The sequence below is a fragment of the Diceros bicornis genome, chromosome 8 (assembly GCF_020826845.1).
Source record: "Diceros bicornis minor isolate mBicDic1 chromosome 8, mDicBic1.mat.cur, whole genome shotgun sequence".
Classification (NCBI taxonomy): Eukaryota; Metazoa; Chordata; class Mammalia; order Perissodactyla; family Rhinocerotidae; genus Diceros; species Diceros bicornis.
This window is the reverse complement of record NC_080747.1, coordinates 43,617,882-44,122,981: the sequence shown is the minus strand read 5'-3', so window position 1 is coordinate 44,122,981 and position 505,100 is coordinate 43,617,882. Positions and strand designations below refer to the sequence as shown.

The 505,100-nt window shown below is 39.0% G+C and overlaps 7 protein-coding genes across 23 annotated transcripts; 2 read left to right on the top strand and 5 right to left on the bottom strand.

The window, feature by feature from the left end:
* Positions 1–9,482: 9,482 nt before the first annotated feature.
* Positions 9,483–20,399, bottom strand: ARL9 (ADP ribosylation factor like GTPase 9). Its single transcript, XM_058546386.1, has 4 exons — positions 20,115–20,399; positions 16,841–17,003; positions 14,186–14,361; positions 9,483–9,763 (listed from the first exon to the last, which is right to left on the bottom strand). Exons 1-4 carry the CDS (start codon positions 20,397–20,399, stop codon positions 9,584–9,586), a joined length of 804 nt encoding a protein of 267 aa, XP_058402369.1. The 3' UTR covers positions 9,483–9,583.
* A 1,857-nt stretch (positions 20,400–22,256) lies between these two features.
* SRP72 (signal recognition particle 72) lies at positions 22,257–49,950 on the bottom strand. Of its 2 annotated transcripts, none has more exons than XM_058547140.1 (19): positions 49,827–49,950; positions 47,488–47,608; positions 45,628–45,751; positions 43,916–44,059; positions 43,725–43,836; positions 41,971–42,002; positions 40,574–40,698; positions 40,423–40,480; positions 37,490–37,621; positions 36,483–36,611; positions 35,614–35,686; positions 34,014–34,078; positions 32,485–32,580; positions 31,530–31,633; positions 31,316–31,393; positions 30,373–30,510; positions 27,656–27,693; positions 24,985–25,144; positions 22,257–24,310 (listed from the first exon to the last, which is right to left on the bottom strand). In XM_058547140.1, exons 1-19 carry the CDS (start codon positions 49,933–49,935, stop codon positions 24,133–24,135), a joined length of 2,016 nt encoding a protein of 671 aa, XP_058403123.1. In that variant the 5' UTR covers positions 49,936–49,950; the 3' UTR covers positions 22,257–24,132. The 2 variants fall into 2 exon arrangements, with proteins under 2 accessions (XP_058403123.1, XP_058403124.1); XM_058547141.1 differs by lacking the exon at positions 49,827–49,950 and adding an exon at positions 48,978–49,084.
* Positions 49,951–55,637: 5,687 nt separating this feature from the next.
* PAICS (phosphoribosylaminoimidazole carboxylase and phosphoribosylaminoimidazolesuccinocarboxamide synthase) lies at positions 55,638–77,582 on the bottom strand. 2 transcript variants are annotated; one of them, XM_058547139.1, is made up of 10 exons: positions 77,511–77,582; positions 77,127–77,193; positions 72,921–73,118; positions 66,736–66,914; positions 64,981–65,160; positions 64,766–64,879; positions 64,005–64,088; positions 62,883–63,063; positions 61,516–61,674; positions 55,638–57,217 (listed from the first exon to the last, which is right to left on the bottom strand). In XM_058547139.1, exons 2-10 carry the CDS (start codon positions 77,140–77,142, stop codon positions 57,051–57,053), a joined length of 1,278 nt encoding a protein of 425 aa, XP_058403122.1. In that variant the 5' UTR covers positions 77,143–77,193; positions 77,511–77,582; the 3' UTR covers positions 55,638–57,050. The 2 variants fall into 2 exon arrangements, with proteins under 2 accessions (XP_058403122.1, XP_058403121.1); XM_058547138.1 differs by lacking the exon at positions 77,511–77,582 and adding an exon at positions 57,503–57,545 and having other exon boundaries at positions 57,177–57,217.
* Positions 77,583–77,841: 259 nt separating this feature from the next.
* Positions 77,842–114,487, top strand: PPAT (phosphoribosyl pyrophosphate amidotransferase). The gene is made up of 11 exons (XM_058547137.1): positions 77,842–78,097; positions 101,821–101,887; positions 102,488–102,694; positions 104,437–104,549; positions 104,654–104,799; positions 105,423–105,495; positions 106,260–106,411; positions 106,817–106,944; positions 108,124–108,345; positions 110,620–110,740; positions 111,991–114,487. Exons 1-11 carry the CDS (start codon positions 77,970–77,972, stop codon positions 112,299–112,301), a joined length of 1,668 nt encoding a protein of 555 aa, XP_058403120.1. The 5' UTR covers positions 77,842–77,969; the 3' UTR covers positions 112,302–114,487.
* A 6,113-nt stretch (positions 114,488–120,600) lies between these two features.
* Positions 120,601–157,138, top strand: AASDH (aminoadipate-semialdehyde dehydrogenase). Of its 10 annotated transcripts, none has more exons than XM_058547133.1 (16): positions 120,601–121,476; positions 123,440–123,714; positions 125,532–125,652; positions 128,692–129,011; positions 135,747–135,939; positions 141,640–141,881; positions 142,255–142,361; positions 142,884–143,056; positions 143,742–143,934; positions 144,834–144,949; positions 146,390–147,185; positions 149,263–149,426; positions 151,128–151,250; positions 151,752–151,883; positions 154,180–154,288; positions 157,079–157,138. In XM_058547133.1, exons 2-15 carry the CDS (start codon positions 123,485–123,487, stop codon positions 154,228–154,230), a joined length of 2,961 nt encoding a protein of 986 aa, XP_058403116.1. In that variant the 5' UTR covers positions 120,601–121,476; positions 123,440–123,484; the 3' UTR covers positions 154,231–154,288; positions 157,079–157,138. The 10 variants fall into 10 exon arrangements, with proteins under 10 accessions (XP_058403116.1, XP_058403111.1, XP_058403113.1 ...); XM_058547128.1 differs by lacking the exons at positions 154,180–154,288; positions 157,079–157,138 and adding an exon at positions 153,520–154,038 and having other exon boundaries at positions 120,605–120,734; positions 121,295–121,476; XM_058547130.1 differs by lacking the exons at positions 154,180–154,288; positions 157,079–157,138 and adding an exon at positions 153,520–154,038 and having other exon boundaries at positions 120,605–120,734.
* Positions 157,139–157,833: 695 nt separating this feature from the next.
* On the bottom strand, positions 157,834–402,660 carry CRACD (capping protein inhibiting regulator of actin dynamics). 2 transcript variants are annotated; one of them, XM_058547123.1, is made up of 11 exons: positions 402,513–402,660; positions 288,145–288,293; positions 216,492–216,663; positions 187,940–188,075; positions 180,326–180,490; positions 177,817–177,885; positions 175,412–175,594; positions 172,050–174,795; positions 162,752–162,942; positions 162,020–162,182; positions 157,834–159,511 (listed from the first exon to the last, which is right to left on the bottom strand). In XM_058547123.1, exons 4-11 carry the CDS (start codon positions 188,057–188,059, stop codon positions 159,351–159,353), a joined length of 3,798 nt encoding a protein of 1,265 aa, XP_058403106.1. In that variant the 5' UTR covers positions 188,060–188,075; positions 216,492–216,663; positions 288,145–288,293; positions 402,513–402,660; the 3' UTR covers positions 157,834–159,350. The 2 variants fall into 2 exon arrangements, with proteins under 2 accessions (XP_058403106.1, XP_058403107.1); XM_058547124.1 differs by lacking the exons at positions 288,145–288,293; positions 402,513–402,660 and adding an exon at positions 233,503–233,760.
* A 22,218-nt stretch (positions 402,661–424,878) lies between these two features.
* CEP135 (centrosomal protein 135) lies at positions 424,879–504,199 on the bottom strand. Of its 5 annotated transcripts, XM_058547119.1 has the most exons (26): positions 504,011–504,198; positions 500,784–500,941; positions 498,916–499,106; positions 497,986–498,153; positions 495,640–495,781; positions 493,633–493,717; positions 489,306–489,434; positions 487,602–487,817; positions 478,646–478,711; positions 475,628–475,766; positions 471,144–471,367; positions 467,095–467,247; positions 465,681–465,833; positions 461,559–461,636; positions 454,745–454,896; positions 447,118–447,233; positions 446,889–447,043; positions 445,722–445,777; positions 444,916–445,084; positions 443,108–443,218; positions 442,643–442,828; positions 435,088–435,297; positions 434,048–434,250; positions 432,988–433,092; positions 431,488–431,601; positions 424,879–426,226 (listed from the first exon to the last, which is right to left on the bottom strand). In XM_058547119.1, the coding sequence occupies exons 2-25, from the start codon at positions 500,894–500,896 to the stop codon at positions 431,502–431,504; spliced, it is 3,420 nt and encodes a 1,139-aa protein (XP_058403102.1). In that variant the 5' UTR covers positions 500,897–500,941; positions 504,011–504,198; the 3' UTR covers positions 424,879–426,226; positions 431,488–431,501. The 5 variants fall into 5 exon arrangements, 4 of the variants coding, with proteins under 4 accessions (XP_058403102.1, XP_058403104.1, XP_058403105.1 ...); XM_058547121.1 differs by lacking the exon at positions 467,095–467,247; XM_058547122.1 differs by lacking the exon at positions 487,602–487,817.
* Between the last annotated feature and the right edge of the window lie 901 nt (positions 504,200–505,100).

Below are 505,100 nucleotides of genomic sequence, written 5' to 3'. Positions count from 1 at the left end.
AGGACGTTTTCTGTCCTGGTGGCTGGTGTATGCCCAGTGCTGAGCACAGTGAATGACCTTGGTTAGCTGTCATTGTTTCTGTTTTCCTGCCTAGCATTCTTTCCCGCTTCTAAAAGTAGAATCCCTCCTTTCTGTGGGGAACACATTCCATATGGTTTGAGGGGGCTAATCCTGCTCCCCTCCCCCAGTCTGGGCAATATTTCCACAAGGATTGGTTCAGAGATGAATATGTGACCTCAGCAGAGCCAATCAGTGTCCCTCTATGAGATCTGCTGGATGGCCGCTTTAAAAGAGAGGGTTCATTTTACTCTGGGATCATGAGCTATATGAATGTAGGGTTGGTGTTGACAGCAGTCCCTTGCAGAGGGAATCTGAGAATGAAGCAAAGCAGAGGTTAGCAGGGCCAAGAGATAGAAAGTCTTGTTATCTTTGAACCCCTGAATCCACCTATGCCCAGATTGTCCAGTATGATGAGCCCAAAAATATTCCCTTTTTTGACACACACAAATTTAAGTTGAATTTCCATCATTTTTAACTGAAAGAATTCTTGCACATTTTCTGGCACATAGTTGGTGCTCAATAAATGTTGACTAAATGAATAAATGAAAAGACAGATCCATTCAGTGTGCTAATTAAACCCATAGTTTCTGTGCCTGGAAGGCTGGCAACAGATGCCAGATTGTGGTAAGTTCTCCAAGGTAATGAATGCCACCCTGTGAGGCCTATTGGGAAGACTACCAGCCAGGCAGCCTCTTTGACAACAGTCCAATTTGTCTTGGCTGAGTGCCATTTCTCGTAAAACCCCTGTGACATATACCTCTCTTGCTAGCCTGAGAACATTGCAAGTCCCTGCTTTAATCCTCCTCGGCATCAAGCAGTGGCTGCCATGTTGGCACTCAGTAGCTGTTCACTGAAGGAAAAACTCCAGCCACAACACTTATTGCCAAAATGTAGAAGCTAAAATCAGAATGTGAGCAAAACAAGAATGAACAAGGAAGAACAGAGATATCGTTCCCTATCCTGAAAGCTTTTGGCATCACCTTTGAAATAGGCATCCAGGAACCCACATATGTCCCTGACCACTCTAGAAAACATAAGGAAGAGTTACCACATAGAATCAGAGTTTAGGGCAGGAAGTAGTCTGCATTTGATTTAATCCTTTTCCAGAGTGAAGACTGAGTAAGACACAAGATGGTTAAGGGTTTTGTCCAGGGGCCAGTACATGGCAATCCTTGGGGCAGAGGCCGAAATCCAGGGTTTCTGACAATCCTGAATCACTGTGTGATCCAACCTCCAGAGGACAGACGAAAGTTCTGACATTAGACACCCGAGTAGCTGTTGTGATATGATACTGTTAAACATTATCCTACAGATCTGATAGTGAGAAAGCTAGTGACCTTAAAGGCACACACTGTAACGTCTCATCTCTCAGAGGGCAATTATCATTTTGCACATACATGCCTAAGTTCAGTTATGTTCCATTTTAACCCAAAACTTAATAGAGAAGGTGAGGTGCTAACATTGGGAGGGGATAACCGTCTTCACCAAATTTGGTTTTTCATTTTGCCACAGATTCCAAATTTTAAAAGGAAGCATTTGCAGAACAAATTCTCTTTCCAAATCTTTTTTTTTTTAACTCAAGATATTCTTAGTTTTTTTTTAAATAGACTTTATTTTTAGAGCAGTTTTAGGTTCACAGCAAAATTGAGCAGAACATACAGAAATTTCCCATATAGCCCACTCACACATAGCCTCCCTCGTTATCAATATCCCCCACTGGAGGGGCACATTTTGTTTCAATTGATGAACCTACATTGACACATCATTATCACCCAAAGTCCATAATTTACTTTAGGGTTTACTCTTGGTGTTATACCTTCCATGGGTTTAGACGAATGTATAATGACGTGTATCCACCAATTTAGTATCACATAGAGTAGTTTCACTGTCCTAAAAATCCTTTGTGCTCCACCTATTCATCCTTCCCTCCCACCTAGCCTCTGGCAACCACTGTTCTTTTTACTGTCTCCATAGTTTTGACTTTTCCAGAATGTCATATAGTTGGAAATCATACAGTATGTAGTCTTTTTAGATTAGCTTCTTTCACTTAGTAATATGCATTTAAGTTTCCTCCATGTGTTTTCATGACTGGGTAGCTCACTTCTTTTTAGCAATGAGTAATATTTCATTGTCTGGATGTACCACAGTTTATTTACCCATTCACCAACTGAAGGACATCTTGGTTGCTTCCAAGTTTTGGTAATTATGAATGAAGCTGCTATACACATCCATGTAAAGGTATTTGTGTGGACATAAATTCTTAACTTCTTTGGGTAGATGCCAAGGAGCAAAATCGTGTGGTAAGAGTATGTTTAGTTTTGTAGGAAACTGCCAAACTATCTTCCAAAGTGGCTGTACCATTTTGCATTCCCATTAGCAATGAATGAGAGTTCATGTTGCTCCGCATCCTAAAAAACATTTGGTGTTGTTAGTGTTCTGGATTTTGGCCATTCTAATAGGTATGTAGTGATATCTCATCATTGTTTTAATTTGCATTTCGCTGATGACATATGATATGGAGCATTTCTTCATATGCTTATTTGCCATCTGTATCTCTTCTCTCATGAGGTGTCTGTTAAGGTCTTTGGCTCATTTTTTTTATTGGGTTGTTTGTGTTCTTATTGTTGAGTTTTAAGAGTTCTTTGTATATTTTGGATAACAGTCATTTATCAGATGTTTCTTTTGCAAATATTTTCTCCGAGTCTGTGGCTTGTCTTTTCATTCCCTTGACTGTGTCTTTTGCAGAGCAGAAAGTTTTAATTTTAGTGAAGTCCAGTTTATCAATTCTTTCTTTCATAGATCATGCCTTTGGTGTTATATCTAAAAAGTCATTACCATACCCAAGGTTATCTAGATTTTCTCCTATGTTATCTTCTAGGAGTTTTATAGTTTTGCATTTTCCATTTAGGTCTATGATCCATTTTGAGTTAATTTTTGTGAAGGTTGTAAGATCCTGTCTAGATTCATGTTTTGCATGTCTTTGTTCAGTCATTCCAGTACCATTTGTTGAAAAGACTATCTTTGCTCCATTGTATTGCCTTTTCTCCTTTGTCAAAGTCAGTTGAGTACATTTATGTCAGTGTATATCTGGACTCTCTATTCTGTTCCATTGATCTATTTGTCTGTTCTTGCACCAATACCACACTGTCCTGATTACTGTAGCTTTATAGTAAGTCTTGAAGTCAGTGGTGTCAGTCCTCCAACTTTGTTCTTCTCCTTCAATGTGTTGGCGTTTCTGGGTCTTTTGCCTCTCCATGTAAACTTGAGAATTGGTTTGTCTATATCCACAAAATAACTTGCTGGGATTTTGATTGGTATTGCATTGAATCTATAGATCAAGTTGTAAAGAACTGACATCTTGACAACAGTGAGTCTTCCTATCAATGAACATGGAATATCTCTCCATTTATTTAGTCCTTCTTTGATATCTTTCATCAGTTTTGTAACTTTCCTCATATAGACCTTGTACATGTTTTGTTAGATTTATACCTAAGTATTTCATTTTGGAGGGGGTTGCTAATGTAAATGGTATTGTGTTTTTAATTTCAAATTCCACTTGTTCATTGCTCATTGTTCATTGTATATAAGAAAGCAATTGACTTGTGTGTGTTAACCCTGTATCTTGTAACCTTGCTATAATTGCTTATGAGTTCCAGGAGTTTTTTTGTTGATTCTTTTGAATTTTTTAATGTAGACAATTACATCATCTATGAACAAAGACAGTTTTATTTTTTCCTTCTCAATCTGTATACCTTTTATTTCCTCTTCTTGTCTTATTGCATTGGCTAGGACTTCCAGTATGATGTTGAAAAGCAGTGGTGAGACGGATGCCCTTGCCTTGTTCCTGTTCTTAGAGGGAAAGCTTCAGGTTTCTCACCAGTATGTATGTTAGGGGGTAGGTTTTTTTTTTTAATCAATTTGAGGAAATGTCCCTCTTTTCCTAGTTTACTGAGAGTTTTTATCACAAATGGGTGTAAAATTTTGTCATGCTTTTTCTGCATCTATTGATGTGATCATCTGATTTTTCTTTTTCAGCCTATTGATGTGATGGATTGTATGAATTGATTTTCAAATTTTGAACCAGCCTTGCACACTTGGGATAAATCCCACTTGGTCATGGTGCATAATTCTTCTTATACATTGTTAGATTCATTTGCTAATATCTTGTTGAGGAATTTGGTATTTATATTCAGGAGAGATATTGGTCTGTAGTTTACTTTTCTTGAACTGTCTTTGTCTGGTTTTGGTATTAGGGTAATGTTGGCCTCATAGAATAAGTTAGGAAGTATTCCCTCTGTAGAGAATTGGTATAATTTCTTCCTTAAATGTTTGGTGGAATTCACCAGTGAACCCACCTGGGCCTGGTGCTTTCTGTTTTGGAAGGTTATTAATTGTTGATTCAATTTCTTGAATAGATATAGGCCTATTCAGATTGTCTATTTCTTTTTGTGTGAGTTTTGCCAGATTGTTTCTTTCAACGAATTGGTTCATTTCACCTAGGTTATCAAATTTGTGGGCATAAGGTGGTTCATAGTTGTTCATTTATTATCCTTTTAATATTCATGAGATCTGTATTGATGTCCCCTCTTTCATTTCCAATATTATTTATTTGTCTCCTCTCTTTTTTTTCTTAGTCTAGCTACAGACATCAATCTTATTTATCTTTTCAAAGGAGCAGCTTTGGTTTCTTTGATTTTCTCTATTGATTTCTTGTTTTCAGTTTCAATGATTTCTGCTATTGTTTTTATTATTTCTTTTCTTCTGCTTAGTTTGGGTTCAGTTTGCTCTTATTTTTCTATTTTTCTGAAGTGGAAACTTAGATGATTGCTTTTAGATCTTTCTTCTTTTCTAATATATGCATTCAGTGCTATAAATTTCCCTCTAAGCACTGCTTTTCCTGCACCCCACAAGTTTTGATAAGTTGTTCTTATTTTCATTTAGTTCAAAATAATTCTAAATTTCTCTTGAGAGTTCTTCTTTAACCCATGTGTTATTTAGAAGTGTTTTGTTTAATCTCCAACTATTTTAGGATTTTCCTGCTATCTTTCTGTTATTGATTTCTAGCTCAATTCCATTGTGTCTGAAACCAGGCATTGTGTGATTTCCATTTTTTAAAATTTGTTGAGGTGTATTTTATGACCCACAATGTGGTCTATCTTGGTTAATGTTCCATGTGAGCTTGAGAGGAATGTGTATTCTGATTTTGTTGGATGAAGTAGTTTATAGATGTCCATTATATCCAATTGATTGATGGTGTTGATTTCAACTATGTCCTTACTGATTTCCTGTCTGCTAAATCTGTCCATTTCTGATAGAGGGGTGTTGAAGTCTCCAACTATAATAGTGGATTCATCTGTTTCTCCTTGAAGTTCTATCAGTTTTTGCCTCATATATTTTCACACTCTGTTGTTACGTGCATACATGTTAAGGATAGTTATATCTTCTTGGAGAGTTGCCCCTTTATCATTATATAATTCACTCTTTATCCCTGATAACTTTCCTTACTCTGAAGTCTGCTGTCTGAAATTAACATAGCTACTTCTGCTTTCTTTTATTTTTGTGTGTGTGTGAGGAGGACTAGCCCTGAACTAACATCCAATGCCAATCCTCCCCTTTTTTCTTGAGGAAGAGTGGCCCTGAGCTAACATCCATGCCCATCTTCCTCTACTTTATATGGGATGCCACCACAGCATGGCTTACCAAGCAGTGCATAGGTGCGCACCTGGGATCCGAACCTGCGAACCCTGGGCTGCCGAAGCAGAGCGTGCACACTTAACCGCTTGCGCCAACGGGCCGGCCCCTCCTTCTGCTTTCTTTTGATTCATGTTAGCATGGTGTATCTTTCATCCATTTATTTTTAATCTATATGTGTCTTTATATTTAGAGTGGGTTTATTGTAGGCAACATATAGCTAGGTCTTGTTTTTTGATCCACTTGAACAATCTCTGTCTTTTGATTGGTGCATTTAGACCATTGACGTTCAAGGTGATTATTGGTATAGTTGGATTAATAGCAACCATATCTGTTACTATTTGTTGCCTTTGTTCTTTGTTTTGAGTTTTGTCTTCCACTCTTTTTCTGCCTTTTGTGGTTTTAATTGAGCATTTTACGTGATTCCATTTTCTCTCCTTTCTTAGCATATCAGTTAAGCTTCTTTTACTTTTTTTAGTGGTTGTCCTAGAGTTTGCAATATACATTTACAACCAATCCAAGTCCACTTTTAAATAACATTATACTGCTTCACAGGCAGTGCGAATACCTTGTAACAACAAAATAATCCTAATTCCTCCCTCCTATCCCTTGTATCATTGCTGTCATTCATTTCATTTATATGTAAGTATACATACACGTATATATACATGTAAGCATACATAGTTGAATACAGTGTTGCTATTATTATTTTGAAGAAACTGTTATCTGTTAGATCAATTAAGAATAAGAAAAATAAATGTTTTAATTTTATCTTCACTTATTACATTTCCAATGTTCTTCCTTTCTTTATGTAGATCCAAATTTCTGACCTATATCATTTTCCTTCTCTCTAAAGAAATTCTTTTAACATTTCCTGCAAGGCAGGTCTACTGGCAACAAATTCCTTCAATTGTTGTTCATCTGAAAAGTGTTTTGCCTTCATTTTTTTTTTTTTGAGGAAGATTGGCCCTGAGTTGGCATCTATTGCCAATCCTCCTCCTTTTTTCCTTTTTTCTCCCCAAAGCCCCAGTAGATAGTTGTATGTCATAGTTGTACATCCTTCTAGTTGCTGTATGTGGGACGCCGCCCCAGCATGGCTTGATGAGTCATGCATAGGGCTGCGCCCAGGATCTGATCCATTGAACCCTGGGCTGCCAAAGCAGAGCATGAAAACTTAACTGCTAAGCCACTGTGCCGGCCCCTCTCCTTCATTTTTGAAGGATCATTTTGCAGGGTGCAGAATTCTAGGTTGGTGTTTTTGTTCTCTCAACACTTAAATATTTCATTCCATTCTTTCTTACTTGCATGGTTTCTGAGGAAAAGTCAGATGTAATTCTTACATTGGTTCTTCTATAGTTAAGGTGGTTTTTTCCTCCTCTGTCTTCTTTCAGGATTTTTTTCTTTATCTTTGATTTTCTGCAGTTTAAAAATGATATGCCTGGGCTGGCCCTGTGGCTTAGTGGTTAAGTGCGTGCGCTCCGCTGCTGGTGGCCCAGGTTCAGATCCCGGGCGCACACCGACAAACCGCTTCTCTGGCCATGCTGAGGCCATGTCCCACATACAGCAACTAGAAGGATGTGCAACTATGACATACAACTATCTACTGGAGCTTTGGGGGGAAAATAAATAAATAAATTTTTTTTTAAATGATATGCCTATGCGTAGTTTTTTTGGGCATTTATCCTGCTTCTCTGAGCTTCTGGGATCTATGGTTTGGTGTCTGACATTAATTTGAGGAAATTCTGTTATTATTGTTTCAAATATTTCTTCTGTTTCTCTCTTTTTTTTCTTTCTACTATTTCCATTACATGCATGTTACACCTTTTGTAGTTGTCCTACAGTCCTTGGATATTCTGTTCTTTTTTTTCTGTCTTTGTTTTCTTTGCTTTTCAGTTTTGGAGGTTTCTATTGAGATATGAGAGAATTTCCATCTGTGCTTACATTGCCCATCTGTTCTTGCATGCTGTCTGCTTTATCCATTAGAGCCCTTGGTACATTAATCACATTAATCATAGTTGTTTTAAATTCCAAGTTGGATAATTCCAACACTTCTGCCATATCCAAGTCTGGTTCTGATGCTTGCTCTGTCTGTTCTGTGTTTTTTGTCTTTTAGTTTGTCTTGTAATTTTTTCTTGATAGCCAGGCATGATGTACTAGGTAAAAGGAACTGCTATAAATAGGTCTTTATTAAAATGGTGGTAAGGTGTTGGGGGAGAAGAAGTGTTCTATAGTCCTATGATTAGGTCTCCATCTTTTAGTAAGCCTGTGCCTCTGGACTGCAAACTTCACGTGTGTGTCTTCATTTTCTCCCCCACTTAGGTGGGACAGGATAGTTAGTGTGGGCTGGACTTGGGCATTTTTCTTCTCCAGTTCAGTTAGGCTCTGATAATACCCTAGTAGGTTAGACTCTGGTTAACTAGTTTTCCCTGAGGGCAGGCCTTGTCTGACATATTTCCAAAATGGTTCCTTTTCCCCTCCCCTGGAAGCACCAGGGGATTTTTCTCTGATACTGATTTTTCTCTGGGAATCTGGTCGAGCTCCTGGAGATAAATCTCACAGAGTTGTAGGGGACCCTACCATGACTGGATCCCCCTGGAGTTTTTAACTCTCCGAGTTGTCCTCTCTGAGCTTCCAGCAACTACAGCTCCAGTGTTCCCACCCTGGCACTGTTCCTGCAGGTGGTTTCTGCTCGAGTCTTTACTCCTGTAAATTGTTCTCCTCTGTATTTTCTTGTTGGTCACTCCGGTCTTGGGGGCAGCAGTTTGCCCTGTGTCCTTACCTCTCTTATGGATCCTGGACGATGTGTTGATTTTTCGGTCTGTTTAGCTTTTTACTTGTTGTTAGAGTAACACCTTCCAGGAGTGGCAGCTTCCAAGCTTCTTACATGCCAGACAGGAAACTGGAAATCATTTTTGAAAAATCAAGACAAGACACTAAGGTTAAAAGTTGGATTTATATCATGTCTGTAAGTAAATAGAGTTGTCACTCTTACAAAATATTTCTAATGAAGAAAGCTTATCTACATATAAAAGCAAAATGTCAAGAATTTAAAAAACAAATCCCCACAATGTTCCTCACCTAGTATAACAGGCTCCTAAAAGAGAAGCCTTTCCTAAATCTTTCTGAATGCTGTTAATTTATATTTCTATGTGGGTTTGATAGCGCTTACTTTTCTCATTACTCTATCCTGAAATTTCTTTCCCTACAATATTAAATGGATCTACTTAAAGACACCTGGATTTTTACTTGAAAAGAGAAAATTATTATTATTTTTGTGTGTGTGTGAGGAAGATCAGCCCTGTGCTAACATCTGCCAATCCTCCTCTTTTTGCTGAGGAAGACTGGCCCTGAGCTAACATCCGTGCCCATCTTCCTCCACTTTATATGGGACGCCGCCACAGCATGGCTTGCCAAGTGGCGCATCAGTGGGCACCCAGGATCCGAACTGGCGAACCCCGGCCACCGCAGCAGAACGCGCGCACTTAACCACTTGCGCCACGGGGCCGGCCCAGAAAATTATTTTAATATAAATCTCATGCCATTGAAAAACTACAAATAGGATAAATCCTTGCTAATGTTCACTTTAATTTTGTTGATTAAAAATCCAAATCCCTCTAAATACACTGTTTTTACGAATATTTTTTAAGTTCAAAATCTAAATAAAGAGATGCTCTTAATCAATTAGCATTATCTTTGTATATATGCTGTGCATTGAGAAAATAGGAAAAGGCTTATTTTTTATTTGAAAGTGGAAGTCTTTGGCTTGCAGCTTGCCATTCAGCACTCCCTGGTGACATCTAGATTGTGAGCTGCACAGTGGGCCTGGGCGTGGTCATTGCATATCTGCAGCCAAGTGTGCAATTAAGTCTTTGGCATCTTGCATGATGGAGGGTATCTCTGAGCCGTTCTCAGTCACTTGGGTTCCAAACAAGAACATCTTCCTGTCATTTCCCACCTCAGATAATGCCAAAGCTTCATGGATATCTGTAATGTGATAGGCTGCTTCAAGATCCTTCACCCAGAATGGAAAAAGAATAGGAAAAAAAGTGGGTTATTTTCCAATCGTTCTGGATAGATATATTTATTACTTTCATTTATTGCTCTCAATGACCCCATCTCCTCTTTAATACAGAGGATATTGTGACCCCATTATTATGACCCTAGTGGTTGTTTGAATATCAAGATTTTCATCAGAATTATACCAGCATTTATGAGTTATCATCAAAAAAGTATTTTCTGGAGTGAAGTTAAGCCAATATAATACCTTAATCAATTTTCTAAACAGTGTAGTCAATTTGCTTCTAATTTTGTTTTTCCATTTTGCTTTTTATTTTCCCAAGATTATATTCAATAGGATCTATTATTTTTAATTTATCTTTAACAATAAAAATTTGATTCATTAATTGGTTTTTATCCATATCATATTTTATTGATTATAGCATTTGTCACTGTGAGTTTTCTTTTGTGACCATTATTTCTACTGAACAAAAAATTTGGGATCAAACTTGGGGGTGTGGAGGGAGACAGACAAGGGAGCGAGAAGGGAATGGATTTAGAAAATGGAGTGGTGGAGAAGGAGGCTGAGGGGAAGGGACAGGTGGAGACAAAGAGGACAAGATGGAGAGGTGATGAAGGCTTGAAGGGGGGAAACCCACAGGGCGAGGCAGAGAGCGGAGAGATTAAAATGAGGAGACAGAGAGCCTTTGCTTATGCTGCACGGCAAGGTCAAAACCTTCTGGAGGTCAAAATGGCGAGGTCAAAGCATACTTTTTTGCCTCTCACACATCAAGAATTATTTTTATTTTATTTTATTTGTGAGGAAGATCGGCCCTGAGCTAACATCTGCCAATCCTCCTCTTTTTGCTGACGAAGACCGGCCCTGGGCTAACATCCATGCCCGTCTTCCTCCACTTTATGTGGGACGCCGCCCCAGCATGGCTTGTCAAGCGGTGCGTCGGTGCACGCCCAGGATCCGAACCAGCGAACCCTGGGCAGCCACAGCGGAGCACGTGCACTTAACCGCTTGCGCCACCGGGCTGGCCCCAACACATCAAAAATTATTTATGCAAATGACTTCCACTGTTTCCTTTTCTAAATACACACACAGATTCAGCTACAGTTTTTCAGTCCTTTGCAAAAGTTTTAGCATTTTCACTTCTAAAACTGCATTTGTAATTGGCTTTTTGTTGTTGTTCCATAGTGGTCTACTTAAGCTTTAGGGGATCACTTCTAAATCTCTGGAAATAATCCCATGTTGTGTCATTTTTTTTCTTGTACCAATATGAACCTATCAAATTCCATTACTAGGAGCCTGTGAGACTTTTCCTGACGTGCTGTACATGGTTTCTGGCTGGAGTTGATTACCTTTTTGGATGTTGGTCATCCCAGTATATTACCTGTCTGAAATCTGAATTTATTTAGTCCTAAGCCTGCAGTGACTTTTGTGGCAGTGTTAATGGATCCAGTAACATGTGGACGATGTCTAAAGTTAATAAATTCACTGATGGAATTGGAGAGGAAGGAAATAGGAGAAGGAGAGTGTTGGATGGGGGAAGGACTCTTTGTAATGATAAAAGCATATCAGGGCTAAATACCAGGTTTATTCCACACTTACATAATTGTACCTTAATAGAGGTCATCACTCAAAGAGTAAAGATAGTAAGAAGACTTTTTTAAAACCCTTACATAATAATTTAATCTAAAAGCATAAATTACTTTGGCCAAGGAATATCAACAAAGATGCATTAATCTTAAATTAGAATATCCAAACTTTTCGTTATTATGCCCCATGAAAACCTATAAATTTGACACCAAATGGCTCTGTTTATTCAATTTGACCAAGATAAGAGATACAAACCACAAAGGAAAGTATTGATACATTTGACTGTTAAAAATGGAAACCTCATGTATAAAAAGCCCTGGTGGTCTAGTGGTTAAGATTCTGTGCTCTCACCCCCACGGCCTGAGTTCGTTTCCTGGTGAGGGAATCACACCACCGTCTGTCAGTTGTCATACTGTGGTGGCTGCATGTTGCTATGATGCTGAAAGCTATGCCACCGGGATTTCAAATTCCAGCAGGGTCACCCATGGTGGACAGGTTTCAGCGGAGCTTCCAGACTAAGACAGACTAGGAAGAAGGACCTGGCCACCCACTTCCAAAAACATTAGCCATGGAAACCCTATAAATAGCAGTGGAACATTGTCTGATATAGTGCAGGAAGGTGATAGGATGGCGCAAAAAGACTGAGCAGGATTCTCCTCTGCTGTACACAGGGTCACTAAGAGTTGGAATCTAACAACAACAAATGTATAAAAAAGGAAAATAAAATGATAAGCCAATGATAAGCTGGAAAAGATATTTGTAGTCATAAAGAATGAAACTAATTTGAAACTAACAACCAATGAACATCTGAAAAGATGTTCAAGTTCACTAGTAATTAAGGAAATGAAAATTAGAATAATAAAATTTCAGCCCCATCACGTTGGCAAAAATAGAAAAGTTTGACAATACCAAGTATTGACAAGGATATGGGGCTGCAAAAATTGTCATATTCTGCTGATGGAAGAATAAATTGGTGCAATATCTTTGGAAACAACTTGGTAATATCTATTAAAATTGAATATGTATAAATCTGAAACCCAGCAATTCCATTTTTAGGTATATACACTAGAGAAATGTTGATACACACCTCCAAGGAGACACATACATGAAGCTTCACTATAGCACTGTTTATAACAATATAAAACTGGAAATAACCCAAATGCCCAGCAAGAAAATGGTTAAATTATGATAATTAATGCAATGGGATACTATACAGCTTACTTACATGTACCATGATCTATATCTCTGTAGTTTGTGGTACTTAAGATGCTCCACTTAAAAAAAAAAAAAATCTCCCTCCTTTCTTTTAAAAATAATCTAATCTGCTGGACTAGCTTCTATGCTGGACTTTACCATAGGCTCCTACTTTAGTCATCATTTGTAATTACTTAGTTTACTTCCATAAACATTCACCCACAGAAGTAGTGGGAGAAAAGGCAGGAATTCAGCTCTCATATGACTGGTAACCTTAGCAATTGAGGAAGGGGCTTTGGTATTACAATGCTATAGGTGTTTAATATTTTCTTTTACTTTTTTTTTGTTGTGGTAAGATACACATAAAATTTATCATCTTAACCATTTTTAAGTGTACAGTTAAGTACATTCACATTGTTATGCAACTATTCATCTCCAGAATTCTTTTCATCATGCAAAACTGAAACTCTGTACCCATTAAACAATAATTCCCCATTCTTCCTCCCCCAGCCCCTGGCAACCACCATTCTACTTTCTGTCTCTATGAATTTGACTGCTCTAGGTACTTCATAAAAGTGGAATCAGACAGTATTTGTCCTTTTGTGGCTGGCTGATTTCACTTAGTATAATGTCCTCAACGTTCATCCAGGTTGCAGCATGCATCAGAATTTCCTTCTTTTGTAAGGCTGAATAATATCCCATTGTATGTATATACCACATTTTGTTTATCCATTCATCCGTGGATGGCCACTTGGGTTGCTTCCACCTTTTGGCTATTGTGAATAGTGCTGCTATGAACATGGGTGTACAAGTATTTGTTTGAGTCCCTGTTTTTGGTTCTTTGCGGTATATACCTAGAAGTGGAATTGCTGGATCATATGGGAATTCTATTTTTAATTTTTTAAGGAACTGCCATACTGTTTTCCATAGCAGCTGCACCATTTTACATTCCCACTAACATTGCACAAGGGTTCTAATTTCTCTATGGATGTTTAATTTTTTTTTTTTTTTTTTTTGTGAGGGAGATCAGCCCTGAGCTAACATCCATGCCAGTCCTCCTCTTTTTGCTGAGGAAGACTGGCCCTGAGCTAACATCCGTGCCCATCTTCCTCCACTTTATGCGGGACGCCGCCACAGCATGGCCTGACAAGTGGTGCCTCGGTGCGCACCCAGGATCCTAACCCACGAACCCCGGGCTGCCAGCAGTGGAGCGCGCGCACTTAACTGCAACGCCACGGGGCCGGCCCCGGGGATGTTTAATATTTTTAATGCTTGTGTTTAAAATAAATTCAGGTCAGTCTAATTAATCTAAAACAAACTATTTCTTTATACACGGTAGACACTCAAATATTTTGTTGAAATCAATTCAACAATCAATAAATGTTTATTGAATTAAATTTAACATATTTGTTGAATTCCTACTATGCATAAGGCAGTATATTAGGTATTACAAGGGACACAAAGATTAATAATAGTCTCTACTCTCAAGGAGTTTATAATCCAGTAGATCTAATAGGTACAAATTGAACTAAATATGCAGCATATCGTTGAATATCTAGCTATTAAAAGTAGACATTTCTATTTCTTGTATTAATAATAAAACTATTGAGTACAATTTATATTTGCACAGATTTTTACCTGTTTGTTTGCAAACACAACCAGAGGAATGATTGGGTTTGTTCCAATTAGTTGATGAAGGTGTTTCTTGGCTTCAGGTAATCTGATGTGATCTGCTGAATCTACCACGAAGATCAGCAGCAATCCCCTGGACAGGTACATTTCCCAATAGGAACGGAAAGGTTCGCTGCCGCCAACTACAGAGAATAGTAGAGAAAGAAGACACACACAAAAATCGCAGAAGGTCCACTGAGGAGGGCGGGAAAGGCACATTTAGATAATTTACGAACACTGGGCAGGTGTTCTGATAAAATACCACTGTGTTAGAGTGTACCCAATTCTAAGAATGACCAGAGAGATATTACTGGGGGAACGGCTGGTGGGAATATTTACCCTCCACAAGTGGTTCATTCATTCTGGACCACAAAGGATCAGCACAAAGATACTAGATTTTACAGTGGATGCCTCCTGATCCTGTTATACACAGCAGCCATAGCGACCACTGCATGTCTGTCAGTTATAGCTCGAAAAATAGGAATAGGCTACTAAAATAATTGAGGGTGGTGGGTTAAGACACATTTCTCTAAAGTTTTAAATGGACTGAATTCATTGGCTAGCCTCATTTCCACAATTTTTTTCCTTTATCAAAATTCCATAACGAATTTCTCCTCTTTTTTTTTTTTTTTTTGGTGAGGAAGATTAGCCCTGAGCTAACATCTGTGCCCATCTTCTTCTATTTTGTGTATGGGATGCCGCCACAGCATGGCTTGATGAGCGGTGTGTAGGTCGGCGCCCAGGATCTGAACCTGCCAACCTCAGGCTGCCAAAGCAGAGAATGTGAACTTAACCACCATGCCACTGGGCCTGCCCCAAATTTCTCCTCTTAATATTGCACTAAGAGTTAATATGATCCTGTGGGCTTTCAGGAATACCTGTTTCAGAAAAAAATGCCTTTGGATTATTTCATTCTGCTGATTCTTCCCAGAAGAAACTTTTTGGTAATGATAATAATATATATACAATGAATTTAGTTTTTATTTTTCTCCTAAGACAGAGGCCCTAAACTATGGCCCACAGTCTAAATCTGGCCCACTGCCTATTTTTGTATAGCCCACAAAGAATGAATTTTACATTTTTAAATGTTTGAAAAAAAAAAGAATAGCATTTCATGACACATGAACATTATATCACATTTGGATTTCAGTGTCTACAAATAAAGTTTTATCAGAACAGACATGTGGATTTGTTTATCTATTGTCTATGGCTGATTTCACATTACAACTGCAGAGCTGAACAGCTGCAATAGAGATCATGTAGCGCACAAAGCCTAAATTATTTACTATCTTTACTTTATATTGTCCATTTTATATTGACTAATTTTATATTGTTATTTTTAAGTTGTTTATTTTGTTCAAATTTTGTGTCTTTGCTGATTTTTTTCTCCTTGATCCTATTAATAATTGACAAAGATATGTTGAAATCCCTCACTCCAGTGGTAGATCTGTCCATTTCTTCCCCTAGTTGGATTCTTTCTTTTCTTTTCTTTTCTTTTTCCTTCCCTCCTCCCTCCCTCCTTCCCTCCATTCCTCCCTTCCTCTCTTCTTTCCTTCCTTCCACTTTTTATATTTTGAGACTATTTTCTTAGCTATCTATTTGATTAAAATTATTATTTCTTCTATAGCTTCTGGGCAAATTTAAACCTCTATTCCTAATAATGCTTTTAGCTTAAAGATTTGCCTACAAGGTTTACCAATTTCTTTGTGCACCATTTTCTCTTAACTGGACGAAAGCAAAAATAAAAAGGTGACGCAGTAATCTAAGTAAGAGACGATGGAAGTTCCGACTCAAATAGGGGCAGTGGGAAAGGATGTAACTGATGAATTTGAGATTTGTTTTAGAGGTAGAAAAATTCATGGTGTTTTACTTGTGGACTGGAGGTGGGGATACAGAAAGAGGAACCAAGGGTGACTCCCAGTTTTCTGGCTTGAGCAACTTGATGGGTGAGGAGCCATCTACTAACCAGTGAATTACAGGGAAAGGAACAGATATGGAGATAAATCAAGCATCTTGTTTTGACCATGTTAGGTTTGAAAAGCCGGTTAGACTGCCAGGTGTAGATGTCAGGTGACATTTGGATATGTTTGGGCAGGATAGACACATTTGGGAGTCATTAGCATATAGATGGTATTTAATGCCAAAAGGATGGATGAAATCATCCAAGGAGAGAGTGTAAAGAGGATCTGATGCAACTTTGGGGAACAGCAATATTTAGACAGGTGGTGACTCCAGAATGACTATAGAGTAGGAGCTTCTGGGCTACCATCTGGTTACAAGGAGAGGTTTGGGGCTTGTCTATAGTTGCATTTGCAGAGAAGGAAGCACACTTTATTTACTTAGATTGCATGTTTATTGGGGTAGTAAGGATAGAGCGGGTGCTAAAGCCTTCCTCTCAGCTCCCCTTTATCACCACCACTGCAAAAAGGAGAAAATAAAAAGAGCAGAAAATTATTTCCCCCACAGCAGTGCACCCTAGTATTAAACTACACATGCATTGTAAAAGTCTAGGAAAATCTGATCGAGTGTTACTCTTCACAAGGACCCAATGTTGATAACATTATGTCTGGCTTAAGGTATATAAATGCAGCTATCCCGTAACTAATGAGAAAGAGGGCTTACTCTCCAGGAACTCCATCTGGCTGTCTTCAGTGTTGATGCACACTGCATTGAAACCTTGGGTGGGTGCCACGCTGTGCTGGACTCTGTTTAAAGCTAGAGAGTGGAGAACACTGGTCTTTCCTGCTCCATCCAGGCCCAACACTAGGATCTGCTTATTATTCTCCTGTGAAACAAAAGATAAATCAATAAACCTATGCTATCAGGGCCTTGTTTTCCTGGCTCCTGGCAGTGTGCCTGCCTGTGGTAGGACCCAATAATATTTGTGGCTTGTAAACCAGAACAAAACTTCACAAATAATTTAATAGGTCTAGAACAAAATGTACCAATCAGTTTGTATCTTACAATCAGTCATCAGTTATGTGACATTAATTGCACCTCCCCTCTCCATCCCCCAACTCCTGGTCAATCTATCAAATAAATACTTTATATATATCAGGATTTATGGGAGGTGCCATAGAGCACAGGACCAATTTTCAGACTTCACTTTGTTTCCTGAGTTCATGTTCACGGCAGTTGCACCAGAATTCAGTTTGTTGTTTGGGGTCTTGGCACTTTCATGGTCCATGTATTGACTGTGCCACTCAGCGTGTAAGCATCTAAGGTCTCATATTATTAACCTGTCTTGTCTTTCCAATTGGATCACTAGATTATAATCTCTTAGGGCAAGGTTCCCCTCCTATACTTTTTAATATAAGAATTATAGTTAGATGAAAAGGCTAAGATTATAGAAATTGTTAAACCAGTTCCAATCACAAATGAGCATTTATTTAAAAATCTGATGTTAAAACCTGTTGTACTAGACATAAACTTTAGAAAGAAGCATTCCACCAACATACCAGCCTTAGAAATTTTTATGACAAGTGATTGAGGGACAGGTGGGTAGGAAGGCAGAAATAGAAAGTTCAGAGAGCTCAGAAAGGTGGCTTTTAGGGTACAAACTTTAATGTAAACTGTAATAAATGAGCAACAATACAGCCAGACTGCTCACAGGAATTCAATTCTATTTCCCAAACAGCCTACTAAAGAGGTTCCTCATGCACACACACACAAAAAAAACACTAGTAAATGTCTTCAATGGCACTGGCTTAAAAATAACATTAATCTTAAACATTTCTGCTTGAACACTAAATGTTGACGTTAGACTGGATTTCTGATAACAAGTGATCCTAAAAAGCACTGGAATGTCTATCCCACCTCTTTTTATTATTATTATTATTATTATAAGATCTATGTGAAAGTAAGATGTTTTAGGTCTGGTCTTATAGAGACTTGTGTAGAGAGCATGATTTATGAAGACTGTCTGGTGAATAACAGAATTTGAAAAAGTCCATGTTTTTGGAGTTAATTCTTGATGGCTCTTAGAGTGAATGGTATTTCCATAGATGTTTCCTAGCTCCATTCCCACCACCTTCCCCATTCCTTCTCATCTGCATCTAAATATTATAATGTCATTCTGAGAGAGTGATGGTAAAACAGAGGGACCTGATGCACAAAGGCGACTTCATTGGATGGTTTGAAATTGCATGCTTTAAAGCAATGGTGGCCCTAAGAAATGGCGGCAGGGCGTGAATTATGTCCCCCTCATCTCCACCGATGGCCCCACTCAGGCTTTTCACATTTTAACATCTCTGACATGAAGATTTTACAATCCATGGTATGTCATATTGTGTCTGGCACATTTTTTTTTCTTTCTTAGTGGTACCTAAAATAATGGCATCTTACTTAGATCCTATGAAATATTGTGAGTAAAAACGGTTGCCCAGTCCCCTTCCAATCACATTGCTGCCCCTAAGCCCATCCTGCCTAGAAGTTCTGCAGTCACTGATGCTTTACATATGCTTATTTTTTAGTCTAAAATACATGCTTCCTCATGTTTATCATCTCTTAAGGAAAGCTGGGATTATTGTAAACCAAGTGTTCAGACATGGACTGTGATTCTGAACACCACTGTTCCTTGTCAAAAACTATTCCTTTAACTATACATGGATCTGGGTAGTCTCTGTTCTAGCAGAGATCAAATCTCCATTAATAATTCAAATTGTTTAGAAGCAGAAAGCAGCTCTGAGCCCAGGAACTCCAGGAGCACAGAGGTCATTAAGCCGATCCAAACAATGCCTGGTTTTTCTTTCTTTCTTTTCCCCACCTGTTTTTTAATTGTGGTAAAATACACATAACACTTACCATCTCAACCATTTTTATTTCACTCATATGTGGAAGATAAACACATGGATAAAGAGGACAGATTAGTGGTTACCAGAGGAGAAGCGGGTTGGGGGTGTGTGTGGAAGGGGTAAAGGGGCACATATATATGGTGATGGATAAAAATTAGACTATTGGTGATAAGCACAATGCAGTCTACATAGAAACTGATAAATAATAATGTACACCTGAAATTACACAATGTTATAAACCATTATGACCTCAATAAAATAATTTTTAAAAATTTTCCATCTTAACCATTTTTAAGAATACATCAGTGATATTAAATACATTCATAATGTTGTGCAACCATCACCACCATCCATCTCCATAACTCTTTTCATCTTGTAAAACTGAAACTCTACTCATTAAACACTAAGGCCCCATTCTCCCTTCTCCCAGCCCCTGGCAACCACCCTTCTACTCTCTGTCTCTATGCTTTTGATTACTCTAGGTACCTCATATGAGTGGAATCATAGGTATTTATTTGCCTTTTGTCACTACAGTGCCTGTCTGTACCGTATTTTCTGGGCCCTGGTGATCTGAAAACAATGGAAGCAGTAATTACAGAGCCCACAAAAAAAGTCCAGACAGCCCCCAAACACATCCTGCACAAATTCAGGAACGCTGCGCCTTCTGACAAAGAACTTATCCAACAGAAAGGATTCGAATCGAGAGCCCGTGTGCGGCGAGGGTTCGGGGCTGATTTCTGTGTTGTGGACGGTCTGTCAGCCAGTGCTGAGCGCTGGACAGAGATGGGGCCCCAGAAGCGCAGTTCCTCGCAGTCCGCTGAAGACCAGCTGAGACCTCTTCTTCCTCAACACTAGACCTGACGAGGGTTGGGACGCAGGGTCCAGGTTAGGGGTGAGGGTGGGCAGGGGTCCGGGGAGAAGGCGCTAGCGATGGGTCGTTCGAAGCGTGGCGCATCCCCTTGCATCCACAGATAAAAAGCCCGCAAAAACAAGACCCGATTCCCTCCCGCGCGGGTCGGGGCCTCCGACGTAACAGAGCGGGCGCTCCCGCCTGAACGCCGACAATGGCCTTGGGGACAGGGTCCGAGGCACCGGTCTCTTACCGGCGGCTCCAGCGGGGGCTTCGTCAAGACGCTGTTGTTGTCCTTATCTTTCTCTTCTTTTCCCTTAAATTGTTCCTTCTCTTTCTCTGTCGCCCGCTCTTTCCTTTTTTCCTCCTCTTTACTCTTACTTTTCTCTTCCTTCCCTTTCTCTTGCTCCTTCTCTTTTTCCTTAATTTTCTCCTTCTCCACCTCCTTCCTTTTCTCTTTCCCCTCCTTTCCTTTTTCCCGAATTTTCTCTTTCTCCGTCTCCTTTCCTTTCTCTTTCTTCACTTTCCCTCTCTCCATCCCCGCCGGCCCTCTTTCCTTCCCTCCTCCCGCGCGCCCGCGCGCTGGAGCCGCGGCCCTGGGTCCCGGCAGCTGTGGCCCCCGCGCGGGGCGCAGGGCGGAGACGTAGGTCCACGCGCGCGGACGTAGGACCGCACCCGCGGTCACCGCAGCCGCGGCCAGCCCCACGGCGCGCCGGCTGCCGCCGGGCATCTCGCGCGGGAGCTGCGCGCAGCAGATTCACCGAACCTCGGGGCTGAAGGAAGAGTGGAGAGGGGAAGGCTGGGGAGCTACTGAAAGGGTGGAGCCCAGCTAAAGGAATCTGGGAGGCCCAGTCTCGGGAATTGGGAACGATCCGCGGGGCAGGTCATCTGTGCAGGAGAAGCGTCCCCAGGTGCCACTTCCTCGGGAGAGCGCACCATGGCGCGATTCCCTCAGGCTGGGCTGGGCGTCTCAGAAAGGCCTTCCATGCCTAGATCTTACCGTCTCACCGTCTCCCGCATCATCCCAGAGCCTGCGCAGCCCAGGTGTCTCCAAACTGGAGAACACTTGAGGCGCCAGTCCTGAGAGTCCCCAAAGGATTCCCTGCCTTCCCCCAGATAGTAATCACAAGCCTGGAAAGTGAAGTTGAGTATCTGCTCGCCCTCCATCCCCTGTTAACGTCACTAGGAGTGACTAGAGGCTGCTATCCAGGATGCTTAAGGATAAGCAATAGAGGAACATGATCGGCTCCCTTATTTTAAATCCCTATAACATTTCACTTGAAAAAATAGTTCTCTGGAGATTAAATTAGTAGTTTGCCAGGATCATGGATACTAGTAATGCCAGGTATTAAAACCACAACTAGTCTTGTCACCCCCAAAGATCTAATATGTAGCAAATTAGGTACCCATGTTTCTTGAACTGGTTGAGAAGTATATGGATGGTTCTTATTACTTTGGTAAATTGCACTCTGTGGGAGATCAGAATTCACCACCCTAAAATGTGTCTTTGGCTTGATTATTTTTAAGAACAAAAGACTCAGGAAGAAATTTTGACCTTCCCTCTAACTGCCTAAAAGAATTTAAGATATAAGGCCTCTTTCAGGAAGGAGCTATCATCATAGATAACTGTAGTATAAAATAAACCAGGTGTGACAGACAAGGAGGAATCTAGCAAGGCCTATTTGATCAAAGTCCTCCCCATATCCCACTGTTTTTGCAAGGTATGGCAAACATTTGTCTACCAAACACTTGCTTTTCCATCTCCATGTGAATTGCCTGCCTCCCCTTTGAAGTCTCAAACCACTACCCCCAACATCCTCCTTTGTCTTTAGCTGAAGATGTATTTAGGGTGGTGGCTTCAACCATTTTGGTGAGTTACTCAGTTTTCCCATGTATACATGTTATTAAATTTGTTTGATTTTCTCCTGTTATTCTGTCTCATGTCAATTTAATTCTTATTCTAACCAGAAGAACCTAGAGGGTAAAGTTTCTTCCTCCCCTACAACTCTTTAGCATATTTCACAATCTAACAAACTAATCTTAATGCAATAAACTAACTTTCCTTCATCAGATCTACATTTCAAATAGCCTTGTAAGGAACAATGAATGAATGGCAGGTTCCAGAAGGCTTGAGTGATGCAACAGTTTTTAAGATTAGCAGTAACAAGTAGTCTTGAAAATGCTGTTCTTCTTGCTAACTTAAAAAATGTTTACTCCTCAATTTGTTTATGTACACATATCAAATGATGAATTTTCAGTGAATTTAAAATTAAAACTAGGTTCTCTCAATCCCATTACATTAGTTTTGTGGCTTGCTAGGAGGGGCAGGGGACAATTTCTTAGCTATACTAACCAGGAAGTCCTCCATAAAATGCCAACACCCAAAACACCTTAATCCATATTCACTGCTAGAATATTTTATTTTAAAAGGTGCCACAGTGACTGGATGTATCCGTACTGGTTTCTATAAATGTACACACACACACATATATATACACAAAGTATATATGTCATTGTTTAAAGACCTGTCCAAAAGAAGTAGTAATTAGTTAATGTAGATGTTTACACTTCATTTGACAATTATAACTTATTTAAACTGAGGTTTCAGTTGCTTAGTAAAGACTAATAATAACAATGAATGGCAATTACAATGAGTAAATAGAGAACTGTAAATGTCATTGTTGTGCCCTGGGTCAAAATTTTCAATAATGGATAATTTTCACCAAAATTCTGTAGCTTAGTGGACCTAAAAAATGATTATCCTTCACCACAGAAATGTAATGAATCCTAACAAATTTACTAGTAATTATTCCTGTAATGGGGTGTATATTCCAAAAGAATAAGTATCTGTCACTCTTACCAAAAGACTATTCTCTGACAGCTCAAAAAGTATTATGCCATACTAAATCATCCATATATAAGAGGGTCTCTTGTTTAGATGCCACCAGAGATTTTGACTACACTAAACAGAAAGGCAGCACTGCATTTCTTACTTTTGTAAAGGAGGAAAGCCTTTTTAAAAACTCTTTGAAGAAGTTCCAGTAGATGTTCAGAGTCAAACACAGCAGCACTTTATTAACAAGGATGGAGTAATATGATCACAAGGAAATACTCATAAGTCTAAATTTAATGTCCTCTTGGGCCCTATAAAATGAATTCTAACAAGGGTGGGCATCCCAGTGCGTCTGTCTCACAGCTGTTCAATGGGAAAGTGGTTTGCAAGAACGGAAAGACCTGAGCAACACTGACACCACAGACTGACTGTGTAATACTTCATTACTTTGAGAAGCATAATACATGACTGTACCCCTAACTAGAAAGAGGAGCCATCTGAGTATCTTAATTGGGCCAAACAGTTCTGTTAAGTTTTAATACTGCCCGCTACTGAACTCTGGTATTGATTTTGTCTCTAAGTAGGAAGTCAATGTTCATGCTCTTGATAGTGGCCATTAAATCTTTCTGATTGAGACAGTCCAAACCCATCTGAACTCAGAACACTGGGTCTAAGAGTCAACTTCTTACAACATTGATATATTTTCCTTGGGTTCTTGAACGGTGCTAAATCAATATAATGTTATCATAATCTGAAAACAATACAGGGGTGCAAAGGAGTCCTAATTTATATATATGTATACACACACACATACACACACAATCCCATATTTCAGTATCACATGACAGAGAATTTATGGTCAAAATTAATCAAGACATTTACTTTAGTTTTCCAGTGGCCACTCATGTAATGAAGTGAAGAACACCAGTGTAATAAGGTCCCTTTTTATCACATGATATTTCTAAGCAGATATTTGGAATGCTCAGAAGATTCCACTTTCAGTCTCCTAAGGCATCCTAAGACATAATTTAAACTGGGACTTGATAGGAACAAATATCTTCAGACACTAGTTTGAACAGTAGAAGTGGTTTCTGTTTAAATCCTAGGAAACTTTGGATAACATGCCTTCTTTGTAAAACTGAAAAAACCACCAGATCAGCACACAGAGAGAAAGGATGCAACAGGTATCAAGGTGGGTAAATGCCCAATTATTTTGAGTCCTTATCATCTGTGCAAACCTAGGTGGTACAGGTAGGCCAAGTCTGACTAAGCAGAACTTGCAGAAGATGTTTTCCCGTTTGATGCACAAGAAAATAATTGTATTAAAATGTGGGGATGGGAGAGGGAGCAGCTCTGTGCTTCTTGCTGTGTCACCTGTATCATGTTCCTAATGTCAACGAGACTAGTTTAAAAACAGACTGCAACAAGTACGTTCTAATCACCAGCCACCTTTTCCACCTTTCTTCTTTTTCTGTTGCTGTTTCTTTTTTGTTGCTGGAGCCCCTGCAGGTTTCTGGTGTCTTGGGGGTATGATATTACTTGTAGATGCAGATGCTGTTGCTGCACTGCCAGGTCTTGGGGAGGTGGGTGGGCTGCTCACAGTTTTACTGGCATCCCTGAAATCATCAGATCAGGAAAGTGTTGGTCATTCACATATTCAACAAAGGAGAAGGCTATAAAAACGTTATATGTACATGGATTTCACTGTCTACCCCTAAAAATCTCCCACACATATTCTATCTCTTTTAAGGTGGGTTCCCCAACTCCCTATCAATTTTTCTTTTGAATAAAAATTTTATTGCTTTATAATTAAAGAAAAAGTAATATATGGTACATGCCAACTTTTAGAAAGCTTGGAAAATAAAGAACAAATTTTAAAATGACCTATAATCCTACCATGTAGAAATAACTTATTTAGTAACATTTTTAATACTTCTTTCTAGTCACATTATTTATATTTGTTTGTTTCTCCAGATATTTAGTTAGTTGAACAACTCAGTGTGTTCATTTTCCTTTGGAAGGTCTTAAAATCTTAATATTTACAATACAATCCTATAATCTTAGTATTCACAAGATAATCAAACCAGAAACACCACATTTTCTGTCCCTTACCTAAGCATATTGCAAAACATTTACCAAAGATATGTGACTGTACTTCTCACACTTAAAATGTATTTTAAAAAATTCTTACTAATGACCCTGAGTCATTAGTATGAGACTGACCCTGACTTCAATCTCAGAAGGAACCAGCCCTATGCTGAGTGCCTTCAACTGGGGAGCAGTGACTTACAGCTCAGACGAAGCTCCTGCAGTTGCTCCCTGGGTCCCTTTTCCAATCTGATCCTTCTTTTTCCCCTTCTTTCTTCCCCGGTAGTAAGAACGTTCTCGCATTGGCAGCCATCTTTCAGGATCTGGGGTCACTTTTGGGTCATAATTCTTAGGCAGTTTTCCTATGTAACAATTAATTGACAAAGAAATTAGAGATCTGTCCATAATGTTTTTAAGACAGATTGTTTAAACAGTGTGTCCAAGCCTGGGCATCAATAAGATTAAAACTGAAATAAAGTTATCTGAGAAAGTTTTATTTGTGTAATCTAGCATGGGAAAAGGCCTTATTTCTAAGCATGACACGAAATTCAGACGCCATAATGGAAAAGATTTCATAGATATATTCATACAAAAAATTTTAAATTTCATTGGCTAAAATATACATTTTTAAGAGAAATAAAAAATATCTGCATACTATATAAGAGAGTGAATTAATATTCTTAATATAGAATGAGTTATTGGGCCAGCCCTGTACCATAACGGTTAAGTTTGGGTGCTCTGCTTCGGTGGCCCAGGGTTCACAGGTTTGGATCCCGGGCGCAGAGCTATGCACCGCTCATCAAGTCATGCTGTGGCGGCATCCCACATACAAAATAGAGGAAGATTGGCACAGATGTTAGCTCAGGGCTAATCTTCCTCACACACACACAAAAAAGAATGAGTTACTGATAATCAACAGGCAAATCATGCAAAGAAAAACAGGCACAGATGTAATTAGGGTAAACCAGGAGAAATAAAAGTCTTTAATCATGTGAAAATAAGCTCAATCTCACTAATTAAAAATGAAAAAGGAACAAATTCTATCAAACTAACAAATATTAAAAGTAATAATAACCAGTGTTGGAGAGAGAGTGGGAAATACTACTGGCAGAAGTATATACCGGTATAGCCTTTGTAGAGAGCAATTTAATATGGCAGTACCAGTCAAAATTTATACTTCTAGAAATTTATCCTGCAGATATCCACAAGCCACAAAGTTGTGTGTATAAGAATATTCTCTATGACATTCTTTAAAATAGTAAACTAACTTAAATGTCTATCAGTAAGAGAATGATCAAATAAATTATAGCATACCCACACTATAGTAAGCTATAGCTATGAATTAAAAAGTAAAGTACATATACATGTAATAATTTGGAAAAAAGTCTGCACAATACAGTCTAAAGTAGATTAAAACAAATCCTGATGACATGTTCATATCAGTTTTGTAAAAACTTTTATTGACTGAGCATGTAAATATATAATAATGCATGTTTCTATATACAAAAAAGTAATTATCTCTAGAAGCATGAATTTGGGGAAGGGAATTTTCCACTTTATGCCATTTTATAATGATAGAAGTTTTAGTGGTTTTTTTTGTTTGTTTTTGTTTTTAGAATGAGCATATATCATTTCTAAGTTTTAAAAAATGCTCATCTGTGAACTACAAAAACTAGAAAAGAAAGAGAAACAGCAGATTACTGCTACCTATAATTATCAGCTGTTCCCTTGCAGTATTACTAATACATAAAACAAATACTTATTGAGTTTTTACCAATTTCCAAGCACTGTGACAAAAGTGAAGAGCTAATAAAACTTTTAGTTAAAGATAATGAGTTGAATACAAATATTAGTTTCTGCACCATCCCAAAACTCTACTAAAATGGTAACAAACACATCAGAAGGAAGAATAGGAGAAAAGGTATTATCAATAAAATTTTGGAAGAAGGAAAACAGATGGAGGAGTGGTAATAAACTTGGCAGACTTGGGAAACCTGAATCCTAAGACGGCAGTGGGCAAAATCAAGAAACAACCTGATTTATGCCACAGATTTCCCAAAGACTCAGGAACAGGTAGGTGGCTCCAAGGATAACCTCTGACTCGTTGAAGTGAGGCATGGTAATTCCACCCACGCTTGCCATGGATTAAGAACACAGCCTAAGCCAATCAATGCATGGCGCTCCCCTGGTTAATGGTCCAGGGCTGGACACTGACCAACGCTGGCCCAATCAGATTAACGGGAAAGACATGCCAAATGCAGAGACACCCGTTTTGTCCTGCTGGATATAAATGACAAGCTTTGTGGCCCTGACTGTTTCCAAAAAACATCCTATGACTCTAATGGGATTCAGTTTTGTGTACAGCAGAACAAAGAGACACAACTATTGGATCAACCAACCTTGATGCTAGCCTTCCTCTACACTGCCAATTTTGTAAATAAATTTTCTTAAGCCAGTTTGATAGAGTTTTATGGTACTGGTAGCCGAAAGCAACCTAATGTATAAGGGCTTACTGTGCGGCAGACATTGTTCTAAGTGCTTTACATGTCGTATCTCATTTAATCCTATGAGGTATATACTATCATATTCGTTTATAGATGAAAATCTCCGGCACGTATGTTAAATAACCTGTTCACAGTCACAGTGAAAGAGCAATGTTACTAGAGCAACAATCTGAATTCAGGCAACCAAATTCCCGAGTTGCACTCTTTAAAGTATATAAAATTAAATGTTAGCTATCATTAAGACAAAAGTTAGTGTTCAAAGATACAAGAATGGATATTTATATCCAAAGATTTTTATATAGGGCTAAACTCAAGCTTTCATCTTGTAGAAAGGAACGTGAAGATTGAAAAAAAAAAAACAAGTCTTACCCTTCTTTTTCTTCTTCTTCTTTTTCAAATCTCCCTGTCTACAAAGAGAAGAAAAATCATTACCATCAACGTGATAAAATATTTATATAGCATTAAGTATGTGCAAAAGAGTGAGCTGGGCACTTTATCATAAAGGCATTTACAACTTGGTACAGGCTCATCAAAGCTAAAAAACTAGCTGGAATATTAATTCTGGTAAATTTAATCAAGTTTCATACACTACAGTTTTTGGAAGGTGGTTTAAAAGAGGGGTGACAAGTGTGTCCAGAAAACAGATACCATACCATTTTCATTGGTATGTATTAAGTCTGCACAAGCATGAAAATATACAGTACTGTGGTAAGTTACCTTATGTTTGGCAAAACTAGAAAAACAGGTAATTAAACTCTTTGCCAGAAGAAAATGTATAGGTATAATACATGCAAAGAATATCTCTGGGAGGATATGCAAGACAAGTAACAGTGGTGTGGTCTGGGAGGGAGGAGGGCCAACAGGGGTGGAAGGAAGACTTTTTACTCTGAGCTTTTTTATCTTTCAAATTTTGAACCTTGTGAATTTACTAAATTTTTTAAGTCAGTAAAATCTTTATTAAGTACACTGACAAAAAAAAAAGCGGTGAAAAGAGCATAAGAAATCAAGAACATTTCAAAATAACTGTTAAGTACTCTGACAAATATAAGAGGAAGACATAAAAAAATATATCTCTGTACATAATCATTGTGATATACCTCTATGTGAACTCTGAAACACTGAACTAAAAAGATGAGACAGCAACAACTTCTGCCAAAAATTCATTCTACCAAGTCATTCAGTTGTGAAAGTTCTTTCAGGGTACCATGAACAATAAGAAATACAACATACAGTGTCTTACTTTAGAGCTTCATCTCTCACGCAGACTATACAATAGTCTTCTAAATTGTCTCCCTACAAATCATACTCCACAGCCATGCCTACGATTTCCCCAAAGCTCTCTGCCATTTCTTATTTCTTTGCCTTTGCTCACACTTTGCCTACCTCATTCTCCTCATATTCCTCAGGAGTCAACACAATCACCTCCTCCATGAAGCCTTTCCTAACCTCCCACTGTCCCCAGGAAGAACTGACTATGCCCCCTGGTGTATCCTCTATGCCCTACACAATCACAGCACATAAGACCTTCACTGCAACTACTTATAGTAGTTAAATATATTTAACTTAAATATAGCTTAAATATATTTCCTTCGGCTAGACCTAGTTCTTTTGAGGGCAAGGACAATGATTTATTGTTTTGTCAATAACACAGCGTATCTTCAAAAGAAACTAAACCTTTGTATTCAAAAATTAGCATAGGGCTGGTCCCATGGCTTAGTGGTTAAGTGCGCGCGCTCCACTGCTGGCGACCCGGGTTCGGATCCCGGGCATGCACTGACGCACCGCTTCTCCGGCCATGCTGAGGCCGCGTCCCACATACAGCAACTAGAAGGATGTGCAGCTATGACATACAACTATCTACTGGGGCTTTGGGGGGAAAAATAAATAAATAAATAAAATTATTAAAAAAAAAAAATTAGCATAAAATAAAAGGCATTAATAATGTCTAATGAAAATACCTTGCTGAAATTTAAAAAGTCAATGTACATCTTAATAATTGCCTAAGAGAAAAGAGAAAGAAGATTAAAGGATTAAAAAAAACTGTATGTTCCTACCCAACCCTGTTCTGGAAGAGGAAAAAAAATAGTGAAAATATTTAAATAGCCATTATTTGAAAATTCCCTTAAGATCTGGTTTTAATTTATTTCATTTTGGGGTTCTTGATAAGGCTTGAAATTGGAATCATATGATGAAATGGAATTTAGAACAATGTAGCATCTCTGAGACTTCAACTCCTTATTTAAGTTTTTAAAACCTATTATGAGGAAGATAATGCTTTTTTACTAAACATAGAGTTCATAATGAAGTCAGTCATATACTGTTGCTGATTTTTTTTTAAGATCTACATTTCAAAAGGCATTCAAAAAAGGAGAAAACAGTGAAAAATTATGAAAGCCATAAAACTAGGGAAGTATTATCTCTCTTCCATTCACTATTCATCCTGAGTCAAAAACAGGATCTTTAAGCATTTTACTGCAAGCCTCTGCTAACTGTGTTTTTGAGTTGGCAATGTAGGAGAACAAGGAAAGAATCAGAATTTGACTTCTTATAAGTTAAATGAAGCTGGCTAACCTTTTCTCCAAATCAGCAAAATAAATCTCATCTGAACTTTGGTTTAGTATTACTGAATGATATACTAAATGTACATCAAAAACTTAAATAAAGTAGGGCACATGCAGCCTACAGAATACTATGCATAAAGAGAATGCAATATGTCTACATTTAGAATATGCAAAAATCTCCAAGACTTAGTATACGAAAGAAAGCAAATTGGAAAACAATAAGTACAATCTAATCCTACTTCTGTAAAAAACAAAAAATAAACCAGTACAAGGAAAATATTTCTAGATCACTTCTGCCTGTAAATACAAAGATCCTGAAGGATACAGGTTAAATTAATATCAGAGGTTAATTCTGGGCCGGGGAGGAGGGGAGACACAAGGACTAAGAGCTGGGCACAGCAAAAAGGAAGGGAAAAGAAACAAAGGTGACAAACTTTATTCACAAGGAATTTTTTTAAGAATGTATTTTTTATTCCTTATATAATTTAAATCAGTGTTAGTGAATGTTACAATGAAAAACATTACCCTTGCTCCTTTGGTTGACTATCTCCAGCAACTTTTCCACCCTTCTTCCGAATGTACGTAGCACCAGGAGAATTTTCAAGAGCCTCGACATCTACTTTTAGAGACATGCTATCTGACGAGGGCAAGTGTTTACTAAGACTGGGATCCAACAGGAGTTCAGGAACACAATATATACACATATATACGTCTGCCAATATATCTATGCCAACAGAAAAACACGCTTTTTTTGATGCCCTTCATCAAAAGCAAAACAACGTTCTTAAATCTTCTATAGAATAACAAATCAGCAGGTCATTAAGTCAATTACATATCATATATTCTGAAAGGAGAACTTGAGAAAGGAGTTACAAACTAATCATCTATTCCTTAACTCAGTGCTGTACTTCAAGGCTGTAGCTTAATAAAAACTCCATTCCAAAACTATCAAGCTTATAAAACATAGATTTGCTCACTGAAATTGACTTGTGGCTGCTTAGTGTCCACCAGCTCACCTCAGTTTTGGGAACACACCCTGGACTGGAGTAGCACACACGATCCAAACTCAGCCAATGAGGACACTGAATCCTCCTATCTTCAGTAATTGTTTGAGATGGGCAGGTGACCAAAGACAGTTCAGTCAGAATGACATTTCAGAATCATGTACAACTACCCAAATAAAATATGCTTTTGCTCTGTTTCTTTGTTTTGCTGCTGGACTTGAATCTGAAGGGACAGAGGCTGCACCGTGTTGACTCCATTTTTGCTTCTGGATCAAACTACCTCAAGTTGGATCTATCACTGTATAGATCACACTGATCAATAAATTCTCATTTTTGCTTTTACTAGTTAGAAGGGGGTTTTGTTTGTTAAAATTTACAACAGAAACAGCCCTAGTCAAAACAGGTACTGGAAGAGATCCTGCGCACTACTTGAGAGCTGTCTGGAACAACAGTCAAAAGGATACGCTTTTGCTTTCTCAGGATCTACGAGTGAGTATGCAGAAATAAGCTGCGCCAGGGTGTGAATATCTTTTGGATTTTGTCTAAAAGAAGAAATAAGAAAGTTACTAAACAGTTTATAAAACTGGAGAAAGGAACATAAACAAGCAAAATAACTCCCTCATATCAAATAACGGCAATAAAATTTGGATTTCTACATCTCCACCTTTCAGAGCTTACTTCCATAGTTGTTCTAGGTCACTAATTGCCTCCTTCTTCCGCCCATATTTGAGTTTGAAGTTTGCAGCTTCTCTTACCAAGGACAAATGAGCAGGAGATTTAGGCTACAGGTTCAATAAAAAGAGGAAAAAAAAGTTTCAAGCTAAATATCTAGCAAGTCAATGAAGTTACTATATGGACCTATCCCTTGGACCTTTAAAATGGACCTATCCATTGAATTCCTCATCTTAAGTTTTATTGAATGCACAAAACAAAAACAAATTCACACACACACATACAGGGAGGGGGGTAGACAAATTAGTACAAGTGAAGACCAATTTATGAATTCAGAATACAATCCATCTCTATTTAGATTGTCTACCACTAGAAATATTCCCTCATAATCAAATCTTAAAAATGTCACTATAGTTTTCAAATATTCATTTAACACAATACTCCCCAGAACACTGATATCCCTCTACTGCTAACAGCATAAATGCCACCTGTGTGCAGGTATATTTATAAGTTGGATATTGCCTATGCAGAGACCCATACTGGAAAAAATGAAGACGTTCCTATTAGATGGAGATATGATATACCATGTATTCCTGTTCCACCAATTACTACCATCCATAGGCTTTCTAGCTACTAAAGATGAGCTCTCTCATGTGCAATCATGTATTATCAGCATTCTTACTTCTTGAGGTTACACATACAAACATATACACACACGTGAGAAGAAGATTCAGAAAACACAACTGAGCTATTTTTTTTCATTTGGCACCTATTTCTTATTTCTAATAACTTTATTTGGATCTAGCATACTTAAAAAAAGGAATTTGAGAGCCTAGCAGCATTCTGTTTTTAAAATAGTGACTTTGAATATTTCAATTCTCCTAAATTTTGAGTTCACTACTGCAGCTTTTTATTTTTATGTGAAAAAATGCCCTCATAACATTTTACTCCATTTATTTACCTGATGGTTTTGATACCACTGGATAGCTTGTGTGAAGACCTCAATGGCACTATCAATATCTTCCTCATGGCTGTACATGGTCACTAATGCAGACACCTACCCAGCCAAAGATATAAATTAATAAAATTAATAAAATTCCCCCTCTTCTATCAGAATAAGTTTTTGAAAATGAAAAACATTGAAGAAATAGCAAATAAAGGTTGCTAGGCACTCTGTCAGGACCTAATTCATCATCAAAATTACTATCTTTATAGAGCATAATAACTAGAAATACCATGAACAACAGTGTTTTCCAAATGCAAAGGCAGTTATTTATAAAATACACCTTTCCTCTAAAGCAGTGCCAGTTCACAAACAGTTTGTTACCAGTCCACAACAAGGTAAGTACAGAACTTGAGAATAAGTGCTTAGAAAACTAGTTTATATGATAAGACATTGTTGGGACATCCAAATGTGTGACCGGTGAGGTACACACTAGTGTGGTTAAACTCCCATGATGAGTTGCATGTGGCCTGAGCTACATAAAGTCAGTGAAAACCTTGCCTAGTGTGTTAGAGGGATAGCAAGGAGTGTGACTCCATGTGACTGGAGTGGAGTGAGAAAGGGGGGAACAATAGGAGATGACGCTAGAAAGGAAACAGAAACAAAAAGCTGGATCTTTGAAAAAAAAATAAAATAAAACTGATAAACCTCTGGCCAGACTGATCAGAAAATAAAAAAATGAAGACACAAATAGCTAATATCAGGAATGAGAGAGGTTCTACAGATATTAAAAAAATAAATAGGGAATATCTGAACAACTTTTATGCAAATGAATTCAATAACCTAGAGGAAGTGGATATATTTCTTGAAAGGCAACAGAAGGCCAGATATTAAATATTAGAAACATTTTATTTTCAGCCATATATTATATTTGATTCTAACATAAAATAATTGTAACTGTCTTTAAAATATGAATCTTCAAAAGAGAAAGCACTACCATAACATTATTATACATTGGAGTGCCACCTATAAACAAGCTGTGTTAGAGGACACACATGAATAAAACACTCTCTGTTCAATAAATGCACAAACCACCACTACAGAAGTAGTCTCTACTTTGAAAGAGATGCTTTTGCAGCTATATTAGGAACCTAAACCTGTGATGCTTGAATATTCAGAGAACTAAAAACTAAATTTGTTGCAATACTACTAAATTGTTTTAACTTAAAGAAATCACACTAAGACATGATAAAATAATTTAGGCTAAGAAATTCCCTATACAGGTCTTAGGTTATTTGAGGTTGGCTTTTAGTGGTAATATAAGGCCTAAATAGTGCCTAGCACATTTGACTAAATAAAAAACCAATGCAAAGCAGAGCACAAAACGAAATTAAATGTATACCAAATAAGTACTTATTATTTTTACTACTCCTACATTATGATAAATAAATAAGTAGAAATTAAAATGAATACAAATAAATAGCAAACATACCAATGGACTATTAATTCCATTATTTTTTCAGTCTAATAATACTTTATGAACTCACCATGCCTGGTTTATGCTTTAACTCCTCTATGCTTCTCAATATTAGACATGCTTTGGAAATATTACCTTAAGAGAGTAAAAACAATCAGCATCACATTAAAGAAAGTATTTTATGGAAAAAAATAAGAAATTTACGAGTCATATTTTGTAACATCTTTAAATACTCAAGCTTTGGGGTCTTGGGGATAATGTACTCTATTTATTCATTTTATAGATAAGGAAAGTGAGTCCCAAGGAAACAATATATCTTGCTTACGCTCACAAAGAAAGTTAATGGCAAGCTGCTACCAGAAAAAATGTTTCCCAGCTCCCAGTCTGTTGAGTCCTGTTTCTCCTTTTTCAGGCCGTAATTTAAAGGTGGGGTCCTCCACTAAAGGCCTTGAAATATGGTACTGTAGATATGAGAAAAATGGAACATTTCCTATGGTGTCAAAATTCTGATTTTCCACTCATTGCAAACCTCAATAACATAAACCTTCCAAAGTCTTTAAAAACAAAACAAACAAAAACCACAACAGGCTCTCTCTCAGTAATTTTAGAACAATAAATAATCCTTGCAAAACTTAAACTGAAAACCGCTAAGAACAGAAGATAGAGAGAACAAGAAAAAGAAGAGAGGTGGGAAAAGGAAAAAGAAACAAGGGAGGAAAGTAAGGAAATGTGAGAGCAGGGTAACAGGGAGACAAGCAGTGCTTCTCAATCTTGTTTTCTTTACTATCCACTAAGGAGCCTTTTTAGACATTTTTTCCCCCTAATTGCCAACTCCCCTCCCCTCTAACCATGAAATTTTCCTTTCAGCCACTGTAATATCTAAGAGTTTTTTGACACCCCCACCCCAAGCAAAGCAATCATCACTCCCATTGAGAATGCATGGTCTACAGCAGAGCTGTCTGACAGAACTTTCTATGATGATGGAAACGTCCTATATCTATGCTGTCCAACTAGTCATATGTAGATACAAAGCTTCTGAAATGTGGCTGGCACAACTGAGGAACTGAATTTTAAATTTCATTTAATTTTAATTTAAACTAAAAATAGCTATGTGTGCATAGTGACTACCAAATATGGAGAACACAGCTCTAGATAATCACTCAAGGTTGGTTCAAAATCAATGACAAAAACACTAGTAGTTTTCTCTAAGATTCAAAAATGTCAGTTTCTCCCAAAGCTAAGGGTCATAAAGCATAAATGGAGGATAAAGGGCTAAGCTAAGAAATTCTGAAAACTAGGATGCAAAGTAACCCTTACATCATGCAAATACTACCAAGTGACAGATGTAAGCATTTCTACACATGACATGCTCAGGAAATTTGAGTAAGTAGGGTCTTTTGGAAAAGAGGAACCCTTTGCTTCTACTGACTTTCAAGGCATAGAACAAGACTCACTCTAACAATTTAGGAATAACCCAAGAAAAGGCCAACGAACTCACTACTAAATCTGCTGGAGCTCACACAATCTAGATTCATATTTACAGCAATAATTATGCTGCACCATTATGCTAAAATCTTAAAATCACATAGTTGACAACTATATCAGAATCATTCCAACCATATGTTTCCATTAAAATGATATTTTAATCATGATGAAATCATCATTAATACCTTGGGAAATTTTCAGTTGTGCCATGGTCAGCTTAATTTCAGCTGCATTTTCTGGATGCTGATCTGAAAATTCCTAAAATTTTTTTTAGATGGGGGAGAAAAAAAATCACATTTAATTTTACACAACTAACTCCACACATTCCGATTACTTATCTCAGCAACATAAAAATTTAAATCCAGTTTTAAAATATTAAACTTCTGGTTGCAGATCAAAATTTTAACTTTGAAAAAATTTTATTCAACACCCACTTTGCTCTGAAAGTAAGTGCAATAACGTCAAGTTTCCAGGAAGTCACTAATAGAGAAATAATAATTAAGATTTCTTGGTAGATTTCTTTCTTTTTTTTTAAAGAAAGATACTCGAATAAATGATGCCTCTTACTTAGGGTCCCTGCTGGGCAACAGTGCCCCTCAGGATGATCCTAATTTTACCCTGTCCAACTTTCCAATGTTGTCTACCCTCAGGAAATTCAAATATGTAATCAAACAGCAGTTTAGGTTGATAAAAACCAAGTCAGTATCTCCGTAATTGCTTGACGTTTTAGATTGGGACTCAATGCAGAATACATTGAAATGGGGGTTAGCATGTTCTGGCATAATAAGCCTAAAATAAATCCCTAACTCATTAAATCTCCAAACCAAAAGCATTCTTCAGGGTTTATGGCAAACTATTTACTAATGCAAATTTATTTAAACAAAACTGTAGTCCAAGAATTAACTCAAGTGACACTCTAGAATTTGTCTAGTTGAACATTACTTATTAGTTTTCCCATGAAATTTACAAGCTTGTACATTATTATAACATAATGAAAATGAAACAAGGCTGCAACTACCTGACACCTCATTCAAAATTTAAGTAATTCCTTCACCTGAAGCAGTTCTATTGCTTTTGTGTGCTGCTTTTCACGGCAGAGCTGGGCAGCTTGGATTAACACAGGCAGGAGACGCTCAGGACTTTGGGACTGTAAACCGGCAGATATTTTGCGACACTGTTCTGCCTAAAAGACAATATTTTTCCCCCCATAAAAAGAAGCTGGTTAATAAAATTAAACATTAAGTGAATGACCACAAAGAAAAGGAGGATTGGGGAAGGAAATCAGTTGAAACAAAATAGTAAGTGAAGAACTGCCTAGGGTGAGAAAAGTGGTTTTATACTATCTATTCTCAATTTTTTCCTGTAAGAAAAAGATTTCTGTTTATTCCATTTAAGCCATGAGTTCTAAAAGCATTTAGGTAAAGGACAAGTTCTAAACATTCATTTGGATGCTTTAATTCCAAAATTTTGTTTAGAAAAATTATATCAAGTATTAGCCTTTGCTTCAAAACAACAAAAGGTATAGGTATTTCTTGCTCAAGTATTTAAGAATAACTCAACTGGGTTCTAAATGATAACACAACTGCCTCTCATTCTCCCACTGAAAACCTCTACTCTAGAAGAGTATGAAGTCTTAATTTAATTAAAATTAATCCATATTTAAGTTAGAATATAACCTCCTTAACATTTATAACTTGATATGATTATGCACAAACTAAAATGAAAGATGGATCTTAAATCTGTAATCATGATTGGCATCTTGGATGATTTTTACTTTAATTCAGAGAGATTAGAAATAAGATAATGAGAAAATTATCTCGTTCACAGGTATGAATAGTGTTTTCTTCCCTTAAAAGCCACCAACTGCACACCTTTACAAGGAATTGGGCAAATTACTTGTTTAACAAATAAAATGTATGACGTATGACAGTCTGTAGAATACATGGGTTTAAGACAAAATATAAACAAAAAACATAAACAGATTGGACTGATACACCCATTATGCCTCATAAGCCATAGTCCAAAAGGTTTAGCCAGGGGAACCAGAGGTCTGTCACCTACCTGGTTTGTGTACATAGCAAGTAAAGCTTTGTTAAATTCTATGGCTTGCAGTTGTTTCTTGGAAAGCTTAAACTCTACTCCTTCTGCATTGGTTAATTTCACCTTCTTCTTGGAGTCAAAGACATTTTGGTCCTGACAAAGAAAAGTTCATCCACCATTAACAGCAATCTCAGACTTCAACTCTTTTAACAGTCCAAGGCCTTATTCCTATGTCATTTAGTTATTTTCTATAAACACAAGAGAGCTTGGAAAATAATACGTCTACCTAGTTGGGGTGCCTATGCTCCTAAACGCATATAAATATCTTGGGTTCTTGGTTTTCTTTTGTTTTATCTTTCTACTATTAACTGCTTGTTTTGAGCTTGTTGAAGAAAAGTACATAGGGATAGCACAAATCTTACAGTCAAAATTCAAACTACAAAGATACCTAAATTTGCAACTTCTACAAACTATGTCCTTTAGAATTTAGACGACAAATGAGGAAAATAACTCATTCCTCTTTGAAATATTGTCATTATGTAAGCTTTGCTTACATTAAAATTCAGGAGTATATTCACACCTCTTTTGAATCCATTTTTAGCAGGAAATACTAATGTAATATAGCTACTGTTTTTCCTTTTCTTAAGCCCCTTCTCACCTAGGCAGAAGCACAAGCATGTTTAATTTTCTGAAATTTCTGTGTGGGATAACACAGTGTTATCTGCCTAAAGAAAGTCCTCTTAAGAATTACAGCAAGTCACATACCTGTCAAGGAAGGAAGACAATTAAATCATATTATATGCTGAGAAGGACAAACTGAGCATCTAACGGTCTCCTATGTGCACAGTATTCTAGCTTTGTTAAATAATATATTTATCTGCAAATAAGTGATACCACTGTGCTTTTTAAACCAGGTCTTCTACAGTTTAAAGACTAAAAGTAGGGGCCGGCCCCGTGGCTTAGCGGTTAAGTGTGCACGCTCTGCTACTGGCAGCCTGGGTTCGGATCCCGAGCGCGCACCGATGCACCGCCTCTTCGGCCATGCTGAGGCAGCGTCCCACATATAGCAACTAGAAGGATGTGCAATTATGACCTACAACTATCTACTGGGGCTTTGGGGAGAAAAAGGGGAAAAAAAAGGAGGAGGACTGGCAATAGATGTTAGCTCAGGGCCAGTCTTCCTCAGCAAAAAGAGGAGGATTGGCATGGATGTTAGCTCAGGGCCGATCTTCCTCACACACACAAAAAAAAAACTAAAAGGAGGCAGAGAAGAAATCTAAAATAAATTCCACTTTTTCTGAGTGTGAACTTCCAAACCAATGTGAAATTATTTTAATGTACAGCAAGAAACTGGCTTTTATATAAATCAATCCTCAAGAAACCATACTTCCAGTTGGCTCTCCTATGCCACTATTTTAATACTTCAATTCATCACGCACACCACTGCCAGACTTTTCTTAAACTTTGCTCTCATGGCGCTTATACAAAAATTTGATTTTCAAGGCCTCTCATACCTTGATATCTATTATTCAATCTAACCTTTTTTCTTTAACTAGCCAGCATGTATGTATCCTCTTATCTTCTGTTTTCTCACTTCCCCCCTACAAGTCAAATATTTCTTCATATGTTCATTTGCTTATACTGTTCCTTAACCTTCAAACCGTATCCCTCCTTCAAGGGTCAACTCAAATTTGCCAACTCAGAGATCTTTTCTTTCACCAAATACTGCAGTTATAAAATATACAGACAAGAAATTTAAATGTGCACAATTTTTTTCAATACCAGAATGAGAATTTAAACTATGTAATGATTAAGAACATGTTTTATATCTCTTTTGTATTACCTACTGCATCCAGCACTGTTTTGAATAAAAAGTCAGAAATAAATACCTCTTGACTAAGTAAAGTTCAGTGCTTATTTTACACTGAGATATTTAGTATTTCATATACTCTCCTCCCCACAATTATTTATCAGATAAAAAGAATTTGTCCTTACTGGCATTTCAAATTATTCATAAACATGGGTAGGTATATATTGCTAAGATTCAAATAACCGCATCAATTTTTGGAAACCTAAACCATGCCAATGGCCTGCAACATCCTATAACTACTACCTCTCTTAATGCCATTATCCTACATCTGGGGACCCTCTGAATTTCTGCAATAGGAGGAGAGAGGTACCATGAAGGACTAGAAGGAACAGCTTTAGAGTCAGAGCCTGGAATCTGAATCCAAGTTCTACCTCTTACTGGCTGTGACCTTATACAAATTATTTAACTCCTTTCAGTCTCAGATGATACTCCTATAAACTGGAGATGAGTACTGCCACCTAAAAAGATAACTGTGAGGATGAAATAAGATGGCACTTGAAAAATCACATGGCATATCAAAAGAAATCAAATGCTACTTTTCTTATTTTTCTATTGACTTGAATTTCAAATCTGAACTTGAAATGTTTTCCCGTTAACACAATGTTCCAAATAGTGGTTAATTTCAACAGTACAGTACTCCTTAGGACTGTCTATATGCATACTTGTAATATTTTACACATGGAGTGGGGGGGAGGAGCAGAGAAAGAGAGAACCTGTCCATGTCTCCCCTCCCCAAAAATAAAAACTACTGGAAAGAAAAAACTATATACAGAAAACGTGCACACACAAAAAGTTTAAAAGTCCAAACAATTTATTTCTCTAATAAATAGATATTCTCCATATTATTATAAACTGTGAAAAGGGTAAGATTTTAAAGTCCAGGGTCTATAACTACAAAAAGGTTTATTACTTGAATATACCTTGCAGAATCATCATTATCATGAGTTAAATAACACTCTCCACTATGATTTTTACTATTTACTGGACTTTGTCATGGAAAAAAGAACAGTTATCCTAGGACAAAGCTAGGGTAACATGCTTTCAGTATAAAATCTAAGTCTAGGAAAGCTTTGTTATTCCATACCTTGTTAATGGTAATGATGTTATTTGCAATCACAGCTAGCAATCCCACATCTGTTGGCCTATGAACAACAAGAAAGAGTCAAAAAGGAACAAACTCTTACAAGAAAACTTCATTCCCTGTAATAGATACTTCACTTAAATAATTCACTTACTTTAGTTTTATTATCTGATTGTAAAGTTGCAAAGCCTCCTCTGTACGACCCTGAAGCTGCAGAATATAGGCCATCTGCCCATGAATGATGGCCAGTTCCGCCTGTGGATCTTCCTCAGTCCCATCCTAGGCAGAAGAAACATTTTTTGTGTGTGAATTCTTCAAATTGATCCACATATTTACGAAGTGATCCAAACATTCAAAAGATATACAATCCTACAGAAGACACATAATTTTCAGGAATTTTCCCTTAGAGTCAGTTTGTTAAAATTTAAGAATTGTCACCAAAAGATGTAAGTTTAAATGAGAATGGCATAAAGACAGATTCTGGAAGAACAGGGCAACAAGCTCAGGAATACCATTCATTGATCATTATCATTCTCTAAAACCTAAGAACGAAAAAAAAAAAAGTAAAAGACCAGATTGCAGGTTTAACTTTTTACAGCAATACCTCTAAATTCTAGAAACAATTTTCTCATAAGAACATTTTAAAAATGCTTCACTCTTAATTCTACCATAACTCCAATCCAAAGATTACAAAGTTCTAATTATCATCATACAAAGAACTTAAAAAGCTAAAACGAATTCTGTAATTAAAGCAGCAGCTCTCTTAACTGACACTCCAGATTCTCCATTCCTCTGGAAAGGCTGACTGATGCCCACACACAACAATGTCAAGACCAGGAGGCTGCTCTCTTTTACCACATCTAGAACTCCTGCTCTCACCTGGTGAGGGTATGCTGACCAGGAGTCAGATATGTTTGTTCCAATCCCATCATGCTAGTTGTGTTGTGTTTGATAAGGAAATGATAAAACTTATTATAGTAAGAAAAGAACCATGAGTGTGAAAAGAGACTTGTGTCAATGAAAACTATGCTGAATGCTCAGAAATATTTGATAAAGGTGAGTGCCTACAGAAAATTACTGTCTAATTAGATGTGAGCCAGAAAACGCTAAGAGATTGGTGCAAAAGTTAACATCTAATAAGAACTCTGTAATGAAACTACTTCACAACTGTCTTTAAGATATTGCTGCACTTCAAAAAAAAAAAAAAAAAACTGAAAATCACAACTGTTGGATTAGGTAAGAAATATGCATGGAATTCCTGTGAATAGACCCATACTCAAAGACCTGAGTGCTACACCTAAAATGGGAAAATGAATTTATATTTATATGAATTTAAAATAAAACATGCAAAGCATATAAAAATTTTTGTATTGTAATTTCTCACCCTAAAAGACTGCATCAAATAACTGATCAAGAGGGTTTCTACTGTGATTCCTAATTCATGAATCACCATCTATTCCAAAAAATCAATAAATACTACAATGAAGCCTCCTACAAATTTATATCAGTCAGAAATGTAACATTCAGGTTTAACAAGAGTGGAATACTTACAGAATCTTCTGATAACGAACGGCGGCAAAGATCTATAGGAAAAAATGATTTTAAAATTAACATTGCCTGGTAACTTCCATTCCTTTCACTATTCCAAAAAGCAAGAACTAAATTCTTGGGGCCGGCTCCGTGGCTTAGCGGTTAAGTGCGTGCGTTCCGCTACTGGCAGCCCGGGTTCGGATCCCGGGTGCGCACCGACGCACCGCTTCTCTGGCCATGCTGAGGCCACATCCCACATAGCAACTAGAAGGATGTGCAACTATGACATACAACTATCTACTGGGGCTTTGGGGGGAAAAAAAAAAACCAACTAAATTCTTGGGCAGAGGATTTCAAGATAAATTTAATAAGCAAATTTGAAATTTATCATTAGCATCAACTATATTGCATAAATATTATCAGTCCCTGCTTATTCTAGTTCTTTGGCTTTTTCTTTCATTTGTAATTTTGTTAAAAAAATTTTAAAGAACATTTAAAAAATATAAATGTAATAAATTTGATTGCAAAAAAATCAATTATAGAAAAGTATAAAAATAAAGACAATAATTCCAACACTCAGAGATAACTACTATCAGCATTTCAGTTTTTTTTAAGTAAATGCAGTTGCATTTTAAAATGAAAGTGGGATATTCTACATACTATTTTGAAACCTCTCTTCCTCCATTTAATATACTGTAAACATGTTTATGTTATAATATAGGTCTACATTACTATTATTTTTAATGACTGCACAGCAATCTATTTTGTAGTAACAGAACAGAAACTCACGTTTCTAAATTTTTTCTTATGAACATCTCTTCAACTAGCATTCATACAAATACATATATGAATTTATCTAATTATTTCCTTAAATTTCTAGAAATAAAAATCTTGGATCAAAGGGTACGCAAATTTTAAAATCTGCTATACATCACCCAAACTGCCCACTGATAGTCTGTACTACTTTTACACTCAAACCTGCAATCTATGAGAATGTCCTTCTCCCATAACACTGTCAATACTGGGTATGATCAAGAAATTATAACTCACAAACATATTTTTCCTCTCATGATCCTCTAACCTCTGTTCTTATTTTAACCTTCAACATTTAATTAAGAGTAAAACAGACACTGTTTCACCTTTTTTCCTCTCCACCATTCACTACAGTCCCTATATCACTTTTATAGCTTCCAGGGAAAACGTATGCAGAACAAATACCTGACATAAGTTCTCTAATAAATTTTTTTTTCTTATTTAAAAAATTCAAAGCATATAAATATCATATATGGAAACATACTAAATGGAGTTAAAATGTGCTTGAATAGTGTTATCAATGTATAAATGTAGTGTACATGTGTACATATGCACACACAAGCACACCATATTATTACTATACTTGAGTATCTGTTTAATACCAATAATAATAATAGCCAATATTTACTGAATACTTACATGCCATGTACTACTGTAAGTGCTTGATATCAATTAACTCAATTTACATTTAACATCTATAGTAACTTGTTCAAAAACTTTCTCAAAATTCAGACTTTAAGATCTGGTGTGGTTGAAAATGGACAAGTAGTCTGGCTTAGGGATCAGACAGAAATAGAGGAGAGATACGGTCAAAAACTCAAGAGAAAGGTTAGTTGAATTTTGAGAAATTCCCACGGCATCAATAATTTCCATTTAAAAACTTCACAAAATGTGATTTTTGGAAATACTTTGCAAAGTTATATGCACATTACAATTACGTATAATTTTAATTAACTTCTGACCTTCAGCCTTTTGTAGGATTTTCATTGCCTGATTCAGCTGGCCTTGTCCTATGAGTGCACACGCAGCATTGTAGCACAGTTCGTGTGTGCCTTCTTGGAGGCCCAAGTTCTCCTGTCACAGAGCAAAATACCAGTCAAATACTAGACAGGAATATTACTTCATGGCTGTGTGGGTACACAGAGATACTCACTGGAACCACTTTTTCCCAATTGCTTTGAGCTGCAACAACTGCTGAAAGGTTTGTTTTTCTCTCTTCATCATAATCATCTTGGGAGTTTCGCACAAGATCTCTATACACAGCTAAGCATTCATCATAGCGTTCTAACCGGTATAACTGAGCAGACAAATAGCAAGTAAAAAGTCAGAGGAGAAGACAAATATAGTCTTATATCTCTAACACCATACAAACCCTTTTTGGAACCACTAAGTAGAAAACCTTATTCAGCATAACATGGGAAATCAACCGTTTTTCTTTTATAATTTTTCAATTAGTTGTGTGTGCTAAAACTCTCCAAGTTACTTGCAATGAATCCCTACTATACAGCAGATTTGTAGGCATGATTCAGAAAAGTCACTGTATTGACGTTAGGTAAGTGTCTAAGTGGGTTGTGAAAGAAAACCTTTCCAAAAAATCATCCTGTTACCTAAATCTGACTTACCATGAAAAAATTTTCCCATAACACAAAATGATTACTAAGCTCCAATAAACAGGAACAAAATTAGATGTTAACAAAAGAACTTAGTATTTCCTAGGAGTTCACTATATTTATTCTTCATTTTCTCTTTCCCAGAAAGGTGGTATAGTCTAGAGTAACATCAAGTACACAAAACATACTTCCTGCTTATTTCATTCAAGTTGTTCTCAAAGGACAATAAGAACTGCCACTCTGGGCCCATTAGTCCACCATGTATGACACAGACTGGTACGTTTCATCAATCTCAAAATGCTGGAATTTACCCTAAACTTCCCCAGCTTACCTTCAAAGTTCTTTATACACCTACAATCCATAAACTTTCTTCAATCCATTTGAATTGTTAAACTCATACTATCTCTTTGGGACAATACGCTCAATATAACACTATTTGCCCTAAATTGACATTTTAAAAATCTTTACGAGGGTTTTGCTGGTTATAACATTTTTGTCCTCTCATCATTAATAACCCTATTTTACAATGGGCTTAATTATATGTCTCAAACCCCTTTTAGAATAAGATATTTTCAGGAATTTCATAAACTAGCTGAATTCATTCAAATTCTTATCTATCATGATTTATTTTATTTTAAACTTACAATAAAATACCAATCAAAAAGTAGAAAGAAACACAATTTCAAAACTGCATTAAGTAGGGGAGGGCCAGTGGCGTAGCGGTTAAGCGTGCGCACTCCGCTTCGGTGGCCCGGGGTTCGCAGGTTCGGATCCCAGGCACGCACCGACGTTCTGCTTGTCAAGCCATGCTGTGGTGGCGTCCCATATACAGTAGAGGAAGATGGGCACGGATGTTAGCCCAGGGCCAATCTTCCTCAGCAAAAAGAGGAGGATTGGTGATGGATGTTAGCTCAGGGCTAATCTTCCTCACAAAAAAAAAAAAAACTGCATTAAGTATATAAGTTCATTGGCCTTCATCTTTCCAACTAAAAAGGCCAAAGTTCATAGAATAGTTCTTAATTTTTTAAAATTTTCTAATTACTCTGAGGAAGTCATTTGTTTATAGAACATTATGTATGCGATTGTTTGTATGAAGATCAAGAACAGGGAATATGTCAAACCTCAAGAATTGGTTTGGTGGCAAGTCTTCTGGAGCATCAGGATGGGCTGGGGTTCCTCATCCCTATTCCTTCCTACAAGTAAAGTCATGCTCATTTAGGATGATTGTCAAGAGGTATTTTAAAGCAGTAATTACCACTTGTCCATAAAGCTCCTTTAGTTTGTCTGTCTGCTGACTGGCACTTTCGATGGTCTTCAAGGCATTCTCAATTCTGTTCAGCCTGTACTCGCAATATGCCTTCTCAAAGGAAAGAGAGTTACTGAAAAAGGAAAAAACCGATATCTGATTATGTATTAGGTAACACTCCAGAGCACCCACTATCTGCCAGACACTGCTCTAAGCACTGGATCTATACTAAGTTATTTAATCTCCATTAACAACAAATGAGGAAATTGACAAAGGTAACATGTCTGAAAATTAGACAGCTCCTAAGTGGCAGCAAATATTACATCCATTTCCCTAGCCTCTCTTGTTTTCATGGATATTCTTATTAGAATTATTGGCCTTTTGAAACAAACATTAGAGAATGAAATCATTAATCAGCTAACTAATTGTCTTAGACATAAAGATAATCTGAATACTATTTTAAATGGGTTATTAGTTTCCTAAATCTACTAATCAAAAAATAAGTCATATAAAGCTGCTTTTAATTTGTTCAAGAAGCAAACGATTAGCAAAGAAAAAGTAACTAGATATCTTAAAAACATAGTACTCGAAACCAAACAACTGGTAAACACACAACTACAAAAACACTACTTACATACATTGACTTAAAAATTCGTCAACATTAATATGACACCTGAAACTCATTTTGAAGTTTCAACCATAACCCATGAGGAAAAATATTTATCAAAGCAAATGGCATTATCCTTTACTTACTTGCCTAAAATAAATTATTTGAAAATTTCCCTATCTTACAAAATTGCCAAAATTCAAAATATTGAATTTTAGCATAAACATGTTTACTAGTAGAAAGCAGTGTCCCCTTTAATTCCTTTTTATTTTTAATGATATTTAATGATTAGTTTTCAATCTGTAATACATGTACATGGCACAAATAAAAAACCAAAAAGGTATACACTAAGAGGTTGTACTCCCACTGCTATCAAATCTACCCTGTTCCCCCTTACCTCCTACAAGTGACTATTTTTATTCACTGTTTCTCTGTCTAGTGTTTGTTTTTGTAAATACAGGCAAATACACATATAAATTCTTATGTCGTCTTTTTCTTATACAAAAAAAAGTATACTATATACTGTTCTGCACCTTATACACCAGTTTCTCATTAAAGAATAAATATGCTGCAAACTTTGTTCAAATACACATTTCTTTTGGGGCTTAGGTATAACTGCAAAGAAAAATCGAATTACAGTAACAATTTAGAATATAAGTTCACATTTAATGAAATGGTAAATGAAACAAATAAATGAAAAAAATTAATAATAACAAAAAAACTGCTATATATTCTAAACACTGCTGAAGAACTCTGACACTGCAAGATCTTGGCCTAAAATCACACTCACCTAAAAAATTCTCAAAAGAGGTAGGCAAAAGGTTGGGCTAAGACTGCCATACCATCCTAGAGACCTCTATCAACCTAAACACTTATAAGCTATACACTTATGCATTCCTGCACTATATGTTCTGCCCTCTCTGCCTTATTTTTTTTTTAATTTAATTTCTGCTAAGTTGTTCTCTCTATGTCTTCCAAGAACTCTTGTGACACAAATGTCCCACAGGCCTCCACAGTTTACCTCCTTAGTGGTTCAAAGGGAAGACAGGGGTAAAGAAAAGGCTCCCTGAGGCAGAAAGGAACAAAAGTTACTATTGCTCCTTCCAGTTTCAGAAGCACTACAGGCAAGCAAAAGAAAAAAAGAAGAAAGAAAAGAAAAAGGTCAAAAATCACTGAACAGTGGGGAAAAAACCATGGAAACGGTTATGACTGTGTTAAAAGTGTTTCTGATAACTGCACAAACAACTAATTGTATCACTTACTTGGCTAACACTTTGGTGTGAGTATTGATGACATTCAAGGCTTCCTTGAAACTTCCATTCTGGATAAGGCATACCACTTTACAGTGTAGGGCAGTTACATCATCCTTGTTGATCTGCAGTACTAGAGAATAATTTTAGGAAAGTAATTTTTAAATCCACTCCCCTTTCATATTTTTATTACATTTTCCCACCCCCCCGCCTCAGGAAGCTACATTTCCAATTTTATTACAGCAGAAATGATTAGCTGAAACATTTTTTAAAATGGCTGATCTTCATTTTTAACTTAAGAAGTGACGATAAGGGGCCAGCCCCATGGCTTAGTGGTTGAGTGCGCGCGCTCCGCTACTGGTGGCCCGGGATCGGATCCCGGGCGTGCACTGACGTACGGCTTCTCTGGCCATGCTGAGGCCGTGTCCCACAGACAGCAACTAGAAGGATGTGCAACTATGACATACAACTATCTACTGAGGCTTTGGGGGAACAAAAAAGGGAGGAGGATTGGCAATAGATGTTAGCTCAGAGCTGGTCTTCCTCAGCACAAAGAGGAGCATTAACATGGATGTTAGCTCAGGGCTGATCTTCCTCACCAAAAGAAAAAAAAAGAAGTGACGATAAGGAGAGTTATAATTAGTTAGATTTTCAATGAGAGAGATTCCCAAGAGGTAGAGTGAAATAAAGTAGAGTGAAAAAGTAGAGTGAAATGAAGAAGCAAGAAAGAAGCTGTTTTCTATAGCTTTTGCTCTTGGGACCCAGGCTACAACATACATAGTTCATTACTTCAAAGGGAAAGAAAAAAGTTCATGTAGAATTTGGAAGCAAACAACTTAGGTTTGAGTACAAGCTTGTCACCAAATGCCTTGAGGTCTTAGACAAGTCACTTAACTGTTAAATCTCAATTTTCTAATCTGCAAAACAAATGTGAAAGCATTACCTACTTTACAAGGTTATTGAGAAGATTAAATGAGAATATTTTGGAAAAATCTATAAGCTGTAAAGTATACAAATATGATTTATCTTGCTGCCAATGTTTCCAAAAACCATTCAAAATTTCCCATTTCACATAAGATGACCAAAGAGAAATAAAGGACTCAGGTGGCCAAGTTTCAATGCTAACCAAGCTGTTCAGTGTCAGAATGACCAGGATCACTCCCCATGTTCCTGGGCAACCATAGGAATCCAATTCTCAGTCTAAGAATCAAAGTAATTTCTACCAATTAAGAAAATATACACCGGAGAACTGACAGCCCTTGCTGATTAAAGAATTCCTGCAAAATATTTACTACACTGATGAGTGGTACTGGCTGCAGGCCTAGCCAAAGGCTAAAGTTAATCCAAAATAAGTTTAAGAATCAAATAATTCTAATTAGTAGCTATTTTCCTCAATGTCTATATCACCAAAAGTGTATTGTGGGCACAAACACTTCTTTTTACATTAATCCAGCAATAGGTTGTTGAAATTATTTATACAGCTGTGTATGTTACTGACATACCTTGCATGTTATCACTGCTGTGAACAGGCAAACCTCCTCTTGGTAATTACATTTCTAAATCTAACAAATATAAGCACATCTTCAGTACAGAAGAATTTAGCACAACAGAGAGCACTAAAAAGCATGGCGATATTACAGTTACATAACAAAAGATAAAAGAATTTAATGAGTGAACTTCACAACGAAGGCAGTTTACTTGAAATGATCAGTTATGCGACAAAACACGGGCCAAAGTTTTCTCCAACGTTTTTTCAAATGTTAGTGCTTTTACACACACATTTTCTGGTCTAATGACGTTGGAGAGATTCTATCTGTGGGAATGACAGGCCTGACATCCAGATCCAGCCCTTCCCTCCACCCTGAGTCTGCACAGCTTGCACCCTGTCAGCCCCAGCTTCTAAATTACGTGTCCCTAGCAGGTTCCTCCCCCTGCTGCGGCCCCAGAGAAAAAGCTCCCTCAGCAATTCTGTCTTGATTCCTCCGCCAAAAGCAAGGAGAAAAGGAGGTAATGGGGAATAGGTGCGAAATCAGGCGTGAAAACAGAGGAGGAAAATAAGAACAGTTTGGAAGAGGCGCCGGGGGCTGCGGTCTCTTTAAATCCCTCCCTCGCTTCTCGCGGCGGGTAAAGAGGGAAGTACACGTGGCTCTAAGCAACCTGGGACCCCGGGCTGCCCGGGTGCATCTGGGGGGGGGGGGCTGCGACCTACGCCCGTCGGGCGTTCGGGCCCGAGGCGCGGGCGGCGGGGGTCTCTCCTCCCGGCGTGTACTCGGAGGGGGTCGCGCGCGCCGGAAGGAGGCCGCGTCGTCCCGCCGGCCCGGGCTCGCCCCGGCGCCCGTCCCGACACTTACGCTTGTTGACGGTCTTGAGAGCGCGCGTGAAGTCGCCATTCTGGCCGTAACGGTTGACTTCACTCCAGAGCGCAGGCACCGAAACCCCCCCACTGCCGCCGCTCGCCATCTTGCAGGAGACGCGGGAGGGGCGGGGCGACCTCTACCCCGGAAGAGGATCTTGGAGGCGGCCGAGCGGAGGAGGAAGCCGGAGGTTGCTCAAGTTTTCGGAGTTGGGAGCATCGTTATTCTGGAGCCAGCGTTGGAAACCATAATCTTAGCTTGCGTAGCTAGAAATTTGCGTGGATAGAGTCGATGCTCCTTACCTGAAGCTAGTCTGGAGGAACGAGGCGTCGGACCCCGAGAGGGAGTGGAGAAGGTTCACCAGTCTCGGCTCAAAGCCGAGCGACCGCTGCGGGCGAAGCAGTGTCCTGGTCCTACAAGGCTGAGCTGGGGGACAGTCTGTGGAAGATAAAAGGTCTGTGGGCTGGTAAAATACCAACTAGAAACCGTAGGGATTCGTTTGAAAGAGAGAGGCAGAGAGAGAGGACAGAGGCAGAGAGACGGCTTCTAATTGCTGCTTGAGAATACTTCATAGAGGAATTGGCATTTGAATGGGATCTTGAAAGATGATTAGGAAAACCTGGGGTTGGTTCTGGGTAAAGTTCCGGCAGAGAAGCGAATATGAGGAAAGGCACAAAAGAAGAAAAGAATCTCCAAGTGCAAAGAACGTTTGGTGAAAACCCCTTGGCTGCCCTTTGGGCTCCAGTTCAGGAGCAGTCGGCAATAAGGCCAGGAGGGTAATGTGTTTTGGAGTGAAAATGCCCAGGTTCAGTTCCTGTCTTTGTGACTCACTAGATGTCTGTGAACAAGTTACTTAACTTGTCAGAGTCTCAGTTTTCCCAGCTGTAAAACAGGAATAATATAAATTGTTCTAGGGATAAAAGATACTTCATGCATCCTGGCATAGTAAGCACTCAAGTAGCACATAGACACAGGGGGGTTTAGGGTTTTTGTAAGAACTTAAGTATCAAGATGTGTTTGAATGTCAGAACAGAGTGAATATCTATTAAGTACTCTTGATGAGAATGACAGGACATTTTATTGAACACCTACTCTGCAGACTAATATCCTGTCACGATCCTACCAACTCCTGCCACTTTCCCTCACCTTTCTTTCCCGGCAACCTAGCTGACTCCTTTTCATCCTTCAATATTTCTGTAACCTCTGGTTCCAGGTTACAAGTTACTTCTGTGACCTTGCAGTCTGCAGCGTTCCTGGTTACACTCCCTTATAGAGCTCTCTACTGAGCACGGATCATTGTTTAAGGCCTATCTCTCTGTAGATAAGACTGTAAGCTCACTGCATTATCCCTCAGATCTAGAACACTGCCTGGCACATAGTTGGTACTCAACTTTTCAACTCAATGAGTTTTTACTTCTTATTTCTTCCCTAATCTGTGAATTCCTTGAGGGCAGAAGGTATGTCCAGCTCATGGTTATGTACTATGGTGCTTGGCACATTTCATTTCTGGTCAGTATAGTACAGTACAAAAACAGCACTAATGGTCGAGTGAACTCTCAGGAGGATGTAATCTGTGAATTAGTAAAAATCGTGGGAAGAGCTGTGGACTTTCACTGGCTGTGGAACTGTCACACGTTTCAAGCCAGCTATGCCTAGATTTCAGGGGGGTTAAGGGAGTTCCAGATGACATTTGGTATACCCAAAATTTTGTGTGAATTTTTCTGAGGAAAGGTTTTGTAGCTTCCATCAGTCTCCAAAGGTGTTTATACCACCTTCTCTCTTCCCCTCCCCCCAAAGGTTAAGATCTACTTAGTAGTGCTTTTCTAACTTTTCAGAACATTGACTTTATATAAGGATTCACAATTTCAATTTTTGTTATCAGTCTGATCCCATATACTTCATAGCTTCTAGAACTTTCTCAGAATTCTTCTGCTATGGATTCCTATGTTTCTACTTTCTGTCATTTTAATGGGGTTTTGTGGCAAACAGCATATAAATATATGGGTTTTGTTTGTTTGTTTGTTTTGGTGAGGAAGATTAGCCCTGAGCTAACATCTGTGCCAATCCTTCTCTATTTTGTATATGGGATGCCACCACAGCAAGGCTTGATGAGCAGTGTCTAGGTCCACGCCCAGGATCTGAACCTGCGAACCCCGGGCCACCGAAGCAGAGCAAGTGAACTTAACCACTACACCACCAGGTTGGCCCCAAATATATCGATTTAATCAGCTAGTTTTGACACAGGAGTCTTACAAACCAGCATGATCTTTTAAAGCATATATCTACTGCCACTCTTCTAACCCCAGGATAAAATCCAAACTACAAAGCCTAGTACATAAGGTCTTTTGTGATCTAGCCTCTGCTTGCCACCATCTCAACCCACATAGGTCTTTTGTTACTCCCCTTGCATGTTTTACTCCTATTTAGTTATGTGTAGTTCCATGTTGCCATACCTCTTGGTATGTGCACATTTACTCATTCAAGAAGTATTTGAGGGCCTTGTGTCTGCTGGTGTCAGGCATTACACTAGTAGCTAGGGATACAATTAACAACAAAAAGACAACCCAGTGTACTCATGGAATTTATTTTCTAGTTGGGAGAGAGGGGCAATAAACAGATATATACTATGTTTGGTGGTAGTAAATTCTATGAAGAAAATTAAGGAAAGGTATGAGGAACTAAGGATAGAGTTAGAGTCCTTCCTTTTCACTCACAAAGACACTTGTTCTTTAGATCCCTTCTTCCTTTGTGTACTTAGAATACCCTATCCTTTATTCCATATTAAGATGATAGTGTTTGAAATTGTCTACCCCTGGAAGACTCCAAGACTCATTAAGGGCAGAAATTGGATCTTGTTCATTGTTGCATCCCCAGGGTACTGCACATAGTAAGTACTCAAAAACTTATTTTTGCACTAATAGATTTATGATTTCTGAGAAGCTTCCATATACACTACCTTATATTGTCATTTTGTCCACTCTGAAGCAGGCAGAAGAAATATTTAGCCCCACTTTACAAATGAGAACTTAAGCTCAAACAGGGATGTGACCAAGCAAATCTTTTAATTTCCATTCCACTGCTATTTTCACTGTACCACAATGCTAGATTAACAACTCCACCCTGAGTATTTGAGGTTGTAGGAAGTTAAATGCAAAAAGCACCATTAAAAGCAAGCATTTTCATTGGCTTTCCAAGAACTGCTGGGCTAAAGATGGCAGGGAGAGACTGGATGTTCCATAGCACGCCATGCTTCTTTTAAGCCACATTATACTCTCTGCCTTTTTTTCCCATTTTTAGAAATTAAATCAGCTGAAGGAAATATCAAATTCAAGGTAATTTTTCCATTTTTTCCATTTCCAAGGTAATCAATTTCATTCATTCCATCCTCTACAGTCTGCCAAATGGATATTACATAATGCATTTATGTGCCAGGTGATACTTTACGTATAGACTCATTTAATTCTCATAACCACCTTATCAGGTAGGTACTATTAGTCCCATTTTACACGTAAGGAAGTTGAGGCACAAAAAATTTAAATAACTTGTTGAAGGTCACATCATCCCTCACCTGGACTACAGTAGCCTCTTAACCAATCTCGCTGCTTCTCTTGTCCACACAATAACCAGAGAGAACTTTCAAACACGTTAAATACATTATGTCATGTCCCTGCTGAAATTTTCCAATGGTTTTTTCCTGGCACTTTAGTGTGGCCTCTAGGCCCCAAGTGATCTAGCCTTTGCTTAACATCAACACCATCTCCTACTCCGACCCTTGCTCACAGAGCTCCAGCAGTACTGGCATGTTTGCAGGTCCTCAAAAAGGTGAAGCTGTTTTACTTCCTGTTCCCTTAGTCTGGAAAGCTGTTCCCCTATCTTTGACATCATTCCTCTTCTCCCCATCACTATCCTCTCCCCTTGTTTATTCTTCATATGTGTGTATACTTCCCTGAATCTATCTGATTTATCTTTTATGGTTTGTCATCCTTAATAAAATGTAAGTTTTGTGAGGGTGGAGCCTTGTCTCTCTGTTCAGTGCTGCTTTCCTAAGGCCTACAATAAAACCACACAAAACATGTACTTCACGAATGGATGAATGAATAAAGCTTCACACAAGAGCTTATCTTTGTCTTTTATTTGGCTGCAGTGTTTAAATTTCAGAAGGCATTAACGCAATAGCAATTCTAAGCATGGCTTTATGATACAAAGTTTAAGTACCACATTATTTGGACACAATTTTTCTTCCCCTTTTTATGTTTAGCTACAAGAGTCCCTATTAATACCCAAAGATGGCAAACCAGGTGTGTTTGTGTAAGTTACTTTTTGAATACAGTTTAAATATTTTCAGACAAGTATTTACTCTAGCACTGATGAATTACTACTACTGAGGATATATGTACTCTAATAAGAAACTAATAGTGAAACTGATAATGATCATTGATAATGGTCAGTCCTGTCTACTGGTCTAAATCAGTGTTTGAAAATTTTCATGTATTGCACAGAAACAGGTGGAATTTTTGCTAGGTAAGGACAGAAGACCTGAAATAGCAGCCAGTGACTATTCAGAGACCACGAAGCCAAAGTTTAAAGATGTTAAAATCAAACCTTTTTAATTGTTCTCGTGAACATATGATAGAAAATTAAGCAGTACATGATTTTTACAATTCCCCCATCTCTGGCAGACAGCTAGGCATAGCACAGCAGAGCATAAGGCAATGTGAGGGAAATAAAGTGTAAAATGATATTTTCTCCTCTCTTGGAGCTTATAGTCCAACACAGAAAGAACTACTTGTAGCCACTGTAGCTAGAGGTGATTAGGGAAGATTTCATGGACAGGGTGAAGATGAAACTCTAGTAATTAACAAGTAGATTTTAATGACAGAAATGAGGACATTCTAAGAACTAAAGGTACAGATATGTGACAGTCCAAAAATGATGAGGAAGGCAAGTTCCCTTGATGGGTTACATAAGTGATTTGTACCCTCTAACCCATGGAAAGGCTTCAAGGGAACCCAAGAACCAATGGAATCTGTTGGTAAATTTTTTATGCAATTTTCTAGGGAGAGGATCAATGGCATTCATATTTTCAAAGGAGTCTATGTTGCAAAAGAGATTTTGAGTTGACGTTGTAGGTCCTTGGCCAACCAGCTTCAAAAAGGTTGGGCTGAGAATGAAGATCTTCTAGATCAGGCTAGTAATGTAGAATTTGACTGCTTGAGGCTTTTGTACAGAGGATGGGTAAACAGGTTAAATTCAAGACTTGGTGATGACTTACATGTGAACGTTCAGAGAAAAACTTCAAGGATGAAATCAAGCCTCTGATTTGGGACAGTGAGTGTAGCCAGAGCTATAGGCTTGGTGGAAGATGAACTAAGTTTGGAGTATTCAGACAGAGAGAAATGGACAGTTGAAAATACAATAGGCTTGGTGGAAGATGAACTAAGTTTGGAGTATTCAGACAGAGAGAAATGGACAGTTGAAAATACAAGTCTACAGACACAGAACTGAGAGTCAGTAATGCTAGTTTTAACTGAAGGAATTAAGATCATCCAACAGTTATCTGGTAAAATGGAGGTACTCAAACTTTTGTGAAAAGTGGAGCGACTCAATAGTAGGAAACATCAATACATAAGGGGAAAGAGTAATATAAGAGAAATGATCAAGATTGGGGTTGGAATATCTTGGTGTCTAGCCCAAGAAAGGAGTGGTTAGGTCAATCATAACACCACAGAGATCAAGTGAAAGAAGTGGTAAGAGATGCTAGCTTGTTAATGGTTGAGAGGGAGGTGAAAAAGTGTAGACAGTGTAGGCCAGTGGCAAGGGTTTTATTGAAATTTCATCTGTAGCAAATTCTTATCATTTTGGGGGACACAGATCCTTTTCATAAAAACTACAGTTGTCCCCTTTTCATAAAAGTGAACGTATACATAAAATTTTACATGTAAGTTTAAGGGGTTCATAGACCCTCTGATTAAAGTTTAGTGATCTATAAAATGTTTAGGGCTGCATAATGTAAGTGATTTCCAAATATGGTTTATAGCTTGATGCTAAGTCAATCTCTCAGAAACAACTGCTCCTTTAGAAGTGAATCTTGCTGGGTACACTGCCCAGACTTATACTATTAAAAGAAAGTAGTTATGGTTATCAACTGGGAGATTCCAATTTCTGAAAATGATGGAAGGCTGGGGATTATTAGTGTGGCTAAAATATGTATTATCAGAATTAAAAGAATTTTATGATCCACAGAGGCACCCACCATAGCCTTGTAAGATGTACTAAATCTTTTACTTGGAATGGGAAAGGTGACTCTACTTTTTTTCCTATGGGCAATTGTCCTTACACCCATCAGAGAAGTTCTCCACATAGTCCCCTTTCTATGGCTGCCACAGTGCCCCTTCATCTTACTTAGTGTGCCTTCCCTATCCCTAATGCCAGCCTCAGCTTTTCTTAAAAAAAAGCAAAATCAAAACAAAACATCATCTCTAACTAGAGATAAATATACATCATTTCTGATACTGACTGCAAATAAAAAACCATGCCCTTAGAATTTTATAAAGATAATGTGAAAGAGGACTGTATTGCTTTTATCACCCTTTCTAAGATATAACCATTTTAACTTTCTAAAACTTATGAGTTGAGATACAGAAGGTCAAGTAGTAACTTCAGAGCTTGTATAATAGGGCATTATAAGCATTTAAGGAATATATTTGATTATGTTACCTACCTACCAATGACCATATAGTGGGTAAAAGAGATTAATTTTAAAATGTCCTTACAGTAATTTCACTTTGTTAGTTCTATTGAGTCTGGAAGTCTGGAGTGTGTCTTAGTCTGGAAGCTCTGCTGAAACCTGTCCACCATGGGTGACCCTGCTGGTATTTGAAATGCCAGTGGCATAGCTTTCAGCGTCACAGCAACACACAGCTGCCACAGTATGACCACTGACGGTTGATGTGGTTCCCTGACCAGGAAATGAACTCAGGCCTCGGCAATGAGAGAGCTAAATCTTAACCCCTGGACCACTGGAATAATTTCACTACTTATAAAGAAATGTTAATAAATTTGTACATATATTCTACTAACCCATGAATCTAGAGAAATATTTATCTAATAATAAATTTTGTTTGCTCTGATTTAAAATCTTTTCATCTTCTTGATTTTTTTTCCTGTAGCTAAACTAGAAATTTATAGTTTTTTGCCTAAAAAATGCAATGATGTTCTTTCTTATAAGTTGCCCTCTCTGATTTTCTTGTCAGCCTGCTTCAAGGAAATCCATGTGTTCAATATACTTGCTCGCAGTTTGGCCCACACCAAGTGGTTGTTTAATCCAAATATCTGAGCAGCAAACTGAGCTGATCCTTCTGGAGAAAGTATGGTTGAACAGCCAAGACCTATTGGTTCAGAAAGGAAAAGACAGAAAATTGAACTATCAATTAGTAATGAAAATACCATGTAGCAAACTATTTTATATTCAGAGAAGTCCTGTTAGCCACAGACTGTAAAAGCAACTGTGTTACCCTTGTCTAAAGTAAGATCTGTGGAAGGAGTTTCCATATTTTCTGTGGGAATGGTAAAATGATTATAAGAGGATAAGTAGTATTTACCTGCCATGAACAGATATTTTATATGTATCATCTATCACTCTTCTCACTGAATCCATTTGCAAAGAAATTTACCTTTTTCAAAGTTCTTTTCACATACACTATCCCCTGTAAATCCCTGGTGAAAAGCAGTAGAAATAAAACAAAGGATAAGGTAAGTGGGTAGAGGCACTCTTCTTAGACAAACTTGAGGTATGTTAATTGTTTTAATAATTTTATACCTACTCCTTTTGTCCCTGCACTTGAACTATTCTAACATTTTTAAGCAGTAAAAAAGTCAAATGCAAAGAATAATTTTAAGTAATATCAGGTGATAAATAAATTCAAAAATAATAAGATCTAAAAGACAGTAGAGGAAGAAAGTTGAGGAAGAACTTCCCCAATATTCTTGGAATTCATCAGGCTCTTTAACTCTATCCCCAAAAAGAACAGACTAAAGTATAAATCACAAGGTCATTTTATTAATTTGTATTAATAAATTAATTTATGCAGCTCCAATACCTTACTATGTGACATTGGTCAAGTTACTTAATTTTATTGTCCTTATCTGTAAAAGGGGAATGATAACTAGTAGCTACCTTATGTGAGGATTCCATGAGTTAATACAGATAACATGCTAGGAGCACTGCCTGGCACATAGTAAGTACTCAGTGAATGTCAACCATTATTATTAGTATACTATATACTAATATATATACTATATTAGTATACTATCCTATATTAGTATACTATATATACTATATTAGTATACTATACTATATTAGTATACTATATACTTAGTATATAGTAGTATACTAAGTAGAGTGTTCCACTCCAGTGCCTACAGCCCAGGACTCCCTTTTTGACATCAGGAAAGCTTAATTAGCAAAAAATGAAGTTATCTAGTGAGCATGCTATAAGAAAAAGAGAAAGGGAGTTTTCAGGATTTTACACAGGCCACTGTAAAACTGTTCCTCAGAAGATTATCCCCAATTCCAATGATTAGAATGTACAAATCTTCCAGATTCCGTCTCTCCTTGGACAGTACTAGATAAAAACTGCCAAATTTTTGGTCATCACATTTCCCTTTTTCTAAGCTCCATGGATAATGCCTATACTATTCCTCTGGCATAAACTTGGTTATAGCTTCATTTATAGCTATAGTAGATTTCTAACTTGGAAAGCTGATATCATCAGATGTCTAGGTAAAGATGGATTAATCACAAGATGTATCTCTGAAGTCATATAAGAACAACAGTAAAGGGAATAAAGAAATAGACATAACATACAAGAACAAAGAGATAACAACAATAACACTTTGGCACCTGAAAGGCAAATGGAGTAGTAACTAACTTAGCAGACCAAGAAAATTTAATCCTAACCTGGAAGCAGGGAAAGATGAAAAACAACTTGACTGACTTTACAAAACCCACTCAAAGGTTGAGGAATTACTGGCACCAGATACCTCTGAAAGGAGGAGTGGGATGAAAATGGGGCTAAAAAGAAAAAGACTGAGTGAAAGCAAGAAGCAGTGAGGGGCTGGCCCCGTGGCTTAGTGGTTAAGTGCAGGCACTCCACTACTGGCGGCCTGGGTTTGGATCCCGGGCGCGCACCAACACACCGCTTCTCCGGCCATGCTGAGGCCGCATCCCACATACAGCAACTAGAAGGATGTGCAACCATGATAGAGAACTATCTACTGGGGCTTTCGGGAAAAAAAGGAGGAGGATTGGCAATAGATGTTAGCTCAGAGCCGGTCTTCCTCAGCAAAAAGAGGAGGATTAACACGGATGTTAGCTCAGGGCTGATCTTCCTCACACACAAAAAACAAAAAAAAAAGAAAAGAAGCAGTGAGGCCACTAGATCCCCTTCCCCACTCTATGTGCCTGAACAATTGCCCCTTCTGCACTATGGCAGTTTTAAATTTTTCTGAAGGTAAAACAGACTTTAGTCCAGACTTCTGTGGACTGGAGGACACCAGGCACAGTTACGGCAAGGAGTGCCATAGTGAAAACGGGATCAAATTTACACACATATGTTAAGATCCCCAGCTTTCAGAATGCTGGCGACCACGTTTATTCCTCCAGGGAGCAGACTGAGACTGGAAAGGTTCTGGGTAATTCTGGTCAACACATGAGAAATGATCGAAAGACACCGATGTGAGGGGTTATTCAAAGAAAAACCCTACCAGATCACCCCACAGTGGAGCCTACTTTTGACAAGCAACACCCACTTGAACAGACCTTCCAATTGGTTTTTTACAGTGTTTCACTCTTAAACAAGAGCAAAGAGCCAAAGATTACCAGACAGCTGAGGAAAGGAACTAACGTGAAAAAATATATAATAATCTCAAAGAGATAAAAGATGTTATTACAAAGATTAAACAAGAAAAGAATGTTTGGGGGGGGAAGGAGACCAGAGAACAAAAAAGAGCTGTTGGAAATTAAAAATACTATATACAAAATGAAAAACTCAATAGAGTTTTGGATGTAAAGTTGAGGAAATATTCCAGAAATTACAGCAATAAGAGAAAGAAAACAGAATAGAAATCAAGAAGGTCCAAATCTGAATAATAAATCCAAAAATGAGAGAAGAGAGAAAATGGAGGGGGAAAGGAAATTATTATGTAACTTACGAAAATTTTGCAGGACTACAGAAGCAGAGCTCCACATTAAAAGAGCCCACTGAAAGCCCAGGATGAAAACAGACTCATCAAGACACACCTTTGTGAAATTTAACACTGGATAGACAAAAGATCCTCTAAGTTTCCCAAAAGAGACAAAATTCATAAATGACCTAGAATCAGAATGGTGGCAAGGCAATGGAGTTCTGAATAACGCCAGAAGCTACAAGACAATGGAGTAATGCCCTCAAAATTCTGCTGGAAAATGGTTTTCAACCTAGAATTCTATTCCTAAATTACCAAGTATGTGTGAGGCTACAATAAAAACTTTTTAGATATACAAGGTCTCAAAAAGTTTGCCTTTCGTAACCTTTCCTCAGGAAGTTCACTAAGAAGGCTCTCCAACAAAATAAGAAGTAAATCAAGAAAGGGGAAGACATGGGACCTAGGAAACAAGAGATCCAAGACTGAAGAAAGGCAAAATGAATGTCTGGGATGATAGTAAAGAGAGATCTTAAGAAAATAGCCATGCAGTAGGCCTATAGAGAAGCCAGTCCATATTGTAACAGATCAGAGGGCTAAAGTACTTAGACTAAACACATATCAAGAGCGGATTTACACAACTATGAGAAAAGTTTAGTGTTTAAGTAATAAGCAAATCAACTCTTAGAAACAATACTGACTCTCAGGACTTGTAGATCAGATCATTATCTTGGACCATGATGAGCCTACCACAATACTGTTATTCTATGAGATTCTGCTCAATCAGCTGATTGATAAAATTTCCTTGTATGTTAATTATTCTGGTCCTTAATTTTTTAAAATAAAATTTCATTCCCTCTACAGAAGTAACATAATCAAATTTACTTAAAAAACCCTCAATACCATGAATGATGTATTCTTGGGGGAAAAAAACAAATCTGAACTTGATCTAACTACAGAACTCGCCACCAGTTTATAGAAAACATAGGGGATGAAGAGCATGTTAAACAACATCCAGGAATGTAATCAGCCAAATTCAAAATGTGGAAAATTAAACAGGGCAAATGTAGAGGAAAAAAGGAAGGAGATGAAGAGACTTAAGAGAGATATCAACTAAATGCAATGTAAAGATTGTGTTGGATCCTAATTTGAATAAAGGAACTGTAAAAACAAATGAGATGATTGGAAAAATTTGAACACTAACTAGAAATTAGATGATTTTAAGAGATTACCATTAATTTTTCTTAGGTGTGAATATGATATCACGATCATGATTTAAAAACTACAGTCCTTATCACTTAGAGCCTTACTTAAATATTTAAGTATAAAATGCTATAATGTCTAAGATCTGCTTTAAAATAATCCAGAAGAGGGCTACAGATGAAACAAGATATTAATTGTTGAAGCCAGGTAATGGGTACATGAGATTTCATTATGTTATTCTCTACTATTGTGTGTTTGAAATTTTTTAATAAACAATTTTTAAAAATTCAATGTATCTCACCACTGGGTAGTCGAAGAGAAGACCATACATCCTGAGCTCCCCAGTCTGGAGTGAGAGGAGGACAGCTGATAACGGGATATGCAGTGTTACCCGACATCACCGGTCCTAAACCATTGCTTCTGCCTGCCACTGCCACAAACACAGTGGGAATGCTATCCCCTAGGGAAATCAGTTTAATTGTTAAACATTCAAAAGAGATTTAAAGACAGCTTTAATAACAAAAGGGACTATGTGTCTTAAATATGACACTATTAAATAAGACACTATTATTACATATATATTCAAAATATGAAGTTCACTCTGCCTCTTATTGTATGTCAAGTAATAAAGTAGCAAGAATAGGTCCGGCCATCTTCAACATCTACAGTATAAAGGGAGTACCAGAGTGTTAGTGAGGGAATGGCTCAAAGGCCCCCTCTACTATTGCCGCTTAGGCTCACTGCAACGAAGAACGACACCACCCGAACCAGTGTCTGTCCTGGTGTCCTTCAACCAATAGGGTACAGGGAGACACAGTTAACAGAGACTAGGGTTTAGGAGGACTTCTTGAAACAAGAGCTGAAGGCAAATTCAATAATATAGTACCCAACTATTTAAGATCCTTCAATATATTTTCTAACATATCTCTTAAACATTTCTTTCTTTGATAAATTTATAAATTATTCCTTTGTTTCCTACAGCAGAGATGCCTTATCTGGAATTCAAAATTTAATGTATCTCCATTTTTCTGGAGAAAGAGTTCTGGCTTTTATTAGCTTATCAAAGGGGTGTGAGACCACTCCCCACCCCCCACAAAAAATTTTAATAACTATGTTCCTGTGGCGACTACCTTTGGAAGGAACATTCAATCAAAACCTTTTCCAGTTGAGAAACATTTGGTTGTGTCTCCAGGGCACCATTATTTTAGATCAATGCTATCCCATCAAGACATTTCTTTTATATACTGAATTCTGCAATTATTCCTTAATTTCATGTTTGACTGCTTCCCAGGAAAGGCTAGCCATTCAAGATACTTGAGAGGATCTGCTGCTTCAACCTCAGGCCTCCCGTAAATCATGTGGGGCCTAGTCTCTGTTGGAGCGTATTAGAAACAATGCTTGAGGGCCTTATTTTTAAGTAAAGACTAGTTCTAGTCTATATTTTCCTTCCATGCTTGAATTTTCAATTCTTTCTCCCTGATCCCTTCTTTTATAAGCTCCTAGAGCACCTTAAACTCTCTGGAAATGAGTATCATGAAAGCCTAGAATAAAACATTTTTTCCCTTGGAAATGTGGCAAACCTCTTTTTCAGCATCATTAGCCTAAACATCAAATTTTTTGGCAAAATCAGGGTAACTTCCTGAGATGCTCTAGTTATTTGACATTTACCTTCATACTCAGCTTTAATCCTCAGTGTTTCATCTGGCCCTTTATGGGCAGATGTTATCCGAAGTTCACATGGAATGCCAAAATTTCCACAAGCCTTCTTGATCTTTTCACAGTGACCGAGATCAGAAGTTGAGCCCATCAAGACTACAACTCTGCACTGACTTTCTGGTTTCAGAAGCAACTGGAAAAGAAAAACATGGATAGGCAAAAGAAGATAAGGACCAAAATGGATAAATATAGGCATGAGTACCGTAATAATAGTCAGTTCACAGAGCTATAGTTTATGGTAGAATTACATCTGCACAGAGTATTTTCTTTCTTAGGCCAAATTTAAGACAGAGAAAAACAGAACAAAATGGTAGAGGAGTTATTTTTCAAGATAACCTCTATATATAAAGGAAAGCAGCTTCATAATTAAGACCTAAAGAGTAAGATTTTTAACCAGATAAATTATGTTTACTATTATAATAAAAAACAAAGATACTCAAATCTTCTAATTAATATTCAGGAAGCTATAATATAAAATATTTCATCCTTAGATTTTTAGTACATTCTGTTTAATGGAGGTTTTAAGGCATAATCAGCCAAACTACAAAAGTCATGTTATAAATCTTTGTAAGTTAGTGGCTTGGAATTCAAAATGCATATTTCCATGGAAATGATGTTCTAAAAAGGTCGTTATGACCCTCAGATAACCACAAACCCCATTCAATTTCCAAGGAATTATAGTAATAATAATACCATAAATCTTAAACTGACATTTTCACGTCACATGGAGCTCCAGTCTGAACTCTACTAATGGAACCCATTCTAATGGAACTCTGAGTTGCAGTGTTGTGGGCGGGAAATGTAAAGCTTCTCCTGCAGGGGCAGGGAGGAGACAAGGATTCCAGGTTTCCCCAACGGGATTTGGGAGTAGTATAATGGCCAGCTTAACAGGAAGGGGTTCCATATGCCAGTGAGGCAAGTTCAGCTGGTACATTTCTTAAAGGTCCTCTTTAATCTTTAAAGTCACTGGGGAAAAAAAGGCACTGCACTCTGTCACTCATTTTTTCTTTCTGAAGCAAGATTTTCTTGGAGAAAAACATGTAATACAGTATGGACTTATTGCAAAACATGTACCTCTACTCTTTCTGCAACCCACTCAAAATTTTTCTTTACCATCTGGAGCCCTTCAGGAGTTACTTCCTTGAGATCACGATATGACTAGAAAATAAAATAGAAAGTTTAGAATACAAATATTCTATTAGTAACATCCTTCCTATCTGAAATTATTTGGTTTCTGAGTTTGGGGTACAGATTAGGAAGAGTTAGCATAGCAAAGAATGTATCTGAGTCTACAAATTGATATCCTGAATTAGACTAGAAAAAGTTCAGATAGTGAAGTATACTTACATTTTCATTTAAAGACAAGTGCTTTCTATACTACCAACTACAATTAACTGCCCTGAAAATTCTTATCTATTAAAAATAGAGGGGCTTGCCCTTATTTTGTTTTTTACAGGAAAGAGTAGATATGGAACCTGATAAGATCCAGAAGACTTCGAATAGAGTTCCAGATCTGCCACTTACTTATGCAATTGTGAAGATCTCTATCCTCTCAGAGCCTTAGTTTTCAGTTAGCCAAACAAGGATACTACTTGCTCTGTGTGAGCATCTATTAAAATAATAAATGAGAAATCTGCTTTATAAATGTAAAGTATTATTCCTATCTTTTTTTAGGATACAGGAAACATAAGAGATATTTATCTCTAAAAATAAATAGCAATCAACTCAGGTTCATATCATAAGAATAATTGTCTTTTCTTTTCTTCCCATCTTCCCTTTTTCCTCCATCCCAGCCTGATCTTGCAAAGAATAAAAAAACCTCAAGCATTACCTACCTGTTTGTCTTTCTGTTGGCTTCGATCTCCTGATGGCCAGAGTCTCCAGGAATCATTATCAATAACATCAGCAAGAACAATTTCTTTGGTGGTTACATCAACACCAAATTCAATCTAGAAACAGAAAATCACCAAAGAAAAGTTTCTCAAAACTATACTACTAAAGACATTTCTCAGTTATAGTCTTCCTTTTCAAATCTCCATTTTATTGGTACCTTCATATCGACCAGAGTACAGTTCTGGGGCAACCAGGATTTCTCCAGTATTTCAAAAATAGCCTGTGTAGCATGACTCATGATATCCACTTCGGTTTGGCCTATAATAAGTCCAGCAAAGCAAAATTTTGCAGCAATTAGCTGTTCCTCAGACCACTGTGGATCATTATTGGCATCATCCTGAGAATAAAGTATAGGAGTACAATTAATTTAAATACAGAAATTTTTAACTTTTCAGATAACCTGAAGTCCTTTTTGCCTTGAGCATGAATTCGACAGAAATATTCATTTTCTTTAAAGATTTAATTTTTGTTTAAAATACCTTTAATTCAGAGCAATTATTTTTAATTTTTCTGCTTTTTATAGCTACTTTAAAACTCAAAATAGGGCCAGCCCCGTGGCTTAGCAGTTAAGTGTGTGCACTCCGCTGCTGCCAGCCTGGGTTCGGATCCCAGGCGCACACCGACGCGCTGCTTCTCCGGCCATGCTGAGGTCGCGTCCCACGTACAGCAACTAGAAGGATGTGCAGCTATGACATAACAACTATCTACTGGGGCTTTGGGGGAAAAAAATAAATAAATAAAATTTAAAAATATATATATATAAAACTCAAAATATTTGGATGAGTAACTTATTCTAGGTCATAAAGTGAAAGAATCTACTCTCTATAAACTAATTTAAACACAAGTTTGTGATTTTTATTTTTCTCTAATCAGAGTCACCAGAGATGCTAAGAAGGCTGAAACATATTTTAGTCCACCAAACTTTTCAAGATGCCATTTTCATAACCTCCTAATCTTATTTTTGATAAGAATTTATACAAGACCACAAGTCTTTAGAAACATTACTTGATAATTCAAGAGACTTCATACAAAGTAAAGAGATTAGTAAAAAAATAAAATACTTTCATTTTATTCTAAGTAGTGTCCCAACTTTACATGAAGTTTTTCTTTTATTATGGATTCTTGATTTGTATAATTTTATAATCATAATATGAATGCTTTCAATTGTGCAGTTCACTGATTAAAAATGCAACACTGACATTGCTTCTGAAGTAGAACTATGTTTAACAGCATAAACAACAGAAAGAGAAAAGCAGTTTCAATAAAAACCAGTACAAATTCACAACCACCAATCCCTACATCCTACATTGTCTATGTTTTTGCTTATGAGACATTGATAATAAAGTTTTTCTGTATTTGAATATAAACAGAGCCCTCATATTAGCCTTTACTTCAAACTCTTCAACAATAAATTCCAAAATTTTTTGACTTATTACTTTTCTCTTCTTCCTAGTAATTGCTAATTTTAATTTATTCATTTTTTATTTTTATTTTTATTTATTTATTTTTTCCCCCAAAGCCCCAGGAGTTGTATGCCATAGGTGCACATCCCTCCAGCTGCTGCACGTGGGACGCGGCCCCAGCATGGCCGGAGAAGTGGTGTGTCGGTGCGCGCCCGGGATCCGAACCCGGGCCGCCAGCAGCGGAGCGCACGCACTTAACCACCAAGCCACTGGGCCGGCCCTAATTTATTCATTTTTTTAGTCATCTTGGTTCAAAGTAAGATAAGTAGATTTTCACAGATGTTTTCTTTTAAAAATCTGAATTATCATTGCTAGTGCACATTATTCGCTTATATTTCTAGAATGACAATTGCAATATCAAAAGCTCTAATAATGTTTAACTTTTTTGACTTTGTGATTTTAACTTTGTTGATATGTTATAGTAAGACACAAAAGCATAAAATAATTACCTTGAAAAACATCTCCACTTTAGGTGGGTAAAACTTATATCCTTCCTTGACACCAGGATTTCTTTTGACAAAAGAACCAGTTGCTATTCTTCTACAAACCCATTCAATTGGAATCATTTCACACTTAGGTGCAATGAAAGCCGTCTCCCCACATTTTCTGGTGAAAGCAGTTTTGATGCCTACATATTGATGATAAAGTTAAAAAAAACATTAAAATTGTATTTATAAAGATAGATCTGAGAAATAATAAAACTCTACCCTTTACAAAAAAAAAAAAAAAAAAAATCCTATCTAGCCAAATGCATTACCCTTAAATGGCACTATCAAAAATAAATGTAATTTTTAAAAAAAACGTACAGGTAGGAAAACAAAATTATTAATATGGCTTTCTACTGCTTATCAAAATATTCAGGAATATTTCATTTTAATGTCATATCACAAAGTATATACTGGATCAGAAGATCTGGTGTCTAGTGACTTTAACATTCATTCATTCATTCAAAAAATACTTGAGTACTTCCTCTGCCACTGTATACCTAACTTTGCACAAAGCATTTAACTTATCTAAGTGGCAGTAAATTATCTCTAAATCAGATTTGGTTGCAGGATTCTATATTCTATGGTTCTGTATAATACGGGCCTTGTAAAATATCAACATACTTACCACAATCAAATACAGCCCTAAATTTTAGATAGCTTATTTCTCTTAATATTTGAAGCCAATAATCCTTGAGAAAAGCATCCAACAGGTAGCAGCAGGAACACAGTGGCCAACTTGGCCAAGAGCAAAGAAAACATTTGCCATTCCCTCTCGCTTCTCTCTTGCTCCAACTGTTATTGGAAAACTAAGGTAAAGAGCTGACTTGTGGGCCGGCTCCATGGCTTAGCGGTTAAGTGCGCGCGCTCTGATGCTGGCGGCCCGGGTTCGGATCCCGGGCACGCCCCAAGGCACCGCTTCTCCGACCAACCCGAGGCCCAGTCCCACGTACAGCAACTAGAAGGATGTGAACCTATGACATACAACTATCTACTGGGGCTTTGGGGGGAAAAAAATGAATAAATAAAATCTTAAAAAAAAAAAAAAAAAAGAGCTGACTTGTGATGTTCGGGATGGGAGCTACTTTATGTGGTGGCCTTGGAAAATAACAACCTCTCTAATAATTGTTACGATGTATCATGAACCATATGATCCAGCAATTCTACTTCTAGATGTATACCCACAAGAACTGAAAGCGTGAATTCAAACAGATAGTTTTACACAAATGTTCACAGCAGCATTATTCACAATAGCCGAAGGGGGGAAACAAGCCAAGTGTCCACCAACAGATGAACGGATAGACAAAATGTAGTATATACATACAATGGATTATTCTTCAGTCATAAAAAAGAATGAAATTCTGATACATGCTGCAACACGGATGAACCTTGAAAACATTATGCTAAGTGAAATAAAGGCTAAATATTGTACAAGTCCACTTATATGAGGTACTAAAGTAGGCAAATTCATAGGCAGAAGGTAAAATAGAGGTTACCAGGGGCTGGGGAGAAGTGGGAATGAAGAATTATGGTTGAATGGGTCAGAGTTTCTGTCTGGGATGATGAAAAAATTCTGGAAATGGATAGTGGTGATGGTTGCACAATTTTGTGAATGTACATAATGCCACTGAATTGTAGTAAACTAAAAATGGTTAAAATGGTAAATTTTATGTATGTATATTTTCCTACAATTTAATTTTAAAAAGTATCAAGACCTACTTCAGGTCAGGTATTGTAAATTCATTTTCTTTTTGTTTAATCCTCATAACACCTGACAAGGTAGATAGTGTGAGTATCATCCAGCAAAACAGATAAGGACACTGAGGCACATTGTTATGTCAGCTAGTACTAGGTAAAGGAAGGTTTCTAACCCACAGTGTCTGAACTCTATAGGCTGCCCACATAACCACTATAGTATACTGCCTCTCCTAGAAGTGTTATTACATCATGGTACCAAGTAATAATATAGCATTAACATGAATTAAAACATCTCCTGGGGGCCGGCCCAGGGTTCGCCACTTCGGATCCTGGGCGCGCACCGCGTGGCAAGCCACGCTGTGGCGGCATCCCATATAAAGTGGAGGAAGATGGGCACGGATGTTAGCCCAGGACCACTTTTCCTCAGCAAAAAAAAGAAGATTGGCAGATGTTAGCACAGGGCTGATCTTCCTCACAAAAAAGAAAAAAAAACAAACATCTCCTGCAAATGTGTATGGGTTTACATAACAATGCTCATCTTCAGAATGTAATGTTAGTACCCTAATCCCAATCCAGTCTTCTAAAATCAATTTCTTGTTACCAGGGAAGGACTGGGGATCTTTGATCTTATGTATATTTCCATACATAAAGGGAACCGACATTTATGGAAACTTTGCACTGTGCTAAGTGTTTTACATGTTACCTCGTTTAACCATACATAAAATTTTTGAGGTAGGTTTTATACTTTACAGTGAAGAAAGCCAAGGCTCAAAGAAGGTAAGAACTTTGACAAGCTATGTGATGCTGCCAATCAGTAACGGAGCCTGGGTGGCTGGGCCAGTGGCGCAGCGGTTAAGTGTACTCGCTCTGCTTCCGCAGCCCGAGGGTTCAGATCCCAGGCGCGCACCGATGTACCACTTGTCAAGCCATGCTGTGGCGGCATCCCATATAAGGTAGAGGAAGATGGGCAAGGATGTTAGACCAGGGCCAATCTTCCTCAGCAAAAAAAGAGGAGGATTGGCATTGGATGTTAGCTCAGGTCTGATCTTCCTCGCACATGCAAAAAAAAGTAATGGAGCCTCGACTTGAAATGCACTGTCTGGTTCCAAAATCTGTACTGGTTTCTCTGCATTCCCTCTGGGTTTGACCAGTAAGATTTAATTCAAACAGGGGAAAGAGTAAATTGTGGTATGCTTCATGAACAGGAACTCTGGGAAAGAATGTTAGAGTACAAGTAAAATGGTCATTTTAACCTTTAATGACTGATAGGGCTTATGCGCTGGCAGGTGATTTATATCAATCCTTAACTTGAGGTGGTTACTACACACCCGGCTTCAAGAGCTCTTCTTTTTTAGGTCTGTTAATCATTAGTCATATTTGCTCATTTGTATATCATGCTTGACAGACTAGTATCCAAATCTATTGTTTAAATATATACTTTTTTTTTTTTTGGTGAGGGAGATTGGCCACGAGCTAACATGTTGTCAATCTTCCCCTTTTAGCTGAGGAAGATTGGCCCTGAGCTAACATCTGTGCCCATCTTCCTCTATTTTGTATATGGGATGCCACACAGCATGGCTTGATGAGCAGTCTGAACCAGTGAACCCTAGGACCCCAAAGCGGAGCACGTGAACTTAACCACTATGCCACTGGGCTTGCCTCAACAATAGTTACTTTTGCTCAAAGGAAAACCCTCCCCCACATCTAAGAGAACCAAAAGCACAAAATCAACTTATGATAACGATCTCATACAGAAAAAAAAATTGCTTCTAAAAGACAGATTCAGTTTAGATGATATAGTAATTGCTTCTAACACACATGCTAACCATTAAAGCAAATTTCAGGACTGCTTACAATGAGAAAAAGAACTCCCCTCATTTGTCTACAAAATTCAAAACTCCTATCAAGATTACTAAGAAAATGTAAATGTCACTTCATACTCTGAATTGCATGGCCATGTATGATAGCTAATCAGCCCACATATCCCTGGGGCCACCCATGTATTAGGGCTGCCCAGCTCCCCATCTGTGGTTTAGCAACTGCAGGACTGTTATTCCTAGCACTACCATCACACCTAAATGTAATTACAGTGCATTTCTGTGGGGGAACTGACACTTAAAAGGTTAAATTTCAATTTTTAAGTACTGAAACCAAATCCACGAATTTCATGAACTCAGGTACAGCTTGTAAAATATCCTTTCCATGGAAAAACAGTATTACCCATATGTATTATTTGTACAGTATTTTAACAGTTTGCTCTTGAGTGACAATGAGAAAACTAGAATCCTAATTTACTGATTTTATTCTGGTGCTCTTTCTATTTTAATTTCTAAAAATACCAGTGAACTTAACCACTAAATTTGGAACATAACCTGGTTATAAAGAAAGCAGTTTTAAATAGACCATTGGTGGTCAGCTAGACATAGCATTTATTTAACCATTAGCGAGTAAAATTACATAAGAACTCCTAATCTGGCCCCTAAAACTAATCTGTTGAAGAATTTTTAAAAACTTAGGTTTTCCTTTATTTCACAGTATATAAAACCCGGAAAACACCTTTCAACATTTCCTGTGAACCACGTGAGTTTCAGCTATGTTAAGTGTGCTAAAAACAGTACTTTAACGATAACTGTTAGAGTACTTCACTTAGGGTGACCAACTTTCCCAGTCTCCCCAGATACAGGACTTGCAGAGTCAAAACTAGGAAAGTCCTAGACAAACAGAGACAACTTGGATCACCCTAATTCACTTGTCCTAAAACCCCAGAAAATGCACTGAATAGTGCCTTACTGAATAAGCAAATAAAAACTTGAGTCTGTACTCACCTTCCATTACTTGAAAGTATATATACATAACCCCATAGCTATGTACAATTACTATGGGCACATAGAAGCTAATTTTTTTATTAATTTATAGGGTTAAGCAACTTTTTAAAATTTTAACGTATATGGGGAGGAGATAACTTGGGAGGTCAAAAATGGGATCACTTTATCTGTACTGTAAAAGAAACTTAAAATTAGTTTGATGCTCTCTCTACAAATCTACTCAGTCACTGGGAAACCACCAATCAAGGAAGCCTTGAAATAAAAAAAAATTTTGGATCGTATTACTTACGAACTGTGGGAGGTCCTTTCAATTTATAGCAATACACTCACTTTCGATGCATAGAAGGATTTATAATGTGGATGACAATTTAGGTTGGCAATTAAATATTATTTTTTCACACTAACTTAAAAATGTGAAACAGGGTACTTTAGAAGAGGCAAAACTACTCAAGAACCCATTCTGTAGTGACAATGGATTTAACTTGAAATTTCTTGTTATTTTGTGGAAGGCAGGTACACGTATCTTGACTAGAAACAAAACTATTAAATTCCACTTTGGATTTAAGAAAAACTAATTTAAGAAAGATTAATGCTTACTGGAAGCTCTACGAAATGAAAGGGCAACTGGAATATTGGAAGTAAAAGGAGATAAAGTTATTAAATTATAAAATTAGAATGAAGATAATAAGGAACAAAGCTTTTATTTTATAGATAAGGAACCAGAGGCTTTAAAGGCTGCATGATCCAAAGCCATGAGGCCTCTTGAGGGAAAGAGCTCAAATTTTTTACTAGTTGAGATTTCACACACTACAGACCAATCAGCTACTGACTAAATCCCTGCAAAAACTCATTATCCTAATTCCCCTTCTTTCACTCCTTATGCCCTCCACACAATGTTCTGATCTTAATTTCATCTTTCGAATAGAATTCTCTATTGGAAATAATCTTCATTCAGTTTTAGAGTAGGAGGTAACTCCTGGAGATCTTTGATCTAGTCCAAATCTCTCACTTGTGGAATGGCAGGATAAGAAGGTGTGGTTGCAGTCTTCAAATACTTTCCAGGGCTTTCAGGCGGACGAAGGTTTTGAAATTCTTCATTATCTCCAAAGGGCAGAGCAAAGAATAATTGTATAGAATTACAGGGACTAAATTTCAGTTCAGCTGCCTAACATGAGAATGGGCTTCCTTCATAGGTAAGTTCCTCAAGACTGAAGATTGTAGAAGAGAGAAGTTGCAGAGAAGATATCAGTGCCAGACAAAGACAGCAGATTGTTAAGATTCCTTTTTACTAACTAAATGATACTACTTACTAATTCTACACCAAGTAAGGTGTTACAGTGAAATTTAGGAGTTCCTGGCTTGATTTAAATAAGCTTAGCTTGTGAAACATCCCCAAACTACATGTTGTTAATCCAAATGTCATCTCCCCATGAAAGAGATCAGAGAGTGTGTGCCCGTGAAAGACAGGAGGTTGCGGGGGGAGTCACTTACCTGCTTCCTCTACCAAGTGAAAAACATAACTGGTAATGAACATGTTCTTAATTCAAATAATGTCACTGCCCCATAAAAGGACCAATATGTGCGAGAGAGAACACGAAGGGAGAGGCTATTGGGAGAGCCACTTACCCGCTTCCTGTAACAACTGAAAAATACAACTGGTAATTTTATTTGAGATTGCAGCTTTTCCTTCCAGGTGATTCTTTCTGGCTGCATTTCCTGCTGTAATCTGGTCCTTGGACTGCAGGAGGACTTTTCCTGGACTATCTAACAATTCATAGACTTCTTTTGTTTTACCCTCATAGAGTTTTTTACCAATGTTCAGTACTGTGGAAACAAAATGGAAATATCAAATTTCAGGAAGAAATTTCCTGAATATTGAAGACTAAATTATCTAGAATGATGAAGCAGTGAGCATATGGAGTGATTAAGTAATAATTTTAATAAAAATTAACTCATCTGCATAGAGCATTACTCTATGCACACTCTACAAAAGTATTTTCACATGCATCATTACATCTGAGTCACACAATTTTATGAAGAATTATACTTATACAAATAATTATAGAGATCAGGAAACTATGTATCAAAAAAAGGTGGAGGTCATGCAGTTACGAAATGGCAGAGCCAGACAAAATCCTACGTCTTCTGATATCAAATTCTGTGTTCTTTCCACTACCAACCTGCTTCTTTCATAGCAGACCTGAAGCAGAATTAAGATACATTAAAATTAATGTAACAACACTAGTATTTTCTTATATATACTCATAATACAATAACTAAACTAGCTTGCAGGGAAAAAAATGCTGAATTTTTCCTGATTCCTGCTTTCCACGGCAGGCAAAATGGGAAAGTTCAGCCAGATGGGTTTCTTGATTTCAAGTTAATGTGTCAGAGGAGGCACCTCCATCCACTGAAGTCCATTTGGAAGCACCTCTTCCTATTTCTTAATCCTGCTTCCCCACCCCCCTACCATTAATCCTTTCCCTTCACTAACAGTTATAGGAAATCGTTGAAGAAGTAAGGATAAGAGAATCCAACCTGGATGCAGGTCCTAAGACCTAAAGAAAAGTAGACCCTGATCATTACAAAGACTGATTTAGATGAAGATCAGAAATAACAGAAGTTAAACTAAAATTTCCAAGGGGAGAAATCACCCCTCATTCTCCCAGAACACTGACTCATTCTCAGTATTAGCATTTTTTTAGTGTCCCTGTGCCAGGAACTGGGGATAAACAAGTAAACAAGCCCAAGTTCCTGCTTTCAAGCCACCTGAGTCTGAGGGGAGCTGAAATTAAATAAGACATCATAATAAGTATAACATGAGAAATACACAGACTATGGGATCACAGGTTCATAGCAGGGCCACCTAACCTAGTCTAGACATCAGAGAAGGAAGTCTAGAACAAAGTGAGGATTAGGCTGAGATTTGAGGAATGATGACAATTTAGCCAGAAGAGGGGAAGGGGTAGGTAGTGGTGGTGAAAAGACCACTATGGGGTGAAATGGGGTGAAAGTGCATGGCAGAATTTCAGTATGGTTGGAGCACTGTGTGTGTGTACATTGTTGTTGGGCAGGGATGAGGGGGCAGCCGCTAAGGAGCAGAAAGGAAGGGCAGGAGATAAGACAGGCGAGTTGGGCAGGGGTCAGATCACCAGCTAGCGGAGGTAACCACTAAGACAGGCGAGTTGGGCAGGAGTCAGATCACCAGCTAGTGGAGGTAACCATTAAACAAACCAGTTACAATTCAGTTTTATAGTTGCCACTACAGGGTATCTATTTTAGAGGACGAATTCCCATCCTCCTATTCTAAGTGCTTGACTCACTGACAAGGTTTAAAAGGCCCTTCAAGATATAGCCCCAGCTTAGTGCTCCAAATTCAGATTTTTCTCTTCCCTTTCTAGAATTCCAACTTCCATAACTGAATTTCTATCTCTTCCCTCCCAGGCTTTTGACATGCTCTTCCCTGAGGCCTGAAACATTGTTCCCTTACCTCCCATTTCAATACTCATCCTTCAGGCCTCATAAGCATGTTGACTGAGTTCAGACTTTCTCCATGTGACTTCTGAGCACTTTAGTAAAATGACCGATTTCTGTGTTAAAAAGATCATTATGAGTGCTATGCGGAGAATGAAATAAGGAAGGGGTGGGTGGAAGAAAACTAGAGACTGAGAGCAGTTAGCATGCTATTGCAGCAATCAAGGCAAGAAATGTCCTGGTCTAAGTAAAAAGCAGTGGCAAAAGATTCAAGATATTTAAAAGGTAAACATTTTAAGAACAATTGATTCAATATGGAGGATAACAGAGAGGGAAGAGTTGGGGGCAGATCCCGTGGCCCAGCGGTTAAGCGTGTGCGCTCCGCTGCTGGTGGCCCAGGTTTGGATCCCAGACGCCCACGGATTCACCGCTTGTCAGGCCACGCTGTGGCGGCGTCCCATATAAAGTGGAGGAAGATGGGCACGGAAGTTAGCCCAGGGCCAGTCTTCCTCAGCAAAAAGAGGTGGATTGGTATGGATGTTAGGTCAGGGCTGATCTTTCTCACCAAAAAAAAAAAAAAAGAGAGAGAAGAAAGAGTTAAGGATGTTGCCTAGGTTAGATAAAAGGCAAATGAAAGTTTGTACCTCCTGCCCCTCTCTCCCTATTTAATTGAATCAATATTTATTATGTAGTTGATAAATAGGGTAGGAATTTCAATTAATGGGTAGAAATAACGTAAGAAACAATCATAGGACACATATGCTACAAGTGCCAAAATGCCTGCTACAAATTCATAGATGAATTCAGAAGAGACTGCTGAAGACTGAGAATAATTCGTGGAATTGAAATGTTAGAGTCTTGAAAAGTAAAGAACCTCCACAGAAGAGGTAAGAACATCTAGGACTGCGCTGTGCAATAAGGTTGCCACTAGCCACATGTGGCTATGAAACACTTGAAATGTGGCTACTCCAAATTGAGATGTGAGTTAAGTGTAAAATACACAATGGATTGCAATATGGAAAAAAAGGATGCAAAATATTCCAATTTTTTATATTGATTACATGTTGAAATGATACTATTTTGTATATATCAGGTTAAATAAAACACATTAAAATTAATTTCACCTGTTTCTTTTTACATTTTAAAATGTGGCTACTAGAAAACAAAGTTACATATAGTTTCATATTATATTTCTATTAGAGAGGACTGTTCTAGAAGAAACAGTATAATAAACATAGAGAAGAGTAAACTTGTTGAATTAACCTGACTGGAATGTAGGCTTAGGATTCACAAGAGAGAAAAATTAAAGTTAGGGCTGAAGAGGTTGGAAGCAAGCAGTACGCAGGATGTGAATGAAAGTGTCTTCAGAATGGATTTTAACAGCACTTAGATTGCTATTGAACATTTTTGAGCAAGGAAGTGCCATTTAGGAACCATGAAAGTGAAATCTTAGAAATATTAACCTGTCAAGAATACGTAAGATGGAAGAGTCAAAAGCTCAGAGATTCTACCAGTTTAGAGGCATGGCAGGAAAAATTCTGGTCTAATACCTTGATTTTACGGAGTTGTTACTCGTGATCATCTGGAGCTTTTTGTTTAGTCTGTAATTTTTTACCTAAATTCAAATTTTCTACCTGGAAGAGAACGTACTGACTGGGCAACACCAGCAATTTGGTTCACCACAAATTTAGAAATTGAGTGTGTGGAGAAAACAAACGTTTTATCAGCATAAATGGCACAAATGATCGTTCCCGAGGATCTGACCACTCACGCACAAAATGATTACGTAAATAAGTAAACATGATAAATGCACACTGAAGCAAGGAAAACTTTTTTGGCCTGGTGGTTTTGGAGCTCTCCACAGCCATCATGGCATTAAAAGATTACTTTAACAAACACACACAAAATCTGGACAGAAAACAGCAAGATTTTTGGAAGGCTCAATTATTAACTTGCTGGAATAGCAGGTTACTATTAACCTAACAAGAAAAGCAAGACCTTGGTTTGAAGAGTCAACACTAGAGGTTCCTGTGGTTGTTTTACAACATCTACTGATTACAAACGCCATTTCCAGGCACCTCTCCAACCCCTGGCCATTTCTCGTTCTTCTTCCCCATCCCGGGGGCAGCTGTGGGTGTTGCAGCAAGTTCGGAGAGGCCCGGGAGCGCTTTGTTCAACGCACTTCTCGGCGGAACCTGGGCCACGTGTCCGCCGCCTAGAGGGGCCGCTGCAGGGAGACCCAGCACCGCCCCAGGAAGGATGCCGTCCGCGCGAGCCCGCGAGCTCAAGGCCGGGGGACGCGAAGACCGAGGAGGACAGGGCGGCCCCGGCGTACTCCTATGGAAGCCTGTTACTCACCCTCAGCAGTCGCCATGATCCTGCGTGGGCTCGGGGCCGCGGCCGCGCTAGGAAGAGAGGCAGGACTCTGGAAAAGAGGAGTGGCCAGAGACGCTCACAGACACGCCTCCGGAGCGCCCACCCGCGCTCTCTGCCAGCACCACAGCAAGGGCACAACCCTGGGCCTTTCCGCAGACACCTAGGAACTTACACTCCGGCAGCGAGCGCTTCCCCTAGGTTTCCCGCCGCGCAAGCGCAGCAACGCAGACCCTCCCCCCGCCCGCGCGGGCGCTGTGGCAGGAAAGGTGAAATGTGGCGCGCACTGGAAGCCCCTCCCCATTCTACAGCAGCTCGCGACCCGGGCCCCATTTCCGCAGCGCGTGCAGGTCACAGATTGGAGCGTACCAAGTAGTGACGGGCGGGGAAAAGCCTGTGGGGAGGGCACGCAAAGTTTATATCTTCTGGGAGAGAAATGATGTTAACCCCGCTAGTCTCATCACCCCCGCATTAGGCTCTGGAAAATAACGGAGATTTCCACGTGCAGAAAAATCAGTTCCCCTAGGCCTCTGGTGGAGGACTAGCTCCACCCCACAGAATCCGAGACTCCGCCCTCAGCCGCAGAGCCTCTCCCTCCGTCCTCGCTCATTGGTGGGCCCGGAGGGGGCGGGGCAGGGTGATGGGGGGGAGCTAATCACGCTCTCTCAGGCAAAGCTCGCGCCGCCGCAGTAGCAAGGGTCTAACCGCTGTGAAGGAAGAAGCTCTCGCGGGCGCGAGCTTCTGAGGCGTTCGGGCCAAGCGGGCGGGTGGTTAGTGCTTAGACCCCTGCTGCAGCGGCAGGTCCTTCCACGTGCTTTTGGCGGCGACATGGAGCTGGAGGAGTTGGGGATCCGAGAGGAATGTGGCGTGTTCGGGTGCATCGCCTCAGGAGAGTGGCCCACGCAGCTAGATGTGCCGCATGTGATCACTCTGGGACTCGTGGGGCTACAGCACCGGTGAGCAGCCGGGTGAGGCGGGGGGGTGGCGGCGCGTGTGCTTCTCCATCTGCCCGAGGCGCCTCCCGCGGCCTGAACTGGCGATCTCGCGCGCGCTCCTGAGGGCCGGGAGGCCAGACCTTTCTTACCTGGACCGGTACTTGCCTGTGGCATCGACCAGGTTGCCAAGGCGTGCTCGGGGGGCCACCCTGCCTCTCTGGACTTTAGCTTGTCCCCCCAACCCCTGATGCTCCCTAGATGCCCTCTCCCCTCCTCCAGTTTGTGCATGCCTCTTGAGTCTGACCAGTTTGTAAGGCTCGGGTTCGCTTGGGCTAGCGTGGTCCGTGCTCCTCCCGACTGCTTGCTGGTTTTCCTCTCCCAGAGCCTCAGCTGCTCTTGTTATAGGCTGGTGTAGGGTGGCTGCTGGTCCAGGACCTACAGCACCTTGAGATGTTGGTGCGGAGCCTCCAAACACCACAAGCTTTTGTTTGCTTGCAAGGGCAGAGCTATTGAGCAGATTGAGGATTTGGAGGTAGTTATAGGTAGGGGAACTTGAGGGAAACAGGACTAGTTGGTGTTCAAAAGGAACTACCAGTTGAAGATCTTATATAAATTAACTGAAAATAAACCGATCACAGGGATTAGTAAATCCCTTAGCAATGAATTAGCAATGAATCTGCAAAAGATTCCTTGGTAAACGTTTTAGATAATGAATGAAAAGGCTGGTGGTAAGAAGAGTGCCAAAAAGTAACCCCTTCTTTAAAAGAAGGAGAGGGGAGTAGTTCCTGTATGGCAGGATACACATTGATTTTGAAAAATTGGTAGATCCCTTTGAGTTAAAAAATAACTTTGCTTCCATTATCTTTACATTTCTTGCTACGGCACCTAGCTGGAAGTTGATGTAAAAAATTCCGTTGGGTTAAGAGAGATAAACCTAGGTTCCACATTATCACTGAAAGTATTACAAAGTTTCCATAAGGCATTACTGTAGTAACAACTTCTGGAAGTTAAGGAACTTAGCAATAACACTTATCGGTAATAAGGGAGCAACATGTTTAAATGCATTCCAAATGATTGGCTCTCTCTCACCAAACTTAAATTGGAAGTCGTCTTTTTGCTTCTTTTCAGGGTCCCAGATAGTTGAGTTTGAGTTTCACATCTTGTGTACTCATTGTTTACTAAGAGCTGAGAGTAATTTAGAATCTGGGATGAATCAAAAAGAATATTTTTAATTTGAATGACTCTAATCTTGGATAATTGTGGGTTGACCATAATAGAGCTCTTGTTTTAAAATACATTTATCGAGAGGATTAGATATATAATCCAAGAAAAAACTAAAATCTATTTATATAGTAGACCAGAGCAACATTAGTTTGTAACATTCTTAGGAGAAGTTATTTTGGATATTCTCTCATGGGAAGAGATGTGCAGAAACTAGGGATCTTTCGAGTTGCCTTGTGGTCTGTGGGAAATATATGGACTGACCTTGAATCGTCTTTTCTTAACTATTTACTTTTTAGCTAAAATAACTCAGAAAGTCAGTCCCCAATCTCTCCTCTTTAAAATATGTGTCTGAAGAAAAAGGGGCTGATTTTCTTTTAATGAATACAACTTGATTCCTAGTTACATGCACTTTTCTACAGTTGCTTTTATGTGAAAGAATTATGAGATTAGACAAGACAAAGGCAATAAAAATGTGATTATATGATAATAGCAATATTAAACAGAGTCTGTTAGGCCGCTCACTTGACCAAACAAGTCCTTGTTAAACTGTGATGTTGAAAATTGACCTTGTGATATTTTCAACAACAGTGGCAATAAACCCAGTAGGTTCTGGAGAACAAACGTATTAGTGGAAAACTATTTAAGATTTTCCTTGTGTAGGCATAGAATCATTAAGACGCACTGAGAGAGCTGGTTCTTGTCCATAATCCTATCCAACTGAAAATTTTAAATTTGCAAAAGTCTTCACCCTTTGGGAAACCAATTCTGATTGGAAGAACAATCAAACTCCTTTACGTCTAGCAGATAAAATCTTCTGCTACTCTAAATTGGTAGGTTGGGGTCAAAGATTAAGAACTAATGTTTTTCTATGGCATTGAATAAGGACTGTCAAAATTAGATAGGTTGTGATAGCGTAATGTACAGTAGAGTTATATACACTGTAGTTATATGCACTGTACGCTGGCATGTGTGATCTGTTACAGAAGGCTCTACCTCCTCATGCCCCTCCCCTCAATGGTTAATTTTAAAACAACAGCAACAAGATTTGATTTTTTTTTCCTTTTTGATGAAGGAATTTATCTCTTTTACATTATCTTCCTGTAACATGGAATCTAGAAGGTGAGGTTTCTGTCATTTTTGCATTGTATTTGGTTCTGTTTTTGTCTAGGCGTAATCTGACCTAAAAAATTTAGTCTCAGGAATAATATGATAATCATATTATTAAGTCTGCTCCTGGGAATTTTCTAAACATTTTAGATACATGTCTTGTCATTTAATTCTCATTAAACCTTGTAAGTTTTGATTATTATCACCATGCTTCTATAGATAAGTAAATTGAAGCACAAAGAATAAAAGTCACATAAGTAATAAGCCAGGGAAAGGAAATTCGAAACTCTCAGTGCCCCTACCTACAGACAGTTCTGTACATTCAGTTACTGCATTTCTCTTCCTGATGGTTTTCCCTGGCAATGAGAGCATGCTGTGGAGTTAAGACCCCAAGAGCAACCTTCAACCAAGAAGTTCAGGAATTGGTAGAAATATACTCCTACTTCTTTGCCTCTCTGTGAGATAGTTCTAACTATTTCTACACAGTCCCCAGAGGGATGAGCCCCAGTTGCTCCTAGTAGTAACTCACTCATTAGTGTCCCCTTTCTTGGCTTTCCTTCTTTAAAATAAATTAAAAATAAATAAATTTAGTCTCAGAGATAACAGAATACCTGAGAGTTATAATATTATCTATTACAATTGGTGTATCAGTTACTAGACAGTCGTGCACTGGATACTTAATCCAGATGGGTTCATCCAGAAGTACTTCTTTGTAGTGGTCATTCTGGCTATTTGCAGATTCATTCTATAGCTCTACATTCTGTCAGGGAGAATTTTAGTTTAACATTTTCAGTGTTAAACTAACTAGTTGTCCTCTTTAGCTATAAGCTGTGTGTGTGTACATGTTCATGCCAGATTCATATAATCACCAAATGCTTTTTCAGTCCTGAAAACATTGGTGGTTCGTAGAGTTCTGGACAAACCACACACCCCCTCGTAGATCAAAAATCTTCATCTTTAAATCACAGTTACATTTTTGGAGACTAGAATGACATTGACATATTTGAAGATTCCATAAAAGGAATTACGTACTAAAATTTCATAGATTTATCCCATGAGTCAACTAGTTAGCCTTTCCTTACTTACTTAGGAGATGAAAATGCCCTTCCCCTCAGTGAATTATCACTTCCCTGGGTTAGGAATTGAACCCTACAATTGATAAACATTTTCATATCTCTTCTAAAAATTGATGAGATTTACCTGATGAAGTTGGGTCACGTAGGGGGTCTCCTGTCTGCAGAAACATTCTGTAGAATCTTTTGGTTCTGTTATGCTTTGAGGAAACCGATTTGCAATGATCTCAGGAGCAGTTTTCTTAAGAGATATAGACACTGGTTCTGCAAACAGAGTATATAACATTATCACTAGAAAGGCACTTGTGAGAAAGAGAGATGCACTCAGACAAACCTCTATGGAATTAGTTCCCAGTTATCTTCATTTAGTTTGTTGGAGAACACAGGAGTAGGTTGTGAGAGAACTTGCTTTGAGTTGCCAAATTAACACTGGGGATAACTTTATTTTGATTTTCATCTCTTAGTGATAATGACCAACTATGTCACATTCCTATAGTGTTTTATATCCCCTTGGTTGGGGAAGTGACTTATTTTAAAACTGTCCTTGCTAATTGTTTCAGTCTTTGATTTTGAAAAACTTTTAATTCAATTACTTTTGTGATTTAATGATTCTCAGTTTTAAATCGTAAGTGGTTTCAATTCTTCCAGTTATAGCTGTTATTTAGAACTTTGTGTTTTGCATTAGTCTGAAGCAGAATTTATCCCCAAAAGAGTCTCAAAGTAGTACTACTTTGTCATTTTGGTCAATATTGGGAACAGCTCCTTAACGTAAGACTTGAAATCTAGTCCCAAGTTTCCTAGTAACATCAGTTTGATCTTGGGCAAAGACTTTGGGCAAGTCTTCTAACTTCTGAGTCTGTTTTCTCATCTCTTGGACTAGATTTATATATTTAAAGGTCCAATGCACAAATTCAGTGGTTGGGAATGATACTTTGGTGTGGTTAACCCTTAGCAATTTCCTTTATCAATAGCATATCCACTAGAGGGTATTAAGCGAAGGCAAAGGTAGAGCAACTCATCTGACTTGCAATTTATGTCCAAAAATAAGCATAAAATTTTCAACTCACTTGAGATATAAGGGATGTTGGGTGGGAGGTGGGGAGAGGGGTGAGAGGGTGTTTCATGATATTCTCTAATACTTTATTCAGAAAACATTTGTTAAGCTCCTACTATGTATATGCAAGGCACTGTGGTAGATACTAGGAGTACTGAACCACACAGGACAAATGTGTTCCTGCCCCTCACAGAGAGGCAGTGTAGTCAGCTGGTTCAAGAGCACAGACTTCTATGCCTCCATTTCCTTCTGTGTAAATTGGGAATAATGATAGCACCTACTGCATACTGTTGTGGTGGAGATTAAATGCATTAATATATGTAACGTGCTTAGAACAGTACTTGGATATACACATACGCCATGACGTTGCATCCCACTCCTGGGTGTATACTCAATGGAAATACGTACATATGTTTATTGGTAGACATGCACAAGAATTTTTATAGCAGTTTTGTTCGTAATAGTCCCAATGTGGAAACAATGGAAATGTCCAACAGTGGGATGTATATTTCCATAATGGAATATCCTACAGCAATAAAAAAGAGCCAACTCCTGCTACAGGTAAAATCATGGATGAATCTCACAAACAATGTTGCGTAAAAGAAGCTTGACATTGACAAATACATACTAAAAACAAAGTACATCTTGTATGATTCCAAAACTAATTTATGGTGATAGAAGTCAGAATAGTGATAACCTGTATGGAGGCTAGGGAGATGATTAATGACTGGGAGGCCTCTAGGTTGCTGGTAATGTTTTATATCTTATTTGAGTGGTGGTTGTATGGGTATATTAAAAATTGAGCTCTTTCACTATTTGTGTGTACTCAAAAAAATACGATAAATTATATATCTTTAAAATGTTAAAGCTGGATTTTTGTAGAGATCCAGAGAAATGGAGTGATTTGCTGTGTGTTGAGTTCTTAGGGTCAGAGAGACTAGAATGCAGGTTTTCTGTTCTCAGTCCATGCTTTTTCTTCTATACTGCATTTTTCTTCTTCTTTATGCTATACTACATTACATTACCTTTTCTGATATCTGTAATGTGTCAGTTTGGAATTACAGCTCACATAATTAGGTTGGCTTCTGAGTTTGGCTTATTTGTAGAATTATTAAAATGTTACACACATTACTTCCTTTGGAGAAAACCAAAATTCAGAACCTATTGGTTTGTGGGGTTTTTTTCCTTTTACATCCCAGTCTTCTGATAGTGGTCACTGTAAAGTGTAATTTTAAAAGCTCATGATAAATGCATAGTTGTGCAGAAATTTCTGACTCTGGGAAAGTTTCAATTTACCCTGTTACTTTCACTCATAATGAGCTATGAAAGAAATCATTTCTCAGTATTTTTTGCTCTCACACAGCTCATAAACAATATATTTAGTCTAATTTTCAAGGACAGGAATAAACATCTCTGTTATCAGGAAAAAGCAACAGCAGTTTTTCTCAGTGCGGAAAAACTTGGCATTTCTGAGGCTCTTACCATCTTCATGTGCTTTTCTCTTGATGCTACAAGTTCCTGGGTTTTTGGTATGACCTTCAAATAATTCTTAAGACAAATAAAAGAACATAGGAAAAGAAACATTATGACATTATTTAAAATACATTAGTCTTCAAGCATTCAAGTACACTAAAGTAAGAACGTTTAAGCAACTGGACCGATAAAGAAGAATGAGTTTAAGAATTAGGAATATTTTGCGGGCCGGCCCCATGGCTTAGTGGTTAAGTGCGTGCACTCCACTGCTGGCGGCCCGGGTTCAGATCCCGGGCGCACACCGACACACCGCTTGTCCAGCCTTGCTGAGGCCGCGTCCCACATGCAGCAACTAGAAAGATGTGCAGCTATGACATACAACTATTTACTGGGGCTTTGGGGGAAAAATGAATAAATAAATAAAATTATAAAAAAAAAAAGAATTAGGAATATTTTGGTGTAAGGTTTAGAAAGAAATTAAAACTATTGACTTAAATTAGGTATGTATTTTATAATAATTTTTTGGGTCATTTGAACATACGATAGTGGTAGGATTTTATTTTTGAAGAGTTTCTTGCTAAGTTAAAATGCAAAGAGGAAAGTTTATAGAATTTTTATTTAAAAAGGTCAATTCCAAGGTTACCATGTTTCCAGTTGGCAGTTCTGCGAGTTGGTCGCCTTAGGATGCAGTCAACTTCTTCATAAAATCTCATTTTCCTTTGAGGGTTGCCATTTTTCCTTTGTAAAACTCTATATTCATATTTTAAATTTTTGTATTTGGTACGACATTGTTTCCAATCTCTGTCTATTCCAAATTGCATTAGTCTTCTGGCAATTTCCTCAAATATTTCTTTGTTTCTTGTGGCCCCTTCAAGCATTTGCTTAATTTTTTCGTCAGACCATATGTGTATAAGCGCTCTGACCTCATTGTCACACCAGTGTTTTCCAGCCTCTGTGTCGCTCACTGTTATAATCTGTAAATGACTTTTAGCATCTTCTAAAGGAATATGATTACCTATAAATCAATGTGATTTACAATTATTCAAACTTGTAGATAAATCTTGTTTTTGAATGTCATTCATTTAAAACAACCTGGATTGATGTAAAGCACTGAGAATTACAGTAATTTCAATATGAGGGTCAAAAATTTTTTCATACATTCATATTCAAATAAAATATTTTAAAAATTATATGACTTATCCCCAATGTTAGAACACTTTAGCTGCTTTTCATCAACAAGTGATCTTCGTTGGATATTTATGAATATGAAGAGTCTCAGTGTTTACTAATTTCTTTTAGTAAGAAGTAGGAATAGACATTTTCTTTCTTCCTCTACCTTATTTTATCTACCAGCTCAGGTATGGGGCATTTGGGGTTATTATACACAATAGAAATCTTCACTGTAACTACTTAAACTGGTATATATTAGACTTTAAATATCAAACTAACATTTAAAATTCAGCAATTTAGATCCCGTACCTGACCCAATGGTACTTGGTGCTGTGGGGCCGCCCACCTCTTCTGAGGCAGTACTTAGAGTATCTTTCTCTGTCAGAAAACAAAGAGAATAGCAATTTAAATTTGTTGTTTACAAAACTCTAATCTACTTTTGCAATTGAAGACTGTGCTGCAAAACTAAAAACTAGTAAGGCTGGATTCCAGCATCACAACTGTAACCTTGAAGCCAAGAACATATGCCATCCCTAACCAAATTTTAAAATGGCCTTGTAGGGTTCACAACCTTCAAAATCTTAGAAGTATTCTGCCTTAAAAGTCACAAGGCAGTATGCTGTATTTGGGAGTACCATAGACCTTTAGACCCAATTGGGTAGTACCTTTTGTTGTTAAATTTTAATGCTTGACAAAGAGCTTTTACATCTGTTTGCTCATTTGATCCTCATTAACTAAGAATGATCCTTAGTACAATACATATAAAGGGATAAAAGACTGTAAGATTAGTTTTAGCAGTTTTCACATTGAGACATTAACAGTAGACAGGTGATAAACATTTTGAGGAACTGATGGTGCTTAGCCTGGTAAATATAACATAGATTTGTCTAATGTACCAATGTACATATAAGATGTTTATAGATCAGCTGTTTGTAATTTGGAGAAAGCTCCTCGTATACGTATGTTGGATTGCTGTGTTGATGTATAGCAATGCTATGATAGTATTCTTTTACCTCCACTGTACTTTCCTTATACACTGGGACATTAATCTTTTAAAAAAACATTCTATGTTACTAAAGATAGGTGTCTATGCAGTTGCTTGTAATGATTATTGTAAAACTAGACAATGGTTTGTATTAATAGACAAGTGAGGCAAAAGGTGGTTAGGGGGCACATAAGCATATTCAGCAGTAGGTATGTGGAGATTTACATCAAGATAGGACCAGATCGGGGCCGGCCCCGTGGAACAGTGGTTAAGTGCTCACGCTCCGCTGCTGGCGGCGGTTTGGATCCCGGGTGTGCACCGATGCACTGCTTGTCAAGCCATGCTGTGGCAGCGTCCCATATAAAGTGGAGGAAGATGGGCACGGATGTTAGCCCAGGGCCAGTCTTCCTCAGCAAAAAGAGGAGGATTGGCACAGATGTTAGCTCAGGGCTGATCTTCCTCAAAAAAAAAAAAAAAAGATAGGACCAGATCTTTTTATTAGGACATTTGCACAGTGAGACTGGGATGAAGTCTTGATGGCAATATCAAGACCACAAATGACAGATTGTACTCTGGTGCCACATAGGGCTACCTAATAAACTACTGTTTTTTTAATTGAAATTTTTATTGAGATAATTGTAGATTCACATGCAGTTGTAAGAAATAATAGAGAGATCCCCTCTACACTTTGCCCAGTTTTCTCCAATGGTAACATTTGGTAAAACCATAATATACTGTTACATCAAGGATATTGACATTGGTAAAATCCACCACTCTGATTCAAATTTCCACGGTTTTACTTGTACTCCTTTGTGAGAGTGTGTGTTGTGTGTGTGCGTGCACGTGTTTTTCTGTGTCTTAAGTTCTGTAATGATTTTATCACTGTGTAGGTTCATGTCTCCACATCAAGGTCAAGATACTCAACCATTTCCAATGCCATAAGGATCCCTCTGGTTACTCTTTTGTAACTACACCTACCACCTTCCATGTCCAAACCCTTCTCCTACCCTTGCCCCAGTGGCTACTTTTTGGAGAGCATAAGTCCAAGGTAAACTTTGAGCTCAAACCTTATTTCAGCAGAATATGAATTTATAACATTTTACTTAACTGACTAAAACCAGCAGTTCTAGGCTCAGGTACATATCCTACTTCTGAGAAATAGGAACATTTATAGAGATTAGGTATTATGTAGAAATTCGGAGTAATTCATCCTAGAAAATAAGGTGTCATATGGGGGAGGAATTCTTAAATTTAGCATCTTTTAAGGAAAGAGGTGCATTTAGTTTCTGTTACGTTTCCACCCCAACTGTCTGTACTGCAGTTTAATTCTGGCACTAACTACCCGGAGTTAGCATCAGACTCCACCGCTTGAAAGGCTCAATCTTTCATAAGACTGCTCTTTCATCAGATGCCAGCCACATTTCCAGGTGACTGGCTACAAATTCCAGGTGTGTCGTGACCCCCTTCAGATTTGATAATTTGCTACAATGACTCATAACTTAGGAAATTGCTATACTTAGGATTCCAGTTTTATTATAAAAGATAGAACTCAGGGACAGCCAAATGAAGAGACACATAGGGCAAGGTCTGGGAGAGGCCCAGATGCAGAACTTCCTTCCTGTCTCCTTGTGGAGTCAGGAGGTATCATCCTCCCAGCACATCAATGTGTTCACCAAGCAGGAAGCTCCTCTGAGTCAGAGTTTTTATTGACATGATTGATTATGGCATGATTGATTAAATTATTGGCCACATGATTGAACTCAATCCCCAGACTCACTTCTCTGCTGGAGGTCAGGCTGGCCCCAAAATTCCCACCCTCTAATCGCCAGGTTGGTCTTTCTGGTGAGCAGCCCTATCCTGAAGCTTATCTAGGAGCCCACCTTTGGTCACCTCAGAATAAAAAAGACACTTCTATCACTGGAAATTCCAAAGGTTTTTGAAGCTCTATGCCAGGAACTGGGGACAAAGACCAGATATATTCTTTGTTATATCACAGCTTCTTAAAAGTTTATTAAAATATAAAACAGTAAGAATTAGAAAAATCATGCCTTTGTAATTAACAAGTGCTTGTATTTAAATTTATCAGCTTACCTATATCTGAGCTTTCGTTTTTACGTTTATAATTCTTAGGTTTTCTGAAATTTTAACAATCAAGTCTTCTTTATCCAGATCTCCTATTGGATTAAAATTTTAAAAGTTCTCAATATATTGTTCATATGACTAAAGTGCATTAATTTATATGATGATTTCATTAAGATTATCCAAATTGTATGCAAAATATACAAAAGTGTTTAAATATTCCATTTTAAAGACAATTATTTCCAATTTTTGGTCTATTAAAAGAAATAAATGAATTGGAGAAAACAAGATGCTTGGCATACGTTCTGAGATACTAAAAATGGATACTTTAATGCCCTCTGCTGGCCATCACATTGCTAATTTTTGTTAAATTACGGGGGTAGTGAAAATTTTAATTTTGGAAATACATTTTACTACAGCCAAAAGGAAAACAGTTTTACGGTTATTCTTAACAATGTAGTCTTTCACTTGTGATTTTTAGGCTGACGAGTGACCTCCTCTAAATAGGATATAATTTACTATTAGAGGACTTCTGTGCTGAGTTAAGTATGCCTGTCTCCACTCCTCCAAGCCAAAATTCATCTACCTGTGATGAATTACCTGTGTCCTATACTAGAAAGCAGTGAATTGCAAGAATACCAAGATATTGAGGTATTTCACCTCATATAAATGACAACTGATTTAGAGATGAATTAAGTCAATTTTGTTTCCTCTACTCATAAGAGAGAGGTAGCTGATAAGATTGTCAAACACAAATTTCTCTTTAGGCAAACAGTCCTTTCTCCTGTGGTAACTTTCTGATTCCTTTTATCCTCTCTTGCCTATGCCTCAGACTGGGAGAAAAATTAATTTATTTTAGATCCAAAGAAGTAGTTATTCAATTTTCCTGGGCCTTTTCTTTTTACTTCGTATAATAGGCCTAGCCTAAGAGTCCTATGATTCTTCCCAGTGATTAACTTCTTTCACATTGCATTAATCATGCATTTTTTAAGTGATAGTGTATTAGAATTAGCTAATTTTTCTCCCCTGAATGGAATCAAATTAGAATTTATGTTATTACTCTCTTCAGCCTTCTGCTGATCTTATTCTCGACACATGACAACCTAGCTATGGTTTTCAACCTTGGCTGTGCTTGACAATCTATAAAAATACAGGTGCTTGAACCCACTCTACAACCTATACTAGATCGAAATCTCCAGGAGTTCTAAATTGGGAACTAATTATTTATCCAGAATCCAGGGAGTCCACAGCTCTAGCTGGATTTTTATTTGAAATTAGAAAAAAGCTTATAGAATACATTTAAGATAGGAAAGAAATTACTTTGGGGGATCAATTTTATAACCATCAACGTTAACAATATGGACAGTAGCAACTCCAATTACAATATTTCATCAGTAAAATATATAAAATAAAAATGAGGTAACATCTACCTATTTTTACATGAAAATATCTATCACTTTATTGTGTGTTTTTGGTTTTAAAAAGAGAACATTTGATGTGACTTTATTTCCTAAAGATAAATATCCATATCTTTATACCTCAATGCAACAATTTTCTAAATAGTGGAGTGGTGATTTATGCATCAATAGCTATACCTTACAGGTGCGCCTAAAATCCTTGCCTATTGAAATTTTTTTTTCTTTTTTTTTTTAAAGATTTTATTTATTTATTTTTTCCCCCCAAAGCCCCAGTAGATAGTTGTATGTCATAGCTGCACGTCCTTCCAGTTGCTGTATGTGGGACGCGGCCCCAGCGTGGCCGGAGAAGCGGTGCACGCCTGGGATCCGAACCCGGGCTGCCAGCAGCGGAGCGCGTGCACTCAACCGCTAAGCCACGGGGCCGGCCCTGAAATTTTTTTCATATGTATTTAGCTGTTGTGATCCTTGTGGGTTTTACTTTTGCTTTTATTTTCATGTGAAAAATTAAAATAACAATTTCTAGAATGATTGTAAATATTTCGTTTCATATTTTCTGAATATATTCCAAATTAACATGTAAACATACAAAACAATTTTTTTTAAAAAAACCATCAGTTTATGTCTGACTTAGTCTTTTCCTTTTACAAATAAAAAATTATCTTGAGGTATTAAGTTTTCCATAGGACTATCAGCTAAAATCTTCTGAATGCTGAAGCTCTTAATTTTTTTCATGGAAATCTTTCTATCTTATTACACAGTATGGTAATCTGATTTTGACTCTTAATGACAGGAGTCATTGCTATGATGCCCTTGGAAACCCTTAGGAGCACACACCCGGCTTAGTTTACCATTGTCATCATACCCCTGATCAGCTGCATGTTCCTATCTAGCTAGTCTCCTTAATTTCTCTCTGTTTTCATCTGTCACTGTTCTAGCAGCTTTCCTTTCTTCCATTGAACTTTTAATCTGTCATGTCTGATAAGTCAGAAAAAGAAGTTTGCCAAGAATGTGGGGAATTTGATTACCTTGTTTATTAGTCAACAGTGATCTTTGATCTTGACACTTTCCAAGGCTATATGAAGCTTTGACTGAAAGACTATGTGCAAGGTCTGTGCTGGCCAGGCTTCTGCTTGGGGGCTTGGTGGTCCCCCACCCCACCCCCAATTTTGGTTTGCATAAAATAGGCAAACCATGATAGGAAGCACTTGCTCTCTCCCACTCCCTTAGTACTTTATTACCATAAGGCAGCATGCATCAGAATTATCTGGAGGACTTGACAGATTGCTGGGCCCCACTCCAGAGTTTCTGATTCTGGATGAGGCCCTAGAATTTGTATTTTGAATAAGTTCCCAGATGATGCTGATGATGCTACACTTTGAGAGCAACAGCCATAGGGAACATAACTTTCATTAATAATTTCCACCTTCCATTTCTGTATTTTGTAAATATGAGTATTATCCAACAATACTTCACATAATGTTGTAATGTTCTTGTATATGTTTTTATAACATATTAAAATAATAGCTTAGGTATTGTAGCATCTTATTTTATTATATATTATATATAAATATATTATAAAACCCATCATGAAGGCCCCACCCTCATGACCTCATCTAAACCTAATTATCTCTCAAAGGCCCCATCTCCAAATACCGTTGCATAGGGGGTTAGGGCTTCAACATATGAATTTTGGTGTAACAAATTCAGTCCATAGCAACATTTTCTAATAACATCTTATGTATTTTGTCACACACAGAAAAACAAAGACTATTGTTTTACCTGTGCCAGGGCTTTGTTTTATATCTGTCTCTCTCAGGTCTTCTGACATATTACGGAGCAAGTCATCTTCAGCTGTATCTCCAGCCATGACTGTATGAACATAATGAGATATATAGTGGTTTGTTTTTTGTTCACTTTCAGAATTGTGTTTTAAACACTAATATATTGTTTTGCCTTTTAGAGTGAACCTGATACTAAGTACTGTGGTTGTTTGCTTTTCTGTAGTTTGGATTCTCTACTCTTTTTTTGTGTGTGTATGAGGAAGATCAGCCCTGAGCTAACATTCATGCTAATCCTCCTCTTTTTTTTTACTGAGGAAGACCGGCTCTGAGCTAACATCTATTGCCAATCCTCCTCCTTTTTCTTCCCCAAAGCCCCAGTAGATAGTTGTATGTCATAGTTGCACATCCTTCTAGTTGCTCTATGTGGGACACGGCCTCAGCATGGCCGGAGAAGCAGTGCGTGGGTGCGCATCCGGGATCCAAACCCGGGCCACCAGCAGCGGAGCTTGCGCACCTAACCACTAAGCCCCGGGGCTGGCCCTGGATTCCCTACACTTGAACATCTTTTAGTCTTAGGTCACTATCTGGTGTTAGAAGTCTCTAATTAGGTCTTCTGACATATAATTATAGAGTCATCTTCAGCTGCATCTCCAGCAATTGCTGTATGAATATAATCATGCTACTGATGTTGGGCTACTTTATCTCTAGTCATTTTATGATTTTATTTATTTATTTATTTTTTGAGGAAGATTCACCCTGAGCTAACATCCACTGCCAATCTTCCTCTTTTTGTAGGTGGGCTGCCACCACAGCATGGCCACTGACCGATGAGTGATATAGGTCCTTGCCCAGGAGCTGAACCTAGGCTACTGAAGTGGAGCGTGCCAAACTTAACCACTAGGCCACTGGGGCTGGCCCACATTTTAATTTTAATAGGGCAGGTATATAATTCTCTAGCAGACCAGTTTCTTTCTTGCCCACCAGTGAAACATTTCAGGATTTCTCACTGTTTATTTTAGGATTTCTCACCGTTTCCCAATCCTAACTCTCTGTCATTCCCCTCTCTTTCTCCTAGATACACACTCATACTCTGAGAATTAGGACTGCATCATTAAGGCAGATATTAAGATCTAGAAACATTAGGATTAGTAGAGGTCTATAAGACCCTCTTGTCCAGTCCCCCATTTTGCACTGTCAAGTCTACAGGAGACACTTGGTTGGTTCAAGGTTCCAGAGAGACTAAGGTGGAACTTGGGTTCCCTGACTCCTGGTCTAGGAGTCATCCAGTTTATTTCATGCTTTGTGTGTATTGTATCTCAATCCTTTGGGTTAAACTCATTTTAAAAAACTTTATGATGTGTCCCAGAAGAACTTACACTTCAAAGACATTCCCATGGGTTTTGTATTTTTCTAAGTTCTTCAATGGCCTTTTTCTGTTTACTCACAGTTTTATCACAATTGGTATGAAAACTTGTTTTAACTTCTGCCATGTAGAGCTATATTTTTGCTTTATTAAAATTGGTCTATTTTTAAACTTCACTCTGGAAATCCAATTTTATTATGTTCTGGAGGAGATCAAATATACATTAAATCTGTTTCATGATAAATTCAGCAGTTAGCTTATTGAATAGCATTTAATGAAACCTATTTAACATAAACTATATTCGTGTTATCATGCTACTGAACATTTTTATGTGGTGTAGATGATGTTAAGATTACTTTTCTTCATCTTCCTACCTGTCTGGTCCTCTTCTGTTTTTACATTGGCACATTCTGTAGCTTGTTCTCCATCTTGGGATTCTTGTTCTGGCAATTTTTCTGTTTTATTGTGTCCCAGAATAGCATCCAACTCAGTAAAAAATTTCATACTCTTAGTCATGCCTAGGTCTTGAGCCATTCTTACAATCTTATATTCATGTTTTAAGTTTTTGTACTTTGTTCTGCACTGCTTCCAGTCTCTCTCTATTCCCAGTTTCTGAAGCGTGGCAGCAATTTGTTCAAATATCCTTTTATTTCTCACTGTTCCCTCTAGTTGTTGTTGTATGCTTTTATCAGACCAGATGCCTATTAGAGCCCTGACTTCTGGCACAGTCCAGTGTTTTCCTCCTTCATTTGCTACAGTTGGAATAAAAGCTGGATTATTAGGGGGTTCCATTATTGATGCAGAATTACCTGTATCAGGTGGGGAGGAAAAAAGATGGATATGGGTTACATACATCAGACAAGGTAAATAATTGGATGCAACATTAGTAAAGAAAGAGGTTTTCTCCATAGGAGATGGAATAACAAATCATAGTTAGCTTTTCTCTTAAACTGGGGAAACAAAGTACAAAACCTGAATCTGTTCCTTATCATGACAGTGACTGGCTTTAATAAAGTTGTATTTTTAATTAGTCACATTTTTATCTTCTTTATTTTCTATCATTTCTTTCTCTTCCATCCCACTCCTTTAGTATATATAGTGAAAGTTGATTTATAATTTTGTAATATTTACTTGTAGGAAGCAATATAATTACATAAGAAAATGGCTCATTGAAGACAATTTTTTTGTGATAGGATAGGTGCGAGCAGTTTATCTCCTTTCCTTTCTTTTTCTTTATCCAGTGGTTTCCATTGGCTACATATCAGAATCTCCTGGAGAGCTTTTATAAACCACCCCAGATTGTGCTTCTAGTGTGCAGTCAGGGTTGAGAACCAAGGCTGTTCACGAGTGAAGGGCTTGGAAGAGGCACATTGTAACAACTGGTACTTCTTACTCCTTGTGACAATAAAAGATATCTCATTGGTCAAAGACCAAATGCCATTTTAAGTGATTATGTTCTTTTAATGCAAGGAACTGTGCCAGAAATTTCATAATGCCTTGTTTCTAGGCAGAACGTCTATGCAAAGTTTTGCAATTCATTTTATGGTAATAACGTTACTTGCCATTATATTGGTTATTTTTTTTTTTTTTAAGATTTTATTTATTTATTTTTTCCCTCCAAAGCCCCAGTAGATTGTTGTATGTCATAGCTGCACATCCTTCTAGTTGCTGTATGTGGGACGCAGCCTCAGCATGGCCGGAGAAGCGGTGCGTCTGTGCACGCCCGGGATCCGAACCTGGGCCGCCAGCAGCGGAGCCCGCGCACTTAACCGCTAAGCCACAAGGCCGGCCCCTATATTGGTTATTTTAACAACCATATTTTCTGGTGTTTTTCTCAGATTTCATGTTCATGTTTAATAAAAAAGTAGTTTAGACCCCAGCATCTATAATGTAAGTCATTAAAAACCACTTTGTAGCATTTACCTCAGGTACAGTAGTTTTTTTGTGGTATATATGTCTTTGTTTTGAAATGCTCGTCAGTATTTTTCCTTATTTGGGTTAACCTTCAATAAGAATTTAGAAGCACAAAGGGGATTTCTGTTGACTTTAATTGGGTGAATAAAATCATACTTGACCTCATAATGGATTTGATATTATTTGCTTTCAAATGTAAAATTCTATTTGTCTTAGATTCCTCAAAATGCTAAGTGATATATGCTCATTAAGTATTAAGCACCTACTATGTATAATTTTGGCCATAGGATTTCTTAAAACACTAAAGGTTGGAAATTTGAAAGCTAATATTTCTAGGCAATTTAAATTTGTTAAAGAAATAATTTGTTTTAGAAATTATTTTTTGTAGTATTGATTGGTAAAAAAAAAAAAAGGGGGAAACAAATTAATCCTAAGTCTTTCTAACAGGAAAAAATCATCCATTTCTCAGATTAGAAACCAATCATATATTCTAACTTGAAATTGGATCCGTTTCATTATATTTTTGGCTGGTCATACTATACCTAGTTCCATTGGTTTGACGTGAGAAACCAAAAGTAAAGGATTTCCTGAGATGTCTTCCTTATCTTCTAATGTGACTGACATTTTGCCTGGAGAAAGAACAGAAATCCTTTTAGAAATAAATACTAAGGAAATAAAATTGGATTAACATAACCAATAGTGCTGTAGCTTGTGCTGAATTTGATCATATTCACAAAGGATTATGGCTTTGTGATAGACATATTTTGTAACAAAGTGGTATAATATGGTTTTAATACTTGCGTATATAAAGAGAAATTAATTCTTGGATCCCATTGACATGGTTTATTTTGAACTTCTACTGAAATTGCTAATTTTATAAGTTTCTAGAGATGGTTGTGGTTAGTTTTCAAATTAAATTACATTTCTTAATTGAGACGTTTTCTTTGTATTTTAGGTGCTTTAACATAGTAGGCACTTCATAAATGATACTAGCAATGTAAAAGAAAAGTCATGTAATGAGATAATCAGAAAATCTTGTTTTCTTGGCACATATGGTCAAATAACTAAGAGTTTATATGTATCTTATGTAATTAGTTGATTGATACATACTAACCTTTCCAGAAAATAATCTAAGTTATGCTTAAATGGACTAAGGAATGTATCTTTTAAAAAAAAAAAAACATGCCAACCTTGAAAAATGAAGTCCCTCCTTGATTTCCTTGTTTTATGATTTGGGTGTGTTATACAGGTTTTCATAAAATGAGTCATAGTCTACTTTTTAAAGTAATCAAAAGACGGTAATATTGAGGAAAAAGTAAAGTACATCTTTCAAAGGAACCCAACGTACAGAATTTTGAATTCAGTTGGCACATGAGATTGAAGATGAATCATAATTACAGTGAGGTTTTAGACTGGTCAGGAGGTAGTTACAACCATTTTGATTGCTCTTTGTAATTTTCTGAATTAAAGATTTATTCATCTTATATCATTTCCATATATATTTTTCCAATTTTGTTTTACTGAGTAGTAGAAATAGCATTATATTTTACATTAGGAGATCAATGTTAGGTGTGATTTTAATGGTATAAACATTCATTGAAAATCTTGATTCACCTTATATTTGGAGGCATTCCCATTAAAGAATAAAAGAGAATGCTATTTATCATCTTAAAGATATTAGAGATTCGTTTATTAAAATAGGAAAACAAAAAATAAGGGAAGTTTTCCAGTGGCATAATTGTATAAATTTAAAACTCTCAAAGTAATTGTCAAAAATTTTTAATTAGTTTTCATAATTATTTGAAGCTAAATTGCAGTTAGGAAATGTCTTAGAATTAGTTGGTAATATGGAAAATAAAAATCTGGAGTTACATAAGAATTCTCTTTAGAGAGAAGTGCAGAAGATACTGACATACTCAGGAAATTGAACACCCAAGCTTGATTATAAGAACAGTAAGGAAGGTAAGGTTTCCTATTCTGTTATCTGGTTTTGGGCCTAATTTTATGTTCCATAGAAAAAGACCTGGAGCTGAGCACACAGGTGAGGGTGAAAAAGAAAAGCTCGCTACCCAACTTCTTCAGGAAATTTTTAAGTTGATTGTTCCTAGCATGCATCTCAAAATTGTATGCAGGGGCCTTATGCCCTGGAGATTTTAAACTGAAACTTTTAATCATTGCTCCTCATGCATTTGTATAAAGTAAGAGGAAGAAAATAGAGTGGAAACTTGGTTGCTGGAGGAATGTGATTCAGCAGCAGTAGGCCAAAGGTATTCTGTGGTTGAGGATGATTATAATTACCAGAACATGAAGTCTCTTAGAGTTTGTATTTGGGTCCTTTGCCAAGGCTCAGCGAGACAACCTGCTGCCAAACAGAGGGGACGAGATCCTCTATCCATACTACTTGCATGAGGTTGATCCTACAGTGGAAAAGGGACATTCATTTTTTTCCCTTCTTCAGTTGACCATACACCAATAAAAATTCTGCTGGTTCCACCATAGAAAAACCAGAAGACATTATAAATGAATCAGACCTGGAGAAGGGAGGGCTTTCTAAGCCTTAGGAAAAAAACTATGTGATTACATTAAAAACTTTTGAATTCTGCTGGTCAAATAAAAATCAGCCAAAATTGTAAGGCAAAAGAGGTCATGCAAGTTCTGAGACCACAATTGACATGAACAATCAATTCATATAAAAGTGAATAAATATTATAGAAAAATGTTCTACAACATTTTTGATTAAACAATGCAAAGTAAAAAGTTATTGACTATTATACACTATTATAGACACTTATTAAATTAGCATACTCCATTATTTATTAAATTAGCAAAGTCTCTTCCTCCTCCTACTGCATCCTATAATCTTGCATGACAAGGTTCTATAAAAGGAGCATTCTCATTGTTAGTGAAGTAATAATTCTTTTGGAAAGTGGTTATTTTAGCAATATGTTTCAAAGTAATCATACCCCGTTGACCAGTAATTGAACTTCTATAGTCTATCCTAAAGTAACAGTATTAAATATGGACCAAGGTATTGATTGCACATCATTTGTATAAGAGAGTCAAAGACCTAAACTCTGGTATATGCCGTCAATTAAATATTATGGAACCATTAAAAGTAACATTTAGTCCTAAATTATGACTAATTCTGGATATAATTTAAAGATTATTTTTAATATAAACAAAATGCTAATATGCTTGTAGTTTTATAATTTAAAATTTAAAGAACAACCAGTAGCATTGTGGAAGATGTGTGGGAAGGGGCTGAAAACTAGGGAGACCAGTTAAGAGGTTGTCTTAATATTCCACGTGATAGATGATGAAATTCAGGATGGTGGTAATGAGAATGGAGCAGAGAGGAAAATTTACAAAACATGTCAGTAGGTTTTTTAAGGTCTTAGTCACTGACCAAAGGTCAAGGATATCTCAAACATCTCTATTTAAGTGATCAGCAATACAGTGATACTAAGGTGGAAGCAATTTGTAGGAGGATCAATTTTGATGGGAGAAGAAAGTTTGGTTTCAGAATTGGGGTTTGAGATACCTTAAACGTACATGGTTAAGTTGTAATTATGGGCTCTCTGCTTGTGAGTGAAACTGGGGGAGTAGCTGAAAGGGCTAGAAGAAGATCCTGTTAAGATGCGGAGAGGGGCTGGCCCGGTGGCGTAGTGGTTAAGTTCCCGTGTTCCGCTTCTGCAGCCCAGGGTTCACCTGTTCTGATCCTGGGCTCAGACCGACGCACTGCTTGTCAAGCCATGCTGCGGCGGCATCCCATATAGAAGAGCTACAACTCTACAAGTGTGATACACAACTATGTACTGGGGCTTTGGGGAGAAAAAAGAAAAACGAGGAAGATTGGCAACAGATGTTAGCGCAGGGCCAGTCTTCCTCAAAAAAAAAAAAAACAGTGGCGGTGTTAGCACCCATATCTTCATTACACCAATCTCTGGTTAAAATCAAGGCTTTCCAGAAGATGTGTGATTTACTTATCATTAATCAATATTTAAAGCATTTACATGATGAAGAGTGCAGGGGATTAATTGAATAATATAATTGCTGCTTAACTTGGTAATGACTGCCAAGCTTTCTCAGAATTTGGTATAGTATCACAAATGTAAAGGGAGTGTATAAGTGGGGTGGATTTTTTACCAAATGATTTATTCCTGAGCTTTAAACACAAAGTTCAGATAACCCAAGTTAACCCAACTGTAATCTCTGTCATTTTAACCTTCTCATTTGGTACCTGTGTTATACCACTTACTATTTTCTCTTGGGTGTCAACGTTTATTCATAGGTCCTTCCTTTCTGAGGTTACACATCACTGAATGCATGTAGCTCCGTGCTTTGCATGTGGTGTACACAGACAGTAGGTATTAACAAATTTTGAATTGAACAACTTTCTCTTAAAAATAGCACCTGTAAGACTTTGGCTGTGGGAGAAATGTAGCCATTCATTTCCCCACTTTGCATAGTGATGCATTCGGCTTCTGCAGACAGTGAGCAAAGTCTATATAAATAGTGTTGGGCTTAACAACACATCAGGTCAAGAACTTTGTTTTAATATCTGAATCATTTAACCTATCAAGTCTATTTTTGTTTTACTTACTGTTAAAATGGAGCTGTTCTTCCAAACAAGTAATGAAGAAGTTGTTTATCAGTTCTTAGTATTTTAGTGCTTTTATTTATAAATTTAGGAAAATGGGAACATTAATATAGAGCAGAAAGTTCTCTTTTTGAACTGTGGGAAAACAACAGTTGATATGTATATTTGCCACTCTTATAAAATTAAAACCTAAAATATTTTCAGAACCCAATCCATTTTCCAAAAACATAACAGACATGCATAAGGAGCAGTTGGCACTACCAGTTAGTGTCATTTTAACGTGCTTTTTCTGTATTTTACAGGTTTTAAAGGTGGTAGTATTTAACCTTTTTTAAATTAATTTTTACCTTGTGCAAAATAGCATAACAGGTCAGTTGTTTTTCTCAACCTTGATGTTTCATGCTATATTTATCATATAGACTCGAAAGTCCTGTACTCCTACAGTTTGTTAGGTAAAAACAAAAGAATGATACTTTTTCTTTTTACCTTCAGTGGTCTCTGGGGCTGTACTTTGGCTCAGCGTTGCCGGGCACCTGCCATTTGCATCTTCCTCTGTTAATTGTGAGGCAGGTTCATACTGCAGGATTGCATCCAAATCATGGAAGAACTTCATAGTTTTAGAGCTGTCTCCAGAGTTGTGAGCATATTTAACTGTTCTATATTCATATTTGAGATTTTTGTACTTTGCCCGGCACTGTTTCCAATCTCTGTATACTCCTAGTGCTTGCAGCCTTTTAGCAATGTAAATAAATATTCCTTTATTTCTCAGTGTTCCATGAAGTTGTTTTTGTATATTTTTTTCTGCCCAGACACTTAGCAAAGCCTTAACCTCTTCCTCAGTCCAGTGCTTTCCTGCTCCACTCTCCATGTTGAAAGTGACCTGGAAATGATTCACTATTTCTAGCCAAGGTTTTGTTTCCTAGGAAACCAGACGGCTGGTTGTCAATAAGCTCCAAAGAGCTGAAAGGATCTAGTTTAACTGGTTCAAGCTGCCTGAGGGGAGTAACTTGAGAAACTGCCAAATAAGCAGGCTTTGTGATTAAAGAAGCCTGAATCTAAATGATTCCTAATGTTATTAATTTCAGCTTTAAGGAAAAATTACCCTTGAGACAAAAAGGAAAGAAAACCTTTTTTTGTTTGTTTATTTTCTTACATACTTTACTCTGGTTTACTAAATGATCGTTGATTTTTAAAAAATTGTTTTGGAAATGGTTGGCAGAGGTTCTTTCTGTCCTAAGGTTTATGGTTAACATTAATTTTTTTTCCCTCTGATATAAATCGCTTAGTCTTCTAACGTTGGTTAACTTAAAGACCACATCATTTCACTAAATAAAGAAATCCTCTTCAGTCTTACAGGGTATATAGTATTATGCATATCTATTTTCAGCATAGTATTTAATGCATTGATAATTTAGTAAAATCATCTCAATTCTAATTTTTTAGATTTTTACTTTGCAAGTCCATTTAGTGTAGTTTTTCTTGTTGAAATGCCTGAACAATTACAATATGTAATTTTGAAAAAGATTTTTTTTTACCAAATAAATCATTGTATTGATTATTAGTGTATACATACATATATGGTAGAGATTTACTTGTTATTTCTACCCTGATATATCTTCTTTGGAACAAAAATTTGTTAATAAACATCTAGTATTTATAACACTTGTTCAGAATTATTAAAAATTGTTGAGCAATTGGAACCTTTATTTTATCATTTGAGTTTATACTCCACAGTGCTGCAGATCCTCTAAGTCTTACCACTACCTCCAGCCTAGCTTTTGGCTTTCTTCTCTGTATTGTCACCTAAAAATACTAACGCAGGAAATGAGATACAGAGTGCCTGATCAGCTTAGGGTTTTTAGAAGCAGCATTTATTTTTTTCTGATAACAAAAGTGATAGATATTCGTTGGAGAAAATTTGGAAACTGCAGAAAAGCAACAAAAAAAAAAATCATTAATAGATGTTGTTCATAATTCCAGTACCCACAACTAAGCATTTTACCTGCTATTTGGAGATCTTCATTTATGTCTACATACTCATTCACATACTTGGCCTTATTTGGAGGTCACACAGGACAGAGATTAGAAGCACAACTTCTGGAGTCAGGTTGTCTGTGTTCCAGTCCTGGCTGTGCCACTGCTCTCTGTGTGACATTGGGCAAGTTATTTAATTTCTGTTTCTTTAGTGTCCTTATCTGTAAAATGGGAATGGTAATTGTAGTACCTACTTCATCCGATTGTTGTGAAAGCCTGATAAATTAGATCATTCATGTAAATGCTTAGGACAGTGCCTGGCATGTTAGTTAGAACTCAGACAGTATCATCTGCTGCTATTGCTAATCGACATCATCATCATCAGTAGAAGTAGCACTAGGACTAGTAGTATTTAATGTGTTGTCAGACTGAGTTCGTGGATGCTTTGGAGAAAAGTATGTTTCATAAGTTCATTAAGAAGCATATCAATGGGGTAAATTTAACAGTTGATGCCTTTTTATATTCACAGGGGTCAGGAGAGTGCTGGTATTGTGACCAGTGATGGGAATTCAGTACCAACATTCAAAACACACAAGGTATATTTGAACATAAAATAATGTTGATTATAAAGAATACCATAACCAGGTGATAACTAGAATATGAGGGTGGGGGAAGGAAATTTGAATAAATAATTTGCATTTAGAAGGAATACTCTTTGGATCAGCTGTTTCTATTTGTCAAATTAGGATGCATTTCTTTCCCAGTGGTAGTTGGCTAGACTGACTCACTCAAACAGGTCATTTATTTAAATAGCTTAACAAATAATTTATTTTATTACATTTGACAAATTTTATTGCTTAGTACATCTGTTCTTCAATGTTTTAACAAGAAGTATCTTATAAAACAAGCATTTCAACATTGTGAATGTATTAAATGCCACTGAATTGCTTACTTTAAAAAGGTTCTTTTTATTTTATGCTATGTGATTTTCACCTCAAAAAAATTTTTTTAAATGCTTCACAGTTCTTACAATTAAGTTAGTTTTTTGTTTTTTTTTTTTCCTTAAGATTAGAATTCTGAAGCACAGAGAAATTAAGTGAACTGCATTGTCTGATTTGGGATTGCCTGAGCAGAGGCTCCCTAATGCTACTTAGTCTGTTTTTTTCTAAGATGAGCTTTTACTTTGACTTTGCAAGGGAATGGGTCTTGTAAATCACGTCTTTACTGAAGACAATTTGAAGAAATTATATATTTCAAATCTTGGAATTGGACACACGAGGTATGCCACTACAGGAAACTGTGAATTAGAAAATTGTCAGCCCTTTGTTGTTGAAACACTTCATGGGAAAATAGCTGTGGCACATAATGGCGAGTTGATAAATGCTGCTCAATTAAGGAAAAAGGTAAGGCTTTTAATGTTTTTTTTTCATGATTGGGATAAATTAATAAAATTGGTAAAGAATTTTTTCTAATTGTTGCCACTTGTTAGCTAACTGCAAAGAACAACTGTATCAGAATTACTTGTTATAATTATAGATTCTAAGATACTACCCCAGAGTAGGGGGTGGGAGGTGCTGAGTCTGCATTTTAATATGCTCCTAAGTTGATTCTGATGCACTGCTTTAGAGTAGAGACTTAGAAACATTGATTTATGGTTGCTGTTAGAAGCACAGAGAAATTAGGGTTTATAGATTCTTGCTATCCCTTTAACTTTGTCCCTATGTTCAAAGCATAAGAAGAAAATGGAATATAAACTTGAAGATGATAAATATAAGAAAAAGTAATTTGGAAACAATTACAGGAAACAGAGCCTGAGAAAAGGGCAAAGAGCGTTTACTTATATTCTTTTTTGTTCATAGCATGTTATTTGGAGCTTTCTGTGTTAATTTGTGCCAGTACCTTCTTCCATCATTTCATCTTCCTTTTTTTTTCTTAACTACTTGGCATCTTTATATTCTTGATAGCTTCTTATTTATCCATTCTTGTCATTCATTAATTGATGCCAAGTTTCTTCAGTTCATTAGATTCCAATAATCTTGATTTGGTAACCTCAGAAATAAAAACCTCACGTGGTATCTAGTAATAGGATGGTAATGCCTATTATCCCCTTAGCATCCTAGAACCAGGCATTTCACATGGAATCAATAGTTATAGGAGTCGAAAGATGGTGAATTGGTTAGCGTTAAAATATCTACAACCCACACTTCTGTACCACTCATTGTCCTTCTGTTTTTGATTCTGACTTTAGTTATTTCCCAGAGCTTTGTCCTGTGCCCTTCTTAGGCTCTGGTATTATAATGACAATCATATGCGTTTCTGCTCCTAAATGAAAAAAATTTTTTAAATTCAGGCAACCAAAAAAGTATTAATAGGAAATAAAAATTAATAAAAAAACTCACCAGTTAGAGATAACCACTAAAAGTTCAATTCCAAACAATACCCAGCTCATTATTTCTAGACATAACCTCTTACCCAGATGCTAGACTTCACCTCTACACATTTAGCTCCCTACTGAAAATGTTCTGTAGCATCAGTTTAAGCTCAGCCTGTGCATGTCACTGGTGATGCCCTTGTCCTGGGCAGTCTTGCACAGTACCTTGTAATCATCATAGACTGCACTCAACCAGTTTTTATTACATCTCCTACATTTAATTGTTCGATACAGTTGATTCCTTTCTTCTACTTTGTCAGTGATAATCAGTGAGGATGGGTAGCCACCATCACTACCACCAACAAACCTGGCTTGACTGTCCCCATTGTAGTGTGCCACTCTTACAGGAATGTGTCATATTTGTCAGGAATGTCAGTAGCTGAAAAAGTTAGAACCATGATCCCAAATCCTCATGCCTTCTCCGCCCTCTCCCTCCCCACTGCAGGTCTACATTCCTTCAAACTTAGTTTTCAAAAGCTTTTCTATATATCTCCTAAAGCACTTTTTTTTTCCTGGTTGAAAACCTTCAGAGACTTGCCATTGCCTCAGCAGTGGTTCTCCATTATTATATACACATACCATTTGTAAAATGCAGGATTTTCATAACTGAGCATCCACACAATGCCTGATCTTTTTCTATTGTGGTGGGCTGCTGGGCGAGGGGTGAAGTGGAGCTTCCCCTCTAACGATTACACTTTTCTCCCTTCTGAATAGCTTCTGCGTCATGGTATTGGTCTGTCAACAAGTTCCGATAGTGAAATGATTACCCAGTTATTGGCATATACCCCTCCTCAGGAACAAGATGACACCCCAGACTGGGTAGCAAGGTAATTGTGTAAAACTGGGCTAAGCTTGTGGCTCTGGTAATGAGAGTTTACCTTCCATCTATTTATAACTGAAATTATTCATTCAATTATTTAATTAATTCCAGGATTAAAAACTTAATGAAGGAAGCACCTACAGCATACTCCCTGCTTATAATGCACAGAGATGTTATTTATGCAGTACGAGATCCTTATGGAAATCGTCCTCTATGCATTGGTCGTCTTATTCCTATATCTGATATAAATGATAAAGGTAATGAACTTCAGATGGAATATAATTTCATAATGCTTTCCCAAGTCCTTGTCCTACTGTTGGCACGCTCTGGAATCTCAGATGTCTTGTTAGAGGCATGAAATCATAATGTTTGAAGGAATCTTGGGATCATTAATTTTATCTTTGGCTCAAGTCAAATGAGGTTCCATGTGATCTTAAAGTCATAGAAATGGATATTCTATGAGCTTTTTTTTTTTTTTTTTTGTGAGGAAGATCAGCCCTGAGCTAACATCCATGCTAATCCTCCTCCTTTTGCTGAGGAAGACCGGCTCTGAGCTAACATCTATTGCCAATCCTCCTCCTTTCCCCCCCCCCCAAAGCCCCAGCAGAGAGTTGTATGTCATAGTTGCACATCCTTCTAGTCACTGTATGTGGGACGCGGCCTCAGCATGGCAGGAGAAGCCGTGCGTCGGTGTGCACCCGGGATCCAAACCCAGGCCGCCAGTAGCGGAGCACACGCACTTAACCGCTAAGCCACGGGGCCAGCCCTCTGTGAGCTTTTTTATTTCTTTATTTGGTGTTTAACTGTTCTCTTGAAATAGGTAGCCTCTTTTATAATTTCTTGAATCCATTAACTGAATTGATTGTCTTGTGATTTACAGAGAAAAAGTCTTCAGAAACTGAAGGATGGGTGGTGTCTTCAGAATCTTGTAGCTTTTTATCTATTGGTGCAAGGTAAGTTTTATCTCACTCAGCATATTAGCTTTTCCACATCGATAAAAATTTTTTTATTTTTACATGAAAGTTTTCTTTCTCATGTCTGCAAGGAGACATATTTATAAATGCAGTTTCCTTTGTACATTGTGCTCAGCAGTAGCACTGACTTTAAAGTTCCAGTAATACCTTCTAATTCTGAAGCTGGCATCTTACTTTCAAAATACTTTGAGACTTATTTTAAAAAGGAAGTGTTCTCGGGGCCGGCCTGGTGGCGCAAGCGGTTAAGTGCGCGCGCTCCGCTGCGGCAGCCCGGGGTTCGCTGGTTCGGATCCCGGGCGCGCACCGACGCACTGTTTGGCAAGCCATGCTGTGGCGGCGTCCCATATAAAGTGGAGGAAGATGGGCACAGATGTTAGCACAGGGCTGTTCTCCTCACAAAAAAAAAAAAAAAAGGGAAGTCTTCTCAACAAAGAATAGTTACCATCGAAAAATTTAAGCCAGGATAAAAATTCTCTCTTTAGCCTTTATTCTTTCAAAAATCATTAAAACTTAGCACTTTTTAAAAAATTCTAAATTAGAATTTAGAGGGTAACAGATCTATGAAAATTACTGCTGGAGGACTATTAATTTTTTATTTTTTAAGCCATCTGGAGACTTTATATTAAACTGAACTATTTTTCTTTTATAAGAGAAGGAACTCTGTGTGCTTTATAATAGATGTTATTATCAACCTTAAGGACTGGTTTATTTAAAGTCTTCTTTCTTTAACATTGTTTCCCAAGATATTACCGTGAAGTCTTGCCTGGAGAAATTGTGGAAATATCCAAACATAAGGTCCAAACTCTTGATATTATACCAAGGGCTGAAGGAAACCCAATGGCTTTTTGTATTTTTGAATATGTTTATTTTGCAAGACCAGATAGTATATTTGAAAGTAAGTAAAATATCTTTATAAAATCTGTTATTTATCTCATTGAAACATGGCGGTTCTTGGCCCAAAGACTTACCTAGCTTTTTGAAGGCACATAGTTATATGTTGTGGATAGGGGACTGGGCCTACAAGTCATAAGATCACTGTTTTTCTCTTTCATCTGACTCTTGGATTTTGTTTTTCTTTAAGAAATAAGGATTATGATTTTCAGATTTGTATTAAGGTCAATTGTTTTTAAACAGTGAATTCCCCAGTTTATATATTTCCATTTTAGTGTTTTTTTATGTCTTACTTTTTTTTTTACTTAATCTATAGAGTTCTAACAAGCTAGTTTCTTAGAATAGTATATTATGCTATGTTATATTATACTAAGTTAAAATAATCTATTTCCTTTTTCAAACATTGCAGACCAAATGGTTTACACAGTAAGATACCGTTGTGGTCAGCAGCTGGCAATTGAAGCACCTGTGGATGCAGATTTGGTTAGCACTGTTCCGGAATCTGCTACACCCGCTGCTCTTGGTTACGCAGGAAAGGTATTTTCTTTTAATTAACACACAGTATCTTGTCCTTCTGGCAGTGGAATTAGAAATCCTTGTATATAAAGAGAAACTCAATTTATTATAAGGAAAAAAAAATGTTCGTTGCTTTACAAGAGTTACTTATTTTCCAGACTTTTCATTCAATGGCACTATTTTAGTGGAGTCCACAAAAAGATTCACCCAAAGGCTAGGAGAATGATCCCCTTCATTTTAAAAACATAACATCATGAGTATAGTATATAGAATTTAGTAGTAACATTTACTTATTATTAAAACCTGCTTCTTGAAGTAACCTCACAAGGCACTGGTATATTTGTACCCTTCAGAGTATGAGTGATAATAAAGCCATTTCTGTTCATTTTTTATAATGTTCTTAGTACTATGCTTAATTTCATTTTTTGTAACCAGGTAGGTTATATAACTAGTGATTCTAGGGTATAATAGCCAACATTCACTATGTTGGAAAGTTTATTAATTTTTAAAAGAAATACTATGCACATATTTTAGAGAAGTATTACCTTGAAAGATGGATAAATCACCTCCTGTCCCTCAAAAAGCATCTCCTTAGCCTACTGGTTTTACTTCATTTCTTACTGATAATTTTCAAATATGTGAATTTTTCTGACAGTGATTTATTCTTTGTCATGTCTTCATATGCTTAGTGTTCTCTTCCAAGACAGAGAAATAATATTTGCTTAAGAGAGAAGCATTACATGAGGGCCGGCCCCATGGCTTAGCGGTTAAGTGCGCGCGCTCCGCTGCTGGCGGCCTGGGTTCGGATCCCGGGTGCGCACCGACGCACTGCTTCTCAGGCCATGCTGAGGCCACGTCCCACATACAGCAACTAGAAGGCTGTGCAACTATGACATACAACTATCTACTGGGGCTTTGGGGGAAAAAATAAATAAATAAAAAATTTTAAAAGAGAGAAGCATTACAAATTCTAGCAAAATGAATTTGGTATATTACTTTCAATGATTTTTCTTTTTGCCTTTTTTCATTACAGTTTAAATAATGAAGGAAAATTGTAATGTGATGATGGAGTGTTCAGAATAACAAACACATTTAAATTTTTTACATACATATTATAATGAAAGTATGACCTAGAGAAAATAGGAACCTCAAGTTCTCTATATATTGCTGCTCACTGTCCTTTTATTTCTTCTCTATCAGTGTGGACTTCCCTATGTGGAGGTGCTGTGTAAAAACCGGTATGTAGGAAGAACCTTCATTCAGCCAAACATGAGGTTAAGACAACTTGGTGTTGCAAAAAAATTTGGAGTATTGTCAGACAACTTCAAAGGCAAAAGAATCGTCCTTGTAGATGATTCGATTGTGAGAGGCAATACTATCTCACCCATAATCAAATTGCTCAAAGAATCTGGTGCAAAAGAGGTAAGTAATATTAAAACCTATCCTAAAGCACCAGTAATTAACAATTTGATACTGGCATAAAAATTGCAATTCAGTATGAAATGAGTGAAAATAGTTCAATATAATAACTTAACATTTTTCAAATCAAGTTGGTTGAGGAATAACTGTAGCAACTTGGAAAACATGTAATAGCCCCTTTTAAACTACATACTAAATTTAATCCTTAATAGATTAAAAAGCTCAATTTCAAAACTTAAAATTTTTTTTTTCTTTTCTTCTTTTTTGTGAGGAAGATCAGCCCTGAACTAACATCCATGCCAATCCTCCTCTTTTTGCTGAGGAAGACTGGCCCTGGGCTAACATCCGTGCCCATCTTCTTATACTTTATATGGGACGCCACCACAGCATGGCTTAACAAGTGGTGCATAGGTTCGCGCCCGGGATCCAAACCCGGGCCGCCAGCAGTGGAGCGTGCAGACGACTGCTACGCCATGGGGCGGGCCCCTCAAAACTTAAAATTTTTATAAAATTAATTTAAAAACCACAAAATAGGGCCAGCCCTGTGGCTTAGCGGTTAAGTGCGCATGCTGCGCTATTGGCGGCCCAGGTTTGGATCCTGGGCGCGCACCGACACACCGCTTCTCCGGCCATGCTAAGGCCGCGTCCCACATATAGCAACTAGAAGGATGTGCAACTATGACATACAACTATCTACTGGGGCTTTGGGGGAACAAAAAAGGAGGAGAATTGGCAATAGATGTTAGCTCAGAGCTGGTCTTCCGCAGCAAAAAGAGGAGGATTAGCATGGATGTTAGTTCAGGGCTGATCTTCCTCACAAAAAAAATAAATAAATAAAAACCACAAAATAGAATACTTTTTTAAATTTGTAGAGAATTGATTACTTTCTCTTTTGGAAGATATAGAACCAATCCTAGTGTAATAAATATTACACATTAGGTTATATTTTTAAATCTCAAACCTTATTCTAACTCTAAATATTTCAGTAATTCACATTACAGAAGTGAGATGTCATTTGCAACTAATAGTTGAGCGGATTTAGAAATAAAATTTATAGGGCCGGCCCCATGGCTTGGCGGTTGAGTGCGCGCACTCCACTGCTGGCGGCCAGGGTTCGGATCCCGGGCACGCACTGACGCGCCGCTTCTCCGGCCATGCTGAGGCCGTGTCCCACATGCAGCAACTAGAAGGATGTGCAGCTGTGACATACCAGCTATCCGCTGGGGCTTTGGAGGGAAAAAAATAAATAAATAAAAATTAAAAAAATAAATAAATAAATAAAATTTATTATAGGAGAAAGTGGTATGGAAAGCAGTATGACAGTCTATTTAGAAAGATTCAAAGATAATTACGATTATGATTTTCTAGCCTTTTTTATGACTGATTATAATAATCTCTTTGAAATTCTGTTAAATTAATCATGTAATAAAAACAGATGTAAAGTAAATTCAACGTCTGTTACAATAGTAAAAAAGAACAGACAAAAACAAACAAACAAAAGAACTGGAGATGGCTTATATATCTACCAATAGGAAGTAGTTTAGTAACTTGATACATCAGTATGATGAAATATGATGCTCCCATTATAAACTGTAGTTATGAAGACTGCATAACATGGGAAAATCTTTGCTGTTATAAGAAAGGTGAAAAATAAATGTGGATTGATTACAGCCATGTAAATGTACCTTGAGAAAAGGCAGAAAATAACAATAGACAAAAATAGCTCTTTATAGTGGTATGGTTTTTGTTATATCCTGGTAGATCATATTTTTCTTTTTAAGATAGTAAAATGAAAGGTAGGCAAAAATGCCACTCAAGTGTTACAAGAGAAAATGAAGATGGTCCTAGGAATAAAAGTCATTAATGAGAAATAGGAGATCAGAAGAAAGAAATTTCCTCATGAATAAATGACAGAAGGAAACAATGGGCAGCTCTGTAAAAGGAACTCTTTACAAACGGCTGACATTTTGAAATTCTTGTCCAGGACACTTTGGAGTCTAGAGCAGAGCTGCTCAAGTAGGATTCTTGGTAATGAATTAATTCTAAAAGTAGTTCTGACTGAACACTGGAGTTCTATATGTTTACTACATGATTTTCCAGGATTCTTTCTCACCTGTTATTCAATGAAAGATATTTTGTAGTTTGCTTTATTACCCATATGTTATTATTAAATATTCTGTTAAAACAATTTTAGGTTGCATTTGTGTCAGAATTTTGCATAACTATTCATACAATGAATGTCAAAATAATGAATGTGTGAAATGATTTCTTTCCAAGGTACACATTCGAGTAGCTTCACCACCAATTAGATATCCATGCTTCATGGGAATAAACATACCAACAAAAGAAGAACTTATTGCCAATAAACCAGAATTTGAGCATCTTGCAGAATATCTAGGTAGGTATTGAAATTTCTGTAAACTTTATTTATTAATAGAGAAAATCCAAAGCTTGTCAGTCTTTTCACTTTTAATAAGAAATAGCGTTCACAAAGTAGATGATGTATGTGTTGAGCAGATATTGAACACTATTCTGAATAGTGACAGTGCCTGGTGTGTATAGACACCATAGTAAGTGCTGTGTGGAGAGCTAGGACAAGGTGAGATCAGAGGAAAAGAAAGGCTTTCCAGGTAGAGGGAACTGTAAGTCTCCCAGTTAAAGCCTCCCAAAGGTCAAATCCCAAGAAAAACAAAAACAATTTTACTACAGATTCTAATAGAATAATTTAGATGTGGATACAAATCAAAAAGTGAAAAGCTCTTTGCCAGGAACATATCGATATTATTGTTATAACATTACAAAACTCTTTACAATTGGGCAGTGCTTCCCTTATCTTATATATGAAAACATAGATTTAGGAAAAGTAAGTGACCTTGAGCTTAAATTTGAACCCAGATCTTCCTGACTTCAAAATTTATTTTCCTAATCAAGAAAATTACTCCTGAAACCTTCTGAATTCATTCTAGACTTGAAGCCTCCACTGCTATTTTAAACTGTTATTTTCCAATTTAAAATTTAAAAAAATAATACAGGCCCTGAGTTTTGTTAATTTCGCCCCTCCTCCCCCTCTTTTTTTTTAGTCAGTCATTTATTACCTAAAATTTGTAATTTGCCGGTTACAAAAAGAGGAAAAACCTTCAGATGTAAAGGACTGACAGGAAATTAAAATGAGACAAAACAGATTAAAACATAAGGAAACTGTCTTGTTGGCCCCCCTCAGGGCCACCAGGGGACCTGCTCCCCCCTCACAGGTAGCGGTTTCTGATGTATTCTCGGTACATGGAGGTGTCTTCTTTCCCGAGGGGCTGCATGATACCTTGACTGGCCTGGATGTGGGCTTGGAAGATCTCTGTAGATTTTCTGTCTACTCTTGGAGGCTGAACTTCATAGATGTTGTCTTGTGAGAAAGCTGAGATGGGCATTCTGATAGGCCCTGAGTGCATCTCGGTGAGAGGTGAGACCTCTCCAGGGACTGGGACATTGGCGGCGGCCATTGTTGTCCCCCTCTTTTTTTTTTTTTAAGAGAGGCTAAAGAAGAAATTTTTGTCCTGGCTCAAGTTTTTGTGTCTGTAATTATTCTCTCTTGAAGCAGTTCTTCCTTTCCAAAGAAAGTCTCACCTTTTTCTTTTCCCCTCTTTCTCCCTGTAGGAGCAAACAGCGTTGTGTATCTGTCAGTAGAAGGACTGATTTCATCTGTACGAGAAGGGATAAAACTTAAAAAACAGAAAGAGAAAAAGCAAGATGTTATCATTCAAGAAAATGGGAATGGTCATTGTACAAAGCAAGATATTATCATTCAAGAAAACGGGAACGGTCTGGGATGTTTTGAAAAGAATGGTCATTGTACAAAGCAGGATGTTATAATTCAAGAAAATGGGAATGGTCTGGGATGTTTTGAAAAGAACGGTCATTGTACAGCTTGTCTCACTGGAAAATATCCTGTGGAATTGGAATGGTAGCTAGTAGGGGCAGATTCGATGTTTCAAGACACAAAGTTGGTGAAGTTGTAGTGTTGGTACACCTTATCTATTTACTGTTACGCAGTCGATACAATGTAAAATGCCACATGCTTATGTTTACCTTATATTAAGTTTTAAGATTTTTTTCTGGAAAGGGTACCAAAGTGCTATGCTTTCTTTAATAATCCTAGATAAATATTTTGGTGTTATCTGGGAACTTGGATGATCCTTTCAGTTTTATTTAGTAGTTTAGTACTTTGAGGCTACCAGTTATGAGATTGTATACATTTAATTTCAGATCATCAACAGTAATGTAAAGAATATGTAAATTTCTGTTTTAGAGGGAATTGCTAGGTATTTAGGGAAAATTCTTCTTAGAGAATTTTGTGGAATGTTTCTTGAGAGTTATTGGAATTCAGTTATGGAATATTTTCATAATTGAACCTTGCTAATTGCATATGATACAATATTGGTATTCTTTTTTTTACACCAGCATCAGCTAGTGTACCTTGTCAGAGTGGCATTTGCCAGGTCCATGCTTTAAAGAGTGTGCAAGAGGTTAGACTGAGATGGTGTGATGGAAATAGGACAAGTGAGTTAAATATAACATTTAATGCAAACCTTGAATCCATTATACCCCAAAGTTGTCAAGCCTCTAGAGTTCTGATTGTAGTTATGACCTTGGTTTCCCTGTCTAACTTTAGACAAATCTTTAAAAAAAAAAAAGAAAACCTTTTTGTGCCTCACTTTTCCCCACCTGTGCAATGGGGTACTTATATTACTAAATTAAATAAGTAATAGGAATGTGGATGTGTCATACTTTTGGTGGTGGAAGCCATCATTTCACCCCTCAATTTTAAGATAGTGCATAATTATTAGCTTTTGAAATGTTGGCTGTTAGTCTGCAATTAAGATTTCATTATATGAAGGGAGACATACAGTTTAGCATTGCTTTGCCACCTGACTTTGAGATGCCCTAAGAATGATTGTAAAAACATGTCTGTGGAAAAAATTTTCCTACATTTGACTAGAAAGTATGATCCATACTACTTAGTGCCCTTATAGTACAAGCCCAGCAAGTAACCCAGTAGATTTGAAGTAAAAAAATAAATTTTTAGATTCTAACAAAACTTCTACCCTTAATTTGATTATATGCTTTTTTAATGAACTGCTTGATCACTTGCAAGCATATATACATATATATGTACACACACATAAATATTGCAATTAAACGATCAAGTAGAGACACTGTAGGGGCCAATTTTGTTTAAGGATCAAGGAGATCACTTTTTTGTACTTTGTTTTATTGGGATCTAATGAATTCGATTTTTTTGAATTTTTTTCTTGTAACATCTGAGATTTAAAATTTTAAGATGACTTGCCCCCAACCTCTGTTTATGTAAGATTTTTAAAACGTTAAGTGTTTTTGTGTTATTGTTACCATAATTTGATGTATATAGTATCCAAATCCATTTAGAAACTCAATATTTATTAATAACTGAAATCTTTTGTCTTCATTTGGTATATAGTCTTGTGTGTTACATTACGGCAGGCCAAGATAAAATCTTGAGACAGCTCTTTAAGCGCACATGCAGCAGGCAGCAGCAGGTCAGATAACCCTGTGGCAGTGACACAAGCAAACTGGCGTTTGAATAAAGCCCTGTGTCCATTTGAGTGTATAGCCTCTTGTCTTAAATATGTTCCTCATAGCAGCATGGAGGAGGCAAGACCTCTGGGTCAGTTTTGAACTGGCCTTATTTACATTTGATTTTTTAAAACAGGAGACTCAGGGAAAGTACTAAACCAAAATCTCTGATTTGACTTTTGTGTTTTCCATAGTTGTTATTTTGTTTTGCATAGTTTTTATTTTGTTTTATTGAGATACTTTTATAAAGGAAAATGGTACTGTGACAGTTTGGTAATTCTACGAATTTCTTACTGTTTCTCCATCATGGCCTTTTGTTTTACAAGTTTCTGAAGTCTGAATTAAATTACAATTTTTTACCAACTTAATCTCAAATGTTTAACTGCTTTAAGTTCATATATAACTATTGTAAACTGCAGAGAAGATGAAAAATGTGTCTTCACAGGATCTGTATTGTTGTGAACTAAAGTAAGCCTACTTTGTTGTGACTTCTTTGTGATGTGTTGGTGACAAATATTTGTAATAAGTATGTTTAAATATGTTTGTGTACTCTTTTTTTTTTTTAACAGTGACTTTTAGTTAGTGCCTTATGGTGAACAGCACAGTAACAGTCACATCCAGGCTCCATACTTGGCACCAGCTAGTCAGATCTTATTTCTCTGATCTAGGCATTTCAATACATAGGCCATCTCTTATGAACCAGGCAAAATTGGTGGCTGAGTAGGAGGGACAAATAAAGTAATTAGAAGTGTAATGCTAAGTAAGCACTACGATAGTGGCAAGATTTATGAAAACACTAGCAAGAATAGGGAGCGTGTCACAGAAGAGAAGGCTTAGATTCCCAAACTGTGTGTGTGTTAGAGGAGTACTTTTTAAAATCAAAATAAGGTAGGTAAATGAATAAACTGTAGTACATCCAGATGATGGAATATTATTCAGTCCTAAAAAGAAATGAGCTGTCAAGCTATGAAAAGACATGGAGGGAACTTAAATGCGTATTACTAAGAAGCCAATCTGAAAAGGCTACATACTGTATGATTCCAACTATATGACTTTCTGGAAAAGGTAAAACTATGGAGACAATAAAAAGATCAGTGGTTGCCAAGAGTTAGCAGGGAGGAAGGGATGAATAGGTGAAGCACAGAGGATTTTTAGGACAGTGAAACTATTCTGCATGTTACTGTAATGGTGGATACATGTCATTATACATTTGTCCAAACCCACAGAATGTACAACAACCAGAGTGAACCCTAATGTAAACTATAGACTTCAGGTGATAATGATGTGTCAGTGTAGGTTCATCATTTGTAACAAATGTACCTTCTGTGGGGGATACTGGTAATGGGGGAGGTGATGCATATGTGGGTACAAGGAGTAGATGGGAGCTCTGTACCTTCTCTATTTTGCTGTGAACCTAAAACTGCTCTAAAAAATAGTTTGTTTAAAAATAAAAATACCAGGATCCTACCTCTGAAAAACAATAATCAAAATACATACATATACTTTAAAAGTTAGAAAACAAAGAGGTCACTGCCCTCTCCAGTCCTCTCTAGTACATCCACATTTTTTTTTTAATTTTTTATTTATTTATTTTTTCCCCCCAAAGCCCCAGTAGATAGTTGTATGTCATAGCTGCACATCCTTCTAGTTGCTGTACGTGGGACGTGGCCTCAGCATAGCGGGAGAAGCGGTGCGTCGGTGCGCGCCCGGGATTGGAACCCCGGGCCGCCAGCAGCTGAGCGCAAGCACTTAACCGCTAAGCCACGGGGCCGGCCCTACATCCACATTTAAATATTTTTTTTTCTCTTGTTAATCTGTTTTAAATAATTAGCTCATACTACTTCTTACTGTACCAATTTTAGACATTATTTCTTCTGCTCTGGCATCTAGCAAAGGCTGCTTCTAGGTAGACTTCATTCAATCATATAAATATTATTGCGTCTCAAAATCTTGTGCTAGTACTTCACTCGAATCTCTTAATACCTTCTTTCCTTGGGTTTCAGAGCTTAGTGAGCTCCACTAGGAAAATTGCCCTCATGTTTCGTGAAGAGGTCAAAATTAAAATCTAGACCTCTCAGAAAAAGCTGCATGCTCTTTAGAAAGAGATTTTAGAGTAAACTGCAGTATGCAATGTAAATTTGTTTTCATCTCCAGAAATTGGCTTTTCATGTAGCTGAGAATTTGTTGGATGGCAGGAAACAATGCTTTTAACTTTTTGGAATTTCTCACTAGATCTACCATAGTACTGAACTCCCTGCACTATGACAAAATAGAAAATGATTGCACAAAGGAGACCCAAGTGGGTCCTTGTACTCTTCCTCAGTCATTGAATTTGCTTCATTGAATATTGCCTGTTTGGCTTCACTGATGGATATGTTAGGTGGTGATGGCTAATTTTGTGTGTCAACTTGGCTAGACTACGGTGCCCAGTTTGTTCAAACAGCAGTGTAGATGTTGCCGTGAAGGTATTTTTTAGATGTGATTAACATTTAATTCAGTAGATTTTGAGTAAAGCAGATTACCCTCCATAATGTGGGTGGGCCTCATCCAGTCAGTTGAAGGCTTTAAGAACAAAGACCGACGTTTCCTGAAGAAGACAGAATTCTCAAGACTGCACCATAGAAACCCTGCCAGAGGGCCGGCCCGGTGGCTTAGCGGTTAAGTGCGGGCACTCCGCTACTGGCGGCCCAGGTTCGGATCCCAGGCGTGCACCGATGCACCGTTTCTCCAGCCATGCTGAGGCCGCGTCCCACATACAGCAACTAGAAGGATGTGCAACTGTGACATACAACTATCTACTGGGGCTTTGGGGGGAAAAAAAAAGGAGGAGGATTGGCAATAGATGTTAGCTCAGAAAGAAAGAAACCCTGCCAGAGTTTCCAGCCTGCTGCCCTGTAGAATTCAAACCCAAGACTGCAACATCAACTCTTGATTTTCTAGCCTGCTGGCTTACCCTAGATTTCAGACTTGCCAGCCTCCACAACTGTGTGAGCCCATTTCTTAAACACCTCTCTCTTTATTTATCCTCTTGGTTCTGTTTTTCTAGAGAATGCTAATACAGTAGGCTCACCCTCTTGCAAACAGCCTGACTTCCTTTATCCCTCCATTCTTTCATGGTCACCTGACAAAAATGCCAAACCTGAATGAACCCAACTACCAATTTTCTCTCTGCCTTCAACTGGACAGCTGAACAGATTAAATCACACAACACACCATTATCCCAATTGTGATATGTGCTACAAGACAATGTAACAGGGACCTAACCTTGTCTTGGGGTAGGGTCAAGGATTTTCAAAATTATTTTTGAAAGAAACAGTGACATTCACGACTGAGAGATAAGTTGGGAATTTGGTGAAAAGAAGCAGTGAAATGAGAATGTACCAATAAATGTGCAAAGGATCAGCAAGGTACTGGGGTAGGCATTTGACACTTCCCAGGAATTGGAACAATGTAGTTGGAGAAGAGTAAAAAGATAGTTGGGAAAACAGGTGCATAAGACATGAATCGCTGCTGTGAAGGTACTTAATATTTAGTATAAGTCAGACTTGGAAATAATGCAGCTGTTACAGGTCCTATGAGAAGTATCAGTCACCGTTTGGGAAGGAGGTAGGCTTGTACTCTAGTTAAAAGCCAATAATTAGCCTGTTATTCTTTCATGGCAGTGGACATGAGATTCCTGGGTCAAAGACAACTTTATTACTCATGGCAAAAGCAGTAGCCAGAGCTTCATGTCTGTGTCAGTTCCCCATACCTCCCAAGTCCCACTCTGGTGATTGAGCTGGACATAAATGGATGTCTGCACACACAGTGGGTTGCCTTACAAGAAAAGAAGACTAAGTTTGGGGGATTCACTGCTTTCATAGTTAGTAACAGCAGGCCTGCTCCTTGGGGAAGACATTACCTCAGCTCTGAAGATTGATCACCCAAAACAACCCTGAAAAGTGACCTGGATAAAGAGCAGTCAGTACCTTGCACTCTGCATACCCAGCAAGAATTTGCAGGGACACTCTGCCCATGCCACATTGCCCCTCCCAACAGTATGCTGGATTCATGGGATGGAGGTTGAAGGAGGATGGGTAAATTCTCAGGCAAGGCTTGAAGGCATTGAGGAGGTGATGTTTAAGCTATTTCTAGAAGAGAAGTAAATGGTAATCAAGCAGGCATGGGGAGAGAGGGTATTTCAGCCTGAGACTCAGCCAAAGCACAGGTGTGGAAACTTGATAAGGGCTTGGTATGCTCAGAAGACTTACTAGGGTCTCATTATAGCTGGAGATTACAGCACCAGGTGTGAGGAATGTGGAGCATGGGGGTGTGGGAGCAGTGGCCAACTGTGAGAGATCAGGCTAGAAAGATAATGAACTATCTTGTTTGCCTTGCTAAAGAGTCTGAATGTCATCATGCAGGCAGTGAAGCTTCTTAAGTAGGAGAATGCTATCTCTGACTTATCTGGCCTATGTTTTAGAATGATCACTCTAGATTACCAGGTAAAAATCGTGTCTTGAACATAGTCTTCTACAATTGCTTCCTCTTAAGACCCCCTGAAAATGACAGTAAAGGGATTTTTAAAGAGTCACAAACTCTCAAGGAGAGAGGAAAAGAGATAACAGAAAAAATTCTGAAATCAAAAGCCAAAGAGCTCGGCTGATTGGAAAAGCTAAATTCTAAACCAACAGTGAGCAAAGCCAATAAATAATTCTATTTACATCTCAGAATGCCCTAAATGATTGGAAAAGCTAAATTCTAAACCAGCAATGAGCAAAGCCAATAAATAATCCTATTTACATCTCAGAATGCCCTAAATAACTCAGAAACTGGCTTCTGGAAGTAGAGATGAAGAGGGTAACTAAAAGGATTGGAAGTTAATTTAGGAATGAGTTACATCCCTCTGCCACCATCCATCACCCCCAACGCCTAATTCTGAAGGCCGGTTAGTTGTTCGGGAGATAGTAAAACAGAAGGTCTTTGTATTGGAGGACATCAGGCACCTGAAATAGGAGAATTAAGTGAAAAATTTTATACTTAATTCTGAGACTCTCCTCCCCTGCAGCCCTTTTCTCTCACTTGACTTTAAACAAACTTGTCCCACGGACTCAGAGCTTCCAGTCAGCTTTTAAATGCCCCACTTTTAAATATGAGCAGATAATTAAGGATCACCAGACACCCGAGGAAGCCTCTAACACGAAAGTCCAAAACCAAAAGAAGGAAAAAAAAGTAGAGACTGCAAGGCGAAAAAAACTAAAAAAAGCTACCATTAATATGAGAATTGAAAGATGATATTGCAGTAATGAAACAGACATCAGTCCGGCAGCATTTCAGAGTCTACTGGAGCCAAGCAAGACTGGAAAGGCTTTAGGGAAAAGCTGACCAAGAAGACGTGAACTAAGGTAGCAGCAGTCGAGAGGATGACAGCATTTTAAAAATGCAGACTGGGGGGGAAAAATGCAGATTGTAGTCCCCTCACTGAAAAACTAATTCAGACCCTCGGGATGGAGGTCCAGGAATCTGGAATCTTGTGTTTTTTAACATCACCACAGGCGATTCTGATGTAGCCAGCTGGGCATTGGTCTAGAGATTGGTGACTGGAGGACATAGGGTCTAAGTGGATATAGGAGGATAAAAAAGAGGGGGGAAAACCCTAGGGTTTCTTGACCGCTGCTGGGTGGATGATGGTTTCACTCCCAAATAAAGATAAGATACACGTTTGGGAACGGCCCCCCACCCACCCCCAAAAGACCTGTGGTACCTCCTGGTGAAAGTCTCACGCGCAACTGGAGATATTTCTGGCTTAGAAACTGCTACCGTTTCTTCCCACCAACACCTAAGGACACAAAAGCATCCTATGCCTTTTCATGCATCCTTGCCAATGCCGAGCTGCCTTCTCAGTCCTTTCCCTAGCCGAAACAGAAAACACAACCCTGATCATTTCCTCTCTGCTACCGCACAGTAGCTTAAAAATATCACTACATATTACTGCCCTTGACGCTTTTAAGAATTAACTTACATGTCTCCAACTCTAACAACTCCCTTGGAAACAGATTTTTATTCAGGAGTATAGCTTACGTAACCCTCTCCCCCTCAGACCTGTTTTATTTTCTTTATAGCTCCTACTGAAAGCTGAACATTTCTTTAGTCATCGTTTAAATCCGTCTTCCATTTAAAACAGCCTACTTATGACAGGGGCTTCGTTTGCAGGCTTCATCGCTGCAGCCACAGTCCCCTGCCGTCTAGGGCAGGTTCTCAGAAAATGTCGGATGGATGAAGTCTAGTCACTCTCGCATTTCACAAAGGTTTCATCTTTCTTCATGTCAAACCTACGCGATATCTCTATCCCCACTTCGTGAACGAGGAGACTGCGGCTCAGAATTAAAGTGTCTTGCTCAGAGTTACTTGGCAAGTATCGACCGGTACGGCTCCAAGCCAGTGAGCTCCAAAGTCCTTGCAAAACCTGACCAAAACCAAGCGCGACCAGAGCAGACGTCCGAGCCGAGAGCCGTCAGTGACAAACGCGACCAGTTCTCGCAGGACCGTTCCGCAGCTTCGGAATGGGGCGGGGTAGCGCGACGCTGCCTGCCCCCGGTCGCTCGTGCTGACGTCAATGAGGCGACGCGGAAGATTTACGGAAGAGCCCGCGCCATTCACATCCCGGCGGGCTGCGCGGCGGGCCGGCTTCACCGCTTGTGCGAGATTGCTTCTGCGCTGTCTGTGGAGAGGTGTTCGGGTTGGGCTGTTGGGTGAAGGTCCCGATGGGCTCGGACTTGCCCCTTATCCCTGACTCCTCGGTCTTCTGAGTGAGTCTCGGCAGAAGGCAGTGTCCAGTGGGGGATCGTGTGAGGGAGGCGAAGTACCACGAGACCTGAGGCTGGCTGTACGCAGGGTTGCTCATCTTCGGGGCCACCGCGTGGCCTCGGATTTGAGTCAGTCATGTCTGGCGGATTGGTGTGGTGCAGAGTAAACCTGACCTGTGTGATTTCTCCTGAGTTACCCTGACTTAGACCCGCTGGAAATAAGCCTGCCCCGCCTACTTGCTAGCCTGGTTGCGGAGAGCAATTGAAAGCATGTTTTGGAAGCTGTAAAGTGCATTGTTATTAAACGTAGTCGCGTAATTTATGTTAAAAAGGTGGTGGATGCGGAAAAATAAAGTTTCTAGATTATTTATTTGTCTTTAAAATAGCCAGTAGCTTAGGGAGAGTCCCTAAAGCAATAGTTTGTTGACACTCTTAAGATCTCTGATGACTAAATAGCAGCCTCCACAGTTGTAGATAAAGTAGCAAGTATTTTAAGACTTAATGATTTCATTACATGTGAAATCAGTTTATTAGATTTTGCTTTCTTTTTTCTTCCTTATAAGGTCCTAGAAATATTTGGGCATCCAATGAGTATGATATTCTCTATTAGAGAGAGTTTATGATTCAGTTAATGAAAATGAAAACTTTGGATAATAAGAATAGATTTTGCCTTAATTGTCTATAACAACCACTGGGAAACTGGCAAAAGTAGAAAAACATCTTAATTGCTGTATAGATATGTGTGGTGAGTGTTGTAATTTGTCCTAAAACTGGCATTTTCTTTTTTAAGAATTCATTTTATAATCTTGCCCCTTATTTTGATGTCAAGTGATTTTAGAGTATAATATATAATCAGATTTTCCACACCTGCTGTACGTGTTTTTGCATTAAAAAATGCACTTTTTGCACGTAGACTATAAATTTTTGTTAAAATGCCTTAATACATTCTACAGGGTAGGCAGTTTGTTATTCATATGCAGGAGAGGATAGCGGAAGGTACACTTCTGCACTAACTGTATCTTGCAAAATGAACTCATTCCCCATAATTTTAGTGCATGCTATGGAAGTCTTATATAATGATCATTTGTGTGTATGAGGAAAGCTTAAAAATTTTCTTATGCATCACAAAGAGAGCTAGTATTTATAGAAATGCTTATTAAAAAGAAATACTGTAAGTACTAAAATTATATTTTTAAACTTTATATTTGGAAATCGTAGCATTTCCAAACCTTATGGGTTTCAGCAGTTTTTAATCGGTAGGGATATCAGTTCAAATAAGTATGAACAAATAAAAACTTGAATAATTAAAACAGGCTACTTGATAAATCTTATTTGCTTTGAAATCTGGAAAATAGGGTTCACAGGAAAAAAAAGTCACCTTTACCTTCAAAGAAATATTAGCAGAATTGTGAGGGTTTTTTTGTTATCAGTGATCCCTAAAGTTTCTTTGATGAAATACTGTTTCAAATCTTTTTTTTAATATAATCTGCATTAAGAAGCCCAGAGAACTTTGTATTGATACAATGCTTTATTGAGTTGTTAATACTATATAGAGTTTAATTTAAATGAATTTATTGGCAATTTAAAAATCAAATTAGAATATGAAGAAATTCACAATTATAAAAGTTACTTATGTGACCTCTGTAAAGTATTATAATAAATAGTAATTAGCACAGTTTATATAAGGTGGACTAAAACTGCATTGTAGGTAGAGTTTTTTTCCTTTTTTCTATGAAAGATTGATTTTGCTTTCACCTAAGTTCAGTTCCTAAAAGTAGACTTTATTTGCATTAGTCTTTTCAAAGTCACCTTACAGGATTTTAACCACTTTATTATTTATTTATTTATTTATTTATTTTGGTGAGGAGATCAGCCCTGTGCTAACATCTGCCAATCCTCCTCCTTTTTTGCTGAGGAAGACTGGCCCTGGGCTAACATCTGTGCCCATCTTCCTCCACTTCATATGGGACCTGCCACAGCATGGCCCAACAAGTGGTGCGTCGCTGGTCACCCGGGGTTCCGAACCGGTGAACTTCGGGCCACCGCAGCAGAGCGCGTGCACTTAACCACTTGTGCCACTGGGTTGGCCCCTTAACCACTTTATTTTAATCAATCTGTAACAATAACTGAAGAAAAATGAAAAAATATACAGCATGTGGTGCTTTAAATTTGGTTTTATTCGTTAATTTCCCCCCCCCCAAAGCCCCAGTAGATGGTTGTACGTCATAGTTGCACATCCTTCTAGTTGCTGTATGTGGGATGCGGCCTCAGCATGGCCGGAGAAGTGGTGCGTCGGTGCACGCCTGGGATCCGAACCCGGGCCTCCAGTAGCGGAGCGCACTCACTTAACCGCTAAGCCACGGGGTCGGCCCCTGGTTAATTTTTTATATATTTCTTTTTTACATTGTGATCAGTTGAGAGAGAATTCTACATTTCTACCAGTTTCATCCTCATTTATGTATACCACTCCCCTCCCAAATTTTCTTCCAGCTCTGATCCAGGGTTAGGTTGATTGTATCAGATTAATTTTCTACCTCATTGTTCTCAGCAAAGTTACCATAAACAATTTATAAGTTCAGAGATTCTTTAATTATGTGTCTTTGATATAGTTATTCTTGTGAGGAGTGATTGTATAGAAGTTTCTCTCTCTCTCCCCCCCCAACCAAGCTTCCTAAAACTCCCTATCCCCCTAACATTTCTGTATGTAGGTAGAGTTCTCTGCTACCAGTGATGTTTAGATAAACTTCAGTGAAATGACTCTTCAGGAATTGGTGCATCAGGCTGCCTCCCTTTATTCGGATAAAATAGCTGTATGTTTTGATGAGTGTAACAACCAGCCTCCAGTTTATTACACCTACAAGACTGTGGTTAATGCTGCTTCCGAATTATCAAATTTTCTGCTATTACACTGTGAATTTCAAGGAATTCGGGAAATTGGTCTCTACTGCCATCCTGGGATAAACTTACCCTCTTGGATTTTAGGGTAATATTTTTTAGAACTAAAAATGTGATGTCACTCTAACATAATATATAATTCTTTAATGCATAGAATATATGGCAAGTTAGTGTTCTGTTTACTATTGGATTTTTCTATATTGCTTGGTCAATTCTGAATAGACTAATAAAGGAGTTCGTATTTCCCTTAGGATTATTTTTAATCATTTAAATTAGTTACTCTAGGGCCGGCCCCGTGGCTTAGCGGTTAAGTGGGCGCGCTCTGCTGCTGGCGGCCCAGGTTCGGATCCCGGGATCGCCCCGACGCACCGCTTCTCCGGCCATGCTGAGGCCACGTCCCACATACAGCAACTAGAAGGATGTGCAGCTATGACAGACAACTATCTACTGGGGCTTTGGGGGAAAAATAAATAAATAAAATCTTTAAAAATAAAAATAAAAAAAAATTAGTTACTCTGACCTTATTTTGGAGAGACTGGAAGTTTTTACTAATAGTAGAACTTTATAAATATCTCCAAGATGTAAGGGCTTCATTTGTCTGCCAAGGGGAAACAGCCATAAATTCTTTGTTAGATCAAAGAGAACAAACAAGCATTTCAGAAATAACGTGGCTATGTTTTTTTCCCCCCAAGACTGAAGTTTTACGTACTTAAGTATTCAGTAAATGAATGAATGAATAAATGAGAGTTTTGGATAATGGTCCATAAAAATTGAGATATGAATTGAGGAAGACATTAATTCAAACAAATATTTGCAAAATGTTCAGTCAGTTAAGTTCTAGAATAGTATCCTCATATAGTGATTTCTATACTTGAGTTCTACAGCAAAGAAAAGCTGCTAAAGAAATAGAGAAGTTGATATTCATCCCATAATATGTGTCTTAGTAGATTAATTATATAAATGTGAAGCAAAAAAAGTTTAAAAATTTACTTTCGTTCAATCATTGACAATTTATTGAGAATTTACTATGTACAAATATCTAATGTCCCTAAAGTGTACTTCAAAGTACTTTTAGTTAAAATGACTAATGGATCTTTGATCTTATTTATACAGGTATTGCCACATACAAATCAATTTTAAAGTTTTTTTTTCCCCTTTAAGGTATCCAGTTTTGGTGAAATATTTCTTTTATATGCAGATTCTATTAATCTGCATACTAATAAGTTGCATGAGGATATTTTAGCTAATTTTATGTTATCCTACATAGACAGATGAAGAAATTAGACCCTGCTGTCTGTCTGGTATTTTATTGGTAGCCAGTTAACCAAATGTATTATACTATAATACATAAACTTTAAAAAACCTTGGATTTCTCTATAGTTAAGTGACGAGAATTTAATATAGTAAAAACTCAGGATATTCAGTCTTTTTTGTGTGTGTGTGAGGAAGATCAGCCCTAAGCTAACATCCGTGCTAATCCTCCTCTTTTTGCTGAGGAAGACCGGCTCTGAACTAACATCTATTGCCAATCCTCCTCTTTTTTTCCTCCCCCCCAAAGCCCCAGTAGATAGTTGTACGTCATAGTTGCACATCCTTCTAGTTGCTGTATGTGGGACGCGGCCTCAGCATGGCTGGAGAAGCGGTGCGTCCGTGCGTGCCCGGGATCCGAACCCGGGCCACCAGTAGGGGAGCATGTGTGCTTAACCGCTAAGCCACGGGGTGGGCCCAGGATATTCGGTCTTAAGAGCAAGATAAAAATAACTATTTATAACCAAAAATGTGTCAACAAAAACATTGGGAATTTCTGATAAAGAAAATAGTAAAGTACATATAGAAATAGAAATGCTTAAATTAATATTATTGTCAACAGATATTCTATGCTGACTCTGTACTTTGTTTCTTTAGAATTCTCCAAGTCCCTGCTGCTTACTCTCCTGTTGATCCAGATTCACCACCAGCATTATCAGTTCATTTTATGAGAAAATGTAATCTAAAGTACATCCTTGTTGAAAAACAGCAAATTAAGGTAAGTGTGGGTATATAAATTGTGTTTTTTATGTCTGTTACATTTATCTTTCAATCGAAAGGGTCCCATCCTCTGTCTTGATTTCGAAATTTACTAACTCAGCAGGGTTTCTCAGTATCAGCACTGTTGACATTTTGGGTTGAGTAATTGTTTGTTGTGAGGAGTGTCCTGTACAGTATAGGATGTTTAACAACATCCCTGGCCTCCACCCAATAGTTGCCAGTAGCACACCCCAGTTATGACAACCAAAATTGTCTCCAGACATTGCCAAATGTCTCCAGGAGGCACCCTGCACGCCGCACACTCCATTGAGAACCACTACTCTTTGGCGTGAACATATCTTCTAGTCTCATAATAACATATTGTGCACTGTTTTGAATTTCCTTTCTCTTTCCAAAGTTGTTCCTATACTAAGAAAATTTTATAATACTGTACTTGAAACTTTTATTTTTGTATATTTATGGCAATTTACAGTGGTCAGCAACGTTAAAAAGTTATAACCAAGCTTAGATTTTGAAAAAGACATTGACACTTAGACTAGACCTTTCTGGAAAACTAAATTTATTATTTTTTAAATTTTTAAGTGACTGCCAACCAAAGATCTAGCCAAGAAACACGGCTTTAGGGGCAAGAGTTGATATATTTTCAGCTAGATGCAGCCCATATTTCATTATTATTTCTTCATTTTTCTTTTTTTGTAAAATATTATTTTACCAAAGAGAAAGGAAGAAGATTTTGGAGGATATTTACCCATTTCCTGTATGAGCCAGTTTATATTGGGGGTAACTTAAATTCTTTTTTTTTTTTATAATTTTATTTATTTATTTATTTTTACCCCCCAAAGCCCCAGTAGATAGTTGTACGTCATAGCTGCACATCCTTCTAGTTGCTGTACGTGGGACGCGGCCTCAGCATGGCCGGAGAAGCGGTGCATAGGTGCATGCCCGGGATCCGAACCTGGGCCGCCAGCAGCGGAGCGCGAGCACCCAACCGCTAAGCCACGGGGCCGGCCCCTATTGGGGTAACTTAAATTCATTCCACCTGTGTATGTGTATGTGTGTGCATCTGTATCTGTATATATAGCAATAAGATGTATCAAGAGCTTGAGATATATGGAGGACTTCCTAAAGAGTCATGGGTAAGGCCTTTAGAAAGAGACAACTAAAGTATTAATTTGGTTAATAAATATTTTCTAAATACACATTTATCAGTGTCTGGCCAAAGTTTTCTCTTCTGTTCCTCAAATTATTATTTCTTTGTTGATAAGTAAGCAAAACTAAAATGGGGATGTGACTTTCATTTTCCTTAACAACCTTGGTGAAAGTTTTATAGAAGAGGTGGTTGGGTGTGAGAATTAATTGTCAATATCAAGCCATTCTTTATGACTGCATATAAGAAGGAGTTGGGTACATAGCAAAATCTCATAGAAAGTACCTTGCTTCCTATTCTATGACTTTGATGATGGTATAACTTAACACAGGAGCAATCAAGAAGTATTTATTGAGCGTCTACGGTATGCCCGGCATCCACTAGAGCAGTGGTTTTCAGGTAGAGATGATTTTGCCTCCCAGGAGACATTCTGCAATGTCTGGAGATATTTTTTATTGTCATGGTAGAAATGGGGTGCTACTGGCTTCTAGTGGGTAGATGATGCTAAAAATCCTACAAGGCACAAGACAGCCCCCCACAAAGGTTTATCTGGTCCATGTCAGTAGTGTTGAGACTGGGAAACCTTGCAGTAGAGACAGGGTGTTTGGGAGGGCATTATTATGTGAAAGAAGCCCAAGACATGATTCTTGCCCTCCAGTTGCTTTTATAGTTGGAGAAGAAAGGTTAATACTTCTGAACCTGTAAGGTCTACATAGTGTGATATTGCCCTAAGCGAAGTAAATGTAACCTAGTAGAGATAGGACAATTTTAATGGAGGAGGATGGTTTTGATTTAGGTCTTAAGAATTGTTAAGCCCTTAATTTTTTTAACATTATAGGCCACTCCAAACCCTACTCCTAGTACACACACAAGCACAAACAGAAAGCGCTACAGGCTCCTGGGTTGTGACCTTTTTCTCTCATTTATATTGATTTCTTTAATGTGAAACTTAAGTTATGTTTCTTTACACTGCTTTTTATCAACCTAAAAAGGTATGTTCAAAGGAAACTCACTTTCAGCATGTACAAACTGAATTTGGCATCTTTTCATCCAAACTTACTTCTGTATTAATCTATCTCCATCCACCAAATACCTGAGCCAGAAGTTCAGCAATCTTCTTAGGCTTACTCCATATCCAGAAAGTCATTGAGCTTACTGATTCTTTGCTCATAGACCCTTTTTGTCCACTCCTGTTACAACAGACTAGTTCAGGCCCATATAGTGTTTCTGAATTTTTGCAACAGGTTCATTAAATGGCTCTCATTTATCAGTCTTTCCTTGATGAAAGTCTAGTCTATGCTGTTGCCACCTTCAAGTGGATCCCATCACTTACAGGTTAAGATCTAAACCTCTTACTGTTGAGTATACATAAAGTTATTAAGGATTAGCATCTCATCTCCTATCAACAGCACACCTCACCTTCTCCCTCTCCCCCAGTTCTGCAAATTACTGGAATGCTTTGTGTTCTCCACAACAACAACTTTGTCAGGTTACGTACCCTGTGTTGGCTGTCTTCCTAAAATACCCCTATTCTTTATTTGGAGAATCGCTACTTATAACACAAATATTACATATGAAGAATCAATCTCTGACCTTCCAAGCAGAGTTCAGCCTCCTCTGTTTCCATTAACATTTCAAGCATATTTCATCATCACGCCACATTGCACTGCAGTTGTGTTTTTATGTCTCTTTATTTTTAAGGTGAGTTTGAAAGTAATGACAGCACTTTACTCTTGGAAGTTTCTCGTTTATCTTTTTATCCCTGGATATATGGCAGGGACTCAAAAAAAGCCATGTTGAATGAGTAAATGGATATTTCATATTACTTCTATATAAAAAAGAATGCCTTTTAACATATTCATATTGTAAACTTTGTTCCCCGTCCAACAGAAATTCAAATCTTCCTATGAAACATTATTGAACTATGATACATTTGCAGTAGAACATGATGACCTAGTACTCTTCGGACTTCACTGGAAAAGTGTTGAGGTGAACTTGATGCTAAATGAAAGAAAAGAGGAATATGAAAAAGAAAAAACAACAAACAGCACAAATTCTGAGAACAGCAATGAAGAACAGTCAGAAGAGCACATGGATGTGAGGCTAAAGCATTGCTTGGCTTATGTTCTCCATACATCGGGCACTACCGGGATACCTAAGATTGTCAGAGTCCCTCATGCATGTATAGTGCCAAACATCCAGCATTTTCAGTAAGTTCTGTCCTTAGAATCCTTCTTCAGAACATGTATTTTGAAGGGAAAAAATAATTTTAAAATATCTGTTCTTTATAACTGTTGTTCCTAAATTGATAGTCCTAAGTAATTGGGTCTCTTGTTTCAGCTATATCTGAACTTTAGTTCTCTGCAGACTAGAGCTTTACCTGTTTTATCCAGACCTGGAGCAAACAACAAATGATATAATTGGAAGCTTTGCTTCTTAATTAAGAAGGGAGGGGGCCGGCCCGGTGGCGCAAGCGGTTAAGTGCGCGCGCTCCGCTGCGGCGGCCCGGGGTTCGCTGGTTCGGATCCCGGGCGCGCACCGACGCACTGCTTGGCAAGCCATGCTGTGGCGGCGTCCCATATAAAGTGGAGGAAGATGGGCACAGATGTTAGCCCAGGGCCGTCTTCCTCAGCAAAAAAAGAGGAGGATTGGCGGATGTTAGCACAGGGCTGATCTCCTCACAAAAAAAAAAAAAAAAAGAAGGGAGGAAGCACATTCCTGGCTGAGGTACCAGCAGAGGTATGGGAGAAAGAAGGAGTTTGGCTTTCTCAAGTCCATTAGGACAGAGCAGGAGCCATGTGATCTGAGGGGGCAGGAGCCTGGTATGCCCTGTTGAAGGAGTTTGAACTTAATCCAATAGATGATGAGGAACCATTAAAAAAGATTTGCATTTCATTAAGTTCACTCCTGTAGCATTGTTGACTTTGGTTTTGCTATTATGGTCAGGAGATGAGAAATATCTATGAAGTTGAGATTCCTACCTTGTGAAGAAAGAAGAAAATAGAGGAGGGAGGGAAGCAGAGGTGGGTAGTCTTAGGAAATCGAAGGAGGAAACGAATAGAAATAGAAACCCCATGCGACATGTAGTGTAACCCCATGATATGTAATCTTACATCATTGTAAGTTTTGTGTAATTTAAAATTTTCTAGGAACCACAGTTAAAAAGTAAAAAGAAGCAGGTGAAATTAATTTTAACACGATAACATAATTCAGTATATCTAAAATATTATTTTAATATGTAATCAATGTAAAAATTGTTAGTGAGGTATTTACATTCTTTTTTTATACTAATTGTCTTCAAAATCTAGCATGTATTTTATACTTATGCATCTCAGCGTGGACCAGCTACGTTTTTAGTGCTCAATAGGCACATGTATCTAGTGGCTAGCATATTGGACAGCACAGGTCTAGAAGGAGAGAATAGTTAAATGCTGCAGAGGGAGGTGTCTGTTGTCATTGACAGCCTGGTCTTAAGTGGCTTACTTCCAAGTGCCCAGGGTTGAGGACAGATTACAGGCTGGAGATAGGGAATGAGAGATAAGGAAATGGAGAAAACAAAGGTAAAGTGTTATTTTCTGGAAACTAGTTTTAATAGAAAAGATAGAATTCTGGGAGGGTGTAGGTTTTTTGTCTTTGTTTTAAGATGGGAGAGGTTTATAAGTTAAGGGTAAAGAATTGGTGAAGAGGGTTGGTTTGAAAAATCAAGTAGTAGAAGTATAATCACGCGTCCCATAATGATGTTTCAATCAAGGACGGCCCACATAGACAACGATGGTCCCATAAGATTAGTACCATATAGCCTAGGTGTGTAGTAGGCTATACCACCTAGGTTTGTGCAAGTACACGATGATGTTAGCATAACAACGCATTTCTCAGAATGTATCCCGTGGTTAAGTGATGCATGACTGTATTGTAAAGGAGTAAGATACTTAGAGATGGGAAGGGATGACATTTAAAATACTGGGTAGAATAACTCTTCTTTAGAGAGCCTTAAGAAGATAAGAGGGATAATAAATTATATAAATTCTTTATGTAATAAGGAATGTTAGAGGAAGCTGATGAATTGTAATTTTAGTGTGAAATAGAAAGCAAAGTCCTATGCTAAGGGTATAGGAGCTGAGATGGGGATGAAGAAATAGGGAACCTGAAGAGAGTGGAGCAGGTTTGGAATCTGGGGAGGTGGGAGAGAGAGCTGACTAAGAGGAACTGAGCCTAACAGAGGCAGGAATTGTCTGTAAGGTTGGAGCAAATATATGCTTAGTGAGGGATGAGGGGCTGATTTATGAGTAAAGTATAGAAATTTCTTGATAGCTGTTTTGTGTTTGAACTTAATGAAATCTATTTTCCTTTTAAAAATCCCTTTTTGGTTTACTTTTAGGTTCATAAGTAAGTAAAGTGCTAAATAATTGGATTCTGAAGAGATGAAATGTTAAGATATCTAATTTAGAAATTAGGGCCGGCCCCATGGCTTAGTGGTTGAGTGCGGGTGCTCCGCTGCTGGTGGCCCGGGTTCGGGTCTGGGCGCACACTGACGCACCGCTTCTCCGGCCATGCTGAGGCCGTGTCCCACGTACAGTGACTGGAAGGATGTGCAACTGTGACACGCAGCTATCTGCTGGGGCTTTGGGGGAAAATTAAAAAAAAAAAAAAAAAGAAATTAAAACAGTAATGTTAAATTTTCCATTTGATTTGGACTTAAATTCCTAAGCTAGGGAGTACCAAATTTCACGTACATCTTCGAACAATCTTATTTCTCTTGCTGACTCCCCCAGTATTACCAGAATAATCTGTTAATAAGACAAAGCTGAGTTTACTGCTTATGTTGGTAAGAGGCAATGCTACCTACCTCAAGAGTGTGATAGTTTCAGAGAGGGAAGAGCAGGATCTGATTTATTGAGATTTTGAAGTCTAGTTTAAGGCAGATCATTCAATATAGGGGCTTAATTTTCAGGATTCGGAAAGGTTTATGATATAAGAATTAAGGATTGGTGGAAATGTCCGGGTGATTTTTGAGGAGGGGTGTTCAGAGAGCCTTGGGATGTAAACTGTTGATGCTTTTATTAAAGAATTTATTTAGTTTTCAGTAATGAACAATAAAGTGCAATTTTTATTTTCTTGGTCTAGAGTCTTCTAGAATAATAAAATTAGGCTAATGAAGACAATGGAATAGTAAAGTTTTGTTAATATAGGCAGTGAACTGTGGGGGTAAACCTGTTTTGTTTTGTTTTTATCAACTGTGACAGTACTACTCTCTGAGAGCAGATTATAGGAGTTTGATTTCCTTTTTTCTGTTTGTCTTTTGCTTTATTGTTGTAATAACACATGAAAAGAATTGTGTTGTTCATGCCCAGAGGCACTCATTTTACAAGGGCAGATATGGTATCTCTCTTCTGTAGTGATAGCATGGAATTGACCTTCCCTTGAAATATTTACTAATCTTTCTAGATTATGCCAAAAAAGAAAGAAGTTAAGATGAAAAGTTGCTCTTTGATAGCTCTGCATCAAATATATATAGAGTCTTTAGTTGTATGAGTGTTTGTGAGGCTTTTAAAGGAATGGTTTTGTTTTTTGTGGACAATTGCCTAGTTTGATTGCGGAGTCAGATATGAAACGGAAACTTACAACTTTTGTTTCAGTCAAACAAGAAAAGTAGCTCAGTGAAGAAAAAAAGTAAATCTTTTCTTTCTATTATTTTGGTGTGGCTTTTTTTTCCTCTCCCTGCCCCCCTTTTACTTCTGGAGTTTGATGACTTAATATAGTTCTTTGAAGGAATACCCACCAAAACATATTCTTTTATATGTTGGCTTAGGTTATTTTGTTAAATACATTTTTGTAATCATATCCTGAAGAGAACTTACAGTTGTTTTTCTTGTTGAATTCTATTCTCAATTGATCTTTCTAAAATTAAATTGTTAGATGGACATCTTTTCTAACATTACATACCTTAAATAGTCTGTTGAAATTAAAAATCTAACATATACAGGTACAAAGGCAGGTACAATTTTGAAGTCTTTTAAGAATGATATTTAAGAATTAGTTGATGTTTCTGACTTTGCACGAGTTACTTAACCTCCCTGAATTCTCTTTTTTTTCATTTTTAAATGGCAGTAATAATCAAACCTGTTTCATAAGGTGGTTGGGAAAATGAGAAACAATGTATTAGATACATAGCACTAAGCCTCACAGGTAGTAAGCTCAACAAACCTTTGTTCCATTCCATCTTTTTCCTTTAAAATCTGTCTCTTTTCTCAACTTTTCCTATATTGCACATTTCTTAAGCTGTTCTCTTGAAATTAACTGCCAAATTCTCCATGAATGCTTAAGACTGTCCATTTTTGTTCACAGAATTGAGACACTAAAAATGATTTTCAGTTTAAGCTTTATTGGGAGCCTGTCATAAAATTTGCTCTCTCCTGAATACTAACTAGGAAACCAGACAATATTTGTGAAGAATAATTCCGTTAAAAGTTGAAGTTTGAGTGTAGCCTTTATCATACAGTGGGTTTTTATCTTACCTAAGACACAAATGTAATACATACTATAATTAGATTTTTTAAAGCTTCATACTGTTGAGAGGAAAAACTTTTCTTCTACTCTCTAGGATCAGTGTCTGGGGACCTGTGAATCAGACTGACAAAAGATAGATTAACAGAAGAAAAAACGTTTATTTGTATACATATGGGAGCTAACAAGAAGCAGCTAGTTGATTGTAGGGGAGGCAAACTTTTACTTTTTACCCTCTTAGGGTTCCTTTTGGCTGGGCTGAGAATTAGATTGACATAAGACAGATCAACAGGAGACAAGCATACAAATTTATGTAATGCAAGTTTTACGTGATGCAGGATCCTTCATAAGGAATGAAGACCCAAAGAATGGTGAAACCTACTTGCTTTTGTATTAGGTTAAACACAGAGAGGCAACTATGGAAAAGTGACTAAACTATTAGGGAGGCTAAAGAAAGATAAGAATTATTTTAACAAGGTCTGTTTGTATAGAATTCTCTCAGTCTCAGCTTCTCATGCTTGATGATAAGAATGTTACTTTCCTTCTGGTATAGGGAGGACATCTTTCATATGGGAGTTTCATCTGCTTTTATGAATAAAAAAGGAAGGTCACAGTGTTTTTCTTGTATATGCTGTTTTTCAAGTGCCTTTAACTCAAAATAGTCAATATGCCAGAGCAACATGTTTTGGGGTGGTGTGTTCTGAACTTCATGGTTAAATGGTTCAAGTTAAAGGTTTATGTACCTAACTTAGTAGGGGAAAGAGAGGGGAGGAAGAGGCTTCTGTGGGAAGAACAAATAGGTTTCTTTAGAAAAGACAAAGGGAGATAAGAAACTTTTGTGATAATGTTGGTCTATGCAGGTGAGAGTAGTCTTCCCATCTTCAGGGCCATAAAACTCCCCTGCAGAGGGGATTTATGGAAGGTTTACTTTTGGTCTCCTTCTTGGGAGTAAAAGCCAACCTGAATGGGGAATTTTTTTTTTTTTTTGGTGAGGAAGATAAGCCCTGAGCTAACATCATGCCAATCCTTCTTCTTTTTGCTGAGGAAGAAGACTGGCCCTGGGCTAACATCTGTGCCTGTCTTCCTCCCCTTTATATGGGACACCGCCACAGCATGGCCTGACAAGTGGTGCCTCGCTGGGCACCCGGGATCCAAACCTGGGCCACCAGCAGTAGAGTGCACGCACTTAACTGCTACGCCCCGGGGCTGGCCCTGAAGCAGGGATTTATGGCAGCCTCGTTTCCCAGAAGTTTCTGCTATTAGTCAGATAAGGGAAGCTCCAAGAAGGCTTCTTTCTGCATTTGTTGAATCCAAGATGTTTTCAGCTTTAAAATAATCTTAATACCAACTCTAGGGTTCTGAGTAAGTCTCCACAATACCAAATTTGGAGATATTTTGAAGTTAAGATAATCCCTGCTTTTAGATAGAGTGGGTTTTGTCTGTTTAAATTGAAGCAGTGCCATAGGCTCAACATTGACAATTATGGATATCCATTATATCAATAATATCCTATCCACATATATTCTGTGCTGCTCTTTGTTCAGCTACTGAGAGAAAATGCCCACAAGTGGGAAAAGTGAATCAGAGGTCTCTATTAAGCATCGTTGAATAAGTAGGATAGAATAAATCAAGATTCTACTAGAAATACAGAACCAGGAGGATATATCAGGGATTTATTACAAGAAATTGGCTTACAGTTGTGGGGGCTGGCTAAGCAAGACTAAAGTCTATAGGGTAGACAGAAGGGGGTGATCATGAGCAGGCTGGAACCCCATGGGCATGTGCTTGTCCACAGGCCAGTCAGGAAGGAAGATCCAAGTGGAAGGGAGAGTAATTACAGACCCAGCTGCTGTTTGAGTCTCTTCTTCAGAGAAAGCCTAAACACTCTTTTAAAGGCCTTCCAACTGAGTAAGTCCAGCCACCCAGGACAATCTCCCTTTTGATTAATTTAAAGTCAGCGGATTAGGGACTTTAATCACATCTACAAAATCCCTTCACAGCAGCACCTAGATTAGTGTTTGATTGAATAACTGGATTGAATAACTGGGAGAAGGTGTGTGCTACCAAATGGTAGCTGACTCCCTTCTGTCTTCCAGCTTTCAAGAGAGAATATCCCTTGTCTTCTCCCTTAGTAAGAAACATAGTAGAAAGGGAATTCTGGGGACTGTAGTTCAATCCAGCCAAGTTGGCATATCAGAAAACCATCACAGATAATAAAATGTCATGGTAAAAAATAGATGTTACTTTAGATGGCTTTTAATCCTAACATTTATAATTCTTACATTTTAATCTAGAATTAATAGCACCATTTTGGTTAATCTAAGAGAGATAAATAAAAATCTGGCCAACATCCAGAAACTTAATGGTCATGAATACTTTTTCAGGATATGTGTATACCAAATGGTAGACATTTCTCATAACTACATTCTGTTTTGCCTTAGGGTACTTTTTGAGATCACATACGAAGATGTTTTATTTCTGGCTTCACCTCTGACCTTTGATCCTTCTGTTGTGGAAATATTTGTTGCTCTATCAAGTGGTGCCTCTCTGCTTATTGTACCAACTTCTGTCAAAGTGCTCCCATCAAAATTAGCTGCTGTTCTCTTTTCCCATCACAGAGTGACTATTTTGCAGGTACTTGTAGGTGTAAATGAAATGTTTCATCTTTCATTATTCAATATTATAAGTGTTTTAGAGATATTTTATATTTCTGTTGTTCTTTACATTGGATCAATGGTAATCCAGTTAGATTATCAAGGGCTGTCTCCTGATAATGTCACTTTTTTGTTTGAGAATGAAACAAATCAGTTAATTCTGTCTAGAAAATTCTTTTACTGTGCATTTTGTACATAGTGTGATAACTCAAGGAACTTGACTTTCAAATCTATTGGGATATGCTGCCTCTCCTGTCTTTAAGTTGGTTGTGTTTCTCACTAAAAGCTAGTTTAAGTCAATTAAATTATAACTGAGTTAGAAATTTAGGTTTTCTTGGGCCGGCCTCATGGCTTAGTGGTTAAGTGCACGCGCTCCGCTGCTGGCGGCCTGGGTTCGGATCCCGGGCACGCACCAACGCACCGCTTCTCTGGCCATGCTGAGGCCGCGTCCCACATACAGCAACTAGAAGGATGTGCAGCTATGACATACAACTATCTACTGGGGCTTTGTGGGGGAGGAAATAAATAAATAAATAAATCTTAAAAAAAAAAAAAGAAATTTAGGTTTTCTGAGTTTTACATCAGTATATTTTACATTAACCTACAGAAACAAATTTGTTTTATAATTTATTTTTTATTTTTTATTATTTTATTTTATTTTTTTTGTGAGGAAGATCAGCCCTGAGCTAACGTCCGATGCCAATCCTCCTCTTTTTGCCGAGGAAAGTTGGCCCTGAGCTAACATCTGGGCCATCTTCCTCTACTTTGTATGGGACGCTGCCACAGCATGGCTTGACGAGTGGTGCATCAGTGCACCCCCAGGATCCGAACCTGCGAGCCCCAGGCCGCCAAAGTAGAGCGTGCGCACTTAACCGCTATGCCACTGGGCTGGCCCCAGCAAATATTTTTTAAGTTTGGCATTTTTAAAGATTTTAAAAATATATATCTGAAAGTATGTGACTGGTACAACAAGCCTTAAGATATTACATTGAAGCAGTTAAAGATTCTAGAGAGAATTAACAAAACTATATACATATCATGATAAACTAAAAGTATCCGGTTTATATCTAGTGTAATGAAGTTTGAGAGGATGTTAGATTTCTGCCCCAAGGACAAAATTTGATATTGACTTTGTTTTTAGGCAATGTGTTTTTCATCCTAAAAAACCCATATATATGTAGATTTATATATATGAAATGAGTTTATGAATGTGGCTTACTACATATCAATGGATGTAAATTCTCATCTATTGGTGAGTCATTCTGTGAAACTGGGCAAGATTTTAGTATAACTTTTATTTTCCTACAAAATTTAAGGAGTATATATTTCAGGGGACATTTGCAAAGTACCCTAATAGATTTGAGTAATAGTTACTAAAGGAAAGGAGACTTTCCTTCTATGTCAAGTCAATGAATTATATCTCTTTAAATCTGATGCTTAATGTTTAGCACAGTCTCAGATAAATATACTTAGCAGTGGTTTTTACCCTTTTTGGAGTCATAGATTCTTCTGAGAAACTGATACACATTTGCTAACTCTGTTCCCAGAACACAGCAAATTTTACATAGTTTCATGGTGATTTTATTTAACTCACAATAAGTGTTTTGGAATATAGTCAGCAGATCACATTTGACTTGGTTTGAGGAAGGAATAGAAGTACAGAAGCTGATAGGGTATCCTTTCCTTTGTATAAGTCATATGTCTTATCCTTTAGTGAATTTTAGCTTTTTTTTGAACCTTGTCAGGGTTCATCTTTTCCCTCCAAAATCAAATTTCTTATCAAATGATACATAGCTTGTCAAGGATTTTTGCCTTGATATATATTTTTTCATATATTATAATTTTTTTTAAAAGCTCCCTGTGGGGCTGGCCTGGTGGCGCAAGTGGTTGCAGCCTGGTGTTTGCTGGTTCAGATCCTGGGCGCGCACCGGCGCACTGCTTGGCAAGCCATGCTGTGGCAGCGTCCCATATAAAGTAGAGGAAGATGGGCACGAATGTTAGCCCAGGGCAAGTCTTCCTCAGCAAAAAAACAGGAGGACTGGCAGATGTTAGCACAGGGCTGATCTCACAAAAAAAAAAAAAAGCTCCCTGTACAGATTTTATTTATAAATAACAACCTTACTCAAACCTAATTGGATATTAAGCAAGGATCTTAAAAGCTCTTAAAGAGAATACATGCTACTAAAGTTATTTTTTATTTATTTTATTTTTTATTTTTGTGTGTGTGAGGAAGATCAGCCCTGTGCTAACATCTGCCAATCCTCTTCCTTTTTGCTGAGGAATATTGGCCCTGGCCTAACATCCGTGCCCATCTTCCTCCACTTTACATGGGACGCCACCACAGCATGGCTTGACGCCACCACAGCATGGCTTGACAAGCAGTAGTGCCTCAGTGCGCGCCTGGGATCCGAACCTGCAAACCACGGCCGCTGCAGTGGAGCTCGCACACTTAACCACTGCGCCACCAGGCCGGCCCCTAAAGTTTTGAAAGTTGGAAAAACATAGAACATCTTGAGTTATTGTTGGGGAGAAAGGCCCCCAAGTGAAATGGGATGAAACTTTTGAGGAAATTAAGGACCTATTTTGTTTGTTTTAGGAGTAAGGAGTTTCTCCTCTTGGGAAGAAAGGCCCAGTTTTTAGTTTCTTACAAACCTAAAATATATTTGGGCATTTTTTTTGCATATTCTGGGTAACAAAGTTATACTATTTAAACTTGATGCCCTTTAAAAGTGAAACCTTTTAATTAGAGCAAAATCTTAGGTTGCCAGCTACCAAACTGTCAGCATAATAATGTTTTTCATTTTTACGTGAATTTTTACTTAGAGAATTTGGAAGAAACCTTAACATTCCCTATTACTTTTTTCTATTATTTGCTAAGTCCTGTTTTTTTATGCCTAGGATGATTTGGTAGCAAAGGATATTGACTTGTATTCTGCCAAGTTTAGTTTATGAGTATGGAAAAGTGGTACTATGCTTTATCTTGCTGAATATTCATAGCTGTGCATTCATTTGTAGAGTTCAAAGGTGAAATTATCCTTAATCCCAGAACTTAGGCTAGAATGCTTCAAAGTTGTCTTAGTGAAAATGGAGAGCAGCACCATTTAGCTGTCATTTTGACAAGAGATTTTCCTTATGATGAAACTCTTGGTGGAACGAACAGTTAAGAACTTGATTTAGGATGCTTCGTAAATAGGGTGGCCGTTATAATTTATTACCAAAATGTGGAATCTTGAGAGTGAATGGAGGTGCTAAGTTTTTAGACAGGAATCTGGAAGAGTAAGTACATACTGGGATGTAGGGTCATCCTACTACTTAAATATTTTGACAAGCCATGACCTTAAATCTTTCTGAATTAAAATTCAAATTGTCAGGGCCGGCCCCGTGGTCTAGCGGTTAAGTGCGTGCACTCTGCTACTGGCGGCCTGGGTTCGGATCCTGGGCGCGCACCGACACACCGCTTCTCCAGCCATGCTGAGGCCGCGTCCCACATATAGCAACTAGAAGGATGTGCAGCTATGACATACAGCTATCTACTGGGGCTTTGGGAGAAAAAATAAATAAATAAATAAAATTATAAAAAAAAAAAAAGATGGAAGAATTAAAAAAAATTCAAATTGTCCATTAGGGCTTCTTCTAGCTTTTATTGAAAGAAACCACTTAAATATCTTTATTCACACAGAACTTTTTTTAAATTGTGAATGGTGAATACAAACTGATATAAACTCTACTTCTATGGTTTAGGAAGAATTCCACACTTGAAAAATAATATTAGGGCCGGCCCCGTGGCGTAGTGGTTAAGATTGGTGCCTTCCACTTCAGCGGCCTGGGTTCATCAGTTCGGATCCTGGGCATGGACCTACACACTGCTCATCAAGCCATGCTGTGGCAGCGTCCCACCTACAAAATAGAGGAAGATTGGCACAGCATGTTAGCTCAGGGCCAATCTTCCTCACCAAAAAACAAAAACAAAAACTCTCAACAAACTAGGAATAAAAGGGAACTTCCCCAACATGATGAAGGACATCTACAAAAAGATTACAGCTAACGTCATACCTGATGAAAGACTGAATGCTTTCACCCTAAGATTGAGAACAGGGCAAGGATGTTTGCTTTTGTCACTTCTCTTCAACATTATTCTGGTTATTCTAGCCAGTGCAATAGACAAAAAGAAAAAAAAAATTGGACAGGAACAAGTAAAACTCTCTTTATTTGCAGATGATATGATGCTATATATAGAAAATCCCAAGGAGATGGGGAGGGAGAACTACTAGAACTAATAAACAAGTTTAGCAAGGTTGCAGGATACAAGATCAATATATAAAATCAACTATATTTCTATATAATAGAAAGTAAAATCCAAAAATAAAATTAAAAAAATAATTATATTCACAATAGCATCAAAAATAATAAAATAGGAATAAATTTAAAGAAGAGCAAGACTTAACACTGAAAACTATAAAACATTGTTGATACAAATTAAAGAGCTAAATAAATGAAGAAACATTCATGTTTATGAATTAGAAATCTCAGTATTGTCAAGATTGCAGTTTTCCCTGAATTGATCTATAAATTAAATAGTCTCTGTCAAGGGACCGGCCCCATGGCGTAGCAGTTAAGTGCACGAGCTCTGCTGCTGGGGGCCTGGGTTTGGATCCCGGGTGTGCACGGATGCACCACTTGTTGGGGCCATGCTGTGGCGGCATCCCATATAAAGTGGAGGAAGATGGGCACAGATGTTAGCCCAGGGCCAGTCTACCTCAGCAAAAAGAGGAGGATTGGCATGGATGTTAGCTCAGGGCTGATCTTCCTCCCAAAAAAAAAAAAAAATCCCTCCCAAAATCCTAGTACACTTTTTTTTGGTAGAAATTGACAAGCTGATCCTAAATTTTATATGGAAATGCAAAAGCCAGTCCTGATCCATACAGTGCAATACCACTCAGCAATAAAAAGTCCTGTAGTCTGAGGGTTTGTTTCCCCCAAAATTCATAGGTTAAAATCCTAATGCCTAGTGTGGTGGTATTATGAGGTGAGGCATTTGGGAGTGCTTAGGTCATGAGGGTGGAGCCCTCATGAATGGGGTTCGTGCCCTTCTAAAAGAGACTCCAACAGAGCTCCTTAGTCCCTTCCACCAGGTGATGAGGACACAGCAAGAAGTTGGCAGTCTGTAACTTGGAAGAGGGTTGAAGGATGTGTTCATTATTTGGATTGTGGTGATCGGTTCACTGATAGTTTATCAAAATTGATATTGTGCACTTTAAATATGTACAGTTTATTGTATGTCAGTTATACTATCTCAATAAAGAAAAATTTTTCTTCATAGTATTTTCGTTAGGCAGATTTTTTAACCCTTTTACATACTTTTTCTACATAGAGATAATGGGCAAGGAAATGTGAATTGATTTTATAGATTTTGTCTTTTTTATCTTTAAACTTTTTTGTCTAAACTATATAATGAAACATAACTAATATTTTTGCTTAAGTGTTTTGATAAAGCAAAATTGATATCCTCATTAAGAAAATAATGCTACCTTATTAGTTTTCCAAATATGATTTGCTATTTAGTGAACATGGCTTTAATTTCCATGTGGGCTCCCAATGTAAGCTTTGAACTAATCATTTCAGTTTTTACCTTTTTAAGAAGTAAAGGAAAAGAAATAATTTATTTTAAATGTATCTACAGGCAACGCCAACATTGCTTAGAAGATTTGGATCTCAGCTTATCAAGTCAACTGTTCTATCAGCCAGTACTTCTCTTCGAGTATTAGCCCTTGGTGGTGAAGCGTTTCCATCATTGACTGTTCTCAAAAGCTGGAGAGGAGTAGGCAATAAAACACAAATATTTAATATTTATGGTATCACAGAGGTATCAAGTTGGGCAACTTTTTACAGGATTCCAGAGAAGATTCTTAACTCTACTTTGAAGTAAGAGTTTCAATTACTAAGTAGGGTAGAGAGAAACTGTATTTTTTCAGTATTTCAACACTAATAGTGTTTTTGATAGGCACAGGGGTAATTTTAGAAACAATGTTTTATCTAGAATTTTACACTAGTAATCCAGAACCTTTCTTACTGCAACTGGCGCTACAGATCCTGGTAGAACTTTTTGTGACTAAACAGCAATGAGTAACATGTGATACCCTTTCCACCTAACCTTTTCCTCTTGGCGGTCTTTGAATTATAGCATCACAAAAACTTTTTTTTTCTTTATTTGGTACAGTGTGATATAAATACGTTGGAAAATATTCTATTCAAATGAAAGATTTTAAATCTGGTTTGGGTTGTTGTGTTTTCATAGATGTGAATTGCCTGTACAACTGGGATTTCCGCTGCTTGGAACAGTAGTTGAAGTCAGAGATACTAATGGTTTCATCATTCAGGAAGGCGATGGCCAAGTATTTTTAGGTTGTTTTATATTGGTTGATTGGGAATAATTTTTTTTTTCAAGAAAAAAAGTATGATATGTTAATTTTATTCTTCTCCAATTCTTCTTAACTCCAGTATTCTTTCCAGTGATGATAATTTTTAATCTCATCCTCATGGTCATGAAACATTTAATAAGTTACCATAATTATTTCAGATAACAATGTCTAATATGTTAAGGGAATATATAAAACTAATTTAGAAACTGTAACTTGGACCTTTATGTATGTATATATATATAACCAAAATCCTATTTAATCAGTATTCTAAGACTTTTTTTAATCATGTATGTATTTTTAGAAATAAATTTTGTTTTATCCCTTTGCTTATTTCACTGAGGTTATTGTATCTAATTTTATGAGACAACGTTTAAAAGTGAGCCCACCTTTATTATAAATATTCAAAATTTGAAACTTAGTAATTTTTGGAGATGTTCTTGATTTGATGGTTTTTAATATGTTTTCCATGGATTTTTTATTACATTGGTATTTATATCTTGTGAAGGTGGCAGGAACAGAGTATGTTTTCTTGATGACGAAATGACTGTACCTCTTGGCACAATGCGAGCCACAGGAGACTTTGTGACTATGAAAAATGGAGAGATATTTTTCTTGGGACGAAAGGACAGTCAGATTAAACGTCATGGCAAACGTCTTAACATTGAACTTGTGCAACAGGTAGAACCATTGAAATATTAAATATCTGTTAATATATGTAGGTGTTAGAGGCAGCCACCACCAGTTTTCCATGCCGGGGTTCTCTATAAATATTATTTAAACCTTAGATTTTTGTATTAGTGATAAATTACAATAAAAGATATGGATAATTTATTGTGCCCCTTATTCTCAGCAGGAAGAAATAGTTGTTTTTAAATAAGTGACAAAATGGATTTTAATAACTGTTAAAATAAATTGGTGTATTTTGCTTTAGGAGTTACTATTTTTTAAAATCATTAAGAACCCTGTGTGCTGATAATGGTAATAGTAGCAAACAATTTTTTAAAAATCTCTAGTGTATTCCAAAATTTAATTTGACTGGGTTGATTTCAGACATGATAAGTTTGAGCATTTAGGAAGTTTGTTTTTTTAAATGTTCTTATTAGCTGGGGCCGGCCCCGTGGCTTAGCGGTTAAGTGCGTGCGCTCCGCTGCTGGCGGCCTGGGTTCGATCCTGGGCGCGCACCGCCGCACCGCTTCTCCGGCCATGCTGAGGCCTTGTCCCACATACAGCAACTAGAAGGATGTGCAACTATGACATACAACTATCTGCTGGGACTTTGGGGGAAAAAAATAAATAAATAAAATTATTAAAAAATAAATAAATAAATGTTCTCATTAGCAAATTGGGATAATCTCTCTTATAGGTTGCTGAAGGTCTTCAGCAAGTGGAGTCTTGTGCAGTTACATGGTATAATCAGGAAAAATTAATTCTGTTCATGGTGTCCAAAAATGATTTAATAAAGGATTACATCTTTAAAGAACTGCAGAAATATCTTCCAAGTCATGCAATCCCGGATGAGCTTGTGTTGATTGATTCTCTACCATTTACATCTCACGGTAAAATAATTTGAAGCAGATATGTTTCAGTGCCAGATGATACTAATTGTATTCATAACTAATTTAAAGGCCACTTAAATCCTTATCATTATCATTATAAGTAGTGCTAGCATATATTGTGGTAGACCTTCTGTTAAATGCTTTGTATAATTACCTCATTTTATCTCTAGAAAATGCTGTAAGTGGTATTATTTCCATTTACAGATGTGGAAAATAAGGCTTAAAGAGGTTAAGTAATTTTCCCAAAATTACATTGCTGGTTAGTGGTAGAGTTGAAATTCTGTCTAGGACTGTTTCACTTCAAAACATAAGCTCTTAATCACCATGTTATATTACCTTCCCAATAATCTTTATTTAATATTTACTTCAAAATGCAGTAATTGCTCAGTTAATAGTACCATTTCTTTAACTCTTTATTTATTTATTTATTTTTTGTGAGGAGGACCAGCCCTGAGCTAACATCCAATGCCAATCCTCCTCTTTTTTGCTGAGGAACACTGGCCCTGGGCTAACATCCGTGCCCATCTTCCTCTACTTTATATGGGATGCTGCCATACCACAGCTTAACAAGCGGTGCAACGGTGCGCGCCCAGGATCCGAACTGGCGAGCCCCGGGCCGCTGCAGCGGAGCGCACGCACTTAACCGCTTGCGCCACCGGCCGGCCCCCTCTTTAACTCTTCAAATGAGATAAACATTAGCTCCTCCTTTCTTCTTTTTTTATCTATTACTCACTACATTCTTGGTAGCATGGGACTGCTTCCTTTAGAATTAATTATCTAGGACAAACTATTCTATAGGATTTCTAACCTTTACAATGAAAAATGTGTGTATTCTTATGACTAATAAAGATGTAAAGGGTTTGAGCTGAAATTTAAAAATTATTTCTCTTTTTATTAAGGCAAAATTGATGTTTCTGAGTTAAACAAGATTTATTTAAACTACATAAACTTGAAGTCTGAGTGTAAGCTCAATGGAAAAGAGGAACTTTGGGAAAAATTACAGCATTTCTGGAAGGTAAACTTTTAAGATACAAATTTGTTTTTATAAAGAGGTCATTTTATATATATATATATATATTTTTTTTTTGGTGAGGAAGATTGGCCCTGAGCTAACATCTGCTTCCAGTCCTCCCCTTTTTGCTTGAGGAAGATTGGCCCTGAGCTAACATCTGTGCCGTCTTCCCCTAGTTTGTATGTGGGTCACTGCCACAGCATGGCTTAATGAGTGGTGTAGGTCCATGCCCAGGATCCAAACCTGTGAACTCCGGGGCGCCGAAGCAGAGAGCACAATCTTAACTGCTACATCACCGGACCGGCCCCTCATTTTATATTTTTAGGGAACAATAGCATCCTAATAAGTCTAATAAAATTTTCTAAGGATGTTATTGCTGCCCAGATGTTTAGTATAGCTTTTGTTTTGTTTTGTTTTTTCTCCCACCCCTCTCCTCACTCCTTTAGCTTTGTTTATTCAATTTGTATTAAAATAAGATTTAGGTTCTCTACTGTAAGATTAGATTATGCTCCCCATAAAGAAATTTATTGGAAGTGAGTGAGGTAGTCATAAAAGGCACAGTAGACAAAACCTATCTTGACATATCGTGTGTTTCTGCTTAAGGGAATTTATATATATATATAAATATGCATAGCAAATAATTTTTTAAATTTATTTTGAAATATATACATTTTTTATTAAAACCATAGGTCAGTACAATTTTTCTTAGATGAAATGTGGAGTTTTCTAAAGGTTCTGAAAAGAGGATGCAATTGTATAGTCTTATCTGAAAATAGAGGATATCTAGATAAAAGTCTTTTCCATTTCATTTTTTTTTTTTTTTTAAAGATTTTATTTATTTATTTTTCCCCCAACGCCCCAGTAGATAGTTGTCTGTCATAGCTGCACATCCTTCTAGTTGCTGTATGTGGGACGCGGCCTCAGCGTGGCCGGAGAAGCAGCGCGTCCTGCGATCCCGGGATCCGAACCCAGGCCGCCAGCAGCGGAGCGCGCGCACTTAACCGCTAAGCCACGGGGCCGGCCCCCATTTCATTTTTTGAGTCTTGGAAAAGAATTTTGATTCATATGAAGCAAATGAAGATAAATATTATTCCCATATTATAGAAATATCAGATATTAGTATCTTATGGGCTTTAATATAGTAAACCAGATGTTTTTGTAATTCCATTCCCTATTATATGGGTAGGGAAACTATTCTAAAGAGAAATACAATTGGCAGTTTTCGAGTGAGTTTGTGACGAAATTGGTAGCATAGTGATGGTCTCCTTTACTATAAAGAAAATAATTTTAATATTTATTTTAATTATTAAAAATATTTATTTTGTTTGTCTTGTGTTCATATTATTAATGTAGGTACTGTCATCTATATATTACCTGTAAATGTTGAATTCTTTTGGTTTTAGGCCTTTACTTCACCATATTTCTCCCTTCTCTCATCTGTAGTCTATTCTGAGTCTCTCAGAAGATCCTTTGAAGATTCCTGGTGATTCGCTCTTCTTAAATAGTGGTGGAGATTCCTTCAAGTCCATACGACTCCTCAATGAGATTGAAAAACTTGTTGGCACATCAGTACCGGGGCTTTTGGAAATTATTCTTAACAGTTCCATTTTAGAGATTTATAATCACATCCTTCGAACAGTGTTTCCAGATGAAGATCTGACGTTTAGCAAGAATTATGCCACAAAAAGAAAATTCAACGATGTTAGTCAAGAGGAGACCAGTGGAAAATCTTTACATCAGAATTCTGTCATGCCTTTAAATTGTGACAACAAGATAAATGCTTTTATTGCACTGAGCAGAGGGAGTCAGATTTTGTCTCTGAATACTACTAGGTTTTTAACCAAATTAGGACATTGCCCTTCAGCCTGTTCTTCTGATTTAATTTCACAGACTAACATTCAAAACATGGAAAGCTTAAATCCTCCAGCTTTTATTGTGAAGTCAAAAGATCCATCCTGTGTTGCAGAAGTTTCTGAAGAGGGAACACCTGTGATAGAGGATGAGAAAATGGAGTTACGTGTGAGGTGGATGTCAGATACAGGCAAATGTGTAGATGCTTCACCTCTGGTTCTAATACCAGCTGTTGATAAGTCATCTGCAACTGTGTACGTTGGCTCCCATTCTTGTAGAATGATGGCAGTTGACCTTTACTCTGGGAAGGTGAAATGGGAGCAGATTTTGGGAGATCGAATTGAATCCTCAGCATGTGTATCTAAGTGTGGAAACTTTATTGTAGTGGGTAAGTTTCTGAATTTGAGGTTTATAGAGTTAAATTTATTTTTATTTATTTATTTTATTTTTCCCCCACAAAGCCCCAGTAGATAGTTGTATGTCATAGCTGCACATCCTTCTAGTTGCTGTATGTGGGACGTGGCCTCAGCATGGCCGGAGAAGTGGTGCATCTGTGCGCGCCCGTGATCCGAACCTGGGCCGCCAGCAGCGGAACGCGCGCACTTAACCGCTAAGCCACGGGGCCGGCCCATATATAGAGTTAAATTTAATTACCATATGATAATGCTAGTAGGACCAAGTTAAATTAAAAAAAACACCTATGTGTGGTGGGTTTGGTTGCTGTCAAATAATAATAGTTAACCGTGTACTGATTCACAGTGTGGGCCTTGGGTCAGAGTCCCTGGATTTGAACCTAGCTCTAAAGCTGTTACCAGCTCTGTGACCTTTGACAAGTTGCTGAACCTCTTAGAACCTCAGTTTTCTCATAAGTATATGGGCATAATAAATAAAACATGTTGCTGCATCACACATTATCCCAAAACTTAATGGTTTAGAGTAACAAACATTTATTATCTCACAGTTTCTGTGGATCAGGAATTTAGGAGCAGCTTAGCTGGAAGTTCTGTCTCAGGGTCTCTCATGTGGCTGCAGCCATCTGAAGGGTTGACTTGGGCTGGAAAATCTGCTTCCCAGATGGCTCACTCACATCGCTGCTAGCAGAAGACTCCAGTTCTTTGTGGTTCTTGGCAGGAAGCTTCAGTTTCTTGCCACATGGGCCTCTCCATAGGGCGCTTGAATGCCCTCAACAACATAGCAGCTAACTTCCCTCAGAGTGAGTGGTTCAAGAGAGTAGGTAAGGAAGAATGGCGTCAAGTGAGCAGCAGTGGTTATAACCAAAAGCAGAGCCACCTAGACAGTGGTGGGCCAGTGCCCAAATTCCACTTCCCCTGGTTTACATGCACTCCAGGGAACTCGACTGATCTTCACCTTGTAGATTTTGACCACCCCTACTTCCACCTGAGTTATTTTGGCTGCACCAAGTTAGGGACTCCCACTCTATCTTCTCATCCATAGCAGCAGTTTGGGAAAAGCAGTCTGGTGTAGTTGTTAAGCACACAGGCTCTGGAGCTTGACTTAGATTCAAATCCTGGCTCTGCCACGTATCAGCTGAGTAGTTTTGCCCTAGGAACTTAATCTCTCTGTGCTTTAATTTTGTTATCTATAAAATGCTAATAGCACGTGCTTCACTGTGAGCAATATATGAGTTAATAGATAAAAAATTCTTAGACCAGCACCCTTTATAAGGTAAAAGCTCAGTAAATGTTGGTTGTTGTTAATGTTAGCATTTCTTGAACACCTTTTGTGCTCTGGGCATTTGTCCACAGTATTTTATCTTGATTGTCACAATAACCCTGGAAGTAGATGTATCCACCTTCAGCAGGAAAATAATCTGAGGCTCAGCAATGCTGGGCGATTTGCCCAAGGATGGCCATGGTGAGATTTGGATCCAGGTCTGTCAAAGCCTCTCCACTGCCGCATGCTTCATGTCCATTGTTTTCTTGGCAGTGAAGCACTTTATTCTACTTTTAAAAAATAATGTGTACCTGGGGGCCGGCCCGGTGGCGCAAGCGGTTAAGTGCGCGCGCTCCGCTGTGGCGGCCCGGGGTTCGCTGGTTCAGATCCCGGGCACGCACCGACGCACTGCTTGGCAAGCCATGCTGTGGCGGCGTCCCATATAAAGTGGAGGAAGATAGGCACAGATGTTAGCCCAGGGCCGTCTTCCTCAGCAAAAAAAGAGGAGGATTGGCGGATGTTAGCACAGGGCTGATCTCCTCACAAAAAAAAAAAAAAAAAAAAAATAATGTGTACCTACTAAATAGGTATTTTACACAAGTGATTATTGTTCAGTTGGTGCGTTACATTGCTGAAAACTAAATCTGACCTGAACATAGAGCCCAAGTATACATGAAGAGCATCGAATATAAATTGTCATGATTTAGCCTAAAGAATTTTTTAGCCTAATAAAAAAATTATTTTCCAATGACATATCTAAATCTCATCTTTTATATTTTGTTTCCCAACAGGCTGTTATAACGGGTTAGTTTATGTTCTAAAAAGTAATAGTGGAGAAAAATACTGGACATTTACTACTGAGGATGCTGTCAAAAGCTCGGCAACCATGGATCCAACCACAGGACTCCTTTATATTGGATCTCACGACCAGCATGCATATGCTTTGGATATTTATGTAAGAATTCACTTCGTCAATCTCATATCATAAGTGAAGAAGAATGTGAAGTTGCCGGGTGCTACTGACCAGGGGGAGCAGGTGTTAACTATTTCCCAAGTTTAGCATTGTGGTTGGGGAAGAATAAGGGATTAATTAACAGTCTTAATATCTTAAGACACTTTTCACTTCCTTACCAAATTTTCACAAGTAAATTTGTTCCTCAGAGTTTTGAAATGTAAAGAACTTAGAATTACCATCTTGACAATAGAGAAGAATTGCAAAAGAAAATATCTATAAGACCTGATTATATAAAATAAAAAAATTTAAGAATTACAAAATTAAAAGAAAAGTTGGGGAGAAATTTTGAAACAAATGTGACAGAGTTAAAACTCATTTATATAAGTATAAATGAAAATAAAGAGCAAACACAAATTAAAAAAAAAATAAAGACCCAGATAGAAAAATAAACAAGGGATATAAATGCACAGGACCCCAAAGAAGAAATGGCTTGTCAATGTATTTAAATGTTTCATACCTTTAATAATCAAAGGAATGAAAATTTAAAACTACGAGATACAGAGGCCAGCCTGGTGGCCGTGGTGGTTGAGTTCACATGCTCTGCTTCAGCAGCCTGGGGTTCGTGGTTTCAGATCCCAGGTGCGGACCTATACACTGCTTATTAAGCCATGCTGTGGCAGGTGTCCCACATATAAAGTAGAAGAAAATGGGCACAGATGTTAGCCCAGGGCCAGTCTTCCTCAGCAAAAAAGAGTAGGATTGGCAACAGATGTTAGCTCAGGGCTAATCTTCCTCACACACACAAAAAAATGAAATACAGAAATAAATGGTATTAGATTAGAATGATAAAATTAAATGCTGATGAGAGTGGTAGGAGGTAACTAGTGAGGCCTCTGAGGAAAACAGTTTGGCCATAGGTAATAATTTCATAGCCTTTGATTCAGTAAAATTCTTTTAGGAATCTGTCCTGACAATATAATCAGAAACATGGACAAATATATGCACCAAGATGTCTATTTCCAAGTTGTTTATAATACCAAGAAATTAGTTGCAAACAATTTTCAATGATAAGGTAGAGAGATAAGCTATTTTATGTTCTTATGGGATGTTACGCAGTAAAGTAGTATTTAACAAGAGTTTTACAAAATAAGTGAGCTAAATTAGATACCAAGTGTATATTCAGAATGATATCAACTATATTAAACTCTGAGTGTGTGTGTACACCAAAAAGATCAAAATGAAAAAGGCTAAAATGCTAACTGGTTATCTCTGGGTGGTGGCCTTTGTCGTCGTCGTCTTTTTTTTTGTGTGTGAGGAAGATCAGCCCTGAGCTAACATCCATGCCAATCCTCCTGTTTTTGCTGAGGAAGACTGGCCCTAGGCTAACATCTGTGCCCATCTTCCTCCACTTTATGTGGGACGCCGCCACAGCATGGCCTGACAAGTGGTGCATCGGTGCGTGCCCGGGATCCGAACCCGGGCCGCCACCAGCGGAGGGTGCGCACCTAACTGCTATGCCACGGGGCCAGTATGGCCTTTGTCTTCTTTATACTAACTTGAGTCTCCACAGTGAGCATGTATTACTTTTATACTAAAAATAAAAACTTATATTAACTAAATAGACATAACATCATGAGGGATAGGATATGTGGATTTGTTAACCACCAACAGAAACCAATTAATTTGCTTTCTTATTTGCAGGAAAAGAAGTGTGTTTGGAAGTTAAAATGTGGAGGAACTGTCTTTTCTTCTCCTTGTTTGAGCCTGATTCCACATCACTTGTATTTTGCTACACTGGGAGGACTTTTACTGGCTGTAAATCCTGTAGGCATAAAATAATATGTATTGATTTTATTACCTGTTTTTCTTTAATATTCTTTTATTTTTGCTTTGAATTCTGAAAATTCGAAGTATTTTTCAGTTATAGTCCAAATATCACTGAACCAGAACTCATTAAAAATGACTGACGTGAAGTCTAGAAAGATGAGACAATCTAAGTTCTGTGTATGTCTTTTATCAGTTTTTTAAGTTGGCAGAATTTTCTCAGTCATATTAAGAACTTTGTGTCCATTCTAAGCATAGATCTTATGTGCTAGTTATTTCTTTCCTGGTTTTACTGCAGGTTTTTATCTTAGCTCTCATAAATAGCAGATTAATTTTATAGCTGTGTATATGTGTGCTAGCTTCATTTATAATGTCAGCATGCCATGGTAGCATCTTCTGATGTTTATGTCTTTGCCTCTGAGAGATTTGGGTTTGTTTTATAAAGGGTAATTGATTAGTAGAATGATTTAAATGCTATGAATTGCTTTTTGCCTGTGACAGGCTACTGGAAACAGAGTCTGGAAACATTCCTGTGGAAAACCACTCTTCTCTTCTCCACGGTGTTGCCTACAGTATATTTGCATTGGCTGTGTAGATGGGAATTTACTCTGCTTTACTCACTTTGGTGAACAGGTAAAAATTTCTAGTTCTGTTTTACATATCTTTCTCAAAGACATAGTAGTTGATGACAACTGAAGTAAAATTTTAAACATCATTATTCAACTCATTGTGTTAAAAATTAGTTCTGTTTTCGGGGCCAGCCCGGTGGCATAGCAGTTAAGTTCGCATGTTCTGCTTCAGCAGCCTGGGGTTCGCTGGTTCGGATCCCAGGCACGGACCTACTCACTGCTCATCAAGCCCTGCTGAGGCAGCGTCCCATATAGAAGAGCTACAACTCTACAACTATGATATGCAGCTATGTACTGGGGCTTTGGGGAGGAAAAAAAAGAAAAAGAGGAAGATTGGCAACAGATGTTAGCGCAGGGCTAATCTTCCTCAAAAAAAAAAAAGTTCTATTTTAATTGTCAAGCCATGGGTTTCTTAATTTTTGAATGATGCTACAGTAGATTTAACAAGATTCTGCCCATTGTTAGACTTTTATTAAAACTTCTATTGAGTTTATGAAAATTTAAAGAAGCCCCTGCTTTTTCTATGAAAACCAAAATCTGTTGCATAACCCATTTCATGGTGGTGGCCCCATCTTCAGCTTCAGACTGGCAGGGTAGGCTCCTTCTGGGTTATATTAGATCTTTCATTGGGAGCATCATCTCCACTTCTTTAAGTACCCACAAGTGACTATCCTTTATGGCACAACTTCTGCTGTGTTTTTGGTTTGGGGAATTGTTTTGTGGACTTGAGAGTGCACTAGCTCCAACATCAGTTAGCCCATTGATGGCTAGGCTTGATTCTGGGTGCTCTTTATTCTACATTCACCCCTCATAGCCTAGCATTTCTTTTGCTCTGTGTAACAATTACTTTATGATGAAATCTTTTATTATGTTCACTTAATCTCTTTATTTACAAAGTGGTTTGAATATATTCTCACCTTTAGATTCCTAAGAAGTAAGAAGAGCAAAATGCTATTACTCCTATTTTTTAGATGAACCATAGAAAGATTAAAGTGATTTTGTCCAAATCAGGGACAGAATTGAAATTACAAATTACATTTTGTGAATATGCCTACTGTGCATTTGTAAACAAATGTGCCTTTTCTTCCTTGTGTCTTTTCTTCAAAATGTTGGATGACAGATTTGTCTCTAGTAGCTTTGAAATAAGCAAACGGTACATATCCAGAGGAAAGACACACACAACTCACAGCTTTTTGTTTAAAGCTTTAAATTATTGCACATGAACTCTTCCTTTCAGTGACACTTAACTTCCTTCTCCCTGTATTAGGAGACTAGAATAAGATACAGTTTTTAATCAGATACATTGAAAACTCAATGTACTTTTATCTGTGAACTCAGTGTCTCCGACATACTAGTATTAACTCTTGAATGGGGTTCAAAATTAATTTTACTTCATAATATTATGCATAGCAATGACATGTAATAAGGACACTCCAGGGTATTTTGTGCTAGATTTTACCATGGGTCAGAGGTCTTATCTGAGGGTACTGCTTTTCAGAAAAGCCATTATTTTCTCTGTGTAGTTACCATTCAGTAGCCTACATCTCTTACATTTTTATTAAGAATTTCATAAAGCTTTAATCTAGAGAATTGTTGAAATGAGATGAATGAATTATTTTTGACTTTATCACCCTTTTCAGGTTTGGCAATTCTGTACCAGTGAACCAATCTTTTCATCTCCATGTACCTCAGCATCAGAGCAAGAAATATTTTTTGGTTCCCATGATTGCTTTATCTACTGTTGTAATCTGAAAGGTCACCTACAATGGAAATTTGAAACTACTTCAAGGGTGTATTCAACACCATTTGCTTTCCATAACCCCAATCATAGTGATGAAATGTTGCTTGCAGCAGCATCTACTGATGGGAAACTGTGGATCTTGGAATCTAAGAGTGGGCAATTGCAAAGTGTATATGAACTTCCCGGAGAAGTCTTTTCTTCTCCTGTGGTATGGGAATCAATGCTTATTATTGGATGTAGAAATAATTATGTTTATTGTTTGGATTTATTGGGTGGCAATCAAAAATAATCAAGTGCAGTCCTTGTTAGAATATATCTGTGAGATGTTTGCATATATTTTACCATTATAGAGCATATGAATATTCTTATTTTATATTAAAGATTGTATTTTGCTTAAGAAACTTGTCTATTATGGTTTATTGGAGAACAACCATATTTTACTTCCTGTAGGAGCAACAAATGCTTTTAAAAGGAGTTATAGAACAAAACACATCAATATATTTAGTAGCACTTTATTTTAATTAGGCTACAGATATTCTTTTTTTTTTTTCTTTTATAGAAGACCTCTGTGACAAAAAGATCAGAATATACTTGGTGGGTTAAAACTTAGTCTGTGATATAATATACCACTCATTTATACTGAGATTCATAAGAAAAAGTTTTCAAAGGTAAGATCTATTTATCAAATGAGGTTCCTCATTTAGTATTTTTAAATGAATAAAGTACCAATATAGAATAATATATATATATACTATATGGTTTCAAGTTGATATACCCTCTTTTCTCAATTTTTGATATACCAACTTTGATGGTGAATATTTTTGCACCTATATTTCTCAGTTTATTAGATTTTGCTGTTGTAACATCTCTTTTTGTTGTTCAGTGTGTTGGAGGTAGGGAACACAGCAAAAACTAGGAAAGAAAAAAACCCTCTATCCTTCTAAGTATCATGATTTCTCCTAATGTTTAATGCTGCTTCTTCAGTCCCATTGCACTTTGCTGATACCTACCTGCCATTTACCTGATAGTAAGTTGCCTCTAGTGAACTGTAACTCCTCCTGGTAGCCATGCCCTTTATGGAGTCCCCTTCTCTTACACCTGGGGTTGGCCTGTGATTTGCTTTAATCAATAGAATACAGTAGAGGTGACAGTATGCCACTTCAGAGCCTAAGCTTTAAGAAGGTCTGGCAACTTCTGCTTTTGCAGTCGTGGGAGCCCTGAGCTGCCACAGGTCATGTCGTGGGGGAGTGGCCCTAGACCACTCTGAGACTGAGGAGGCCCTTTAACAGTAAAAGCCAAGGCCCCACACATATGGCCCCCAGCATTTCAGCCAGCCCCTAGCTGTTCAGTCCGTCCTCACTGTGCTGCCAGACATTTAATAGCTGACCCACAGAAGATGAGAAATAATGAAACAATAATTGTTTTAAGCCACTAAGTTTTAGGATAGTATGTTATGCAGCAATAGATCACTGAAACGTTAAGTTGTGTCTTATTCTTTTCTATGTCACTTAAAATACTCAATAGATGGAAAAATAAATGTCTTAATTTTCCTTGAAATTTTATAATAGCTCAGGTAATACAACTGTTCTTTTTTTGTATGACACCAATTTAGCCACTAGTGGTTGTAACAATAATAATAATAACTACTATTTAAGGCACATTACATCGCAGACACTAGTGCTAAGGACTTCAAGTAACAAAAATGTACTCTGTTGCTGACCTTTTCCCCATCTCTACAGTCAACTTTGGTATCGTTTCCTTGGTCCATTTATTCGTCAGTGAAGTCTCAGACATCAAACATGACAGAGTTCTTGATTGCAAGCAGTAGAAGCCAACTCAGGCTATTTTAAGCAGAAAATAATTTTTAAAAAGAATATTGAGTAGCTTGCAGAATTGCAAAGAGGGCTAGAGCTATATAGCCAGGAAGAATAAATGCCTGAAATCGCCATGATGATTTTGGCCTGATGAAGACATAGCTGTTATCCTTGCGGCTCTAAAATGTTCCAACTTATGGCTGACACCACTAATACTGGACACTGTTCCCACCACTTCCAGACTTCCTCACAGTTTCCCCATCTTTTGGTCAGTTGCTCCCAATTCAGAGGAGTCCCTTCCAATTCAGAGTAGGTTCCATGCTCACGAGAGAGTATAGGAAAGCACATATCAAGCATTTCATCTGTGGTAGGAGGCTAGTGCTACCTCCCACCAAAACCTATGAGTTGGAGATTTTCTCAAACATAGAAAGGGGATTGAGGTGCTGGCTGGCCAAAAGGAACAACATATCTTCTGCCAGATGATTTTAGATCAGTGCTTCTTAAACCTTAATGTGTATATTAACCACCTGGAGCTCTTGCTAAAAGGCACATTCCAATTTAGAGGGTTGGGAGGAGGGTGCTCTGCTGAGCCACACTGTAGCCTGAGGCAAAAGGAAAACTCAGTAATACTGACCCTGTCATCTATCATCTTTATTTAAAATTTTGATACTTGTTCATCATGGAATATGTACTAATTTTGATTTTTTAAAATATTGCATTAAAATAGTATTTAGCTTGATGATTGAGTTTTCTGGCACCCAAGGCGAGTGCCTCACTCACATCACTCATTCGCCCTAGTCCAGCCCTGTGAGTCAGTATGTCTGGCCTATGGCCTTAAGCTATATGTTTCTCACATGCTCTCAGCTCATGCCCATGCTGCTGTTTTATGGCCCACACTTTGAGTAAGGAGGCTGTAAGATCATTTTGTCTGAGACACAGCCCATTCAGTTCCAACTTAGGATTTAGATAAATATTTTATTTGCCCCAATTCATTATTTTTCTCCAGAAACACCTGTGAAAAATATAAGGTACCATATAAAATGCCTTGAAATTCTTTCTCAACAAAAGCTATGTAAATACGAGCTTGCTTGTAGATGATCACTGAAATTAGTAAAAACTTCAACTTGAAAAGGAAATTCCATCAGTGCCAAAGATCTTGTGGGTATTTTTTATTGAAAGATCTTTTTCCTTCAATAATGGACATTTTACATTAAAACTTTATACAACCAAAATCTCAAAATAATATTAAAATCACATTAAGGTATTTTCATTGTTAAGTCTCTACTTAATTTTATTGTTGGTAAAAATATTGCAAGACCCTTGTAACTCTAATGTTTCTGCTTTAAAATAAGCAATTAAACTAAATGTCACAAGAAGAGACAATGAATACATACTATAATTTACTAACTGGCTAAAATGATAACTTAATTGTAATTAATAATATGCCATGTAAGAAACAATTGCACTTGAAAAATTAAAAAAAGTAAACAAAAAACTCTAGTTTTATATATGTAAGTCTATGAACAGAGGTTAATCATCTATAATCTTGCCATCTATCATTTGTTAAAAAAAAAAAACGTGTATTTATTTAACATAGCAATCATTCATTTAAAAAAAAAGTCTTGAATTTTTTTGTTTTTACAGAATTTCCCCCATAGTTTGTTGATCAGAAAAGACTGCAACACAACTAAAGCAAAATAACACTTCATTGGTATTTAGTGCAAATTTGGAATAATTTTTACATGAAATATTAAACATGTATCCTTTAGAAGTTGTTGGAAGTAAGTGCTGTGACCGTCCTTTTCCTCAGTATACTTTTAAAGACTGACGGAAACTTTTTAACTGAGGTATTTCTCCTACTTTGTATGGGCTCCATGGTGTGTGCGTCAGTAGAGCTGACTCACCTACCATTCTTTGTTAATGTGATTTCTTCCCCTGTTCTCTGCCATTACTGTGATATTATCCAAAGCTGAGAGGATGAAAGAAAAAGTCAATTCAGAAGAATTACTGTAGCACTATAATTCCAGGGCTCTAGGTGGAAATATTCCCATTAAAAAGTGTTATGTTAGTGAGGAAATCATTGAAACTAACAAATGCCTACATGTTAGATTTAGAAATGAACATCAGTGTGGAAAACGTGCAGTGGAATATTAATTGCCTCCCATAGCAATAAAAAAAATTAAAGTTACATTGATTCTTAACAGTCTGAAGGTCCAGTAATATATATAAGTACAACTTGCAAGAGTACAACTATCCACTTGACCACACATACCAGCTGCTACTGTGAGGCTGAGCCATCATTTCCAGAAAGAAAACACCTCCTATATGGTAAATAACTTTGCTGTCATCCTTTCTTTAAGGTAAGTGATAGAATAACAACACATTGCATATTGAGTGAGCATAAAGGAAAATGATCAATTCTAATAAAATGTGTTTTTGTAGGAGAGGAAAAAAAGATGTAAGTCAGTCCCCCTGCACTGGGCAAAGGATTTCTACTTATATTTTGGAGTCAGAATCTAAGAAAAGGAGAATATATGCCAACACCATGAAATATAAAGTTAGTAACAGCAATGTGTGGGTTTACTGGCATGTAAAGCAAATTTAGGGAAATAAAAGTGGACATATGTAGCTTTAAATTGCCAAGTCCCTTCTTTGTATCTCATGTGTATAACAACAAGGCCACTTAAAACTCGGAGATGTTTTTTAAAGCTAGCAAGGTGAATGCTCTAAAATATAAATGCTACTGAACATTTGACTCTAAATATGAATTACTTGATTATGGTAAAGAAACATCCCACAGGAAGTTCTTAGTACAAAGGCTCCAAATCTTGGCTTCCTGTTAACTATCCCTAAAGACCTAAGGGAATTTTCAGAGACATGTAATGTCAATAGCCTCTCGTATCTTGTAATAAATGGCTGGTTTGGGGATTCTTTTGTTATTTTTCCTGTCTCACTTTTGCTTCTTTGGGTGAAATGAGCCTCCCCTTCAGAGTTTTAAAAACTAGATTACATTAGAGGCAGTGTATCCCAAGGTTCTCAATCTTTGGGATATATCAGAATTCATCTAAAGAGTTTTTGCCAGAATATACATTCTCAGCCCCACCCTCACAGGATCTGATTCAGTAGGCCTGGGATGGAGCCTGGACATCTTAAAAACCACTGCACTAGATGGGGATTCTCAGAGACGGAAAGAGAATTTGTAGCTTCCTTTCTTCATCATATTAAATAAAAATGTTCTCTAGGAGCTAACTGGGCCAAATTTACCATGTCCTCAAGGAGAGTACTGGTGTAACCAGGCCTGTGTACTAACACTGTGGTAGAAGTGTTACAGTTTCAGGTTGGGGAAAATTCATGAAAACCAGACATGGGCACAGAGTTGGGAGCCAGACTGTTACTTAGGATTCTCAGTTACTCGCTGCATTCAGGAGAATGGGCATTCTTGTTTCTATCTATATATGATCCTTTCACCAGTACTGTAGAAAAGGGTAGAAATCCCCAAACATATGGTAGGGTAAATGTTGTGGATAAAAGAAATTGGAGTAGAGAATCAAGAAACCATTACAGAGATTGGCAAAAGTACATGTTCTGAATGGTGTGTGGATGTACATGTGTAGAAGGGCGGTGGACTGGGCATAGCAGGCTCTTGTGAATTCTTAGTTTGGAGATTTTGCTTCATGTGGTCCCTTGAACGAAATTTTCTCTTTAGAACTAGGAGGAGCTCAAGGCACCAGGACCTAAGGTTGTGCAAATACACTCTTTACAGGGAACACCACCAGTTCAGTTTTAAGCATTATTTTAGAGCCTATAAAACATGCTTCATTTCCCTAGCTTGGTTTCTTTACCTCATATAAAAAATAAATAAAAAGGGCAAGAGAGGAGCCAATAACTGGCAATAGAAATAGATAAGAGTCACTCTTTACTTAATAATCTGAGGACAGTCGCTCCAGGCCTTGGCTTTCCGTTTGGCTAAAGCCAGCCAGGCTGGCTCTGTTGACACGGGGGCAGCGTCTGGGGTAGAGAACCTCTTTGTGACTTCTTTCACCAGCGGCGCCGGGGGAGCCGAATCAGAGATCTCCACTGGATTTCGTTTTGAAGGCAAAGGAGAAAGGACTAAGTTAGAGCCACATTTTGATTTATCAGAAGTATGAGAGTCAGAAAGGAAAACCCAGTGAAGCACTGGGCATCCTCGGTGAGAAGAATTAGAGAAAGAAAGCTATGTGATCATAACTCTTGCACACAGATTACAGTGCAGTCAATTCTAATTTTCTAGAAGCCTAATTTTCCTGGACACACAAGCTATGCCTGCATGATAGTAAGAAATAAAAGGTAAATTTTTTGATTCTAGTCATACAACCAGTCAATTTCATGAAGAAAAAGATCAAACCAGCAGTGTGAATTTATCAAGCTGGTGAGGTCAACAGTTACCTCCCTCTTCCACCAAGCATGCCCTGGGTCCCTCCACCCTCTGAGGCCCACGGATCCTGCCAGGATCCAGCTCTCGTGACTTTCAGTCTTGTCTAACAATTCCTTGGCACCATATCACTTTCTTTACCAGACCTTAGAGGCTTCTTAAGGTGAGGGTTCCAGTCTTATCTTTGGGTCATATTTAGTGCTTGTGGCAATGACCTCCACATTTGCACAACTCAGGAAATACTTATTGAAAAGACGAATACTCAGAACAAAGGCTCACTTTATTAAGCTGAACTGCATTAACTCTTTGATAACTTCCAAGAAGACAGGCAGAGAAAGGTGTGATCTCTTTGACTTTGGAGGTTTCACTTCATTTTGAAAGAATTCTCTCTCTGATACACCCATATAATGTTTAGAACTCTTAATTCCTGAGCATAAGATCAAATGAAATAATGCCCGTGGAGATTCCTGGGAAATACAGTGCTCCAAAGTGGTTTTCAAATATAAAGTTTTTTTTTTTCCCCTCATCAAATAGTAAATATAGCCTTAATAGTGAGACCTCTTTACATTTACAGACCTCAGCTAGCAGGTAACAAAGGCATAAAAAGCCTCGGTCTGGGGGTTGAGTGCCCTCTGGGGAACAGGGTTACCTAGTGGGGAAACCAGATGCCCTATTAACCCCTGGGAGGAAGCTCGTTCAGATTCGTCCATTGTCCAAGTGATTTGTAAGAAGGAAATAGTTGGAAACATTATTGGATCATTTTACCTTTTAACAGAATAAAGACTTAAAAAAATGTGTTTCTGGGGCCAGCCCCATGACATAGTGGTTAAAGTTCAGCGCATTCCACTTCAGCGGCCCAGAGTTTGTGGGTTGGGATCCCAGGCGCAGACCTACACCACTTGTCAAGCCATGCTGTGGAGGTGTCCCACACACAAAGTGGAGGAAGATGGGCATAGATGTTAGCTCAGGGCCAATCTTCCTCACCAAAAAAAAAAAAAAGTGTGTCTCTTATGTGTCATGAACGTATAAACAAACACAGCTGTTGTTAATTAACATCAAGGACTTAGAGCTGAAAAATCTTGGTCTCTAAAGTCACAGCTGGTCAGAAACTTGCTGTTTGAAATCACATTAGTGAGAAGGGACCATCATACTTTGCCTGGAGCATCTGAGCCATGTGGTCACAATAATTCAGAGAAGCAGCTTCCATTTCCACCCTAGGTGCAGACCTCCAGGTAGAGGTTTTCAGATACAGCTTCCACGCATTTATCTCGACTTTATAGTGTGAAAGGAAACAGGACCCTGAGTCCAGTTTTCAGCTCAGACTTGATGTCAACCCCTTTATGTACACCCCTGCTTTGTTCTGAGCCTATCAAAACAATGCTCCACTTAAATTTTACCCTAAACTTCACCCTTTCCCCCAAACCCTATTATAATCTTGTCTCTCCCTTTGTTTAGAAGGTTCATATGATACAGCAAGTTAATAACCTTGCTACAGCAAGTTAATAAACCTAATTTTGTTGGACTACAGGCAGTGGGGAGTTGGAGATGGTTTTTTTTGTGTGTGTGTGAGGAAGATGGGCCCTGAGCTAACATCTGCCACTCCTCCTCTTTTTTTTTTTTTTCCCCTGAGGAAGACTGGCCCTGGGCTAACATCCATGCCCATCTTCCTCTACTTTATATGGGACACCGCCACAGCATGGCTTGACAAGCGATGTGTCGGTGTGCGCCCGGGATCCGAACTGGCGAACCTGGGCCACCACAGCGGAGTGCGCACACTTAACCTCTTGCACCACCAGGCTGGCCCCTGGAGATGGTTTAAATGTTCAGGAATTTAGCAAGCCAGTTGATATCACATTGGTAGTTTGAAATTGGCCATGGTGGGAGTATTTATACCATGGAAAATGGCAAATGCCACAAATCAGAGGTCTCCCCACTTCCTGAAGAGCTGATTGTTAAACATTTACCATCACACCACTGATGGTGGCTAAGTGTTCCTGGTGGTCTTTATCAGATGTGCTTTATCAGTGTCAAAGTTTATGAATGGGGTTGTGAGACAGCCTGTGCTTTGAAATGCCTGATATGCTGTACTAGTTATTACACTGGAGGAAATAAAGCATGCTCTAAGAAGAAAAACCTGTAACTACAGTTAAAATAGAAATGGACCTGCTCTCTACCTGTCACAGATGTAGGAAGAGTGTTGGCCTTTTTCAGCTGTTCTCTGCGCTCCAGTCTGGACACTGCGGTCTCTGGCTTCTTCTCTTCTGGCTGAGCGGTGGACTTGTGCAGGGTACCAGCTCTGCTGACACTGCTGCTGCCAGGCTGTGAGCCGACACCAACCTGGGTGGGCAGAGAAGGTCAGGGAAAGCATGTTTTCAACCTTAGGACCGCACAAGGCTCTGGGGGCTTTCGCCTGCCAAGCCCTGACCTCTTCTCCCAAAGGAGCAGCTGGACTGCACTTGGGAGCAATGTGTGCTCAATCCTGGCCCCCAACCGTGCAGCAGCTCAGTGGAAATGTCCCAAAGAGGGAACACTACGTTTCCTAGAGAAGCCCCATTGAACTGACTATAAAATCAGGGCCACAGAGCAAGACTCCTGATTTCCTCTCAACTCACTGCACAAACAATCATTTTCATACTTCTCACATAACTGTTGTGTGCGAGGATCGCTGCTACTAATTATATCGTGGATTCCGCCAAATCAGGTTAACCTAAGGGCATAAGGAAACCAAATCAAATTTCCAACTGAAAATGCCTCCCTGGTTTAACGGTGGTCAATGTATTTATTACTTCACCCTTTCTAAGTGCTCTCTGCCACTCCCAGTTAACTTTTTTTGTTTTTTTTAAATCTTTGCGACCTAAAAGAGAGCCAAGCACAAGAAGGCAAAGTTAAAGCTGAAGACTACTCACGTTCTCTTTGGAGAGCTTTTCTGCCTGTTTGGCCTCCCTGGCATGCTTTCTCTCCTCTCGAGTCGCTTGCTGCTCCCGAAATCCCCTCTGCTTCTGCAGTGCTAACGTTATCCACAGGGGCTGTGCGGTTTCAACTTTCTCCACAAGTTTGGAGCCATCTAAAGAGTGCCTGCTCTGAAGCACCGGCTTTTCTGCAGGAAAAAAGACTGATATTGTGATTTATAATAAGGAATATATATTTGGTCTTCGTCCTCGTTTCTGGAAGAGCTCCTAAAACTCTTGGAATTTCCTACTTGATGAGAAAATAAAGGTGCCTCCTATTTTGTTAGTGAGGTTATTTTGGGACCACACTTAAGGATAGAGGCTGGTTGCCAGAGAAGCCAACCTTGTGATGAGAGGGTTGGAACTTTCAGTCCCACCCCCAACCTCTGGGGAAGGGACAGGGGCTGGAGATTGAGTTCAATCGCCAATGGCCAATGATTTAATTGATCATGCCTATGTAATGGAGGCTCCATGAAAACCCAAGAGGACAGGGTTTGGAGAGCTTCCAGGTTGGTGAACTCGTGGAGGTTTGAGGAGAGTGGCACCCTCGGAGAGCATGGAAGCTCCTTGCCCTTTGCCTATAACTTGCCCTATGCATCTCGACCATCTGGCTGTTGCTGAGTTATATCTTTTTACAATAAACCAGTGATCTAGTACGTAAAATGCTTCTCTGAGTTCGGTGAGCCACTCTAGCAAATTAATTGAACCCAAGGAAGGGGTCATGGGAACCTCTGATTTAAGGCAGTCGATCAGAAGCACAACGGGTAACCTGGACTTGCAATTGGCATTTGAAGGGGGGCAGTCCTATGAGACTGAGTCCTTAACCTGTGGAACCTGCTGTTAGCTTGAGTTGAAATGTAAGACACCCAGCTAGTGTCCGAGAATTGCTTGGGAGTGTGGGAAACCTCCCCCTACACACCCACATTGGAATTGTGATCAGAATCTGTAAAGACAAAAGCAGGTTTGCAGTGAAACTGCTCACTTACCTCAGTCACTCACCCCCTAAAACTTGTGACATATTAATCAGCCCATGAAATATTCAACTGTCCCCTCCTAACACAAACTCGGTGGTGATGCCTGAGTGACTCCCCTGGGTGGGGAAGCAACATCTTTGATTCAACAGAAAAACAGGAGCATTTCTCTTCCCTCGAAATGAAGAAAGAACAAAATCTCCAGTGTCATAAAATCTCAGGTTTACAGGGGACCCAGGCCGTTTTTTGATTCATTGTTGTTCTTTTTTTATTTATTACTTTTTAAAATTTATTTTTTCAGTGGAACCTTTTCTCCTCCCCAAACAACAGACATCCTTTGTGAAACCCAATGTATGAAAGAGGAAAAAGGGGCACGGCTCCATCTAGTGGGGCTGCTGAGGGCAGCAGGGCTCTGAGGAATGCAGTGGGAAGCGTGATTTTGGTCCAGCGCTCTCTCCTTTGATAGACACGAGTACTGGGGTCCATGGCAGTCAAGTGCGATGCCCAAGGTCACCCAGCAGTTGGCACACAGGCTGAAGTTTGAACCCAGGACTTTTAACTTCCAGTCTGTGCTTTTCATGTGTTGACTGTCTCGCCTATGCAACTCACTTCAAAGAAGATGGCTATCAGATTAACTGGGCTCTGGAATTGAGCAGACCTGGGTTTGACCTTATGTGACCTTAGAAAAGCTACTTCTCTAAACAGAAGTAGCTACTTTTTTTCGGTTTCTAATCCATAAAGTGGAGATGATAATGGGACGTGCCTCATCAGGCTGCCGTGAAGATTAAAAGAGACCCTGGGTATCAGAGCATTTAGAACAGTGCTTTGCATATAGTAACTGCTCTACAAAAGTGAGCTGTTCTTATTATTTATGTCTATGAGATGCATCCCCTTCTTTTCCCTCAAGTAAAAATTAGGCACTTTCAGAAATATCATTGTGGCATTGAATCCTTCACTATCTCAAAGGAAAAGGGCTCACTACAGTCCTTGTTCTTTTGAAACCCAATAGAAGTTTATACTTGATGATCCAGAACCTTATCAACCAGGGCTCTCAGTCAATTGGACTTCATATTGAGGAAAAAGAACCAAAATAAGTTCTAATTAGGAATTCGAGCATAAAAAAAGATTCTGCTTAATTTTCTATACCCTTTAGATCTATAATACTGCATAAAGCGAATTCGTATTTATAATGAGCCCTGGACATTGCATCATCCCTAATCATCACATAAAGATGCAGTTAGGATCTAACACGGGAAAGAAAACTGACACATTTCAGAAGTTTTGTTTTGTTTTGTTTGGGTGAGGAAGATATTGCCCTGAGTAAACATCTGTTGCCAATCTTCTTTTTGCTTGAGGAAGATTGTCCCTGAGCTAACATCCATGCCAGTCTTCCTCTATTTTGTATGTGGGGCGCTGCTGCAGCATGGCCTGATGAGCAGTATGTAGTTCTGTGCCCGGGATCCGAACCTGTGAACCATGGGCCGCCAAAGCGGAGCACGTGAACGTAACCACTATGCCACCAGGCTGGCCCCAAGAAGTTATTATTATTTTTTTTTTTAACTGAAACTGAAAGGAGTTTTGAATTAATCTTTAGTTAACCAGAAAATCAAAAAGTATTCACCACTTTAAGCATTCTGCTTAACTCAGAAGCTTTACATACTAATTTAATGAGTTAAACTAATTTAATGAGTTTCGGTTTTTTACTCAAGGGCAGTAAAATATCTAAAAACAAACTGCCAAGATCTAAATCATTTCCATTTAAAGGTATTATGTAAAAGGGAATCCTAGAGCAAACATTCCATCTGAACTTGCTTGAAAACGTCATTAAAGCAACTGGCCAGTTTTCTGCCAACAACTTTGACCACTGTTTATCACAACGGTCAAAATACCCCTTTAAAGTATAATTGCCTCAATTTAAAATTGTCTAAAATAATTTGGAAAGATAAACCTCTAGCCAGATTTTTATTTCCTGAGAACTGTAGTTTGAATAGCACCCCTCCTGGAGTTATGGACCAGACTTTAAAAAGGCTATGACATAGTATGTGTAAAGGGCCTCACAGGTCTGGATTGTACTTGGGGATCAAAACACAGAAAACAGGATGTTAAAATGGGACTCCTGTCTGAGTTTCAGCTGAAGATGCCCAAAGCCAGCAACAAATAATCAATGGCCCCTACTCTCACATGCTGAAGGAAAGGGCTGCATCACCTATTTGAGACTGGCCCAGGAGGTGGTCATCAGCCACCCCAAGGCCATAGAAAAATCCGGGTTGAGGCAGAAGAAGCCAGAATAGAGAATTTCTTTGGAAAAGATTGTTGGAGCATAATGTGTTCCCACATCCTCTCCCCACACGGGAGGAAAGGAGCCTAAGCCAAGTGAGAAGGTCCTCAGATGACTTGACTGTGTATCCTGGAGTCTGTGGGGCAGACTTGAGGTTCTATTCACACCTGGAGAAGTCCAAAGGTGAGGACAGTGGCTGCCAAGGGCCTGCCAGCAGTAGAGAAGAGGAGCTTGTGCTGGGAAGACACTGGCCTCCCTGTTTGTTGAGTGCTGCATGAGGTGTGGGCCGTTTGGGCCGTGTGGGCGAGGGAGGGGCAGCCTCGAGTGGGAACCAGGGACGCAGGGTGGCCTGGAAGAGGCATCAGTGTAGTAAGGGAACTACAAAAGAAGGAAAAAGAGCCCAGGCGGCAGGTGAAGGGTCTGAGGAAGGCACAGAAGTGCCCCACAGAAGAATCAGCACAGAACATCAGTGAGCCAAGAGCAGCGAGCGTCAATGCCTCACCTCTCTCCCTGCTTTACTCCAGCTCCGGAGCCTGTTTCTGGAGAGACGTCGACCATGCCCTCATCCCCACTGTAGGCATTTCAGCCTGAAGCAGGCCAAATTAGAAGGGAGACACTTTAATCTGAAATAGTGTTTGGAGTTTTGATTATGGCACTGGAGGGGATATATTAATTACCAACATGAGACTGTTCTTACTCTAAGTGCCTAAGGACTTTTTATTTTCAAAAAGTAACTGAAAATATAGAAAGAACTCCTATAACTCAACAACAACAAAACAAACAACTCAATTAAAAACTGGGCAAAGGACTGGAATACACATTTCTCCTAAGAAGACATACAAATGACCAACAAGCATATGAAAAGATGCTCAACATCACTAATCATTAGGGAAATACAAATCAAAACCACAATGAGATATCACCTCACACCCATTAGGATGGCTACTATCAAGAAAACAGAAAATAACAAGTGTTGGTTTACATGTAGAAAAATTGGAATCCTGTGCACTGCTGATGGGAATGTAAATGTTTTCCACAGCTGCTGTGGAAAACAGTAGGGTGGTTCCTCAAAAAAATTAAAAATAGAACTACCATAAGACCCAGCAATTCCATTTCTGGATATTTATCCAAAAGAACTGAAGCAGGATCTCAAAGAGAGATGTGTACACTTGTGTTCATAGCAGCAGTACTCACAATAGCCAAAAACTGGAAGCAACCCAAGTGTCCATCAACAGATGAATGGATAAACAAAATGGTATACACATACAAGGGAATATTATTCAGCCTTAAAAAGGAAGGAAATCTTGTCACATGCTACAACATAGATGAACCTTGAGGACATTATATTACGTGAAATAAGCCAGTCACAAAAAAGACAAATACTATTTGATTCCACTTATATGAGGTATCTAGAGTAGTCAAATTCATAGAAACAGAAAGTAGAATGATGGTTGCCAGGGGCTCGAGGGAGGGGAAAATGGGAGTTGTTTAATGGGTATAGAGTTTCAGTTTTGCAAGATGAAAAAGTTCTGGACATTGCTTGTGCAATAGTGTTAATGCACTTAACACTACTGAACTGTACACTTAAAAAAGGTTAAGATGGTAAATTTTATGTTAGGCATTTTTATCACAATAAAATTTTTTTTTTAAGTGACTGAAAGAACTATGCCCAAGATTTTACCCAAGAGATGGGGGAAAAATGAGAGTCACAGATCAGGTTTAAAGAAACATCGAGGAAAAAAATGAAATAGGTTTTGCTAAATCCTATGCAGTTGCTGAACAATGTTTTTTTTTGAACAAATATATGACTAAGGCCATTCAGTCCAAGAAGTAATGACATTTACGTAAAAGTGTTTTTAAACGCTTACAGCATTTTACAAATGCCAGATGAGAATTACTGGGGGCAATCGTAGAGTAAAGGGAAGACCATTTCACCTGGGAAAGAATTCCTCCTCCCCGTCCAGGCTTTACCACCGTGGGGGGAGGTCAGCTACCTAACTTTTCAAATGTTGGTGTCCTCATCTGTAAAATGGAGCCAAGATCATCCACCTATCATGTGCTCCAGGCACTGAATGAGACAGTGTAAATAAAAGCACTTTGTAAATTTTAAGCACAAAGGATGAGTGTTGTTGAAATCATTCAAAAACAGGAAAACCCCTCATTTCAGTCAAGGCTTTGAAAGACAGACATGTTCTTTGTTAACTGCGTAAACTTTTTAGTTGGGGAGTTCATAATATTTAATTAAAAATTTATTTTGTTGGGCCGGGCCCTGTGGCCAAGTGGTTAAAGTTCTGTGCGCTCCTCTTCAGCGGCCCAGGTTTGCAGGTTTGGATCCTGGGCGCAGACCTACTCCACTCACCAGCCATGCTGTGGCAGTATCCCACATACAAAATAGAGGAAGACTGGCACAGATATTAGCTCAGGGCTAATCTTCCTTAAGCAAAACAAGAAGAGGATTGGCAAGGGATGTTGGTTTAGGGCAAATCTTCCTCAGCAAAGAAAAAAAAATTATTTTGCTACAATTTAAACCTATTCTCTTTCATTCTAAACTTGGTGGACAGGGAGAACCACAGCTCACTCATGTTCCCTCCTTCAGGTTCTGGAGGGACGAGCAAGTGCCTCCTAGAATTACAAGGTTCTAATCACTGCTCCCAAAGGTCGGTTCCTGGAGAAAGGGGCACTTAATATCTCTTCTACCCACCATAAGGAGGTGGGAATTTCAGAATGAGATCCAAGTGTTGGAGGACAAACACAGGAGGCTCATCACTGCTATTTTAATTCCCACCAGGGTGGGTTCAGAGTCTACGCCCTCCCAGTGGTCTGGCCTATGTATTGGTCCTCACTGGCCTCAGCCTCGGGAATGCAGACCTCTTTCTAATGCAGTGGTCTCCAAAAAAAGGGGCGTGTGTGCCCTAGGGGATATGCAAGGCAATTCACTGGGGGGTGAAGGAAAAAAAATTAGAATTTCTATTTGTATATTTTTAAATCTAAAAATAAAAACAAAATCAAGCTTTTCTAATATTTACTACTCAGACTGGTACTGACATCCTCCCTCAGCCCCTATATCAGGTCATGGATAACAAATGGTGTTTAAAGACTCCGAGGGAAGCTGGGAGCACTACAATACGACGAGGGGAGAGAACTCGCAATCTTGTCCTCACTTGTCTTGCTTTTAGCATAATGTGAGGTTCTGCAGTTAGATGAATTTATGGAGTATCATATCTCTTTTGAACTAAATGATGCCTTATGAAATGGACAAATGTGTAAATTCCTGCAAACTATAGATTTAATATGCTACTAATAATGCAAGCTTATGAACACAGCAGAGCTGACAAGCTCTTTGTCTGCCACTTTATGAAGAAATCAGATCTGACAAGAAGTTGCCCAAAGAAAATAAAAGGTAGCATTGTGATCTACAATGTGGATTGACATACACTGTTGTTTCAGTGAACTTCACCTTAAGTGTACATGGCACTCCAGGGGTTTTAGCTAATGATGGTACTACACGTACACAACCAATGAATAAATTGGAGGTCCAGGGTCAACATTTTTATTCTGATGGAGTGTTCAATCAAATAAATTTGGTCAGCCCTGGCCTAGAGTGGACAGGTAACCCCAGTGGTCTTCAGGCAGCAACCACCCATAAGGTGCAAGGTCCCTGCTTTCATGCTTTTTTTCTACCAAATAAAGAAAACTTCAATTAGCAAAGTCCGACAGCCCAGAATTTGGATACCGAGACAGAAAACAGAGGCAGTAAGAGTTTTTGGTAGACAATTTTAAGAATCAAAGGGACATCTCTATGAGAAAGAAGCAGAGAGCAGGACCTTTATGTCTTTGGAGAGAAGATATGAGATTGATAGAGCAGGCCAGGCTGTGAGAGGGACTTGGACGATACCTTGAAAGCTAATGACACAAAAGCTAACGTCAAAACTGAAAATGGGGGTTCTGGTTCAAGATAGTGACATAGGAGGATCTGGAACTGCCCTCCTCCCACAGACACACAGAGTCCACAGCTACATATGAAACAATTTCTCTGAAAGAAATCCAGAAACTAGCTGATTGACTCCGACACATCAGTCCAACAGGAAAAAAAAAACCACATCAAAACGGGTAGGAATAACTGAGATGTAGTCGCACCATAAACCCCACACCCAGCGCGGTGACCCACAACTGGGAGGCAATGCACAACTCCCAGCTTCTCCCTGAGGAGAGAAGGGTTTGGACCTCACATCTGGCACCTCAACTTTAAGACTTCCAGCTGAGAGATGGGCCCCCAAAACACCTAGTTCTGAAAGCCAGTGGGCGACCATGAGACCCACAAGGCTATAGGGAACTAAGGAACAGTTCTTAACGGGCTCATGGGGACTCACCGTGGCTATCCCCCACCCAGGGCCCAGCACAGAGGTACAAAACAAACCTGAAAATGGGCTCCTCATCGGCAGGACAAACAGAAACCACTGGAGAGAAAGGGTCTGGAAACAGCTGATCAACATGCCAGTCCTGGGCCAGCCTGGTGGCTTAGCGGTTAAGTGCGCACGCTCCGCTACTGGCGGCCCGGGTTCAGATCCCGGGCGCGCACCGACGCACCACTTCTCCCGCCATGCTGAGGCCACGTCCCACATGCAGCAACTAGAAGGATGTGCAGCTATGACATACAACTATCTACTGGGGCTTTGGGGGAAAAAAAAAGGAGGAGGATTGACAATAGATGTTAGCTCAGAGCCGGCCTTCCTCAGCAAAAAGAGGAGGATTAGCACGGACGTTAGCTCAGGGCTGATCGCCCCCAAAAAAAAAACAAAAACAAAAAAAAACATGCCAGTCCTTTTGGTTAAAAAGAACGATCAGGTCTTCCTTAAGACAAGTAACCAAATCAACACTCCTCAAAAAACAGCTCCTTTCTCTGCAAAAATCACCCCACACCTAAAGAATTAAACCAAAGAGAGGAAATGACCAGGGGAGAATTTCCCTGAGAAATATGAGTAACTTCCTGGGCTATGACGCACACCTGACATACTCCGCAAAACAGAAAAGACAAGAATTAGATGAAGGTTCTCAGGGGCCCCCAAATCAATCCAGTGATCACTGAGCTGCCCCAAACATCAGCTATGTAGAAACATGAGGGGCAGCCAGGAGCAGGGTTCGCTCTAAAATTTCTTTATAGGAGGGCTTTGCAGGGGCCGGCCCCGTGGCGTAGCGGTTAAGTGTGTGCGCTCCGCTGCTGGTGGCCCGGGTCTGGATCCCGGTCGCACACCAACGCACCGCTTGTCAGGCCATGCTGAGGCGGCATCTCACATAAAGTGGAGGAAGATCGGCATGGATATTAGCTCAGGGCCAGTCTTCCTTAGCAAAAAGAGGAGGATTGGCATGGATGTTAGCTCAGGGCTGATGTTCCTCACAAAAAAAAAAAAAAAAAAAAAAAAAAAGGCGGCCTTTGCAGTGGCAAGCCGCTGGGGTGGGATGCATTTGCAGAGCACTTTGCATAAAACTGAGTCAAAGTCAATTATCTACACCAAGGCTCCTGAGGCCAATGGAGCTCTCGAAAGCCCCCCGTTGGTGCTGCTACTGCCCAGAGATAGAACAGTCCCTGGTCTAGGAAACTCCAGTCTTTACTATCATTGCACAGCTCCTCACAATGATTAATGACTAATGAAATCTTCAGTAATTAGGACTATATTTCAATTTCCATGGTCAACTGAAAGCATATTAGTCTGAAGTGTCAGCACCTTTAACTTATTGCTCATGTAAGTATCACTAATGGATGTGAGCTGCAGACACATAGCAGAGTCAGTCTGCATTTCCAAAATTTAAAGGAGTGGAAAGGTAAAGAGCCTCACTATGACTCGCGAGTGAGGGACCTTCAGGAACCGCAAACCGGCCTCTAAGTAAGGGAAAAGCGCTCCCACACCAGCTCCACTGGCTCCTTCCAGCTTCGGGCAGTTCCCGCTTTAGCTGTGACAGAGACAACGAGCTGGACAGAGGCAGAGTTTGCCCACCTACAGCTACGTACCTTTCCTCCCAGCCTCGGGTGTTTGGGAAGGCTTTTCTTGCCGGGTGGCAGAGGGAGCCGGGGAAGCTGGTTTTCTCTCTGTTGCCACCTCTTCCTCCTCATCCCGCTTCTGTGCCTTCCTTTCCTCAGGGGGCGGTGTCGAGGGCAGCCGGGGGGCACCGCTCTCCTGGCCCTCCTTGCTCGGCTCGCTGGGCTCCGGGTCGGCCTTCCCCGCCCGGCGAGCCAGCAGCTCTACCAAGTAGGGCCTGCTCAGTTTGGAGAGTGGGGAGGACGGCGGGGTCTGACCAGCAGGCTTGGGAGCCAGGGCTGGCTTCTGCGCCAGCGGCATTCTGTTTGCTGCCTTGTCCGGCTCTGGAGCCAGAGTGTGGCTGCTCGCTGGTGGGGGCCTGGGCTGGGCTGCCGGAGCGGAGCGGCTGGAATGGCTTTCAGCAGAGTCCTTCCAGGTGGACAGGGCTTGCTTCCTCTCTGGGGGGAGCGACGAGCCATGCCTGAGGGCCACACCGTGTGTCTCTTTCTCTCCATTTGTGCTCCCTGGTGCAGGCGGCCCCCCTTCGATAGTGTCCCCTGTGCTGCTGTGCCTTTTCTTCTTCTTCTGTTCGGCCTGTTGGTCACAGTGGAAGCGCAAGGAGTAGTTGGTCCTTCTCAACTTTATTCCAAAAGGTGAGGCTTTTTCCTCCCCACCTGGCATCATGGGGTCTGGCTTTCCTATACCACTTGTAGTCTCGCTGTCCAAAGTGGTCCCAGGCTCTGCATGGGCCACAGCGTTCTGTGGAGGGTAAGGAAGGCTTGGAACAAGGAAAGATGGAAGGTCTTTGGCAAATTTGCATCCTTCTGTGGTGTCCATTGGCTCCTGGTGCACCACCAGTTTCTCTGCACCCTTCCGGTGCTCATTAGGATCAGCAGCCAGGGGCTGGGGTGCTGTCTCTTCGCTGGGTCCCAGCACAGGTCTTTTTCTAATGCCTTCTGCTTCTGTGTTCTGTTTGGAGGTCTCTGTGCCACCATCAGAGAATTTCTGCCAAGCAGGCATAATAGAGAACTTTGCATTTAGTGGCGGGGTCTTCTGGAGCTTCCCTCGGGAATCACTTCGGCCCCTGGGAGTGTGCTCATCACCAGGCTGCCCCTGATCTATCTCGCTGCGCTGGTCACTGTCTGTGTTCTTCAGGATTCTGGACCGAATGGAAGCCCATTCGGCTAGTGCGGCCACACTGCTTGGAGACTCCTGGGGAGGCCTGGCCTTCCCGCTGCCTGACCGGTGGTCGACGGGGGCTCGGGGTGGGTTCTCTACGGCAGGGACATCCAGGTGCTTCTTTTCTTCTGACAAGCCCAGGAGAGACTTGCACGCTGTGTCCTTGATCTGGCTCAGGTTGACAGCCGGGCCGCAGAGCTGTGCTCCTGTGACAAGAATGGCGGTGTGGGGGATGCTCAGGGACGAGGGCAGGGCGTGGGAGGCTGGGCTGGCTCTGGGGGCCTGTGGCTCATGGGGAGCAGAGGCAAGTCCTGTGTCTTTCACGGGTGTCACTGGGCTCAGATTGACTTTGGGGAAGAGAATTTGTTTCCCTCCGGATGATACCTGGAAAGTGTAGGGTCTGGGCATGGTCTGCCTCTCATCCACTTCCTGCCATCTGAGCTCCTCCACCTCTCTGTCCTTTTCTGAAGCCGCAGCTTCCTTCGTCTGCGCTGGAGCCAGCCTCTCTTCCACTTGCACCTCTTGTTTCTGGGGGGGCTCTATGTTAGTTTCTTCTCTCTTTTCCTCTGGAACACAACGATCATCCCCATAAAAATCCCCCTGCTTTCCCCGCCGCTCTCCTGATGGCTCGGCCTCTCGGTTCTGCTTCTCGAAAATACTTGGTTCCTCAGAGGTTTCTCTCTGCTTCTTGGGTTTCAGGTGTTCTTGTTCTTCTGGTTTCTCTGCAAAGTCCGTCTGAAGTGGGCTCCTCGAGCCCCTTCTGTCGGCTAGCTCCAGCTGACTCGCTTCTACTCTCAGTGCTTCTCCACGCTCCTTTTCCGCTGCCCGCAGCCTCTGTGCCTCCGTTTCCTCCTGCTCCCTCAGCTCTTCCCTTCTCTTTGCCTCCTCCTCCTCCCGCCGTCTCTGCTCCTCCAGCTCCTCCTGCTGCCTGAGCTCCTCCAGCCTCCTCTCCTCTTCCTCCAGCCGCTGCTCCTCGGCCTCCCGTGGTCCCTGCTCCTCCAGCTCCTCCAGTCTTCTGAGCTCCTTCAACTCTCTTTCCTCTTCTTCCTGCCGCTGCTCCTCGGCCTCCTGCCTGCCCTGTGCCTCCAGCTCCCCCTGCTGTGCGAGTCTCTCGGGTCGCTGGGCCTCCTCCTCCAGCTGCTCCTGCTCCTGGGCCTCCAGGTGCCTCCTTTCCTCTTGCTCCCTCTGCTCTTGGCCTTGGCAACCTTGCTGTTCCAGTCTCTGCCTCTCCTCTGCTGCTAGCTGTAGTTCTTGCTCCTCTCCCTCCTCTTCCTCTCCTTCCTCCTCCAAGAGCTCCTGCCTTCTGTTCTCCTCCCAAAGCCTCCTCTCCAGGGCCTGGAGTCTCTGCTCCTCCAGGCGTCTCCTCTCGGCTGCTTCAGCCTTTTGCCGTTTGCACTTGGCCTCAAGTTCTCGCCAGTATTCTTCTTGGCGTCTCTTCTCTTCTTCAGGTTCCAGCGGCTCTGGCTCCTCTTCATGCCAAACTGGCTTGTCTTCTGCAGGGTGTCCGTTCTGGTCCAGGGACAGCTGGTGCAGAAGGCCACCTTGCTCATTTGGTCGATCCTAACATTGGTAAGGGAAACAGAATTAGCCTTTTCCTTTTGCACCGGCAACCATTCTCATCCTGTTCACAAAGGTGGCCCTCTTAATCTCAAAAAGAAGGGGCAGCTGTTCTAAGTACAGAGCTAGGTAACCTGGGGATCTGTCACCCCAAGAATAAACTGTGCCGGGGGAAGACAGAACTTCAATGAATCACAGGAGAACCCATAGCCCAGCATTAGAAAGATGAGGGAAAAAATGAGATTTACACTTCATCAATGTCCCTTGAAACTTGTGACTTTGAAGTCCACCCTAATCAAACCAAAGAACCTCTGGCTAAGCCACGACAGAGGAAAGCTGGGCCACCTTCCCACTGCAAAGCAAACACAAAGTGTCTGGAGCCCTCACAGGCAGCAGCCTCTCTCTCTCAGGTGCACCAACCTCCCGGAGGGTAACATGACAGACAGGACAACGGAAAGTGAACGGGCCTGCTTACCCTCATACACTGTCACACACCCAACTCCCCCATGGGGAGGACCTAGTTCCTTCTACAGGTCCAGCCCCAACCACCCTACATGGTAGAATGAGTGCTCTGCAAGCAAGGGCATCTGCCTGGTCAGCCAGGATGGGACCTACGTACCCTGGCAAGTCGCCTGTGCTTCTTTGACACCCTCTGGTTTTTTGGCTTAACGGACAGTTTGTGCTTGGCCGCACTGTTGTCCAGGCGAGCAATGGCCAGGGGGATGGCATCCAGGTTGACACTCTCGATGGTGCCAGCAGAAGAGAAGTGCCTTTTTGGCCGAGACGGTTTAACTGGAACAACCTAGAGGAGACATTGAAATATAAAGTCAGTCCAGATCAGAAAACAACGTGCAGGGAATCCTGGAATGGCAACATCGTTGGAGCCTGTGCCTTGCCCAGCCTCGCCCAGGGAATGCTGGCGAGCAGAGGGGCTCCCGGGTACCTGGAATCAAAAGACAGGATGTTGACTATTTGTTCCGCCAATGATATTTGCATTCACTTGTAAAGATCATTTAACCTTTCAGGGACTAATTTACCTACTCTGCATAATTTGGAGGTTAGAGTAGATGAGGGGTTGACAAAACATAGCCAGGGGGTCAAATCCAGCCTGTTTCGGTAAATAAAGTTTTGCTAGCACACAGCCACACCCGTTGTCCATTGTCCTAAGCTGGTTTTGTGCTACAAAGGAAGAGCAGAAGGAAGCAGAGTCTTGTAGTTGCAACCTTATGGCCACAAAGCCTAGAATAAGTAGTAGTTTATTGAGCTCTGGATTAGCTGAGCTCTGGACTAGTTCATGTCTATGCTAAGAACTCTAAGACTCTAAGAGCCTTCCCACTACCTCAGACACTGGTGTACAGACTTCAGCTCCTACCTTAGTCCCTTCGAGGCAGGAAATGTGTCTTTTTGATCTTTGTATCTGTCTCCTTTATGCCCAAGTAGCAAATCTCATCTGGTAAATGCTCAATAAAAATATTAGTTGAAGGAATGAAGGGACAATAAAGTATAGCATCTATGCCCAGGGCATGAGATTTCCAGCCTGCACAAACAGTTTAGCGCCATCACTCCAAGTCTCAGAGCATTGAGTGCACTGAGAAGCTGAAAGGAGGCCCTGGTAAAAAAATGAAGGGCAGAAATGTGCCACCAGGGAAGGGCCACTCTTCAAAGGATGAACTGCAGCAACGCGTGCAGTTCCGTAATACGGATGCGATCAAACCACACCCTCAGACGAACTGCACAGAATTAGAAAGGTCAGAGGGACCATGGCTCAGCCTGAACCCAGAGGCCACAATGAATCAGATGGTAAGAAGCCATGCCTGTAACAACAGAGAATTTACAGGCAAGCAGCCAGGCAAGGGCTCCTGGCCACACCTCGCCAACGTGCGGCAGAGGGCGCTCACAGCCCTGTCTGCCTGTGCCAGGCGCTCTCAGACGTGAGGACAGCATGAGACAGGCCAGGGTTCATCTACCTGACTGTGTTCACGCTATAAATGCAGTCACTGGGGTTTAGCTGGTGGCTTTGCTTTTTGCAATTACCTTCCATATTTATGCACAAAAGATAAAGGCCCAAGCTAACTCCAAGAGCAAAATGGATGCTCAGTAAATATTAATTTATAACAGGAAGCACCAAAGTAAGGAAAAATAATTCCAGCCTTTGGTCTCCTAGCTTTTATTTATTTAGGGTTTTCTTTATCATAGGTATCAAATTCTGAACTATTGTTGAAGAGAGATGAATTAAACATTTATTTCCATCCCCTAATAGATGCATGAGTAAAAGGAGTTCGAGCCAAATGTGATATATTGAAGACACAGATAAGCACATGAAGCTGAGATTTAAATGCAATGTTTCACTTCTAGTTATTCCAGCTGGGCTTCTTCACTGTCTGCATGATGGCACTGTCTAGAGCCATCTCCTTCAGAAGACTTGGGGACATACCTTGCTCACTGTACTGTCCGCTAGACCCTGGGAGGTCACCTGGACCCCTGTTCAGGTGAAAAGTCCTCATGGGAGCAAACCAGCCTCTACAAAAGAGGGGCACACAGTCTTGACAGGGTTCCATAGACTCCTGCAGGTAAAGTCCCAGGTCTCAAAGGAACACAAAATAGTTAAAAAAAAAAAATATGTACAAGTAGAGAAATGCTAAGGTCTTTTTTTTGGCATCTCTAAATAGAAAGAAACTCTTTTCCTTACAGACCTAGGTACCCTCAAATGTTCTGGAATGTCTTTTTCAACAGCTTAACAGTGTCTTGAAGTGATACATTTAGGAAAACTATCAACATTTAAGACTCCAAAAATATGCATGCTGGGAGTGTGGCTATTTTTCAGAGTAGGGTTCAGTTCCAGCAGTTGCATCGCCATGGAAACAGACGCTCCAACATCTACCACTGGTTGCATTTTGAAGGAATTTAAAGTAATGGATGAACGCAGCATTTATGAACGGAAAAATGAAGCAGCAGATTGCAAGAAAAAAAGGAGAAATGGAAGGTAAGTAAGGAAGCTAAATACATAAGTTCAAATCATATTACCTTCTCTTCCATCTCACTTCGGGCTCCAGGTGGATTCAGAGGACTCAGAGAGCTTGGCGTATCACTGGACTGGAACAGCAAAGAGAGCGCTCAAGTCAAATGCCAGAACAGGAAGTTCTGGGGAGATAACCAGACACCGTCTGTGCCTGCAAAGGGCCGCCACCTCCTCCACATAGGGGCGCGGCTGGCTTCAAAGAGCCGGCAGGAGTCACAGCGGGGACTTTGCTAATGTCCACACTCCACAGGGACTCCTGCGCACTCCCCTCTCCCCAAGCTCACTACATTTCCCATCTGGGGTGTCTCCAACCTCAGTCCCTGATGTGTTTCCCCACCACTGAGAGAATCTGGGGCTGCCCTACAGCCACCCTACCTGGGAAGCAGGGCTGTGTTACACACACGGCCTCCAATCTCAGAGCTTTTGGTTTTGTGGGCTGCCTTCCATCCCCTTCACCTGCCAGACCTCTTCTCTAGAGGAGAAAAGAAGGTCCCACCGAGGCCGCACACAAAGGGCTGGGCTGAGCAGGTGAATGACCAGAGGAGGCAAAAAGACTCAGGAAGGAGAAGAAAAAGGCCAAAGATTCATGCCCCGGTCACCTCGCCTGCCCTGGAAACACTCACCCCACATTACATCTGCACCTTTCTGATGGCCCGCTATACCTTCTATCTTGTATCGCCAATACTTACAAAAGGGTTTCATCGTCCCTTCACAGCAATAACGTCAGCTTGCCCTACCTCAGTCCATTTTCTGCACCTCACTTAGAAGCATCTTTAGAAAACACAAATCCAATTATGTCACTGCCCTGCTTAAAATTACTCAGAGGCTTCCTAGCACTTTCAGAATAGAATTCACCCTTTACCTGTCATCTACACGATCTGGCCATCACGCCACGCTGTACCCACACTTCACCTTCCACCAGGGTCCGGCCGTCCACACTGGCCTGCTTTCTGTTCCTCTTCCAGGACAAGCTCGGTTCCATCTCTGGGCCTCTGCACTTGCTCTTCCCTCTGCCTAGAACACGGCCTCCCAGCTAGGTCTGCTCATGGCTGCTCTGACCTCCCTATCTAAAGAAGCGACCTCTCCCCTACCAAGTTACTTGCTTTCCCATCACCCTGTTTTCTTATCTATGCAGCATCTTTCTTGATCCGAAATTATATTTATCTTTTTGTTGACTTGTTTGCCATTGACTCTCCTCTCGTTAGAACGTAAACTACACAGGGGCAGCACCTTGTCTAATGTGGCTCATCTCTGTAACACCCACAGCCGGGACAGCGCCTGCTGAACAAATGATCCTCCTTCCCCCCCAGGGCACAGTCTTGTACTTATTAGATCATCAGTAACAGGGAAGACATTTGCTTTGGTCCGGAGGAAATCCCTGCATCAAGGCTGAGGGCCACTGTTGCTGCCTAGCATTGGAAGGGTTGCAGAGAGCATTTCTGGACCTGGCAGGAGGGATGGGCCCCACCCCTGCTTCACTCGATGCACCACCCACCACCTGCATGTGTGGGCACCTGAGTCATCAGGACCAGGCCGAGGGAGAGATGGGCAATGGGGGGGCCCATCCTTTTCTTTCCTTCCTCACTTTGCTCTGCGAATTGCTTATCTTTCTTACTACTCTTATGACCTATCAGCTGATAACAAGCATGACATCTTGTGGGGCATGCCTATCTTAATCCACCCAGTGTAATTTCAGGCACCTCGATAGGCAAAGCACAGAGAATTAGCTCAGTGCCTCTCCTAGAGAAGTCTTTACTCTCGCTGTGGGAGGACCTTTGCTCCTTTTCCCATAAGAGGCCTGAGGGCGTCCCTTCTACTGCTGGAAGGACTCTCATTTCAGGATATGCTCATAGTGTTTCTTTCAAAGTGTCAAAAGACTAAATTTAGATAGGACAGTGCTGGACCCACGTGACTTTCTTTCCAGACTAAGAAGACTTCAAGCTGATCTATTTGACATGTTCTGCCTCGTTGAGCACCTACTTCTTTCTCTTCTCATTTCCCTTTAAATTAGTCCAATTCGACCAATAATTATTCAGTGCTACTAAGTGAGCACTAGCTAAGTCCTGGGGACACAGAGATGTGTAAGATCCAGTTTCTCCTCAAGGAACTCAAGGTTTGGAGATGGAGAGGAAACAGTGAAATAGATACAGATGGGGTACAGATGTTAACAAGTGCTAAAGATGCACAGCAAAGGCACAGAGTACATAGTACAGCTGGGGGGTGAAGTAAGCTTCCAGAAGAGGTAGGCCCACCTGATTCTGAAAGAGTAAGTGGAAGACACTGGGATAAGCACGTGCAAAGGCCATGTCTCTTCTTCCCTCCTCCAAGTTGGCCCCACTGCAGGTCAAGGCACCTGCCCAGCAAGTGCTCTCCAGGTATCTGCTACTCATCAGAAAAGCTTCTCCCACCTTATTCCCCACACTGCAGACCTCAGGATTATTACATGCCCCTCCCACTGCCCGACATCCTCCCTGGGCTTATTAGCAATCAAGTCATTTCCTGGAGGAGCCTTACTTTGTTCTCAGCATCTGAGAGGACGACGTCCTGCTGAGTCACGATTTCCATGGGACTGGTCAGGAACAGATCCTCTTCTAAGCTAGCCTCCCCACTGTCTGCCTTCTTTATGGGAATGGCACTGGGTGGTGGCTGCCCATACTTGATGTTCTTGCCCAGCTGTCGCTGGAGAGAAACAAAAGAAAGATGTTCTGAAGCGGTGAAGCAGTTCACAACAAGCACAGCCAGGTTCCTCAGCATATCTAGTAGGCACTGAGGCGTATTCTGTACACAACTGGTTTCTGGACTAAACACCATGCCAGTAAACCACGATGCAGTCCTGTAATAAGTTAATCTGTTTTCCAGCTTCTGTTCTTTTTCCTTCCTACCTTCAAGCCACGAGCTTTTTCATCCAGCCACCTCTTTCACGGAGATGCCAACATTGTCCAAGGGACACAGGGGACACATTCCCCTTGAATATTTATACTCAACTACCTTCCTCACCAGCCCCTGGCTTGAACACCATGTTCTGGCCAGAGTGGGTACCACTGCCAAGGTGAAGAAGGCCCCAGGGCCAGCAGTCTTTCCATGATCCATGCTGAAATCATGGACAGGACAGGAAAGAACCTTGTCCTGCCACTAGGACTTCCTCTTTGCCTTGCTGCAGCTACCCACTGTGAACGAGGGAACAGAAGGAACCAAGTGGGGAAGCGACAGAGAAGTAGGCAGGAGGAAAGAGCCAACAAGGGTTTGATTACTGGTGAGAGGTAGCTTAAAGGATAAGCAAAAGGGAGGGAAAAACGGGGTAGAAATTAGGAAGAGAAATAGTATTTAGAATTAGAAAAAGGCCAGATTAGAAAAGGAAATATATTTCCTGAAGAAAAATATATAAACATAATAGCTAAAGCAGGGGCAAAATATTTAATGGGCTGTGGTAGAGAAAATGAACAACATTCAGGAAGAAAAAGAGGTATGCCGTGGTAATCTGAAAGACCACCAAATGGAATATACCGTACAAACTACCGCCTTTATCTAGATCAGGGTTTCTCAACCTCGGCACTATTGACACCTTAGGCCAGATAATTCTTCACTGTGAGGCGCGGTCCTGTGCATTGTAGGATGTTTAGCAGCACCCCTGGCCTCTGGACACCAGATGCCAGTAGCAAACCGTATCCCTCCCTTGACCTCCCCCCGCCCCAGACATCCAAAAATGCTCCAGACGTGGCCCAATTTTACCTAGAGGTAAAATTGCCTCTGGGTGAGAACTGCTGCTCTAGGTCTAGGTACTTGGGTTTTATGTGCCTCAAAAAAAAAAATAGAGAATACATTATCTGATATTTATCTTTAATCTGGCTAATATTTAATCCCACAGAGCTAGGGCCGGCCCCGTGGCTTAGCAGTTAAGTGCGCGTGCTCCGCTGCTGGCGGCCTGGGTTCGGATCCTGGGCGCGCACCGAGGAACCGCTTGTCTGGCCATGCTGAGGCCGCGTCCCACATACAGCAACTAGAAGGATGTGCAACTGTGACATACAACTATCTACTGGGGCTTTGGGGGAAAAATAAATAAATTAAAAAATATTAAAAAAAAAATAATCCCACAGAGCTGCAAAAAGCCTTGGCAATCACATAGTCCAACCTCCTCATTTTACTAAAAAAGGTTAGAGGTCCAGTGGGGAGAGGTGACTGACACAAACTTATGGAAAATATGAGCGGCCCCGGAGGAATCTGAATCTAGGTCTTCTAAAACCACATCTAGAGTTATTTTCACTGTGCTCCACTGGTTCTCATAAATTTGACAGCGCACTTCCTTCTTCTTCCAGGGGCGGAAATAAAGAGATGACGCAGCATTTTTCATACTTTACTGAAGTTCTCTGGCAGAGGAATACCTTGAGGGAAATGCCCCTTCTCCCTTTGAACTCAAAGGGTACCAAATCCACCCACCTTCACCCAGCAATCCCTCGGCCTTGCACGGCAGACAATGAGACTGCAGAGACATGAAAAAGATGAGCCCAGGACTCCCCTCCCCGCAGCCCCGGGCACCCCAGCATGCCAAGTCAGGAGCACAGAAAGACAGGCCTTGTGTTTGATCTACTGGTACTTCAGCCTGAGCCTGGCTCCCCTGGCACCACAGGAAGGAGCACACATCCAAAGCCTGAGTTCAGCCAGTGAAGTACAGCGTGAGCAGCCTGAAAGGGTTTCGGGGAGGAGAAGGCTGAAAAAGGGTGTCTCTAAAAACAAGTGGAGCAGGAAGCGGCAGTTAGTATCTACTCGAAGCAGATCAGTAAGCAGACACGGTTAGAACAGCCGATGGAGTCAGACAAGAGGACACGGAGTAACAAAGTCACAGGCCCGTCTCACTCTGCTGCCCTGTGGGAGAGGGATGCGGACCTGGGCAGAACCGCGGGGATGGTTCCTGTGTCCGCGACTCCCAGCCCAGCCTTTGGTTTACCAGTTACCCCTTCTCTAGGAGTGTTGGCTAAGTGCTGGAAACTGCTCTAAATCCCCTTAGACTGAGACCTCCTGTTGTCAGGGTCTGCCTGCCATCCACCAATGCTCTTGAAGGGCTACAATGAGGGTATTTCTTCTACTTCCAGTGGAAAGAATAATTCTTTAATGAGTTTCCAAGAAGAACCTGGCCTAACACTTGAATGCCATTTAGTTAGGATTTTTGCCACCATCAAAAAAAGAATGAATATGCTGATATTTTTCTTCATGAGGGCACTTTTTCAGATCCTGATGTTGGTCCAGCCTGAAGCTTGAGAGACAAAAAAGAATATGGCAAAATGTAACAGATTGAAATAAACTCCAAAGATGGGGTGGTTATCGTGGCTACCAATGGAAAAGGAAAGAGAAAAATGGGGGGAAAAAATAGATGGAATAAGAACAAGAGAAACAGGTACAGGGGACAAAGCTGGGAAATGGAAAGTGTAATGCTGAGAAATGAAGTGGAGAGTTAAAGAAGAAAGGCAGACTGAGAGGAAGGTGCAGGGGGCAGAGGAAATGCCTAGGGTTAGGAAGAGTGAGAAGGCCCAGGAAGAGCTGTAGACCTGACTGCAGATACAACAGCTGAAGGTTGGGGGGAGGGAGGAGCAGAAAGGAGGGAGAGGGAGAGGGAGGGAGGGAGGGAATGAGAATGTGTGTATATCAAAGGGTTGATTTATGCCACAGATATATTCATCCTGGCAAAAGAAATATAATGCTGTTGCCTTTGAGAATGACAATGTGCATCTCCATACAGCCGCTGATTTAAATCCCTCTAGAGAAAATAAATTCAGGCTGGTGGATAGAGAGCTTAGGAGGAGGAAGTGGGGTGGAGGAGGGGAGGACCCAGGTCATCAAAGAAATGAGGGCCACTGCTTAGGGACAGGGCTGCAGCCTCTCTGTGCAGACAAAGGACTGTCTTCACAGGCACAGCCTGCAGCTATCAGGGACAGACAGTGGAACAAGGCCAGGGCAGGACACAGGGGCCAAGGCCATGGTGACTGATCCTCAGGATCTCCAGGCCAAGGCCCCTGCATCTGCACGTTTCTCCCTCCCCTGCGGTTCCTGCTCCAAATGCTTCCTCCCCTGACTCAGGAAGACTGGACTGTTGTGACACTGTGCGATTTATTGACAATGAAAAGGTGACTGTTAAAACCTATTTGGCAATCTCAGGTATCATGTGAACTGATGACAAGGATAAATGTGGCTTTTTGGCAATTCTGCCCACTATTCAGGCATTGTCAGGAGAGGAACTCTGATAGAAGCAATCACTGCGAACCAGACTGTTAAGACGAGCCTGCCCTTAAGTTTTCAAACTACTTCCACTCCCTCCATCTTTTTTTTTTTTTCTTTTAAATACCCACAGGCTCTTTATACATCCTGCGATTATAACCAGAGGGGAGAGTGGAACGTCGTGCCTATACTGAGAGTCCGTGTTGCTTGTGGCTGTGAATGGAGTTACTGTTGAGACTGGAATGTGAGCTAAAAGGGACTATATTTTATTCATTCAAATTGGGCCATTTTGTTGTAATATGGAATGGTGGAGAATGATGTTATAGGAATGCACATCCCTATTTATGAGGCTTTTGCCTACGGTGTGGAAATTCCAAGCACATCATATTCTGCAGCTCTCACACTGCCAGGGCTTAGATTCCCCCAGATTTTTCAAAGCCATTCTTCAGACCACATCTCTAAGAACAAAGCAGAGGAAAAAGAAAGTTGCTGCCTTCTTGAGTGAACTGAAGATACTCTCATAGTTAAAAGGAATTTTTTTAAAAAGCTAAAGAAAAAACGTACAGATTTAAAGACATCTGCTCTACGAAGAAGTGGCTAAGAGCAGGTGTTTATTCTTTGTGTCCTTGACAGCTGCATGAGGTGTCAAAATCCTCAAACATATGAGTTGGGCATTTTTAAGTGAAATCCAACTCAGCAGGAGATAGCAGCTACTGAGGATGGAGGTTTTCCCTCCTGAGCTAAATAGTCTGAGGACTAATAGACTAAGCATTTCCTGACAAAGGTGTGGTATAATTCTAAAAATCACCTGCCCGCTTAGACTGTGATCCTCCTGAGTTTTATCCTCGGTTGGTACACACTTCACAGCCTGGTCTGATCTCAAATAAACAGGCACTCTCCCTGATCTATGCTTTGGGCAGCCATAGGGAACATCAAGGTCACTGTTGCCCAAACGCAAGGAAGTGTGAAGCTTACAAAGCTACTCCGTGTTCTAGCAGGTGAACAGTGATTTCGTATAGATGGCAAATGTTAAGAACTGGAGGGGCCCTTCAGATCATCCATCACATGCATCCCTTATTTTTCAGATGGGGAAACTGAGGATCAGAGAGGCTAAATGACTTGCACCGGAGGCCAGACAGCCAGGTGGTGGCAGAGGCCTAATCCAGGCTTTTTATTTCACCCACTGGCCATGCATCTGACTGTTATGTACAGAGTCCTCAAAAAGGACATCATTGTTGTTTTTGTCCCTATAACTTTCCTGTATATTAAAATTTGTTGTCACTATGCACATGTATTATTTTTATACTCACAAAAAACATAATTTTTCTTTTAAAGTTTCATTCATTTGCCACAGAAATTTTGGCAGGTGGTAGATTCACTTTATTCAGAAAAGTGTAGGTTGATTTATGCTATATTCAATCATTCTGTACTCAGGAGAGAGAGACTAAAGGCCACAGGTGCAACACACAACAGTTCTAGCTGAGATGACCACGTGTGGACACTAGAGGGCAACCTTTCCAAATGCAGCATTACAGGCGCGGTTCTGTGGGTTTCCAAGGGCTGGGAAGTTCTTTAAGCCAAAGAAAAACGGCTACTTTTTTTTTTTTTTAATGGCATTCCAGTAGAAATCTCATTTCAAAAGAATGTCTGGATAATAGTGGCGAATCAGCTTGCCAGGACATTCATTGTCAAATAGGTGTTATCCATTACTTCTCTCTCTCTTTTTTTAATAAACATACACACATACACAAAGACAATTTCAGACAAAAAACACACATGCCTCTGACGTAACTGAACACCCTCATTCCATGCTCACGTCTATGAGGGGGCGGTCTTTTATGCTGCTTACTAAGCGTCAACACCAGCATCACGTTGTCATGGAAAAATACAAAGCATTCATGCAAGTTAATAAAGTTAACTACTGTGTCTACGACTTACCAGGAACACACTGCTTAGTCGACTGAAAAATAAAACACAGTCTTTTGGGGGTGATACGGTTATATCTGAAGTCACTCCAAAAATCACATTTTCTATGGTAATGGTCCCCATCTCCCTCCTCAAAAAGCAAAGCCTATTATATTTTTAAATATAACTACAGAGCTGTAAGGAAGCTTGTGAATCCATGCAGCAGAAGCAAAATTAGGCAGAGAAGATATTGTCCAAAGGAGAGCACTCAAATTAGACAGTTATTCTGCTTTACTCACACTTCTCTTCCTGTTAATAGAACTGTTGCTTCAGGGAAGTTGGTTGTTTTACATTTTATTAATTATGAGATCAGATTCTTTAAACTCGTGCCTTATAGCGTTAATAGGAACAATAGGTACTCACATATTTTTATTGAGTTTCTACATTTTCAATACTGCAGAATTATATTTTTTTTACAACTCCAAATTCACTTCTTGGAGTGGCAGTGGCATGTGGTGTGAGGTCACAGAGGATTATCATCTAATTTTTAAAGAACTCCTCAAAAGCCCTCATAAAATACAGCTGTTCGTGGAATGAAATCTGAAAGTCACTCCTCTTAGAAAGGGGATATTATGAGCCAGGGGTTCAGAACTTAGAAATAATAGTCCAGGAATCAAAAGACTTCAAGAAGGGAAAGTAAGGAGGAGGGAGGTCAAGGTTTTCTTGGGCCATCACCACTCTTCCCTCCTCTCCAACCTATGAGAAGTGACAGCTTTTTCTTCTGAGTCTATAAAACATGTAACAGCACAGCCAGCAAGAACCAAGAATGGAACCTGGTTAGGAAATGCTGGAATTTGAAGGAAGTGCCTAGGTAAGCTCTAAGGGCAGGACCCTGGCCTGGGGCAGTGATGGCAGTAGGTATAAAGATCTAGGCAAGTTTGGGTGTGGTTCCAGGATGTGGGCTATTTCCCCACTTGCCATATGCTATCTTCAGCTGAGTGTGTGTGGAATATGTAACCAAACACAGATCACAAGATACATAGCTAATGTTGAGTAGAAACAAGAACATTTCAAGAAAATAGAAAATTTTCTTTGAGTCCAATGCTTCATCGTGTCAGTAGCTACTCAAGCCAGCTGTTCCTTTTTTTTTTTGCTTGTTTGTTCATTCATTCATTCATTCATTCATTCATTCATTGTTGTAGACTTGCACACAGATGGAAACCAGCAAACCAGAGTTCCCTGTTCATAATTTGGATCACCTCCAAGCTCTCCCATCTTGGGAGAGAGAAGTGCTTCTTAGGCACTTCTGTCAAGCAACTGGGCAAACCTACACGACGAGGTCCCAGGTGTCTTTGTTCCCCTTGCTTTTCCTGGATTCCCCATTATTTCAATCACATTTAGTGAAGGATTACTTTATTATATTTTCATTATTAAGGAGTTACCACCTGAGTCAATTTTATACAGGAAAAGTGCCCAACTCGGCAGCATGAATAGGAGGGAGGTTTAAGAGCTTCCTGGCCTTCCTCTGAGACAGGGTGGCTCAGGGGAGGGAGATTTACAAACACAGCAGAATAATAAAGAGTTTCACCACTCACTGTCCAAGTATGGAGCCCTGGAAAGGGAATGCTCGCTGTGCACACCCTCAGCTGACAGTCAACCCTGGACTCAGGGATTACGGCCCACAATTCATGTTAGGAACGCTTTCCTCCCATCCCAGTCCTGCAGCTTCTCTTGGGTACATGTTCTCGTGATGTCCAGTTAAAAACGAGCGAACAATTTGAGAGAAAAGGAGAAGGGATACATGCAGGTGGGTACAATGACAGCAGTGTACCTCTCACAGGTGGACAGAACGCTTCCAGACAACTGAGTCAGGTTTGAGAAAGCAAAAATTCTCACCAGGAGCTACTCCTGGACCTCCCAATCTGTTACTCAAGGCCAAGCTAGGGATTTTCCCACTTCCCTCCACAGCCCGGCCCACTCCTCTGACTCTGACCTTCCCGTCTCAAGCTGTCTTACCTGAAGAGTTTTGACTTTGCCCAGGATGTTGTCCTGTGACATTGCTTGAACTGTCTGCTCACTTTCCGCTCCCCCATCAGGGATAAAAATACTGTCATGGGAAAATGCCCGGGTTCCCATAGAATAGTTGAAGGACCTGGAATGCAAACCATGTGCTTCATTTTATTAGGATGATAAAATTTCTTTTGGCAATTCAGTTTCTCGTTCCTCCTGATTCAGGGGACTCCACCCACATCCCCTGTCTCACTCAGAAAGCACTTCCAGCATTGTATCCTTTTCTGCTAGGGGTCAGCCAAGGAGCTGGGTCATGAAAGGGAATAAGGAGTAAGGGAGCATGTCTCCAACACAACAATGTTTCAGAGCCACTCACTGAGAGGACAAAGGTACTTAATTATTTGTAGAGGACCCAGGACAGAAGGCACGGCAGAAATTTTCACTGGAGGAGCCTTTCTCCTGATGAGCTGTCACTATCAGTTTTACCCCAGTAAGTTTCCTCAACTGGCACTTTTTAAGTAACAGGCAGATCCAGAAGTAAGAGGCAAGAGTTTCTTTCTTTCAGATTACAATCGAGTTGGAAGAAAATAAATACATCTAAAACGAAGACTTGTCGAGGACTGCTGACAGGGACTAAAGAAATAAAGAGTCTCTTGGGCGAGACTGTTTAGGAATTCAGAGAAAGGGGAGAGAAATGTGTGTTAGGGCGATTCTGATGGGCTTCATGCACACTGAACAGCTTATAGGTGGCAGGTACCTAAAAAATAAACAGTTTTCAGTTGAAAAGTTGGACCTCAAGGAAGTCGGAACTTCTACCTGACTGTGCGGCACAGGCAGGGTGAACTGCAGGAAGGGGAAGCAGCAGAAGCCAACTGTTCTTACTTGATCTTGGGAACTAACTTATCCCTGGGGAAGGAATACACATGGAGGCTGCTCACAGGGGCAGGCAGAATCACACACTCTCCATCAGGCAAGGCAGGCACATGTCCATGATGCCAGGCACACAGGCAGACCACAAGGGAGAGAGTACCCATTCTCTCTCCCCTCCCCAGAAAGAGGCCCCACCTGGAGGTTTTATCAGTGACCAAGTGCACACGAGAGGAGTCAGCACTGGGAGAAAGGCGCCTGCAGCTGGTGCCTCTGAACTGAATTACAGAAATGCCGTGGGCAGGGTCCCGACCAAGTCTAGACCTAGTTGGGAAGACTGAGTACCAAATTATATCATCTCATTTGCCAAATTACAGGCAGCATGGTAAAAAAGCATATGAGGCTCAGAAACAAAAGACTTGGGCGTGAGCCTCCTGGCTGTGTGATCTTCGGCAATAATAATAATCACCACCAACCCTTACTTTGATGAAAACACTGTGCTGAGAGTTTTACTTTCATTATCTCATCACCAGCACTTTGTTGCAGATGAAACTCAGGGGATAAATAACCTGATCTAAAGTCATCCAAATAGAAGTAGCAGAGTGAGAAACTGAATTCGGATCTGGTAAAGACAAGTCCACGCCAGCCTGCTGAAGTGTTTTAAAGCGGTGGAAGGTCTTAGAGTATTCCCTCCCATGAGTGAAACAGGGTATGGCTGGGTGTGTGGGAGGGGAAGCCAGGATGCAGATGCCATGTAGGCTGGAACATGGGAGGGCTGAAGATTCCAAATAGCTAGAATAATGGGGAAGCCTTCAGCTAAATAACACAAGACACCGCGTAGCAGCAGCCCACTTTATGAACTATGAGGCACTGTTTAGGATATGAATATGAAGGAAATTAAACATATCATTATCTCCCTGATCGCAGAGACTTTGTGACCTATGTTACAAAATGAACTTGCAGGTTCACCTAAAAATGCTATGAAATAAACTTTTCATTCAAAGCTATGGAATCAAACCTTTTACTATTCTGTCTAAACTTCTCTCTCAGATCCGTGGCTATGATTCAGATGGGACCTCTCTGGTAACTGACTTCATTTTACACAGTATTTTTACCAATGGTTTATATACATACACAGGCTCTCAAACATCCTTACAAACACATTTATGCACAAGTCCATTTTAGACGCTTAACAAATGTTTACTAACGTCTCACAGTTGTGTGACCACGATACGCTAGTGCTAGGCCAAGCTCCACTCCAGTTTCTAAGTCAATCTGCACTGAATCAGGAAGCTCATCTCCCTGGTCCCATTCTTCTTTCCACGTAGGCTGAGAACTGACACTCTCCTGCTCCTCTGTGTTGCCCCAAATGTTCCTGTAGTTGCCAACTAGGATTTAATGTCCACCCATTCCCCACTTCCAGATGACCATACTGAAAAACAGAGAAAAGGAATAGTAATAATTATAATAATACTGGTGGTTACAGGCATAATATTAACACTAGCTAAATTTTATTGGGTAGTTACCATGTACCGTGCATATGTGCTAACCTCCTTAATATAATATCTTTTATTATATTATATAATAAATAATATAAAATCCTTTTGGTATACAATATTTAAACCTTATGTGGTAAACACTATTATTAAGCCTATTTATAGATGAGGAAACGAAGGCTTGAAGACAGTGAGTGACTTGCCATAAATTAAGTGACTGTATATATGTGAATCTGTTTCTGGCCTCTGTGACATTGGTCTACTCGTCTGTTTTTACAGCAATAATCCCACACTGTCTTAATTACTGTAACTTGTTAATGAGTCTTGATATCTAGTAGTTTAAGTTTTCAGGCTTTTTTTTCCCCAAGATGGCTATTCTTGCCTCTTTGCATTTCTACATAAATTTACACACACACACACACTTCAACATACTTCTAGGAGTACTTTCATGATGGCATTGCATCTACAGATAAATTTGAGATAACTGACCTCTTTACAATATTCAGTCTTTTACTCCATGAACATCGGATAACCTTTCATTTATTTAGACCCTCTTTACTTTCTCTTAATAATGTTTTGTAGTTTTGTGTGTAAAGGTCTTATACATATTTTGACGGATTTATTCCTATATATTTGATGTTTCTGAATCTACTGTAAATGGTATAGGTTAAAATTTTTATTTTCTAATTGTTTATTGGTGGAATACTAAAATACAATTGTTTTTTCTTGGATTTCCAAAGAAATGGTATTTTCCCCAACAGTAGAGGTTGGGAATCCCAGCTCTATCATATACTTTACAAGGCGCAACGGCTCAGTGAGCTGCAATGTAACACTCACACCCACTTATTCTACAAAAGCATTTATTTTATCACCAGCGTTTTTTTTAACTATAAATTAAACATGGCAATAGGAGCGTGCAATTCCATTTTGTCTTGTTAGAATGCATTTCTTGACTACAGTTAATTTGACCTTTCATAGCAATGACCAAGTAAAATAAGTTTTAAAATAAATGTGTAACAAGCCTTTATTTGGTGAATTTTATTTTTTTTATTATTTTATTTATTTATTTATTTATTTTCCCCCCAAAGTCCCAGTAGATAGTTGTATGTCATAGCTGCACATCCTTCTAGTTACTGTATGTGGGATGTGGCCTCAGCATGGCCGGAGAAGCGGTGCGTTTGTGCGCGCCCGGGATCCGAACCTGGGCCACCAGTAGCGGAGCGCACGCACTTAACCGTTAAGCCACGGGGCTGGCCCAATTTTGGTGAATTTTAATACCTTCTTCTTTCAAATGACTAGTGAATAGTTTTTAGAGCAAAGCTTCTTACAAAATGCTTTAGTCTCACTACGATTCAAATAATAAATCAACTGCATGTTCCTAATAACTACTGGTACCTAAATTTATTGGATTTCCCCATTATTCTTCATTTATTCATTTATTTATTTAACCTTTTGATCCTCTTACCCATTTCTCCCACCCCACACACTCCCGCCTCTGGCAACCATCAATCTGTTCTCTGTGAACTTGGTTTGTTTGTTTTTTTTTTTTTTTTTTGTGAGGAAGACCAGCCCTGAGCTAACATCTGTCGCCAATCCTCCACTTTTTTTGCTGAGGAAGACTGGCCCTGGGCTAACACCCGTGCCCGTCTTCCTCCACTTTATATGGGACGCCGCCACGGCATGGCTTGACAAGCGGTGCGTCGGTGTGCCCAGGATCCAAACCCTGGGAAGCCGCGGCGGAGGGCGTGCACTTAACCGCTATGCCACCGGGCCAGCCCCAGGTTTCGGTTTTTGTTTTTTGGATTTTCTTTAGATTCTATATATAAGAGAGATCAAATGGTATTTGTCTTTCTCTGTCTGACTTATTTTACTTAGCATAATGCCCTCGAGGTCCATCCATGTTGTTGCAAATGGCAAGATTTCATTCTTTTTTACGGCTGAATAATATTCCATTGGATATATATACCACATTTTCTTTGTCCATTCATCCACTGATGGACACTTAGGTTGTTTCCATATCTTGGTTATTGTAAATAGTGCTGCAATGAACATGGGGGTGCATACATCTTTTCGAGTTAGTGTTTTCATTTCCTTTGGCTAAATACCTAGAAGTGAAATTGCTGGATCATACGGTAGTTCTATTTTTAATTCTTTGAGGAACCTCCATACTGTTTTCCATAGTGGCTGCACCAATTTACATCCCCACCAACAGTGCACAAGGGTTCCCTTTTCTCCACATCCTCACCAACACCTATTATTTCTTGTCTTTTTGATAATAGCCATTCTAACAGGTGTGAGGTGATATCTCATTGTGGTTTTGATTTGCATTTCCCTGATGATTAGTGATGTAGAGCATCTTTTCATGCACCTGCTGGCCATCTGTGTCTCTTCTTTTTAAAAACGTCTATTCAGACCCTCTGTCTATTTTTCAATCGGATTGTTTTTCAGCTAGTGAGTTGTATGAGTTCTTTATATATTTTGGATATTAGCCCCTAATCAGATATATGATTTGCAAATATTTTCTTCCATTCAGTAGCTGCCTTTTTATTTTTTTGATGGTTTCCTTTGCTGTGCAGAAGCTTTTCAGTTTGATGTAGTCCCACTTGTTAATTTTTGCTTTTGTTGCTTTTACTTTTGGTGTCAGAGTCAAAAAATCATTGACAAGACCAATGTCAAGGAGCTTACTGCGTATGTTTTCTTCTAGGAGTTTTATGGTTTCAGGTCTTACGTTCAAGTCTTTAGTCCATTTTGAGTTAATTTTTGTGTATGGTGTAAGACAGTGGTCCAGTTTCATTCTTTTGCATGTGGCTGTCCAGTCTTCCCAACACCATTTATTGAAGAGACTGTCCTTTCCCCACTGACTATTCTTGGCTCTTTTGTTGTAAATTAATTGACCATATATATGTAGGTTTATTTCTGGCCTCTCTATTCTGTTCCATTGATCTATGTGTCTGTTTTTATGCCAATACCATACTGTTTTATTTACTATAGCTTTGTAATACAGTTTGAAATCAGGGAATGTGATGCCTCCAGCTTTGTTCTTCTTTTTCAAGATTGCTTTGACTATTCGAGGTCTTTTGTGGTTCTAAACAAATTTTAGGATTGTTTGTTCTATTTCTGTGAAAAATGCCATTGGACTTTTGATAAGGATTGCATTGAATCTGTAGATTGCTCTGGGTAGTACAGATATTTTAACAATATTAATTCTCCAATCCATAAGCACAAAACATCTTTCCATTTAATTGCATCTTCTTCAATTTCTTTCCTTACTGTCTTGTACTTTTCAGTATACAGGTCTTCCTCCTCCTTGGATGAATTCATTCCTAGGTATTTTATTCTTTTTGATGCAATTGTAAATGGGATTATTTTCTTAATTTCTCTTTCTGATAGTTCATTATTAGTGTATAGAAACGCAATACATTTCTGTGTATTGATTTTGTATCCTGCAACATTACCTAATTCGTGTATTAGTTCTAACAGTTTTTTGGTGGAGTCTTTATGGTTTTCTCTTTATAACATCATGTCACCTGCAAATAGTGACCGTTTTACTTCTTCCTTTCCACTTTGGATGGCTTTTATTTCTTTTTCTTGCCTAATTGCTCTGGCTAGGACTTCCAATACTATGTTGAATAAAAATAAATATTAAAATACAATTGATTTTTGTATATTATAACTAGGATTAGCTAAATTTATTTATTAACTATAACAATATGACTGTTGATTCTTTTGATACTTTTGGATTGTCTATGTATACTGTCAGGTTGCCTGTGACAAAAGACAGTTTTATCTCTTCATCTTCAGTGTTACTTTCTTGGGGAGGAGGCCTACTGTGTTAGCTAGGATCTTCAGACAAATTTGAACAGAAGCAGGAATGGTGGACTTTGCCATGTTCCCAAACTGAGCAAGAAAGCATTCGATATTTTGCTATTAAGTTATGATGTTAGCTATAGAATTTTTGTAAATATGCTTATGTTACTGATTCTTTGAAAAGACAGGCAGTCTGCCTTTTATTTACAGTTGATTTTAAGATTTTTCTTGTTATGTTTGGTTTTTAGCAGTTTTATTCTGTTGTAGCTAGGTGTGAATTTCTTCTAATTTATTCAGCTTAGAGTACATAATACTTCTTAAACCTGTGGCTTGGTGTCTTTCATCAGTTTTGGAAAATTCTCAGCCATTTTCTCTTCAAATATTGCTTCTGCCCCATTTTTCCTCTATTCTCCCTCTAATTTTCCAACGTTAGACCTTTTCACCATGAGTCATAGGTCTTTTTTTGTCTGTGTGTGTGTGAGGAAGATCAGCCTTGTGCTAACATCTGCCAATCCTCCTCTTTTTGCTGAGGAAGACTGGCCCTGGGCTGACATCTGTGCCCATCTTCCTCCGCTTTATATGGGACGCCACCACAGGATGGCCTGACAAGTGGTGCATCAGTGCGCACCCGGGATCCAAACCCAGGCCACCAGCAGCGGAGCGCTTGCACTTAACCGCTATGCCACCAGGCCAGCCCCAGCCATAGGTCTTTATGTTGTTTTCCATATTGGTCATTCTTTTTTACTCAATACCATTCAGTCTGGATTTTTCTACTCATCTAGCTTTTAGACTATTAATCCTCTCTATAGTTGTGTCCAATCTGCTATTAAAACTATCTCTTCAGAGGCCGGCCCAGTGGTGTAGTGGTTAAGTTCGCATACTCCACTTCAGTGGCCCAGGGTTCGCAGGTTCGCATCCTGGGTGCGGACCTACGAACTGCTTATCAAGCCACGCTGTGGCAGGCATCTCACATATAAAGTAGAGGAAGATGGGCACGGATGTTATCCCAGGGCCAATCTTCCTCAGCAAAAAGAGGAGGATTGGCAACAGATGTTAGCTCAGGGTCAATCTTCCTCACCAAAAAAAAAGAAAGAAGGAAAGAAAGAAAAACTCTCTCTTTAGTTCTTAATTTCAGTAGCATTTTTCAGATCTAGAATTTCCATTTGATTCTTTTTAATAGATTCCAATTCTTTGGTGAAATTCTCCATCTTGTCAACTGTTTTGTTGAATATATTAATCATAATTATTTAAAAGTCTCTGTCTCAAACTCCAATATCTCAGTCCCTTTGGGTCTATTTCTATTATCTTGTTTCCTTCATAGTCTGTCAACTGCCTGGTAATTTTTTTACTGAATTCTACATATAATGCATGAAAAACTGTAGAGACTGGGTTCTTGCCTTCCAGAGAGGATTTGCCTGCTCCTCTAGCAATCAGCAAAGGAGCAGATCACTTCAATTCAATCAGGGACCGAGCTGACTCATGACTGGTTAGCAATCTTCATAAGGCTCAGACAAAGGCTACTTCTGCTTTGTCTCCACTTCTAGGGAATAGGCCTCCTCAAGTCTCAACTGAGAGCCTGGGTTATTTTCTAAGATCCCCCTTCTTGGTAGCCCCCAAAGCCCAATTTTCGTCTTTTTTTTTTTTTTTTTTTAAATATTTTATTTATTTATTTTTTTCCCCCAAAGCCCCAGCAGATAGTTGTATGTCATAGCTGCACATCCCTCTAGTTGCTGTATGTGGGACGCGGCCTCAGCATGGCCGGAGAAGCGGTGCGTCGGTGCACGCCCGGGATCCGAACTCGGGCCGCCAGCAGCGGAGCGCGTGCACTTAACCGCTAAGCCACCGGGCCGGCCCCAATTTTCGTCTTTACAGTATCACAGACTGCCAAAATCTCCGCCCTGCTTTTCAGCCTCTATCCCTGTGCAGCTTTATCAACCAAGGCCTCAAAAGGAAAATTGTTGCCTAGATTTAGATTCATTCTTCTGGGCTTCTCTTTTCTTGGGGATTTTAATCCCTCAAGACCTGGCTGTCTTGGCAGCCTCAAACTCTAGTTTCTAGTTGTGTTCTTGGCTCCATGAAATTGCCTACAGCTCTGCTGCCTTCTCCTCCCCTTAGCAGCCACCCTCAGCCTTTTTGATCTCTTGAACTGTATCAAGAGTTAACCATGCCCACAAGAAAGAATCAATAGGCAAAAAGCTGGGCTTAACTCAATGGGCTTCCCTTCTCTCCAAGATCTCATTGCTCAAGTCTGGTGCCTCAGCAGCAATCTGGTGCCTTCAAACAGATGTCTTTGTTTTAATATTCTATCTGTATTTCCAGTTATTCTTGGTGTGAGCACTGATTTGATGCAAGCTACTTCATCACAGCCACAAATGGAAGTAATTAGACAACTTTTTGATATTTATTAAGTTTATACACATGTCAGAACCTACTTGTTGACATGGCTCTTGCTCTTAAGAGGACCAAAAACATTGGTATCTTTTTCTTCTTATATCTGGTTTTTGTCCCATTTTAAAGCTCTGACAAGAAACAGTGGAGAATAAGGGTAACTGGTTTATTAGTTACATGAATGAACACTCTCTTCCAAATAATTCAGTTTGCATAATGCAAATTAACATTAAATCCTTGTCAATTTGTGTAATTTTAAACCTTCGGTAATCATAGTTACCAGTTCTGGCTCCAAACAACTCTACAACATTAATTATTTCCTTTTCTCTGGAGGGGAAGCTGAGACAAAGGGTGGGTAAAAACGATGCCCAGAGTTCCAGAGTTTGAGGCAGGGCTGGCATTGAAACTGAATAGCCCAGCCCACGTGTGGAGATCTCAGCTTGAAACTCTGTTCTCATGAACAAAGAGCTTGGTGGAATCATTGTCCTTAACCAGCTGGGAACTACGAATTGCATGATTGGGAGGTGGAGGGGCAATTTACCACAAATTGTACCTTAGCAGAAGTTCATCTGGACTTTTTTATTCTTGACATTTAAAGATCTTGCACAATTGATTGTGAAGGAGGCCAATCCTCCCCCTTCCTTTATTATGAGTGAGCCAAGAGGCAAGGGCCTGTGAGCCTCAATGCTGCAACTTTCCCTCAGACCCTATCTGCTCAAATGGAAGAAATGGGACTTGCTGTGTGGGAACCTTCTCTCTGATGCCGAGAACACAGAGCAGCCTCTTGATCATGAGAAGAAACATAAAAAGACCTGTAAAATCTCCCAGATTTTTAACTTCTAACTCGAGGACTGGCAATACAGTCATTTAACAGTCATTTTAATTTAAGCAAGATCTGCAGTCGAATGCAAAGCATATGTGGTAAAAGCAAACTCTTGACGCAGAGGAAGAGGCCCACTCGGGAAATTGATAACAGCACTGGGCTCTGAGGAACAGTTTTCATAAGCTCAGAGAAGAATCACAGCCATGACTTATAGAAGCCAGAAAAATGGTCCCTTTGGACTTGGAGGTCCAAGCAGAAGCTCCTGGGGCCCTATGGACAGAAAGGAGCACGGCTGAGACGTTAGAACTCTCATTTCCATATTTCTGTCCTGGCTCTGTTGTTGTTGTCACTGATGTTATTGTTATTGGCACAGAGGTTCGGATTTCAAACATCTAATCAGAGGCTTCTAATCAGCCCAAAGAGACTAGGTTTTTGGTCTTTCCCTTCAACTCGTCACTGACTCTTGTGGTTGTCTTTGCAAAGACTAGATGGTAGAACAGCCTGAGGCTACTCTTCTGGCTTTAACAGTCACTTTTAATAACTGTCTATCTGACTTCAATACCACCCTCTCTTCTCCTCACATGCCTCCAGCTACATAGTGGACTCTGCCACTTGGCTATCCCATTGCCTCTGCAAACTCAACACGAATAAAACCAAACTCATCAGTGTTTCCCACTCAACTCCCCTCTCTCCTATGTCTTTGTTACTACCATCCCTCAGGCTCTGTGCTATATTATTTTATAAATGAGGTCAGATCCAGGTTACGGGAAAGCTTTAGTGCAAAAGACCTTAATAGGTAACATCATCTGTCCTTTCACATTCAGAAATCCTTAAAAACAACGCAGAAATCAATGCATAGTACAGCAAATCCTGAGCTCCTGGACCCATTTCAAGCCTGCACTCAATTCTGCCTGCCCACACTCCTCCACGACGGTGCTGGGAGGCCCGGATTGCTGCTCCACAGATGTGGACCTCTAGTGGGTCTCTACAAGGAAACTAGCAGCAAAACGGGCAGCTGCTAATCCAGAGCAGCATCAGCTATGACAGATGGCAGTCCTCACACAGCCAACAGTCACTGCTGACTCTGTGGGCCCTCTGCGATCAGGGAGTCCACGAATCCTTATGGACACAGACGAGGTCCAGGAAGGTGAAGAGAGAGACTTGAAGAGCTCAGGCTCCTGACTCACAACTGACAGTTTTCCATTTTAACACAGCTTTGGTAAATGTCTGGATTTCTTTGGGAACAAAGATGCTATGTGAACAACAGCTGCTGGACCATAATAAGATGGTAACATTAAGAGAGCCTCAGTTCACCCACACTGCAAGTCTTATACAAAAGAAGGTGAACCAGTTTTATTGCTTAAATACCAAATCTGTCAACACCAAATGAGATGCCAGCATCCATGAATTTTTTTCATATTTACATAATATTGACCGAGTTTTTTTATTGTGGTAAAATATACATAACATAAAATTTACCATTTTAACCATTTTTAAATATACAGTTCAGTGGCATTAAGTACATTCATATTGTTATGCAACTATCACCAACATCCACCTCCAGAACTTTTTTATCATCTCAAACTGAAACTCCATACCTATTCAACAACTCTTCCCTGGTAACCATTATTCTCCTTTCTATCTCTATGAATTTGACTATTCTATGTACTCCCTGTTAAGTGGAATCATATAATATATGTCCTTTTGTGTCTGGTTTATTTCACTTAGCATAATGTCTTCAAGGTTCATCCATGTTGCAGCATGTGTCAGAATTTCCTTCTGTTTTAAGGCTGAATAATATTCCATTGTATGTATATACCACATTTTGTTTACCCATTCATCTGTGGATGGACATTTGAGTTGTTTTTACCTTTCGACTATTGTGAATAAGCTGCTGTGAACACTGGTATCAATCAAGATTTTAGAAAAGTATGGGGGTAGCATTATGACTCATAACTATGTGCAGACCTGGCTGAAAGGGTAAGTAGGTGTGCCATGAGTTGTCATTTCATACCAAAGATCTGACATCCTTTCCATATCCTCTACCCAAACTGAACAGTCACTCTCTATATAGATTAGTAGAGACTTTACAGGACGAAAGAAGAAAAAAAAAGGAGAAGGACAAAGCGGAGGAGGATGAAGAAGAGGACGAAGAGGAGGGAAGTGGCAGGAGGAGGAGAAAAATGAGGAGAAGAGGGAGGAAGAACAGGAAGAGAGCATTCTTTGACATTTGTCTAAAATCAAGGGAAATTTTGAGGTGCAACACTTGAAAAGCTGATCCTGGTGTCTGACTCACGAAACAAGAGCCCCGAGGGTTCCATCCCTACCTTGCTCATCCCAGCAGGTTTAAACACCATGAATAGGACCAGAGGCTTCCAATAGGTTGAGTCAGTTCTAAGAAAAGGTGTGTTTATTAGCACTTAGATAAACTAGGAGCAGCTTAGGGAGCCCTATTCTACCCATATCTCATTACACTTAAGCCCTCTGATCTACGTGATTATGGGTTTGGAAGGACAGGAGGAAAGAGACCCTGCTGCTTCTCCTCTGCTCGCCCTCCTTCTCTTTCATTTACCCAGAGTCAGCTTGTGGCTGACTGTCATAATTCTACCTAGAAGCTCTAAAAGGCTACTTAACAATAAATAATACAGTACCCTTGGGCACACTTTGGCAGCACACAGACCAAACTACACGGCTGTTCTGAAGGGCTAGTTTCTGCACTTAAAGTTGTAAAAGATTTCAGAAAACTCAGCTGAGGCCTGGATGGGTTATCCTACTCTGCGGTAATATATAGATGGGATTTTATGCTAGTAACCGTGCCAAAGCAGTATAAAGTTCACACTCTTTAACCTTTGCTCAGGAGAAGCTTTTATTTGTATTATTTTTTATTTCGAAACCATTTTAGACTTATAAAAGCACTGCAAGTTTAGTATGGAGAATTTTTGTTTTCCTGGACCACTGGAGAGAAAGTTGCTGGCAAGATGCTCTCACCCCCAGCCCAGCAGACAGTGGAGGCTCAGAGGATTTGTTCTTGAACACGTAAGAAGACATGTGTGGGAAACCTCAGAAGTAAGTGGAAGAACCGCTGAGGGCAGCTGAAGGGCCAGTGAGTGTATAATTGTCACTGTTGCCCTGGTTTTACTTCCAGCCTATTGTAATGCGACTGACATCTGTAAATAATCTCCAACTGAAGTCCTCTCCAATTCCACTTCCTCTCAAACCCTACGTTAATCTTAAAGCAGTTAATTTGCCAGCTCAGAAACCTCCAGTGATTCCCTTTTGCCAAAATCCTACCAGATGAAGCTGCAATGGTTGCTTGGCATCTAAGGCTCTTCTCGATAGGGCCCTAAACTACACTGGCTCTATGAATGGAGGTCGTGGAATGTAGGGATTTAGGGCTCAGATTCGAGCCAGTGTGCATACCTCTGAAACCTAGTTCTCCTACTTACCAGCTGTGTGGCCTTGGGCAAGTCATCAAACCTCTAGGCGTCTCAGTTTCTTTATCCGTAAATGAGGATGATAATAGGACCTACCTCATGGAGCTTTTGTTAGGATTAAATGAGTTATGATGTGTAAAGCACTTAGAATAGTGTAAGCACTTACATAAGAGTTACCCATTATTATCAAATGTTACCCTACTTCAAGTACCCTATAAGGCAAACCACTCATTCCCTGAATAGCCCCTCTGGGCTCTATCATTGCATAGTCTTTTCCTCTACATGGAGTGCCCAGTGCCAATCTCTCGGTGTAGGTCCTACCCATCCTTCAAGGTCCAGCTCAAATCTTATCAACTCCACACAGCTTTTCCTGCTTCCCTGGAAGAAAGGGATCTTATCTTCCTCGGAAAGCTCTATGCATGTATCTCTTGCTGTTTTATGATATGGTTATTATAATCATACCTTTAAAAAGAGTGAAAATAAAAGTGCTGTGCATATTGTGAAGTGCTACACAGACATGATTCTAATAATAATGGTATCATCTTATCTCCACCACAGTACTCTGAGCTGCATGAGGGCAGGGATCAGATCTATTATCTTAGTGTCTCCCACAGTGCTTCATACAATAAAATTGGTGAGTAAATTTTTTCAATGGATGAGTAAATGATTCATAGTCTAGGGTACTTGGTTTCATCAGATGGGTCTCCTATGGAGAGGTCACTGAGGGAATGGAAAGCATGAGGCAAACACGTTGATGGGTGGAGGGGGAATATTTTCAGATCATGGGTATTTTTCAGGGAGGGCAGGCCTACGTAGGAGGCCATTGTGGAAAGCTCTGAGAAAGCAACAGGTGGGCAAGCCAGGAGGACGTTCAACATCTTTAAAGGTTTCTTATGGGCTTTCTTTTCAACTCAAATCAGGAAACTGCTCCAGGCTTTGCTTCCCACCTTCTATTTTATTTGTTTTTCTATTTTTTATTTATTTATTTTTTTGTGTGAGGAAGATTGGCCCTGGGCTAACATCCATGCCCATCTTCCTCTAGTTTATATGGGACGCCGCCACAGCCTAGCTTGACAAGTGGTGCGTCGGTGTGCGCCCGGGATCCGAACCCCAGGCCACTGCAGCGGAGCACGCGCACTTAACCACTACGCCACCAGGCCCGCCCCCCGCCTTCCATTTTAAACTGCCCTTTCTCCGAGTTCTCCTGGTTTCATCCTATATCAGTTATGGTTCTTAGTTGCAAGCAACAGAAACTAACTTTGTCTCACTCAATCAAGATTTATTAGAATAGTGAGAGCTCCAAGAACAAAGGAAGCTAGAGTCAAGGCTTGGAAAAAGACATGAAGAGAGCTCTGGGGTCTAGGCATCAGGAAGAGGAAGAGCCTGGTTACTGGCTGCTCTCATAGTTGTGTCCCTCACATCCTTGACACATCTGCCAAGCCAAAGCCCTAGGCAAGAAAGACTGACTGGTGAGGCTGGTCACTTGCTCATGCCAGGCTGCAGTGGGAGAGGAAGTGGCTCTTTTGGCTTCTGTGATAGGAAGAAAGCACTGCGTCCTATCAGAGGTATACACAGTGAGGCAAAGTTGATTCCCTGAAAGGAAATTTGGGTGGTGTTGAGAAGGGGAACTGGATGCTAACAGCTAAACTACCAAAAATAGCCACCACACTATGCTTTTGGATCTGTGTCGTGATTCCCCTTTCCAACCTAGCTCACGTGGATGGACAACTCATTTGAACAGCTTTCTGGTGTTTGATTCTACTTCTCCCCCAAGAGGCTGCCTTGCCTTCTTGGTGGCATGTGCTGCTGCCTAAGAGCAAAGGAGGCCACACCCCATGCTATTGGGATGCCCCAGCCCAGGTCTAGTGCCCTTTGCCCATACTTATCTACAGAAGTGGTAAAGATCAGACAAAGGGTACATGATGGGCTGTGGCCTGGAGCTCAGAGCTGTAGAAGGTCACTTCTACTTCAGAGAGAGAAGGTGAAAAGGAAAGCAAAACAAAGTTAGCCCTGTAGTCATGCTATTCCATCCCTCACCCACTATGCACTTAGTGCTAAGGAAAGCAGGGAGGAGTCAAGAAGAACCCTCTCCATTTTAAGTTTTGTTGTCTGGAACTACTATCTGCAGCAGGGTCTGGTGTGAAAGGAACAATAAAAAGTTAGTGAAAGTCTGCTGGGGGAGGCGTTTCTAGGAAAGTTCTCCTCATTCACAAAACATGACACAAGACAGGGACGATCCTTTTTCTGTCCCTGGTCTTTGTCATCTGCATGTGACACCTGGAACTTTGGCAGCCATATTGAGGCTATGCGGGGACAAGCCTGAGGACAAGAGCCTACTCCCTGAAGAGCCTATTCCCTGAGGATGAGAAAAAAACGAATCAGACTGGCTTTTTTCTTTTCTTTGTTTTTTGCTGAGGAAGATTCGCCCTAAGTTAACATCTGTTGCCGATCTTCCCCTTTTTGTATGTGGGCCGCTGCCACAGCATGGCCACTGACAGACAAGTGGTATAGGTCCACGCCCAGGAACTGAACCTGGGCCACTGAAGCAGACTGCGCCAAACTTAACCACTAGGCCACCGGGGCTGGCCCCAGACTGGATCTTGATGATACTGCTGGGTTGCTTCATTAATGGACTTCAGAACTGGGAAAGTTCTCCAGACTTCCAGTGCATCAGATAATACACTTCATTACTGTTGAAGATACTAGCAGGTGTGTTTTCTGTTATAGCTGAAATCATCCTACCTGATACAGCCTTCTAGCCACTACTCTAAGCACTGGGCACATTATAAGACCCACTGACATCACCTAACCTTGCAGTATGAGCCTACAGAGGGAAAGTCTCCCTACTCAAAAAAGGAGAAGGCTTTCTGCAGCTGCACAGTTAACATGTCTCAGGCCAGCCCTCCTACTCCTTTCCTTATCCTTTGTCTTTTTTGGACAAGCATCATATAATTTGGGACCGTGGATATTGCGTAATTACCATAGCAATGATTAGGGATTCACTTCAGGAATAAGGAAATATAATTATAGTCCCATTGCAGCTTGTTTCCATGACAACAGGGGCAATTGCCATTGATCAGCAGTTTTCTTCCTAAACAGATCCGTGAGTCTCATTCAAATGAAATGCTAAAGAGCAATTAACCATCCTCATCAAACAAACTAGAGTTGCTGGAAGAGACAGGAGTCAGATTATATTTTGTGTAGTATCTTGAAGGCTCATCCTGGACTTTGGTATTCTATGAAAACATATGATACTCAATAGGCTACAGAGTACCAAATTACCTAATAATTACAACAGAAACAGGATACGTCATAAAAAAGTCAAGGAGGAAGAGGAAAGTTTGGAATCCTAAAATTCAGACTCTTAGAACTGGAAAGTCAAAAGATCATCTACTCCAGCCCGTAGGCTGGGTCCTGTGTCTACATTAGACTGGACGAGCAATCATCTAACCAGCCTCTGAAGCTCTGCAGGGACTCCACAGGCTTCCATGCTGTCTCTTTTACTTCTTGCATAAAGGTCTTTTCATAAACCTCTCTAGCCATCATCTGAATCAATTTAGTCTTGGTCTATGCTCTGGAAATAAAAACTCGTTATCAACCTCCTCTTTATCTCAGTAATAATATTACCCTGCATTTGTAAAGTGCTATCTTAGAGCAGATAATGTAATGTCACATATACTTGTCTGTCCTCATCATAATCCTGGGAGATAGCACATCCATGTAACAGATGGAGGGGCGGGTTTGGTTAAGGTCACACAGCTCACCAGTGAAAGCAGCTACGTTTGCAAGAGGACCCTGGCTCCTGATCAGCTGCTCTCCTACATATTGTATCTCCAATAACTGCCGTAATGGATTCATCAACCTTCCTCCCCCTAGGCTTATCCAGTCCAGCTCCATTAATTCTCCTGCTTAGTCCCTAATTTTCATTCATTTAATGGTTTTTGTACCTCTTCACTAGTCTCTGTTCGATTTTAGGACACCCCAGGTTCCTATGGGTAGAGGATAAATGATCAAGTGAAATAAGTCTTTTCTGACTTCGTCTTCTGAAAAGCAGCAAGGCCAGGTGACCTAAGGCCCACACGGGTCATCAGGGAGCCTGACCTTCACTGTCAGTTCACTGTGCGACACGCTGTCTCATTACACTGACTGTGTAATTTTCCTTTTCCAGCAGGTCAGAGGGACAGTGATACTCTTTACCATGGTGGGAAACTGAAGGATGAATTAGACAAACATTGTCTTGAACAGTGAGTGGGAAGAGACAGTTTGGTAAAAAGAGCTGTATTCATGTATCCATTCATTAAATGAATAACTACTGAATGCCTGCTATGTGCCAGGCATAGGGCTAGAGGCTGGAAATACAGTGAATGGCAAGCCATCCAGGCCTACCCTTATGGAAAGGTAAAGGAAGTTGTAAGAACAATGGAAAGGGGGCCCGATCCCCCTGAGGGGGTTAAAGAAAGCTTACTCCCCAGAGGAAGGCACATTTATGCAGAAAAATGAAGGATGAAGAGGAATTAGAGAGGTGAAGGAGGTGGAGATAGGGGACACAGTAGTTCCAGACAAAAGGATTACCATGTGCAAAATTAGCTGACCTGGATTCTAGTCACATCTCTAGCACTAATAGCATTGTGATCTCTTTGAGCCTCAGTTTCCCCATTTGTAAAGTGAAGGTATTGGATCAAGACTAAAAATTACCTTAAACCTTTAACACGGGGATATGTGTGTGACTAATGGATAAGGGTATCATATAAGTGGACAGCAGGATTTATATTAGCTTTTTTTGGGAGGGGGTGCATGGGGTCAACCATAGGGAACTGGATTCATAGGGAATGGATTCCAGCAGCTCAGGCTCCTTTCCATCAGTTCTAACAAGGTGTGCTTCTTGGGGTGGAGTAGGCTGGCACTTCAGTTGAACCCAAGTACCTTTCTCTTTGACTTCCTTTTCTTTTTTTTTTTATAATTTTATTTATTTATTTATTTTTCCCCCAAAGCCCCAGTAGATAGTTGTATGTCATAGTTGTACATCCTTCCAGTTGCTGTATGTGGGACGCGGCCTCAGCATGGCTGGAGAAGCGGTGCGTCGGTGCGCGCCCGGGATCCGAACCCGGGCCGCCAGCAGCAGAGCGCGCGCACTTAACCGCTAAGCCACGGGGCCGGCCCCCCTTCTTTTTCTGATCATTTTCCTTCACACGTTTCAGGAAGCTATCTTGGCTCACAGAGTGCTTAATATGCTCAATGTATACACTAATTCTCTTGGCAAGAATCTTGCCCTTAACTTGTTTGTTTACAACAGTGCCAACAGCATGCTGGGTAACACTGTAGACCCTTCCAGTTTTGCCACAGTAACAATGGTGGGGCATTCTTTCCTGACAGTGCCCATTCCCTTGACATCTACAATACCACCTTTCTCATAGATTCACACATGGCCAAAGGAACAACTCCATGTTTTCTAAAAATCATAGGCATATATTTCAAATAGACAGTCTCAGAAATGACCAGTATCTCTTTCCCCATATTCTCTCCCCCATCAAGATACCTGCTTCCCTCAATGCAGTGGCTCAATGCCCTCCAGCTAACAGGTGCAGCTGCTTACCCTTCCAAGCTAGCCTGCAGTGATGTCCTACTTCAAAATCATCCCTCTCTGCTCCACCCCCAATTTCTACCTCCTATTTTAGGGATTTAGAGGAGGAAACTAAGTCCCTAATCTCCCCTGCCAATATGAATTTATGACCTCAGCCAGATACGACCTCGTCAATGCCACATTCATTCCTTTTTTTAAAAAAAACATCTTTATTGAGATATAATTCATATACCATAAAATTCATCCTTTTAAAGGGTACATTTCAATGATTTTTAATATATTCACAGAATTGGGCTACTATCACCACTACCTAAGTTTAGAACATTTTTACCACCCCAAAAAGAACCCCCATACCCATTAGCAGTCACCACCACCCCCCCCGCCCACCCTATCCAATGCCTGGCAACCACTAATCTTTCTGTCTCTATGGATTTGCCTATTTGGGACATTTCATATAAATGGAATCATACAGGGGCCAGCCCGGTGGCGCAGGCAGTTAAGTGTGCATGATCCCCTTCGGTGGCCTGGGGTTCACAGGTTGGGACCCTGGGCACACACCCACACACCACTTGTCATGCCACGCTGTGGTGGCATCCCATATAAAGTAGAGGAAGAGGGACATGGATGTTAGCCCAGGGCCAGTCTTCCTCAGCAAAAAAAAAAAAAAAAAGGAGGATTGGCATCAGATGTTAGCTCAGGGCTGATCTTCCTCATTAAAAAAAAAAATGGAATCATACAATAAGTGGTATTTTTTAACTTGTTTCTTTCACTTGGAATAATGTCTTCAAAGTTTATCCATGTTATACCATGTGTCAGTACTTCATTCTTTTTTATTCCCAAATAATTTTCCACTGTATGGATATACAGTGAAAAACATATTGCATATATCCATTCATCTTTTGACAGACATTGGGATTGTTTCAACTTTTTGGCTATTATGAATAATGCTGCTATGAAAATTTGTGTACAAGTTTTTGTGTAGACATATGTTTTCATTTCTCTTGGGTATATACCTAGGAGTGGAAATGCTGGATCATATGGTAACTCTGTGTTTAATATTTTGAGGAACTGTTAAACTATGGCTGTACCATTTTACATTACCATCAGCAATGAATGAAGGTTCCAATTTCTCTACATTCTCACCAACACTTGTTATTGTCTTTTTTATTATGGCCTTCCTAATGGGTGTGAAGTCATATCTTACTGTGGTTTTGATCTGCATTTCCCTGATAGCTAATGATGTTGAGAAAGTATGTTTTCATATGCTAATGGGCATTTTTCTATCTTCTTTGGAGAAATGTCTATTCAAATCTTTTGCCCATTTTTTAACTGGTTTTTTTTTTCAGTCTTTTTATTATTGAGTTATAAGAGTTCTTTACCTATTCTGAATATAAATCTCTTATCAGATATGTGATTTGCAAACATTTTCTTCCATTCTATGGATTGTCTTTTCACTTTCTTGATGGTATCACATGTAGCACAAAAGTTAACTTTGATGAAGTCCAACTTAACAATTTTTCCTTTTATCACTTGTGCTTTTGGTACCTGAGAAATTATTGTCTAATTCAAGGTCATGGAGATTTACTCCTTTGTTTTCTTCTAAGAATTCTATAGTTTTAGCTCGTATATGTCTGTGATCCATTTTTAATTCATTTTTGTGAATGATATCAGAAAGGGATGCAACTTCATTCTTTTGCATGTGGCTATTCAATTGTGCCAGCACTATTTGCTAAAAAAGACTATTCTTTTTTTGTGTGTATGAGGAAGATCAGCCCTGAACTAACATCCGTGCTAATCCTCTTTTTTTTTTTTTTTTGCTGAGGAAGACCGGCTGTGAGCTAACATCTATTGCCAATCCTCCTCCTTTTTTTCCCCAAAGCCCCAGTACATAGTTGTACGTCATATTTGCACATCCTTCTAGTTGCTCTATGTGGGACGCGGCCTCAGCATGGCCGGAGAAGCGGTGCGTCGGTGCACGCCTGGGATCCGAACCCCGGCCGCCAGTAGCGGAGCGCACGCACTTAACCGCTAAGCCATGGGGCCAGCCCTGAAAAAGACTATTCTTTACCCATTGAATTGTCTTGGCACTCTTGGTGACAATCAGTTGACTACTGGGCTCTCACTTAAATTCCATGATCTATATATCTATCCTTATGCCAGTATCACACTATTTAGATTACTGTAGCTTGGTAGTAAGTTTTTAACTTGGAAAGCCTGGGCCCTCCACGATTGTTTTGGCTATTCTGGGTCCCTTGCAATTCCATATAAATTTTAGGATCTGCTTGCTAATTTCTGCAAAAAAGTCAGCTGGAATTTTGATAGAGATTGCACTGAATCTGTAAATCAATTTGGGGAGTACTGCCATCTTAACAATATTAAGTTTTCCAATTCAGGAATACGGGACATCTTTTCATTTATTTAGATCTTATTTAATTTCTTTCAATAATATTTTGTCATTTTTAGTGTACAAGTCTTGCACGTCTTTTGTTAAAATTTATTCCTAAGTATTTTATTCTCTTTGATACTATTGTAAATCAAACTGTTTTTGTAAGTTCATTTTCAGATTGTTCATTGCTAGAGTACAGAAATATAAAAACTCCAATCTTGTATTCTGCAACCTTGCTCAACCTTGTTTAGTCTCTTATTTTTTTTGTGGATTCCTTAGAATTTTCTATATGTCACATCATGGCACCTGCAAATAGTTTTACTACTTCTTTTGCAAGACTGATGCCTTTTATTTCTTTTTCTTGCCTAACTGCTATAACCTATACTACGGTACAGTGTTGAACAGACATCCTTATCTTGTTCCTGATCTTAAGGGGAACAAATCCATTCTTTCACCATGAAGTATATTAGTTGTGAATTTCTCATAGACGCTCTTTCTCAAGTTGAAGAAGTTCCCTTCTATTCCTAGCTTTAAGTGTTTTTATCATGAATTGGATTTTGTCAAATGCTTTTTCTGCATCTATTCAGATGATCATGTGGTTTTTGTCCTTTATTTTATTAATTTGGTGTATTACATTGATGGATTTTTGTATGTTCAACTAACCTTGCACTCCTGGGATAAATCTCACTTGGGGTCATGGTATAAAATTCTTTTCATATATTGCTGGATTCAGTTTGCTAACATTTTCTTGAGGATTTTTATGTCTATATTCATAAGAGATATTGGTCTGTAGTTTTCTTTGTGATGTTTTTGCCTGGTTTTGGTATTAGGGTAACATTGGTCTCATGGAGTGAGATGGAAAGTTCCCTCCTATTCTATTTGCCACATTCATTCTTGCGTGGACGTCTCTGCCCATGCCATTCCTGATCTGGAATGTTTGTGCCCTTGCCTTTCAGCCACTCCAAGTCCTGACCATCATTTGCAGTCAGTTCAAGCCCTCCTCATTCCTGAACCCTCTCCTAACTGCTCCAGTCCCAGAGTGAGCTCACCCACCCTGGAGCCTCTTCGGTTCTCACTGTGCTTATAGCTGGGCACTTACTATAAACTGCCGTAGCTGTGCATGATATAGTAAATGCTGGGTGTTAGGTAGAAACTGGAAGCAGGACAAAGGGAGTTCCAGTGAGAGCAGAGCCTCAGAAAGGCAGCTGAAAGGAGGAAGACACCTGAGCCTGGTGACCCAGGACCAGCAGGACAACTCAGAGCCGTGTGACTAGCTCCTTAGTAAGGCTGCAGCCTCCTTGAGAGGCAGAATAGTGGATGGTTAAGAATGCACTCTTTACTGCTTGAGCAGTGGCTCAGCAACCTACCAGCAAATCACTGTCTAGCCTTAATTTTCTCATCTTTGAAATGGGGATAATAATGTCAATCTTAGAGTGTTGTGGTAAATATTATGTGAGTTCACCTATGCAAAACACATTGCATTAAGTTCAATAAGTGGTAGCTTTAATATATACCATTAGATATTCTCTGTGAATAAAGGGTTTGTGGTTAAAGGAATCTTGGAAATGCTCCATACCACATCCCTCTCCTCAGAGATTCCCAGGGCATATTAGCGTAGTAAAAGCTCTGGGAAGTCCTATGTAATGGATCCTATTTAATTTGTTTTGGCCCAGAATTTCCCAACCCATTTGCTAAGATGACCCTCTCCCCCTTTTTAAATTTAACACACACTGGGAAACATAATATTAGTTGTATTTAATTAATAAACGAAGTCACATTAAATTGTTAAAAACTGATCATGTTTTATCGTTTTGCTTTTCCCACAGGCATGTATAATTTAAAAGAAGCAGCCTAGGAGAAATAAAGGCTTCTAACCTAGAGAAAGAACAGAATGCTCTAAAAGCCCAAAGGAAATGAGAAATTTCAGGCAGAAGGAACAGATCAATAATGAGCTATTTTTGGCCATGGAGACATTTCTAGAATTACAGATCCTTGGAGTTCGACAGCATGTTAAAGTTCAGCTCCTTTAAATTCCCACCCAATGCATAAATTCCCCTTCCTCAGTCCCAACCCCTGCTGGCACATACCCAGCCTCCCCATTTTTAGGCAGCTCTAGTAATCAGGAAATTCTCCCTCACATTGAGCTGAAATCTGCCTCCTTGGAACCTCCACCTAAGATCATGCTAATGAAATTTTGAGTTTTGTGTGGTAGTGAGAGCTGTCCATTTTGAAGATAGCAAATAAAATGGACAGAAATTCTGTGAATCATTACACAGTATAAAGTTACATGACTGTTAATTGAGCGATGAACTAAAAATGAGAATTTTTAGAAATAACATTTTTCATTTTCTCCATCAGTAAATAGGCAAATAATCAGTAGTTCAGCTATACTGTAAGCAATGGATATAATATTTACTTCATGGGTGAAATTATCTTGCAATCGTCAATTTTCGAGAAGAAAAGGGGAATACACATTTTATTTATTTATTTATTTATTTATTTTTATAATTTTATTTATTTTTTTCCCCCCCAAAAGCCCCAGTAGATAGTTGTATGTCATAGCTGCACATCCTTCTAGTTGCTATGTGGGACGTGGCCTCAGCATGGCCGGAGAAGCGATGCGTCGGTGCACGCCCGGGATCTGAACCCAGGCCGCCAGCAGCGGAGTGCGCCCACTTAACTGCTAAGCCACGGGGCCAGCCCGGAATACACATTTTAAATTACTTCTATTTTCCTGTCTTTTTTAACTTTAAAATTATTTAAAGAAACTTTTTAAAATTAATCATCCAAAGCTTATCCTTCCAGCTTCCTTTATTATAAAAACAAGTGTTAAATAATTAAAATATAGTATATGTCTCATAAATGTAGGTTTATCAACAGGAGTCAATAATAAGATTCTCAAATTATTCCAAAAAATTGAAGAGGAAGGAATGTTTCCAAACTCACTTTACGAGGCCAGCATTACCCTGATACCAAAACCAGAAAAAGATGCCACAAAAAAAGAAAATTACAGGCCAATATCCTGATGAATATAGATCCTCAACAAAATATTAGCAAACTGAATTCAATAATACATTAAAAGGATCATGCAACATGATCAAGTGCGATTTATTCCAGGGATGCAAGAGTGGTTCAATATCTACAAATCAATCAACATGATACACTACATTAACAAAATGAAGGATAAAAATCATATGATCATCTCAATAGATGCAGAGAAAGCATCTAACAAAATTCAACATCCTTTTATGACAAAAACTCTCAACAAAGTATGTATAGAAGGAAAGTACCTCAACATAATAAAGGCCAATATATGACAAAACCACAGCTAACATCATACTCAATGGGGAAAAGCTGAAAGCTTTTGCACTAAGATCAGGAACAGGACAAGAATGCCCACTTTCACCACTTTTATTCAACATAATACTGGAAGTCCTACCTAGAGCAATTAGGCAAGAAAAAGAAAGAAAAGGCATCCAAATTGGAAAGGAAGAAGTAAAACTGTCACCATTTGCAGAAGACATGGTACTATGTATAGAAAACCCCAAAGACTCTACCAATAAACTATTAGAACTAATAAACAAATTCAGTAAAGTTGCAGGATACAAAATTAATATACAGAAATAAGTTACATTTCTATACACTAATAACAAACTATCAGAAAGAGAAATTAAGAAAATAATCCGATTTATTGGGATTGCATCAAAAAGAATAAAATACTTAGGAATAAATTTAACCAAGGAGGTGAAGGACCTGTACTCTGAAAACTATAAAACACGGATGAAAGAAACTGAAGATGACACAAATAAATGGAAAGATATACCATGCTCATGAATTGGAAAAATCAATATTGTTAAAACGTACATACGACCCAAAGCAATCTACAGATTCAACACAATCTTCATCAAAATACCAATGGCATTTTTCACCAAACTAGAAGAAAGCATCCTAAAATTTGCATGGAACCACAAAAGACCCTGAATGGCAAAAGCAATCCTGAGAAAGAAGAACAAAGCTGGAGGTTTCAAACTATACTACAAAGCTATAGTAATCCAAATGGTATGGTACTGGCATGAAAACAGACACATAGATCAACAGAATAGACAGCCCAGAAATCAACCCAGGCATATACAGTCGACTAGTCTATGACAAAGAAGGCAAGACTATACAACAGGGAAAAGACAGTCTCTTTGATAAATAGTGCTGGGAAAACTGGACAGCTACATGTCAAAGAATGAAACTGGACCACTATCTTATATCATATATAAAAATAAATTAAAAATGGATTAAAGACTTGAATGTAAGAACTGAAACCATAAAACTCCTAGAAAAAACATAGCCAGTCAGCAATTTGATAGTGGTCTTAGCAATAATTTTTTGGATCAGTGTCCTCAGGCAAAGGCAACAAAATCAAAAATAAACAAATGGGACTATATCAAACTGAAAAGCTTTTGCACAGCGAAGGAAACCATCAACAAAACGAAAAGGCAACCTACTGAAAAGGAGAAGATATTTGCAAGTCATACATCCAATAAAGGGTTAATATCCAAAATATATAAAGAACTTACACAACTTAACGTCAAAAAAAAAAAACAACCCGACTGAAAAATGAGCAGAGGACTTGAATAGACATTATTCCAAAGAAGACACACAGATGGCCAACAGGCACCTAAAAAGATGCTCAACATCACTAATCATCAGAGAAATGCAAATCAAAACCACAATAAGATATCACCTCCCTGTTAGAATGGCTATTATCAAAAAGACAAAAAATAAGTGTTGGTGAAGATGTGGAGAAAAGGGAACATTTGTACACCATTGGCGGGAATGTAAATTGGTGCAGCCACTATGGAAAACAGTAGGGAGGTTCCTCAAAAAATTAAAAATAGGACTACTACATGATTCTGCAATTCTACTTCTAGGTATTTATCTGAAGAAAACGAAAACACTAATTGGAAGAGATATATGCACCCCTATATTCATTGCAGCACTATTTACAACAGCCAAGATGGAAGCAATCTAAGTATACATCAATAGACAAATGGATAAAGAAGATATGGTGTACACACACACACACACACACACACACACACACACACACAATGGAATATTACTCAGCCATAAAAAAGAATGAAATCTTGCCATTTGCAACAACATGAATGGACCTAGATGGTATTATGCTAAGTGAAATAAGTGAAACAAGAAAGATAAATACCATATGACTTTACTTATATGTGGAACCTAAAAAATAAAATAAACAAACAAACAAAACAAAACAGAAACAGACTCATAGATACAGGAAACAAACTGGTGGTTACCAGAGAGAGGAGGGGTTGGGAGAGACAGGTGAAATAGGTGAAGGGTATTAAGAGATGCAAACTTCCAGTTATAAAATAAATAAATGATGGGGATGTAATGTACAGTATAGGGAATACAGTCAATAATATTGTAACTTTAATGACGACAGACTTATTGTGGTGATCATTTCATAGTGTATAGAAATATCAAATCACTATGATGTATACTTGAAACTAATAGGATATTGTATGTCAATTATCCTTCAATTAAAGAAAAGAGTCAATAATAAGAATAGGTGACATTGGGCCGGCCCCGTGGCTTAGCGGTTAAGTGCGCGCGCTCCGCTGCTGGCGGCCCGGGTTCGGATCCCGGTGCACGCCACTTCTCCGGCCATGCTGAGGCCGGGTCCCACATACAGCAACTAGAAGGATGTGCAGCTATGACATACGACTATCTACTGGGGCTTTGGGGGAAAAAAATAAATTAAAAAAAATTAAAAAATTAAAGAGCTTTATTAAAAAAAAGGGACAGAACGTTTAAAAAAAAAAAGAACAGGTGACATTACCTATATTTTACAGAAATGTAACTGTCTGATCCAATGTGGAATTTTCCAAGGCTTTATAAAACTTAAAAACTTAAGGAAAACCCTAAGAGGTAAATGAAATAGAGCTTAAATGGGAAGAGAACCACCAGGGTCCAGGCTCCTCTAAGAGTCAAGCATAATTCAATAAGAAATCAGGGACTTGGCAAAACCATAACCTACTATAAAAAGGACAAGCTGTGTTTTCATAGGACAGTCCTTCTGAGGGAGAGCTTTCTAGACTCAACCTCATTTTGCACTAAACTGCTTAGTCACATTTCAGTATTTGTACCTCATTGTGACACCGTGAGGCAAAAGGTTCACATTTTTATTTTACAATTGAAGAAACTGAAGTAAAATCAACACTGATTCACAATGGACAATACTCAACTAGATATCAGTACTGACAGTCCCACAATTGGGTGAGTCCAGTGCTAGCCGTGCTCTCCTGTCAGTGAAATCATTTCCTTAGGTTCAATTCCATAGCTTTCTTACTAAAGACAACGGAAAACAACTACAGGTCTGTGGAGGAACAGAGTCAGTATTAGTCAGGACTAACAAATGCTGTCAGTGGGTAAAGCTTCATGCGCACTGCTGGCCTGAGGATTTTGTAATTTAGGTTCAACTGTAGTTGACAACACACCACACCTACTGACGCACCACAGAGGATGTTTTTGTCCTTGTGCTTGCGAGAATATCACAGTAAGAATGTCACAGATTACATCATCTATTCCTTCAACATGTATTAGGTCAATCTATGCAGTATCAGGCATTCATAGGAAACACTTTTTTTTTTTTTTTTGTGAGAAGATCAGCCCTGAGCTAACATCTGCCAATCCTCCTCTTTTTTTGCTGAGGAAGGCTGGCCCTGGGCTAACATCCACGCCCATCTTCCTCTACTTTATATGGGATGCCGCCACAGAATGGCTTGACAAGCGGTGCGTCGGTGCGTGCCCGGGATCCGAACCTGTGAACCCCGGGCCGCCGCAGCAGAGGGTGCGCACTTAACCACTTGCAACACCAGCCGGGGAAACACTTTTTTTAAGCACCTAAGATGAAGCGAAATAAAACCTGGTCCCTGACTTCACGGAACTGGGAGTTGAGTGAGAGAGACAGACAAGCAAATCAGTCATTTCCACAGAGAGCGACAAGTTCTTTGCTGGAGCCGGGCATGTGATGCTGGGGGAACGTGGGCAACGGCACACAAATCAGATCGACAGTGGGAAAAGGCTTCTCAAAGGAGCTGCCTTCTAAGCGGTCAGGAGCAGAGTTTAACTACCTCTGACTCTGACTTCAATTCCCGGTGCTCAGGTGTAAAAACACCTCCTGACCGTGCTGTCCTGAGTACTTGACCCCGTCACAGCCAGATTTAGCGCCTGTGTTCTAAGAGCAGGGGAAAGAGAGAAAGAGACAGAGAGAGAGAAACACAAACCACAAAGAGCAAAAGTTAAAAGCTCCATCACAGACAGGTTCTGGAAGTTACCAGAGGACAGGGGTATGAAGGGTAACCACCCTGTGCCTGAGCGGGCTGCACCCTCAATACAGGTGTACAATCTAATCTATGACCACGCTTTCTCTCTGCCAAGCAATGGGACACGGGAACGCAGTCTCCTTCAACCGGAGGAACCTTGTTGAGCCAAGCCAGTGAGGTGCTGCCTTCTACCACCAGTGAGGGCAGTGAAATGAAGGCAGATCCCTGTGCTCCCCGGAAAGCGAGTCCAGACTCGTTTACCAACTCCCCAAGGTGACTCCTCCGCACAGAACACACCAAGTACCCCAAGCCTTCCACCTTCCCAGAGATGAAACACATCTGTGATTCCACTCCTGCCTCCTTTGGGATCCTGTTCCCCACCCCGGAACTCCACCGAAGATCTGAAAAAAAAAGTATGAGTTATTACCTTAGATTGTCCTCCAGGGTCTCCTCATCCGAAGAGAAGGTCCCATTGCTGACACTCTGGGGAGAGTGACTCTTCTTCCCCACTGATGCCTCCCGGGACAACGAAGTGTCTTTCTTTTTCCTTTTGCCAAACAACTTCTTAAAAGGCTGGAATTTGCCTCCCTTCTTCTTGTCTGTGGATTATAAGATAAACACACACTGCAGGTTGACAGGGCTGCACCTCTGAGCCTAAGAGCAAATTACAACAGAGCTGCCTCCGGCCAAGGGAGCTGGGGCAAAGGGCGGCCATCGGAGTGAATGAGCGACCAAGCCCTGCGCCAGGAATGTGAGGGCCAGTCCCTGTCCGTGCAGTCAGGCAGAGACAAGTTAAGGACACTGTAAGTCTTCTACCACCCAAGCTCCCAAGAAACACCTGGGACAACACGAAGGGGTTCCAAGCTTCACGGTGGCCAGCACATGCCACACAAAGGTGGTGCCTGCTTTCTTTAACAAAGCAGATGACCTGTGCCCTTCACCACAGAAAAAGCTGAGAAAAACACATAAGTCAGAAAAGTGTTTAAAAAAAAAATATATATATATATGTATATAAAATCTGCTCAGAGAATCACTCTATTTTAGCCTTTGTTAGATACAGAAGATAACTGCTAACTCTTGGCATAAGCTTTGCCCCCAATTCCCTCCCTATCCATATATTTCCAGTTTATTTCTCTTGTGTCCTTTTAAAATCTACTATGAAGAGCCACAAAGGAGTTGCTATGAATATCTTTCCGTATATTACTTCATCCAGTCAGAACCCAGGCTCACCGCCAGCATTTCCTACAGATATTTTAGGAAATACCTTTCAGTTCTGCTCCTTCAGATACAAATTCCTCCACATCACTCCATTCCTACCTTGGAAAAGAAAGTGTAAATTATCTTCTATTAGAAGAAGCATCTTCTCAGCTCTTTCCTTTTAAGAAGCTTAAAAGTCATTTATCCAGAGGTGAATCTTTTTTTTTAAATTATTTAACCCTTACTATGCACCTCTGCTCTAAGAACTTTACAACTATTAACTCAGTTAATCCTCATAACAACCCAATGAGGCAGATACTGTTAACATCCCCATTTTACAGATAAGAAACCTGAGGCGCAGAGGAAATAACTTGTCTATGTCATGGGAAACACATCGGTGAAGCTGGAGTCAGGAGCTTGGAGGGAAAAGGAGAGACGAAAGCTCACACTGTGTATGGAACAATACCCGCACGAAAACACACAGGCACGAGCCTCCGGCTGCGGATCAGAGCCCACAGACCTCTGCTAGAAAGAGTCTACAGAGATCTGGGTAAACAAATGAGGTTCATGATGTTCCAGGTAGCCATCTCATTTCCTCTGGTGATCTTCAGTTCTGGCCTTACTGAGAGTTCGCAGAAAATCTGAAGTGAGGAAGAAGTGGTTTAAACCACTTTGCCCTAAGCAATGGCGTAAGACAGTGAGGAAGCAGAGAATAATCACCAATGACAAAAAGACAACAGTCTGGGATCCTTAGTATAGGTGCAAACAGACCTTCAAACTTCAGCGGTCCCTGAAACAATGCTGTCTTATATCACATTTAAAAGGACAGGAGATGTATAACATATCAGACGCCTCCCATACATAAGGCATTGTGCTAGGCAGGCAGTCCTCAAAAAAGAGTTAAATTATTTTCAGTGTATTATTTAAAAGACAAAAAAGTGTGCAATACCATTGAGATCATATCATTTAAAAATGGTAAAAACAAAAAAAGATTGGAGGTTTGATTTCAGAACGTCTGTATGTTTTCAGTGGTTATTTATTCAGGAGTATAGGCCAGAGATTTTCATGAAACCTACTTTTGGTTCCCATGAGTAAAATCTCCAACGGATAATTTAAAAAAAATTATAATGAGGACTTTCTGAAGACCATGAAAGAACATTAGGCAAATGTTAAAAAAACTGACCTTATATAAAATGAGTCCATTAAAAAATTTAAATTAGAAAAAATTCTATAAGGGCTACAGGTATCGTTACATTATTATACAATTGGTCTTTGGCACTGACTGATGAAATAAGTGAATACTCTCTCTGCAACTGTCCAAGGCTCAAAATATCTAAATGACACATGATTTCTAGGTTTGGCAGCATCATTGAAAACGGTCAAATAGTAATTTTATGCTACATTTCATTTATTTCTGAGGTAAAATTCTTCCTTTTCCCTTTTATATCAATTGCCTTTTTCCCACTGCAGAAATATCTAACCCCAAATTCTTCAATCAGAAATATTTTAAAAGACTGTAGCAAAATTCTAAAAATATCAGTTATGACATCATTACCTCCAGCCTGGGCCCATAAATCTAGCTTTTAAGCTAAGTTGAGAATTTTAGATTATGTCAGAATTTATTGATAGGAAAAAAAAAATCATCACTTGCTCTAAAGTCAAGGTGGATGTGGTGGTGTTCAGTTGAGCTGGAACCGAGGGAGTTAACTATAATTAAAGACAAATTCAATTACAGTTTCTCTAACAGGTTCCTTGTGTATTTAACTAATGATCGACTTGGTCTACATGGTCAGTCAAGAAGGCTGATGAGGTCCTTTGTATCACCTCAGGGTCCAAAATGGTGGCAGCCACTATATAAAATATTTGCTGCATTGGTCATATCGTTGGGGGAGACAGAAAGTGAACAGAACTTGGAAGGAGCTGAATACAAACACAAGGATGAGATAAAGACAGCCTTGGAGAGGACGCCAGGATATGGAAGCCTTAGTTCGGAAAACTTGGTGGGCTTCATGCAAGCACAGAATGGCCTCCTTCAGGTGATACATCTCTAGAGCTGGTCTGTTTGAAAATTGCCTGTGAACCGGGCATTCTAGCACTCTGTGTTCATGTTATATGGGCAATCACACAGCGTGAGTACACATATTATCCTGCAAGACGTGTCAAAGTCCAAATTTACGTCTCAAGAATTACTCAGGAAGGGCTGTTTCAGCAATGCCTTAGTTATTATTAGACAGGTAAAAGAACATTAAACCTACCTGAACTCTCCATCCAACAACCCACCCTTCTTACCATGAGAGAGAGAGATTCTAAGTCCTAAGAACACCAATCTCTCTTCGGAGGAGGAGTCAGAATACAGAAGCTTAGTGTTTGGTCATATCTCAGTTATAAGAAATAATTTCCCCTTTCCCATTTCCAAAATTAATAATACATTTCCTGTCAGATATAGCTTTAAATTTTAAGTAAAATTTAAAAGTCTACTTTTATGATTATCTTATTATTGACTGTGGCAATTAATTAATTTTTCAGGATTAACTTTATGACAAGACTCGGTAATTACATTTAGGCCCACCCTACATTCAGACAGCAAACCATGACTAAGCAACGTTAATAGGGAATGAAATTTTATAAATCAGCAGAGGAGTTATACTCTTCTTTACTTGATCCCCCAATTTTATTCTCAAAGTTTGGGGTAAGATCTCTTACATCAAAAGAGCAAGTACCTAAATTTTATGAAACATTTGCAATTCTATGCCACAACAACCATTATGAAAACCCGAGCACGTGTCTATAAATACCCATTAAATAAACTATTTTATGATCAACTTATGATTTGGGGGCTATGTTAACAGTCTGTCTCCACAGAACCAACTGGATTAAATGCATGATCAGTCATCACTAGCAGCTACTTTCTTGACAAATAACACCAACTGTTATAGTGAATATTTTTGTACAGATGGGGCCTAAGAGATCAAAGCAATTTTAACAATGTAGTAAAAGAGAGCACTTCTCCAGTGCTAACATGAAATATTCTAAAATACAACTGTCATATAGAAAGAGTATAGTTTAGTAAAGTATTCTCCACCATTAGAGTATTTAAGATGGCATTTCAGAATTTTACAACATAAATTTACTTTTGTTGGGTGGTTGGGGCAGTGGGGAGAAGGGGGAGAGAAAATGAAGAACTGCCATTGCTACTAAATTTGTTTTCTTGCTGTTCACAGCTCTAGTTAGGGGTTAAATGTGTGGGCCCCAGAGACAAGAGTATTTGGCCCGAATCCTGATCCCATCTCTTACTGGCTATGAAACATCTGCTTACCAGCCTCTCTGGAAATTTACCATCTTAAGCTGTAAGATTGAATTTATAGGAGAAAAGGCACAGGGTGCCACATTTTCTTAATATTTTAGCATTTTTCTGCTGTAATTTTTCACATAAAAGAACCTATATATGCATATACATTGCTTCAGGGATCACAGTAATTTTCATTCTTTAAGCACTGAATTAAATTAATTTATTTTCATCATCGAATAATTGCTTTAGGGAATTTTTTTCATTTGAAAAAAGTGCTCCTTATCCATTATTTCATGGATATAATTACATACCATTTGATGGCTGCATCATCATAATTGCTAGTTTATATAGAAGATTCTAAAAATTAAAAATCACTGGGCAAGTCAAGCAAATCGGATTCATTTTCCATTTGTCATAAGGATGCAATTCTTTTTCATTTCTCAACCTAAAATAATAAAAGTATGCCATTTCTCTGCATTGGATTTATATGGTATGCTTCCAAATGAGAAACAGAATTTCCTATCATAGTTCATTTTAAGCATCATAAATCTCTTAGTCTGGGGGTTGCTCAGAATGTGCTCTATGGGTTGGTACCAGGTTCTTATTCAAAGACCAGCACATTTGAAAATCCAGGTAAAATAAAGTTAATATGCTTCTCTACTATGAGACCTTTCAGAGTCTTTAATATGGTGATATTATTATTGTTCTCCAAAGGGGCAGAGAATACACAGTGCTTCCCAAACTTGTTTGGCCATGGAAACTTGACTTTCTGGACATCTGTCATGTCCAGTGTTCCTCTGAACATACTTTGGGAAACACTGTCTTCATTATTTCTTTCAAACATTTTTTAGTTTCTTTAGGCACCAAATATTTCACACACACCTCCTCTAAACTCCAGAGTACATCGCCCAGTAAACCTGAGCGAACTGACTGAAACATTCTGGTTAAATAAACCTCATGTTTTAGGTCAAGTTCTGATTTCAAACATGCATACAAATAGCATATATTAGGACACAGTACATAGCACTTGTCTGAATCCTATAATTTTACTACTTAAGGGAATTTTGCAATGCTTTTCTTAGCTCTGGAACATGGGAATACATTTCAGAAGAAAGTGTTCAGTTAAAAAAAGATTACTAGAAGTCCAGTGTGATGCACAAGTACTTGGTGGCCATCCCATTTTTACTGGGCCCCAGTATTTCAATGAAGACTAAGGAGTTGGCAACACATCAGATGGGCTGTGCTCTCCAGTGCCATGCCATGACATGACTGAGGACTGAGAGTCTACTTTCAAAGGGGAGGGCAGGGGTATCATAGCAGCCTGCCAAGTTACATGGGGGAGAAAGGAACAATTTTCTCCTCTTCTGAGGAAGCATGGAGGGAGGAAGATATTTGCTGCTGTGCTGATTCAGAAAAGGAAGAGCTAGGATCAATAATACTCTTTTAGAAGAGGATGGGGGTTCCTAGAACAAATGGTGGGAGGTTCAGGGGTAGTAGAGACTATGGCTTTCACAAGTCAGGGGTCACAGGCAGAGAACGTGGTGGCCAGACCATGTCAGGGAATACCAGGTCCTGGACACTTGGGTGGACGGGCTATGACATGTGTTGTAGACATCTAAGGCAGGCCTAAAGCTCAGATTTACTTTGTTTCCTTAGCCAGAAATGCCACTTTCTTCCTTTTCAATGTGATGAAATTCTATTCCTTCTTCAAGACCTATGTCCTTGAAGCTTTTCCCAAATCCCCAAGCCCAGGGATAATTAATCACACCTTCTTCTGGCTTCTGTGTGCTTTGCTCGTACTTCTGTTGTGCCACACCACGTGTTATGGGCTGACTTGTGGCCCCCTCCAAATTCACATGTTAAAAGTCCTAACCCCCAAGTACCTCAGAATGTGACTGTCTTTGGAGATAGCGTCTTTAAAGAAGTAATTAAGGTAAAATGAGGTCATTAAGGTGGGCCTTAATCCAATATGATTGGTGTCCTTATAAGAAGTGATTAGGACACACACACACAGAGGAAGAACCATGTGGAGACACAGGGAGAAGATGGCCATCTACAAGCCAAGGAAAGAGGGCTCAGAAGAAACCAACACCGATGACACCTTGATCTTGGACTTCTAGCCTCCAGAATCATGAGAAAATAAATTGCGATGTTTAAGCCCGCCAGTCTGTACTTTGTTACACAGCCCTAGCGAACGAATACACCACATTATAGTTGTGTGATATTAAAGAGATTACTTTGGATCTGCTGTTTTGTGATTCTGTGCCTTCACACCTTTACACATGTTCTTCTACCTGGAATGCCTTTATCCCTTTGCCTAGAGAACTCCTAACTATCCCCTCAAACACACTCCAGGTGTCACGTTCCCTGGAAAGCCGTCCTTGAACACTCTGGCCAGAAAGAATGACTCCCTTCTCTGTTCTCTGTGCATGCACAGACATCTGTTACAATACTGCATAGTGTGCCATTGCTCCTGGACTGCAAGTTCCCTGGGTGCAGGGACTGTGCCTTGATAATTCTGCATCTACAGCACCAAGGCAAACACACAATAATACTACTGTACCTTATCATATCCCCTTAGGGCCAGATGTGTTTAGAAATCAGAATTTTTCAGATTGCATAAAGCCATATTTAGACCCCAGTGGGGGCTGTGACAGCATTTTATAATCAAATGCAGTATTTCTGGAAAACATCTATGTTCACCTTAAGCTTTGCTAACAAATGAATTTGTGCCCAACTTACAAAGAACTTTTGAGATTTTCCAAGTCCAGATAAAGGATGGTGATCTCTTCATGCAGTACAGTCAGTCCTGCAATCACACTTGTTTTGCAAATGCATATTTGTTCCAATGTGATTGATCTATGCTGTCTCATCCACGAGAAACACTAGGTGAATGCAGAACATGGCACGCAGCTGAACTGGTGTGCAGGAATACACAAAACACACACACACGCACACCTCAAATATCTACCAGTTACCTGAGACTGCCACCTGTGTGATGAGATACACCCACACACGTGATGTTACAGCTCTCTGTCCAATTCCAGATAACCTCCCTTCCACTACCTCACAATGACTCACAAGATGCAGCCCTTCCGACGCTCCAGTCCATAAGCAAACGTCAGGTCTTTTTCAACGTAAAGTGCCATATTAATTGTAACATTTGCATATTTATGTATTTCATTACCATTTAACACGTGAAAAACTGCTACACTTTTTAATTAGGTTCCTATGCTTTAAAAATATGTCACTGATGAATGATGATGTTAGTGACGTCTGTGTGAAATATCATTAGAGTGGATAAGGTATTCCATAAGTCCACAGATGATAGTCTTGGCAGAAGAACTGCGTGCACAAAAGGCAAATCCGTATCCAGAGTAAGTGCCTGTTCCAGTAAGAACAAAGCACTGCTCCTTTCATGATGGAAGTGATCCAATGTGATGAATCTACACCAGGTAGGTAGCTGATCACCTCTGGAAATGGTGCCATATTGGGAACTCTGTGTTGGTCTGGGTGAGGGGAAGTCAGTGTTGCTGAGCTCATGCATAACTTCCATCCCTGCCACTGAACCAATGGGCCATTTTGTTCATAGGCCTATTGACAAATGGCTGGGGAAGGAGGCTGACAGGTACCCACAGAATGGGTCACCCTATGCACTTGATTATTAAAATCCTCCTGAGGTCATCCTTTGGTGAGCATTCACGTAGGACACAAATATCTTGAAATCCTTTGCGTACTCATCCCCAGACCAATCTGTCACCAATTTTCCAATCACATTCCTTCCAAGTCCCTGACCATCCAGACAACCATTAGCCACTACCTATGAACAGTTATAGGCTTGTACCTCTAACCATTTCTCCTTATAAGCAAAATGAACAATCAGATATATAGACTGAAGTTCTGCCCACTGGGAGGATTTCCCTTCACCATTGACCTTCAGGCCTGTCCCAGAATGGGCCTAAAGCATTACAACCTTCGAGTGGTGCCTGGATATCATCAAAACCATCCATAAACCAGGCCTGAGTTTTCTCTTCCTCAGTAAACTAGTCATAAAGAACTCCCCGTGAAGTTATAGGTACAGGCTGGGAGAGAGGAGACAGTGTAGCAGGTGTGAGGAATGTAGATATTTGGGCTACTTCTTCATGTAACTTACTTGAGCCTTCAGAGCCTGCTCAAGATCTCATGTGTGCCACTTCCCTTTGATAATAGAGTACTGCTGTGCACGCCTAGCTTTATGGCTTGGTGGGTCAGACACCTCCTAGTTTATGAGGGGCAGCTCAGGTCACATGGTAACTTGGTGGCCCATAGTTAACACCCATTAGTGAGCCAAAAGCTGTTTCTCAAAAGGTGAGCAGTTATCTGCAGAGGATGGCAGGGTTTTGCTCCCAAATCCTAAGGGTGTGTGCTATGATTCATCGATAGGGGCCTGCCAAAGGCTCCAAACAGTATCCCTCTCTGTCAGTGACACTTCAAGCACCATCGGATCTGCTAGATCATATGGCCCAAATGGCACGGCAGTTGGCACAGCAGCCTGGACCTGTTGCAGAACCTTCTCTTGTTCTGGGCGCTACTCAAAATGAGCAGCCTTTCAGGTCACTCGGTAAATGAGCCCAAGTAGCACACCCAAATGAAGAATATGCTGCCTCCAAAATCCAAAAAGGCCCACAAGGCTTTGTGCCTCTTTTTGGTGGTAGGAGGGGCCAGATGCAACAATTTATTCTTCACCTGAGAAGGGATATCATGACATGCCCCAGACCACTAGACCCCTAGAAATTTCACTAATGTGAAAGGCCCCTGAATTTCAGTGGGATTTATTTCCCATCCTCTGGCATGAAAATGTCTTACCAACATGTCTAGAGTAATTGCTACCTCCTGCTCACCAGGTCCAATCGTCATGCTTGCAAGTTTGTAGCCTCTGTGATATTATTATGTGTCACTGATTTCTTTTAAAAATCAGCTTATGAGGCCAGCCCGGTGGCACAAGCGGTTAAGTGTGCGCACTCCGCTGTGGCGGCCCGGGGTTCGCCGGTTCGGATCCCGGGCGTGCACCGACACACTGCTTGTTAAACCATGCTGTGGCGGCATCCCATATAAAGTAGAGGAAGATGCGCACGGATGTTAGCCCAGGGCCAGTCTTCCTCAGCAAAAAAGAGGAAGATTGGCATTGGATGTTAACTCAGGGCTGGTCCTCCTCACAAAAAAAAAAAAAAAAAATCAGCTTATTTTTAAAAGATTCAGTGTCTCAGTCTGGTACTCTTTCAGTCTTGAGAACTGTTAGTTTCAAAGTCTGTGTGTCTATACATTGGTACCTTCATTAAACTGAGAGCTGGATGGTACTGATATACCAGAAATGAGACCTGAAGAATGTACTGTTTATTAAGGATTGTTGAGTAGGGGACATTTGGCAACTTGTGTGTCTATAACTGGTTTAACTGTAAATGAGCTAAGCAGTTAGACAGATGGAAATCGTGAGAAAAACTGTAGCAATTATTGATAATACAGAGACTCAATAAAAGTTAAATATTTAGTAACAGATTTCAGAATGACTTGATTGACTAATTTTTTTTTTAACCTAAGGGCAGGTACAATCTTAGTTTCTGCTGGATAAAAGACGAGATTAGGGTCAAATTCTCGAACCATGCCTGAGTATGTAAAAGTTCTCAGAGATGAAGGACAGAAGTCTCTAGTTCTACTATGTGAGCAACAGTTCTTGACAAATTTAACAGGAATTCTCGATGGTACCAGTAGGAAGTGGACCAAAATCAAAGTGACACTAATGTGTCTTAGACCCATCAGGCAAAGTGCTTGTTGCTTACTGAGTAGCTGACCTATGAAATACAGACCCAAGTAGCAGAATGAAACCGTTAGTGTTCAGATGTTCTAGGAAACAAATAAGAACTCACTTGGTCCTCTGTGCCTACCTATGAGTAGAGCTACACTGATATTATCTCTGAGAACTGGAAAAAATATTGTTTAAAAAATTTTTCAAATGAAATTCTATAGTCTGTCTCAGTCTTCCAGATTGTGTCAGACAGTCTTGTCAGGCTAATCTTCCTTGATCTGAACCCCATTCTCTTGGACTGATACTAAGTTTCTTTCTTTTTTTTTTGCTGAGGAAGATTCACCCTGAGCTAACATCTGTTGCTAACCTTCCTCTATTTTATATGTGGGTCACTGCCACAGCATGGCTGATGAGTCGTGTAGGTCTGTGCCTGGGATCTGAACTCATAAACCTGGGCCACTGAAGCAGAGCGTGCTGAACTTAACCACTAGGCCATGGGGCCATCCTCTTAAGTTTATTTCTTTTGGCTCCTTATTCTGTTCTCGTTGGAAAATACTATGCAGGGATGAAGCAGTCCTTTGAGAATCACGGTCCTCTCACCAGACTTCTCATTCCCAGACTAAATCGTGGACAACAGCTCAAGACAGGTAATAGATTCACTCTGGCACCATCCTACTCTGGGGAAACAAAAAAGACACAACTGCTACCTTTTTGTAGAACCTTTCCATTAATCCACGCACCAGATATTGGTGGAATAAATTACAGTCCAATTCTGAGATAATAAGGGTCAATGATTTAAATTTCCACCTCTATCTTGGAGGTGTTACCTCTTTGACTAGTAACCACTGGGTTTGTGTGATGTGGGAAAGGAGGAAAAAAACAAAGCTGTCCTTTGTCCTTTTATGGTTGGGAATCATTTTTGTGAGGTAATCTAGGTTCTGTGGTGACAGGTGTCTTAGAAATACAAATGTTTGCCACACAACTCACCGTCCAAAGCCCTCCAGGAGAGTCACAGGAGCTCCACAACTAACACCAGGAAACCTCCCAAAGGTCGCTCCTGAACCACAAACATGATGGCTTGAATTTTGTTACCTAAGTACAGCCCCTCTGGGCAAATACTGCCGCTTTTTTGTTTTAAGATCACCAAGTCCACTGGTGGTTAAAACTATGACGTTTTTGTTTACTATTTCTTAACAACGAGGAGAAACGCTCTTCATTTCAAGAGGTCGTGTGAATGTGGGGAAACAAGCCCCAGAGTCTTGAGATCTGGGTTTATTTAGTCACCTCTGCCATTTTCTAGCTTCTTGGGACCTCAGTTTCCACATCTGTAAAATGTGGAATCTATATACTATCTAAGATCCTTTCTCGTTCTAAAATTCTATGAACTGGTTTTTTAAAAAGCTAGGCAAGGAGCCGGCCCAGTGGCGGCATAGTGGTTAAATTTGTGCGCTCTGCTTCAGCAGCCAGGGGTTCGCAGGTTCGGATCCCAAGCATGGACCTACACACCGCTTATCAAGCCATGCTGTGGCAGCATCCCACACACAAAATAGAGGAAGACTGGCACAGATGTTAGCTCAGGGCCAATCTTCCTTACCAAAAAAATAAAATAAAAAATTTTTAAAAATTTAAAATAAAAAGCTAGGCAAGTTTAGAATATATCCTGGCTCATAAAACTTATAACTCTTTCCATAAATTATCTATTAATTATATTCATTATGTTTTCTCCACTCCTGGTTTGTCTCCAAATTATACTGGTTTTGTTACCATTGTGCTTATTTAGCAAAATTAAGGACCTTCAGGGCTGGAGAGAGGCAATAACATAGTCTGGAAGTTGGTAAAAGACAGCCAAGTCATTCCATCTCTTTGTGTCAGAATCCAGCTCCCTTTCCTAGGGATGACAATGCTGATGGAGAAGGAACAGTGTCACAGTCCTAGAATCTGAATCCCCAACCCCCCATCACCCCACTGCCATCCTGGGGTCTACTTAGCAAGGTTTTCTGAGAGAAGTCACTAGTGTGTGAACCCCAAATCTGGGCAAAACATGCGAATCCTTGCTTTCAGACACACTTCTAAGATAACAGGGATTACATCAGCCACTCAGGGTTCTTTTTAAGCCTGAGGAGCAAAGTCAGATGGGCTCCAGACAACTTCAGACTTATGGGCCAATGATACCAATGGGGATAGCTTTAGTGGCTGACCAATTCTGCCCCAGTATATTCAGATTTTGCGAGCCCCGCCTTTGCCTGTCTGCTTTTCTTGGTGTCTTGTATATTCAGGGATGTATGCCCTACCTGGACTCTTACTCCACCTAACAACCCTACAACTTTATATCCTGTCCACTAAACTCAGCCCGTCTATGGAGAAGCAGTGTCATTCTGTCTAGCACGGATCAGCACTACCTCTGCAAGAGCCCTCTTTCCATCGTGTTAGGTACAAACCTGGGACTATGACTGATCAACAAATATTTACTGCAGTCCTACTGTGTACAGAGTACTAAGCTAGCACTGGCATATCACAGGAGTTCTTGAGTTCCTGACGCCAGCTAATGTTCAAAATTTAGGAGGAGAGTAAGTTGTTTTTCTTCAAAATTCACAAAGTTTTCAAGATTCTGGCCTCCTGTGAGAAAAAGTTTGGGTCTTCTTAGGGGAAAAAAGCCCTTGGTAGCAGCTGATGGGGCTCTCTCTACCTGAAGGTCCAAAGGGTTTAGTGGTAGTGGTGATGGTTGTGATGGTGGTATGTGTGTCTATTAGGATTAGAGGCGAGCTGGAAAGAGGATGTAAAGTCTTTCCTTCACCTGAGGGCAGGTGAAGCCCAGGGAAGTTTGGACTAAGAGGACTCCGAAGGCCACTGTCCTTCAAATAGTGGGTGATAGCCCATTTAGCGGACCCTGCAATCAATTTAGTGGTTCATGATCAAGAGTCTTTTAAAACTAAGCAGAAAAGAAAAGAAGAGAGTAGAGTAGAATACAAAATAGGGTGAGTACTATTTCATGAAAGCTTTGTTTCTACGTGTGTTTATGTGTGTGTGTATACACAACTTTATACACACGTATTCTGATATAAAACATATTTCTTGCTCTAGATCAAGTAAAAATATCTGAGAAATGCTAATCAAGAAAAATTATCGCACTTCCCAGTAAGTTAGGCATTTCAATTTGAGAGTCAACAACTATGCATGGACACAAGCCTCTGCATATGTGGCAGTCACTTTGGCTAAATGAAGATGAGAAAGCAACGCATGCAACAACAAGCTGAGAGCTGCCAAAGCGATTAAATAAGCTCCCTGACGCTGCCAAAGCCAGAGCGGATGTTCATCTGCTGACATCTCTACTTCGGCTTTGATCATTTTGCTTCTCAAGTACCGAAACTCTATCTCAGAGTTGAACAAAATCTTCCCCATCTTAATTAAAGAAGGAAGAAAGCTTTATTAAACTTGAGATTTTGTGGCTACTGAGCTTGGTTTTGGAGCACAACCTAAAAACTCAGAATTTGGGGCACCACTTTAAAAAAGTATTAGGCTTTACCTTTTGTCAATGCTTTACCTTCAATATCAAATTCCTTCAATATAAAATTTCATGCAGGAAATAAATCTGCACACATCAGGGCCCGCCCCGTGGCTTAGCGGTTAAGTGCGCGGGCTCCGCTACTGGCGGCCCAGGGTCAGATCCCGGGCGCGCACCGACGCACCGCTTCTCCGGCCATGCTGAGGCCACGTCCCACATACAGCAACTAGAAGGATGTGCAGCTATGACATACAACTATCTACTGGGGCTTTGGGGGGAAAAAAAAAAGGAGGAGGATTGGCAATAGATGTTAGCTCAGAGCCGGTCTTCCTCAGCAAAAAGAGGAGGATTAGCACGGATGTTAGCTCAGGGCTGATCTCCCTCACACACACACAAAAAAAGTCTGCACACATCAGATTCATTTCTGTTGAATCGTATCACTTGATATTTTTCAAGTGCCTTTCACATAACAAGTTCAAGGAGTTGAGAGTGATAGTTAAGTCACTACTGGCTTTGTGCATCAGGCTAGAGAAGCTAAGTTAGCTGAACAAGGTCAGAGCCCAGGTGAGTAAAGAAACCAGGTCTCTGAACTCTGAGCCTGATCTCCAGCTATCTAGCCAGGCAGGAGCTCAGATCACAAGACAGACTGTTGAGGAATTCCTCTCCACCAGTTTTTCAGGGATTCTTTTCCTAGACCAACATCCAAAGTATTGATGAAGCACCAGGGTATCAAGCAGAAGACTGAGAGATGATTCTGGAACTGTTAAATGGAAGTATAATGGTCCTTCACAAATCATGTGGGAAATTTTAGAACTTGTTGCTAACCCCTAGAACTGCACAGGATGAAGACATGAACACATTCAAGGAATCTTTAGACACGTGCATTAACAATGAATTCCCAATGTTATGGAGGACACTTAAAAATATTTCAAAACATGTTTGTAATTAAATGAAGTTGACAGCAAAGGGGGCAAATGCTATTTTTTACCATAAATAATAATACTAGTAAACTTTACTAAACTTTGGCAATGTGCCAGGCTTAAAGTTTTACATATAATATTTCACAACCACTCTGTAAGTCATTACTTTCCAAATTTTATAGATGAGGAAACTGAGGCTCAGAGAGGTGAAATGATTTGCCCAGTGTTACATAGCTAATAAGTGGCAATGCTGAGATTCAAACCAAGTCTGTCTAATTCCAAATACCATGCTCTTAACCATTTTGCTGCATTCGGAAAGTCTGCCTTGGTGACACTATTCGACTGAGACTTCACTCTATGCGAGATATGTGAGCTCTGGAGAGACACTGGGTTTGAATCTCAATTCACTTACTAGCTATGAGATTTTGGGCAAGTTCCATAATCTCTTAAGTTTCTGTTCTCTTGTCTGTAAAAGAGGGATAATAATAATACACAACTCATTGATTTGTAAAGGTTAAGTCAAGTACCGCATATAAGCCATTTAGCACAAAGTCCAGGATATAGTAAGTATGCAAAAAAAAAAAAACAGCTATTATAGTGCTAGCTAGTATTAAGAAATTCATTGAATTAATGAATGAGTATGTCTTGACCATTATGTGGCATTTCTTAGTTATTATGAAAAAGAGAAACAAGATGAGGAAGAGAAGAGTGGGAAGTATGGAAGCAAAATGGGAGAAAGGAGAGAATGAAGAGGAAAAAAGAATGTTGTGAAGTACATAATGAGAAAGAAAGTTAAAGAGCTTTAGATATTGTTCAGAGTAATTCAGATTTACTCAGAAGATGTGTATAAGGTTTCTTTGTGCTTTTTCACCCCAATCTCAGAACATATTAAATCTAACCAGCATGTGGTAGTATTCTGGATAGCGAGAAAATAATGTTAACCCTCTTTCAAGCTGCCTGCGATTCTAGACAAATACAGAAACAAGTAGTATTTGTAATACGTCAGATACACAGGCAATAATAGACACATATACACTTTAACATGAGAGTTCAAAGAACCATGAGATGAGGCATTCTCCTCTTTTCTAGGAGGGCTAGAAACCAACCTATATCCTAATAATGGCACTGAACTCTGCAGGTATGTTGCAAGGTTCTTGGTAAAGGGCAAAAAGACACGTTCCAAGAGGAATCCTCCTTCTTCCAGCATGACCCAAGAGGCCTCTGTGGTGATGGGGGCTTTAGCAGACTCTGGAAGATAATTGCCAAGGTAGGTGCCTGCTATTTTAGCGACATTTAGTGCCTCTAAATAATGCAGTGAGCCTTGATTGCATCTTAATTTTTAAAAATCCATGCTTATGTCATCTGTCCAAGCAGATTGGAAGCTCCATGAGGGCAGGGTTCTGCTTTCTTGCACCCTTTATGTGACCGACCTAACTGTGACACAGCAAAGAGGAACTTAATGAAGACTTCCTGGCTAAGTTGTGAATTACCAAAAGTTTAAAACACAGAGTCTTCCATGTATGAGCAACACTAGATCCCTCAAATGTGAATTTTTCCTAGTAAGGCACCACCTCTGACTCAGGATGAGTTAATTTCAAGAAATATTTTCTAATAAATGAAGGAAGCTCTCTGAAAACAAACTGCACTGTGCTGTCCTCCGCAATGCTCCTGACTTTTCAGTGGGAAACAAATCATGCTCCTGGTCTGTCTGCAAGAAGAGCCTGTCTCAGGACGATAAGCTGAGTATTCTTCAACGGGATCCCACAGCCCTGCCACTTGAAAGATTAATCCCACATTCTGGCACTGATGTGATGTTTTATTCATTTACTTATTTATTTTGGGAGGTGTACCATTTAGAATCCTCAGCCTCACAGTATCCACTCTCCCATATTATTTATCTTGATAAAATACTGTGGATGCTGTAAGTGTAAAGCATCCCATGCAAAATCCCCTCCCGAGCTTCCCAACAGAACTCTCTAGGTGAGTTTTCCTCTCCTGGTTATTAACTGGAAGGCTTCCAACTATGGGGAGAGAGCAAAGGAGTTGAGATCCCTCATGTAACTCTGAAAGCCAAAATGGGCTTTTCTTTATATTCCTGAGTTACCATCAGCTGCCACTCAACAACTGCCAGATCTCACAGCTGGAAAAGTGGCTGATCTATTATCATCACTCACAACACGGGAAATAAAGCCAAGTAAGAGAAGGCAATCAGGAGAATAGTGCTTCATCGTGTAGGACAGATCTAGCAAGAGCGACTAAGAGCTTCAAAACACACTGACTACCTCTGGGACCCAACTCTTAGCCTATGAGGAAGAAAGAGAGCAAACAGTTTGCAAAAGGGTCTCATGCCACACTGGTTTTTAGCCTTACTTTTCCCACAACCCCCACGACAGGTGATGGTACCAGAGCACAAAGCTTGGATTATGTACAACTCCCCTGCCCTAGTAATAATACATCCCTTTCTCTCACATTCAGCAAAGTATATTAAAAGGCAGGTAAATGGGAATGACTTACAGAGGGCTAACTCTGAATACACTATAACTTTTTTGAGAACTCAGGTACTTTACTAATAATAACAGAATGCTTGCGGGTGCACCATTGTAGAAAATTGCTGCCAGAGAGGCGAGAAGCTGGAGGCCATACTCTGACATCACGAAAGTAACACTGGTTGCCTATTCCCCACCTCCACTCATTTCCCAATTTCAGAGAGCAAGCCCAGGGCCTTTTCCTCACATTACACACACTTACCTTCTGGGCTGACTGAATCCTAAGGTTTCCCAATCAAACATATGAGCCTCTTCCATCTGGTAAATTATCCCAAAGGCATTGCAATGCGGGAGGACGCATGGCCCGCCTGATGAGCTCAGGAGGGTATTTGGTATGTTATAAAAAAAAACCTCTACAGTACGGCTCCGGTTAGGTATAGGCACCGTCGGCTTGGCTTCTGACATAGTTCTACTTCCAGTGAGGAGAAAACGGTGAGTGGAGTGTTCAGCTCAGCATTCTGCCGCTGACAGTTGCTCTGAGAAACACTGCGTGAAACAGCCTAACTGCCCTCCACGCTACTCCTTCCTGACCCTGAAGTTATCTACACGTCAACTAACTTCATTTACATTCACCTCCCACACATGGCCCCAGGTGAAGACACATCATCTTTTCATTAAAAGATATCAATGAAAAAGGAAGGGAGATGAGAGGAGAGAGATTAGACACTTCAGTTCCATTCAGCATTTTCTAGTTTCAGAGGACAGGAAAATGGCATCTCACGGAAGTTTCATTTCCCCCATATCTGACAAAATAAAGATGTGCTGAGAACCGCACTGCAGACAGGAGATCTGGCTGGGTGTTCAGGCCAGCAGGTCGGGGCAGCAATCACAGCCTTCCGCACCCTGCAGGCCTTGAACAATCCTCCCGTTCACCCTCCTCTCCATTGTATCCGCCTAAGGCAAATGCCAGACACTACTTCTGGGCAAAAGAGACTGAGGCATCACATGAGGAACCTACTATAGCCTATATTTTGCCTGAATCTTATTTAAAAGAAGAGAAGCAAAAGCCATTAGATGTATGTTAGGAAAAGAAAATTTGTCTATATACCAATCACCTTAAGTGCAAATGATTTGCTACCTCAACCAAACATTGGAAGTTTGATTTTTACTTCAATTCTATGAAGGGCAACAGGGTAGTGAGTGAGAGAGATTACAGGTAGCAAGGTGCCATTCAGCATTCTGCTCTTGTATCTGACCTCAGGAAACACTTCGTCCCAGCCAAAGCAATGACTCACCCTCCGAGGCCAGTGTCACAATAGGAGCTTGATTTGCTGCAGTGGAGCAAACAGTGAAACACTCCTTAGAAGAAAAACTCTGCTCTAGCATTTCTGAAAGATTAATTAAATTAAAGTCGGTACAGAAATGGAAAATTACTATCACCATTTTACATTAAAGAGAGATGACCAAAATACAACTTGAAAGTACCACAAGCCTTAGTTCAGAAAATCAGCAAACATTTCTGCATTTGTTTGTTTTGGGTTGTTGTTTGATTTTATTTTGTGTTTTGGCATGTAAGAAAATATTACATTATAGGGATCAGACCCAGGGAGATTTGGGGGTAATCTGAGATTATTTTACATCGACATTCTAAAGAAATAATGAAACTGCTAGCAACTATATACCAATGACAATTGGTAGATTTCTTTAATTTAGAGTCCTTTCATAGTCTCATTCATTCAACAATTATTTATTGCCTATCCACTAAGAAAAAGACTTTATAGAAAGTACTAAGATACCCCTAATATAAGATAGGAAATGATAGGTGCCATGAGAAGGGGATGGTTATTTCAAGGAGGGGATTATCACTTCAAAGAGGGAATTATCATTTCTAGATGAGGAAAGTTTTCTTGTAAAAATCGAAAATGAACTGGCCTTGAAGGATGAATAAAACATAGGATTTTCAGAAATCAGAGAAGACTCTTTCTGAATAACGAGCACAAAGAAATGATAGTGAGAAAACATAGGGAGCCAGGGAGCAGTGAGTAGTTCAGACTGCTGTTAGCAGAGGGGACTCAGAGAGGAGTGGCACCAGATTTGGGGACCAGATTTGTGGAAGGTGATGACACAGACTAAGCACGTGGATATGTGAGAAATGTGTTCAGCCTTTGTGAGCTGTAAGCCAGAGTTAAATTAAAAACTTTAACAATAGGAGCAGACAGGACAGCTATGGGCTGGGACAGGGTCCTGGAGGGCCACTTCTGGGCCACATGTTAACCTGTTAGTTGCTGGACTGTGGGGTGGTGTGGGGGTCTCAAGGAAGGGTTAGGACAGCTAGGGTGTTGGGAGAAGGGAGGCATTCGGGGGTTTGGGAGAAGTGACCATTTACCAAGGAGTACAGAGTATTTCAGAATTTTAGCAATTTTATACATAGTATACTGATGTACACTAGCTGAGTTTCAGTTCTGATAAGGTAAAAAAAAAATTAAAAGCTAATAAAAACTTTTGTTTTTCAGATCTGTAGACTGGACCTGTACTTGGATGTCCCACAGACACCTCAAACTCAGCATGTCTAAAACTAAACCCATCATATTCTTTACTAAACACATAACATCTTATGATTATTTCAGGAAATGGCATCATGAGCTACTCAGGCACTCATGTCAGAAACCTGGGAATCATTAGCAGGCCTGTAACATCATTGCCAACATACGAACCCCTTCCTAGTTTTGGTGAACCATCATGGTATGAATTTTGAGGGGAGCGAGAGCTACTCTCTCTCTCACATGCTATGCTTCAGACTTCAGAAAGTTCTAAAATTTCCAGAACATATCAAATATAAAGTGGTCCAGAATCTCAGGCTTTTCCCATTTTCTCAGTAAGACTATTTTCCTGCTCTGGGCTTTTGACGTTTTTGGTAAATTTACATACATACTATTTTAGGGATTTAGCTGAAATATAGTCAAATGTGTTCTTAAAAAATTCTATTAATTTAAAATATTAATTTAATTATGCCTATATATTTAAATAATATATTAATCTGGAAATACTGTATTATTCAACTCTGACATTTTATAAATCAATAATATACAAATTGGGGCCGGCCCCATGGCATAGCAGTAAAGTGCGCGAGCTCCACTACTGGCGGCCAGGGGTTCGGGCGGATCCCCGGCACGCACTGACGCATCGCTTCTCCGGCCATGCTGAGGCCGCGTCCCACATACAGCAACTAGAAGGATGTGCAACTATGACATACAACTATCTACTGGGGCTTTGGGGAAAAAAAAAAAGAGGAGGATTGGCACTAGATGTTAGCTCAGAGCCGGTCTTCCTCAGCAAAAAGAGGAGGATTAGCACGGATGTTAGCTCAGCGCTGATCTTCCTCACAAAAAAATAAAAATAAAAATAATATACAAATTGTTTTTGATAATTGATAATCACCCTCATTATTTTATCTTCTCACTCTTTCTGAAACTCCTATTAGTAATATGTTGGACTCAGAATATTCTCCATTTTTTCTCACTATTGCCCATCCTTTTGTTTTTTATTTTACTTTCTGGGAAACTTCTGCAACTTCATCTTCCAACCCTTTCATTGAACTATCTGCTTCTTAAATGATTAATTTCCAAGAGTTCTTTTTTATTCTCTGAATGGATAGCATCCTACACTTTTTTCATGTATGCAGTATCTTTCTCTTATCTCTCTGAGAACTTAACTACATTTTCTTTGAAGTTTTCTTCCGCTCCCTGCGTTGCTTCTGAGTCCTCTGAGTTCCCTTTTCCTGTTTCTTCACTCGGGTTGCTGCCTTTCATGCTAGATGCTTTAATCAAAGGTCTAGTGATTCCTTGCTGTCCATTCATATTTAATAACGAAGCACTAAAAAGCTGTTTTGAAGCCAGCACGTGGTATGAACAGGGAGCCTCACTACAGAGTATTTGGGCAAAAAATTAGGTTGTTTTTTTTTTTAATATATACATATACATGGTTTATTAGTTAGGTTACAGGCTAAGTTGCTACAACAAAGAGGCCCCCAAATACAGTGGCTCAAACAAGCTGGGAGTTCATTTGTTTCTCTCTTAACATTCCATAGCTGATGGGTGGTGCTGGACAAACATGCTGCTCTTTCTGTTCTATCTGCTGCTGCACTGTCCCCCCCCCCGGGCTTGCCCTTGCCCTAGCACCACATCTACATTCTACCCTTGAAGGGAGAGAGAGCAGGAAGGACAAGCAAGTTTCTTTTAAGAGAGTGAAGTAGAAGCTGCTCACACCGCTGTAAGAATTTAGTGAGTGGTCACACCTCACTGCAGGGGAGCCTGGGAAATGTCGTCTCAGTCGAGGCAGCCATGTTCCTTCCCAAAATCTAGGGGCGTTCCATTAGCAAAAAGGGTAAGAGGAAACAGATACTGGAGGACATTAAAGTCATCTTCAAATTGTGGAATGTCAAGGGTCATCTCCAAGTTTTTCTCTGGGTTGGTTCATTTTCTCTAGAGGTGGATCCTCCAGCCTCCTGTCTGGCATATCCAGGCTGCTGGTATTACTGTCAAGTGTGCACACTAGGGCCCCTCACTCCTACCTCCCCTGTGCCCAGTATCTCAGAGTCTGGAGGTCCGCTGGTTTCCTTCCTCCAGAGGATGAACTTCTGATTTTATGCGGAGGTGGAGGAGGTCTGGTTACCTGTCTGTGTGAAATGGGGTGTAACTGCTCCTTAGACAGCCTTTCTCCTAAAATCCCTATTCTCAGCCTCCCACCCCACCCCTCTCTCCTGTGGTCCCCGGTGCCTTTATTTCTGAGCCTTTCAGGGGTTCTTTGGGCGCCTGTATTGCAGGAACTTAGGTTTGACCTTTTTACTCTCCTACCCTTCCTCTACCACTTTCCAGCCTTCATAAATTCTAGTTCAGGGTCACACACATCTCCTAGCGTCATCAAAGTGAAGTCTGCATTTCTGTTTCTCGTTCTCTTCATTATCTAGGGGATTTGAAAGAGGAGAAGGAAGTGAACATGGCTTTACTCTATTATCTTGAAACTGGAAATATTTTTTCATCTGGACACGATGCTATCACTGGAAATTTTATCTCAAGCCACAAATATCCATTAGCTTAAAATAAGAACAGTGTTATTTTTCCGTTCATCCTGTGGGTGTATACTCATGTTCTCCACAAAGTAACCACTAATTGTATTTCATTTTAAAGTGATCTATAAAAGGCTTATTTGCAATGATATCCAAGACGTGCAATTGTGAAGTCATTTCCCTCCCACTCCCAAAGATTTACTAAACCTATATTGAATTTCTTTGCTTCTTTTTTCAAATGACCTCTATAAGTATATAAACCAGCAGTACAGAGGTAGTTCCAGGCTACTTTGTCTTTCCTAAACAATTCTTTGTGGTTCAAAGCAATTGAAATAGTGCCCTGTAATATAAAAGGTTTTTAAAGACTGAATATAAGGTGTCTCTTTATTCTGAAAGATAATTTTTGAGAAGAAAACTTTCTATAAAAACTTTATAATTTGGCATGAAAGAAGTGGACTCTCTTTCACTTTCATATTTTTGCCCACATTAGGCCATGTTCATGGCACACTTCCCCCTCAGCTTCCTCCTCTGGCTAACTCCTATTCATCCTTCAAGAGACACTTCAGGTGTCAGCTCCTACAAGAAGCCTTCCTGGACTGCCTCCCAGAGCTCTCCCAAAGGCTGATCAGGTTCTGCACCTGCGTGTTTTCATAGCACCCAGTGTTCCCCCTAAATAGCATTTACTATATTGTAATCACTGGTTTATTTGTCAGTCTCCCCCACTAAACTGTGGGCTCCTGGAGGACAAGGTCCATGTCTTATTTATCTTTACATTCCTAGCATCTATAAACCATGCCTGGAACATAGCAGTTGCTAGTTATATATTCACTTATTGAGTGAATAAGAGCAATGCTAGTTTTCAGTTGGAAATAAAAGTTGCTCAATGAAATTAGGGGCAGAGGAATCTGAGGGATAATTCACCTTGGTTACTTTTATTCACTCATTCCTTCCGTGGCTCAGAATAATTAACTGAGCCAAGCAGAGAAAATGTCTCCTCTAAGACTCAATTAAATGGAATTTCAGAAATAGAAATTAACCTTGGAGAATTAAGCCACTAGCTTGCCGGTCAGATAAAAAGATGCATAAACTTGTGCTTTGAGTATTTGTTTTAGTCAAGGCCCTTTGGTTGCAATGGACAGAAATCCACCCAGGGTAAAGATGGGGGTTAATGGACCCAGGAAACACAAAAACCCTATAAATGAGTGGTCACATTGGAGAGAAGAGCCATTGAAGGTAGGAAAATTTTGTGAGCACTTTGGGTTATAGTCTGCCCTTTTCCACATGTCAACCAGACACTTGGAAGAAAATGGCAACTATTCTAACATGGACTTTGACTGGTAGGCTGAACGGCTGACTGGAAGATCTGAGCTCCTTTACTGCTTTCATTCACTGCAGCCGCCATGACGCAGGCCATTCCAGCACACTGGCAGTGCAGCAGGATGTCTCCCAAACCATGGCGGATGTGCACGTGTACTTAATCACAGCTGCACTAATGGAACTCTTGGGGGTGCGACCTATGAATAAGTTTCTGAGATGCAGAGAAATGGGCTGAAGGAGCAGAAGACACAACCTAAGAATCTTCTTTTTAAAGATCAGGCACGCAGCTGGCTAAACAGAAGAGCAACTCTGTGACCAAGTCCAGCGTCGTCTCCTAGGACCAAGCTAGCAAGGAAGGAGGCAAACAGAGCAAAATGTAAAACACACATACTGAACAAAATTGTTTTGATGGTTTTCGTGCAGCTTATTTATTCCTCCAGGGAATCTCTGGGGGCGCACCACTCCCCTGCCCCAGTCTATGTTATGTGCTCACCTCCTCAACCACCAGGTGCTATGTGGATCTTTGGCATATTTCTATCAGGGTATTTATTGACTGTGTCCTTGTCAATCTTCCCCACTTCTTGAGGTTGGGAATGATGTCATTTATTAGAAACCATTTCATATACCTTTTGGTATGAGGAAGGGCATACATATTTAATAAATGACTACTATGCCTTCTAGCTCTGTATTCTCAGAGCCTAGTCTATGCCTGAATCATGTTAGATTGATGCATAATAAAAAAAGTATGAATGAAATTAAAATATCTGGACTTTAATTGCTTTTAAGAAGTTCTCTAGCTAAGAGTCATAGGTTTAATAATTTCTCATAACTTTCATTCAATTTATTTCACACATAAACATCAGCAGAGCAGATGTCCATCTGTCCTTTTTAAAGTGTCTGTATTCCAGAAGTCTATAAGTAATTACAAGATACAGCTTTTTATTTTGGTCTGGTGTTTTTTTTGTGCGTGTGAGGAAGATCAGCCCTGAGCTAACATCCGATGCCAATCCTCCTCTTTTTGCCGAGGAAGATTGGCCCTGGCCTAACATCCGTGCCCATCTTCCTCTACTTTATATGGGACGCCGCCACAGCATGGCTTGACAAGCAGTGGGTCGGTGCGCACCCGGGATCCGAACCTGCGAACCCTCGGGCTGCCGAAGCGGAGCACGTGCACTTAACCACTACGCCACCGGGCAGGCCCCTGGTCTGGTGTTCTTAACACATAGAAGACTGAGGCAGGAGTTGGGGGGGTGGTGGGGGGAACATGATCTCCTGAAGCTGAATGCTAACTGACTTGGATGGTAGCTGACTTTGTTTTCACAATGGTCCATTTAACTTGACAATATGCATCCTATTTCTAGATATAGACACTTTTTTTTTTAGACGCAAAGATGACCTGAATTTGCTCCAGGTTCAGTCCGGCTTAAATGCATTTAGATGGCATGTAGGCCATTGCTCATCTCAGCTAAACTTGAGGAAGAGGGAGGTTCTGATGGCTCTCTTTATCATTCTTTGATGTAGATGTTGATGTTTTACATTAAAGGCCAATTTCCATATCTGTAACTTGAGCATGGTGACACCCACCTCACAAGGCCATGGTGACGGATAAATGGGATGATGTCAGCTCACCACAGTGCCTGGTACATAGTAGGTTCTTGGCACATGTTGGGGGATCTGAATCAATTTAATTAAATACGGATTCTAGCCCAAAGATGCTTCTATCTATTTTTTTTTTCCTCATGGAAGGCAACTTTTCTTACAAAGAATTTCTTTCTCAGGGGACCGCAGAAGAGAAAATAGGAAGTTTTGATAAACCAGTGGGGAACATAATGTCTGAAAAACAGAGGACCTAGAAGTCGTTCCCATTTCCCTCTAAACTGCTCCAACCCCACTCAATTCTATTCTGTCGAGAACCCCTGGGCCTTCGTTGTGCTATTTCTCCTCTGCTTCAGCGAGTGATGAGAAGCCAAAAAGCAGTCAGAAGCAGGTCAGGAGGCGTCTTTTCCTCCCTTGCCTGCTGGAACATCAAATCAGAAACCACGTTTCACCCTGGACAGCCTCAGCACCCTATAACCACAATGAAGTCACTTTGATATGTTAGGGATGGATTTAGAAAAGGATACTATCAACAAAGGCTAAACACTCCAGCGCCCGGTGATACGTAATGAATCAGAGAGAGTACTGAAATGTGAGGCACACGTCCAGTAACTCCTACCTTCAAATACCTGGTATATCTTTGCCTATCCACCATCAGCACTCTTGTCGAAGACACTCATTTTTGTCTGGATGACTACAAGCCATTTACACACTTACCTACTTCCAGCCCTTTCTCCACATAGCAGCCAAGAGATCTTTTAACAAGGCAGGTCAGATAAGGTCTAGAATCTTTATTATTGGCTCTCCTGCTTTGGCTTTGTCTGTCTCTCCAGCCTCATCTTTGCTCACACCTCTTGGGTCACACTTGTTTCCTTTCAGTTCCTCAAGCACACCAAGTTGCCTCCTTTCTTTGGGTCTTTGCCCTCTCAATAAAAACCCTTCCCCTAACTCTTGCCTGGATATCTCCTACTCATCTTTCAGGTTTCAGCTGAAAGGTCACTTCCTCAATGATATTTAAGGAGACTCCGCACTTTGTGCTCTCATGCACCCTGCACTTTTCCTTCACAACACTCCTCGCAACTTGCAATTTTATATTTATTTGTGACTATCTGGGTAACGTCCATCGTACGTCCATCGTTAGCAGCAGAGGAAAAGCTCCACGAGGGAGGGCAGAGAGTCTGTTTTGCATACCACTGTGTATCCAGACCCAACACAGTGCTCGACTCGTTGTTGAGGAAGTGGAAGCAAAAAGGTGTTGGTTAATCATATACTGTTTTGTTGGGGATATATTTTGGAGTAGTACTGAAAGCTTTCCTACGAGACATTATATAAGTAGGACCCTCTTTAGAGAGATAGGGTTCCTTTTTACAAAATTTCTACCAGAACATTATTTTTCAATCCACCACAATTCTAAATGGCAAATTATTTTTAATCACTGTCACATCCATCCGTGTTTACTATCAATTTGAAGTGCTGAATTACCTGACTTAAGCTTTGCATGAGCTTACAGAACTTTGAACTTGCCGCTCTTTATGACTCAGTTTCCCTATTAGTAAAAGGAGGGGGCTTGAAGTGACTGCTCTCTAAAACTCTAATTTAAAATTTCAGACACTATGACTCTCATTACTTCTGCAAAAGACGTGAACAGGTAGCTCACAAAAGAAATAAAAATAGCCAATACACTTCAGTAGTAACCAAAAAAGTAAATTAAAAAAATGAGACACCACCTTTGCTGATCAGATTGGCAAAGATAGAAAAGAATAATAACACCCTTGTTTAGCATTTCCTTTCTCAGGAAAAATCATTTTCATCATTGTACAATATTTGAAGTGCCTGTTTGGCACCATTTATCAAAAGTCTTAAAAATTTATGTAGCAGATTTTATTTTCCAAAGATGGCCACACCAGTCTAGTCCATCATCCCACATGCTCTTCCTACAATGTGATGTTGATTCTCCTCCATTGAGAGGTGGAGCCTATGTGCCCTCCTCAACCTGCATGGGCCTGTACCGTAGAAAAGATGTTGCATGGTTTCCAAGGCTAAGTTAGAAAAGGCGACATTGCTTCCACCTGAGGTTCTATTGGGACACAAGCTTTTGAAGCCCAAACTGCCATGTAAGAAGTGTAGCTACCCTGAAGTCAACATGTTAAACAGACCACATAATGATGGAGAAAGATGCCCGAGGAGTCCTGGCTATTCCAGCCCCCCGCAATTTGACTCCTCCCAGCCCTAGCACCACACATGTGAATGGACAGCCTTCAAAAGATTCTACCCTCCCCAGCCAATATCGAATGGAACAGAAAGAAGCAATCCTAATTGAGCCCTGTCCAAACTGGAGATTCATGAGTAAATTAAATGTTGTTGTTTGAAGTACTAAGTTCTGGGGTACTTTGTTATATAGCACTAGATAACTAGAACATTATATATTTTCTATTATATATTATATATCCTGATATGTATAATATATCTTGTGGAATTAAAAGATATCTCTATCTATATAGTTTATACATCTATATTTATATATCAATCTACCCATATATATAGATGTATAGATAGAGATATCTTTTAATCTAGCAATTTCAATTCTAGGAGTTTATGCTAAGAATACTTGGAAAGCACACAAAAATGGCTACATAGCATTAATCATAAAACCAAACATTCTGAAATTATCTAAAATGTTCAGCAACAGGCAACTGACTAAATATATTACTTTATAGTCATACAATCAATTACTAGGCAGCCACAAAAAAAAGTGATGATGTGAAGCTGCATTTACTGACAAGATAGTGAGTCATGAATAAAAAACTATAATTAATCCAATTCTTTGCACCTAAGGTCCATTTTTCCTACTAATTTTTTATAGGACCTTATGTGCAAATAAATAGACCTTAGGTGCAAAAAAGTAGATTAATCGTATTCATCATTGGGTCTTGCCTGGCTCTCTTTAAATTATTTACTTATTCATACAAAAGTATTAAAGCATATTGGCTGTTTTCTTTTTAACAAGAAGTAATTATACTCCACAAATTACTCTGCAATTAGCTCTTTCATTTCATAATATATCAAATATATCGTAGATATATTATACACAGTATATCATATCCTTCCAGATCATAGATTTGGATTTAACTCATTCTTCTTTTTTTTTTTTTTCTTCCCCAAAGCCCCAGTAGATAGTTGTATGTCATAGTTGCACATCTTTCTAGTTGCTGTACGTGGGATGCGGCCTCAGCATGGCCAGAGAAGTGGCGCGTCGGTGCGCGCCCGGGATCCGAACCTGGGCCGCCAGCAGGGGAGCGCACGCACTTAACCGCTAAGCCACCGGGCCGGCCCTAACTCATTCTTTCTAATAGCTGTGCCATAATTTATTCAACCTTTTCTCCCATTAATGGACATTCAAGTTGTTTCAGTTCTTTCTTTTGCATCGCTACAAGCAATGCTAAAGTAAATATTTTGGTTCATATATCTTCAGGTACTGAAGCTTTCTTTCTATACTCCAAAGAGTGGGATTGCTGGGTCAGTGTGTGCTTAAACTTTAATATACATTGCTAGATCGCTTTCCAAAAGGGTTAGAGCAATTCATATTTCCACCAGCAATGTGTGAGGTTTCCCTGCACCCTCACCAGCAATACATTTTCTCTCTCTCTCTCTCTCTCTAATGGGTAGAGAATGGTCTCAATGTTGTGCACTTTTTACATGTTTAGGATATAAACCACTTGTAATGTGTTGCAAATATCCTTTCTGTTTGCCTTTAAATTTTTCTCATGGCATACTCGGTAGCACAGAAGTTTTATAATATGGTCAAGTTTTATATGGTCAAATCTATCAGTCTTTTCCTTTATGGTTGCTTAGACCATTGTTTTAAAAGCTGAATAGACTGTCAATGATTAGCATTTGTGGGTGTGGGAGTGGCTGAATAGATTCATCTGAACAAGACTGTGCTTTCCACACTGAGCACTTGAAGTATGACCTTCAATTAGTATTTTGCGGCCACTGTCCAGAGAGACCGTATACTTGTGTGATTGTGGTTCTAGACAACTGGTTCGTCTGATACCTTCAAAAAGAGCAATTCCATTTCTCAAAGAACTTAGCTTTACCGACAGAGGTGTGAGCTGGTATTTAATGAGTCTGTAGCACCACAAAACATGCTAATCTACTTCTTTTGCCTCCAAGGAAAGAAAAATAACCTTCAAAATAATCTTTCCATAGACATTTTAAAAAATGCAAGTTTCTAAGTTCTATAATATTTCATTGTTCCTAAACAGACTCCTTTAGTGGTTTATGCAAATCCAGGCGGCTCCAGCTTTGGATGTCTTATCTGTTTTTGATGAAAGCCCTGACTTGACAAATACCGCAAGATTTACTGCTTTATGGCCTCTGGTCAGATATGAGTTAATAAGAGCTTTTACAATTTCTTCCCCTACTCCCACTGTATCTTTTCAAGCACATAATCTTGTATTTTTATCTATCAAAAGAAAATAGGGTGAAGCATTTTAATTATTTTAAAATCCACAGTTTGCAGACACCTTAAAAGTCAATTTTGTAGGTATATAAATGTCAATGAATTATTGAAAACATGCCCTTAAACATAATAGGACTGTACTCTATGAATAAGATTGGAGGGGGGAGCAGAGGGCAGTATGTGTTTAATTCCCTGTTAGTGTTGGGGAGATAATCAAAGAGCTCTCGGCTTTAGTAGGACTGCTACGGTTATTTGAGTCCATATTTTCAGCCTTGATTTTCCACCTAAGTTCTAAGTGTCCACCACAACTTCTCCACTTCAGTCATGTCATATATAATTATGTCCTTTGAAAGCAAATCAATCAACATCCCTACCATTTCCCAATTTCTGCCAATGGCACCACTAGGACTTTAAACCTTGTAGTCATTTTTGCCCCTACCTTTCCTTCACCCTATCGAATTCTGTTGACTTTTTAACCTTTTATTCATTCAACAAACATTTATTGCACATCTACTTTTTTTTTAATATGGTAAAACATACATAACATAAAATTTACCATTTTAACCATTTCTAAGCGTACAGTTTGGTGGCATTAAGCATATTCACATTATTGTGCAACATCACCACTATCCATCTCCAGAACTTTTTCATCATTCCAAACTAAAACTCTGTACTCATTAAACAATAACTCCCATTACCCCCTTCCCCCAGGCCCTGGCAACCACTTTCTGTCTTTATAAATTTGACGGCTCTAGGTACATCTAAGCGGAATCATAAGATATTTGTCCTTTTTTAAGTGGCTTCTTTCACTTAGCATAACGTTTTCCAAGTTCTTCCATATTGTAGCATGTATCAGAACTTCCCTTCTTTTAAAGACTAAATAATACACCATTGTATGTATATACCACACTTTGTTTATCCATTTATCTGTCAATGGGCATTTGGGTTGCTTCCACCTTTTGGCTATTGTGAAAAATGCTGCTGTGAATATGGGTGTACAAATACCTGTTTGTGTCCTTGCTTTCATTTCTTCTGGGTATACATCCAGAAGTGGAATTGCTGAATCATATGGTAATTCTCTTTTTAATTTTTTTTTTTTTTAAAGATTTTATTTATTTATATTTTTCCCCAAAGCCCCAGTAGATAGTTGTATGTCACTGCTGCACATCCTTCTAGTTGCTGTATGTGGGACGCGGCCTCAGCATGGCCGGAGAAGTGGTGCGTCGGTGCACGCCCAAGATCCGAACCCGGGCCGCCAGCAGCGGAGTGCATGCACTTAACCGCTAAACCACGGGCCGGCCCATATTTTTAATTTTTGATGAATTGCCATACCATTTTCCATAGCGGCTGCATCATTTTACGTTGCCAGCAGCAATGCACAAGGGTTCCGATTTTTCCAAATCCCCACCGACATTTGTTATTTTGGGGGGTTTTTTGGATAACAGCCATCCTAAGGGGTGTGAAGCAGTATCTCGTTGTGGTTTTGATTTGCATTTCCCTAATGATTTAGTGATGCTAGGCATCTTTTCATGTGCTTATTGGCCATTTGTGTATCTTTTTGGCGAAATGTCTATTTAAGTCCTTTGCCCATTTTTAATCAGGGTTTTTGTTGTTGTTGTTGAGTTCTAGGAGTTTTTTTTTTAATATATTCTGGATATCAATCCCTTATCAGATAGATGACTTGCAAAATATTTTCTCTCCTTCTGTCAGTTATTTTTTCACTCAATAGTATCCTTTGCTGTACAAAAGTTTTTAATTTTGATGAAGTCTAATTTATCTATTTTTTCTTTTGTTGCCTATACTTTTAGTGTCATATCCAATAAATCACTGCCAAATCAAATGTCATGAAACTTTTTTCCTATGTTTTCTTCTATGAGTTTTATAGTTTTAGCTCTTACATTTAAATCTTTGATCCATATTGAGCTAATTTTTATATATAATATGAGGTAATGTCCACCTTCATTTTTTTGCATGTGGATATCCAGTTTTCCCAACATCATTTGTTGAAAAGACTATCCTTTCCCCATTCAATGGTCCTGGCACTCCTGTAGATATATGCAAGAGTTTATTTCTGGGCCCTCTATCCTATTCCATTGTCTATATATTTGTCTTTATGCAACACTGTTTTGATTACTGTAACTTTGTAGTAAGTTTAGAAACCAGGGAGTGTGAAACCTCCAACTTTGTTCTTTTTCAAGATTGTTTTAGGGGCCAGCCCTGTGGCGTAGCAGTTAAGTGCGCACGCTCCGCTGCTGGCAGCCCAGGTTCGGATCTCGGGCGCGCACCGAGCACCGCTTGTCAGGCCATGCTGTGGCAGGGTCCCATATAAAGTAGAGGAAGATGGGCACAGATGTTAGCCCAGGGCCGGTCTTCCTTAGCAAAAAAGAGGAGGATTGGCATGGATGTTAGCTCAGGCCTGATCTTCCTCACAAAAAATAAAAAGATTGTTTTGGCTCTTCAGAGTCTCTTGAGATTCCACATGAATTTTAGAATGGATTTTTCTATTTCTACAAAAAAAGTTGTTGGGATTGCACATCTTCCATACTTAAGGCAGTGTTACTTGTATTTATTCCTTTCTTTCCACTTTCACTAGTCACTTTATTAATACATTAGAATTGCCTCCTTGCTGGTATTCCTCTCACAAACTCTCCATATTTTAATATATTGTATATACTGCTATAGATACCTATCCCTAAAATATCACATTTATTATATTACTCTTTGGATTAAAGATCTATTGTACTTCCTAGTGCCTGACTAATCATGTCTATACACCTCTGCTTGGTGTTTAAGACACTTCGTCATTTGCCCTTGGTCTGTTTATAATATTTATTTTCTACCACTTCCTGGCACCAAACCTTGGCTCTAGTCATTGTCCTTTCCTTCCCTCATGCTCTCCCCTCATCTGAAATAACCTCACTGGCCCCCCTCACAGCTTCATGTTTTTACCTAACTTGACTCATTCTATAACGCCCATTTCTAGTCCAATTTCCTCTATTAAATCTTCAGTGACAATACTATCTCACCATGATGGCTTCTTCTCTAAGCCTTTTTTACCACTATTTTCCCTGTTTACAAAAATAATATTTTTATTGTAATAAACTGAGTTTAAAATTGATGGAATCACCACACAAAAACTTGTATACAAATGTTCAGGGCCAGCCCCATGGCTTAGCAGTTAAGTGCGTGCGCTCCGCTACTGGCGGCCCAGGTTCGGATCCCGGGCGCGCACCGACGCACCGCTTCCCCGGCCATGCTGAGGCCGCGTCCCACATACAGCAACTAGAAGGATGTGCAACTATGACATACAACTATCTACTGGGGCTCTGGGGAGAAAAAGGACGAGGATTGGCGATGGATGTTAGCTCAGAGCCGGTCTTCTTCAGCAAAAAGAGGAGGATTAGCACGGATGTTAGCTCAGGGCTGATCTTCCTCACAAAAAAAACAAAAACAAAAACAAAACAAATGTTCATAGCAGCATTATGCATAACAGTTTAAAAGTAGAAACGACCCAAATGTCCATCAACTGATGAATGAATAAACAAAATGTGGTATATATCCATACAATGCAGTGTTATTCAGCCATAAAAAGGCATGAAGTACTTATTCATGCTACAGCATGGATGAACCTTGAAAACATTACGTTAAGTGAAAGAAGCCAATGACAAACGGTCACATATTCTGTGATCCCATTTATGTGACATTCTGGAGAAGACAAAACCAGAGGGACAGAAACAGATCAGTGGTTGCCACGGGCTAGTGGGAGGGGAGGAACGGAGAGTGATTGCTAATGGGTATTGATTTGTGTTTTGGGTGATGAAAATGTTATGAAATTAGATAGTGGTGGTGGTTGTGTGAGACTCTGTACTAAAAAACATTGCACTGTACACTTTTAAAAGAGTGAACTTTATAGTCTGTGAATTATATCTCGATAAAACTTATAAAAAATTATGAATCTACAAATAAGCTCGTAAATGAGTCTAGTAAGATTGTAGAATACAAGATGAATATATAGTAATCAACTGTATTTCTATGTGATAGTGACAAACAATTGGAAGTTGAAAACAATACCATTTATAAAATATACTTAGGATAAATCTGACAAAAGATATGAAAGACCTACACACTGAAAAACTACAAAACAGTGATAAGAGATATTAAAGATAACCTAAATAATTGGAGCGATATACCATATTCACAGATTGGAAGACTCAGTATTGTTGTCCATACTTTCCCAAATTGACCTATAGATTCAACATGATCTCAATCAAATTCTCATCAGGCTTTTTTGTTGAAATTGACTGATTCAAAAATTCATATGGAATTGCAAAGGATCTAGAGTTGCCAAAACAACTTTTTAAAAGATGAACAAAATTCGAGAAATAATACTGCTTGTAAGTCACAGTGAGATACTGCTACACATCTATTACATTAGCTTAAATCAAAAAGACTGAACGTATCAATTGTTGGCAAGTATGTGGAGGAACTGGAACTCATATACTGCTGGTGGGAAGGCAAATTTGGAAAACATTTTGGCAGTTTCTTAAAAAGTTAAGCATACATCTACCATATGATCAGCCATTTCACTCCTAGGAATTTTCCCAAGAAAAATGAAAACATATCCAAGAGAAATGAGAGACTTATACTAGAATGTTCATTCATAGCCGCTCCAAAAAGAAAACAACCCAAATGTCCATAAACAGGTGAATGGATAAACAAACCTTGATATATGAATACAATGGAATACTATATGACAATGAAAAGGAATGAACCATTGATACATGCTATAACAGATGAATCTGAGTTATTCAAAATAATTATGCTGAATTAAAGAAGGAAGACAAAAAGGAGAACAACATACTATATGATTCCATTATATAAAATTCTAGAAAATGTAAGCTAATCTATTGCTACAGAAAGCAGATTAGTGGTTGCCTGGTGATGGGGGTAGGGGACAGGAATGGGAATGGGGGAACGGGCAGGAAGGAGGGATTATATATGCCCCTACTGTTGGAGAGTTGGGTTGGTTTTCGTTTTGCTCCATGTTTATAACTTATCATAACTGCAATAAATACCATTATTCACTAATATTTTTTGCACATATGTATTTCTCTATGATGCATAGTATACATTTAATAAATGTTCTTTAATGAATCAAACATTGTAGGATTAATTTTATAGATGCTTGAATGTAAAGTCTGAAAAACTAAATTGCTGGGTCAAAGAATAGACAGATTTTAATACTTTTTATACACTGGCAAATTTTACTCCAGAAAGATGCCAATTGTTAAGAGAGATTGTTTTTATCTATACCATACCACGATTTATCCATACAAACCAAGTGCTGATTTGTAGGTGAAAAGGTTCACACTGTTTTAATTAGCAGTTATTTATCTATTGATTTTGAATATTTTTTTATTGTTTATTTACTTATTAGCCATTTTCATTCCTTCTTATAGCTCTTCTTGCACCAAATCTGTATAGCACACAATTAGCACTCCATTATATATTTTTATTTGTATTGTTCAATTTGGCACTTTATCATCTTAATATACAATGTGGTTATATATGTTGCTGTTGTCGTTTGTGTAGCTTATGCGGAGGCTTGACAGGGCCTCTTATGAGATGCCTCTGTTGGTTTTATAATCCCAGCATACTACATTATTGTTCACTAATTGTTTTTTCCATGTGTATATAGAACATAGTTTACTTTTCCCTATATATTTTTATGTAGATTTTAAGTTAACTGATACGGGGACCATACTAATTATATATTACCAATAGAAAGGCAGGTTATATAATTCAGTTATATATAATTAGTGGATTACCTGATTCAAGAAGTAAAAGCTTATCAAAGGATAGGGTAGAGTGTTGGTCTGATATGATTCTAACTGTAGTTCTTACAGCACTATTTTTAATGTGATTGAGAGCATATTCCTTTATCTGCAGTTTTCTCCCATATAAAATGTGTGCAGACTCAGGAGGAGGCATCAAATTGGCAGAACATCATAAATAAAACACCAGAATGACCACCAGGAGCCAGCACAGTGGCCCTATTCACACATCTTCCCTGAGTGAACCATTCATTCATTCACTCAACAAGGACTTGAGTACCCACTAGGTCCTGAGGATATAATAGTGATCAAGAAAGACAGTGTTCCTGCCCCCAGGAAACTTACAGTCTGGTGTGGGAAAACAAAAATAGACAGTTATGACCTAGTGTGATAAGTGCTATAAAGGGGAAGTATACAGTGACATCGGAGCACACCCAAGGGGTACCTTAATAAACAGATGCATAAGAGATTCAATTCTCCTTTTTTAAGTGAAATAGGATCAAATCCTTTAGTTAGCACTTTACTATTATACTAGACCACCTATAATTTAGAAAACTGCAGAAGTTCTTTCAAAAAAAATTTTTTTTTTTTGGTGAGGAAGATTGGCCCTGAGCTAACATCCAATGCCAATCTTCCTCTTTTTGCTGAGTAAGATTAGCCCTTAGCTAACATCTGTGCCCACCTTCTTCCATTTTGTATGTGGGATGCCACCACAACATGGCTTGATGAGTGGTGCACAGGCCATGCCAGGGATTCAAACTTGTGAACCCCGGGCTGCCGAAGCAGAGTGCGTGAACTTAATAACTAAGCCACCAGGCCAGCCCCTTCAAAAATTTTATGTAAGGATAAGGATAATACACACACAGAAAGTGCACATATCTTAAGTGTACAGCTTAATGAGTTTCTGCAAACTGATACAACCACGTAGCCAGCATCCAGATCAAGAATCAAACAGTACCAGCACCCCAGAAGTCCTTCCCATGCTTCTTATCCTGCCTTCTAATAGCACAGATTGGTTTTTCCTGTCCTTTTGAGTGGAATCATGCAGCACGCACTCTTCCGTGTCCGGCTTTGTGTCTGGTTATGGATTGTTCATTATGATTGTGGTTTTGTAACTCCTTGTGTGAATCCACATATTTATCTCAACATATGTTGACAGGTATCTGGGCAGTTTCTAGTTTGGGCCTATTATTAGTATTGTTCCTAGAAGATGTCTTTTGGTGTATATATGTGTGCATTTCTGTTGGGTATCCACTTAAGAGGGGAGCCACAGGATCCTAACATGTGCATACATCCAGCTTTAGAAGACAGGCATTGGGAGTTTTAATATCACAGAAAAGGCAGAAATAAAACTTTTACATTTGCATAGTATTCATTTAACAAATAATTTGATTAGTTAATCTTGGTTGAGCACCTACTATTGGCCAGGCTCTGTGTTACGTGCTGGTTATACCTTGTTGGACAGTATACACTGGTCTTTGTCCTTATAGCGCTTAGGAGTACATCCACATTCTAAGATAAAATAAAGGCCGGGAGATAAAACTGTGTGTGTGTATATATATTCAAAACTATGTTAAAATATCATGAGATACAGGAAAATAACCTGGAAGGAAAATAAATCAGAAGTAAGAGTGACTGTCTTCAAGTGGAGGTTCTGTTAGCAGTTTTTTTTCCTACTTTTCCATATTTTCTAGGACTACCCAACCATACTAAATTTCACATATATTTTGATCCGAATCCATACAGTACCTAACTGAAGATAGCTATGATGTTCAGACGCTATGATATTCTCCAAATGCAAGGAATCTAGTGAATGCTTGTTGAATGACTGATGCAGAATTCTGTCACACACCTAGCACATGCTGTGTTCTGACACATGTTGATGCAAAGTCTTAGGCTCACAGAAAATCAGAATTGGAAAAGATGTTAGGACTCACTTGGTCCACTTGCTTTCAAATACTTTTAGCTCTAGAAGCCTTTATTTGAAATTTTATATGGAAACAATACATAAAAGCAAGCGACTTGGAGCATCGGCAAGAGGCCTGGGGAGCCAGAGCCCCAGCTGCTTAGCCCTCTGAGGCAGACAGTGTCAAAAATGCCTAAGTGTCAAAAATCTTTAAAAGATACTGTTTGAAAATCATTGATCCAATTCAATCCACCCATTTTCTAGAAAAAGAATGTGAAGCAAGGCCATAAAGCAAGTCAGCTGCAGAATCAGATCTGAGTCAGAGTCTAATTTTTTCCAACACACCACCGTTTTTCAAGCGGACGCTATGAAAGCATTCCAGCTACAGGAACAATGCTTTACGCCTCCATCTTCCACCCAGGCCGGCACAGACAGATAGCAGTGCTCAGAACATCTTTTTTAATCAAACAATTGATATACCTGCTATTCAACTTGAAAAGGCCAGATTAGCACCCAAGGTTAATTATATACAAAAAAAAGCTAAGCGTGCTTTTTATAAAAGGAGCTAAGGATCATTTCAGTCTCCATACCTAACCTCCTCAGTGGCACCAAGGACATTTCCCAATACATCCAATAAGAGGAAGATTAAGAAGTTAAACAATAAAGCTGCTGGGGTATGTAATGGACTTAAAACCAAAAGCAGGAAGGAGATCTATATTGAAGAAACTTCTTCCTGCCCAGAGCAATTAATGTGCTGAACAGATGGGAAGGAGACTGGACTATTTTCAAGCTTTAAAGAGAAGATAAAAGACACGAAGAAATAATAAGAAGTAAACCCACAGAGCAGGGGCAAACACGAAGGCACGTTTTTCTTTTTTCTGAAAGATATTTTTTATTGCTAGGCAGTACTATTTGCTCTAAGTTTTACCCTATTAGTTGTTTTTCCACCATTATAGAAGAACTGGGTACTGGAGAGATGGAATAAGACATTCAGAGAGAAACCGCAGAGCAGAGACATCAGCGAAAGCAATGGACATGAAAATGAGCTCCTGAATTCTGCTATGTGCCTTACCCCTAGCTGAGTTTATAAAAAGGCAAGCTTCCCTTTATCCATAAGGTAGCATACAGTACTTTTAGAATTGATGCTTATAATGATGATCATGGGGTGGCATTTGTATCAGCAAAGAAGCATCAGGGTAGTATGCATTCAATGAAGTCTTACTGTGGATTTTTTATTGTGTTTGAGTTATTTCTCCATTGGTAATCCACACACAGCATAGTATAGACCCTCTTCCGTCCATTACCTTGTCTCCTAAGTATATAGGTCCATTTCATCCATTCATCTGTCCATTCACTTCTCTCCTAAGTCTAGTTTCTCCCATTAAAATTCATTTTGCTCATACCTACAAGCATCTTCCCGCATCATCACTGTCATAAAATTATTGCAATTTCTGTCATTCGTAAATAACTTTTTTTAAGACTTTCAAAACATTTTTCACATCTATTTCTCATTTTACCCTCATGACATCTTTGTGATGTACACTTGTCATTTGATAGAAAAGGAAACCTAGTCTCCAGGACTGTAAGTGATGACTTCAAGGTCTCATGGTTAGTAAGTAGCAGGGTTGAAACAGGAAACTTGAATTTCTGGGTTTTAGCCCATCATTCTTCTATTACAACTTACATTCCACTAAACCACATAAAGCACCATTGGATGTTCCCTATTCTCCTCTTGATAAACTTCACAGCCTCAGTGGCTTTCCAGTTCCTCCCCATCTGGTGCCTTCCCCATCTGGTCTAACCTTCTCTCTCACCTCTCTCCAACACATGCTGCTATTGCTCATAACAATACCCTCACCTGGAATGTCCTCCTTTCTTTTCTTTTCACCAAATTCTATACAGCTCAGCACAAGTGTCTTGCGGATATAATCTTCCACCCAAAACAATTCATGTCTGAATTGCACATTTTAACATTTCATTATACTCAATATAATTTGTAGTCAACCATAGCCATTAAAATTATTTTTTACACCACATTAAATTATTCTATATTTTATTGTTTAATGTGTTAAAGTCTTGTTTCTGTTAAAGACCAAATCCTTTTGTGGTAAAGAGTGTTATCATATACTTTTATTCATGCACAAGTACCACTGTCCAGCACAGAGTAGGTGCTCCATAACAGAAGTCGATGATTTTTGCTTTTGTTTCAATACAGTGCCTAGCATTGTATGAGGACATAGTCACTGAAATAACTGGGGAAAGGAGGAGAAGGCAGAATTTCAGTCTTAGAGGAACTGGGGAACCAGGAGGGCTCCAAGGCAGGGATCCAAGACTTGCAACTGGGTACACAGTGAGAGCAGAACAAGTAACAAGGCTGACTTGATGCTCCTTACATATCTCTCACTTAAGAAGGAAGACTAGCTTCAATGCTGGGCCAGAACGGAACTACAGGTGGAGGTTAAGTAGCTCCTAAGAGACAGAGAGAGGGAGAGGGAGAAAGAAAAGACAAAGAGAGAAGGTGACTAGGTAGATCATTGGTGGGCTGTGTCCTAGAAAAGAGTTACCTTCTGTAAGACAGTTTGTATGTATGATATATAACATATCTGTTGCTGATCATGGGAAATAACACTCATTTCAAAAACCTAGGTAATTTTCTAAAACAAGGTCCAGCCCACACTTGTTTTAGAAAATAAAGTTTTATTGGAACACAGCCACACCCATTTGTTTAAGCACTGCCTATGGTGACTTTTGCACTACAAGGATGGCATTGAGTAGTTGCAGTAGAGCTTAAAATATTTACCATCTGGCTATATACATAAGTTTGCCAACCTCTGCTCTAAAATCTGGTTCTGCTTTTTATAAGGAGATCACAAAACAATATTTGGCAAGGGAGACCCGGAAGCTGTTGGTAGATTCAGAAAGGCTAGAAAGTTTCCTTCTGTTACTGACAATCCATTGCTCTGGTCTATGACAGAACAACAGAAATTTATTTCTCATAGCTCTGGAGGCTGGAAGTCTGAGATGAGGGTGCCGGCATGGTTGGGTGAGGGCTCTCTTCCAGGCTGCAAACTTCTCATTGTATCCTCACATGGTGGAAGGGACAAGAGATCTCTCTGGAGTCTCTTTTATAAAGGCACTAATCCCATTCATGAAGGCTCTGCTCTCATGACCTAATCACCTCCCAAAGGCCCCACCTCCTAATATCATCACAGTGGGCACTAGGATTTCAACATATGAATTTGCGGGGGACACAAACATTCAAACCTTAGTAGTGTGGTCTAGTTTAGTTCACCAAATCATCAAATATTTACAGTATGCCTCCTCTGGGTCAGTCATCGTCTTCAATTCAAAGATGAGCAAGGCATGGTTGCTGCTTTTATGAAACATAAGATCCCACCTTGGTAGAAAGCCCAATGTTCTTGTATAAGATTGTATGTGGATAAGAAGGCCCCACTTCTTATAGCTTTAGATTTCACTATTTTGCTTATTCAATGCAATCTGATAAAGCCCAATATTTTGCTTGAGGGCTCCACTCACCTATTTATTATATTTTCTGATGACACTGAACAATGTCTAAATGGATAAGGAGAAAGTTCATAGGCAGTCAGAACTCTCGCTTTCCATGGTTAGGATTTTGCCTTACAACAAGAGCTTTAAGACGGGGTTTCCCAGAAAGAGTTCTATCTAAAAATACGGTAATATCTCAAAGAATTATTTTACAACAAGTAATGTTATGATCTTGAATTACTTCCTAAAGGTCCAAGGGGACATTAGGTAGACTTTGACATGATGCTCCTGCTGCACTAACCTGTCATTCCTGCCTCAGTTTCACAATGAGGAGCTAAAAGAAAGTCCTGAACATTTCCACCTAATAAAGCATGGTAAGTCCAGCTGTAGGATTTTTCTTTTATAAAAAGAATTTAACCACCCCAAGACTCAAAATTAAATATATTTCCCTGGGGAAAGAGAAAGATGGAAGAGAGAGAAGAGAGAAATCACCAAAAAAGAGAGAAGAAGAAAAGGGTCCAGGGAGGCAGAGAGAAGTGGAGGCAAGAGAAAAGAAGAAGATGCGATCAAGAAGAGAAAGACATAGAAGAGGAATATTCAATCAAGATGTCTTTATTTGAGAAATTACAATGTTGAGACAAGATCACAATGAAGAGCTATTTACCTAATTTCCTTACAAGAATAAGAGTGTGAAGAGCCTAAGGTTTACGCTGAGGGGCGAGGGGCATAGCCCAAGGCTTGTATCCTCTTGACACCCAATCCTCTCTAGATCTGATACCAATTGATCACACCTGCCACCCAGCTCCAGGGCAAAAGAAGCAGGTGTGTCGCCTACTGCCAGGTGGGGCTGGAAAAGCTGGATTTAAGCCAAAAGCAAATACGTGATAAAACAGTACTAGCAATTGAGGGAAAAACAGTTTTGAACCAGGATTAAGTAAGTGAAAGGGTTAGCCAACACAACAGTAAGGAATTAGATGAATAAGAGACTGGAATTAGAGTAGGTTAAACCATCAGTATTTATAGATGATATGATGAAAAACCCAAGAAAGTCAACTGAAAAACTACCAAAACAGAAGAGAATCTGGTAAGTGTGATGGAGTATGAATCAATGGCTTTCATAAATAACAAACAGAAGATATAATGGAGGAAAAATCCTCAATTATAATAGCAGACAAAACAACGAAATAACTCAGAATAAACTTAATAGGAACGTGAAGGAAATATATGAAGAAAACTTCAAGACACTTCTAAGAGACAGACAAGTAACCAAACGGAAAGGTACATCATGGTCTTGGATAGGAAAACCTGACATCATGAAGACATCATTCCCCTTAACCTAGAAGTCAAATGCAATTCCAATAATTCCAACAGAATATCGAGGAAAGCTCTGAAAAAGAAGAGTAATAAGGGGAAACCCGCCCTACCAGACGTTAAGATGTTTTACAGACCCTCAATAATTTAAACAATATGAAACTATTGCATGAATACACAGATAGATCAGTGGAACAGAACAGAAAGCCCAGAAAATAGACCCAAATACATTTGGGAATTTAATATATGATAAAAATGGCATCTTAAATCAGTGGGGAAAGATGGACCATTCAATAAATGTTGTCGGGATAGTTGGATAGCCAACTGGAGAAAGATAAATTTGGAACCATACTCACACCATACACTAGGATAAACTTCAAGTGGAACAAAAATTAAAATGTTAAAAATGAAACCATAAAAGTACTAGAAGCCACAAAAAAAAAATGAGACGACCTGATATTATTTGCTCCCTGATGGAAGAACACATCACGTATAAAGTAGTCCTGAAAAAAAAAATCTAAACCTGCTAGCACCTTGATCCAACTATCAATTTCCCGAAAATACAGAGGACAGAGGAACGTAGTTTATAAACTATACCGGAGGAACGCAATCAGCAAAATCCAGGCTGTGGGAGACTCCACCGGCCACTCATGGTACAATAGTCCAGTGAAAAAAGCAAGAACAGTGTGTCTGGCATACATATTTGTTACAAGGGGGAAAAATATAGAATAATATATTCTTGTATATACATAAAAACCTCTAGAGAGAGTCACGTAACACTAAAAACAGTGGTATCTTGGGGAGGGGGAGCTGGCATGAGGAATGGGGTGGGAAGAAGAGTTCACTTTAAACTTCTGAGTTTTTGACATACGGAAATTCATTACTTATTTAAAAATTCAATTAAATGAAGAAAAATTAAAGAACCAATGAACTTAAAAAAAAAGGCAGCAGCTCTTAACCTTGCAATGACCATGATGAAAGCTCCTGAGTAGAAGATCCTGAGGAGGATACCAGGAGGCAAGAGATAATGAACACCTGAACTCAGGTAATGTGTCTTGCTTTTTTCACTGGAGTATTGCAATGGTTTCCAAATTCATTTTCCTCTCTGCAGTCGTGCACCTTCTGATCCATACTCCATGTGGCTGTCAGGATGATCTTCCTCAACTTCAGACCTAATCATGTTTAAAAACTTTTGGGAAGTTCCTCAAAAAATTAAAAATAGAACTACCATATGATCCAGCAATTCCACTTATGGGTATTTATCCAAAAAAAATGAAAACACTGACTCAAAAAGATATATGCACCCCCATGAGAGTAGATCTTAAAAGTCCTCATCACAAGAAAAAAAAACTTTGTAACTACATATGGCGACAGATGTTAAGTAGACTTATTGTGGTGACCATTCTGCAATATATATACAAATATCGAATCATTATGTTGTACACCGAAAACTAATATAATATTTATGTCAATTATACCACAATAAGAAAAAAAACCTTTTAGTGAGTGTCTCTCTCTTACCTACAGGATCAAGTTCAACTCCCCAACATGACACAATATTCAATATCTTTCATAATCTAGCCTTAACCTATCCCTTTTCTGCGGGTGTGCCCTGTCACTCCTCACTACAAATCCTAAACCCCACACATCCTGGATGACTGGTTGAATTCTGAAAACATAAAGCATTTTTTTCTTTGTCCATGGTTCTCTCTCTGCCTGGAACTTCTTTTCACTTCTCCACTTAGTGAGCTTTTACTTCCTACCCATCTTTCAAGACCCAGCTAAAACGCTACATCCTTTAGAAAGCCCACCCTCACTTCCTCCAATGCTCCCCTAGTAGAACTAATTTCCCCCTTCCACTAGGCTCACAGAGTCTTTTGTTCAAACCTATAATACAGCGCATGTTACAGCATGCCATAACTATTATTTGTTCTAGTCAGTATTTAATAAATGAATAATCATGCCTTACGGCCAACCCAACTCCTTCTCCAAAGGTCCTAAGTTCAAAGAACAGGATTCCAAAAAGAATAGCAAAAGCCAGGCTTGCAAAAAAATTAGTAGTCCCCTGAAATGAATTTATTGGCTTGTCTTCATTCCAGATGGTCCTTGAAATCAACATCCTGTACTATTCACACAGCACACCAAGAGCTGCAGTGAGGCTTGTGTCCTTCCTCCAACAGGCTCCAGCAGGCTATCCAACTCCTTCAAATCAGAGCAAGTTTCCCTTAGGCATCTACCAGCTAAAACCCCACCATCTCACTTCTTAGGGAGCAGAGTGAAGCTCAAAGAGCTTATTTATGGAGAGCCAAGAGTTGGTCATACGAGCAGAAACCAGAAATCACAAGTCCTCCTAATTAGATCCCTGTGCTAATCTAGCAAGCAAAGGAAGCCTACAATCTTATTACTTTTTTCTTGCATCTTTAGGATGTTTGTGCTTATGGAGAAAGTAAGAATTTGGCTGTAGAAATACACTTCAGCAGTGATAAAGATACAGATGTGGCTGCTGATCAAAGTGCTGGAGTGGAGGAGGCCCTCCAGACCGGTGCCTGTCTACTGCACCTACACTGTACTGTAGGTTTCTGAGTGTAACCCACCATAAGGCTAATGCACTAAATAAACATTATGTCTTCACAGATTATGTTGAATCACTTACCCAACACCTTCTAAGACTTCGCCAAACAGTCATACATTTGAGCACTGACCTAAATCATTCCTATCTACCTGACTCTTCTTATGCAGTAGTACCCCTGGAATCACAGGACTTGAAGCTGGAAGGTATCTGAGAGATTGCCTACTGATCCAAAGCCCACACTGTACAGTCAGTAAACAGAAAGGGGAATTTACTTGCCCAAGATCATGTTAGGTAACTGCAGAACCTTGACCAGTCGCTTTTCCAGTTCACTGTTATTTCCATCACGTCAGGCAATCTCCATTCCTTCCATTTTATTTGCTTAATCTTAGATACTGTTTTCAAATTTCTGTTTCATAACAAACTGCGGTCTAGCCCACCAGAATCCTCAAATGAAGAAATCCCCTAATATCAGGAGCATCTTCTTGAATTATCTTCAAACTCCTTCTTGTAACAGGGAGAAGTGGGGAGAGGGGGACGGAGAACTGGGGTTGGGGGGAGACTCGTGTTATTCATCTTCAATTAGACGAATTCATCTTCAATTCACCTACCAGTTAGAAAGTTCTGAGGTGACCTGTCATTATCGATTCTTTCACAGCATCTTGCATCCAGTAAGCTGTATTCAGGGCAGTGCAAGTCAAAAGGCAGACCAGGCTCCACCGCAACTACTTTGCCAAATATCAGGAAAGACAGCAAATTTAATTGCTCTGTGTTATAGCCCAAAATAAATGAAAGGAATAATATCATTATAAAATAAATAATTCTTGTGGGAGTCTTCCTGCAATCATCCAAAGACACAAATTATTTGCAGCCATAATTTATAAGAAGAAAATTCCTGCATATTCAAGTAGACATCTGTTATGGGTCAAATTGTGTCCCCCTCAAAAAAGATCTGTTGGAGTTCTAACCCCTAGTACCTCAGAATGTGACCTTATTTGGAGATAGGGTCTTTACAAAAGTACTTAAGTTAAAATGAGGTCATTAGGGTGGGCCCCAATCCAATATGACTGGTGTCCTTATAAAACGTGGAAATTTGTAGAGACACATACAGAGGGAAGACAATCTGAAGACAGGGAGAACATTATGTACAAACAAGCCAAGGAGCACCTGAGGCTACCAAAAGCTAGGAGAGAGGAATGAAACAGCTGCTTCCTCACAGCACTCAGGAGGAATCAACCCTGCCCGCACCTTGATTTTTGGACTTCTAGCCTCCAGAACTGGGAGACAATCAATTGCTGTTGTTTAAGCCACCCAGTCTGTGGTACTTTGTTATGTCAGCCCTAGCAAACTAATACAACATCTGACGACGGATGGGTCTCCAATAACCCCCAGCCAATGCTGATGGGAATCAACTTCAGGTTAACAGAGGGACTACCTCTGAATGTTAACAGAAGACATATAGCTCACTGCAGAAAATAAATCCAAGATTTTCCACTTCAGAATAATTTACATATTTATGCAAAGGCCAATTTTAAATGATGCCTCTCTCTAAATACCACACTGCCACTTTTGCCAAACCAGGGTACAGACAGTGGTCACACACACACACACACACACACACACACACACAGAGTATATCCCTATATTTGGCCTTGAATAGATCAGAAGTTCCCACAGTTGCTGGGACTATGATTGCAACCATCCCTGTCAGTTTAGCAGATGAGACTGGAACAGCTGCAGCTTCAATACACATCGTCTTAAAAAGATGCTCAGAGTGAATTACAATTAAATTACAGAGCTGTCAAAAAGGGTTATAATTATAGCATTTATTCACCACATTTACAAGGCCAGACATACACAAAAGGAACTAAAAGCTGAAGAAAAGAACAAAAAACCCACTCCACGTTACTTACCTCAGCAGAAAATTTGGTTGAGGGGAGAAGAGGAGTTAGTTATCATGCAAAGAGCCCATTTATTGCAACAACACTTTGTGTTTCCAGAGGGTCTTCCATTTCAGAAGTCACAGGCACTTGAAGACATCATCTGGTGGCAACTCATCTCTCTTTTACAATTGGAAAAAGGAGGGCCGGCAAGGTTGCCATGACTCACCCACAGTTACAGACAAGCAAGGGAGGAGCTGGGACCAGAACCAAGAGTAAGGGTGACTCCCGCCAGTGGGCTGAACAAGGAAAGCAAAATCAGGATAGCCAGATCTGGCCCCTTGTTTTGCTCTCATCTAGAAGAGGATATTAATTTATCCAGCAATTATTTATCATGCAGCTCTTGCAGAGGCTTGAAAATTGTCCTTCACTTCTCCTGCCAAACGACACAAGGTAAAAGAGAAGAAGAAAATCCCCCACTGCCATTTACGCTAGTCAATTCTGCTGCCGATCAATAACGCATTCAGAACCACCGGAAGAATGGTACAATTCACTTAGTCACCTTCAGCCTCAGCGTGAGAAAGATAAATTGAGGATAGTAATGCTAACGCAGTGAGCAAACTCCTTGAAAAAAAAAGCTACCTAGAGCACCATGCATGGTTTCGATCCAGCTGCCAACAAATATCTATTGTGCTCTCTCTTGTGTGAGACGTTGTGCTGGACACTGTCAGGGACACAGAGATGTCACATTTAGACTTGTTTCTCAAGAGCTCATAGTCTAGCTGAAGAGACAGGATTCACAGAAAGGTAAAGCAAAACAAGTACACATACAGTATTTTAAACTCCTAATTCAGTCCATATAACCAAGTTCAGAGCAAGGAGAAAATTAACTGATTCTTACGTAACAACCAGTTTTTCACACTTTCTTCCCTGAATATGATCACATAAGGGTGGCTTGATTAGCGCCCTCAGGTTTACCTGAGCATTCTAAAAATTTATTTCAATTGGTCATTCAATTAAACTTTCCTTTCCACTGGGTAGTGGTATTTCCATTATATATAAAGTCCCAACCCCATTCCCAATTTAAACCCTTGCTTGGTGGCAGTGGAATGAATCACTGGGGAAGAGAGAAAACATCTCTAACAGTGCTACCTACGATAGACCCTATGATTTTATAGGAGTTTTTATCTGAATTGAGACTAAGGATAGCAAATACATGACATTATTCTATTGTTTACCCAGAACAGGTATCACTTATTGATCATGTAATTATTCTGCTGCTCAGTGAAAATATAGCCCTACAATCCTTCTTAACACAGTACCACAGGCAGCCACTGGCAAATGATCAAAATCGACTTATGATATGGAAGCCATTTGCAATTAAAAGTCAGATTTTGTGTCTAACTTCTTAATAAGCTAATTATGTCACAGAACATTTACTGCTTTGAGATCATATTCTGATGAGCAGAAGATGATCTCAAAGATAAGTGTGACAAAGACTGACAGCTGTGCCCCAGGATCCCGTCTCCCTTTCCTCAATGATACTGAACTCCATGATTTTCAGCTGGCTACCCGGGCATCCGCTAAAAAGTTTACAGCTAAGTTCCAGGTATTGGGACACAGGCAACTTCCAGGATGTGTGCTTAAAGGGGAGGCATATGCTGTCTTTTTTCCCCTCCCTCCACCCCGGTGCCCAGGTCACGGACGTGGTAGCAAGTCATCTTGGACCACATGAGCGAAAAACACACACTAGGGATGGCCAAGCAACAAGGAGAAAAGGAACTGAGGTCCCAGATGTCCTCACGGAGTAAAGTCACCACACTGTCCCTCAACTGTCTACCCTGAGCAGTTGCAGGAGAGAAATAAATTTCTGTTGTATTTAAGTTACAGTTCTTTTGGATCCTGCTCTTGTTCATGGCCAAGCTTACCTCCTAACTAGCAAAATAAGCGTGTATTAATTTACACTAACCTAGAGAGCTAATTCTTTCATCAGGAACAAAACAACATGGAAGAGCAAAAGGAAGTTTCCACATAAAATTCAAAGAAAATACCCTTCTAGTCTGCCTTGAATATTTTTAATGGCGAGAATCCCACGTTCCTATAAATTCTGGATTTATCTAGGGAAGAAGTGAGCCAGAACATATGCACACACATTCTATATCTGTTTATAAATCTGTTGATATAGAATATCTCTACGTTCGCAGGTACAACACTGAGCCATGGAGCACTGAAATCTATTTCAGAACCATAGACTCTGAATTTCTGCCATCAGTAATGGCAAACAAATCTGAGGATCTAAGCATGTAAAGAAAAGAAAATATCTTTTCTATGATGAGTACCGGACTTTTAACTTCCAGCCCTCGCCCCAACACACACATGCACACACACACACATGCTTGCACACTCACATGCACGCATACAAACACAACACATTTAAACAGGCTATAAAAGAATTTACAAAAGTTCAGGGGGGCCTAGTAGTCTGCTCTGGATGAATTTGCCTCTCTTAAAGCACATCCCCGTAGTCCCTGCCCCACCTCAATCCATTCCATGGCAGTACCGCAATCTGAATACCAGGCTAGATGGTCGTGTAGCAACTCAGCGTGGCTCTTCTGCTACTCTAATATCATTTCATGGTAGGAACATATGCAGGGTTTTAAAAGGCCAATATGAACAGATTCTATCTCCCATAACTCTTTCTGGGTGTGTGCATTATTTATTTTTGGTGGGTGTGGGAAAGGAAAGGAATCCGACGTCCTTTTAATTTTTAACGTTGGAATCTAGTTTAAAAAACCCTCTCAAGGACCTAATTTCACTTGTTCTTTTCTTCTGTTACCTCAACCCTCATCTTTCCCTGGCTTATTCTCAGGCAAAGGTAGCCAGGAATTACAAAAGACTATAAAGATTACAATGATTCATTTTTCTCTTCTTTTATTTCATTAACTTCTTTTCTTTGTTAAACATGTATTCTTAGGAGTGAGACCTAAAACCCCACCAACTTAGAACAGAAAGATGGAAGAGTCTAATGGATCTGTTCGCCTGCTACTAAAGAAACTTTCAGTGAAGCTAGGTAGATGGATTGCCAGATCCCAATAACACACAATTCTTTTTTTTTTTTTTTTTCTGTGAGGGAGATCAGCCCTGAGCTAACATCCGTGCCGATCTTCCTCCACTTTATGTGGGATGCCGCCACAGCATCGCCCAACAAGCGGTGCCTCGGTGCATGCCCAGGATCCGAACCCGGGCCGCCAGCAGCGGAGCGTGAGCACTTAACCGCTACGCCACGGGGCCGGCACCGACACAATTCTTAATCATAAGAAAAGGAACACTAAAAATAAGTGAGCAAAAATAACCAATAAAAAGGGCAGAGAGCTAGAGCCTAGAGTGCAAACCAGAGAAGCCAAATTAAGGGATGTAGATTGTCATGTGGGAACTACTAAGGAGAAAGGACATTCTAGCCCTGTGATCTTGCCACTCTGTGACAAAGGAGCACCCAGGTTGTTCCCTAGGCAAAATGATTATGTAGGATTAAGCAGGCTGTTCCCTGCATGAGGATGCCCAGCGAAGCTTGCTAGAGGTGAATGAATTCGAGCTCACCTGCCACTCACCAAGTGCCAGGCCAGGTGCCCCAGCATAGGGCTGTGTCCACCTGAAGGAAGGGCAGTCTTTATTGAATATGCACAAGGTTTCAAGTCATGGGCCCACGGGGCTACATCTGCCCAGAGAGGAGACTGTAGAATAGCAAAAAACGTCACCCCAGAATACGCCACCCCCAAAATATGCCACTTTAACATAAGGATTATTTTGAGCTGAAGGCAATTGGGAAGAAGTAGATACAAGAAATGCTCTCTGCTATTTGCCTAAAAGCAGGACATCAATTTACAAAAGTGTCCCTACCCACTGCCCTCTCTACCAGAAAGGACAAAAGTTAACCACCAGAGACAGCATTAGACCCGTGTCAGCCCAGAGATGGCACCAGAGAAATCTACATAACAAGCCTTACTAACTAGCTCTTATCATCCATTAGTTTCTCCATATATTTGCCTTTTAACAATTTGCTGCCCCTAGAAACTCGAAGTCTTTTTCCTTTGTCTAGTCACTTCTCTAAAAATTTATTGTTCCTTTGCTAAGATACTATATAAGCCCAAGTTCTAACCATTCCTTGGAGTTACTCATCTCTAGGTATTCCCATGTGTAAGTGTGAGCACATGTTAATAAACTTTTGTTTTTCTCTCATTAATCTGTCTTTGTCAGTTCAATTTATAGGGTCCCTGGTGGAAAACCAAGGAGGGTAGTGGGAAGAAGAATTTTTTTCCTCCTCTACAACACCTGTCCCTCGTTCTCAAAGAGTAGTTTTGGCCCAAGGATTAGAAGGCCGGTAGCCCCATAGGGAGGTAAGTACTAGATAAACTCAAAAAAAGAAAGGAGGATGATTGAGGGTACCATCTATGTGTCCTCTCTCAGTATACAGGTTACCTTGGTCAGGAGGAGAGGCTAAGGTGAGCAGAGCCAGCTTCGTGGGCATGTAACCTGTACAGTCCCAAAGGGTCCTGCACTTGTTTTAATGCTTTGCTTGCACTGTCTTAAAATTCCTTATTTTTGAACAAGGGCCCCCACATTTTCATTTTGCACTGGACCCCACAGGTTATATAACCACTTCTTAAGGTGAACTATAATGACCAATGCAAAGGTATAGAAGAAAACAACAAAAAAGGAAGAATAAGAGGTGTCTTCCAGAAGATTGAAGAAATCAAAGGGAAATCTTAACCTAGATTAGGAATGCTGAACGATCAACAGGGAAGCACACCATCTGATCAGGAGAAAATAAAGGGAAGGTGGAACCAGTATACTGAAGACCTATACAGAAGAGATGAACGATGACAGATTCCTGTGAAGAAGATTCCTACGAGGAAGAATCCATAATTCTAGAAAGTGAAGTGAAAGCTGCCCTGAAAGCACTGGAAAGAAGTAAGTCAGCAGGGGTAGATGGGATATCAATAGAATTATTTCAAGCCACAGAGACTGAATCTGTTAAGATCCTAACAAGAATATGCCAACAAATAAGGAAAACAAAACAATGGCCTACAGACTGGAAACACTCACTATATATCCCAATCCCCAAGCAAGGCGACGCCAAGGAGTGCAATAACTCCAGGACCACTGCCCTAATTTCCCATGCAGGTGCAGTGATGCTCAGGGTGCTGCAACGAAGGCATTTAGCTTATACAGAGCAAGAAAGGCCTGATGCCCAAGCTGGATTTTGAAAAGGGAGAGGCACATGCCATCTACTTGTGATTACTTGTTGGCCACTGGACTGCTCCAAAGAATTTCAGAAGAAGGTTAATCTATGTTTAGACTATAGTAGATGTTAGACTATAGTAAAGCCTGTGCATGAATCATGAAAAGCTGTGGGTTCCTCTGAAGGAAACGGGCGTGCCTCAGCACTTGATTATCCTGAGGCGTAACCTGTATTGTGGACAGGAAGCCACTGTCAGGACAGAATATGGAGAGACAGAATGATTTCCTATAGGCAAAGGTGTCAGACAAGGGTGCAGTTTACCTCCCTATCTGTTTAATCTGTACACAGAACATATCATACGAGAAACTGGGCTAAACGCAGATGAAGGCAGAGTGACAATTAGTGGAAGAAATGTCAACAATCTAAGATACGCAGATGACATCATCTTACTGGCAGAAAGCAGTAAATGACTTGAAACGACTTCCGATGAAAGTGAAAGAAGAAAGTGCCCAAGCAGGACTGCATTTGAACACCAAGAAGACAAAAATCATGACCACAGAAGAACTACACAACTTTAACATAGACAATGAAGACACTGAAATTGTTTAAGATTTCGTTTACCTTGGTTCAGTCATCAATTGAAACGAAGGCTGCAGCCAAGAAATCAAGAGAAGACTTGAGACTTGGAAGGGCAGCAAGGAAAGAATTAGGAAAGATCATCAAGTGTAAGGAAGTGTCATTAGAGACTAAGGCCAAGGTTATCCACACCCTCGTGTTCCCAATTATACGTACAGGTGCAAAAAGCTAGACAGTGAAGAAGGCTGACAGGAAAAAAAATCGATTCATTTGAAATCTGGTGTTGGAGGAGAGCTCTATGGATGCTCTGCACTGCCAGAAAGATGAACAAGTGGGTCCCAGAGCAAATTAAGCCTGAACTATCGCTGGAGGCAAAAATGATAAAACTGAGGCTGCCCTACTTTGGGCGCATCATGAGAAGGCAGGATTCTTTGGAAAAGACAATAATGCTGGGGAAAGTAGAAGGCAGCAGGAAAAGAGGAAGACCAAATATGAGGTGGATTGACTCCATAAAGGAAGCCACAGGCATGAGTCTGAGGAGGAGCTGAGTAAGGCTGTTGAGGACAAGACACTGTGGATATCACTCATCCGTAGGGTCCCCGGAAGTTGGAGCCAACTTGACAACAGGCAACAACAACAAAGGTGAAGATGGCATAGTGGAGTGCTGAGGAGTTAGAAACTACTCAATGCCATAGCTTCTGGGAGCACAGTTCAATCTGCAATTCTGGACTTGGGGGTGTAGGAAGGGAGGGACCTCAAGAAGCTACTGACCAGATCCGCCTGTAACCCATGGACTGATAATGACAGAGTATCCAGGACCTGTCACGGAAAAGGGAAGACTTAGGTAACACGGCCAGGGGTGAGAAGCTTGGGATGGTTCTTTGTAATCCAATCACTCCTCCTGCAAGTATGAATATGTTGTGAGGATTTGAGTCCCTCAGAGAACTACTCCCTAGGTACCAAATAACACAAGTATTCCAGGTCAGTGACGGCCCTTTTCATTCTCTCCAGTCCTTAGATGATTATCAGTTGGTTGCCAGCACAAGATAGCAGGAAGGGAAAGACAAAGAGAAACTTTTTTATTGGCTGGTTTGATCACCGACACTTCTACTCTCTTCTTTAATAATGTGAAAATTTAGGATTTGATTGTCATATCTGTCTGCCCTCCTATCTACTTCTTTTTACCTTTCAGCATATTTATTCTTCTTTTAAAATTCTTATTAAAATGTGCAATATTACCAAAGCTAATTTTCTATAGGAAACATTCAGGAAATTTCATTCAGATTATATGTATCCCTGCACTAATATAGCAATTAGACAAGTAATTAGGGTTAGGGTGAAGCGTACTCTCATGGTGAAAATTAACCTTTCTGAAATTTCAAACTAATAGCATAAATAACATTTTAAGACTTAGCCTACTATTATCTCTAGGTTATAGAATTACAGGTAATTTTCATTATTTTCTTTATAATCTCATTTATTTTCAAAATATTTTATAATGATCATATTTTACTTTATGATTAGAAAAAAATAAAAATTATTTCAAAAGACTTAACCTTAAAAACTATTTCCATACGCTTTAGAAACACCTTTTTCCATATAAACTGTTAACACACTATATAGATATTGTTTTTACCTTTTCATTAAAGCTGGTTCCTTAAGGACTTCTATTTGGCAATACTTTGACAGCCTAGCTAAATTGTTGCATTCTTTCATCTTTGAAAGCCTTAAGATTGTCACTTAATTTTTCAAATTATGGGTTTGAAAAACACAGGGGAAAATAAAGTAAAAATCACTCATAATCCAATCAATTGAAAAAGTCATATAAAACAAAAAGTAAAATATCCCAACCCCAGTTTTCCTACACACAAACAGACTTATCTACAAATATACATTTTTTTAAATAAAAGAGGGATTATAATATTTCCACTTTTTCACATAAAAGTATATCATGCACCTGTGTACTGGGCAGTACATATATATGTACCTTATCCTTTTTCCTGGCTGGCTGAACCATAATTTATTTAGCCAGTTTTCCTATTGCTGAGCAATACATTGTTTCTAATTTCTTGTTAATGCAAATATGGCTTCAATGAACATCTCTGTAATTTATTTTTATATATAATGATATTACTTCTGCAAAATTCTTAAGAGTGCTCTTCTTCAATTAAAGATGATAGGCATTTTTAATCTTAATAAATGCCATCAAATTAGCCTCTTAAAGGTCGATCAATTACACTCTCATAGTGTATGAATACCCAATTTCTCACGTCCTTTATTGCACTTAACATTATCAATTTTTTCAATTGTACTTAATCTGGTTCCAGCAAAAATGTTTTCATTCACATCCCCAGAGCATGTTTTCATATATTTTTTGGCCATTTGTGAAACTTCTGTAAATGTGTTCAGATCCACTGTCTGTGCTTCTACTTACTGTCTTTCTCTTGTTGTTCACTCTTGAATATTTATTGATGCTAGCTGAAATCACTCCTTAGCAATGTTGAGTGCCCAGACTGCCCTTAGTTTGAGGGGGCACCAGAATCAAAGGACATATCAGCTTTATTAATTAATTTAAGCTTTTAATGTTTTCACACCATAACACAAAGGAATAAAAGACATCTATCCACTACTAACGACCAAATGTCTAAAGCTTTAACAGTGCTCTAGAATGTTCAAATATCACGAGAGATGGCTTAATGCAAAGCATCACACCACAGCATACACAGCCATGAAGTTCTTTTCTTCACTTGAAAAACTTCGTATGTACACACAGCAAGAAGAATCACAGCACACTTCATCACACTGCGAGCAGCCTTAAAGAGACAGAGCCATCTACTCTCACAAGGATATTTTTAAATAATTACATAGAACACTCTCATCATTCTTTGTAAAAATATCTGGATGTTAAAAAAAAAATCTAAAATAAAATGCACAAAAAAATGACAAGTTTGGTTAGAACAGTGAGTTTGAGGGATGTTTTTTTCTCCTTTTTTTAAAATTCTCTAAATGGTATTTTAATTTTATCATTTAAAAGTAAATTTTAATTCTGAAATTAAGAGAGTGGTGATGGGGCCCGGCCCTGTGGCTTAGTGGTTAAGTGTGCGTGCTCCACTGCTGGTGGCCCGGGTTCGGATCCCAGGCACCCACCGACGCATTGCTTCTCTGGCCATGCTGAGGCCGCGTCCCACATACAGCAACTAGAAGGACGTGCAGCTATGACATATAACTATCTACTGGGGCTTTGGGGGGGGAAGAAAAATAAATAAAATTATAAAAAAAAAAAAAGAGTGGTGATGGTTGCACAACTCCATGAATATACTAAAAAACACAGAATTGTATACTTTAAAAAGGTAAATTTAATGATATGTGTATTATATCTCAATAAAGTTGTTATTTTTATAAAAGTAAAATTTTAAGTTAAAATACTACACTGCAGGGGCAGGGAACTCTGTACTTTCTGCTTGATTTTGCTGTGAACCTAAAATTGCTCTAAAAAAATAAAGTGTATTTAAAAAAATTAAACTGCACTCTGTTAATTTCTCATTAATTTTATGTTGAAAATTCTGGAAGGCAGTAGAATACATAAAAGCTACAGCATGAAAAGCCTCTTTGCAACCCCTTATTCTTGGCAATGATATCTGATGAGCAATTGAAAGGGGCTTCCTAGAGTATCAGTGAAATGAGTGTCAGCTATTCAAAAACTTCTGGGTGAGTTTCATTGTAGGGCAACTTACAGACCCCATGTAGAGTGGTGATCTATGCTCCCACTATGCTTGCTAGAATTAACACTGTTAATTTTGGGAAGGAGATATCTATTCCTTCTCTTTCTATTCTGGCTCAGTTTCTGGGGTCCCAGCTGATGATTAATGAAAATTTCATTGTGTAGAACTATTTCATAGAAAAAATGTTAAGTTCTAGGTTAATTAAAAAGCTGCAGAGAATAAATTAATTCCATTCATCACATGCATAATGTAATGGACCAGAGCACTCTGAGGACTAGCTGTTCTTTTAGAACTTCCTATTTGAATGCTTCCTATTTGAACTTCCTATCTGAAGTCAGAAAGAAAGAACTTGCAACAAACACTGCATCTAGGACGCTGAACAAGAAGCCAGAACAATCATCAAGATACAAGCGGAACTGTTTTACTGTAATGAATTTGGTAAAAATACACTTCTGAATGTTTTAAAGTTTCTACTCTTTGAAAGGAAATAATAAAAATAAAATCCATTTTTATTCCCAAATCATGAACAGGAACAAAAGAATACTTCCGTGTTATGGTGGTGGTCTGGTCTGTGCAAAGAGTCATACCACCCCCAACTTGGGATCCTACAAGTCAGATGTTTAAATTAACTTTCAGTGATGTGAAATCTGTTTCTAGAATCTTAAGGAAGAGAATTCTTCTTTCTGGAAGGAAACTTGAGAAGTTCTTAAGGAATGAGGCATAACTCACACCAATATTGGTTAGACTTAAAACTAATAAGGGCATAAAGAAATGTTAGGTTCTCTCTAACCAAGCCTATTCCTCAAACCAAAATTAACGTACTGCTACAAGCATGAAAAAGATTTAAACAATGTTTGCCACAAAATTTCAGCATTTCTTCTACTTTCAGTTTGCTACCTTGACAGTATTTTTGTGGGCTCGATCTCATTCTAGTGGCTATGTTTTCAGATCATCTTCCCATGACAGTGTAACTTAGCAGGAGCATCTGTGACGGGAGGCAACTTTCTTTAGGATTTGTCTTGCCTGCTACGCTTCAAGCTGTGGGGGCTGACCTCCCCAAAACACCACTCTGCTCTGAAGAGCTGAGAAGGAGCCCACCAAAACACAAACAGACAAAAACCTGGAAGCTGACGAAATACAAGGGAATCCACTTGATGAACGAAAAACATAGGAAACTTTTGACTGAACCTAAGTGATCTGGGGCTGCTCAAGTTGTACTAAATTTGAATCACCAATCACCAAAACAAAAACTAGTACCCTAGGTAATACCTTGGTTTCATTCTAAAGTACATAATTTTTTCTATGCCATTGATTTTCCCCTTCAACTTTAAGGGCACTAATCTTCTATTCTGCCGTTTTTTTTTTGTCAGCATGGGTAAAGGAAAAATTTTCTTTTTCTCTCCTATGGACACTAAAAGGACATGGCCATGGCTCTAAGAAAAATGACACCTGGGATGTAATGTAGAACACAGTGCCTGGCACACAGTAGGTAAAAAAATGCCCTTAAATAGAGAATAAAAGCTCTGTTTATGAAGGTTGTATGGATCTACTTCTTCACAGGCACTAAACAATTCAGCACATACTTTCTTTCCTATTTTTTTTTCTTCCTATCTCCATACTAAATACTACTCCCAACCTCATCCAAGGAACAGACAGAAATATTTCGCTGTATTACAAGAGAGTAGGAATGAGATCATTATGGGTCTGTTTCTGCCCCATTTAAATGCTAAAGCCAAATTCTAATGTCAAAGACGTATAATAACTCAAATTCTGTCAGGAGAAAGTGTCTTCTCCTCTCTTCTTTTTAAGGTTCAAGGTCAATGGGCTGCACAAATTCTCATGTCTCAAAGAAATGGTAGCTTAAAATACATGGCAGGTGTACTGCCATTATATATATGGCAGTATATGTACTTTTTTTTCCTAATCCCAAAATGAAATCTAGTTTATTTGGAGTTGAGATAAGAGAAACTTGAAAAACCTTTATAGCCCAAATAACAACAAATAATCATAGAACTGTGTAGATGAATCACACAGCAAAGTAAATTTGTGATTTCTAATGAGGAAAGATAAGGAATAATGTAGTCAAAGAGTCATCTAATCAAGAAAAATAAAAAACATTTCCTAAAAAAAAAAAATTCACTCTAAACAATAAGGAAGTAGGAAGGTCTAATAGACTTTGTAACCTCTCTAGAGACTAGTAAAAGCCTCATGGCATGAGTCACAGAAAAACATTCTGGGGCCAGGCTTTCACAAACAACCACACAGTAAAGTCATATTGGCCCGAGGGTGTGTGTTGGTGAGGTGGGGTAAAGAAGGAGGAACAGAAGTTTAGTGTAGGCATAATGCAGAATGTCTGCCAAAGCTCTTGTTTACCCTGATTTTGATATCTACTTTCTCAAAGAGAAAATTAAGTAACATCCAAATATGCTATCTTTAACCTACTATTTTTTTAAAGCAAGAGAAACTCTGCTCTGTGTAAAATAAACAAAAACATGTAACACCCAGGAAATTAACCAGCAAGAATGAACTATACACATATCCAGTTTATCTTTGCCAAGATAGGTGGGGTAAACCCAGTCACTGGTAGCCTCCCTGTAACTGATTTGAAGGAATTTTGCAAAAAAAATCAAAATGGGAGTTTAAAATCAAAATGTTCTGATCTCAAGAAATGAAAACAGATGTACTGTAGGGCTCAAACAATGCAATATATTATGATAATTCTTATTTATACACTAGTTTTGAAGGATGAGGTTATGTTGTATATTGGTTTCATACGATTTCAAATCCACTTATTTATGACAAGTGAAGTTGTTTTAATCCACTTGTTTATGGCAAAGACAAAAAAAAAGTTGTTTTGATGTAAGAATGAAGTAAGTTGTGTCAGCATGTCTTCATCTCATCTGTGATAAAAACTCAGTAGCTCAGCTGATGACAACACTGCTGGGAACTTATCAGTGAGAACATGTGGAGAGGCCACTACAGGACAAGAGGACATTTAGACTATAAATACCGAGAGTTTGTGAGAATTATTTGAGAGTTTCCGTCTGGGCAGGGCACTCTATGCTGACCTAAACAAACTCGATGAAGACCTTGGGGCATTAGCTCCTGCTGTTGTAAGGGCGACTCCCTTATCGGCTGTGGAGAAAGCCGGTGGTGGGCCCCACAAAGATTATCCTGCCCGCCTACACCAGAGCCACCGTTCCCTAACAACGTGCTCTGGCAACAGGGGACTTTTATTTTGTGCTGGCAGCTGGAAGTCAGCTCTCAGTTGGTTTAGTCGTCTCTCCCGAGTACGTACTCATATAAAAAGATACATCTCAATTTAATTTGGACTTTATTCCTTTCATCTCACCTTGCTTGGAACAATAGTGTGATTAATCTATCCTTTGAAGTATGTTATATTATTTCTTTATCGGCTTATTAAGAGATATTATCTTGTATGCTATTGGCTTGTGAAACTATCAGACACCCCACAGCAAACCTGCGTGAAATAAACTATTGGCAAAGCCAGTCTCAGTCTCTGAGCATAATTCTGTCCTCCAAAACAAAACAGGTTAACTGTTATCCCTATCACTATCAAATTTTTTAAAAATTAATGCATTTTGGATGCAAATTTTTCTATAATAGATTATACATCGAATAGAATGTAAACTGTTCTTGATGTCTCAGGACCATTACTATTAAGCTTAGATGCAATAAAATGATGTCTAGAGGGGAAAATGAAGGACACAGGATGGTCTGTCTCTATCAGCGATCCTTCTGCCTTAAAACATTTTTGTGCCTATTTTAAATTAAGTATTCTGCCTCCTTCTTTCACATATTTAACTGTCACCTCTTATTAGGTCGGTGAGTCTCATAATTCCTTCTCCTTTCTAACGTATTGCTTCTTGTGCCTGTGAGATAGGAAATTAGATAATCAAGCACAATAGAGTCATATGTAAAGAGAGAATCAACAGGTGCCTAGCGAAAGCCTAAGAAGCTCCTCTAGGAGTTCAGAGGGTGAATGGCATCTGTTTTAGCTGCCTTTGCTTTGCTTTGCTTACGTCTGGGTGCTTCATTGTGTCCCAGACAGTTGAGGTTATTGTACAAGTTATTTATGGTTAAATCCAGGTATTTTTATACACTAAAAACAATAGGGAAAAAATGGCTTCTGTCTCTTTAACTTGCAACTCAGAGTAGCCACTTTGTACCATACCTGAAACATCAGCACTCACAGCCTCCCTGTGGACATTGTGTGTAAGTTTAATTTCCTCCATGGCCATGATTTTGTTAAATGTTACTGAAATAAAAAGTACAGCATGCAATCTATGAGCACAAAGTTTATGAAGCTGGAAAAAAAAAGTGCCCTACCCTTTTATGATCAATTCTGTCCTACATCTTCCACTACAGTCAAAGAAAGCACATTATCTTTCATCATGTTGATGCACATAATATGCAATAAAATGCAAAAGATGGAGGGACAAAGTGATACGTGTAATAAAATACTGAAATTATGATTGCATTTCACAGTCTATAAAAACTGCACATTCACTGAATTATAGTCTCCATCAAACTGCTGACCCTCACCCCAAGGGAGAAATTCACTGCACTCCTCATACCTGAAAAGGAAAGGTAAGATTAGTTCAGGGACGCTTTCTTTTTTAGTATTAATAGAGTCAATGTTTATACTGGTTGAAACTACATAATTCTCAAACTATGCATTAGAAAAATATATCTTGCCAAATTTACAACTCTCTCACATCTCATCTCTTCTGTTTCAAAAATGATCTCTAATATCCAAAGATTCATATTCTGCTATTACAGTATAATGTCTCATAACGTTTTTAGGATGAGAAAACAGGTTTATGAAACAGAATAATAATGATGAAGATGAGGATGATGTTTTCTTTTGTTCCTGCATTATTTTCCAAGTAACTCAAAATTCTTTGCAGATCGTCATTCTCATAGAGGTTGTTTACTAGGGAAAAAAACATCCTGGATTGACAAATTAAGGCAAAAATAATTTTTGAAATATCTGAGTTTATACAAGGTCAATTTTTATCCTGCTTTACCAGATATAACACATTTCCACTTTAAGTTTTGTTTCTTTAGAAAAATTAAATTCCCTGTGCTTTTCTAGCTTATGCTCACAGTTCCCTTTGGCATCCATCTTCCTACTTGGTATAAGTAATCACCTAAATTGTCTTAATACCATAATGTCCTATTTTTTTAATCTCTCTTACATGTTTTCAAATACCAACCACATTTTTGAAGCATTCATTTCTCTGCATTTCTGTAAACTTTAAACTTTTGATCTTTGTAATTTATATACCTTTTTTTTTTTTTCGGTTGTGGAGGAAGATTCGCCCTGAGCTAACATCTGTGACAATCTTCCTCTATTTTGTATGTGGGTCACTGCCACAGCATGGCTGCTGACGAGTGGTGTAGGTCCATACCCAGGAACCAAACCCAGGCCACTGAAGAGGAGCATGCTGAACTTAATCACTAGGCCATGGGGCTGGCTCCAGTAATTTGTATAGCTTTTATCAGCTATTTCTTACAACATTTTGCTATGAAGCATGTGCGTATCTTTTTCCTACATATTTATAGCCATGTTTGGTGACACTCCCATCTCTGCCTTGAAACTCCCATATCCTGGCACAGTGGCTCTATTAAGCAAGCTATATATCCTCCCTACTTCTATATCACAGTATGAAGAATTTCCTTAAACTCAAAATATCCTTTTCATGACCTGCTCCCTTCCAAAGTCTTATTCTTTTAAAGGAATCACATCATCCATGAAAAATCTCAAGTAGAAAGATGAAACTGAATACTTTTCTTACACCTTTTATTAACATGACAATAAAAGTCTCTTCCTCTAAAAATTCCTAAATTTATTACTTCCATCCCTTTCTTAATGTTCTTGAATTTATTGCCATAACAATTAATACAGTCTCAGCATAAATGCCATCTCTCCACTGAGACGTGGCCAGATCTATTTAAGAGGTTTGACTTACCGGAGGAGGTTAATTCACTTTCAGAGATACTTTCAGAGAACTATCTCTATTTCCTATGATTTTACTTTTCATTTTGCTTACCTGTGAAACATAAGCTATAATATTAATGGTTCCTTACTCAATTTTGATTCCTTTTATGTACCTCTTAGCTGCTTCCTTAGCTTAATTATTCTGTTAGTGCTAACCTTAAATCCCACCATCACTGAAGATCTGGATATTTTGAAGCTTTACTACTTTTTTCGTTGTTATCACTGTCATATTGCTGTGAATGCCACAATATTGCTTTGGAATGCAATTTCCTGTGCCTGACTTACAAATGTCCTCTGTTGGATTGACCTGAAATCAGCTACGTGTTTTCTTTTGTAGGATCTCTTGCCACTGTATACTACAAAGTATTGCCCGTGAATTTGTCTTTTACAATCTACCCATCTGATCATGGAATGTTAGTAAAGAGTTGGGAAAATATATCAACATATTTTACTGAATATGAGAATGTGTTTCTAATCATTTTGTGCCTACCCACACTAACTTTTACAGTGCTCATATTGATATATTTTTCCATTTAATTCAAGTCATCAACTACTTACTGGGTTCCCATGAAGCCCATAATACCGAACTACACAAATCAGGGATAGAAAAAGCAGCATTGTCATAAATCTGTCCTCAGCAAATTTATAATCTCAACAGAAGCAGGAGAAAGAATGCTCCAGTACTGGAATATAAAAAAATAGAAATTCTTCTTCCTGATCTTCTATAAAACATAGTAGCCTACAAGCTACTATGAATACTACTACTACTACAAGCATTCTTTGATTTAGTATTTGCCAATCTGATTATTTGCAAGTCATTCCCCGAGATGATGTATACAACAGTGGGGATACAAGTAGCAATTTGCAGTCTAGTTGAAGAATGATTCTCATTCCTTAATATCAACATCTGAATCTCAACATACTTTTGCTGTTCTCTACTCATAGTGCATATGTTTTGTGGTGGAAAATTATATGCTATAGTGAAATGAACAATTTGGGAATGAAGAAAATTTCTAGATATGTCCTTTGAAAATCTCAATAGTCTACTTCATATCATATTTTTTATTTTTCTTTTCTCATACATTCCTTCTCTTGTCAGTTTCTTTTAAATAATTTCCTCCACATGAATCAGTGCTGTAACATGCAGGAAGGGACTAACTCTGCAATCATTTTACTTAGCGCTCAACAAACATTATGGCAATATGCCAAACCACATGCTAGGGCCTGGGGACTCAAAGATGAATCAGACACTGACCCTGCTCTGGAGGAACTAAAGCCGTATGAGATAGTGTTGCTTGTGTGGAGTGAAGGGAGGCTGATATTAATCTTATGCCACTCCCCTTTAACATCTGATATCATAATTCTACGTGGAATTTCAAAGATCTTTCGTGTCTACATTTTGTAAGAAAAAGTTCACTTTTTTGAGACCAGGAAAAAGTCTTTTCATTCTACTTATTTGAAATCAAATCTCTTCCTTGGTTTCCTCTGCAGCGGACAATGTTTATATTTTTTTAACCAAAGCCTTTTAAAACACGACATATGTTAGACTTCAAGTCATTTTTCTACCCCTTGGTCAGCTTTCTTTTCATCTCTCATTTCATTTCTGTACTCTTCCTCATGGTAAACCTCTTCCCACAAGTCTTCACAACATTATTAACGTCCTCGTATGCTATGTTTCCATTTCAACACTTGTATCATGCTCTACTTAGTCATTACAGTATGGGATAGATGTTGTTGCAGTTTACGGGGCAGTGGGCATGACACGGTTAAAAGTAGGACAGCAACCACAGTAGACCTTCTTGAACAAAGAGTAAACTCATTACCAAATGATGAGTTTTGCTCCTTTCAATGTGTAGTAGGTTCACATTTATATACAGTCATGCATCGCTTAACAACGGGGATACGTTCTGAGAAATGCATGGTTAGGTGATTTCTTCATTGTGTGAACATCATGGAGTGTACTTACACAAACCTAGATGGTACAGCCTACTACACACCCAGGCTATACCGTACTAATCTTATGGGCTATACCGTACTAATCTTATGGGACCACCTTCATATATGCGGTCAGTGGTTGACAGAAACGTTGTTATGCAGCACACGACCGTACAATTTTAAAGGTCTTGAAAAACTCTGACAGGAAAAAAATCCTACTGGACACTACAATCACACAATTTGTCTGATGTATGTTGCAAACAAGGGCTATATATCTGGGACTGTGAGAGAAGAGAGTTTAAGCAGATTCATGTGCAAGAAGGTGATTAGTGGTCTTTATTGTTATAACTGCTGAGGTTGCTAAACAAAGAGTTCACAGTTCAACCACGGTTGTGTATCACAGATATGAATTTGTTTTGTACCACAATTCAGAATTCATTTTCCCTTAGAAATAATATTGTAAGTGGTGGTTGTGGTATCCTACCAATCTTCATTGAGGAATAACGGGCTTATTCCCCTAACTGCGGAAGAACACATGTCCTAGGGTAGGTAGAACAATGGTCCCCCAGAGATGGCCACTTTATAATCCCCAGAACTATGAATATGTGACCTTTCATGGCAAAGGGACTTTGCAGACGTGATTAAGCCAAGATGTTGAGATGGGAAGCTGATCCTGGATTTTCCAGGTGGGCCTAATGCAATCACAATTATCCTTTCAAGAGGGAGGCAAGAGTGTCAGGAGTCACAGGAGGAGATGTGGTGATAGAAGCACAAGTCAGAGAGAGAGAAAGATTGGAAGATGCTACGTTGCTGGCTTTGAAGATGGAGGACGGGGCCACAAGCCAGGGAAGGCAGGTGGCCTCTAGAAGCTAGAAAAGGCAAGGAAAAGGATTCTCCCTTCAAGAATCCAGAAGCAACACAGCCATACTGCTGGGATGAGGGAGGAGAGGATGAGATATAAAGACATAAAGAAAATACCACTGACTCCAAGGAAATTATTATTTAGCGAGGGATATGACATATTTACCAAAAATTGTAAAGGAGGTAGAAAATATTAGGTTCTGTGTGTATGTATATGGGAGGGAGGGGATAAGCTGCTGTGGAAGTATAGAGGAAAAAATAAATCACATGTAGTAAGGGAGGGTGTCAGAATGAAGTATGGAAGAGCTGGCATTTGAATTTTCCTTTAAGGACAGCTGGGCCGATGACGACAAGAGACAGAGAGAGAGAGAGAGGTGCATTCTAAAGTGGTAGCATCAGGGCGAACAACCTTACCTATTACAGGCACTATCCAACTCAAGAAATAAGTTGCTCATAGGTGAAGAAAACAAGACAAGCCTTGGTAAGCCACATCCTTATCTGTGTGATAATCGGAATTATAAGCTGGGATTCCAGTTCTAGAAAATTCTTAAGTCTGACAAAAACACCAAAATGTATCACAAATAAAGGAAAATAAAATGATAGATGCTTTTATAATACATAAGTATATATAACCAAATAATATAAAATTTAAGCTCTGTCTTGAATTTTCCTTCTGGGGGTATTTTTCTGCATGGAATGGATTTTCTGACGTTTCTTAAAAAATATGCCCAGTAAAGTTTAGACTGAAGATGGTTTTTCCTTCTCCTGGTAAGTCTTCCAGGGGTAAGTATAGCTTTCTTCATTGTTCCTTGGACTTCTAAACTTCAGTTTAGAATTAGTCATCTATTTCAAAAAGTTTCAATGCCAATTCTGTGTGCATAAAGACTTTGCTTGAATACTAAACGGTAGAAGAGGACCATTTCTGTGCTGACTTTAGCTTCCTGTTTGGTGTTAATTTTAGTCTCCTTGGGAGCAGAAACCATCTCACTGTCCCTTGTAAGCCTAGGCTCCAGAGCAGTGCTTTTTCTGTGGGAGGCAATCAGCATGTATTTGTTAAAATGGTGAAAGTATCATGGAAGTGAAACCTTGGCTCTACTTGAGCCAATTTAGCAAAGGAAATAAAATTTTTAAATTTATTTCAATAAGGAAAAGGAAGATTAAAATACACAGGTGGCATTTTAGGGGTAAGGAATTCAATAGAATTCTTTTTTGGTGGGGGAGGGTATTTTAGCCCCTAGAAGAACCAAGGGCTATCATTTTCTGGAAAGATGTATTTTCTGTCCCAGAGCTTGACCCAAAGCTAGTGGAGAATCAAGTACTTATTTTCTGAAGTTTCATTAAAGAAAGAAAGGGCAGGATTTAGAGAATCAAAGGGCCGCTCTCCAGAAACATACTGTGGTAGGTGTGACCACTGGAGATTGTGCCCCCTCCCATGTGTCTGGCAAACACCTCCTCATCTTTCAAGACAGCTCAAATGGCACCACCCGGAGGCCCTCGGGCTTCCTTTGGCAGTTGTTTACTCTGCCCTTCGTGCTTCTCAGCACTCTGTGCAAAACTCTCTCAAATATCACTAATCACATTTTATCCAGTTATCTGTTTACATATCTGAATTCAATTCAATAAAGTTCCGCCAGGGCAATGTTAGAGTCAACAGCTCTAAACATTCTAAAGGCAGGCAGGACTCTCACCTTTAGAAGCTACTTCCTACTACGGGAAACAGACAAGTATACAACTACTTACAGTTCTCTGTAATAGCAGAGAACCTACTGCAGCAGAGAGATAACAGGAATGAGGGAGGACCGTGAACTCCTGGATGGCAGGGTCTCACTTCATAGCCTTAGCCCTTAGCACAGTGTCTGGTACATAACAAGTTCCATACATGTTAATGGAGGGAAGGAGGGAGAGAGAGATGAGAGGAGGAGGAAGTAACGGAGAGAAGGGAATGGAATCAACAAAAATTCCCCACCTGTCACTCAGATATATGTCGTCAAACCCATTAGTTACTCTAAAGGTGGTATTTTCAGGCTCCTAGAAGAGATATTTTGGAGCAGATAGTGATGATTCAGTCATACCTAGCACATAATATGGTACACGATAATCACCACGCAAGGGGGACAAGTCATAATTCGTCCTGTATTTAACTGTCGTCCCACAGCGCATGTTAATAACACTCCCAGGAGGTCTGTGGAACAGAGACTTCTAGAGGTTGCATTCGCTGAACCACTAGCACTACACTAATTTAATTCTTGGGTTTTGCATTATTAGACCAGCAGACTCTTTTGCTCCTACAAAAGAATTTAACTAGAAGGTTGGTCCCCTCAGAACCTTGTTTGCCATCCAGTTTCCCATTTCTCTGCCAGCATCATCTGTGCAACTTATCTTGGGTTACGTCTGGCAGATGGAGAGAGGAATCGCATTTCAAGCCTCTGCTGTCTGCACCCAGAGCCCTCCCTGAACAGCCTCTGGTTCACGCGGGAGAGAAGGGAGGAGGGAGGACGATCAGCCCCCCCAAGAAAGGCGAGTGTAAAGTATTTCTCAAATTTTCATCTTCAACAGCTGGTATCATTTACCTCCCTGGGGGGAGACTCTGCTTTGTTGCTTAAGCTAGCAATATAATCTCTACCTATCCCAATGCCAAAATATCAATTACAGGTTCATCTGGATGACGGGATAAATTGATGTTCAGACTACTAGACAATGACATAAATTGGAGGTGGGGTGGGGGATGGATGTTGAACGGGACTGAGCCTCAGGATAGAAGGGAAATAAAGTCAAATTCTTCATATCCTTGCAAATTAAGTAACTTAATTCTAAACTGCTATTTGTCTCATGAAGAGAAACCCACCAGCAACTAAAGTGGAGCAGGTATTCCTGAAGAGGTTTTCTTCTTGGAGGTCCTAATTAGAGACAGGTTATCACTTCCATGGCACCCTAGCTCTCCCAGCGTAATGATAAGAGACAACAGAAAAAATAAATGTCTTGTAATTAAAAATAAATGTTTTACCAAACACAGAAAGTCACATATTGTATGATTCCATTTATATGAAATAGTTAGAAAAGGTAAATCCATAGAGACAGAGAGCATATTGGTGGCTGCCAGGGGTTGAGGGGAGAGAAAAACGGGGAATAACTGTTAAATGCATACAGTGTTTGATTTCGGGGGTGATCAAAATGTTTTGGGATGATATAGAGATGGTGGTTGTATAACATTATGAAAGTACTAAATGCCAATGAACTGCTCACTTTAAAATGGTTAATTTTATGTTACATGAATTTCACCTGAATAAAAAAATAAATATTTTATAATGAAATGTTTTATAGGACTCACTATAATGTTATAAAGGACATACTATTTCTCATTGCTCAATAATCTACCTACTGGGAAATAAGGAGGATTTTATTTCCATTCTATAGTGATGAGAGAGATTAAATAGATCTCTGAGTTCTAATATTTGTCACCTTTTGGCCTTTCTTGTGAAAAGCCTAGTATTTTCCCAGAATGTCTGTAGTGGGAAGTAATTCAAACCAATGACCCCTGACTTGCTTGGCCCTTCACAGTCAGCAGCAGCAGCAGCAACAGCAGCAACGGTTCATCTGCAGTTGCCCAGTGCCAGCTGGATGATCAAAAGTCGATGGGGTGCACCTGTGTTTACCAGACTCTGAGACCCCCTACCAGACCTGTGAGATCGAGCTGTGTTCTGGGGAGTGGCCTTTTGTGGTGGTGACATCAGACAAAGACTGTGGGTCATTTTAATTCAGTAGAAAAATATGAAGACCTTGCTCTTTCCACACAGTTTCAGGATCAAAGAAAATCAACTTTAACAAAGAGAAGAAGCATCTTTGGACGAGAGGCAGGTTTTTTTTCTTCTTTTTGATACTAAGAAGAACATAGGCTTCAACACACAGATCCAAAGCAGCCAGCTGTTAAATGGAAAGAGAAGCCCAAGAACTTATGAAGAATAAAGATATATTGAGAACAGAGATAAAAAGAAGGGATTTTGAACGGAAACTACAAAACTATGTGACAACAACAAAAAATGGCTAACAACCATATTTATGGAAAGCAGGTAGGGGACCTCCCAGTCCTACCCAACGCCTTCCCCTTTTCAGCCCCACATGGTGCAGTCAGGGCCATGGACAAACAGGCCTCCCAAACCCTCACCCAACCAACTTCCTGAACCATTCCATGTGTCCCACCCTCTACTTGTTGATATAGCTCTGATCTTTCTGGTTTTGATCTTATGACAATTTTTTCCAACCAGGACTTTGTCTCGCCTCCCAGATTTAATACTTAGCTTTGAGCACTTGCTTTCCTTGACCAAGATTTAGACATTCTTCTGGGGCTCTTGCCTTTGGTGGCTTCATCCACCTTCAGCCTGGCCCAGGAATGTCACTCCTCACTGTGACTCCTGGAGAAGTGTTCCATTCTGTTTTGGTGTATCTTTTCTTTTCTCAGGTGTATCCCTCAAGACTAAGCCTAAAAATAAGGCTCTAATGTTGATTTCAGGCTCACAAACGGCTAGACAAGGTTCACATTAAGAGGGAATTTTTAAATATAATGAAAAAGCAAAATATATTAAATGCTTTCAAAGTCCTCTAATTCTATTGCAATATGCCAACTGACTCAGAAAGCCATATTTTTTTTTCCTATGTTGTGTGAGAAAAAAACATGTGGTCCTGTCACAAAATGTTCTACATTTCATAGAAATTGCAGTATTATTTTTTGGGAAAAATCTCTAAAAAAGAGAAAAAGCATCTGTTTCCTATGTTTGTCATGCTACAGAATGAAATGCCAAATGCAGAGTGGGTTATGGAGGGGGTATCTATTTTCCCTTTGATAGGAATGCTGAGATAGAGCATCAGTTTTGAGCTATCGTGGGGTTAAGTAGTATGGACAGGGACTGTAATGTTGTGTGTGTACAATTCTTGTCCTGAGCCAGGGCAATTCCCTGTCACCTCCATCCTCACTCCACTGCCACAGTTGCACATGAGTGCCATGGGAAAACTGCACTACCCTGGCTCTTCTGCTCACTGACTCTGACCTTCGCAAGTCATTTAAGCTTTCTGAGCCTGTGTCTCCACTTGTAAGATGGGAATAGTAATACCTATTGTTTGTTATTTAAGACAGCTGTTATGTTTGAATTGTGTCCTCCAAAAAGATATATTGAATTCCTAACCCCTACTACCTCAGAATGTGACCTTATTTGGAAATAGGGTCATTGCAGATGTAATAGCTAAGACGAGGTCATACTGGAGTAGGGTGGGCCCTCAATCCAATATGCCTGGTATCCTTATAAGAAGAAGGAAAACAGCCATTGGAAGACACAAACACACAAGGAGACCACCATGTGGCTATGGAGGCAGAGACTGGAGAGATGCAGCTGTAAGCCAAAGACCGTCAAAGACTGACAGCCACTACCAGCAGCTAGGAAGAGGCAAGGAAAGATTTTCCTCTACATGTCTCAGAGAGAGCATGGCCATACCTTGATTTTGGACTTCCAGCCCGCAGAACCGTAAGACAATAAATTTCTATTGTTTTAAGCCACCCAGTTTGTGGTACTTTGTGATAGCAACCCTAGGAAACTAACACAGTTGTGGAGGTATAATTTATTTATTGTGTGTGTGTGTCTGTTTTAATTGCAGATGAAACACACTTAGAATAAACCAGATAAACAGAAAGAAAACAAGGTAACTTTTCTTATGTATCTAAACCAGGAAATGACATTATTTCCTCCGGAGCTGACACTGGCCTCTCTAAACTCACCTCCCACTACACTCCTCCCCACTGGCTCCCCTCCACCTCACTGGCCTCCTGGCTGTGCCCGGAATGCTCACCATGTTCTCTCCTTAGGGCTGTTGCACCAGCTGCTCCCTCCGCCTGGAACACACCAGGGTTAACCCCTGACTTCCTGTCTTTCCTCCATGAGGCCGACCCTGGCCCCTCCATTTAACGCTGCAATTTGTACTCCTGCCCACCCAGCACTCCCAATTTCCCTTACTCGGCTCTACTTTTTCTTTTTTCCATATTCTTATTGGCTTCCAGTATCCTAGTAACTTATTTATTTCTCTATTATGTGCATTATTTATGATCTGTCTCCCTCCATGCTAGAACACAAGCTCCATGAGGACAGGGATCATTACCAGTTTTGTTCACTGAGGTGAACAAGCATCTAGAACAGCACCTAGTTCATAATAGGTGCTCAACAAAGATTTTTTTAATCCATTATTTATTAAAATAATTAATTAAATTTATTTTTAATTAATAATTACAGAAGCTATACATGTACATTGTAAAACAACAGAAAAAATTTAAAACTTCAAATTTCCACCATCCAATAATATCTCCCAAATTACGATAAACCAGAACGGTTTTTATCTTCTTTTAAATGACTCCCTAAGGAATCCTGTCTCTTGAGGAAAAATATCATGGTAGGGATAACACCCACCTTACAAGCCTTGGTATGTGGATTAAACAAAATAATATATCCAAATACTTAACACAATGCTTGCCATAACAACAAATATAGGTAATTGTTAATTTCTTTTTTTTTGATCTTGTCTTTAACTTCCATCCTTTCCCCCAACTTCCAAAAAGTAGGTAAAACATATCTGCAGCCAAAAGAATGGTATGATATTGTTCCTACAGGGGCAGGTGGGGAATGCCTTCCACTTCTACACTCAAGACAAAGTCCCCAAATTCACAGTGCCAGTCTCTATTCACAGTACCTGTCGCTACCAGAGACAGACGGTGACTGACTATTCCATGGAATTTTATAATAGCAACAAAACAATAAACAATGATAATTACATTTTATATTACACTCTCCCATTTGCAAAGCATTTTCATATGAAATTTTCTTTTATAGATGAAAGAACTGGGGCTCAGAGGAGTTAAGTGACTTGTCCAAGTTTACTCAGCTGGTAAGTAGAAGAGCTGGGAATTAAATCTAAAATTAGATCATCAATGATACGATCTTTAACTTGATATTTAGTGAAATACACCACCCATTTCTAGAGTCCCACTCACAATAAATGAAATACTTCTTAGTATTTTCTCCATAAGCTACTTCCTTCCCCATCCTCTAAACAAATGACTCACCTATCTTGATAGCCACACGTCCCTTCCGTGTCAGATAGGTCTCCACCAAAATTTTCTTCTTGTAAAAAGGAGAGTTCACCTTCACTCGTAAGTGTGTCAGGAAACAGGGTACATTGTCAAGACAGCCTGGGAATCACTGCTTTTGTGAACTGTTGAGAGAAAACAAAACATCAAGAGCTTTATATCTTCAATCCTCTCCAGGGATGCCTTCAAAATGAATCTCTTTTCCATTCCTTGGCAGAAGTCAGTACAAAAGAGTTTTTTTGCTGAGGTTTCCAATTAGGTTTAGTAATATTAAATTTGAATTCCTTAGCCTAAATTTATTCTAGGGCCTTAAAAGCATTTATTATAAACTGTCTCCACTTTTGAAGGGACTGAAAGAATCATATCCATAAATATTGAGGCTCCCATCCTTCTTACTGACAGAATTCTCATATTTATTCTTCACGGTAGTTTAGCTAAAATTCAAGGAGCCAGAAGACACAAATTCAACCTGGCAGAGAAGCAAAGGCAGTAATCATTAGATTATTTCCACCCCTAGAGGTAGTGAAGGCACCTTTTTATTCAAATATTAATCACAGAGTTAACTAGGTTAACGGGCTCCCTGTGGGTAGGGCAAGCACAATTCCTTCTAAACATGTTGGAATGAAAACCATCATATAACGACTGTAGACTTTAACTGGAATGGAGGTGGGAATGTCCAGGAAACAACCCCAGATTGAAATATGCCCTTTGTAAAGCCCAGGAAAAGAAGACAACTTTCTGGAACAATGATACAGGAAGAAATCACTTCAAATCTCATCCCGACAATGCTGTCTGGCCTTGTGAGGAGTTCACTGCGTGGGCTTAGAGAAGGATTCCCTGTTCTCGCTGGAAGGGACCAGCTTGTATCAAACCAACTTCCCATTAAACACAACTAGAAAAGCTGATACAATTATTTTTAAAACCTGTTTGAAGGCACTAGAGTGCTACCAAGGCAGCCAGGACATGAGACGCCAAGATCTTAGGGAGAAGGGAAATAAAATTGAGGCAAGTCTTTGTACCACTTTTCCTCTCAAGGCATCTCCTGATTGTTAAGAGGCTCAGGGCACACCCACTGAGAAGCCAAGCAGAAAAGAGCTGCTTAGAGGCACATAAAGTGAGCAGACCTTCTGGCAGACTCACAAGCCTGAGGAGATCCCAAAGAGAAGAGAAGTGCAGAGAAGGCAGCTTGACATTTTGCCTCTCTAAGCATTGCTAATTGATAAACGACGTAAACCAAGCAGAAAACAGCAGCTCAGAGGCTCAGGAGTTAAACAGAGCTTTTGACAGTTTCACGATGCTCAAAGAATAAAAAGTAGAGTTCAGAGCCCACTAAAACAAGAAGGACCCCAGGTAAATATCCCATGCTTTCCGTTTCCTCCTGAAGGCTACATCCTAGGATGAAAGCCTAAAAAAATACCAGCACCCTAGCCTCAAATCATCAGATTAAGGAGGTCTGCCCTACTCTAACTGCCTATCAGAAGCAAAAGTAAGCCCTCCGGAGAAAGACACCATCATTCACAGTATCTACGATTCTTTATACATAATGTCCTGCATTCAGTCAACAATTACTTAGGCATACCAGGACATACGGTCAAGAAAGAAAGAGATAATAAAAACAGACCCAGAAGTGACCCAGATAGCCACAGGATATAGTCTTTAAAATAACTATGATTAATATGTTCAAAATGATAAAGATTGTAACAGACATTTCTCAGTAACACACACAACAAGCAAAAAAAAATGAGTAAAGATGTAAAAGATTTGAACAACACAATTAACAAACTCAAATTTAGTAATCTATATAGAATACTGCATCCAACAGCAGTGACTACATATTCTTTTAAAGTACACATGTAATACTTATAGAAATTAACCACATATAGGTCATAAAGTAAGCTTTAAAAAATTTCAACAAATGGAAACCATAGAGTACTTTTTTGAACATATTATTTTGAAATAATATAGATTCACGGGAAATTGCAAAAATAGAATCATTTTTTAAATTGAAGTAAAATTTACATTCAATAAAATACACTGCTTTCAAGTATACAATTTGATATGTTTTGGTAAAGGAATCTGTGTAACTGCCAACAAAATAAAAATATAGAACATTTCAAATCATCATTCCAGAAAGTTCCCTCATGTCTCTTTTAGTCAATCCCCACATCCCAAAAGCAGCCACTGTTCTCATTTCAATTACCATAGATTACTTTTGCCTGTTCCTGAGCTTCATATAAATGGGCTCATATGATATGTATTCTTTTGTATCTGGCTTTATTCACTCAGCATAATGTCTCTGAGATTCATCTACACTGTTGAGTGTATAAATTTGTTTACTCCTCTTTATGGCTGAGCAATACTCCATTGTATGAAAATACCACAACTTTTTAATATATTCTGTGGTGGATGGACATTAGTTGTTTCCATTTTAGGGCTATTACGACTAAAGCTGCTATAAATATTCTTGTACAAGTCTTTTTGTGAACACATATTTTAATTTCTCTTGGGTAAATACCTAGGAGTGGAACGGCTAGGTTATAGGGTTGATGAATGTTTATAAGAAACTGCCAAACATTTTCCCAAAATGGCTGTATCATTTTATACTTCCATCAGTAATACATGAGGGTTCCAGTTTACACAGCCTCATCAACATTTGGTGTTGGCAGACTTTTAGTTTGAGCCATTCCAGTGTGAGGTTTTGATTGGCATTTCCCTAGTGACTAATGACAATAGCTTTATGTATGTCTTCTTTTGTGCAGTGTCTGTTCAAGTCTTTTGTCCATTTTTTAAATTGTGGGGGTTTTATTACCGATTTATAGGAGTTCTTTATACATTCTGATACCAGCCCTTTGTCAGATATATGTATTGCATATATTTTCTCTCAGTCTGTGGTTCGCCTTTTCAATTTCTAAGTCTTCTGATGAGCAGTTTTTAATGTCGATGAACTCCAATTTATCAGTTTTTTCTTTATGTTTAGTGCTTTTGCTATCCTTTAAGAAATCTTTGCCTACTTAGAAGTCTAAAAGATATTCTTCTATTTTTTTCTAGAAGTTTTATAGTTTTAGCTTTATGATCTATCTCAAATTAATTTTTGTATGTGGCGTAAAGTAGGGGTAGGAGATTAATTTCCCCCCACTTGTTCCAGCAACATTTGTTGAAAAGACTTTCCTTACCCCATTGAATTGTCATAGCACCTCATCAAAGATTAATTGATGTATGTCACAACATGTTTTCAATTAAGCTAGAAGTCAACATAAAAATGACAACCAGAGAATCCTCAAATGTTTGAAAATTAAGCAGTACACATCTAAATAACATGGGTCAAGGAAGAAATCACAAGGGTAATTAGAAAAAATTTTTGATTTAAGTAATAATGAACTGATGCCAAATAAAAAATAGTGAAATGTAGCTAAAGTTATATTTAAAAAGGTTGGCAATCAATCATTTATACAGCCAACTCAAGGAATTAGAAAAAGAAGAGAGAAATTCAAAGAAAGAAAGAGAAAGTAAATAGTAACAATAAGAGCAGAAATAAATGAAGTAGAAAACAACCATAAGTGAGAAAATCAACAAAGGTAAAACGCTGGTTCTTCGGAAAAGAATAATAACACTGATAAACCCTTCAGCAGGCCCTCAAAAAGAGAATCAAAGCTTCTCATCTCAGCTCCATTACTTAAGACTCTTCTCCCCACAGCACTGATTTCAGTCTCCTCAGCTCCCCTACCGTTGTTCCCAAAGAATAGCACAGGGTCTCTTGCTTGTAAGAGCTTTGCTTTTACTCTTTACAGAGAAACAAATAGAAAACAACAGAAATTAACACAGGGATGTTGCACAGTTTCCAGAATCTCAAATATGAGCTCTTTGTCAGCAACACTATGAGGTTAAACAATGATGACCTAATACTTGACACGTCATCAGCCTCCAAGATGTGAAAATGTCAATAAGACTAATTGAAATACTAATGTACATCCACTATTATCAGGAGAAAACTTTATTCTAAGTGCATATTGTGCCTTAAAAGGGCAAACAACACTATAAAGCCAATTTGATTAGCAAGACATTTAAAATTAAGTCTCTAGAATGTGAATACAAATCTCTCTATATTTTTCACTGATATTAAGTCTCTGTGACACTCAATACAATTTTTGAAAATAAGTATTTTCAAGCAAAAGACAAAAAGCCACACACTATCTGTGAAATATTTGTTCTGCCACCATAAAAAATGATTTAAATAATACACAAAAATCAACTACTTGTATTAATAATTTATTGATAATTAAATAATGCACAGATAAAAATCTAGCAATCAAATTCATTCTTTAGTCAATAGTTAAAGAAAATGTTGTTAGATTTTTGAGGAAATAAATATTAAAAAATTACTCAAGAGGCAAAATTTATCATACTATTGGGTGAAAGTACAGATGTTTCTGTCTCACTAATGAAATACACAAAGAATTGCTTTTTCATGAGCCACTAAACAAAAAACTATAGCAGAGGAAATATAAGTTCTAATAATAAATGACTTCTTTAATAAAAACAATGTTTTATGGAGAACTCATACACATTGATCGGCTGGAGTGAAGAAAGGAGTCCAGGCAAAGAAAATACCAGCATGAAACGCATTCATTGCATCATTCATAGGCAAGCTATTATAGAAAAGAAGTTGAATCCAGAAGAGCACCAAGTGCTACAGAATGTCATCGGCACGGTCAGTTTAGTTGAATCATTACAAAACCTTGTTGGGGCCAGCCCCGTGATCTAGTGGTTAAGTTCCAAATGCCCCACTTTGGCAGCCCGGGGTTCAGTTCCTGGGCGTGGACCTACATCACTCATCAGTGGCCATGCTGTGGAAGCGACCCACATACAAAATAGAGGAGGATTGGCACAGATGTTAGCTCAGGGTGAATCTTCCTCAGCAAAAAAACCCCTTGTAATAAGATGGAGAGTGATCATGAAAATCTTTTATACTACATAGTGGTTCCTTGGTAATTTCACACCACTGCAGCAAGAAGAGTTGTCAAATATTAAGTTGCCTCACATTTTTTCTTTTGTCTATCACAAAGAGACAAGTCTTCTAAAATATCCTGACTGCTTCAGTGACGGCAACTGACTGTCAGCTGTATGCTTCAGAAGAGATATTTTTGGTGAAAAAAACAAGCATGTTTAATCTATTCTTTTTTTTTTTTTCAAAAATATTTTCTAAATAGCAACACTGCTAATAGCCATTTGTTATTTCCCTTTCTAATAAAGTTGATGCTTCAACAATGAATGATAAAGGAACTACTTTTCAAGGAAAGTCGTCTTATGGAAAGAATATTTTGAAAAGGGGTGTTTGGAGACGTTTCCATCAGGTGCTCTTGTCATTGCTGAAAATGATGAAAGTCATCACTTTGAGGAGTCGTCCTTGAATTCTTTCTTACTCACAATTCCCACAACTAACTCTCGGCAAGTTCTGTTCGATCTACCTTCAAAATACACCAAGAACACAATCACTTCTCGTCGTCTACAATGCTACCACACTAGCCCGGACCACTACCATCTCATTCCTAGATTATAGCAACAGCTTCCTAGTTGATCTCCCTGCATATACTCCTCCCCCAACTACTTCACCACACCACTGCCCCAGCAGCCAGAGTCACCCTATTAACACCCGAGTCAGATCAGGCCACTCATGTGCTCAAAGCCTGCCAACAGTTTCTCATATGTCTCAGAGTTAAAGCCAAATTCCCTACGATGGCCTACATGTCCCTACATGATTTGATCATTACCTCACTGGCATCGTTTCCTGTTACCCTCTTCTTTACTTAATCCACTCCAGCCCCAATGGTGCTGTGCCTGAAAGAGGCCAGGCACACTCTGCCTCAGAGCCTTTGCACTGGCTGCTCCCCTTGCCTGCAATATTTGCCCAGATATCTTCCTTTACCTCCTTCAGATCTTTATTTAAATAGCACTCTTCCACGAGGCCATCCCTGGCCTGCCAACAAAAATAGCAACTACTCCCAATTCTACTTCCTTGCTTTATTTTTCTCTTTAACGCTTATCACCATCTAACATATTTTAACTATACCTGTTTATCTATATATTGCCTATCTCCTCTCCCACTGAATGAGGGCAGGAATTTTTGTCTTGTGTGTTCACTGCTCTATCTCCAAAGTCTAGGACAATGACCAGCAATAAGACTTGAACACATGACTGCTAAAAGAAGTAGTCGTCTATAAAAACCTTCATATCTGCATACTTTAAAAACAGAGTTTTCTAAATCTTCCAAATGAATAATTTTAATGAGTTTGAAGTGTTTGTTAGAAATATTAAAATGTAATATCTTAATTATAATTTGCAAGAATAACTGAATGACATGGGAAAATAAAATTTATTAGCTGCATTGAAACAAGAATCTTGGCATAGCTGGTGGATGTGATTGAAAAACATATATTATGATTTACTAAGTGCAGCCAATGATGTTGTTCTTCTGTTTGGATCAACATCTCTTTCTGAGTTATCTTTTTTAGCTATTAAAATCAGTTATCAAAATAAAATGAACTTGGGGCCAGCCCCATGGCCTAGTGGTTGAGTTTGGTGCGCTCCGCTTCAGCGGTCCAGGGTTCAGTTCCCAGGACAGACCTACACCACTCGTCAGTGGCCATGCTGTGGTGGCAGCCCACATACAAAATAGAGGAAGACTGGCACAGATGTTAGCTCAAGGCCAATCTTCCTCAAGCAAAAAGAAGCAGATTGGCAACAGATCTTCCTCAGCAAATAATTAATTAATTAATTAAAAAAATGAACTTATAACCAGACCATCAAACATCTATATCACACAGTGTTAAACCAAAACAAAACAAAGCAAAAAATGATGACATATATTCAATTACTGTGCTCTAATGGAGCAAAAGGAATTTTTTTGTACTGCTAATAAAAAATTTAAATATTTTATCTTTGTCTCTTGAAAATTTCAATTTTGTGAATGTTTTATGATACTCAGAATACTCATGGGCCGGCCCCGTGGCTTAGCGGTTTGGATCCCGGGCGCGCACCGACGCCCTGCTTCTCTGGCCATGCTGAGGCTGGGTTCCACGTACAGCAACTAGAAGGATGTGCAGCTATAACATACAACTATCTACTGGGGCTTTGGGGGAAAAAATAAATAAATAAAATTATAAAATAAAAAAAAAAGAATATTCATATATTCAACATTTATGAACAAACACATATAGGAAGTATATCTTCATTTACAGCTTGGAAACCACTGTGCTAGAACCTTAGGAAGGAGGGAAGAGGCACATCTTGCCCTGGTTGATAGAAACAGAAAAATCATCGGATAATTACCACAGTGTAGTAAGTATCATAATACTTATGATAGAAAGTCCTCTATGACTTGGTCTCTGCCCTCCTCTGCAGTTTTGTCCCTCATGACTCCCTAAATGACTCAAACTCCACAAAATGTATGCTCCAGCAACAGCTAACATCTGATAATTTCTTAGGCGCAACTCTTGATTCTGGATCTTTTTCCTTGGATCTAGGGTTTCCAGGTAAAATACTGGATGCCCAATTAAATTTGAATTTCAGATAAATACCACAATTTTTAGTATAAATATGTCCCATGTAATATTTGAGTTTCCTGTATTTTATCTGGAAACTCTAAGCCATGGAAACCCACAAATAGAGTCCCTAACTCAGACTGAATTGGAAATGCTTCCCAAAAGAGGTAATACTGGAGATGATACTTGTCTCCCACTTCCTTTTCTTGGGGTGAATCATCTCTTAGAGGGATAAAACATTGATGGCAATTTAACATTAATAATCATGGAGGATATCTTCGGCTACTTTACTAAGATTTTAGAACAAAAGTAGAGTGAGAAATCTTAGGATAATATAGTATCATACTGTGTTTGTTAGGATTCATTTAGTTGCAAGTAACAGAAACCAAATTAAGCAAGCTTCAGAAAAAATATAGAATTTATTATAATTACACTTAGGTATTTAAACAGAACTTGGGAATAGGTGTACAGCCTGGCTACAGAAAAAAGTTTAAAACCTGGAACTACAGACCATTTCTCACAACTGCTTCTCTCTTTGTATCTACTTTTTTCTCTCTCTCTACAGGGCTTTTTTTTTTTCCTAGTACTCAGTCCATAAGGCTGAGTCCTTTATGACTTGGCAGAAGATGGTCATGCCACATCTTTTGGATCTCTTTTGTTCAACAGTACAGTCCAGATTAGGGTTAAAATCTCTTAATTCCAATTCAGAATTCCCCCAAGAAGGACTCTAATTAGGCCCCACTTGGGTCAGTACGATTTACTATAGTCTCAGAGACAGAGCTATAGTGTGCTAAAATGGGTGCCAGAGAATCACCCCTGGAGAATGGGGGTGGGGAGACTGCAATTCCCAGAGAAAAAGGAATTGAAGGTATTGAAATTTGGGCAAACACCACAAAAGGGCATCCAGTACCTACATCCATGTGTAGGCTATACAGAACTCTCACCTCCAACACCATCACCTCCACCACCACCACCTTCAACCATGACCTCAACCACTACCACCACCACCCACCCTCCGTCACCACCTCCACACGGTGCACAGGCTCCTCTTATCTCCACTGTTTTTATTAATAAGATAATCCTTTCCTGGCTTTAAGGAAGAGATAAGGCAACGAAACACTGAGGTCTTTGTCACTGGATACACCTTCCTAATGTACACTGGATGTCAGTCTGCTCAACAGGATTATCACAAAACAACAGAGAAAAGTTTCTAGAACCTTTGTTTTCAAAATCAGTAGGACATCAAGGGGCTATAAATAAATGGTTCACAGTGTTTAATGTTTTAAAATAAATTAAAATAAAAAGAAAGACAGGCATTATTATTTATCCCTTCCAGTATTTCTTCCTTTTGGTTCAGGTCTGCTACAACAAGACTAAAAAACAAACACAATACACTTCTCACCCACACTCCAAAAGCAAACCTAAAAAAGAAACAGTCAACTTGGGAAGCCGCTTTCTGGGTGGCTGAGATCAAGAAAAATCATCAACATCGATTTCCCTAAGAAAGCAGTAAAGGCAGAAGGTAGCAGCAAAAGAGCAAGAAAGGAGAAAAAGACACTCCTCAAAAAATTGTTCTTCCTCTCAACTCTTTATCCCCCTGTTAGTGGCAACTGAGAAAAAAGTTTAAAGTCATTGAGCAGAACTTTCTAGAGGACTTCCTATAATCTACCAACTGCTGAAATGAGCACGTCCTTTGTCCTAAAGAAGTCTCCTTCTCTCACAGGGCTCAAGGACCTGGGCGCTGACCGGCAATGGCCATACCTACGCTTCTCAGGCCTTTGAAGCCTAGCTCAAACCTCACGATATCATCATTTTCATTAGTCATTTGGGATGGCATTTAATACTCACTATTAACCCAACATTATTAGTGAAATATATCTCATTCTAAAGAAAGCACTTGCTTTATGCTAACTCTCATTATTTGCAGTAAATATGTTCTATAAAGTAGCCACAGATACTGAATTAGCAAATACCGAGCCACTGCTCCTGGGGGAAATACAGGGTTAGGTTTCTGAGATTCCCCGGGCACAACATTTTCGTCAAACATATATACATATACATAATCTTATTTTATGTGTGCTCCTGTTCAAAGACACCTTATTTAACATATATTGTTGATTCATGAACATTGAACTCACGACCAACAGCACTATAACTCATGCCTGAATGAAGCTTATGTAACACACGTACAACAGTCCCCCCTTATCCACGGTTTCGCTTTCTGCAGTTTCAGTTACCCAAGGTCAATGCAGCTGAAAATAATGCTATGTTATTTTCACAATGCCTACATCATTCACCTCACTTCATCTCATCACGTAGGCATTGCATCATCTTACATTATCACAGGAAGAAGGGTGAGTACAGTACAACAAGATATTTTGAGAGAGAGAAACCACATTCACATAACTTTCATTACAGTATATTGTTATAACTGCTATTTTATTATTAGTTATCATTGTTAATCTCTTACTGTACCTACTTTATATAAATTCAACTTTATCATAGGATGTATGTATAGGAAAAAAAACATAGAATACATGATGTTTGGTACCATCCATGGTTTCAGGTATCCACTGGGAGTCTTGGATCGTATCCTCCACCGATAGGGGGGACTACTGTATTTCTCCATAAAGTACGTCACAGCCTTCTTGCACTCAGGGAATACTAAACAGCTCTTTGGCACTATGCTGGGGGGTCGTTTCAAACAGCGAAATCACGAACAAAAACCCCACAAAAATGCAAAAAATGTGGCACTAAATAGAGGGAGAAAAGGACACTTGTTTATGGTATGAGATTGGGAAAAAGATGGCAGAATGTTGCCTTTTTTTTTACCTCAGCTGGGAGCATGCATGTTGGGTGACTCATTTTTTGCCGCTCTGTGCATGTCTGCAAATGACCACTAAAGTGTCACAAGTAATGATTTTAGGGTTATAAATAAATTTTAGCTAGGCAAATTAGCAAATACAGAATCTGAAAATAACGAGGATTGACTGTATATATAGTTCCAAGTCTGCAATCTGGTTTTCCTTTCTTAAATTTCTTCCCATTTAGACAAAAGAGGCCTGGTGAAGCTCCAAGTAAATTTCACAACAAGGTTTTAGCTCAACTAAACTAGCTCCATGGGAGCCTAGCTACTGTTGAGGAAGCAATTTACAACTTACCCTATGTTGAACACTTGGGTTTGGAACCCTTGCCCCATCTCTATTGATTTCCTTTCTCACATCCTTAAGGGGAACTTCACAGAATACTTGAAATGTTAGCAGTTTGTTTGTAATTCAAATATGACTATATATCTGGGTGCTTTTTTCAGATACAAGAACAAAACCAGCAACAATGAGGCCATATACATTTGGTACCACACCCTGGGGACTGAAGGGGAAAAGAAAGGAGAGGGAAGAATCATGCGATCCTTCTGTGGACCCAGAGTGTGCATATCCAGGTACAATCCTTTGAATAAATTGACAAGTGGACTTTTTCCATTTGCCATGGCCACATATAGGATATTTCACAGCCCTTGCTGTCTGTGGGGTCCTAAAAAACAAGTGCTAAGAATCAGTTGCCTGTATTTCCAGCTCTCAGTCCAGCAGTCAGGAAGACCGGGTGTCAGCACCACATCTCCAGGATTCATTTACTCCTGCAAGTCATGATGCCTGTGACCTGCCACTTGAGAACAGATTGTAACAAAGAAACCGCAGCTGAATTACTCAGAAGGTTTCTGCCCTGGAGTAGTAACTGTGTGCTGGTTCTGGCCAGGTGGAATTAGGTTTCTATCTGGGTGACTTTGGCTTTGCAGGCCGACACAACAGTCACTTTGAGCAGTGTATTCTCAGCCCATTCTCAACAGCAATTGGCAAGAGAAGCCATGACACCAGTTTTGGTGGCTCTCAGTGGACAGCAGGCCCAGAGCAGTGATACTATTTATCCTCCTTTCCCTCCTCTAAGGCCCCTGACCTGACAGCAAGATGCAGTAGGAATGATCTGGACTTCAGGCCAGGAGACCAGATTCCAGTCTTGGCTGGATATGAAATTATATTGTGATGCTTTGAAGAAAAAAAAAGGATATAAATGACCTCTTCCCTTTCTCTTCTACCTCCATGCACTAGCAGGAGGAGTACAGAAATTCCAGTCCTTCATCTCCTGCCTTCCCCTGCCTCTCACCCAACAGAACTTCTGGGAACGCGTAGGTGCAAAAGATCTACTTAAAGCAGCATGGTTGGAGCTATAGAGGAGGAAAATTTAAGCCATAAGCTCGTGGAAACATTTCACAGATGCCTTATCCGTGCGAGTCAGGCTCAGGGGTTGAAATCCACTTCTGCCTACCCTCCCATCCACCCTGATCTTATAATTTCCTACTATTCCTCTGCACAGAAAACACTTCTTAGCCAAACTACAAATTTTGGTAATCTGTAAGGTAGCTGCTACTATTAATTTTCATTTCTCTTCTCTTCACTGTTAAACTTCAGACGTAAATGGCCTATATCTTTTATCTCCATCATCTCAGCACTGTTCTCTCCTTAAAGCCTCCAGATCACTCTTTTTTTTTTTTTTATAATTTTATTTATTTTTTTCCCCCAAAGCCCCAGTAGATAGTTGTATGTCATAGTTGCACATCCTTCTAGTTGCTGTATGTGGGACGTGGCCCCAGCATGGCCGGAGAAGCGGCGCGTCGGTGCGCACCCGGGATCCGAACCGGGCTGCCAGCAGCGGAGCGCACGCACTTAACCGCTAAGCCACGGGGCCGGCCCTTCCTCCAAATCACTCTTGATCTCACCATTCTACTTGAATTGCACTTTTGAAAGTCACCAATAACCTCTGAATCCTAAATAAAAGCCTTTGCTCAATTCACATTTGTCGACACTCATCACTCTCCCATCTACAGTCCTAATATATGATGCCGCTGATTGGACACTATTGAAATGTGTCTTTCAATTGAATACTATTTGAAATGCTCTGTTTCTTTGTTTCCTTGATAACTGTGTCTTCCTCTTTGCTTTTAACTCTCTACATTCTTTTTTCCCCTCCACTGATAAATCTTTAAAGCAAAGCAAATAGCTATTCCTCATCAGCTGTAATGACAACACAGTTTTCCTAAGACTGACACCTGTCATTTTACCTTTTCATTCTCTGTCATTCTCCACACCTGGTTAGTTTTTTAAAAAATCCTATTTGTTTCTTTCCTTGAATATCTCTTTATTCGGTTCTCTGTGTCACCATCCTAATCCAGGCTCTCATCTACTCATGCCTGACTTGCTGCAATATCCTATTATTCAGTTAGTCTGCCTCTGCTGTGCCCTAAACATTACTGCCAGATTAATTCAAGAAATTCTGTTTGCATTAAGTTACTCCTTTTCTATAAAATATGCAATGACTCCCCATTATTCACAGAATAAATTTCCGAGTCTGGCATTCAAGGTCCCCTCCTCCTAAAACCTGGCCCCATTTAACCTATACAAGCTTTTCCTATTACCTAACACCTACCACGCCCGCCCCCATCACAAATTGTCTACTTGGGACAAATCAGTGCCCTTGTATCCCACAAATATCCAGAATGAGTCTTAACTCGAAGTCTTCCTTACTTTCAATAAGCAGCACTGAAAAATCCTTGGTTTTTCCTGAACCTTCCACGTAACAGCCCCACAACCAAAGTGATTGATGATTACCACTCCCAACAGAGCAACAGCACATGCATAATCCCCACAAAGAGCCTACACTCTTCAGAGCCAACTGGATTCTACCAGAAACTATTACTCTACTCAAATCAGAAAGCATGTGACAGGCAGGGAGTGGCAAGCCGAGACATGAAGGGTCCTCTGTGTCTGCAATGTTGGCATCAGGAGATTATTCCATTACGGACGGTGGAGGAGGAGCAGCAGGGAAAAAGGAGGGTTTTCTGTTCTGCTGCTCAGTGAAAGTACAAATAGAACCTGAGCATCATAGACTGAACTCACTCAATTCTCCGCAGTAAAGTAGCTCACCAGACAAATATTTCTGCTGGTTGTTTGAATTACAGATGAGTAAACTAATCTGTTTCTTTATTTTCAATTTCTCAAAGGTAACTGTTTACAAGCACATCTTAGGAAATAAACTGCATTTCCCCGATGCTTGGCTGGAGAATAAATGGCTATTAATTTCCTATATTCTTAAAGGAAAACCTAGAGTTCTGGCATGAAAGGACAGGTCTGGTATGGGGTCATGAACCTGTTCACCTGTTCACCAGGTATGGAAGGTAGAGCTTTGAGACAGATGGCCAACAATCCTTTCCTTTTGAGAGTACTAGTACTTAAGCTGATGCTAAGCAACCATGGTTCTTGATCAATAAATAAATAAATAAACCATGGTTCTTGATCAATAAATAAATAAATAAATAAATAAATAAAATTTATTTATACTTTTAGACATGATTCTAAGACAATCCTGAAATATGTAACCTTCTTGAAGGTTCTCTTGAATTTCCATTCTCCTATTTTCATTTTCCCATCTCTTTTCCACCTCATTTTATCTTGTAAAGTACTTTTTTACTCAACTCAGGTCTGGTCTCCTTTGCTGGGATTTGAGAATGCAGTAGAGAGTCTTCCTTGGTTTAGCTACCAACTAACAACTTACTCCCCATCTGTTCCTTGTCTCTCCAGCAATGGGAACAGACTTCCTCTAATCCATCCACACTGCAGCCCTCGATGAATCTTACCAGTTTCAGTAACGCCTTCATTGTGAGTCCCATCACAGGCAGTCTTTAACCTAAAAAAATGTGATTTATTTTATGTGCTAGTTTGTGAAGTCAGTTGTTGAAATACTGATAGTCTTTTCGTATAGAAATTATGTGATAAATGGTCATTAGTTCTCAGGCTAGCTCTCATGCCTAATTATCCATACGACTGCAGTAGTATACGGGTGTGAGATCTGAAGTCTTCCTGTGTTCCTGAATCCCCTTGATCTTTAAAGGAAGGCTGAGAAGGGATGGTTCCAGTTTCTTCTGTCTTTCCAGGGATCCTTTGTACATATAACCGTGTATGTATATGTCCTCAATCCTTGCTTTCCTTCTTTTTCTTAACTTAAAAATTAGATACATCACACACTGTCCTACACATTTCTTTTTTCCCTTAACAAGATATCTTGGAGATCACTGCATATCAGTACAAGGTAGACTGGCCATGTTCTTTTTAATTGCTCTATAGACATAACACGGCTTTTTTTTTTTTTTTTTTTGGTGAGGAAGATTTGCCCTGAGCTAACATCCGTTGGCAATCTTCCTCGTTTTTTTGTTTTTTTTCCTTGAGGAAGATTAGCCCTGAGCTGACATCTGTGCCAATATTCCTCCATTTTATATGTGGGACGGCACCACAGCACAGCTCATGAGTGGAGCAGGTCTATGCCCAGGATCCAAACCCGTGAACCCAGGCTGCCAAAGCGGAGCGGGCGGAACTTGAACCACTTGGCCACCTGGGCCATCCTCTAACATGGCTTACTTTTTTAAAAAATTAAAATATTTTATACATTTATTAATAATTTGATAAACTGTGTATTAATGGAAATTTAAAATTTTATTTTTTCATTGTAAAAGCAGTAAATAACAACCACCACAAAAGAAAAATCAAAAAGTGAAAAAAATTATCCACAATCCCACTAAAACTATGTTGGTGTCATTCTTTCAAGATATTCTTAAAGTCTGGTGGATGGCCCACTCACACCAGAATCACCTTGGATGCTTGTTGAATAGGCAGATTCCAGGGCACTGTCCCACACTTATTAAATCAGAATTTCTGAGTATGGGGGCTTAGCATTGCAAGATTTACAGCTGAAATTTGAAAACTGTGACTTGAAGGCCCTTTTCTCTGCCTTAAAAAAACAACAGTTTTAATTGCAGTTTACATTCAATATTGTATTCCCACTTTTTTCATTTTTAACAGCTAATATTCTACAATAAGAATTTTTCCATTTTATTAAGTTGTCTTTGCTATCATCATTTTAATTGCTTGCATAATACTCCATTGAATGAATGTTTCTCTCGTTTTTTTTTTTTTTGCTAAGGAAGATTCGCCCTGAGCTAACATCCATTGTCGATCTTCCTCTTTTTTTTGCTTGAGGAAGATTAGCCCTGAGCTAACATCTCCGCCAATCTTCCTCCATTTTGAATGTGGGTTGCCACCACAGCATGGCTAACTAGTGGTGTAGGTCCGCACCTGGGATCTCAATCTGCGAACCAGGGCCACCAAAGTGGAGTGCGCTGAAATTAACCAGTGTACCACGGGGCTGGCCCCTGAATGTTTCTTAATTTACTTATCTGTTGATCTGTTGTTGGACATTTAGGATCATTCAAATTTTACCCTCCCAATTCTTGCTCTTTCAAATTGTTCTTTGAAACAAGTAAGTAGTTAAGAGCTAAGGCTAATACTTACAGCCAAATGATTCACTTAGAGCCCTGCTAATACAACTTTACTTTCATTTAAGACAAGTTTACTGAAGCTTGCCATGACCAAGGTACACTGGGGGACAACAAAGATGAGGAATTCAAGATCCTACCTGTCAAGGAGCTTAAAATCTTGTAGACAGTTTACAGTCTAGATACAATCAGCCAAAGTTCCTTTTAATTTGTTGGTCTTGGTAGGGGCTTGAGTTTTAATGCCTCCTAGGCAGCTACTCTTATATTCTCTATTTAAGATAAAGAAACTGAGGCTTAGAGTAATCAAGCAGCTTGCTCAGCATCACACAGTAAGCGGAAGACTTGAGATTTAAACCTAGACGGTATGACTCTAAGGCAGGGATTGCCAAACTTTTTCTGTAAAGAACCAGATAGTACATATTTTAGGCTTTGTGGCCAGATGGTCCCTAACGCACCCATAGACAATACTTTAGCGAATGGGTGTGGCTGACTTCCAACAGAGCTTTACTTGCTAAAACAGGCTCCTGCTCTAGGGCATGTTCTCTTTACTCTCATGCTATTACGCTGCCTCATTCAACCAGTTGAGGCAGCTTCTTCTCTGCACTAGGTAAATGCAGGGCTGCAAAATGAATAACATGAGTCTTTGCCCTCAAGATGCTCCACCATGAGAAAAAGATCATGTAACTCTGAGTAAAACATTTAACCTCTGTCGGTGACTCAATTTTAAAGCTATAAATATTAATATTATTTTTCCTCGTACAGGAAGGATGTTGTGAAGATTAATGAGAGACAGCTTATGTATTCTGATTTACTGAGCTGAATGTCTTTTATTAATGTTAAATTGATGCTCGCTCTTTAGCAGTTCCAAAGGAGATGAGTAAATAAACCAATCTATCCTTTGCTCACATAGGAGTCCCCTTATGTTAGTAAACTAGCAATTTTTATGTAGTTTGATAGCTACACTTTATTTTTATGAAGCATTTCTAAAATGTATGCTACATTAAATTTTCTATTGGGATCAAATAGCTTTTAAAATTTTCTTTCGTAACATAACGGGAAAGAAAAAAAATCGGTATAATTCAGAAACACTGCAATAGGTACTCAGCAAGTTACAAATCCACCATATCTTCCTGTTATTTAGATTTTCTGGGTTATATAAGTTCTTTGCGTGTATCTCATGGGCATTCTGACACTCCTGGAGCTTCTGTAAAAATAGGTAAGAATCAGACATTTACTTTTAGGGGGTAAAGAGGATAATTTTTAAATTGCTCAAAAAATTATATACTCAGAAATAAGAAGGCATGAACTACTTATAATACATGCAGTAACGTGGATGAATCTCAAAAGCATTATGCCGAGTGAAAGAAGCTGCACACAAAAGGCTGGAGACTGTATGATTCCACTTATACGACATGTGGGAAAGGGCAAAACTATAGGGACATATTTCAGCTCGGTGGTTGCTAGAGGTTGGGGACAGGAGGAGGGGACTGATGGTAAGGGGTATGGGACTTTTTGGTGTGATGGAAGGTTCTATACCTTGATTTTGATATGGTCACATGACTGTACATATGTCCAAACTGGACCTCAAAAAGGGTGAAGTTTACTGTACGTAAATTAGACCTCAATAAACTCGTCCAAAACTGTTGTGGAGAGTTCCTCGGGCAAAGATAAATGGAGAAGAGGCCTAAAAGGTTTCAATAAACTGCTCTTCAGGTTAAATTCTGAACCTGAAGCTCATATTGTGATTTGGGTCAGATGCACTTCATTTGTTTATTCCCAAGGACAGACCCAGAGAGGACCTCGGGGCGAGGCTGATCTCTGAAAGCAAGTGGAAGGAAAGAGAAACAGCTTAGGCAGCTGGAACGTCCTGACCCAGATGGCATTTCTGGCCATTCTTTACAGACTCCTGAGAAGCTCTTGTTTCACGATGTTAAGGAAGTTGAGGTAAATTATATCATTTTCTGCTATATTCAGTCTGACCCACATCTTTACCTCAAACTATCCGGGAAGGTGAAAAGTGCACACACTGTAGCGGTCCTATTACTGCTTTCAGTCATGTTTTAGGGCTAGTCATTTAAAGAATGTCCGCCGAGAATCTACTATCTGCTGGGCACTGATATAGCAGCAACAAGACGGAAACTCCTGCTCTCCAGGAGCTTACACCCCGAAGGACGGCCGACAGCTCACGTTCACTGAGTGCTTACTGTGTGCCAGGTGCCACGTGGACTGACCCATCTAATTCACACAACTACCAAGGGCAAAAGTTGTAATTACCATCCCCATTTAAAGGTGAGGAAACCAAAGCCCTGGGAGTCAAGTAACTTGTCCAAGGACACACAGCTAGTAAGTAGCAGAACCAGAGTTTAAACCCAGGCAGACGCACTCCTCAGGCCCTGCTCTTAACTACGCTGCCTCTCTGAGCAGCACACAGGTTAGTAGAAAGGCTGTCCTCAGAGGGTCCCAGAATATCAATACTAGATGCCTAGAAAATACCTGTAAGATTAAATAAAGCTATCCTACTTATGTTACCTCATGAGATAAAAGGTCAAATAACATTAACAGACAATTTTAAAAAAAAGAAATACTAATTAACATACATACAGAAAAATGTTTACCTTACAAAGAAATAAAACAAAATGAGATTTAATATTTTACTCATTAAATTAGCAAGCAAAGAGTTCAAATGGAGACAGCAAAGACCAATGCATTGCTAATGGAAATGTAAATTAATACAGTTTGGAAGGCAGTTTGCATTCTGAGCCATAAACATTTATTCCTCTTAACCTAGTTTTCCCATTTATATTCTTTATCTTTAGGAAATAATCCAAAATATGGAAAAAGTTACCTGCAGCGAAGATATGTGTTGCAGTGAGTGGTATTTATAAATTTATGATGATATTTATTATTTATATAATTTAGTATTTATGTAATTAAAAAATTCAAGCTTAAAAATAAAAATCAAAATAATACCTAACACCTCTGATGCAAAATTGTGGTTTTCCACAAAGTAGGTATTTGTAGTCACATCTGCACTGGTTAGGCTGTGGATAATATCAGCTAAAAGATGCATAAGTAGAAGTGTGCCAAAACACAAAATAGGTATCAAGGGTTTAAAAAAGGAAGAGGGGCCGCCCCGTGGCTTAGCGGTTAAGTGCGTGCGCTCCGCTACTGGTGGCCCAGGTTTGGATCCCGGGCGCTCACCGACACATCGCTTGTCCGGCCATGCTGAGGCCGCATCCCACATACAGCAACGAGCAGAATGTGCAACTATGACATACAACTATCTACGGGGGCTTTGGGGAGAAAAAAAAAGGAGGAGGATTGGCAATAGATGTTAGCTCAGGGCTGATCTTCCTCACAAAAAAAAAAATGAAAGAGATTTCATTTGCCACAAATGTGAAGGGTCCAGTGGGCACATGTAACAAAATCACTCTCAGGCCCCAAATTACATCAATCTGTGTGGCTCTTTCTTTTTTCTCATCCTCAAATGCCCGAAGAAAACAGAGTTTTTCCTTTCCACAGTCCCTCCTAATATTGCACATTGCCTAAACATGCAAATTTATGCAAAAACAAAATGCTATTTTAGTCCTTCCTGATAGAATCACTCTCATTAAAGGATCTTCGTATAAAAACAAACATCTCATGCTGAGTTATCCCTACAAATCCAAAGACTGAGAACTACTTATTACAATTACCAGGAATAATGAAGGTTTTTCAGCTCATTCTTTACTTTACAGACATTAATAGGTTTTTTTTTAAAACTACAGATCTTATTTAGGATGAGGAATATCTCTGTAGTTTTCTTACTATATCCAGAACCCCCATATAAAGCCTTTGTCTGGAGTCCTTTATCTTCCTCTACATCCTCCTCCTGCACTAGTGCACATCATCAGGATAAAAGGTAATGAGGAAATATGCACAGGTATTCTGGTCTCTTGGATGAAATACAGGCCGTTCAAATGGCAGGAGCACAAGGGCAAAGAGTCCTGAGAGTGAGGCTGGCCAGCCAGTGAAAGGCGAGCAGACTAAAGCTCACCAGGTGACAGGTGTGTGTATGCACATCAACTCATCTCATTTTTATAATGCCTGGGAGAGGTAGGCATAAGTGCCTCATTTTATTGATGAAGAAATTGAGGCTCCCAAGGCTTAAGCAGCTTGCCCCAAAAATCACACAGCTGACAAGGGGCAAAAGCAGAATTCACAAAACCTGCAGTCAGTGCACAGTCTCTTTTTATTTGGTGTCCTTAATGATCTGTCACGCAGCCCCTGTCTTCTGTAGAAGGGGCATATATCTTCTGTAGGATCTGTTCATATTAATATGAACTTTATAAGTAGCTTGTTTTACAAAGCAGCTAGGAAAATAGTATGAAACCTTTCCCAACTCAAAATATGCGATGGCTAAAATATCAAAACATGGGAGTGACTTAGCTATGAGTTTTGTGGTATGGCTGCTTTTGCTAGATTTTCTATAATAAATATGCATTAATTTTTATACAAAGGAAAATTCCAATAAAAGTTATTTTTAATATTTTAATGTTTTTAAAGTCCAGGATAAGAGCCCAGGTACTATGTAGCACTGTGCCCAGCGGGTGGAGAAGAGGCTACAGGGTTAGTTAGCATTGGTGATGACAGCATTCGGACAGTGCAACTACGTTTAGAAAGATTTTGAATAGCTTTACTAAAGCTATTTTGGGAGACTCTCTCCCAAAACACAGGAGAAAATGTACTAGAGATAAGGCAGTAAGTGCTAGAATTCTTTTCTCCTCTGTGAATACTAATGATAACTTTCTCTTCCTTTTCGAGGTAAGTTCATAGCAGGACTTTCAGCGTGATTCTTCCCCAGATGGGTGAGCTCTCAGAACACTCTAAAGAACTAACTGCTATCACCTAAGACACAACAGGCAACAACTTCTGCACAGGGGAGGTGGGAGGTCTTCCACGGAGAAAATGACTCTGGGCTGGATACGAAGAAAGAGTCCGATTTTTGCCAGATGAGGAAGCAAGAACAGAGAAGAGAAAAGAGCATTCAAATGTTCTGGGGTGCAAGAGTGCAAATTTGTGTTTCTCTGGAATTCACAAAACAATACTGAAAAAGAAGTTGTGTTGTAAGATCTGTCCTGAAATAGTTCCCTATCTTTCATCGATACGCAAAATTAGAATTCAGCCAGAATCCATAAAGAGCTGATTGATGGCAGTGCCAGCTCAGCGACATCACCCTGATGGATGTGGCAGCTTCCCATCACCTTGTGATGTACATTCTTCTCTCTCCCTGTTGACATATCATTGCACAGGTGACAGCCAGCCATAAAGATAAGGCATTATTTTCCCCTAAAACAAACATCAAGTAGACAAGTTGTGGGTCTTATGCAGAGATTTATAATCTTCTACAAAATACTAATAAAATAGTTGCCCTTTTAGCAGAAATGATTACGATGCCTCAAAAATGTCCTTGTTTGAGAGTTACAGGCAGAGCACAAACAAGGTCTATCTTTACCCAAGAAGCCAAGAACTTATGAATGATCTTTGTTCTTTCCTTCAGAGGAGTTATAAAAAACATTAATTTATTTATAGTATTTTCTCTCAGGGCTAAGAGACTTTCAGGCAAAAGCGCTCTTTTAGCAAACTGAAAGAACACAAAAATAGGCCGTTCATTTTCAGAAAGCTACACCTACATGATCCAAACAGTTTAAAGAACCTATTTATACTGTAGGAAGCACAGAGATAACCCAGAGAAACAGCATTTGGTATTTTTACTTGATCTGTGGAAAAGAGCTTCTTCCTACTATGTGTCAGCAGCCAAATTTAGAGGCCTTGTATGAGAAGTTGTTTTAGGACTGTAAGAATTCATGTATTATTTGTATTACCATGTATTTATAATTTTCCTCATCCCATAGGGATTTGGGGTGGCTTTCAGCAAGTACATGTGTAACCAGATAACAGTAAAATATTTATAGAAAGTTTAAAGTCCAGACAGGGAACAACACAAGTGAGAGAGTAGAAATTCAAGACCACTGAAATGAAAGACACAAATACGCATGCCATAATTAAACTTCAAGTTTGACTTTGGGGCTCCAGGCAGTCAAAATGAAAAGACAGGCATGGTTAGTCACATCATTCTCATTAACAGAAAGGAGGAGGCATGTAACACCTCAGGAAAGCAAGGTTTTCCAAAGCCCCCACTTTTTTTTTTTTGTGAGGAAGATCAGCCCTGAGCTAACATCCATGCTAATCCTCCTCTTTTTGCTGAGGAAGACTGGCTCTGAGCTAACAACTATTGCCAATCCTCCTCCTTTTTTTTTTCCCCAAAGCCCCAGTAGGTAGTTGTATGTCATAGTTGCACATCCTTCTAGTTGCTGTACATGGGACATGGCCTCAGCATGGCCGGAGAAGCGGTGCATCAGTGCACGCCCGGGATCCGAACCTGGGCCGCCAGTAGCGGAGTGCACGCACTTAACCGCTAAGCCACGGGGCCGGCCCCCAAAGCCCCAAATTTTAAAGGGAAATTCTCAAATGGATCGTTCTTTGGAGGGCACTAAATTCAGACAGTAGACACTGCCCTCAAAACTTCTGTAATAAATGCAGTAACTGATTTCATATTTTTTTTCTTGTATCATCCTTTGATTTAAAAAAAAAAAACACAGGACAAAACATTAAAATCCAACTCCATGAAGGAGATTCTTTGAGTGACTAAGGTGATTTTGCTCAGCAGTGTTATTTGCTAGCAAACACTGATAGGACTCAGGAGTTCAAAAAAAGAGTAGACAGATGACATTTTTTCCAGTCAATCTTTCAGAGAATGGACACTCATTCATGTGTTCATTCATTTCTTGAGCTTCTCCTAGATGCCAGGAATCAAGTTACGTGCTGTGGATTCAAAGCCATAGCAAGACATAGTCCCAATTATTGAAGAACTCATGGTTTGATAAACTCTGATTTTCAAAGATATTTTTTTGTCAGGGACCTTATCTCCACAAGTTTTTAACTGTAGCTCTTTACAGCAATTTGGAAAGAATGATACAAAGAACAGTATTTACCCTGGTTCACTAGAAGCATTTATTAAATGATTTTACATTGTCTTTTTAATTTTTTTTCCTTCACAAGACTTATCATATTCACTGATTATTTAACAAATATTTATTGAGTGCCTATTATCTCCAGGTGCTGTTTTTGACACTGAGTTATAGCCATGAAAAACACAAAAATCCCTGTCCTTATGGAGAGTATACATTCTAGTGGGTAATAAATATGTACCAGGCAGAGTTCTAAGCTAATTACATATATTCATTCATTTAATCCTCACGATTAGCCAAGGGATAAGGTACTGTTACTATTTCCATTTTATAGGTTAGAAAACTGAGGCAAGGTAAGGTTAAATACCAAAGTGACACAGCTAGTAAGTGGTAGAGCAGGGATTTAGTCTGGCCCCTGAGTCCATGCCCCTAAGCACTGCAGGGACTGTCCCTCACAGCAGGTGCTCAGGAAACACCTGTTGAGTGAATGCACAGAAGAGGGAGGAGAGAAAGGTCAGAAAAGAAGTCAGGAAGAATGTTACTAAGATTAATCAAATCCTTACATTTTTGCAGAAAACCTTAACAGTCACAAAGTACTTTCAAATGAAACATGATTGAAGCTTCATTACCACTTTGTGAGGTATGTATTCTGATCTTCTTTATTCAGAGGAGACAAAGCCTGCCCCCGGGTCACATGGCTGGCAAGTGGTGAAATCCTGTGCTCTTTCTAACTAACCTCAGAGGCAGGAGTGGCAAACTCAGCTTGAGGTGCCAAGTCAAGTCTCCCAGAGGAAGAGGCATTGAGCTGCACCTTTAAGTGAACGAGTAGGATTTTAAAGTCACGTTTCCAGAAGATTAAGGAAGTCAAGAAAACCAAAGTGCCAGGCAAACAGTAATAACTCAATAAATATCTGAAGCAAAATATATTTATTTCCATTGGTTCACAAATCAGAATGCTGATATGAAAGGCAAATCTGAATGAAGAGAAATTCTCTGGTCCTTAGAGATCAATGGAGTGGTCCATCCACTTATCACAGTTAGTATCCCCTTAAATTTTTACTCCCAGAAGGGTAACTACTCACACAGTTCAATACTAATCACTATGCAGCACGGCTTTTCTCAAAAAGTACACACAAAAATGTTTCAACCAACAACTTGTGCTCCTTCCTGCATTTCCTAGAGTGAGGGCTCAGGGGCTAGATAACCTAGGTTTGAAGCCTGGCTCTGCTATTTACTAGCTGTGTGAACTTAGGCCTCAGTTTCCTCATCTGTAAAATGGGAGTAATTAATAATACATATCTGATAGGATAACTGGGGGGATTCAATGAGTTAATAATTGTACAGTGCTTAAAACAGTAGCTGGCAAATAGCATTCAGTAAATATTTGCCAATGCAGTATATTATACTACTGTTTCCAAATCCTCAGTCCCCTTCCTGGTTCCTCAGGTATCCCCAGCATATATCCCCCGGTATCTCCACTGGTTCCATGTGGTTTGCAGGATCTTGTGAGAGGATTATTTATTCCCAACCCATTGACAATGGGTTTGGCCATGTGACTAGCCTTGGCCATTAGCACATGAGTAGACATGACATACACAATGTCTGAGCAGAAGTTTTCATAGCCAATGGATGTTTCCACTGGCTCTCCTTTCTCTCTGCCAAGAGCACACCATTTCCCAAATAGGAGCTGCTTCTTTAGCCTGGATTATGCAATAAAAAGACACAGGGAGCAGGGGTAGATCCAATGCCGATCTGCCAGAGACACGTAACGTAGGCAAGAAATAAACTTTTGTTCTTGCAAGCCACTGAAATTTGGGGGCTATCTGTTACCATAGAACAGCTGACTAAAACAGCTATAATTAATATTATCGGATTAAATTTCAATTCTAACTAAAAAAAATAAGTTTTGAAAAACTTTTAAAAGTCAATATGCAAAAATCCCATAGCTTCACAACAGATCTGAACTAGTCTGTTACAAATATCTCTTAGAAAAGTGAGTAACTGGGTTCCTATTCTTTACTGCTGCTTCTTTTTTCCTTTACCTAGTAACCATGTCCCCTGACAAAACCTTATAGATAATGACAAGCATCTCTGCTGAGCTCAGTTTTCCATGCTACATATACATATACATCCTCCTTGGGAGCTATGATTTACAAAATCGAAATCGGGAGACTGGCTTTCAAAGGACTCTCTTATAACCTCAGCAGCCTTCTAAAACAAGCTAGTTTTTATTTTGAAGATAAGAGAATTCACTGATGCAGATTTCATCATGGTTTATTAGTAGATTCTTATCAATTCTATTTTCTTATCTTAGCCTTTTGTATTTTTTTAGAAAAATTAGCTTCTAAAATTCATTTTATTCTCTTACATCGACAACAGCATTTAATCTTCCCCATACCTCAAAAAAAGTTCACTTCCTCTTTTAGGCAATTGCACTGTGTTCACTTCTGGTGACATTAAGTACTGAACCACTATTACTCTCCTCTAACACCCTGTTAGCATTTGGGCACAAGCTGTTATTCTCATGAGCTTGGAGTATAATGGGGAAAATAAGACATTCAGCAAGTAAATAACCAAATGCCTTCAAATCATGTTAAGTATTATGAAGAAAAGAGAGTATTTTAACAGAGAATAATGAGATAGGGGGTGAAATGAACTTAATTGGTAATCAGAGAAGACCCATCTGAGTAGAGAACAATTACCCTTTCTTATCCTGAGTAGGATAAGAGAAGTGCAGCCGTATATAGGGCAAGCGGACACATGTTCATGTGAGGACCTGGGGTAGAAAAGAGCTTAGAATGTTCAAGGAACTGAAAAAACAGGAGTGACTCCCTTGCTCTCTACATTTTAGCACAAGGAAGAAGAACATGAAATAGAGTTGAAGACCAAAGCATAAGTCAGATCATTTGGAGCTTCATCGGTCTGGATTTTATTCTGAGAGGAATGAGAAGATGTTGCAGGGTTTTAAGCAAGGAAGTGACGTGATCTGATTTGCACTGATAAAAGATGTGTGGAAATGGACTAGAGTTAAGCAGGAGTGAAAGCGAAAAAACCAATGAAGAGTAATGTCCAAGAGGAAGGAGAGAGTGACCCAAGAGGAACTGGAGAGAAGTGGGAAGACATGAGGCATGTTTTGAGGTAAAATGTATAGAGTTTGCTGACAGACTGAAGCTAAGTATAGTGGGGAAGAAAGAAAAGACTAAATAAAGGCTGACATCTAGTTTTCTGGCCTGAGGAAGGAGGAAGATGGTAGTGCAACTGAATGAGATGGGGATGACTATGGGGGGAATCCACTTAACGGATGAAGTCAGGAATTCTATTTTGAACAAATAAAATTTAAGATGCCTGTGAGATATGCAACTGGAAATGTCAGGAAGGCAACTAGATAGACAGGGATGGAATTCAGAGGAGAGAGCTGAGCAAGCAATGAATTTCAGAGCGGTCACCTACGGGTAAGGAGGACATTCCCATGGGAGTTGATGCCAGAAAGTAAGGAAGTAGTAAAAGAAAGAGAGTGACATGTCACAAAAGACAGAAGCCAGCTTGAAGTGGCTCTCACTGGCCAAAAATACTTATTTATTATAAAAAGAAAAAAGAGTAATTGTATAGTGGAGAGGTTCAGCAGTCACCACCTCAATGAAGTGTCCAAAACAAACATCGTCAGTAACGGGATGAATGAAAATCATCTTTCACTGGATAGGAGGCATTGAGAACACAGAAGATCATCTTCTGTGATATTCCTGGAAAGATACCTAACTTGAATCTAATCATGAGGAAACAATCATAATTTCAGAGATATTCAAAAAAATAACTGGCCTATAATCCACAAAAGTGTCAAGGTCATGAACAGTCATGGAAAGCCTGAAGACTAGTTCCAGATTAGAGACCAGAGGGACATGGCAACTAAACACAACATGCGACCTGAACTGGATTCTTTTGCCATTAATAGTGATGATTCGGACAATTAGAAAAACTTGTATGGGGTCTGTAAATTAGTAGCAATGTAATCATGTAAATTTCCTAATTTTGTTGGTTATATTATAGCTACAGAGGAGAATGTCCTCGTTTGTAGAAAAAACAAACTAAAGTATTCTGAGACATTAAGGTGTCACGTTGGTAGCTCAAATGGTTCAAGAAAAAAAGGTTATTTGTACTGTACTTGCAACTTTTCTATAAATTTGAGATTAAGAAATAAACAATGAGTTGCAATAATATACCTGTATACCAGATTGTAAACATTAGAAGTCTGACCAATACCAAGTATTTTTGAGGATATGAAATAGTGGAAATTCTAATACACAGCTGGAGAGAGTGAAAATTGGAAGAATCATTTTAGAAAAGTGTTTGGCATTATCTAATAAAATTGAAGCTGGGGCCGGCCCGGTGGCGCAAGCAGTTAAGTGCGCGCGCTCCGCTGCGGCGGCCCGGGGTTCGCTGGTTCGGATCCCGGGCGCGCACCGAAGTACTGCTTGGTGGGCCATGCTGTGGCGGCGTCCCATATAAAGTGGAGGAAGATGGGCACCGATGTTAGCCCAGGGCCGTCTTCCTCAGCAAAAAAAGAGGAGGATTGGCGGATGTTAGCTCAGGGCTGATCTCCTCACAAAAAAAAAAAAAAAAAAAAAAAAAAAAATTGAAGCTACACATCACCTATGATTCAGAAATTGCATTCCTAGAGAATCTCTTAAACATAAGCACCAGGATGTTCATGCAGCACTGTGTAAGAATCCAAAACTGGAAATAACTTAAATATTCATCCATAGTAGAACAGATCACAAAATTCTATATTTATATAGTGGAATACCATATAGCAACAAATAGGAATGAATTACAGCAAAACTCATCAACAAGGATAAATCTCATACACCATGTTGAATGAAAGACACAAGACGCAGCCATTTAATAAAATTCAAAAATAGACAAAACTAAACTACACAGTTTAGGCAAAAAAGTAAGGAAATAATTATCACAAAAGTCAAGACAGTGGAGGCAGGGAGGGAAGGGGTTATGAGAGGGAAGATGCACAGACAGCAGGGGTGGTTTCCAGATGCTGGCAATGTGCTATTCCTCACTATCACAGTGGTGGCTCCACCAATGCTCTTATCATTATTTGTTAAAGTGTATATATACGATCTGTGCACTTTCTGGATATATAATATATAATATTTCTTAATTTTAAATTTATTAAAAGCAATTGTTTACATTTTCTGAATGCTTACTATGCGCCAGCTACTATATTGAGCACATACACGTTTTATTCTATTTAAACTTTCCCAGCCTATGAGGCAGGTACTATTACTATATTCTCAATCTTATATATGTGCAAACTGGAGCTTCATGGCTTATCGAACATGAGCACTAACAAATGCAGACATGAATCCATTTAGGCTGACCTGCAGCTTGCAAATTTCACCACTATACTGAGCTTACAAAGTACTGCTTTGACTTTTCTCTATTTTTCATTATATGTTATTAGAGTTTGGGCTTCTTAAAGGATTTCTCTATAAGTTCCCATACTATTTAGCATAGTGCTTTAAAATTGAGGCTCGATAAGTATTGATGACTAACTGAACAATCTGTTATTTCTAATAGAACCATAAACTCTTGTGTAATGTGCTGAGATATTTTTCAGTCCTTCCATCAGTGCCGAGAGCTTGAGTTTTCAATTATAAGGGAAAAGTCTTTAAAAAGTCATTTTAACTAGGAAGACATTTACACTGAAGCCAAAGGCAAGAGGTTTACATGTCTTTGACACCAAGAACACACGCAAGCGCATTTCAGCAATCTCAAGGAAAGCAATGGACTTGAGATAGCATTCCATGTACAGCCCATTTGAAGGATTTATGTGTAGCCATAAAAATTCAAACTTGCTCTGGAAATCAGGTTTTTGTACTTGACAAAGTTCTACTGAGTCAATTTCACTATACTATATTTTGAAAAGAAATCATAGCTTTTGATTTACTTTATTGGCTTTGGATTTATGCAATATCTTTCTCCCTAAAAAAAGCTCTAAATTTTGTTTTATCCAAACATTATCCCATTTACTCTCCATTTTTCAAGAGTTTTATTTCCAAATTTACAGATAAACAAATGTAGAAGATATAAAAGGAACTTTATAAGGCAATTCCCAAAAAGAAATCAATTTTTTTTCTATTTTAAAGATTTACCAACCTCACACCGTAGGATTCGAGAGTTTGAGAATTGCACCTTTCTTCTTGAAAGGCTAGAGCTTTGTACTGAACTTGTAGTACAGTCCAGCAACAGGATCATCTCCCGTGTAACTCTAAGCAGTCTTATGATGACAGAGAAAATCGAGTTGAGATCAATTAGCAGCACTGGCAGGGGGACAGGGAGGAGAGTTGGCAGTTGTGCTAGTGGAGAAGAGAAGAAAGACTGCTAAGGGTCTCACTATTTCATCCTTGCCAGGGACAGAAAATATACATTTAAATATATTTATAAAAATCTAAGGATAAACATTACTGCAATTGAAATAGGACATTTAACTTATAAACCTGATCAATTGAGTACATGATAGAAAATAAAAGGAACAACCTTAAATCACAATAAACAGAAGGCAAAAGATTAAAGGGATAATAACAAATATAAAAAGACGCTCAACATCATTAGCCATGAGGGAAATGCAAACCAAAAGCCCAATGAGATACCACTTCACGCCAACTAGGATGGTGTATTAGTTTGCTAGGGCTGCTACAACAAACCACCACAGACTGAGTGGCTTAAACAACAGAAATTTATTTTCTCAAAGTTCCAGAGGCTGACAGTCCAAGATCAAGGTGTCAGGAGATTTGGCTTCTCCTAAAGCCAATGTCCTTGGCCTGCAGATGGCCGCCTTCTTCCTGTGTCCTCACATGGCCTTTTTCTGTGTGTGCATCCCTGTCATCTCATCTTCTTCTTATAAGGACACCAGCCCTACTGGGTTAGGGTCCCACCCTTATGACCTCATTTAACATTAATTACCTCTTCAAAGGCCCTATCTCCAAATACAGTCACACTGGGGGTTAGGACTTCAACATGTGAATTTGGGGGTGCACAATTCAGTTCATAAAAGATGGCTATAATAAAAAAGGCTGGCAATAACAAGAGTTGATGAGGATGTGGAAAAATTATAACCGTCATTCATGGCTGGCAGGACTGTAAAATGGTGCAACAAACTCTGGAAAACAGTCTGTCAATCTCTCAAAACGTTAAACATAGAGTTTCCATGTGACCCAGCAATTTCACTCCTAGGCATATACTCAAAAGAAGGGAAAGCACAGGCCACATAGAAACTTGTGCATGAATATGCATAACAGTATTATTCATAATAGCCCAAAAGTGGAAACAACCCAAATGTCCATCCACTGATGAGTGGATAAATACGATGTGAAATATCCATATAATGGAATATTATTTGGGAATAAAAAGGAATGAAGTATTGATACATGCCACAACACGGAAGCTTGAAAACGTGAAGCTAAGTGAAAGAAGCCAGTCACAAAAGCCCACATGGTATATGATCCCATCTATACAAAATGTCCAGAAGAGGCAAATCCACAGAGACAGAAAGTAGATAAGCTGTTGCCTAGGGCTAGGGATGAAAGGGATATTGGAGGAAAAAAGGAAATGATTTCTAGTGGATATAGGATTTCTTTTCGGGGTGATGGATATGTTCTAAAGTTGATTGTGATGATAGCTGCAGAACTCTGTGAATATACTAAAAATCACTGAATTATAAACTTTGAATGAGTTAATTATATGGTGTGTGAATTATGTCTCAATAAAGCTGTTTAAAAAAGAACAAATATATCATTGTCAAAATGTATGTAAATGGATTAAATTCCTCTATTAAAAAAATAGGACACTCAGCATGGGTTAAAAAAAATCTCACCCGGGGGCTGGCCTGGTGGTGTAGCGGTTAAGTTCGCGTGTTCTGCTTCAGTGGCCCATGGTTCACCGGTTCAGATCCTGGGCACAGACCTACTCTCTGCTCATTAAGCCATGCTGAGGCAGCATCCCACATAGAAGAGCTACAACTCTACAACTATGATACATAACTATGAACTGGGGCTTTGGGGAGAAAAAGGAAAAAGAGGAAGATTGACAACAGATGTTAGTGCAGGGCCAATCTTCCTCAAAAAAAAAAAATCTTACCCTATATCAGTGACAAGATACATTAGATAAAAATTGCAAGGAAATTTTGAAAATAAAATCTGGGCAAGATATATATAAGAAAAATGCAAAAAGAAAACTAAGAAAGGGTGGCAATATTACTATTAGATAAAATATTCTCTGATAATGTTTATTATAAAAGAATAAAAATACTGAACACATTTATATCTAATCAACTGTAACTTAAAATCATAAGCAAAGTCTAATGAATCACTAGATATTAAAAAGAACTCTTGAATAATTCTTGGGTCAAAACAGAAATCAAACTAAAATGACAGATTATTCAGAAATTAACAATAAAGGATCTATAAGAATAAAATCAACAGGATGCAGTTAGAGCTATATACAGAGGAAAACTAATAGCCTTAAAAATGTTCTTTATAATAACCTTAAAAGCTGCTAATGAATAAACTAGGCATTTAAATCTAGGAAACTAAAAAAAGAACAACAAAATAAACTGAAAGAAAATTAGGAGAAAATAATAAAAATAAAAGCAGAGGGGCCGGCCCGGTGGCGCAAGCGGTTAAGTGCGCGCGCTCCGCTGCGGCGGCCCGGGGTTCGCTGGTTCGGATCCCGGGCGCGCACCGACGCACTGCTTGGTAAGCCATGCTGTGGCGGCGTCCCATATAAAGTGGAGGAAGATGGGCACAGATGTTAGCCCAGGGCCGTCTTCCTCAGCAAAAAAGGAGGAGGATTGGCGGATGTTAGCTCAGGGCTGATCTCCTCACAAAAAAAAAATAAATAAAAAAAAAATAAAAGCAGAAATAACAAGTTAGAACAAAAAAAAGAAGGGATTAATAAATAAAACTAAGAGCTGGTTCTTTGAAATCATCAAGCTGTGTTCTACTGAATACTTATTCCAGGAGATATTAACAGATGCCCTGTGGGGAGAAAAACTTTTTGTGGCAAAAATGTTTGAAAAACATAATAAATCTTCCACTTAAGAATTCATAAAGCACATTAGCTTATTAAAGACTGGAAAGTCCTAAAGCATATAACTGTTTTAAATAGTGTGATCCAGTCTCACAAACTTATTTAGGCATGAATGCTTTTACTTGTCAGTATTCTTTGGGATAGCGCTCCATGGAATACCTGTTTGGGAAATGCTGATATAGGTAAACTCTGGTGAGTATAACTAAAACTAAATGAGAAAATAAGAATATAGAGCATTTGGATGAGAAATAGAATTTAACACAGACATAGATGAGGTTAAAATAAGAGAATCATATGTAAGCTTTATACTTAAAATTTTGAAAATATACAAAAAATGGATGAATTTTAAGAAAAATATGCACTACCAAAATTAATTCAGAAAGAGGTAGAAAAATGAATAATCACGAAAAAAATATAAAAAGCTATGACTAAACACCCCATTTAGGGCCCTGGCCCAAGTACAGTCAAAATCTATTAAATCTTCTTGGGAGAGAAGAGCTTTCTAATTCTCTGGCATCCAGTTACTCTAGTTCTTTTTTTTTGGTGAGGAAGATTGGTCCTGAACTAACATCTGTTGCCAACCTCCCTCTTTCTGCTTGAGGAAAATTGTCCCTGAGCTAACAGCTGTGCTAATCTCACTCTATTTTTGGTATGTGGGACACCGCCACAGCATGGCTTGATGAGCAGTGTACATAGGTCTGCACCCAGGATCCGAACCTGCAACCTGGGCTGCTGAAGCAGAGCACAAACACTTAACCATGTACCAGTAGGCCGGCCAGATTACCACAATAACTTTCCAACTGGTCTCCTGGCTCCAGTCTTGTCTCCTTCCTATTCAACAAGTGAGATTCCTCTAATAAAGAAATCTGATCATACCACTTCTCTGCTTAAAATCTTTTAACGGCCCCTCATTAATCTTAGGAAGAAAATCCAAACTTCTGAATGTGTTCTTTTTTTGTGTGTGAGGAAGATCAGCCTTGTGCTAACATCTGCCAGTCCTCCTCTTTTTTTGCTGAGGAAGACCGGCCCTGGGCTAACATCCGTGCCCATCTTCCTCCACTTTACATGGGACGCCACCACAGCATGGCTCGCCAAGCAGCGTGTGGATGCGGTGCGCGCAGGATCCGAACTGGCGACCCCAGGCCGCCGCAGTGCAGCACGCGCACTTAACTGCTTGCGCCACTGGCCGGCCCCACTGAACATGTTCTACAAGGCCTGCAAACTCTGGTCTCTGGGAAGCACTCTAGACTCATCTCTCAGCTCTCCCCTCTTCCCACTTTTGTTCCAGTCCTACTGAACATTTTTCCTTTTCTCAGAAGCACCACGTTCTCCCTCACTTTCAGGTCCTTCCACAGGCTCTTCCATCTCCCAAGGACATGCCCGCTCCACTCCCCACTAACTCGTTTGAGTGGACATTTTGACTTAAATGTCAGTTTAGATGATACTTCCTCTGGAAATCATTTTCTGGTTTCTCCAAATCTAGACTAGATACTCCTCGTATTTTTCCCTTATGCTGTATACTTTCCTTATTGTAGCATTTACCACACTGAGTTTTAATTTCCTATTTCCTTAACTCCATCCCTCAACAGACAACAAGCTCCAAGATGGCAGAGATTTTACCATATTGTTCACCATTTAAGCCCCAGTACCTAACAGCATTCCAGGCACATAACAAAATTCAATATAAGTTTACTGAAAGAATGAATAAAAGTTTAATACTGACACCAAAGATGAAAAAGATAGCACCCCCAATAAAACTGTAGGTCAATCTCATCAATGAATATACATGTAAAATCCAAAATAAAATATTAGTAAGTTAAATCTAGCAGTCTAATAAAAGAATAATAAATCATGGTCAAGACAGGTTTACTATAAGACTGCAAAAATAACTCAACATTAGGAAACCTAAGAAGAAAATTATATAATCATTTTGATAGAGGATAAAAAACATTTAACAGACTTCAAAATTCATCATGACAACTACTCAATAAATTTAAACTAGAAAGATATTTAACTATATAAAGCATTTATTACAAAAGAAAAGAAAATGCAATCTTAATGATGAATCAACAAAGGCAAAAATGAGCAAGACAGAAGGCCTGTGAAAACCGCTATTACTGTTTTGAACATTTTAGCTGAAAGGCAATAAGACAAAAAAGAAAGACACAGTAAAAATATTGGAAAAACAGACAAAAATTATCTACCTTGATACTACTTAGGACTAATTGGAAATTTTAGTAAGTTTCCCAGTTACAAGATAACCACTTTCCCACAGTAACTAGTTACAAAGTATAACAGAAAAAAAACAATATAAAATTCCTGAGACTAAACCTAACAAAAAAATACAGAACTTAAATGAAAAAAAATTCCCCAAATTAATCTCTAATTTGACTGAAGTCCAACCAAGTCAATGAAATTTTTATGCTTGGAATTGGATATTATAATCTAAAATTCTTTTAATAAAGTAAGTGATTAACAATATGTAAAAAAAATTGTGAAAAAGAAAATCAATGAAAAGAGGCTTGCTTTACAAGACGGTAAAATGAAATATAACACTGAAATCTAAACAATGTGCTCCCAGAACAGGAATATCCAAAAATGATCATGGGGCAAGGCTAGAAAATACATAAATAAATCTAAAAATTACTGGAATTTAGTGCAGGTAACATTTGGACTTTTAAATTAACATGCAAAGAATGTATTATTTAATAATTTTTCTTCTGACAATCAAGTAAACATTTGGGAGAAACTAAGATAGATGACTACTTTATAAGTTATTATAAACAAGTAGATTAAAAGAGTAAATATATATATATTTTGTTTGTTTGTTTTGCTAAGGAAGGTTAGCCCTGAGCTAACACCCATTGCCAATCCTCCTCCTTTTTGCTGAGGAAGATTGGCCTTGAGATAACATCCATGCTCATCTTCCTCTACTTTATATGGGATGCCGCCACAGCATGGCTTGACAAGCGGTGCATCAGTGTGCGCCCGGGATCTGAACCTGCGAACCGCGGGCCACCGAAGCAGAGCATGCGAACTTAACTGCTGTGCCACCAGGCCAGCCCTCAGATCTATATTTCTTGATATAGAAGAACACTCATGAAATAATCTGTGTAGCATAATCCCTTTGTTGTAAAAAATTTACATATATATAAAAATAGACAATGAAATGTTAACAATAGTTATTTCTGTGTATAGGAAAATGGATGATTTTTATTTTATTCTTTAAAATTTCTTACATTTTGATTTTTTCAATGAATACCTATTACTTTCATAATTAGTGAAGGGTATTAAAGCAAACTCAATCAAAACAAGAGAAATTGAAATTTGTAACATATCTCATAAGTAAAAATAAATATGTTAATTGAAAAATAATTATCTTTAAGGAATTTTTATTCCAAGCCCTGGAGTATCTCCTAAAAGCTTTAGTGACAGGTAAATCACTGTAGAGGACAGCTAACTATAAGAAAATATTTCCCACATATTTTAAAATCCTCTGTCTAGTATTTTGAGACCTTCCATTAACTGGCCCAACTTTATCTTCCAGTCTCCCATTACTCCCTATATAAACTTTCTGTCATGTCAGTCTTTGTTTCTTTAGTGGAAAACACAAAAAATCTGTTTGGTGTTTATCTCTGGTATGTAGAGTTTAAACAATTTTAGTTTTGTTGTTAAATATTTGGGTTTGGCTCTTCATAAAATCCCAGTTGGTAGCCATTACCAGAAGTAATGGCAGAAAACTGAAGAGAAGTCAAACCTCATCCCTTCTCTGATTATCCCAATCCACAGTGATCTCCTCTTTTTCTGACTTCTAGAACAATTATTCTATGCCACCATAACTTTTTACTTGTTCACATACCAGTGAACAGTACTTTTCTCTAATTCATTCACGTACTTATGCTTGGTTGCATGATCTTTTGTTTTCCAGATGGACTCAGCAGCCTGGGAACAGGCATGGAGAAAGGAAATAGTTGGGATTCATCCAGGGTTTAGTTTTTGCTGGGCTTGCATTATGGAAGGCCAAGAAAGTTCAGGATATTGCCGAGAGAGTGGCTGTTAGAACGGACTATGGACTCAAAGTGGATGGGATAAAAACGAGGATGAGAGGAGCTGACAGGGTGAAAGTGGATGTTTCAAAGAACTAGCCCCGTGAAATGCTAACTAGGCTTCACAGGATTGTTTTTCATTTATCTTTCATTATCTGGGGCTATCAAAACACATTTTCAGAGAATAGGAATGTTTGTGTGCACAAGTAGTTATATAATATAGAAATATTTATGTCATTCCATTAGGAATAAGAAATACAGAAATTCAATAGTAGAGGGAAGTTCCATCAATCACACTTAGTAACAAAAGATTTTTCTCTTTTTTTATTGATGTGTCTATGCATGCTTCAGAGACTGTGGTTATTAAAATTGCAAAACAAATACAAATAGCAAAAGGCAACTAACCATAGTAGAAGGTGCAGGGGACACCAAAAAGAGCATGCTAATAACTAAGCAGCCTCTAGTAGCCCAGGCACCTTCCCCACACCCTCAGAATCTTTTGTCGTCTGCGCTATGATCCAGAGCAGAGGCTAAGAACAAGGTCCGTCTGACGCACAGTGACAGTGCCTGAGAGACTCCAGCGCTTCCAGATCTCAGTTAAAATGAACCTTGAATGGGCCGGCCCCGTGGCTTAGCGGTTAAGTGCGTGTGCTCTGATACTGGCGGCCCGGGGTTTGAATCCCGGGCGTGCACCGACGCACCGCTTGTCCGGCCATGCTGAGGCTATGTCCCACATACAACAACTAGAAGGATGTGCAGCTATGACATACAACTATCTACTGGGGCTTTGGGGGAAAAATAAATAAATAAAATTATTAAAAAAAAAAAAAAAAAGAACCTTGAAGAGTGTCTGTGGACCGGCCGGCAAGATGGCTGAGGCATAAAATGCGAAAAGGAGTTAAAATATACATTTCCCCAAAAAAGAGGAGAAAACTGATTCTGTCTTCTGGTGACCATCTCTTATAAATATACACAGTGAGGTAAAACTACCCAAGTTTACAGTAATCCAGAAAAAAAACTGCTGAAAGTGTACAAAATTTGTACTGTGTGAAGCTGACAAAAACTTTGAATACCAAGTTGTATTTATGTTATGATTTTATTTCAAAATCCTTATGCAGGTGGGCAAAAATTGAACAAGAAGAGGAAAGTTTAAATACATGGGGATGCTTATGGACCTTTTTTCTTTTTTTAATATATAAATGTAGTTAAATTTGTGCAAAAAAGAAAAAATGTAAAAAAACACATTTTTTTCTCTTACGTAAGAATTTTCACATTCACTGTATTCCAGGGACATAAATTCATGTTCTACCTATGTCAATCATCTCAACATCCTGAAGCATTTCTCTTCCTCTCACATAGGAATGTTTCATTTGCAAGCATGCCTTCTGAGGTTGCAGATTCGGGGGGCTGTTATATAAAATAAAAACTGAGCAGACAATGCCTTAGCATTCCTTTCAGAATCGCCTTTCTTTCATTATCTCTTCAAAAACAAAGGATCTGCTCTAAGCTTTCCAGTTACAAGGTTTAAAGAGGATCACTTTTCCTGTCTACATCCTTGCCTTTGGGGATGTAGTAAAAAGGAAAGAATAAGGCTCTTTCCCAAATAGTCATGAAAAAGACTGGGAGACTGTGAGAGAGAGACAGAGAAAGAGAGAGAGAGAGAGACAGAGAGAGGAATCTATTTACAGATTCAAAAAGAAGAGAAAGAGTTAAAGCAAGGTTTTTTTCTTGCTCCTAAGAAAGCTTTAGAGGCATGATGGTAATATTATGAGATATAATAATTATTAAATATTGAAGCAATTTCACAAGTTAAGTACCATAAGGAAAAGAGATTTTAGCACTTAAAGATATTTGTAATTGAGTATATGGAAGCCCCATTTGGTGAAAACAAACTTCAAAATGACTTTTCTAGCTTAATTTGGACCCACTGATATACAGATGCCATTAACAACTTTATTAGCACTTTTCTTCATGTCGTTAGTAGGTCTTTCATTAGAAGAATTATTATACACGCTGGCCTAATTCTGAAACCTACTGAAGTTATATTTATTATCGGAGGGTCTAATAACCAGAGCTTTTTGAAATCTGTTGAGAAAAAGGAAAATATCTTCAGGAAAGGAGGAGAAACAGGAATCATCAAACATATTTTCTTCATTGATTTTAAAAGAGGGAAAATCAGGGCCGGCCCCGTGGCTTAGCGGTTAAGTGCGCGCGCTCCACTGCTGGCGGTCCAGGTTCGGATCCCGGGTGCGCACCGACGCACCGATGTACCGCTTCTGCGGCCATACTGAGGCCGCATCCCACATACAGCAACTAGAAGGATGTGCAGCTATGACATACAACTATCTACTGGGGCTTTGGGGGGAAAAAAATAAACAAATAAAATTAAAAAAAAAAAGAGGGAAAAGTCATTTTCAGTTTTCTAGCTTAAAAGGTTTGAAATTAGAAGAGGCATTTCTTCTAGTCTTAAGAGTCAAAACTTTTCAAATCTCATGTTTCAGACTCTTCTGATAGAGGATGATAAACGGTCCCTTTACACAAAGGGAGTTCAAGTGCAGTCACATGGTACAGGATACTTAATAAAGTCTGAATTCAGAATCACAGAATTGCAGTGTTAGTGATTTCATACCATTCCTTCATCATCCCATCTGTCTCCTAAATCAGTGATTTAAGTCTTTACATCATAATCTCAGAGAAAGTCATCAAGGTCAATGTAGGACAATTGGAGTTCATTGTCACCTAAACCTAGACTAGAATATCTAATCCTCTGAAAGATATATCCAAAAGAAAGGCTCAATGAGCTAAGGTAGGCTTAATGCAAAAGCTTTCCACTGAAGTTCAGTGGAGAAAGAGGGCTTATCCAATTTGTTACCCCCATCCTTATATCAAAAAGATCAGAATATCTGAAATAATGACACTCTTAAATCCACATTCTTGTTTCAATTTTTTTCATTCTTTAAAGGGTTACCTGAATTGTGGCCATAATGAAGTAAGAGGGATCAGATTTTCCCTCAGCTCAAAACAACTAAAAAACTGGAGAAAACATACGAAGCAATGTTTTTCAGACACTAGATGACAGTGCAGGACAGTGATCCCTGAGAGAAGGGAAATAAAAGACATGAGCCCAGTTAACTGACTGGAGAGAATTTACAGCCTATAGGGCAGGCAGAAGGAGGCCAGGTGCCGCCCAGTGATCTCTCTGAGTTAGGAATTGAGAGTTAAAGAAATCAAGGCAGCTGGAATTCAGCGAAAGAGTAGTAATGAGAGGGCTACACACAGAGAGGTTTGGAGTCTGCAGATGATTACCCTAGAGTCTTTAGCTCAGTACTGATTGGCACAGGCATGTGAGGAAACTACCTAAACCATGGAGCAGGAGGCAGAATAAGTGGAGTTCACACAGGACCATGAATAGTTCATGTTCCCACCAGCCAGAATGGGAAGACCTTCTAATACATGAGAAAGGAATACAATCCTCAGAAGGGTATTGCCTGAGTGAAAGAACAACTGAGCACTAGACTAAAGGCTATTAATGAGTTCACTTAACAAAAGTCAATAGGAAAACCTGAACAGATCAACTGTTTCCCAGAAGATCAAATTCCCCCAGTTAACTGCATCCTCAAAGTACAAAGTCCAAAACTATTTCAAGGAATTAAAAAAAAAAATCTAGCACCCAACAACATAAAATTCACAATGCCCAGCACCCAATAAAAATTTCCAGACCACAAAAAAAAAAAAGACCAATAATGAGAACAAAACTCAATCAATAGAAATAGACCCAGAAATGAAACGGATGAGAGACTTAGTAGACAAAGGTGTTTGTTTATCTCTGAGTCTGAGCATCTATAAAATATGCTCCATATGTTCAAGAAGGTAAAGGAAGGTATCAGCATGATAAAGAGAAATAGAAGATATAAAAAAAGACCAAATCAAACCTCTAGAGATGAAAAATACACCAGATGGAATTAACAGTAGACAAGATAATATACAACAAAAGATTAGGAAATGGGAAGACACAACAACAAAAACTCTTCAAAATGAAATACAGAGAGCAAAATTACTGAAATGAAGGAAATGAACAGACGAATAGTGAGCAACATCAAGTATCCTAACATAAGTACAATTGGAGTCTCAGAAGGAGAGCATAGAGGTGAGAAGAGAGGAAATTTATATGAAGAAATAGTGGCTGAAAATTTCCTGAAAACTATAAATTCAAATCCAGTAAGCTAAACAAATCCTCAGGAAAAAGAAATATGAAGAAAACCGTACCAAGATATAAGAAAGTCAAATTATTGGAAAATGTTGATAAAGAGGGAAATCTTTACAGAGGCAGAGAAAAAAGATACAGAAGAATAAAGACAAGAATGACAGTAGATTTCAATAGAGGCCAGAAAACAGTAGTATATCTGTAAAGTCTGAAAGAAAAAAAAAAAAAAACTGTTAACCTAGAATTCTCTATCCAGTGAAAACATCTTTCAAAAACAAAGGTGAAATAAAATTCATCATCAGCAGTACAGCACTACAGGAAATTTTAAAGGAGGTTCTTTAGGCAGGAGAAAAAGGACACCAGATACAAATCTGGATCTATACAAAAGCAGGAGGAGCACCAAAAATGGTAAATATGGAAATAAATACAAAATACTTGTTTTCCTTAAATTTAAAGTGTCTTTAAAAGATAATTAAATGTTTAAAGCAAAAATAATAATCAATTATAGCGTTTATAACCCAAAATCATGTAGAAGTAAAATGTATGACAACAATATACAAAGGTCAATAGGGGAAAATGGAAGCATACTATTTTAAGATTCTTATAATATATGTGAGGTGGTAAAATATTACTTGGATATGGAGTATAACAAGTTAAAGATGTACACTGTAAATTCTAGAGCAACCACAAAAAATATAACTAAGAAGCCAACAGTGGAGATAGATGTAATCGTAAAAAAATACTGAAGCCTGCCAAAAAAAAAAATAATAATAATAACTCAGTCCTGCCACAAGAAGGCAGGAAAAGAGGAAAAAGAGGACAAAGAACAAATGGGACAAATAAAAAACAAATAGGGCCGGCCCTGTGGCTTAGCGGTTGGGTGCGCGCGCTCCGCTGCTGGCGGACCGGGTTCGGATCCCGGGCGCGCACTGAGGCACTGCTTCTCCGGCCATGCTGGGGCCGCGTCCCACACGCAGCGGCTGGAAGGGTGTGCAGCTATGACATACAGCTATCTACTGGGGCTTTGGGGGGAAAATAAATAAATAAATAAAATCTTTAAAAAACAACAACAACAACAACAAATAGATGGTAGCTTTAAACACAACCATATCAATAATCCAATTAGTTCCAAATAAAAAAGGAGAGACTGTCAGGTTACGTAAAAAAGAAAAGAAACTCATTTCAAATACAAAGACAAAGGTGGCTAAAAGTAAAAGAATGAGAAAAGATATACCATAATAACACTAACCAAAAGAAAGCTGGAATGGCTATATTAATATTAGACAAAGTAGAATTCAGAGCAGTAAATATTACCAGAGACACAGAGGGTCATTTCATAATGATAAAGTTTATGTACCTAATAACAGAGCTTTAAAATACACAAAGCAAAAACTGATACAAGTGAAAGGAGAAATAGACAAATTGACAATTAGAATCCAAGATTTCAATGCTTCTTTCAACAATTAAAAAAACAAGTAGATGGAAAATCAATAACAATAGAGAAGACTTGTACAACACTACCAACAAACTAATTGGCATTTGTAGGACACTCGACCCAATAATAGAATACAACATATTCTTCTCAAGTGACCACAAAAACAAGGCCAAATAAATTTAAAAGGATTGAAATCACACAAAGTATGTTCTCTGACCACAGCAAAATTACTTAGATATTAATAGGAGAAAGATATTTGGAATATCTCCAAATATCTGAAAACTAAAAAATACACTTCTAACCAACCCCTGAGACAAAGAAGAAATCAACAGGGAAATTAGAAAATGTTTGGAAGTGAATAAAAATGAAAACACGACATATCATAATCTGGGGGATGCTGCTAAAACAGTGTGTAGAGGGAAATTTCAGGGGTATTCATACATCAAATCTCATCAAATTGCACACTTTCAATACGTGCAGTTTATCGTATGTAAATTTTACCTGAACAAAACTGTTAAAAAGAACCCTGGGCATTCAACAGTTCACTGTTTTTTCAACCTGCAATTTCACATTTCCTCATTCCCAACCCACTCAACAAAACCTTTTTAAAGGAGGACGGGAAGTCTGTCCTCATAGTGTTAGTTAGCATCCATCCATGAAATACTATTTAAAACAAGATACCTATTTTCCTCTACCAGAAAACGTAGGTGGAGGCGCAGCGGTCAGGACACAACAGAGCAGATACTTGGATCAACACTAACTGGAGGGTGGAGGGAGGGTAAAAGTGGACATTTGACATTTCCTTCTTCCTTTTTATGCCGCCTGGGCAAGCCCTTACCTGGAATTGCTTTGCAGCTCTCAAAATCAATCTTTCTTTGCCAAATAATGCACTGTTCCAAGAAACTGCTTGAGTTCCACACAGCTTTCAGCAAAAAACATATAACTTGGCTTGTTCTCTATTGATGTACTACATGCTATTCAGAGAAGAAAAACCAGTGTGAATCTGTTCTTTCCATCTGAATCACAGATACAGCTCAGGCTCTACCCTCTCTGGGCAATCAGCCTTCCCTGACCACTCTAGGACCTGCTGACATCCCTTCTCCCCTGATCTCTGATCTCTGTGGAATTCTCAGTTTGTATCATACAATTTATCATTACAATTGTCTGTTTTCTCATCTAGTGCAGGGAGGTTTCTTCCATCTCCCCAAGTTTCCAGCTTTGCCTGTAATATGGGAACTTCTACCCACAGTTCTGCTCTCTTAGGGAAGTAATGAGGAAGCTTTGACTCTTACCATTACTCATATTTCCTCCCCTCAAGAGACATAAACAATCTAATTGGGGAGGTCAGTGCTCAGGCACGACCTGGGCTCAGGGCTAGCTTCCGGCCAGCCCCTTTTCTCAGACAGAGCTGCTTTCCCACCAAGAGTACATCTTCCTCTTGACGGCAGCATGCAGTCTTCTAGTTGTTGTGTCTCCAACAGAATAGACGCATGAAATTGAGAAGGGAGAAATGCTGTAGACACCACTTTGGCCTTGGGTCCAAGCCACATTCCTCAATCCAGCTTGATCAGCAATATAGCTGATTATATACTTTAATCTCTGCCATCAACAGGAGTGGATGAAGGGTATGATTAACTAATACCACCAACATCCAGAATGCCTTTCCTTCCTTTATTTGACTGTCAAAATGTCTACCTTTCTAGGCTGACTTCTCATTCATGGAGTCTTTTGAAAATCCTGGGATCCTTATTAATTATTTTCTAGTCTTTGCCCTGAAGTACTGCTTTTGTACTCCTTCTACAATATTTATTCTGCTTATTCTAGTAAATTGTATCTATCTTTCAACACAAATTAGAGAAGAGAAGGGACTATGTTATAAATATAACAGGATACAAACATGATATCTTTGTATCAATCAATTCAGTTAAATTTTTATATACATTTAATCTGGATGACCTTTGTAATTACTTGTTTACTGTTACTTTTTAGGCACACTGTAAATTCAACAAGGCAGGGAGTCCCTTTTTGTTAACTGCTGTATCTCTTCCACTGGCATGGGGCTTGACACAGAACAAATGCTCTGTAAATATTTGTTGAGTTGAATTACATTTTCTCTTACACATTTATATTCATGCCTAATAAATATTTGTTGATAAAGTGATTAATTGATAGAGGGAGGGTGAGATGTGGAAGAGACGAACCTAAAATCAAAGTGCCATCTTATTTAATTCCAGAGTAACTAAAATCAAAACATCAACAACAACAAATATGTACTTCCTTTGAAGATAACGGTAAAATGATGAAAACTATTCCTTTACCCACACTACACATTGTCCTTTGGAGTTTTCGTACCTATAAATTACAGTAGTCCCCCTTATCTGCGGGGGATACCTTCCAAGACTCCTAGCAGATGCCTGAAACCACAGATAGTACCGAACCCTATATATACTATGTTTTTTCCTATACATGCATACTTGAGGTGTGACAGCAAAACTAGCACGAATTTTTTTCCTTCTTCACAATTTCACAGATAGAATATTCGTTCTTACTATAGATCTCAGCAACCTCAGCATCTGATTTTTTTTTCCTTTCCTTATTAAGTTGAGAACTTTTAGCTTTTCACTTAAAGGAAGCACTTTACTGCTTCTCTTTGGCATATCCGAATCGCCAGCATCACTCCTCTTGCGCTTTGGGGCCATTACTAAGTAAAATAAGGGTTACTTGAAGACAAGCACTGCGATACTGTGACAGTCGATCTGATAACTGAGACGGCTACTAAGTGACTAACAAGCAGGTAGCATATACCTCGTGGATGCACTGGACAAATGGATGATTCATGTCCCAAGCGAGATGGAGAAGGACGGCCCGAGATTTCACCACGCTACTCAAAATGGGGTGCAATTTAAAACTTATGAATTGTTTATTTCTGGAATTCTCCATTTAATATTTCTGGAAAGTGGTGGACCGCAGGTAAGCGAAACCACAGAAAGAGAAACCACGGATAAGGGGGGCCTCTGTACTAATCTATTTAGTATAGTCAATATAAAGGGTGAAATCCAATTTGCATCATCACTGATTGCTCTTGTTTCTAAGTGATCACTTTCTAATGAAAAATAGGTTTTTCACATTGCAGATATAAGGAAATCTTGGAAATGGAATCCAGCCAATCTAATAGAGTTCTGAAATAGTGAATCAGCAAAAGAGTGCAAGCTTCAAGAGCAATCAGACCTCCAACAGCCTTCTGCTGTGTTGTTTGCTATTGCAAAATGGGTCATATATTCAGGCTCTCTGCTGTCCAGCGCCAATGGCAATTGGTGCATCTTGGCCTCATAGAAGTCCCTTGACTTTCCTTCAATAGCTCAGTAGCACTATAGCATACATTTATTTAAGATGCTCAAATTTAGATTTATTAGCTAATTGATTAGAAAGGAAAGGGAGAAAAATAAAGTCCAAGAAAGTGCCTAATAACTGAAGAAGTATGTTAGTAAGTGACTACTGATTGTTCAGTCTTATGCTGGGTGCTTTGGAAAGAAAATGTCTGTGCTCTAGAAGCCTACAGTATAGTTGATCTATACTGAAATAGTATAGCCTATAGCATGGTTGATCTATACTGAAGCCATGCAGAACAATATAAAGTGGAATACGAGAAAGTGTGCGAGTTTGAGGGACAGCCAATCAGAACAGAAAGGAAAGATAAAAGGGATGGTTCATGGATGAGCTGAGTCTTGAAGAAAAAAATATAAGACTTAAATTGGTAGAGATGAATGGAGATGCTCAGGAAAGAGGAAAAATCTCAAGAGTTACAATCTATTTGCAATGAGAATACTTTCAAAAGTCCACGTTGAATCGGATCTCCCACAGCGTTGGTAACAATCCATTGACAGACCTGGGCTGCAAAATCAAACCTGATTAAGACTGTCCTGAGTGGCTTCTGAGAGGGTCTCAGTTTTAGAAGAGCCCCTGAAATTGCCGTAAGTAATCACTAACGGCCAGGAAAAGGGCGTCCCACAGTTGATACATATCGAACAGAACATTTTTTATGACCATCAGATGATTACTATTTTACTGCAGCTTTTCTGGAAGATGTCAACTACTGGCAAATGAGGAACCCTTGGGTGACTGGTCTGTATAGAACGTCCATAGCTAAGCTAGTTCTCTAGTGCAGTAATTCCCAATTTGTGGGAAACATGGAGTTATCCCAAGGATCCCAGTAAACTCATATGAGCACCATGCATATCTGAATACCATATAGATTATGTTTCACACAAAGATACTGCCATGTTCCAAATGTATATGATTATCTTTGTCTTTAATTTTTAACATGTATTTTAAAATTAACTGAATTCCTAGCCGTTTCTTCACTACTATCACCTAGGACTCTTCAAGGAGCTTAAAGACAATTAACCAAAATTAAGTCCTAAGGACAGAAGCACAGAAAAGAGGTTCATCACACAGAGTGGCGGGGGTGAGGTGGGGCAAAGGTGCCAGAAGGGGCTTCCAGACAAATGCTTGAGTTAGTGTTTCTTAAAGAGGGAAGGTGCCTCAAAAGTCTGAGCATTTTCTGTAAGAATTTTTTAGCTTTGTATTTTTAGTCTAGTATCATTCTTTAAAAATTATATAAGCACATTCTGGATCAGCTGGATGTGCACCTTATAAATGAGCGTGGTAGGCAAGGATGACAGGGATTTGCAGTTGTGAAGTGGTCAGGTGTCCCGATCAACCAAGTTGGATTATATGCTAAACCACTGGAGGGTTTTAAATAAAAGTGACATGATCTGAACTACATATTTAAGAGACCATTCTTTTGAATGTGTGGAGAATGGATTATGCAGAGGGGCAAGAGCAGAGGCAGAAACACCAGTTAGGGGGGTTTAGAGCAGTCCTGACGTCATAATGATTGTTTAGGCTGGAGGTGCTGGAATTGAGACTAAAGGAAGTGGATGGATTTTTTAAGACCATGATTGGGGTTTAGTTTCTTTAAAAGGAGAGCATAAGTCTGAACTCAGGCCTAAAGGATGAATAGCAGCTGGCCAGCGAAGGGGTAGAGAAAGGAGGACAGAGGGAATAGCAAGTCCTGGAGCGTGAGAGAGCGTGGTACATTCAAAACAGTGAAAGAAGGTCAATTGTTTGGGATCTTAACAGTGAGTGGAGAAGCATGGTAACAGATGAGGCTGGAGGCATGAGTGGGGTCAGATGTGGCCACATTAAGGAGACTGAACTTCATCCTAAAAGCAATGAGGAAACTGAACACTTTTAAGCAGAGAAGTGGCAATCTTTTCAAGAAAGACATGCACTGAGGAGTGTCTGTTAGATTTAGTAACAAAGAGATAGCTAGTGACCTCACAAAGGCAGCTTCATAGGGTGGAGTGCAAGTCGAGTTGGCAGACAGCCAAGTTTGTCTCAAGCAAAGAAACCTAAAACAACAGTGCAAAATTATTGCACATTATGTACTAACCAACTAGCAGATGAGAAAATTAAATAGAATGCAAAGTCTTTTTTTTATTCCAAGCTTCCTGGAAGTCCTTAATTCTGACAGATGATAAGATAGATATAGATATATTAGATAGATTAGATAGACAGATAAAATAGAATGACATAAAGAGGTAGGGAAAGGAGAATCCATTGAGTTTTGATCTTAAAAGATTCGGGGTAATTTCTAAACAGTTTGAAACCAAGATTAGAATAAGAATTGGTTGTTAACAGTGAGATGGTAAGCAGAAGATAATTAAATATATTGACATTTATATTCTTTTAAATCTTGCTCTAAATAATTTTCCTGCATGTATTACATTATTATTTTTAGTAATTGGAGATTAAGGTTTTTTGACTTAAGTTTATGGTTACAGTTTTTTAGAAAAACATAACTTACAGAAGTCAGTTATATGCAAGACTGTGCTTACTTGAACCTAATTCAGTCATCCCTCAAGGTACAGCTCAGATAGAAGTTCCCTTCAGGACATTTTCCATAAAATCAAGGTTAGCCATATGTTTTTTCTTTGTCCTTCTGCGTAATTCTATCATTTTACTGGTTTTGTGTCTTATTCATTTTTGTATCCCCACTGCCTAGCACAGTACCTGAGGCATAGTAAGGTCAATAAATGCTTGTTGAACTGCGGAATCACTGAGATGCCTTCCAGTTTGGACCATGCAGCCATGCCTAGGCACCAACATCCAGCTGTGGTAGCAGCCCTATGGTGCAATATATCAAGGAGGAAGTAAACAGTCTCTAGAGTTAGTCTTACAAGCCTAAAAATCTGTAAAGTAATAGTAAATCTAACTATACTCCAAACTTCCCCACTTTCCCTCCACCTCTTCCCCCCACCTAAGTATCTAAATCCATACAACAAAAAGCCGGTTCATACAAAATTCTAATGCTTTATCTTTCTTTTCTCAGAATCAATTAGATAATACTTGTAATGAACATTATAAGAAAAAAGTTTTATAAATAGGGAAAACAATTCAGTAGTACTCTTAGATTTTTTAAAACAGATTCCCAAAATAACTGTGTGACAGATTTTCTTAGCTATTAAAAAATAAATACTAGTTCAAGAAATTTACCTCAGAAATATTTTTTCTTATTGACTCAAATAATATTAGCAATATTGCCAAGCTTATCATTTATGTTAAAGTATCTTTAGCTCTTGTCTAGTTATCACTTTTGGTCTTTGACTTTTTTTTTCCACGAGGAAGAGAATATTTTATGTGGGAGGTTCAGAAACTTAAGGAATACTTTTATTTATATCTTATTTGAACTATTATTTTTATCCATCTATTTCATAAAAATCAAAATTGAAACAACTTTCTAACTGCCTGGCTGCATCTCGAAACAGAAAACGATCCAATCACCCTTGTCAAGAAGCATTTACAGGGGCCGGCCCCATGGCATAGCGGTTAAGTGCGCACGCTCCGCTGTTGGTGGCCCAGGTTTGGATCCCCGGCTCGCACCGACGCACCGCTTGTCAGGCCATGCTGTGGCGGCCTCCCATATGAAGTGGAGGAAGATAGGCACAAATGTTAGCCCAGGGCCAGTTTTCCTCAGCAAAAAGAGGAGGATTGGCATGGATGTTAGCTCAGGGCTGATCTTCCTCACAAAAAAAAAAAGAAGAAGAAGAAGCATTTACAGTGATGAGATGAAGGAAATGCCCGGCAAACAAATTAATTACAAGACCAGTCACCAGACTAAAGAATCCCAGAATCAGCAGTGCCTAAGGATTGGTTTACACACAAGGAGAGAGGAACAGGAACTCTTGTTTCATCGTGATAAAAGCTCTGTGATCAGTGTTCTCAGAGGTCGGTAGGTGATGCTTTGCAAACTACTTTATACTACTCTATGAAAAGCAGTAAATTAAAGTCAATTATTTTATAGACTCTCAGTCTAGCCAGTTGAAGTTAAAATCATTCCCTGGTTCACCTACATTTTAAGCGGCCTGTACTTTTCCAGCATCATGTAACTTCCAGCCCCTTCTACACCACCACCACCCCCTCCACACACACACACACAAACCAGGAAATATTGATAAGATAGGACACAGTGACAACTCGCAGCTTATTTTGCTCAAATTCTAGTGCCTGCCTGTACTTCAATCAATCTCTCCCGCTGTAAGAAAACACTAGAGAGAAAACAGTAACATTTCCCTCTTTCACCCACTGTGATACCAAGGACAATGTAACAGAAGTATCCCTTTGTGCAAACAAAGCCTATAGACAGCTTGCGTATGTGCTGCCTTGGAGCTGACTCTGGCTCTCTGCAGCAAGGCCGAGATTTAACAAGGCTTTCCAGATTGAAGGTCACAACGATGTGCTGAATAACAGGGTTTCCACAGAAAATCATACATTAATCCTAAAGAACTGCATTATGGCTCATAGACAACTGAGACACGCTAACAGAAGACACCCGATGACGGATGACAGCATTTCATAAAGCCAACCACACACACCCAGATATCTATCTTATGAAACCCTAAGGTAACAGGTGCTGTGCAACAGGGAAAGCTCCTGTTCACAGGTAGAGAAGTGCCATAGTCCATTCATTTCTCGAAACATTCTGTGTGGCCTCTGCCTCCAAAAATATCAGCCACTTTTCAAGTTAAATATTAGGGTAGAGGAAGCAAGAAAAAGAAATTCTAGAAAAAATAGTTTCAATAACAAAGAACTCTATTCTTTTTAAACTAGAAAACTCAGGTGCCCTGCTTCTATGGGCTCCTGTTCTTAAAATAAAAATCTACTCCTCCTCTCTTCATTCTATACAGCCACTCTTTTTATTTGAAGGTCTTTTTCTCACTACATTCCAGAACTTACTGTGAGATATAAGTGGGGGTAAACTAGTTTTGTTCATGAGAATAAAAAATAAACATGAAAAACCCTAGGCTCTGTTTGTTTCTGCTAGTGTGTAACCTTAAGGAAGTCACCTAAACCTCCACTGATCCCAAGCTTCCTTATACATAATACGGCAGGGCTGGAACACAACCTGGGATCATAAGGGGAGGTTTCATAGAGATGACTGGGCTTTAGAAGTCCAAGAACCCAATAAAATTGTATGTAAAAATTTTTTGTGGGGCCGGCCTTATGGCCTAGTGGTTAAGTTCGGCATGCTCCACTTCAGCGGCCTGGGTTCCGTTCCGAGGAGAGGACCTATATCACTCGTTGGTGGCCATGCTGTGGCGGCGACTCACAAAATAGAGGAAGGCTGGCACCGATGTTAGCTCAAGGCATATCTTCCTCAAGCAAAAAGAGGAAGATAGGCAACAGATGTTAGCTCAGGGCAAATCTTTCTCAGCAAAAAAAAAAAAAAAATTGTGTATGAGCATTTTTCCATTGGGCTAGAATCCACTTTCATTGGATTTTCAAAGTGAGGTAAGGCTCAAAATGGTAAAGAACCGCCGGCCCGGTGGCGCAAGCGGTTAAGTGCATGTACTTCGCTGCGGCAGCCAGGGGTTCGCCGGTTTGGATCCAGGGCACGCACCAACGCACCACTTGTCAAGCCATGCTGTGGCGGCGTCCCATATAAAGTAGAGGAAGATGGCCATGGATGTTAGCCCAGGGCCAGTCTTCCTCAGCAAAAAGAGGAGGATCGGCAGATGTTAGCTCAGGGCCGATCTTCCTCACAAAAATAAGTAAATAAATAAATAATAAAATGGTAAAGAACCATTGGTTAAGACAATTTCTAAGTAAAAAGTTGTAAAGTGAAGAGTCTACAACTCTATAACTCTATGATAACATCAGAGGAGGTAAAATTTTAAGAAAAGAAAAGAGCCTACAAACTTTCATCTTTAGAGAAGGGAAAAACTAGAAATACTTTCATTCAACCGCCGACAATCCTAAGGGATCTGCGAGAAATGAAGGGGTTGTCTCAGCAGGGTTGAAGGACCTGGTATCTTTCCTCCACTCTCAGCTGAAGACTTAGGGCCATGTCACAAAGGGCATGGAAAGAAGCAATGAGTACACCCAGTGCCCAGATCTTGGTTTTTAAATACCATTCCTCACTACAGAGGTGGGAATCCTTGTAGAAATGGCTGAGGTCTAACCTAGGGCAGGGAGAGTATGAGGTGACTCTGGGATATCTTGTTGGGCTAGAAAGCAAAGAAGTACTCACAGACCAATGGATCATGTTAAAAGTTGACAGGAACTGGTTGGAAGGGGATCCCACTGGCCAAATTTGGGCAATATGAGCAGCACGAAGAATAATGACAATAAAAGATTACAAACATAAAAATTTTAAATCCATGAGTACAAAATGATGAAAGAAAGAGAGGGAGTGTAATCAGAGAGCAATAAACGAGAAAAATAAGGAAAGCTTTTCTTTCCAGAAGAATGCCAACTAATAAACATAGACGAAACATAAAATTAGAAAAATCCTCATTTTGCAACTCCCATGTAATAACTGATTTAGGCAAGGATCATCTAACTGTGGTTAGTCGGGATGTGTGGTTATTCAGATTCTGGATTTATGTACAACTGATTTTATTTCTGTCATCATTTGCTGATTGCCTGCTAGGTTCCCGTGTTTCTAGAATTTGGTGACACCCAACAGTCCTTTTAAGCACCATCAGGAGTGTAGTGGTTAATAGTGTGATCTCTGGAGCCAGACTGGAATCCCAGCTCTGCCTCCTACTAGCTGTATGATACAGAGAAAATTGCTTGATCTCCCTATGCCTCAGTTTCCTCATCTATAAAATGGAAATAATAAGAGTACCTACCTCAGCAAACCCACATGAAGTACTTAAAACAGTGCTTCACCCACAGTAAGCACTCAACAAATGTTAGCTATTATTATTAATGTTCATCAGTTGATCATATTAAAAAGAAATCTATGATTTATACTTCACTGCCAGTGAAAATCTCATATAAAACACTGTCTTACTTTGATAGGTATTAAACACTTTAATGCCATTCCAGATTTCCTAAAATTTAATAGATGTGGCATTTGGCTGTGACACATCTACGCTTATAACAGTTTGAAGAAACATTACGTTCCTCCATAGTAATTGACAAAAAAAGATACCAAGATGCAGAATAGCAAGAAGTCACCCCAGCTGCCCTTTAGTGAACCAATTTATTTGGAAACACATTTTGTCTTCAGGCAATACATCACTGATATTCATCTGTGGATATAAGGTCACACCAGCATAAGCAGGGCTGGAAAATGCAAATCAAGTTGATTCACCAATAACTGTGTCTACTAGTGAGATTCTGAAATACAATAAAGCTGAGGCTCAATAAAGAGGGACGACCTCCTGCCTCTTCTCTGACAGCGAGGGTTTGGTGAAATTGCTGATGTTACTGAGGATGGGGAATGAAGGTCAGAAGAGAAGGCAGTGGGAGATACTGAAGGCAGGACAGAGGCCATGCTCCACCTAAGCAGAACATATAATGCACATTTATCAGTGCAGGTTACAATAAATGGAAACACGAAGGAGAAATCAAAACAACAATAACTCAAAACTCTGATCAGCGGTGTCTCAAGCATAGGGCAGTGGGAGTGGTCAGCTCCAGGGACAGACAACAAGGAGACGTGATGTCTGTAGAGAATTTTAAAACATGGATAAACTGACTAAAACTCAGTCTGCTTTTTATTAGCATCATGAACTGCCAATTCAAAAGAATGTCAGTGATAAAATATTCCTCCCTCAAAAAATCTTTTGTTAGTCTAAATTCTAATTAATTACTGCAGTCACTGTTGAGTTTTCATAATACATATGTAAGCTTCAAATCGGCACATTTTTAATTTTGTATCTCTAACGAACATTTACCGTGTATGGAAGTTAGTTTGGAGACTGTCCATTTACACACCTGTGGAAGCAGATTCAGCCTCATAGATTCATCTTCAGAGTACGTTCGTAATGGTTCAGAATTGTTATATCTGGTTCCACAGTTTATATAACCCTTGTCATGCCACACATTCCTGCACTTAAGTAGCAGATTCAAATAAACAATCAACAGTCTGGTGATTATAATATGAAGAAACAGAATTTTAGGTGCTTCATTTCTGTAATTTATGGGACCATTTGAAGTTTCTAAGCTGCATTTAAAACAGTGAAACAGTGCAAATTGCAAGGTGTAATATTTTTTTTTGTAAGTGCAAATTTTATTTTACAAAAGAAATATTTTACTGAACATGAATATCTTTAAAATTGAAATTTATTATTATTTATAATTGGTTTTTTAAAACTAGAGAACATAATAATTCTTTAATGAAATAATGATTATTTACTGATATTATAATAATGATTACTATATAGAAAATAATGACTATTATTACTATTAAATGATCATTAGCAAAAATAATTATGTTGTATAGAGGAGAGGGTGTTAAAAAATGATCCAACCCAAGTTAAAAACACAAGGTAGGCCACTGTCTGATACTCTTCTGTTCTACGATTAATCACTTAGTAGGATAAAAAACCCAAGACCTTGAAGATGAGTATCAGAACTACTGGTGCTGACTAGTGCTATGAAATGCAAGAACAGACAAATCTCTGTGTTATTTTGTGATATCACATGTGTAAGTCAAACACGTTTTTAAAAGGGCAAGACAACTCAAATCAAATAGATAACTGTCTTTCACAAAAGAAGTATGAAACAAGACCCAAACTGCTCACTGCTGGTATTAATGCTACTGAATCATGGTTCACACATGAATATTTGTAACCATTCTCCTAGTTACTACGGCATACTACTATCCATCTTATTTTCACATCAGGTTTTAAGATCCTTCAGATAAGAAGTCACAGACCAGAGCTTTATAATCAGAGCTGAAAGGACACTTGATTAGTAGGTAATGAGCAGCCACTCAAGATTTTTAAGAAGTGAAATTGTGTTCTGAGTTTAACGACTTGTTTTCTGTGAATTGATGTGAAGAAGGCTAAGATTTCCTAAAATTATTTAGCTGCTCATTAATAGAGAACGATTTGGTAACTTCTTAGAAAATTATATTATGCGTTCCTAGCCTACCTGTGGTTAATTTCCAATTTTAAAATTATGGTGAATCATTCCTTTAACCAGCAAAAATGAGTAAATGTCTGCTCTGTGCCTGGCACTGTGCTTGCTGGTGATAGCTGGGCTTCAAAGACACAGAGGATCAGAGTCTCTGCTATTCAACAGAATGATAAATATAAACAAATAATTATGAAAATGTGATCAGTGAGATAATAGAGATAAGAAAGCGCTACAGGAGCAAAAAGAAGTAGCTCATAGGAAGCTCCAACCCTCAACTACTTTGAGATCAAGAGAGAATTCTGAAATGTTTGTCAGAATTAAATATATAACCATCAAAGTTGATTTAGCATAGACTTTTTCTTCACATCCAAGCTGTATGATCATTTTGACTAGTTTCATCTTCATGAGACCTATTTAATTAATTTCACCACACACAATCCTGAAATCAGGATATTTTAAGTAAATGACTGGGGGCAGTGAAACCCATAGTTTAGAGTGGGATGGTGGAAGAAAGGAAGGGCAACATCTGGATGCTTGTGCTTTGAAGGGCATAGATAGCAATGCCATTAATGAATTCTGGAACAGAATCAGCAGGTACGGATAAGCAAATCATAAGTTTACCTTTAGACACTATATATGAGATGCCTATGGAACAACTACCTGCAGATGTCCAGGAGAAGTTGGAAAAGCAGGTTTGGAGTCATAAGAGAGGGCTGGCTGGCTGAAATCGTTTTAGAAGTCATCAGTTGAGACGGGGATTAGAATCATGGGGCTGGATGAGATTGGCTATGGAGGGTATGTGTAAGGGGAAGAGAAAAGACTGAGAATGGAACTTGATTATATATGGTTTCACTTTATTCCTTAAAATTTTACCTTGTAATAAAAAAGTATAAACTTTCCTAAACTACAGGTCCCCATCTTTTACTTCTTTTATCCAGAGTAGTTGTTAAGAGCATGGGCTCTGAGACAGACGGTCCTAATTCTGCCACTTCAGAAGCTAGGTGATCATGGGCAAGTTACATAATCTCTCTGGGCCTCAATTCCCTTATCTGCACAATGGGGATATCATAGTAACCACCACATATGGCTTTTGTGAGAATTAGATGAGATGAGGCATGTAAAGTGCTTAGCACCGTGTCTGGCACAGAGAAAGCACTCAATAAATGCTAGCTACAATGATGAGTGACAATGATGAATCTTGCTTACCACAATTCTAGCCATATGGCAGGAACTTAATAAATACCAGCTCTATTGTTCTATATGATTTTAAAATCTATTTTCATCTCTCAGTGGATGGTCCATATAAAGAGTATTTTATTGATTTAAGTAAAAAATAATTCACTAGATAATAAATATACACTGAGCTCATTCTCTGATTACATACATACAATTGTCACTATATAAAGAAACTGACTGAGAAATTATTGCATTCTTGTACTCCCTGTTGATATTAAGTAATAACCTGCTGCCTCTGATCTTACCCTACTTTAAACATTTGAAGTATCCATGAACAAAAACAAAACAAAACCCTAAGTTTCCTAATTAGATACTACAACAAAGGATTAAAATATTTAGGCAGAATTAACCAATGTGTACTCAAAGCTCCCACAGTTTATGGCTCCATTACTCCACTTATTAAATTGTATCATAGTCAGCTAATAGTCATAGTTAACAATGACACAATAGCTACAAGAAGTCTGTTTCTTCCCAGATTTGTAGGTACCGTGAAGTCAAAGAAGGTATTGTATTCATCACTGTCTCCTCAGGACCCAACCCAGTACTTAGCATACGGTAAACGCTCAGTAAGCATTCTGCATGAATGAATGAATGAAAGAACTCAGAAGCATACAGGACGGGGAAAAGGATAATTTGGATTGTACAAAATAAGGAGGGTGGGCCAGATGATCTCTGTGGTCCCTTCTGGTTCAGCTGATGATCAGCCTATGGTTGATGTATCTTATCATAATGGCATTACATATGTCCCACTGTCATCAATGGTGAAAATCTGTCAGTTGAATAGAAATAAAATGATACAGAAGATGGGCTTTGTTTTAGCAGTTTCAATATTCATAAAGTATTGCCATTTTTATGAAAAAGCAATTTTAAAAATAAAAAATCCAGTCACTTGGAAAGAGCTAAAAAGATGTATTATGGCACTTATTTTTAAATTGCATAAGTTTACTTACAACAAGGAGGCTAAAAAAAGATAGGGCAGAGGTTTGACAAACTTGATGATGGGAACTGAAATTGCTGTGCCAGAGCCTGTGAATATCCAGTCCTTTTAAGAAATCTACAATTAAGCAAAGATCCCCTTCTAATGTCCTATATGATCACCACAGTGAAGTACAAAGTGGAATTAGAAGGATCTGGGATTGAATTACAGCTCGATTACTCACTCTGACCTTGTAAAATGAAGAATGTCTACCTCACGGAAATGAAGACAATAATGCCTACATTGGTTGTGTAAAGGGTCTACCCTGCCATCATATCTAGGCTCTAGATAAAATTTGTTCAATTTATTTTTTTCTTACAAAAGATCCCTTTCCCCTACGTTATTATGAAACCAGAACATCAGTGCTATGCTTCCTGAGTCAAAGAGCAGGAGTCATGCCACTCATGAAACTGGATAAGACCTATAGACACACACCAGAAAGAAAATTTATTATAATCTCTAACAGGACAGGACTGGTACAATTTATTACCCCCTTCTGCACTACGCTACAGAGAAGATGACTAAGCTTGTTGGTTAAAGCAATTATCCAACAGTGCAGGCAGAGGAAAACAACGGCGGCAAACACCTAACACTGACTGGCAAGGAGACAGATTAGCTGATCTTTCTGATTCTGAAAATGGGTCACTGTATCCTCAGCAGTAACCTCGGAATTCAAATGACTGTAGAACCCAGAGAAGGCTGGTCAGAGGAACAGAGCAGTGGGGACAAAGACAATTAACTTTGTAGTTCTGACTACACTGGTATCGAATAATTTGCAAGGTGTAGAATCATTTTGCTTCTAGAAAGAATAGAAGGTCCTGAAATAGCATTCTCCTGGGTTCTCACTTCCTCATCCCCTTGAAAACTACTAACTGGAGATAGTTAAAAAACAGCAATGGGCTGGGGAGTCAATGACCCAGGTTGGGTTTCTGGCTTATGCTAGATTATTTTAACCTCTTTGAATCTCCATTTCCTCAGTATAAATTAGGTGAGGTGGGACCATATATCTCTGAAGCATCTTCCAACACTAAAACTCTACGAGTCTAGAAGCATTCTGATTTTTAAACAAAGTTTGTTTTATTTTATTGTCAATACTAATCTTATATTTCTATAATAGCCTTGCCATTATCTTACTGGAAAATTAAATGAGCACATATATGACCTTATTTTTCAGTAAAATAAGAAGAGCAATTATTATCTGAGACCTAGAGGTAAAGATGATTTGCCCAAAAGTCACCCTGATATTTTGGGATTTACAAAATGCAGTCATTTTCAAAAGAGGCAAAATGAATAGATCCAGAGTAAATAAAGATATTCTTGAAATTTTATAATTCTAAAACAATTTGGTTGTGAGGTAACTTAAGGTTCTGATACGGGCATGATCAGCTCTAACAAGGTGTGAATAATGCCCAGGATATTATAGCGGCAAGACTAAAAAGGAAGACCCTCTGATCCTTCAAGTTGCAGTTCAAACGCCACTCCCTTCAAAGCCGGTTCTGACCCTCTGCTCACTCCACCCCCTACCTCTGTCAGAATTACTACAAATCGAACTCCACTGACCTTCCACTCCACTTTATTGGTATCTTTTATAGAACATACAGCTTTCTTCCTGCATCATAAATATTTATTCTCAGGTTTTATCTCCTCTATTATAAGTTCCCCATATACCCCCCAATTGCTTGTAATAATAAACACTTGTAAAAGCAATGATTCTCCAGAACAAAGGCTTCCAAACTTTTTTGATGAGAATGCACACGTACGAAATATTTTACATTGTGACTCAGCACATACACAACATATAAATATAAATACATAAAGGAAACAAGTGTTTCACAAAATATTTGCTCCAACAAAGTGAGATATACTCTGATATTCTCTATTCTTTTCTATTTTACTCTATTTCATTCTTTTTTTTTTTTTAAAGATTTTATTTATTTATTTTTTTCCCCCCCAAAGCCCCAGTCGATAGTTGTATGTCATAGCTGCACATCCTTCTAGTTGCTGTATGTGGGACGAGGCCTCAGCATGGCCGGAGAAGCGGTGCATCAGTGCGCACCCGGGATCCAAACCCGGGCCGCCAGCAGTGGAGCGCAGGCACTTAACCGCTAAGCCACGGGGCCGGCCCAGTATTTCATTCTTTTTAATAGTGGTAGCAACTGATCAGATTGATGTTTATGAACCTCTAATAAGTCTCACCATATAGTTCAAAAAATAATGCTCCAGAAGAGCTTTTTAAAAAGAAAAAAACTTAAAGGAAGATCTATTTTCTGAAATGCATTTTATAGTTTGATTACCCAAAAGTCATTCACAATCTACTCACTCCTTACCTTCCTATAGATACTGAAAAGCTAAATACTTATCTTTCTAGGCTCCCTTGCAGCTATGCACAGCCATGACCCATTCCTGGCAAATGAAATGTAAGCATAAGTCACTGGAGTGTTTTTTAGGAAAGTTTTTAAAGGGTCCAGACTCTCCTGGAATGCCCCTTCAGCCTTTTGCCCTTCTTCCCCCTTTTCTTGCCTAAAATGTGAAGCCAAAACCTAGAGGAGCTACAGGCACCTACTGCCAAGCATGAGACAAGGCCTACAAACAGGAATGGAAGAACAAAACGAGCCTAAATCCAGGGTGACATCATTGAGCCACAAGATCAGCCATGCGCTGCCTACCCTAGACATTTCATTATATGAGACAAATAAAGTCCTTACTTGCTTAAGCCACTGTTAAGTTTCTGGTTACTTATACCTGAATATATTCCAAATAGATCCTACACTCAATAAACATTTTTGGACTCAATGATTCTCCACGGGAGGTAAATTTTTTAAAAAGCAAGAGTATCTTTTCCAAAATGTATTAGGGAGGGCCTTAAAAGCTTTTATTTATACAAGAAAGGCTTTGGAGATCTCCAATATGGAAAATGCTTCCAGTGATCAGTTCATAGAAAAGAATCTTTTTTATAAAAATTTTAATCATGTATTCATTTAATTTCATTCCCAGGCACAGTGCTAGTCACTGAGGATACACAAAGAATAGAACCCAACCCTATCCCTAAAAGGCTTATAGTCTGGTGCGAGAAGCAAAGAGACAAAAGGCTGGTACAATACAATGAGATAAGTGCTATGATAGGGTGCTGTCAGGGCACTGGGAGGGAACTAAGATGAAGTAGAAGCCATTCATATACCTTTCAAAGTGTCAAAGGCCAAAAAAAAAAAAAACCTAGCAAATTTTGTTCAATCATCTTAGCACCTTCATTTCTCCTCTTAAAAGGACTTTTTTTTTTTTTTTGGTGAGGAAGATTAGCCCTGAGCTAACATCTATTGCCAATCCCCCTCTTTTTGCTAAGGAAGATTGGCCCTGGGCTAACATCCATGCCCATCTTCCTTGACTTTATATGTGGGATGCCTGCCACAGCATGGCTTGATAAGCGGTGCGTAGATCCATGCCTGGGATCTGAACCTGCGAACCTGGGCCACCAAAGCAGAGCGCACTGAACTTAACCAGTAGGCCACGGGGCTGGTCCCACCATAAGTATCTCTTCCCTCAAAGAAAACAAAAGGTTTTTGTGAAGGTTTAGATAACCAGGACAACTGGCAAACTGTCACGTGTATAGTCTGTGCTTCCTCTAACCATAAACCCTTCATTTGCTCTTTATCACTCTTTCTCTCCTCTTAGGGTTACCATGTGGGGACCATAAAAAATTCACTTCTGGAGGCCAGCCCAGTGGCGTAGTGGTTAAGTTTGCATGTTCCACTTCAGCGGCTTGGGGTTCACAGATTCAGATCCCAGGTGCGGACCTACACACCGCTCATCAAGCCATGCTGTGGCAGGCGTCTCACATACAAAATCGAGGAAGATGGGCACAGATGTTAGCCCACGGACAATCTTCCTCAGCAAAAAGAGGAAGATTGGCAATAGATGTTAGCTTAGGGGCAATCTTCCTCACCAAAAAATAAAAACAAAAAATTACTTCTGTCAAAACTCATCAAAATGTACACTTAAATATATGCAGTTTATTGTATGTCAATTATACCTTAATAAAGATGTTTTGTTTTGTTTTGTTTTTTTGGTGAGGAAGAGTAGCTATGAGCTAACATCTGTTGTCATTTCTCCTCTTTTTGCTGAGGAAGATTGGCCCTGGGCTAACATCCATGCCCACCTTCCTCTACTTTATATGGGATGCCGTGATGAGCCACCTGTGCGTGGGTCCGTGCCCGGGATCCGAACCTGCAAAGCCCAGGCCACCAAAGCGCAGTGCACAAACTTAACCACTATGCCACCGGGCTGGCCCAAAGGTGTTTTTTAAGGTAAAAAAAATTCACTTCTTAAGGTAAATTAAGTATTTTAAACTTTTCAAATGACTTTAGGGGTTAGTTTTCACTTTTACTTACTTTCTTATATTTATTTTTCCTCTAATACCAAAGTTATACATATAAGTAGTGTAAAGAATCAAATAGTTCTACATGGCTCATTACACAAAACAGCAGTGCCTTCCCCATCTCATTTTTCCCACTTCCTAGAGGCAAGTACTTTAAAATCTTTTAGTTGTTTCTTTTGGCATTGACCTCCATATCTTCAAACACAATGTTATATTGCTACTCTTGATTTTTCAGTTATAAAGGTTTATTATCTTTTGACTTTCCACTATGGAAGTCACCCACCCCCTCAAACCACATCCACACATCCACATTTCCCACCCTCCCACTACAGTTATATCATCATTTTGCATGGTTCTATATTCAATGTCTACATTATTATTATTACATAAATGCTAATTACAGCTGAGCTATATGGTATACTAGTGATTATTTTCCTTTTCTTGAACAATCCTATTCTCACCCTAGCCCCACCCTGAGCAACTAATCATCTTATTTTTTCTTTTAGTTTTTTCTTTATGTATTTAACACCAATTATTTTGAAAACTCTCCAGGAATTGTTCAAATCTTAATAAGTTAAATCAAGAATTCTGTCAATTTCATCTTCTTGGAGACATGGCCCCTGAAGATTTCTGACCTTCTAAAATTTGGACTGTTTTGCTCTCTAGGCTACTGCAAGTCTGTCATCTTGAGAGTTTCCTTCACCATCATCCTAGGGATGCCTTTTGCCTCACCTCTATGTTAAATGCACTATTTCCTGCTTTCCATCTTTTTCTTCTTTTTCTTTCTTTTTTGACATTCTTACTTTGATGAAGCATATCTTCTAGTAACTTTCTGGGAAATAACATTTTTGAGACCTTGAATGTCTGAAATTGTATTTATACTGTTTGCCTAAAGTATAGGCAAATATACTTATTTGCCTATATACTGTTTGCCTAAAGACAGAATCCTAGGTTGAAAATACTTCCCTCAGAATTTTGAAGGCATTGCTTCATTTTCTTACTACAATCTTTCTACTGCTTTACTGTGTCTATGTGTTTCAACAATGCTATTGAGAAGTTTGATACCATTTTGATTCTTAATTTTGGATATGTAACCTATTCTCTCCCTTTTCTCTGAAAGCTTCTCTTTATCCCAAATATTTTGCAACGTCACACCAGTAAGCTTCAGTATGGGTCCACTTGCATCGACTGTGCTGAGTACTTAATGGGCCTTTTCAATATGGAAATTCATGTCCTCCAGTTCTGTGAAATTTTCTTGATTTATTTCTTTGATGACTTTCTCCCTTTCATTTCTCCTCCTTTGCAGATTTCCTGTGATTGGGATATTGGGCCTCCAGCATCGATACACTAATTTTCTTATATTTTCCATCTCTCTGTCTTTTTTCTCTGCTTTCAGGGAATTTTCCTCAACTTTATCTTACAAACCTTCTTACTATATGTTTTGATTTACCTACGGTATTTTAATTTCTTCTTTTTTATATTTAATTTTGAAATAATTTTAAATTTACATAAAAGTTGCAAAAATTTTACAGAGTTCACACATACCTTTCACTCAGCTTTCTCTAATGTTAACATACATAATCACAGTACAATTAGCAAAACCAGAAAATTAACATTGCTATCATTCCATTAACTAAACTACAGACCTTATTCAAATTTCACTATTTTTTCCCCTAATGACCCTTTTCTGTCCCAGGATCCAATCTAGGATCCCACCTTGCATTTAGTTGTTACGGCTCCTTAATCTCCTCCAATCTGTGACAGGTCCTCAGTCTTTCCTTATCTTTCATGATCTTGACACTTTGGATCAGTAGCGGTCAATTATAAGTATTTTGTATATTCTCTCAATTTGAATTTGTCTGATGTTTCCTCATGATTGGATTGTGGTTATGCATTTTTGGCAAAAATAGCAGAGAAGTGATGTTGTAGGCTTCACAGTGCATCATATCAGGGGTATTAATACGTTGTGTTGGTGGTGGTGTTAATGTTGATCACTTAGTTAAGGTGATGTCTGCTATGTTTCTCAACTGTAAATATATTTGTCCATTTGTAATTGAAAAACGGCAACAGGCAGGCAGGCAACTAAGCTAACTAGCCCATTTTGACGAAAAGTAACTGCTCCGGATGAACTAGTTACTGTTCTTCATGTACTCCATCTAAAACAAATAGAACAGGGCTCTTTTCCTTCCGAAAACTTCAAAAATAAATAGTTCTCCAGGGCAACAGGACTCTGACTCTCAGTATCCTTAGATCTAACATAGTCTGGGGATCTACAGACACAGTATTTATGTTTATGGTCCCTTGTGTTAAATAAAATTGAAAATTTGGCAAGCAACTAGTAATAGCCTAATGTTTGACTCCTGACTTAGACAGAAATGTAGGTACTTCCCTGAGGAGAAAAAGATTCACATACAAATGTGTCAGCCCCATGGCCTATACTATCTTCTCCATCTGAATCAACACATTCTCCTCTTGCCTTCCAGCACTAAACACTCATCTCAGCTAGGACACCATTTGTGTTCACCTTCCCTAAGGTAGAATGAACATGTGGATTCGATGATCTGAAGAGGAAGCTCTAACTTGGAAACTTCATAGAGAGAAAGAATGACACCTCACTTCCACTACAAGAGGTAGCCCTGAATAAACCAAAGGGACTGCCAGCACTGGTGGGCCCCTGGGAGGTCCAAAAGCTAAAGAAACGATAAGTTGAAAAACTGAAAAGAAGGAAAGAAGAAATGAAAAAAGTGTCAGGTTAGCGATAAGAAGAGAGAAGAAAAGGAATAATAGTAGCTAAAATTTACTAAGCACATATGTGCCAGATACTGTTCTAAGTGCATTATAAACGCAACAACAACCCTTTCCGGTAGGCACTATCACTGCCCCCATTACACAGACAGAAAAAATGGAGGCACTAAGAGGAGAGTAAATAACCTGTTCAAGGTCACACAGGAAGTGGCCAGTCCAGGATATGATCCCATGCAGTTTGATTTAGACACTAACACTCTTTACATATTATGCACATTGCCTCCATTAAAAGTTCATGGGCGGGCCGGCGCCGTGGCTTAGCGGTTAAGTGTGTGGCTCCACTGCTGGCGCCCCGGGTTCGGATCCCGGGCGCGCACTGAGGCACCACTTCTCCGGTCATGCTGAGGCCGCGTCCCACATACAGCAACCAGAAGGATGTGCAACTATGACGTGCAACTATCTACTGGGGCTTTGGGGGAAAATAAATTAATTAATAAAAAAAAAAAAAAATGAAAACTATAAAAAAAAAAAAAGTTCATGGGCATGGTTACCAAGTTTCACCAATTATCTCTGGTGCTACCCAAGGCACTATTATCTTAAATTGCCTAGCCTCAGGGAGAGACCCTGGCCTTAAATATACCTTGTGCTTTTCCAGCAAATATATTTGTGCTTTTCCCCCAGAATAACCATCGCAGTTCAATGGTGTTCATTAAATATTCTCATGTTCTTGTACAACCCAAGTGAGATCTGATTATTAAAGACCAAGCTATTAGAGAGGAACCAAGAAAAAAAGAGGAAAAAAGAATAATGATTTCCCTTACCACATTCAGATAAGCCGGCCAGCTATTTGCTTTAGGGAACTATGTGACCTGCTCTGACTATAAAATAGCCTTCTTATGGCTGATGACAAAACTTCCACAGATCTAACACTGAAAAGGTTTGCAGACTGGAATAAATCAATCTTGCCAGCCTTAGAACTTTCCAAATATACTATTCAGATGGACGGTGTCAGAAAGGTTAAGAAAAGTACAAATCTCCTTCAGTAGGGATGAGTGCTTTTAAACACTAGCAGTCTCCAGAGTTTAGTTTTATAATTCTTTAGAGAAGGATCCACTCTTGGGACATGAACTTCATGTCTCTTCTGACGGTGCTCTTTCAGCTGTTTACGGTTTATAATTCTGAGGATCCCTACGGCTTTCCCAACTCTTGCAGAAGTCTGAAGGACAGACAGTATTTGGCTTGAAGATGTGTGGCCTGGGAACAAATGAGATTATAAAGAGCTTTAAAAAGACAAGAAGCCTGGAGCCAGCCCTCATGGCCCAGGGCTTCAAGTTCGGCGCTCTCACCGCTTCGGTGGTTATGGAACCACACCACCCATCTGTCAGTTGCCATGCTGGCAGCAGCTCGCATAGAAGAACTAGAAGGACTTACAACTAGGATATACAACCATGCGCTGGGGCTTTGGGGAGGAAAAAAAAAAAAAGAGGAAGATTGGCAACATATGTTAGCTCAGTGCGAATCTTTCCCTGCAAAAAAAAAAAAAACACAAGAAGCCTGAACTTGCAGGTATATCATCAAGGCCCCTGACTGGGATATGAGAAAGGACATTGCCCAGAAAAATGCCCTATGCACCATTTCACCTGGGCCTGAAAGTCCTTCAACAGGAGACCAAGCTATAACACAATAACTCCAAGATACACCCAGTGACTTTCCAGAAATCAGGTTTTAATGAGGACAAGAGCTTGGGTTTGGAAGAAGAATCCTGAAGGAAGCTGGAAGTCACAAAAAAGGTTACTTAGAGGCAGCAGCCCAAAGCTCAGGAAGAAGAAATTAGATTTTCCAGGGATAGATTTGCAGAGTATCCAGAGTGGAAAGAAGGGAGGAAAGGAGCAGATGTAATAAATATCTACCAAGCATCAGAGATATTCCACATTTGGAATCATATGCTAGCTAATCTGCAGACTCAAGGAATTTTGACAGAAAACAAAGGTATTAAAGTTTGGAAAGGATGCTGTCTCTTCACCAAAAAAGACAATATAGGTTTGCTATCTTGAAAGGCATCAGATAATAGTAATAACAATAACATAATTAATAATAGCCAATACTTAACATAGAGCTTACTACGGGGAAGGCAAGCTCTAAACCTATAAACTCACTTATACAAGCTCATCTAACCCTCACACAACCACGTGAGGTAGGTCCTTTAACTACAGATTAGTAGGTCCCATTATTTGATTAAAAATGAGAATAGATTTAAGTTCGCACTTTTCTCCCACCACAAACAACTCAAGTTCACCGAGTTTCAGTTATTTTTACTTTGCCAAAAATCAAAATATATGCTCATAACTACCTTAAAGAGTCATTTGAAAGATCAATAATACAGTACAGGCAAATATCTTCTATTTTAAAGCAAAGACATTACACTTACTTTGGGGCAGGTAGTCGTATTTAATTAGCTTCAGTGTTCTCACTCTGCATTCTTGCAACATCATAGTTGCTCTTTGTTTTTAGTGAAAACAGAGTTCATGGAGCATGTTCCACTGAGAACCCTGAATTCCCAAGGCTGTGAGCAAAATGAAGACTTGTAGAGAAAGTTCTTAACTCCCTGCCTAAGGAAGAGATACCAAAGCTAAATAGAGAATGTGACACTTTGTTATCATCCATCTTGAAAACATGTGTTTGCTACCAAGTGCTAAGTGAACACTCCAAAGATAACTTATTGTTTTTATAGCGAATTAAGAATAACATAGAAAAATAACGGCTATTTGATGTTTTAAGAATTATGGACATGCTTATGAAAAGCTAAAGATGTCTCCTCTTTTCTTCTCTCCTAGGCAATGCTGAGATTACAAAACACACAGAACAGAAAATCTAATAATAAAGATTTCTACTTGGACATAGAATCTCCCTGTTTGGACTATGCCAGGAGTTCCATTATTCTTTAAGGATTAACGTTAACAAAATGATTAGTCACATACGGAACCCGCATTTGTCTTGTGCAAGTAAAAGTAATCATTTGAGGGGAGAAGGAAGCAAAACTGCTTGTTATTCTTATATTGTACCCTTATTTTGAGTTCTTCAAACCAGAATCTTAGAAGGAAAGGCCCAGCTAAGATCTATTCAGAGGTTTTCCCCTCTAAGTTAATAATAACCACTACTAGACTAGAAGTGGCTCATTCTAGCACGGTGCAGATCCTCTTAGGTTAGAGTTCATCCAGCCAGTCAGCTGTACCGGAAACCCTCAAAGGGAGTTCAAATGGTCCATTCTGGAGGCTACCTGATTAGGCAGACATTGATCTAGCTCTCCTCCTCCTAACGTCTGATCCTCTTTTTTCCTTTTCTTCCTCTTCTACCTACGGCCCTTGCCATATCCTCTGAGCCATGAATATAAATCTTTAATACAGCCCATATGGTATTGCTCTTTTCCTGGAGAATGCAGTGTAGGGCTAGGGTGAGTCCAATTGGATAGGGACAGTTTTGCCTCCAGGGAGTTAGGTAAGATGAGCTTTTTAAAGATTGTCACCATTTATTCATTCCCTCCTTCCACAAATATTTATGGAGTTCCAACCATATGTCAGGCACACTGCTAAAAGCTAGGGATAGAATGGTGAGGAAAAACAGACACAGTCCCTGACTTCATGGGACTTAAGGGCTAGTAGGGAAGAGAGACCTCAATAAATAATCGTACAGACAAATGTAAGTGTGCAACTGTGATGAGTGCTATGGAAGGTATAAGGAGGGCCCAGGGTAGGGATGTGGTCTAGCAGGAGAGTTCAAGATGACTTCCCTGACGAAGAGCCAGCCGCAGCTGAGAGCTCAAGATTGAGCCAGATGGAGACGTGGCAGAGAGAGGGTAAGGTAGCTCAGCAAGTACGAAGCGGAAAGAAAGCCAGTGTGGCTGGAGGAGAGACAAGAGGGATCCAGAAGAGCCTGAAGCGGCAGGAGGGGCCCAACCCAGCAGATAGAGTTCAGCAGTTTTGAGTTTCTAGCAACGGGAAATCCAGAGGGTTTTCAACAAGGAGGTAATGATTCGAGTTTTCAGAAGTTCTGATACAACAAAATCCCATATGTAATCCTCACACACTCGCTAATTAAACTCTTCTGATCAGTCAGTTTAACACCAGACCCTGTTACTTATTTATTTATTTTGTGTGTGTGTGAGGAAGATCAGCCCTGAGCTAACATCCGATGCCAAGTCTCCTCTTTTTTGCTGAGGAAGACTGGCCCTGGGCTAACATCCGTGCTCATCTTCCTCTACTTTATATGGGACGCCGCCACAGCATGGCTTGACAAACGGTGCGTTGGTGCCCACCCGGGATCCAAACCTGCGAACCCTGGGCTGCCAAAGTGGAGCACACACACTTAACCACTAAGCCACCGGGCTGGCCCCCCAGACCCTATTCTTAACACCAAAGAGGTAATTCATCCAAACGGATGATTTGACTACTTGGTATAATAGAAAGCAGTGGACTGGGAGTCACTGACCTGAGTTTCTGTCTGTTTGGGGACCTTAAACTCGTCACTATATTTCTCTAGCCCCCCTCTCCTCCTTTGCAAAATGAGGAGGTGGACACTAGGACCACTCAGTCCATTCTGGCTCTGGGACTCCTGATCAGACAAAGGAAAAAAAAAAACACTTTAAAAAGCCCAAGTGGCCAATACATGGAAGAGATGCTAATATTCATTCATCATCAGAGAAATTAAAAAGCATTAGATTGGCACAGAATCATTGCTGGCAAGGATGTGCAACAGGAACTCATACCATGAAGGAGGGGTGTAAATTGGAACAACCACTTTGCAGAACAACTTGGCAATATGTGGAAAGACCGAAAATGGACACAACCTATGATTTAGCAATCCCACCCACAGATACATACCCTAAATAACTTTCACACGATGCACAAGGAAATATATAAGAATATTCATAGCAGCAGCATTTTTGAACAAACTAGAAACAGCCTAATATCAGTAAGAGAATAGAGAAATGTAGTCTATTCATAAAACAGAAAACTATACAGTAGTGGAAATGAATGAAACGGAGCAATATATATAGCAACAAGGATAAATCTCACAAACAAAACTGAGAGGAATAAAAACAAATTGAGGATGTATTTGTCATGATAACTTTTATATGTTTCATATATGTACTATACTATAGATTGTTTAGTAATACATTCATTTTTTAATAAAAGTACAGAGACACACGGGAAAACTAAATGCCAAATTCAAGAGAGTAGTCACCTCTAGGGGAAGGGAGGGAAATGTGACGAGGGAAGGAGCTTTAACTTGATTTGTAACATTTTAATAGCTTAAAGTGGGTGGTGGATACACAACATAATTATTATGTTATTCTTTATGCCTCTTTGTACATGGAAAATACTCAACAAAAAAAAAGGACAGCAGGGAGGGAGGAAGAAAACCAGGTTGCTTCTCTAAATCAATTTTGCCAAAACAGCAGAACCTGATTATATACAGATATAGTCTTGGGAAGAAAGGGGTTGGGCCTGGCCTCGAACCAGAAAGCATGAGACCTGGGCCTGCACATAGATGTGCCAATAACTCACCGTGCACCTCTGAGTGAATCCTCTGCACTCCAAGTGTTAGTTTATAACTCTATAAATGAGGAGGCTGCAATAGATGACGGCTAAGGTGGTTCCTTTCCAGATCTAAAATCTCAGAGTTTTCTACTGTAGGCCCCCTCCCCATCTCAATTGGGCGCTGGCACTGGGAACAGAGGGGCTAAGCCATGGTTTTCCTCACTCAGATCATTTGTAACCTAAATTAAGGTTTTAAAATTTGCATTTACTTATTCATCTATAAAATCTTATGTTTTTATTCTCTTGCTCACACTTGATACATGTATTAGTTTGCTAGAGCTTCTAAAACAGAGAACCACAGACTGGGGGTTTAAACAAGAGAAATTTATTTTCTCACAGTTCTGGAAGCTAGAAGTCCAAGATCAATGTGTGAGCAGCGCTAGTTTTTCCTGAAGGCCTCTCTCCTTGGCTTGTAGACGGCTGTCTTTTCCCTATGTCTTCACATTGTCTTCCCTTTGTATGTGTCTGTGTCCAACTGTCCTCTTCTTATAAGGCCTCAGTCATACTGGATTAGGGCCCAGCCTAATAGCCTCGTTTTAACTTAATTATCACTGTAAAGACTTCCTCTCGAAACAGTGACATTCTGAGACACTAGGGGTTAGGACTTCAATATATGAATTTTGGTGGGGACACAATTCAACCCACAACAATAGGAAAGCCCTAAATCTTTCTAGCGATAGGTTTGCGGGAAGAAGTAGCAAAAACTGCTAACTTACTAATGTAAATTTGTTAACTACTCTAACTCTATAACTGACTTCTTGTCACTGAAATGTCACACTTTTTCATAATTAACCTGGGGACAATTTGTATATAGGGCTGCTTAAAACTGAGTGAATCAACTATTAGATTTAGCTATTTATGCTATTCAAGCAAAGTTAATTCTTTCTGACACTGAAATTAAATAATTACGTGTTTTAACAAAAATTCATTCATTTTCTAGAAATAATCTGGTTGGAAAACATCACAAAACTGGTTTCCAAAAACTAGCATCTGGTGCCAAAAATGACATACATATAAGATTTCTTCAGCATATTATTTCAATAGGCTTTCCTAATCAAGAGACATTGCCTTTTCAGAATTAGTCCATAACAACACATACGGCATTGTATGATGTACAGTTGGCCAGTTTGGCCCACTTCCAGCATGGTGCTCACTTAATTTAGCCCAGTGAGTGACAAATTGAATGCTGTTGGCTTGGCCTGCAGAAATCTCAATGTCTGCTAACTCACACAGAGCTTCCTTTCTTGAGCCTCTAAGTCACAGGAAAGAGAGCCAGGTCTCATTAGGGCAAAATCATCAAAGGACACTGGGAATCATGGAAACTGGCCATTTCGGAACAGTCAATATGCCAAAACCTAAAATGTTCAGTGTGGGCAGCTGAAGGACACTGTTCTTTAAGCCACAGACTTGTCTATTTTTAACTTGGGGAAACTGTGGTTTTGGCCAAGTCCTACCTTACACCAGAGGCAGGCGAGTGTATAATCAAAGGATGTCCCAAAGAGCAGGTATTTATAAGACCCAACCTCATTTGAAAAAATAAAGAAGTCAGAAGAAACAGAGAACGTCAAATACTAATGTCAGATCCTGGCCCTAAAAACGGTACTTGAATAATGTAAGTCACTAGCAGATAGATACAAGTCCGGCCTACCCACTCTTCCGTGTGACTCTAAAGGTACCTACGGTACTCTCGAAAGATGAAGGTCCAGGTTCTCAAAACCACCTTTAATGATTCAGACAGAGATCCACAATTACCTATACCTTCAAGTGAAACTGAACAGCCACCTGTTCCTCAATGAACGGTCACTGAATCTACACAAATGCGTTTTCTAATGTAATTAACAGGGTGAGAATTCATCAGAGTTCATGCTGTTTACCTTGGTAAAGAATAGCTATATGTGGCAGCATCAAGTTTAAATGTGGAGTTCTCCTGGGAAACTAGCTGTTGACCCCTGGGAATTATCCTGTTGACACCTTAAGTGCTTGTTATTATTAAGTGGAAGAAGTGTTAATTATACCAGTCATTAAAAATGAAGCAATAGTGCTCTAAATCTGTGACAACTAAAATTATTCTTAAAGAGTAGGTCAGAATAAGTTTCAGTAACTAATATTCTTTTTAAAGTTGATCACACTTTGCAAAATTTCCCAAGACCATAATATTTACTTACATTTTAATCAAAGTAACATAAGTACTATATGCCTATATAAAGAGTTAACATCGAACTTATCTGTCATCATATATGAAAATGAAAAACTTCAAAAATGTTTGAAAATTTCATATATGAAAAATCATGGCAGATTTTACAACCTGTCCAAAGCAAAATCTATCATGCTGCTCCACCAGAAAACCTTAAGTCCTCACTGTTTTTCCCATTATGCTTTAAGTGCCAAATAATTTTACCTCAATTTCAAAGTAACTTTACTACGCACTCTACATGTGCTGCAGTAAAACCTTTCTCAAGTCAATGTGCAAAGACAGCTTAAAACACTAGAACTTCAAACCAGAAAGTCTCAATTCAATGGATTTGCCAAAGGGTATTTTGAAAAAGATTTTAAAGGAGCAGTAAAAACCAGCAAAGCATTTATGGTTTTAAAAACTTTTTTTTGAAAACTAAACATACATACAACCTTTTTCATTTTACGATTCCTTTAGAGAAATTTAAGTGTTGATTTATAGAATATTAACAATTGAGGAGAGAATAGGTCAAAGAGATAATTCTCTCTCTTTTTTTTTTTTGGTAAGGAAGATTGGCCCTGAGCTAAAGTCTGTTGCCAATCCTCCTCTTTTTGCTGAGGAAGATTGGCTCTGAGCTAACATCTGTGCCCATCTTCCTCTATTTTGTATGTGGGATGCTGCCACAGTATGGCTTGATGAGCAGTGTGTCAGTCCGCACCCCGGATTCAAACCTGTGAACCCCAGGCCGCTGAAGCAGAGTGCATGAGCTTAACCACTGAGCCACCAGGCTGGCCCCCAAAGAGATAATTCTTTAAAATAATTGCCAACTAAAAATCAGATAAAAAATGACAATGCTACTTCTCCAAAATTATCAATAACAGCAAATCCTCCATCCAATTCTCTGTCACTTCCCTTTTTCCCTCCAAATATCTCGAGCAATTCCTTGACACCATTGTACCTGCAAGCCATTGATCTCATACTTTTTTCATCATCACTCACTATTTTCTTGTCCTCAAATGTCTTCTTAGCCAGCTTAGGCCCATGGTCTATTATGATAATCACTTCCTTGCACACACCTTCACCTCCCTAGCCCCTCCTCTCATTTCATCCTAGTCACATGTCAAAACACTTAACCTACCTAAACCCAATCCTTACCTCTTCCACAACTGTACCGGTGTTGTTGAACATAGCTAGAGAAACACACTCAACTAGAATGACTGGTCAAATTTTCAGTTCATGATCACGAACCTCAAGCAGCAGAGCCCTTAGTGTGGTCAGACAATCCTAATATACTACCATACTATCCATTCTTCCACTGTCCTAGACAACTTCCATATCTTCCCCTGTTTCCTCAAACCTCCAAGAGAGCCTCCCTGCACCCTCACTCCCAGCTGATTGAATAGAGGCAATTAGGAAAAACTTCCACCAGCTCTCACCACTGCATCTGTTCACCCACCTGTAGCTGGGCCCACGGACGGTATTCTCTTGCCTCTCCTATTGCTATGGATGATGCATCCGTTTCCTGAAGGCCAACCCCTCCACTTTGTGCACTAGACCCCATTCACTCTTATCCACTCAAGCGGAAGGCTCCAGCAATTCTCCTCCCTTCTCCTACATCATCAATTTTCCCCCTCTACTTAGGCATCCATTGGCATATATAGGAGCATATAAACATGCTATATTTCCCATTTAAAAAACAAATAACTCTCTTGATGCTTGTTTTCCTCTATAGCTTCTGTCCCATCTCTCTGCTCCATATTATAGCAAAACTCAAGAAGTTGTCTCTATTTGCTGTCTCCAATTCAACTTCTTCTATTATCCCTTAAACCTATTCCAACCAGTCTGTCGCCACCACTGTTCCACTGAACTGCTGCTGTCTGTGTCACTGATGACCTTCATACTGCTAAACCCAATGGCCAATTCACAGTCTTCATCGTCCTTGACCTCTCAGCAGCATTGGAGACAGTGGATTGTTTCCTTCCTTCTTGAAGCACCATCTTCTCTTGGCTCCAGAACATCATCATCACTACCTCACTGGTGACTTTCTCAGTCTCTGTTGAGTCCTCCTCATACCCCAAGCTTTTAAACATTGACGTGCTCCAGGGCCCAGTCCTTAAACCTTTTCTTTTCATAATTTATACTCACTCTCTGGGTTACTTCATCCAGTCTCACAGCTTTAAACATCAGCTATATACTGATGCTTCCCAAATGTCTATTTCCAACCCAGACCTCTCCCCTGAACTTCAGCCTCATATATTCCTCTGCCTCTTCTACATCTCTACTTGAATGTCTAACAGACGTCTCTAACTTACAAGGTCCAATGGAAACTCTGATCTTCCCCTCCAAACTTGCTCCTTCCACAGTCTTCCTCATCTCAATAAATAGCAACTCCATCTTTCCAATGACTCAGATGGAAAATTTTGGCATCATCCTTGACTCTTCTCTTTCTCTCACCTCTAATCCATCATCAACTCCTACTGGTTCTATCTTTGAAAAATATGAAATATATAAAAACATATTTAAAATCTGACCACTGATCACTACTCCATAACTAATACCATTATATCTCTACTAGATGAGCAAGTGCCTCCTACCTGGTCTCTCTGTCTCCTCACTGTTACTCTCTACACAGACATCAGAGTGAGCCTTATAAGTTAGACTATACCACTCCTCTGTCAGACTCCTCCAATGACTTCCCATCCCTCTGGGTAAAAGCCAAAGTCTTTGCAATGGGCTACAAGGCCTTGCATGAGGGTATCACGTTACCTCATCTCCCACCACTCTTCCCCCAACTGACTCCACTCCAGCCACATGGTCTTGCTGCTCCTTGAACAAGCCAGGCACACCCCCATCTCAGAGCCTTTCCACATGCTCTGTCCTCAGTTTGGTTCACTTTTTCCCATTAGAGCCACATGCTACCACTTCATTTTTCTTCAGTTCTTTGCTCAAATGTCACCTTCTGAATGAGGCCTCCCTAACAATTCTCTATACAATTGTAACACTTCCTATTCCCTTTTCCTGCCTTTTCTCTATGGAGGTCATTGATATTTCTCCATTGCAATACTGAATAGGACTGATAAATTGTGTGTTCTTGATTTTCAGTTTATTATCTGTTTCTGTCACTAAAATTTAAGTGCAGGAGAGCAGGGATACACAGTTATATCCTTAGAGCCCAGAATAGGTCCTAGCATATCATAGGCAATAAATATTTGTGGAATGAATGAACATATTATATGATTTAAACTATATATTACATTATGTTTTTAATTTTGATGTAGTCTAATTTATCAATCTTTTTCTGTATTACTTCTGCATTTTAATGTCTTTTTTAAGAAATCCTTCTCAACTCAGAAATAGTTTTATGCCATTTCTTTAAAAAGAAACAAACAGGACAGATGACTAGAAAAAGAAGATGTGGTGTGTGTGTGTGTATATATATATACATATATATATATGTATATATATATACACACACACACCACAGAATACTACTCAGCCATTAAAAAAGATAAAATCGTCCCATTTGCAACATGGATAGACCTGGAGGGTATTATGTTAAGTGAAATAAGCCAGACAGAGAAAGACAAACACTGTATGACTTCACACATGTGGAATATAAACTAACACATGGACAGAGAGAACAGTTTGGTGGTTACCAGGGGGAAAGGATTTGGGGGGTGGGCACAAGGGGAGAAGGGGTGCATTTATATGGTGACTGACAAATAATAATGTACAAACTGGAATCTCATAACATTATAAACTATTATGACATCAATAAAAAAATAATAATTAAAAAAAAAAAACAGTACAAATCATAAAGGAGGGATTGATAAGTTGCTTTACTTCTTCCTGACTAAAGACAACATAAATCAAGCTAAAAGACAAAGAACAGTTGGAGAGGAGATCCAGAATATATAAAGACTTCCTTGAAATTGGGAAAAAAAGACAAAAACAAAACTCAACAGTTGAAAAATGGGCAACATTGATGATGAGCCAACTCTCATAAGAGGAGGTTCAACAGGTCAACAGTCTTAAGAAAAGACGCTCAGTCACACTGCTGATTAGAAAATGGAGATTAAAACAACTATAAAATACCATTTGATACTCATGAAATGGGCAAAAATCGAGCCGTCAATAGTGAGTGGTGATAAGGATGTAGATAAATTGTAATTCTCATGCTTTTCTGGTGGATATATAAATTGGTACACAAAATAAGTTATACTTTTTGCTTTTATTATAAGAAATGTAATTTTTAAGATTTCTTATAGATAATTCTGTTAAATGTATATAGATAAATGTACATGCAGTTATGGAATACACATAAATGAATATATATGTCATTATACAAATTCCTTCTATACCTTCCTTCTATACCTTGCCTACATTTTCAACTGAAAGACTATAGTAGCCAATGGAGCAGAGTCGCAAACATTATTATAACTCATTGAAGAAGAAGGTATATGCCTCTTGAGACATAAGGATTCAAAAGAAACAAGTAGTTATTGGAAGAAAAGATATATGTAAACCAACACAGCTTTTACTGCATTTCAAGTAGTTTTCTTTCAAATATAATTTTAAAATCCCTCAGATATTTAATAAAACAGCAAACCATTTTTCCAACATTGGACTCAATAAATATTACTTGAACTGAATTAAAATTTAAGCAAACCTTTCCATACTATGCAATCGACTTCTGGTGACCATCTTAACAAGGAGACAAATTCAGTCCTCCAAATGACATCATTTTAAAGTTTCCTTATTCAAACCAAATTATCATGACCGCCAGTGTCCCAGTTTAAGCCCAGGAACTGCCAGCCACAGCGCACACATTACTGACGGGGAAACAGAAGACCACTTGGGAAGGAAACACCTTCCTGTTTCTGCAAAAATAAAAGGCATCAGCATTTTCTTCCAATCAATCATTATCTAAAATGGCCTTGGGCCAGAAGGGCTTCTGGTTACCTAATCTCTTGAAGCATAAACAAGGTCTTCAGGATTCTGATATTGCCACTTTTGCAGAACAAGAGCATCAAAAACATTCAGAAGATAAGGCATCACTTTGGCTTGGAACCTGGCCCCAGAATTCCTATTCAAGGCTTCCAGTGGAAGGACTCACCTACCTTGTGGAGAAAGACAAGGTCATTTAAGGGAAGGAAAGTTAACCTCGTTGTAGGAAATATGAGGTCAGGCTCGAGGTACCTAGAGAACTCCACAGGGCCACTCTGGATATAATGTAATTATTTGTAAAATGAGAATAATTATTTTCATCATACAACAAAGACCCCAGACACCTCACATGAAAATAAGGCAAAAATGAAAATTAATATGGTGCCATGAACCTGCATAGCAATTTCTCAACACAGTCACTCTGAATTCCAAACCCCTGCCCAAATAACCACAGGCAGTCATGACTGACATGTCACATCAGGAAGTGGCAGAAGGAACTAAGATTTGTAAATTAGAGGCTAGCATGATTTCCCAGTGCCTAGTCTATAGTACGCACTCTACCAAATCTGATTTAATCCTTAAAACAACCCTACAAGGTAGTATTATTGGTCCCATTTGATAGATGAAAAAGGACTGAAGAGAATCAAATAAATTGTCCATAGTAAAACAAACACAGAAACTACAACGAAATCCTAATAAGTACTCAAGCCCCCCGTAGTCTGACCCAAAGCACTGGCTAAATCACTGTACCACCACTGTCCAACAAAAACATAATACGAGCCACAGATGCAATTTTTAACATTCTAGTAGTCACTTTAAAAAAGTAAAAAGAAACCAGTGAAATTTACTTTAATCATATATTTTGTATAACTGATATGTCAAAATATTATCAATTCATGTGTAATCAATATAAAAAATATGGAAAACGTTTACATTATTTTTTCCATACTAAGTCTTCAGAATTTGGTGTATATTTTACACTGACAGAACATTTCGATTTGGACTAGAACACGGTAAGTGCTCAACACCCACCTGTGGCTAGTGGTCACAGTACTGGGACAGGTCAGGTCTATACCACGCTGACTCCCATAAGCAGAGACTGTTCCTCAGGGTCCAATTCTGACCAGACTCTCTACCTCAGACCTGTGGTATGGAGAGGTCCCTTCTCTCCCTGGGTCAGGTGCATCTCACTTGAAAAAATCTCTCTTTAGTAATGCTTTCCCTGACTCCCAAGTGACACTCCACTTCCACCCCAGTCACCATCCTCCACCATGTCCCCTTTTATTTTTCTTCATGGAAGTATCACTAACTAAATTATCTGTTCATTTATCTGTTCACTGTTTACTGCCCATCTCTCTCAACTAAAATTTAAGCTCCATGACAGCAGAGCCTTTTCTGTGTCTTTCATCACTGTTTCCAAAGGTTGGAACACTGCCTGACACGTACAAGGTATTCAAAAAATATCTGTTGCATTAATGAATTGCTACAGCCAAAGGGCACAAATTCTTCTCCCCAAAAACTAGCAAATGCATTTGCCATAGAAACAATGTCATATAGAAGTTAGTTTCCCAGACTAGCCCAGCAAAGTCTACTTCACCCATATGTAACCAAAACCTAGGAAGAAATCACAGAGCAGGGCCTGGCCCCGTGGCACAGTGGTTAAGTGCTCACCCTCTGCTGCCGGCGGCCCGGGTTTGGATCCCGGATGCGCACCAATGCACCGCTTGTCAGGCCATGCTGTGGCGGCGTCCCATATAAAGTGGAGGAAGATAGGAGGAAGATAGGCACAGATGTTAGCCCAGGGCCAGTCTTCCTCGGCAAAAGGAGGAGGATTAGCATGGATGTTAGCTCAGGGCTGATCTTCCTCAAGAAAAAAAAAGAAAAGAAAAGAAATAGAGCATATGACAATGTGAGCAAGTGGTTTAGCAGAGCAAGTGGTTTAGCAGAGAGCAAACCCTCCTCAAAGGGCCACTGTAATCACTTTCATTTCCTCAGTGCCTGGTATAACCCCTGGAACAGAGCTGACTTTCAATAGGAATGAATGAATCCCTTCTAAGGAGAGACAGAAATCAATTCCAGATACACTATGGGTTACACGATCATTTGTAGACTATCCTGGGACTCTAACCAACGATCACAACACTGTAAAAATGCTGCAAGTGACTTTCCCTTATTTCTTGATTTGGTCCCTGTGCTGTGTGTGTCTATATCAGAAAAAACTGCTCTGGGGCCGGCCGGTGGCACAAGCGGTTAAGTGTGCGCTCTGCTGCAGCGGCCCGGGTTCGCCGGTTTGGATCCCGGGAGCGCACCGACGCACGGCTTGGCAAGCCATGCTGTGGTGGCATCCCATATAAAGTGGAGGAAGATGGGCATGGATGTTGGCCCAGGGCCAGTCTTCCTCAGCAAAAAAAGAGGAGGATTGGCAGATGTTAGCACAGGGCTGATCTTCCTCCCCCCAAAAAAAAAGAAAAAACTGCTCTGGTGTCATACAACAGAAATTCAACCCAAACTACCTTAAGCAAAAAAAGGAAATTTATTGTAAAGATTCTGAGTACTCCAGTTGGATCTCATGAAGAACTCTAACCAGAAACTCAAACTCTGCCAGAACTTTCTATCACTTTTGAGTATTGGATACATTTTCTCCCATTCTCTTTCTATGCCTTCCTCCTCTCCTCCAGGACTTATGGTGATGCTAAAAGCTCCCACAGTTTCACATTCCTGTTTAGACACCCAGAAATTCCTTGGCTTTTCTGCCTCTATTCTGTTTCCAAAATTCCTGGGGAAGAACAGTTATTGGCCCAGTCTGACAGGTGCTCACCTTTGAACCAATCAACTGCGACCCCGGCACTGGTTGAACTTGTACTAACAATAACCATGTGGATGATTGGGTATAAGGGGTGATTTCTAGAAAAGGGGTGCCAGGCCGACGACCCCACTGCAGTCCATCACAGCTCCGCCAAACCCTGCATTTCCCTTTTCATTATATTCATCCCAGCGTAACTATCTGTTTAAAGTTTATCTTTCAGATTAAGCCATAAACTCAAGGAAGGCAGAATACGTGTCTCTCTCGGTCTCTACTTTATCCCCTCACCAGGAGTAGTTTCTGGCACATAGATGCCCTTCGATATATTTCTGTCAAATAAATAAAACTATTTTAAATTAAAAATTTAAGATGAAGACATATAGTAAATGTAAAACTCCTCATTAAAAAATTTTTATACACATTAATAATAGATTGATAGTCTACCAGCCCATGAAATAAATCCTCCTCCTTTATAGGTAGGTACCTGGAGCAATTCACCTTAGAATCCGGTATTGCAGACCATAAAATCCTATAATACCCTCACCAAAACCATTTGTCCAAATGGTTCCTGTACACACACTAGCTCAGCTCCCTACAGGAAGTGATGCCCAGAGGCGGCAACTTAACAGTAGACATTCTACCAAGAAAAGTGATAGGGCACAGAGAAAAAAAATCCGCCAAGTGAACCCTCAGGTAACAAAAGCAGCAACAGAGCGTGAGGGAGAGGGAAGCATCATGTTTACAGCTTAACAAAAGGAAGGATAAGAAGGCCTGTGACTGGAGCAATATAAGCTCCTTTCACTTAGAAAGTGACCCAATTCAGCTGGCACATGAAATCCTACTTCCAGTTAAGGTATGAACTTTTCAAGGCATGCAAATTTGTACTCCTAAACTTTTATAGGGCATTCTAAATGTTGCGCTTTACTGGTGATACTAAATATTAACTCATTTACTCCTCAAATCTACAGGAAAATATCTCTAAAATTGAGGTATAACACTGGGAAAAAACTAAAATCATTTGCCAGAATCTGGTCTCTGAGGTGTATCCACATACGTAAACTCGAAGGAAAAACTGAGTGAGGAATAAGTCATATTTGCATAGCCCATACAACTGCACTTCCACATGCAATACGTGGTTTGTTCAATTATTATTATGCCCACTTTAAAGATGAGGAAAGGCTCAGAAGGGTTAAGTAACTTTGCCTGAATCAGTCTGGCTAGCAATGGTTATAATAATACTTCAACCTACACCTTTGATACTACATCCATTGTTCTTTCTACTGCCTCAAAAATCACAAGAGAATTTTGGTAAAAGTGAGTATTTCTTAAATTTACAACTGCAAGTTGTTGTTTCATTCTGGATATATAGCTAGCATGTGTAAATACTGACCAAATCCCAGCTCTCCTGCTACACTAGCTATGTGCTACTGAGCAAGACATTTATTTAGCTTCTTTCGAGCTTTAGTTTCCTCATCCAAAGAATAGGTATAACAATGTCAACTGCACAGGGTTATCATAGAGTTAAATTAGATGGCGGCTTTGGGATTCAACAAGGAATAAACAAGATTCCTCTGTCCTGGAAGAGTGCACAGTTCATGAGAGAGACACAGGTATCAACAAATAACTTCAATGAAAGTGGTAAGAGAGAGGGAGGCACAATGTGTGGGAACAAATCTGAGCTGAGTTTTGAAGCACACGTAGAGTTAACCAGGACAAACTGAACAGCACAAGAAAACATATGAAAGCATGAAAGAGCATGGACTGCCCCAGGAACTCCAGGAATGTGGTATCAGTAGAAGGTAAAGCGGACAAATAATGTCTAGAAATGGGTCTGGAGAGGTGGAGGGGCCAGATCATGAAGAGTCGTGTAGGCATGCTAAGGTGTTTGGGTTTTATTCTGTAAGTGATGAATTGCCACTGTAGAATTTTTAGGAGTATGACATGGTAACACGTTTGAATTTTAGATACGGCTACAGAGGGAAGGATGAATTCATGGAGGACAAAACTGGAGAAAAAGATGGTGGGAGAGGGATGATGAGGGCCTGAATTAGTGACATGGCAGCAGAGAAGGAGGGATGCAGAGGAGAAGCAATTATGAGATAAGATCAACAGGACTTGCTAAGTGACTAGGTTGGGAAGAGAGTGGACAAAAGTGAAACTTCAAAGTCTAGGAAGATGTTCATGCTTATGGCTTGGGTGACTTGGGTAACTGAGATGGGGATAAAAAAGGAACTTCAGGTTTCAGGGGAGAAGGTACTAAGGTCAGTTTTGCATATAGTGAATTTTGTGATGTCTAAGGGGGCATCTAACTACTTATGTCCAGCAAGCATCTGGATAAGGGAGTGTGAATTTAGGAGGAAAGGTTGCAATGGAGATGGACATCTGGCAGCCACAAACACAGAGGTGACAGTTAACACCTCAAGCAGGAATGAAACCAGCCCAAGAGAGCATGTAGAAGGGGGTTTTGGAAAGAACCCAGGGAAACTGCAACATTAAAGGGGTAGGTAGAGGGTGAGCCGAGAGAGAAGACTGACTGCCCGAGAGGGAGCAGCGAGAAGCATGAGAAGAATCCAAGAAACCTGGTAATAAAGCATTTCAACATGTCAATGGCCACCAGTGTCTCTGTGACAAAGACGTTCAGTTAGGAAAGGACTGGAAAAGTGTTGAACCCACTTATCAATGCCAAAATCACTAGTGATCCTTCCGAAAGAAAAAAGAGGTAGAGAGTGCATTTTTGTGGAGTGGAGGGGGCTACTACCAAATTACTGTGCTTGAAAAGTGAACAGAAGGTTAAAAAGTGGAGTGTAGGCTTCTTTTTCAAATGGGCTTGCCTGAGGATAGAAAGAAAGTGTTCAAAGTGGTTCTGAAATTAAAACCCCAAAGTCAGTAATTAGACCCCATGGCATCAATGGGGGCTGGGCAGATTCACCAATTGCACCAGCCAACAGCAACAGTGGAGAAACGGTACAAAGAAACTAACTGGGCGGTGTGGGGAAGTGATGTGGCTGGACAGTTCCTGACTGCCACAGAAATCAGATAAGAGGGGTAGAAAGGAGGAGAAAAATAGGAGAGGGCACAGAACTTGGGTGTATGGGTGGGGAAGAAGTGGAGGGAAAGTGGGAGAGTTTGGGCTGTGTGGTCCATAGCGCCCTCTTCTGGGTCTTGTCCTCCTGGAAACCAAAATGCCAGCACATTCCAACATGGGCTAAGAGGACTCTTGAAACAGAACTTTGGACTTTTGTTTAAGTGTAACAGCATTCAGCACTATCAGAAAGGAAAGATTGGGGTATTCTTTAACATTCACTCCTGGCCTGCTCCTGCCCTTCCCTGCTCCCTTCCAGAATTCAGAGTTGTAGGGTCGGCCTGCTCTATACTTATTTCTTTGCTTAGGCCTCCAGAGGCAATAAAATGGCTGCTTCCCTTTTGGTAAAGTGAAAGGTCACGTCTCCATCTGCAAAGAAAGCCATTCCTCTAACCTATTTGCTTCTCCAGGCAGTTTGTATGCAATAAGAAATTTGGGGAATGCACAAATGGTAAATAGTAATATGCTTGGCGAGTTGAAGAAGAATAGGAGACAGAGGTGAAATCAAATTTAAAACCAAGGAAATTACAAAAGAGAAACTACATCATGAATAAATACATAATATTTAAAATAAAACAAAAGATAAAGAAGCAAACGAAAATCCCTGCCTCCAGTCTTCTCTTTAGCCTGGTGTTCCTCAGAGTCCTATATCTAAAAACTGTCAGTTCAAACTCCTCCTTATCGCTTTTTCTCCCCTCCTTTTCTATTATATAGATCAGTGTGGGAAAACTACGGCAAGGGGGCAAAATCCAGGCCACAACTTGCTTCTGTATGGCCCACGGGCTAAAAATGGTTTTTATATTTTTTAAGGATTGTAACAAACAGGTAAAGCCAAAATAGAATACTCAACAGAGACCTCATGTGGCCTGGGAAGCCTAAAATATTTACTTTCTGGTCTGTTACTGAAAAGGGTTGTCAACCCCTGGTACAGATGAAGACTTTGGTGCCCAGCAAGGCAGAGACTTTCTTTCCATCTCCTTGGCTCCAAGTCCAGGGAGCTCTCCCAACTCCCACACTTAACGCTGATACAACCGTCAGCCAAACACAGACTTGCAGTAAGTCCCACTTGAAGGTAATAGGGGGAGTCTTTAGTGTTTCTGAGAAAGCTACATAAATAAACTTTAAAATAAAGATTCTACTAATACTGTTTTAAGGACTCCTGGTTGAGTCATGTCAAAAGGGAGGGAAATATTTAGTGATAGGCAACACACAAGACTCTCTCTTTCTACTCTCATCTTTTCCTCTTAAAGTGCCTCCTGAAATCTATTTTAATCTGTGTCACCTGGATAAGAATGTCTGTAGAGAAGGTATGTCAGGAAGTATGATTTGTTCTTGGCCAAGCACCAGCCCTCCACTCTCCCCACCCACACTCACACACAAAACCAAACTGTGCAGCTATGTGGTAACCTACAGGTACCACCAGCAGTGAAGGCTATGCCCAAAAGATATTTTCATGTGGTTTAAATGGTAATCCAGGTCAACATGTCTCTCTTGTAACATTTAAAGCAGTTTCATATGTAAACCATTTACCTAACCTTTGAGGACATTATATGTAATTTCCTTGAAAACTCACCTTGAAACTTCCAAGACAAATTCAAATGTTAATAACCCCTGCATAAAACTTTCCATACTAACCAGACTATGTTCCATTTTAGCTCTCTATCTTGAATGACCATTCATAAACACCTCCTCCTGAGGCAGATATTTAATATTATTCACTAAAAAAGGGTAGTGATAATTTATCTGTCTTTATAAATCACAACACATCCCCAGTCATCTCATCAGACAGTTCTCAGTGCCCGTGGCCTCATTCTGTCTGGGAGCTGGCCAGAGCAGACCCCAATGGTAACAATATTATGAACATCGTCATAAATATCCTAAAAGGCAAGAAGCTGGGACAAGAGGACAAATGCAAATATCATATTAAGTATTATTTTAGAACGTAAAATTAAAATGGATTTTAGAAATCTATCCATTTTTTTCACAGAAATGCTAGGACATAATCAGAAATAACAGAACCCAGGTGTAAAGTCTTAATTGAGTGTTTCTTCCACTCCTCTTAAGGAAAGATCAGATAAGAATTCAAAAAAAAAAAAAGAAAAAAAAATCCTCAACCAAATGTAGTTCCTAACTTTTCAGCCCAATGCAGCTCCATAGCTTTTAAACTCTCAATTATTTTTATTATGTGTAACATAGTTTCACTGGCCATCTGGGGTGACGCAGAGAAGAAGTCCCAATAATGTACCTCCTCTTACAGTACACCTAGCATACTTCTTGGTCTTCTAATAATACACTTATCTAAAATTTGTTCCTCACGTTTCCCTGTTGAATTGGTTCACTTGTAGGTTCTTGTGGATTTCCAGTAAACACATTTGTAATCAATAACCAATTTTTAAGAAAATTAACACTGAGTCTAGGATAGATGTAGATCCAATCAAAAAACTCGAAGTGTTTTTCTATTCTAAATGGAGCCTATTTACGTCAAAAAATTCAGGGAGGTTTAGGGTATGGTACAGTACGGCATGGAACGTACGTATATATTTGTTGTGTATTTGTTCACGTGTGTATTCCTGCAGCTCAACTTAATCTCTTAACTGACAGTTAATTTCTCACTTTTCCAATAAAGAGAGAGAATCCCTTTCGAGAGTCCCTTTTCTTTACAAAAATGAATTAATTGTGCACTGTTACCGATACGTTTTTCAGGTCATTATTCAACCTGCTCCTTAGCTACTAACAAATTGAAAAAACCATTTTCATCCTGGAAACATTTCAGGTACAAGATTCTCTGTAATAACAAAGAATGGAATAAAGGCAATTTCCCTACTTCTGAAAAAGATTTGGTCTCGTGCGTTTGGTCGGTCTCTTGGTACCACTTCCACAGTTAAATACAACAAAGAAAAAATGTTCTGACCTCCTTACAGCCGCCTCTAGCATCTCTCTTAGGCTGTCAGTGGAGAATGCAGAAGAAGGCACAGTCTGTGTGGGTATGCGTGTCCTCTGTGTCTCTAATTCTCAGTGTCTGTCTCTTTTGCCTGTGATTTTTCTCTCTGTATCTCTCCATCTCTGTCTTTCTCTGATTTGCTTATTTCTCTTTTCTCTATTTGCCACTCTTTTCTTCATTTCCCCAACCTTCCTGCTCCACTTCTCCTGACAGGCCACCATTCAGAAAAAAACTATACATTTATAATTTTTAAAATTTATTTAATAGAATTTGATGTCCTCTGTTCTTGGAAGCATTGAGTAAAAGCTTCTTCAACGTTCACCATCACTTACTTAGTCGCTTATGCTTGAAATCTAGAAGTCATCTTTGATTTCTATATCCCTCACACCCCATTTCAAATCCAACAGCAGGTCCTGTAGGCTCTATACGCAAAACACATCCCAAGTCTGTCCACTTTACCCCATCCCTCTACCACCCACCTTGTAAAAGACACCATAATCCCTTGCTTAGATTTCTATTGTCACCCTCTAATTCGTATCCCTGCCTCTGCTCTCGCCTTCTTTAAATCCATTCTTTACACAGCATCCAGCTCATGACCCTTTGCTTAAAGCCTTCCCACGGCTTACCATTACAATTATGCAATTAGCATTTAACCCAAACTCCTTATCAAAAAACCTACAATTCCTACACGATCTGGTCCCTACCAACCTTTCTGATCTCATCTTTTTGTTCCTCCAACATAGCAAGCTCCTTACTGCTGTAGGGCCTGGGCACCGGCTGCCCCTCAGCCTGGAGTGCCTAGATCACGGCATGGCTAGTGTCTTCTTCTTATTCATGTCTCAGCTTAAATGCCACTCCTTCAAAGCAGCCTATGACCAACAATCTAAAGTATCCTCTCAAGGCACTCGAACATAGCATCCTATATTTATGTTCTGCAGAGCCATTATTGGATATTTCCTGTTAGATTTTTTTTTGTTTATTGTCTTCTTCTCCCACCAAAATGTAAGCAATTCAAGAGCAGAGAACTGGCCACTCTTGTCCACTGCTGTATGCCCAATACCTAGAGAGGTTCCAGGAACTTAGTAAGCTGTCAACAAACATTTGACAAATGAATGGATGAACAAAAATCCCACAGTCTTCCAAAAGCCTTCCCTTACCACTCTAGCCTACAAGGATATTTTTCCTTTATGACTTCACAGCATTAATTTGACTCAATGTCTTGCCACATCTCTTATACTAATGCTTTAAATTAATATATTAACTTTTCACAATGTGATCATTATCAACCACAAATACTAAATATGTATAGTTGAATCAGTAAGGGCAGGAAACAAAAAATGCTTTTATCATAAAATTAATTAGCCCTTCTACTTCAGCATTCTACTCCAACGAGATTTTTGTATTTCTGGCTGCCATGCTGTACAAGTGCCTACATCATTAAAAATATAACTATATATGTGCTCCATTCTCACAGATCATCCAGATGGGTCTTAAGCAAAGTAGCGCTAAGTACAAAGTGTTGCTGATCTGAAAGAATCTGAACAAAAGACAGTCATGCAGGTGTTTAATTTGACCTAAGGTAACAAGATAATTGGAATAAGAGAAAATGAGTGGATAGATCTAATGTAGCTTGAGAATGATACACTTCAGGAATTTTGTTTTTAGAAAGAAGGGCTTCGCTGCTCTAAACATATCAGTTGTCTCTGTTAATAAAGGCTTGGTGTCCTGGTTGCTGGTCACTAAAGGGTAGGTGCCTTTAAAAGAAATAAATATTTTAAGTCTTGTCACCCTGACTTTGCCACTGAAACTATCTGTTGATGAGACAGGGGCCTTTATTTTGTAACTATATCTTCTAGAAAACTGACCTTACTAATGAGTTGGCAAGCCACCACCATTTACCACAGCATGTGCAATACTCAAGTTCAAAGCAGGTTCCATAAAAGTGGGAGCCACTCTTTAGCTCATAGTCAGAGACCATCTGACAAACAAAACAAGAATTCTTTAATCACCCATGCAGTAACATATGTGTGTGTGTTGTAACAGCACTGTAAAAAAAAAAAAATTCTTAGGCAGAGGTGACATCTGATATTCGGAGTGATGCCATAATAGGCCCTTAAGGCGAGTGAAAATCTGGTGCAATTTAATACCGGATCCAGTGTACCTGGTTGCCTACAAATAATGTAAGATGATTTGTGGATATCAAATTAAGAATTGTTTAAACCATCTCTAAAAAAAAATAGTATTTTATGGGCCAGAACACATGATCATATTTCCAGCAAATGCTACCATTTTGAATCATTCCTTCCAGTTTTTCACCACCATTTCTTTTAATGTAGTTCTGAAATGGATTTTAAAATATTAACTACTCAGTTAATAACACAAATTATAAGCCATTAGAAAACAGTGCTTCTAGGTTGCAATTTTCCTTATCCTGTCTCATATACCCCCTCTCATGTCACTCTTCTAGTGCTCATGCTCTGATCATTCAAATTATTAAACTGTTCAAATGGTAAACGTACACTTACCTTCTGTTGTTGGGAAAAAGACCAACCTGCTATTGCACAAAGTTGAAGTTTTTACATTTTTAAAGAAAAGAAAAACGATTAAAAGAAAAAGTTATTAGGAGGACGTTAGAAATAAGTTTAGTTTTGACCCAGATGCAATAAACAATTGTTAGGCAAAAGAGACAGAGAAAAACATCCTCTAAAGTGGGGGGAAAAAACAGTTTGATGATTTAAATATGAAGTAATCAAAGATCTCTTTTTTTTTTAAATCTTCCTTCTACAAACAAAATCAGAAAGGAGACATCTTTGCGTATATACCTTTAGAGTCGGTTGTAACCTTTGGTATCACAGTGAACTGAAGAGTCTATTCAGCCTCACTCTAAAGTTGTTTTGGGAAAACCTCCCGAGCCTGCTGTCTGGGACAGCATGGTGCCTTTAAATGGCTTCCCCTGTCCTGGCAAGACACGCTGGACTCCACATGAAAGGAACCTTCCACCACCAGCCAAGTGTCTGCAGACCTCATTTCCTGTCCAGCCCGACTTCACCTGCCCAGTGTTGTTTGCTCCATTCTCTGGACCTGCAGTGCTTCTGAGAGTTCCATCTGTGGATTCTTCCCTTGTAACTAAAATAATCCAGTCTCTCCCAGATCCCTCCCAGCCACCCTTTGTCTCACCTTTTCGGCTGAGCGCACTCCACTAACTGCATCAGGGTAAACTCTCTCTGCTCAACCAGCTAAAAGACACTGTTTCCCCATATACTTCAGCAAACAGTAACCCCCACCAGGCCTATCCTGGCCTCCCAGATGAGACCCAATCAATGGAAACTCAAAGGAAAAGGAACCTTGGGGTCTGCTTATCAAAAAAGGAACCAAATGGTATCCTGTTTGCCCTCTCCTAAAAACCTAATAACAATTTAGTCCATTCGACAATACTAGTTTCTTAATCTGGATGTTAAATTAAGTACAAATATAAGCAATAAGAAATAAATTAATTCACTCATGCTCTGATACAACAGTCACAGGCTTTTGTTTAATTTTATTTTGAATTATGAAAATAACAGAGCAACAGTATTAGAGGAAATTTTGAACAAGAAACCTACCCATATACCACAACCATAAAACACCAACTATTCACTTGGGGATATTCCTTTTCAGTTTTTTGCCATATACATACTCACTTTTAGACTAGATCTTTCCATAGATTGGTGCCTTTCTGTATTTCTTTCCCATTTTTTTATCTGGCAAATTCCTATTCTCCTTTCTAAAGCCAGCTCATACATGATGCCTTCCCAAAATACCTCCAGGAAGAGCAGCTGCCGAGCTCGTCAGGCCTCACAGCATCCTGTTCCTATCTCTGCTGTAGCACTAACCCTGCTGCGGTAGAATTCATCTGTTCTCATGACTAGTCTTCAATCAACTGTACGCTGCATGCAAGCAGAGGCCTTTCCTGGTCACCTTTATATTCCAAGACCTAATATACTACCTGCAGAGTCTATATGAAAAGAAGGAATGAAACAATTATAACCATGGTGTACATATAATTTGGATTCAGCTTTGTTAACTTCATATTATATCATAAACATCATCTAATACCCACCTCTAACAACTGCTAGAAGGAAGAAGGAATCTGCTTGCATCACAATCTCTAATAAGAGGTTACTGGGAAACTATAAAAGGACGAACAGGAGACTTTTTCAATGTGGTAAGTAGCATAAAATCCTCTGGGGAACACATCAAGGTGTAAGTCCATTAGACACACACACACACACACACACACACGCATGCATACACGCCACACTACCAGAATGTGAAAGGGGCCTCCAGCACAGTGCAGAGAGCAGACCCCACTAGCATCCTTTTGTACTCAGAGACAAAACCACACCCATTATAACAAATAATTCAGATGAATTATTAGAGAAGCAGCACGGCATTGTTGAGAAAGAACTGAATTTGGATGCTAAAAAAACTAAGTTCAAGTTACTAGCTATATGATCTGATTCGTCCATCAACAAAATATCCTGGCACTCTGCTGGATGCCGGAAATTCAGTGACGAAAGGTAGAGTTCCCACTCCCAGGGCTGCCAGTCTGACAGAGGAAATGACAATCAACAGTCAACACAGGACAGTGTGGTTGGCACCACTGTGGGGAAATACTGAGTGCAAAGGAAGCACGTTGGAGGGTCAGGGAAAGGCTCCTGGAGGAAGCGAGGTCCTGAAAGAGTTTAGCAGAGAACAGGGGGTGATATGTAGGTAATAGAGAAGTGTCTTTCTAGGCAGAGGAAATGATATGATAAAGACCCAGAGGCATCTATAAAATAGGAATCTTAACACCTAATCACCTCATAGAGCAATTTAGAGGTTCAAATTTGATATTGATGTGGAAGGGTAAATTCCTTTGCAGATGGTACTTATTGTAAGATTACAAAACTGAAAACCAATTTTGCAATTTTTCAATAATACAGAGGATCGGAAAGAAAGAGACCTGAAGTAAAAAGCACATAAAATAGAGTAAGTTATTCTACATCACCGTTTCTCCACCTTTTTGTCATTGTCACTCCCTCTATTAGTCTGCTCGGGCTGCCATAACAACATACAAGACTGGGGGCTTAAACGACAGAAATTTATTTTCTCACAGTTCTAGAGGCTGAAAGTCCCAGATCAAGGTGTCAGCAGGGCTTATAGATGGCTGTCCTCTCCTTGAGACTTCACATGCTCCTTCCTCTGTGCTCATCTTTGTCCCAATCTCCTCTTCTCAGAAGGACACCACTCACATTGGATTAGGGCCCCTCCTAATGACCTCATTTTGACTTAATTACCTCTATAAGGCCCTATCTCCAAATACAGTCACATTCTGAGGTACTAGGGGTTAGGATTACAACATATGAATTTAAAAGGGAAGCACCCCTCAAAGAGCCTTTTTAGACATTTTTTTCCTAATCATCCCTCTCCCCCATGAAATTTAAATATCTGTTTATATATTGTGGCCCTTTACAAGGCCACAAATCATTGTTATATCTAAGATTTTAGCCCCTCTAAGAACCAATTTTTGTCCCCTTAGAGGCAACAGCGCCCCGGTTGAGAACACATGCTCCACATTAGAAACAGAACCAGATCAACTTCTAGCTAAAGGGCATGAGATAGTAAATAACTCTGAATTAAAATTTCATGTGACCCCAATGTGGCTAATAGGATAATTTTTATTTTTTTGTTAAACTTTTCTGAGTTTCATACATTTTTTTTTTTACGATTAAGTTACATTCTTTTCAATTAGGAAAATAAGCAAACTATGCTTTTTATGATCTATTTGTTCATCCATCTCCCACTAGCCAGCGATCTTCCCAAAGATCTTAGTAATCTGATGCTGGCACAGAAAAAGGTTGACAGAACAGAACTAAACTCTAGAAAACTGTTAAAGTATAGAAAATTGCTTACTAGTTGTTGGTAAGGGCTGTGTTGAGAGAGAAGTCACACTGTATGCTCGCCTGCCCTCGCCCCACCCTCTCAAAAGATCCTCATCTGTGAGAAATCAGGAGAAATGAACAAGGCCATTGACTGGGAAAGAAGTCACCAAAAGGCAGCCTGGGGGATGTGAGTGGGACTGGAGCAGGGCAAGCCCTTACTGGCCCATTGTGTGTATATAAGTCGCAGGGTTTATTTCTTTAACAGCACCGGATGGTTAAAGCGTCACCTCCACCACCCAGCCACCAGCAGCTGAGACCCTCAGAAGTATGTACTATAGCCTAAAGTGGAGTCTGACCTCTTGCCACAAAGTTTAACTGTTACTATCAAAACTGTAAGAGACAGAGTTGGTTCATTTCATACACATTTTAATTTGGGGTTATAATAAGTCATATCACAGCCACTTGAAGATATAGAAATTCAGCAAAAGGTGCTGAGGGTTGGGAGGGGGGCTGAAAGAAAGAGAGGAGGAGGAGAAAGGAAAAAGAAAGACAGAAGGGGAAAAAGAGGAGACAAGGGAAGAGATGGGGGAGAGAAGAGGCAGAGGGAAGTAGAAAAAGGCGGAAGATAAAGGAAGAGAGTAGAAGAGAGGGGAGAAAGGAACAACTGCAATGAATAACGTAAGCAATTCTGCCAGCCTCCAGTCAATGAGCACGTGTGCAGCGAGGGCCTGGGAAAGGAATGTGAATCTGCTTTGGACCCAATTTCTATGTACACTGAAATTCTAGTGTTTAAATGTAGTATTTTTCAAATAGCAGAGCCCCTAAATGGGAGCCAACTCCTTCAGCTGGTGTTCAACTAAAGAAACAACAAGACAAAAAACTGGCCGTGCTGAACCAATGAAAAGCTTGATCTCCAAGGCTGCACCTTCCTAAGGATTTTCAAGGGTAACTGCACCTGTGTTTGTTTTGTGCCTTTCCCACCGGCTTGATTACCTAATCCAATAAGAGACAACTCTACCATATAATACTTAAATGCCCCTTTTCCCCTTTTGTAACATGAGTACTAAAAGGAAAAGAGTAAAGCCACATTAAACAAGACAGTATGGCATTGGCGTAAGGACAGACATACAGAACAATAGAATAGAATTGACAGTCAAGAAATAAACCCTCACGTTCACGGTCACTTGATTTTCAACAAGGGTGTCAAGACAATTCAATGAGGGAAAGAATGGTCTTTTCAACAAATGGTGCCAGGACAAGTGCATATCCACAGGCAAAAGAATGAAGTTGGAGCCCTACCTCACGCCACACACAAAAATTAACTAAAATGGATCAAAGACCTAAATGTAAGAGCTAAAACTATAAAGCTCTTAGAAGAAAACATAGGCATAAATTTTCATGACCATGGATTACGTAATGGTTTCTTAAAGATGATACCAAGAGCACAAATGATGAAAGAAAAAAAAATTATACTATGTTACAGTTTAAAATTTTTGTGCTTCAAAGCACACCACCAAGAAAGTGAGAAGACAACTCAGAATGGAAGAAAATATCTGCAAATCATATAGCTGTTGAGGGACTTGTATCTATCTAGAATATGCAAAGAACTCTTACAAAACAATTTTTTTTTTTTGTGAGGAAGATCAGCCCTGAGCTAACATCCGTGCTAATCCTCCTCTTTTTGCTGAGGAAGACCGGCTCTGAGCTAACATCTATTGCCAATCCTCCTCCCTTTTTTCCCCCAAAGCCCCAGTAGATAGTTGTATGTCATAGTTGCACATCCTTCTAGTTGCTGTATGTGGGACGCGGCCTCAGCATGGCCGGAGAAGCCGTGTCGGTGCACGCCTGGGATCCGAACCCAGGCCGCCAGTAGCGGAGCGCATGCACTTAACCGCTAAGCCATGGGCCGGCCCCACAAAACAATTTTTAAAAAACCAACCCAATATAAAATTGGCAAGGGATCTCAATAGACATTTCTCCCAAGAAGATATACAAATGGTCCATAAGCACATCAAAAGATGCTCTACATCATTAGCCATTAGGGAAATGCAAATCAAAATCACACTGAGATACTACTTCACAGACACTAGGACAGTTATAATCCAAAACACTCATAATAGTAAGTGTTGGCAAGAATGAGGAGAAATCCTCATACCCTGCTGGCGGGAATGTAAAATGGTGCAGCCACGTTGGAAAAAGTCAGGCAATTCCTCAAAATATTAAACATAGAGTTACCACATGATCCAGCAATTCCACTAGGAATATACCCAAGAGACTGAAAACATACATCCACTCAGAAACTTGTACACAAATGTTCATTATATAAAAAATATAAAATTATGTATCCATTCATTCACTCAAAGTTTTAATGAACACCTTTATGGCATACAAGATAGAAAGTCTTATATAAAAATAATTTATGAGAGCGAAAGTAAAAACAGAAGCAGTTTATGTTTCATATGCTATGAACCTTAGCGAGAGTTCAGACTTCATTTGGACCCAAATATTCCTATTTTGAAACTTTTGTAAGAATTAAAAAATAAATAAATACGACCTGTCCTAACAGTAATTGTTACCATCACAACATATTAAGGTAGAGGAAAACAACCTGGATCATCTACTGACAAGGTAAATAGAACTTTAGACAAAGGAGCAGAGGTAAATACAAGAGGACTGATCCTTCATTACCGTCACCATGGAAGCTCTGGTATTTCTCAGTCCTTGAAGCAAGAAAGCGTCTATCTGAAAAGATACTGGTTACTGTCTGCACACATCACTGTTACCAGTAGCTTTCTTGCAAGGAATCAATTTTCTCTTTTTATGGGTTATCCTAAGTTTATCCTAGTGCAAAACCTTTAGGACAATAAAAGTCTTACCAAAAGAAGTAAGCTATGATCTTAGAAGTTATCTGTACAAATAGGGCTATTACACTATCTATTCTAATTCAGATAATCTTATAAGAGGGATCCAACTTTAAACCCTTACAAAGTCTTTTCACAACAAGGTAACAAACGATGGCAAAATGTCACACGGGCCACGCCACAGACAACACACAACTTCCAGGGCTTCATTAGGGCAGCTGCCAAGTAAAAAAGACATACACACACACTGCACAGCCCCTGGGCTGCTTCCCTCAGTATTTACCCAGCAAGCTCTGCCCTGCAACACAGGCAGGAAATGTTTGCAGGAGAGTGTGAAGGACTAGACGCTAATACCATTTTACTTCCCACCCACCACCATCACCCGTTTAGTAGCTGCAGCACCCAGATAGCGCCCTGGGAATCATGCTAGAGAATTGCATAGAGGAAGAGAGTAATGTGGCTAGATAGGTCAGGAAAGAATTCACAGGCGTTGTTAGAGCCAGGAAAATGGGCAATGAACTGGCTAGGGAGAGAGGCAGCGGAAGGGACTGGAGGCGACGCACACAGGGGGAAAGCATGGAATCAAGAGGGACCCGCTGCATGCACGAGGAGAGGGAGGTGACGGGAGGCACTGAGCAGAGGGTCCGGCAAGAGAGTGCGGGGTGAGGAGTTGGCATGTAAATGGAGTCGGAACCAGAAAGCAGAGGGCCTTGGGTGCCAAGCTAATGACTTTTCACTAATTTCTCTTCTTGCGTAGCTTAAGGGAATCACTGTTGGTTCCTGAACATCTGAGTCTCAATTTCCTTATCTGTAAAGGGAAAGTTTAGGATTAGAAAATAGCTATTAACTAATAATAATTACATAAGTTGCTCACCCATTATATGTAGAGCTGTATGCCGCGCTTGTACACACATTATCACATTAAGTAAGCCCCTTCTAGTCTCAACCTGCTATGACTATTTAAAAGACTCTCTCTCTCTGATTCTAATTGCTCCTTTGATCTGGTATATTCTCTCTTTTGGAGTGGGAGAAGGGAAGGACCAAAGACACAGCTTCTTTGCTCTGGTAATATTCTGGCAGCTTCCTACACTCATTTTTTTTTTATTTGTGAGGAAGATCAGCCCTGAGCTAACATCCGATGCCAATCCTCCTCTTTTTTTGCTGAGGAAGATTGGCCCTGGGCTAACATCCGTGCCCATCTTCCTCTACTTTATATGGGACGCCGCCACAGCATGGCTTGACAAGCAGTGCATTGGTGCACGCCCGGGATCCGAACCTGCGAACCCTGGGCCCCCGAAGTGGAGCGCGCGCACTTAACCGCTGAGCCACGGGGTCGGCCCCCTCTACACTTATTCTTGAACAGGATAAAAGGTCCTTCCTATCCTTTCTTCCTACCCTGATATAAAATGTTCCCCAGTGGAAGACATTTGAGGTTAGTACAGAACAAAAGCTAACTGAGCGCCTTAAAAGTAGGTCTCTAACTCAATACATCATTTCTCCCCTTGATACTCAGAAAGGGAGAGAGACTCAGGGCTTCCCCTCCGATTTCTGCCAGAATAAGCTCACCAGCTGGTCTTCCTGAATCTTCCTCATCTGCCCAACCTCTGAACACAGGACAGCCTGGGGATTCAGTCCTTGGACCTATTCTCTTCTCGAGACACTTTCTCTCCAGGGATCTCATCCACTCTCATTGCTTTAAACATCACCTCTATACTCAAGACTCCCAATTTTATATCTCCACCTCAATTATGTATCCCAAACTCATTTGTCATTTCAACATCTCCACGTTGATGTCTAACAGGCATCAGTATCAGTTTCCTAGAGCTGCCATAACAAATTACCACAAACTTGGGTGGTTTACAACGGAAATGTATTCTCTCACAGCTCTGGAGGCCAGAAATCTGAAATCAAGGCGTCAGCACGACCATACTTCCTCCAAAGGCTCTAGGGGAGGATGCGTCCTTGCCTCTTCCAGCTTCTGGCGGCTCCCAGCATTCCTTGGTTATGGCAGCGTAACTCCAATCCCTCCCTCCATCTGCATATGGCCTTCGCCCTGTGTCTCTGTTTGTCCTCTTTCTCCAAAATATATCCAGAATCTGACACTTCTCCATCACTATCACTCCAGTCCAAGCTAGGAATAACCTTCTAAACGCACACCCCGCTGTTCCCCTTGTTCCCCTACAGTCACGTCACCCTGATGTTTAAACCCCTCCAACGCCTTCCTATCTCATTTGGAGTAAAAGCCAAAGTCCTTCCAACGGCCCACAAGGCCCTATGGAGTCTGCTCCTGCTTTCCTCGGGCCTTTCCCCCCGCTGCCCTCTCCCTTCCCTCAGCTAGGGGTGCAGGGACTCCTCGCTTCCCTTAGACATGGCAGGCAGGCTCTGCCTCAGGCCCACTGCACGTGCTATTCTCTCTGTCTGAAATTCTTTTCCTCCAGATAACCACATGGCTTCTTGCTCCCTCACCTCCTTCAAGTTTCAGCTTCTCAGAGAGGCTGTCCCTCACCACCCTCTCTAAAACTGCCACCACCCATCTCCCCACCCTCCTATGTCCCATCCTCCTTCCCTGCTTTTTTTCCTCCAAACCTAAACCATGACCTGGAATACTATATATTTTACTTATTCATCTGTTTATTGTCTGCCCTTCCCACATAGGCAGAGAGTTTAGCCTGTTTCGTTCACTGTTGTTTCTCCAGGATCTAATAAAACAATCTCTAGCACGTGGTAGTCACTCAACAAATATTTTTGAATGAACGGCGGAATCCAGCGCAACCATCTGATCTGAAAAACGAGGTGGAGAGAACTAACCTTGTCACACAACGAGTTGTAGAACCAGGACCTGTTTTTCTAAGTGATTCATGCTAATTAAATACGTTACTCCACGCTAATAATGGGATACCCACCCCTCCCAGGCAAAGAAATGCATTTTTAAGAGGAACCCTTTAGAGACAGGTATCCAGATCCAAAGAAGTAAAACACATGATGGAAATTTGAGATATCAGAAGGCATGTTTTGGGACAGGCCAGATTTTTCAGAAAGTCAAGTCACAGCAGCAGCCCACTGCAGGCCAGAGCAAGGGCAGGGGACTGGCTCCTAACCCATGATACTCAGCTTCTCCCACCCTTCCCATCTCTAATAAATACTCGTCTCCTGCTTCTGGCTTTTCTCTGGAGAAGAATCATTTATCAGAGTTTTAAAAAAAACACACTTTTTCCTTTTATGAATTCTCATTTTCTACTCCTAATACCCCATAAGAAATAGATGCTCCTGGATGAAGACTTCCTTTCTTTCCTGGAAAGGCAAGCATCTTATACAATTCTATATAATAGAACAGGCAATCCCTGTTCTGTTTTACAACTTTCCGTCTGAACCATCTTGGTTAATTCTAACTTCCTCATTAAATTTCTTTTGAATGTATCTAATTTTTACTCTTTTTTGTCTTAACCCATTTACTTTGCTCTACTTTCTCCTATCACAATCTTCTTTCCTCCTCTATGCTGCTGTCCAGTCACCTATAATACCCAGATACTCCTAGTCCTCATGAGTTTCATTTTTTCATGCCTTAATTCAACAAGCTATTTATTTAGTTTCTTCAATGTACACAGCACTGTAACAGACCTTCCCCATACTATGCGTAGACATGTAAGGCCAGAGCAAAACAATCCTGTTAAGAGAGAGAATCACCACCACTATTCCCCATCTGCCTCTTAGCCACCTTGGAGGGAATGATGACTACAATTAAAATTTTAGATATGCTACAGATCCCCTAATGAGGTGAAAAATTCGTCATGCAGAACCTTGGAGCTTTGATATATATTTAACAATGCTCCCAAGAACACTTAAAGTTGGAGGTAAAAATACAATTGTCCGATTTCTTATCTCTTGATAGGGTATTCAAAAGTAACTAACTGCAGTGGCTGCCTTCTGGTGTTTGCGGAGAACCACCGCTCCCGCTCTGCATTGTACAGCATCCTGAGGGCAGCTTCAAAACTAGGAGCCCAGCAAGCCAACCAGGACAGCACACACCCAGTTTGAAGATGGAATGGCCTGCACTTCATCTCATTGGAAGTGGTAAGGATGACAGAAGAGTTGGGACTCACCTGTAGGGACAGGAGGAAAAAGGAGAGGTACTTCTGCCAGTAGCCTCATTGCACACATGATTAACTACAGAAGGAAGGTGATGAATCATAGAAAATAATGGTCCCCTGTAACCTGTGTGATCATAAAGGCTCATACCAAGAGATTCCAGGGTCCTTCATCATCTTCCTCAAGGACTGAGAGCTCTTGATAGCCTATTGCATTTGCCTTGTCTCCTTCACCTACTGCCCAACAACCACAGCTGGTCATTCGGAGCCACAGTGCCAAACCTCAGGTGACTTCAGTTGTCTCAAGGGTGAAGAATCACTTCAGATGTCTGTGACCAGCCTGTGCCCAGATACAGATTGCAAAAAGGGCACTGCATTTTTTGGGCTATGGTTGGAATTTCTAGTGAATCTGTACAAAGCAGTTTCAGTTCAAGATGAGAATAGGAAGCCAAGACTGGGTGATACAAGGAATTAGTAGAAATTTTTTAAGTTAAGGTAGAGACTTGAGGCTATACTTGTGAAAAATCTGTGAGTGACTGAGTGGAAGAAAAAAGATAGAATGCTACCTCAAAGAGGGAGTAAGTCCTAGGAGTGTTTGTTTGTTTTTTAATATTAGGCCAGGCCTAAGGATATTTACATCAAGAAAGAAAAGGACCAGTGGGAGAAAGGAGATAACTGAAGACCAAAGTTTCTGAGGAGGTGGGAGATGATAAGGTTAAAAGAACAAATAGAAAGTTTGGCTTTGGAAAAGGGAAGTTTTTGTTTTGAAACACTGAAGAAGAGGAGCTTAACAATGATTGAGATAATGTATATGCAAGTACCTTGTAAAGTATACGGTTCCACTCTAATCTAAGTTATTATTATGCAACACCTACCAAATGTCAACAGAGTAGGTATTCAAAAAATGTCTGTTAAAAGAACTGAGATCTAGAGAGAACCTAAGATAATGAGGAAGTTATGGGAACTGAAATACTTGAGAAGGAAGAGAGGCCAGTTCATGCTTAATTTCCTGAGAAAATCAAGAGGCCAAGCCATCCAAGAATGAAGGCGGATTTGAAGTGTATGGAAAAGGTCTGAAGTAACTGCTTTGAAAAATCTGGTAAGGATTCAAGGGCAATAAAATAAGTCATTGCAATTTTTAATTAGTATTTTATTGGCAAACTTTTAGTTCTGACCAATAATGACAGCTCAGTCGAGGACAGACAATATAAATGTGTAACAGAACCAGAGAAGAGAGCTGGAACCAGGGTGTGCACTAGCTTGGGTTCTGCGTGGGTGGTTAACAGGGCCAGAAAGTTGAGTACTGATGAGATGAGAAATGTTTGCTCATGGAGCCTAGGCTGAGCATGAGGGTAGGTAAAACCATGAGACTGAAGCACTGGGAAAATGGGAAGGGGTAAAAAAGGGGAAAAAGTCATAATGAAGGCAAAAAAGAAAGACTATCACTATGAGTAAATGGTGGGCTGAAAGGCAAGAAGACCATGGTCAGAGAGGAGAGCTCCAGTCTCCAGGATTTGGAGCAAGAAGTCTACAGTATGCTGGCAGGTGGAGACAAGTCCTGTGAGCTCATAGTTCAATCCTGAATCCTGGTTGTCTCTACTCTTTAAACAGCGCAGAGATATTTAGAGATGTTGGACAAAATAAGATCTGCTAAGGCCAGAGTCCGGAAGTTTCAGTCTACTGAGAAAGAGAAAGTCCTTATTTATTTCTTCCTTTGTTGCAAGGATGGTGGGTGGCATGGAATTTATATTAAACTATTCTTAGCTCTGGGACAGATGCTAACACATTTGTTATAGCTGAAGGAAGGAAGCCAAAAAACACTGCAAGACTCTATAACCTGAGGCTAGGTATAGAAATGGCTCCTTTCTTTTATACTGAAACATTACTTGGTGCAGTAAAACTCTGAAATATCCTCTGAGGAAACACTTGTTTCCTTATTACCTTTTTAAAGAGACTGGCTCTCTAATCAAACAAATACAAACACTATATTTTGAGAAACTACTTATAAATAAGATTGCAAAAACACAAAGTCATGTGTATACACACACATTTATACACATAAAAAATTCAGTAACCATAAAATTATTCCAGCAAAGTGGTTTTATGATGTTTTTATTTCATTAACTAAAAATGAAGATTCAACTGCATCTGAGAACAACTCTTGTTCTCTTTTAAGAAGACAAAATGCCAAAAAGAATTCTATACTGGTTGAATCTATTTATGCAATACTGAGGTCATGAAACGTATCCAGTCTTGAGAACTGTGAGTGGCAAGAGGACATGATTAATAGTGTCTTCCTGCTTTGATATCAACCTATTTTTCAACGCTAATTCTACAGCCCACTACACTCGGAGTTGGTCTCATGCACAAAAAATGGGCTCTTGTATGCACGTCTCTCATCAATCAAAGACAGAACTACGGAGGTTAGGCTTCCATCTTCCACCTTTGAACCTCCACAGAGATGCGTCAGGAAACATCACTATTTCTAAACTTCTTAATGACCTTCATTCTCCTAGAGGATTTGTTCTGTTTTGTTTTGAGTTTACTTACTAGAATTAAAGATAAGGGATCACGTACTAAAAACTTATGCTATCTCCTCATGCTATTTCTCCATCTATCCCATTGTAAAGACAATTTCCTGAAATCTGTATTGTGAGTTTTTTGCTTCCTTACTCAGCTTCACATAATCCACAAAGTAGTCTTTGCCAGACTGAAAGAGCCAATAAGTATACATTGGTGTTTTCTTCCCATTGTCCTAAGTATGGGTTTGGGGAGAGCAGTAAGGGCAATTTTCTTCATTTTGACAATGAAAACCATAAGCACACCACTGCAGCTTCAGCTTGTAAACAAACAGTGACAATTTCAGTCAAAAAAAGCAAATTTCTTGAGAAAGTTGGACACAGCAGTTGCAAACAGAAGACTTCTAATGAAAAACATCTTGTAGATGGAATTTTAATGCATAATCCTGTTCCCCAAAGAAATAACCAGAGTGAAAGCTTATCTGGTTATTTACTGAAATAGTGGGTAGCTTTTCTCTCACCAACATGAGCTACGGACACACCAGGACAAATGCACAATTAGAAAAATGTACAATTAGTACAGAAGGAGCTATGACAGGGAAAAGCAGGTGAACACCATGGGCAGAATATAAGTGCGGAATCAAAGTGAATAGAGATATATAAGAAAACCAGAACATAGGGGTTATCAGCAAAGTTTTGGGAAGCAATATGGAGAAAAAAATACATGAATAACCAATACTCAACTCCACTCTATGTCAGATGCCCTGACTGTACGAAGCCCCGCGTTTCTCAGGATTCACTCACTGCTTTACCCACTGGCTTCCCAGAAGCAGCGCTTATAAACTCTCAGGGAAGCTGAATCCAGACTGTAACTCAGAGACTTTGTTCATCTTGTCTTTGCCTGGAAACCTTCATCAAACAGCAGCAATATTACCATCTACTTGAATAGTTTGTGTTTGCTGCTTGCTTTTTATACTAATCCTCTTTCACATTCATGCATTACTATTATAGTTAAGAAAACGTGAATTCTTTCAAGAGATTGAAAAGACAACCCACAGAATGAGAGAAAATATTTGCAAATCATATCTGATGTAATTAATATCCAGAGTATATAAAGAATTCCTACAACTCAATAACAAAAAAGCAAACATCCCAATTCAAAGATGGGCAAAGGGAAGAGGATTATGGGAAGATGGCAAAGTATACAGCATCAGGAATCTGTCTTCACACCTAGGAAATAACTGCACTGGCAGAATCTGTCCAGTGTAACTATCTTGGAACTCTGGAGTCTGTTGAAGGCTTACAACTTCTAAGGGAAGACTTGGACTGTAAATTGTGGTTAATTTCAGTCAATTTCAGCTCTTAGCACCATAGCAGTTATCCATCCCCTACCCCAGCTGTGTGGCAGGCAGCTGTGCATGGTTTCTGAAGCAGCTTGCGCACTGCCTGAGGGAGCCAAGGTGGGCAAAAAAGACTCTAAATTTTGGGGATCTGTGCTCTTACTGCTGATTGCAGCTTTTGATCACAGGGGTACCAGGGGTGCACACGAAGAGGCTGGCAGCCATTGCTGTACCTCCTCCCATTGTTGCAAGCCCCTCTCCCTCTGGCTGAAGTGACTTTCAGGGAATTTAAAGGGCCAGCACCCTTCCCTCCCTTCATTTTTCACTTTTTCTCCTTCTGGGACTGGGTATTAAAGACTAGGACATTCAAAAACAACTGCATATACAGGAAAAATTAGAAAATGCCCTGGGAAAAGGCCTGAGAAGACATTAAGTTTACACTTCAGGCTAATTCTCAGCACAGAGACAGCCTACAGCAATCAAAAAAACAATAAACAAGAAAGAGTGAATCCTGGGGAGTGGGGAGAATCTGATTTCCAGAGTTAACACATTATTAGATTCAAATGTCCGGTGTTCAACAAAAAATCACATGGCATACAAAAAAACAGGAAAGTATGGTCCAATCAAAGGAAAAAAATAAATCAACAGAAACTGTCCCTGAAAAAAACCTAATGGCAGCTATACTAGACAAAGACTTTAAAACAACTATCTTAAAGATGCTCAAGGAACTAAAGGAAGACGTGGAGAAAGTAAGAAAACAACGTGTGAACAAAATGGAAATATCAATAAAGAGATAGAAAATCTAAAAAGAAACCAAAAAGAAGTTCTGGAGCAAAAAGTACAATAACAGCAACGAAAAATTCACTAGATGAATTCAAAGCCAGATTTGAGCAAGCAGAAGAAAGAATCAATGAACTTGAAGATAAGACAATGGAAATTATTGAGGCTGAGGAACAGAAAGAAAAAAGACTGAAGGAAAGCAAAAAGAGCCTAAAAGACCTGTGGGACACCATCAAACAGACCAACATATGCATCGTGGGAATCCTAGAAGGAGAAGAGAGAGAGAAAGGGGCAGAGAGACTATTTGAAGAAATAATGGATTAAACTTCCCAAATTTGATGAAAGACATAAATATAAAAATCCAAAAAGTTCAATTAACACCAAGTAAGATGAACTCAGAGACCTACACCAAGATACATTATAATCAAACTTTCAAAAGAAAAAGACAAAGAGAGAATCTTGAAAGCAGCAAGAGAGAAGCAAATCATCACACACAAGAGGGTTCTCAATAAGACTTTCAGCATATTTCTCATCAGAAACTCTAGAGGCCAGAAGGCAGTGGGCCAATATATTCAAAGTGCTAAAAGAAAAAAACTGTCAGCCAAGAATCCTGTATCTGGCAAAACTGTCCTTCAAAAGTGAGGAAGAAATTAAGACATTCCCAGATAAACAACAGTTGAAGGAGTTTGTGACCACTAGGCCTGCCCTGCAAGAAATGCTCAAGAGAGGCTTACAAGGTGAAATGAAAGCACACTAGACAATAACTCGAAGCCGTAAGAAGAAATAAAGATCTCAATTAAAGTAAGCATATGGGCAATTATAAAAGCTAGTATTATTGTAACAATGGTTTGTAACTGTACTTTTTGTTTGTTTGCTACATGATTTAAGAGACTAGTACATTTAAGGGAAAAACAGGAATTATCAGTATAAAAGCTAGTATTATTGGGGGCCAGCCCCATGGCGTAGTGGTTAAGTTCAGTGCACTCCGCTTCATGGGTTGGCCAGGGGTTTATGGGTTCGGATCCCAGGCATGGACCTACACCACTCGTCAGCCATGCTGTGGCAGCGACCCACATACAAAATAGAGGAAGACTGGAGCAGATGTTACCTCAGGGCTAATCTTCCTCAAGCAAAAAAAAGAGGAAGATTGGCAATAGATATGAGCTCAAGGCGAATCTTCCTCACCAAAAAAAAAAAAGCTAGTATTACTGTAACTTCGGTATGTAACTCCAGATCTTGTTTTCTAAATACTTTAGAAGACTAATGCATTTAAAATAATTATTAGAGTATGTTTTTTGGCACACAATGATAAAGATGTAATTTTGTGACAACCACCACCAAAAGGAGTGGGGAGAGAACTGTACAAGAGCAGAGTTTTTGTATGTTATTGAAGTTAAGTTGATATGAAATCAAATTAGAGGGTTATAACTTTAGTATAGTAAATGTAATTCTCATGGAAACCACAAAGAAAATAGCTATCGAATATACATAAAACGAAATGAGAAAGGAATTTAAACATTTCACTACAGAAAATCAACTAAACAAAAGAAGACAGTAATGCAGGAAATGTGGGACAAAAAAGCCATAGGGCATATAGAAAACAAATAGTGCAATGACAGAAGTAAGCCCCTCCTTATCAGTAATTACTTTAAATGTAAATGAATTAAACTCCCCAATCAAAAGACCCAGATTGGCAGAGTGGATAAAAACACATGACCCAATCATATGCTGTCTAAAGAGACTCACTTGAGATCCAAAGACACAAACAGGTTAAAAGTGAAAGGATGGAAAAAAAGATTTTATGTAAACAACAACCAAAAGAGAGCAGGGGTGTCTATGCTAATATCAGACAAAATAGACTTTAAATCAAAAAAGGTTAAAAGAGGCAAAGAAAGATATTACATGTTAATAAAAGGTTCAATACAGCAAGAAGATATAACAATTATAAACAATTATGCACCTAATGATAGACTATCAAAATATATGAAGCAAAAACTGACAGAATTGAAGGGAGAAAGAGACAGTTCTACAATAACAGCAGGAGACTTCAATATTTCACTCACAATAATGGATAGAACAACCAGACACAGGATAAGAGAACTTAACCAACACAATAAACCAATTACATCTAACAGACATACCAAACAAAACAACAACAGCATACACAATTTTCTCAAGTACATGTGGGACATTTTCCAAGATAAACCATATGTTAGGACACAAATTAAGACTCAATAGATTTAAAAAGATAGATATCATACAAAGTATCTTCTCTGACCACAACGGGATGAAATTAGAAATCAATAACAAAAGTAAAACTGAAAAATTCACAAAATTGGGAAAATTAAACAATACACTTTTAAACAACCAATGGACCAAAGAAGAAATCACAAGGGGAATTAGAAAACACCTAGAGATGAATGAAAATAAAAATACAATATACAAAAACTTATGGGACACAGTAAAAGCAGTGCTAAGGGAAAAATTTATAGCTAAAAACGCTTACATTAAAAAACAAGAAAGTGCTCAAAACCACAACCTAACTTCACAACTGAAGGAACTAGAAAAAGAATAAACTAAATCCAAAGCCAGCAGAAGGAAGAAAATAGTAAAGCTTAGAGCAGCAATAAGTGAAATAGAGAATAGAAAAACAATAGAGAATATCAATGAAACCAAAAGTTGGTTCTTTGAAAAGATACACAAAACTGACAAACCTTTAGCTAGAGGGACTAAGAAACAAAAGAGAAGATTCAAATTACTAAAATCAGAAATAAAAAGGATTATAAGAGAGTACTATGAACAATTGTATGCTAAAAAATTGGATAACCTAGATGAAATGGACAAATTCCTTTGAAACACAAAATCTACCAAGATGAAATCACAAAGAAGTACAAAATCTGAATAGACCTATAACAATTAAGGAAATAAAATCAGTAATCAAAAATCTCCCACTCAGGCTGGCCCATGGCTTAGCGGTTAAGTGCACACCCTCCACTGCTGGCGGCCCGGGTTTGGATCCTGGGCGTGCACCGACGCACCGCTTCTCCGGCCATGCTGAGGCCGTGTCCCACATACAGCAACTAGAAGGATGTGCAGCTATGACATACAAGTATCTACTGGGGCTTTGGGGGAAAAAATAAATAAATAAAATTATAAAAAAAAAAAAAACTCCCACTCAAGAAAAGTCCTGGACCTGACAGCTTCAGAATTCTACCAAACATTTAAAGAAGAACTAGGGGGCCAGCCCCGTGGCGTAGCAGTTAAGTGCTCGTGCTCCGCTGCTGGCAGCCCAGGTTTGGATCCTGGGTGCACACCAATGCACCGCTTGTCAGGCCATGCTGTGGCGGCATCCCACATAAAGTGGAGGAAGATGGGCACGGATATTAGCCCAGGGCCAGTCTTCCTCAGCAAAAAAAGAGAGGAGGATTGGCATGGATGTTAGCTCAGGGCTGATCCTCCTCACAAAAAAAAAAAAAAAAAAATGGGTCCGGCTGGGTGGCGCAGCAGTTAGGTATGCACGCTCAGCTTTGGCGGCCCAGGGTTCACAGGTTCGGATCCTGGGCGCACACCAACACACTGCTTGTCAAGCCATGCTGTGGCGGCATGCCATATAAAGTAGAGGAAGATGGGCACCGATGTTAGCCCAGGGCCAATCTTCCTCAGCAAGAAGAGGAGGATTGGCATTGGATGCTAGCTCAGCACTAGTCTCCCTCACAAAAAAAAAAGACTAATAAAAATAAAAATAAAAAATAAAGAAGAACTAATACCAATCCTTCTCAAACTTTTCCAAAAAAATTGACGAGGAGGAAACACTTCCTAACTCATTCTGAGGTCAGCATAACCCTGATACCAAAGCCAGACAAAGATACTACAAGAAAAGGAAACTACAGACCAATACCCCTTAGGAACACTGATGCAAAAATCCTCAACAAAATACTAGCAAATAGAATTCAGCAGCATAGTAAAAGGATTATACACTATGACCAAGTGAGATTTATTTCTGAGATTTATTTCTTATGCAAAGATGGTTCAACATACGAAAATCAATCAATGTAATATGCCACATCAACAAAATGAAGGAAAAATACCACATGATCATCTCAATTGATGCAGAAAAAAACAGCTGAAAAAATTCAACACCCTTTCATGATAAAAACACTCAACAAAATAGGAATACAAGGAAACTACTTCAACATAGTAAAAGCCATATATTAAAAATCCACAATGAACATCATACTCCATGGTGAAAGACTGAAAGATTTTCCTCTAAGATCAGAAACAAGGCAAGGATGCCTGCTTTCACCACTTCTATTCAACATAGTACTTGATGTTCTAGCCAGAGCAATTAGGCAAGAAAAAGAAATAAAAGGCATCTAAATTGGAAAGGAAGAAGTAAAATTATCTGTGTGCAGATGATATGATTTTATATGTAGAAAACCCTAAAGACCTCACAAAAAAAAGCCATTAGAACTAATAAATGAATTCAGCAAAGTAGTGGGATACAAAGTTAACACACAAAAATTAGTTGTATTTCTACACACAATGAACAATCTGAAAAGGAAATTACAAAAACAATCCCATTTACAATAGCATCAAAAAGAATAAAATACTTAGGAATTAACCAAGGAGGTCAAAGACTTGTACAATAAAAACTACAAAACATTGCTGAAAGAAACTAAAGAAGACATGAATAAATAGAAATACATCTCATGTTCAAGGATTGGAAGACTTAAAAGCTGAATACTACCCAAAGCAATATACAAATTCAATGCAATCCCTACCAAAAATCCCAATGACTTTTTTTGCAGAAATAGAAAAATTCATCCTAAAATTTATATGGAATCTCTAGGGGCCCCAAATAGCCAAAACAATCTTGAAAAAGAAGAACAAAACTGGAGGACTCACACTTCCTGAGTTCAAAACTTAGCACAAAGCTACAGTAATCAAAACAGTGTAGTACTGGCATAAAGATAGACATATAGACCAATGGAATAGAATAGAGTTCAGAAATAAACCCTCACATATATGGTCAAATGATTTTTGACAAGGGCGCTGAGACCATTCAATGGGGAAAGAACAGTCTTTTCAACAAATGGTGTTAGGAAAACTTGATATCCACATGCAAAAAAAATGAAGTTGGACTCTTACCTAACACCATATACACAAATTAACTCAAAACGGATCAAGAACCAAAATGTAAGATCTAAAACAATAAAACTCCTAGAAGAAAACACAGGACAAAAGCTTCACCACACACTGGATTTGGTATTGATTTCTTGGCTATGACATCAAAGACACAGGTAACAAAAAATAAATAAATTGGACTTCAAGAAAATTTTAAAATTTGTGCATCAAAAGACTAACCACAAAGTAAAAAGGCAACCCACAAAATGGAAGAAAATATTTGCAAATCACATATCGAATAACGGATTAATATTCAGAATATATAGAGAACTTCTAAAATTCAACAACAAAAAAGCAAACAACCCTATTCAAAAGTATGCAAAAAACTTGAATAGACATTTCTCCAAAAAAAGATATAGGAATGGCCAGTAAGCTCATGAAAAGATGCTCAACATCACTAACTGTTAGGGAAATGCAAATCAAAACCACAATGAGATATCACCTCACACCTGCCAGGATGGCTATTATCAAAAAACAAAAGACAACAAGTGTTGGCGAGGATGTGGAGAAACTGGAACCCTTGTGCACTGTTGGTAGGAATGTACAATGGTATAGCCGCTGTGGAAAACAGTACGGCAGTTCCTCAAAAAATTAAAAAAAGAATTACCATATGATCCCACACTTCCACTTCTGGGTATATACCCCAAAGAATTAAAAGCAGGGTCTCAAAGAGCTATTTGTACACCCATGTTCACAGTAGCATTATTCACAATAGCTAAAACGTGGAAGCAACCCAAGTGTCCATCAACAGATGAATGGATAAGCAAAATGTGTTACTTATACACAATGGAATATTACTTGCTATAACAAGTCATAATAAGTGAAGATATGGAGAAATTGGAACCCTGCGCATTGCTGATGGGAATTTAAAATGGTATAGTCACTCCGGAAAATAGTTTGGCAGGTCCTCAAAAAGTTAAACATAGAATTACCATACGATCCAGCAATTCCACTCTTAGGTATATATCCAAAAGAATGGAAAGCAGGGACTCAGATACTTATACAACAATGTCCACAGGAGCATTATTCACAATAGCTAAAAGGTGGAAACAACCCACATGTCCATCAGCAGATCAATGGATTTTCTCTAATGTGATATACATACAATGGAATCTTATTCAGCCATAAAAAAGAATAAAGCTCTGACATATGCTACAACATGGATGAACCTTGAAAACATTATGCTAAGTGAAATAAGTCAGCCACAAAAGGAAAAATATTGTATGATCCTACTTATATGAAATACCTAGAATAGGCAAATTCATAGAGACAGAAAGTAGAATAGAGATTACCAGGGGCTGGGGGAAATGAGGAGTTATTGTTTAATGGGTACAGAGTTTCTGTTTGGCATGATGAAAAAATTCTGGAAATGGATAGCAGTGATGGTTGTGCAACATTCTGAATGTGCTTAATGCCAATGAACTGCACTTAAAAATGGTTAAAACGGTAAATTTTATATTATATAAATTTTACCATAATAAAAAAATTTTTAATATTTGAGGGGAAAAAAAACAGAATATTGGAAATTCAGATATAATAAGCAAATCAAATACTAACATGACCTGTTAGTACAGGGTCCAAACAGAGTTCTCTTTCTTCTTTCCCTCCCCTCCCTTCCTTCCTTTCTGCCTTCCTTCCCTCCTTCCCTCTCTCCCTCCTTCCTTCCTTCCTCTCTATACCAAATAACTAAACATTCTGAGGAAGACAGATGCATGAGGGAATTATAATGAGAATTTAATTTTAAAAAGATAAATCATATTACACAACAAGGACTGGCAGAATGAGGTAATCTAGAGCAGGGATTATAAACAACCAGCAGGCAGAACCAAAGACCAAAGCTATCTTCAGTAAAGGAAAAATGAAGAAAGAACAAAAATACATGTGCAAGCCCAAAATTGTACGTCATTCAGTTCTAATAACAACTCCCTGTAACTATCTTAAAGGGTAAGTTGAGTTAAATTATTCAGGCAGAGCCAGTTTCACTGGCTGCTCACTGCTAGGCAAGGAAGCAAAGCAACATACCTGGATTCCATGCTAGCATAAGGTCAGGGATCACATCTGACACTGTCTCTAAAAGCACAGTCTACCATTCTAGCTTCCCAATACTGCAGACCTAATTTGTGGGAAATCACTTTAAAACTCTATGTGGTCCTCAATAAATGGTAAGTCCAGATCTCCCAACCTAATATCTCATATAAAGAACAAGCCAGTTTTAAACACACTCGTCTGCTGATTACCGCTCAGCTGTACCACATCAGCAAGAAAAAGGTTTAGGGCCAAAGAAGAATGTTTACCTTCTTCAGCATTCCACTTGATTTGACAAGAATCATCTATAAACCAAACTTTAAGACCTCAGGATAGACCGTTTACTGATGATTCTTTTAAAAAATCCTAACGCTACTGTTATGATTATAACTGGCAGAAATGGTCTCCTTAGATGCATTCCAACTCTAATTAAAACAGGGCTGTCCCAGAGCTCCCACTTAATTTTAATTTATATTAAAATAACTTAGAAGAGCTATTCAATATATTGAACAACTGCCTTAAATCTGGTTGGTCACATATTAGCATCTTCCCCCTTCTATAAGCCACAAGGTTTGAGATGGATAATGTGCTGAGGGAGAGAGGCAGGATCCAAAATTACCAACACGAGCGGCATTTTTCAGAACACCGAAGAAATTGTTTTCTAAAATAAGATTACGCTGTACTTAGTCAAGCTATTTAAATGATGAGTGCTTAAAAGATTCTGCCCATCTATAACCATATTGGTGGAACTAATCGAAACTGTAAGAACATCTATTTGGAAACCGATTTCAATCAGTGTTGAAGAGATTGAACTCCCATAGCTTTTCTCTTAATTATACCTACAATTTGAGACCTGGAAGAGATTCCAAATATTCCCATGGCTTCTTGCACATCATTGAAAGCTCTCTGCGCTACTCTATCTAGAAACAGCACCACTTTTCACTCCACTCAGCTTTACTTTCTTTACACTACTTATCACTACCTGACATTACATTATATACTGATTTGTTTACTGTTTATCGTGTGTCTCTCCCACCAGAATATCATCTCCATAGCACAGGGGCCCCGTCTGTCTGCTTGCTCTTGTATTCCAGCACCAACAACAGCACAGGCACAGACGAGGCCCTTGGTAACTACTGTATTTGTTTACTGATTGACCAGATAACTCCTGCCCCACCCTTTTCTCTTATACATGAGATTATTTGAGGCCCAGAGGAGTGCAGTGACCTGCCCAAGGTCACTGGGCTAATTAGAGGGAAAGCTGGGCCTTAGAACCAGGCCTCTTAACTCCCAGTCATCTTTCCAAAGCAGATGCAAGTATGCCACTCCTTGCTTTTGATAGCTCCCCATTGCCTTAAAAATGTCAGTACTCTTTTCTCAAATCTCTCCGAACTTTACCTGACCCACTTTTCTAGTCTTGTCTCCTGCCACTCCCTTCCATGCCCAACGCTCCTGCCTCCTCAGGACACCAGCTTTCATGCTTGCCATACCTTTGCTCACTCTGTTCCCTACTTCTGGGATCCCCTCTCCAACCACCCATCCTTTAAGATTCGGCTCAAATACGTCCTCTGTGAGTTTCCTCCTTATCTTTCCTCATTCTGTCATTCTTCTCCAGAATAATCACTCCTTCCTCTGAGTTCCCATAGCACGCTGACCTATCATAGCATACTTGACATTCTGCCTTGTCTTTCTTCTTCACTAGACTGTGAGTTCTTCATTTTTATATTCACCAGCAACTTCACAGTGCCTGGTATAAAGAGCTGGAGCAGGGCAAAAGGAGAGCATACAGAAGACATGTGCCACCCTCCCATGTTCAGTGATTCCCCAGGTGACCACAAGCCTCCCCGTATCCCAACTGCCTGCCCCAATGACCCCAAGGAAAAAATCAGTTACTGCTAGAAATGGGACACGACATGAAACACGACAGTACATGGAATCAGCTAGTGAACTGTAGAACATAAATCATAATGCAGTCATTCTGCAACAATGTAAAAATGCCACATTCTTTTCTCAAACTAGAAACTACAACAAAAGTGATGAATACTTTGCCATTCAAGTGATCTGTACTCCCCCAGCCTTCATTATTTTCATGCTATGCCCACAGTGCCCAGCACGCGGTGTGTACTCAATACATGCCTGCTGACATGAGATAAACTGGGTTTATGATGACTCAGGCTGGATGGGATGTGGATGGTCACGGCACTTTCCATTAAACTTCACACCACAGGACAGAGGTACTTATTTTGGTCTACTCGAAGGTGACCATTCAGAGATTGCTATCTTGCTTTGTTTCTCTGTACCCAGGATCAACACTGGTTGTTTGTAACAGACAAAAAGCATAGAAAAATGATAATCTGGAAATATTTTTATAAGCCACCATTGTGGAAGTAATTACATATCTTCTTTCAACCTCCACATTATCCCTACTAAAAGGATAAATTCATGCACATTACTAGCTAGTACAGGTGATGAGATTAATTGAAGTGTCAGAGGTTGCCTGACAAAGTCATTGTTCACTAGTTGTCACTGAGTCACTGAAAACAAACTGATAGTGACTTAGAACTCCGTGAGGGCCAAAAAGAAAGACTAGATCCGAAGCTGCATAAAGTAAACATCTTTAAGATGTTAATTTGAGCTGCCTATGTTGATCAAGAAAACAAAAATCTTAACTAAAAATAACAGAAGACAAATTTCGTCCTGAGGTTTTCTTCTTTTATATCTTTGCCAAGTAAAGACCATTATGCTCACAAAACTGACGGGAAGCCCACACTCTGGGGCCACAGCTTTTGCGCCAGCCAATCCTGGCTACTTCCTCCTCAACTGGAACGTCAGGAGCATCCATGGTTAAGAGAGAGTAAGTAACAGCCCATAATAAGCTCTTTCTTCACAACACAGGCTAAGAATCTCTCTTCACTTCAGTTCTCCTCCTTCCAAAAGGGATACAGCCTGAAAACCTTGCTGCTTTGTCCATCAAGGTTCATTCAAAACTGTCTGAAACCTTCTCTGTAATAAGAAATATATATTGAAGTACCCACTTCAATGAGCATCATATCTTATTTATCTCATAGTTACAACTGTTAACGTCTAATATTTTACGTCTAATATTTTAATGTGCTTTTCTCAGAACTAAATAAAGTTGTAGGGCCTCTGACCTATATAGGAAGGTAAAACTGAGCCTAAATATCAACATAGCAAACAAAACAAAGTCCCCCTCTTATAGATGTGGGCACGTGTGTATATACACACACACACACACACACACACACACTCACTACTGACATAACACCTAATATGCAATGACTCCGGCACAGATCTTGCAACATAATGATAATTGCCGTGCACTAAATGGTCCTCTAATGGTTCAAAGAGTTCCTATCTTCTTGAGTACCTAACCTATTAGCAGGGAGAGATTACAGGCAATGGAAAGAACTCAGCTCAGTTACTTAACCTCTGAACCTTAGTCTTCTCATCTGTAAAATGAGGGTTTGCTCTAGAACAGTGCTGCCCAATAGAAATATATTGCAAGCCATAAATGCAAGCCACATATGTAGTTTTTAATTTTCTAGTAGGCACATTTAAAAAAGTAAAAAGAAACATAAAATTGTAATAACATTTTACTCAATCTAACATAGCTAAAACATTGTATCAACATGTAATCAATATTAAAAAATTATTACTGGTGTATTTTACATTCTTTTTTCATACCAAGTGTTTGAAATCCAGTGTGTATTTTAAACTTACAGCACATCTCAATTTGGGCGATAGCCACATGGGACCAGTGGCTACCGTCTAGATGATCTCTGACATTTCTCCTGATATTATAAGTAATTTTAATAAAGGGAATAAGAGATTTGTAGATCAAAGTGTACTTAGAAAAACTATACAGTGTTTCCCTAGATCTTGCCAGTCTATTTATTCTCATTCAAAATGGTGTTTTGCTTTTTTTAACTTTTATTTTGTAATTCAGTGGAGTTGGGTCTATAAACAACTGAGTTAGGAGATGTGATCTACTACTTTCAGACACTTACCCTGACCACGCTACCACAGTCGCTGTCCTACACACCTAGAGGGAAGTTCAGAACATTCAGGACAATGTGTAACTGCTGAATGAATGAGACATCTGAAAACTCATAGCTAGAAAAAACAACCGTTAAAATGAGAGTTCAACAGAAACGACAAAGAAAATTATGTGACAATCATGTTATCTTCCACATATCAAGATAATGCTATGAAACACAAATTTGCACATGCTTTTGGAACTGTTTCTCTAATTACTCAACATCCACTGAGAACGATTCCTGCTGCTCCTCACACACTGTCTTGCTTATTAGTCCCTTTGTGATCAATGATCTGCCTTCGCCAGATGGCTGGTCTGGGTTAAGAGTACAATATGAGATCAGAGAACAAAGCAAAGCTAACTGGCCTTCACAGGAATTGAACCTGTGACCCTGACCTCATTAACTCTAGAAAACAGTTAACCCATCACAACCATGCCCAGGCAGCTGCATCATAAACAGTACCAAGAAAGCCCACTGGGTCTGTCACAATGATACTCTCATAGAGAAAAAAAATCACTCTAAATTTATTAAGAGAACTTTTCAAAATGAAGAAATTCATCAGCAGTGTCTTACCAGCTCTGCTGAATCTGTCACAAACCTCCCTAAGAACATCAGCGGTGGCCCCACCTGAGACGATAAATGGCTTTGACAATGGGGTTCTGATGTTTCCTCTTCCAAAAACAGTGATCTTGGGACCATGGACTTTTTATTTCTCCCAAGTGAGGAAACTGTGGGTTAAAAATTACATACAAGAATTTTCACAAATTATTTATTGAATCCAGCTTATCCTAGATTTAAATAATAACCAAGTTTCTCTGTTGCTCCCCCTCCCTGCCTGCTCCCCTTCACCCTCTTAGTGCCAGCCAATCCCTCACCAGGTGAGTGGGCTGAAGCCAGTGGACTCCTGGGTGAGCTATTCCTACCTTCCCTGATAAAAAGCCCAACGCCTTTTCAGCAAGTTGTCCTTTCTTTCTTGTTACTGCAATAATTCCTCTTAGCAGCTACTATTTGCTCTTAAATTCTTTTTTTGTGTGTGTGAGGAGATCAGCCCTGTGCTAACATCTGCCAATCCTCTTTTTTTTTTGCTGAAGAAGACTGGCCCTGGGCCAACATCCGTGCCCCTCTTCCTCCACTTTATATGGGACGCCACCACAGCATGGCTTGACAAGCAGTGCGTCAGTGCGTGCCCGGGATCCAAACCGGCGAACCCCGGGCCGCCGCAGCGGAGTGCACACACTTAACCACTTGCGCCACTGGGCTGGCCCCTGCTCTTAAATTCTGTTCTAACCACCTGTCTCTACTGAACTGAGTACTTACTTCTGATTTAAATATTTCCCAAAGTCTTTCAGGGATGCACTTTGTGTATCTTTTCTTCAAACACTTAATATTTAATATAGCACCAATTTCAGAAGCAAGGTTATTGAAATACCACTTAAGTCTCAAAGTACATTAACTGAAAAAATTCCACAAACATCCAGAAGAGCTGGTGAAGACTTAAATTTGTGTGTGTGTGTGTGTGAGGAAGATAGGCCCTGAGCTAACTGAGCTAACATCAGTCTTTCCTCCACTTTGTATGTGGGTCGCTGCCACAGCATGGCCTGACAAGTGGTACAGGTCCACACCTGGGATCTGAACCTGTAAGCCCAGGCCGCCAAAGCAGAGCATGCCGAACTTAACCACTGTGCCACCAGGCCAGCCCCTAAGATTTGAAAAGTTGATTGAAAATATTTCTGCTTTTCATTTTTGACATTTTAAATGGAATCACCTTTCCACATACAAACTTACAGGAATATAAAAGCTATTACATACGGTTGTTCTATGTGGCTTCTTAAATATTTCTGATAACGTGACTAATTATAAGGCACTCAACAACTCAAAGTTTTTTACTTAGTTTTTTTATTTCCACAGTTACTTAAGATAATTTTTTTATTTATGGATTAAGAGTTTGTAATCTTGCACTTCTCACACATCTGTAGAAATCATACATATATGTAAACCTAAAATATGCATATGTATCTGCCTCAAAGCCACTAGCACAAGTAAATATCAATTGATTTTGCCCTTCTGATCTCTAAGAGTTTTCACATCAACAATAAAAGTAGTACAAAATGTAATGGTAACCAAGGTTAGTATCTGCCTGAACATACAAATTACAGTGACCATTTAATAGCTGGAACGCTTATTGATGCTACAAAAACTATACCAATTCATGAAGGGTCAGGTGTTAGACAAAAGAAATAAATTAATAAAATAAGCATAAAAAGTAAGCTTACTACATTTGTACATATTTCATTAGGGGCAAAATAATTTTTTGAGGGCTAACCTAAGGATGAAATCTGATATTCAACAATAAATGAAACAGGGCCAGCCCGGTGGCTTAGCGGTTAAGTGCGCATGCTCCGCTACTGGCGGCCCGGGGTTCGGATCCCGGGCACACACCAATGTACCGCTTCTCCGGCCATGCTGAGGCTGCGTCCCACATACAGCAGCTAGAGGGATGTGCAACTATGACATACAACTATCTACTGGGGCTTTGGGGGAAAGAAAAAAGGAGGAGGATTGGCAATAGATATTAGCTCAGAGCCGGTCTTCCTCACACACACACAAAAAAAAACAATAAATGAAACAATATATTTAAGTTCATCTAATCTTAATAGGAAACAATGACCGATGAAGAGAAACATGGATTTACAAACTACATAAACAAACCATGAAACTGCTGTTCTTTGTCTAATATATCATGATCTACATAAACTCTGATTTTAAGATGATCACTTTTGAAAAGACTAACCTTAATTCAACAAATAAACTGTTTAAACCTACGGCTAAAAGTTTAAAGCTCCATGTACACAGAAGCTATCTATAATGCAAACACAGGAGCATATTTATATATCTTTAAGCACCTGGAATCATCTTATTTATAAGGTAACTCCTACATGTCGACAGCAATACACAAATCAAATCTAGGATCAAATAAAGGATCTGAATCTATAAGATATAATTGTGAAAGAAACAGTGAAATTTGCCTTTCCATTGTCATTTAAAATCATCTATTTGTGTATTCTAAGTATCATTTATAAACTGCATTTCCTTAAAATATTCTTTGTCTTTCTTTTTTTTTTTAATTTAATTTATTTATTTATTTTTCCCCCAAAGCCCCAGTAGATAGTTGTATGTCATAGTTGCACATCCTTCTAGTTGCTGTATGTGGGACGCGGCCTCAGCATGGCCGGAGAAGCGGTGCATCGGTGCGCACCTGGGATCCAAACCCAGGCCGCCAGCATCGGAGTGCGAGCACTTAACCACTAAGCCACGGGGCCAGCCCTCTTTAAGGTTTTCTGATAATATTTTTAAAAAAGGAAGGAAGTTCCAGAAGTACCAAAAAATTAAAGTTAAAATACTGCTAAAAATTTAAGAAACATTTGCAAAAAACTGAAACACACACAAAAAAATTAACAGGACAGTTAGTGGTAGTTTCTTACAAGTAGTTTACAAAATAAATACTTTTACTGCCTGGTGATGCTGAGGCAAATCAATATACTATTAAGTACTCTTTGTAGCTCTTAAGTCTTCATTTTGTGCCTTAACAAAAGCTGACATTCATTTGTAATGAAGTCCTTTTATCGTTACACAGCTATTTCATGTCTCTTCTGAAGCTATATTAAACCTTTGGATGTTCAATAAAACTAACCAATTAATTGACTCTATCATAAAAACCTGAGAAGCTATTCCAAACTATTTATATCAAAGATCAGCCAAAGTCAAAATGAATTACTAGTCTACTCAGTATGCTTTCTTACTTTACTAAGTTGAAAATTTTCTTTAAATGGGTCCTGAAAGGAAACTACAGGAGATGTACTACAATGGGTAATTTTCAATATTGCCATTCAAATTTATGTAAAAGAAAACTGATACACCTTCAGAAATCACTGTGAGAGAACATCAGAACGGAGTGTGGGGGAGAGCAGAGAGATCTGGGGTCAAACAGAACTCAGTCTGAATTCTTGCTTCATCTCTCACTAACTTTATGACATTGAGCAAGTTAATAAAACCTGTTTGAGTCTTAACTTCAATTATCAAATGGAAACACAAGGCCAAATTACAGGCTGTTGTGAGCACTAAATTAGATAACATATATAAACAGACTGTTTAGCACAGTACCTAGACCATAATAAATACTAAATGACTGTAATTACTAAGAGATGTTTAAGAACCTATTTTCAATGTAATTTAATATTCAAACTCCAACTGATGTTGTAAATCATTAGAAGGAATAATATAAAGATTCAATAACAAATTTTTCTTTAATGCACTTAATCCTATCATCCTTTACATTAGTGCTTTTCAAACTGCAGGTCCTGACCCATTAATAGGATGTGAAATCATTTAGTGGATCTCAACGAGCATTTCTAAATAAAATAGAATAAAAAATATAAGAATGCATTACACATGGGAAGTCTAAACATTGATTCATGAATTACTTTAAAACTTAAACATATTTGTAATGTATACTGGATGACAATGTAAAACATCTCTTACTGTGCAAAAAAAAAAATTTAAAAGTCACTGCTTCACATTATAATAATGAGAATTAAAATAATCAGCTGGCACTGAATGCTTAGTTTGTGCTAGACACTGTGCTAAGCACATACATTATTTCATCTGACCCTCCCCCAAATCCTATACGGTAGTTCTATTACTTCTGCCATTTCACAGATGAGGAAACTGAGACGTAGAGAGATTAAGTCACTTGTCAAGGATGGAGAGCTAGTAACTGGTAAATCCAGAGTTCAAATTTAGTCACCTAACTCCAGAATTTGCACATTTAACCACTTCAGTAAGCACTAGGTTATAAAATATAACTTTTCTTTACACAAAAGTTATTCAAAAGGTAGACTTTTTCATGAGGCCTAATTCAAGAGTGATTTTCCTGGAGGTGCAGCCTATCTCAGAGAAGGCAGTGTGATTCAGAGGTGAAAGCTCTGGACGTGAGAGCCAGCTTGTGTCCCTGGCGTTGCTGCTTCAGTGGCGAGGAGTTGGCAAGTCATTTAATCTCGCTGTGTCTGGATTTCCTCACCTACAAAATGGGAATGATAGTATCTGCCCTCTTCCCAGCTGGCCATTGTGAGAAAGTCTATGTACATACAGCAAGTGGAATGTTCTATTGTGCTACCTGGTCATATGAGATGATCATTAATACCACCCAAGGGGCCCCATTCTTCATAGAAATATACACCAAACAGGATCAAAAAAGGAAGGTCACCAGGCTTTTATAAACTGTACACGCAAACACTCTGCACAGTTCTTGGCACACAGCAGGCCTTCGGTTAATGTCCATTAAACTACAAGAAGCAAACCAATTCGATCTATGTGTATGTTTTATCCATTTGTATTTTATTTTTCATTAATTCATTCTTTCTACAACTATTTAATGAACCCTGCTATATGCCAGATTAGAAACGTGGACTACAAAAAAAGACTAAGAGACTGTCCCTTGCCCTGGAGAATTTCATATTAATTTCAATTAATTTCCAAAATCGTGTAAGAGAAAATTGTAAAATACAGCTTCCTCATCTAGCAATAATTTACATTTATTACAGTGTTTCATAGTTTATAAAGAACTATGTGGTGGCTTTTGTTTCTCACCCCAATTGCCTAAGTTGTCAAGTCAGTACTATTATCTTCCTGACTCCAAATTCAGTGCTAAGTACTGCTAAGTCTTTAGAGTGAAACTTTCTTGACATCAGAGGTGCCTGTAAAAATAAGGTTTTGAAGAAAATACATTTTATGTAATACTGCAAAGGAGTAATCTAGTAGCGTGATTTTTTTCCTTTATATTTCTGAGTTGAAGTAATCTATAATGCAACCATATCGCCTACATACAATGCATTTTTCAAAACGTTTCTTTAAAAAATCTGCCTTTGAATTTTTTTTCATACAGGCAATTTTCTGTTGAATATATTGAACTAGGACCCAGTTTTCTCATAGAATAAAGGAGGTAGTACTGAAGGTGTCTTCCCTTTGTTGACTTTTTAAAATTACTCAAAATTGATTGCTGTATTCAGATTCCTGAATCACATACAATGCCAAATAATTGTTAGCCATTTTACACATAATTCAACAACTACTACAGGTGCTTTTTACAGGCAAACAATGATTTAATGACAACTTAATGAACTGAAAATTTGCTACAGAATGTTTGCTAAGAACCTTTTACTAAAATTGCCTTATTCTTTGTATTCTAACCACTCCCTCTCCATCACGACCACCCCCTACACACACACACACTCCCTCACCTACACCAGATCAGTTTCCGGGCCATTATTCACAAAACCATATTAAAATTTCACAACACATGGTCTAGTTACTAGGTTTTCTTCCCCCTTCCCTCATCCACTGAATCGATGTGTCTTTAAATATACATATTCTCTCTTAAACTCTAGAATTCAGAAAATGATTACGATGCATCTATTCTGAGAACATCTAATATAAAATGTAAACGTCTGCCCTTCTGTTTACTGATAACCATGAATGAAAGCCATACCCCACCCACTGTATCTGTAGGGTTAGGAGGTCCAATCTCGCCAGTACAGAGCTCTGCAAGAAAGGACGGTTATAGAACCAGGAAAGCCACTGCAAGAACCCCTGGGAGAAGATAAGGAAAACACATTTTACACCACTGGCAGCGTGCAGTCTCCCGGGTCCAGCTCTTGGTAAACAGGGAAAACCTTTGTCTTGCCTCAGCCATCAAACTGGTGGCTCGTCAGAACTGGGGCAACAAGAGTTTGCGCGAAATGGCTTGGCAGAGGTTAAACAAAGCAATGCAGCTCTGACGGGGGGAGAGGGCTGACCCCGGTCAGCGTCCGAGATCGCAGACGGCGAGGTCTCGCTCTGGCCCCCAGCCGCAGCCGGGACCCGGGACAGGGACCCCGGGACAGGATGCCACGGCGCGGGAAGGAGAGAGGGAATCAGAAGGTCCCACGCTCTCTGCAAGTTCCCGGGGGCGCAGCCCGTCCGCAGGTTCCTTTGCGTGAGATCCAAAGCGGTGCACACCGTGCGCCGGTTCCTCGGGGAGGGTCCGCGCCGCACACGCGGGGACACCACCCCAAAGTCCACGCCAGCCACGCCGAGCCCACGCCCCTAGGGCAACGGCAAGGTCGGGAATCCCGGGGCGCCACGGGGGCCCGGCAGGGGGGTCGCGAGTGGAGGGGAGAAGCCCGCCCGCTGCCCCCATTGTCTGGTCCGGCCGCGGGCCGAGAGGGCGCTCACCTGAGGTCCCCGCCTGGCTCCCTGGCTGGCGGAGCGGCTGGGCGGCGACGGGCGGTCCCGCGCGGGCGGCGGACGCGACGACACAGCCAGCGGCTGCTCCGCACACCAGCAGCCTCCGCAGCAGCAGCAGCAGCAGCAGCAGCAGCAGCAGCAGCAGCAGCAGCAGCAGCAGCAGCAGCAGCAGCAGCAGCGCACCCGCCTCTCAGGCGGCCGCGGCCTCCATTGCTCTGCCCGCCGCCGCCACCGCGCGGCACTGCGCGCCCTGCCCCGCGCGGCGTGGTCACATGCTCCGCCGGCGCCTCAGGCGCTCGGACCCGCGCCGCGGCCCCGCCCGGCTTCGCCCCCGGAGCGCCCCGGAGCGCCCGCGGGGCACCCGGCGGCCCGAGATCCCTCTCCCGCCCTCCGGGAGTGGCGCGTACCGGACGGCTCCCCTCCCTGGGGGTGCCTCAAAACCCGGAGCGGGCCACAGGAAGGGCGCGGGATTGGTCTGTGCCCTCCCCACCGCTGCAGGGGATGGCCCGAGGGACAGCTTAACGCGTGGGGTCTGAGGTTACTGTGGTGGGCTCACAGGGAGGCGCATCTGCATGGAGCAGGAACCTGGGACATCAGTCATTACCCCCATGGGATGCAAATCCGCCGCTGGTACCTGGATGAGCCAGAGACTAACGGGAGCGACCTGGAACCCAAAGAGAGTTTTACCCTGCGGAGCACCCAACAGTGAGAAATGGCGTTGGGACTCCTGAAAGTCGAACAAGTTGAAAGATGCCACACAAATAAAAAGGCTCAAAATTGCTTTGCCGAGTCACTGTGCATCTGAACAGAGCGACAGTGACATTGGGCATTATTGTCCCCAGCCATAATGAAATTAAATATTGACTTTGATATTTTAAGGAAAATATTTATCTTTTCCTTTTATGGCCCTAACGGGAAACATTGAGACTTTTTCTCCGTACTTTTGCTATGGCTATTTCGATGGAACTCAGAAATCAGTTTCTGGTGATTTTTTTTCACTATGCATGCAAAGATGCTAAAAATAATTTAGTATCATTATTAATCAGGAAATTTTTAAAAAAGCAAAAAAATCCTCTGTGACAAAAGATGAGAGGTAACCCTTCTAGGTATTTTATATTGAGCCAGATATCCCAATGCCAAAAAGAGGACTAATAATTTTAATGCAGGTACATAACTTAGAAGGAGCATCTTTAATGCTGGGAGAATCTAGTGCATGTTGCCTTATCCAACTGGGTTTTTCTTGATAAACATTTTAATTAACTGCCAGTATAAAATATGATTGGGTATTTTTGTGAATATGGGTATCATTCGGTTGTTCAGTGCTTGCAAATGCTGAATGATGTCTGCTTTATTCCAAATAAGCATAATAAAGAGTTTTATAAAGGATTGAGCAAGTTCCTTTTGATTTGATCCAGTAGCACTAGAAGTTCTCAGAAGGCAAACATTAAATCTGTATAGAACACATAACTGGGGTATAGTCTTGCCAACTACATGAAAACACACTCTATAAAAATTACATGTAATCGGGTGTAGGTCTGCCGTCTTTTAATTTTGCAAGGCAAGGTACCCCGAATTATACACTCTTAAAATATTGGAAGAGTTCTAGAGAATTTGTGCTCATATTAGATCCTTCCAGCTGGACTTTGTGTCTCACGGGCCTCAGAAATTGGAAGCTATCAGGCACCGTTTTTGACAGGTGCCGTTTTTTCCCTCACTTTTCAAACACATTGGTTCATGGTTACCACGTATAATAACAGTGTGGCACATCAAACCAGGTATCAGTCCACTATTCCACTTTTGAAATAGCTAACTGCCTTTCAGTTAAGACATGCATTTTCAGAGACCATAATACAATATAAAAGAAAGATGTAGAACATTAGGAATTTTTTAAATATTTAACCATTTCACTGTTGTATTAGGGGTTATAGGAAGGACGTGAGAAAGAAATTATACAGTTAAACCAGTAGTTCTCAACTGTGGGTAATTTTGTCCTCTAGGAGACATTTGGCAGTGTCTGGAGACATTTTTGGTTGTCAGAACTGGTTGGCAGGTGTTACTACTGGCAGCTAGTGGGTAGAGGCCAGAGATGCTGCTAAACATTCTACAATGCATGGAACAGTTCACACAACCATGATCTAGTCCAAAATGTCAATGGTTTCAAGGTTGAGAAACCCTGAGTTAGACCATGGACTTCCAAAACCCCGATTCTATATTCCACCATGTCAGTTTATCTTCCTTTCCCTGTGTTTTCACATTGAATTATCTTAGTGCTCAGGGAAGAAGTACAATAGTAAAATCTTTCAATAATGAACTGAGTGGGACAAAAAGTAATTGTGCAGGGGCCGTCCCGGTGGCACAAGTGGTTAAGTGCACATGCTCCGCTGCGGCGGCTGGAGGATCCCCGGTTGGGATCCTGGGCGCGCACCGATGCACTGCTTGGCAAGCCATGCCGTGGCGGTGTCCCATATAAAGTGGAGGAAGATGGGCATGGATGTTAGCCAGTCTTCCTCAGCAAAAAAAGAGGAGGATTGGCAGATGTTAGCACAGGGCTGATCTCCTCACACCAAAAAAAAAAAAAAGTATGCAAATAAAAGTCACATAGATAATAAATAAAGAAAAAAGACAGAGAAAAGCTAAAGCAGTAGAAATATTGTGGTATAGGAAGTATCTTAATTGTCCCTTGCAGCTTCTTCAGAACCCTGTCGTGTCTTCCCAACAGTCTTGACCTTCAAAGTGAGAAAATTGCAGTATATCATCATTTTGAAAGTTTCCATTTGTCAGGCCTAAGGTTAGTAATTCCCTTCTGACCATTCCAGGGGATGGGCTGTCATGAATATTCAGAGGTTAGAGTAAGTGAGGTGAGCTTACTTAAATGGCTCAGAAGGACAGGCAGTAGCTGTTGGGATGGGGTGAGAATCAGAACACCTCACCTATCCATGGTACTGACTTTCTGTCCCCATACTTGGGTCTGTAGATAATTCATTTAACTTGAGACATTTCCTCAAATCTGTAAAATGGGGATAACTGTTATATATATTCATATATCTTATACATAAATTACAAAGTTATGATGGTATCTAAAAATAAAGTAATGGGAAAGTATACTAGGCAAATGCTGACAAAAAGAAAGCATATAGGGGGCTGGCCCAGTGGTGTAGTGGTTGAGTTCACATGCTCTGCTTAGGTGGCCCAGGGTTCACAGGTTCAGATCCCAGGCGCAGACCTATGCACCGCTCATCCAGCCATGCTGTGGCAGGCATCCCACATATAAAATAGAGAAAGACGGGCACAGATGTTAGCCCAGGGCCAATCTTCCTCAGCAAAAAGAGGAGGATTGGCAACAGACGTTAGCTCAGGGCTAATGTTCCTCATAAAAAAAAAAAAAAAGAAAGCATATGGGGACAACCACACATCCATATGCAAAAGAATGAGGCTGGAAAGAAAAAAAAACAATGAAACTGGACCAGTATCTCATGCCATATACAAAAATTGATTCAAAATGGATCATAAAACAAAGGCAAAAGCCAAAACTATAGAAACTATAAAACTCTTAGAAGGAAACATTGGAGTAAATCTTCACATCCTTGGTTTAGACAATGGTTTCTTAGATATGACACCAAAAGCACAAGCAACAAAAGAAAAAAATAAATAAAATTAGACTACATCAAAATTCAAAACTTTTGTGCTGCAAATGATACCACTGAGACCGTGAAAATATGACCCACAGAATGGGAAAATATATTTGCAAATAATTTATCTACTAAAGGACTTGTATACAGAATATATAAAGAACTTGTACAACTCAATAATTAAAAAGACAGATATCCCAATTTTAAAATGGGCAAAGGATCTCAATAGACATTTCTCCAACAAAGATAGACAAATGGCCAATAAGCAAATGAAAAGATGCTCAACATCATTAAGCATCAGGGAAATGCAAATCAAAACCACAATGAAATACCACTTTGCACCCAGTAGGGTAGCTATAATTTAAAAAAAATAGATAATGGGGCCAGTCTGGTGGCATAGTGGTTAAGTTCGGGCACTCTGCTTTGGCGACCCAGGGTTCATGGGTTCACATCCCAGGCCCAGACCTACACACCACTCATCAAGCCATGCTGTGGTGGCATGCCATATACAAAATAGAGGAAGATTGGCACAGATGTTAGTGCTGGGCCAATCTTCCTCACCAAAAAAATAGATAGATAGATAGATAATAACAAGTGTTGGTGAGGATGTAGAAAAATTAGAACCCTCATACATTGCTGGTGGTAATGCAAAATGTTGCAGCCACTTTGGGAAACAGTTGGCAGTTCCTAAAAATGTTAAATGTGGAGTTACCATGTGACCCAGAAATTCCTCTCCTAGGTATACATTCAAGAGAAATGAAAACATATATCCATACAAAACATGTACATGAATGTTTATAGTAGCATTATTTATAATAGCCAAAAAGTGGAAACAATCCAAATGTCCATCAATTGACAAACGGATTAAACAAAATGTGGTATTATCCATACAATGGAATATTATATGGCAATAAAAGGAATGAAATACTGATACCTGCTACCACATGGATGAACCTTGAAAACATTATGCTAAGTGAAAGAAGCCAAACACAAAAGACCACATATGGCGTGATTCCATTTATATCAAATGTCCAGACAGGCAAGTCTATAGAGACAGTAGTAAATTCATGGTTGCGGGGAGGAGTGTTGGGGGAAAATAGAGAGTGACTCTTAATGGATATGAGGTTTCTTTTTGGGATGATGAAAATGTTCTAAAATTGATTGTGGTAATGGTTGGGTAACTCTGTGAATATACTAAAAATCTTCAAATTATGCAATTTAAATGAGTGAATTGCATGGAGATATATAAATTATATCTCAATAAAGCTGTTGAAAAAAGAGAAGAAAGTGTAGGTAGCAATATTAATATCTGATAAAAGAGATTTCAAGGTAAAAAGTATCAAATGATAAAAGGTACAAACCAACAAAAAAAATAACAGTCCTGAAACTTTATGTATCTAACAATAGAGATTTTGAATTTATTTAAGCCAAAAACTGAAAAAAAGGAAAAGTTAAAGATATGCTCTCATAGTGGGAGGTTTTTGTAACTTTTCTTAGAAATTGACATATCACATAGACAAAGAAAACTATACAGAGAATTAACAAGCATGATCTAAAAGATATCAAGAAATGTGTACCCAAGAAACAGAAAATATGCATTCTGTGCAAAACCATTTGGAACAGTACAAAAATTAACCAAATTTTAGGCCAACAAAATCCATCCTCAAGAAATTTCAAAAAAGAAAATCCATGCAGACCACATTCTTTGATCTAAATTCAATAAACTAGAAATTTGTAAAAAAAAATCTTATGAGAAAATTTTAACACTTCCTTTTAAATAACTCTTGTGTTAAAGATAGGGTGACCAGGGGCCAGCCCAGTGGTGTAGTGGTTAAGTTCACACGCTCCACTTTGGTGGCCCACCTGGGGATTGGGGGTTCAGATCCCGGGCACAGACTTATGCTTTACTCATCAAGCCATGCTGTGGCAGCATCCCATATACAAAATGGAGGAAGATGGGCACAAATGTTAGCTCAGGGCTAATCTTCCTCAGCAAAAAGAGGAAGATTGGCAAGGTATGTTAGCTTAGGGCCGATCTTCCTCACCAAAATAAATAAATAAATAAAAATAAAAATAGGGTGACCACACTTTCCAGTTCACCCAGAACATCCCTGGCTTACACCTATTGTCCTGACGTAATATATATATTTTTTAAACAATTCTTTTTTTCTTTTGTAATTTTATTTATGTATTTTTCCCCCCACAGCCCCAGTAGAGAGTTGTATGTCACAGCTACACATCCTTCTAGTTGCTGCCGTGTGTGGGATGCGGCCTCAGCATGGCGGAAGAAGCAGTGCCTCAGTGCGCGCCCGGGATCCGAACCCGGGCCGCCAGCAGCAGAGCGCGCGCACTTAACCGCCAAGCCACGGGGCCGGCCCCTGTAGTATATATATTTCACTCACAAAAATGTCTCAATTTGGGCCGGCCCCGTTGGCTTGGCGGTTAAGTGCGCGCGCTCTGCTGCTGGCGGCCCGGGTTCGGATCCCGGGCGCGCACTGAGGCACTGCTTCTTCCGCCATGCTGAGGCCGCGTCCCACATACAGTAGCTAGACGGATGTGCAACTATGACATACAACTATCTACTGGGGCTTTGGGGAAAAAAAAGGAGGAGGACTGGCAATAGAGGTTAGCTCAGAGTCGGTCTTCCTCAGCAAAAAGAGGAGGATAAGCATGGATGTCAGCTCAGGGCTGATCTTCCTCACAAATAAATAAATAAATAAATAAATAAAATTTAAAAAATGTCTCAATTTGAATGACAAATTATATAGTGACATCAGTTAAGGAATAATCGAGAACTGAAATTGAAATCCATTTAGAAAGCAATGACAGAAAGTAATGATAAAAAAAAATCTGTGGAGGTACAGCCCAACATTCTCAGAGGAAATTTTGTAGCCTTTAATGTATACATTAGAAAATAAGAAAGATTAAAAATAAACTAAGCAAATCAGAATGAAATAAAAACAAAGAAAGCAGCAAGAAGGAAGGAATGAAAGCAGAAGTTAATGAAACAGAAAACAAATCAAACAGTACATTTGATCAACAAAATAAAAAGTTGATTCTTAGGGGAAAAAATGGCCAATCTCTGGTCAATCAGTGAAGAGACACACAAAAAAATAAACATTTCACAAGAAAAGAGAAATTACTAACGTATGGATTTTTAAAAATCTAGATGAAATAGATTTTCCAGAAAAACTGAATTACCAAACTGACTTAAGAAGGGGGAGAAAATCTGAATAGATCAATATTTGTAGAATAAATTGAAAAGGTGGGCAAATGTTTTCCTCTAAATAAGACATATACCCAGGTGATTTCATGAGTCAGTTCTAATAAACTTTCAAGGAGCCAACAATTCCCATGTAATGCAAAGGGTTCCAGAACATGGGAAAAGAGAAATTTCACAACTCATTCTAGGCAGCTAGGGTAACTTGACATCAAAGCTGGACAATGCTATTTCACACTTAAAAATTGTTAAAATGGTAAATATAATGTATATTTTACCACATTAAAAAATTAATATTACAAGTGTTAGGACACAATTCTCCACGAAGCTCTCATTTCTGCATGTCTTTTTAGCAGAAGCACTGACAGTTTTTGTTCTGGACTATCTTTTCAAGGATGTTTGTATAGCTTTGGGAGATATAATGTCACCCCAGAGCAGTGGGCAAATTTGTTTACTGTCCAATGTAAAGAAGTTAACGTCTCCCTCCAGGGCAAAGGTTGAGCAGGTTTGTCTGAAGCCTCTTAGAGAAGACTGAGGCTTCCTAGTTTCCAGCTCCTCAGCAGTAATGTAAACCACTGCATGTGCAGCATCCATCTGGGCCTACCTGCGTAGTCTCCACTGGATTGGAGGACGTGAGGAACTGGTGCAAAACTCACGCTGCCTGCTGCGCAGTAATAAAGAGCTTTGTCTCTGACCCAGAAGTCTCATGTCTTCTGCGGGCACTCAAGTACCTGTTGCAGGCCAACTTGGTAGGTTGCGAGTAGGGCAAGATGTCAGACCGCTCACAGTTCTTCACAGTTTGGGTAACAAGGACAGGCTGCTGACAGGTGGGGCTGGCTGGAAGAGAAAGGACGAGGTTAGGGGATATGAGAAGATTGCACAGGAACTGGTAGTGAATGCTCTCACCCAAGTGTTGGATGATGGGGAGGAAATAGGGGTCCCCAACTGTCCTACCTGTTAACAAATATTTAGAGGCTGAGCAATGAGAGGTGGGATTGAAACAAACTGCTGAACGGTGTTCTCCTCCCCGGGTGGGATATGAAATGGATGTCAACATGACAATGGGGCAGCAAGCCCTGGACAGTCGAAGGAAAATATGACCATGGCTGTTGAGTCAAGGGGTCTCCAAAGCTGAAATAAATGGTGTCAGCAGCAAGGATACAGAATTTTGGTTTCATTTAGTTTAGTAAATGCAAAGCTTTGCTTCCTGGGGAGGATCTGCTCTCTCCCTCTGCATCCTCTCATCTCTCCCTCCTTCTCTTTCCTGACCTCAGGAAAGTCCTGCTACTTTAAGAAGCCAAGTGATTGGGCCAAGGTCTCCCTGTTTCCAAGGAGGACTGACGGCCATACACACTCTGTATGAATATACTGGGGAACTTCAGGGAGGAGAGGGACTCACATTTCTATGGCTCCCTTGGATATAGGCACCCAGTCACCACCCTACCTGGTCAGATGGTGCTCAGAATTAACTGGTGGGATTTGGACAGGGTTCAGAGTAGGGAAGAGAAGCTAATATGACCTTATGGGTAGGACATTTTGGACTAATTTAATGCACTGTTGTTGCTTGTACATGTGAACGTATAGTAGGAATTGATCTATAAGCTATGTGCTGTAATCATATAGCTTATACTTCTCATCCCATAAGTGTCAAAGGGGATTATCCTAATCAGGGAAGAGCTGAAAGTAGAGACATGCTAGTGGGACAAACTCCCTGCTGTTTGTCACTAGCGGGTGAGTCAGGAGTTAGCATGTGTGCCTCTACCTTCTGACTTCAAAGTTTTCATCCTGTAGTTGATATCCTGTTGGTTGGCAACTCGGAAGCCTCCATCTCAAGGCCCCTGTCTATCACATGTACACCAGCAGGAGTGGCTGATAAACCCCAACAAAGTTCAGAGGCCCGCTTGCCAAGTGAAGCTTCTTGGCGCTATATGAGTAGACTTACAATGCTCAATTCCTCCGGAACCCCAGAAAAAGTGCTGTATCTCTGCCCCGCCAGCCCCCTCAACCAAAAAGAAGGTTCAGCCCCTTGTTGGACTTTTTGGGAACTGGAGACAGTATGTGCCTCACTTGGGCATTCTATTTGGTCCTTTATATCAGCTAAATCACAAATCAGCATTCTGTGAGTGGGGCTCAAACCAATAGCAATGAATGCTCTCTTTGTCCCCTACAAAGAGCCTACGCTGCAGCCTAGCAAAAAATCATACGGTCTGCCTGAATCAAGAAACTGCAGTGGCTGGCAATCTGACCTGCCGCTGTATCTGTCACGCCTGTCCACGTGCTATGAAAATAGAAAATCTCCTGTGGGCCTGGCCTCTCTTGAACCACTTTGCTATGCCTAGTGCCATCAGTGGCAGCTCCCGAACAAGGACTCTGCCTTGTACATGTGCAAACACACAGACGAGCACAATCCTTTTTAAATTTGATTGATGCAAATCCGTGTGCTTCTCCTGACTGCTGAGCAGCCTTGGGTTATGCCATGCATACCTATCAAAGCTGCAACTACTCAGTGATGCACCCGCGTTTCTTAACCAAACCAGTGTAATGATGATCCAAATCAAGCTTAACCACAAACCCCAAACTGGAGTGACTTGTCACCCTTTGGGCTATTTATCTTTGAGGGAGAGATGGCCACGGACTGTCTCTCCACTGTGTATGAGGGTTGCTTTTTGGCCCATCTATTACCCCATTGGCAATGACACCGGAGCAGGTCAGTCAAAACGGCACAAGATATAATGTATAACAGCTGACTTTAGACTATACCCTGGGTGGCTAAAATAACACGACTGCTCCCCATGCTAGTGACTCACAGTTGGCTGTGTCTGGGATCCTGGGAGGCATAATTGAGGTCAGCACTGCTGGTTAGTTTCTTCCTGCTGCTTGGAATTTTATTGATATTAGCCTTGATTAATGCTATATGAAACAAATTGAACAGGTTTGGCCCCAGTCTCTGTTGGACAGATTAAGCAAGGTGGCCAATGGAGTGGCGTTCTTATATGAAAACTCAAGTTTGGCTAAGAGTGTATAGGGTCAAGGGGTGGACTATCCCTGGGAAAGGCAATTAATTTGCCACGGACCCTTAGCATCCCTGTACATTCTTGCTGTGGGTATGCCAAGAATGCAAGGCCCTGATTGATCTTTACCCAGGCCATTCCTCAGCATTGTGTTTGCAGTGAGCAACCTTGAGGGATGAGGCAACGTCTCCTTCTGGGACAAAGAGCAGGCTTACTTATTGCTTGCTATAAAAGAGATGGATTCCCTAGACTCAGCGTTCCTAGGCTGTGACATGAACATCTGCATGCTTAGTATTCATCTGGGCCCCTGCACATCGCCCCTGCCGGGCTTGGGGGGATTAAGGAAAACCAGTGCAAACATGATGCTTATGCTGCTTGCTGTGCCATGAGTAATAAAGGACTTTGTCTCTGACTCAGGAGTCTTCTATTTTCTGCCAGCATCCAGGAAACAGTAATAGGTTAACTTATTAGCTTGTAACTAAGGTAAAATAAAATCCCAGACCTTTGTATTTGACCGTCTCAATTTTTTTAAACGCATATTATTCTAGATGAGTTCTATATTATTTTTTGTACCAAATTTCAACATTTTTAATTTTCATGAAATTTATCCATTTCGTGTATTAGCGTATAATCATTCTTCATACCTTTATTTTCTTGATAATATGATGTATCTGTAGTTATTTCTCCTTTGTTTTGAATTTGTATTCAAATACATTTGAATATGTATTTTCTTGATAAGTCGTTTCAAATAAAGCTTAATAATCAGTCCTTTTATAGATCCAACTCTTGGTTTTTTTAATCTCAATTTTTGTGCTTGATGTTTTTGTTCTCTAACTCATTGTTTTCTGTCCTTCGTTATTTCTGTTATTTTTTATGGCGTAGCAGGGTTGCTGTTAGTTTTTTCCAATCTCTTGAGTTAAATGCTTGCTCATTTGTTAACAGTTTTTATTTCTGGATTAACATATTTAAAGTTATAGGTTTTCCTCTAATTACTCCTACTTTGTCTGTGTCCCACAATTTTGATTCTAGTGGTTTTATTATCATTGAATTATCAGTCTAAATTATTTCATTTTCTTTATGATTTTCATCTTTACCAAAGAGCAATTTAGTAACAATTTTTTTTAGTTTTCAAACACATTTAAGTTTTTTTATCCTTTTATTATTTTCTAATTTTATGCATTATGGTCAGAGAGAAATGATTTATATGATTTTTTGTGTGTGTGTGTGAGGAAGATCAGCCCTGAGCTAACATCCATGCCAATCCTCCTCTTTTTGCTCAGGAAGACTGGCCCTGAGCTAACATCCGTGCCCATCTTCCTCCACTTATGTGGGATGCCACCACAGCATGGCCTGACAAGCAGTGCGTTGGTGCACGCCCAGGATCTGAACCCGGGCCACCAGCAGCAGAGCGCGCGCACTCATCTGCTACGCCACGGGGCTGGCCCCTGATTTATATGATTTAATCCTTTTGAATTGAGGCTTCCCTTAAGGGCTAATATATGGTCTATTTTTAAAAAGTTAAAAATGTGCTTGAAAAAATGTGTCTTCTCAGTTTGTTGGATGTGGAGTTTTATACATGTATATATGTATATTGCTGTATGTGTATGATGACTATATCTTCTTGTTCTATTCCTCTTCTTGACAAGTATACAACACCTTTTTTCCCCCTAAAATTCAATCTCATCAGATAATAAGTACTCCAGCTTTCTCTTGGTTCCCATTTGCCTGGTAAATCTTTTTCCATCCTTTGTTTTCAAACTTTCTATGCCTTTTTATTTATAAATATATTTCTCTTATAGCTGACATATTTGTTAAATCCAATCTGATTTTGTCTTTTAATTGATGAATTTTATCCATTTATATTTATTGTGGTTACTCTTACATAAGGATTTATTTCTGCCATCTTGTTTCGTATTTTCAATCTACTGAACTTCAATTTTGTTTCTTTTTTTTTCTCTTTTCTTGCTTTCCATTGCAGAAAAAGTTTTGTTCTGCTGGCTTAAATGTTAGATCACTTTAAAAATGGTCTAAAAGTGACTTCATCATTATTAGTTATGCGACCATGGGCAATTCTTGCCTGTTCCCTCATCTGTAAAATGAGAATAAAGTAGAATATGGCTGTTGTGGGAATTAAATGAGTTAATATATGTAAAACTCTTAGAATAGTAAGAATGGTAAGAATAAAGTTCTATATAAGTGTTTACTGTTTTATCATTATGATAGTTACTCTTAAGACTCATATTTGTGTCTTCCTGTTGATTTCTGAAACATCAATATTTGTATCCTCTCCCAACAAGACGAGTATTTTACCTCTTCTCATGTTCCTATGTTCTATTTCTCTCCTCTTCCCCACCACATTGGTATTATCCAGATTCTAGAATTTTTGGCCTGAATTGTTATGGATATACTTTCTCCTTTTCTTTTTTGTTGCTCCCACTCTTTTTATTTGTACGATAGACTTTACCAAGCTATTTGATTATCTTTAATTCACATATCTCTTTCAGTATTTTTCTATGCTTACTTCTCTTCCTCTAAAAGTGTTTTCAATGTGGATCTTCACTTGACAAAACTTCTGAGACTTTGTATGCCTAAGAACATTTTTACTACACCTTCAGATTTGAATGACAGCATACCTAGTTATAAAGTAACAGGTTCAAAATTCTTTTCTTTCAGTATTCTAAAAATACTGCATTGCTCTTGTTTCCAGTGTAGCTATTGAGAAGTTGGATGTTGTCTTAGTCCATTTGGGCTGCTATAACAATTTAGCATTGATTGGGTAGCTTATAAACAATAGATAGTTATTTCTCAGAGTTCCAGAAGCTGCAAGTCCAAGATGAGGATGCCAGCATGGTTGGGTTCTAGCGACAGCCCTCTTTTGGATTGCTGTTGACTTCTTGCATGGCAGAGAGGGCAGGAGAGCTCTCTGGGGGTTCCTTTCACAAAGGCATTAACCCCATTGATGAGGGCTCCACTCTCATGACCTAATTACCACCCAAGGGCCCCATCTCCTAACAGCACCACATTGGGGAGTAGAACTTCCACATAGGAATTTCTGGGGGACTTATTCATTCCATAATAGATGTAGATCTGATGCTTGTTCCTTTTTAGGTGACCCATTTTCTCTCTCTAAGTTTTTATAATTTCTCTCTTTGTCTTTGATATTGTGTCTAAACGTGGTTTTTCCTTCTATCCTACTTGGCTTTTTCTGACGCATTTTTTTTTTTTTTGTGAGGAAGATCGGCCCTGAGCTAACATCTGCCAATCTTCCTCTTTTTGCTGAGGAAGACTGACGCTGGGCTAACATCTGTGCCCATCTTCCTCTACTTTATCTGGGATGCTGCCACAGCATGGCCTGACAAGTGGTGCATTGGTGCGCACTCGCGATCCGAACCCAGGCTGCCAGCAGTGGAGCCCTCGCACTTCACTGCTATGCCACAGGACCAGCCCCATCTTAAAGTATTTTCTGCATTCCTTTCTAATATTTCTCTTTTCTAAGGCTTATTATTACCTGGAATGTTGTCACTCCTATACATATCCTCCATAATGCTTATCTTTTCTTCTACACTTTCAATCTCTATTTCTGATGCTTTCTGGAAGAAGTCCTCAATCTTATCTTCAAATAAACTAATTTTAAAGCTATATCTATACACAATCCTTCCACAAAGGAAGATAGGAGTAGAATCAAATAAGTACAAAACATAACAAAAAAGCACTGAGTGGACATATTAGGTGTGAAAAAGGTAATAGTGGAAATAAAGAACACATGGGGGTTGTTGGTGCCTTGACAAGAATGTTTTCACTGGAGTAATGGGAATAAAGCAAGATCGGAATAGTGCAAGAAGAAAAGTGGGGGTAGAGGGGAGATGAAGTGAGTATAGATAACTCTTTTCCAGGAATTTTTGCTATAAAGCGTGCTAAAAATGGAAAGGTAGGGTCTGGGAGGGTTTTAAAATGGGAGGTATTATGCAAGTGGGAACAAGCCAATAGAGCAAAATGACTCAGGAACGTGGGGTTAATTGCAGGAGTGTTTCTAGTAGCAGGAAGAATGGATACTGGTCACAACTAGATGGAATGGCTAGAGAGTAGAGATGGTTCATGTTGTGATAGGAGGGAAGGAAGTTATATGGGCACAGATGTGTTAATAGATTTGGAGGGTGAAAAAATTGTTCCATTCTCTCAGGGAAAAAGTGAGGAGGGAGGGAGTGAGGATGGAGGATAGAAGGTCTGAGTAAAGAGGAGAAGATGTGAAATACTTGCTGGGGAGAGGTTAAGTGTGAACTGACCAGAAAATGTGTGAGGATTGTCACACAGTGCTGTGGGCCCTTTTCAGGGCCATACATTTCAAGTGAAGAGTCAGCATGGTTGTTTTTTTCTCCAGCGGTGTTCAGCTACTTAGAACAGAGCAGAGTTGTTGAAGTAGTTGGATATAAACAAGATTTGAGTTCTCAGTTCAGAGGGACAAGAGAATTTAGGGTATATGCAGGGAGAATGATGTCTATGTTAGAGAAAGGAAAGGGAGAGTCACGGACTTTATGGACAAGGGACGAGGGATAGAATCAATTGTCTGAAGAGTCAAACAATTGTTGGGATAGGCATAACAAACAGAATGACCTAGAAAGAGAGGTGAGTAGGATGCTAGAAGTTGAGACTTTTGGAGGTAATGACAAGATCTAGAGCCGTGTTTTCAAACTATAGGTTGGGTTCCATTAGCGGGTCATGAAATCAGTTTGGTGGGTCAGTTTCTAAGCATTTTAAATCCTGGCTGCACACTAGAACCTAAAATTAAAAAAAAAAAAAAATGCCCACACGTCACTCCGCGATTCTGATTTATCTGGACTGGTGTAGGGTTCACAAATAAGCTTTTCATTAAAATTGTCCAGGTAACTCCAATGTACAGACCTGGTCAATAACCACTGTTCCAAGAAGATACTGACATAAAAAGACTGATGATAGTACTAATGGTAGAAAGACAGTAAGCCAAGTTCTAAAATCTTCTAAGAATTAGCGAGATGAGTATGAGATCAGATGTGTGATAGGTTGTAATAAGGTGAGGTAGCAGGTGGCAACGGTAGTTAATGTCAACGGTAGTTAATGTTCTCAACAGCGCATTTGCAAGAAAGAAAAATGTATACACACACGCGTGCACGCACTAGGTTAACCATTTTATAGATGGATTTCAAATAGAAACTTTGACTTCATTTCCTATATTTTTAACTAACTGGAAATAAATGCAAGTCAGTAAAAAAAAAAAAAGCGCCTGGCATCTAAATTCAAGGACTTCCCCATACCCCACCATGATAAAGTTTGATTTGAATAAACTGTACCCAACTTTAGAAATAAGAGTATTGCTAAAATTATAAAAATCTATTTGTAAGAAAGAGAAAATAAATTGACTGGAAAGTTTATTGGAAAATCTATGTCAAGCTCCATAGTTTAAAATTATTTAAAACAAATTAAAAACATCTATAAAAGGTCAGAACATTCAGTATTTTAAGATAAAACTAATTTAAAATAATTGTAGTATCATGGTTATGAAAATAACAATGATGGCAAGCTATACATTTTTTAATTATAGAAAACATTAAACAAAATATCTAACAAAATATGTCTTGCTGTTGCTTTGGGGGAAAAGGTGGGGACAAATACTTTTTATTTTATTTACATGTTTATTAAGAGATTTTCCATATGACATTGCAAATAGTTCCATTTCTCTTGTATTTTGCTATAATACATGAATTCACACAAAGGAGATGGAATACATAAAATTACAAAGATGGTGGAAAAGCCACATCACACTAAATTATTGCAAAAGGCATAATCCGAACATATAAGGCACATTAGTTTTAGAAAGAGCACTGTCCACCCCCAGGCACCCACAAAGATACACACACGAGAACTCCACTTCATTAAACCACAGGAGGAAACAAAATGTATCATAAATAATTGGTTTTCCTCTTTCCTACGTTAGTTTTTAAGTTCTTTCTCAATCATAATGAAATCTATTAAGAACAGGATTTTCTTTAAATGTATATGGTTCAAACACGATTAGTTTTTGTATCTGACATTCTATTTTCGTACTTCTGTTCTTTTATTAATATATGTGTATATCTAAATTCTTTAAAATTACAACTTTGAAAATTAATTGTAAAAAGCTGTTTTCTATTTAATATCCCACAGTTCAGTGTTTATATACTATTCAGGAAGACTGATAAATTACAACATACAGGTTTAGAAGCAAAAAACTGATATTACTGAATGTATACTGGAATTTTAATGAAGTGTTTTACTATACTTACCCCATATACTTTTTATAGTCTGAAATTTTAGATTAATACAGTCAGAAACTTTATTTACTGAAAAATTGTCCCTAATTTCTGTTCTACTGATTTACAAAATTCTGAATATAGCTTTAGTTTGATTTTGATAGTATTTGTATTATGTGAAGAGTCCATGTGATAGCCAAAATAATATAATATTGTATATAATATATAAATGTATCTTTCCCATCACAGTTCTTCTAGTTGGCAATAACAAACTATATACAGTAACGGTAATTATTATTTTATCGAGACCTCTCCTATTACAAGAATAGACCTGAACATATTCCCCTGAGGACAGACAGAAAATTGGTGAATAATTAATTTTACATTTAGAAGAAAAATGTTAAGCGTGACAGCATAGCATCAAAGTTGATAATCCTTTGTGAATGTGTAAAAGGTATGGGTTATAAACACAGGCATGAAAACTAAGAACACTTTAAAAACAAGTACTGTAAGAATATTTACATACATATATCATGGCTCATTAAGAAAAAGATTATTAAAGCATAATGTGAACAATACATTACATTAATTCACAGTATAAACACACTTTGAAGAGTAATTTAAGTCAGGAATAATAAAAATACACACATAACATCCGTTAGCACTATTAATACATATTTTGTTCTGTTATATATATGAAAATATACACATACAGCTCTTTTAAACCAAATATTTCACATAAACATTCACTGATTTAAATAAAAGTTGACAGAGGTAGAATTTGTGTCAATGTTCATGATTTTCAGGAACAAGTGCTTCAACTATTTCATTACTGTTCTGTCCTTTAAAAGTCCAGATAGCCAACTCATCGCAAGTCATCATTCTGAAAAAGGGGGGAGGAGAAAGGAGGGTTAAGAGAAAAATGATAAACAAAATTACACAGTACACTCACACAAAACTGAAATTCAGTAATGTTTTAATTGAAATTATAGTCTCTAATAAAACCTTTGCCCATAATCAAGTTATATTTAAAAGCTAAGAAGTACTGTTCTATACTTCAAAAAGATATTCCCCTCAAACTACCAAAGTACATCAAAGTACATGAGGACTAAAGGAATGATACACAGTGAAAAGATTGGGATAATATAGCAGGTTAATAGAGAAAAATCATTCAAAAGAAGGGATAATATGATGTCTAGGTTTAATAAAATTATATATAAGTACTATCAATTATGTTTGAGCCTTAAAATAACATGCTATGGATAGTCAAATATTTTTCCAAATATTTTGACCTTATGTGCTATCTAGTCACCCTCCCAATTAAAACACACACACATTAAAATATGAAAAATCCCACAATGGAAACATTGAGAAAGTAATTATATTTTTCTATACCTAGGAAGACATACTTAGGAAGAAATTATCAGACATGTTGTCCAATACTGATGTAAAACATTATTTATGAGAAAAAAATTGGAAATAAGCTATATGTCCCATAAAAGGAGAATGATTAAATAAATCACACAATGTCCATGTGATGAACCGTTAGACCACTTTTTTAAAACGGCACTTTTGAAAATGCTTTTAATGATAAGAATAAATGATTGCAACAATATTAAGTGGAAAAACCCTAAAGAACAAAACAAAACAAAACAAACCAGGATAAAAACTATTTTGAGTATGATCTCTATTAGAATTATATATGTATGTCTATGCATGTGTGTATATGTTTATTACAAATTAAATATAAGAAGGAAGTATACCAAAAGGCTAATTGCTATTTTCTTTGGGTTGCAGGATTAAAAGTGCTTTTGATTTATACATCCATGTTCATAGCAGCATTTTCACAATAGCCAAAAGGTGGAAGCAACCCAAGTGTCCATCAATAGATGAATGGATGAATAAAATGTGGTATATATATACAATGGAATATTATACAGCTTCAAAAAGGAAGGAAATTCTGACACATATTCCAATATGGACGAACCTTGAAAACCTTATGTTAAGTGAAACAAGCCCGTCTCAAAAGTACAAATACTGTATGAGTCCACTTACATGAGGTACATAGAGTAGTCAAATTCATAGAGACAGAAATTGTAATGGTGGTTGCCAGAGGCTGGAGGAAAGGGAGAGTAGGGAGTTAGTGTTTAACGGGTACAGAGCTTCAGTCAGGGAAGATAAAAAACTTCTAGAGGGGGCTGGCCCTGGTGGCGTAGAGGTTAAGTTCATGTGTTCCACTTTGGCAGCCCAGGGTTTGCCGGTTCGGATCCTGGGCGTGGACCTACTCATTGCTCATCAAGCCATGCTGAGGCAGCATCCCATATACAAGAGCTACAACTCTACAACTATGATACACAACTATATATGGGGGCTTTGGGGAGAAAAAAAAGAAAAAAGAAGAAGATTGGCAACAGATGTTAGCACAGGGCCGATCTTTCTCAAAGAAGAAAAAAAGTTAAAAAAAAAAGTTCTAGAGACAGATGGTGGAGATTATTTTTGCACAACAATGTGAATGTACTAATTGTCAGAGAAATGTACACTTAAAAATGGTTAAAATGATAAATTTGATGTTATGTATATTTTACTGCAATAAAAAAGGAAAAAAGTGATTTTGGTTTCCTTCTTTATACTTTTGTATTTAATGTTTTCTCAGTGAGCATTTATTAGATACAATAATTTTAAAAAGTAAAAACAAAATTGGATTATATATTTTAACTATTAGACACTGTAAATATGAATTGATATGAATATTTCATATTCATTTCTGAGTACTTATAGGGAAACCCCTTACAATTAGTTTTGGTCACAATATTTAGAAAATATGAATAGAAATCGGTAACCAATTAACAACATTATTAGGATACTTTGAGAATTTGTTAACGGTTGTATAAGTTTTCTAATCCACATCTATTGGGATGGCTATAATAAAAAAAAGAGGAAAATAACAAGTATTGGCAAGGGCGTGGAAAATTGGGACCCTTACAGGGCTGGTGCAAATGTAAAATGGTATAGCCATGTCGAAGAAGTTTGGAGGTACTCAAAAAATTAAACATAGAATTATCATACGACCTGGCAACTCTACTCCTAGGTACTCCCAAAAGATTTGAAAACAGGAACTAAAACAGACAGTTGTACACCCATGTTCTTGTAGCATTATTCACAATAGCTAAGACGTGAAAACAACCCATGTGTCCATCATGATGAATGGATAAACAAAATGTGGCATAAACATATACAAGAATATTATTCAGGCATAAAAAGGAATGAAGTTCTGACACATGCTACAACACAGATGAACCCTGAAAACATTATCCTAAGTGAAATAAGCCAGATGAAACAGACAAATACTGTATGATTTCACTTATATGAAAAATCGAGAACAGGCAAACTCAGAGAGACAGAAAAGTAGATTAGAGGTTACCAGGGGCTGGGGAGGTGATTGCAGAGGTACTGCTTAACGGATACAGAGTTTCTGTTTGGGGTGATGAGAAAGCTTTAGAAATAGTGGTGATGGTTGCACAACATCGTGAATTTAGTGCCACTGAGTTGTACACTTAAAAAATAGTTAAGAAGGCGAAGTTCACGTTACATATATTTTGTTGCAATTAAAAAAAGTTTTCTAACTCATCACAGCTTTAGAGATGCTGGATTCCACTATGTTCTATATCAGTGGTTAGTAAAGTATAGTCTGGGGATCCCTAGGAGTCCCAAAGACCCTTTTATAGGGTCTATAAGGTCAAGTCTATTTTCATAAAACTAAGGAATTATTTGCTTTTTTACTCTTATTATCTCAAGAGTGTACAGCTGAGTCTTCCAGAGGCTACAAGATGTGAAAGGCTAGGTAGTAAATATTTTAGATTTGTGGGCAACAGGGTCTCTGTCACAACTACTCAATTCTGCCACTGTGGAAAAGCAGTCTTAGACAACATGTAAACAAATGGGTGTGGCTATGCTCCAATAAAGCTTCATTTACAAAAACAGGTGGATTTGGCCTGCAGACCCTAGTTTACAAGCCCTTATCTAAAATGCAGCTGTGAATCAAGCATGAGAAAATGTTTGTGTCACAACTGTTATAAGGCTTTATAATGAGAAGCTGAACTTCCCTCTAATCACATTCAAATTAATGCAGCATGGGCTGGCCTGGTGGCGCAAGTGGTTAAGTGTACACGCTCCGCTGTGGGGGCCTGGGGTTCACCGGTTTGGATCCTGGGTGCGCACCGACACACTGCTTGGCAAGCTATGCCGTGGTGGCATCCCAAATAAAGTGGAGGAAGATGGGCACGGATGTTAGCCCAGGGCCAGTCTTCCTCAGCAAAAAAAAGAGGAGGATTGGCAGATGTTAGCACAGGGCTGATCTCCTCACAAAAAAAAAAAAAAAAAAAAAAAAAAAAAAATTAATGCAGCAGCTTAGAAGGACACAGTGATTGCAGCCAGCACTGAGAAGTGGTCCTCAAAGTGAAGGAGAAAAATAAATGTTTTAATCAAACAAACAAACACAAAAGCAAAGACACAGCAATCCAATCTCTTAAACCTAGGCCCTACAAACACCAATAACCCTGGGGGCATCAGTATATAAAAGTACAGCACATAACTAATGTTCACAATGCGGATTCTGAGTCATCGAAGAAATGCTTAATTATCTTCTATATACTTCTATAAAAGAGGCAAAGAAAGGCATAATTTTTTTAAAAGAATGACTTTACTATTTCTCTCAATGAGCCTACATTTTTCACAGTCACCCACCTTTCAAACCCCGGGTCTGATGCCCTTCTTTCCCATTCATTCCCACCTACAAAGAACCAGCACATCTCTTTGACCTTTCCTCAGTCAAAGTGTCCTAGCTCTTTACGACCACTTTGGAAAACTGTTTTGCCATATTTACGTAAGCTTGAACACATCCATGTCCAATGACTTGACATGCACTGAACATGCATGTCCAGCAACCTGACAATTTCACTCCTAAGTGTATACTCGAAAGAAATGTACATAGCTCTTCACCAACATACAGGTCCTAGAATGTTCATCATAACTATCTGTAATAGCCAAAACTGGAAATTACAAAATGCCCCTTAATGACACAATGAGTAAATGGATTGCGGTAGTTTACATAATGGAACACTATGCAGCAACAAGACTAAACAATCTACAAGTACACACAACAGTATGGATGAATCTCACAACTGTACTGCTGAGGAAAAGAAGCCAGGAATGTAAGATTTCATTTATAAAATGTCCAAAAACAGGCAAAAATAACCTATGCTTTTAATAGTCAAGACAGTTACTGTTAGAGCAGGGTTTATGATCAGAAGGGAGCCCAACAGAAGTAATGTTTTCTATCTTGACCCGGGTGCAGGTTATATAGGTGTCTTCAGTTTGTGAAAATTCATTGAGCTGTATACTATGATACCTGTCCTGGCTTTCAATATTATTATACTGATCCTGAACCGATTATACTGTTCATTTCATACTGTTCAACTCTTTCTGGTCTCCCTGCCTCTGGTTTCTACCCTCCCTAACATGGCTCAAATACAGTTGTGAAGTTAATCCACCAGGAACAGTTCTTTCATCTAACCCTCCCTCGTACCCATCCCATGTACAGGAGGACCTCCAATGGCTCCCCACGACTTACAGAATAAAGTCTATAATCTCTAATTGAGCCTCACATTCAACATATTCTATATGTCCCACTCTACCTTCCATGCCTTTCTCCCTCATTACTCCCCAACAACCTGCCATTCCTGTCAGACTGAGTCTACTGCACTACGTGCATTCCTGTTTCTATGACTTTGTCCACACTTTTACCATCTATTATTTGTACCTTGAATTTGGCACTTCATCAAACATTACCCTGTGATATCTCATATTATCATTTCGTGTTTTGTTGTGGATGTCTTCTCTTTTTTAATTGAGGTATAATTTATGTACAATAAAATGCATGGACCGTAAATGCTCAGTTCAATGAGTTTTTACAATTGTATCTACTCGTATAACCATCACCACCAAGATACAGAACATTCCATTACTTTAGAAAGTTCTCCTGACCACCTTTGTAGGCATTCTCCCCTCCACCTCACACAGAAAACTACTTTCTGAATTTGTATAACCATAGATGAGTTTGGCTTGTCCTTGGTGTTATATACGTACCTTTCTGATAACTATCAGTTTATATGTTCAGGAGACTGTAAAGGAGACCTCAGAGTAGAACTAAGAGGTGGTGTGGGAAGACCATGTCGACGCATCTCTTGGATTGCTCGTTCTCTGTCCGTAAAGATCAAATAAGAGATTACACCAAAAAAACTGGTATACAAATATAAGGTGCTGTTATTGTTATTATCTAATTAGGTAATTTCTACTCAATTAATTAATTAGTATTTCTATTAAATTTAAGCTCAATCTCTTTATATGATTTTCAAATAATGGATAAAAGATTTCGATTAAAGGAATACGTACTACAAGAGGCTGTCCAAAACCCCTCTCAATACAGATTTTCAAAGTTGGCTGGTTCCCTCCTCTGCCCCTTCCTTTCACACCTCTTCTTGCACATAAATCTAGCCTTCTTCCTTTTTCCTGCCTGAAAACTCCCAAATGTCAGAAGTGAAATAATCCGTTCTCTCTGCTATGCTTTCCTTCCCTGTGTCTGGGTCTGCCCCAGAAAACATGGTCTCTGGCCTAGATTTTTTCTGCCTTGAGTTCTTCAGTGTCCAGGATTTCTACCTAGTTGGGTGTTTCACAAATATTTTTTCATTATTATCTCCCTAAAGAAACTTTTTAAGCATTTTTCCATCTATATTCCAAATAGCACATCACTCAAAAGTTTAGCTGCAAAGGGATAAGAATAAGAGAACCCAAAAATTGACCTAATAAGCAATTTGACCACTATTTGAGAAGGAAATCTCAGGAATGCTGATGTCTATGGTATTAATATAGTAGGAAAGCATAATGGAAGAAAAGTAACTTGATAATTGATTTGCAAATTAGGCTTCAATTTTAACTGTTAAAGCAGGTCTCATTCCAGTTTGGAACGCCTGGAGATTAAATTTTTCAACATAATAAAGCAAATGAACCGAAATGTGAGTATGAAAATTACTAAGCTATAGGGAATATATTGTAGAGGTTAAGAGCAGAGGCTTTAAAATTAGACCGACCTGCCTGGATTTTAGTCTTGGCTCGGCTATTTACTATTTGTGTGAGTCAGTTTCCTATAATATAGGCCTAACAGATTGTTAGTAGGATTAATCAGATATGTACATAGTATGTGGCACCTATTTGTTAACTGCCCTTATGATCATCAGCATCATCGCTTTTGTGATGATTTGTTTGGAGTTTCCTATTGGACCATCTTGTTTTGACTCTTGTAGAATCCTTACTGTCTTATTGATTCCCTAGCTATATCCTTTGAAATAATGCCCTAATTTTGCCCTGAGGAATGCTATAGGAAACACTTACACAATACTTGCTACTTTATTTACTGTAGGGATATTATCTTTCATAACACTTATTGCTTTTTTAGGACGAATTACTAAAAAATTTTATTTTACATATTAATGCTAAAAAAGTTTGTTATTTGTAAGCCATATTAAATCCTATTTGGAACAGGATAGGGAATAAATAAAAACATCGTTCAATGTTAAATTTTCTTCTTACCGTTCATATCTTTCAGTTGAAATCTGCCTTTTCAGAGCATCATGATCTGTTTGTAATTGTGCCACTTTAGCCCGAAGCATGGTGTTTTCCCGGCTTTGACTAGTTCTTAAAAACAAATTTTAAAAAAATCAAAGAAATAAATAACAAATGTTCTGTTTTGTAGAGTCAAGTGCTATGGATTTCTGTTTTTGTTATTAATTAATACAAATGGAGTGATACTTAGGGATGAAAAAGAGAAGATCAAGACTTTTCAACAATAATTCTCTGAACTTCTGGAGATTTTATCACAAAATTTTCTTTTTCATTCATCTCATTTATTTAACAAACATTTACTGAGCTTCTAGTATACACTAGGTACTGCAGCAATGCTGGAGATACAAATGTGAACAACACATGAATTGTAACACCAAGATGTAAAGAATCTTCATTGCCTCTTTCTTGACTCCTGCCTCAGAAAGAGAAATATTTCTAACTCCTTTTAAAAGATAATTATTCCACTCGTACTATCTACTCTGAGTTTCCTCTCCTCTTGCAACAAATATGTCCAAACCTCTCTATCCTAAAAAGACACCATCATCAATCTCCTGAAAGGTAATCAATACACTTATGAGGGTCAAATCCCACAACCTTTCAAAGTCTTCTTCCTAATCCACAGCATGAGACACAGCCGCCTCTCCCCATCCTCAAACGCTCTCTCCTTCGCTGACTCTTCTCTTTGTTCCTCAAATTTAGGCATTTTTCTAAAGTTCACTCATTTACTTCCATAGGTACGACCTCTGTGGTGAAGATATACAAATCTACATCTCCAAACACAATGTCTCTCCTGAACTAAACCCCTGAATTTCCAAAAGCAGCAGGCACGTAAGTAAAATATTTTGGTTTTGTACAACTCTTCACATGGCCATCCTCCTCTCCCCCAAAACTGAAAAATTATCTTTTTTGTTCCTCTAGTATTTTTAAATCATTTGTTTTATGCTACAGATATACAAAAATTCACTCATATTGAAAAATTATTTTTGACAAGTTATTTTCCTCATATAGGTTGATTTATGACACTTACAATTTGCTTTCTGAAAGGGTTAACTTCTCTTTAAGTAGCTGAATTTCTGTATCCTTCTCATGGGAGGTTAAATGAGAATGAAATTCTTTATCTCTATTTGTAGCCAACAATGATTCAAGGTTTTTAATTGTATGTCTCTCACTTGACAGTTGTTTTTTTAACAGCTCTGATTCTGATTTTACATTTTCTAATTCCACCACAACCTAGAGAAAACACAAAGTAAGATGACCTCAGTACAATTTTAGACTTACTCTGAAAAATTATCTGCAGAGCTATATACACATGAGTTGCTTCATTTTGGGTACCAGTTAAAGATTTTAAAGCACTTCTTCAAGTATAAGAAAAACACCTTATTTTCAAAACAATCTTTGCTATTTTTATAAAGGCTTATTTGTCTATAAGGCCTACTCCAACCTGCAAACAGTTTTCTCTCATACTACCTTGTCAAGAGAGGGTCCTTAACATAAAATCCTAAAACGCGGCCACCCTATCAGCAAGAATGCCCTTCTGGTCTGTTAAACGTGTGTACTCTGCCTATATAGTCAAGCCAGTACTGGAGCTTCTCAGTATCTGATAATAAAGATACTACTAAATACTACTACTAAAAGTGAAAACACCCATGATTGAAAACATACACTGAGTTGTTTAAAGCAATGCTTCAGTTTGGGAATGCTAAGTCCCAGCTAACTAGACTTTTAAAATTAAGTAAGATTTAAATGCCTTGAGATTTTTATTACAAAAAATACTCCACTTAGGAAGCAATGAACTGCTCAATCCTTCTCTTAAGTCTTCCACTTAAACAGAGAAAGAATGTATTGGGATTGCTCCTATTCATAATTGCAAGACTCAGATTCTCCTAAATACCCATCTACTCCAAAACAGACAGCACTTAATTTCATCCCTATGTTTCCCAGAGAAATTTTGGCAAAGAAACCACTCTAAAGGGGAACAAATATATTGGGCAGTGAACAACAAAGTGAAACAATTTGAGTAGGGCTCAATAAAACAATGTGCCACAACAATATCTTTTAAGTTCTTACCCTCTCAAACTCAAGGTTTTTGGAATTCAACTGTTGGGTCATAATATCTTTGCCTGAGTCAAGCTTAATGCAAAGTTCTCTGAGGGACGACAAATCATTTAGTACAGCTGCTTTCTCCTCCTCTTGATGTCTCAGCTCTTCTTCTAACCTGGATATGGCTTTTGCCATTGATGAGATCTGAGATTCATATGCATGATGGGCATTTATGTGCTGAAAATAGAAAAAGAAACAGGTAAAAAGTTAAAGTAACCCAATAATTTTAAAGGCTTAAATCTGTACAGCCACAACTTCACTTTACAAAATATGAGAGCCAATTTTTGCATATTTTAAGATACTCTCAGGAAGTTGCCTGCTATTTAAAGATGGCCTATTTAACGCTTAACAAAATGAATTGTATATAATTATTGATCATGGTAACTAAGTACCTCATGTATATATTTGGAAGATGCATAGCTGAAAACTGTTTTAGGGTGTTACAAATATGAGAGATCTTTGAAGTTATATTAAATTTTTCCTTTATAAATTCTGTTATAATAATGCCTTTTCAAGAAAAAGTAATATATATACTTATCACTCAACTGTCTTCACTTAATTTTTTTTTTTTTTTTGCTGAGGAAGATTTGCCCTGAGCTAATACCTGTGCCAATCCACCTCTATTTTGTATGTGGGTTATCACCACAGCATGGCTGCCGCCCAGTGGTGTAGGTCTGTGCCCCAGAACCAAACCTGGGCCGCGGAAGCAGAGCGCACCGAACTTAATCACTAGGCCACAGGGCCGGCCCTGTCTCTAGCTAAATTCTGAATTTCAAAACCAGAGTTTGCTTTAAAACTAAATACAGTAGTCCTCCCTTATCTGCAGTTTTGCTTTCTGAGGTTTCAGTTACTTGTGGTTAACTGCAGTCTGAAAATATTAAATGGAAAATTCCAGAAATAAACAATTCATAAATTTTAAAGTGCACACAATGCTAAGCAGTGTAATAAAATCTTGTGCTGTCCTGCTCCATCCCACCTGGGACATTAATCATCCTTGTCCAGCATATCCACATTGAATACCTTACCTGCCCATTAGTCACTAGGTAGCCATTTTGGTTATCAGACTGACTGTCACAGTATCGCAGTGCTTGTATTCGAGTAACCCTTATTTTACTTAATAATGGCCCAAAGCACAAGAGTAGTGATGCTAGCAATTTGGATATGCCAAAGAGAAGCCACAGACTGCTTCCTTTAAGTGAAAAGGTGCAAGTTCTCAACTTAATACAGAAAGAAAAAATATCATATGCTGAGGTTGCTAAGATCTATGGTAACTTTTGTTACAGTATATTGTTGTAATTGTTCTATTTATTATTATTGTTATTAATATCTTACTGTGCCTAATTTATGAATTAAACTTTATCATAGGTATATACATATAGGAACAAACATAGTATATATAGGTTAGGTACTATCCATGGTTTTAAGCACCCACGGGGGGTCTCGGAACATATCCTCCTCAGATAAGAGGGGACTACTGTACCTGAAGTCATATTTAAATTCAGTTTAACCTAATAGTAATAAACAACTTTATAAGATTTTAATAACTGAAATAATGAGCAAAGTTTGAAATACTGATAAATATATTTTTCCTAGAATAATCCATATTTTAAATTTCTCACAATTTAAATTGTGAATTATAAATACAAACTGATATAAACTCTACTTCTATGGTTTAGGAAGAATTCCACACTTGAAAAATAAAATTAGGGCTGGCCCTGTAGCATAGTGGTTTGGTTCGGTGTGTTCCACTTTGGCAGCCCGGGTTCGTGGGTTCGGATCCTGGGTGTGGACCTACACCACTTGTCAGCCATGCTGTGGCAGCGACCCATATATAAAGTATAGGAAGACTGTCACAGATGTTAGCTCAGGGCTAATCTTCCTCAGCAAAAAATAATAATAATAACTAAATAAAAAATAAAAATAAAATTATTTTAATAGGCTTTACTGAAATGAATCAACACTAAAAATCTAATGCTGTGCTATGACAATTTAATACATTTCAACAATTGCAGAAAAGTAAATTTAATAAATTTGAACAATTGCAGAAAAGTAAATATTTGGATTTTCCAAATATTAATGAATTAATTAAATCAAAGTCCCCAAAACAAACTAAATACGTAAAATTTCATACACCACATAAGAACATGAAAAATGACAAATAACAAAAGAACTAAAGAATAGTTTCTCCTGAGAACTCTTTTGAAGGTTGAAAAGCATTCCTTTATTTATTATACTCCAAAATATATAAAGAACTCATACAACTTAATAACAAACAATTCAATTAAAAAATGGGCAGAAGATCTGAGTAGACAGTTCTTCCAAAGAAGACACACAGATGGCCAACACGTGCATGAAAAGATGCTCTACATCACTAATCATCAGGGAAATGCAAAGCAAAACCACAACGAGATATCACTTCACATCTGTTAGAATGACTACAATCAAAAAGACAAGAAATAACAAGTGTTGGTGAGGATGCAGAGAAAAGGGAACCCTTGTGCACTATTGGTGGGAATGTAAATTAGGGCAGCCACTACGGAAAACAGTATGGAGGTTTCTCAAAAAATTAAAAATAGAACTACCATATGATCCAGCAATCCTACTTCTAGGTATTTATCCAAATGAAATGAAAACACTAACTTGAAAAGATATCTGCACCCCCATATTCACTGCAGCATTACTTACAATAGCCAAGACATGGAAACACCGTTAAGTGTCCACTGATGGATGAATGGATTAAAAAACTTTGGTGTAAATATATAAAATGGGGTATTATTCAGCCACAAAAAAGAATGAAATCTTGCCATTTGTGACAACATGGATGGACTCTGAGGGCATTATGCTAAGTGAAATAAGTCAGAGAAAGACAAATACCACATGATCTCTCTCATATGTATGGAATCTGGAAAAAAAAAAAAGCAAGCTCAAAGATACAGAGAACAGATTGGTGGCTGCCAGAGGTAGGGGAGTGGGTGGGGTGGGAGAAATGGGTGAAGGGGGTCAAAAGGTAAAAAAGAAAAAAAAAAATTGTATCTCTTTTACATACTATATATATAAAAAAAACTTATCGTGTATTAGTTTCCTAGGACTGCTGCAAGAAATTACTGCAAATTACTGGATGGCTTAAAACAACAGAAATTTATTCCCTTACAGTTCTGGAGGTTATAAGTCTGAAATTTAGATGTTGGCAGAGTTAGCTTCTTCTGGAAGTTCTGAGGGAGAATTTGTTCCACGCCTCTCTCCCAGCTTCTGGTGGTTGCTGGCAATCCTTGATGTTCCTCGCCTTGTAAACATACCACTCCAATCTTCATCTGGCATTCTCCCCTGTGTCTTCTGTGTCCAGATTTATATTATAAGGATACCAGTCATTGGGTTATGGCCTGCCCTGGTCCAGAATGACCACATCTTAACTGGATGACACCTGCAAACACCCTATTTCCAAATAAGGTCACATTGATAGGTGCTCGGGGATAGGATTTCAACATATCTTTTTGGGGACTGTAATTCTACCTTCCCTCTGACTCCCCAAAATTCATGTCCTTCTCAAGTACAAAATACATTCACTCCGCTCCAACGTTCTAGCATCAACTCTGAGTCCAGAATCTCATTTAAGCATCATCTAAATCAGATACGGGTAGGACTCTGGGTATGGTTCACCCTAGGGCAAAATTCCTCTCCCTCCACAGATCTGTGACATTAGAAAACAAGTCATCTGCTTCTAAAATACAATGGTGAGACAGGCATAGAACAGACAGTTCCATTCTGAAAGGGAGAAAACAGAAGGAATAAAGGGGTTACAAGTCCAAAGTAAGTTTGCAACCAAGCAGGGCAAATTCCATGAGATTTCAAGGCCCAGTGTCTGTTCTTGGATGCTCTGTCCTCTGGGCCTGCTAGAGTGGCCCCACTTTTTGGTCCTTGGCTGCAGCCCCACTCTCTTGGCCCTCAGTGGCAGTGGTCCTACCCTCTGGAACCAAGGAGGCAGTAACCCCATGCCCTGAGTCCATGTCCTCTGGGCCCGTGGTGGCAGCAGCAGCCCCATCAGCCTTTGAGCTGCCTTGGCAGCCCAGCTGGTCTCTGAGCCATCTTCAGAGTCATTCTTCCCTTTTCTTGAAGAATATGTTTGTAGCCAAGTAACTCTACTGGCCTGTTTTCTGCTAGCAGGAGCCCAGTTCAACAGCCTTCCTTCATTTCATCCTGTTTCTGTCCCTTTCAGTCCAAGCTGGCAGCTTCTGCTAAGATGACTGATTGGATCCATGAGTCACACACCTAATCTCTTCACCAGGAGGTTGCTCAGCCACTCTTGGCCCTATCTCCAGAGCACATTATCTGGATAGGCTAAGAATTTTTCAAATCATCAAGTCCTGGTTCCTTCTTTGCTTAGCAGTTTCTTCCCCAATTTATCTCTTTCCTCTACATTTTACTATATGCAGCAAGGAGAAACCAGGCTGTGTCTTCTAATTTGCTTGGAAATTTCCTCAGCTAAATATCCAAGTTCATCACTTATAAGTTCTACTTTCCTCCCAAGAGCATACCATAATTCAGCCAAGTTCTCTGCCATTTTATAACATGGATCACTTTTCCTCCAGTGTCCAATAACATGTTCCTCAATTCCACCTGAGACCTCACTAGAAGAAACATTCATATTTCTGGAAAAATTCTGTTCATGACAATTTATATATTTTATAAATGATAGAAGTTTTCTCTACAGTTGTCCTTTCTTTTTTCTGAGACTTCACCAGAATCGCTTTTAATGTCCATCATTCTATCAACAATCTTTTCAAGGCAATCTAGGCTTTTTCTATCAAGCACCTCAAAATTCTTCCAGACCTTATCCATCACCCAATTCCAAAGCCACTTTCACATTTTTAGGTTTGTTACGCCTGCATCCCATTTCCTGGGACCAAAATCTGCATTAGTTTCCTAAGGCTGCCATAACAAATTACACAAACTGGGCAGAAATTTATTCCCTCATGGTTCTGGAGACCACAAGTCTGAAATCCAGGTGCTAGCAAGATTGGTTCTTTTTGGAGGTTCTGAGGGAGGGACTGTTCCATGCCTCTCCTAGTTTCTGATGGTTGCTGGCAATCTCCGGCATTCCTTAACTTGTAGACATATCACTCCAATCTCTAACTGTCTTCACATGGTGTTCTCCCCTGTGTCTTCTGTGTCCAAATCTCCCTCATGTTATAAGGATACCAGTTATTAGATTAGGGTCCACCCTAATCCAGTATGACCTCGTTTTAACTTGATTATATTGGTAAAATATATATATGTATATACGGATTATATTTCCAAATAAGGGCACATTCAGAGGTATCAGGGGTTAGGATCTAAATATATCTTTTTGGGGGCCATAATTCTGCCTACTATGGATAATCAATACTTTCTCCTAAAAAATGAACACTACAATACTATACCAACAAAACAAAACTAATAGCCAACTATTTTATATCAATCTAACTTAGGGTTCCTATATTTTAACTGAACTCAAAATTCTACTGAGATTTTTATTAGACCTGTCTGTATGACAAAAGCTTATTTAAATCCACATGCAAAGAATGAAGTTGGAGGGCCAGCCCGGTGGCGTAGCAGTTAAGTGTGCGTTGCTCCGCTTCGGCTGCCCGGGGCTCGCAGGCTTGGATCCCGGGCACACACTGACGCACCACTTGTCAAGCCATGCTGTGGTAGAGCCCCATATAAAGTAGAAGATGGGCAAGGATGTTAGCCCACGGCCAATGTTCCTCAGGAAAAAAAAAAGAGGACTGGCAATGGATGTTAGCTCAGGGCTAATCTTCCTCACAAAAAAAAAGAAAGAAAGAAAGAAAGAAAGAAAAGTTGGACACTTACCTTATACCATATACAAAAATTAACTCAAAAAAGATTAACAGACTGGAACATAAGAGTTAAAACTATAAAACACAGAAAAAAATAGGGGAAAAGCTTCATGGCGTTGAATTTAGCAATGATTTCTTGGATATGACACCAAAAATAAAGGCAAGAAGAGAAAAAATAGATAAGTTGGACTTCATCAAAATTAAACACTTTTGTACATCAAAGGATAAAATGAGTGAAATGTGGAAAGCCACAGTTTGAGGAAAAATATTTACAAATCATACATCTAATAAGGGATTAATATCCAGATCATATAAATAATTCCCACAACTCAACAACAAAAAACAACCTGATTAAAAAATGGGCAAAGGATTTGAATAGGCTTTTCTCCAAAGAAAATATACAAATGGCCAATAAATACAAAAAGATGCTCAACATCACTAATCATTAAGGAAATGCAAATCAAAACCAAAATGAGATACCATTTTGTTACCAACTGGGATGGTTATTATTCAAAAAAAAAAAAGAAGTGTTGGCACAGATGTGGAGAAATTGGAACCCTTACATCGCTGGTGGGAATGTAAAATGGTACAGCCCTTATGGAAAACTATACGGTGGTTCCTCAAAAAATTAAACATAAAATTACCATACGACCCAGCAATTCCACTTCTGAGTATACCCTAAAGAACTGAAAACAAGGATTCGAAGAGATATTTTGCACCCATGTTCATAGCAGCATTATTCTTTTTTTTTTTCTTTTGTGAGGAAGGTCAGCCCTGAGCTAACATCCATGCCAATCCTCCTCTTTTTTTTTTTTGCTGAGGAAGACAGGCTCTGAGCTAACATCTATTGCCAATCCTCCTCCTTTCTTTTCCCCAAAGCCCCAGTAGATAGTTGCAGGTCATAGTTGCACATCCTTCTAGTTGCTGTATGTGGGACGTGGCCTCAGCATGGCCGGAGAAGCGGTGCGTCGGTGCGTGCCCGGGATCTGAACCTGGGCCACCAGTAGCGGAGCGCGTGCACTTAACCGCTAAGCCACGGGGCAGGCCCAGCAGCATTATTCTTAATAGACAAAGGTGGAAACAAATCAAATGTTCATTGACAAATGAATGGATAAACAAAATGTGGTATATACATACAATGGAATATTATTCAGCCTCAGAAAGGACTGAAATTCTGACACATGCTACAACATGGATGAACACTGAGGTTAAGTGAACCTTAAGGCTACGTGAAATAAGTCAACAACAAGTCAAATATTGTATGACTCCACTTATATGAGGTACATGGAGCAGTCCAATTCATAGAGAGAGAAAGTAGAATGGCGGTTGTCAGAGGCGAGGGGAGGGGAGAATGAGGAGTTAGTGTTTAATGGGTATAGAATTTCAGTTGGGGAAGATGAAAAAGTTCTGGAGATGGAGAGTGGTAATAGTCGCACAACAATGTGAATGCACTCATTGCCACAGAACTGTACACTTAAAAATGGTTAAAATGGTAAATTTGATGTTATGTATATTGTACCACAATAAAAAAGAAGTAATGAGGCTCCTAAACAAATTATTAGAATTAATGACAAAAGATTACCATTGAACTTGATTTTATCAATCCTTAAACCTCACTGTAATAAGGTATCTTCGAATGTTTTCTGTTTTACTAAATAATATCTTCACAAGACAAATGAACGTATTACCTCCTGAATTTCTTTTTCTAACAGATCCACTCTTTCTCGAAGGTGTCTCCTCTCCGTGTCAATAGAAAGAAGCTCCAGTCGAACTGAGCTGCTTTCTCCCTCAGCTTGATGGGCTTTGACTTCCCAGTCTTCAGCACGGTTATGAAGCATCTGAAATCTATCTAACAAGTCTTGATTTTCTTTTTCCTAGTTTAAACATAATTAAATTGTTTCTAAATTAGTAATTGTCACACTTTGGAATACCCATGTCATAAACATAGACACACATTGGGATTTTTGTTTTAATTTAGGAAGCATAAGCTAACTGGGCAGATATATACTAAGTAAGATCTGAGGAGAAACATAAAAAAGACAGTAGGCAAGAGCTCCGCCCTCATATCTTAACACCTAATAGAGCGGACAGAATAGAGAAACATGAAAAAGTTAAAAAAAATCATTCTTAAATCCAACCTAAGTGTTTTTCACCTTAGCAGCCATTAAGCTCTCCCATCGTGACACCTCAGTTATGTAATTATGAACTCGACTCTTCATTTCTTCTTTTTCTTGCACTGCTGCTTCCAATTCCAATGAGATTTCCTATAAATCAGAAAATTGAAGACAAATCTAAAATGAACATAGCACCTAGTGAGTTCTATTTATATTCATATAGCTTCTTTTGAATTTGGGGAATAAGAGAGAGTAGGAAAACAGGAAAACTATTCCTAAGTGTCATTTTCACATATTTTTCTTGACTGATCTAGATTTTTTTTTTTTTGGTGAGGAAGATCAGCCCTGAGCTAACATCCATGCCAATCCTCCTCTTTTTGCTGAGGAAGACTGGCCCTGGGCTAACATCTGTGCCTATCTTCCTCCACTTTATATGGGATGCCGCCACAGCATGGCCTGACAAGCAGTGCATCAGTGCGTACCTGGGATCCGAACCCGGGCCGCCAGCAGGGGAGTCTGCGCACTTAACCGCTGCGCCACGGGGCCGGACCCTGATCTAGGTTTTTAACCAAACATCTGCCACAACAGTCCTCACAAAGTACCTGGTATTTACATTAAGGGCTAGCTATGCTCAGGTGCTGACATTTTTTTTAAAATTCATATATCAGCAATATGCTTTACACTGAATAATACTGAAAGTAATTTTTTTTAAAACATAAAATATTTAAAATAGGAAAATCAGGGCTGGCCCCATGGCTTAGTGGTTAAGCGCGCACGCTACGCTATTGGCGGCCTGGGTTCGGATCCCGGGCGCACACCGATGCACCACTTCTCTGGGCATGCTGAGGCCGCGTCCCACATACAGCAACTAGAAGGATGTGCAACTATGACATACAACTACCTACTGGGGCTTTGGGGGAGATTAAAAAAAGGAGGAGGATTGGCAATAGATGTTAACTCAGAGCCGGTCTTCATCAGCAAAAAGAGGAGGATTAGCACAGATGTTAGCTCAGGGCTGATCTTCCTCACAAAATAAATAAATAAATAAAATAAAATAAAATAAAATAGGAAAATCATTGGTCTTCTTGGTATATCCTTTAATAAACCAGCACAAACAAAACCAATACCTTTTAGCATTTGCCATTCTAAAATATTCATTCATTTTCTTACAGGCATATCTCTAATCCACTGGAGGTAAGTATGAATAATTAAAATCTGTCAAGGTTCTTTTTTTTTTTGTGAGGAAGATTAGCCCTGAGCTAACATCCATTGCCAATCCTCCACTTTTTGCTGAGGAAGATTAGCCCCGGGCTAACATCCGTGCCCATCTTCCTTCACTTTATATGGGACACCACCACAGCATGGCTTGACAAGCGGTGCGTCGGTTCACTCCCGGGAGTTCCGAACTTGGGAACCCCGGGCCGCCAAAGCAGAGCACAGGAACTTAACCGTAGGCTATGCCACCGGGTCGCCCCCCGTCAAGGGTTTTTAAAACATTGCAATTTTGCCCTGGGAGTGAAGCTGAGGTTCTCACTCAGTATGGTGACAATGATTTCTGCCATAGAGAATACCATGCTCCCAGCTTTAGGATTCCTTGCAACAAAGACTAAAATTTGAAGAGACCACAGTTGGACCCATGAGACACACTGTATTACACAGCAGCATTCTAAACCACATTTTTAATACCCTTATGAACACTATTCTCCTTAAATAATTATTTCTTATGTTGCTGATATTTATATCAAAATTTAGAAAACATATTTAAAGCTTTAAAATTTAGCAAACAATGAATATACTGTAAAACTGTGTACTATAAAACTATCAAAGTTTATGCATTGTGCTCATACCTGGTTTTCTCTTGCCATTGTAGCCAGATCATCTTGTAATCTTCTGTTTTCCTTAAAAGATATTTCTTTAGATCTTCCTACTTCATCAAGTTCTTTGTGAGCTGCATCAAGCTGGCGCCGGAGGCTGCTTATCTCTCGGTCCCGATTAGTCAACGTTTCCTTTAGCTGGCTGTTACATGAGTGATGTGGAAATAATAAAGAAAGCTTTTAGGGAAATTGTAATTTGTTTAAAAGAAAACTGTTGTACTCTGAATTAAATACACTAAGAATACAAGAAATTATAACTACTGCATTAAGACAATGATGAATTAGGTAAGGCAGATGTTTTAGATCTCTATCAATCATTATGTGCAAATGAAGTCATAAAATAAATTTATTATTCCAAAAGTCAAGTAAAAACAGACGACTATCAAGTGTTAGGGGCAGAACATCATGGATTCAATTGGCAAATATTTATTTAATGTTTAGGTCTCCACTATTACATAATATGTGAGGGTATATAAAATAATTAGTGACCTTTGTTTAGAAGTAGACAGACTAGACACAAAATGTAAGATTCTGTAACAGTGTTCAAGACAGAATAATTGATGAGACATAACTGTTTAGATGTGGATGATAGAGGAAGGGGAGAAAGTTAAAGAGAATAACATTTTCATGCAGGAGACTGAGAAAACGAAGCTGCCAGTGGCAAAAACAGAAAAATTGAAAAAGGAAATTTTCCTATTGCCAGATTGCTACTTAAACAGATGAAGCTGCATCCACTGAAAATTCTTAAAAAGCTAGATGCCATTTCACTGATTACTTACCTCATAGAAGATTCATACTCTGAGACTGTTATCTTCATCTGAGCAATAGCTTTTTCCTATAGAAATTATAAAAGTATATAAGATTTTAAATCATTCATATAGAAATGTCTTCAGTTAACAGGAAACAACATGTGTTGGAGAGGATGTGGAGAGAAGGGAACTCTCATACATTGCTGGTGGGAGTGCAAACTGGTGCAGCCACTATGGAAAACAGTATGGAGATTCCTCAAAAAATCAAGGATAGAACTACCGTATGATCCAGCTATTCCACTGTTGGGTATTTATCCAAAGAACTTGAAAACACCAATTTGCAAAGGTACATGCACCCCTGTGTTCATTGCAGCGTTATTCACAATAGCCAAGACTTGGAAGCAACCTAAGTGCCCATCAAGGGACGAATGGATAAAGAAGATGTGGTATATATACACAATGGAATACTACTCAGCCATAAGAAATGATGAAATCCAGCCATTTGTGACAACGTGGATGGACACTGAGGGTATAATGCAAAGTGAAATAAGTCAGAGGGAGAAGGCCAAATACCGTATGATTTCCTTCATTAAGTAGTAGATAATAACAACAATAAACAAACACATAGGGACAGAGATTGGATTGGTGGTTACCAGAGGGGAAGGGGGGAGGGAGGAGGGTGAAAGGGATAATTCGGTACATGTGTGTGGTGATGGGTTGTAATTAGTATTTTGGTGGTGAACATGATGTAATCTATGCAGAAATAGATGTACAATGATGTACACCTGAAACTTTAAAAAAAAAAAAAAAAGAAATGTCTTCAGTTAAAATCATATAATTTATCACATTTATATAGTTCAAATCCAATTATATAAATTATGCTATAAAAGAGATCTCCAGGTAAACATATTTCCATGCGTCAACTGTACTTCACATATTGCCATGTTTCTACCCCCTCTAAGGACTTGAATTGTTTCCTTGAATTTGCTGTAATCACACCTGATAAAATTATATTCTAGAAATAGAACTTCTGAAGATTCAAATTACTAGGATAAAATGAAATTTAAACATATGAGAAGATATGGCCCTCGGTCTTAGGAACTTGTACATGGGTGATAAGAACTGCATATTTGAAACAGAGAATAAAATAATCTTTTCTGTTCAGAAGCTGAATAACGATATTTAACAGTCACATACTTTATTAGCTAGGTTTTCTTGCAAGTTTGCAATCTTTTCCGTCTTCTCATCTACAGTCTCCTGAAGAAAGTCTTTTTCTTTATCAATAACACCAATGGTCTTCTTCATTACATGAGCCTCTTCATCCTGTGAAGTCATCTTAAGGTGTAGTTTACCTATAAATGAAAAGAAATGTTTGTTAGACAACGTTAAGCTAGGATTAACAAAAACAAAATTTAAAAACATTTACCTATTTTTTCCTCCAGTATTTTAATTTGCGCTTCGGCCGATTCAAGTTCATCTCTTTTTATGGAAAGTCGGTGCTGATAATCATCAACTGACTGCTGTAGCTGCTCATTTACTATCCTAAAGAATCAGCAGACAAAAACAAACGGTATTCTTTATTTCTGGTAGAAATAATTTTTTAAAAATGAAAGATCTTAAAAAATATTTTTCTTATATTTAAAGGTTTTATTTCTTATTTTAAAGCTCTTCCAGTATAATCAATGGCATTATATTATATATTATTTCTTGCTGTCCACCATTCTTCTTCAAATGGTTCCATCTTCCTAAAAATAATATAGTATAAAAATCATATTAATTGGATACTCTTTTTCTAGAGGCTTCCTGATAGTTTTAAAGCTCTTCTCAATTTCCTAATACCAACTCTCTTTCTCTTAAAATCTATTTCTATTAGAGAAGACAAAGGGAAAGTCTTGTTTTTACAGTATGGCCTGGCACCGTATAGGATTATCCATAAATCCTGACCAAACTGTCCAGAGCTTTTAATTTTTCTTCCTATTCTGACATTTTTGGTGGGTAGTCAACTGGAGGTCACAGTAAACAGGGAAAGTAGGCATTTAGTGTAGTGCAATGAGGATTTAAGACTAAAGATTGGTTTCAGGGAGCAAAAGAAAGGACATACAGAGGAAATAGAGACAATTTCAGAGGAATCGCTTACTGATCGCTCAGATTATTTTCCAGAAGTAACAAGAATTTGCTTTCATGTCATCTAGAGTCTTTGGAATGCTTTTAGCCCTGACCTAGGAGTTGTTAATCCTGCCTTGCTGGAAAAACACGGCTCTCACCTCAGGCTATTTATTGGGAACTCCCACAGGTTCCTTTGGGTTTGAGGATAAAACAGGGAAGAAGATACCAAAGGTGGCTTAACTTAGAACTACCTAATGGGGAGGAGGTTTGGATTCTGAAGCCACTAGTAAGATGAGACATCTCCAGAGAAACGAAGAAGATTTACTGGCAATACTGAAGTATTCTGAAAGACATACCTTACATGGAATAAGAAATGCCTGATGTCCAAGCTGGATTTAGAAAAGGGAGAGGTACACAAGATCTAAGTGCGATTATTCACTGGCTACTGGAGTGCTCCAAAGAATTTCAGAAGGAGGCTAGTCTATGCTTCATAGAATACTAGTAAAGCCTTTGACTGCATGGATCATGAAAAGCTATGGGCTACTCTGAAAGAAATGCACGTGCATCAGCATTTGACTGTCCTGATGCATAACCTAGATTACAGACAAGAAGCCACTGTCAGGACAGAATACGGAGAGACAGAATGGTTTCCTACAGGCAAAGGTGTCAGAGAAGGGTGCGTTTTATCTCCCTATCTGTTTAACCTGTATGCAGAACACATCATATGAAAAATTGGGCTAGACTCAGACAAAGGCAGAATGAAAATTGGTGGAAGAAATGTCAACAATCTAAGATATGCAGATGATCCCATCTTACTGGCAGAAAGCAGCAATGACTTGAAATGACTTCTGAGGAAAGTGAAAGAACAAAGTGCCAAAGTAGGACTGCATCTGAACACCAAGAGGACAAAAATCATCACCACAGAAGAACTACACAACTTTAACACAGATAACGAAGACAATGAAATTGTTAAAGGTTTTGTTTACCTTAGTTCACGTCACCAATTTACATGGAGACTGCAGCCAAAAAATCAAGAGAAGACTGCGACTTGGAGGGCCAGCAATGAAAGAATTAGGAAAGATCAAGTGTAAGAAGGTGTCATTAGAGACGCAGGCCAAGATTATCCACATCCTTGTGTTTCCAATTACTATGTATGGGTGTGACAGTGAAGGCTGACAGAAAAAAAACTGATCCATTTGACATACCGTGTTGGAGGAGAGCTCTGCAGATACCCAGGACTGCCAGAAAGACAAACAAGTGGGTCCTAGAGCAAATTAAGCCTGAACTATCACTGGAGGCAAAAATGATAAAACTGAGGCTGTCCTACTATGGGCACATCAGGAGAGAAGGCAGGATTCTTTGGAAAAGACAATTACGCTGCGGACAGTAGAAGGCAGCAGGAAAAGAGGAAGACCAAATATGAGATGGATTGACTCCATAAAGGAAGCCATAGGCATGAGTCTACAGAGCTGAGTAGGGCTGTTGAGGATGGGACTTTGTGGACAGCACTCATTCACGGCGTTGCCAGGAGTCGGAGCCAATTAGACAGCATGTTACAACTCAAAGACAAAAGATATTACCCTGACTGCTCTAATAGCGAGTGAATGATGACCCAGAGGGAGGGAGGAAAGTCAAGTTGAGACTGACGTCTTTAGAACTGCACAACCAAACAGAACCAAGTCAGAAAGACTCTAGGTTCAAGGATTTTACTTCATAAAATTACCTGAGAGGTCCAGGTGACTGTTCCTAAAAGCTACAGCTATTGCTCTAAGAGATATAACTACAGGGAATGGAGAAAGAAGAAAGCTAATATTCATTGTATTGATACTTTATAAACATTAGCTCATTTATTCCCAGAAGAGTTCCATAATTAGAACTATTATCCCAATTTTATAGAAATAAATAACTAATAACTTGTTCAAGGGGACAATGCTATTAAGGCAAAGAAAATATGCAAATCTAGGCTAGTCTAACCTGGCATCAATGTTTTTCTACTACATCACATTGCCTTCTATGAAAAATTCAGGGAGACCAGCATCCCTCTATGTGGAAGAGAAATGTCTGCCAGTAAGCTATAGGGTCCTTTCAAAAATGGAATGGCCCAGAGAGTCTCTAATGAAGGACACTGAGAAGTTGGCAGTGTCCTGCTTGAAATCCTAAGTATAAGTGTAAAGATCTCTTTACATCTAAGTTCACAAGCAGGATTAATTCCTAACAACAGCAGGATTGATAAAGGAAGGCAGGATAACATCTTGATTGATTATACATATAAATTAAGATCTTAGTGAGTCCTAAAAATAGCTTTACCTTTTCATATTCTAGTGTAGACAGGGAAGGGGACAACAGAGATTCCATACCAGACCTCGGACGTACCTTTTCTGACAGAAATATTGTTGCTAAGATAAAGGTCTTCTTAATGAAAGAATAGAGGCATAAAGTTCATAGGAAATAGTCGCTGAGTGATTATCATATTATTTGTTCATCATGGTGTTTGAAGAGGAAGTTTTGAGAACCTTTTGAGAAAAGTTCTTAGGAAAAATGAACCAATTTTGTAGCTTTGAAAGTGCCATAAACAGAGAAAAGGGAAGTGATGACTTCACACCAAAGTGAAGCAATAAAACTTAACTTCAGAATCAAAGTTCTAGCTTTCTATTTCCCAGCCATGTGGCTGGATAGGACCATCTCTCTGAGCCTCCAATTCATGTTATATTACATTACATGGAGGTATGCATGCTTTCATTTTAGGGGGCAAAAGTAATTCCTTTCAGGATTCAGTATATTTTAAACAAAGTCAGCATCTTTAAGGGTCCTTTATTCATAGGAAGTGTTCAAGTTCTAAAATGAAGTTGAAGCTCCATCTGAAAGGGGTAGGTTTGACATCTGAATGGCCTTTTAGAGGAAAGAGCGACCGATATGGTATCCTTGTACTGTGTGAGATGTCTCCAAGAGTCTACGGTTACGGCCCACCACTAACTGAGACAGCCTATTATTAAGTATCATCGCTTGGTGAGCCAGAGAGGGGAAAAGGGATCAGGATTAGCTTTTCTTTCACCTTTCTGCAAAGGGATGATGACTGGTATCCGGGGGCCCTAGTTCCCTTGGCCCTTTCAAGTCCAGCTCCACGAGCTAAGCTGTCCTCACTCAGGGCCCTGCCTCCTCTTCCTGTCTTGGTAGAAAAATGTCAGCATGCCCAGAAGACAGTTCTTAGGCATCCTAAGCAATCTATGAGCTTTCTTTCTCTTACCTAAAATGGTTCTCAATTCCCTTAACAAATAAATACTTCTCAAGGGAGACCAGTTATATTTCCTTTTCTGAATATACCTAGACAAATCCTACTATAACAACTGATAGCTATTGCCATAATAATAAGTCTTAACTAGAGTTTATGGGCCCTTTTCAGGAGAATCTGCTACTGCATTTATTTGATCCTGGATAAGTACATAACCCTCTAGTTTTGAAGAAGATACACAGATAACTAAAGGTGAATTGAAAACCGTATGAGGGTGTTATCAGCTGCAGGAATCTAAATGTTTAGAGCCTCATGGCTAGTGGCTGTGAGGATAATGGCTGTTTACTATGGGGTTGAGAAAAGTTAGTTGTCTAACTGGGCTGGAAACTATCCTCGAACAGGGGTTGGCAAACTATGGCCTGCTACCTTTTTCTGTAAGATTTAAGAGCTAAGAATGGTTTTACATGTTTAAATGATTGATAAAACTTTCCATAGAAGAATATTTTGTGACATTTGAAAATTATATGAAGTTCAAATTTCAGTGTCCATTAAGTTGTACTGGACCACAACTATACTCCCTCATTTAAATATTGTCTATGGCTGCTTTTGTGCTACCAAGACAGGGTTGAGTAGGTGCGACAGAATATGTATAGCCTGCATAGTCTAAAATATTGACTCTCTGTCCCTTTACAGAGAAAGATTACTGACCCAGGCTCTAGAGGCTGGCTAGCAATGCTCTGAGGGACTAATAGACCATTGTTCCTGGGTAGAGCAAAACTGCTTTATAGCATTATGGAGTTTTGATTTGGGGCATAAAATGCCAGGTCTTACCAAATGCTAAAATTCAAGAAAAACAACAGTCATTTGTTTAACGGATGGTTATAAAGTGAGATTCTGTATTATGTCCTCTGGCGCCGCACCAAGAGACCAGACCAAACAGCCTCTATTTGGACAATTAGAGACTGTGCTTGCTGTAGAAAAGACTGGTGGCATTGAAATTTGGTGAAAAATGCCTGACTCAGGAAGGGACAGAGAAGACGGGTAGGTAGATGGAAAGGAACATATATGCTTTATCTGAGTATCAGTTTCTTAAATGTCTTCATGTCAAGGGAAAGAGAACTTGATGTGATTAAAGGAGCAACAAGATCTCTCTTAACCATATGGAAAGTGGCACAAGGTTTGGATAATGTAGCTTTATTTCCACTCTATATATGCAGGCTATACATATTACATTTTGTCTTGGGTTCAACTGTGGATTTGGACCTGAAGGCTTGAACTCACGGTTCTACCAAAGTATACTGATAAGGAGAATGTGACTGATACATTTTCCTCAGACAAGATAAGTCAGATTTTTCTGTCAGAGCTAAACAAAGTTATGGAATCATGCAATTTCCTCAGGTTATACAAGGTAGAGAGAAAAATCCTCACAATCCCTTCCTATAACACAGTGACTGAATTGCTCCTAGGTGAGGGAAGTAGCAGACTGAGCTCACAAGAGAAAAGGGTATTAGTAAAACAAAGAAAATACCAAAGGAGCTATAGGCTAGAGGACCCAAGAGAGGGCACTGAAAGCTCTGCCTTCTAAGACTGGAAAGGGCCTCCTGTGAGGAAAGGAAAGGGGAGTTGTGGCTATAGTATGAAGGAAAAAGCAAAATGGATTAAACACCAGATCCAGTCAGCTGGACACAAAAGTTAAAAGGTACGCTAGCAATAGATGACTATGTCTGGGTGAGAGAAATATACCATGGTATCTGTACTTTGGAGCTGAATATAGACATGAACCAGAAGACGACAGGGTGGTCCATTCAGCTAGCTCTCCATCCTAGGATGTATGTAGTCTTTGCAAAAAAAAAAAAAAAAAGAAAGAGGGGCCGGCCCGGTGGCGCAAGTGGTTAAGTGCGCGCGCTCCGCTGCGGCGGCCCGGGGTTCGCTGGTTCGGATCCCGGGCGCGCACCGACGCACTGCTTGGTAAGCCATGCTGTGGCGGCGTCCCATATAAAGTGGAGGAAGATGGGCACCAATGTTAGCCCAGGGCCGTCTTCCTCAGCAAAAAAAGAGGAGGATTGGCGGATGTTAGCTCAGGGCTGATCTCCTCACAAATAAAAAAAAAAAAAAAAAAGAAAGAAAGAAAAAGGGAAAAAAAGCAGCTTCTACCTTAACTGTTCCTCAAGTCTAACTTATCAAGACTCGTAGTCAGAGCGGCAGAAGAGTAAAAATTGGAGATGCCCTATATGAGTTCCTAATTAATACACTATTCCTTAATTAAACAGACACATCCAGCTCTTGGTCTCATTTCATTAAGTTTATTTGATATGAGGGACACCTTATGAATCTAGTCTCAGGCTTTTCTTCTCCTAATTATTCTTTTGATTTTCAATTCCGCTGTTTATTTTACTATAAATTTTCGCAATTCTGTGTTTGTATATTAGATCTGTGTCTCTTTTTCCCTCATCATTTCTTTTTATCATTCTGAGTTCTGAATTCTAGGTGAAATTCTTGAGTTTGTTTTCTATTTCACCAATTCAGTTTTCTGAAATATCCATTCTACTATTAACTAACACTTTCAGTTTTAATTTCTCAATCTTTTTTCAAATCATCATTACTATAATCCTTTCTGATCTCAAGTTGTTACTACTTCATGATTGATTTAGTTTCACATATGCAATGTCACGCTGACAGTTGAAAATCTTTTCCTGATTTTACCGCAAATGTAATTTAGAGAGAAGTATTTCCTCTGATTCTTCAGAATGATCCCCTTCTTCTGACCTTCAATATCTTTTTACTTATTGCAGCAACCGAGTCCAGAAAACACCTTTGTCGACTTTTTGTTTCCTTCAGTATTCTGTATTCTAAATTGACGAATGGCTAACCAACGATCTACTCTCCCTAAGGTAAACATTCTGCATTACTGTATCTTTCTCTCATTCTTATATAAGTCATCCAATCCTTTTGATTTTATGAAGAAATTTTTCCTAAATCTGGCCTCTGTTCTCCAAGTTCATTACTACTGTTTTAGTCCAGACACATGGTCTCCACTGTTTGCCATCAGTCTCTTAAGGCTCCAAATCCAGCTTCCCTAATTCCGCCAGAGTTCACTTCCCGAAAGGCACGCTGCGCACATCACCCTCTTGGTTAAAAATTTCTGTTTGTTCTCCATGTTTATAAGGTAAAATCCAAACACACTTGGTTATCATACCAAGTTCTTCATAACCTGACTCCAACCTGTAGATGCAGCTTATTTTTCCATACAGACTTTCTTACCATTTTTCAGGCATATCACCTTTTTAGACTCTGTATATGAATATTCTGATTTTACATTTCTTTGAAAGAGGAAAAAGAAGGACAATGACATAGGTAGCAAAAAATTCTGTTGCTTTCAGCAGTCCTACACTATGGAGTACAAATGATCTGAAGGCTCTGTTAGTGAAATTTTTGAAGGTGGCAGGTACAAAAACTGGCCTGCAATCATATCAATCTGTGAAAGTATTAAAAAATACAGATACTCAAAACCTACCCAGATTCACTCAGCAAATAAGAACCTCCAGAGATCAGCCCCTAAATCCATCCTTTTCAAAAGTTCCCCAGGGTGATTCTGCTGCCAGGCCAACTTTGGGAACTAACCACTGAAAGGCCTAGTCCAAAATGCCACTGTTATGAACCTTACACAGCCACAGACTCGTTCCCAGGAGTGAAATAACAAAACTGTCAATAAACTTACCTAAGTGAGTTCAATTCTGTTTTCTGATGAGATGAGTCACCAGCCACATGGCTAAGTTTTTGAGCTTGGAGTATTGCTTTGTTCTCTAATGACTCTATTGTTTCTTTCATTATTAACATTTTAGACTTTAATTCACATTTTTCACTTTCAAGCTATAATTTAAATTTAAAAAATTAATAGGTATATGTCTTAGTTTTGTTTTCCTTAAGCACTCTTTAATAATATTTCTGGAAGAAAACTAAGGAAATAAATTAGATTTATTTAAAATACTTTAAAAGCCAAGTGTATAGTTTAGGTTTTAGATGTCAGAATGAGCATACACATTCATACACATTTATCTCTCCTCCTCAATATCACGGAAATAAAAGATACCAAAAAAAAAAAAAAAAAAAAAAAGCAAGCAAGCAAGCAAGGAAGAAAAGAACATATCCCTAACAGCAATGAAAACAGAAAGGGAAACCATTAGCAGGATAAAAATTTTGAGGAATTTCTAAAAAATAATAAATAGGACTGAATTGAAGAAAATTCAGAGCAGAAAATATTGTAACCCAAACACAAAATGGGCAAGACTTATACAAAGAAACTAAAATTTTCCTGAAGGGTAGAAAACATAACCTGACAATGTAAAAAAAAAAAACACCATGTTTCTGAATAGGAACACAATACTGGAAATGTATTAAAATTTCCTCAAATAATTGTAAATTCAATGAAATTCCAATAAAAATCTTAACAGAATCTTTTTTAAATAAAAGGGGTGACAGACTTCATTCTAAAATTCATTTAGAACAGGGGCCGGCCCCGTGGCTTAGCGGTTAAGTGCTCGCGCTCCACTGCTGGCGGCCCAGGTTCGGATGCCGGGTGCGCACCGACGTGCCGCTTCTCCGGCCATGCTGAGGCCGAGTCCCACGTACAGCGGCTGGAAGGATGTGCAATGTGACATACAACTATCTACTGGGGCTTTGGGGAAAAAAAAAAATAAAAGTTAAAAAAAAATAAATAAAAAATAAAATAAAATTCATTTAGAAGAAAAGAAGGTTAAGAAAAAAACAGGAAAAATTTTTGGGGAAAATAATGCAGGTAGACTTGTTTTATGAAATATCAAAATAAATTAGAAAGCTACTGTAATTAAAATAGTATGGATTTCACATAGAAACGGACAAGCAAATACACATAAAACATGTAAATTTAGAAAAGGTAGCATTTTAGGGAAGTGGGAAAAAAATAAACTCTAAAAACAGTTGGACAGGCACTCATTAGAGAAAAAAATTAGCTAGATTTCTATTTTATTTTGCATACAAAAATAAATTCTAGATGGAATAATGATCTATATATAAAATTCAAAACCAAGAAATATTAGTGATAAATGTAAGTCTTCCAGTTAAAACTGCAGACTGACTAACACACGTTTTATTTCCCCTCCTGCTGGAAACAGTGCTAAAATAACAATAAAGGAATAAAAAAGTTATACACTCATCAGGACACAGAGAACAAGAAAGAAAATAAGAGTGGACAAGCGACTTGTGGAAAACAGAGTAGACAGAATAGTGACTTAGAGTAGAAGAAAAAAGACAATCGAAAGCAGAGTTTCTGAACCTAGGAACTACTAACATTTAGGCCCAGATAATTCTTTGTTGGGGGCTGCTCCGTGTATTGTACGTTGTAGGATGTTTAGCAGCCTGGTCTCTACCTACCAGATATGAAAAGCACCTTTCCCCTAGTCGCAACAACCAAAAGTTCTCTAGATATTGCCAAATATCTCCTAGGAGGCAGAACTGACCCCAGTTGAGAACCACTGGTCTAAAGTGACCACAACAGGGAATACCCATGAGCAGCCAGCTGATTTACCCTCAAGAAGCTCAGCACATGGAGGCACCATGTGGTAGGCTGGGGTCAGGAGCAGAATTACACAAGGGGATTGGCTGAGAGTCTATATATTGGAACCCTCACACCTCAGATATTTCCTGCCTCTTTCTAGAAAGTTTTCTTGGAAATCAAAGATATAACTAAAATTTTTAAAAAAAAATCAATAGAAGGACTAGAAGATAAAGGAAGAAATCTCTCAGAAAGTAGAACAAAAAGTCAAAGAGAAAATAAGAGAGAAAGAATAAGAACCTCAGATCTCTTTAGGAGGTCTAAAACCAACTAACAAAAGTTGCAGAGAGAAAAAATAGAAGAGCATATTACATCACCCAAGAAATTAAAAATAAGAGATAAAGAGAAAATCCTAAAACTTTTCAGAAATAAAAACATGTCATTTACAAAGGACTAAAAAACAGAATAGCATCAGACATCTCAAAGAAAGTTAAAAGACAGTGGAGGACAGTATTCAAATTTTTTAGTGAAAATAATTTTCCAATCTAGATTTCCATACACCTAAGCCAAATCGTAAATCAAGTACAAAAGTTGAATACAGACATTTTTAGACAAGCAGAGTACCAAAAAATATTTCCTCCCATGAATTCTTTTTCAGGAAATTGCTGGAGAAGGTGCTATACCAGAACAAAGGAACAAACCAAAAAAGAAGAAAACATGAGATCCAACACAGGAGAAGAGGACAATGAAAGTCTTATGAGCACAGCTATGGAGAGACACAGTTCACAAGGGAGCAAGAAGACGGAAAGCTCAAGAAAGGTCTTCAGGGGGAAAAAACAGAACCCACAGGTTTGAATGTTCAAAAATATTGAAAGGCATGTGGCAGAGATGTTGGAGTTCTTGACAAAAATGAGCAAAGTGTACAATGAAAACCAAAACAGTAACAAAATGAAACAAAACAAAACAAAACAAAGGCAATTATTAACTTCAGGAAAAAAATTTACAAGAAAAATGGCAAGAGTAGTACCGCTCCTCTTGGCTGACCCATGAACCACTAGAAGTCATGATGATATAAACAATAACTACTGAAGTAAGCAAAATAAGTAATAAAACTACGTTGAGGTAATGGGGGAAGAAAAAGGGAGGAGTGCCAAGCCATCATCTACCATCACGGAAATTCACCAAAATAATCTTAAATCAATAAAGTAAGATGAAGCAGCATAAACACATTATTTAGAAACAGGACGGTAAACACCAGGAGAAAGAGTTAAAGAGTTGTGAGTGGTAGTTTTGGGGATATGGAGGTGGGAAACGAAACTGGTTGTTTTTTTTAATTAAAAACTTTTCAGAATTCCTTGGGTATATCTTGTACAAACACCAGTATAAAGAATAAAAAGTGAACATTTGTGCATCCATCACCTGGCTTAAAAAAATATTACACGAACCTTTGAAACTACTTGTGGGTAGTCTCCAATCACATCCTCCATCCCTTGCCCACAGTAACCACTATCCTGAGTCTTGTGCTTCTCACTTCTTCCTTTTCCTTAGTGTACCACATTTGTATGACTCCCTAAATAATATACTGTTCAGGTTTGCATGTTTTTCAACTCTACATAAGTGGAATCATACTGCATGTTTTCTTTAACATTTGTAAGATTCACGCATGTTGATGTTTGTAGCTATTGTTCATTCATTTTCGCTGCTGTATAGTACTCCATTGTATGAATTACCACCATTTATCTATTTTCTTCACAACTGACATCTAGATTGTTTTTCGTTTTCTGCCAGAGAGTAAATATTTTAGCCTTTGTGAGCCCTATGGTCTATTTCCACTACTCTGTTGTAACATAAAAACAGCCACAGGCAATGTGTAAACAAGTGAGCATGGCTGTGTTCCAATAAAAACTTTATTATAAAAGCAGACTGGAGGCCAGATTTGGTCCAGGGGCCATGGTTTGCAGACCTGCATCTAGGGTGCATATCTAGAAACGTAATTGTTGGCTTACAGGGTATGCCTTTGCTAGACAATGCCAAATTATTCTCCGAAGAGGGACCTGTTTGCATTCCCAGCACCTACACATACTCACTAACTTGTTAACTTCTGATGACCTGATGGATGTGAAATGTTTTCACTGTGGTTTTAATTTCTATTTCCCCTATTATCAAGGTAGAACATTTCTTTATGTTTATCAATCATTTGTAATTTCTTCTGCTATAAAGCGTCAGTTCACATTTTCTGTTTTTTTTTTAGGTTAAATGTGTAGTAAGCTGTTCTCTCAGTAGCTTGTCTCTTCAACTTAACGGCTATTTGATAAACAAGATGTTCTTGTCAATGTGGTCCTATGTATCTACGTTTTCTCTAAAGGAACAAACTTATCTGTGTCTTGTTTCAGAGCACACACTCTGACACCAGACACCTGCTAGACACCTGTGTGATCCTGGGCAAGTATCTACCCCTCTGCCTCAGTTTCCTTATCTGTGAAATGAGGATAATACTAGCATTTACTTCATATGGTTGTTGTGAGAATTAAAATAATACATATAAAATGTTGAGAAAGTACCTGACACATAGTAAATGCTATAGAAATGATTCTATTATTATTTCTCCAAAGTCGAAATTTTTTCTCCCGTATTTTCTTTTAAAAATTAGTTATTTCTTGAACATTCAAGGCTGCAAATAACCTTGAACTGATTTTTGGGTATGGTATATTTGAAGTAGTCTTCAATCTTTTTTTATATACGTATACATGAAAAGCCAATTGTCTCAGAGACAATTACTGAATAATCTTTCCTTTCCCCATTGATCTGAGTCCTTTATATATCAAGTTTCCATATATTTGTGGGTTTGTGGGTTTGCTCCCTACTGGGTTTTACCATTCTCTCTTAATCCCTGTGCACTACCACCCTATCTTAACTACTGACTTGAAAGCCTTCATATCTGGTATGACAAGTTCACATTTTGTCTTCCTTAAAATTTCTCTGTGATTCTTGATTCCTTGCTTCCATGTATTTAAAATCTATTGTCAATTTTCACACACACACAAACACACACACACACACACACACCACCTTCTTAGGATTTCAGCTGGAACTACAATCAACTCTATAGCTCAATGTGGGGGAAAATTTACATTCTTTTTATAAACATGGTATCTGTCACCTTTTTTATAAACCTGATATCTCTCTCCACTTACTTAGGTCTTCTTTAATGTCTTTCAATAAGGTTGCACAATGTGTTCTATAAAGACCCTGCAAATTTTATACATAGGTATCTCGTATTATTTACCTTGTATTTATTATCTTGTATTAAAATAGTATGGATTTTCTTTTTATTTATCTTGCTTGGGATTTGTCATACTACTAAAATTCATTGTGCATTCTGAATCAGAGCACTCCTGTGTTTTTATAACACCTAGAAAATTATTAGTCATTATCCCTTCAAATACTGCCTCTCCCACATTCTATTATATTCTCCTAGAATGTTGACTAAAATATATGTTAGACCTTCTCACTTTATTCTCTAAGGCTTGAACTTATTTTATATTTTCCATCACCTAGTCTCTTTCCAATGCCTTCTAGTACTTCAGATATATTTTCCAGTTCATTAATTCTTGCTTTCAGTTTCAGGGCAAGTTTGAGTGACAGGGATCCCTCTACCTAAAATAACTAAAAAATTAGACAAAATATATGAAACAATGGCTTTCAAGAAACTGGGCATCAGGAAATGATGGAGAGTGACCCCTGAGAGACAAGAAACAAATGAGATGAGCCCCACAATTGCCCCAGCTTACTGCCTGAAGAGTTTCCAGGCTGTGGCATAGGGAAAGGAACCCAAGTGGAGCCCAGTGGTTCCCCTAAGTTCAGAAGACAGGACTAACAGTCAAGGGAGGCCAAGGCAGTTAGAGTTTGCAGGGCAGATACTGGAGGACAGCTGTACAGAGTGAGAGCTCCAGAGATCTGTAAAGGATGCCTGCTCCTTTACACAGAGAGCTCTGTGCAGAGCTCAGCACAGAGGAAGCTACCCAAGGCCAGGCGAAGTACCATCCAAGAATCAGAGGAACAATACTGAGGGCTCACGCAGGGCCAGGAATAGGTTCTGTTCTCATCAGTCATTTGAAAATTTCATAATTCATGGGACAGCAGCTAGCATACTCTAAAGGGTTTTATCTCAGTAGTGAAACAAAATTAGTCCAAGACTAAATGCTACTTTGGTCCCACCTAATAAAACTTAAAAACAAAATTGAAAAGGATTAAGCTACTTCCATCTGACTTAACTGTATCCTAGAACAAATCTCAAGAGAATTTATAGGAATACAAGCTATCTAGCAACCAAGAAGATAAAATTCAGAATGTCTGACATCCAATCTAAAGTTATCAGGCACGCAAAAAAGCAGGAAAATATGACCCACGATGAGGAGAAAAAAAAAAAAATCAACTGATCCAAAGTTGACAGAAACAGATGATTGAATTAGTAGACAAATAAAAACAATGAAGACATAGTAAAGGAAACTAGCCAAAATGAAACACAGACAGAAAAAGACTATCAGAACACATACAAAAAAACCCTATCTCAAGGAATGAAAGTGAATTTCACTTTTTATTCTATGTCAGTATTATATGATTTTTAAACAAGAACAAAACAATAACCATAGCTAACACCTATTAAGTGCTTACAACATGCCAGGCCTCTTCTAAGTTCTTCACATGTATTAACTCATTTAATCTTCACAAAAAATCTAAGAAGTAAGAACTAGCACCATTCCTATTTTACAAATAAAGAAATTGAGGGATGGAAAGTTTCAGTAACTTGTCTACAGGTAAGAGTGACAGAGATGGATTTGAACCCAAGTAGTCAGCCTTTAGAGTACATACTCCTAATCACTGTTATACAGCTTCTCTAGCACGCTATTTGTAATTTTAAAAACACATAGTATATTAAAACTATAACTGAAACAGTCATTCATATAACACAATATACCCTAAATCCAGTTTGGTAAATTACCTGGTGATTAACACATGTCAAATGTTCAATAGTTTTCTCTAATTCTGATGTTCTAAAAAGATTCATTTCCTGGAGATTCTGAAAGAGAATTTTATAGAAGATGTTCACTCATTTCAGATAATAAAATTACCAAAGTAAGCAGTGCAAGTCTACAGCAGTATTCTATTTGTCTTTTTATGACACAGAAATGTTTTAGAAAGAAAATCATTATACATTTTACAAAAATGAGCTTTGGGCTGAAAAAAAGCCCGAGAGGTTCTCATCTTTTACACTCTACCTCCACGTGTGACTGTAACAGAAGACACAGATTGGTATGGATTCCTTTATAAAGATTTATACAGATCAATTCATTAGCACAACTATAAAGGGGAAAGTCAGCAGATTAAGCAAGCTCAGGAGTATGCCCACACGAGAAGAGCTGTAAGAAGGACAGAATGTACAGGGAGAAAGGATTAGATCAGTAAGACCCAGGAAACAGAACACTACAGGGCCATGCAAGAGACCAGAGTTTCAAGAATGGGCTGGTCAACAGTGTTAACATAAGTGCTATTGTTTTTGGTTATATTATCTTATCCAACTCTTGCTGATGCTAAGTCTAGGACAAGCGACATAAGCTGGTGTACCCTGAGAATTCTTCTAGCGTGCATTCATACTTCCATCTACGTTATTCATTAAAAATAAATAAATAAAGACATCTGATGTGTGGATTGTACATTTGGTTGGAAGAGTCACTGCACTGTATGCATTTTTTCATTTATTAAACCATTCAGCCATTATTGAGCACATGCTATATACCAAGCATCAAGCAAGGTGTTGGGAACACAGTAATCAGTAAAATCTCTGACGTCATAGATACTATAGAGTGGTAGAAAAGACAAACCTTAAACAAGACATTAAAATAAAATCCATGGGGCCGGCCCCGTGGCTTAGCGGTTCAGTGCGTGCGCTCCGCTGCTGGCGGCCCGGGTTCGTATCCCGGACGTGCACCGATGCACCGCTTCTCCGGCCATGCTGAGGCCGCGTCCCACGTACAGCAACTAGAAGGATGTGCAACTATGACATAGAACTATCTACTGGGACTTTGGGGAAAAAATAAAAGGAGGAGGATAGGCAATAGATGTTAGCTCAGAGCCAGTCTTCCTCAGCAAAAAGAGGAGGATTAGCATGGATGTTAGCTCAGGGCTGATCTTCCTCACACAAAAAAATAAATAAATAAAATCCATGAATATTCTGCTAGGAAAAGGAACTTTATGGCAACGTATTGAAAGGGAATCTAGAGTCTAGGGTTCATTGCCTGTGTGAGGGCATGACGTTTAACCTAGCTCTAAAGGATGAGTAAGAATTAGCCAGGCAAGGAGACTGGAAGGGGGGAAGGATTTTTCAATAGCCTGTGTAGAAAGTTGGGAGCAAGAAAAAGTCAATTAAGCCTGGAGACGAGAAAATGAGGGGTGGGGTACAGGGGAAATGAGTTTGAGGAAAAGAAGCTAGACCCTGAAGTAGGCAAGTGCCAATCACCGAAGTCGCTGAAAATAGTTAATGGATTTTAAATAGGAAGTGATATGATCGGATTTATATCTTTGAAAAATGACTCTGACTTCAGTGTGAAATATAGATTTGAGAGGCCACTAAAACACTAATGCAGTCGAAAGAATAATGGCCAGAACAGGATGGTAGCAGGGGAATGGAAAGAAGTAGACAGATTAAGAGAGACTAACATGAGCTCAGGGGCCAGACTCCTTGTGGCTGCATAGCTAGATGATCTTGGGCAAATTATTTAAACTCACTGTAACTCAGAGACCACGTCTGAAAGCGTTCCCTATCTGAAAAGGCAATTGTGAAGATTTACCGAGATAGCCCATGTAAAAAGCACTTAGAACAGAGCCTCCCACATGGAAAGGGCTTAATAAATGCTAAATATTATTTAAGAGGTAGCATTGGTAGGACTTGGTGATTAATTGAGAGATATGAGCTTTCAGGGAGAGAGGAGTCAGTGATGATGCCTGGGTCTGACAACCAGGTAGAGAGTGGAATAACAGGAAACTACTAAAAGAGGTTTAAGGATTGAGATGATTAGTCCAGTTTTTAAGTACAAGACCTACTGTAAACTCATAAGTCCTGCCTCCTACAAACCAGAAAGATTCTAGTAACATGAATGTCACTTTTTCCGAGTTTTCAGTACTATTGCATTTTTTACCCTATTTTCACATTCCTTGGTCATTTCAACAGATATGGAAAAGAATAAATCAGCAGCTTGTGCTAAAAGCTGCCATATTGCACAGAAGTTTTCCATTTGGTAATTTTAACACTTACTTTCATAAGAAAGCACTTTCTGGAAGGCAGTATTCCAAAAGATCCCAATTAAAAGTATTCTGTTGGGGTGAAACTTTAACTGAAAATTTATGACATGAAGACTACCCTTATAATGCTGAAGTTCTTATTCCTAATTTTAGCATTAATTTACAAGCATTAATTCAACAATATTTACTGGAAGTAAACTATGGACTCCATAAGAATAATAAACAGTTAATATTGAGTTCCTATAATGTGCTGAGCACTGTTAAGTGCTTTATGTATATTAACGTATTTTTTTGGAGATTATAAAAGGAAACATAAAATACTGCCCCTAGATATGACACCAAAAGCACAAGCAACAAAAGAAAAAATAGATAAATTAGACTTTATAGAAATTAAAAACTTTTGTGCTTCAAAAGACACCATTAAGAAAATGAAAAGACAACCTACAGAATGGGGGAAAGTATTTGCAATTCACATATCTGACAAGGGGTTTGTATCAAGAATATATACTCTTACAACTCAATAATGAGATAAATAACTCAATTTAAAAATGGGCAAAGGATCTGAATAGACATCTCCCTGAGGAGAATATACAAATGGCCAAACGAGCACATGAAAAGATGCTCGACATCATTAGCCATCAGGGAAATGCAAATCAAAACCACAATGGATACTACCTTCACATCCACCAGCATGAGGAAAATAAAAAAGACAGACAATAACAAGTGTCGGTGAGGATGTGGAGAAACTGGAACTCTTATACACTGCTGGTGGCAATATAAATGGTACGGCAACTTTGGAAAACAGCCTGGCAGTTACTCAAATGGTTAAATATAGTTATCATATGAACCTTGGTATATACCCAAGATAAATGAAAACATACATCCACACAAAAGTTGTACATGAATGTTCATAACACCATTATTCATAATAGCCAAAAAGTGGAAACCACCCAAGTGATAAATGTTGTCTATCTATACAATGGAATATTATCCTACAATAAAAAGGAATGAATGAATGAATGAATACTATCACATGGATGAACCTTGAAAACATTACACTAAGTGAGAGAAGCCAGATCAAAAACCCGCATACTAAATGATTCAACTTATACAAAATGTCTAGAGTAAGCAAATCTATAGACAGAAAGTAGATTAGTGGTTGCCTATGACTGAGGAGGCTGGGGGGGAATGGAGAGTGGCTGCTAATGAGTACACCATTTCTTTTTGAGATAATGAAAATGCTCTAAAATTGATTGTGGTGATGGTTGAACAAGTCTGTGAACATACTAAAAACCAATGAATTGTATACTTTAAATAGGTGAATTGTATGGTATGTGAATATCTCAATAAAGCTGTTTTACAAAAAAAGATAATGTCCCTCCCACATAAGGGACTTCCTATTGAGATCAGAGATTGGTTATTTTCTACCAGATAATAAATATTTTAGACTTTGTGGGCCATACAGTTTCTGTTGCAATTACTCAACTCTGCCACTGCAGTACAAAAGAAGCCACACAGAATATGTAAATGAATGAGTGTGGTATTTCAATAACATTTACCAACAATGAAACTTGAATTTCATAATTTTCATGTGTCATGAAACATTTTTCTTTTGATATTTTTTCCAATGATTTAAAAATGTAAAAACCACTCCTAGCACACAGGTCATACAAAACCCCAGTGGTCTGGATTTGGCTCATGTGTCGTTGTTTGCCAACCCCTGATCTAGTTGTACATTCTAAGTAGTCACTTCATAGTAAAACACAAAGATTTCCCTTTTTCTCAATAAATTACCTTTCAAAAATAAGTCAATCTTATTACTCACTTTTAACTTTTCTTTGAAAGCTTCCTTTTCTGCCATAATCCTTCTTAAATCAGATAACGCACGTTCTTTTTCCTTTTCCATGAGACTAACAATATTATGGGAGACTGTGGATTGGGTGGATTCTTGTCTTAGTGCAGATAATTCTTCCTGAGCCTTAAAGAATTAAAAGACATAAATAAAAAACACTTTGGATATGCTCCCAGTTAAAAACAGGCAAACTAAACACACAATACCTTTGGTCTCTTCCCAAATCCCAACAAGATGAGAGTAAAAAGATTAAAATAGTAATAATTTAAAAACCAAAAAGACAAGGAGATTGAAGGAAGAGTCAGCCACAAAATTTTGGAAATCAGATAGCAGACGGACAACTAGTAATTAACTAAGAAACCCCAAGAAAGCTGAAATCTAAGCCAAGAATGGGGAAAGCCCAGAAGTGGATCAATTTGTAATGCAGAATCCCAAAAAAGGCTCCAAAAGTGAAAACAGCTTTTTCAACTTAACCTTTTTTTTTCAACTTTTTTTTTTTTTTTTTTTTTTGGTGAGGAAGATCAGCCCTGAGCTAACATCCATGCCAATCCTCCTCTTTCTGCTGAGGAAGACTGGCCCTAAGCTAACATCTATTGCCAATCCTCCTCCATTTTTTCCCTTTTTCTCCCTAAAGCCCCAGTAGATAGTTGTATGTCATAGTTGCACATCCTTCTAGTTGCTGTATGTGGGAAGCCACCTCAGCACGGTCGGACAAGTGGTGCCTCAGTGCGCGCCTGGGATCCGAACCCGGGCCGCCAATAGCAGAGCGCACGCACTTAACCACTAAGCCACGGGGCCAGCCCCTTCAACTTAATCTTTTAACTTGCATGTCTTTCTCTCTCTCTCAAAGTAGTGGTAGGATTTCATGGAAGATTGGTCTGGGAACAAATGTAGGTGACAAACACCATGCTTTGCTCAGACTAACCTTGCCCTCTGACAACTGAGGCTTTGTAATTGGGCCAAGCTGTATCAATTCCCTCTTCCCTAGAGTTTTTTCACTACGGGCTAAGCCCTTAATACCCAACATATCCAAATAGTGGGTGCTACCCCCCATTTGACAGACATATCCCAACATGTCTGAATCCCAAGGATAAACTTTGCTCTGAGTCTGGCTAAGACCTGTTCCAAGCAGTTTTAGAAGTAGGAGGTTATCTCTAACTGACCTGACAGATAGATAGGCTAGAAAAGAGGAAGAATAACTATGAAAAAATAATAGAAATCTCTGCTTTGGGAATAGGACAATAGTAGAAACTACTCCTTATAATTCTAATTATAAAGGAACATCACAAGATCCATATATTACAGTAATTTAAAGGATATATACTGGTTCCACTACAGTTAACTGGTTCTATATAATCTGTTGGCTTAATTATAATCAATTTCTTACTTCATTATATAAGACACTTAGTTTATCTCTTTCTGCTGTCAATAATTTAACATTGGACTGTATATCCTCCATATATTTTTCAAATCTTTCCAGCATACGCTGAAGTTCATCTCTTTCTCTTGTGATCAGATGAATTTCTGAATTGTAATCACCCTGAAACATAATTTAAAAGCAGAAGTTATCATTTGTTATAATTATCACCACATGGTTGTCACAAGGATGCTGGTGATGAGACTGACTGAAAGATGCTAACAGACAAAAAAGAACACAAGTTCCTTTAATGTAATTAAGAAACACAATTTTTAATATATAATGAGAGCAGGAGATGAGAATGCCGGCCATACTGGGGCAAATTTCCTGGCCTTCAAGTTCCCAGGAAGACACCCAGCTGTCAATGATACTACTTGATCAGATCCCATCACATACTTTAACTGTCACTCTCTTGGGGTTGTTTATAGCAGTGGTAACTAAAGTGCCATCCCCAGACCAGAAGCATCAGCAGCATCTAGGAACTTGTTAGACATGCAAGTTTGAGGGCCCACCCCAGACCTACTCAGTCAGAAACTTTGGGGTCAGGGCCCAGTAACTGTGGTTTATTCAAACTGTCCAGATGATCATGATGCATGCTAATTGTTGGGAACCACAGTTTATAACCCTCTCCAGGAGAGGAACTAGAAGGACATGTGTGTGCCTGCTTACCCAGTGCAAATAACTATAACAGCCTAGCACATCCCTCAGTGTTCTCTGTGACTGAATCTAGATCAATTTCCCAGCACACCAACCCCCAACTGTCCCAGCTTCAAACCTATGTGAGGTCTATTTTTACAACCAGATAAATATAAATATTTCTACCAGGCAGTGTACATCAAGGATGTTCACTGAATAAGCAACTATTTCTAACATTTCTAAAACAAGATTATGCCTATTATTCAGGTATAATTCACAAGATCCACTATCTTCACAGTTATTGTGGAAAATAAAATGGTAAATGTAGACTTGGGATCTATGGTAACTTAATGTTAAAGTACTAAATGCAGAAGCCCCAGGTAAGAAGAATCTGATAATTCAGTACACTGGAAAGCAACCTAATCTATGTTATTCAATATCTACTGTGCACATCCCATGTCCAATGTAGACTTGCTAAAGGGTAGATATCTGTGACATACTCCTCACCGGCTACTTGGAAATAAGTTATCCTCTTGGTTAAATAAACAAAATCAAGGCATAATGGATGAGATTAGCTATCTGGACACCTTAAAGGATAAGATGTTTTACAGCATAAAAGTGGATCAGAGTTTGAGGACACTTAATCAAGGCTTAAATAACTATCAAAGAAAATCTGTAACTTAACCATATCCAAATAAAAATATCTTACAGAAAGGAGGGGGTCTGCGTAGATTTAAAAAACGGGAGCTTAATAAATAAGGATTTGGCAGTCTATTTTCATGACTATCTATGTCTCAGCTTAAAGGTCACTTTCTCTAAGAAGTCCTTTCCGATTCTCCAATCTAATTTAGATCTCTCTATACTCTCATAGTATTCTGAATCTTTCCTGTATTCTTTCTTCATTAACACTTATTATAAATGAGATTATAAAGTCATTTACATGATTATGTGTTTGATGTATGTCTTTACCACTGAACTGTAAGTTCTATGAGGGACACAGCGGGTATCTGTCTTATTCACCACATCTTCAGTGCCTGGCATGGTGCCTGGTAAAACGTGTGAATTCCCTAACACTTACTGACTGGCCTTCTTAAGCAGGAACTCTAGGTCTTTTGTAAATATATCTTCTATGTAGGTATTTTATATTTGTGTTAATATATAATTGTTAATAACTCTCTTTTAGCCATCCAGTATTCCCAACACACACATACACACAGACACACATGCTCACGCACACACACGCACAATACTGAAGGCTATGAGGATAGTAACTATGTCTTCTTTACGTCATATCCCCAGTGCCTCATTCATAGCGGGCACTCAGTATATATCTGTTGAACTGAACTGAACTTTCTACCTAGACCTGATGTGCTTTGAACTAGTAAGTAATGAGGAAATGAAACATTTACTAGGAACTAGGTGTTACACTAGACCCTTATGCAAATCATCTCGTATAATCTTCACAGGAGGTTGCAGTTACTTTCCCCACTTGGCAAATAAGGAAACCGGGGTTCCATGAAGTTAGGTTTCTTGTTCAAGGTCATAAAGCCAGTTTGTGGGGTTGGAATTTCTATCAGGTCTCCAACTCTAAAGCACTCTCCACTACACTATACCAAAACTCACAGTAGGAACCATGATGAGTACAAGGTGAAAGGGGACAGCGCCCTCCCTACACAGACAATAGAGAACCAACGGGTATACTGTTGACAAAGATCATTGATATTAAAAACGTCAATATTTTTTCTGAGTTATTGCAATCCCAAGAAACTGTGCCTAAACAGTTTGCCATAAAGCAGGGGTTGAAAACCCACAGCTTGTTCAAATTCAGCTTTAGAGAGGTCTTCGTTGTCTGCCAAAAAAGCATTTCTAAACATGTTCAAAATACCCAGTTTTAGGTGGGGATGGACTCTCTAGTTCCCCACACTCACAACTGTCTTACCCTCCACCCATCTACTACTCCCTACCACGCCTGCAACTTGTTATTTGGACTCTAAAACGCTCTGAACACCCTAACTTTCTAAACTTTAGAAAATGAATTCTTTATCCATGTCAAGTAGCATCAGAACATTTCAAGAATCTAAATAAGTTGGGGGGGTGCAGGTGGGGGATGGAGTCTCTCCTAATTTTATCAGTACTTTACCAATACCTCTGTTTTTCAATTGTGAATCCACACCAAGCAACTGAATCAAATATTTATGTTAAAAGTTTTGAGATATTTATCTACTCAGTTCTCTATAATAAATACTTGATTAAATTGATCAACCATTTTGTGGAAGATTCTCCTACACAATAAAGGTGATCGATTCAGTGATTTTTCCTGAGTCCTAAGTATATATGGAACTTCAAAAACACTCAGTAACACAAATTACACTGTATTTTCCCACCAATTCATCGATTATAATAAATAACATGGCACAGTGTTTATATTGACACCTGTAAATCAAATTCAGCCATTATCCAACGAGGTTAAAAAACAGAGTCTAATCAGAAAACCACTCAAAATCATTTGACAATGGACACAGGTTCTTCAGGAAAAAGATGATGGAACTGGTAAATTCAGTCAAGTCTGAAATCAAATGTTTTGAGTTTTAATGACTTTACTCCCAAATTCCCATAATTTTATCTACAGTGTAGATAATGTTAGGGTCATATAAGCCTCCAGGACTCCTATAGCTCCAAAGCTTAAAAAAAAGAAAAATTTAAAGAACTCAAATGATACTCATAAAATGTTGAAAATAATTAAGACCTAAAACAGAGACACGTTTTTAATCTCTCATGAATCATGGTTAACTTCACCTAATATACGTCTTTAGACTACCAACTTGTAAATGTGGTCATAGTGGACAAATGGGATGATCTGCCCAGCACCCACTTCTACCTGCTACCTTCTCCTACTGTGTGGTTAACACGGAAGAGGACTTCCAATGCGACCTGCCTTTCTGACTGGTCCAAGGCTGGGGACTGCATGAAGCCATGCTGCCTGACATGTGGACAAAGCCACTCTGCTTTGATAGAGAAAATGAAGGTGATACTGAAAGTAAAGGCTAGAAAGAGAGAAAATGTCCAGTAGCATGAGTTCTTGGTTCCAGTGTCTAGCAGCCCAGATGCCCCTGCACTCCTCCCATATACATAATGAGCCATTCAATCTTTTCTTAATTTCTAGGAATCAGTATGTTATGCTTTGTTCTTAAATAGTTTTCCTAATTAATGCAGTGTTCCTACAGTACAGGTCATGGAAAAAAACAAAAATCAAGATTAAGAAAGCAAGCTTTTTTTAAAAGCAAGTATGAATAAATTTACATTTAATATAATAATAAATTTGAAAAGTTTGCTCATAAAGATACTCTTTTGCCTTATCAATTACTTTTATTTAGAAATATTACCTTTTCTAATGTTTTAAATATTGGAATTTTTTCACGTGCAGAATAATTTGTAGAGCAAGATCTTCGCTGTATTATATGTTGGAGTCTTTCTAGCTCTTTCTTATAAAAATCTCGTTCTTCTTCTATACCTTTCAGAAATGTATCTAAACGAGAAGGTGACCTGTCTCGACGTTTTATTCCATGTTCTAGTCTCATCCTCTCAACTTCCAAAGTAAGTTCTCTTTCTGCAAATTAAAGTAATTAAATCTTAAAACAGTCTTGCACATAAAATATATAATTAGCCAAGTAAATTCTATCAATAACTTTTAGAATGCAAGCTACTAAAAATCATTAACTGTTTTGTGTATCACCTATAACTGCCAGATATTAAAGAGGTAAATATTGAAAGGAAAGGAGAAAAAAACAAAAGCAAAAATTAAATTAAAAGTTTAAATAAAATCTAATAAGTCAAAGTCCTCCTGCTTTTGTCTTATCACAAGGATGGGTATTTAGTACTACAGAGTGCAGTAATAAATTATCATATGGTACTTTCTAGTGACCTGAAAATGCACTAAATTAATCTACAATCATAATATCCATGATTTTACCATTAAGCTTGAATTTAATACAGTATACATACAAAGAGATCAAAACAACTTGTCTTTCTCCAAATAAGCACAATTATTAACTTTTACCACAGAAATCACCTTTTCATGAGTCAAAAGTAGCCAATACCGGCAATATTTCATATAGTTCACTCTAATTTAACTGAGGCTCATTACCACTCTGAGGCATAAAATGATTTTCAAGATATATTCTCATTCACTCTCATCTCTTCTTTCATTCATTCGACAGATACTTATTGAGCATTTACTATATGCCCAGCACTAGCTAAGGATACAAGTATGAAAAACATAGCCAAGGTCAAACATATAGCAGGCAATGCAACTTGGAGGATGAATTGGTAAATTCATCCCGAGGAGTGACTAGAGAGGTAAGAAGAGAGTAGGAAAATGGGAAGGAATGTGCAATTGTGTTAAATGCTAAGAAGTCAAATAAATTAACGGATGAAAGGTGCCCACTGCATGTAGCATAATGGAGGTGAGTGATGACCTTAACAGAGCAATTTTGTTGGTGAGTGGTGGACAGAAGCCAACTGGAGCAGACTGAGGAGCTAAAGGGTAGTAGGCGATCAAGCAGAAACAGCAAGTGTGAATGACCTTTCAAGATGTTAAAGCTATGAAGAGGAGGAAAGAGTGGCTGGAGAGAAATGGGTCAAAGTTTTTGTTCTAAAATAGGAGAAGGGTAAGCATTTTTAAATGCCAATGGGAAAAAACACCACAAAGACTAAAGTTAAGGAAAGGAGGTAATACGTAAGGTTTTTGAAATCAGAGACGATAGGACCCAGAGAACAGATGGAGGCAGTGGCCTTTCATAAGATGGACATGACTCCATTGTAACAGGAGGGAAGATAAACATGGACATGTTTATGGACAGTCACATACAAAAGAATGAAAGTAGACCACTATCTTACACCATACATAAAAATTAACTCAAAATGGATTAAAGACTTGAATGTAAGACCTGAAACCATATAACTCCTAGAAGAAAATATAGGCAGTCAGCTTTGACATTGGTCTTAGCAGAATCTTTTTGAGTATGTCTCCTCAGGCAAGAGAAACAAAAGAAAAAATAAACAAATGGGACTACATCAAACTAAAAAGCTTGTGCACAGCAAAGGAAACCATCAACAAAATGAAAAGACAACTAACAATTAGGATAAGATACTTGCAAATCATATATCTGATAACGACTTAATATCCAAAATATATAAAGAACTCATAAAACTCAACAACAAAAAAACCCAGTTAAAAAATGAGCAGAGGATCTGAACAGATATTTTTCCAAAGAAGATATACCAATAGGCACATGAGAAGATGTTCAACATCAGTAATTGTTAGGGCAACACAAATCAAAACCACAATGAGATATCACCTCACGCCCATCAGAATGGCTATTATTAAAAAGACAAGAAATATCAAGTGTTGGGGAGGATGTGGAGAAAAGTGAACCCTTGTACACTGCTGGTGGGAATGTAAATTGGTGCAGCCACTATGGAAAACAGTATACAGATTCCTCAAAAAATTAAAAATAGATTTGCCATATGATCCAGCTATTCCACTTCTGGTTATTTATCCAAACAACAAGAAAACACTAATTTGAAAGGATATATGCACCCCTACATTCATGGCAGCATTATTCACAATAGCCAAGATTTGGAAACAACCTAATGCCCATCAATGGACGAATGGATAAAGAAGATGAAGTGTGTATACATATGTGTATATATGTGTATATATATACATACACACATACACAATGGAATGTTAGCCATAAAATAAGATGAAATCTTGCCACTTGTGACAACATGGATAGATCTTGAGGGTATTATGCTAAATGAAATAAATCAGAGAAAGACAAATACTGTATGATTTCACTGATGTGGAAGATAACAAACATACAGATACAAAGAACAGATTGGTGCTTACTAGAGCAGAAGGGGGTGGGAGGAGGATGAAAGGGGTAAAGGTAAAAATTTGTATGGTGACAGATGGAAACTAGACTTTTGGTGGTAAACACAAAGTAGTCTATAAAGAAGTTGAAATATAATGATGTACACTTGAAATTTACATAATATTGTAAATCAATGTGACCTCAATTAAAAAAAAAAGAGTACATGGAAGACCAAAAAAAAAAAGGATGGACAGGTTTAAGATCTGGGGGCAAGAAACTGACAGAATGCCTCCCTGATGGCTTCTATTCTCTTAGGGAAATGGGATAAGAGTCTCCACTTAGAAGGGAAGTAGAATGAGAGTTACAAGTTGACTGAGAATGGAAAACACCTGAAATGTTCCCTGTAAAGAGTGGGACATCAAGCAGCAAAAAACAGAGTAAGATTTCCATACATCATTTAGGGTGCTGCTGAGGTTCGGGACCATCTTACTTACAGTGCTATCAATGCGTCTGATGCACATGCAAGCAGTGCTTAGCTGCTCATGTGTAAACGTGTAGAAGGTAAATGTTTTGGTTGACCCATGCCTGGGTTTTTGGCAGGGGGATGCATTCGAAACACAGAGAAACAAGGGAGTTTCAATATCTGAAAGATTACACTGAAATGATAGGCCATAGCTAGCTATGAAAGGAAGTAAATTGCAAACTTTTATACATAGCTCTAAGCACTTTAATATGTTAACCCATTTAATCCTCATAACAAGCTTTTGGGTTAGGTGCCATCATTAACCCCACAGATAGCGAAACTGAGGCACAGAGAGGCGAAGTAACATGTTCAAGTCATACAGCTAGTAAGTGGAGAAGGCATCAAACATTATCCACATAGGATGCTGAAAAGCCTAGGATGTAGCCTCTTCTTAAAATAACACACTGGGGGCCGGCCCCACGGCCTAGTGGTTAAGTTCGGCATGCTCCGCTTTGGTTCCTGGGCGCGGACCTACACCACTGGTTGGCGGCCATGCTGTGGCAGCATCCCACATACAAAATAGAGGAAGACTGGCACAGATGTTAACTCAGGGTGAATATTCCTCAAGCAAAAAGAGGGGGATTGGCAGTGGATGTTAGCTCAGGGTGAACCTTTCTCAGCAAAAAAAAAAAAAAAAAAAAGAAAAGAAAAAAAAGTAGCACACTGGCTTTCTTTCACTTCTTAAGACACATGGAGTTTGATGGTACCAGGCTTCTGCATTTGCCATTCCCTCTGCCTGGGAAACTCTGCTTCTAGATCTTCATGTGGCTGATATCTTGTCATTGAGTCAATCTCTAGCACATTCTTCCATTTTATTTTAATATCTTCTATCATCTAAAATAAACTTCTTCATTTATGTGTTACTAGTTTATCTAACTAGAATAAAGGCACCACATAACAGGGACCTTGTGTATCTTGTTTACCATTATTATATACCCCAGCGCCCAAAACAGCCTGACACACACAGGCTCATAAATATTTGTCGAATGAATTCTTACATGCTCCTCAAACCAACTCAGTTAGGACTGGTATCTGGCAGAAAGTTAGCTTTTCTTAAGTGTGTCTATGTGTGTGTGTGTGTGTGTGTGTGTGTGTACTTTCAGGTGATACAACTGCATTTCCTTAAAAAGATTCTGTACCTCTATTTTTCACTATTTCAGAATGGTCTTCCACTTAGTCTTAATTAATTCTATTATCAGTCTGCCTCAAAGAAGGATATACTTTGACTGAAAAATATTCAAGCAGGGTTCCCTGTACCAACTAGTCAAAATATAAAAGAATTCTGTAAGGTCCTTGATGGAGAGAGACTTTCTACTGAATCTACAGTGCCTAGTACGGATTCTGGTATATAGCAAGCATGCAATAAATATTTATGGAATGAATGAAGGAAAGATCATCTACTAAAAAGAAACATACATCAAGAGGAAATCACAATCACTTTTTAAGTTATCAACATTTTACATTTTACCTGTAACTGCAAAACTTTCAATTTTTTTTGAAAGTCTTTGCTTTTCTTGTTCAAGCTGATGAACAACAGTTTCCAGGTCTGATTTTATAAGGAGTTCATCATTCAGCCTCTCCTTTTCTTTATGGCATAAGTTTAATTCCTGCAAATTTTAATACCATAATTAAGATTTCTAACAACTTTATAAAATAGTATAGCACTTAAAATAGATATTTTGTAAGCATATTTACTTAAGAGTAATTCACATACACATATACTCTTTTTATTAGTCAAATATGGCTTCAATTAAAGTTAATTATCAATGGTGGCTAAAAGCACAATAAAACCCAAATGTCAGCAGGGCTCCTTTCTGAGTAGAACTATTAGATTTTCTTTTAATTTGTTCAGCATATTGTCCTATTTTTTAAAAAATTAATATGTACTTATGTAATAAAAAATTTTAAAGCTTTTCTATGTTTAAAGGAGGGCAGTAGTAAGACACAGTGCTCTAAGACTACCATAGGTGTCTGTAATTATGGTGGTTATTCTCTCAGCTTCATCTGCACAATGCAGTTAAGACCAGAACCTGGGAGCCGGCCCCATGGCGTAGCAGTTAAGCGCGTGCACTCCGCTGCTGGCGGCCCGGGTTTGGATCCTGGGCGTGCACCAATCCACCACTTGTGAAGCCATGCTATGGCGGCATCCCATATAAAGTGGAGGAAGATGGGCACGGATGTTAGCCCAGGGCCAGTCTTCCTCAGCAAAAAAAGAGGAGGACTGGCATGGATGTTAGCTTAGGGCTGATCTTCCTCAGAAAAAAACAAACAAAAAAACCGACCAGAACCCGGACACGGAGGATTCACTGTGAGGATGAATCTATGGATGTGAAGGACTCTGCACAGCGTCCAGCACGCAGCAAGTGCCGATAAGTGTTAGCTATTAATATCATTAGTATTTATCTTAAAAATACATAAAATATAGCACTAATAAAAAAATAAAGAAGGCCAGAAAGTAACTACAGCAGCATCTTACTGTTAGCCAATGCTACTGAAATGTGGTCACAGTTCTGAGACAAGCATTATGAATCACATCAACCGTTTACGGTGTACATACAACAGCAGTAAAAAACAGCAAAAACCCCTGCCCCGATGAAGTTACGTTGTAATGAAAACATCATTAAAACATCTACTTTACATTTATTGACCTCATAGGAGAATTTTACAACATCTATGAGACTCAAGAGTGGACAACATTTAGCAGGTTTAGCTAATTTCATTATTCAGTATTGCATTGAGTTGAATAAAGCTAAAGCAGTTGAATAAAAAAAGGAAGCCACTTGGGACCGGCCCTGTGGCTTAGCGGTTAAGTGCGCACACTCCGCTGCTGGCGGCCTGGGTTCGGATCCCGGTGAGCACCGATGCACCGCTTCTCCGGCCATGCTGAGGCCACGTCCCACATACAGCAACTAGAAGGATGTGCAACTATGACATACAACTATCTACTGGTGCTTTGGGGGAAAAAAAAGGAGGAGGATTGACTATAGACGTTAGCTCAGAGCCGGTCTTCCTCAGCAAAACGAGGAGGATTAGCATGGATGTTAGCTCAGGGCTGATCTTCCTCACAAAAAAAAAAAAAAAAAAGGAAGCCACTGCGATATGCTGTTCATAGTGAGCATACAAAAATGGACAAATATTTGAGCACCTACTGTGTGCCTGTGTATCACAATAGTTTTGTCTTTCAATTTGCCTTATGCCACCAGAAGATTGCAGCTAGACTGTATAAAGAGTACACATAACGTGAAAACTTGGAAATTAGTATCAGTCTTTACTTCCGATCTTAGCAGAAACTCATCTCAGTTAACAGGCCATTAATAAAAAGTCCTCAATAATCTTTTGGGTGATGACCCAGGAGTTTCTACTGGTAAGCAAGACATTCTACCAATTCTAGACTATAGATAGAACTCTATGCTGTATCTAGGCTTATGCTGGGATGATTACTATTTTTCTCATTTGAAGACTACCAGAACAAACAATATGACTAGGAAAATGGTTTGCACCACCAAACAAAGCTATTAAAAGAGGACTGACTCCTTTTAATAAAAGACAACAACTTTATCAAGTAATTATCAATTTCTAATATTAGTAAACTGACAAGTCATGAAGTAGTTAAAAGAATATAAAATTCCTAACAGATTTTCCAAATTTGAATTTAATTTGCAATCTATTATATACGAGATTAAAGAATTATAAAAATATAAATGAAACTATACCTATACAATAGAATATTACTCAGCCATAACATGGAAGTACTGATACATACTAGAACATGCATGAACCTTGAAAACACTGTGCTAAGTGAAAGAAGCCAGATACAAAAGGCCATATACTATATAAGTCTATCTACATAGAAGGTCCAGAATAGGCAAATCTATAGAAACAGAAAGTAAGTTAGTGGTTGTCAAGGGCTAAGCAGAGGAAAACGGGAAATGACTGCTAATGGATATGAGGTTTCTTTTCGTAGTGATGAAAATGTTCTGGGATTAGATAGTACATAGTGATGGCTGCATTAACTTTGTGACTACAGTTGGCCCTCCGCATGTGTGGATTCAATCAACCGCATATGGGAAGGCCTAAGATAGTTGCATCTGTACCGAACGTGTACAGATTTCTTTTTCTTGTCATTATTCCCTAAACAAACAATACAGTATAACAACTATTACATAGCATTTACACTGTATTAGGTATTATAAGTAATCTAGAGATGATTTAAAGTGTTGGGGATGATGTGCATATGTTGCGTGCAAATACTAGCCATTTTATAAAAGGGACTTGAGCATCTGTGGATTTTGGTATCTGCAGGGATCCTGGAACCAATTCCCTGCAGATACTGAGGCACGACTATACACCAAAGCCACTAAATTGTATAATTAAGAGTGAATATTATGATATGTAAATTATATCTCAATTAAACAAATATATGTAAAATAAAGCATAAAAATTTTCTTACCAAAAGTTCTGGCAATTTAATATGGCATCTACTTACCAGTTGAAGTTTTGCCATTGTTTCTTCAAGATTCCGCACTTCAGAGAGCTTTCTTTTAATCTCTTTCTAGGAATAAAAAGCTTATTAGGTACAAGTCAAGAAAACTTATCACTAAGTCACACTGCAAATAAGACCAAGACATTTTTGGAGTAGTTCATGTTCCCTCTCACCAGTGAGACCTGAGTCTTTAGCCTTAAGCCTCAATTTCAATGAAGAGGAGGCAAAGTTGAGGCCTCCCTTTAATTCCTTGGTTTCCTGAATGCCTACAGGGATCTATTTGTAACATCTGAAACAAGAGGGCCACTTGAAAATCTTTTTTTGCCTATATACTTGCAGGACTTTCCTTGAGCCTTGATTTTTAGGATTCATCTTATGGCACTGTCATTTCCTATCCTATTTACTTTCTCCCCACCTGTGACTACCAATCAGGATCCTCTATACCGCAACTGACAGTGCTGAATGCCAAAATTAAAATACTATGATCTAATAGGAATCTTTTGTTGAGCCAAGTTATCATTCCTGAGCACTGCCACTGGGACGTGAGAAGCCATGTTCCGCGTGAGCGTGCATGAGCATAAAAGATGCAAAAGGTTGGAAAAGGAGAAGGATAAGATAAAGGAGTGTTGCAATAAAACTAAAGTCACAAAAGCAAAATTAAAACTGCACTAATTATGTTATTTTTCAAGATTGTTTTGGCTACTTCAGGTCCCGTAAGGTTCCATATGAATTTTAGGATTTTTTTTCTATTGCTGCAAAAGATGTCATTGGGATTTGGATAGGGATTGCACTGAATCTGTAGATGGCTTTGGGTAGTATGGACATGTGAACAATGTTAAGTCTTTCAATCCATGGACACAGGATGTCTTTCTATTTATTTCTGTCTTCTTCAATTTCTTTCAGCAATGTTTTAGAGTTTTCAGTGCACAAGTCTTTTGCCTCCCTGTTTAAGTTTATTCCCAAATATTTTATTCTTTTCATGCTATGTCAATGGGATTATTTTCTTAATTTCCTTTTTGGATTGTTAATTATTAGCATATAGAAACGAACCTGATTTTTGTGCACTGATTTTCTATCTTGGAACTTCGCTGAATTTGTTTATTTGTTCTAACTGTTCTTTTGTGGAATCTTTAGGGTTTTCTACATATAAGATCATGTCATCTGGAAACATAATTTTACTTCTTTCTTTCCTGTTTATATGACTTTTATTTCTTTTTCTTGCCTAATTGCTCTTGATAGGACTTCCAGTACTATGTTGAATAGAAGTGGTAAGAATGGGCATCCTTGCCTTGTTCCTGATCCTAGAGGTATAACTTTCAGTCTTTCACCACTGAGGATAATGTTAGCTGTGGGCTTTTCATATATGGCCTTTATTACGTTGAGGTAGTTTCCATCAATTCCACTAATTAGTAGAGATGACACTGCATAAAATTAATTCAACGATATAGAGCAGTGGTCCTCAAACGAGGTTATACCCATTCCTGGAATAACATGAAGACTTTCCAAGTATTATGTAAAACTACTGTATACACAGTTTTAAGGAATCAATATCTGGATTCTTAATTTGCACATGTAGTCCTTCTTAAAAATTATCTGAGAACCTGCTTGTGGTCCAGGTATCATGTGAGTTCTCCTTCACCACCTTCCCTTTCACAGCTGCCTTTCTTCCACTTTTCAAAAGAAAAGCATGCATCTAATGGCACATTGTCTCGAGATATAAAAAACTTTTGAAGTACCAGACAAAAGGATAATCTGAGATGTGGGGGCTGGCTGAAGCCTTTAATTAAGACACTATTTTCTCCATTATATCTCTTTAAGAGATGTGTTTCCAATAAAATTTAGTTTTTTATTTAATAAGCACTTAACATTTGTGCTATATTTATCACTTTGATCCACTGATTACTAATAATTATTTAATAGTAACACTATTCAGAGGACGATAATAACACTTTGAATCTTACTGTCACAGGACATTTTTTAAAATAAGAAGTTTCAATTTATGGGATTTGCAGTCGCAGCCATGGCGTCCCAAGGTATCATCACAAGGGAGAACACAGGAGGTATATAAAATGTTAAGTCAGAGTGACGTCAGTGTCATGGCAGAGTGAGCTTTCCAGTGAACTCTTCCCCCGATAAGATACAACAAAAGGAACAGTCACAGACCAAAACAGAATCCTAGACAGTGAAAAGCAGGATCGGAAAGATCCACACTGCCATACATCTTAGAGTGGAACGTGCTGGGCCCCCGGAGGAAGTGGGGAGAGGCAGGGAGAACTCCTCTCCCTCCCCATCAGATCAGTGATCCCGGTCCGCGCAGCTCCCAGAGAGTGGGGAGGGGCGGCCCTCTGTGGGGAAACCGTAGCTCTTCGGGCTCTCTCAGCCAGTGGGAAACTCCCACACAGAGGACTCAGAATTGCTACAGGGTACCATCAACATCTGAGCACCCCAGAGAGCGGATAACAAGGGGCAAACGAGAAGCTCCGCACACCAGGGACCCAGCGGGGAAAACAGAAAGCCCCCCCCCGCCAAACCAGACCCTGCAGCTCAGCCGACCAGACCAGACCAAGCTACCCTCGGATTGCGGATCACAGTGAACAGCCGGGGCAGAGCGCAGGGGGCTCGGATTACACAGCCCTTTACCCCCACAGAGTTGTGGCAGGTGGAAATTACAACCAGAGATTTCCAGGATGAGGAAAAACAAAGCCAACACAGGAACCACAATGCAAAGATCCATGAAATCACCAGACCAGAAGGAAAATGACAAGCACCCAGAAACCAACCCTGAAGACACAGAAATCCACAACCTAAACGACAGAGATTTCAAAATAGCTATCATAAAAACACTCAACGAAATACGAGACAACACAGACAAACAATTCAATGAGATTAGGAGTTTCTTCACAAAAGAGATTGAAATCATAAAGAAAAACTAATCAGTGCTGATGGAGATGAAGAACACAATGGAGGAGATAAAAGAGAATCTGGAATCTTTAAAGAACAGAGCTGACAATATGGAGGAAAGAATTAGCATTTTAGAGAATAGGAATACACATATGCTCCAGATAGAAGCGGAGAGAGAACTAAGACTAAAAAGAAATGAAGAAAGTCTCTGAGAAATATCTGACTCTATTACGAAATGTAACATGAGAATTATAGGTATTCCTGAGGGAAAAGAGAGGGAAAGAGGAACAGAGAGCCTATTCAAGGAAATAATAGCTGAGAATTTCCCAAATCTGGGGAAGAAGCAGGAAATACCAGTAAGCGAAGCCAACAGGTCACCTAAACATGTCAACAGGCAAAGGCCCACACCACGACATCTAGTGGTAAGGCTAGCCAGAGTTAATGACAAAGAAACAATATTAAGAGCAGCTAGACAAAAATGAAAAATAACGTACAAAGGAACTCCCACCAGGCTCTCAGCGGACTTCTCAACAGAAACTTTACAGGCTAGGAGAGACTGCATGATATGTTCAAAATACTGAAAGACAAAAACTTTCAGCCAAGAATACTCTATCCAGCAAAAATATCCTTCAAATATGATGGAGAAATAGTAACTCTCCCAGATAAACAGTAGCTAAGGGAGTTCATGGCCACGAGACCCCCACTACAAGAAATACTCAAGAAGGCCCTCAGGCCTGAAAAAAAGAAGAGAAAGGGAACACAAAGCTTGGAGCAAGGAGAAAAATAGGTAGATAAACTCAGAAAAATAGTAGATCTTTACCGGAATAGGTTAGCAACAACTTAAAATAGCAAAATCAAAGATCAAAGGAAGGAATTCACCAAAAATAAATTTAACCTCATCACTGTAAACACACAGCCACAACACAAGATAGAATAAGGTATAACAAGAACAACTTAGAAGAGGAAGAGGAAAGTGATTGAATTGACTTAGTATAAGGAAATAGGAGGCCATCAGATAACGGACTGTCTCATACACAAGATGTTTTACACAAACCTCAAGGTAACCAAGAAACAAATAATCAAAACAAAATCACATATGATAAACAAAGAGAAAACTAGAAGAGTCATAAGACAGAACAACCAAACTGAACTGGCAGTCCAAAACAAATGGGACAAGAAACAAAGGAAACGCAAAAGAACCAGAAAATAAGTGACAAAACAGCAACATTAAGCCCTCATATATCAATAATTACCCTAAATGTAAATGGATTGAACTCTCCAATCAAAAGATACAGAGTGGCAGGATGGATTAAAAGGCAGGACCCAACAATATGCTGCCTCCAGGAAACACATCTCAGCTCTAAAGACAAGCACAGGCTCAGAGTGAAAGGATGGAAGACAATACTCCAAGCTAATGGCAAACAAAAGAAAGCACGTGTTGCCATACTCATATCAGACAAAGTAGACTTCAAGATAAAACAGGTGAAGAAAGACAAAGAAGGGAAATATATAATGATAAAAGAGACACTCCACCAAGAAGACATATCACTTTTAAATATACATGCACCCAACATAGGAGCACCAATGTACATAAAGCAACTATTAACAAACCTAAAAGGAGACATTAATAACAACTCAATAATAGTAGGGGATCTTAATACTCCACTTACATCAACAGATAGATCATCCAGACAAAAAGTCAATAAAGAAATAGTAGACTTAAATGAAAAACTGGACGAGATGGACCTAGTAGACATATACAGAGCACTTCATCCAAAAACAGTTGACTACACATTCTTCTCAAGCGCTCATGGAACATTCTCAAGGATAGACCATATGTTGGGAAAGCAAGCCTCAATAAATTTAAGAAGATTGAAATCATAACAAGCATCTTTTCAGACCATAATGCTATGAAACTGGAAATGAACCATGAAAAAAAAACTGGGAAAGTGACAAAAATGTGGAGATTAAATAACATGCTACTGAACAACCAAAGGATCATTGATGAAATTAAAGGAGAGATCAAAAACTATCTGGAAACAAACGAAAATGAAAATATGCCATACCAAACCATATGGGATGCAGCAAAAGCAGTCCTGAGAGGGAAACTCATAGTGATACAAGCCCACCTTAACAAACAAGAAAAAGCCCATATAAGCAACCTTAAATTACACCTAACAGAACTAGAAAAAGAAGAACAAACAAAGCCCAAAGTCAGCAGAAGGAGAAAAATAATAAAAATCAGAGCAGAAATAAATGAAATTGAGACCAAAAAAACAGTAGAAAGGATTAATGAAACAAATAGTTGGTTCTTTGAGAAGATAAACAAAATCGACAAACCCTTAGCCAGGATTACTAAGAAAAAAAGAGAAAAGGCTCAAGTAAATAAAATTAGAAATGAAAGAGGGCAAATTACAACGGATACCATGGAAATATAGAGGATTATAAGAGAATACTATGAGAAATTATATGCCAACAAATTGGATAATCTAGAAGAAATGGATAAATTCTTAGACTCATACAACCTCCCAAAACTGAACCAAGAAGAAATGGAGAATCTGAATAGACCAACCACAAGTAAAGAGATTGAAATAGTAATCAAAAACTTCCCAAAAAATAAAAGTCCAGGACCAGATGGCTTCTCCGGCGAATTTTACCAAACATTCAAGGAAGATTTAATACCCACCCTTCTCAAACTATTCCAAAAAGTAGAGGAAGATGGAATACTTCCTAAATCATTCTACGAGGCCAACATCACCCTGATACCAAAGCCAGACAAAGACAATACAAAGAAAGAAAATTAAAGGCCAATATCGCTGATCAACATAGATGCAAAAATCCTCAACAACATTTTGGCAAACCGAATACAGCAATACATTAAAAAGATCATACACCGTGATCAAGTGAGATTTATACCAGGGATGCAGGGATGGTTCAACATCCGCAAATCAATCAATGTGATACATCACATCAACAAAACAAAGAATAAAAACCACACGGTCATCTCAATAGACGCAGAGAAGGCATTTGACAAGATACAACATCCATTTATGATAAAAACCCTCAACAAAATATGAATAGAAGGAAAGTACCTCAACATAGTAAAGGCTATTTATGACAAACCCACAGCCAACATCATACTCAACGGGGAAAGACTGAAAGCCATTCCTCTTAGAATAGGAACGAGGCAGGGCTGCCCACTCTCACCACTCCTGTTCAATATAGTACTGGAGGTTTTGGCCACAGCAATTAGGCAAGAAAAAGGAATAAAAGGAATTCAAATAGGTAACAAAGAAGTGAAACTCTCACTATTTGCTGATGACATGATTTTATATATAGAAAACCCTAAAGAATCCGTTGGAAAACTATTAGAAATAATCAACAACTACAGCAAAGTTGCAGGGTACAAAATCAATCTACAAAAATCAGTTGCATTTCTGTATGCTAAGAATGAACCAACAGAAAGAGAGCTCAAAAAGATAATACGATTTATAACTGCATCAAAAAGAATAAAATACCTAAGAATAAATCTTACCAAGTAGGTGAATGACCTATACAATGAGAACTACAAGACATTATTGAAAGAAATCGATGATGACATAAAGAAATGGAAAGATATCCCATGCACGTGGATTGGAAGAATAAACATAGTTAAAATGTCTATATTACCTAAAGCAATCTACAGATTCAATGCAATCCCAATCAGAATCCCAATGACATTCTTCACAGAAATAGAAAAAAGAATACTAAAATTTATATGGGGCAACAAAAGACCCCGAATAGCTAAAGCAATCCTAAGAAAAAAGCAGGAGGCATCACAATCCCCGACTTCAAAACATACTACAAAGCAATAATAATCAAAACAGCATGGTACTGGTACAAAAACAGACACACAGATCAATGGAACAGAACTGAAAGCCAAGAAATAAAACCACACATATACGGACAGCTAATTTTCGACAAAGGAGCTAAGAACATACAATGGAGAAAGGAAAGTCTCTTCAATAAATGGTGTTGGGAAAACTGGACAGCCACATGCAAAAGAATGAAAGTGGACCATCTGCTATCGCCATTCACAAAAATTAACTCAAAATGGATCAAAGACCTGCAGGTGAGACCTGAAACTATAAAACTCATAGAAGAAAATATAGGCAACACAATATTTGATTGTCATACAGGAATCTTTTCGGATGACATGCCTACCCAGACTAGGGAAACTAAAGAAAAAATAAACAAGTGGGACTTTAGCAGATTAAAGAGCTTCTACAAGACAAACGAAACCAGAATCAAGATGAACAGACAACCCACCAGCTGGGAGAGAATATTTGCAAAACATACATCTGACAAGGGGTTGATCTCCATAGTATATAAAGAACTCACACAACTGAACAAGAAAAAAACAAACAACCCGATCAAAAAATGGGCAGAGGAAATGAACAGACACTGTTCTGTCTCACTTCTCCAAAGAAGAGAGACAGATGGTCAATAGGCACATCAAAAGATATTCAACATCATTAATCATCAGGGAAATGCAAATCAAAACAACACTAAGATACCACCTCACACCCATTAGAATGGCTATAATCACCAAGACAAAAAAACAACAAATGTTGAAGAGGATGTGGAGAAACAGGAACCCTCATACACAGCTGGTGGGAATGCAAACTGGTACAGCCTCTATGGAAAATAGTATGGAGATTCCTCAAAGAATTAAAAATAGAGATGCCCTATGATCCAGCCATCTCACTACTGGGAATCTATCCAACGAACCTGAAATCAACAATTCAAAGAGGCTTATGCACCCCTATGTTCACTGTAGCATTATTCACCATAGCCAAGAAGTGGAAGCAACCTAAGTGTCCCTCGACTGACAACTGGATCAAGAAGATGTGGTATATATATACAATGGAATACTACTCAGCCATAAAAAAAGACAAAATCGTCCCATTTGCAACAACATGGATGGGCCTGGAGGGTATTATGTTAAGTGAAGTAAGCCAGAAGGAGAAAGACAAACACAAACACTGTATGATCTCACTAATATGTGGAATATAAACCAACACATGGACAGAGAAAACTGTATTGTGGTTACCAGGGGCGGTGGGGGTGGGGGTGGCGGGTGGGCACAGGGGGTGAAGGGAGACATATATATGGTTATGGACAAACAAAAATGTACAACCCAAAATTTCACAATGTTAAAAACTATTAAAACATCAATAAAAAAAAGTTTCAATTTATGTATTTTTTTTTTTGAAGATTTTTTAATTTATTTATTTTTTTCCCCAAAGCCCCAGTAGATAGTTGTATGTCATAGCTGCACATCCCTCTAGTTGCTGTATGTGGGACGCGGTTTCAGCATGGCCGGAGAAGCGGTGCGTCGGCGCACGCCCGGGATCCGAACCTGGGCCGCCAGCAGTGGAGCACACGCACTTAACCGCTAAGCCACAGGGCCGGCCCCAATTTATGTATTTTTTTATTGCAGAGATGTTTGATAGAGTGATCATAAAAAGATATTCAAGCATAAAATATGTTAAAACAGGATAAAATTTTGTGAGAATTTCAAGAAAAAAGGGTCATTTGGATTCCACTGGCTATATTTAAAAGAATGATGTGACAGTTTTAAGAGATCAATATTTACAATAGACTAAAAATTACATCCTTTGCATCTGTTTAAGCTTAAAGATGAAAAATTTCAGCTACCAACTTAAAAATGTGCAAGGACATACATAGTTTCAAAAAATACCTTTAAAGGGTTTGTGAGCATAAAATGACATAGAGGACAGACTTCTGAAGATTGCTCACAATGCAGAGATAAAAGGACAGAGACGAAAATCTTGAAAGAAAATAGCACAGAGCCTGGAGAGCTATCCTAAGAAGAGGTGTGTTTCAGCAAGACATCCAAACAACTAGAACAAGTGTAAGAATATAGAGGGTGTAGAGAACACTTAGAAAACCTTGAATTACAAAACAAACCAAAAGACCCAAATTGGATATCAAAAGGGCTCAAGCTCACTGCGATCTAGGAGCATTAATGATCCCGCCCACAACCTAGACATACCTTTGCTTCCTCAAGTTCTTTATCAGCAGTCTCAAGCACTTCTTCTTTATGTCTTTCCAACTGCTGTGCTAACTGGTCTATTTCAGTTAATTCTTGGCAGAGTTTTTCATTTTTGTTACTTAAATTAACAACTTCAGTAGTCACTGTTTCCTTGGTTTCCATAAGCTCTTGTATTTGCTTCTCCAGGTCTTTATTAGCTTGTTGAAGAAAGTCAACCTAAATTGAATTTGTAGTTCATAAGGTATATGAATTGGAAAATTACCCTGAATACTGAACTTTCAACATAATATTTCATAATGCTATATTTTTTTAATACCGAAAATAAAAACCACAGCTATGTTATGTTTGCAAACTTACATTGCTTAATTTGCAAAACTGAGAGTGTGGTTTAATAAAAATATATAGCCATTGGCTTTCAATTTTCAAGCATAGAAGGAAAGAAGAAGTAAGAAATTTGCGTGAACTCTTTCCCAACACAGAATTCTAAAAATATGACAAGACTATAACTATGATGATAATATTACTCTACACTGTGCTGTCCAATATGTAGCCACTAACATCCACATGTGGCTACTGAGCACTTGAAAAGTGGCTATTCCAAACTGAGATGCGCTATAAATATAAAATATACACAGGACTTCAAACACTTAGGAAAAAAAAAAGTAAAATATCTCAAGGATGTTTTATAATGTTAATTACATATCAAAATGATAATATTTTGGATATATTGAGGTAAATACATTATTGAAATTAATTTCACCTGTTTCTTTTTTAATCTGGCTACTGTAGAATTTTTAAGTACCTCTGTGGCTTATATCATATTTGCATTGGACAGCACTGCCCTGGAGCTGCTGCTGATATCTGTGACTTACTCTATTCTGGTCGCAGCCCAGGCAGCACTGACATGCCTAAATTTCTAAAGGTCATGTGTCACGCTTTATGGAACTCTTCTGTTCTTTCACTCTTATGTCAAAAGCATTGCAAAGGAATCCATTACATAGGTAGTTTAAAACTACATGTTTAATTTTCATGTTTACTTTTAAAAATTCTTTTTTAAATTATAAAATAAATATATAGTCATAAAATTTTTCAAAATAAAGAAAATCATAAAGAAGAATGTCCCATCACACAAAGATAAACTTTGTTAATATATTTTGGTGTCTTCTCTTCTAGTGTTTTCTCTCTCTGAGTTCATAAATACATTTTTTAAAAGCAAATTGAAAATCACATTGTGGGGCCGGCCCGGTGGCTTGGCGGTTAAGTGCACGCGCTCCGCTGCTGGCAGCCCGGGTTCGGATCCCGGGTGCGCACCAACGCGCCGCTTCTCCGGCCATGCTGAGGCCGCGTCCCACATACAGCAACTAGAAGGATGCGCAACTATGACATACAACTATCTACTGAGGCTTTGGGGGAAAAAATAAATAAATAAAATCTTTAAAAAAAAAAAAAAAATCACATTGTGCCTACAATTTATTCTCTTCTTTTAAATATTTAACATTATGGTGTATATATTCCTTCCTGATTAAATATTCTTTAAAATCATGATTTTTCAATAGCTACACCCTATTTCTGGGTACTTTGGCTCTATCAAATTTTTCCCACTGTAAACAACACCTCAGTGAACGACCCTGTCACTTTTACAAATCCTTGGACCATTTTAACTCAATTTTATATACTCAGTGAAATAATTATAAAACTCATTACCTGAATATTTAAATGCGCAATAAGCTTTTCATTGGTTTTATTTCTAGTCTCCAAAGAGAGGACATCAGGGGAGCGACCACCATCCAATGCAACCGACAGTCGTTCTATCTCTCGTTCTCTTAGCTCAATCTGAAGACACAAAGTCATGCTATCATTTTAAAAAATCTGGTTTTCGTCCCATTTGCAACAACATGGATGGGCCTGGAGCGTATTATGTTAAGTGAAATAAGCCAGAAAGAGAAAGACAAACACTGTATGATCTCATTCATATGTGGGATATAAACCAACACATGGACAGAGAAAACTGGACTGTGGTTACCAGGGGCAGTGGGGGTGGGGGGTGGGCACAAGGGGTGAAGGGAGTCATATATATGGTGATGGACAAACAAAAATGCACAACCCAAAATTTCACAATGTTAAAAACCATTAAAACATCAATAAAAAAAAATGTAACTATAAAATTAAAAACAACAACAACAACAAAAAAATCTGGTTTTGACCCAAAATGATTAACACTAGACAAACATTTATTTGGATATACTTCTATTTTTCTTTCTTTCTTTCTTTTTTGCTGAGGAAGATTCGCCCTGAGCTAACCTCTGCTGCCAATCATCCTCTTTTTGTATGTGAACCCCCACCACAGCATGGCCACTGACAGACAAGTGGTGTAGGTCCGCACCCGGGAACCGAACCCGGGCTGCTGAAGCAGAGTGTGCCAAACTTAACCACTAGGCCAGCCCTACTTCTATTTTTCTTATGTTGCAGAATGTATATAAGAGATTAACATTCATATATGCACCCACACATATATGGGATTATGAAATACATATATGTAGAGCAAAAATAAACACAGAAAATGTCAACATAAGAATTGTCAACATAGCTTTCATAAGTATTTCCATTGAACAGATTCTTCCTAATTTAATTTTTGGATTTTTTCCCCCTTCTCTAAGATTAGGCAATGTTTATATAAAAAGAAACTATTGAGTACTGGAACTGAGTTTGAACTGCTTCAGTGTTTGATGGAACAAATGCAGAATAAACGAATGAATGTAAAACACACAAAAAAATGAATTGCTACTGAAACTCAATATTAAAAAGGATAGAAAGCTAGAGTAAATTCAATTAATTATCTACTATTTAGAAAACAACAGATGTATAATCAAAAAGATCATGATCCACCACGAATTTACACTTATTCACATGCAAGAATTTGGAAAAACTCACACACTTCCAAGCTTTGGTTTTTTTCCAAAAAAAAATTGAAAACAAAAACCAAGTATTCAATTCAACAATTACTGAACACAGTTCTAGGTATACACAGATGAATAAACCATGGTCCTTGACTTTCAGGAAGACAGCTTTCCAGGGAAAATTAGCTAGTAAACCAATAATTGCTATATAATATGTTGTTCAATGGTGGAATAAAGGAAATAGGTATATGGCACTAAAGTATTTAAGGGAATAAAGTGATTTACTCCCCATGATATATTCATGCCTGTGGAAATTAGTGAAGGTCTTATCAATAAATACGTCCAAAGAGGTTATAAAGGATGCTATGAAGAAAAGAAAGGAGGGATGTTCCAGGCAGTGACAGAAGCATAAAACAACATGGTATGTTTGAGGGAGTAGAAACGGCTCAGTATGACCGGATTGTGAAGTACAAGGGAACTAATGGCTGGAGATGAGTCTGAAGAATCAGGCAACAACTAATTATGATAAGCATTGAATACTTCGCTCAGGAGAAAGATTGCTCTGGACTAAAGGATCAATTTGATAAGAACAGAACCAGAGGCAGGGAAACCTATTGTAGGAATATATGAGAGATGATTAAGGCCTAAAATAAACAGTGGGATAGGGTAGATTAGAAGAAATAAGTTTAAGAAGTATTTAGACAGGAGAGCTGACAGAACTCAGTGAGTGGTGTGTGAAGGGAAGACAACCAGATCTAGATAAACTACAGAATGTTAGCTTGTGCAGATGGTGGTGCTACCAACCAAAGTAGAGAACATAGGAGGAAAAACAGATTTGAGGCAGAAGATAAGTTGAGTCCTAGGCATCTGAGTCTGAAAAGCCTTCATCAGAGTGCAAATCCCCAGTGTTAAGCTGGGTATATGAGTCTAGAGCTCAACAGAGAGGTCTGAGCCTGAGAGAGGTGGGGGAGTCATTAACATACAGGCAATATGTTAAACCAAGAGAATGGATGAGACCACCTGAGAAAACATACAGGGAAAGGAGAAGAGGTCTAAGACAAAATCCTGGAAAACAGTAATATTTCCGGGAACGGGCAGAGGAAAAAAGCAAAGAACAAATTATAAGGGGTTAAAAAAAAGAAAGAAAATGAAGTCAAGGAAGAGTTTCAAAGAGAAATTATCAATAATGTCAAATGCTACCGAGTGGGTCAAGAAAAGAAAGACAAAGTATCCTTTTGGACCTAGCAATTAATGTCACTGGTGTCATTAACTAGACCAATTTATGTAGTGGGGGCAGAAGCCAGACTGCCATAGGTTAAGGAGTAGGCAGGAGGTAAAGCAGTGTAGACAGGAGAGTGAGATACTCTTTAGAGAAGCTTGCACGAGGGAGAAGGAGAAGCCATTAGCAAGAGGGAGAGGTAGTTAACAGAGATTTTTTAAAGGGATGTTAGTGATGATGATAATAGCACCTCTCATAGGACTGTTATGAAGATTAAAAGAATTAATAATTATAAACTAGCCATATAAGTGTTAAAGAAAGAATCATTGATTAAAGCAAGGTCCTAAGGAGAAGAGAGGAAATGGGGCCAAGAACACAGGCAGAAAAACTAAGTCCTAAACAGGGAGAACAAACATCCTACCCATTAAGTCTTGCGAGCCTGAGTGTGACTATTGCTAATTTTAAAGGTAGAGATAGGAAGTTGAGACAAGGTGATATCCTGAGAAGGAGGATATTACAAGTTGGGGAAAGAGCTTGAAGAGAACAGTAAAATTTGGAACATATGCTGAGAAAAACAAAACTCAAGCAAAAAAAAAAAAAAAAAAATGATAGGCAGCAGAGTGGACTCAGCTAAGATTGATAACCACAACAAATCTGCGGCTTCAATCAGAATGGTCAAGCTCTTTTCTCCAAATAGCTCAGCCACTGCTCAAAGATGGTAAAGACTGGTCAGTTTATGTTCATAAAGTACTTGGAAAAAATGTGATGAAAGTGTGATTAAAAGGTGACAAATACCAATAACATTCAACTTGTGCATATTTGATATTTTCTACATCTTTCCATAACGTAAGTTTTTTGGTTGACATTATGATGATTCCTTTTCTTTCTTTTTTTTTTTTTTTTGGTGAGGAGGACTAGCCCTGAGCTAAGATCCGATGCCAATCCTCCCCTTTTTTCTTGAGGAAGACTGGCCCTGAGCTAACATCCATGCCCATCTTCCTCTACTTTATATGGGACGCCGCCACAGCATGGCTTGACAAGCAGTGCGTCGGTGCGTGCCCGGGATCCGAACCTGTGAACCCCAGGCCGCCGAAGCAGAGCGTGCACACTTAACCGCTTGCGCCACCGGGCCGGCCTCGATGATTCCTTTTCTTTTAACTCCATTTTTATCCAAATACTCTTCAAAGTACTTTACAAACTTAAGAGTTATGCAAACATGTAAGTCATATCTACATTTGTATGTGCAGATCACGTCACTTCAAAAAAATGCAGTCGTGCAGAAAATGAAAAACGTGTTACCCAATTTAAACTTCAGTAAGCAAATTGAGAAAGAAAGCTTGTAATTAAGCAAATCAGAATTTAGCCAAGACACCAACAGAAAGTATGAAACAACAAAGCTTGTATGGTTATCTTCTAACTCTGTATCTATTAATTCTCCTGCTTCTTCAGAAAACTGTTTTATGAAATATTAGTGCTTGCAGAAAAAACACAAAAAATATGGTAACACAGAAGAGTAACTTTCAAAGAGACTTATGTTCAAAATGACAAAATCCTTAAGAGTAAAAAAATTATTAAAAAGACCATTATAAAGCATAGCACACTTCAATAAAACACCTCCTGAGATGGAAACAGTAATAGGGTTATAAAATTCTATTTGGGGAAGTAGATTAATCTAAAATAAAAACAAAACAAAACGAAAAACTACTATTCAGTTCAATCCATAATGAAGGGAATGGACTAGAGTGCTCTAAAGCCATCAAAGCGATTCCAGCTATTAACTCTAATAACAAATTGATGAAAAAGGTAAAAGCTGCATAAAAACTCAGTATCAGTAATACCAAATATAACCCAGTTCTATTCACAACCACAGTATACTCATCTCTATCCTTACTATGCAAGTAAATAAATATCCTACCTGCTTGTTATAATCTCTCAGTCCACTTTCCATCATCGCTAATTTTTCTTGTAACTGGTGGACTTCCTGTTGAAGTTCTTGAATTCTGAAACACATTCATAACTAATACCAATATACTTTTGTTCAGAAATACAAAATAGCAAGAAATAAAACTAGATATATTCTTTTGTAAATTCTCTACTTTCTGTTTCTCAATGAGATATGAGGTGCTATGCTAAAGGGTTCCAAAGCCACCAGCATAAATAGAGTACATTACCTTGTAGAGTTAATTTTGTAAGAACAGACAAAAAAAAGAGTGGTAAATAATTTGAAACTTAGACACATTATACAATAAAACACCTACTATTGCATTTGGATCCTTAGGACCACTCTTCTAGGTATTGCTGCCAATTCCTAGGTTCAAGAAACTGAAAGTCTAGTCCAAAATTCACAACATTATCAAGTAAAATAAGGGACTAAAATGTTTTCTGACCCTAAATGACCACTTATTTTCTACTCAACTACCCTGAAATCTTGGAGAAAAGAAAAATATTGAGAAACACTACAATTTCCCAAATAACTACAGCAAAAACTCCACTCCTTTCTGGAACTTGTTAATTCTAACAGAATCAAGATTCGTCCAAATTACCTGAATTCTACAATTGCCCAAATGTATCTGTACTACATCTAACCTTGCCAAGCATTAACATAAATACAACACAACCACTTTCATACTGGAAAGATAAGCCTGAAGCCAGGTCTGCTTTTAAGAGAGATTTTCCATGGGGTAGAGTAAGTGAAGATGGACACAGCTCGTCCCTGCCATTACTGAAACCAACATTTTCCACTAATCTAGGTTTAGGAGAAGAGCATGTACGCAGCTGCACTCACATATATGCATGAATCACTCTGAATACAAACAAAAGGTGCGTGTGCAAATCAAAACAAGATAATCAAGAGACTATGATGGAGTGATAGAAAAGAAAAATGTTAAGAAGAAATAAAGATAAAGACAGAAAATGATATATATACAGCCCAAAAAACTCAAATAATACTAACACATTGTCTGAGAAATCCTAGATTATAACTGTAAGAGAAGAACAAAATACAAAATACGTTATGGTTAAGGTCAGATAGCTGTATAAATACAGGTACGTAATACTGTGTTAGAATAACTGAGCTAAGACATCCTAATCAGTACCTCAACCAAATTTATTTTTAGATTGTAACACTGAGATTAATAAAGTGGAACACTCTCCCATATTCTCCGCATAATCTACAAAATAAAAAGTGATCTGTACTAACCATTTCCACTAGCATATTCCATATTTTAAAGTGTTTCTCCAGCTATGACCATAGAGGCTGTCATTAGTGGCTCTCTTGCTCCTTTGAAACCCTTATAATTTTCTTAATGCCATTTTGTGTATTCCTCTTGTCTCATCTTCCCTACTGGATTTTAAGCTTCTCAAAAGCAGCAATACCATCTTATTCACCTTTACATCCTCAGAACACTTGCATAGTGCCTTTCCCAGAGAGCTTAATGAAGTTTTAATTAAAACAGAATTTATGGCTGATTCCAATTTAAGGAAATACAAATAATAGAGCTAGAGAATCATGAAACAAGAATTTCAAAGCCAGTTACAAATCTATTCTTGTCCATTAGCATTGACATAAATCTGAAGTAATAGAGAGTCCCATAAAAAATAACTTTACTTGGGTGATGAAACTAAATGTCAGAGCAATTCTACTGAAATAGGTTCTAGATGGCAGTAAATTGTTGATGAATACAGACAGAAACATCAAACATAGATGTTTCAAACATCAAAGATCTGTTTGAAATCAAAGTTTCAAAACAAGTAAAAACATTCTATATTCAGAATACACTCAGAAAGTATTTACTGAGTGCTTGTGCAAAGTTCTAGGCACTGGAGATACAATAGTTAAGAAGACAAAAGCCCCACTATCAAGAAGCTTACAGTTAATCAAGTGACCAATTAACTAAAGCCAACAAAAAATTACTTAATGCACCTATTATCAGCCACTTGCAGGAGGTCTGCAATGTAAGGGTCATCTGGCTGAGGAACTGGATATGAACTGACTTCAGAGGGAGGGACTGGTTCGTCAATCTGCATACGCTGGCGCCTGAAAGCAATACTTCTTTTCTTGCCACCTAAAAAAAACAAATGTGTATTTCAAAAAATTAAAAAGAAACAAACCATTGTCTTAGAATTAAATATTCCAGAAGGTTAGCCTTTTTGTTGTAAAGTGTCTCTAGCTCATATTACATATCGATAAAATATTTGCTCCCTCATATATAAATACATACTCTGACCTTTAACTAATAACACATTTCTGAAAACCTCAACAAGACTTGGTTATACAACAAGTTTTACTTTCTGCATCCTTGGCACGTATGCCCAGATTTAATCTGTTCCTCCACTAGATGGGGACCAGACATTGGCAAGGTAAAAGTTGAGTGTGCCTTGTGGCGTCCACTATTATGAGCTCAAGAAATTGTCACCAGCAGAAAACTGTCAAAAGAGGAGCTTAAGGCAGTGAGAACTAAAATACACATGCCTATTAAGCAATGCCAAAAGAGCAGATAACTGAAATTTAAAGTAGCAAAACTAGTATATGATGGAAAGCCATCTGTTATATAAAATCATGCTATAACCTGAACTAGTGGGGAATGTTTTCTTAATTATCCTTAAAACTGGCAGGAGTAATTTCTTTTTATGACTAGATATATCCTGTCTTGGTCCAAACATGGATAATTTACCTTTTCCAGCACCTGCCCAAGATTAGACATGTACTTGAAAAACTCACTGATCCTCACAAAGAACAAACATAACCCACAACTTTGTCTTCATTAGAATCCTAACAAATTTTGTATACGCCTATCTCTCGTTCTGAGGATGAAGCAACTGAGCTAAAAGTATTTAAATGACCTGCTTGTAGTTATACATCTAAACAAGGCAAACCATTTTCTTCTTCCCTTATTTCCTGGTTTTCTTCCCTGATTGCTCCTCAGCTTCTTTCAAAGACCCTCTTCTCTTTTTCCACCAGTCCCTTAAATGCCAACTTCTCTAGAGCCTGTCTTTGGTTCTCTGTTCTCAGTCTACATAATCTCACTAGATATTTCCTACGACACTTGTAGCTTCAATTTCCATGATACTCCAACGACTCCCAAATTTGAATCTCCAACTTCGACCACACTTCTGAGAACAGATCTACATATCCCACTGCATCCCAGAAATCTCAATGTGAATGTCCTGTAGGCACAACATACTTAGCACTCCTGCTCCACTTCCCACATTCTCTATCCTAAGACAATAGTACCATCACTGACTCACTCATTCACTTGAAACAGAAATCTGGGAATTCCTCTACCTCCCAATTCTACCACATTCAGTCACTAAATTCTATAGATTGTACCTCCTGAATCTCTCTTGAATCTGTCGCATTCTTTTCTCAGAAAACTTGATTATCCTCTTTTTTCCTTAATCTTCCAGTTACTTCCAAGATCTCCCATTTTTCCCCATGTTTTCTGCCTCTGGCTCACAGTCCCCCTCTCCATCTCATTTCCCGCCATCTTGAATGCCACTGATTCTTCCCCCACTCCGGCCTCTCAGTTCCTAAACTGACAACTCTCCTGAGTCTCCTCTCCCCTCAGCTTCAAGCACACAACAACATGATTGTGCTTGGACTTGGTCACCACTTAGAACTGTGCCAACTTCTAGATCTTCAACTCTCTTCTGATTATAATCTTCATTCCGACCAAATTACTATTGGTCCTCCCTCAGTCTCTAAGCTCATAATCCAGCACTTTCCTACACCTCACTTACTTCTATAACCTTGATCCCACGGTTCAGACATCTCAATGATCTTATCACTAGTACTGGAGATTCTTCTACCAACCTTACACCTGGACAACCATCAACCCTGGATATGCCCCATCATTTCTTTTCTCTTGCTCGAGAACTACTGAGCATAAAGCTAGAAATAGTAAAATAAACTAAGAAAGTATATCATTTCCAAATTCTTTGAGTATGGATTACTTTTATAACTAAAGTAATAATAATAATGATAATAGGAAAAAGAATTTAAAATAACAATTAAGGAAATAAAACTCAGGGCACTGAAGTTAGACTACTTGCATCTAAGAAGCTATTATTATATAAGTTTCTAAGCACAAGTCAAAAAACGCTACCTGGATATTCAGAAATAAATCAAAAGTTTTTGTGAATATCCAAATATATCTTTTCAAGCACTAAAATGTAAGCATGAAAATCCAAAGTCCTATTTCAGTGAACAGTTTAAATATCTGTAAAAGATTAGATGCGTATAATTTGTTTTGAGAAGGAATAGATTTACCTGGAGTTTGTACTACAGCATGCAAATTCTTTTCTTGAAGTTGTTGAATTTTTTCATTCTTAGCTTTGCTCTCTTTCTCCAAAAGTTTGAGTTTATGAACATATTGGTTATTTAGAAATTTGAGATCAGCTGTTTCACGTGTACACTTCTTCAATGCAGTTTTCAATTCTTAAAATGAAAAAGATTCAAAGACTATTTTACAGATCAAGAAATCTATGAAGTTCTTCTATTTCACAAAATACAAAAAGTCACATCAATCTGAAAGGTTTCACTTGATTCTTATGCATGCTTTGTTCAGAAGGCGATTACTTTTCTACCACTAGTAGCAAAACTGCAAATAAGTCATTAAGCACAAAAGGGAATTGTATTTTTCTTCTGCTGTATGAGCCTAATATAACCATGGCTTTTGATCCAGTAAACTGGGTATGAAGCTAAGGAACTATGAATTCACGCCAGGTTTTAGACAGGGCTCTCTACTGAACATAAGAAGAATTTATAATAAGATAGCCATAAAATTACCCTTTGCCCAGTACCTTTGAAATCATTCTATTCTACCTTCCAGCTCAAAGACATAGTATTAAAGAATCAGAATGATACATAGTTTTCACCTCGCTTTATTCCTCTTATTTTCAGTAAGGGAAAAACAAAAGTTGTTTCAAGAACGTTTCTTCAGTTCCAGCATTTAATCTTTTCTACAGCAATTGTAAATCTAAAAATATAATCCACATATAGTGAACACAAATATAGCTATGGAACGCAAATTTATTTTCCTTCTTGGGAACTCTTCAACACACTCTACCGTATTTCAAGAGCTGTTAGCAGGAAGACTATCACATTTACTAATCAATAGTTTTAAAATTAGACTAGCCTTTCCTACACATAAAACAAAAAGGGCAAATATATTGCATTTTAAAAATCATAAAATTTTACCTTTAATGTGTTGGTCTGATTGTTCTTTCAGTTTCATTAATTCCAGGTACAATTCATTATTTTCCCTGATCAACCTCGCATTTTCGAGTTTATAAGGTTCCAAAATAAAATCAAAATTGGCACTTTCTTTTTCAGCTTTCACAGCAGATAATTTTGATTTCCGAAGACTTTCTGTTGTATGAACTAGGTCACTAAAATTAAAGAACAGAAAATGTAAATTCAAGGAAATATTCCATTAACTTTCTAACAGCTAAAAATATATTTCTAAAAAGGCTTGAAATATGTTAATGCTAAGTGAACTCAAATCTAAAAACAAGCAAAAACACTAGGAATCTTTCAAGGTACTAGGAAATGTTTAAAAATTTCTCAAAACAAGATTAAAAATTATGAAATACACATAGATTCATCTTTGAATCTCCCCTCTCACTCATTCCCCATGTCCAATTAGTTACCTGATCCTGTTGAATCTGTGAAATTTATTTGTTCATTCAGCAAATATTTACTGAGTGCTTGCTATATGCTAACTGCCAGGGACACAATAAAGAAGAATCAATTCCTCACCTCTAAGAACATACACCAGTAGAATATTTACTCCATCAATATTTACTGAGCAAGGAAGACAGTAAAGAAACCACCGTCATGGAGCTTATATTCTAGTGACAGTTTGTCAAAATGTTATAAGACCATCTGATAAACTCAACAAATATTTCAGTGCCAACTATGTGTTCAGCCTGCCCCAGGTACAGCAGTGATAAAGTCAGTCTCTAGTCTCATGGAGTTTGCATTCTAAAGGAAAGACAAAAACAAGTTTCCAGTAATGATAAGTAGTTAAGGAAGCAGGTAACAGATGTGACGGAGTCCTGCAGGCCATACAGCTAACCAAACACAAGCGCAAGGGAGGAGACAGAGGCGAGAGGGACTTTACAGGCAGATAGAACAGCCTACGGAGAGACCAAGGGTGAGAGTGTACATGTTTATGGAGCTTCAAGTGGTTCAATACATGGGAGATGAAGCTGCACGGACGAGATTATGAAGGGTTTTGGAGGCCACGTTAAGACCACAAAATATCTTTTATCTATTGTCTCCTTTCCATCATCATCACTTGTAGTCCTACTGCAAAAGCTTCCTAAGCAATTTCCCTGCTGCCGTCTCAAACCACAGGAATAGAGCTCATGTGAAAAGAACAAAAATTACAAAGAATCTTTCAGTTAAGGTAACGTAACACCTAAAGAAATGACCAACCACATATTAAAGAATCATTATTAATACAAGAGTAATTTTTTTTTTTTTTTTTTTTGGTGAGGAGATCAGCCCTGTGCTAACATCCGCCAATCCTCCTCTCTTTTTGCTGAGGAAGACTGGCCCTGGGCTAACATCCATGCCCATCTTCCTCCATTTTATATGGGATGCTGCCACAGCATGGCTTGCCAAGCAGTGTGTCGGTGCACACCCGGGATCCGAACTGGCAAACCCTGGGCCACCGCAGCAGAGCGCACACACTTAACCGCTTGCGCCACTGGGCCGGCCCCCAAGAGTAATTATTTTTAAAGACCAGTGAGTGAGGCAGACATAGAACTCTCAACTATATCAGAAAACCACAAAAAAGCTGTAATTCTATTCACAGGGAAAACCCTCAGGAATGTTTACTCTGAACAGTACAGTGTGAATGGTGACCCCCGGAGTTTTGCAATGTGGAGGCCCTGAACTGATGACAGGGAAGCAGGATCTGAAAAGAATAGAGGAGCTTTGGAGGATTTTAGGACTTTTCAAAAATCTACCCATTTCTTTACTGAAGCATGAAGTTCACCAGAAACTAGATAAACGGAATTAAGGATCATACAGGTTTCGAACTGTATTTTCATTTTTACCTGAAAAGTTTTTCTACCAAAGGTAAACACTCCACTGTCAGAGTCTGGCGGTATCCCAACTGATCCAACCTTTTCCTAATATTAATATACTTTCTTTCTGCAGCTGTGGCCATCTTGTCTCCCAAAACTAGTTTTATTCACTTCCAAAACTTAAAGTCCTAAAAGAAAAGAGAGAAACGTCATTCTATTATTGTAGCTATTATTATCGTTTCATGACAAGAAGAAAAGATTCTTTTAATATGAAGCAAATATCTTTTGTTTCTTTTTAGGCAGGCAGCTTTCTGGAATATTTAGACAGATTTAAATCCACTGCTTATAATATTCATGCTGCTTCATTAAAATAAGTATCTCTTCATAAACCTGTGTGTAAACAGTAAACCTTCTACAATTTTATTTACTTATTTATTTTATTCCCCCAAAGCCCCAGTAGATAGTTGTATGTCATAGCTGCACATCCTTCTAGTTGCTGTATGTGGGATGCGGCCTCAGCATGGCTGGACAAGCGGTGCGTCGGTGCGCGCCCGGGATCCGAACCTGGGCCGCCAGCAGCAGAGCGTGCGCACTCAACCGGGGCCGGCCCATCAGTAAACTTTCTAGAAGAAAACAATGAAGCATACTTTCCCGAGCCTGAGATAGGCATAGAATTCTTAGAGACGTCTCTTTTAAAACCACTAAATGCAAAAGAAAAACTTGATAAACTGGACTTCATCAAATTAAAAATGTCTTCTAATCAAACTATTCCATTAAGAAAACAAAACGGCAAACAAAAGAGTGGGAGAATAATATCTGACAAAGGATTTGGAATAATATAAAGAACTCTTACAATTCATTAATAGTAAAGACAAACACTCCAATAAGAAAATGGGCTAAAGACTTGAGCAGGCATGTTGCAAAAGATATCTGAATGGGAATAATCGTATGAAAAGGCGCTTTACAGCATTCGTCATCAGGGAACTACAAATTCAAACCACAATGAGGTGCAAATTAACCCATACTAGAATAGATAAAATTAAAAATATGATACCAAATGTTGTCAAGGATTTGGAGCAGCTGGAATTTTCACATTGCTGACAGAAGAGTAAAATCACTGTGGAAAAAGTTCAACACTTTCTTATGAAGTTAAACACCCTTCTACCCTATAACTCTGTAATTCTATTCCTAGGTATTTACTCAGGGAAATGAAAATGAACATCCAAAGAGATTCTACAAGAATATTCATAGCAGCTTTATTCATAATAGCCCCAAACTAGCAACAACCAATATATCCACCAACAGCAGAAGGATAAATAAACTATGATATTTTTAAACAATGTACTACTACTCAGGAATAAAAGAGATGGAACTACTGATACATGTCAACCACATGGATGAATCTGAAAAACACTATTTGAGCAATAGAAGCCAGACATATACTGTAGACTCCATTTACATAAAGTTCAAGAACAGGCATAATTAAACTATGTGGACAGAAATTAGAACAGCAGTCACCTGGGGTGGTGAGGGTGGGTGGAGATTGACTGGAAGGGCTAAGAGGAAACTTTCTGGAGTGATGAAAATATGCTGATTGGGATAGTGTTATACAAGTGTATACATTTATCAAAGCTTTTCAAATAGTACACTTAAGATCTGCGAATTTCATCATGTAAATTTTACTCCGATTAAAAAAAGACAAACACACACATAAGTATCTCTGTGCATGTATCAATTCTTGTCTTTCTAAATATTTATGAATATATTCTCTATCAATCTGCCCTAAAATGGAGTTATCCAAAGATGACTTCTTTAGTAACTTGGCTCTTTTCTAATCTTTGCCAAGTAAATCTAGTTTCAGTACGTATAGTTCCAAACCAAATAAAAACTTTGTTTTACATCTCTATTGTTCTTCACAATTTATACAATGTGAATGCATGTGACTACATGCAAAACCTGATCCTCACAACTATCCTGTGAGGGAGATGGGGCCAACAATACCCTCCTTGGTTATCCTCCCTATCCAAAGACGAAGAAAGGCTGTCTCAAGAGAGAGCAACTCTTCCCGAACCACAGGGCCACAAAGTTGGTGGGCAGCCACTGGGAGCCAGGCCTCCTGCGTTCTGGTCCAGCACTCTGGTTTCTGTATCACGCAGCCTCAACTTACCAAATCACTTCTAAATTGGTACCTCTCCTTGGTTACTCCTTTCTACACATTCTTGCTAACCTTTTCTTTGAGTGGCTTCCCCAGGGACTTTCTGGGTTCCTTCCACAAGAGGGACCTGACTGATGCAGGGTGTTTTAGAGAAACTCCCAGAGACATGAGAAATACACCAAACCAAGAACTAGCAGGGCCTGCCACACTCAGACATTTCTCCTCTTTGGTACCAACTGCGGTTACCCAGAAATAATACGTCCTCACATCCTGCTAAGGGGGGGAGGGGGAGAGAGAGAGGGAGACAACACACCAAAAAATCATGACCACAGCCTTGTCACACACGACAGATTAAAAAGATTAAATCCTCCCAGGAAGGACAAAAAACATGTATTAGGCTTTCCCCACCCATGAGCTGCTGTCTTAGCCCCACCTCCATCAACCAAATACTGTGCTATACCGTAAATTTCTAGCAAAACAACATAAAAGGTTAGGTTTGGAGGCCCCCCACGCATGTCTAGAACTATGCGCCTACTTAACCGGGGGGTTGACGCGCGAAAACCTACACATTATTTTTACAAAAATATCCTGTGTGTATGTACACACAGCGGCTTCAAAACAAAACTTGAAGGTGGTCCCGGAGTCCTTCCTCACTGAACTTAAAACACCCGAAACTGGCAGGTAGCGGGGATGTTTTCAGAGGCGCCGGGCAAAGGTTAATGGATGGCTCTCGTCCTGCGCGTTTGGCATTTTTGTTTACAAAGAGCAGGGATGATTCTTACAGGAAGAGGGCATTTTAACTTTTAAATCAGCCCATCAGTCCTCACTGGATCAGGCCGCTCGGCACGGACCGCACAGCCGCCCCGTGGGGCTCGAGCAGCCCCAGGCCGACCCCCGGCCGGCAGCTCTACGGTCGGCTGCTCGAGGGAAGCGGCTGTCGGCAGCGGGCGGCGGGAGTCTCGGCCCCCGCCCCGCGAGGCCCCACTTCCTCCCACGGCCGCGCGGCCTCCCTGCCGGCAGCGCCCGGGCCCGGCCCGCGGGACCGCCCGGGGTGGAAGCGCCGCCGCCCCGCCCGGGCCTCCCGCCCCGCGGCCGCGCTCACCCGCAGCTCCGGCCGCCGCTTGCTCCGCCTGCGGCCGCATCGCCCCCCGGACCTCGCCTCTCGCTGCTCCTTCCGCTCCGGACACCGGCTCCGGCGCTAGGGCAGTTTGAAAATGGCGCGGAGAGACGATCGGGGCCGGCGGGGAGGAGGCGCCGCAGTTGCCCCGGTAACGGGGGCGGCAGGCGATTCGCGGCGCGCGGCGCGCGCGCACCCGGCGGCGATGGCGGCGCTGGGCCCCGGTGCCCGGAAACGCAACGGACGGGACGACGCGATGCCACGGCGCCCCCTGGCGGCCGCAAACCCCCAACCTCTGCGGGGTCAGAGATGGGGCCTCCTATCGGCCGGGTGCGTTGACCATCTACTGGGCGCGCCGTTAGAACGCAGCCCCAGCCCTGGTCTCTGCAGCCAATCAGCCTTTACCTACAAGGCGACCGCCTACTCACCACGTAAACTCCAGCTTAAATATCACTTTGTCTTTGCTACTTTCGCTGACAAGCAACCAATACAATTAACTGTTGCTCCCACACCAGTGTCTTTGTAAAGCTCTATGTAGACCCTTATATCATACTCATCCCATCATGATGAGTATAACATCATTATGTTTTGATCCCATGAGTTATAACTCATCCCATCGAAACGTCATTATTTGTTTGTATGTCTCTCCCTGCAGTCCCCAGCTGTGAATTCCTTGTCAGAGACTGTTTTACTCAGCTATGTTTCTCTAGCGCCCTACCACAATAAATATTTGTGAATGGAATTAAATTTAAATAAACTGTAGATAGCCTGCTCACATACGGAAAACACATGGTCAAATCCTAGAATTCCATTTCTCCCCTGAAAACTTGTAGATGATGGGAGAGGAGCTCAATTTCTTTCTGTTTACAACTCCCCCAAGTAGGCCTTCCACACTGAAGATGTACTTACTATTTGCATATCATGTAACTGCTCTGTGGGTTGTGAATAACTTTGTACCTGTTGGTGTATTGCTTTAACGTTTCCATTGTTGTTCCATTCTTATCTGTTTTTCCACATCTTGATGAGTTATTTTATGGAACTTCTAGGATGCGATCAGTTAGGCTCTGTAGATGCT

What these genes read in the sequence shown, in the direction of transcription:
- CRACD (XM_058547123.1), bottom strand. Translation starts at nt 188,059, where the DNA reads ATGGGAACCCGGGCATTTTCCCATGACAGTATTTTTATCCCTGATGGG. An exon ending in GCAAAGTCAAAACTCTTCAG is followed by an intron (nt 180,491 to 187,939) that starts GTAAGACAGCTT and finishes GTTTCTCTCCAG; the next exon opens with CGACAGCTGGGCAAGAACAT. An exon ending in AAAAGCTCTCCAAAGAGAAC is followed by an intron (nt 162,183 to 162,751) that starts GTGAGTAGTCTT and finishes CTGCCCACCCAG; the next exon opens with GTTGGTGTCGGCTCACAGCC.
- AASDH (XM_058547130.1), top strand. Translation starts at nt 123,485, where the DNA reads ATGACTCTTCAGGAATTGGTGCATCAGGCTGCCTCCCTTTATTCGGAT. An exon ending in ATTCTTAACTCTACTTTGAA is followed by an intron (nt 141,882 to 142,254) that starts GTAAGAGTTTCA and finishes GTGTTTTCATAG; the next exon opens with ATGTGAATTGCCTGTACAAC. An exon ending in CGATGGCCAAGTATTTTTAG is followed by an intron (nt 142,362 to 142,883) that starts GTTGTTTTATAT and finishes TATCTTGTGAAG; the next exon opens with GTGGCAGGAACAGAGTATGT.
- PPAT (XM_058547137.1), top strand. Translation starts at nt 77,970, where the DNA reads ATGGAGCTGGAGGAGTTGGGGATCCGAGAGGAATGTGGCGTGTTCGGG. An exon ending in ACCAGATAGTATATTTGAAA is followed by an intron (nt 106,412 to 106,816) that starts GTAAGTAAAATA and finishes CAAACATTGCAG; the next exon opens with ACCAAATGGTTTACACAGTA. An exon ending in GCATCTTGCAGAATATCTAG is followed by an intron (nt 110,741 to 111,990) that starts GTAGGTATTGAA and finishes TTCTCCCTGTAG; the next exon opens with GAGCAAACAGCGTTGTGTAT.
- ARL9 (XM_058546386.1), bottom strand. Translation starts at nt 20,399, where the DNA reads ATGGAGAGAGGGAAAGTGAAGAAAGAGAAAGGAAAGGAGACGGAGAAA. An exon ending in AGCCCCCGCTGGAGCCGCCG is followed by an intron (nt 17,004 to 20,114) that starts GTAAGAGACCGG and finishes TTTGTTTCACAG; the next exon opens with GAGAATAATAAGCAGATCCT. An exon ending in CCAGATGGAGTTCCTGGAGA is followed by an intron (nt 14,362 to 16,840) that starts GTAAGCCCTCTT and finishes TATTCTCTGTAG; the next exon opens with TTGGCGGCAGCGAACCTTTC.
- SRP72 (XM_058547140.1), bottom strand. Translation starts at nt 49,935, where the DNA reads ATGGCGAGCGGCGGCAGTGGGGGGGTTTCGGTGCCTGCGCTCTGGAGT. An exon ending in GTTCGTTATCAGAAGATTCT is followed by an intron (nt 40,699 to 41,970) that starts GTAAGTATTCCA and finishes TCTTCTGCCTAG; the next exon opens with GATGGGACTGAGGAAGATCC. An exon ending in ACAACTGAAAATTTCCCAAG is followed by an intron (nt 34,079 to 35,613) that starts GTATTAATGATG and finishes TACTCTCTTAAG; the next exon opens with GTAATATTTCCAAAGCATGT.
- CEP135 (XM_058547119.1), bottom strand. Translation starts at nt 500,896, where the DNA reads ATGGCCACAGCTGCAGAAAGAAAGTATATTAATATTAGGAAAAGGTTG. An exon ending in CTTTCAAAGAAAAGTTAAAA is followed by an intron (nt 461,637 to 465,680) that starts GTGAGTAATAAG and finishes ATTCTCTTTCAG; the next exon opens with AATCTCCAGGAAATGAATCT. An exon ending in AAGAAAACCTAGCTAATAAA is followed by an intron (nt 445,778 to 446,888) that starts GTATGTGACTGT and finishes TAATTTCTATAG; the next exon opens with GAAAAAGCTATTGCTCAGAT.
- PAICS (XM_058547139.1), bottom strand. An exon ending in GCCAACAGAAAGACAAACAG is followed by an intron (nt 64,089 to 64,765) that starts GTAGGTAATGCT and finishes TTTATTTTCTAG; the next exon opens with TCATATCGTGATCTCAAGGA. An exon ending in GGGTTGCAGAAAGAGTAGAG is followed by an intron (nt 63,064 to 64,004) that starts GTACATGTTTTG and finishes TTTCTTTTCCAG; the next exon opens with TTGCTTCTGAAACCAGAAAG.